Source organism: Podarcis pityusensis (assembly GCF_964106645.2).
Source record: "Podarcis pityusensis genome assembly, chromosome: 2".
Lineage (NCBI taxonomy): Eukaryota > Metazoa > Chordata > Lepidosauria > Squamata > Lacertidae > Podarcis > Podarcis pityusensis.
This window is the reverse complement of record NC_138029.1, coordinates 106,432,598-106,991,822: the sequence shown is the minus strand read 5'-3', so window position 1 is coordinate 106,991,822 and position 559,225 is coordinate 106,432,598. Positions and strand designations below refer to the sequence as shown.

Here is a 559,225-nt window from a genome sequence, read left to right as displayed (position 1 = left end):
CTTGTTTTCCTCCTCTAAAAACTAGGTGCGTCTTATGGTCGGGTGTGTCTTATAGAGTGAAAAATACGGTAAGCCATCGACAGTCCTGCGCTCCACAAATCCAATAATTTGCCTGTTTGCTTTAAGCCATCTAACTCTGCAACTGGTTTCCTTATTTCTCATATATATATATATATATCTCCACAGATACCCAGACCTGCATGGCTTAGATCACTAATGTAAAAACAAAAAAAGAGTGAACACTGACAATCAGACAAAAACAAAAAAACACAGGCGCCATCATAAACAAATAGGAACACATTTCTAAAAGCTGGGAAGCATTTATGCCTGACTCTTTTCTGGTTGCTGCAACCTGCGTAAGGAGGCATTGCTCTCCCCGAAGAGATGTACTGGCGAAAGAGGTTCTTATTTACCCAGACACTTCACTCTTTATTCGTGTTCATCTTTTAGCTGGGTGGGGTAGGGTGTGTTCTTTTTACTATATTGCAAGATGAGCAATTCTAGTTAACCTATTTTTAAATCTTTTGATGTATTCTAATTTGAAATTAATATGCTTTTTCTCATTTTTTAAAAAAACAGGAGGCAACTTTTGAGGCATTTTTTTTTTTTGTGCAGTAAGCAACAAATAAGGATTAATAATAATAGCTAAGTTGACTAACTCCTGTAATTGCAACAACAGTGCACTGAACTGACTGCCTCCACTTTTAAAAATGTCACCCTTGAAGTAAACATGCCCATTGCCTGATATCCCTCTCACACAAACACACTTTCTCTTTCTCTTTCTCTCTCTCTCTCTCTCTCTCTCTCTCTCTCTCTCACACACACACACACACACACACACAGAGACATATGTGGTCTGCTAGTTCCACTTGGAAAAGATTTGCATTAGTTTCACTGCATCACATCCACACCGTCCCTAAAAAACACACTTGCTTCCCCTCAAAGATTCCTGGGAACTGTAGTCCATGCCTCACAGAACTAACCTTTAACTTACTGTTAAAAGTGCTTTACGTATGTTTTAAATATATGGGGTGGGTGTGGTTTGGCCCTCTAAGGCGAATAGAGGGCCTTCTCGGTAGTGGCGCCCGCCCTGTGGAACGCCCTCCCTTCAGATGTGAAGGAAATAAGCAGCTATCTTATTTTTAAAAGACATCTGAAGGCAGCCCTGTTTAGGGAAGTTTTTAATATTTAATGCTGTATTGTTTTTAACACTCAATTGGAAGCCGCCCAGAGTGGCTGGGGGAAACTCAGCCAGATAGGCGGGGTATAAATAATAAATTAGTAGTAGTAGTAGTAGTAGTACAGAGGGCCAGCGTTTCAACAGGAGAACCAGTGCAGTGTAGGAGTTATAGTGTCTGACTAGGACCTGGGAGACCAGGGTTCAAATCCCTACTCAGCTATGAAACACTGGCGGCTCCGTTGTCATCATTCTGGTGCAAAGTGGAGGAGACCAGTAGGGGGCGATGCTTCTCCATAAACACAGCTTCCTGGTAAGCGGCTCTGCAAGCAGGAAGTGGCGTGCCCTGGCTCGAAGCAGGACTGCTGTAGCCGCACTGAGACCCGGGGCTAAGTCAGAACAGTGCCGGCCCTATCATTAGGCAACGCCGGGCAGCCACCTCAGGCAGGAGCTGTGGGGGTGTATGGAGGCAGGGCAGCAGCACCATAGGACTGTTCTTTGCGAGCACATTCCCCTCCGTTGGACAACAGAGGAGCGCGTGCCCTGCACCCTTTGAACCAGCCTGCTACCCACAGATGTGATGGAGGGTGTTGTTCCGCTGTCTCCAGCGCTGAAGTGAGTTTCAGCCAGAATGTAAAAAGCTGCCTAAAACCGAGGCAAGCCCCTCGATCCGCCTAGTGCATCACTGCCTGCACTGAGGCCTCATCCGGGCTTGTGCTTGTTCTGTCCACGGGTTTGAGATGTTTTGCCTTTGTCCCGCCATTTCCCCCAGAAAGCCCACTCTTTAATGCTAAATCGAAACAAGAGTCAATCTGGAGAAACATGATTGACATTTGTACCAATTTCAGCAGTAAAGATCAGGTTTGTGGGATGTGATTCATGAGAAGCAGTCAAGTACAACATTCCCTGTAATGCTAGAGAAGACATGCGAGGGAATGTTTGGTCCGGCCAGTCGAAACTTCCTGTTCTTCCTGGCTGGAGCATCCTTCCTTTTGCATTTGATAGAAGGTGGGCGTGACCTAACCTGTCCAGGTTACAAAAGGACGAGTCATGCGGCACTCTTCACTTCTTTTTGACTTCCTTCTTCGTTTGACCAGCTTTTAGCTAGGACTGCTCTGCTAGCTCTCAGCCAACAGAAGCACTGGGATTATTTCCCCATGTGGGGTAGCTCCACATGTACATATTTGCAACTAAGTCTGCCTTCAGGAATCCAACTGTGAACTGATGTGAGTAAACTTCTTTTATTGACTTTGAATAAGACTGTGGCGTATTTATTCTTTTAAGAGGGATTCAAGGGAACTTACCGGGAATCTGAGACAGATTGAATTGTATAATAGTGAGAGGCTCACACGAGCCTGCAACCAGCTTTCTGCTGTGCATGTAAAAGGGGATTGTGACTCTGCTACATAAAGGAAATTAGGAAGGATATTAATAAACAATAAATCCTCTCCTGCCACCCTGAACATTCCCACAAGGTTTACTTGCAAGGGCAAGTTCGGATGAGCCGAGACCCTCTGCATTTGAGGCAGATGCTGTATGGCTAAGCTACAGCCCGCTCCCCAAGCAGCAGCTCATCCCATACATTGGCTTACGTGGGCTTTTACTTAAATTGGTCTGTAAGTAATGGAAAGGCGAAGCCTGCAGCAGGGTGAACGCTCGCTTGTCAGATTGCAGCTCTGCAGTCCGTCCTGCGTTAGCAGGCACCTGGACATGGTGGCACAAACACGGCTGGGCCTCGTTCACACAAGCAGCCTGATAAAATTGCTCCTGGACCAAACACCCCCTCGGACTGCAGGTGGGGGGAAATTGCATTACAGTGGTACCTTGGGTTACATACGCTTCAGGTTACAGACTCTGCTACCCAGAAATAGTACCTTGGGTTAAGAACTTTGCTTCAGGATGAGAACAGAAATGGTGCTCCGGTGGCGCGGCGGCAGCAGGGGGCCCCATTACCTAAAGTGGTGCTTCAGGTTCAGAACAGTTTCAAGTTAAGAACGGACCTCCAGAACGAATTAAGTACTTGTGGTACCTTGGGTTACAGAGGCTTCAGGTTACAGACTCCGCTAACCCAGAAATAGCACCTCGGGTTAAGAACTTTACCTCAGGATGAGAACAGAAATCGTGTGGTGGCGGTGCGGCAGCAGCGGGAGACCCCATTTGCTAAAAGTGGTACCTCAGGTTAAGAACCATTTCAGGTTAAGAACGGACCTCCAGAATGAATTAAGTTCTTAACCTGAGGCACCACTGTATTGTGAACACTCCTCCATGTTTAAAGCACATAACAAAACTGCTGGATTTGGGAGAAGGCCGCTTAGCGGTGCCCGGGAACAGTTTCAGTAGGTCATCTATTATTTGTCACACGGTCTAAGCCCCAGAGGTGCTTGGTCAGGGGAAAAGCCAGCAATGCCGCCGAGACAGGACTTTGGGCCAGAAATCCGGGACCACAAACAGCACAATGAACAGGAGAAAGGCCTCCATCAATGCAGCAGGGCTTTCTTTGACCACATATTGAAGCAAATGACATAATACACATCGCTATGTAAAAGCGGAGGGATGCCAGACCATTGAAATTAGAGCCTAGAGTTACTGAAATGCACCCAAAACCCCACAAAAAAACCATTTGGGGTATTAAAGCCGCAATCTTGGGGAGGAGAAGGATTTGATGTCTTGTCCTCCGTAATCAATCTACTCCTATTTCTGCTGTCTAGGACGACTGTAATAAGAATTTTCTCAAAATGTCCGCCCAACTCTTTTGCAGGGGACGGGGGTCCGTTCTGCAACTAGATCTGAACAGGCACTGGATCCCAAATGCCCCATCCTGGAGTGCCTACAGACAACCTGTTTGCTGAGCATTTGTCCTGACTTGTTTGCAAAGGCAATTAGGTGAGAGGTTGGCTATTTAATAAGCATTCGTTCTGATTTGTTTGCAAGGACGGCATTGCATCGAAAGCAAGTGTCGTTGTCCCCCATGCTTTCTCCCATGGTCTGGTGTGGGCCTTATTGCTTGGACGGGAAGAGACAGGATCCTTCAAGGAACGTTAAGGCCCATTTTGCCAATGGATGCCTCTTGCTTCCATTGTTTCATGACACAGCAGTTTCCTCCAGCTCTTCCTGATCCTTTCCCCAGTGCGGCTTCTCCTCCTCCAATTTTATTCATGCGCCGCTGATTAAAACGGCAGCGGCTAAATATAACCCGTTCCCAGGCTATGGGTGCTTAATCCAGGAGGATTAGAGGGGGAAGGGAGCTGGCTGCCAATAGGAGGTCAGGTTGTGTGTGAATGGGCTGAAGAAAATCAAAACAGCGGTTTGAAACTGGGGCTGGTGTGTGGGATGATGGAAGAGAAGCAGAAAAACTCCCAACGCAATCTCTTTGCAAACGCTGTGAACATATAGTGATAAAAAAGTGGATTGCATTGCAAACATTGCTTGCTTGCAGGAGGTCTTTAGAAAGACAGGGAGGTCACATCATACTTCCAAAGCACACTTATATCTCTAAGAGCCATGGCTTCGCCCCAGAGAACCCTGGGAAATGTAGTTTGTTAAGGGATCTGAGAGTTGTTCGGAGACCCCCCTCACAGAGCTAGACCCTTAACAAACTACAGCTTGGATACTTTGCACCTGGACTTGTGGGGGGTGGCAGGGGGTGAAGGGCATCATCTGCTGTGCCTCAGGCAGCAAAATGGAAGCAGGCACCTAAAATGGTGGAAGGAACAAGCTCCATGGGGGGGGAGTAGTAGAGAGGCAGCTGGTGTCTCTGGCCACATCCTGAGGGCTGCCGTCCCTTTCATTTTAAAGCAGGCAGAAACTGGCAGCTGTAAAAGCTTTAAAGAAATACATCCAGCCTGGTAGAGTGGTTAGAGTGTCGGACTAGGACCTGGGAGGCAAGGGTGCAAATTTCCACTCGGCCTCACTGGTGGACCTGGGTTAGTCACTTCCTCTCAGCCTAACCTGGTTTGGAACCTTATTTCATCTTTATTTCCCTGCGAACAGATGGGTGTAACTTCTGGAAACCCTGCGAGTAAAATCTTCACTTATTTGCAAAGCTAAGTGTCTGTGATTTATTCTAGCCTAAGTAGTTTTGTGGGGTCACTGGGTGACCTCGGGCCAGTCACTGCCTTTCAGCCTAACCTACCTCACAGGGTTGTTGTGGGGATTAAATGAGAACGACGTAGGCTAGCTTGAGCTCCTTGGAATAAAAAGCTGGGATATAAATGCAAAATAATAACATTAATCTTATTAGTCGCTTGTCACTTCAAAGGTCTCCAAGCGACTTGCAATGAAGTGCATATACATAACATAGAAAAGAAAATCATAGAAAACATTAAGAGACTTCCCCCAGTGGCACAATGGGTCCATGTGTCTGGCTGTTAACCAGGTTGGTAGTTCGAGCCCTCCCAGAGACAGCTGTGGGCAGAATTCCTGCATTGCAGGGGGTTGGACTAGATGACCCCTGGGGTCCCTTCCAACTGTACAATTCTATGATTCCATATATAACAACGCACCATCTGCATATCAGCCATAACAGCATTAGCAGCACAATGCATGTCTAAAACCCAAAGCCACCGTGATATAAATGGAGGACATTAAGGAACATTTTTTTTTTAATGGAAAAACAACTGTGTTTATTATACTGGGCAAAGCTTTGCTTACTTTTTTCCAAGCAGCCATCACAAACAGGAGTAGCTCTGCATGTTGCAAACTTATCATTAGATGAGAGAAGGCTTTCTCAAGGTCACCGCTATGCATAATCCGAGCAAGAATTCTGGTAAACAAACTTTCCGCAAAGAGATGCATGAACTGGGCAGCAGAAGAACACACACGGACCCTCCCTCCGCCGATAGATACATTTGCACCTGCAGGGTCAACTGCCAACTGGTATTTCCCTTTGCAGGCAAGCAGTTGGCATAACTCGGAAGCCAAAAATCCTCTACGCCTTTTTCGGAGCGCTGAATGTTGCAATACAAACGGAAATAATTCACATAGCAATATCCCACCTTTCTTTCTGCCATGGAGCAAACATGCCTTCCAGCTCTGTTTGCGGCTGCTTGGAGGCATCTGGTAGCTAACATGGTGAACTCTCAAGTTTTGCTGACCTATAACTCCCACCATCCCTGACCACTGGCCATGCTGGCTGGGGCGGAGGGGAGCTGGAGGGCGCCTTGTTGGCTGTCCCGGGGATCAGAGATGGTCAGAGGGGAAGCTGTGCTGGCAAGGGAGCCTTCAGACTGCTTTCCACTCAACCGCTGAAACTTAATAGTTCAAACAGCTCCTCTTTACTCGCAAAGCCAGCCTCAATGACCCACGGGGCCAGTGTCGTGTTACAATTCCGATTTTCTAAAATGGTTTATTGGCAGGGCGGTTTCTAGCGTCAACAAACAGGGCGTGTGGTTGAGAGTGATGCTCTCTGCATCCATGCACGTCGATTTATCATTTCATATGCATGCAAATTGCGCATCGAACTTCTGATGTGAAATGTGTGTGTGTGTTTTCAAAAGTATAACAACAACAACAACAACAACAACAATTTATTATTTATACGCCACCCATCTGGCTGGGTTTCCCCTGCCACTCTGCGCGGCTTCCAACAAAATATTAAAATACAATTATCCTTCAGATATTAAAAGCTTCCCTAAACAGGGCTGCCTTCAGATGTCTTCTAAAAGTCGGGTAGTTGTTTTTTCCTTTGATATCTGGTGGCAGGGCGTTCCACAGGGCAGGCGCCACTACCGAGAAGGCCCTCTGCCTGGTTCCCTATGACTTCGCTTTTTGCAATGGGGGAACTGCCAGAAGGCCCTCAGAGCTGGACCTGAGTGTCCGGGCTGAATGATGGGGGTGGAGATGCTCCTTCAGGTATACAGGGCCGATGCCGTTTAGGGCTTTAAAGGTCAGCACCAACACTTTGAATTGTGCTTGGAAACATACTGGGAGAAGTGAGGACTGCTAGGGGTGTCTTGGTAGCAGAGGTGCAACTGAATGTAGACCAGGAAAGTTCACCTGAACGAGCTGCTTCTTTCACAACAGCACCCATGGCCCACTTCCGGTCCCTATTAAGCTTCAATCTGCATCCCTGTTGCTCTTGCACAGACAGGATACGGCCTCTGTTGCCTAATGAAGGGACTGGGCCCATAGAGCCCCAGTAGATCTAATGTCTCATTGTTAGAGGGATCTGTACTGCAGTTCAGTGGGTCTGGGGCAGCAGCCTTTAAACCCACAGAATTTGGGGAATGCAGGCAGGGCGATTTGGGGATGAAAGCACTGTCGGGTTTGCAGGGCGTAGGGCAGCTAATCTGTGGATTTGTGCAGGGGAGCCTGGGAGGCCAGACTGATATACACACAGACGCAGCTTCAGGTACAGAGAAGTCAGCAAAACAGCAAGATCCCTGTACTCAGAATTGGGACAAGCACCGTCTCTTTAAACTAGGGTTGCCCATGGACCAGGAATACATGAACAACAACTTCCTGACCTGCTGTTGTGGAAATCAGCACAGAAATGAGCTGGTCAAGTTTTCCGGTGTATGGAGATGAGCACTATCACCTGCAAATGCCCGCAGATCAAACTATTGCGAAAGGCACAGGAGCATGGGCTGTTAAAGGCGTTTGCGACTCTATCCAGACCTTTGCCCTGCTGTCAACTTTGGCAGGGTCATTGAAAGCCTTTTGGGGTTCGTCCACACTTCCGCTTGTGCCGTGCATAGAAAGCAGGGGTCTGAGCTGTTTCCCCTTTGCCCCATTCCTTTCCAAGGGGAAAACCCGCTCTTTAGCGATAGATCGGAACAAATGGCAATCTGGAGAAAACTCGAATTGCTGTTTGCTCCGATTGAGCACTGAAGAGCAGGGGGGGATGCAGCAGGAAGAGAGTAAGGACTTATCCATACTTAACTTTTGCCTGCTCTTTCCAGTAATAGTCTGTAATTTAAAGCTCTTTGTCCGAGCACCCTATTTTTTTATTTTTCATTTCTGCTCTGGAGCTTTCCCTGTGGAAACCCACTCCAACCAGAGTAAACATCAATCTGTGGAAAAACCAAACTGACATTTGCTCCAATTCTGCTTTAAAGAGCAGGTTTTTGTGGGAGAAATTTGGGGCAAAAAAACAAAAAAAACAAACCAGGCTCAGACACCATAGACCTCTGCCTGGAAGGAGTGTGGCTAAAGGTAACAACAACAATTTTGTTATTTATACCCCACCCATCTAGCTGGGTTGTCCAGCCTACTCCGGGTGGTTTCCAACACATATAAAAACATAATAAAACACCAAGCGTTAAAATCTTCCCATTACAAGGCTACCTTCAGATGTCTTCTAAAAGTTGCGTAGTTCTTTATTTCTTTGAGATCTGATGGGAAGGAGGGAGCCACTGCTGAGAAGGCTCTCTGTCTGGTAAGTGTGGATAAACCTTAAGAGTAGCTAAGTCTTCTATAGAGGGGAAAGAATGGGGTCAAGGTAGAACCTCTCTTAGCACTCGTTGGCCCTAGACTACTGCTGCTGCTTGGGGCAGCAGTTTCTTCTTCCTGCCAGTACGTTACCTTAAAATCTCAAGGCAGTCAAAAGCACCGATTTCCTGAGTCACGACAGTAGTCAAGGGCGGGGAAGAGTATAGAAAGCTGCCTTATACGGAATAAAAACCACTCTTCCCTCTCTGCATGGTCTCCGAGAATAAAACTGTCTCGTGCTGTCCGTGGCAGTGGCATAGCTGGGGTTGCCAGTGGCCAGGCTGCACCCAGGTGGGTGGGAGGGAAACAGACGGAGTACGCATGCGCATTCAACTGTTTAACGGCACCTGCGTAACACAGGACTTTGCAGCCATAGAGATAAGAAAAGAAGAGTCCTTCCATGGTCTCACTTCCTGGTTCACATGGAGAAGCCGTTTTCCAGAGACGGAGGCACACAGCTATATTGAGGGCAGTATCAGGTGTTGAAATTTTGCGCCCCATACCATTTAGTGCCCACGGGGCAACTGCCCCACGCTATGCCACCGCTCCATGGATTCAGGTAAGGGACTTCTCCAGGCACTAGAGATTGTTTCCACATGCAAAGTGGGCATTCTAGCCTTGACACGTGAGATGACTTATTGGGCACCAGGGCTTTTTGGCTCAGACCTGGCAGGGGCAATTCTATGGCAGAATCCACCAGGACGAACAGCTTGGTATCAGTGGCAGAGAAACCCTCTTCGGCACCCGGGGCGGGACGCCAAGGGGCAGGGCGAACCGCCTGGTGACGCATGTGCGGCATCCCATACGGCAGCCTGTACGGTCGCTGTGCAAGAGGCAGCCCGTATGGACGCCGCACGAGTGGCGCCCATACTGACTGCACGTGCCCTCGGCCGCTCTACAGCTGGGGGGAGGCAGGGGCCATCTTGTCACCCCCCCCCCAAGAGTGGCACCCGGGGTGACCGCCCCTTCGTACGCCCCTGCTTGGTACGCAGCTAATCTCTGGTCCTCCACCTTGACTCTGCTGCAGATACGCTGGCATAACTTGCTCAGCCAGGGCTCAGTTGGCTGAGCCAGGGTTGGTTTAAGTCCGCAGAATGGGGTGTTGCAGGGTGTGGTCAGGGTGGGACCAGAGAAGGGGGTCTTAGGCTGGATCCTAAGCCCATTCAGTTCTGTCACATGAGCTGGCAACCTGACTCTAAATCATAGAATACAGTATTAGAGTTGGAAGGGGAATCTAATCCAACCTCTTGCAATGCAGGAATCCCAGCTAAAGTGCTGTTTTAGAGGCTTGTTTTCTTTCTGCCAGGCTTAGGCAGAGTATATAAGGGAAGTTAGGCCTCTCAAGTAGGAGAGCAGTAATTACCTGTCTGTTTCACAGTCTCTGTGCACCACCTAGAGGCAAAAGCCCTGCCAGGCACCTTCCTGAGCTAAACTTCCACTAATCGGTCAATTATCCACCTCAACTGTCGAGAAGGCGGTTTCTGCTGTAGAGGGAAATGAGGGGCAGATGGGGCTCATCAACCTGGGATGGTAGCCCTTGAAGAAGGACCACTGGTCAGGAATGATGGGAGTTGTAGTCCAACCACAGTTTGAGAAGCACCGAGTTACGTAATTTCACCACAGCAGGCAGCGAGACAAATGATGTGGGTTTTGGCACAAAAACGAACTACCGCGAAACGGAAAAGGAGCTGCGCGTAAAGGGTGGCACGGAAAGCAACGTCTCCTTCCATCCCTGTGGCCCCGGCATCTGCCGCCTGAGGCAGTCACCTCACCTTGGCTATTGATAGGGCCGGTCCTCACACAGCAACTGATTCCCTCAGGCCTTCACTCCTGAGTGATTTATTTAGGGAATCCAAGCCAGCTGAGGGGAAACAGGGAAGAGAGTAGATGGGACTGCTGGCCAAGGGGAAGAGTTGTAGAGGAGAATGAGCAGGAAGGGGATGTGTTAAGTGCTATTTCCTGTCTCCTGCCCCTGTGTTTTTGAGTCTGTGGGTGTCTGACGCTGCCCACGGCGACTCAGCAGAGAGTGCTTTCCCCCCTTCTCCCTCATGTATGCCTGAAGCCTCTGGATGCTCTCTGTTTGGTTCACCTAGCTTCACCTCCGATTCTCAGCTGAAATGTGCCATTTGGACTGTGACAGCTGCCCCCATTGCAGCCGGCATCACAACCATGTGCTCGCTGCATACATTTTGTGCTGTGGGAAGGTGTTCAAAGGGGAGGGGGGCAAGGCAGATGGTTATTGGTGCATTCACTGCACAACAGTCCAGTGAAGTGGAACCGGACAGAAATTGCTGCGAGCCACAGGAGCACGCTAAAAATATCCGCTGCCTGCAAAGCACAGCAACTCTCAGCCGTTGTGGGCTTGAGCCTATGCTGAGAGCCAGTGTGGTGTAGCGGTTAAGAGCAGTGGACTCGTAATCTGGTGAATCGGGTTCGCTTCCCCGCTCCTCCACATGCAGCTGCTGGGTGACCTTGGGCTAGTCACACTTCTGTGAAGTCTCTCAGCCCCACTCACCTCACAGAGTGTTTGTTGTGGGGGAGGAAGGGAAAGGAGATGGTTAGCCACTTGGAGACTCCTTAGGGTAGTGATAAAGCAGGATATCAAATCCAAACTCTTCTTCTTCTTGATGTCTTGGTACTATGTCTGCTCTGTGTTCATTGAGAGAATGGCTTGTGGAACAAGTGAAAACAGTCTGACTCTGGTAAATGATCTGGGGGTATTTTCTGGGGGTACTAAAGGATATGCAGTACCGGCACCTAAAAAAAAAAAGCTAAAAGTGTGGCACTTGCTGTAACAACTTCATAGTGAGTACCGGCACTTTTTTCCCCCTCTAAAAAAAGAAAGAAAAGAAATAGCATGGGTAAATCCGAAAGCTTTTTCTAAGGAAAGGCCACCAACTTAGTTTTGGATAGGCAACATAAATAATTTGTACTTCCATATAAGAAGTAGCATGCATTCCAAAACTGTTTTTGCCTTAAAATCACAGAATCACAGAGTCGGAAGAGACTTCGAACACACTCCAGTCCCAAGCCCTGCAGGGAATCTTCCACTGCAGCATCCTTGATAGCTCAGTATTCAGCCTTTGCCTTGAAAAATACATCTAATAAGGCTGAATCCACCATTTCCCAGAGATCACACCCACACCATACTTTTAAAGTACAGTGGTACCTCAGGTTAAGTACTTAATTCGTTCCGGAGGTCTGTTCTTAACCTGAAACTGTTCTTAACCTAGAATCATAGAATCATAGAGTTGGAAGAGACCACAAGGGCCATCGAGTCCAACCCCCTGCCAAGCAGGAAACACCATCAGAGCACTCCTGACATATGGTTGTCAAGCCTCTGCTTAAAGACCTCCAAAGAAGGAGACTCCACCACACTCCTTGGCAGCAAATTCCACTGTCGAACAGCTCGTACTGTCAGGAAGTTCTTCCTAATGTTTAGGTGGAATCTTCTTTCTTGTAGTTTGGATCCATTGCTCCGTGTCCGCTTCTCTGGAGCAGCAGAAAACAACCTTTCTCCCTCCTCTATGTGACATCCTTTTATATATTTGAACATGGCTATCATATCACCCCTTAACCTCCTCTTCTCCAGGCTAAACATGCCCAGCTCCCTTAGCCGTTCCTCATAAGGCATCGTTTCCAGGCCTTTGACCATTTTGGTTGCCCTCCTCTGGACACGTTCCAGTTTGTCAGTGTCCTTCTTGAACTGTGGTGCCCAGAACTGGACACAGTACTCCAGGTGAGGTCTGACCAGAGCAGAATACAGTGGCACTATTACTTCCCTTGATCTAGATGCTATACTCCTAATGATGCAGCCCAGAATTGCATTGGCTTTTTTAGCTGCCGCGTCACACTGTTGGCTCATGTCAAGTTTGTGGTCAACCAAGACTCCTAGATCCTTTTCACATGTACTGCTCTGAAGCCAGGTGTCCCCCATCTTGTATTTGTGCCTCTCATTTTTTTTGCCCAAGTGCAATACTTTACATTTCTCCCTGTTAAAATTCATCTTGTTTGTTTTTGCCCAGATCTCTAATCTGTCAAGGTCGTTTTGAAGTGTGATCCTGTCCTCTGGGGTGTTAGCCACCCCTCCCAGTTTGGTGTCATCTGCAAATTTGATCAGGATGCCCTTGAGTCCATCATCCAAGTCGTTGATAAAGATGTTGAATAAGATGGGGCCCAAGACAGAACCCTGTGGCACCCCACTAGTCACTCTTCTCCAGGATGAAGAGGAACCATTGATGATCGCCCTTTGGGTTCGGTCAGTCAGCCAGTTACAAATCCACTGAGTGGTAGCATAGTCAAGACCGCATTTTACCAGCTTCTTTACACTTTAGCTAATGGGGCCCCCTGCTGCCACCGCGCCACCGGAGCACGATTTCTGTTCTCATCCTGAAGCAAAGTTCTTAACCTGAAGCACTATTTCTGGGTTAGCGGAGTGTGTAACCTGAAGCGTATGTAACCTGAAGCGTATGTAACCCGAGGTACCACTGTGCACAGCTTCTCTTGCACCCCACACCCCGCCAAGGATCCTGGAAACTGCAGGTTGTTGTGAGCTCTCTGTGAGGGGTAAACTGCAGTTCTTGCGATTCTTTGGGCAGGTCTTTTTGGCTGAAGAGTGGGGTAAAAAAAAAATTGGTTTATTTTTTTAAAAAAGACAGAAGCCCTATCCATGCAACCAACTGGTTGTACTCAACTCATAGAGAGATAAGAGTATTGGGTGGGAGATAGGAACCTGGTTGAGTGCCAGGTTCCTGTCTAGGATATGAGAACATCTGTGTGATGGATGGGTGCCAATTTGTTTTGATATTTTATATGATTCTCTCTGTGAATGGTTTCGTTGTCTCCCGGTAATTTTGAAGTGCATTTTTAGGAGAACCGTAGGAGTGATTGACAATAATGGTTTAGTAACTGAGTGGGAGATCAACTGAGTGATTGAATGGGTGATATGCCTATTGCATGAGTTGTGGGTGCTGCATGGTTCGTGTTGATGTAAGACAGAATTTGGTAGTGGTGCATATGCGTTATTGGGGAGAATGTTGCGAAAGGTGAGTCAAGGTGTGTCTTGCTAAGAGGGAGGGTGAAAAGGGAGAGGGCCATTGACTGGAGTATCGGGTCAGGTTTAAGGTGCTGGTTTTGGCCTTTAAAGCCCTTTGAGAGCCAGTGTGGTGTAGTGGTTAAGAGCGGTGGACTCGTAATCTGGTGAACCGGGTTCGCTTCCCCGCTCCTCCACATGCAGCTGCTGGGTGACCTTGGGCCAGTAACACTTCTTTGAAGTCTCTCAGCCCCACTCACCTCACAGAGTGTTTGTTGTGGGGGAGGAAGGGAAAGGAGAATGTTAGCCGCTTTGAGACTCCTTCGGGTAGTGATAAAGCGGGATATCAAATCCAAACTCTTCTTCTTCTTCTTTGTGGCTTAGGGCCCGCGTATTTACGGGACTGCCTCTCCTGATATGCCCCGCAGAGGACCTTAAGGTCCATGAATAATCATAGTTTAGAGGTCCCGGGCACTAAGGAAGTCAGATTATCCTCCGCCAGGGCCAGGGCCTTCTCAGTGATGGCTCCGACCTGCTCTGTCCCATGAGACCAGGGCCCTGCAGGATTTAACTTCCTTCCACAGGGCCTGTAAGACAGAGCTATTCTGCCTGGCTTTCAATTTGAACTTAGCCTGATCTTTTCTTCCCCTTCCTTCCCTCCCCCTTCCCTTTTTATGAAGATTACCCGCTTTGGGATCCCACAGCTAATTCTCCCCTGGTCTCCTCACTGGCCCAAATAGGACTAATGTGGCCAGCTAGCCCTGGTGATCATCTAATGTTTATTGGATGGATTTCCCCCCTAAATTGATTTTTGAATTCTGAATTTATTGTTATTCACGTTTTATACTGTATTTTATGCTGTTTTTTGTTGCATCAATTAAGTATTTAAAATTTGTTGTTAGCCGCCCTGAACCTGGTTTTCTGAACCGGGAAGTACGGGGTATAAATAAATAAAATATTATTATTATTATTATTATTATTATTATTATTATTATTAAAGGGGCTTCCAGGCTGTGGCTGTTTGGGGGTGGGATTTAATTTCATGATGGCAAATTCAGGCCATGCAATTAAGAGTTGACTGGGAGGGTCTTGCCTAACAAACCTGCTTCCGCAAATGATAAGACTTTCTGAGATGGGGAAAGTGCACCAGAAAGTATGGGATAGCACTTGCTTTTCCACGTCTAATCTCCCAGAAAACAATTCAGAAGGAACGCACATTGAAACAGCCAGCTTCCTGTGTTGCTTTTTGGTTAAAATCTCTCTTTTTTGAAACAAAACCCATCAAGTAGCTATTATTGTTATCTCCAGTGTATTGTCTAGTTTGATACTAGTACTCTATGAATAAGACACTTTGTAAGATTTATAAACCTTTGTCCTTTGGCTTGTACAATTAGGCACAGTCCATTAGATGGGTGAAATCCACGTGCAGATCTTTTAGTCAGCGTGGCAGCTGTAAAGAGGAAGATTGGGGTAAATTATAGCCTTGGGTTCTTAAAATGAGAAAATTGATCATTGTCTCTGTAGCATCTGGTGGTTGGGAGAGGGGAGAGCCAAAATGTTGTTTCTCGCTAATTGAAATGTTCTTTGCTTGCTTCCCTTTCAACCACAAGACTAAATTAACATATCTTACATAAAGAAGGAACTGGAACATCGCACATCTGAATTCGAGAGAAACTTGAAAACTGCCTTTGTTGTAGAATTGTCAACAGCTCCTGCTTTCTTAAAGTAATAATAACAATTAAAATGGCTACTCCAATACAGAAAAGAAAAAAAATTAAGCAAAAGAACAAAGTAAGAACAAGCTACATGGAACAGGTGAGATGCCGTAGCAATATCACAATCACTATTTATCTGTCTATGCACCTGCCTGAGGTCACATAGTAAAGTACAGTGGTACCTCGGGTTAAGTACTTAATTCGTTCTGGAGGTCTGTTCTTAACCTGAAACTGTTCTTAACCTGAAGCACCACTTTAGTAATGGGGCCTCCTGCTGCTGCCGCACCGCCACTGCACTATTTCTGTTCTTATCCTGAAGCAAAGTTCTTAACCTGAGGTACTATTTCTGGGTTAGCGGAGTCTGTAACCTGAAGCGTATGTAACCTGAAGCGTATGTAACCCAAGGTACCACTGTAAAGAAAATAAATGATGGAGCTTGGCTTAAGGACTGAGGGTCGATTCTGAGGAACCCGCCATTGTGAGACAGCCATTTTAAATTCCACATGGCAACTAAGGGTTGTAGACAGTGCTAGTCCTACTAGTCTGTTCCTGCAGGACTATTATTAAATGGGATGTTAATTCTAGTTTACTAACCCGAAATCACACACTCTCTAGTCTAGTTGAATCTTAGTTGAGCAGATACCTGTAAGATCCTCTAGGTGGCAGCATGGCACAGCTGCAGAGGCAGCGAAGATTCTGCAAATGTGACACTTTGAAAGCTTTCTGGACACTTCCTGCAGACCCTCCAAGTGTCCCTATTTTCCATGGGCACCCCTGACTTAGAGAAGCTGTTCCAGTTTCTCATTTGATCCTGGAGTGTCCCACTTAGGTGTCCTTATTTTCATTGAAGAAATGTTGGAGGGTATGGAGTTATCCGACCCTCGAGCTGCCTGAAGGCAATTCTGTATAGAGAAGGTTTTTTTTTAATGTTTAATGTTTTGTTATGTTTTTATATGTGTTGGAAGCTGCCCCGAGTGGCTGGGGCAACTCAGTAAGATGTGTGGGGTATTTGTTGTTGTTTAATCGTTTAGTCGTGTCCGACTCTTTGTGACCCCATGGAGCAGAGCACGCCAGGCACTCCTGTCTTCCACTGCCTCCCGCAGTTTGGTCAAACTCATGCTGGTAGCTTCGAGAACACTGTCCAACCATCTCGTCCTCTGCCGTCCCCTTCTCCTTGTGCCCTCCATCTTTCCCAACATCAGGGTCTTCTCCTCCAGGGAGTCTTCTCTTCTCATGAGGTGGCCAAAGTATTGGAGCCTCAGCTTCAGGATCTGTCCTTCCAGTGAGCACTCAGGGCTGATTTCCTTACGAATGGATAGGTTCGATCTTTTTGCAGTCCGTGGGACTCTCAAGAGTCTCCTCCAGCACCATAATTCAAAAGCATCAATTCTTCGGCCATCAGCCTTCTTTATGGTCCAGCTCTCACTTCCATACATCACTACTGGGAAAACCATAGCTTTAACTATACGGACCTTTGTTGGCAAGGTGATGTCTCTGCTTTTTAAGATGCTGTTTAGGTTTGTCTAGGTTTTGTGGGGGGGGGGGTATAAACAACAACAATAATATTTATACCCTGCCCATCTAGCTGGTTTTCCCAAGCCATTCTGGGCGGCTCACAGCTTATATCAGAACATACTAAAACATCAGACATGGAATGGGACATCCCTGTTTTCATTGGAGGAATATTGGAAGGTATGTTCCTGTGCACCTTGGCAAAGAGTGCAGCAGCTCCAAGCTATGCTGGCATGCAGTTCCGTGTCCCGAACTTTGCAGGATGTGCTTGGGGGGGGAAGTGACCTGGCGTGCTATGGAAGTCGCTTGCAAGGGAAGGGTTATGTTATGTACTGAAGTGCCGGTCGAGCGGGGACCTGAGGCGGCGGCCCATAAGCAGTTCAGCAGGACTCCGCCTGGTTAAGTGCCACTATCATTGGTGAGTCACCAGAAGAGGAGGAGAGACCAGAGGCAACCATACTTTACCTGCCGAAGGTTCCAAGGTCAAACCTTGGTGTATCCAGACAAAGGATCTATTAAACGGTGGTAGGAAAAGGCCCGAGATCCTGAGAGAGGCTGCCAGCCAGAGTTGACAACACTGGGGTAGACAGACAAAGAGACTGAAATGGAAAAGGCAGTTTCCTATGTTCCTATGGTAACAGAGATAGTCATTTTAAATTTCAAGGGCTGATTAGATAGGCAGCTGCTTTATTCCAGCAATAGGGGTAGCCAAGCCCTGATTTCTCCCCCTCTAGTGTGGGTAGAAGAGGAGGAGATGATCGCCAAGAGAGATCTCCACTTGCCACCATCTGCTTCGATCAGTGGCAAGAAAATTCCCATCGATTTCCAGAGATGTATTTACAGGAGGACAAACTGGGCAGTTTCCCAAGTTGACAAATCTGAGGAGGTGGCGACCAGCACTCTGGGCATTGCAGGGAATAGGAACTTCGAACTGGATGGTGCAAGAATACTTTTTTCTTTTTTGTAGGCACGGAAAAGGGAAGGAATCTGTAATAGGAAAAGGAAGTGGTTGTGGTGGTAAAGGGAATCGCTGTCCCATTTTGGCTGGCAGGCAGGACTTTTCTGGCCAATGAGCATGCAGCAGAGGCCCAGGGCATTTATCTTCCTTTGCTTACAGGAAGGTTAGATGGCATGGCATCAAGCAAGCTTTATCCCATGTATTCCAGTGGGATTTCCCCACCCCCTTCCTTATCTCAACAAGTGCAATATTTTGGGGAAGAAGGTCTGTTTCAAAAGACCACCCAGTCTATAATTTCACCACCTGTTTACGCCATGATGGCTGTGTCCTGCTTCCACAATTGGAGGCAGCAACGCATCCAAATATTAGCAGATGAGAGGAGAGTGCTGTGTTCGAATCCTGCTTGCAAGTTTCCCACAGGCCACTGTGGGGACAGGATCCTGGATTAGACGGGTCAATAGGGCTCTTACATTCTTAATCTGAATTTGCTGGGGTGTGATTGAATCCCACCTGAAGACTGCAACCGTCTGGTGAAAGACTTCTGGGAAAAGATATATAATGAATTGAAAAAAATGTTGAAATATACATTTATTAAGAAACCAGAAGCCTTTCTACTTGGAATAATAGGAATGGAACTGCCCAAAAAAGATGTTAAATTGTTTTTGCATGCAGCAAGAATTTTGTTAGCCAAAATTTGGAAACTACAAGAAATACCAACAGTGGAGGAATGGCAGATGAAGATGATGGACTTTTTGGAGTTGGCCGACCTGACTGGAAGAATCCGTGATCAGAAAGAGGAGGAACATCAAGAAGATTGGAGGAAATTTAAGGAATATTTAGCTAGATATTCTAAAATAACGTAAGTAGAACGACTTGTAAGCACCAAACTGGCCTAGGAGTAAAATATGTGGAACTGTACAATATTATGGATTGAAAACACCTGATCCTGTACTCCACCGGGAGCCAGTGCAGCTGGTACAGCACCGGGTGAATGTGATCCCATGGCGAGGACCCCGTAAGGAGTCTCGCCGCGGCATTCTGCACCCGCTGGAGCCCTTGCGATGGAGCCTCATGTCTTCTGCAATGGAGTCTTCTGTGGTAGAGAATTGGCAGTGCTGCGTCTTCAGGCAGCAGGACAGGAGAACGCTTCTGGAGCTAGCACCACATGCCCATCCCTTTAGCATCCTGGCCCTTATTTCCTTGCTGTTGAGGGATCTGGACCCCAGGGTAATGACACCACCAGCTCCCTTCTCAAGTTCTTCTGTTTGAGTAATGATGGCATAAGGGAAGGCAGGCTGGCGGGGGGGGGGGCGGGCGAGTAGAGACACACACACACACACACACACACACACACACACACACACACGACGGCTATCGCACCAGCATTACCCATCACTCTCAGGACCCTGCAGACTTCCTTAGTCATTTGCGTCGCTGTCACTTTCCAAGGAGCCGTTTGGCTTCCCCCGGGAGAATGTTGACGCACTGATGGAAAATGTCAGCTTGTCATGTTTGCCCAACGAGGCATGAACATCGCAGAATTACAGAAAGGAAAGGCAATGATGGGATCCTGCGCCTATGAAAACCAGAGGCAGGACGCACAGCGATAATTTTTTCACAGCTTCGTCTTCCAGGGGATTGAGATAAATTAAGTTAAGCAGCAGCTGGAGCAGCATGCATGGATCATGTCTCACACAGACAGGCCTGGCAACTATTCTACACCATGCAGGAAATCGCTGCATAAGAAAAGAGCATCGTCTGCCCAATGTTGGGCATTTGAGATCGCAGGCCTTGTTGTGACATGCCACAGAAAGAGGTGGCCCAATTCTGTACCAGTTGGGGCATCGTTTTTGTAATTCTCTCTCATCGAAAAAAGTTCCTGCAAGTTAGTAATATTAATAACAACTGCAAATAGGGATAGGAGGAACTGTCAAGTTCAGGTCTCTCATTTTCCCCAGACTTAAATTCAGATTTCTACATTTTGGCCACAATTGATTTTTTAAAAAGATCCGCATGAAAATTCCCCAGCATTTTAGCGTAAATTTACCCTAATAAACACAGTTTTGACTAACATACACATTTCTGCAACCGATTTTCCCGAACAGACTGCATTTTTGTTTTTTCACTTTTTTTTAATGCACACTTTTACCTAATATGTGCATTTTTGGGAAAACTGGCTTTCAGACTGCATTGCAAAATTGGGGTATGTGAGAATTTTGAAGGGTGGCTGTTTTTCAGTCCTCACATTGTTTCAACAAGTGGGGATTTGAGGGGTTTATCTTTAAAAACAAAAATCAAATCCTTCCCCATCTCTACCCACAAACTACCACAGGGAGAAAAGTGCTATTGCAGCCTGTTTTCCGCTATTTTAATTTCCTACCTAGGTTTCCCCTCTTCCCAGGGGATAATTCACGAATCTCTCTCCACCCGCTCTCTAAAGTGGTACAGTCCATTTTACCACCTCAGCAAGGCTCTACCACCTCATTTCCACAGTTCGCTACATGCCTAAACTGCTGATTTCATACTCCTGATTAGAGTGTTACTGCTAATGCAGTCCTAGCACAAGCATTCTGTCCTCTCTTCCCACTTTCCCAAATTTCTAGTTTTAAGGGCTGGTTTGGCTGGTATCCTCAGTAAACGAGCCCTTAAAATGGTAAGAGGCCTGGGAAGACATGTGAAGAGTACTGCATGCCACACTGCCACAGATTTCCAGGGACCGACAAAAACCCGAAATATGCTTTCAATACTAGACAGCCTTCCTAGCCCTTCTCCCCCAATCCCATGAAAAAATACAAATACAGTGGTACCTCGGGTTACATACGCTTCAGGTTACATACACTTCAGGTTACAGACTTAAGGTTAAGAACAGACCTCTGGAACGAATTAAATACTTAATCCGAGGTACCACTGTAGTTAAATAAAAAATGGGCGCATAAAGATACTGACACACTCGTGTCTTCCATTACTTCCTCTTAACAAATATTAATTAAAAAAAAAAATCAAGCTGCTCAAACTGGCAACCAAACCATTCTCCTGGAAAACTCCAAATCATGTGTTTTGAGGTGTGGCTTTTGAGGGAACAGTTCTGAGCATGCTCAGACTGCCCTTCAAGCAGTCCTACTAGGCTTCATAGCAGGAGGGAGGTGGGACTACCACAAAGGGGCTTAAAAGCAGGCAGCCCTAGGGCTCAATTTTCACATATTTTTTCTGCCCAGAGACACATTGGAGGGACCTCTTTGCCTTAGCTATAATTTTGGGATTAGGATTGGCTGAGCACTAAAGAGACCTGGTTGGCCAGAGAACAGTAGACTGGCAGAAACGTCTGCAGAGCTTCTCCGAGTTCAAATGGAAGTATAAAATGTGTGCGGGGAGAGAAAAGAATATGCAGCTTTGAGATTTCTTGGGAATTTTGCTTTCAGTCACTTGACATTCTCCTTGGGAGGGCTGCGTCCCAGTAGCGCTTGTAGACCAGCCTCCACTGCATTTCCTTCTGCTCCCCTTGCTTTTGTGCAGTCACAATTGCCTCTCTACAGGGCGTACTATCTAGGGCTGTCCTTTTGTGATGAAAAGGGCATTCCTGGATATAATTTTGATATGCTGGATATCTGAAAATCCCAAACTGATCTCCAGGTTGCCTTCATCGCAAGCATCACATAAAACGGGACTCTCATATCCTTGAAAATATGGATTTCGGTTCATTACCAACATCCCTTTTCATCTGAGATATCTACCGCTGGTTTGGGGACTTTGAGAGCTGCTTGGCAAGAGTAAAATTAACTAAACAATTAACCTCAGCTTGCCTTGATGGTTCGCCTGTTTCTTTGAAGTATTTATTCTTGTATAGATTAATTGGGGGGGGGTCCTGTTTCTTCACTATCTGCATATTAATTGATTTTAGCTTCAATGGAAATTACTTCTGCATAGCTGGCGGGGGGGGGGTCGTTAGAATTGTCTGATCCTAAATTAGCATACAACACTGAGCCCAAAATCGAGCGAGTGCTTCAAGCCCAAACTTCTCTTTTAGCATCTGCTTTGAAAAAAAGGCTTTTGCCCCTGTGGAGAGGGGCGGATCTGTCTCATCTAGGTGACCACGAAATGCTTTTGCCTCTGATCTAAGTAAAAGTTTCTGTGCAGGATTGGCTTGCAACTAGCAACCCTGCAAAGTAAGGCAAATGTTTTGGGGAACATTTTTTTTAATACATGGTACAGTATTTCCCTTTTTGAAATTGCCTGCTTGTTCGGTCTTTCCTCCTTCTGGGTTCCATCAAGAAAGATGCTTTTCCCCACTGAAGAGCACTAGACTGGTGTAATACCCAAGTTCAAAACGTGCCTCAATTTGCAGGGAGCGAGAAGCTGCTGGAATCATACCAGGAGGGAGAAAGCAATATGGAAAAGAAAGTTTTCTCCATCTCAACACACTCATGCATGCTTTCTCCAGCAAATACCACTCCACAAAGGACTCTTTATCACACATACACCACATGGTGCTGCTTTCCCACACGTCTGTGGGATGTGTGTTACGGAAACATTCAATTACAAGAATGTTTCCAACTTTATTGGTACCGCACCAATAACTATCTATTGGACTTTTATTATGAACACTTAACTAACACCTTTCAAACGGTCACATCAGAAATAAAAGCGATTACATCTTTTACTCTGTTCCCCTGCCCAAACCTACTGTACCAGCACTGCCCGAAGTAAACAATAACTGCTTTATTGGACACAACACACATAACAGATTTTTGTTCTGTTTTTAGATGACACACTTTTGGGGGAGAAGAAGGATATCAAAGGGCCTGTTGAGATGTCTCAGCCCTTTAAGTGTCTCAGGCACATGTACAATCTCCTCCCATCTCCTTGACATGGGAAGAAAATGAAGGCAGATCTATGCTGTATTTTGTTTGAACATAGTATATCTCCCAAATGCCACTGCAGAGATCAGTTATTCTTTCTGGGGATGGATTCTGCGGGGGGAGGCAGGTTCAACAGAGTTCCTGCTTTTATTAGACTATGGTACAGCCTGAGATCAGATTGTAAAGGATGAGGAAGTCTGAGACTTACCCCAGGTTTTCTATCTGGTTAAGGAACATCTTAATAGGCCCAATACATCTTTTTTTTTTAAAGGAAGCCAGGTATAGATAATTTTGCTCAAGGTTATAGTGATGCATTTTGGGAGTTTTGCAGAAAGAAGCATATTACTGCATGTGATGCACAAAAGGTTTTCATAACAACGTATTACTAAGATGATTACATACAAGAAGCATCTTTTAGAGAACACTCTTAATCAGAAAAATCACTGTCAAAAAATAACGGGCAATATGTTCTAGTCTTCTGCTGGGCTGGTTTACCACAAGCAGATGAGTAATCAGCAGAGAGATTGAGCCATCTCACTTGGTTTTCAGAAAAAGAGCTTTCTGGAGAGGAGCCTGCCCAGAAACTATTGTTTTTTGAACAAGAAAGATCCACTTTCTTTTTAACTCCGGACGTTACTGGCATATTTGGTATATTCTGTGAATTTTCATGGAATTGGAGCAGAAGGTGTGGAGACTTGATGGACTTAGAAAACCCTTGTCTGGCATTAGTAGTAACCTTTGAATGATTTCCTCCTTTCCTGGAGGAATAAAGTGTTTTCCTCTCGCTATATTTTGGGGGTTCTCTTTTCATCCTGCTTCCTCCACCTTTAATTTGTATCATGCTCTCTTTGGCCAGCTTCTCATTTTTGTGGCTGTCTGCACTGCCGATGTGAGTCCAGTTCAGCTGAGGCTGCTTTGGAGTGTTAAGTCCCTTTGCCCGACTGCCTTTCTTGATCACTTTCCTCAGTGGTGTGGATAGACTTGGTCCTTGAGTATTTAACAAGCATTCCTCGTGGCTGCCTGCAGCAGTGTCTGCACTGGAGCGGCAGGTGCAATGAGGACGGTCAGCATCACGGCTCCCAGCCCCAGAACGGCTGCTCTGCTGAATGTCAGCATTTTCTTTGCCCTGTGAGGCTGTGGCAGTAGAAATGACCAGGCTGCCTGGAGGAGCATCACTTGCGTGGGAATTGTTAGGTACCTGTCTGGACATCATGTCTGGGGAAGTCTGGGAAACACTGTCCTTTATATGAATTGGTACTCTGGGTGCAGAAATGAATGTTTGCAAATCAGCCAGAAGACTAGGGAGCTGCAGGTGTTCCAACCGCTCACAGAGCTTCAAGTGTTGCTCTTTCTGCTGAGCTGTGAGCTGCTCCAAACTCTCCGTCAGCGACTGCAGGCTGGATTTCAGATCTGAGATCTCTGTATCTTTCTGTGGAAAGTGATGAGGGGAGTAGAATCATTAGACGGTATGAATTCACAATCTAGAATAGAAATGCTTTCAATTCTAAAACAAAACAAAACAAAACAACGAAGAAATAATGAAGGGTGCATGGATCAACCAATGTTCTAATTAGCTCAGAATCCTGTTCTCACAGTGGCCAACCAGATCCCTGTGGAAAGCCCACAAGCAGGACCCAGGAACAAGAAAACCTTCCTCTCAACTGCTTTTCAGAAGCATTATTACTTCCAAGTATGGAGTCAGAACATAGCCATCATGATACCTATCACTTTCATGAATGTGGACGAGTGCTGATAATTTACTCAGCTGAATAATTTACTGAGCCGATAATTTATTGACCTGAATGACATTTCACATGCATATTTTACCTATTGGGGTAGAAATTGGGGTAGAAATTTCAGTTATTAGAAGGAAGTAGATATTAGTTAAAATCATTCTCTCCCCCCCCCCTTTTTTTTTGCAGCATCCCTATTCTTCATTGGTTTCTTTTAGATTCATTCTATTCCTGTCATGGCTTTTTCTCTGATCATTCGTGAAACAGTGTTCCCAAATTATTCACCTAATTTCATTAATTTTATGACATTCCTAACTTCTCTTTTTTGACTGAATAAGTTTCCTTATTTTCGCAGGAGTTCCAGGTTCTGAAAGCTACATTTTCAATATATTTGATTCCTGCATAGCACAGTTTTGAAAGCTGACACCTGAAACAGAGACAGCTCTTTGTGACCCTGGTTGATTGATTCCATCCTTGAGACCCTTATTAACCCGTATCCCTTGTTAGGCTGACTTCAGAGGTGTTGCATTGGCATTCCAGGGCAAGATAATTTATTCTGCAAATCAAAGGCAAGAGGGTGATCGCAAGAGTATAGCAGCACTGCTCTGAATGTGCCCGGTGCCTCCTTTTCATACAGAGAAATTCTCCTCATAGGCTTGAAAGCACCCACTCACCTGCAACAGTTAAGAATTACATGTGGGCAATCTTACCAAAGGCAGCTAATTATTTTTGGCCATGAGTACACTACAAACAACTAAAGGTACCTCCAGGGTTTCAGTATTTGCACAAGTAAAGTAGATTAAAGCACCCTGTCACACTAGTGCAACAAATCCACTTTTTAAAAGACTTTTAGCCGTTGGGAAAGTGACAGGGGAAAGCATTGTAAAGTATGGAAAAACGCATGATTGACAGAAGGATGTTCCACTCCACAAGCAAATCAGGACACAGGCCTATTGTCATATAGCTTCCTTGCAAACAAATCAGAACAAATGTGCAATAAAGACCCAATTTAATCTAACTTCCATGTAAGCTTTGTGCAAGCAAATCAGGAAGAATACTTAATAGATAGGTTATCTTGAGGAGCCCTAACAAAAATCTGAGTGGACTGCTCTGGTAGCTTATGTTTTCTCATCAAACGTGTGCTTAGAAGGGAACTTGCATCTTTATTATTAAGGGGGAAACGATAATGAAGGTGAAGTTTCTAGTTTCTTAATAAAACTGAATATCCCTTGTTTTTGTTAAATTCACTCAATCCCAAGAAAAATATGTCAATTCCAGACCCACCCTGTTTTCCAGGGACAGTCCCGGATTTAAAGAAGCTGTCCCAGTTTCTGATTTGATCTCAGAATGTCCCGCTTTCCCCTATTTTCATAGGATAAATGTTGGAGGGTATGAAACAGGACACCCCTATTTTCACCAGAAAAAAATGTTGCAAGGATACGCAGTTCCCCTGTGAAAAGTCCCCACTGCCTGAAAGAAGAGACTACACATACCGTATTTTTCGCTCTATAAGACGCACTTTTCCCCTCCTAAAAAGTAAGGGGAAATGTGTGTGTGTCTTATGGAGCGAATACAGGCGGGAGGCTCTCCTCAGTGCTCTGTGGAGCCCCGTGGACGTGTGTGCAGTTCTTGGGGGCTTTTCCCCAAGGAGGGAGAAGGGCTGCCCTTTAAAGGGAGCACAGCTCTTGGGGGAGCCTTCATCCCCCTGCCCGGGAGAGGCTGCACACGGCTAAGCCAGAAGTCAGGACAGCAAGAGGGATCGCTGCGCAGCAACCCCTCTTGCTGTCCTGGCTTCTGGCTTAGCTGTGCACAGCCTCTTCCGGGCAGGGGGAGCCTTCATATCGGTGCCTGGGAGAGGCTTCGCGCAGCTATCCCAGAAGCCAGAACAGCAAGGGGCTATCCCAGAAGCCAGATTCCTCTTGCTGTTCTGGCTTCTGGGATTCAGAATATTTTTTTGTTTGTTTTCCTCCTCCAAAAACTAGGTGCGTCTTATGGTCTGGTGCATCTTATAGGGCGAAAAATACGGCGAGTGATGCTTTGAAAAATATAATAATGGTGGAGGGACCAATTTATTCTGCCGGTTGTGAACCTGAGTGTTGGGTTTTTTTTGGCATTTTAGAGTCTTGTTTGTGGCAAACTACAGTCCCTGACAACAATGCACTACAGCTAAAAAGCTGGTTATTATTTCGTTACAGGAAATGTACAGATGTGTCTCTGAAGGCACCATCCGATAATTAGTCTGCATTTTCTGAAGAGAGAAAAGGAGAAGTAGGGGCAGAGTTCAGCTAAATAAAGTAGAACAATCTCCACACTTACGTTTTCCAGCCTTTTCTTCTCCACTCCTAGTAATGCTTGTTCCATTTCATTTTTGTCTCTCAGAGCATTCAGCACCAATTCATAATAGGATTGAGACGTTTCTTGCACTAGACACAGAAATCAATACAAACCACATTTATCCTGTCACATTTACTCTGTCAAAGATAAAATGCCACTCAGTGTTTCTCAGCGAGGTTGGAATGAAATTGTATACTGTGGGTTATGAAGTGGGCGCAACATTTCACAAAGAGAACTAGAAAAAGTCCCCACCACCACAGTGTTATTTAAAACTGACACAATGGTGCTTCCAAGTGGGCATGTGCAATGAAGGAAGATTCATTTTATAAATGTTATAAATGTTATAAAGCCCACTTGCTTCTTCTTTTATACATACAGATCCCTAGCCCAATCTCTTCCATATAATTCCAAGTAATTCAAGGTATTTTCACAGCACATCCCAACCCAATACACGTCATCATGCCACAGTTCTACCAATGACTAAGATGAGACATGTGTGGAAGGTTCTTGGAAATGCCACTTGCTTTTTCAAAAAAAGTGGCACTCAAAAGGCAAAACTTTTGTACAGTTTGTATAGCGCATGCTTGTTAATCAAAACAACAACCCCACACTATGAATAACAGAGCTGGAAAGAACTTTTGAGGCCCATCTGGTCCACCACATACCACATTCCACCCCTCCCACAAAATCCAGAGCCCCATTTGCTGCAAGCAGGAAGTAAGTGTACAGTGCCAATGATATATCCACAAAGGAATTAGCTACAAGAGAAGTCAGGGAAGGGGGAGGTGGGGTTATGGGTTGTTTTGTTTTTATTACGTATTTTGTGTTTTTATCTTGTATCTTTATGCTGCGAACCGCCCTGGGATCTACAGATGAAGGGCGGTATACAAATATCATCATCATCATCATCAAGGTTATCATTTGCTTGATTTTTGGTACATAACACATAGAGCATGCATCAGCCGATGCAAGGTCTAGCTATAACTGAAAGCCCATGAAGCGCCTCTGCCAAGAACTTCAAATCGGCTACTGCTATCTGCAATAATTTCGATCGTAGTTAACAGGCCTCAGTATACATATTTTGGGTTCTGTGTATTCTGCATTTTTACTCAGGCATGGAAAAAGTGCCAAAAAAGTGCAGAACTTTGTACAGTAGTTAATTTCCTGAGAATTTTTAGTATTGACTAATTATATAGTGCTATGTACTCTACGTATAGCAAGAAGAGGAAGAAGAGTTTGGATTTGATATCCCACTTTATCACCACCCTAAGGAGTCTGAAAGTGGCTAACAATCTCCTGTCCCTTCCTCCCCCACAACAAACACTCTGTGAGGTGAGTGGGGCTGAGAGACTTCAGAGAAGTGTGACTGGCCCAAGGTCACCCAGCAGCTGCATGTGGAGGAGCAGGGAGGCTAACCTGGTTCACCAGATTATGAGTCCACTGCTCTTAACCACTATACCACACTCCCTGCCAGAGAAGCCTACAATCTAAAAGGCTACACAGGATAGTCAACACAGGACAGACAACAGAGGAAGAGGTGGTGCAGTAAATGAGGAAATCAATTTATCAATTTATTTCAGTCACACACACACACACACACACACACACACACTTAGCATGGGAAATAAAAGATTGTGCCAACTATTGGAATTTTGTGTTGCTGTGCTTGTTTTTGTTCTATGATGAAACATTATGTAGACCACTTTTGTTGTGGTTTCAGGCCTAATTTGGGGATATGGGTGGCTTTGGCCACCCTGGTTAACACTGGAGAGGGGGACTCATCAAAATGGGCTTCAGAAGGAGAGAAGGGATTCTAACAGAATGATCGCCTTAGTAGAACATTGAATTCCTCCTGATGTGTATAGCTAATAACCAATGCCAATGAGACAGGAAGTGGTACATCTATTCTGACCTTTGTTTTCATATATGATACCCATTTTACATTTTTAATATATTCCACACTTTTCCTGAGCATTCACATTTTGTCAAGAAAGTTGATGCTTTTCAACATTTCACTGAAGTCAGTAAAGTCAATCTTGCAGCTTATCAAATTCAAGATTATCTCCTGTTTACACACTGCTTCTTTCATATAATCCATCTGGCAAACTAGTGGATCTCAGGGTATTTTACAATTCATCATTTCCTCAACTGAATCGAATTTACCACCGTTTTCAAAAAGGTCATCACTCTTGTACAGTATCAACACATATGATTAAATAAGAAACTCCTTTTGTGTTATTACAGTACCATCATTTCTCATTATTATTATTTTTCATAAATGTTCCATAGCTGTTTTCATGGCAGAAGCACATTTAGATCCATCACTGATGCCACAGTCGCAGCCAAGCATATTACTTGACCCCAGTCAACCTTGCTCAAAAACTAGACAAAAAGCAAAAGCCTCATTAAAAGCCTGGCTGCTACATCTAAGACAAGTTTCCTGAAATAAAAAAGGCTCTTTCCCTCTATGGCGGTTATCCTTATTAATGGCTAATACATTAACGCACAAGGCTATAGACTGAAAGCAGAATGCAGATGATGGGTTATCTTTCTTTTCCTTTTCAAAGAAAAAATAATACTGCTAAGTGACAGTTTCTCCACTAATAGCCAACACAATCCCTTTTGGGCTTATTAGTTTTAAGCAGCCCTGTGAAGTCATGGTGCCCTGGGCATGGCTTCTAAATTTATTTGCTCAAAAACCCATCCATTTCCGTAATTTACTGGATTTGAATGCCGAGCCTCATGTATTATTTGGGTTAGAGTCCTAATGGGAATCTTGAACTTTTACAGTAATTCTCAGCAATTCTCCTGGTGACACCATCCAGTGGAGACGGTGTCAGTTTCTCAAAGGGTGCTTTCAGATGACTTGAGAAAAGGCACAGCAGTCTGGAAGTCATCTTTAGAACTGTATAGTTCGGGAGAGCTGTTTAATCAAATCTCCACACAGGTGTTTCACTGATGGACAGCAACCCATCCAGCCACCTGCTGTTTGTTCTTATGAAGTCAGACACCGGCAGTATAAGGGTTCCCTTTTTAAAATCTGTGAACACAGTGCAGCACCTAAGAAATTACAATCCCATTGGATGTTCATCCAGTTTAGGACCAAAAGGTGCCTATGTTCAGAAATACGGTTCTTTGGCAACATGACACCAGTATACAGTGGTACCTCGGGTTAAGTACTTAATTCGTTCCGGAGGTCCGTTCTTAACCTAAAACTGTTCTTAACTTGAAGCACCACTTTAGCTAATGGGGCCTCCTGCTGCCGCTGCAGCCCAATTTCTGTTCTTATCCTGAAGCAAAGTTCTTAACCTGAAGCACTATTTCTGGGTTAGCGGAGTGTGTAACCTGAAGCATATGTAACCTGAAGCGTGTGTAACCCGAGGTATCACTGTATAGATATCAAAGCTGGTGTTTCTCTTTAAAGAAATGGCTACAGCTCAGTGGTGGAGCCCATGTTTTGCATGTGGAAGGCTCAATCTTTGGCACCTGCATGTAGGACTAAGAAAGGAACTCTTGTCTGAAAGCCTGGAGAACTACTGCCAGTCACCATAGCCCAGCAGCAGGCAGCATTCAGGCTTGATGAATCTACCTTTGGTTACTTATTAGAAAGGTTTCCTATGTTTATGAATTACACCAAGGAATACCTCCATGTGCTCCTGTCTGCAGACCTGTTGCCCATTGCAATTATGTAGATGTTGCATTAGTTAATTCTAAATATTTTAATGGGTTACTCTGAGTCCTCACATCAGCTGCGGTAGTCACAATCAAGGGGGAAGCATTTCTTGCTAATGTACATACAACAATTTTTCAGACATGCTACATTAGCAAGGATAATGACACCTTCGATCGTATCGTTGTTGTTTGCCACAGCACCCCATTACTGTGATGGGTAGATAATCGAGAGTCAAATAATGTCCAATCTCTGACTCCATTCATACACAATAATTTCAGTGACAATTATTTTGCTTTGTGCTCATTCAGATACTACATTATTCAGATATGTTGCTGAAGCCTGTAATTTCAGGCATGGATTTGAATTTGTCTAGTTTGTAATGTTCAGGTGCGCTGTTTACCCCCAAAAATAATTTCTTTTTCTTGAAATGCAAATATGAGAAATGTAGAATTAGCAGTCAAGCTGATCTGGCTGCTTTGTACATATATATGCAAAAGTTCTTGAAGGAAGCCCTTTACTCTCAAGGAAGCTCTCACTGATTGCTGTTACGCTGTGTTAACTGCAAAGCTGACTACTTTGTAAGTGCATGCACAGATGTTCTTAACTGTTGGCCTCTTACTTTCAATCAGACTCTCAAAGATCGCCGCACAACCGTACTACTTTTTGTTTGGTAAATATATGCTCTAGATTTGGCTTAATTCTCTTGATTGTTTCTTGCAGACATGTTGTAGGTTAGCCATTCCCCCATCTCCACTTGTTCTCAGTATCCGTATTGGCAGAAGGGAGGAAGCAGATAGATTTCCAAGCTGCTCTATGGTATGGTTGGGGCACAATTCTCTAGGGTGCATGTGCACTTTGGCACTATCAATGCACACATTCCAGTGTTACAAGCTGGGAGAAAACAAGTGGGGGAACATGCGAGTTTCTATCTACAGTGGTGCCTCGCAAGACGAAATTAATCCGTTCCGCGAGTGTCTTCGTCTAGCGGTTTTTTCGTCTTGCGAAGCAACCCTATTAGCGCCTTAACGGATTAGCGCTATTAGCGGTTTAGCGGCTATTAAAGGCTTATCGGCTTAGCGGATTAGCTGCTAAAAGGCTATTAAAGGCTTAGCAGCTTAGATAAAGGGGGGGGGAGCGAAAAAAAAATCTCAAGACTCGCAAGACATTTTCGTCTTGCGAAGCAAGCCCATAGGGAAATTCGTCCTGCGAAGCAACTCAAAAACGGAAAACCCTTTCGTCTAGCAGGTTTTCCGTCTTGCGAGGCATTCATCTTGCGGGGCACCACTGTAATTGCTCGCTAAGAAAGCTAGTAAATAACAAGCCGGTTCTAAATTGCATGTCAGACGTTCTCCACATTGTGTTAGCTTACCATATATTTAGAAACTGCACACTCGAAACAAATCAGTATAACTCAAAATCTTCAGAGAATAAATTATTTGGTGGTAAACCCAGCAATCTGATGTTAAAGATGGTACCAATGCAGAGCCCATTCAGTAATAGTGAGTGGGAATTCCAACCATCAGAAATATGGTCCTTCAGCACCATGACACCAGTTTAGCTGTCCTATATCTGGCCAAGGACCCCCCTTTAGGCAACATTCTGTTCTCACAGCAGCCAAAGAGATGCCTATGAGAAGCCTGCAAGCACAACCTGAAGGCAACAACCCCCTCCCCACTTCTGAGCAACTGGCATTCAAATGCATACTGCCTCCAAACAGTGGAGGCAGAAAGAGCCTGAAAGGCTCTGGTAGCTTTTGCATTTATGTTATACTGTATAAAACTAAAAGGGAAGGCAGACTCTGTTATGCAAAACAAATGTTTAGAATGTTAACATTAACGGTTTTAATGTTTTGTTTGTTTTACTGGTTAGAATAATTTGCACAATTTGTTCATAATACAAATGCGAAAAGTTGCCTTGAGTTTGGACAGATGAGATATAGATGTTTTAACTGTGCTCACTTGCCTAGGGGTTTCAGACAGCAACACCCCCTACTCTTCATGGGAGCAATTTTTCCAACTCTTTTGAAACTGAGTGGGCAAGGGGTTTAAGGAAAAACAGGGTGCACCAAACAAACGTTAGCTCAATAAAATAAATTTGCTAGTAGTCTGTTTTAAGTGGATAGCTGACCTGAAGCCTGCAAGGAAATGTAAAACAGACAGCTTGGTCAGTGCTTCATTTTGCTGTTATGTATGTCAAGTCAAAAGCATTACACAAAGGAGAATCTGGACTTGCTCTGCTGAGTCCTTTTTGAAAGGTACACCTGACCTTTAGGTCAGAACTTCTGTGAAGCAGCAGATGGGAGATGGTTTCCTTTCTTAGCAGAATTTCAGCATATATGCTTGAATTGCTCACTACTAGGGGATATTTGGAAGCAAAGGTGAATATGAATGTGTGTGTGTGTGTGTGTGTGTGTGTGTGTGTGTAGGTCTTTTAATCTAGCTCCTAGGTCTTTTAATCTTAGTTTTATCTCTGGTACATTATGCTACTTTTATCTGCTCTTTTAAAAATAATATTGTTGTTTCACAATGTATTTTACTTAGCAGCTCATTGTTTTATTTGTAAGTTGCCCTGAAAATATGTGTTTTTTTCCCTGCTGAAGGGCAGCACATGAATTCTTAAATAAAGATGCAATGGTGGGGAGGGTGCTGCTGTGCTGCTGAGTATGAGGACACCAACAAGCTATGGAAATAGAAGGTGATATTAAGTCTGCCCCGCTTCCCTGGGGGCAGTATTGCAGGAGAGCACCTGGGACCTCCCAGTGACCTGGCTGTGGGAGGGATGCTGCCCACGTCACAGGGACTCCCGGCCGCGTGACGCCCCCCCCCCAGCTGACCAATCAGGATAGCCAGGGGGCATGGCCACTAGCACTTTAAACAGCAGCATGGCCTCCTTTCACCTCCTCGCGTTTATGTGTTGCTTGACAGCGGCCTTGCTATGGACTAAGGTCGGCTGCCATATTGTTGGGGCCAGGTAGGAATTTTTCAGCTTGGCAAATTGGCACCAGCAAATTGGTTTTTGCTTACCTTGTAGCAACTGTCACAACTTTGTAAGGTTAGGCACTGGGTAAGCCTTGTTTATGGGAGGGGAGGTGGTGGCCTCCACCTGCCCCTTCACATTAAGGGTACCCCATTAAAGGGATCTAGGGGGTGTGGTTCCTGTCCAAAGCTTGGCTGTGTGCTAGGGCCATGGCACGACCCCAGTGGGACCCTGGGGGTGCTCCAATTTGACATATATAATAGGGATCCCCCTACTGGTGGTTTACCCTTATGAGACTCCCTGCAGATGGGCAGGAGTCAGGATATAGTCTGGTTTCACCCAATGCCTAAGCCAAACCACTCACATCTGTAACCAATAAAGTTGTGGCCTATTTTATCCCATTAACCTAAACATTCGTGTCTGTGTGTTTGTTAGCTAAGGGAACTGCGGGGCCCAGGGCCTCGCTATGCAAGTTCCCATTGGGATGAGCCACTTAGCTGTGAAGTTCCCAAAGTTGAGTTTAGGTGACATTCCCTTAGCTGAGTTTGTGTGAAGTTTTAATGCCTCATCTAGAACACCTAAAGCTGTCTGGGGCTATGGCCAGGAGGAACCACATGGCAAGACACTGGATGGTGATGGAATAAACTGCCCATGTGGAAGGTTTCGTTCTAACATCTGCCAGTGAAAAAACTGCCAAGCAGCAGGAAAGCTGAGATTTCTCCTGAAGTCATTATTACACTAAACGTTTTTGGATCCCACTGTGCTAAATCAATGGCATACATGTCTATGAAAATTCCCCGCCCTCCCCAGCTGACAAACTGCAACAGCCAGGCAAAAAAGGAAAAGGAGTAACAGCTTAGTTATGAGCAGCACAACTCTAAATAATGAGCTTAAAATGAGCTAAGCCATTGCCTTCTTCACATGAGGCCACATTCTCAAAACAAACTCCCTATATTCACAGCAGCTAGAGACTAGGGCATTGCCCATTTGATACACTGGGAAGTCTAATACATCGACCCAATTCCTGCTGCTTTCCCTATCTACCAATAAGATATAATATATACAATATTCTCCCAGAGGCACACGCTGACAGCTGCAGTCTGCAAAATGCCTGTCACTTGGAGGAAAACTTTCTCATCTTTTTGCACCAGATGCAGGAGGTGAGAGACTTGGATTTCAAAGGGAACACATTTAACTGATATCTTTCCAAGACTCCACTGCAGTTACTTAATGGTAGGAAGATAATTAACCATCACTGTGATCCCAATCGAGCAGCAGTGTTTATTGGCAACCAGATATGTACAGATGAACCGGTGTAGATGGAAGAAGCAATATGCTGAACATGGCTGATGCAACATTCTGCTGAAATATGGCTTGTTAATACGGCAGATGCCAAGTGTTCTGCTATATGAAAACTTACATTTCACAATGCCTTATAGGAACATAGCTAAGTTTTCAAGCAATACTAACATATTTTGCTTTTAAATGATTGGCAGGCAGTTTTTTACATACACACACACACACATACACACACACCTCTGTCCAAAGCAATTTTTCCAATATAGTAGCCAGTGTTTCAATTATACTTCAATATGAGTTTAATATTTAAATCCCAGCCTGCCGATACACTTCCTGGACTACCTTATGTAAATCCTTAGCTCATGGCTGCGCTTTCTCCTTCAGTAAAAAAGGAAATTAGTTCCATGTTATTCAAACCAAATTTTCTAGTCATGCCATACTAGAATTCATACTCCTATTCCGTGTCTGAATTTGCCACTGTTGGTGCATCTAAAGTGCCTCTAGGCTGTCACTATTTTGCAGGAGGGATTCAAGAGCATACCATATATTTAGGTTTGGGCAATTAAAGTGGACTAATAATAATAATAATAATAATAATAATAATAAATTTTATTTATATCCCGCCCTCCCCAGCCAAAGCCGGGCTCAGGGTGGCTAACAACAATCAAATAATCAAACAATCAAATAATCCAACATTCTAAAACATTTCATTATAAAATAGTATTAGCCACCTCGGGCGCCACTCCCATAGTCACCTAAGTGAAAAGGGATTTGGGGTAGCATTAGTGTGGGAAAATGAGCTGGCTCCATAGGGAAAGAGCCTTCATTTTCAGAAGTGAGTGCTCTAACCATGGAAAGGATAGGTGCACAATTTCTGGGGTTCACAGGGGAGACAGATGGGGGAAAGTAATCTGACTGAAAATAACACAGCTAAGCAGAGGGGTAGATTTGCCAACATGCCTCAAGTGCACCAAACAATGCCCCACCCCCCCTTCCAAGACACTAATACAGTGGTACCTCGGGTTAAGAAATTAATTCATTCTGGAGGTCTATTCTTAACCTGAAACTGTTCTTAACCTGAGGTACCACTTTAACTAATGGAACCTCCTGCTGCCGCCGCCGCACGATTTCTGTTCTCATCCTGAAGCAAAGTTCTTAATCCTAGGTACTATTTCTGGGTTAGCGGAGTCTGTGACCTGAAGCGTTTGTAACCTGAAGTGTCTGTGACCCGAGATACCACTGTAAAACTATTCCCACAATAAGTGACCCCCAAACAGTCATGCTTGCATGGGGCAAAAGTCATTTACTAGAGACGTGGATAACTAGTGTGTCATTCACAACAAGTGGAGAGCCAGGATCACACCGTGGTTAGAGCGCCACAGGAGAGCCTGTGTTCAAATTCCTGCTCAGCCTTGAGGCTTACTGGGTGACCTTTTGCCAAGTCGCTATCTGATACGGTTCTTTTGAGGATAAAAATGTGTTCCTTGGAGGAAGGATAGGATAAAGATGAAATTAATACGGTAAATCACTGCATTTCCTATGGTGATAGTGGCTGGTTCATGATCACCCAGGTAAAACCATAGCACCTGGAAAGGTCCCCCGTAGCTATGAACAGATGCAGATGCAATGATCAGTCTGACCCCCACACTCTGATGGCAATAGAAATAGTCCAAGTACTTACTCGACTTAGAAAAGCTTCCGAAGCCATCCAAAATAGATTTCAGAGTTTCTTCAAACTTATCTAAGGAAAAGTGCAGCTGCAAAATAAATAGTTTTGTGAAAGACTTAATATTTATTCATTTCCCTTATGGTGTTTTCAGTATAGTCAGTGTTTCCAGCTGAATCGACAAGCATTCAAACCAAAGGTTCAATTATATTTTATCATAGGGCATGACAAAAGGCAAATGCTCTATTAATTAGAAAATAGGAGAAATGCATGAAACATTTCCCACCCCTGCTTCCAGCTTATAATTTGGATTCACTTACCCTTTGAAGACTCTCTTTAGTGTTCAAAATAAAGGTGTTTAAAAGCTCGCTGAATGGGAGATACACACAAAAAAACAGAATTTGTATGCAAATTAGTCAAATGCAAATACAGGGAAAAGCCAAGATAATCTCACGAGACAGCATGCACCACACAGCAAAATGTAGATTTAACACATTTTAATTCCTCATTTAAGCATTTATCTCCATGGAACTTTCACCTCTATAGTCAAGTAAATTCCATTAGCAAGAATCCCCAGTGAACTTGTTTTTCTGAAATGCTGACAGATGGCAAGTGCTAAATCAGGGGTTCTAGTAATTGTAGGAGAGCTTGTTTCAACAAGTCAGTTTTACCTGCTAAGATCTGATGATGGGGAAAAAGAAAATGGGGGGGGGGGAGAGGACATGGTAGGTTTGTGGAAGAGGAAACATTTGAAAACGGTGCCAGCAACCCGAGGAAGTGAAGGAATAACAAATGAAAAGTGAACTGGAGAATGTGTCTGGGAGGTATTCCTTCTAGGTAGGTGACAAATGCAGAGGAAAAGATTGAGATTGTGGCTTGGGAGCCCTTACCTGGGTGAATGAAGGACACTCATACAGTGGTACCTCTGGTTATGTACTTAATTCATTCCGGAGGTCCATTCTTAACCTGAAACTGTTCTTAACCTGAAGCACCACTTTAGCTAATGGGGCCTCCCGCTGCCACTGCGCCGCCGGAGCACAATTTCTGTTCTCATCCTGAAGCAAAGTTCTTAACCCCAGGTAGTATTTCTGGGTTAGCGGAGTCTGTAACCTGAAACGCATGTAACCTGAAGCGTATGTAACCCGAGGTACCACTGTATTTGGTGAAACTGTGGCAGAGATAGTTACAAATAAAAAACCGGGGGGGGGGGGGGGAGAGAGAAATGTTTCTAAGAAAGGTTGTACCATCTTGACAATGTAAAGTATTGTTGTATGTACCATTTTACATCTGTGTGCACAGGCTAATAAAAAGCCACAAAGTACCAGTTGCAGTTCACACACATTCAGAATTTGTGGAGACTTGGGGCCATCCTAGATCATTTTGCTGCAGGAGCCAAAGGACAAGGTGGTGCCTCCTAAATTTTCCACATACAGAATCTGACCATCTGGTAGGTGACCTTACTTCAGCTTTGGCAATAAGACAACATCCTCCACTTAACCCCAGGGCAGCTGGCTAGCATAGGAGGCACAAAGCAGGATATGGTAGGAGGGCTGAGGGAGAAGTGTGGGGAGCTGCTACATTCACTAAACATGTGAGGAATCAGGAACACTCCACAGAGAATCCAGTGAGGAACAAAGATTCCTGCACAGCTCAACAAGGGAACAAAGCTAAAATGGCAAGATTCTTTCCACCAAATGATTTTTATTTTAGAAGGCCTGCTGGATGGCCAGATGAGAAACCACTGCTCTCTCATTATTGGTATTGCCGCAAAACTTACTACAGAAGTACAAGAAATCTAGATATGCTCCCTATTTAAAATAATAATAATAATAAATTTTGCTCCTCAAGCTGTTTTTTTAAAATGATTTATCATCATCATTATTATTAGTTTTTGAGTGATTATGGAACTGCAGAGACAAGTAAACAATAACAAAAAAAATCAGTATTATAGTCAATATGCCCTAATTTGTGCCCACAGGCACAACAGTTATTGAAATCTTTTTCATTTGCTCCTAGTCTTGCGGAAAATTGATGAGTGGCAAAGATGAACCATATTCACGAAAGGGCCTGCTTTCAACAAAGAAAACCGAAACCAAGGAAATCTACTGAGGCCATGGGAGGTGTCACTGCAAATTAATGGCATTGTGCTGACATACTGGAGCTGATGCAAGTGTGATTCCAGAGTCTGTCTGAAGAAGTTTTTACAATCCACCCTGTCTCCAGCACGCTTTCACAGTGCTCGCTAGCTCTGGAAGACAGAATCCAAATTGTGCAGAATATTTCATGGCTAGAAACTCAATACAGAGGTAGAGATTGCACCCTTTAAAATATATGTGCTCCAAGCTGAGACCAATAATCTTTTGAGACATGTCAGAGCTACAACAATGGGCCTGGTGTGTGGCTGAGAATAACACTTTGCAGAGCCTCACAATGGGATAGGAATTTTGAAGACTATATCAATAAAGGTAAGACGTGAGGAAGGAACTGTACCCTATGCAGCCCACATAGAATATCAACCCTGTTACTTCCCAAGGTACCAGCTGAACTAGAGAAGATGGTTCGATGTGGAACTCACTGACTTGTGCACGCGAGGTGCCAGTTCCAAAAAAGGATAGTACCTACATATGTGTGTGGAGTTGAAACAGCTGGATAAAACCGTAAAAAAGAGAAAACTACATTCTTCCCACCACGGATGACATCATTCCTCAGCTAGCAGGTGTTAGGAGTGACGGATAGTCTACTCATGACCCCAGGGTAAAATAACAAAAAACAGACTGTTAATAGGTGTTCATGATTTGTTCTTTAGCTCACTCCTTTGATTCAGGACAGTTTATAACTCAAAGGAGGGGAACTGTGATACTGAACAGACAGGCAATGCCTTATTGGTATGGCATGAAAAGTGAAACTAGAGCCAAGACTAAAGGACTCACAAGGTACACAAAATGTCTGCATTCATGAGTTTGTTAGGTCTGCTGTATAGTCACTTTTAGACAATAAAAGAGTTAGTGTTAATCCACCGCAGTATCTGGCATTCATTAAACAAGGAGAGGGAGATATTGCTAGTGGCAGCAATGCTGTCATGCTTTTCATTGTCCTTTTTAAAATGAAGCTTAAAGGTATGTTCTCTTTCAAGAATTGTACAGCAGGAGAAGAGGCAGAAGCATAGGTGAGAATTAAAACATTTACAACACTTAGAATATGCATGAAATGGCATGAGCACTAGAATACAGTGGTACCTCTGGTTAAGAACTTAATTCGTTCTGGAGGTCCGTTCTTAATCTAAAACTGTTCTTAACCTGAGGTACCACTTTAGCTAATGAGGCCTCCCGCTGCCGCCATGCGATTTCTGTTCTCATCCTGAAGCAAAGTTCTTAACCTGAAGCACTATTTCTGGGTTAGCGGAGTCTGTAACCTGAAGCGTCTGTAGCCCGAGGTACCACTGTATATGAAATGAAGCTATGTTTGTCACAGAGAAAACATCACAAAGGGAAAACAGGGGCCTGTTTAGCATTGTGGTGAACCCAGTCTTAGAATGTCTCAAAACAAAGGAAATGTCTGATCACCTATGATTGCGTGGGCACACAGAAATTACAGAGGAGAAAGTCCTGCTTAATATTTCAACAGACAGGAATACAATGCAACAAAATTACTACTGTATATTGACCTTTTACAAGAAGGTTGCAATTATTACTACGGGAAATGAGCTTTCTCAATGCATTATACCCAACTCCTATTCACCTGTGGAAGTCTTCCATGTGGGGTGGGGTGGAATGGGAAACAGCATGTCATCAAGAGGTTCAACAAGAAGTCACGTTACTGACACCATGGATAGGTGTCATGTAAAGATATCAAATTAGATTAGAGCTAACTTGGCAGGCTCTGCATTGTTTTGCCTTGCAGTTCTCTCTCTAGCAGAAAGTAACCTACACAAGGGAAGCAGAGTTGCAAAGCTGGCCTAATGGGCCTTCACCCTAAGGTCTCAGGGCAGGTTACAGTATTAAAGCACAGTATTAAAAGCAATTTATAACCATAAAAATAAGGGGGCCTTAATAACATACACCTCAAATGTCAAAAGCCTGGGTAAAGAGGTGTATTATCAGCATCATCTGAAAGTCATATAATGAAGGTGCCCAGAGTATAGGAGCCAACTCCTAGAAGAAGAAGAGTTTGGATTTGATATCCCGCTTTATCACTACCCGAAGGAGTCTCAAAGCGGCTAACATTCTCCTTTCCCTTCCTCCCCCACAACAAACACTCTGTGAGGTGAGTGAGGCTGAGAGACTTCAGAGAAGTGTGACTGGCCCAAGGTCACTCAGCAGCTGAATGTAGAGGAGCGGGGAGGCAAACCCGGTTCCCCAGATTACGAGACTACCGCTCTTAACCACTACACCACACTGGCTCACCACACTAGGGGCTTCGGGGGCTTCGGCTCTCCCAATAAAATGTTTGAGGGGACTGCTCCCTCCCCCAGTTTATGGACACTGCCATTCAAATGGTGTGCGTGCACCACATCTTACCCCCAATATTTCATTCAAGTATATAGTTCTTAACCTGCAGTCTGAGGACCAGCAATGGTCCTTGATGCAGTTTCATACAGTCCTCAAGACCTCAGGGAAAATAAGGTTGGAGGTTTCTTTGACGTTTCCAGATGCAGGAACTTACTTTGTAAACTATAAACTGAAAAGCTGCTTGCCTTTTCAGTACCTCAAACTGATGCAGTGGAAAATTTCTCCTCCAAGCCCACAGAAAGCTTTTTTGGACTGTGTTCCTAGAGGACAAGCACTCCAATTAATTTTAATTTAGAAGCACTTTTTGGCAACTTCCCAATAGCGGCCGTAAGGAACAAAGTTGTGGTGATTTGTGAAGAGCAAGCAAAACAGAACCGTGATACTCAAAACAACCAAGTTTCTTCTACTTTAACTGAACTCTAGATAAACTCATACCACACAGTGAACTTGTCAATAAACTAGGATGAACATTAAATTTGGAAATTAGAAGGCAAAAGGTTTGAAAACCCAAGATAAAAACCATGTTGTAAAAAAAAAAAACCATTCGATTTTACACAAAACCATCAAAACAAAGTTGCAGATCTATAATAATTTTACGCCGGATATTATTTTTGTGTAGGGGCTGTACCATTTGAATACAGAATTCTTGTAGAGAAGAGAGGTGTGTTATTCTTAGATTAATAACTTGCAGAATACAGGGTGTCCATAGACATTTGAAAAACTTTATTAACTATTTACAAGATGAGGAGCCTCTGTTATAGAAAGCCATAGCTTACCTGTTGCTTAATCATTCTGCTACCCAGTGGGGCCTTCTAGTCTCACATGATGCACTTACTAGGCACAACCCAGTTAAAGGGACAGTGTTCCCACAAGGGGAGTCCACTGGCTTTCAACTGGGGTGCTGGGACCCACTACTTACTGGGTGTGAGTCACAACAGCAGCACTGCCAGCACACAAATATATTATTAAAAAGAAAGGCCTGGGTTCCCAAATCCTTGTTTGGGTTAAAAGAGGGTCTTGGGTCAGGAAAGGCTGAAGACTACTGACTTAAATTAAATGTCCTCCTTTGTGTTGCTCAGTGCCAGAGCAGAAGGTTGTCAGTCAGACCAGCATCTATCTATCTATCTATCTATCTATCTATCTATCTATCTATCATCCAACCAACCAACCAAACAAACAAACCACCACCCTTCATCCAAAGAGCTCAGGCTGCTTCACAGCATAAAAACACAAAATGAAGAAACACAAAATTCAGAATAAAAACAAGAACAAAAGGGGGGGAACCTCCACAACCCTCTCTCCCACAAACACATTTAAAATGACATATAATCTTAATCAGCTTCTTCCTTGGGGGGGGGGGACAGGAGAGGAAGCATTTGGGGGATAAGGCTGCAGTGTGCATTAGAAGGTTAACCTTTTCTTCTCCAGCTGCATTTCCCCCCTCTACAAACTTCACCCCCATCTACACAGTTGTTAGGCTTGGGGGAGGAGAGAAGCTTTAATTGGGCGCAACGGGAATTGAGGCTGTGAGTAGGATCCAAAGATGCCACAGGCCACGTCTGGTCCATGGGCTGCCAGTTCCCTGTCCCTGATTAAGAAAGAACAACATCTTCAACAGGAGCAACTGAGAGATGCCAAATACAGTTCCAGACTTGTATTTGTTACACCATGGCAAAGGGCTAGCACTCAAGTTAACCTTTGCAATGCTGCTCTGTGCGGCATGTGCCATAAAAGAGGCGTGGCCTCACAGAGACTTCTTTCTGCTGAGCCCTGGTTGCTGACAAAGCAATAGAGAGGTGTATAGGCACAAGCTCTGCAAGCAGCAACAAGATCAGTAGCTGAAGTGGGGGGAAACCTGAAAGGTAGGAGGTGGGGTGATAATGAACAAGACACGTAACTTCAGATAGCAGGAATGGTAGATGAGAATTGCCCGCGTGAAATCCAATCGAAAGTGGTCAAGCATATGTTAGAACTTGCCAGATGTAGGGGGGAAATAATGGCTCTTGCATTATATGTGGGCTCAGAGAAACAAAAAGGGAACCCTACATTGAGAGGACAAAGCTCAAAGGCAACAATTCTCCGCAGATGTAGATGATAAGGATAAGGGATGATGCTTTGGGTAAGAGGATTATGACAGAACAAGAAGAAATTGCGTAAGGTTGTTTTCTAATACAATAAATCTGCATTTATAATTGTCTCTAAATGTTTATAAAATCAGATGGCTGTCAATCTTGCTTTTAATTTGCTTGTGGCTAATGTTTCCCAATAGATTTTCAATGGTTGTCTTATCAGAAGCTTTTCAATGTATTTTGTCAGAGGAGAGATAATCATTTGAGCAACTACAATTGCCTGAAGTCTTTCCATCAAAATACAGCTTTCCTACAAGAACACACAAACACGTTTTTTCATATTTTTCTCGCATCTTTTTTTCTGAACATAATATGTACCAAATTGGAATTATTCATCACTCCACAGGGGGGGAAATCATTAAAATCCCTCACACTTGGTTCTGAAGTTATTACATAGCTTGCTGAAGGGAGGAAAAACTTCTGTGGTTTTTCTTAGGGTCCATCCTAATCCTCTCTTACTAACAAAGCGTGTATTAAAGTATGCCATAGGGAGGCTGCAATATCAGTAGAACACACAGCTCTAAAATGCTTGTTTATATGATAAAGGTATACATTTTAAAAACACATTCATTCCCTCAAAACATACCAATCATTCTAATCATGGCCTACTTTTAATCAAAACGTAAAGACTAGTATAGCAGTGCTTTTGTTCAGCCATAAGGCATTTCCTCTGCATTTTTTTGTTAGAAAATTCCTCCCTGCCCCCGAAATTCACTCGAATGGAACTTGACAAGACAGACTCTTCTCCTCCTGACAAAGAGCAGATGGAAAGTTAATGCCTATTAGGCGAAGGCAAACATTGTACACTCTCATTTTTCCCTTGAGAGGATCTGCTATATAGCCAATTCCCTGTTCAGACTAATATACATTTGTGTTTGGATGGTGCTGTGCAGGACATATTATCATAGAACTGTAGAGTTGAAAGGGACCACAAGGGTCATCTAGTCCAACTCCCTGCGATGCAGGAATCTTTTGCCTAACGTGGGGCTCAAACCCATGACCCTGAGATTAAGCTCACTATACAGTCGTACCTTGGAAGTCGAATGGAATCCGTTCCGGAAGTCTGTTTGACTTCCAAAATGTTTGAAAAACAAATCACAGCTTCCGATTGGCTGCAGGAAGCTCCTGCAGCCAATCAGAAGCCATGGAAGCTGCGTTGGACCCTCGGGTTCCAAAAGAACATTTGCAAACCGGAACAATCATTTGTGGGTTTGCGGCATTCGGGAGCCAAAATGTCTAAGTTCCAGGGCGTTCGGGATCCAAGGTACGACTGTACTCTGGAAATGATCGTCCTTAGCACCCTTCCACCTCCAGAGTTTGAAGTCGTATCCCTCTGAATGCCACTTGCTTAGAATCTTACGGGCTTCCCATAGACATCTGGTTGGCCACTGTGAGAACAAGATGCTGGACCAGATGGGTCACATGCCTGACCCAGGAGGCTCTTCTTCTTATGTTCTCATTGTTTTAGGGCATGTCCACAATATATACCGTATTTTTCGCTCTATAAGACGCACCAGACCACAAGACGCACCTAGTTTTTGGAGGAGGAAAACAAGGAAAAAAATATTCTGAATCTCAGAAGCCAGAACAGCAAGAGGGATCGCTGCACGGTGAAAGCAGCGATCCCTCTTGCTGTTCTAGCTTCTGGGATAGCTGCGCAGCCTGCATTTGCTCCATAAGACGCACATACATTTCCCCTTACTTTTTAGGAGGGAAAAAGTGAGTCTTATAGAGCAAAAAAATTTTTCCAGAGGGACTGGATATACTGAATGGCTCCATCTAATTCTCAAAAGTCACATGGCAACTTAAGACAGATCCCTGCTAGCCCATGTAGCAGTTGAGGACACTAATGGCTATCAGAGTACACACACACACACACACACACACACTTATAGGGCTCATTGTAGCCAGGGGATCAAATCCTCCAGCAGCACAAACACAGAAAGCAGTAGCCTACACAGCACAATCTTTATGCTTTATGTACAGAGGGAAAGCCAAACCCATATTGAAAAAGGAGTGCTTTTCTACCGAGAATGCTTTCAGACAACTTGTTTATTCAGTACTCATCTTGATTTGGGTAGGCTTGATGACACTGATTATTTAGGAAGCATTCACCCTGATTTGTTTGTGGGGGAGGTTAGATGGTGTTGCATTGAGCAAGTGATACCTCACAATTTCCAGTGCATTTTCCCGTCACTTGTTGCAAAAAGTCCAATCTTTCAGGGAAGTGGGTTTGCTGAGCAAGACCTCTCATACAAATGTAACTGTGCAACCTGAATTTGCCAGTATGTGATTGGATCCCATCCAAAAATAGTAGTAATTTGGAAGCACCAATTCAGGCAACAGGAAAGAGAAGAGAGCTGCTGTAGCCAGGGGTGGCACCCTTTGAAGGCCTTCCGCTGGTCCTGCCCCTGGGCATCCGCCAGATGCAGTGACTGGCTCTTGAGCCACAGCAGCCCATGACCACTCCTGGCTTTCTGTCTGCACCATGCTGGGGGCACAATGTGATCTGCTGCGGAGAGGGTGGTGAAGTTGCATTAACAGTAGAACCCTTTAATGAAGGTGAAAGAGGAGAGCACAAAATATGGTTTGAAGCTCAACATCAAAAAAATGAGGACAATGGCCACTGGTCCCATCACCTCCTGGCAAATAGAAGGGGAAGAAATGGAGGCAGTGAGAGATTTTAATTTCTTGGGCTCCATGATCACTGCAGATGGTGACAGCAGTCACGAAATTAAAAGATGCCTGCTTCTTGGGAGAAAAGCAATGACAAACCTAGACAGCATCTTAAAAAGCAGATATCACCTTGCCAACAAAGGTCCGTATAGTTAAAGCTATGGTTTCCCCAGTACTGATGTATGGAAGTGAGAGCTGGACCATAAAGAAGGCTGATCGCCGAAGAATAGATGCTTTTGAATTATGGTGCTGGAGGAGACTCTTGAGAGTCCCATGGACTGCAAGAAGATCAAACCTATCCATTCTTAAGGCAATCAGCCCTGAGTGCTCACTGGAAGGACAGATCCTGAAGCTGAGGCTCCAATACTTTGGCCACCTCATGAGAAGAGAAGACTCCCTGGAAAAGACCCTGATGTTGGGAAAGATGGAGGGCACAAGGAGAGGGGGATGACAGAGGATGAGATGGTTGGATAGTGTTCTCGAAGCTACCAGCATGAGTTTGACCAAACTGCGGGAGGCAGTGGAAGACAGGAGTGCCTGGCGTGCTCTGGTCCATGGGGTCACGAAGAGTTGGACACGACTAAACAACAACAGCTGTCAGTGTGGGAGTGAGACCTCTCTACTAAACAGTTTCTTAGCCAAGCTGCAATGATATTTATGGGGGGTGGAAATCTTGTAGGACTTATACACAATTGTATTCAATAGAAGGGAGAGTCAACTGATTTCACAGCTGTTTGCTTACTTATCGTGTTTTTCCTTGATCTTTTTCTTATTCTCTTCAAATTGCTCCAAGACACCTTTGAATCTTCCAGCTGGAAAATTAAATGGTCCTTTTTCCTTTCCATCCCCTGCAAAGAGCTGTGGTTTAGATTGGTATTTGGCAAAAATACTGGGCTCATTCTGTTTTTGAGAGAAAGAGAGACAACATGTGCTAATATTTAACATGCATTAACAGAAAGACAGATAAAGCATCACCCAGGCTATAGCAACTACACTTTCACTAGGAAACACAGGCTCTTTTTCAGGAAAGTACATTTGTTTTTTTAAAAAAATTACTCCACTGTTCAATCAGAAAGATTTTATAGCAGCTAACACATGGTATGTTAAAATACAATTCAGTAAAAATGGAAAGGAAAGCAAGGGGTATAGCTTTGTGATGCAAAACATCTTCAACTCAATCCCTTGGAATCTCCAGGCAGAACTACTTTGAGTAAAGCATCTTTCTTTCCTTCTTTCCTTCCTTCCTTCCTTTTTCTAAACCACCAATTCATTTTTAAAAAGCATGTACATGAGAGGAGAGTGCTGTTGCTCTCAGCTTGTGGGCTTGCTATATGCATCTGGCTGGTCACTGTGCGAATGGGATAATGAACTAGATGAGCCATTGGGCTGATCTAGCAGGCTCTTCTTATGTTCTTATGAGTTGTTGGCATTTCAGGAAGAAAAGGCCTGCTTTTAATCCACCAAACCACTGCAGAAGAAAATGGAAACCTCACTCCCTTGATCTTTAATTTAAGCAGAAAGCCTAGCCTGCTGGATTACTCTCTTTCATCTTCAAAAATGTAGGACAATCCATTTACAAAGTGCAGATGGGGCAAAAAGTATCAGGACAACAGAAAGGACCACATTGTACTTTTGAATCTCGAACATTAGGGGCTCGTCCATACTTCCGCTTGTCCTGTACCTAGAAAGCACAGCTCTGGGCAGTTTTCTGCTTGCCCCACTGTTGTCCCAGGGAAAACGTGTTATTTAGCACTAAATTGGACCAAATGTCAGTCTGCAGAAACCTCACTGATGTTTACTCCAATTCAGCACTAAAGAGCAGCTTTTCCCCCAGGGAAAGAGTTGAGAAAAGTGGAAGTTTCGATGAGCTCTAGATTTCTTTTTTGTTCTGACCCTTGAGGATGTACCCTGATTTAAGCATGATTTCAGTGAAAAATGACGAATGAGTTGTATAGGCATACTATTCAGAACAGCACAAAAAATGGCTACACAGACACACACACTTCCAACTACTGGGTTTAGCTGGAGACGCCTGGCCTTCCTCCCAATGGAGCTCATATCTGCATGTGATTCCCCATCAGCTTAAGGATATGGTTACAGAAGTCTACTTCTTTATGTAGAAGTAGCCTCTAGCCGTATCAGAGAAGCAACTATTTTGTAGCATTGCACACCACCCCAATCTCTGAGCTGTGTGAAATTCCAGGGATTCCAGGTACTCACCTAGGGTTTAGGAATGAGGCACAGCTGAGACTGTCTGCAGTGTCTTTATGATATATGGTTTATTTACACATATTTACAACCTGGGCCTATGATGGAGGGGTTCACAGCATTACCACCCTAAAATTGTCTTGTTTCTCTCATAGCTATAGCCTTGGATTCAAACAGAAATCGAACATTGTTCTGCCTCTCTCCCGCTTGCTTCTTTTTCGTCTAGTTCATATCACTGTAATCTCTGCCTTTTCCTTCTAACTAACTACAAGTTGAGGGAGGAGCCCCACCCATTTGCTAACTCACACAGGGCCCTTTTCCTTTGTTCTCTTAATGGCCCATCACCAAGGTGATCACCTGCCTTATATTTCAACACTTTCTGGATCCAGGGATTAGAAGGGTCTCTACATACAGCCTTTTCCCCCAAGCTCTTAACTATCCACACCCCCCCACACCCCACAAGACATCTGTTCCAAGATATACAAGCAAACAGCAATATACAAGTTCCCTGTAGAAAAGTAACAAACATGTTAGCAAAGGCATTAGAAGACACATAATCAAAAACCGATAATAAAACACAATTACACTTTTAACCCAACACCAGTATAGTAACACCTTATTCCTTTCAAGCAAATTTCCAGTCCATCAGGATCTCTTCAGGCCTTCCTCTTTCTCCTTGGTCCGCACGTCCTAGCCACACTTCTGTACCCCAAAGCAGCTTACTCAGTCTCCCACATTTGAAACCCCTCCCCTTGATTGAGTTATTCCATGCCTTTTTCTCCCTGCATGTGTCCCAGGTAATGAAGAAGGAAGTAGTGATTGTGATATTGGTATACAGTCATCCTTCTTCTTCTTCTTCTTCTTCTTCTTCTTCTTCTTCGGCAATCACTCGTAGCCGAGTAAGATTGTCTTCCATAAACACGGTTTTAACAATGAGTCTGTAAGTGACTGTGGAGGCCAATTCTGGATCCACATGTCCTTCCACAGTGGAGACATTGGTTTCCGGGCGGAGCGCGGCTTTCTCCTGATTGAAGTGCAGAGTGTTTGAGGACCGGGACATTCACAGGAAAACCAAAATGCTTGTTTACAAAGCTATTGTACTACCAACTTTACTATATGCTTGTGAAACATGGACCACTTATAAATGCCATCTCCAACTCCTTGAAAGATTCCATCAACGGTGTCTCCGAAAAATTTCACACATCACTTGGGAAGACAGGCGAACTAATATCAGTGTACTGGAAGAAGCAAAGATCACCAGTGTTGAAGCAATGATTCTTCAACATCAACTTCGTTGGACTGGTCATGTTGTGTGGATGCCTGATTATCGTCTTCCAAAACAACTACTCTATTCTGAACTTAAAAATGCACCCTTTTTCTGGGATGGATGTATTGTGAAGTAAAGCAAAATCAATTTGCCATGAGCTTTTATTTTCAGAAGGAAAATAGATTCTCAAGAGGTGTCTTTCAGGGGGTAAAAAATATGCAATAGATCTAGATTGCATGTGGACTACATAGATTCAGACTCCATTGGTTCTAGAAATAAATTGTCATGGGTTACACAGCCACGTTTGTTGTGAGGTTAATATGCCGCATAGAGCTTCTGCAGGAAGCAATGTAATAACAAACTCTATATAATGTTCAATTTTTACTAATTCCCCAAAGGCAGAAAATTACCAGCATAGAAAATTACACATCAGACTCACATCCTGAGAATTTTGCTGTGAACTTTTTTCTTGTCTCAATTCAAGTGGGGTCAGTGATGACTGTGAATTCTCTGGGCAGAACTGGGAGCCAAAAAGGAACTGAGAGTCACTCATACTGCTGTAATCACTGGTCCAGTTCAATGGTTTGTTAGGCCTGAAACAGGAAAACAGAAAAAGCAAGTGTGAAAAATAGAAATGACAATATATTAAAAACATACAGCACAGCCAAAATATATTTGGTTCTTTATCATGCCCAAAACTGCCTAAATTCCATAACAAAACAGTATTAAATGCTTGGCAATCCTGATGAATGTTCATTTAGAGGCAGAGGAACTTCCACTATTCATCAGAAAGAGATAAGCCACAAAACATGGAATCCTAGTATGACTGATTTAAGGCCTGTATCATTCTTCTCATGGCATTCAGAAATATTGTTTTCATGTTGCTAGTAATATAATTGATCATTCCCCTCTTCCAACAAATTTAAATGTCTGAGGTTTTGGTTGAAATTACATAAGGAGAATGAACAGAAGTGGAAAATATGTCAAGAGTTCTCAGCAGCAACTGCAAATTTGATGTAACTGATTATTTTGTTATTACTTATGCCTTGGGTCACTTGTATTTTACAATTCTATATAAGGACAGAACTTTGGAAACAGGCAGTGAATCCTGCATCATCCTGAAAATCTTATTTATTTTTAAAATGAGCTTACAGTTGTGTAGAAAGGTTATAGGTGGAACGTCAGAAAACTGGGGGATGCTGAAATCCCCAGAATTCCCTGGGAAGAGGGACTGACTGTCAAACCGCTCTGGGAATTGTGACTTACTGAGAACAGGGGTCTCCTAACAACTACTGGCACCCTTAACTAACTACAGTTCCCAGTATTCTTTGGGGGAAGATGTGACTGGTTAAAGTGGTATGATATAGCTTTAAATGGATAGGGCAGATGGGGTCTATGTTGCTACTCTGTCAATCATCCTAGACAGGGCTAGTCCTAGTCCTGGACTGAGCTAACATCAGCAGCAGTATTATGCTTCCTCAACGGAGCAAGAATGAGTAAAGCTGAATCTTTGCATCCTCTGAACCCCAGTATCAGGAAGCTCATACTGTTATGTACTGAAGTTCTCACCCTGGGCCAGTAGGGGACAATGTAGATAGTTATAAAAATAAGGGATCGAAAGTGACGTTCAGTGATTGGATAGTTTTAGAAAATTGTTACAGTTACGTTGTACTGGAGCTCTATATAAGCAGGCTGACTGAACCCTTCAGTTCAGTTCTGTTCTGGCCTGTGAATAAACAAGAGCTGTTTGAAGAATCACTGTGTCGTCTGATATGTTCACCCACAACTTAACACATACAAAACTGTTTTCTCTCTGCAACTTCTTCAAAATCATCAGAATTCTTTGAAGACCCATGGTATGAGCCTTTGGTGTGTTTAGAACCCTAACATACTGCATGTAACAAAGCCATTCATTTAAATCTACATGTTTAAAGAGTAAGTTTCTTCTTTTACTTCTGTGTCCTTAGCTATCCCCTAGTTTAGAGAACATTTTGAGGATTGATTTCTACCAGGCTTGCCAGATCATTCCCTTTTCATCCTTTCAGATCGTGCTTTTCTGTTGCAGCTTAAACACCGACATGCTTATTTGATGTCAGAGGCCCTATTCCAACAAAACAGCGCTTTTGCTTTTAATCTTTGTGTTATGTACTGAGAACAATAGGATCCAAAAGGCAGCAGTCTGATTGGTCCTAGAACAATAGGATTCAGAATGCAGCAGTCTGATTGGTCCTAGAACAATGCAGCAGTATGATTGGTTGGCAGGAACCACCCAATCCTGCTCCAGATAGAAGTGAATCCACAACCTGATTGGCTTACAGTAGAATTCCAGAATTAGCCAATCATGTGCAGCCCATTGTGTAAATAATGTATATAAAGCAGATACTGTGAGGGGACATTCATTCATTCCTCCTCACCACTATGAGCTGAATAAAGAGCATGAAATCACTTTGCGACTCTGAGTATATTTCACTGGCGACGAGGATGGGATCCCGCTGAGCTGACTGCCACACACAGCACCGCAGCACCGCCAACTGCCGCACCGCTGCCTCGCACCGTGTATCCAGGCTTCAGCTCCGGGGCACAAGGAACTCAGAATGGCAGCCAACAGCAGCTTCTCGCCATTCAACCCAGCATCTGGAGACTGGGAAGCGTACGCCTCCCGTTTCACCTTCCTCCTAGAAGCCAAAGGGGTCACCGACGAAGAAGACGCCAAGAAGAGGGCGATATTCTTCAGCGTCTGCGGAGAGGAGACGTTTGAAATCGCCCGGGCTCTCCTTGCGCCTGAAGACGTCGCTACTGTTCCATACAAAACAATAATGGAACAGCTGAAGGGGCACTTTTCGCCGCAGCCCTCAGTGGTGGCTCGTCGAAATGCCTTCTACGCAAAGCGGCAAGCCCCTGGGGAAACCATAACTGGGTTTGTGACCTCTCTCCGCCAAGCCGCCCGGTTCTGCAACTTCTCAGAGCTGGAGAACATGCTTCGTGACCGCCTCGTCGGTGGCCTGAAGGATGAGAAGCTGCAACGACGCCTCTACGCTAAGAAGGACCTAACGTTCCAGGTCGCTCTGGAGGAGGCCCTGGCAACAGAAGCTGCCGAGAGGTCGACCCAAGAGGCACGGCCGAGCCTGCCATCCCAACCGAGGGTCCACCATGAAGACCTCACCGACGACTCAGGATCCGACAGGGAGGAGGTGCACCGAGTACAGCAGCGCACTCAAGCAGCGCACAGACCACAGCTGCCTCGACGAGAAGGAGGGAACTGCGCAAGCTGTGGGGAGAGTCACGAGAGGAGGACCTGCCGTTTCCGCAACGCAGAGTGCAGGCAGTGCAGAAAATCGGGACACATCGCCCGGGTGTGTCGGGCTCGGCCCACCCGACACCAGGCATCAGATGACCAATCCAAGAGCCCCAGGTCCCGGGGCCCAACGCACCAAGGCAACTCGACGGAGCTCACGGACTTCCAGGTATACCAGTTGCCCCACCCCAACGTAGAGAAAATTTATGTAGAGGTACAGATAGAGGGGGCCCCATGCCGCATGGAGCTTGACACGGGTTCAACTCTATCCATAATCTCGGCAAGGACCTTAAGGAAACTGTGTCCCACTGGGGGTCCCAAACTCAGGCCGGCCCCATTCACCCTCCGGGACTTCCAGAAACGTAAGGTCCCCACAATGGGGGTGGGGACCTTCAGGGTGCAATACCGAGGGCGGACGCGGCAACTGGACTTGCTTGTGGTCAAGGGCCCCTACATTAGCTTACTGGGATTGGCATGGTTTGGACCACTGGGGCTAGCTGTCACCGGGGTGAACCACACTAGCTTACAAGTGGACGTGGACGCCATATGCAAGGAATTTCCAGGGGTTTTCGATGGGAAATTGGGACAGTATACGGGCCCCCCCATTGCGCTACAGCTTGACCCCGCAGTACGACCGGTCAGGCTCAAGGCCCGCCGGGTCCCGTTCGCCTTGAAACCCCGTATAGACGAGGAATTGGACCGACTCGTAGAGCAAGGAGTGCTGGAGCCGGTGCCTAATGCTCCCTGGGAAACCCCAATCGTCACACCCGTCAAGCCTAATGGTTCGGTCCGCATCTGCGCAGACTACAAATGTACCATAAACAAGGCCCTCACGGCCCACGCATACCCAGTGCCAGTGGTCAGCCATGTCCTTGCCACCCTGGCTGGGTCGAAAATTTTTGGCAAGCTGGACTTGGCCCAAGCATATCAACAGCTGCCAGTAGATGAGGCCACAGCAGAGGCACAGACGATTGTGACGCACAGAGGAGCGTTCAGGGTAAAGCGGCTGCAATTCGGTGTCAGCGTGGCACCAGGCATATTCCAGAATATAATGGACTCTCTCCTTAAAGGGATTCCTGGCGTCACCCCCTTCTTCGATGATGTGTTGATTGCCGGCCCCACACCAGAGGAGTTTGAGGACCGCCTCCGCACCGTTCTGCACCGTTTCCAGACGGCGGGTCTCAAGGTGAAGCGGGAAAAATGTCTACTAGGAGTGCCTCAGGTGGACTTTCTGGGATTTATGGTGGACGCAGAAGGGGTCCACCCGACTGGGGACAAGGTACGGGCCATTTGTGATGCCCCAGCGCCCAAGAGCAAGACTGAACTTCAGGCCTTCTTGGGACTATTGAACTTTTACCATTCCTTCCTTCCCCACAAGGCGGCGGTAGCGGAGCCCCTACACAGACTCCTGGACAAGCGGGCCCCTTGGGTGTGGGGCCAGCGCCAGGAGGCCGCATTCCAGGCAGTCAAGGACTTGCTTGTCTCAAACTCGGTCTTGGCACACTTCGACGAGAGGCTGCCGGTGGTGCTAGCATGCGACGCCTCACCCTATGGCATTGGAGCTGTCCTGGGGCACCAACTCCCGGATGGAAGAGAGGTACCGGTGGCGTACTTTTCCCAGACACTCAACACAACCGAGCGGAACTACTCGCAAATCGACAAGGAGGGTCTGGCAATCGTAAAGGGAGTAAAAAAATTCCATGATTTCTTGTACGGGCGGCCCTTCACCGTGGTGACTGACCACAAGCCGTTGCTTGGCTTGTTTGCCCCCGAAAAGCAGACCCCCCAAGTGCTGTCTCCTCGCGTCCTCAGGTGGTCAATTTTCCTTGCCAGCTACCAGTATGCACTGATTCACCGACCTGGGAAGGCGATGGGCCATGCGGACGCCCTCAGCAGGCTACCACTACCGGAAACAGGCCCTGACCCAGCACCTGCACAAGAGGTTATGAGCCTGGAGCTGCTTCCCGACCGCCCCATTCAGGCACAAGAAGTTGCACACCATTCCAAGAAAGATAGGGTCATCTCCCGGGTCCTGGACTGGGTGTGGAGGGGATGGCCCAGCAGCAGCCCCGGGCCAGAATTCGCCGGCTACACAACCCGCAAACATGAACTGTCGGCCCACAAGGGGTGCCTGTTATGGGGAAGCAGAGTCGTTGTTCCCCAGCCCCTCTGCAAAAGGGTCCTCACAGCCCTACACGAGACACATCCAGGGGTAGTAAGAATGAAGGCCCTTGCCAGGAGTTATGTGTGGTGGCCGGGGATCGATGGAGAGATAGAGGCCTGGGTCAAACACTGCCAGGCCTGCCAAGAATCCCGCCCAGACCCCCCAAGGGCCCCAGTCCAGTCCTGGGAGTCCGCCCGAGCACCATGGTCACGCCTGCATGTGGATTTCGCTGGCCCCTTTCAGGGGAAAACATTCTTCATAGTGGTGGACTCCTACACCAAATGGCTGGAAGTCGCACTGGTACCGTCCACTTCCACGTCCGCAGCCATCCGGGTACTACGCAGGCTGTTTGCAACCCACGGGCTCCCTGACACTCTCGTCTCAGACAACGGGACTGCATTTACGTCAGGAGAATTCCAAACCTTCACAGCGCAGAACGCCATCCGCCACATCCGTTCGGCGCCGTTCCACCCTGCCACCAATGGCCAAGCAGAACGCATGGTGCGGACCACCAAGGACACCCTTCGCCGCATGACGCAAGGGGACTGGGAGTACCGCCTTGCCACATTCCTTCTAGCACAGCACAGCACCCCCAGCTCAACGACTGGCCGGAGCCCCGCTGAACTACTAATGGGTCGGCGCCTTGCAATCAGATTGGACCGCCTTCACCCCGATAGAGCTCAGGATGAGGTAGTGGTGGGGGAAGGCAGGAACCCCCGGACCTTCGAGGCCCAGGACCCAGTGTACGCAAAGAATTTTGGGGCAGGCCCAGCATGGGTACCCGCCACAATCACCAGGGTCACTGGCCCCGTGTCGTACGAGGTGCTAACGGATGGGGGGCAATGCTGGCGCCGCCACTGCGACCAGATACGGCGACGATTCCCGGGAGAAAACCAGGAGGAGGACAGGTCAGAGGAGTCCCAAGGGAACAGCGGGGCAGTGAGGCCCATAGAGCAGGAGGGGCCAGCAGGAGAGGCAGAATCAGTAAATACAGAGAGGACCCGTGAGGCCGAAAGGACACCGGAACCAGAACCACGACTGAGCGAGCCGGTTGCACCAGACCAAACAGCCGCATCACAGCCAGCATCCTTGGAACACGAGCCAGAACCCGGAGCCCGGACCAGGGAACACCCCAGGCCACAACGCACACGTAGGCCGCCGGCATACCTTGAGGACTATGAATGCGACCTCCCGGGCAGGACTGGAACTTAGAGGGGAGGGGTGTTATGTACTGAGAACAATAGGATCCAAAAGGCAGCAGTCTGATTGGTCCTAGAACAATAGGATTCAGAATGCAGCAGTCTGATTGGTCCTAGAACAATGCAGCAGTATGATTGGTTGGCAGGAACCACCCAATCCTGCTCCAGATAGAAGTGAATCCACAACCTGATTGGCTTACAGTAGAATTCCAGAATTAGCCAATCATGTGCAGCCCATTGTGTAAATAATGTATATAAAGCAGATACTGTGAGGGGACATTCATTCATTCCTCCTCACCACTATGAGCTGAATAAAGAGCATGAAATCACTTTGCGACTCTGAGTATATTTCACTTTGCTATTTATAGGATGCCAGCCATGTTGGAACAGGAGTACTGACACATCAGAAAAATGACTGGGAAGCATATGACTGCAGAAATGCAATAAATATGCAAATGTTGTTTTAAATATAATAACATCAGACTATGAACTCAGCTGTGTACCAGATGCAGACAAAGCTCTATGCTATGCACAAATTACATCTAAAAAGGGAATGAATACCACCTACAACTGTGCACTTTCCCTCCATCCTACATTAGTAATGGAAATTGATATTTGATAAAAGTCACAACGGATTCACATAAAAATTCTTCCCAAGTCATTTAATCAGCGTGGTTTTAACATACAGTATGGGTCAGCCTTTTTCAATGCAGTATGCCAGAACTACATATTCTATTCCAACAAAGAGGCCATCACCTGCCTATGAGATTCTGGAGGCAGCTGGCTGCTGTTAGTGACAGACTGCTGGACTAAACTGACACTTGGTTTTAAAGTAGCCTGACCTTTTACTTGCCGCCCCAGATTTCTTTTTCCTTAGGTCACCCTGAGGGCTAGTGAAGGGAGCAGGACAGTTTTTATATGCAAAGGTTGGAGGCTGTATGCTTCTGAATACCAGTTGCTGAAAAACATACGAGGGAGGAATGTGTTGTTGTGCTCAGGTCCTGATTGCAAGCTTCCCACAGGCATCTGGTTGGCCACTGTGAGAACAGAATGCTGGACTAGATGGGCTACTGGCCTGATCCAGCAAGCTCCTATGTACAGTAACTGCTATCCCACCTCCATTCCCTGGTGAAGCAGCAACTCTTGTTGGTGAGGGATGTTCTACTGGGGCTTCAGGAATAGGGTTTTGATGAGAGAAAGAGCCTTAGATTTGTACATTCAGAGCTATATTAGTGCAGTTAACTTTGCTAATTCTGCTGAGTGGAACCCTGGACAGTTGCCTCAAAGTCCTAAACTGACAGCACCACTATGTCGTCGTCCCCCCAAAAAACAGGTTTTAAGGGCTATCATTATCCCATATGGAACACACCTTTCTAAATTTATTTATTTCTTGTATATCACACTTCTTTCTCCAAAGAGCTCAAGGAGGCATACATTGCTCTCCCTGCCCTCTTTTAATCCCCACAACAACCCTTTGAGGTAGGTTAGACTGAGAGGCAGAGACTGGTGCAAGGTCACCCAGCAAGCTTCAGGTCTTAACCCAACTCTCCAACCATGACACCACACAGGCTCCCAGTATGTGAAAAGTATCTTCCTTTGTAGTAAGCACAAAAGTCCAGCAATAGGGGACAGTGGAGAGGGCAATCTATTTGCCTGGGGGAGATCTGGCCTCCTCTGATACCATCTGTGGTTCAGGCACTAGCATCCCTGCTAGCACTTTTCACGTTTCCATCCTCTGTCATTGAGACCCTTTTCTAGCCCTGGAATGGTGTTTCTGCAATCACTGCATACAAGGGCAGTTCATGATAAAAAAAACAGGCAGTGCTCTCACCAAGTTGTACCACAGGACTGGACCTGACCTGAAGTTTAACTATCTGCCCTAATCACCACACATTACTCCACATCCACCCTGCATGTCATCCTCTGATTGACTCCCATGATGATCATAGTGTGAACAAGCTGACTTATGTCATATGTGTTTACCTGATTCAAATAACTATTTATTTTTAAAAGTGGTGGGGAAAGATAGGGAGGGAGCAGATTCTTCCTGTGAGCATCATATATTGCTTCTGGCTGTAGCAGAAGGTTCGAGCATTTGGATTACGGTGGTATCTCGGGTTATAGATGCTTCAGGTTACAGACTCTGCTAACCCAGAAATAGTACCTCGGGTTAAGAACTTTGCTTCAGGATGAGAACAGAAATCGTGCGGCGGCAGCAGGAGGCCCCATTAGTTAAAGTGGTACCTCAGGTTAAGAACAGTTTCAGGTTAAGAACGGACCTCCAGGACAAATTAAGTTCTTAACCCAAGGTACCACTGTATTTAAATCAGGGGTGAGGAACCTGTGGCCCTCCAGATACTGCTGGACTACGACTCCCATCATCCCTGACTACTAGCTATATTAGCTGTGGCTTATGGGAGTTGGAGTCCAGCAACATCTGGAGGGCCACAGGTTCTGATGCCCCCTTATGAGTCTTCCTATATAACTGTGCTATCCTTACACTGGGAGAAAACATTAAAATTGATTTAGATATGAATCTAGTAAGCCTTGTTTAAAAAAAACAGACCTTGAAAACTACTAGATGGTAACACAATTAAGCAGCATGTGTTTAAATAAACGGTAAATCATGCCAGAGAAAATTAATCACACTGTTCTCCATGTTGGCTTTGTTGACTCCTTCTGCCTTACAAAATTCTATTAACTCGCCTGCCTGACGTGAGTACATTTCCCTTAATTGGCAAATAAATTATTAATTTATTTTCTTGTTTTAATCCTCCTCCTCATCCGCCATCATAGCAAAGCACAATAGCAGAGGATTTAGTGTGTACACTGGTAAATTTTTGTGACAGTTTTAGAAGGTTAATTTAGAGAGCATATGCTCAGTGGGCCAAATTGGTCACGTGGCTGTGCTGGTGTTACACAGGGAATTAATCTGTTTGTGAAATGGGTCTAAAGATTGCTACTTTGCTCCTCTCACTTTTATAAATTGCCCTGCCGCTGCTTTCTCTCCATGTCTACAACAGGAAAAACACTGGATATTTTGCTACATCCTAGATGTAGAACCTATTCTTCTGTTACTTCTTAAATGAAATACTTATAAGCAAGCTCATAAATGCAGTAGAATAAGCTCCACGGTTGTATAATGAGTAAATTGTATTCTGAGCATCATGATTCATTTCAGCACTGTCTTCATCATGACTAGAGAGGCCCTTTCACATAATAAGCTTTGTACTGTAAACAGCACAAGGGAAATTACAGAGATAAAATGCTCGCAAAGCCTAGAATAATTTAATCTGGCGGTAAAACAGTATCTTCCACACATTTTAATATTCCCCCTCAAGTAAAATTAAAATATATTACCATGTCTGTGTTCTTGTAGCATGATATAAGATCAGACATTTTCAGAAAAAGTAACAAGTTATACATCACCTTCCATTTGATGGATGTATTTGCATGTCACCTTAAATACTACTCATATCAACCATATAAATGCAGTCTGCCCTACTTCTAGAGATGCCCTTTTTTAAAAATCACAAGGTCGTGGGCTTCAGATTGCATAATCACGCATCGCATTGTAAATTCTAATTTAGACTAATGAAATGCTTTTCGAGCCAATTCACAGAGGCAGCAATTCCTTATTTCTCTAAAAGCAAGGACACTAGGCTGTCCAGATCACTAAGAGCTAATCTGCACATTATGAAATAGCTCTGATACGCACAAATAAGTGCTCTGAGCAGTGTAATGTTCAAAAACCATACTCGAAGACCCAGCAGGAGCTTTTCTATGTGGAGATTTCTTTATCTTGTTTTCTCCTGCTCTAGAGAGTAGGACTCAACCCAATGGCTTCAAGTTACAAGAAAGGAGATTCCGACTAAACATCAGGAAGAACTCAGTCAGGTGGCATATAAATAATAAAATTATTAGTAGTAGTGGTGGTAGTAGTAGTATTATAGCTGTTCGAAAGCGGGACAGACTCCATTGGGAGGTTGTGGACTCTCATTCATTTGAAGGTTTTCAAGCAGAGGTTAGATGGCCATCTGTCATAGATGCTTTAGTTGAGATTCCTGCATTGCAAGGGACTGGACTAGATGACTCTGGGGTCCCTTCCAACTCTATGATCCCCAGCATGCCACTGACATTATTATTATTATTATTATTATTATCACAATTTGTATACCGCCCTTCATCTGCAGATCTCAGGGCGGTTCACAACATAAAAATACAATATAAAAGCACAACATACCTGATAAAAACAATAATAACAAACCCATAACAAACCAATAACCCCCCAAACACATTTAATAGGGTTATAACATGTTAATCAACCAAAGGCCTGGTTGATGAGGAAGGCGCATAATGAAGGCGCCAGACTTTCCTGGGGAGAGCATTCCACAAATGAGGAGCCACTGCAAAAAAGGCCTGTTCTTGTGTTGCCACCCTGCAGACCTCTCATGGGAGGAGACACATGAAGAAGGGGGCCTCAGATGATTATCTCAGGGTCCAGGTAGTTTCATTGATGTATTGCAGTCCTTAGCCGTTTAAGGCTTTATAGGCCCAAACTATAGTTAGGGTTAGTTATAGCGTCCAAACCAGAATTGGAACCCATGGTTGGAATTTATGCATTGTCAACGATAATGACACAAGAATGCTACTATAACAATGGCAGCAATAACCTGCTTACCCCATCTTTATAGGAGTGCTAAACATCTCTTTGACATTCCAGAGATTTGGATTCATTTCCCAGGCTTGCCTGTTAAAACATAAAGAGAAATATGTGAATGTTGCAGTGTGGTACATTATTCTTCTCATACACTGTTTCATCAAGGCATCAATTTTAACAACTGTTTCCCCCACGACTGCCATGAAAGCTAGGCAGTGGAAGAAACTACCCTAAAACAAGACACGATCTCCAAGTAAATTGCTGACCACCTTGCTTCAAGAATGGATATTACCCAGGCAAATATATTGCTTTGGCTTTGTTGTTATTGTCAAGATTCTAGTGCCACTCAGCATTAAAAATCAACAGGAGTGAAATACAGGGTGCTTCAAGATGAAGTCACCTTCATCAGAATGCCAGCCCATAGATGTTTGTTTACATGTAAACTAGATTTTTCACTTCCCACAGAAAATCCAATATGTAAAAATAGCCCATTATACATTGGCTTTTCTTTTGGGGTTTTTTTGGAGGGCAATTTGTCACATGTACGGTGTGACATTTTGATGAGTGGCCTCTGTCACCATATCTGATTCTCTTTGTTCTTCAGCTGAACACAACCTACAGCCATTTTATTTCTGGAGGTCCCCAAAACCAAATGAAAGACATCTATTTCCACCGATTTCTACATGTTGAAGGCACCCTCAATTTGGAAGAGCAATTCTCTCATGATCACCACACAATAAATGTGTGGGGTTACCAAGGAAACTGTAATCACAATCCATATATCAGGATTTCTGCTGCTGTTGTTTTAAAAAATAATAAAAGAGCTCTTGTGGAAGGCTTCTTAATTACTCTTGCACAAACCTTATGCAAGTCAAATACTATTCTTGTGAGAGACCTCAGTATCAACTTTTCCTAACAAATAGAAATTGATAATGCTTTTACTCATTTCCTGGCTTCTTCTTTTTTAAATGTTGTTGTTGTTGTTGTTGTTGTTGTTGCTACATTTATACTCCGCCCATCTGGCTGAGTTTCCCCAGCCGCTCTGGGTGGCTTACAACATATCTAAAAACATAACAAAAACATCAGTCCCTTAAAAACTTCCCTAAACAGGGCTGCCTTCAGATGTCTTCTAAAGGTCAGATAGTTTTTTATTTCCTTGACATCTGAAGGGAGGGCATTCCAGAGGGAGGGCGCCACTACCAAGAAGGGTAATGGAGGGTGGAAAAGTGATTGAGGGCAGGTACAAAACAACAAACATTGCCCAAGTTCACGATACATATAAAACACATTTGCAGTGGTACCTCTGGTTGCGAACGGGATCCGTTCCGGAGGCCCGTTCGCAACATGAATAGAACACAACCCGCAGTGGCGCGTCTGTGCACACACAGGTTGCGATTCGCTGCTTTTGCGCATGCGCGTGGCATCATTTTGCACGTCTGTGCATGCACAAGCAGCGAAACCCGGAAGTAACCCTTTCCGGTACTTCCGGGTCGCAACCTGAAAAAACGTATCATTAAGCAAAAGTAACATGAGGTATGACTGTATACACAATACATATGAAACACTACAGATTACCCCTCACAGAGCTACAGTTCCAAGCACCTTAAACTCCTGTTCCCAGGATTCTTGGGGGCAGGGATGTGCTTTAAATATATGGTGTGTCAAGTTCCTCCAACTGGGGTAGATGAAAAGCCCTGGAATAGAAACGTATATTTGAAAAAGAAAAAAGAAATTTGGATTTGAAAAACATGCCTTTTGAAAAAATGTGTGGAAGCTAATATGCTTAGCATGCACACAGAAAAATCAGGACTCAGTTATGACCCATGTGCCCTCCTATTACAATAGCAAATTGTTTCCCTGGCAAAACTGCCGACAAAAGGAGAGGAAATTGATAGCAGCATGCTTGGGGGGAAAGCATGAGAACATGGGCGTAGCCGGGCAGGGGGGGGCAGGGGGCAGTTGCCCCACCTAAATCAATACAAATCAATAAAATGACATAGCTGAGGTTCTGCACCTCCCCTAACAAAAGGCCTGCCCTCCCAAACAAAAATTCTGGCTATGCCCATGCATCAGCATCTTTGGAAAATACCCCCACAAGGAAAAACTAAGGGGCAAAACACCCCTCGCAAAAAAATGATAATATTAATTATTATTATTATTTATTATTTATACCCCGCCCATCTGGCTGGGCTTCCCCAGCCACTCTGGGCGGCTTCCAACAAAATATTAAAATACGGTAATGCATTGATGCTTAGATGGCCACAGGGCGCTGCTGTCGGTTGGGCAGAAAACCAAATTCAAGATTCTGCAAGGCGGCTCCACCACGCTGCACCATTTTGTGGCAGGTCCCATGGGCGTCGCTTTGACGTTTTTATTTTTATTTTTGACGCCCTGAACGGTTCATACACCACACTGTTACAAAGTCACTCGTGCCTGAAAGGCGCTTGAGGTATTGGAAGAACCATTGCTGCCTCTGCATGATTTGCAACCTGCCGCATCCCTTCCCTTGCCAATGTAAAACCAAGAGGGACTTGAGGCGAGAGCACGTCTCCCCTCTTGGGGTTGGGCTGCTGATGCAGCTCCTCCCTCCCCTTTGAGAAATGTCCCTGGGTGTGTGGAGCTGACGTGCAGGCATTTGTTTAAACTGTAAAGTTAACGTGCCTCCTCCTCCTTTCTTTCAGCAGACCTTGCTTTCTTCCGCCTTCCCTGGCTTAGTGGGCGCGGGGAGTTGTTCCGCAGCGCGCGAGAGGCGCCTGACGCTCTTCCTCAGGCGAAGCGCCTCGAGAGGCTCCCTCACGGTTCTCCCTCACGCAGCGAGGGATCCTCGCTATATATATATTTAAAGTTTTAATGGTGGTCCACGCGCAAAGTATATCGCACAAGGCCCGCACAAGTCTCCTCCCCCCCCCCCCCCACAGAGAGGCAGCGCCTCAATAAAAATAAGTATTTTAGTTCCTTGACGTTATCGCCTCCCTCACAAGAAACGTCCTCATCTCGTTTCCACCTTCCCTTCACAGCCGGAACTCCCCATTTGGGAGCGGGCAATCTTGTTTTTCCTAATCTCACCGTCTTTTCAGAGCCCCGGGAAGATTGAAGCACCACAGACTTGGGTTACATGTACCGACATATCATCATTATTATTTGAAACTGCTTTGTTTAAAAAATAAATCGGATTCCTCCTCAAGAGAAATTCCACTCGGGAAGACCTAACCCCTCACAACGTTCAGTTGCTGTTTCAAGAGATCTCAGGACTCTTCATCCCCTGAAAGAACAACCTGGAAACCCCATTACTCCGAATATTAAGACCTCAGCAGTCCCGTTTTTTCTGTGTAAAGAAATGGTAGCCAAGTCACGAGGGAACAAAAATCACAATTGTTAAGTCAGTGCATATAAATGTAAATCAAAAGTTACATTTGCCCGTTGCCTAGCTCTGAACAGTCTCTTAAAAGTTCATGTGAAGAATAATAATGATGATAACGATAATAACAATAATAATGTCCGGGTGGTCATGCATGTCTGTTCAGAAGTAAAAGTACCTTTCCTTTGAATCCAGTGGTGTATTTGAGTCTCAGGTTGGGGTATATAAGCTTACAGCCTGAAAGTCAGAGAGAAAGAGCTGAAACCTATTAGGTTGCTTCAAAGCTGGTTTAATATTCATTCTCTCTACTTACAATCCTTGGAATTGAGGGAGAGGCTAGGAAATTTCTAACAGACTTTTTAACACCTCACCAATTTCCAATATTTTTTTGGGGGGGTGGGGTGGAGCCATGACAGTTAAACTGCTAGAACACAAATGAAAGTCTGTAGTGTAACTAGGTGGTCCACATAATTTTTATGCAAAGCCACCCCAAAAAGCTGACACTTGTGTGGTCATTAAAGAAATGGGGGCAGAACAAGGTGCTCCTCTCAAAGGACAGAAACGTCTGATTCAGGAGACAAAAAGTGGCTAATCCAAAGAGATACAGACATGATATTATTCAAACTGGGTGTGAGCAGATATGATCCAAGCATAGGATCCTGATTCCTGCTCCTCCATCAACATGCCCTTCATTCGACCCACATCCCCCCTGGCACTGTCAGTCCCGCAGACAGAAGAGTTGTTGCAAAAAGTGTCCTTTTTGATTGCCAGTGTGAATGGGGATTTGGGAGCAATCCTACTTTACCCAGCAAGCATAAATTGGGGATAGGATGACATTGTTAGGTTCCTAATGAGCCATTCCATTAATCCTAGCCCCTGTGATTCAGGATTCCCATTCTTTTTTCCTTTATGTTACACAAAGCGCTTTGCAGTAAGCCCCGACAAAGGGCAGAACAAAGGTTTGCGAAATACAGTGAGTTTTGGCAGGCAGCCCCTGATATTCCAAAAATTAAGACGTGGCTTTGAGCTTGCTTCTCACTGGGTGAAAGTGGGGGGAACATATGCTTGCAATTTCCCCATTTACTAACCTCTGTTTATGCCATAAAGAACAAAATCAAGGTAGGAAATCTCATTCCAACAGATAGGAGTCTGAAACATTCCCTCAAAACAGGTTGTGCAAACTGGCTTCCTTTAAAAGATATAAAGACAGAAGAAGCTATAGCATATTTTTCCACACCATATTGGAAAAGGGCAAAGTTCAGTCTAGTTAAATTGCCCCATGGACCTTCACTCAATCCATATCCAGCATTCTTGTGCTCCATTGATTTGCCTGTAGGCAAATGGCATTTTTTCTCCTAGTGAAGTGTAAAATACAAATTCCAAATCAATCTTGAAGTGATGCAGTGTGGTGTCTTAAGTTTTGATAAGTTTTTTGTTCTTTTGCATACAGCCTGATCTGCGCTGGCCCAAGACCTTTTGGCACTTGAGGCAAACCACAACATGGCGCTCACATCCACTGGCCAGGGAAGAGGGGGTGAGTGAAGATCTACACCAGGAACAAGGTGGAGGGGAATCAAAGTAACCTTACCCAACAGCTGAAATGGGAATCAAAGGTCATTGAGGGTGGTTGGGGGGAAGGAGCCAGGTCAGAATCAAGCTGGGTGGCCGCAGAGCCCAGAAGACCCCAGAGGGCAGCCCCCACCATTTACTCCCTGGGAGTGGGAGGGAGACCAAGACATTGCTGTAGAGGCGGCATTGGTGGGGGGTGCTGAGAAAGAGACAGATCCAGCCTCCAAGGAGTGTGCCAAAGCCATTGCCACTACTGCAGTAGCAGCAGGCAATGCATATATTGGAGGTCAGATCTGCTGTCCCCATGGATCCGGCCGCCTGAAGCAGTTGCCTCATGGGTGAGCCGGGCCTGAGTCTGATCTTGTTCAAGTTTTCCCTAGAACTTCGCTCCCACGGATTCAGTAGCACTTAGTTACCTGTATTTTGGATTGCAGCTTGAAGAACTTTGGTCACTATCTCTACCGTACTGGGCACAAGAATTGTAGGATTCATACTGACTTTACAGAGAGTAAAGTGAAAGCTTTACCCATTGTGGGCTTGTAATTTATGCAATCAATGATTTACTTTAGCCTTGGGGTGGTAAGACTTTCCGGTTTTCTCCTGCTGTCAGAAGGGCATGCAAATATGCAAGCAAAACCAATGTTTGTAATATATAAACACCATGGGAATTTCACTTAGTGAGGAAATTAGAGGGAGCTAAATTTTCCCATCACAACAACTGGGTAAATAATCCATGAGCTACATATTCTCCAAGGGAAAGTTTATCAGCGTTGGTTATGCAGATGTAATGACTTATTAACTATTCATTGTTTCAATATCCTGCTAAAGAGTTGAAAAGGGAGTAATAATATTTATCTGTTTTTTTTTCCTTTGTAATGATCCCACCCCCCAAAAAATGAAAAGTTGGTGTTACTATTACTAGATACAGTAATTTCTTTTATTTTTCCTTTCTTTTTTCAATACAGTTATTTCTTGAGTATGATGGTACACCATAATGCCAACCTGTGCAAACTGAAGAGATGGTATGCTCTGTTTCAGCTTTTACATGTGAATGCCAATATTGTTAAAGTAGAAGGATACAACATGAAAGAGAAAGAGAATGTACATTCCCGCCACAGGGTTGTTTTTTTTAACATCCCAATTATATTTTGAGCTGAGCTGAGTTAAGACACTCATGTGAAAAAAGATCAGTTTTATGTTCAACTCTGGGCTCTTCCTGCTCCCTGCTGGGTTTGGTAGAGTTAAAAAGGAGGTAGGCTCAAAAGTACCTCTCAGAAGAGATACTAAATAATATAGGAAATTGATGCTACCATTGCTCACTTTAGACCACAGTTGCTATGCTGTGCATACTGATCCTGTGAGTCCATTAGACTGCCTTACCTTCAAGAATACATTTCCACAATATCCAGAAAAAAACTTACTTAAAAATTTATCTACCATAAGACTAAATATCGTTTTTAGTATGCTATACAAATCTCGTTCCCAAATAGCATGATCTGCAGAACCCCAAAGCTTCTTACATCCACTTTAACACACACACACACACACACACACACACACTTGGATTTTTGAAACTGAGAATTAATAAAAATTATTTAACAAAAACAAACGTGTGTGTTTTGTGTGTGTGTGAAATAGTCTGTTAATCATCTGCTAAATATATTTCAGGACAGGTGCAAATTATGTACATGCCAGCAAATAATACACATACTGAAAGAAACACATACTGAAAGAAACAGAGTTTGAGAGTATATTGAGGCACAGTTGGAATAGGGCCTAAGAATCATGGTGAAAGATACAGATCCATGCATAACACAAGCATATCCCCTTACCAAGTATAATTGTGCTTGGAGAGCCCCCCCTCTGGCTTCTGACTTGCAAATAATTAAGCCTTCCTTTGCCACCGTGAAATATGAAAATGTATTTTTATAATTGCATTTTTAAAATGACTTCGAAAGTAGATTCTCAACAAGTCAAAATCTATGCCAGATAATGGATTTCATGCTTTTATCAGTGCATACCTCACCCTCCAAGGCACACTCCTCCATAGTCTCCCGATACAGACGGATGCCAACCAACCAACCAGTGTAGGCACTAAATGCTGCATACCTGCTTTGTTGTTCTCTTGCCCTTTCTTTGTGGGATTCTTCCCTTTGGCCATCTGCGCAACAAAAAATTCTATTAAATTATTCTATTAAATTATTTTATCACCATCCCACAGACTATGACAAAACTCCATGCTATTCTTACAAAGCTTCATTGGCTCCTATTGAAGACATTTCCATACACGTTAAGAAATAATGAGTTGCTTTGGCACTGTACAATTTCAGCGAGATTTGGCACCAGTTTGTTGTGTTATTTTCTGCTATTACACAGAATGTTCCCTGCTTCAGAAGTGGCTGTGGAGATTCAGTTTTGTGCTGATTGCTGGCTGGATCTCTGGGGCTCAGAAAATGAGATTTGATATTTTCAGTGGGCTTCTGTGCAAAAAGGTAACATTTCATTAAAGAAGGACATTTTCCTTCATAGCCATCTATGACAGCTAACCTCACTGTTATAGTCTCTAGTTTCTCTCCTTCACAGCACAGAGCTTAGGGCTATTGTCAAGCACTGTCTTCAAGTATATATCTGAAGGAAGTGGATTTTTCCCCCCCTCTGTAGTGACACACAAGAAGCCTTTAATCTATTAACAAGCAATGAAGTTGCCTGAAAGCAACTGGTCTCCTATTTAGTGGATGTTCTTAAGCACCTTGCCTTCCAGCACCTTTTTTACAAAATCTTCTACAAAAACACGTAGTTTTTTCTGGGCACTTAAAAAGGTTGATGTTCAACCTGGCATAAAAGCCATAACTTTAATATTTAAAGTTATTATTTCATAAATCCATTCATCTTCTCTACAACAATGGCTGTGGTGGGTAAGGATCTTGACCAGGCTACCTCAACCTCGGCCCTCCAGATGTTCTGAGACTACGATTCCCATCATCCCTGACCACTGGTCCTGCTAGCTAGGGATCATGGGTGTTGGTAGGCCAAAAACATCTGGAGGGCCGAGGTTGAGGAAGCCTGATCTTGACCATATAAAATGCTTATTTGGTCGTAAATTCACACTCTTAAGGCAGATCCAATGAGTATGGCTGTGTGACAAGATGCCGTTCTACGGCTACGGTTCTGCAGACATTCACGAGGATGTATTTTAGTGGCACACGTAACTGTATCGTAATCCTAGTCCATCTCAAAGAACATATGTTCCACTATGGCACACAGCAGTATGGAGATAGAGAGAGAGAGAGAGAGAGAGAGAGAGAGAGAGAGAGAGAGAGAGATAGAGATAGATAGATAGATGGATGGATGGATAGATAGATAGATAGATAGATAGATAGATAGATAGATAGATATAGATAGATAGATAGATGATAGATCAGAACCTAGCAAATGTTTTATCCCTCATGATTATAGAAATAAGTTTGAATATAAGTTGTATGACAATGTCTGCTGAAGATCAAATCTCAGTGCCAAGCCAAAGTGCCATTTTAAAGTTGTGACTATTTATTTAAGTGATTGGTTAACACCCGTCACCTATTGGTATTTGATTCCTATTAAGTAAACCCCTTTCAAAGGTACTGGAACAAGCCAGGCAAGGGTTTTTATTTATTTATTTTGTCTCAAGAGCAGTTGGCAACCCTATCTACCTGCCCTTCTGACTACCCCAAACACTGTCTGAGTACTAATCACCATATTTTAATAATACAAGTTCTTTCTCAAGAGCAGAGAATGGGCTGAAATGTCACATTGAGCATCAGGCAGACATCTTGTCCCTGATCTAACAATCCATGCTTTCCGCATATAATAGTTGCTTGGCAACCATGTAAACATGGGTGGCAAGCCCTATGCCCAGGTACCAGCTAGCTTCAGGTGGCGGCTCAAATAACTGAGGGGACAGGCCACTTTTACGTGGCTCCCCTCAGATCCTGAGGGGATGCCTAGCCCGATTGTAGGGACATGGGTGAGTTCAATGTTTGTTATAAATGCTGTCTGTGGCTGTTTGTAAGGCTTCACAAACACTTTATATTCTAGAAAAAGATGACTAAGTGTGTCTAGAAATGCTTCCCTCTAATCTGGAAGTATTCCCCTCTAATCTATGGGATCTGGGATGCTTTGTATTCACTTGGGCTATATACACACTCTACCTCTGAAGAATATCTGATGCTCATTCTTTCCTGTAGAGAATCTTGGGCACTGTGGTAAAATTCTCAGCAACTTTTAACAAATCACAGTGCCCAGAATTAATTGAGGGAGATAATGGGCTTTGGAGGTATAGTCAGTGCAAAGCTTTCCAAACTGTGTCTTATGACACATTATGTGTGTCGGGTGCAGTGTGTAGGTGTGTCACACAAATGCTCTTATAAGGGGTTAGTTTAACCTCCGGCTTGCTAGTAAAACTGAATTACTGTGCCGCGAAATGATGCATGTCTAAAAAGTGTGTGACCGTCATGGAAAGTTTGGAAAGCTCCAGTATAGTGTGTACTGAGCCTTAGTGAAAAGATAAATGCATTCTGCCCTGGCTCAAGTGTTCCCTCATTTTTGTCCTTACTTCACATGTTCCAGGCCTGAGCCTTGGCAAGCCTTGGTGCAAATTAAGCCCTGCACATGAATGGAAGGTTATTAAATAAGGGGTTGAACCATAAAGAAGTCTATGGGATGAAATTAAGGGGGTTGGCTGAGGTCAGGTTAACCCTGCAAAAAATCAATTCCGATCTGTATGGGAGGGATGGTTTCTACTCAATGTCCCCATTTCCTCAGAAATGACACTCTAATGATGGGAGATTTTGTACAGCAGGATGGGTGCATGGTATGTTTAGACTCTATAATAGGACAGAAATGCTTGACTCAGATCCCGGCAGTTGTTTCTGAACAGGGCCAGCAAGAAGCAGTGAGGTACTCTGGATGACTCAAACTCCCTTCTCCCCACTTGCTCCCCACTGGTCCACTACGTTTGCCACAAGAAAAGGGTTAGGGAGCAAGGCCTATGGTTGCCTGGCAACCATAGCATCCCAGGCAGGAAACAGGAGTGGCCTTAGGCATATGGATGCTAGGCCAAATATAAAAATGGAAATTTCGCTCCTCCGTTAGATACATCCTGTAATCTTGAGTGCTGCCTTATGAGCTGCAAAATTCCACATTGATTTTTCCATTATTTTAGCAGCAATGGCAGCTTTTCCCTTGCTGGGAACTTAGGCTGTGTACACACCACACCTTTAAATCACAGTCAAAGCACATTTCCCCCTCAAAGAATTCTGGGCACTGTAGTTGTAACTCAGTGTGGGGTAAACTACTGTGAGGAGTATGCTCTACTCTCCATCAGCTCTTGGAGACAGTCTTTGGCCTTATGTATGAATATCAGGTAGTTAAAAATTCACCCACACCTCAAATCTTTACCTCTTGCATCCTGACTTCTTAGTCTTCCTTTTGCATCTGATCTCCTATTCTTCACTCTCTACCAGTCATGAGCAGCAGAAATACACATACCAAATGCACACACCAAACGAGAGGCATAGCCATCTGCTGCCAGTGTTTTTTTTCTAATGCTGATTTAAACTCACCTACTTAAACCCACATTTCCTTGCCCTTTTCTTGATAGATAAGATGAACAAACATTCTCCCTTTTCGTTTAGCAGCATTCTAATGTATGAAAACCTTCCAAATCTTTCCTCCCCCAACTCTTTCTTTAACATTTAAGCATTTTACATCAGTGATACTAAAGTACTTGACATTTTAAACAAGGTACAACATTAGTGTAATAATAATAATAATGGAAATGGTTAAAAATAAAACAGTGAGAGAGAGAAAGGAGGGGGAAGCCTGGGTAGTAAATCTCCCTTGATGCATTAATCTCATTAAGGTTCAATAAATTTAATTTTATATATAGTCTCAAAGCACTCCCAGCAATGCATGTGGATTTATATTTTCCTGTACCTTATTCCCCCAATATACAATAAAAATGATAACATTGTCAACAAAAGAATCATAATCTTGTCTTTCCCCTCTCAGTCAGATCATACTAGTCTGTTTAACCATGCAGGCTACAATTCATACTTTGTTTAGCCAAACATGCAATCAGGCATTCTTCCGATTATAGGGAATAAAAAAAAGGAATAGTGATCTGTCTGAGTGGCATCACAGTCTTAAGCAAGTCAATATACCGTATTTTTTGCTCCATAAGACACAGATTCAGGCTACCCTTCATAAGACAGATTCAGGCTACCCTGAATCTTTTATTTTGCTGAATAAACTCCATAAATATATTTTGCCAGGTATTTATAATTTAGGGAAGTACTCTAATTGGAAAATTCAGAAACAAAAATAAATTTTTGGGTAAAATTTTAGAAATGTTAATTCCCCTAAACAATATGTTTTCAACAGCAACCAGTTTTTAGTATACCTTTGACTTTAAACACCAGCTTGTCATGATTGTATTCAAATACATTATTTAGGTCTTATGATATATGCTATAATATTTAACTGGAGAATCTTACCCAGCCACTCAGATTTAGTACAGTTTATTTTATATCCAGAAACTTTGCTAAACTTGTCCTTTACATCAAGTAGCAGACTAATTATATTTTCCAGACCTTTAACATATAAGACCACATCACCTGCGTACAAGCTAATTTCAAAATCTTCCTAGGCAGCTTTAACACCTGTTATCATCTGGTTAGATCTAATAATTTCTGCTAGAGGTTCAACAGATAATGCAAACAAAAGCAGGGACAGAGGGCAACCCTGCCTTGCTTGTCTCTTTAAACAAAACCTTCAAAATGTTTTCTCCCCCCTGTTTTCTTTCTTCCTTTCTGCAAGGTAATATATACCTTTCCTACAGTTTTTCCCATAACAGCACTCTCTGTGGGTAGCACGGCCAGGAATCTATCGCATGAGACACATTGCTGAGATATAGGCATCAAAGCCTACCAACCAAGGTGGATAAAAGATGGAATTGTACTTTTATTTTATAGCGGTGAGAAACTGTGACCTCAAAAATACTGCAGAGGCCTGACAATGTGCGCAGAAAAGTCGTCTTTATTTGTCTACTGCTGTTGCAACACAACACAAACCAATTTAGAACAGCTCCTCTACCTTTTGCCGTAACCAGGGCAGTTAGTTCTACAATCTCAGGCTACAACACAAAATATTGAGACTCTTTTTAAAAAATATTGTCAGTTTACAGGGCCACAAAGAGAGGTTTGGATACGTGCAGGCAATGCCTGATGAAAACTCAAGAGTGGGGCTGAACATTATTTTTGACTGTCGGGGACTGAAGCTTCCATTGGTGCTGTCAGAGTAGGATTTGGGGGCAGATGTCCAGGGTCCCCATTTTATATCCTGAAACTTTGCTAAACTTGTCCTTTACGTCAAGTAGCAGACTAATTATGTTTTCCTCAAAGGCAGCTGGCTCACCACAGTTGGAAGTTAGTGAAGTAATTTAGGTAAATTAAGGTAAAGGACCCCTGGGCGGTTAAGTCCAGTCAAAGGCGACTATGGGGTTGCGGCGCTCATCTCGCTTTCAGGCCGAGGGAGCCAGCATTTGTCCACAGACAGCTTTCCGGGTCATGTGGCCAGCAGGACTAAATCGCTTCTGGCACAACGGGACACCGTGACGGAAACCAGAGCGCATGGAAATGCCATTTACCTTCCCGCCAGAGCGGTACCTATTTATCTACTTGCACTGGTGTGCTTTCAAACTGCTAGGTTGGCAGGAACTGGGACAGAGCAACGGGAGCTCACTCTGTCGCGGCGATTCAAACCGCTGACCTTCCGATTGGCAAGCCCAAGAGGCTCAGTGGTTTAGACCACAGCGCCACCCATGTCCCTAGTGAAGTAACATACATTATCCCTAAACAGGGAGAGACCCTGCAAGGTCCAGAGTCCAGATGTCTGGAGACAACAGTTACCTAAACATACCACTAGAAGCCTCAGTACGCTCTTACCTCTTCGCCCTTCAACCTACCTACAGATATTCCGATTGTCTCTCTTTATCAGGGAAAGCACCTTTTCCTGATCCCTCTCTCTGCTAAACCACCACCCTTATTTTCGTATTTGGGAGATTGCCTTGTTTGAATTTGAATATGGGATTTAAATATGGGGTTCAGCTCCCTCCATGGGCAAGTTAAAGTTTTAAATGGGCAGATGCAACTTGTGTCCAAGGGACATAGACATGCATTTCACACCCTGTACCTGCTGAGATTTACAGTACAGTGGTACCTCTGGTTACGTACTTAATTCATTCCAGAGGTCCGTTCTTAACCTGAAACTGTTCTTAACCTGAAGCATCACTTTAGCTAATGGGGCCTCCTGATGCCGCTGCGCGATTTCTGTTCTCATTCTGAGGTAAAGTTGTTAACCCGAGGTACTATTTCTGGGTTAGCAGAGTCTGTAACCTGAAGCGTATGTACCCCAAGGTACCACTGTATTTTGAACAGTTGGTAAACAAATTTGTAGGATAATTATATTTTGCAGGCGTCTCTTTAACTAGAAGAATCATTGCCCTCTTGACTTTTAAATCATTGCGGGGCAGGCTAATGCAGAGTAAATTAATAATAGTGCAGAGTAAATTAATATAGTGCATGGGCAATGAAAAGACTTTAATTATACGTAATACTGAGGGGCTGCCTCATTAAGTGATCCTTGGTTTGAAAATGGGAGTGTTCTGGTAAGAACACCACTATGGCTCTCAGTGCTGGAAGCTACAACGGTAAAGAAAAATAATAGGATAGAAGGGTGGACAACTTGAAGAAACTTAATAAAACAAGAGGGAGGAGAGTACAAATTTAAAGAATTTAAGGAATTATCAGGGAAATTAACTACATGGTTAAAATATTATTTGAATGAAGTATTTAAGAAAGATAGGATACGAGGGTTTGGGGAACAAATGTCACAACTGGAGAGAGACCTGTTGGGATGTAATGTAAAAAAAGTGTTGTCTTGAGGAATGATGAGATAGAATCCACTTGCCCCCAGCAGCCCCTGCCCCGATGGTGATCAGAAAATGTCTGCCTGAGGGAAAAGTGCAGAAATCAGCTCAGCAGTTAGAAAATAGAATCTACTTGACTCAGCAGTCCAACACCCAAAAGGTACCCTATGAGCAGAAAATGTCTCCAGAACCACCCCCCCACAACCCCCACTTTCGAGTTTGCCACAAAATGCTGTGTAAACTGGCTGGTCAAGAAAGTCAGTCACAAGGAGATGAGCTACCGGGTAACTGTCTGTGTTATGTACTGAAGTTCTCACCCTGGGCCAGCAGGGGGACACTGTAGATAGTTTTCACTCAGGTCCACATATGCGAATATCGGACTGAAAGTGACGTTCAGTGATTGGATAGTTACAGAAAGTGGTTACTGTTGCATTGTAGTGGAGCTCTATATAAGCAGGCTGGCTGAACCCTTCAGTTCTGTTCTGTTCTGGCCTGTGAATAAACAAGAGCTGTATGAAGAATCGCTGTGTCGTCTGATATGTTCACCCACAACTTAACAGTCTGGTGTCTGTTTTTAAACTTGCATAGGTCAGCTGAATATGGGCAAAAAACCAGCACAGACTGGCAGTTGCAGACAGGACAGGAGGGGAGTGGGGAAGAGGCTAGAAAAGTTCTGTTTTTGCCTGCTATTGTAATGTCTCCCAAAAATAGGAACTGTTGAGACAGACTCCCAGAAAGAGGAACTGCTTAGGAAAGGACTCTTGTGTGGCTTGTTTGCAAAATGATGTAATCTCGCTCTGCACACGCTCTTGTACCCGTGTCTGGAAGTTGTTTGTGACACACTATAAAGGTAAAGGTAAAGGGACCCCTGACCATCAGGTCCAGTCATGACCGACTCTGGGGTTGCGGAGCTCATCTCGCTTTATTGGCCGAGGGAGCCAACAGACAGCTTCTGGGTCATGTGGCCAACATGACTAAGCCGCTTCTGGCAAACCAGAGCAGTGCACGGAAATGCCGTTTACCTTCCCGCCGGAGCGGTACCTATTTATCTACTTGCACTTTGACGTGCTTTCGAACTGCTAGGTTGGCAGGAGCAGGGACTGAGCAACGGGAGCTCACCCTGTTGCGCGGATTTGAACCACTGACCTTCTGATCGGCAAGTCCTAGGCTCTGTGGTTTAACCCACAGCGCCACCCGTGTCCCAACACACTATAAAAGTGAGCCCCAAATAGCAATCGGGGCTCAGCCTTTGAGAACGATCTCACTGATGCCAGCTGCAGCTTAATAAACCAGACCTTCCTTGAAGAACCCGGAGCCTGTCGTTATTGACTAGGACAAATTCTGCAACAGTCTAAAATGTATAAAATATTATTGGAATGGGAGACAGAGAATGAGCAAGTAAAATCCTCAGTGATACACTGGGCCATAGATATGGGTCATAATATAGACATGGCAGCATGGGAACGATTGTGGAACATGGATATAAAATTTACAGCATGTTATGGTTTAAGAGAAAATTATATGAAAATGATGTATCATTGGTATCTAACACCGAGTAAACTGGCAAAAATGTACAAATCTAAATCAAACAAGTGTTGGAAATGTAAAGAGAAATAAGGTTCTTTTTATCATATGTGGTGGTCTTGTAGTAATGATATATAATGAATTGAAAAGGATGTTTAAAATAACCTTTGTAAAAAAACAACAACCAGAAGCTTTCCTTTTGGGCATTATAGGGACAGAACTACCTAAATTATATAGAAATTTATTTATGTATGCTACCACAGCAGCAAGAATGCTACTCGTAACTGGTCCCAAAATGGAAAGAAGCAGAAGTCCCAGCAAAGGAAGAATGGATGCAAAAACTTACGGAATATGCACAAATGGCGAAACATACCAGAAGAATAAGAAATCAAGATAACAAACTTTTTTTAATAAAAGAAATGAAATGGTTTATTGAATATTTACAGAAAAATGGCAAACAGATAAAAACATTGGCAGGATTATTGTAATAACCTAAAGTTTCATAAGAGTATATATTTAAAGTAGATAATTAAATGAGCAAATCAAATGAATTTGGATCTGCAGAAGATATTAAAAAATAAATTTAAGGAACCGCAGAAAGAGGGGGAAGGAAGTCAAGCTTTGAAAAGTTAAAATGATTGTAAAATTAATGAAATGTATAAACCTGGAAAGTATAAATAAAAATTAAAAAATAAAATAAAATGGGAATGTTATATCCCTCGTTTTGATGGTAAAATGTTGGCGGGTATGTAAGTAGCAGCAGTGGCGGCTAGCCCTAACTCCTCCCATATCTGCTATAGTGACTGTGCTGGACAACAGACAACAATGGTTATAGATTCCAGCTTCTTGGCACAGAATGGTTACTTTAGTGCAGTGTTTTGATTGATTGGTTTTTAATGCAGAGTACAGTGGTACCTTGGTTCTCAAACGCCTTCGTACTCAAGCAACTTGGAACCCAAACACTGCAAACCCGGAAGTAAGTGTTCCAGTTTGCAAACTCTTTTCGGAAGCCAAACGTGCTCCGTTTTGAGTGCCACGCTTCCGTTTTGAGTGTTACGCTGAGGTCTTTGCTATTTATTTTGCATTTTTGTTTTTGCGGCTTTTTCGTTGTGTTCTTGTGACTATGTGGAACCCAGTTCAGCTACTGACTGATTGACTGTGTGACTGCAGTACATTATTGATTTCATTTTATGGATCAACGGTCTCGTCAGATAGTAAAATCCATGTTAAGTTGGTGGTTTAGGAGTTGTTTTTAAAAGTCTGGAACGGATGAATCCATTTTGCATTACTTTCCATGGGAAAGCGTGCCTTGGTTTTGGAACGCTTTGGTTTTGGAACGGACTTCTGGAATGGATTAAGTTTGAGAACCAAGGAACCACTGTATACTCAGTGTACCAGATAGCTCTTTTGTTGTAAAGGCTGGTGTAGATTATGGCTTTCCAGTCCCACGCTGATGGCTGGATGATGTTGCACACAACCAAAAATACCTTTTCAGGAAGAATGCTGTTTTGGTGAGGGCAAGAGGGCAGCCTGGAAGTGGGGCACAGCTGGGCATTCTCTACCAGCCATGTAGACTGGCGCAGATCAGCTCAAATTGAAGCTCCCCTTATGTCTGGTCCGTGGTGATCAAGACTGTCGAAACATGACTCTCAGCCCTCCTAAACGAAGCTCTCTTGACAAGTCCTTGGCTGGCGTAACGTGGCCAAGAGATCCCCCGTGGGAAGCTGGCCTGCATCATCGGAGACTCGCCTGTCTGCTTCTTGCCCTCGCCTGAAGAGCCTCTTTTCTTGTCGGTAATAAGAATAATGACAAACCCCTGCGAAATCCTTTCGTCGTTGTCAGAGGCAAAGTGTGACCTTCCCGTGGCCCCTATCAAGCTCACCAGCGAGTTTGGAGAGGCTACTGGATTATGTTGCTCAATTGCTAATTAGGGGCTCCTTGTTGCCTCTCTTGCTCCAGCACGCCAACGGTTTCTATGGCAACTACAGAAGCAGATGCAGGAGCGACTTCACCCAGGAGTACCGCAAAGCAGCCCAGCCGCAACCTCCTGAACTCTTCCTGAAAAGAATGAAGGTGAGTGACGGGTCAGCTCCTTCGACAGGCTCCCACTGGGAAGAAGGCAAATGAAAGCCTTCATCCTTACCAGACCTCCTATCTGGTTGTTAATAGGGACAAATGGAATGAAAGGGCCGTATGGGCGTGCTGTGACTAATCTCAATTTGCACAGAGGAAGGCATGAAACGTACTGGAAGTAGGCCTCAGTGCATTGCCGTGGTTAAGATCTGGGAGAGAAAGTTCTCATCTCAAGTTCAGGTATTTAACTCTTTGACCACAAATCTTCAGGCTTTTCATACCTGAGACCCACCTTCAACCTGTGGCTACCCTTTTTAAAAAATAATAATAAAAAATAAAAACCTATTTATTTTCCAACTGTACACAGCATTCCAAATGCGGTCATGCCATGTAGCAGCATTACAATATTGGCAGTTTTATTTTCTCAACAGCCCATCTGGCTGTTAAGCAGGAAGTTGGTGGTTCAAGCCCACCCAGGGATGGCTGTGGGCAGGATCCGTGCATTGCAGGGGGTTGGACTAAATGACCCTCAGGGTCCCTTCTGTTGTAAACAAAATCTGCCCTTCTTCCCTTATGGGGTATCCAAGAGCCCATACAGAGTCCTTAAGTGGGTTCCCTATCTGTAGGAGAAAATAACAGAGGCCAACCAGAGAATATTGAGAAGCAAAGCAGCTAGTAAGCCTGATTTTTATTAAAGCTGTTGCAACAGGGTGCTCCCCTCACACGCAGGAGAACAGAGGAGGACCCAGAAAAAAGGGGTGCCTGCCCTTATATAGACATTTTAAATTCCCTGCCCTGGAGCTCAAGACCACCCCTCCATACATCATACATACATCACAGAAGGGGCGTAACCCAAGACCACACCCCACAAACATCATACCTACATCACAGAAAAGGCGGTCTGCAACAAAAATTTGAATGTTGTTGTTTTTCCTGTCTGCCAGGTTATCTGATAATGCCTTATCTGATTGCCTTTCCCGGTAGTCTGGCCATTCCTTTGAGATGGTGATTACCCAATTCCTGAGACAATGGGAAGGTTCCTCCCCCCTCCCCCTTGCAGAGAAAACATTTGGTCAGTTTGGCAGTCAAAATGGTTTCAGGACAGTCTTCCTGTGCTGCTCCAGACATGTGGCCCACATATCTATGTACAGTGGTACCTCGGGTTAAGTACTTAATTCGTTCCGGAGGTCCGTACTTAACCTGAAACTGTTCTTAACCTGAAGCACCACTTTAGCTAATGGGGCCTCCTGCTGCCGCCGCGCCGCCGGAGCACGATTTCTGTTCTCATCCTGAAGCAAAGTTCTTAACCTGAGGTACTATTTCTGGGTTAGCGGAGTCTGTAACCTGAAGCGTATGTAACCTGAAGCGTATGTAACCCGAGGTACCACTGTACGTGCTTGGCTGGCACATTTATGAACATTTATTATATATATAAGACCTTAAATTTTTATTTACACTTCCAACTCTACGATTCTATGATTTTCAGTTCCCTTCCTAGTGATCGCTACCATGGAATGTGCCTTTTCCTCCACACACTGGGTCAAGATCTTCCTGCACCACAACCCCAAGGTCTCATTTCTGATCAGTCAACTCATGAGTGTATACTGTATATGAACATGCTTCACTTTTACACTCGTTTACACTGGATTGCATTTGCCATTTTACCACCCAGTTTAGGAGCTTTTACAGCATGGCCCTAGGTCGTATCCAGAGTACTGTGATAGATATGGGATGGCAACTGATGGATCCCATCACGAAGGTTGGTGGTAGTGGTGATGGCTGTAGTTGACTCTTTCACTTGCATTTGTGTGTGTATGTGTGAAGCCTGGGATTAAAATCCTAATTCAACCTGCATAAAATTGCTTGTCCCAAACTGCCGATTTTATCCCATTTGACCCTTCGCCGATGTGGAATTAATTTGAGCTAGAACAGCAGGCAGGCTCCTGAATCCCTAGTGCTTGACTTTTCTGCATAGTGTTGCAAGAATATATCTTCCTGTCAAGCATAATATGTCATGCTGTAAAGTAAAATGCTTTTCTGATCGGAAAAATCTATTTAGGAAGATGTGGTTATATTTTTGTGCTTCCGTTACAATCAGTTTTAGGAGCTTGTGAATATCGCACCGTTAGGACTTATGCTAGATGCTGCTTAAAGCTTTAATAACTAAAATGCAGCTAATTGTTTGTTAATTATCTTCTTGCTGTTTTTAATAGCTGCCTTGAGCGCTTTTATAGTGAAAGATGGATATAAATTTCTCAAATGAAACAAAAATGAAAGGTAAAGCAAATTCCGTGCGCCCAAGGTTACATTAGTGGAAATTCTTCTCTATCCTCTGTTTACTGAGTATAGGTAAAGGCAAAGGGACCCCTGACCAGTAAGTCCAGTCGCAGATGACTCTGGGGTTGCGGCGCTCATCTCACTTTACTGGCCAAGGGAGCCGGCTTATAGCTTCCGGGTCATGTGGCCAGCATGACTAAGCCGCTTCTGGCAAACCAGAGCAGTGCACGGAAACGCTGTTTACCTTGCCGCCAGAGCGGTACCTATTTATCTACTTGCACTTTGATGTGCTTTTGAACTGCTAGGTTGGCAGGAGCAGGGACCGAGCAACGAGAGCTCACCCCATCACAGGGATTCAAACCGCTGACCTTCTGATCGGCAAGCCCTAGGCTCTGTGGTTTAACCTGCAGCGCCACCCACTGTGTACTCATCCCAATTTCCTTGCGAGGAGGTTAAGATGGCATTGGCTCAAGCAACCTTCCAGTCCATTTCCAGTCCAATATTTTGGGGGAACAGGTTTGTAGCGCAAAGCCTCCCAGTCAGCTATAATTGTGGAACCTAAATTTGCAGGTACATGACCCGAGAACAGCTACAGTCTGGAAGAACCCTCTTGTCTCCTGCTCATGAGAGGGATCCATTGTCGGTAGTTTCTTTCCTGCCTTTCGGAGGACCAGGTTGTCCTTTGTTATTGTGGTATGGAAGTGCCAGCCCTCCTCTTTATTAAATCTATCTGCTGGGATTTCGGGTAGCAGCTAAGCTCTCTTTAATTGCTTTGCGATATCTCGAGCGGCATGTTGTGGATTAGGCTCCTCCTGCCCCCACATCCTGGCACTGACAGCCGGAGACTTGGCATCTGTCCCCAGTAAGCGAGGAAGACAGCTGCCTCTTAATTCTCTTCTGGGAACCCACAGCAGTTTTGACAACAGGTAAAGCCACGGCTGCTTCTCGTCCTCTGTGCCGCTGCGCCTGGAGTCCTGTCACCTCGCAGCACTGCAGAGGCAGGAAACGGAGCATCGTGTTGTGACAAGGGGCTTAGCTCATGTGACTCTGCATCTGTGCTGCTTGGATAATCTCTTTCTCTGATCCTTTCGGTTTGCAAGGGAGAACTCCCACTGCTGATTCCCAAGCCCAAGCGCTCGTCCTCAGCTTATTTCATGGAGGGGAGAAATGATATAGCTCAGTATTTTATCTGTGGGAGATCTAATCAGGGTGATCGGATGCAAAGGCAGGGGCTTGCGTTTGCTTAATAGTTTTGCCTGTTTGAGCAGGCACTTGTTTTCTGACCCCTGCAGCATTTTGGGATTACAAACTGTACCTGTTGAAAATCCCTCACCGGCAATATTTTATTACAGTTACAAAATCCCTGACAGCTTGTGGGCTGGATATAACCCCCCAAAGCACTTTATCTGGTCTCTAGTTACCCCGTACTACATGTTAATTATGTTGTGGCAAAGTGTTTGCTAGCAGTTTCACTGGTACGGAAAATATTGTTTTCAAAAGCTGTAAGAAACCAGAGGCGGAGTCTCTCTCTCTCTCTGGGTTTCAAAGCCCATGCTGATCGAGAGGGTCAACTTTATTTATAAAGCCTCAGCAACAATGAAGACTTGGCAAAACGCCTCTCCTACCCAACCTTGAAATTACAGGGTGGCTTTAGAGAATATAGAAGCAAAGGGTCATAATTCAGTGGCAGAGGTACATGCCTTGCATGCAGATAATCCCAGGCTCTATCTCCTCCGAATAAAAAGGTAGCAGGTTTAGAAACAACTTCTATACGAGGACCAAACTAGATGTGATATTTATCATATGGTTGCCCTGGTGCACTTGATCTTAAAAAAATTAAAATAAATTGCTGGTACAGCCCATCCTCGCAAGCTGGATCAGGACTATACTGTGTGTGGAGGGGGCCTTAAACCTTTTTCCTCTGCCTTGTTCCCAATGAGAATCCACATGACCCCATGAGCCCAGGGAGGCGAAGCAAGGTCAGGGAGAGTTTCACAGGAAAAGATGAGAAGTTGCTTGTGGATCCAGGAGAGAAGAGAAAGATAGTATTGGGGGATACAGGCAAGGGCATCACAATGTCAGAGCGACGAAAACAGGGATTAATTTTAGCAGCGGTCCTGGGTAGATTGAGCAGGCAAAGGTGAGCTATCGGAAGGTCAGAGAAAAGATTATTGCAGACTGTAATTGTTATGTACTGAAGTTCTCACCCTGGGCCAGCAGGGGAATACTGTAGATAGTTTTCACTCAGGTCCACATATGCAAATAAGGGATTGAAAGTGACGTTCAGTGATTGGATAGTTACAGAAAGTGGTTACTGTTGCGTTGTAGTGGAGCTCTATATAAGCAGGCTGGCTGAACCCTTCAGTTCAGTTCTGTTCTGGCCTGTGAATAATCAAGAGCTGTTTGAAGAATCGCTGTGTCGTCTGATATGTTCACCCACAACTTAACAGTAATCACTGGGGGAGATTAACAGGAGCACGTACCAGATGTTGCATCTTCAGTGGTGCAGAACAGGCCATGCTGGCTCCAAATATGATAGGGCCAAGGAGTGTAATAGCCCTTGGGGTGTGGTTAATATGGGTGTGAGCTCACCTACTAGGTTCGCCATCTGCGCCTTGTCTCTGCTTTCTAGGCAGCAATATACAAGACACCCAGGTACTAGGATTAGTGATATTGCCCAAAACCAGTTTGAAGTCCATATCATGCTATCAGTTCCATAGGTTTTTGCGAATCATGATGTGTATTAGAGCTGGGCAATATATTGTCCCAAACCAGTTTGAAGTTCATATCGTGATATTGGTTTCATAATTTTTGACCCGGCAATACATTGCAGATCATTACATGTGTGGGTGCTGTGCAAAAAATCACAATGGGGGGAAAACCATGAAGCCGGCCAATGCCTGTACATAGCTCCATCCTTATTTCAGACATTGTGATATATTGGTGTATCACGATGTTTAGCTGGTGATATATCGCGATGTTGAAAAACCAGATCCAGCCCAGCCCTACCAGGTACCACACAAGAGGGTTATTTATTGCTGTCATTCATGAGAAGACATTTGCTTCTGAAGAACCACATGGTGCAGCCTCCAGTCCAAGGCCTGCACTAGGAGAGAGACCCTTCCTCCAAAAAGAAACTAAAATTTGTAGCCAGTATAATGTACAGGCACCTATACACACTGTACTTCACAGTGAGGGGCTAGCTAGTACCTTATACACTAGCTTTCAGCATGATTCGGAAAGACATGGCGCATCAGCGAGGTATAGGCAGTGCATTACAAAATGCAGGAGAGCAATTCTGGCTTCAGCTTGTAAAACAGAGAAATTCCCTCTAGCCGGACTGACTGAGATTAGTTGTGAGGGAGAATTTGCTCTAAAAGAGCCAGCACCTCACAAACACTTTTAGGCAGCCTATAAATGTCGGCTTATAACAATCAGAGACCTGTAGCAAAATATGTGTTTGGCTACTTCGATAGGATAAATACAACCTGTGCATCTTCAGCTCCTTGGCTTGACCGCCCTGTTGGCTCCTAGGGATGCACAGGGATGCCAGCTAAGGCAACAGAATAAGCTCCTGGATGATGCAAAACTGATCTCCAGCTGCCAACTGGCAAGAGCTTTTCAGACATCAGTGAATGGCACAATTGACTCCCTTAGAATGATTCCTCCTGATGAAATTCGTCTGCTAACAAAGCATCCCTTGAAGCTGACATCTGCACAGAGAACACAAGAGCATCCCCCATTTTGTCATATGCTGGGGAGCTCTGGATTCAAGAGAGGAAAGGGTCTTAGCCCAGCGCTTTGCAGGATAAGGCCCCACAGGTGTACACTCTGATAATGTGGGTGGGCAAGAGCACTCCTCATGAGACACAGAGCAGCACAGAGTGACAAACACACCACAGCACCTGAAGCCCTGCCATCGGTCAGCCGGGGTGGAAAAAGGGAGCGATTTTGTTTATTCTATTGCTGTGCCAGCCTGAGAGGCCCTTGGGTGGCCTGTTCAGCTCTGCTTCCCACAAAGACCAAAGTGTCTGGTACTCCCATCTCTAGATGCCCCAGTTACAGGTTCCCTGCTGCTTACCACCAGAGAGAGGATCGCCAGTGATAGTTCACTCCCCACTTGAGTAGAGGTTGGACCTTCTGCGAGGACCGCAAGCCTAAGACTAGGCCTCGTATGCCTAGGAATAGAACGGTGTATTTTCTTTTGTTTTTCATTACATTTTATTTTGAAAATAAATACAGTGAAATCACTAATTAAGAGAAAAGGGGGGAATCAAACTCACTAATTCCTGTTTTTTCTGTATATCAACATGGGTGGGCTTATGAGATAGAGTGAAAACAAAAAGGCTGTGTAGAGACTCACTGGTTGTTACTGACAGTTGTGGGTATTTGGATAAGTTATGTATCTATGAGTCATTTCTTGTTTCTTGATGGAAGCTGTGGAACAGGCAACTGACGCTTTTATTCTTCACTCTCTACCAGTCCTGAGCAGCAGAAATATACGTACCAAATGTAGCACACCAAGCAAAAGGCATAGCCAATTGGCTGCTGCTAGGGTGGAACAGTTGTGGAACAATCAATTGACCCTTTTTAGATCCAAGGGGCTTGGCCTTATAGAAAGAATCCTAGAGGCTTCAACGTAGGATAGACTGAAGCCCAAATTCCAGTTTCCTTGGCCAAGACATTGCTGTTTACCTGAATGCATACTGGAAGGTACTCTGTACAATAAAAAACACACACACGTGCAATATTTATTCTATTTTACCACCTTTGTATCAAACCCTTCTGTAAAGGATTTCAGGGATTTTCTTTTGTGCAGAGATTTACCCAATTTTCTCCTCACAACAATTCTGTGAGGTACAAAATGGTAAGAAAGCGTAACTGGCTGAAGGTAGTTCAGCAAGCTTCGTGAATTGTGACTGAGTGGGGGTTCCATTCCAAGTCTTCCCCAGTCTGCCCAGTATGGTATGTACTGGATAGGGATAGCTTGACCACACCTGTCCATGCATTAGTAACATCATGGTTGGATTACTGCAATGTGGGGCTATCCTTGAGGTTGGTCCGGAGGCTGCAGCTACTGCAAGGTAAAGGATCCCTGAATGGTTAAGTCCAGTGACCAGGCTGCTTGTGGGGCAAACTACTGCCAGTATATAATACAGTGGTACCTCGGGTTAAGAACTTAATTCATTCTGGAGGTCCGTTCTTAACCTGAAACTGTTCTTAACCCGAGGTACCACTTTAGCTAATGGGGCCTCCCGCTGCTGCCGTGCCGCTACCATGTGATTTCTGTTCTCATCCTGAAGCAAAGTTCTTAACCCGAGGTACTATTTCTGGGTTAGCGGAGTCTGTAACCTGAAGTGTCTGTAACCTGAGGTACCACTGTACGTTGTTTGTAGGATTTTCACCAGCTGCGAATCTGCCACCCATAAGGCCCTATATTATCTCAGGACCAGGTTGTGAAGAAGCGAGGATGCTCAGGAGAGCCTTTCACACTGACTTGCTTGCCCAGCTGCAGCTCAGCAGCTCTGCAGGGCTGCCAGTTGAGTCTTAATCTAAGGTAGTTGCTGCCATTATCCTCCCACTTATTTCTTGCAGCCAGGGTGCACCTGGGGCGCACCAAAATTTTGTTGTTTTTCTTAAGGCTTCAAGCCAGTACAGCTGCACTCATTGGCTCAACCTACACACAAACTTGCTGGGGAAAGCAAGGCTAGCTTCTAGCTGCCTTTGCCCAACCCAATATCAAAGCAGCTTGCTCATTACCCTGGTAGTTCCCCTCCCTAACTTCCCAAAGCCCAGGAACTCTGAGATCAACTCACCCCGTGTTTCACAAGCAGTTCCCTTACACGTTACTCAGTGTGTAAAGGCAGCCCACATTTCACAAGTCTTTCCCAGATCTCATAAAAAAAATGGGTTGGTCTCTTACAACTCTGATCTAAACAGTAGCCTGGATTCCAGAATCCCGAGGCTTGCAATTGCAGAGTTTTATGGCCTAGTTGTGAAACTTTACTAGAAAGAAAAGGTAGGGGGGAAGCAGGCAGAGGGTGAAAACAGAATACAAAGCAAACCAGAACACTGTGGCTCTAAAACAGGGCTAATCCTACCCTACCGACTACAGCAGCTTTTCTCAGCCTTGGGTCCCCAGTCGTCTTGAACTACAGCACCCGAAATCCATAGCTTCCCAGTACGAATCCCTCTCCTTTGGGCCAAATTTGCCCTCACCTGGTGTTTGAAAGCAGATCCCATCTTTACCCCACTGGTACAACTGCAGGGTGTGGCGTCTGGCAGGGAGCCGTGGGCTAATCTTGCTTGTGCCCTTTTCCAGGAAACCCCTTCAAAGCACATATTCTCTAAGCACGACAACAGGCACGCCTTCCCAGGATCAGCTACATATTTTGAGAACGTGAGTGTGATTGGTTTGGGGGGGGGTGCGGGAGTGTGGGGGCGGGGAAGGTTTTTTGGTCCTTTTCCTCATATGCAGCAATAGAGCCGGTAGAGAAGTTAATCAGAGGAGTGCTTGATTAGAGACACCGGGGTCATTCCTAATGTGATTAGCTCTCCCTTGGCAGGCTCCAGGGCTCCCTCAGGAACTGATGACACCAACCGACTGCCTCTGCAAAAGCACTAGTTAAGTGCTCTTAGCTGCACGAAGTAGCCTGAGGCTTTGCCTTACACGTCTAGTGGGTGCCTGTTACACTCGAGCATTCAGGGTCAGCTGCCGCAGGGACAGGACAGAGCTAGGCAAGGGTTAGGTTCAGCACTGGAGTGCTCCATACCGCATCAGGTCCCTTACCTTTCCCGCCCCGACCTGGCCACAGTGATCCATGCGACGGTCACCTCCAGGCTTGACTACTGTAATTACTGCTCTACGCGGGGCTGCCCTTGAAGCTGTCCCAGAAACTCCAGCGGGTGCAGAATGCTGCAGCGAGGCTCCTCACAGGGTCTCTGCCATGGGAGCATATTCACCCAGTGCTTTTCCAGCTGCACTGGCTCCCTGTGGAGTACAGGGTCAGATTTAAGGTGCTGCTTTTGACCTTTAAAGCCCTTCTTCACGGCCTAGGACCCTCGTACCTACAGGACCGCCTCTCCCGGTATGCCCCACGGAGGACTTTAAGGTCCATAAATAGCAACACTCTAGAGGTCCCAGGCCTCAAAGAAGTCAGATTAGCCTCAACCAGAGCCAGGGCCTTTTCAACACTGGCTCCGGCCAGTGGTGGAATGCTCTGTCTCATGAGACCAGGGCCTTGCGGGATCTGATTTCTTTCCGCAGGGCCTGTAAGACAGAGTTGTTCCACCTGGCCTTTGGCTTAGAATCAGTTTGATTCCCTCCCCCTCTTTCTTTTCCCTTTCTCCTCCTGTGAAGAGGCCGCATCCTAATGTTTTAATGTTGTATTTTAATCTTGGTTTTTTAAATTGTATTTTAATCAACTTGTTTTTATTGTTGGTTGTTAGCCGCCCTGAGCCCGGTCTTGGCTGGGGAGGGCGGGGTATAAATAAAATTTATTATTATCATCATCCTTTGTTAAGGCAGGTGTGCTCCGTAAGATTCCTCCCTGGCACTGGGAGGGAAAGTGACTAAGCTTGAACTCAAAGGTTAATTTAGCGAAACCATGCGTTCTGAAACATTATGAGAACCAAAGCACAGCCATCCTTTGAAATTTGCACATCTGAATTTTGCAGCGCAGTTCTCCAGCCAAGTAATGTGTAGGGGGGAAATGCATATATTCATGAGAATAGCATACAAAATGCATTAGGATAAACTGGTTGCAAAAATGTGTATATTAGTAAAAGAAAAACCCTGCACGGAACGTGTTTATCAGGAGAAATTTGCACCAGAATGCCAAATAATTGCAATTTGTGGCATATTGGCTAACTTGTGGGTTACTATATGCAGGATCAAGTACTGAGGGCAGGAGTTTCAGCTTGGTGTGAAGACAGATTAAATTTTTAAAAAGCAATCGCAGAGTTGTGAACCCTTCTTCAAAACTTTTGTGAGAGACGCCAAGCACTTGATCAGTCGCCTGTTTTGTCCCTCGATTCCAAGGTAGTTCAACCGTCACTAGTTTCGATTAAATGTGGCAAGGGTTTCCTCCAGTGCCCTTCCCTGCTCTCAGAATATCGCACCTGTCTTCCACCCTTGGTAACCTCCTGGCTTCTTCTGGTTCTGCGTTTAAAATGGTGTGCTAGGTGGCTCCTTTCACAGTGCAGGTGTGAACAGTCTGGTCATTGTTTCCCCGGCAGGGTTTAGGAAGGAGGCGAATAGAGGGAAGCCTTCCCAACACCAAGAACTTAATTGACTGGGTTCCCTTGAAGGAGGAGTTAAGACGTGAGAGACCCCTCATCTCAAGCTACCAGTATGACTTCCACTCCAGAGAAAAGGTCCCCCAGGTGTTAGTTCATCACTCCCACAGGCAAGGGCAGCCCCTGCAACGCACTCCCAGCACCACCTACCAGCACACTTACCGGAGCTACTCTTTGTATGAACCCATCCTCAGGACATTCAAGCGTGAGGTGGTGAAAGATGCTGAGCCCACCAAGCCTGTCTCCAGTGAGCCCACCGCCCCTGTCTCCAGTGAGCCCGCCACCGTTCCAGGCTCGTGTGAGCCCACCGCAACAGATACCAGCAAGACCCCAGAAGCCTTTGCTCCAGGACCCATTTATGTGCGCCCTGGCACCCACAGGCCAACCCGGTGGACTGTCTCAGACTGTTTGCACTGGCACAATTGCTGATCACACGCGGGAGTTTCTCCGTTATCTGCGAGAACAGTTAAATGCTCCTTTGTACAAGGTGAAATATGGGAAAAAAATAAAATAAAATCTTGCTGGACTGTGACACAAGCGGATGCTACGGGTTTTGCATGCCCTTTATTTCCCCTCTGCCAGGAAACCTTTTGCCACAAAACTCTTGATTTTGGCCACGGAGTTGTTTTGCCAGTCAGAAGAGTTGTGCGGAGGTATGCTTGTTTAATTCTACTGTTTTGTTTTCAAGACTAAGCACAAAGGGTTGTTTTGTAGGGACGAATAGGCACCAAACACGGGAGCCCCAGAGGGGGAAGGCTCAGAGCCCGGGGATTGGTGGGGAACACTGAAGAGAGAGCAGAGGTAGAAGGTATGGGCGGAGGGGGGACTGGTTAGATGCTGAAGAAGTAACAGGCTTTAGTGAGCAAGGAGAGCCTGTGACAGGGAGCAGCTTAGACAGAGGCTGAAGCAGAGGCGGGAAGGGCAAGAGGCTGCAGGAGAATTCCAGGAGTATGACTCTCCTGCTGTGACAAGCTCCCCTTCCTACTTGTCTCCAAGGTCACATAGGACAATGAACAGGGCTGAACAGAGATTGCAGGTGGGCCGCTACAGTTTGAGGCTGCTTGGACAATGTCCGGTTAGAGGAGGAGACTGGCTGGATGACAAGAAGTGGCAGGAGGCACCAGCTGGCAAACCCCCTAGGGAAGCCTCAGAGGAGGAAGGTTCAGGGCACCGGAAATGGTGGTGGGACACTGAGGACAGGTCAGACAATGAAGGAATGGTTGGCTGCTTTAAAAAAAAAGCAACAGGCATGAGCGAGAGGGAAGAGCCAAGGGCAGAAAGCAGTTCAGACTCAGCACATGAAGCTTCTCAGCAGCTTGTTAATTCGACTCCCTCCCCCCCCCTTTCTCCAAGAACATGCATGTGGCTGAACCATGAGCAAGAGTTCGCTCTTGCCTTAGTGTACACCAACGTGGGCAACCTCCGGAAGAGGAGGGGATCTTAGGGGGAAATGGGAAACAGGAACTGTCAGTCCTGGCAACTGTGCTATGGAAGCTGGCCCTGCCTTGAGGCTTCTCTGCGTTGTTTGCTGTTTTCTTGAATAAAGAATTAAACTTCCTGCTCCTCTCTGCGTTTGAGTGCTGAGCTGCATCTGACACATTGTGAGGACTGGGGAGAAGTAAAGCTGCTTGGACTTTGTCCAACGTGAGCTTTAAATTTGCCTTTTGGCACTCTTTCTCCCTCTCACCTATGTTGATGCTAGCAATTGATCTTACAGTGACTGCTTACCACCACCACCACCAGCAGCTAAGAGTTAAGCGCAGACAGCAGCTTAGGCACGTGGAGCACATCTCGGAACAAGACCCATTTTTAGGAGACAGAAAACCAGGAGAGAGAGAAAAAAATCCACTGGTTTTATTGGCATGAGGTGCTACACCACCTCCTAGGCACTGGGCTAGAGGGCACCTTATGTGCTACATGAGACACAGACCAAGTTAGGAACACACAAGAGGGTGTCGTGGCTGCACCCAGCCTTCCTGGAGTCAACTCAGCTGTGCAGCGTAAAAGACATCAGCGCAAGGATAGCAATGGCAACTCAAAAGCAGAAACATTGGAGTGCCTGCTCCTCTTTGTGCCTACACCTTCCACCGCTCCTCCCCAGAGCCTGCTGAGGAAACCTTGCTGTCTTTGGAGTTAAGGGCCAGACCCACGCAGCCCAATGAGCATGGCAAGAACGCAGGTGGAGCTGTGTCTTGGGCTGTATGGCTGCTTCACTGCTGCGTTCGTCTCCCAGGCTCAACTTTGCGTGTCATCGCTCGCCCTTTTACTGGCAGCCTTAACAGCGGTGCAGTAGAACGTGAGCTGTCAATATAGCACTACCGATATCCGTTATACATGGCGAGTTTACGGAGTAGCTTAAGCAAAGAGGGAGGAAAGGGGAGGGGAGGCCTGTGCCCCAGAGAGCTTACAATCTAAAGTTCAACAGCGGGACAGACAATGAAAGGGGAGGGTGCTGAATGGAGCGTTCCGGTTGGCCATCGCTCTGCCGCTTCAACCTGAGCACGGCGCAGCCCATATTCTCGCCATGTTCCTTTGGAGTCGGAAGGCTGCGCGCAATGAAGAAGCCATGGCTGGGAAGCAGGAGACCTTCTGCACCTGCTGTGGCACTGAGAAAGTAGTAGATCTTGCTTCGGCTGGCTGGGTGCGCTGCGAAGGCGCTTCGCCTGTGCCCTGCTGACAGTGCAGGGCTGCCCCAGTCTCTGAGCTACTACTCTATGCTTTGCAAAGATGAAATGAGCTACTTGGAGAACAGCAAAGGGAAAGGTCGCTGCTGCAGGGCGCCGCGCCGGCAACGGAGCACATGCTCTCCTCCCTGCTCCCTTGTACGCATGTCCCGTCACCATCGTCGTCAGGCACTTTAGTCCTCTCGGCTTGTATTGGCAGAAGAAATCTCTCCACCGGCAAGCATCGCTCAGACGCCTTCCTGAAGGCACAGGGCCTCCACGGCGCTGCTGGGACCCTGGGCCACCCCTCCGATCGCAAAGAGCAGGTTGGCAGCCTCCAAGCTGGAACAGGAGCAGCGGCCGGTGGGCATGGATGGCAAGGGCTCCCATTTCTTCCTCGCCAAGTTTAATCCTTCCACGGATCCAAGAGCACTTGACTGGTTCCCTGCAAAGGGGGTGGGGAGAGAGGCAGATCCATGAGCCAAGCGGTAGTTGATGTCAGCAGTTGCAAAAAATGAAAATAAAAAATCTGGCATATCTACTGACTTCACTAGTACAAGAGTACACTATGGCTGAGCCAAGCTCCAAGGCAAACATCTCCCATGAACAACAATGGCACATCCTGCTGCAGCAGGAACGAAAGGTTTCGTTTACACGCCAAGGGGATGTTTATGAAAGGCAGGGATTTGGAACTCAAACTGACGCCAGAAACAGTGCAAACGGATCCTGGCATGCTTTCTCACAGCAGGCCTCTTTGCCAGCACCCCAGGACTGCCAGCTACACCGAGAGGGTGTGAATGAAAGCCAGAGACCCAATGCTGAAAGCATTCAGATGACACATTTTCAGGTAATTGCTGTCTCTAACTCTCATTCATTTCAAAGACAACCTTGTTGGAGTTTTGCAGTTTAACTTTTATGCCTTCTTTATTATTGTATTTTGTAAGGACATCTAGGGTAGTGTTTAAGAAAGGCAAGGAAGTTGACAGAAAGAGGAGGTTTCTGCAAAAAACAGAGGTCACTAAAGGCACTCTCTCCCCATGCTCAGTCTCAGTGACATGTAGCAAAGCATTTAGCCCAGAGATGGGGAATTGTTGGCCCTCCCAATGGTGTTCCCAGCCAGCATGGCCCATTGTCAAGGGATGATAGGATTTGTAGTCCAACAATATCTGAAAGGCAATATTTCCCATGCTTGAAACGGACCCTAAGGCATATATATGCAGCGTATATTTCCACTGAGAAAATGGCATGCAAAACTTACCTGTATCTAAGAAGATGAGTGAATCAGTGGCTGCCCTAATAGTTTGTGCAAGAGGTGGAGGAGGAGCAAACTGCAACAATGCAGAGGAAAGACCTACAAGATTCAGTGCAGAAGGAAGGGAAGGCTCAACCCCCCCTGTATTTTCTCCTGCTATAATGCCTGTCCCACTCATTCATGTTAGGTAGCAACATGGCCCCCCAACACATCCTTCCAAAGACGTTTAGTTCTGACACAGATTGCAAAAATGGAAATCTGCCACCACCTCCCTCACTTTGATTCTATCAACCAAAAGGCAGTTATCCTGTGTTTAGGGACAACTCAATTCCTGTTCACATAATGGGCTAGTTCACACATCACAGTAAGCCAAACTGAACTGCTCACATTGTTCCCATTTTGCCCTCCCTGGCCGGGAACAAAGAGCGACCAACCACAAACCTTGCCTTAGTGTGACATGTGAACCAGCGCTCATGCGGTGTGCTCTATCATTTGTGTGCTGTTTTTTCCCCCGGTGAGCTGTGGCTTACGGCTAACCATGGTATGTGAAATGGGTTGGGCCAACTGCTGCCAAAATGGTAGCTTGCAGGGGAGGGAATACCTGAAAACCCTGTGCACACTGATGTAGTTGTACGAGAACTGTATTAGCCTTGATGTTCAGAAACAGAGTCAATACCCTGGTTGCCAGACGCAGGGGAAGCCATCTCTATAGCTCCCCTGGTTGGTGGAAACAGTAAACCTCTGGATGCTAATTGCTGGGAATCACAAGTATTGCACTCAAGTCCTGCTTCTGAGTGACTGATTCCAAAATGCATATGACTGGTCACTGTAAGAACAGGAAGTTGTATTAGATAGGACACTGGCCTGCTCCATCAGGCTGTTCTTATCTTCTCATAGTGCATAGAATAAGGGACTGTTGCAGGCTAATCCAGAACAGGAATGCAGAGAGAGAGAGCTGAACGACGAGGCAGAAAGGAGCAACTTCACAAATCAGATCCACGTCTCTCAACAGGTAAGGGAAGATGACACACTTGAAAGAGATGGTGTAGGTCTACTTGTTTTAAGGAGTTGCATTCCATCCGACAAGCCCTCAAGCCCAGGGGCTTGATCTCACATGCAATCCAACATATCCCCAGCTTGGGACAAGTTCTTGTGCATCTCCATCTTCCGCACACCTCAAGAGCACAGAAGTGGCCCATCTGCCACACTTACCAAGCCCCCCTGCTGCTACCACGCGGCCACCCAAGCGTCCAGCCACGAAGTCAGCCCTCTTGTCCCTCATGCGGATGGCGCGGCTCAGTCGATTCCAGGACCCTGGATGGGAGATGGCGGAGAGGAAGAACTCAGCTCACTGTGGAGGGAGAGGAACTAAGACTAAAGGGGAGGACAACTCAGTTGGCCAAGAACCTATGAATGCCAAGATGGATCTTGACTAAAGGGCTATAATTTGGGTATTTACCTCTCTTGACATGGACAAGAGATGACTCACAATCCTTATCCACCCATCTTAAAGTAAAGGTAAAGGGACCCCTGACCATTAGGTCCAGTCGTGGCCGACTCTGGGGTTGTGGTGCTCATCTCGCTTTATTGGCCGAGGGAGCCGGCATACAGCTTCTGAGTCATGTGGCCAGCATGATTAAGCAGCTTCTGGTGAAACAGAGCAGTGCACGGAAACGCCGTTTACCTTCCCGCTGGAGCGGTACCTATTTATCTACTTGCACTTTGATATGCTTTCTAACTGCTAGGTTGGCAGGAGCAGGGACCGAGCAATGGGAGCTCACCCCGTTGCGGGGATTCGAACCGCCAACCTTCTGATCGACAAGTCCTAGGCTCTGTGGTTTAACCCACAGCGCCACCTGTGTCCCATCCACCCATCTTAAGCAGGGGCAATAATTAGTTAATCTCAGGGAGTTCAGTTCCCTGCCTTGACTCACTCTGTGGTGAAATGTGATGCTGGATGATAGCCAAGGAAGGCCTTATGTCAGAGCTCATCAGCCTTTGGTGCCCGGATGTTATTGACCTGCAGTTCCCATCATCTTCAGCCATCTTAGCCTTCATGCAAAGGGAAGTCTATTGCTAAGATGTTTTCAGCCAGGGTTGATGGGAGCTGCAGTCTAAAAACATGGAGAGGACCAGAGTTCAAGAAGGCTGCCTTATATGGTATTGCCTGGGAAGTGAACGTGTGACTAGGGCTGAAACACAAGGAGTTGCCGAGTTGCTTGGGGCTTTTGTGCCATCACTTTCAGGCAAGAGTCGCTGTCAATCCACCACAGTCTCTGCGTTAAACCCACTTTCCTTCAAACAGGCACAACATGACTCCAGCTCACCCTCCTCCAAGTCAAACATCTCCACAGTGTTGACAAAGTGGGGCCGGGAGTAGAAGTTGTGGGGTCCTGGCTGCTGCAGCCCTCCCAGGCTGAAAAAGCAGCCGTCCAACATGGCACAGCTGGCAAAGGCACGCCGGCTGGGCACACTCGGGTAGCGGGTCCAGCTCCTCACTTCCAGATCCAGGGCTTCAAAGGCCGTTACAGGCAGCTTGCCTTGCCTTCCTCCTGTGGGAAAAGGAAACGCCAAAATACTAGCTCACCACCCGTATTGGTTCCAAAGGCAGTGGCTGAGGATTCTGGTGCAGACACAAAGGCCTGGGGACTAACAGTGCAACCCACACCATGTCTACTCGGATGTCAGTTCTGTCGGATTCAAGAGGGGTTACTTTTCAGGTAAGCGGGGTTACTCAGCCTCTCCACCTAACAGCTGATGTGCTTTCCTGCTTTGCTGCGTGTCCTCCAAACTCCTGCTGGCCTCAGAGCTTCAATTTTAGTTGTGGATATTTTTGGATACAGTATTTTTGGTATGGATTGAAGAGAGAGCAGCAGAGAGGGCGTTTAGAGGGTGCTTCCCACTTTACGCAACTCTGTTTATACGTGCAGGAGCCTGGAACATTACCTTGGAAGTAGGAGACTCACCTGTACAGCGGTACCTCGGGTTAAGTACTTAATTCGTTCCGGAGGTTCGTTCTTAACCTGAAACTGTTCTTAACCTGAAGCACCACTTTAGCTAATGGGGCCTCCTGCTGCTGCCGCGCCGCCGGAGCATGATTTCTGTTCTCATCCTGAAGCAAAGTTCTTAACCCGAGGTACTATTTCTGGGTTAGCGGAGTCTGTAACCTGAAGCGTATGTAACCTGAAGTGTATGTAACCCGAGGTACCACTGTATAACAACTTGAGCCTACATTGGCAGGGTGCACAGCCTCAATACCCCAAAAGGCTATTGCTTCTCCCATAGCCACAGCCCTGGATTTGAGTAAAGATCCAGCAGGGCTGTCTGTCTGTCTGTCTGCTTGCTGCTTTTCATCTAAGCCACATCCCTCCCACTCTCAACTCTGACTTTTGTCCTTCTCGGGATCTGCGAGCCGATTATAATGGTTTTAGTTCGCCCATCTAGCCGATTAGTCAACTAAGCATTGCTTCCTTACTTCTTACCCATCACATAGATCTTGCTCCCGTGCAAGAAAGTGGAGGCCCCATAGCAGGGGGTGGGCATCGAAGGCAGGGGCTGCCAGTGATCCTTTGCCGGGTCATACATTCGCACCAGTGCTTGTGGAGAGGTGTCTGCACCCATCCCGCCTAGAGCGTAGACGACACCATCTGGAAATGAAGAAGAAATAGGCAGGTGACGGAGGCTGGCAGACGACGTTAAAAAAAAGCAGTGAGTGTATGTCAGGCAGCAGACAACATAACAAGGTCATAAAAATAGTCACTGCCGTGTGTAATCACTGTCTAGCTTCCGACAGTAACCAACCCAGAACACGAGAGTGAGAAGTGTAGAATAAATTACAGGGCACTGAAACAATACCTTTGGCCCTCCAGGTATTGGCCATGCTTGCTGGGGCTGATGGGCAGTGTCCCCACACCTGCACTAAAATAAGGACTCTGTGAAATTCAAAACTTGACTAGCAGAGGCTGACGGATATCCAAATCTTAAAGCAAAGGTGCCGTACAAGGTCCAGGGGGCCAGTCAGGTCTTTTGAGTGCTGTGTAAAACCTGCGGCATTGCAGCACACGTCTTAGTAAACTGTCTTAAAGCTCAGGGACGTTGATGCCTTTAACAGACAGTAGGACAAATTCACTAAGGATGCCGTTGCATGCCACAGCAATGCGCTATATATGTTTTACCATGATATATTTTAATTATAACCATGTTATGAATATTCAAGAACAGAGAATGCATCAGAACAAGCTGGAACTACTTGTACTTTTTCGAATGTTAGCATCTTAAGGGAGTTTTGAAGTAAAAATTTGTTGCAATATACACTTGCGTGCCCTATGCTCAGGTGGCAAGTGGGTGTGGCTCAGCAGACTCTCAGCAGCCTCTGCACCCCTTTTTTCTCTCTTCATGCTTTCTGGAACAAGTGAAGCAGCCATGCGGCCATGGCTCCCTGCAAGTGAACTGAATCTCTCTAAAAGGATATTTTATAGCCTGCATCTTTTCTAACCCAAAGACTGCATGACTCTTTTGTAAGGAAATTAAGCCCTTTTCTTTCAAGTTGCTTGGAACCTTATTTCATCTTTATTCACCCTACCTCACAGGGTTGTTGTGGGGATTAAATGAGATGGGGGGAAACTATGTATGCTCCTTGGAGGAAAAAGTGGAATAGAAATGCAATAAATAAATAATCCTAGATGCATCTTGCTCTGCCATGACAACCCTGAGCTTGCCTTGCCCCCTAAATTCTAAATTTGAATGGTGGGGAGGGAAAAGCACAGGATAAAACTTCTGAGAACTCCTTAGCTTTGTGCTGCTTTTGTTAAGGTAATTCATATGAAAGAACCTTCAGTAGTAGTAGTAATAGTAATTATTATTATTATTATTATTATTATTATTATTATTATTATTATCATCTTATACCCCACTCATCTGGCTGGGTTTCAGTGGGAAAACCATCAACTCCAGTGGCCTACTGTACTACCTTCATGCATCTACAAGCAAAGGCAAGTCTATTGCAAAGATGTTTTCAGCCTGGAGTTTGCAAAACCTATACTCTTGCATTTCTGTGCTGAAGACAGATAGATAAAGGCTTTGTTTCCTAATGCTCCTTCCTTGGATCTCCCATAACTAAGTAAAACACATGCCTATGTCAACAAGTCTAAAGACTCCTCTTTAATCCCAACTTGCTGCATGGTACCCAATTCTAATCGTTTGGAAGCTTTAAAGTCAGGTGGTTACCAACCGGTCCGTGGGCACATCTGCAAACTGGAGAAAAGCTACCTGCACAAACACGGCAAAGCTGCCATTGCAATCACACAAGCACAACTGTAGGCTTCTTTCAAGTCTAATTTCAGGGGGGCAAGAGTGGGGTGTGTGGAATCCTGTGGGTGCCAGGGAAGGCCTCTAAGTGGCACCCGTTGCTTGGCTGGTGTAATTATGTCATTTGTATACTGTTTTATTTTATGTTGCACCTTGCTCTGGGATTTGTGCAAAAAGAGGGCTATAAATATATGCATATATTTTAAACTCTGTGTGTGTTGGCAACCCGTGCTACAGGTCGAGAGTGGAGACCCTACACCCCTTCTCCAAAATCTCATTAGTCTAATAATAATAATAATAATAATTTATTTATACCCCGCCCATCTGGCTGAGTTTCCTCAGCCACTCTGGGCGGCTCCCAACAGAATATTAAACAAAATAAAACATCAAACATTAAAAACTTCCCTAAACAGGTCTGCCTTCAGATGTCTTCTAAAAGTCAGATGGCTGTTTATTTCCTTGACATCTGATGGGAGGGCATTCCATAGGGTGGGTGCCACCACCAAGAAGGCCATCTGCCTGGTTCCCTGTAACTTCTCGCAGTGAGGGAACCGCCAGAAGGCCCTCGGAGCTGGACCTTAGGGTCCGGGCTGAACGATGGGGGTGGAGATGCTCATGGCAGTGGTTGGGGATGAGGGAGCTGTAGTTCACCAGTATCTGGAGGGCCAATATGGGAGTAGCAAGAGGGGGCAGCTCCCCCCCCCCCCGATCAAGTAGTGCAATACAAATACTTAATTAAATGACCAATCACTTTGGTTCTGTCCCCCAACAAAAGTCCTGTCCCCCACAAAGTCCTGCCACCCCCCAACAAAAATCCTGGCTCCACTCATGGCCACATCCCTGCTATAGGTTTGTGATAATAATAATAATAATAATAATAATAATAATAATAATTTATTACTTATACCCTGCCCATCTGGCTGGGTTTCCCCAGCCACTCTGGGCAGCTTCCAACGAAGTACAGTGGTACCTCAGGTTAAGTACTTAATTCGTTCCGGAGGTCCGTACTTAACCTGAAACTGTTCTTAACCTGAAGCACCACTTTAGCTAATGGGGCCTCCTGCTGCTGCCGCGCCGCTGGGGCACGATTTCTGTTCTCATCCTGAAGCAAAGTTCTTAACCTGAAGCACTATTTCTGGGTTAGCGGAGTCTGTAACCTGAAGCGTATGTAACCTGAAGCGTATGTAACCCGAGGTACCACTGTATTAAAATACAGTGGTCTGTTAAAGGTTAAAAGATTCCCAAACAGGGCTGCCTTCAGATGTCTTCTAAAAGTCTGGTAGTTGTACTTCTCTTTGACATCTGGTGGAGGGCGTTCCACAGGGCGGGTGCCACTACCAAGAAGGCCCTCTGCCTGGTTCCCATCGTTCTCCCCCTCTAAGGCGATCAGATGGAATGGAGGAAGAAGACTGCTGCAGAAGCAGGAATTCTGACACACAGAACTTTTTTCTCACCTCTGCGCAATCAGCTGCAGCTCCCCAATCCCACCTGATACAGAGCTGTCAAAGATAATGAAGTTCTGTCTCCGGCATCTGCCCTCTTCTTTTTCTCTTGCAAAACCAAGCGCTGTTGCATTCTTGTCCTGCTTGCGGGTTTCTAATAGGCATCTGGCCAGTCACTGTGAGATGGGCCTGGTCCAGCAGTACTCCTATTAATATAGTGTTTCTTTCTTTGATTGCACTGTTAAGTCCTTCATTCCTGTCGAATAATACATCTATCCTTTTGGTGAAATAAACCAGCACCTTTTAATGGGCTCCCCTCACCGCACATTTAACGCCTTTGACCTTTCAGCTAAGTTACTTTTAAAAAAGAAAGCATTTTATAGCTCTCCAGAGGATTTGATGAGCTCCACAGCCCAGGTAAATCTGTAAACAAAAGTAGCGGCTTCTCCTCTGAACTTATTACAGATCCCTGCTTCAAAATGATCCTGGAGTTTGTGGCAAACCTACCAATTTACCCCAAGGTTTTGAGCGGATTTTTTCCCAGCAATAAAGCTGGGGGAACATGACCCCCGTCTAATCTGGTGTAGTGAATCACGTTATGGAGTGTAACTGGATTGGGAACGAAGGGGAAGCTGGAAGCAGCCGTTAGGATTTGTCAGTAAAAGCTGACAATCGGGGGGGGGGGAGAGATAGATGTGAGCCAAGGTTAGGAAAAAGGCCTACAAGATGAGAAGTTTCTGGGTGAAAATAATTAAAATAAGGGGTGTGGGAATAAGTTGACACTGCTGCGCTCACTATCAAGCTTAGCTTGATATTTATTTTTCCTCCCTCCCTGAGCGCTCAAGTTGATTCTAATCTGTCTCCCATGGCATTCACCTTTTAAGGCTTCCACTGCCCATTCGGAAGGTGGGGAAGTACAGTGGTACCTCGGGTTAAGTACTTAACTCGTTCTGGAGGTCCGTACTTAACCTGAAACTGTTCTTAACCTGAAGCACCACTTTAGCTACTGGGGCCTCCTGCTGCCGCCACACCTCCGGAGCACAATTTCTCTTCTCAACCTGAAGCAAAGTTCTTAACCTGAAGCACTATTTCTGGGTTAGCGGAGTATGTAACCTGAAGCGTATGTAACCTGAGGTACCACTGTATTCATGGGGAAATCAAGACACTAGCTTCCCAAGTGACCCCCTGGGGGAAGAGGCTCCCTAACCCTCTGACTCCATTCCCCACACTGAGCAAGAAGAGTCCTTTATCTCGTACTTCCATCGTCCCACCTCCACCAAGGATAGCTGTCAACTTTTCCCTTTTCTCGCGAGGAATCCTATTCGGAATAAGGGAATTTCCCTTAAAAAAAGGGGGAAGTTGACAGCTATGCCACCAAGACACTGTCCTCTGGCAGGCCCCCCAGGACCTGCTCTTCCCCAAACAACGCCCCCACCTGCTTCCCAACCTGATCAGCAACGAACATCTCAGGGATACCAGGCAATCACATTGAATTACACTCGCCGTGTTGTATCCCTGGAGACGCCATGGCAACCCAGCCATGCTGCCAAGTTCTGCTTCCCGTGTAGCCTGCCCACCGTTCTGCAGACAGCAGACTCAGAGACATGCCCCTCTCCAAATCTGAGATTGGGAGGACTGCAGCAGAATCAGTTATGTAGGGACCATCGTATTTCTTGCAGATATGCACACGTTCTCTTTCTCTTCCTGCGTTCCTCCCCAACCCCCAGTGCGCAGGGCTGGTGGGTGCGGCTGGGAGAGGTGATGGTGACCAAAAGGGTACAATCTTCTTGTCCCAGATCCCAGCAGAGGCCTGGGAACGGTAGGTTTCTGAGCACAATTCAAAGTGTTGGTGCTGACCTTTAAAGCCCTAAGTAAACAGCCTTGGCCCCGGCTTCGGCTGGGGAGGGCGGGATATAAATAAAAATTTATTATTATTATTATTACAGTGGGACCTCTGGTAACAAACTTAATTGGTTCCGGAGGTCCATTCTTAACCTGAAACTGTTCTTAACCTGAAGCACCACTTTAGCTAATGGGGCCTCCTGCTGCCGCCGTGCTGCCAGAGCATGATTTCTGTTCTCATTCTGAAGCAAAGTTCTTAACCCGAGGTACTATTTCTGGGTTAGCAGAGTCTGTAACCTGAAGCGTCTGTAACCTGAAGCATATGTAACCTGAAGTGTATGTAACCCGAGGTACGGCTGTATACCTGAAGGAGCGTCTCCACCCCCATTGTTCAGCCCGGACATTGAGGTCCAGCGCCAAGGGCCTTATGGCGGTTCCCTCACTGCGAAAAGTGAGGTTACAGGGAACCAGGCAGAGGGCCTTCTCAGTGGTGGCGCCCACCCTGTGGAACACCCTCCCATCAGATGTCAAGGAAATAGCCAACTATCTGACTTTTAGAAGACATCTGAGGCAGTCCTGGTTAGGGAGGTTTTTAACGTTTGGTGTTTTATCACATTTTTAATATTCAGCTGGGAGCTGCCCAGAGTGGCTGGTGAAACCCAGCCAGGTGGGTGGGGTATAAATAATAAATTATTATTGTTATTAGATTGGATGAGGAAACTTTAGGTCTGGGGTCTGGGTGCAATCCTCTAGGCCCTCTCCACAAACCTCACCTGCTCCCTAGGCCTCAGCACCTCTCGTTAGCCCTTCCCTGCACCTTCCTCAAATGTCTTTGCCTGGCTGGAATATGTCATCAAATGGCAACGATGCTTCTTGCTTGCTTACTTGCGAGTGTATGTGTGGAAAGAAACCTCTGGCTTTTGCGTGGCTGGAACGTAGCTTACTGCGCAAAGGTAAAATTTGTGGAACTCCTTCAACACAGAGTTGCCCCCGGAAGCTTTAACTACGTATACAGTTAGCAGCCAATGCTAAAAACAACCTGCTTTAACCGGGCCTTTAACCCTTGATATGTGTGCTTCTAGGACCTATCTTGTTCCTTGGACTGTGATTCACTTTAACTGATTCAATATTGTTGTCATCCTCACAGTAATTTACTAATAAAGGTAAAGGGACCCCTGACCATTAGGTCCAGTTGTGGCCGACTCTGGGGTTGCGGCGCTCATCTCGCTTTATTGGCTGAGGGAGCCGGCATACAGCTTCCGGGTCATGTGGCCAGCATGACTAAGCCGCTTCTGGCGAACCAGAGCAGCGCACGGAAACACCATTTACCTTCCCGCCGGAGTGGTACCTATTTATCTACTTGCACTTTGACGTGCTTTCGAACTGCTAGGTTGGCAGGAGCAGGGACCGAGCAACGGGAGCTCACCCCGTCGCGGGGATTCGAACCGCCGACCTTCTGATCTGCAAGTCCTAGGCTCTGTAGTTTAACCCACAGCGCCACCCGCGTCCCCACCAAGTTACTAATAACTTGCTGCTATTAGTAAATTTATTGCCCGCCCTTTCGCCAAGCAGGTCCCAGGGCGAGTTGCGAGAATTTGAAAATTCAGGATTGAAAACAGTTAAAACAGATGGCAGTCACGGAATACTGAGTTTTAAATTGTTGTAACCTGTTCTGTGACCTGCTGGTCAAGGAAAATGGAACCCAAATATGAAAAAAAGATTAAAAGGCATGTCCAGAGCAATTAAATTCTAGAAAATTAAGGATATAGCATTCAGGCCATTAGAGTTTTTGAATTGTTAACTCTGTGAAGTTGAGATCAATACACATGTACTGTCTGGCTGTAATGTAAAAATTATTAAATGGACTGAATAAAATCAATGCGCCGTCCCGTGTTGGGGAACCACAGATCAATGGAAGAGCACCTGCTTTGCATATATAAAGGTCCTAAGTTTATTTTCAGCATCTCCACTTAAAATGTTGGTTGGGTTGGTGAATAGTTTGTCTGGGCACCTTAGGGCTGATATGACCAGTTGTATTCATGTTTTTTTAAAAAAATTGGGTTTACGATTATTTCACCTTTGCATCGAAAGCTGTGGTTTTCTCATTTCTGCTGTTAAGAGTTGCGGTGACTTCTCCAGCTGCTAGGTGCCGTGTGCACATCAACAGCAGGGATGTGGCAAAGTGTGCAATGGCTGTTTTGCAACAGCAAGCTACTGCACATAGTTGAATAAGCTTGCTTGGAGCAGTGTGCTAAAAATCAGTGCACCTTTGCTTTCGTTTTTCAAGGAGCCAGTATATTGCTTTTGAAAAAGACTTCGATAATATTACCGCTTTACATTTTACATTGCATTTTTATGTCACCCTACATTTTTTCCCTCCCCCCTGTTTTTATTTGCACAACAACCCTGAGAGGTAGAGCTGGCTAACAGTGACTAGCTCAGGGTCTCCCAGTGAGCTTCATGGCTCTAGTCTGAGACTTTAGACACTACCTCACACTGACTCTCTTTTGCCTATGTATATATTTTTTTGGGGGGTGGCGGCAAAATAATGGAGAAATCTCAAAAGCCAGCAGGGAATATGTTGGAGGGGGCAGGCCAGAAGAGGATTTTCCAGAGGCCAAAGACCAGGACTTTTGCGCCCTGCAAACTTCCTTGCCTTCCCTTCTTGAGGAACAAAAGCAAATTTATGCTCCATAGCTCCATGCTAAAACACATGCCCTGAATGCAGAATGGCGCAGCCTCAATCCCTGGCATCTCCAGTTTAAAGAATCTGGTAGTAGCTTGCACCTGAGGCCCTGGGAAGCCACTGCCTGAGCAAGAGAGACAAAGTGCCTGACTTAATACCTGAAGGAGCATCTGCACCCCCATTGTTCTACCCGGACACTGAGGTCCAAAGCCAAGGGCCTTCTGACGGTTCCCCCGCTGCGAGAAGCCAAGCTACAGGAAACCAGGCAGAGGGCCTTCTCGGTAGTGGCGCCCTCCCTGTGGAACGCCCTCCCACCAGATGTCAAAGAGAAGAACAACTACCAAACTTTTAGAAGACATCTGAAGGCAGCCCTCTTTAGGGAAGCTTTTAATGTTTAACAGACCACTGTATTTTAATACTTTGTTGGAAGCCGCCCAGAGTGGCTGGGGAAACTATTGTTATTATTAATTATTATTATTATTTTTTATTTATTCATTCATACATACATACATACAAACATACATACCCCGCCCATCTGGCTGGGTTTCCCCAGCCACTTAAGGCAACTTCCTGGGCAGATTAAGCAAATTTGCATGGTGGTTGCAGAATGCAGTTGTTTGTGATAAAAAGTGCACTGCACACAGCACAGAGTAGACCTCTTCCTTCCTCTCAGTCGCCTCCAGTATTACCCAGCACCCAGCCGTTCAGAATCCTCTTTTTGCGTCTGCACATGTTGCAATTCAGCGCTTCTGCGCATGTGCAAAGTGTGATTTAGCGCTTCTGCGCATGCGTGACTGCCGAAACCCGGAAGTAACCCATTCCGGTACTTCCGGGTTTCGGTGGTCCGTAACCTGAAAAAACGCAACCTGAAGCGTCCGTAACCCGAGGTATGACTGTATTATCTATGTTGAGTGGCAACAGCTCTGTAGGATCTCCAGTCCTACCTGGAGACACCAGGGATTGAACCTGGGGCCATCTGCATGCAAGGCAGATGCTTTTCCACTGAGCCACTATGGCCCTTCCTGGCAATGACCTCCAGAGATGACCTCCAAGGTCCCTTTCAACTTCGTAAGGCTAGGCTTCTCTGAGCAGCACCAGCAGTAGGAACAAGCTCTCCCCCTCTCCTCCCATACCATGCAGCTCTGAGAAAGGAGCTGTTCTTGATGTTGCTCAGAGATGTTTGGAGTTGGGGGAGAGGGTTCTGCTAACCAAAAAAGTTTGTTTTACACTCGCTGTGAAGGAAAGTGACAGGTTCAGGAATCCCCCACTCTTCAGAGTCTCAAAAACATGGCTTTTCGGCTCATGCATCTTACTAAAGTGTTAGCCCTGACTTGGCTGGTGTACTTAGTATACTGTCTGCTTTTACTTTGACATTTGCATTTAAATGAAATATTGCCCTTTGTGTTTTAATGCTGCTCCTCGCTCTGTTCACACAACAATGAGTGAGTTAGAAATAATCGAAATAAACAGATTGGGAGGATTCAACCTAGTGCTAAAGGGAGACCATTCCATCAGCTCAAACATTTCAACCTGCCAGATGCAACGATGTGCTTTCTCCTCCCCCAGCGTGCTGATCTAGTGAGTTCCCCTGGAACCCCTTTTCTCCAAGCCAATTTGGGGTGGGGTCAGCGGGAGGAGAGGAGGAGAAAAGCCTTGTTGTGTTAGCAGAGGTCCTTGTGCTGGCTTCCGCTAGCCAGGTTCATTAGTTGAATCTGGCCCATGGAGATTACAGGTGTGCCCCCCTCCCCAACTGACTCGTACCACTGTATTCCTCTTTAGTTATATGCTCTGCAAATAAAAGCTTTTTTGAATATTTTAACAAGTGTTGGGACACGGTTTTAATTTCAAGAGTAGGAGTCAGTGTTGCACATGATATTGGCTTCTTAGCTGCAACAGTAATCAACTGAAAATCGCTACGGATTTAAAACAGCAGTGAAATCTATTTTAATGTTTTGTAATACGGTAGCGCGGGGAGGGGAGAACAGTTCTTGAACATAACAACTACAAAAACCACCCAAATATGGGCAAGAATAGTTTTTAAGGCCATAGTAATGGTCAGGGGTCCCTTTACCTTTACTAAAAGGCCAACAGAGATGGTGGTCATAAATTTTCCCGGACGCACATGCTTCTCCTTCCTAGTTTATCCTCGCAACAATGCCGTGAGGTTGAGAAGCAACGATGGGCTCAGGGTCACTCAGTGAGCTTAGACGCTGACCAGATCCACTCCCTCCTTCCCTTCTGGATCACATCGGGTACCTGCATAATGGAAATGCAACTCGGCTGAAGTTGCCCCAGATTCCGATTGACACCAAAGCTATTGGGTGCCTCTTTGAACTCCTGCGATACGCAATGAACAAAAGCCAGCAGACAGAGCTGCGTGTTTTGATCTCGCCTGGAAATTGCACCCAAGCCAAGCAGTGATGAAAGGCACCAGCGCTTTATGCTTTTCTGCGCCGCTTGTAGAATACATTTCACCGAGCAAGAATTTTATCTTAAAGGGTATCGAGTCTGCGCTCACGTTTTGAAGCAAGAGACAGCCCAGACAACATATTTACAAACTTTCTTTTTTAAAATGGGCCTTACAGCCCCAAATATTTGGCCACAGTAGCTCAGTGTGTGGAGCAGGTACAAAAGTTCCCACATTCCCAAACAGTGGTGGTGTCGTGGTTAAGAGTGTTGGACCAGGTCCTGGGTTCAAATCTTCACTTGGCCATAATATAGAACTGCAAAGTCTGAAGGGGTCTTGAGGATCATAGAGTCCAACTCCCTGCAGTGCAGGAATCTTTTGCCCAACGTGGGGCTCGAATCCACAACCCTCAGATTGAGAGTCTCATGCTATACCAGTGAAGCTCTCAAGGTGACCTTGCGCCTGTCGCTAACTCTCAGCTTTACTTACATCACAGGGTTGTGGTGGGGATTAAATGAGTGGGGTGGGGGTACCATGTAAGAAACCTTGAGCTCCTTTAAGCACTTAGGGTGCTAATTGGCTGCCCTTTGTGGCAATCATGGAGCCACTTCCCCTCCTCAGCTTGAAGCTATGTTTCGAGTAAAAAATAAATAAATCGGGAAGCTGCCTTGTAAAGAGTCAAACTTCCAGTCCAACTATCTCTGTATTGGGTACAGTGAATGGCAGCAGCTCTCCTGGGTTTCAAGAAAGAGACATCTCTAGCCTTAACTTACCTAGAGATACTGGGGATTTAGTTTACCGTATTTTTCGCCCCATAGGACGCACTTTTTCCCTTCCAAAAATGAAGGGGAAATGTGTGTGCGTCCTATGGGGTGAATGCAGGCTTTCGCTGAAGGGCGCCCTGTGCTTCGAGCGGGTGTCTGCAAGCCTTGCACGCCCGGCGGGAGGTCCCGCCAGGCGCGCAAGGCTTGGGGCGGCAGCCTGCAGCCCAAAGCACGGGGAGCCCTCTGGAGGGCTCCCCGTGCTTCGGGCGGGTGTGCGCAAGGCTTGGGGCAGCAGCCGCGGCTGGGGGGGGGAAATAATTTTTTTTTATTCATTCCCCCCCCCAAAAAAACCGAGGTGCGTCCTATGGGCCGGTGTGCCCTATAGGACGAAAAATATGGTATTTATTTATTTATTCCCTTTATTGCGTGTGAAGGGGGCGGAATACATAATAAATTATTATTATTGTTTAGGGAAGTTTTTAATGTCTGAGGCTGTATTGTTTTTAATATAAGGTTGGAAGCTGGCCAGAGTGGCTGGGGAAACCCTGCCAGATAGGCGGGGGATAAATAATAAATTATTATTATTATTATAAATCACCCATGTGGTGGAAGCGATGCTTTGTCCAAACCTGGAGTAAAGGTTTGTCTCCCCACCAAGAACAAACCTTGGTTACAGGCTCATGATTTCTCTGGAAGGGAGACAAACCATAAGCCCAGGTTGAGACAGAATTCTAAGACAAGCCATGGATTAGCTTCCTGGTATCGCAGCAGCTGAAAGGGCTAAAGCAGGCACAGTTTATACTCCATGCATCAGCGCACTGTGAATTCACATTTAGGCTTGACTGTGCTTTAAAGTGAGGTCCGGCATAAATGAATTAACAGAGTTCAGGTTCTCGTGGAAAACAACTAAGTGCCAAATATTTTTTAAAGACAAAAAACTTTCTGCGATTGCATGAAATATCAGCGGCTATGTTTGCTAGCGTCAGATGAGTAAAAAAAACCAAAAATGGACCAGAAAAGTAACACATACACTTAAAATTCTTAGTGATGAAACTATTGTCTCCATGCCTATCAGACAAGGCTTCTGAATCTATTCCTGATTGTATGAAACACTGAAGTTTTAGGGTGGTTTAAAAAAAAAAGAAAGAAAAGGAAACAAGGAAAGGGAAAGGAGGAAAGGGAAGAGGAAAGAGATAAGCAAAGAACTAAAAGGACTGCAGCCAGCTCCAAAGACAACAGAGAAAATTGACACGCACACCAAAAAAGACTCCGAAAATGGAGAACAGATACCCTAAAAAATTCTAAGCATGTCAAGCTTTTAATAAGCAATGTCTTCAGCTGCAGAAACTGCTAACTGCATATTACAAGGGAGGTTGTGAGCGCCAAGCTACACATTACGTGGGCAATTGATGAGCAGATCTTCTGCTTCAGGGTGGGGGGTTTAACTTTACAGCAGCTGTGGAAGGCTCCCAAATCTTATCAGAGCAGCAGTACTGGGTGAGGGAGTATTAAACCCTTCCACACTAGTTCCATCTATTTTTCCGATCTAAATTGCCCCTCCTGAAGCTGTTGTTAAGTCCTGTAGGAGAGGAGAACTAGCCCAATCCCCCCGCAGGGCTAACAAGATCTTAAGGGCGTACAATTTTGGCGGAGGAAGTGCAGAGGGGAGGAGATGTTTAGACACCCGCTTTCCCGGCACCCGGTCTCCAATCAAACTGGCAAGCTTCTTCAGCAGCGTTGCATCAAAACCAGCAATGTTCGTTTTATTTATTTAAAAGCATTCTTATCACTCTCTTCAGTAGAAAAGACTCTTAAAAGCTGCTTACGGAGAAATAAGAAATAACAATAAAGCCCATGTCCTTGGGCTTATGATCTGTAAGACATGGCACAGAAAGAAAGGGCGATGGGGAGGGAAGAGGAAAGCAATGGAGCTCAGGCATCAATTCTCAAAGTTCTTGTCGTCATCAGCTGGGAATGGAAACGGTTCAGGGAGGTGGAGTTTGGAGTCAAAAGGAGCTAATCTCTCAGCAGAGCCAATGGAGTGGCCCTGCTTCTCATTTCTGCCTGTGTCACAGCCTAGTGGGACTGCAAATTTCACAAGATAATATCACAATATGATAAAAGCAGGGGTATATCTGTTGCCATCTGCATGTTTCCATCTGAAGGAGCATAGAAAGAGGACAATGTCCTTCAGTTTGTTAAACCTGCTTTAAGTCGTTTACACTCAACTCTTCTCTTGTATATTATTCACTACAAAGCTCAATGACTAAGCTCTTTAGCGACGAAATGTCTGAACGATCTCCGAGCACTGGACCACTGGTATATCACAAATGGAATCATTATTACTGTGTTGTTCAAGATAAAATCTATTTTGGAAAGAGAAGAAATGAACGCAGAACCACTGATGTATCACATGCGAACTGTTTATTTACTGTGTTTGCAATTGTTTAAGATAAAACCTATTTGGGAAAGAATTACTTTTGCCATTTTTATGGATGTTTATTGTTTGTTTACAGGTAGTAGCCTTGGTGATAATTATCTTCTGTCAATCGCAGCATATAACCACCCTGTCCATTGTTTTATTGCAGCCTAATGTTAACAGCAGCTACAAGGTGATAGTCGAGAAAGAGGCTGAATAACGGGTGTCACGTGTAAATGTATAGTTTGGCCATAAGAAACAAAACAAACAAGAATGGTATTTGTAAGGCTTTCCTGTTGTAATAAAAAAAATTAAGGTCTTATATATATAAAATAAATGTTCATAAATGTACCAACCAAGCAAAACATAGATATGTGGACCACATGTCTGGAGCACCAAAGGAAGACCGTCCTGAAACCATTTTGACTCCCAAACTGACCAAATGTTTTCTCTGCAAGGAGGGAGGGGGTGAGGGAACCTTCCCATTGTCTCAGGAATTGGGTAATCTCCATCTCAAAGGAATGGCCAGACTACCGGGAAAGGCAATCAGATAAGGCATTATCAGATAACCTGGCAGACAGGAAAAACAACAACGTTCAAATTTCTGTTGTAGACCGCCTTTTCTGTGATGTAGATATGATGTTTGTGAGGGGTGGTCTTGGGTTACACCCTTTCTGTGATGTATGTATGATGTATGGAGGGGTGGTCTCGAGCTCCAGGGCAGGGAGTTTAAAATGTCTATATAAGGGCAGGCACACCTAGGTCCTCCTCCGTCCTCCTGCGAGTGAGGGGAGCACCCTGTTGCAATCGCTTTAATAAAGATCAGGCTTACTAGCTGCTTTGCTTCTCAATATTCTCTGGTTGGCCTCTGTTATTTTCTCCTACGGATCGGGAACCCACTTAAGGACTCTATATGGGCTCTTGGATACCCCATAAGGGAAGAAGGGCAGATTTTGTTTACACTGTCGGGAGACAAATCCTTCTTGCCCAAGCTGACCAAATGTGAATCTCGGGCCTGATTTGAACGCGATGCTGGATCAGCAAGAAAAACTTACCTATGTGACACTGTATATGCCCAGCATCTTATTAAAATCGTGTTGCCTTCCCTACAGAAATGGGAGTCAGCACACATTTCAGGGATTCATAGCCCAAGAAGGCTCTAAGCTTATGCGCCAACACTGCACATAGATCAGCTAAGGACCCAGCATAGCTTGGATCCCCACCTTTTAGCAAAGGCGTTTCCGAGGCAGGTTGCAAAGTGACAAAATTAAACATGGGAAAACATTGCAACGGAGAAGCCATCAGGCTTTCTTTTAAAAGCAGCGGAGTAAGCGGCTTTTGAAATGGAGCACCAGGTGTGTGCAATTGCACTTAAGTTATTCCTCCCTGCCTGACTCCCATTAAAGAAACCCGAAACTCCATTCACCATGCAACGAGTGCTTAATTAAAGAAGCAGCTAATATACCAACAGCAACTCGTTTGCCGAGTGCGGGTCCTTGTGCAGTCAAAAGGACACAATCTGTACATAAGAAACAGGCTTGGAGAAACCCTAAGGTTTGTAGAGGAACAAAAAAATGAGGGGGCTGAAATAGACCAATGAGAACTGAACAAGCTCCGTGGAACGGAACGCTGATGAGGAATCAATAAAACTGGGGTATGGCAGAATGGAGCGTCCTGATGAGGGTGTGGCTGGTTGGTGGCCTGACCAGGAGAACCATGCTGCAAAAATTTGTTGCAGATCCCTAAGGCTCAGAACAAAAACACACTGTGAGATTCTTGTTCCACATCATGCTACCCTGCTTAGCTACATGAGAGCGAATCTGCACCTACCTTTCTCTTTTTTAAAAAAGTATTTTTTACTGAAAATTTTCGACAAAAAATACAGTAAGAATCAAACCAGTCTACAGAACAATAATGTTATTTTAAAAAGGATATAAAAGCAAAAGAAAAGAGAGAGAGAGAAACGTATAAGGCCCTTTATCATATTTATATCTTATACAGTCATACCTTGGAAGTTGAACGCCTTGCGAGACTAATGTTTTGGCTCCCGAATGTTGCAACCCAGAAGTGAATGTTCCGGTTTGCGAACGTTCTTTGGAACCCGAACATCCATCACAGCTTCTGATTGGCTGCACGAGCTTCCTGCAGCCAATCGGAAGCAGTGCCTTGGTTCCCGAATGTTCCTGGAACGGATTCCGTTCAACTTCCGAGGTACGACTGTATATCCTGTCATTCATTCACATACAAAGAGACAGACCCTCCTGTCTCCCACCTTGGAGCTACTTCTTCCGGGACTCAACTATGCAGCTGCAAACAGAACGTTTTAAGTGTGTTCTAAGTGCATTATACAAATGTGATGCTAGATGGTGCTGGTGTGCTAATGGAAAATGCCATATATGCTTTTTTAAAAAAAAAATTAAAGCATTTTCACAGCGTCTTTTAAAGCCCTAAACGGCCTTGGTCCAGTATACCTGAAGGAGCGTCTCCACCCACATCGTTCTGCCCAGACACTGAGCTCTAGCGCCAAGGGCCTTTTGGTGGTTCCTTCACTGCGAGATGCCAAGTTACAGGGAACCAGGCAGAGGGCCTTCTCGGTAGTGGCACCCGCCCTGTGGAATGCCCTCCCGGCAGATGTCAAAGAGAAGAACTACCAGATTTTTAGAAGACACCTGAAGGCAGCCCTGTTTAGGGAAGCTTTTAATGTTTAACAGACTACTGTATTTTAATACTTTGTTGGAAGCCGCCCAGAGTGGCTGGGGAAACCCAGCCAGATGAGCGGGGTATAAATATAATAATAATAATAATAATGTGTAGATTCAGCCCCAGTCTCTCGCCGCACCTACCTTTCTCGACCGCAGAGACGCCCATGGAAGCCTGGGCAAGGTCTGCCTTCTTCTCCCACCTGCCCTCATCCGCATGGTAGACTTCGACCGAGGCCAGTGGGCTCTGCGTGGCGTCCACCCCTCCGATCACCAGCACGTCCTTGCCAAGCATCACCGCCGCAGCCCCTGCCCGCGGGGTGGCCATAGGAGGCAGCGCCGTCCACTTGCGCGAAACAATATCCAACATCTCCACCGTGTCCAGGGGCTGGCCCTGCTGGCTGCAGCCCCCCACCACAAAGAGGTGCCCATCTTGAAAGGTTGGGCTGCAGTAGACCCGGCAAGTTGGCATGGGCGGGAAAGCCTCCCAGAAGAAGGATTTGGCACTGGCGGCTTCCATGTCGCCCAACAGCCTGGCATCTCAGGAGGCAGACATGGCGACGGCCCCTGCGCTGGCTCGGTGTCTCCGTGGGGCAGCCCCCCAGAGACCTATAGGGATTGGCCTGAGGCGGTTGGTAGGCCTTCCTTCCTGCGCCGCTGAAACTCCGCATCCACAAGGCATTAGTAGACTGGGAGGCAAATATGGCCGCAAGGAGAGGCCAAGGACTCCTGAGGGAGAAGGCAAGGAACGCCGTGATGCCCGAGGGATGCTGTCTCCGGTGGGGAGGGAACCATTCCTAACCGGAACTGCGAGGGTTTTTCTGCAAGAGATGCCTCACGTTCAGGCCTGAAATGCTGGAAGGTAGCCACCAAATGTCTAATATACACAAGCCAGTCTTTGGAAATACGGCTCTCTCGGCAAGTTGTCTTCTGGATCTGTTTGTCTTGTCAGGTCTTGTGCAGATGATGAGTCCTAATACGGCTTCCAAGGGGCAGAGAGAGAAAGAAAGAGAGCATTAAGGAAGGAGAGGTACAAGATTACCGGCGACTACCATGGAAGCCATTTTGAGGAATCTGTCTACAGACAAAACAGGCATGGTGAGATCTCCCAAAGGGCTGCCCACAAGGCTTCAAGTTGCCCTTCACATTTGGGCAGAAATCCCAAATCTGGCAGCTGCTAAAGCCTCCAGCTTCCCTGGGCCTTCGGATTAATTTACACATTCCCCAGAACCAGCTCAGCGCATCCCGTATAAACCGAGGCACAGTTTGCAAGCTCCATCTGCCATGTGAAGACCTTCCCTACAAGGCCACACAGCCACTTCACTGCTGCGTTCTCATGAGAAGCACGGCTGACCCAAAAAAGCTGAGGCCCACCTCACAAATCAAAATAACCAGGGTACCCAAGGCCAGAAAAGTGATTTTGGCACCCGAGGCAAAACAAATCCCATTAATTTCCTCCCCCTCCCCCCGCCAGTAAAAACTCAAAAATGAATAAAACAAAAAACGAAGGATTTGTGTGTTTTTTTAGAACACCCACAGCCAGTGCCCTGAGACGGCTGCCTCACTCCGCCAAAGGATAAGGCCGATCCTGCCTTAACCACCCCTTTCTCCCTCATTTTGTACACACTACCAAAAGCAGTTAATAGTTAATTGGGGAATGATTCTCCCCATCCCTGAAAACACCTGAGGTGTGAGCATGCCAACCTACGTTTTATAAGGGCAGAATCAAGAGTTACTGCTTATTTGCTTATTTATTCCTTTACGAGTCGCTTCCTTTGAATCACCTAAAAGTGATTTCACAATACCAGAGAGAGAGAGAGAAGTTCCTTTTATATTTGTTAATGGTTTGCATTTTTAATGTGTAATTGTGCGATATATGCAGTCTTACACATGCCTCCTTTTTGCTTCTTCAGCCCCAGGATCACATAGGGCAGGCATGTCCGAAGTCTGTTTGAGGGGCCTAATTTGGCCCCTGTGGCAGTATATGTCCTGAGGTAAAATCCTAAAAGAAGCTCAACAACTTTAGGGTAAACTTCAATCCTAAAAAAGCTCAACAATGTTCACTTCATCAAATCTGGCCCTCTTTCGGCAATAGGGCAATAGAAACAAAAAAAACACAACATTTGCTGCTTACACACCAAACATTTAAAGCACATGGCTTCCCCCCAGAGCATGTGCTCTAACTGCATGGTGTGTACGCAGCCCAAGTTGGGGCTGGGACTGGGAAGCCGGTTTACAGTGGTACCTTGGGTTACATACACTTCAGGTTACATACGCTTCAGGTTACAGACTCTGCTAACCCGGAAATAGTACCTCGGGTTAAGAACTTTGCTTCAGGATGAGAACAGAAATCGTGCTCCGGCGGCAGCAGGAGGCCCCATTAGCTAAAGTGGTGCTTCAGGTTAAGTACGGACCTCCGGAACGAATTAAGTATTTAACCCGAGGTACCACTGTATTCCTGTTCTGCAAAGTCCCCCTGTGACTGTAGTGACAGTGGCAGAATTAGCTCGGCCTACTGCCCTCCGAGAACAAGAGCAACTTCCGGCGCCCTGGGGTCAAGGCCACCTGGCATCAGGATAGCTGTGGTCAAACCAATCACAGGCGCCCCAAGAAGACGCAACAGGGGCCTGTCAGGTACATTCACACTCTGGTGCAAAGACAGCCCACACCGGAGAGAGGCAGACTTAAGTGAATGTGAAAGGTCCCTGCTGGGATGGAGACAGCTTCAAAACACATTTAACTGCAAAAAAAGAAAGGAAAGGAAAAAAAACGACAACAGCGAGGAGGGTCACCAGAGGATAGGAGAAGCTGGATGTGGCAAAGGCAGCTGCGGGAGTTGGAAGGACAGTCCAAGCGACAGCCTCCACCCCCTCCCCAGAATCACATCCACTCCAGTTGCCATAGTCTGGGAAAGCGAAATACAGTGGTACCTCGGGTTAAGTACTTAATTCGTTCCAGAGGTCTGTTCTTAACCTGAAACTGTTCTTAACCTGAAGTACCACTTTAGCTAATGGGGCCTCCCGCTGCTGCCGCGCCGCCGGAGCACGATTTCTGTTCTCATCCTGAAGCAAAGTTCTTAACCTGAAGCACTATTTCTGGGTTAGCGGAGTCTGTAACCTGAAGCGTATGTAACCTGAAGTGTATGTAACCCAAGGTACCACTGTAACAGCAACCTGGTAATTAAAGGTTTGCCAATAAAGAGCTCCCTCTGTAGGTTACCACCGTGTACGACCACAGCTTCAGCCACAGTCCTCACCTAGAGCTCCTCCAGGATGTTTGTTTTTTTTGGGTTTTTTCTAAGTGTATCCTACAACGTATCATTGATGCAATAATAGTGGTGGATTTATCCTGGACCATCTGCTTTCTCGAGACGCTTCCCCAATGTTGCTGTCTTATTGTCACGGAGCTGTCCGGCCACGTATGTCCAGAGTGAGGAATTACACTAGTGGCCAAAATTGTGGAAACCTTTTGGGGAAAGTGTATTTCCAAGGTTCGATGGCGCATAACACCTCATAAACACTCATGCTCACTGGCTACATTCAAATAAAGGAAAGCTACTGCTACTGTCAACCTAAGCAAGCTGTGCTTCCTTTTTCTAACATTCGATAGAATACAGATAATTGAACCAACATTGTCGCATTACATTCTTCATTAAATTATCATTCCACTGATCTATAATTTTATGGTATTGCTCCAAAAGAAAGTGGTGTTACGAGCCATCAAACCTCAGAAATACACTTTTCCCAAAAAGGTTTCCACAATTTGGGCCACTATAGTGTAACTCGTTATTGTCCAAGGTCCTAACTTACAAGTTAGGAAAAAGCACCCATCAGCCCTACATCTCTCAGCTTCTCTAGGCGTGAGCCCCAGGAGGCAGCTGCTGCAACAGAGAGACCCCTCCCCTGACCTCAGCTTACATATCTCCCCCCCACCCGAGCTGCGCGCAAGCAAGCAAAGACTGTGTCCGTGGGCAACCTGCTTCTTCTTCTTCTTCTTTTTTAATGATATTTATTAAAGTTTCAAAAAATACAAAAAATACAGAATACAGAAAGAAAAAGAATAAAGTTTTTTTAAAAAATATAAACAAAGAAATAAAAAATAAAAGAAAACATACCAAATAAAACAATTAAAAGGACATTAAATTTCCATAACCTATCTTCCTTATACTTATTTCCCCGGACCTCCTCATACCTCCCTTTTTTGTATTCCAGTTCAATTTGTTAATTCAGCAAATCCTTACCATTGAAATTACCCAGTTGCAAACCTTTTTTCATATCTCTTAAAGAATTACAGCTAAAAAACCCTTAGTTTCTGTCCAACATCCTTCTAAGATTCCTTAATTTTACAATATTTCTGTAAATAGTCTTTAAATTTCTTCCAGTCTTCTTTCACCGTCTCTTCTCTCTGGTCTCGGATTCTGCCAGTCATTTCCGCCAGTTCCATGTAGTCAATCACCTTCATCTGCCACTCTTCCAGAGTGGGTAGATCTTGTGTCTTCCAATACTTTGCAATGAGTATTCTTGCTGCTGTTGTTGCATACATAAAAAAAGTTCTATCCTTCTTTGGCACCAAGTGGCCGACAATGCCCAGAAGAAAGGCCTCTGGTTTCTTCAGGAAGGTATATTTAAATACCTTTTTCAATTCATTATATATCATTTCCCAGAAAGCCTTGATCTTTGGGCACGTCCACCAAAGGTGAAAGAATGTACCTTCAGTTTCTTTACATTTCCAGCATTTATTGTCGGGCAAATGATAGATTTTTGCAAGCTTGACTGGGGTCATGTACCACCTGTATATCATTTTCATAATATTCTCTCTTAAGGCATTACATGCCGTAAACTTCATACCTGTGGTCCATAACTGTTCCCAGTCAGCCATCATTATGTTATGTCCAACATCTTGTGCCCATTTAATCATAGCAGATTTCACCATTTCATCCTGAGTATTCCATTTCAACAGCAAGTTATACATTCTTGACAGAGTCTTAGTTTTGGGTTCTAGCAGTTCTGTTTCTAATTTTGACTTTTCCACCTGGAAGCCTATTTTCTTATTCAAATTATATCGTGGGCAACCTGCTTCTGCTCCTCCCTCTTCAGTCCTCGCCTGGTCCTGGGAGACGGTGGAGCAGGAGAGGTGGAGGCAGGAGGAGGTGGTGTGGCAGCGCTTCACACCAGGCTGACCTCTCCCTCCCTCCCTCCCTTATCGCCATCTGCAGAGGCGCTCTTTTGCTGCATTACAACAAACGCAGGGCAAGCACACCCACTGAGCATTTCTGCAGGATTTCAGTTACGGGACATGCACTGATTTGGAAAGGAAGCAGTACGATGAGCACAAATCGTCATAGATGTCCGAAGGGCCCCCCCAAGAGTCTATTTAGCCATCCCGACAACCAGCAAATGTGGCAGGTGCTTCTCAACAATCAGAGAGTAAAGGACCAATGGCCATAGGTAAGTGATGAAGGGCCCTTCCATTGTTCGTCCACATTCCCTTTTAAACTCCGCCAGCTAAATTCCCTTCCTTTTTTTATAGGTCTGGGGGAAAAGCCTTAATAGTCCCTGAAGAAGAAGAAGAGGCAGAGAGAATGAAAGAGAGGGGCGCTTTCCCAGGCTGCACAGTGACAAGCAAATGTCCTGCATTGGAACCGGACTGGAAGGAACGGAGGCAAGGGATTCCCCCCATCCCACTAGGAGGGCAACTCTCGTAAACCTGAATATTCCTGCCCCGTGGACTGAAGTGAGAGGGACAACCCGCTGCTACAGGAAAATTAAGGAAACACAATAGGGCTGTCTCCTAAGAACAACAATAACATTCCCACAAGGTGCACCACTGCATCTCAATTAGCTCATGCATTCTGAATGAAGCTGTGCAGAATGAGAGGGAACGTGTTTATGGGATGCATTTTAGGCGGTGCAAATGGCAGCTTAATAGTTACTACTCTCGCACCTGGTGGTGCAGAATAGATGCACACAGGGACAAAAACCGAGCAAAGCCCATGCATAAAGTATTTCCCTATGTACCTGTCCACACATTAAAATCTCTGGTGGGCAAGGGCTCCCTCCTGGTGTCCTGGTCAACTTAAGCCAGGTCAAGTGGCTACAGGAAAGAGGGCCTTCTTGGTGGAGGTGCCCCAGTTATGCTCTTCCCCACATGGTGTCTACGGTATTTTCCTTCCCAGAACTATGCAAAGACCTCCTTCTCGCTCCCCCCCCCCAACTTGTGCTTTTTAGGGACCATTTTAAACCTCCTAACTGCTTCATGCCACTTTTATGATTTTGTGGCTTTGCATATTGTACAGTGGTACCTCGGGTTAAGTATTTAATTCGTTCCGGAGGTCTGTACTTAACCTGAAACTGTTCTTAACCCGAAGCACCACTTTAGCTAATGGGGCCTCCCGCTGCCACCGTGCCGCCGGAGCACAATTTCTGTTCTCATCCTGAAGCAAAGTTCTTAACCTGAAGCACTATTTTTGGGTTAGCAGAGTCTGTAACCTGAAGCGTATGTAACCTGAACCGTATGTAACCCGAGGTACCACTGTACGCATTTTTTATTTTTGCATGTTGATTTTGATCTACGCTTTTTTGCAAACCACCTGGGAATATAGCTGAAGGACAACATAAAAATGCATATGTTAAGTAGAAGCGTAGAATCTTAAAGAGTTGGAAGGGACCCAAGGGTCATCTAGTCCAACCCCCTACGATGGCAGGAATCTCAGCAAAAGCATCCAGTACAGATAAATAACAATACAACAAACAATAGGCACTCTCCGTCCTGCTCTGTGGCCGGGTGGGGGGGGGGGGAGAGAAAGAGGAAAGCAGGGCTTCTTCCCACACACGGTTCCCATATTTTACAGGCAGCTGCTGCCCCTGCCCGTTCCGCAGCAGTTGGATCTGCAGACGTCAGCAAGTGATTCTGCAAAAGCTTCGCTTGCTTATTTCTGCACAGGCCACAGGCCAGGTCAGCCACCAATCTTATTTGCACAGCTGCAGGGTCAAGCAACCTAGGTGCCTCCTCTGTCACGAGCTCCTCAGCTGAAGCCATCAGGGAGACCCGAGCGAAGCTGGCTTTGAAGGCAATTTGTCAGATCATTGTGAGATGAAGAAAGAGAGCAGAGAGGTGGCAGCAGCAGCAGCTGCTGCCTTTGAGACTCTGGGAGTCTCAGGCCTGGTTCCCCATGCCACCACGGAGACCCCACCGCGCTCTGTGCCCCCACCTGGAGCTTTTAATTTGAGCGATAAATCTCCCCCTTTTAAATCTTGTCAACTACCAGGACTCTACAGCTCATTTATCTTCCTCCCCGCAAAAATTAGGAGCTCTAGTAGCTTAATAGCCAAGAGCTGCATAATTCAGCAACCCAGGCATGAAATATTGATAGCCAGTCCCCAGATCAGAAATAGCTTTTGCCTCTGGGGGGTCTTCCAGGGCTCTTAAGGAGACGGAAGGGAAGGCACTTATTTTGCCATCTTCAGCACCCAAGGGAACCTGGCACATGCCGGCTCTTGAGGACGGTTGAGAAAGGGGGGAGTTTAATCAGCAGGCAACGCCATAATTGCATTGAACAAGAACTGGGTGCCCCCCAACATTGCCTGGCATTTGTTCCCAGGTGTACCGCAGCTGCAGCATCTCATTTGTGAGAAGCCAGAGCTCAGCGGGCTAGAGAGTTATGCGGCAAAAGGGCCTGGAGTCAGATGCTAGAAAACTAGTTAAAGAAGCTTCTGCAAGCGCCTGTAAAAGATGAGGAAAGGAAAGCAATGAAGCAGCATAACCCATAGAGCTAAACTGGGATTTAAACCTAGGATAGCAGGCTATTTCAATGGTGCGTATTTATTTATAAAACTTTCTTATACCACCTCATATACTGCAGTTATGTTAAGGAGTGGTCATTAGGAGGTTTGGGGCTGGTAAGCGAGGGGTTAAATCCTGCTCAGTATGGCTCTACATGCTCCCTCCCCTGCTCGGAGCAGGCGCACATCGCCAAAGCCCAGTGCAAAAAAACAGTTTGAAAGCCCTTTTGCAAACAGCTCTACGCTGCTCTTTAAAGCCCTTTTGCAAACAGCTCTACGCTGCTCTTTAAAGCCCTTTTGGAAACAGCTCTACGCTGCTCTTTAAAGCCCTTTTGGAAACAGCTCTTGCGCTGCTCTTGAAACCTTTGGGTTGTGGAGGTTCAAAGAACAGCGCAGGGCTATTTGAAAGCCCTTTTGCAAACAGTCCAATGATGCTTTCTGAGCCCCTGAAATCTGCAGGTCGAAATCGCAGCACCAAAGGCTTGCAAAAAGGGCTTTCAAGCAGCCTGTGGTGTGCTTTGTAGTGCGGACAGTATGATGCCAGGTGATCGACAGATGGGCAGCCTCACCCGCTTGTCAAATTTGACCATCCGGGGGGTGGGACGATAAGGATCTGGGCCACTGGCCAGAAAAGGTTCCTTAATACTGCATAGTATGGGCCCAAAGTCTGACTTGGTGTAAGACAACTTTATCTATCAAGGGCTACCAATCAAACACACCCTCCAAGTTCAGAAGCAATGTACCTCTGAACCATAGCTGTCAACCGTCCCTTATTTGGCGGGAAAGTCCCTTATCCCAGCACTGTGTCCCGCTGCTGTCCCTTATTGATGATGTCCCTTAAATTTCCCGGGTTTCAAAGGAAGCAGCTCCTCTCCCTCCCTCCCTGCTGGCCAGGGAGGAGGGAGGCTCCAACTGTGTTGCTTCGTTGTGTTGCTCACCCAATAAGGAGTCGAAGAACGACTGGGGGTGGAGCTTGCATGCCTTGTGCCGATCAAATCGGCCACGTTGCCTGGGGACTCGCCTTTGCTCAGCGCTTCCCAGCGGAGAGGTGACGGTGGTTTTCCTTGCTGCATCCTCTTTGCCGGGTTGCTGCGCTGTGGGAACCACCGCTTGAGGCTTCGTTTGGCTGCTGGCTGGGCTTTCTGCTTTTGGCTCGGAGGGGCTCAGAAGTTGAACATACAAGTGCTTGGAAAATCCCTTATTTTGGCTGCTGATCCCTTATTTTTGAGGCTGCTGGTCCCTTATTTTCAAATCTGTAAGTTGACAGCTATGCTCTGAACTGCAGTCACTGGGGAACAAAATTATCTTACAAATAATTAAAACTACATTTCTGTCATGGGGGCTTTAGTTGCATTCCAGCATTGCAGAGGGCTGGACTAGATCAGTGTTTCCCAGCCTTGGGTCTCCTGCTGTTTTCGGACGACAATTCCCATCATCCCTGACCACTGGTCTTGCTAGCTAGGGATAATGGGAGTTGTGAACCAAAAACAGCTGGAGACTCAAAGTTGGGAAACACTGGACTAGATGACCCTCAGGGTCCCTTCCAACTCTACAATTATTTGTAGGTGGTGAGAAACTTCTAAAGGGTAAGTACTTACCTGGACAACGAATCTATCCTGGCTGTAAATGGTGTATACTTTGGACATCCCTGAGAAAGGCTGCTGTATGTGGAAACTATGTTACCCTGTTAAGAAAAGAAATATATAGCATTATTAAAGGTAAAGGGACCCCTGACCATTAGGTCCAGTCGTGGCCGACTCTGGGGTTGCGGCGCTCATCTCGCTTTATTGGACAAGGGAGCTGGCGTACAGCTTCTGGGTCATGTGGCCAGCATGACTAAGCCGCTTCTGGCGAACCAGAGCAGCGCACAGAAACTCCGTTTACCTTCCTGCTGGAGTGGTACCTATTTATCTACTTGCACTTTGATGTGCTAGGTTGGCAGGAGCAGGGGCCAAGCACCGGGAGCTCACCCCGTTGCCTGGATTCAAACCGCCAACCTTCTGATCGGCAAGTCCTAGGCTCTGTGGTTTAACCCACAGTGCCACCCGCGTCCCTTAAACATCATTTGGAAATGGATGTGCGGAAAGGCAGCCCTTGGGGGAAAGGGGGAAGCAACAACCCCTGATTTGCACAGACAAGCTCCCATTTCATCCATCTATCCTTTAGGAAGGGAGCTGGCTCAGCTACTTCTGACGTGAACTGAGGCACTCCAATATTCTAGCGGGCACTGAGGCCACAATAAATAAATCAATGCATGGCTGTTTCCTTACAGCAACGGTTCTCAAACTTTCTTTTCCCTGGGCCACACTTTCAGAATAAAAAATTTGCTCACGTCGCACCCAATGTTTTTATTGGTAAGAAATGCATCAGGAGATAATGATTGCTAGCAGGGACTGGTTCTTAACACAGAACACGACAACTTTGTGAGACACCCAGAAAGTATAAAAAACAATGAGAACATGGATCCTTTCCAAAATTCTGCAAGTGAAAAAAATAATTTTGATACTACGCTACGCTGAAAGGTGTGCACGTTCCTCTGGTTGCCCTTGAATTTATCCTGCCACACTTGCCACCCTCTCCCGCCACACCCCTTGAGAACCCCTGCGTTGCACGCTTGAATATTTATCATCATGTACGCAGGCACTCTCGCTTCAGATCTGAGACTGCCTACCTTGCTGAAACACAGGGCAATACCGGCTTTGAGCACCATACTTCAAGAGCAGCTTCCGATCCTACCATCCAGACCTTTAGCTCATGCTGCTCCCTTGCTGGACAACAACAGCCCACTCCCACGGATCCTGCACACCCTACGCAGCTGTAGAGCAAGATTGCGGGGTTGGCGATGGAGCTGAACAGGGTGCAGCCATCTGAAGAAGGTGTCTGGCCACACTTTGCCTTGCTCTGATGCAGAGGCTTTTGACTGCATTGCTAGCACTGCTGACTCAGCAATCCCCAGCTCTGGCTACCCCTGCAGTTCAGTGCAAGCAGCCAAGAGTTTGGAATATGTATCTTTAAAAAAAAAAGGAAGGAAGGGAGCTAAACCCCAGTGGCGCTCTCTCTCTCTCTCGCAAGACAGGACGTGCAGGCTGGCCGCGATAATTCTGCCGCTGGCACCTTAACCATCTCATCCCACAAAGGGAGACCAGAGGATTCAGCCTTAAGCCGGCAGAAAATTCCTTTTTTATTAACTTGAGCCAGATTAAGCCTCAGTTGATTTGAAGGATCACACTCACTACAGGTAAAGGAAGGTGAGGGAGCCAAGCGTCAACATAACGCGAAGGGAGAGGGAGGCCTCTTAGAAATTCCTACCCCCCTATGCAAACCAAGTCAGTGATAAGTGCATGATTTGCATATTAATGTCTGCTTCCGAGATATGGATTAGCGGATAATTTGGAATTGTAAAACAAGAGCTGGAAAAGCAAAAGGCGATAACAGAATATGAGGGGGAGCAGGAGAAGGGCACAGAGGAAGAGGTATAGGTGCAGATTAGCAGAACTGGGAGATAAAGGTATGGAATATTCACAGAATGTAGAGTTGGGAGGGACCTTGAGGGTCATCTAGTCCAACCCCCTGCAATGCAGGAATCCTGCCCAAAGTTGTCTGTGCGTGGGCTTGAACCACGAGTAGACCTAGAGGAACAAAAGCGAACTCCAAAGGGGACTGAAGCCCCTGACCGCTTTCAAAACCACTTCCTCCTACCCCCCTTTGAGCCCAGGCCAAATACTGATCCGAGTTACGTATTTCCCACAAACATGAGGACTAGTTGCTTGAGAGCAAAGATGCTCAAAACACCATGTTAAGCAAACAGGGGAGTCCGAGGGCACAGATTAACAGGGCACACACAATCCTAGCTGAGAGGGGAACAGACGTTTCAGCATCAGATCCGAAAAGAACACCGTTCTGCGACATTCCTCCATGCTGAGCCGCTGAGTTGCCAAGCAAGGCAAGTGCTGAGCAGCGGCTGACCAGTCCCAAGGCTGGCAGGTCAAAGGTTGAGGGCACAGCAGTGCACTGCTGTGCTTTTCTGACAACATAATAACAATAATAATAAATTTTATTTATATCCCGCCCTCCCCAGCCGAAGTCGGGCTCAGGGTGGCTAACAACAATAAAATAATACAACATTCTAAAACCATTTCATTATAAAATTAATTCAAATCAAATTGATGGCAACCATTGGGCTAGAGTTCTGTGAAGATTGCCAAAGGAGGGAGTCAGGCTGTGCCCTGGCCAAAGGCCTGGAGGAACAGCTCTGTCTTGCAGGCCCTGCGGAAAGATGTCAAGTTTGTTGCTGCTATTGAGAGCGGCATCCACCCTGCTATACAACTCAGTAGCCAGGGAAAGGAAGACAGTGTCTTTGTACCTCATAATGCTAAATGGATTTATAATAACCCACCCTTTTAACAGTATCCCATGGCATCTAAAGATGGCCTAGCTAGGGGACATGTACAGGCCATCTTTAGGGGCATCCGTCTCCCTTAAAACACAGAAAAAAGAGAGACACATATGAAGGAAAGAAGAAGAGCAGCAGCAGCAGCAAAACACTGGCTACATGCTCCCGATGAAACAGATCAAACTCACCCGAGCAAAGGCTGGCACTGTAGCAAAGGCACTGGATTTTTAAGCCAACGAAGAGTTAACAAAGGGGCACAGCCATCTGCCTTGCAGTTCAAAAGAGGCCTCCCCCCTGGGGGGCAGCTTGCATGATGGAGACTCTGGTGGCAAGGGGAAACTATGCCATTCTCCCAGGCTTTTGGAGTAAATTTGCAAGCATCCTTTGGTTCCCTTGTTCTCCTGCTCTTGTCTTCTTGCTTATTTGTATTAGCCGAGTCGTTTCTAACGTATGTAATATTGTACTTTGTGCATTGTTGGAAACCGCTCTGGGATTATGTTGGGAGAAGTAAACAAACAACAGAAGGAGGAAAATGCATTTTGGGGGGCGCGAGCAGGAGAAGGGATTCACCATGATCAGGTATGTTAGGAACTAAGGATGCAAACAAGAACTGGGAAGGCAATTCGAACGCATGAATTAAAAGGGGGCAGGAGAAGATTATCTGGTTAATTAGTGATGTTTGAGGGACAGGATCAAGAGAGGAGGAGGAGGAGGAGGAGGAGGAGGAGGAGGAGGAGGAGGAGAGCCTCTTCCTGAACAGGAATGTGACCTCTCAGTGTGCACATCTGCAATGGCATTGTCAAGGTGGGACTTGGGAGCAGATGTCCAGAGCCCCCCCCAGCCAGCGATGAGCCAATCTGTCCATTTTGGATGCTCTTGGTTTCTTCCCCTCCTCCCTGATCTTGAGTTCATTTTGTCATTTTAAAAAAAGGATTCTTGTGAAAATTCATCTGCCTTTTAGTGCAAATTCCTCATAATATTACAAAGGTTGGCATGCCATCTTGTCCAATACGCACATTTTTTTTTTTTTTGCAAACCAATTCCCCCTACTCTGACAGATTTTTGCTTTCACTAATATTTGCCCTGTTACGGACACCTTTCCTTCGTCTACATATTTCACTACGCACCCACTGGTTGCAGAACAGTGTCGCCAAATTCAGAGAAGTGCAAATTTCGAAGGTCCGCAAATTGTTTCGGAAAGGGCGAATTAGGTGGACAGAATCATTGAGTTGTAAGGGACCACGAGGGTCATCTAGTCCAATCTCCTGCGATGCGGGAATCTTTTGCCCAACACGGGGCTCGAACCCACGACCCTGAGATCAAGTGCCTCATGCTCTACCAACTGAGCTATCCCAGCTTTGCCTTTTAAGGGTGGACTGAATCAAATCTCCTACAATAGCAGAATAAGCAGCAGGGCCCCCGAATGCAGAAGAGCTGGCTTCCCGATGTTTTGAAGTAATACACATTTGCCATCGAAGCAGCAAGGATAGGACCGTTCAGTCCAGACTCTAAAAGTACCTCGCTCTGCGCACTGTGTCCATGTGGCCAGGGGTGGCGCGGGCACATGCTTCCTAATCTCCAGCTCTGCTTACTGTTTTGCGGTTCAGAGGCTCATTCACGAATAGCACAACACTCTAATCTTAAACCCCTTCCCTGGGAAATACGTTCCACGGTGGAACATGTGGCAGTGAAATAGCAGGTTTTGCTTAGGATCTGGGTATAGGAAGCCACTTTGAACAGAGAGCTGGGGATTGCTCTCTCCAATCACCACCCCCTCTCCCATTTTCGGGTAAGACGCCAACAGGCTTGCAATTAAGACCTCAGCCAACTTGACAGCGACTGCAGGCAGCCGATAGGTCAGCCATCTGATCAACCAGCACTTAATTTGTAACCAGAAGCGCTGGGTTTCAACCCCTGCGGAGAACACTGTATATATCCTTTCTCCGTGAAGTCTTTCCCTCAATCCTCAGATGCACGGGAGAGAGATATTGCGCACGTGATCAAAGCAGGCATTCTTTTCCTTGCAATGTATGTTCCAAGGCCTGGATGGCTCAGTTGGTGAGAGAACGGTGCTGGTAACGCGAATGTTGCAGGTTCGATCCCCACATGGGAAAGCTGCATATTCCTGCATTGAAGAAGGTTGTATTTCTTCAGGGAGCTTTCCAGCTCTACGGTTCTAAGACTCTAAGGCCGAACTCTGGCTCTGAAAACACACCCAAGGGCCAAACTAATCTCTGGGTCCAGGGCCAAGATGAAACCAGCTTTTGCTTCTTTCTATGTTCGCTTGTGGTGGTCCTTCTCCGCGAGCATTTCCAGGCCACCTGCTGTTTATTGAGCATTTATCTTGATTGGTTTGCAGGGAGGTTAGACGATGCTGTGTCAAAACAAGGAACATCCTGCACTTTCATAGAATCATAGAATCATAGAGTTGGAAGAGACCACAAGGGCCATCGAGTCCAACCCCCTGCCAAGCAGGAAACACCATCAGAGCACCCCTGACATATGGTTGTCAAGCCTCTGCTTAAAGACCTCCAAAGAAGGAGACTCCACCACACTCCTTGGCAGCAAATTCCACTGTCGAACAGCTCTTACTGTCAGGAAGTTCTTCCTAATGTTTAGGTGGAATCTTCTTTCTTGTAGTTTGGATCCATTGCTCCGTGTCCGCTTCTCTGGAGCAGCAGAAAACAACCTTTCTCCCTCCTCTATGTGACATCCTTTTATATATTTGAACATGGCTATCATATCACCCCTTAACCTCCTCTTCTCCAGGCTAAACATGCCCAGCTCCCTTAGCCGTTCCTCATAAGGCATCGTTTCCAGGCCTTTGACCATTTTGGTTGCCCTCCTCTGGACACGTTCCAGTTTGTCAGTGTCCTTCTTGAACTGTGGTGCCCAGAACTGGACACAGTACTCCAGGTGAGGTCTGACCAGAGCAGAATACAGTGGCACTATTACTTCCCTTGATCTAGATGCTATACTCCTATTGATGCAGCCCAGAATTGCATTGGCTTTTTTAGCTGCCGTGTCACACTGTTGGCTCATGTCAAGTTAACGAAAGCACTTTCCTTGTGCTTTCGTTAACGCAAAAGAAGCCCGATCTTTTAGAGAGGTGTGTTTGTTCCACAAGATTCTCCCCATCAAACTGAAATTGCGCAACCACAATTTGCTGGTACGTGACGGAATCCCGCTGGAACATGGTGACAGTCTGTGAGTCAGCAAAAACAATACTAGAAAAGTCTGGTACTACTCTTCTTCCGGCGACACGGCTGTGCCACGCTGCTCCTTAATTCTCAACATATACTCTGTGACTCTCAAGCAGATAATAATGCATGTCAGTGCTTGATGGTCTGTAATAGAGATGTCAGAGAATTCTGACGGAAACGGGAGCAGAAATTGCCAGTGTCTGCTTATTTGCCCTGTGTCCGGAACGGAAACCGATCCAGCAAACGCAGTTGCTATTTGACGTTGTTGATGTTTTCGGTCTGCCAACGATACCTAATTAATCATCCCCATTTCCGCTGCACTTCTGTTGCTCTGAAATTAATGGAACTGGCCCTGTTACAGGAGCCACGTAATACTCGTTCCGTAGTTGCAAGTAATCCATCATGGCGTTACCTACACTTTGGAACTCCCTGCCTGTCGACCCCAAAAAGGCTGTGCTTAAAGCTTAAAACATTTCTGTTTAGGCAAGCATATCTAGACACGCAGATGCTGTCAAAGTTTAATCTCTTTTGCTGTTGATTTAAATTACTTATTAATATTTTAAACTGGTTGTTTATTGATAATTTTAATATTTCTTGTAAACCACTTGGAGGTTTTGCTGCAATCAAGGGGTATATACATTGTGTTAATTAAATGTAATGATAACGTAAGTAATTACATAAAATTCTGCCGCAATGGACAGCAAGACGACTATCGTAGTTTTTCTCGGAAGCCGAAATGCAGTGGAATGGAAACAGCGCTGCATGCAACAAATACAAGCTGGAACGGACATCCATGCCTTTTTAAATCCCTATTTTCCCAAAGGAGTGGGCTTCAAACAGTGCAACGACTAGCTATTTATATACTGCCTGGAGCCCCACTTCTTGCCCCAAGGAGCAGAGCTGAGGCTGTGTAAATTCCAAGCCTTCATCGTTGGGTGGACTCAGAAGGCTGAACTGTTGTCCGCACTGTTTCTGATCACACTTCCCCAACCAAGATCACTGAATGGCTTAATGCACAGTGCTGTGTGAGGCTGTAGGCTGAGGCCAATGAGAAGCTGCAACCATCACCGCCCAGCCTGATGCCTTCATTAATAATAATAATAATAATAATAACAATTTTTATATGTGGGCCATCTGACTTGCTTGCCCCAGCCAGGGTGGGCAGCTCCCAAGAAAAAAAGAGTAAAAACGCAACCCAATTAGGTTACTCACTTCCAGAGTGCTGCTATTTTGGGGGCAGGATTCAAACACATACCAGGAAATTCAGGTAGTACGACAACTTCAACTGAAGAGGAGGTCTGGTTCAACAAACCCACTTCCCCAAAAAGATCGCGCTTTTTGCCATAGTGAAAGGGAAATGCACAGATAAGTGTGGGATGACATCTGCTTCAATGGTGCAAACAAATCAGAACGAACGCTCACATCAACAGGTGTCTGGATGGACCCTTGATGGCATCCACTCACTTCCTTTCCTTGCAGTCCTCTTCGAGAAGAGTCTCATCTATTCAAACGAAGCACTACAGAAGAACTGGGATCAGCCAACGACGCTTTAGGGCAGATATAAAGAAGTACTTGTCCACATGGCACACAGTTAAAACTACAAAACACGCTGTCTCCAATTCTGTGACAGCCAATCGCTTGGACAGCTTTAGAGAGATCAGACAATATCATGGAGAAGAAAGTCACGATGGCAATATACGCTGTCTCCGGGATCAGAGTCCGTTTGTGTCTGGGTGCCCCTTGCTAGGGGGCGAATGGGGAAGAGGGGCTTTGTACCATGCTTGGTGGGCCAGTCCCCGAGGCGTCTGACTGGCGAGTGTAGGGATCCGGGTGCCAGACTAGGCAGCTGTTGCTCTGACGCAACAGGGCGCTTCGTAAGGACGTGTCCAGAGGAGAGCAACCAAAATGGTCAAAGGCCTGGAAACGATGCCTTATGAGGAACGGCTAAGGGAGCTGGGCATGTTTAGCCTGGAGAAGAGGAGGTTAAGGGGTGATCTGTCCTGGAGTGTCAACACAAGGGGGCTTGTGAAGAAGGCGCAGCAGAGACTGTACTTTTTGAGAATACTAAGGAAAAACCATCTTCCGCAGAAACTGCTGCTTGCCTTCTATCACTGTGCCATTGAGAGCGTGCTCACTTATGGCTTATGTGTGTGGTACGGAAGCTGTACTACCCAGGACAGGATGGGGTTGTGGAGGGTTGTTAAGGCAGCAGAGAGCATTGTTGGCTGCCCACTCTCCACCTTAGAGCAGATTTATGCCACAAGGTGCCATAGGAAGGCACTGGACATAGTAAAAGATCCATCGCATCCTGGTCACTGTCTCTTTGAGCTCTTGCCGTCGGGACGAAGATACAGGACGATGAAGACAAGAACGAGCCGTCTTAAGAACAGCTTCTTCTCCAGAGCGATCTCAGCCCTGAATGGGAAGCCCGGACTTTGAAAGTCATCTAATCCCCCTTGCTGTATTATACTGTATTGATTAATTAGTGTTTTTATGGAGCAGTCAAGTAATTTCGTTGTCCCTGAAGGGGGCAATGACAATAAAGATATTATTATTATTATTATTATATGATAGCCATGTTCAAATATATAAAAGGATGTCACCAAGAGGAGGGAGAAAGGTTGTTTTCTGCTGCTCCAGAGAAGCGGACACGGAGCAATGGATCCAAACTACAAGAAAGAAGATTCCACCTAAACATTAGGAAGAACTTCCTGACAGTACGAGCTGTTCGACAGTGGAATTTGCTGCCAAGGAGTGTGGTGGAGTCTCCTTCTTTGGAGGTCTTTAAGCAGAGGCTTGACAACCATATATCAGGAGTGCTCTGATGGTGTTTCCTGCTTGGCAGGGGGTTGGACTCGATGGCCCTTGTGGTCTCTTCCAACTCTATGATCCTATGATTCTATGAGTGAGAGCAAGCTGTTAGGCTAATGGAAGAGAAGCTCTCCTCCCCAGGAGTTTCAGGGGGGGAAAGTCTGAAGGGGAAGCAGTATAGAAGTGACGGGCATTAAAAATAAAGCATTGGAAGGGTTAAATAAGACAGAAAATCCTGATATTTCGTGCACCGCTATTAAGCCAGCGTAAGAAAAACACCAACCAGTCCAGTATCCTGGTTAGCCAGCCACTGTGAGAAAAGGATGCTGGGCTAGGCGCTGGGCCATTGGCCTGATCCTGCAAGCTCTTGTTATGTGCTGTTTGCACTGCGGCCAGCTAGATGCCTGTGGGAAGCCAGCAAGAAAGACTCGAGGGCTGCAGAACTCTGCTCACCTGCCATGCCCAGCAATTCAGAGGCAACCTCCAAGAGGGGAAGTAGAGCATGACCATCAGGACTAATGGTCACGGAATTGCAGTCCGGGTTGGCAAAGAGTTTAGCAAGACGTAAGGGCTGCAGGTGGGCAACAACATTTTAGATTGGTTAAGAAGGAAGCTCCTCCTGAGCTTTCATTTACAGTATTGTTAATATCATTTATCACCTTCCAATCTTTTCCCTTCCAATCCCGTCTTCACAGTCCCCGGTGTATCAACCTACCTGGCTGCAGTAGATCTTCCTTCCTTGCCAAAATATAGAGGCTCAAGCTACCTAAGAGCACGGAAGAATTGGCGACAGAGCACTCTGCACGTGCTCAGGGACACGGCCGGCACGGCGCTGAGTACAGGCCTCCTATGCCCAACTCAGTTCTCAGCGCTACCCACACATCTCCCCAGGGGGCAGGACAGAAGGAAAAGTAGACTAGGGGGCGCCACACCGGGAAAGAAATGCGCCGCGTCGGTTGTTGGCAGGCGGCGGCTGATCTCCGGCTCGCCTCGCAGCTTTACTCGACGGCGCGGAGACTTCGCAGCCCCGGGCGGCTGAAGGAAGGGCTGGGCCGGCTCCGGGGCGTGCGCCGCCGCCGTAGCCAGCCTCCAGCTCGAGGGAGTCGCGGGGGCTCCCCCAAAACACACCCAACGGCCGCAGAAGGAGGCGCGCTGCGCCAAGCTCCGGCTCCTGCGCCCCGTCGCCTCTCTCCGGGCGCGCTTGGGGACGCGCAGCCTTCCCGGGCTCCCTGCGGCCTCTCTCGGCTCGCCCAGGAAAAACTTTGCAGAGCGGCGAGGAGGAGGAGGAGGAGGAGGAGTCGCCCCCTTCCCCACTCACTCACCCGGCCACCGCAGGGCTCCTGGACGCCACAGTCCGGCGATCGGAGTTCTCCACCCGACGGCCCCGGGCAGCACCGCGCGCCGCGCTCACCTCCCCGGACTGCGCGGTCCAAACTCTGCAGGCGCTGGGGTGTTGTTGGAGGGGAGGGGATTGCGCCTTCCTGGCGCCTTCTTCCCCCCGCTCGCGGCTCCCCTGCTCCGATCCAGCTTCTCCCCTCACGGCGAGCTCCTCTATACAGCGCAGGGGGAGGAAGGAAGGGGGAGAGGTGGGCGGCGGGCAGGAGGGGTGGGACGCGGCCGCCGCCGCCGCCGCCGCCACACACGCCGCGCGCTCTCTGCCTTAACTCTTCCTCCGCCGGGCGCAGCAGCGCGCTCGGGACAGGCGCTGGGCAGCGGCGCCCGGAGCCCCGGGAAGGCGGGGAGCGCGCGGCGCCGACCTGGCCGAAAGCCCCTCCGCCTCGAAATGCGACGGCCTCTCCTCTCCCGGATCCTCTCCTTCCTTCCTTCCCTACCCCGCACCCACCCATCACCCCGTTCTGTTTAGTGGGAATTTTAACATTTCCATTTTCTGAACGGTTAAAAAAAAATCCTATATGGAACAATTACATAAACGGAGCGGGGTGGTGTGTTTTGGTGGGGTTTTTTTAAGAAGCGGAGAAAACCCAAGGAAAGACGCTGCTGGAACAAAACAACAGCATCTCTTTCCTGAAGGCCGGTGCAATCCCTCACCCACCCAAAAGACCTTGGCACCTAGAAACATACCTCCTCCACCTTTTTTAAAAAAATATAGGAAGCTGCCTTTGTCCATCGAACTCCATATTGTCTGCACTGACTGGCAGCAGCTCTCCAGGGGTTCTGGCAGGGGGCATTCCCAGCCCTGCTGGAGATGCCAGGGGTTCAGCCTGGAACCTCCTGCCTGAAAAGCAGATGCACTACTGCTGTGCTCACTCATCAGCCAGAACTGAAGGAACAGGAGGGCTGCTGGCCTTCACTTTTTACAACCTCTGTTTCAGGCCCTTGTGGCATAGCAGTCTGGGGGAGCTGTACTGGGACATGGATGCAGGAACTGCACCGCAGGGGTTGGACTTAGATGAAGCTCCGGGTACCTTCCAGCTCTACAGTTCTATGACCCTGCGCCGCTAGGTCCAGATCTCCATTCATAAAAGCTAAAAGCAGCAAACGCCATCTAAAGAGACTGTGAGACTCTCCTTTCACACACAGTGGAGGGACGACGCCACATCTGCAACACAGGCAGCCTTGCATTTAGGCACTTGCCTGGTAGCTCTAGGTGTCAAGGCATGCTGGCGAGATGCTCCTTTCCTCCTCCGCCTTTTAGCATAGAAACCAAGCCGGCTACCAGAAGGAAAGCCCCCTGCTTTTCACCCAGCGGAGAAATGCTCACCACCAATATCTGCCAGCAGTGGCGTAGCGTGGGGGGTGCAGGGGGGGCCGGCCGCACCGGGCGCAACATCTGGGGGGGGCGCACTCGCAGCTCTCTGCCCCTACCTAAAATCCACGGGTTAGGGGGCGCAAATTACTCGCCTTGCCCCGGGTGCTGACAACCCACGCTACGCCACTGTCTGCCAGCCCCTAGCAGGCTAGATCGTTTTTTTAAAAATTCTTGCAGGCAAGAGGTTACTATAATGCTTGCATGCTTGTACAGTGCAAACATCTTCCCCCACCCTGTTTTCTGTAACCTGTCTTTAATTTGTGCTGTTTCAATGTCCGGCATGTGGAAGATCGTTTTGGCGAGGAATGCTCTTGCCCACCAACCCAGAGCTCTGGTCTCACACAACCCCCTTGTGCTCCTTTATTGCTCCTTCCTGGATCTCGGAGGATTCGCCTCTTACTTAGCTAGCACCCGTTTCCTTTCGCAGCAATCCACCATCCCCACCCGGCTCATGGGCTTCCCAGCTAACAGATTGCAGTTGAATCCTGACAAGACAGAAGTACTGTTTTTGGGGGACAGGAGGTGGGCGGGTGTGGAGGACTCCCTGGTCCTGATTGGGGTAACTGTGCCTCTGAAGGACCAGGTGTTGGTGCTGACCTTTAAACCCCTAAACAGCCTGGGTCCAGTATACCTGAAGGAGCATCTCCACCTCCATCGTTCTGCCTGGACACTGAGGTCCAGCTCCGAGGGCCTTCTGGTGGTTCCCTCGCTACGAGAAGCCAAGTTACAGGGAACCAGGCAGAGGGCCTTCTCGGTAGTGGCTCCCGCCCTGTGGAACGCCCTCCCATCAGATGTCAAAGAGAAAAATAACTACCAAACTTTTAGAAGACATCTGAAGGCAGCCCTGTTTAGGGAAGCTTTTAATGTTTAATAGGTTATTGTATTTTAGTGTTCTGTTGGAAGAGTGGCTGGGGAAACCCAGCCAGATGGGCGGGGTATAAATAATAAATTATTATTATTATTATTATTATTATTATTATTATTAACTCAGTAGCATTCCATGATGGAACAAAGGCAGGCTAGGAAACTAATGAAAATATCCTTGGAAGCTATTGCAGACCATTGGCCCCATTGGCTCGGTTTGGGCTAGTGGCAATCAGAGCCCAGTAACTTACGAGAGCCAGAGGTTCCCCTGGTCCTGATCTGCAGGGTTTCCAACACAAATTTCCCCCCCAGCCTACCAGGAGATGCCTGCGGTGGATCCTGGAACCGTCTGCATACCAAGCATGGGGTCTGCCACATAACTGCAGCTCCTTCCCTTTAAGAACAAAACGAAACACAGCAATTCTTCAAAGAGAAGCTGCTTTTCCGGACTGCTCCCTTTCCAGCCGGCCGCTGGCATGCAGTATACTTCTCCTTAAAAGGGTAGGCAGACAGTATTTGTTTGGGTGGTACAACATGGAGAAAGCTGCCCCTGGAGGGCAACCATTGTCAGGGGATGGGCCAGGGGGCCTGAGGCTGCTCTTTTATGCTGGGCGCCGACTCTCCTGGCTTTCCCTCCTTTTCTAAAACCGTTTTACTTTGCTTACAGGGTTTCTGCGCATCCAGGCCCCATCAGGGACACACACACGCTGCCACCCAGCACCTCGATCTGCTCAGATTTAAAGGCGCACATATGTATATCAGTATATTAAAGGTAAAGGGACCCCTGACCATTAGGTCCAGTCATGACTGACTCTGGGGTTGTGGCACTTATCTCACTTTATTGGCCGAGGGAGCCGGCGTACAGCTTCCGGGTCATGTGGCCAGCATGACTAAGCCGCTTCTGGCGAACCAGAGCAGCGCACGGAAATGCCGTTTACCTTTCCGCCGGAGCGGTACCTATTTATCTACTTGCACTTTGATATGCTTTCGAACTGCTAGGTTGGCAGGAGCTGGGACCGAGCAACGGGAGCTCACCCCGTCGCAGGGATTCGAACCGCCAATCTTCTGATCGGCAAGTCCTAGGCCCTGTGGTTTAACCCACAGCACCACCCGCATCCCTATATCAGCATATACCCCGAGTCTTTTAAGTACCTAGCAGAATCCCTACATCACATATAACGTTCAGTGCGGCCTAGTGGTTAGTGTGTCAGGCTAGTACCCAGGAGAACAGGGTTCAGACCGCCACTCTGCCAGGAAATTCAGGGTGACCTTGGGCCAGTCACTACCTCTCAGCCTAACCTACCTTGCATGGTCATCGTGGGGTTTAAATGGACAGGGAAAACCACATTCCCTTGGAGATGGTGGCATATAAATCCATCAAATTTTACTTCCATGAAGAAATGTATATATGAAATACATAAAATATATGAAACGTCCAGTTGGTTTCTGGCTATCCAGTTCTCTGGCAGCTGCCTGCATCCATCTGTCATATGCTGACGGTTTGCCAGAGGTGAGCAACTGGCTCAGGACTGAGTGCCTCATTCGAAATGCATAATTAGTGAGAAGGCTGCAGCTAATTTGTTCATTTAGGGGACAGGCAATGAACCTACCTTGTGCACCGTTTGCATGAATGTGATGTACAATAAGCCAGAGGTGTCGGACATATTGGATTTATTATGCAATATTAGCCTGGAATCATAAGCCACATTGTATGTAAGAACACAAGATTTTGTCCACCTGCTTCCAGCCAGCCTGGGACTTCACAAGCAGTGCATTAAGCTTGTATGCATCTCCTGTTGCTAGTCCCTAGCATATGGGTAATCACAGATATACTACTTGTATACATGGAAGTGTTTTTGTTTTTTTTACTTACCGTGTTTAGTAGCCTTGGTAGTCCATTCCTCCATAAAGTTGTCTTAGTTTTTTAATTTTTTTTTTAAGTCTTATAAACTGGTGGCCACCTTCACATCTTGAAGGAAAAGATTTTGTGCATGAATTAAAGTATAAAAAGCACCACTTGAGTCTTAAAAAAAACCCCCAGAACTCCAAACCAATTAGAATTGACATTTTAATAACTTAATAGATCTGTGCTTTTAAAGCATTTGTGTATACTTTGTCACCATCTTTCAAACCTTATTTCCATAAACATGACAAGTAGGTTTGCACTTGATGAAGTAAGTTACAGCCTTCAAAAGTCACGGCAGCTTCTGTGGCAGTCATTAAACTGGCGCAAGATGCTTTCCTCTTGTGTTTGCAATGGATGAACAGTTGTAGAATGTTCTGACGAGGATAACACCGAAGATTAGATGTCATGTGCAAAAGGCAGTTCTGTTCAAACTGGACCCAACTTTTTTTTTTAAAAAAAAGGCTCCTGGGCTTTCAAAATGCAAAACTATCACAGGTGAAACCTTTTGTCTCCATGCACAAGTGCCTGCTAGGAAACTAATTTGGCAACGCTACATATGAAAGGGTCAGAACTCCTATGTCTTGAGTGGCAACTCATATCCTGTAGTCATCTTCAGAACAAAACAGGGCACCCTGGCCTTTAGCGAGATAATTGGAGGATTTGCGGGTGGGGGAGAAAAGCAACTATTCCCACCATTGCAAGATCATGACTGGAAAATCTGTGCCTATTAAAACTCCCTCCTCTTGTATACACTATTTAAAGACACAGGAGTCCTTTAGAGGAGTTAGTCTAGCAGCTCTTATGATTGTACACAGTACACTGCGAGGGAAGTCTGCAGAAAATTGACATAAACATTATTGATTTGAAAGGTTCATTTGGCCTCCAACATATAATCTGCATGATTTCACCCTGAACACCAATTACCTTGTCCAAAATGAGTTTGGGCAGCAAGGGCAAATAGCTTTGGCAAGCAAATGAGATGCAACCCTTGTGACAGAAGCTGCGTAATGCACTGCGTGGAGGAACGAAGTCCTGGAATGATGCTCAGACACAGAGGGTGAAAATGGAAGATTAACTCCCAAGATGAGAGACGGGTAAGGAGAAAGGGGCAGGGCCCATACTTACTGGATATAAAAGGGCATACAGAGATGGGGGTACACATACCAACATCACTTTTCTTTTTTGGCAGAAACCTGACGCGGCAAACGCCACGAGGAACAAACTTCCGATGTAAACGCTCATAAAAGGTTGAGCCAGGCACAGCCAAACTTGACCCTCCAGATGTTTTGGGACTACAACTCCCATCATCCCTTGCTAACAGTACCAGTGGTCAGGGATGATGGGGATTGTAGTCCCAAAACATCTGAAAGGCCAAGTTTGGCCATGCCTGGCTCAACATAAATATCTCAGATCAATAGAGTGCTTGAATAAACCTGCCTTCAAAAACAAGGTTATGGCTCCTGCTGGCCTTCCTGGGAATCATAGAACTGCAGAATTGGAAGGGATGACGAGGGTCATCTAGTCGAAGCCCCCCCTGCAAATGCAGGAATCTCTTGCCCAAAGTGGGGCTCAAACTCATAACCCTGAGAATAAGAGTCTTGTGCTCTACGGACTGAGTTATCCCAGATGTAAGAAAGTGCTACAATTCACAATGCCCCAGGGTTAATCCTTGACACATTCATAATTCAAAAAAAAATGGAATGATCCTGCCCTGCTCTGTACACGAAAAAACCTTTAGATGCACGTTTATGCTTGGAGAGCAGTTTGCATATCCCTCTTCTTGTTTCATCCGGAGTAAATGAGATGATGTAAGGTGACATCTGGCATAACGACGGCACCCAAATCTTCATTCAAAACTGCTAGCGGTACAATCCTATCCGTGCCGACTCAAAAGTAAGTTCCGTTGAGCTGAGGGAGACTTACTCCCAGGGGGGTATTGGACTGCAGCCTAAAAGCATTTAGAATTCCTATTACCAAGGTAACCTTGAAAGGGGGGGGCAAATGGACTCTCGCTATGTGGGTTGCGGATATAAAAGGGTGTGTTAAAAGCAAAAGCTCAGGTTTTGAGCAAGCATTCAAAAGGTGTTTCGTGTGTATTCAAAGAAAAGGGGATGTTGGAGAGAGAGAATAGGGGGTGGAAAATGTTTGTGAGACAGAGAAAAGGGGGTGCAAGAGAGAGAAAAGGGGCACCCTCTTTGGGCTCTGTATGCTCTCACTGACAGTTTTGGTTTCACCCCCCAACAGTATTCAAACACCCCGCAACCCTGGGCATAGAAACAAATGGTCGCTAGCCCTGTCTTAAAAGTGCCTTGTGTGCGCAGCAGCTGAGATGGTGGAGCCAGGAGAGCGGTACTTGTTTGGGATTAATCAGCCTTGAAATAAAAGAAAGATCCGATCTGGGCACGGGCACTGCTAGAAGATGAGTGGGTCTGTTTGCCAAGGGGCCACTTCAGAAATGGCAGCCCGGCAGAATCGCGGCATTCTCCTCCTTGCCCAAGAGCCTCCTTGCCCAACTCTGTACAGGTGCCTCCTCGCACGGCAGGCTGCGGAAGCGAAGCCTCCAGCTGCCTTAATCCCTCAGTCTCGATGGCAACTGAATTCATAATTGATGAGGAGAGGCTTTGGGGAGAGAGCTGTCAGTCACTTGTCAGGCAGAGAAACAGGTGGAGGGACAGGACCACATGCTTCCTGAAGGAGCAGCGCTCTGCTTGGAGAGGGGCTTTGCATCTGGCACACAAGCCTCTTCTTTCAAAGATAGCCCCCCAGCCAAAGGGGGGGCAAGTGGAACTGCGCCGTTCCCCCTGCACTCCAGCACATCCCTCGTGCAATATTAAGCCACTGGATCTTTCCATTCACACCGGTTTCGAAACAGATGATAAAGCGGGCAACGTAGCGAGCCGCTTCTGGGTATCTTTGGGGGCAAAAACAGCGAGGCAAACACCTTGAATCAGTCACACCGAGAGGACAGTTTGCATAACACTTTTTAAATGGGCAAACTGCCCTGCAAGAGCCTCGAGCATTTCCATAATACTCCTGTGAGACAGGAGATTACTAATTTCCATTCGCAGCTGATGCCCTGCCCACAACAACAGGAGCCTGCCTAGGTTTCAGCCGGTGGGGAAGCCCTTGTTGTGGGTCACCTCACGCCCAGCTGCCACTCACTGCGCTGCTGCAGAAGGGAGGTGATGCAGCAAGCACCGGTCCACCCATAAACTGGAAGAAGAATCCAAACACGCCCTGCGCTTTGCATAGATCCACCCAACCCATATTTCCAGCCTCGGTGTGGATGGGCCCAAATCGGACCGAGGTGGAAATCTGAGCTGCAGCTATCTTCCTAGGATCACGCTGGTTCTGCATGCTTTCCAATCTGCATAGACACCATTAGGATGGAGCGCGTTGGTTATGACTGTTGCCTGCTTGACGAACCTCTTCTGCCAGCAAGACCTTGAATCCTATGCACTAAATAAGTCGCCTCCTCCCCTCTGCTTCCTTGGCAACCCCTTGACTGCATTCTCCTCCAGGCATTGTGAACAGGAATGACACCCAGAAAAGTACACTTGTTGGCTTCTCCCCAGGCTCTGGCCCACCCTTCTTCCAAAGACCCAAGGAACAAGCTGGACCAAAGCGAGGATCCATCGAAACCAGCATCCCCTGTCCTGACATGCCGCTGAGACATGCACAAACAAAGCATGGAAGCAACAGCATTTCTGCAGGGCCCGATATCCAGGGGTACATCATCTCTGAATATGGAGGTTTTTTTACCTAATACAGTGGTACCTCGGGTTACAGACACTTCAGATTACAGACACTTCAAGTTACAGACTCCGCTAACCCAGAAATAGTACCTCGGGTTAAGAACTTTGCTTCAGGATGAGAACAGAAATCGCGTGGCAGCAGCGGGAGGCCCCATTAGCTAAAGTGGTAAGAGCAGTTTCAGGTTAAGAACGGACCTCCAGAACAAATTAAGTTCTTAACCTGAGGTACCACTGTATGGCTAATCATCATGGATAAGTGTATCCTCCTCAAATCCATCCAGTGAGTTTTTAAAGGTAAAACAAACAAAAAAACCAACCACATCCAAGAGGCAAATGCAAGAAAGCACTTAGTGCCCATGCAGTTTCTTTAGTTGCATAATCTAATATATATTTTGAGTTGCTTCTCTTTCTAAAAGTCTGTGACAGCCAAAAAGGGATACGATAGATAGTAGCAGGACCTAATAAAAAGGAATAAGCTGATTTGGTCTGTGAAAAATCCACTGGGTTTCTGTTCCAACTTTGAAACTGCCTGCTGGAAGCTCTTCTGTGGCATATGCAGGCGACAGGGAATAAGAGATTCCGACTCAACATCAGGAAGACCTTTCTGCTGGCAAGAGCTGTTCGACAGTGGAACAGACTCCCTGGGAAGGTGGTGGACTCTCCTTCTTTGGAGGCTTTTAAGCAGAGACCCAGTGGCTACCTGCCACGGATGCTTTTGCTGAGATTCCTGTATTGCAAGGGGTTGGGCTAGATGCCCCTTGGGGTCCCTTCCAACTCTAGAATTATTATTATTATTATTATTATTATTATTATTATTATTATTATTATTTATACCCTGCGGCTTCCAACAGAATATTAAAATACAATAGTCTATTAAACATTAAAAGCTTCCCTAAACAGGGCTGCCTTCAGATGTCTTCTATAAGTCTGGTAGTTGTTTTTTCCTTTGACATCTGGTGGGAGGGCGTTCCACAGGGCGGGTGCCACTACCGAGAAGGCCCTCTGCCTGGATCCCTGTAACTTGGCTTCTCGCAGGGAGGGAACCGCCAGAAAGCCCTCGGTGCTGGACCTCAGCGTCCGGGCAGAACGATGGGGGTGGAGACGCTCCTTCAGGTATACAGGACCGAGGCCGTTTAGGGCTTTAAAGGTCAGCACCAACACTTTGGACTGTGCTCAGAAACTTACTGGGAGCCAGTGTAGGTCTTTCAAGATTCTACGATCTCGCCTTCAGGACAATCTTCAACTGAGCAAAATTCCTGCTTTCTCAAGGCTCTTTCGCACTTTATGTTACATTTGCTCAGCAGCTCAGCAAAGGAAGAGGGTGAATACAACCTGAAAAGACTTGAAGCCGACTCGGAACAATAGCTTCCCCAAGCTGGTCCTCCGCCAGCTTTCTTGCCAATGCCTGGCAAAGGAGTTGGGCTCAGCCTCCCGCTGCTGGGGAGGTAAAGCTATTCTGTCAAACTCCTCTTTCAAGCAGCAATCGGGAGCTGTGGCAGCAGCAGCAACAATAGGCACAGCCAGCCTCTCTGTGGGGGGTGGGGGGTGGGGATCCTGCTAGCACAAGAGCTCCCCACAAAGAGCTACAGCAGCCAGAAAGGTGCACTCGCTGTTCCATAAAGAATTGGGTGCGGGTTTTGTTTGCTTGCTTGCATTTTAAGAAAAACCCTCCTCCTGTACAACAGGAAGAGCTGGGCAGGCAAGCAGAATTGAGGCAAGGATGGGAAACATGTGGCCCTCCACTGCCCTTAGAGCACCTCTATCACCCCGGCTGTTGGGCCAGGCTCACTGGGGCTGATGGGAAAATAGGAAGCTGCCTTATGAAGTAAGGTGAGAGAGAGAGAGAGAATCGCTGTTGGCCACCAGGCAATGGCTTTTTCCACCTGACCTGCCCCACCTTCCAGCTCTAGGAGCCTTCGCAAGGGAGCTGCTTCCCGAGGAGAAAGACTCTGTTTGCCATCAAAGATGGCTGGTTTCACCTGGGCTGCCCCACTTCCAGCCCAAGAATCTTTCAGAAGGGAGTTGCTGCCACAGACGTCATGTAGATGTGGGTTTTAATGAGCTGAACAGTGGTAGATTATGAGTCATGGGGGTGTGCATGAACTTAGTGCTTAGTTTGTGTTTTTGGCTGCTGTTTTATTCTTGTTGTTAATATTGTTTTATAGCTTATAAGGGCTGTATTGCTTGTTCATCACATGGTGCAACTTTTTCTTTAACTGTGATGTTTAGCTTATTTTTCAGTTGCTGCTCTGTTAGCGGTGTTGCCTCACTGGCGATTTGTTAATTGTTCCATATGTTTGTGATGGGCTATTACATTCTACCATGTTATTATTATTAATTATTTATTATTTTATTCCGTGAACCGCCCCGAGATCTCTTGATGAAGATCGGTTAAATAAATAAAAGAATGAATGAATGAATGAATATTGTGTGTATTGTGTTGATGAAGATCGGTTAAATAAATAAATAAGGAATGAATGAATGAATGAATGAATATTGTGTGTAAGCCACTTTGGGATTCATTTGAATGAAAAGTGATGAAAAAACAAAACAAATCAAAAATGCCAAATCGGACTGTCCGTCATCCGGCTCAGTCTGCCCACACTGGCTGGCAGAAGCTCTCCAGGATTTCAGAAAGGGGTGTCTAGAGGCGTACCTGGAGATGTCGAGGATTGAACCTGGGACCTTCTGAATGCAAAGCAGATGCTCTACCGCTGAGCCACAGAACCTTCCCTGGACCACAGGTTCCACATCCCTGACTTAGGACATCCCCCTAGCATCACAAGGACCAGCTTCTTTCTGTCCACATCGATCTGCATGCACACAGAGAGGGAAACGAAGCGAAGCCCCTGTTTCTGAAGGCAAAAGGCTCTGGAGGGTGGCTGCTGGATGATCTCACAGCTGTCCTGTTCATGAACGGGGAAGAGATGAACAATTCTCTAAACGGGCAAAATTCACAAGCTGCCGAACCTCATTTAGCTCAGCTGTGCCAGGGGAAAAAAGCCTTAACCCGTGAACCTCTCCCACGGGGACCCACTTAGCACCAGGCTTTATGCGTTGGGGTCAGCCGCTGCCGCAGGCAAAAAACAAACAAGAGCAGCTGGAGTGGAGTTTAATGTTTGGAAAGATGGGCTGCGTTAACAGGCCAGCGGTTTCTCTCCACACCGTGGCTGAGACCAGCGAGGTAGGGCCCACGGGCAGCTGCAAGCGCTTTGAGACAGAGGTTTGCCCAGGTCAGCCATCTCTCCATGAGCTCGTCCTCCAACATCTGAATAAATATTAACAGGAAGAAAGCCTCTGTTCAGGTGATCAGGTTCAGACAGCACCAGAAAACCTGCTTTCTGGGCTTCCAGAATTTCCCCCGCAGGGCTCTGAGCCGGAAGCGAAAGTAAGGATAGCGACTCCGGTGGGAACTCCGACACCCAGAGAGAGGTGCCAAACAGAAGATTCTCCTCTTGCAAACTCCACACGGTATACGAGGGGAGACTGTCCCGCAGGTCAGCCCCACTTAGGTGCAACAACTCCCCCCAGCACTGGCCAGGTAGCTCTCATAGTTCTCCTCGCAGCGTCGGACGCAGCGGCAGAAATAGCTAGGGTCAGCAATGGCCTCCAGGAGGTCTGTTTGAACCAGGCAGATGTTGTACAGCTCCGAGGTGGGGGTTGTGCGGAGACAGCTGCTTCCTCGCCCTGTGAACACCTGCCGGGTAAAAGAAGAGAGAGCCAAAATTCTGAGATGCGACAGGAGCTGAAAGAAGGTGGCAACAGAAGAACAAGCTGCCAGCCAGCCCACCGCTCTCCTCTTTCACTCTGGGCGGCAACATGTCTCCTTTGGTGAGACGGAGAGGTGTTGGACCTCAAGCGTAACCCAGAAGCCCCTTCTCTTCAGAAGCCTGACAGTCTGGATGCCACAAAATTGGAGACGGTCCAGCCCAAGGAACGGGAAACAGATTAAGGCTCTTAGAACACAAGTAGTAATGGCAGAGGATGCCACTGAGCGTGTGCAGAGTAAGGTAAAGGTAAAGGGACCCCTGACCATTAGGTCCAGTTGTGACCAACTCTGGGGTTGCGGCTTTATCGGCCGAGGGAGCCAGCGTACAGCTTCCGGGTCTTGTGGCCAGCATGACTAAGCCGCTTCTGGCGAACCAGAGCAGCGCACGGAAATGCCATTTACCTTCCCGCTGGAGTGGTACCTATTTATCTACTTGCACTTTGACATGCTTTTGAACTGCTAGGTTTGCAGGAGCTGGGACCGAGCAACGGGAGCTCACCCCGTCGCGGGGATTCAAACCGCCGACCTTCTGATCGGCAAGTCCTAGGCTCTGTGGTTTAACCCACAGCGCCACCCGCGTCCTTCGTGTTCAGAGTGGCACCCCCTCGATACAGAGAAGAAAGAGCCTACCTGCCTATGATCAGGGGTTAGGAGGAAGGAATTCCAGAAGAGAGCCTGTGGCTTCCAGCAGGCCTGAGCCCTCATTAGAAAGTGAGGCTGGCTAGGACAACAGCAGGGAAAGGGAACTTTCGGCCTCTCAGACACTATTTCCTCCAGCAAGCATTCAGTCAAGAGAGTGTCAAACATCCCAACAAATACATCACGAGCAGCTCAAGTCCCGGGGTCTCAAGAGTGGCCTTTGGGGACCGAATGCTGCAAGCTATGGCTCAAACTCGTATGGGAGGGTGAGGTGGGGGATGACGACTTTGTAGTAACTTGCTTTGGGTTCCCTCTCACTGGAAGGAGCTCTACAAGCCACTCTTCCTGAAAGCACTCCTTGTGGAAGATGCAGAACGGCAAAGCCCTTCAAATGCATTGGCTCTCAGCTTGCGTGGCAGCGGGGTTCTCTCCTGCCCTGATCTGCATATAGACTACTCCTAAGGAAAGGACGCGGGTGGCGCTGTGGGTTAAACCACAGAGCCTAGGACTTGCCGATCAGAAGGTCGGAGGTTCGAATTCCCGCCACAGGGTGAGCTCCCGTTGCTCGGTCCCTGCTCCTGCCAACCTAGCAGCTCGAAAGCACATCAAAGTGCAAGTAGATAAATAGGTACCGCTCTGGCGGGAAGGTAAACAGCGTTTCTGTGCGCTGCTCTGGTTCGCCAGAAGCTGCTTAGTCATGCTGGCCACATGACCCGGAAGCTGTACACCGGCTCCCTCGGCCAATAAAGCAAGATGAGCGCCACAACCCCAGTCGGTCACAACTGGACCTAATGGTCAGGGGTCCCTTTACCTTTAAGGAAAACACAGAATGTTGTTCCCTGTATAATCTTCAATCTTGGTTCATGTCCTTACTGAACAGCACCTAAAGTGGCCCGATCTATAGGAGCTTCAGGTTGCAGAAGGGAAAATTGCACCGACATCCCCTCTCCTGCCGGAGCCCTTGACTGAAAACATGCACGGGCCCCCAGTCCTCCCTTCTGCGCAGCCTTGAAATGCGTCGCAGCCCTCTCTTGCCCTGAATCTAGCAGGCAACCTCCAGGAAGCAAAGAGCAGGCCAAAAAACTATAGCCAGAGGAGAGCAAGCTGGAGCACGTTGTGTTATTACAGTCATTATTATCCGCCGCATTTTTACACTAAGGTGTCTCAAAGCGACTTGCACAATAAAAACAGAAATAGCCCAGACGATAAAACCGGCGATAAAAATAGCAACGGCCAGAAATAAAGGAATGTGATCCATGCACTGAAGAGGAAAAAGCGGGATCGAGATGGAGGCTGACCTGCAACTGGCCTCCGAAGCCAACAGATTTGATCGGGAGTCTGCAGAAGCGCCAAAGGCCACCTCCACAGCATTCTCTCTAAATATAATTTGGCCCAGGGTCATGCGGCCAGGGGTGGATGAGGAACTGCTGCCCTGCTCAGCAAAACAGGGGCTCAAACATTCTGCAGATAGGGCAGAGGAGACGCCGGGAGCTTCTCGCCTCTAGTGCAAAGAGCTCTTTGCGTTAACTGATCGGCTATTAAGTACTGAATGCAAAGGAAGGAAACTTCCTTTATTTCCAAAACTGAGGGGCAGATTGCATCCCTTCCCATGCGCAGCAGAGAGCCCCAGGAGGCCATTGTCATGGCTGGACTCCAGCAGGAACCAATTAACCTTTCCTGCCCAGCCATTCCTCATTCTGCCAGCCCAGCCAGTGCCAGTGTATTCCCTCCATTGCCCTCTCCTCCTCTTGGGAGGGTACATTCTCAGTCATGCACAAAGAGAGCTGCCACAATGGCCAGATCCTTCCCACTCCTCTCCCCAGAATCTCACTTCTGAGCATGCTCCTCCGGGGAAGCTGCCCTTTAAGCACAGAGGGCTGTGAATGAGCTTCGGACCGCTCGGAGGCAGGATGCTGGGCCACGGCAGGCAGCAGGGATGACTCACGCCAGCAAGAGCAGGCAGCACGCACCTGCAGTTCTGTGCAAGCAGTCTCCTCTGCTCACCTGTGGTTTAAACAGGCAGCTGGCTTATCCCTTCCACCCTGTTCTGCATCTCCTTTGGGGCTGCCCAAGGGTTTCCCCTGACCAAGCTAGGCGTTTGGAAGGCAGCTCTGCCATCTAAGGGCGGCACAGGGTTTCAGAGGTGGATGTCAGAGGGGCATGTCTTTGCTCTGTCTCAAAGCTCTGGCCACAATCCTTCACCGTCCCAGTCTAGCCCACCTCCCAGGGTTGTCGTGAGGATAAGAGAATTATAAAGAGGATATGATCTGATAAGCGGGGTGGTTTTTGTTTGTTTCTACACTGGAATATTTTAGAGCAACGATCCATGGCAACGCTACCCGAGGGTGGATGATGGTGTCGCCATCGTTCAGGCGAATGTTGTCATCGATACAGATATGGTGGGTGCTTGTGTCGTGAGGGTCGATCCAAAGGGGCTTCCCTCCTCGGCTGGAGAACTGGTTCCTGGCCCACCTGAACAGAGAGAGAGAGAGAGAGAGAGAGAGAGAGAGAGAGAGAGAGAGGATCAGAACTTCTATGGGGATTTTCCCTAGGTTGCTGAAGCGAGAGTCTGTAATGAATCTTAGCAAAGACCCCACCAGCCCACCTTGTCCCCTCCAATGCAACGAATGGAAACGAGAAGGCAAGAAATGTATTGCATGCAGTGATCATAAGGGTCAAGCTGGCCTATTCTTTCTGCATACAAATACCAACTCAATTAATACATCTATTCTTATCCTACACAATTTATTCTGCTTTCACGGTTCAGCATTTGAGAAGATTTAGATTACTTTTGACAAGGAATGAGATGATAAAAAAAGAAAAGGTTCAGGTCGATGGCGGACAGGGACTAAGAGCCAAAAAAGATGGATAGAAGTTGCGCTGGCTGTTCACGATCCAGCTCTTCACCACGGGAACCTCCCTCTCATTTCAGAGCTCTCTCGTGAGAATACAAAAACATTTCCAATCTCCTCTGCAAAAAAAACCTGCTTCTTCAAAATCATATTTGAAAAGCTTCTTAGGCTACCACCACAGGACCCTGCATGGGAGGGGAAACTGCGAACAGGTATGCATAATTCTCAGTGCAGGACTTCACATGCAATAGCAGCTGTTTGTGCTCCATGTACCACAGAACCCAGAAAAGGGTGCAGGAAGGGCTGCCAGTGTCTGCTGAAGGGCTCAGGCAGCGCAGGCCTTCCAGTACTCAAAACAAATAGATGCTCAAGTATTACAACTGGGTTGTGCTCAGCTTTGGCTGGCTACATTGCCAGATGGCCCAAGAGTCCGTCTTTTCTAAATCACAAATCTAACGGGTTTGCTCAAAGCTTCCGGTGGCTCAGACTGCATGTCAAAGCAAGAGAGTTATTCCCAAGAGAACTACCTGGATTTAGCACAGTCCATTCCCTGCCTCTCCTCTTTTTTTTTTTACTGGTACAGGACAAGATGAGCCCTCAGTCCTAATCTCAGTAGCAGAACACAGCAGAACCAGGTGGATCTTAAAGAACCAATGGCGACTTTGCATTTTAAACAATTGCTCTCGGGTATCTTGGCAGATGTGAGCTCAGTAAGGGAGAGGTGGCGAGCCTATGGACCTCCAGACGTCGTTGGACTACAATTTCCATCAGGCCCACTTAACACGGCCTTTGATCAGGGATCATGGGAGTTGGAGTCCAAGAGCAGCAGGTTCTCTATCCTGGCGGAAAAGGAAAGGAAGAGGCAAGCAAACATGCCCTGCAGGAATGTCAGGATGGAGACAGGGGAAAGGGAGGAATCACTTTCTTTCTTTCTTTCTTTCTTTCTTTCTTCTTAATAATAATAATATTAATAATATCATCACCATCATATTATCATTATTATTAGGATTTATACCGACCGTCTTTCTCCAAAGGAGCCCAGAGTGGCAAATGTATTGTGTGCATGCAACAAAGTCTCCTTGTGCATTGAGAGTTTCCCCCGACTCTACTACCCTATGCCCCTTAAACCTGTTCTGGGTTTTCCTCCAGCCTGCCAGAGCAGATTTAGGTGCACAGGTGTGGGGGGGGGGGCGGGGAGTCCCATTGCACAAGGGGACCTTGATCCATGCATGCAGCAACTTAGCTGAATCCCGCCCTACAATACTAATGCAATTAAAACTTCTAAAAACATTGGACGCTCAAACACACCCTAATTTATACCAGCCGTCCCCTACCTGATGCTCTACAACTGTTCCGGACGACAACCCCCACAGTCCCAGCCGGGATAATCAGGGATAATGGGATATAGTCCAACAGCATTGGGAGAGGGGGCGCCACGTTGGGAAGGCTGTTTTAGACCACAGTCACTTGCCTGGCTCAAAAACGACTGTCATGTGAGGCCAGGACACAAGAAATTTGTGTGCTGGTGGGGCAATTTTAAAAGTCTGGCCAAGCTGGGGTTTTTTGAAAGCCACTATAAATGAATCACGGACATCACCCTAAGTAAAAGCACATCAGTCGCCACAGGCTAAGAAGCAAGCCGCCATTCTTATCCCTCACCAGTCAAAGTGATCCTGGAAGCCACAAAGGCCTTCCCTGGAGCTGAAGTAGAGGTACAGTTTCCTGTCGCCATCTTCACTGGAGAGCTGCCCTGCTCCCTGCGTCAACACCACCTTTCGCTTGCTGCAACGTATCGTTCCAGGACTGACATCCACCGGCAGCTGCCATAGCGTGGCGGGGAGGCACAGGAGGGGTGAAAAAAGCAAATGAAACACAGATCCTGTCAAGCTCTCAACAGCAAACTTGAGGTCATCAAAGCAGAGCATTGTGTGCACTGAGATGAGGAATCACCCTGAACTGGACCCGAGGATCAAGGGCGTTGCACTGGCGGAGGAAGGCAGGTGCGGTGGGTGCGGAGCACAACAGGTGCCAGCTGTGAGGGCGGATGACATCGCCTCGCCACCCACCCTCACTCGCTGTGTAGGCGGCAGGTTGCTAGTGACGATGCTGCCGCAGGCGGCTAGTGACGCCCCCCCCAACACTAGCCACATGAGCGGCTAGCCCCACCCCCACGAGACGGCTAGCCCCGCCCCACCCCAGGTGCCAGGGCAGGTAGCTCCGCCCCTGGGACGTTGTCCCACCTGGATGCAGAAGGGGACTGTCCCACCAAATGGATTAAGGTCTCCTTCAGCCTTCCCCAACCTAGTGCTCTGTCCCTGTTTTGGACTACAACTCCCATCAGCCCCCACCAATTTGACCAAGAGTTTGGATTTGATATCCTGCTTTATCACTACCCGAAGGAGTCTCAAAGCGGCTAACATTCTCCTTTCCCTTCCTCCCCCACAACAAACACCCTGTGAGGTGAGTGGGGCTGAGAGACTTCAGAGAAATGTGACTAGCCCAAGGTCACCCAGCAGCTGCATGTGGAGGAGCGGAGACGCGAACCCGGTTCTCCAGATTACGAGACTACCGCTCTTAACCACTACACCACACTGGCTCTCAGGATGTCACGAGTTGGAGTTCAACAACACTGGGTACTCGGCTGGCTACTTCCATGAGACCAGCAGAAACTTTCTCGACTTGCGTGTGAATGTTCTGCTCACATCAAACAGTGTTGCATGTTAAACCTGGAGCTGAAATGGATGTAAGGGCCAAGCAGTCCCTTTCCCATAGCCGGATGCCTTGGGAAGTAGGGAATAAGAACAACAGCCTGTTGTGTGCTACCAATATCTGATCTTGACATAAATACTGTTCCTGGGTATGGATCTCAACTGCAACAGCTGGAGAACCCATGCAGTATAATGGACAGCAAACTCTATTGCAGAGATCTGGGTGGAAATGTCCACTCAGTCATGAAATTTACACAGGGCAGCTTTGGGCCGGTCCCGCACCATTAGCCGAACCTACCTCACAAGTATAAAAATGGGATCCCCCCCTGAGCGCAATGGAGGAATGGTGAGATAGAAATGTAACACATTAAGTAATAAATATAATTGCATTACCATCAAACATCCCCTAGCAGATCAGAAAGGTTGCCATAGCTGAATTCTCTTGGCAGCTGGCAGTGTACCAGAACTGATGAATGTGGCAAAAGTTCAGTCCTTAACAACACTGAAATTTACTCACATTTAATTCCAATTATAAAAGAAGGCTTTAGTGGTGTCAAAATATTTATTTGGTCCTCTCAAATCCCACTAAGCATCAACGGATGGCAGAATTTGTCTCTTTTCATGCATCAAATGCCTTCTGTCTAAGCAGAGAGCCAGCACGGTCCAATCTTGTGGACAGTGTTTTGGACTTCAATCAAATGCCGCCTTAGTCACCATCTTGGCAAGCTCGTTGTTGTTTGCTTCAGTTTCTCATCTGTAAAATGGGAACATTAAGTGCCCCAAGCTGCACAAGGAGTACAAGCTAAAGTCTGCAGTGCTCTACCCTTCAAACCTAGCTAAATAAAATAGGGCCTAGGATTCAGAGAAATGTGGCAAATGGAGGATCCACAAGTGATTAAGAATGGAAAGGTAGGTACAGGGGCCCATAGCAAGGGCATAGGAAGCTCTGCAAGCTAGAAACAGACCACCTCAAGATCATTTAAGTCATAACCACGCTTTCCCAGTTCTTGAATATTTAGCCCATTATTCAGAAGCTTCACTTTGGAAGTACAGAGACCAAAAACCTGCTATTTTTAATGAAAGCTGAATTCCTCCAGGATTCCAGCAAAGCCACCAGGATTCTTCACTTTCAAACAAGATATTGCAATGTATAATGTTGGCAGCCTTGGTCCCCAAAGCGCAAAGGAGAGTCCCTACCAAATCCAAAGCTCCACACCTCCAGTATTATATTCATTTCTTATCGGGCAGCCTAATTAAATAATGCCGGATTTAATTTTGGCTGCCTACCCTTCAGAGAGAGGAAGCAATCAGCTGTGAGCTTAGCAGGATTTCCTAGAGGAGGGAAGAAGAAGAAGAAGAAGAAGAAGAAGAAGAAGAAGAAGAAGAAGAGGAGGAGTTTGGACTTGATATCCTGCCTTTCACTCCCCTTAAGGTAGTCTTAACCTGCATCTCATAGGACGCCAACAGAGACTCCTAAAGCCTGCCGAGAGGCTGCATGGAAGGCCGGGACCTGGGAGACCAGGGTTCAAATCCCCACTCAGCCATGAAGCTCACCGGGTGGCCTTGGGCCACTCACTGCCTCTGAGGCTAACCTACCCCACAGGGTTGTTGTAGGGATAAAGGAGGATGGGGAGAACCAAGTATGCCACCTTGAGCTCCTTGGTGGGATACAAAGGCAATAAATAAAAAGGTGTCTTCAGCGGAAGGGCATCTAGAAAACTGAACAAACAAAAAAGGCAGAAGGCACTGGGATCAAAGAGCCTCAGCCAAGCTTGCTGGGCTTGCGGAAAAGGCAGGTCGTGACTAAAGCAGCAAAAGGAATGGAGGAATCCATAGAATCTTAGAATTGTTGAGTTGAAAAGGACCCCAAGCATCACCTAGTCCAACCCCCTGCAATGCAGGAATCTAAAATGTCCATAAAGGACCCCTGACCATTAGGTCCAGTCATGGCCGACTCTGGGGTTGCGGCGCTCATCTCGCTTTATTGGCCGAGGGAGCCAGCGTACAGCTTCCGGGTCATGTGGCCAGCATGACTAAGCCACTTCTGGCGAACCAGAAACGCCATTTACCTTCCCGCCGGAGCAGTACCTATTTATCTACTTGCACTTTGACATGCTTTCGAACTGCCAGGTTTGCAGGGGAAGGGACCGAGCAACGGGAGCTCACCCCATCGCGGGGATTTGAACCGCCGACATTCCAATCGGCAAGTCCTAGGCTCTGTGGTTTAACCCACAGCGCCACCCGCGTCCCTAAAATGTCCATAACAGATGCTTAAAAACCTCCAAGGAAGGAGAGTCCACAGCCTCCCGAGGGAGACTGTCCCAGGATGATCTTTTTCTGCCCACTCACCGAGACGTCCCGCAGCGCAGGGAAGTGGGGGTGCTCCCCCTCCAGGGCGCAGCGCACTGCCTTCAGGACGCGAGCCAAGTCCGTGCCAAAGGTGCGGAAGACGACGGCAAAGTGCCTCCCTTCCCGGTGCAGGCTCTCCAAGAGGTGGAAGAAGGAAGGTAGCAGCAAGTGGTAGCGCTTTCCCCGCTGGCCGGGGATGGAGAGCAGCGGGTGAGGCTGCCCCTGCCACTCCAGAAGCTGCAGGTGGCGCTTGTGGAGATCACGGAACTTCCTCCCGGGGGGCGTGTCCGTGAATCGGGTGTTGCGGCCGTACTGGGAGTAAAAACTCACGGCGCCCGGGCAGGGAGGGAGCAACGAGGGGGACTCGCTCAGCCACTGCCACTTGCCTGGAAGGAAAGAGGAAGGAGGTGAGTTGAGGGCAGGGGTCAGCAAACTTTTTCAGCAGGGGGCCAGTCCACTGTCCCTCAGACCTTGTGGGAGGCCGGACTATATTTTGAAGAGAAAATGAACAAATTCCTATGCCCCACAAATAACCCAGAGATGCATTTTAAATAAAAGCATACATTCTACTCATGTAAAAACAAGGGCCGGATTTAGAAGGCGATTGGGCTGGATCCGGCCCCCAGGCCTTAGTTTGCCTACCCATGGTTTAGGGTCTAAAGGAAGGAGGAACTATCTCTCTCTCTTCCATTGATGGGCTCACACTCTGTCCTGGGCCGTAAGTCCCAGCACAGGTTCACTTTCACCTTCAAAGCCAATTCGAAGCCTGGGAAGGGGACAGAGCTTGCCATCAAAACATCTGCTTTGAACGCAGAAGGCACCAGCATCTCACAGGAAATTAAGAGCCTACTGGATCAGGCCAATGGCCCCCCTGGTCCAGCATCCTGTTCTCACAGTGGCCAACCAGGTGCAGGATTCGAGCACAAGAGCACTCTCCCCTCCCGCAGAATCTCAGAGTTTGGCTGGGAAAGACTCCCTGCACGAAATCCTGGAACGCCACTGCCAGTGCCTAGAATGCACAGAGCTCAGCGCGTAGAGTGCCCTAAATAAGGACCTCCTTTACAGCAACCTTTACCAGCCCGGTGCCCTCCAGATGTTTTGGTCTACGATGCTCATCAACGCTAGCTAGCACATCCTAATGGGAATTGGGAGTCCAAACATCTGTAGGGCACTAGGTTGGCAAAGGCTGCTTCCGTGTTTCTGCAGCAGCCTTTTATTGAATACCTTTTTTAAAAAAAGTGGGGGGCTGGTGGAAGGAAGAGAACAATGCGCAGTGAAGTAGAATACAAATCTCTCACGCAAGTGGCGACAGTTCAGACAGAGGGCACCTGAAGTCAAACAGCTTAGCCAAGTACATGTTAATTTTAACTTCTTGGTGCTCCCGCATGTGTGCGAGAGAGAGTTGGCAGGCGGCTTTAACCTCATTCTGAAGAGACCAACGATATGTAAATGTGCCTGGGCGAGATACAGGATGCAACAGCTCCTTTGATAAGGTTCCCTTCGCACAGAACAAAAGAGCCTGATCTATAAGGAGATTTGGCTCGTGGGCGGCATAATAGCACACGGTGCTGTCTTGCAGCAGAGCGCCAGGCTAGTAGTCTCTTGGTCCAGATCCAAAAAGCCGAGGATGTAGGCAAGTTAGCCTTGAGCCTGGGATGAGATACAATGGGCAGGACTGCCCTGTTTGCCTTCCAATGCTAATGCTGAGAGGGAATGCAAGTGGAGGTGTCATGAGAGGGTGGGTGGCTACGTCCAGTCCATTTTTAACCCATCTTCCCACCTCCCTGTCCAACCCCTTTTTCCTCTGTGGTATGCAGAGTACAGATTGGGAGCTTGCCAGAAAGAGGGCAGTACCAACTCAAGGTGGGGGGAAAGCAAGGCAATCATAAAAAGATGCCGAAGAAAAGTTTTTTTATTTACAAAAACACTCAATTTTCTATCATTATGTATAATGCATCTGGAAGGCTCTCTTAAAAGACAAAAGAAACCCAACAAGCGACGCTTGCTGCCTCTGATGAACAGGACATCATACTTGAAAATGCGTTAGGCATAATAATAGAAAATTGGGAGTGCATTTGTAAATAGATTAATATTATTTTCTTCAACAGCTGGTGAGGGTTGTCATTTTTTGGCTTTGGTGGTTTGCTTGCAAACTTTTTAAATATCTAAAAAACGGGGGGGGGGGGGGTGTAAATTTTTATTCTGAAAGTATGGCCCAGAGAAAAAAGTTTGAGAATCACTGCACTATAATAATAATAATAATAATTTATTATTTGTACCCCGCCCATCTGCCTGGGCTTCCCCAGCCACTCTGGGCGGCTTCCAACAAAGATTAAAAATACATTAAAAACTTCCTTGAACAGGGCTGCCTTCAGATGTCTAGATGTGAATTAGCACAACGGGGGTTTCCCCCAGCCCCACCTTCTCCCCACAGAACAGCACGTGGGGGTAGGAGAGGGGAGACTGCTCCATCAGACAAGGAGAGATGCTTGTGCTAACAGAGCAATCTCCTTAGCCCTACATTAAATTATCCCCCAGGCTTCTGCCTCCTTCCCTACACACCCCTTGGCCATACTGTGTTTCTCTGCATCACCTATCCTGAAAATCAAAAATGATTAAAAAAACCACAAGCAATTCTTATTTCTTGCAGTTTCATCCAGCCATTGAACTTAAGTTTTATGTCACAGGAACTGGGATTTCAGCTGCTCGCATGGTCTTACCTGTTGGGTCGATTTTCCCCCAGGTGACAGTACTCAGGAAATAGTTTAGAGCAGCTCTGGGGTCCTGACCGGTGACAGCATCAGACACTACGATAGTGTTGTTTAAGTCTATGTGTAGAACCAGCTTCCGTTTCTTAGGGCTTAAGATCACCCCGGAAAGAGGGACTAAGCTGGTGGTAATTCTTGGCTGCTGGCAGTCCATTTCTTCATCTTCTTCTCTTTGGGCAGACTGCCCATGTTGCCCTTCTGCACAGCTACGATTGGTGACCTGGTTCTCCTCTGCAGAATTTCTTACACCATTCCCAAGACCATCAGTCTCAGAACAAGATTTTCTTTTCATCAAGCTGGAACTACCGGAGACGGACTGTGTGCCAACTGTTCCAGGAGCCATCTCTGTACACATGGTCATCAGCTTGGGTTTCAAATCGCTCGGATCCGTGTTGGAAATATCATCTCCTGCAGTGCAGCTGCCAGAGAGATCTCTCTCCCTTGAAGCCGTTGGGTCACTCATGGGCTGGGATGAATTAGGAGGGAGATGCCGCCTCAGGCTCAACTGTAGGGACAAATGGTCACTATTTTCCCCTATGTCATTCAATGTGAAGCAGAAGCTTATACAGTGGTACCTCAGGTTACATACGATTCAGGTTACAGAGTCCGCTAACCCAGAAATAGTGCTTCAGGTTAAGAACTTTGTTTCAGGATGAGAACAGAAATCGTGCTCTGGCGGCGCGGCAGCAGCAGGAGGTCCCATTAGCTAAAGTGGTGCTTCAGGTTAAGAACAGTTTCAGGTTAAGAACGGACCTCCGGAACAAATTAAGTTCTTAACCCGAGGTACCACTGTATAATTAGATCCAGGTTCACTCAGCTATAAAGCCCACTACATGGACATTCTACTGCTCAGCATGGTGAATTGTTGAGACTGAGGCATTGTGGGAATAAAACAGTGTGCTCTGATCAACTTCATAATCTGCACCCTCAATATCCTCTGAGCTAATTTGTGCCATTTCTTTTTATAGATGGGCGATTGAAGCAGAAAAAATGTTTACTTTCGCCAGACCACCCCAGCGAAAGCCAATCCACAAATCTGACAAAGCTATCATAATGCGGAGAAAGTGTATTGACTTCCTAAGGTTTGCATGTGTGAGAAGAAACCGGCAAGAAAGTGCATTGAAAGATTTGCATTTATAGAAACCTGCCTCTAACTGATCAATAACTGAGCTGGTTCTGAACTCTAGTTTTAGGAAGGAACATAGGAAGCTGCCTTATACCCAAGTCAGACAACTGCTCCCTCTAGCTCAAGATGATCAACAATGACTGGCGGTGGCTTCCCAAGGTTTTCAGACAGAAGCAATTCCCAGCTCACCCTGGAGATGCTGGGGACTGAATCTGGGAACTTCTGTACTCAAAACACATGCTCTGCCATTGAGAAATGGCCCTTCCTCTCACGTGCTTTTTTAGATCACACATGCAACCTACTCCCTTATCTATTCACTAAAATAAATAGGGTTTCTCGTCTGTCAAACTGAATCCAACACTTTACCCACCAGATGCTGTCAATTCTGGAACTAGAACACCGCAGAGACTCCAGCATACAAGGCCTAACCAGGATACACCCAGCACCTTAGATTCACCTGATCTTTCTCCTACGGTTCTTTATGTCCCTCTTTCAAACTGCCCAAGCACTAATTCCCACCATACCTTGCTCATCTGTTTCCTCTCCTACCTGATGTGTTGGTGTACACTCACTCTGAACCACATAAGCAGACAACCACAAGCAACAGCTTGCAGACATTCCATAGCCACCTGCTCACAAACAAAAGGAAGAACTTTGAATAACTGAACTTAGACAAATCATTGTCACAAGATGTGTGGGAAACAATTAGCAGAGAGACAGGTTCTTAAAAAAGGGATTAGCTGCCGCCAAACATATGAAGGTAGAGTCAACCACTCAGAGTCTACTACTCGCCACACTTTAACATGGAACCTCAGCATTCAGGGCACATTTGTATGCAAGAATGTTCAGAGATCTTCTCTGTGTGTATTTCTGATCACCATGTGCAGGAGACAATGGGGAGTCTACTTCCCATTCTTCCTGCTTCTCAGTTTTCCAAAAGCAAAACAAGATAGCCAGTTGGAAAGGACTTGATCTTTGGTCTGATCCAAAAAAGGCAATGCAACTCTGTATTTCCACCTCTGGCAAATACATTTCATACAATATGTAAGGAGGACTGTTATTCCACATCAAAGGCAAAACAGAACCACCAAATATTTTCTTGCAAGAATCAGAAGCTAAATATTCTACTCTGTTCTTTACTCCTACACAAACCCGCCTTAGCTTAAAAACCAAGCAAATTAACCAGACTTGCGCAAGGCTGGCCAGCAGTTCTGCTGTGCTTAACGGCACTTGTTGCTTTCAAGCCAGCTCCTGAACCCTAAGGCTGCCTTCTTTCATGTACACACCCTAACGTGGGAATAAAGCTCACCGAACACAGCTGAGCGGATCTGCAGCAGGGTAAACCCGTACTGCAAGGCTGGCAATTACCAGTTTGGGGAGTCCCACAGGTCAGCCCACACAAGTCACAGAATCATAGATTTGCAGAGTTGGAAGGGACCACAAGGGTCATCTAGTCCAATCGCCTGCAATGAAGGAACCTTGTTGTCCAACATGGGGCTCGAACCCACAACCCTGAGATTAAGAATCTCATGCTCTTAATAACACTATACAAATTTATACAATAATGTATGGGAATATCGTATACAGTGGTACCTCGGGTTAAGTACTTAATTCATTCTGGAGGTCTGTTCTTAACCTGAAACTGTTCTTAACCTGAAGCACCACTTTAGCTAATGGGGCCTCCTGCTGCTGCCGCGCCGCCGGAGCACAATTTCTGTTCTCATCCTGAAGCAAAGTTCTTAACCCGAGGTACTATTTCTGGGTTAGCGGAGTCTGTAACCTGAAGCGTATGTAACCCGAGGTGCCACTGTATTTGCCATTTGTGTGTGTGCATATTTTCGCTTTTATATGTATCTTTGTTGTTGTTTTTTCTCCCTCTCACTTTTCCTTCTTTTTTCCCTGTATCACTTGATTTATTTTAACTGAAATCACCTTAATTATATAGATATATATATAGAGAGAGTGTGTCTCATGCTCTACCAGCTGAGCTACCCCACAGGCATGGCAGCAGTTTTCTTAAGCTCCTTATTTCTTCCAGCCTGACCTTAACTGCCTCTAACCCTCTCATGGCACCCCCCCTCTTAGCCACCATCACAGGGTCCCTCGCCCCAGGGGCCCTCTCTCCACACCCAGCCCCGGACCCCCAAGGGACGGGGAGATAGGGACTAGGGCAAGTGGGGGTCCATGAGGCTCGTCCTCTCCCATGGGACCTCTGGGGGAAGGGCCTTCCCCTTCCTCCTTCCTAGCCCTGATCCAGCCACGTGACCCAGTCCCGACAGGCACCGCCAACAACCGCCATCCCCACCAGCAGCGCTCCCCCTCCTCCACCCGCCCCTTCCCCCCACCGTTACCAAGATACCGCCGCTGCCCGGCGTCCCACTTCCGCTCCGCCGCCTCCGGCATGTAACCATAGAGGGTCTTTTTCGCTCCGCGCCTAGAGACGCCTCTTCCTCCCCTTTTGCGTTTCCTCGTTGCGCTTACGGAGGCTGCGGCGCCCCCTGGCGACCGGACTCCGTTCTCCGCTCAAGTTTGCTGTTCATTGTGGCTGGTTGGTTTTTGCCATTCGAGTGGCTGCTGCGGTGGCTTTGGCACTGGCACGTTGCGAGTTTTGTAAGAAAGAAACGACGCTTGGTTTTACACGTGTGCAGCGGATTGAGGAAACCTAGCCAGATGGGCGGGGGTATAAATAATAAATTATTATTATTATTATTATTATTATTATTAATACTGCTCCACTTAAACGAAATAATAATAAGACTTAAGAAAAAGGGGGAAAACACCGCTCCACTTCGGTAGGGAGATGTGCATTTTTAATCACCACTCGCATATTTGTTTGTGAACCCCCTGCAAACAGAAAGCTAGCCCATCACGCACAAACATTTCTGGTTTTAAATTGCTTCTTGCTGTGGTGCTAGCTTTCTATTTGCAGGGAGGTGTTTGAACAAAAGGGAACGTTCAAAAACAGCATGCCTCACCATCAGAAGAGCCCCTATTCATCGGCAGCATCTGTGGGTCCCCAGATGTTGTTGGACTACAACTCCCATCATCCCTGAGCTCTGGCTTTGCTAGCTAGGGGTGATGGGAGTTGTAGTGCAACAACATCTGGGGACCCACAGGTTGAGAAAGGCTGGTTTAGACAAATATTTTTAAATGGATTGATCCAACAAACCAATTGTTAAACATGACAACACTACTAAATGCAAGATCTCCAGAAGGAAGTCAGTTGGAATGAACTGACTTGAGGAGCTGGATCAGGCCAATGGATCCAGCGTCCCGTTCTCCACGTGGCCACCCAGATCCCTGTCGGAAAGTCTTAAGCATGACCTGAAGGCATGAGCGCTCCACCTGCCCCGCCCCCCGCCGTAGTTTCCAGCCATTGGTACTCAGAAGCATTACAGTACTGCCCCTTAGTGCGGAGGCAGAGAATAGTCATGATGGCTAATTGCCATGGATATTCGTCTCCATGAATTTGTGTACTGTACTCTCTTAAAGCCATTTAAGTGAGTGACCGTCGCTGCTTCCTATGGGAACGAGTTCCGTAGTTTAACTAATCTGATGAACTACAGTTGATTCCATCATTTCAGAACTTTCCTGCCTGAAATACAATTAGAAGCCAAGGACTCACAAGATAATGTCTAGATAAACTCTCCCTATGCCCAATAGCAGGGATGGGGGTGGCGCTGTGGGTTAAACCACAGAGCCTAGGACTTGCCAATCAGAAAGTTGGAGGTTCGAATCCCCGCGATGGGGTGAGCTCCTGTTGCTCGGCCCCTGCTCCTGCCAACCTAGCAGTTCGAAAGCACGTCAAAGTGCAAGTAGATAAATAGGTACCACTCCGGCGGGAAGGTAAACAGTGTTTCCATGCGCTGCTCTGGTTCGCCAGAAGCAGCTTAGTCATGCTGGCCACATGACCCAGAAGCTGTACACCGACTCCCTCAACCAATAAAGCGAGATGAGCGTTGCAACCCCAACGACTGGACCTAATGGTCAGGGGTCCATTTACCTTTACCTATGCCCAATAGCAGGTGGGATGAAAACATCATAGGCAGAGTGTGAAGTTGCAGTTATCACAACCTCCCAATAACAACAACAACAAAAAGGAGAAAGAGGAAAGGAAAAAAATCTCTGCAATGTAGTTTGCATAACAGGCAAATCAAAGATAATCATGCAAATTAAGTGTGCTTTTGGAGCAGCATACTTCATTTGCCTAATTTCTGGAAAATACTTCATCCCTTCTCCTACCAACCAACAATCTGAAACAGTAACAGGAGAAGCAAAAAGTGTTTGCCTGTTTGCATTGTTCAGGAAGCAAGGTTTTCTCAGAGAGCATTTATTTTAAGTATATATGCTGCCCATCAATAAATACTAGTTTTGGGGTGGTCAGTAAGGGTCCTTCTGTCCACTGCTCCTCTTTGCTCATCCCTAGAGGATCCCTATTACAACTATGGATGTATTTACTTTAGCAATGTGCTGGGCATTTCATGGAACACAGGAATAAAACCATCCCTACAGAATATCAGCTTGCCCTTTGTTTTTGTTGGCATCCTTCTGTCTCAAGAGGCAATAGCATGCACCGCTGGGGGTGAAGTCAAATCACTGCAAGTACCAAATTGGCCTCCCTGGGGCGCAAGCCTGGGCAGTGTATAAGGAGGTCCTGGGATTCCCAGATTGTTAAGTTGTGGGTGAACATATCAGACAACACAGCAATTCTTCAAACAGCTCTTGTTTATTCACAGGCCAGAACAGAACTGAGCTGAAGGGTTCAGCCAGCCTGCTTATATAGAGCTCCACTAGAACGCAACAGTAACCACTTTCTGTAACTATCCAATTACTGAACATCACTTTCAATCCCTTATTTGCATATGTGGACCTGAGTGAAAACTATCTACAGTATCCCCCTGCTGGCCCAGGGTGAGAACTTCAGTACATAACACAGATGACAATACCAGCCTCACTTATGATAGTAATAATAATAATAATAATAATAATAATAATAATATTTTATTTATATCCCGCCCTCCCCAGCCAAAGCCGGGCTCAGAGCGGCTAACAACAGTAAAAATAGCACAATTTACATAAAACCACAGACAATTAATTGAAATACATTCTAAAATCAGTTCAGAATCAAATTAATGGCAACCATTGGGCTAGAGTTCTATGAAGATTACAGAAGGAGAGAGGGGGTCAGACTGTGCCTTGGCCAAAGGCCTGGTGGAACAGCTCTGTCTTGCAGGCCCTGTGGAAAGATGTCAAGTCCCGCAGGGCCCCAGTCTCTTGTGACAGAGTGTTCCACCAGATCGGGGCCACGGCTGAAAAAGCCCTGGCTCTGGTTGAGGCCAGCCTAACCTCCCTGTCGCCCGGGATCTCCAAGATGTTTTTATTTGAAGACCATAAGGTCCTCCATGGGACATACCAGGAGAGGCGGTATGAGGGTCCTAGGCCGTATAGGGCTTTAAAGGTTAAAACCAGCACCTTAAACCTGTGGCCCAAAGGAAAGCAGAGCAATACGTTTGGCACCAGCTTGGAAGGAGGAGTACAAGGCGCCATCCAACCTTCTTAGGGAGTCCACTATGAATTGTGTAGGGTTTACTCCTTAGCTTTTTCTTCTCCCAAAGATATCCCGCAAGGCAGCAGAGGTTTAGGAGCAGAGTTTTCCTTCTCCTAGATGGGCTAACTTCTCAGGTTGACAAGGCCCATCTGCCCCTCACTTCCCTCTACAGCAAGTGCAGAATCTGCCTTCTTGACCATTGGAACCAGGCTTGGCCTCATCCACTCAATCTGCTACAGCTTGTCTTTGCGTTCAGGGGAAGTCCCTAACTCACCAAGGGTTTGAGACCCATGCTTTAAACGTATCTTGCATACGCACTCGCAGACTCCTCTCTGTCCTCCATGCAAACAAGCAAGTTCAAGGGCATGTTCTAGCCAGCAAAAACAATCAAGGTGGGTGCTACGCAGTCTGGGTGGGGCTGAGCGCAGCTGATGTGAAGCTTGGGGAGGGGCTCAAGGGCCAGATGCAGGCGCCAGTGGCCCTCAGCTCCCTCACCCCTGTGCTCAAGGCACAAAACCAGAATACGCGTACAAAAGAGGCGGCTGCTCAACTCGCAGAAGATGAGCCTGAGCTTTGACATGGATAATTCTGGATGGGATCCAAAGCAATTAAGTTTATTAATGGCTCGGGCTGTCTAGCTGCTTTTGATGGGCCTAGAGTGCATCCTTCACTCAAGAAAGGCATATTGGGGTGCGAGAGACTCCCCGCTTGCCTGCTGCCTTCAAGGCCCCCTAAGTTGTGAAATGTCAGAGTGCGCCTTTTATATGATATTTGAATTGACTTAAGCCGAGGTGGTAGTTCCACAATGGCGTGAAGGAGCTTGCTGTTCCCACGGTAACGAAGAGTTTCTCCTGTCCCTGGGCGGTCTGGTAGCTAAGATACCTGCAACCGCTAGGCTCTCCCCTCCTTTTCAGCCCTTCCACCCTAGGTTGGCTGAAGTGTTTGCGCAAGAGGGGAGGCCATTGCTTTCTAAAGGGAACGGGCCTGGGTGAAGGACAGGGCAGCATTTGTGCTGTTGACACAGCCTTTGGATGCTTCAATAAGGAAATAACTTATTTGCATGCCACCGAGAGTCCAAACAAACAGTACAAAGCTCTCCATCCATCCAGGACCAATCACAGGCAGGGTCGCCCATTTCCATGGGGAATGAAAAGAGGGACCACAAACTGCTGGCCACAGCTCCTTTGCTCTCCCAACACCCGAGTTCCAGCAAACAGAGGAGGCTAAGGACAGGCTGGTAAGCAGAAAGACTGTCTCAGAGTTCCCTTTCTATTATATTTCAATTTCAGTTCAAGCAAAGGGGGCTGTTGGAGGTGGGGCATGGGCAGAGCCAGGATTTATTTTAGGCTTTATGTTGGGGGGGGGGGCAAAACCGAGTTAACTGCGATGCAATTGGTCAGTTGGTTAAGTATTTTTATTTATTTACTTGATTTAGAGAGGCAGCTGCACCCACCCTGGCTACATCCATAGTTGGGGAGAAGGATAAGGACCTGGAGGTTGTGATACAAAGGTGACATTCCTGTGCCATCCAGGAGTAGCAAAACTTTCCTTGCATTGCACCTCTGAAAGTGTGTTTAAGGACCATCGGAGGAGAAAACAGAGCACCAAGTGCTGTTTGATTGGCTATCCAAACAATTGGGTGGAACTTTTGAATGCTGTTAAGCTTTTAAAAAAAGAAATTGGGCTGCCTTTTAACTGGATCGAACACATTTCAGGATTTTTAAGGACTGGGTAAATCAGGGGTCAGCAAACTTTTTCAGCAGGGGGCCAGTCCACTGTCCCTCAGACCTTGTGGGGGGGCCAGACTATATTTTGAAAATAAAATAAAATGAACGAATTCCTATTCTCACAAATAACCCAGAGATGCATTTTAAATAAAAGCACACATTCTACTCATGTAGAAACACCAGGCAGGCCCCACAAATAACTGAGAGATGCATTTTAAATAAAAGCACACATTCTACTCATGTAAAAACACGCTGATTCCTGGACTGTCCACGGGCCGGATTTAGAAGGCGATTAAGTCCCTGGGCCTTAATTTACCATGGGGTAAATTAATTGAGGACAAGGCTATCTGCGGCTGCTAGGCCTGATGGCTATGCTCTGCCTCCACACTGAGAGGCAGTAATAATGTTTCTGACAGACGGGGAGGGTGCAATTGTGCTTAGGTCTTGCTAGAGGGGTTCCCACAAGCATCCGGATGGCCCCTGTGAGAACAGGGGGCTAGAGAAGCAGGGCCCCTCCTCGGTTCTCAACCGTTGGGACGAAGCCTTGTGGAGATCTTGCATTTAGTAGGGCTGCAATGTTGAATCATTGGTTGGTTAGATTAATCAAGTTAAAAGCATTGACTTGACTGTAAATATGCCCTTGATTAATCGGGGGCGGGCTCATCTTACGTTCTTAGATTGCAACTTGAATAAAATATCACCACCACCCCTGCTTAATCAATTGCAAGACACGGAACACACAGATGATTTGAACAGCAACGCCCATCAAGTTGGGGGGGGGGCCTCGCTTACTCAAATATTTTATTGGGGAGGGTCAAAGGGACTTTGGCCCCTAGGAGTTGGCTCCTATGCAAGTGAAGTGGGCAGCAGATTTTAAATCTATCTATCTAGCTATTAGAATTTATAAAATCAGCAGTTGGCAAGCACCGCCTTAAAAGACACTTTCCGTTTTCTTTCTCTGTTTGTTGCACTGGTATGTTCTAGAATGTTCTATCAGGGTATCTCTTATGCCAGCCACGAGTCTCACATTCTGCTAGTGTAGCAGAGTTTCTACCATATCCTATAGCCCAGGGGTGGGAAATCTCTCCCCCCCCCCCGGCACTTGCGGGCAGCCTTCTGGTGGGGGGCACATGTCAACAGTGGTGATTACTAGAGAGAGAGAAACTGGGTAGCACAATTAATGTGGCCCAAACAAAGAATTGCTCTATAAAAGCCATATGACCAATATATTCATTTCTATTCATTATAAGCACTTTTTTGGGGGGAACCCCAATGATTTATATTTGTGCCTGTTTCACATAATCCTAGTTTATAGGTGCTTTGAGTCATTTTTTATTTTTGCTTGCGCTTTGTATCTAGGATGCGCTTGGTTAGAGATTCACAGTCACTGCGATAAATACCGGTGCCATTCACGGAACAATGGCACCGGTGGCACCTGATCAGCACAGATATTCTTCAAAGCAGCACCCACCAACTACACCAGCTTTGGGAATATTGTGGCTGCTTTGGAACGCTGGAAAAAGATAACGGGTGTCTCTGTTGTGAGAAGGAAACAAATTACTGTACGCTTATCGGTGGATGTCACCTGCTGGCAGGAACGAGATAGGCATATCAAAAAAAAGAAAAGAAAAGAAAAAAGGAGAAGTTCACTGGGCTCTGAGCTGGCAGGCAAGGTTGGCAGCTATCAGGAAAGTAAGAAAGTTTCAATGTTCTGGGACACATGAGGAAGGGCCAATGTTCCTAGGTGTCACTGGTTTCCAGGCACCACTCACCTGTGGCTCCTAGAAGCTATCAGCATGTGGCAGCAGCCACACCTCGGGAACGGCTTTGACTGGCCCGCTAACCCAGGTGAGAGTAGCTGATGGGTCTCAAACCCTCGGTGAGTTTCGGACTTCCCCTGCATGTGGAGACAGGCTCTGGCCGATTGAGCAGACAAGACCAATAGTGGGTCCAATGGTCAAGAAGGCAGTTTCTGCACATGCGCTGTAGAGGGAAGTGAGGGGCAGACAGGGTTCATCAACCTGGGAAGGTAGCCCACCTAGGAGAAGGAAAACTCTGGTCCTAAACCTCCGCTGCCTTGCGGGACATCTTCAGAAGAAGAAAAGGCTAAGGAGTAAACTCTACACAAACCTGGAGTGGAGTCCCTAAAACATGGGTGGGCAAACTAAGGCCCAGGGGCCAGATCTGGCCCAATCGCCTTCTAAATCTGGCCCGTGGACAGTCCAGGAATCAGTGTGTTTTTACATGAGTAGAATGAGTCCTTTTATTTAAAATGCATCTCTGGGTTATTGGTAGGGCCTACCTAGTGTTTTTACATGAGTAGAATGTGTGCTTCTATTTAAAATGCATCACTGGGTTATTTGTGGGGCATAGGAATCTGTTCATTTCCCCCCCCCCCCAAAAAATATAGTCTGGCCCCCCACAAGGTCTGAGGGACAGTGGACCGGCCCCCTGCTGAAAAAGTTTGCTGACCCCTGACCTAAGATGTTTGGATGGCGCTTTGTGCTCCTCCTTCTGACAACTACTGCAGCCAAGCTGGTGAAAAACATATTGCTTTGCTTTGCTTTGGACCACATCAGTGAGGCCAAGAAGGGGGGCGGATCTTGTCGTCTGAGCAGCCCAGGACCTGCGTGCACATTGCCTCCCAGGCTTGCACCCCGGGGAGGTCACTTCAGTGTTGCTAATGCAGCTGTTAGACTTCACCCCTGGAGGCGCACTCTATTCTCTCTTGAGGCAGACGGGTGCCAGCAATTTTGATGCACAGACTCCGCACCCACCCACCACAGCAGATGAGAGATTCAGAACAGCTTTAATAATAATAATAATAATAATAATAATAATAATTTTTATTTATACCCCGCCTTCCCCAGCCAAGGCCGGGCTCAGGGCGGCTAACAAGCAATAATAAAAACAAATTGAATGAATACAACTTAAAAACAAGATTAAAATACATCAATAAAATATTGAAACATTAAAATATTAAAATGCAGCCTCATCACAGGAGAAGGAAAAAGAAAGAGAAAGAGGGGGAGGGAATCAAATTGGCTCCAAGCCAAAGGCCAGGTGGAACAACTCTGTCTTTCAGGCCCTACGGAAAGAAATCAGATCCTGCAGGGCCCGTCTCATGAGACAGAGCGTTCTACCAGGCCGGAGCCAGAGTTGAAAAGGCCCTGGCTCTGGTTGAAGCCAATCTAACTTCTTTAGGGCCCGGGACCACTAGGGTGTTGCTATTTATGGACCTTGAGGCTCTCCGTGGGGAATACCAGGAGAGGCGGTCCCGTAGGTACGAGGGTCCTAGGCCGTGAAGGGCTTTAAAGGTCAAAAGCAGCACCTTAAATCTGACCCTGTACTGCACCGGGAGCCAGTGCAGCTTGAAAAGCACTGGGTGAATATGCTCCCATGGCAGAGACCCTGTGAGGAGCCTCGCTGCAGCATTCTGCACCCGCTGGAGTTTCTGGGACAGCTTCAAGGGCAGCCCCGCGTAGAGCGAATTACAGTAGTCAAGCCTGGAGGTGACCGTCGCATGGATCACTGTGGCCAGGTCGGGGCGGGAAAGGTAAGGGACCAACTGCTTGATGTGGCGAAGGTGGAAAGTTTTGCAGAACTGGTTTCCTTTGGGAGAGAGTATTGGAGCCTTCTGGTTTATTTGTTAGCACCGGCTCATTTTCAGGTTGAGAAGGAATCACTGCAGGCTTCAGGGATTCCAGCAAGCTCCATACCCACTTGGTGCTTCTGCCCAGCCTCTGTGGAAAACTAAGACAGGGGGCAGTGGGTGTGGAGGACTCCCTGGTCCTGAATGGGGTAACTGTGCCCCTGAAGGACCAGGTGCGCACCCTGGGAGTCATTTTGGACTCACAGCTGTCCATGGAGGTGCAGGTTAATTCTGTGTCCAGGGCAGCTGTTTACCAGTTCCATCTGGTACACAGGCTGAGACCCTACCTGCCCGCAGACTGTCTCGCCAGAGTGCTGCATGCTCTAGTTATCTCCCGCTTGGACTACTGCAACACGCTCTACGTGGGGCTACCTTTGAAGGTGACCTGGAAACTGCAATTAATCCAGAATGCGGCAGCTAGACTGGTGTCTGGGAGTGGCCGCTGGGACCACATAACACCGGTCCTGAGAGATCTGCATTGGCTCCCAGTACGTTTCTGAGCACAATTCAAAGTGTTGGTGCTGACCTTTAAAGCCCTAAATGGCCACGGTCCTGTATACCTGACAGAGAGTCTCCACCCCCATTGTTCACTGGGGGTCCGGCTCCGAGGGCTTTCTGGTGGTTCCCTTGCTGCAAGAAGCCAAGTTACAGGGAACCAGGCAGAGGGCCTTCTCGGTAGTGGCGCCTGCCCTGTGGAACTCTCTCCCACCAGATGTCAAGGAAATAAGCAACTATCCTATTTTTAAAAGACATCTGAAAGCAGCCCTGTTTAGGGAAGTTTTCAATATTTAATGCTCTGTTGTTTTTAATATTTGATTGGGAGCTGCACAGTGGCTGGGGAAACTCAGTCAGATGGGCAGGGTATAAATAATAAATTTATTATTATTCATTATTATTAAGGGTGGAATCCTGCACTGCAGATATGCCAACTGAGGGGCTATAGCAGGAATGTGGGACCCAGAATTGGCTAGGGCTGCTGGAAGTTGTAGTCTAAAACAGTAGGAAGGGTCCAGGTTGATGAAGGCTAGCCTGTAGAGTATGGCGGAAGAGTTGTTAATAATAATAATAATAATAATAATAATAATAATAATAATAATTTATTACTTACTCTGGGTGGCTTCCAACAGAATATTAAAAACACGATAAAATATCAAACATTAAAAACTGCCTTCTAATGTTTTCTAAAAGTCAAGACAATTGTCTATTCCTTTGACATCTGATGGGAGGGCGTTCCACAGGGCGGGTGCCACTACCAAGAAGGCCCTCTGCCTGGTTCCCTGTAACCTCACTACTTGCAGTGAGGGGACCGCCAGAAGGCCCTCGGCGCTGGACCTCAGTGTTCGGGCTGAACGATGGGGGTGGAGATGCTCCTTCAGATATTCTGGGCTGAGGCCAGCCGTGTTGTTTTAGAAGATTTACACCCCACTTTTCAGCTAGAATCCTCAAAGAAGCTAGCAAGATTTATAAAACACAACAGAGATGCCCCAAGAACCACATGTTCTCTTACATACAAACTAAAACAACCAGCCCCACAGAACCAGCAGTGCCACAACAATTCTACAGCCCCACAATCTTTCCAGAAATACATATGCATATTTGCATAAGCAGCATTAATCTGCCAGATTTCTTTGAGTCGTGGGATCTGTAAAACAATTGAGAGTTCTTTGTTTTGCAAACTGGATATTTTTAGATCTTCCTTTTAATCTCTGTCTTCCCACATACTTGGTTCCCCTCCAGTTATCCGAGTGCACACACTCCTGGCCTTGAAAGGACGATGACTAACTGCACATCACTGCCTCCCCTTTTCTTTTCTGTGGATCGCTGTATAAAAATAAAAAAGGTAAAGATAAATACTGGGGATTGCATCCGACGTTAGACCCACTGAATATAATAGACACAATCAACTTAGGTTAATTAATTTCATCGGGTCTGCTTCAACGTCACACTCATGCCATGCAGTTAAAGGGCTTTCATACCACTTTAAACAGTCTGGGAAATGTAGTTTTTTAGGGGTGTTGAGAATTGTTAGAAGCTTCCTATTCCCCTTTCAGAGATCCAATTGTCAGAGCTGCCTGGGAAGAAGGATTGATTGGTTAAACCACTTCTGGGAGGGGACCAGGAGTCTCCTCTGAGCACCCTTAAACTACAGCTCCCAGAATTCTTTGCAGGAAGCCACAACTGTTTAAAGCGGTATCATAGTTGTGAATGTGGACCGTGAGTCCCCTTGGTACAGTTTCAGCTCAATGGCCCCCTTCCCGTTCTTTTCCTATAACATATAGATTTGATGAAGCAGCTTCTGTTGTGACAGGAAATGGACACGGACAATTTAGCTGCAAGTCTCCAGCTCACCACCGAGCAAAAGAACAAAGAAGCACCGCCTGAGGTATGAGCAAAACCCACACATTCGCTTGTCAAACCCTCGTTTCATCAGTGCTCCATGTGGACTGACTAATCACCACCTGCTTTTCAGAGGGCAAAGGGCCTGTTTCAAAACTTCCTCAGGAGAAACTTGCGGAAGTGGTGTCTCTCATTTTGCAGATAAAGGAGCTGGAGTTTACACACAGAGACCTAGAGCAGGAATTAGGCCTTGCATCTCTTGGTCGCAAAACCGAGGTCCACTCTTAGTTTGCACGTGCTGAGTGCAAAGAGGGATTTACACCACAGCTGGGGTCTAGACCAAACAACTGCATTGGATGAAATAGCACCCACTAACTTGGGCAAAATGACCCCTTATACTTGAAACCTTACATAAGCACTAGCTAGATTAGCAAGGAAATTCATCCAGGTACGGAGACTCAATGTGACTAAATGGGAAGGAGAAGCAGGCTAGGAGTGGAGTGCAGTGGTCTTGTTCATGGTCTGTATTTTTTAAGCTCAGTGGCAAAGAACCTGTCTTAGAGAGCTTCTGCCAGTCAGAGTTTACCGTACTGGGTTGGTTGAACCAACGGTTTGACAGCACAAGGCAGATTCATATGATATGTGCTGGTTGCACACAGACACACAACCCACCAAGTGTACAAGGAGCAAGGGTGTTGTCTGTGGGCTGCAAAGGAGAGCTATATGCATGGGACGCTTTCTCCAGGTGCCAACTCTGACATCATTCCCAGCCAGGTAGGGGGCTTGCTGTTTGATTTTATGAAGCGTTACAAAGCCATGTTGGAGTGGATTGTTTTATGGGGAAGAAAAACATACAATAAATGCAAAAGCATACAGTGGTACCTCGGGTTACATACACTTCATGTTACATATGCTTCAGGTTACAGACTCCGCTAACCCAGAAATAGTACCTCAGGTTAAGAACTTTGCTTCAGGATGAGAACAGAAATCGTGCTCTGGCGGCGGGGCAGCAGCAGGAGGCCCCATTAGCTAAAGTGGTGCTTCAGGTTAAGAACAGTTTCAAGTTAAGTACGGACCTCCGGAACGAATTAAGTACTTAACCTGAGGTACCACTGTATGTGGTTTTGCATTTCATGTATATCAGCTGTACATTGTGCATCGCCTTGAGATTATTTACGGAATGCGATGAATTAATCACAATTAATTGTTATTATCGCCAATAATGCCACATGTAAATGTTTGGTCAACCAAGCTGGAAGTGTGAATGGGTCCAGGCTGGCAAGCAAATTCTCTTGGCAGCCATTGTTAGTCCAAATGCACTCCAGAAGCAGGCCTGAGAAGGGAGAGGCAGCTGGATAGGACAGGCTAGCCAAATAATAAAATTGCTCTTGACAAATAGGTGATGAGGTTGAATGACATAATTATAGAATTAAAATAACTACAGTGGTACCTCGGGTTACATACACTTCAGGTTACATACGCTTCAGGTTACAGACTCCGCTAACCCAGAAATAGTACCTCAGGTTAAGAACTTTGCTTCAGGATGAGAACAGAAATCGCGCTCCGGTGGCGCGGTGGCAGCAGGAGGCCCCATTAGCTAAAGTGGTGCTTCAGGTTAAGAACAGTTTCAGGTTAAGAACAGACCTCCAGAACAAATTGAGTACTTAACCCTAGGTACCACTGTTGGGATACTGCCAGGGAGACAAAGTCCATCATGGCCCCCAAGCCGCCTCCGGACGATCCATCGATCTCCCGTAGATACAGTATCAGCAATTAGCGACACGAGCTCCAGAAATAGCCTGCCACATTCCAGAACTCATGCACGCTCTATCAGCAGATAATGCACAGCAAAAGTTGCACGCAGGAGAGCATTATTTACAAGTTTTATTCAGCGTTGATCAGAACAAAGAAAACATGACTGCCAGCTTCAGTGTCTACAGACACAGAGAGAGCGAAAGCAAAGACACAACAGAAACATCCTGTGAAACAGGAAATACGCAGGCTGTGTGACTCACAAAGCCTGCTCCCCTTTAAGGTGGAACGGAAATATCCTAACAACCACTGTATATGTACACAATGAAGTGGAGAGGACAAACCAAAGCGATGGCTTTTTATAAAACCTGACACCAGTTCACCACAGTGCTGCTCCTGGGAATGACATATTGACTCAAATAATGTTTGCCACACAGGTTTCCTCCTACCTAATGGAGCTATTGCTAAATAGCCATATTTTCTCCCGGTTGCCTAATTATTATAATTACCACAGCATTATAATTGTTCTGATTATGATCATTACAAGCGCGTGTCAGGGTTCAGGGTGTCCTATGATTCTTGTCTTGTGTTCTCTGGTGTGCAGGACATTGTTGGGTGTGCGCTACAGATGTTCAGCTGAGCTGTCAGGCTCACCGCAGGAAACAATTGTGTAGCGGAGGTAGCTTTTACTTAGCATACACAAGCACACACACAATATACGCACACTATTTACAGTTGCTACAAGAAATTCTAGTCCTGCAAGTGCCAAGAGTTCTCAGAGTCCAAGAAGCCTTGCAAGTCGTCCATCTTCTCTCAGACAAGCTCTTCTCAAAGCCTTACACATTTTCACAGGTTATTTCCAAGAGTTTCCAGTCTCCCAACAGATTATCCTGTACTCCACAACAATGAGTGCTGTAATTTGACTCTTTAGCTACCCAGTGCTATGTGCTATTTTGTCCAGCGACTCAGATAAGACAGTCACAAGATGCCTGCAGCTGTACTGTGGGAGGGGGAAAACCCCATTTATGCAGACTGGTGGAGAATTAACCATTTTTTCACTTTCCTTAACAGTCATGAGCATGTACAGTCATACCTCGGGTTGCGAACACTGCGGGTTGCGTGTTTTCGGGTTGCGGACACGCCGAACCTGGAAGTACTGGAACGGGTTACTTCCGGGTTTTGGTGCTCGCGCATGCACAGAAACACAATATCACGCTTTGCACATGCACAGCAGCGCTGAATCGCGTCGTGCGCATGCACAGACGCAGCGCTGCGGGTTGCGAACATGCCTCCCGCACGGATCACGTTCGCAACCCGAGGTTCCACTTAATATGCCTTGTACAGGCCTCTTCTTCTTCTTCTTCTTCTTCTTCTTCTTCTTCTTCTTCTTCTTCTTCTTCCTTTGCGATCACTCATAGCCGAATAAGATTGTCTTCCATAAACACGGTTTTAACAATGAGTCCGTAAGTGACTGTGGAGGCCGATTCTGGATCCACACGTTCTTGCACAGTGGGGACATTGGTTTCTGGGCGGGAGTTGATAATCCAGTCAGGGAAAAGGGGAGGCAGACAATGTTTAGGGCACCTTTTCTAGCCCCTCCCGCTTTTCGGGGTGAGCAGAGTGGATCCTAAAAAGGGCTTCTCAGTCATGGATACAGCTGCCAAGCTGCTCAACTGCCTCGTTCCTTGAGTCAGAACGACTGAATCTGTATCCACCACCCATGTGCCAGTTCATGACTAGGGTCTTCCAGATCTCACGATCCTGCCCCTGTTACCATTTGTCGATCGCCACTCGCCTTTTGGGGTTTGGGTTGGGTTTTTGGAAGACGCCTGTGCGTGAATTTGTTTTATGTGTGTAGATCAGTGCACGCTGACCAACGCACAGTCTTCGCAGTAGGGCTCTGTTCTGATGGCGTGAAGTAGTCACGACAAACCGATAGATTCCTATCTGCTGCAGCCTTCACAACCGTTGTAACATACCACTTGTTATCATCCGCCCGTTCTGCCATTGAGGACTTCTTGGATCATTCTTTGTCTAGCTCCTTCCCTTTGACCTTACTGCCTTGGGTGACCCTGCTGGGAGTACGAGATTCCCGACGGCTTCGCTCACAAGGGTCATAGGAACATGCAAGCCCAATCAACACAACAAGGTGATGATCCAGTGAGTGGGGGTATTCACTGTGTCACCCTTGTACTGGTACCTTATGCTGGGAGTTGTGTTGCCCTGGCATAAGATAGGGTTGTCATACGTCTGGAGATAGCTGGGATTCACCCGTCAAAAATGGCATCTGGGTGAAATTTTCAAAAATCAGTTAAAATGTCCGGGGAAAACCCAGGCAATATGGTAGCTCATATCGGAAGTGTCCGGATTTTCACTTCTTGAAATATGGCAGTCCTAGCATAAGATACTTAAGTTGTGCATCTACAGTGGTACAATTATACGAGACCCAAAATGGTGTGACCAGATGACTTGACATCCTGCTCATCATTCCAGGATCATCACTATTCCTGAAACACAACAGCAGCCATCTTGATGAGACCATAGGATCAGGGTGCAAAGGTGCAATTGCACTCCTATTACAGTTGCACCTTGGATATCGAACACCCTGGAATTCAGACATTCTGGCTCCCAAACGCCGCAGACCCAGAAGAGATTGTTCCGGTTTGCAAATGTTCTTTTTGAACCCGAACCTTCGACGGGGCTTTTGCGGCTTCTGATTGGCTGCAGGAGCTTCCTGCAGGCAACCAGAAGCCGCGATTTGGTTTTTGAATGTTTTGGAAGTTGAATGGACTTCTGGAACTGATTCCGTTCGACTTCCAAGGTACGGCTGTACATTGAAAGTCTCAGTGGAATCAGTAAATGAGTTTAGGTTAAGAGCAGAGAGTTGAATAGAGACAAAGGTACACCATGATCAATAGCTCACACCCAGTACTGATTCAGGACTTTGAGCTAACAATCATTTCTTGTTCAGTGTTACTAATTCCCAGCTACCCCTCTCCCAAATTGTTTTCCCTTGCCAGCTACCTCCCATATTCCTCAGCCTTGTAGCAGATCCCCCCCCCCAAATCATGGGAACTGTAGTTTCCCCCAAGAACTACAATTCCCAGCACCCAAAACAAATTACAGCTCCCAAGATTCTTGGAGAAGTCAGGTGCTTTAAATGTGTGTTGGATGTGCTTTAAATGCATGGCATGGATCTGCCATTGGTTAATTGGAAAAGTAGCTGTATATTTGTTGGCTTTAAGAAGTTATGTTTCCCCTCCTCATCCTGCCTTCTTGTATTAAGACTTCTTATTTTGCCTTTAGTTGAGCCCTGTACCTCTTTCTGAAGGCACCTCAAAATACAATGAAGATTTTTTCTCTGGGCTAAGCCCAGAAGAGAAGGAATGTCTAGAGAACTTGCTGCAGACAATTGACTCCTTGGATGAGGACCTTTTAGATGATGATGAAGAAGAAGAAGGAGGAGGAGGAGGAGGAGGAGGGAGTCATCAGGAATTGGCAGAACCACTAGGTGAGATGAAATCAAACCCATTAACAAAGATTTGTGGACATCTTCTAGAAAATGTAGAACTACAACTCCCATCAACCCTAGCAAACATAGCCAATGGCCAGGAATTATGGGAGCTGTAGTCATTTTCAGTGTCTGCGCATGCGCGAGCGGCAAAACCCGGAAGTAACCCTTTCCGGTACTTCCAGGTTGCCGCGGGACGCAAGCTGAAAAGATTTAACCTGAAGCAAATGTAACAAGAGGTATGACTGTAGATGGGTGCATCTCTGTCGCACACACATGGCCCCAAACATGGATCTTTCCCCATTAAATCAGCTTTCCCCAGCCTGCTGTCCTTCACATGTTTTGAACTACAACTCCCATCATCCCCAGCAAGTCAAGTGGCAATGGGCAGTGATGATGGGAATTGTAGTCCCAAACTTTTAGAGGGTACCAGTTTTGGGAATCCTGCTTTAGATCTGAAATCCAGTCATCATCGGCCCTCTGCTTTCTGCCTTCATGCTTGATGTGCCTACTGCGGGAACCATTCACATAGCTGCAGCAAATGCATTTGCCACAACCGTTTCGTTGAGGTGGACCATATCTGGCTGGGCTGGAAGGGAGAGAGTTCTTAAGGAAACCTCCAACCTCTTTCCTTAGAATCATAGAATTGTGGAGTTGGAAGGAATCCACAAGGTTGATCTAGCAGTGCAGGAATCTCAGCTGAAGCATTTGTGACTTTCTGCAGTCAACTTTCCTCACTCACGTTGGTTGTGTGTGCAGGTGCTGAAGACCAATGCAAGGACAGTGTTGGCTCCAGGATGCTTCAAAGTACGTCTGTGGAGGCAGCCTCAGCCAAGCCCAGTTCTCCTCGCCCTGCCCTTTCCAAGATTAAAATGACCAAGTCCCTTTCGGAGGAATCAGCTGACATCACTCCAAGGAGGAGCAGGCCCAACCCTTCTTCTCCCAAATCCAGAGGGCCTCATAGATTGGCGGAATCTCACCCTGCTTACTTCAGGAAGTTTGACACAATAATGAGGTCAGGAGTCAACGTCCAAGAGCTTCGTTCTCGCTTCCTCCACCACCTTGACAGCTCCACTGCTGTCAGAGGGCCAACAGAGGATGCTGTGGGAACAGATAAGCATCCGTTGCCATTGCCTGGAGGCCAGAGGTCCCCTAGGGATGAAGCCCTGCAGAAGTTGGGCCTCTTCCAGAGAATTTCTAGCGTTCCGAATATGAAAAGTCCTCTGGTGCCCATGGTGGGCCAGCAGGCCCAGGATTCACCGGCCAAAAGTCTGAACCACGATGGAATGGCAGGCTCCATCAACACCATGGAAAAGCCTGTGAAATATTGCACACACCCCAATCTCTGAGAGGTGAGAGACTCCAGGCGTTCCAGCCCTGACCCAGGTTTTGGTTTCCTTGGAATGAAGGCCAGTGGAGACTGATGTCTTTAGGATGTGTGGTTTTATTTGCACATATATACAGCCTAAGCATAGGATGGAGGGACTCACAGCATTAACAGTCCAACAGATCTTGCTTTCCCCTTAGGTTTCCAGAGAAGACCCAAAGTGACCAGTTTGGGCCCCACGCACAGAGCAAGACCTGTCTCTGTCTCTCCAGCTTCCAGCCTCAGATAAAACTCACCCACCAGAACCAACTCCCCTGGCTTATCGCTCCCCTTCCTAGGATGACATGGCATCCAGCCAGGTGAGGTGGGAAATGGCCCACCCATTTGTATCCATGGCAGTCTCTTAGGACATGTAAATGACAGTGCTTCAGGGCTGGATTAGGACCTTTAGAGGCCCTAGACACTTAAAAGGTTTTGGTGCCCCCTTATATATCTAATTCAAAACATAAACAATGATAAAACCATAAAATTCAGTTTTATTTTTTGAAATGAAATGAAGCCTACAGTAATATGGAAAACAATGTTTATTTTTGTATACTTCCACTTTATTTATATTTGAAAAAAATTCTCCTGTGTTTTCTAATGCAAAGTGTTTGATCAGATCTTCATTCAATAATCATTAATCTATTTTTACTATGTTGATATTATTTTTTATTATTGTGTATACATAGATATGTATTTTTTTCAATTATTTTGGAGGCTTTTTTTTGTGGAACCTGGACAAATTTGGTCCATGGTAAATCCAGCAATGGGAAATTTCCATGGTGCCCCTTTTCCCTTGATTCCCTAAACACATGTGCATTTTGCTTAATGGTGAATCCAGCCCTGCGGGTGCTTAACAGTCCAGCCAAGGCCATTATGTTGTCTGACCAGTTCAGCGGCCTCTTCTACTAGATTCTAAACCTCCCCAGTGACAGAATCGCTGGTTCAGAAGAGACTCTCGACTATCCCCAAGACTGACCCCCTACAAACCTACAGCAATAACAATGGCTACTGTTCAAGTACTTTCTTAGGTGTGGTTGGGCCAAAAGGGGGGTTGCAGAAAGAAAACGGACCTGCAGAGTACCAAGAGGCTCTTTGCAAACCCCGTCCATTAGCTGAGAAAACAAAAGGCGTGGGCTCCTCTGGTGTCAAAGAGAAACCTCCAAGTTGCTTCTGCATATCCTGAACAGCCTCTTTCTGCAAGATAGCCTGTAATTAGTGCAGAGAGGCAACTCAATAAGCAAGACACAATGTATGATAACACATTTGATATTTTTAGCCTTTCTCATCCTTAAGGAGCTACTCCCTGATAGTCCGTTGAGGTGGGCTGTGTGAAAGTGTTGGATTTCATTGCTAGACTTCACGATGCCTGACATGTTTAGTGTTGATTTTTGTTCTGTTTTCATTTTGCATGTGCTCTTACCCATCTGCCGTTGGTTAGCCTTCCAGTCCAGAGATTTGTGTACAGCTTGTTTTCCTTCTTCTTGTTGTGGAATAATAAAATCTGCAATCATTGTGGCCAAAGATTTATCTTCTGATTTGTTCTTATGTGGAGATTGTATTTGGCAGAAGGGATTCTCTAGCATTAATTGGTACATGTGGGTGGCAGAAATCAGAAGTAAAGGAAAATGTCCCTAGTCCAGTTGTTTTATTTATAATTAAACACACAAGAGACAGAGATTAGCCTTGCTAATATGATGATATTAAGGTTTTTCTTTACTTCTGCTTTTTGTCTTATGAGGGACCCACATGTTTTAATTAGTGCTAGAGATAAAGGTAAAGGGACCCCTGACCATTAGGTCCATTCGTGGCTATCTCTGGGGTTGCGGCGCTTATCTCACTTTATTGGCCGAGGGAGCCGGCATACAGCTTCCGGGTCATGTGGCCAGCATGACTAAGCTGCTTCTGGCAAACCAGAGCAGTGCACGGAAACGCCGTTTACCTTCCCGCCAGAGTGGTACCTATTTATCTTCATGCACTGGCGTGCTTTCGAACTGCTAGGTTGGCAGGAGCAGGGACCGAGCAGCGGGAGCTCACCCTGTCACAGGGATTCAAACTGCCGACCTTCTGATCGGCAAGTCCTAGGCTCTGTGGTTTAACCCACAGCGCCACCCGCATCCCTAGTGCTAGAGATACATCCATGTAATTGATAATTTTTACATGCTCAAAAGGTATTATGGAATTGTAGAGTTGGAAGAGACCTTGAGGGTCACACAGTCCAACCACCTGCAATGCAGGAATCTCAGCTAAAGTATCCATGACAGATAGCCATACAACCTCTGCTAAAAAACCTCCAAGAAAGAAGAGTCCACCATCTTTCAGGGATATCCGTTCCACTGTCAAATACCTCTTATCATCAGAAAGTTTTTCCTGATGTTTAGTTGGAATCTCCTTTCTTTGTAATTTAAATCCCTTGGTTTGGGTCCTACCTTCCAGAGCAGGAGACAACAAGCTTGCTCCATCGTCCACGTGACAAACCTTTAGATAATTGAAGATGGAGAGCACAATATTTATATATTCAATACGTTCTTACTCCAAGCAATCTTTGGTGCAATTTGATTATATTTTTGCACCTAGCAAGTCTAACCCAATTAACTTTCCAATTTGTTTGTTTCATTTATTTTATTTTTATTTATTTATCATATTTTTATTAAAGTTTTCTTGGCTTACAAAGGTATGCGCAATGTCTCATTTTTCAAGTTGCATTTCCCGTAGGTCAGTTTCATTTGCCCTTCATTCAAAAAGCTCAGGGGTGGAATAAATTGTCCTCCCCTCCGTTTTACCCTCACAACAACCCTGTGAGATGAGATAAGCTGAATGATGTGCATGTTCACTTACTGCAGCCTTTGTCTGCATGAAACCTTCGCCATTTTCTCTTAATAGTGTAATGCTGTGCATGTTTACTCAAAGATAATTCCCACCGTGTTTAGGACTGCAGCCTGAGAGTACAAACAGCAGACACTTTTCTCCTCCTCCTCTGGGGTTGTGGTGCTCATCTCGCTTTACTGGCCGAGGGAGCCGGTGTACAGCTTCCGGGTCATGTGGTCAGCATGACTAAGCCGCTTCTGGTGAACCAGAGCAGCGCACGAAAATGCTGTTTACCTTCCCACCAGAGCGGTACCTATCTATATACTTGCACTTGGTGCTTTTGAACTGCTAGGTTGGCAAGAGCAGGGACCGAGCAACGGGAGCTCACCCCGTCGCGGGGATTCGAACCGCCAACCTTCTGATTGGCAAGCCCTAGGTTAAATTCCACTGCATTGTTGCATCTAACATGTTGCTTAGGCTGTACAACTGATGTGCCTTCAAAGCTGGAAATTATCCCATGCAAACAAAAAGGGCAAACAGAACAAAAAGATCTCATGTCACCGTAAAGGCCAGATCGTTTATAATGATGTAAGCTTTTGTGAACTAGAGTTCACGTTTTCAAATGCATGATGTCCTAAATTGCTCACATATTAGTGGAGGAATTGTAAATAGTGAAGTCAGGGAAATTATTTTTTTGCAGCAAAAGCAACAAAGATCCTTGTGGCAGCTTAGGTAAAGGTAAAGGGACCCCTGACCATTAGGTCCAGTTGCGGACGACTCTGGGGTTGTGACGCTCATCTCGCTTTATTGGCTGAAGGAGCCGGCGTACAGCTTCCGGGTCATGTGGCCAGCATGACTAAGCTGCTTCTGGCGAACCAGAGCAGCGCACAGAAACACCGTTTACCTTCCCGCCAGAGTGGTACCTATTTATCTACTTGCATTTTTACATGCTATCGAACTGCTTAAAGACTAACAAATATATTATGGCAAGCTTCTGTAGGCTAGAGTTAGGAATTCATTAGCTGAATGAATTTTTATATCCTGGGCTATGGGTTCATATAGACATGGTTGCTGGGTGTGGGTGTATGTGTATGTGTGTGAAAAAGGAAGTTCAGAGGGACTAAACTGAGAGATTATTAGCTCATGCCTGTGCCTTGTGAATCATCACTGTTAAGTATGTTATTATCACTGTGCGTTGGTTTTGCGCATTTCATTTCCCTCCTGCTTCACCTTTAACAATCCCTCTCTTTCGCAAGCCACACTCCTTTGAATTGTAGAGTGCAGTTCTTCAGCCAAGTAACGGGCACAACAAATATGCATACACCAGATAAAGTGTGCTTACAAATACACATCTTCATAAAAGTAATATTAAAAAATGTATTATGTTAGGGAAAGCTGCTTTGCAAAAATGTGTTTATTAAGCAAGATTGCATAAGGTACTGTATCTTTTGCTCTATAAGACTCACTTTTTCCCTCCTAAAAAGTAAGGGGAAATGTGTGTGCGTCTTACGGAGCGAATGCAGGCTGCGCAGCTATCCCAGAAGCCAGAACAGCAAGAGGGATTGCTGCTTTCACTGTGCGGCGATCCCTCTTGCTGTTCTGGCTTCTGAGATTCAGAATTTTTTTCTTCTTGTTTTACTCCTCCAAAAACTAGGTGCATCTTGTGGTCTGGTGCGTCTTATAGAGCGAAAAATGCGGTAAATGTGTGCATTAGGAAATATTTGCACTAAAATGGTGGTGAGTTTTCCTAAGGACTACGCAGAGAGAGAGAGATATGCAGAAATGTGGAGAGCTGAAAACTGGAAAAATGTGAAATAGATAATCCGAAGTCGACAGTTTTGCCCACCAGTAGTGATGTATGGAAATGAAAGCTGGACCATAAAGAAGGCTGATCGCCGAAGAATTGATGCTTTTGAATTATGGTGCTGGAGGAGATTCTTGAGAGTCCCATGGACTTCAAGAAGATCAAACCTATCCATTCTGAAGGAAATCAGCCCTGAGTGCTCACTGGAAAGACAGATCCTGAAGCTGAGGCTCCAATACTTTGGCCACCTCATGAGAAGAGAAGACTCCCTGGAAAAGACCCTGATGTTGGGAAAGATGGAGGGCACAAGGAGACGGGGACGACAGAGGACGAGATGGTTGGATAGTGTTCCCGAGGCTACCAGCATGAGTTTGACCAAACTGCAGGAGGCAGGTGGAAGACAGGAGTGCCTGGCATGCTCTGGTCCATGGGGTTACGAAGAGTCGGACACGACTAAACAACAACAACAAGTGGCTGACCTTACAAGGTCTTGAAATAGTATTACCTTAGTAGATATAGATACAATAACTGATTTCTAGGCTTCTTGCAGTCGCTGCATTTTTGGCTCTCTTCTGTAGCCTATTGCTGCTGGTGAGTTGCTGCGCTCAGTAGTAATAGAAACATGCTTTGCACACAGATTATCTCAAAATTCAATCCCTGATATATTGGGTCAAAAATGGAAAGGACCTCTGGCTGTATCTCTGGAAAGCCACTGACAGACAGTGAGTAGATTTTTGTGTGAAAGGGCTGTGATGTCTGTTCTGGTACTGTACCTCTAAGTGTTAACTGAATCTAATTTCTCCCCCACCACTAGTGAGTCTAGTACCCTCTAATAATCTCATGCATGTGGAAACCGCTGGATGAGCAAAACTGACTCTTGTATTGAAATAAAAATTATCCAGTCCAAAAATACGGTTCAAAAAGCTTTACTCACAGAACTTAACTTTAAACAATTTTAAACAAATAAAATTACATTCACTTAGTTGCTTATTCCTTACACAACTCCCAGCACGAGGCATAAAAACTTAGGTTACAAATAACTTGCATTCTGAGCTAAAATCAGAGCTCCAAGCTCTTATCCATTGCAGTCTCTTTCAGCCTCAGGCTGTTTTGCTGGAGACAGAGAAAGTCACATCCATTCTCTTCAGCAGCTTAGAACAAAGAGGCACCCAACATGGATCCCTATGAGTTAGCATATGCATAGACCTGAAATACAATCCTTTTCATGTGACTGCAAGCTGATGACCCTGTGACTAAGCCGCAGAGATACATCCCCACTAATGATTAACCAGGTAGGCTCTTCTCTAACTTCATGGAAATTTCCAACCATACTCCACAATATATCATACAGACGCATTATATATCTCCACTTTCAATGTGCATTAAACAGTCATACTTAACACCCTCATCTAGACAGAGGCTAGTTACTCAGGTTTGAACATGTAAAGTCACAGAACAGCCATCACCAACTTGGTGCCCTCCAGATGTTTTAGACTACAACTCCCATGAGGGCTGATGGGAGTTGTAGTACAAAACATCTGGAGGGTGAAGGGAAGGAGGTTGGCAAAGGCTGACATACATGATATCTTCACATGTTCACAGGGAGCAAGAGGCAAGATTGTAGGTGTGAAGTGTCATCTACCTGCCAGGCAGAATAATTTCCTGGTTGTGGGTGGCATGAGGGATGCTCTGTATGTGAGATAGGAACAAGGACATATACAACTGAACCATTTAGACGGGCAAACTGGAATCATAAATGAAAAAGCCACTGAGCTATTTTAATCTCTTCCTGTATGATTCTTCAGATCATGTTTTTGCCATACTTGAAATAAATAGGTTCCAATTTCTCTGCAGCTGAAGTTGGGGGAGAGCATTAAGGGCTCAATTTGTTCTGATACTCAGCCTCACAATCTGTTTTCCATGCCAGAGCTGGACCCTATCACATCATGACCTCGGAAGAGTTGGAAGTGATCCTGAGCAGACGTGAAGTGCACTTTTCTCGCCACTGACTAAATTAGAGAGTTGCCACACAGCAGAGATTAGGGGGCAGAAGGCATCCAAATCAGAGAGGTGCTGCTTGCAGTCAGACATAAAATCCATCTTTCATTTCTCTAGAAATTAGGCACCGGATAGCAAAGTGTGAGGAGCTTCTGAGATAACTGAGCAGATGTAGCCTTCCTAGACACATCAAGATCTTCTCCCTGCTCTGATTCCATTCAGTAGTCCTGTGGAACATTCCAGAAAACAAGGCTGGTATCAACACATCACATCTTTGTGCAGCTGCCAGGGACCCACCACTAGCAGGGCCCACTGCTGTTTTAATACCCCACCAGGGGCTGGGTGGCCAAGTCTGGCTGCTGCTCAATTTCCCAGAATGCCCCTGACTCCAGGGCACACCAGGGCATTGTGGTGGATTGAAGCTTAACACTCACTGCACTAGATGCTATTGCCAGGAAAGCCTGTCAGGCTGGTAGCAAGTTCCCTAACCACAATCTGTGTACGAACAAACCTCAAGAATTGTAGGCCTGGCCCTTGGGAGAGCGGGAGAGCTGAGTAGTTTTTAATAATTTAGGGAGGCTTTCAGGAGCCACATCCTTTTTAAAATAATATTTCATCGATTTTCAAAAGTAGGTAACAATCAGAGTACAATAATGTGCTAAACAATGATCACCCCTCATTCCTCAACCTTCCTTCACCCAGAATACATGTAGGACCAGAACATTAACCAAATGTGTGTTCTCCAGCCAAATCCTTCAATCTGTCTCCTCGGATGTTGCGTGGCCAACTCGCCAAGTAGTAATTATTTGACAGGCTTCCTTGCCTGAAAATTCCACCTAGGGCAGTTTAAAAATAATAAAATAAGACAAGCTGTGAATTCCCTGGTGCTGAATCACACTGAGTGGGATGGAAAATCTGTATTGACTAAGTAGCGCTGTCCGCCAGTTTCGTTTTAGAAGATGCCTTTAACCCACAGCTCCCAAAGCTTTGTCATCATCAAAAGTCTCCTGTACTGTAATCTAAAACGAAATAATCTGAACTTCCCCAAGACAAAACAAAGCTGACTCAGATGGTGGGGTTAAAAGTTCTCTCAAGTCAAGAGCTAAAGGTGTAAATACAAAAGAGAAAGAGGATGATATATGCTAATGCCCCAGCATTGCCTGGTGCCCATTGGGACTGGTTGGAGAAGAAGACATGGAGGCCAGCCATGAGGGGAGCCAGAGCCAGTGACAGACAGAGCCAACTAAGTCTACGCTTGTTCATGTCCTCTTTCCCACCTGATGTCCAGTTCCCATCAGCCCCCACTATGCTCAGGGATAATGGGAGTCCATCAAAATCTGGAGGACACCATGTTGGTTGCCTCTGGGCTAAGGCAAACAGCAGGGGATAGCTGTTGCCCTCAGACTCTTCTGTGGGCTTTTGAGATTCATCTGACTGACCCTTTTTGAAACAGGATGATGGACTAGATTGATCTTTGGCCTGATCCGGCAGAGCTCTCTTTTTATCCTACTGAGGCGAAAGGAAAGGAGAAAAACTTGAGTCTGGATAGGGAGACAAACCACCCCTTTTGTAAACTGCCACCCATGGGAATATGGCTGCAGGGAGCGATAAACGTACGATGAATAAATAAATGTGGGAAGTTCAACAGGCTCGTCTTTCCACATTTGACCTTAGCTGTTCATATCCCACAGTTTTGTTCCTGCTGCTGTTTTTCTGGTGGGAGGGAGGAGCAAACATTGCCAGTTGACACGCTGGAAAGATCTTGGCAGTTAGGAGTTGCCTCAGGCAAGCAGACTGCCATTTTGAGGGTCTTGAAATATTCATGCTTCACAATTATTCTGGCTTTCCTATTAGCAGTCGGCCTAACTGGAGAAGACAGGGAGAGATGAGTCATGTTCTAAGAAGAACTTAGCCTTCCCTGGCAGCTCAAAATTAATTTAGGTGGAGGTTTCAGTGTCACACACCCTGCAACATTTCACAGCTGGAAACAAGGACACAGTTAATGCCTCTTTTCTTAATCCCAAGGCGGACCACCTGCCCCAAGACAAGCTCCCCGCAGCACTTCATCAATTACAAATTACTGCAGCCTCTTCTCTGATTTAACGCCACGTGAAAGTGTTTGTTCCTTGGATTAATGGTATTATTTTGATTGAAGAACATCTGAATAGCCCAACAACGTTATCAACCGCCCCAAATATATGAGCCATTTCAGTGTGTACATTGGCAGGCTGCACAGTGCCTTATTGTTCATATGTGTCCAGGGATGCAGGTGGCGCTGTGATCTAAACCACTTGTGCTTGCCGATCAGAAGGTCGGTGGTTGGGAAGTCGCTCAGTGAATTGATTCCATGAGTCCCCTGTCTGTCCAGTGGAATTAGTAAAGTTATTCCTGAGTCGTTCTAGTCAGCCAAAGCTTTAATGAACATTCTGAAATTACAGTCTGCCTTGTCCTCTATAAGAACACATCCTGCTCCCTATATGTTTATTCTTAACAGATCATTATTCATGCTTGTTATGTTCAAAGTACAGGTCCTCCCGTCCTGGGTTATAATTAAATCCATTTCCTCATTTGAGTGATCATAAATCAGTTTTCGTGTTACCAGTAATTTGTAACTTTTCCATTTCTGTAAACTATCGTTTTGTTATCTTTTATTATAGGAAACATCCCACCATTCATCATAACTGTGATATTGTGACTTGGGTGGTGTTTTTCCCCCTTCAAGTTATCTGTACAGTTTGAATGCTTCCAGAGGGAAGTTTATTGCGAAATTCGTGTTGCTCATGTCCACAAACCTTTTGCAGAATTCACATGATGTTATGTGTCATCAAAATACCAACCTGTGCTTTAAAAATAAAGAAATTAATAAAAATTCTCCTTGCTGCAAAAAAATCCAATAAGTAAAAATAGTACATTTTTGGGGAGTGGGCAGTTTGTAATGTGAGGCAACATTTCAAATTATCTCGCCACACCAAACTTTTGTTTGCTCATCACCTGAGAACAACCTTTGTTTTCACTGGCTCCCAGCACCAAAGGAAAGAAACCCACTTCCACTGATTGACACATGCCCAGTTTACAGGAGATATTATTTAAGATATCTGCACAGTAAAAGTGGAGGACTACCTGGGCAACCACAATTGCAGCAGTGCCTAAAATTGATTTTTTAAAATAAATAAAAATGTGTGTTTTAAATACACTTTATCACATTTGCACTCTTGCACAAGACTTCAGTATCACATAAAAAAACAACAACCAAAAACCACACATATTGGAATGGATATTGCTTCCCCCACAAAAAAGCACAAGCTTCCAGTTTGCCTCTTGTGAAAGAGCAACTGGCTGAATAAGGCTGGTAATGTTTGCTGCAATTTTATTTTTTTAGAAAAACAAAGGTTTGTGTATACAGAGATACAGAAATACCTGTACATATGCCCAGAATGGAAAATGGTAGCAGAGACAAGGAAGGAGTGATTGGCGAAACTGAAAAACACAATTTGTATATACTCCGTCAAGCTTTGCCCATTGGTATGGATGGCGGGTGACTAAAAAGCAATAAATATCCATGACTGAAAAAAACAAAAATGTGTGGAAACTGATTGGCCAAGCACTTACATGGAAAGATCAGATCTGAATGACCTGCTTTGTGATATAAGATCCCCATCAGGAATTACTGTCTGTTAAAAGTCTTAACTCGGTTCAGGGGCTTTGATTTTTGGTTACCGAAGTGCTGTGATAGCACACTAAACGGGACATCTCGTTTGAATGTGAAAGGTGGTGGCTGGTGGTGGAGGACTGATTGAGAAGTCAAAATCAGGGGCCTGCCTTACATTTCAAAGCGATCACCACAAAACTCGAGCTTTTAGGAAACGAATCTTTAGAGGAATTTAGGGGAGAGTATTATTGTGGGAAGACTTGTTGGCCTTGGTTGTCCAGATGGGCAGGGTAAAAACAATAAATTATTATTATTATTATTATTATTATTATTAGTTGGAGGACATGGGGAATCTGAGAGAAGGGCAAAGAAAGCAGATGGAGTGCCGCTGAGAGAAATAATTTATTGGAGTTCATGGAAGAAGCACGCCAGGAATATTGCGGATTTGGAGAAGGGGGCTCCAAAAGTGCTTGGACATAGGAGGGGGATGGTGGAGAAGACTATGAACATTTTGAAATTAACTGGAAGTAAAAGGCCACTGTGGTGCCTCAATGAGATGGAAGCCAAATGGTTAGCCAGTAACAGACGCGGCTTCAGCAGGATAGGCGGGGGTCTTTGGGTGGGCGTGGCCTCGCGGAGTGGGCGGAGCCACGGACGTGCCGCGTGGGCGTGGCCGGGAAAAAAGCGGCACGCGGCGGAGGGGGGGCGTTGCCCAGGTGATAAATCTGGATGGTGGGCGGGGCCGTCCTCGGCGGGGGCCGGAAGCGGAAGTGGCCTCGTATTTCCGGCGCTCCGCGGGCGGCCATGTTGCAGGGGCTGGAACGGCGCAGCGGCTTTTGCTGGGTCCCGCGGCGGCCGGTAGGTTGCGGGGCCGGCGCCGCCGGGCAGCGGCGCTGCAGTCGGGATTCGAACTCGGGTCTCGGGTGACTCCCTGCCCGGCTCCCAGCCCGCTCTCTCCCCCGCCCCCCCCCCGCGTCGCCCGTCGCCCTTCTCCGTCCAGCCATGGGATGCCCCGCCCTTTGCTCCCTCCTTCCCCTCGAGGGGGAATCGCAGGACCGGCCCTCCGCCACTGGCTTTGCTGGTATCCTTTGCTGCAGCAGCCTCTCCCTTGCACCCCCCCCCCGGGGCCTTATCCCACCCCACCGAGCCCCGCCCGCCTTTTATTCCGGGGCTGCTTCTCTCCCCCCCCCCCCAAGATCTCGCTGGGAGACCCCCGATGTTGTGGCTCCAGTGCCTGCCGGCCCCGATCCTGCCCCTGCGACAGCTGCAGGGATGGATCCCGCCTTGCCCCTCCCAAACTCTGCTGCCACCGAGTAAGGCCGGGCTTAGGGGACCCGTCCTCGCCTTAGGAGAGGCTGTAAATCCAGCTTTACTTTACTCTCCGCTCCGCGTTTCAGACCTGCGTTGTTGCCCGAGGTTCCGTTTGTTACAAAGGTGGGGTGGGGTGGGGAATATTTGCTGCAGAAGCGGAGGGAGCCAGCTCTTTAAATGCCTGCTACCCTTTGCTGGCTTCCCTTGGAGTAGCCTCGGTCATGCTGGTATATCAGTCGTTTCCCCACACAATTTGCACCAAATATGTACATTCATGATAAGCATCTCAACAGGTAGCCGGATGCTACAGGAGCTCGTTTGGGATCAGTTAGGAGCGCAGGTTTATGTCCCAGTTCCTGGAGACTTTGTTGCGCTCTTCTGCAGGTGGCGTTTGTGGCTTTTTAAATGAGGGAAAACTAGTCCTGTAACAGCTACAGAAAAAGGATGCTCAGTGTGCACTCACAAACCAACCGTTACAAACTTTTTTGCAGCTCTCGGTCACTACCGTGAGATGTTTAAGATCCCCGACTCAAGATGATTGGAAACATTTGTTTAGGGTTATTTGCGTGTCCTCTTCCCAGCTAAGGAGCATATCTGGCAAAGTCGAAGGGAGCCAAGAGGCTATGTTTCTTTGTGGATACTTATTTTGTATATCGAAAAACAACTTTTAGCCTTCAAAGTTCTTGAAGAGGTTGACAAAATTAACAACTCGGTGTAGTTGTAGTCCCTAGCTTGTGTTCTAAAACAAAAGCTGGAAAAATAATACCGGAAGTAAGCATTACATTTATTACAGGTTACTATAATAAGTTCAAAGGCCATGAATGAGTAATGTTTACTCATTAAAGCCAGGAATGGCCCAACCAAACACACTTTTCTCTGCCTGGTCTCCTGTTCCCAACTTGTCATCCTAATGTAAATTCTGGGCTGTTCCTTCTTTTAAGGCCAGCCAGTTTTCTTAAGATTTCTGATGCATGGTTTCTATTCCATTTATATGAGGATCTGAAACTTTTGCATGTTGCAGGTTTCCATTCCTGGTTTGTGGCCATTGACTCACGTGCTCATTTTCCTTAACACTGCATTCCTGTGCAGGTTCACTTTAAAGTAAATCCTCCTCTGCTTACTAATAATGCTCCTTGGAAGTGTGATTAGGATCGTAGCCTTAAGACTCCAGTTGCTGCTGGCTTTGCTTGCTTCTAGCATTCCTTTGGACGATAAGTTGCAGCATTTTAACTTTGAAAAATGCATTGGGTGCTCCAGAGTGAGTGATGTTGTGTGGTTCATTTTGGGTTGGGTTCTGTGTTTTAATTGGTTTCTCAGCCTCAGAGTCTGAATGCGATTACTTTGCGAATGAGATTATTGATTTCTGTGCCCCTTTTGTATAAAGGGCTTCATGCCCCACACGTTATTTTTGAAGCAACCATATGAAGCAATTTCCATTTTATAAATAAAAGACCTGAAGCCAGTAGCGACTTGTCCAAAGTCGCCTTGTCAATTCATTGAAGATTTGTGATGCAAATTGATGTCCAGGCCAACCACTCTCCACTAGATCAGTCTGGCTCTGCTGTTATTTAACTAGTACTGTGTTTAGGGGGGAAATGCATGGATTTTGTGTATGACATTGGCTGAAACTAGACATAGTGCCTAATGTGTTTGCTTCTAAAACAGTAGCCCCATGTCATCCACTCTTTCCTTTATAGTGACTAGTGATCTAGAACATGTGACAGGATTGTATCATAGAGTTGTAAGAGCACCTCAAATGTCATTTAGTCCAATCCCCTGTGGTTGCAGGGAATCTACAGTATCCATGATAGCTGGCCATCCAGGCTCTGCTTGGTTCTAACAAAGGAGAATCAACTTTCTAAGGGAATCTAACATTTCACGTCATCAGGAAATTGTTACTTTTGTAATTTAAACCATTTGGATTGGATCCTGCCTTCTGGAACAACAGAAAATAAATTTGGTCCATCATCTGCACAGCAGCCCTTTAAATATTTGAGGACAGCAATTGTAGCACCTCATAATTGTCTCTTCTCCCGGCAATCATGACAAACGCCTTCAGCCTTTCCTCATAGACTTCAATGCGACTTAGAATTTCATGGGTATTGTTTGTCACACGTTGCACTGCTAATTCATGTTTAGCTTTGGGTCTCATTAAACCCCTACGTCCTTTTCACATGTACTGAAGTCAAGCCAGGTGTCTTCCCTACAGATTGAGTGTATATTAGGGGAGCCCTCCAGATGTTGGGACTCACAGCTCCCTTCCAGCATGGCCAAGTCTGGGATGATGGGAGTCTAGCAACACCTAGAGGGCTGCAGGTTCCCTGTTTGTGGTGGATCTTCCTGCCTGACTGCAAAGCTATATTCTGGGATTCAGAATATTTTTTTTCTTGTTTTCCTCCAAAAACTAGGTGCGTCTTATGGTCTGGTGTGTCTTATAGAGCAAAAAATACGGTATTTATAAAGATGTTAAATGTTACCAAGCCTGGGACAGAACCATGCGTCACTCCACCATGTCACTTCTTTTCAGGGTGGTGAAATGTTGATTAGTGGTCTTTTGGGACAGTCCATTAGGATTGCCATATCTTGAAGAGCAAAAAAGAGGCAGAAGCAGGACCCCTGCTCCTACCTGATCTTTGCTGCAATGGCCTTGCTCCGCTGCAGCACTTCTGCTTCCAGGGCACAGCGCCGCCCCAAACATGCTCGTACCCCCCCAACTCCCCCCAAAATTTTAAAAAACCAAACCCAGACATGTCCTTTAAAATGTAAAAATCCACCCAGATGGGCATGTTGGCCCTCCAAAAGAGGACATGTCCAGGTTTTCCCGGACATATGGCAACTCTACAGTGCATCAACTAGCCACATATCCACCTAACACAGTACCATCTAGCCCGTATTTTACCAGCTTGCAAAAATGAATATGGGGGACCTTGGCAAAGCATTGCTGAAATATAGTTCCCTGTTGTACCTCCACTGTTGGAGGCAGTATGCCTCCGGATACCAGTTACTGGGGAGAGTGATGTTGCGCTGAGGTCCTGCTTGCAGGCTTTCCATAGACATTGGGTTGGCCAGTGTGAGAATGGGATTGCTAGAAGGGTTGCTGGCCTGATCCAGCAGCGCTCTTCTTATTTGTTTATTTATTCAATTGTTGATTCACTTTAGCTTGCCCAGGGCAACCCAAAGCGAATTACAACCAAACAAATAGACAATACACCCCACAGAGGTAGATTAAAACCAAGAGGAAAGAGAAATACATTAAATACATTAAAAACATCCCACCCACTTCTAAAAGGCCACTTATAGTTAAAGACCAAAGACCAAAGGCCTGGTTATAGAAGAAACTGTTTGCCTGGCACCTAAAGATATCTAATGAAGGCACCAGGCGAGCCACCCTGGGGAGAACATTCTACAAATGGGGAGCCACCACAGAAAAGGCCTGTTCTCATGTTGCAACCCTCTAGACATACAAAGAAAGGTCTCACGTGATGAGCGCAGGGTCTGGGTCAGTTCATATGGGGAAAATAAAAAGAGCTAGGGAATAGGCCAATTATATGTAGACTGTCCCTGGATCAAGTGACTTTTCTTCTTTAAGTTCTCACTAATCTAGCTCAAGGTTTAAAAAAATTCCTTCCAGTAGCATCTTAGAGACCAACTAAGTTTGTTATTGGTATGAGCTTTCATGTGCATGCACACTTCTTCAGATACACTGGAACAGAAGTCACCAGACCCTTATATATAGTGAGAGGGTGGAGAGGGGTATTACTCAGAAGGGTGGTGGGAAGGGGTGATTGGCTGACAGGTGTGGTAAACCTGTTGACGACTGTTAATGCCTGCAGTTGGTCTACAGGAAAAAGCAAGGGGTGAGATGCCTAAAAATAGCTTTATCATGTATAATGAGATAAGAATCCAATGTCTCTATTCAGACCAGGTCTCTCCTTGGTTTTAGGTTTGGTAATAAGTTGCAACTCAGCAACTTCTCTTTCCAGTCTATTTCTGAAATTAGCTCAAGGTTGTCGTTTGAACCAGCCAGATGGTTAACTGATAATCAATCGCAATCAGTCCATCATTAGAGCCAAAAACGGCAACTGAACATTCCATTTTAGCAACTACAACAATGGTTTAAGGAGCCATTTGGTGCCTAGCTTATATATTGTGAGTTTCTAACACTGGCATTGTGTGCTAGTTACATACCATATTTTTCGCACTATAGGACGCACCCGCCCATAGGACGCACCTAGTTTTCAGGGGAGGAAATCAAGGAAAAAAATATGACCCCCCCCCCGCAGCTCTGGGAGCAGCGGACAGGCTGCACGCAGCCTGTGCGCTACTCCAAGACCTTCTCCCTGCTTTTGCGGGAGGTGGCGGAATTCCCCCACCTCCCGCAAAATCCCACAGGAGCCGCGCGCAACTCCTGCGGGCTTTTAGACCAGGAGGGAGAAGGGACTGAAATGGCCAGTCAGTCACTTCTCCCTCCTCGGGGAAAAGCCCCCAAGAGCGGCGCGCTCTTTAAATGGTGCGTGGCTCCTGCGGGCTTTTCTACGAGGTGGGGGGCAGCCCCTTTAAAGAGCGCGCGGCTTTTGCCTGCTTTTGTGGGAGGTGGGGGAATTCCCCCATCTCCTGCAAAAGCCCACAGGAGGGAGAAGGGACGGACTCGGCCAGTCAGTCCCTTCTCCCTCCTTGGGGAAAAGCCCCCAACAGCGGCGCGCTCTTTAAAGGCTGCACGGCTCCTGTGGGCCTTTCCTGTGGGAATTCCCCCACCTCGTAGAAAAGCCAGCAGAAGCCGCGCAGCCCCTTTAAAGAGCACAAGGCTCCTGCGGGCTTTTCGACCCAGATTTTGCCCCCCCATCCTCTGGGGTTGGCGATGGGGGAAGCGCTGCTTTCCCCCACCGCCAGCCTCAAAGAGCAGACTCTTGTGGCTTCAGCGGAAGCAACGCGAAGCCTCCGGAGCGCAGGCTTCGGAGGCTTCGTGTTGCTATCGCTGAAGCCAAGGAGCCTGCATTCGCCCCATAGGACGCACACACATTTCCCCTTCATTTTTGAAGGGGAAAAAGTGCGTCTTATAGGGCGAAAAATACGGTATACAGTGGTACCTCTGGTTACGTACTTAATTCGTTCTGGAGGTCCGTTCTTAACCTGAAACTGTTCTTAACCTGAAGCACCACTTTAGCTAATGGGGCCTCCCGCTGCTGCTGCACCGCCGGAGCACGATTTCTGTTCTCATCCTGAAGCAAAGTTCTTAACCCGAGGTACTATCTCTGGGTTAGCGGAGTCTGTAACCTGAAGCGTATGTAACCTGAGGTACCACTGTAAATGTTCAGTGGTTGCTGTTTTACAAATAGGAGTGTGAGCTAGATTTTCAACATACCTGTTTAAAAACCCTGGACTGGTTAAATCAGGCAGTCCATATGCCCTCTTATAAAATGCTATGTTCCAGCTGACATCTGGATTCTAGCCAGCCTGGAAGATCCAGTATAATATTGCCTCTCAAAATATTATTCAGGGGACCTATATTGACTAACAAAAGCCTGATTTTTGGACCAACCCATCCACATAAAAAGTTTAGCTGCAGGCTAGTGTTGGGTGTGCTATGGGATGAACACTCAATTAATGTGGAGCAACGGTGAGGCCCAACAAGTTTGGCAAGCGTCATGTCTGAAGTAAGCATGTACCCAGAAGCTGAACGCTTTCCAGACTCCTTTGTAACACCCAGAGATTCCGTGCCAGACATGCAGGAATTCATTTGCGGCCAACTCTCCATAGGAAAAGTTCCCTGAAGCTAGGAAGTTCGAAAACGGCTGCAGTTTGGCATCATGCAAGGATGGGCAACCTCTGGCACCTGAATCTAATTTTGGCCATTCATACTCACCTGCCCTGCATCTGACATAACATATGAAGTCAGCTATGGGGCAGATAAAGACTTGGCTCAGCCAAAGGGAAGTTTGGTAGGCACTGCCAATCAGCTGATCAATGGTGTGTGCATTAAGTGGGTAAATAAATATAGGGAAAGCAAAATGTCACTTAGAGAAGGGTCTGAAAGATTTTCCTTGAAGCTTGAATTTGTTTTATTCTGGATTGGGGGTTTTTTGGGATGCTTTGGTGCAGGCATGTCCAACCAGTAGATCGTGATCTACCGGTAAATCCCCAGCTGATCCTGGTAGATTGCTGGATCCTTATCTATCGTGGGCTTAAACAAAGTGTACAAAAAGTTAATTTTAAAGAAAGCTCAAAAACTCTGTGGAATCCTCCCCCCAAAAAGCTCAACAAGTCTGGGCAATCCACCCACCCCCTGCACACTTCTCCCCCCTCCAATGACAATGGGTAGATCACTGCCAGTTTTTTTATACTGGGAGTAGATCACAGTCTCTTGGTAGTTGGACGTGCCTGCTTAGTGTGTTGCAAACTGCTTTGAGATTTTCTCTTGTTAGATATATGTTTAATGATGATGATGATGATGATGATGATGATTACTTATACCCCGCCCATCTGGCTGGGCCTCCCCAGCCACTCTGGGCAGCTCCCAACAGAATATTAAAAACGGTAAAACATCAAACATTAAATAACAATAATAATTTATTATTTCTACCCCGCCCATCTGGCTGGGTTTCCCCAGCCACTCTGGGCGGCTTTCAACAGAACATTAAAAACAGAATAAAGCTTCAAACATTAAAAACAGCCCTAAACAGGGCTGCCTTTTGAAGTCTTCTAAAAGTCAGATGCTTGTTTATTTCCTTGACATCTGGTGGGAGGGCGTTCCACAGGGAGGGCACCACCACCAAGAAGGCCCTCTGCCTGGTTCCCTGTAACTCCTCACAATGAGGGAACCGCCAGAAGGCCCTCGGATCTGGACCTCAGTGTCTGGGCTGAACGATGGGCGTGGAGACACTCCTTCAAGTATACTGGGCTGAGGCAATTTAGGGTTTTAAAGGTCAGCACCAACACTTCGAATATATGTTATGATATATGGTATATCATATATATATGATGTATAGTGTTATGAATACATATATAGAAGTAGTTAAAATCAAAATTGCCATCTATGCTCAGAGTCAGAACTGCTTGTCAAAAGCAGTGTCCATAAACAGCAAGAAGCTTGCCCTCAGCAATTATGTTCTTTAATAGGAGATTAATAGATGGCCAGATAAGAGCAGGAAAATTTATTGGAATATAATGACAAGGAGTTCGCACAAACAAGGAGAATTGCCAAGGACAAGTTTGGGAAGGATGGGTAACAGAATGTGCAAGCCAAAACCTGCTGAAAAGGAATGATTGAGGATGACACCTTAATAAGGTAGTAGGAATTTCTGAGGAGAAGACAACTCCAAATATGGTTTGTCCAATTGGAAGGCCAGGCAGAGTGTCCACAATCTGTTCACGCATTTCTTTAGCCAATAGCATTGCATAAATGATACGGGCATGAGGATTGCATATGTATTTACCTGATAGAAGAGGAGTATATAAGAAAAGCCGAAGGTCATACACCGAGGTCAGACCATGCTTGTGGCAATAGCATTGTGGCTGACCATTTGGCACTGTCTTAATGATGAATAAATCTCTGTTGAGCCTACCTTGTGTACCTGACTCCTCTTTCCTTAGAAGCTTTTGGCTGTCTGCTCCAAGGAAGGAACCCTAAGAATTTCCCTAACACTCTTTAAAATACAAAGCAGCATAGAAATGAATAATAATAGATCTCATTGAAAGAAAAATGGCGCCTAGACATTCTGTTGCGGCAACCGTAACCTAGGTTTAAGGTTCCATTTGGCGATTGGCTTATATACCTGAGTTTCTAACATGGGGTCTGGAGACCAAAGCCCTAGAAGAAAAGGTTGTGAAGGAGTTGGGTATAGCTAACATGGAGAAGAGGCAGTATGGTATAGCCACCTTCACATCAGGTCCATCACATACCGGTAGATAGTAAAAGCTAGATGATGGTACAGACTGTTTGGCAAGGAAGCAGACTTCTTTGGGAAATGGTGTGCTCTCCTTTATCAGAGGTTTTAAGCAGAGGCTGGATCCCCCCCCCCCCCCATCAGGGATGCTGTAACTTCAGCAGAATGTGAAACTATTTTTCTAAGACATAGCCTGCGTTCAGACATGGGGCTTATTGCAATAGTTTTCCTGGTTATAATGCTCTAATACTTCTGTCCTGATCTCTAACGTTACTTTCACATTGTAGTACCTGTCGTGTTACGGAACTGTGGCTTTTGGAGCGTTGTGCTGCCATGTCACACGAAATTTTATACGGCAGAAGATAACTGTATGCCAGGATACTGCCTCAGATTTTGTCACGTGGAGTTATAGTGCAAACTGTGATTTCCGAGTTAATTGTGTTGCAAATGGTTTTTTCCCCCCTGGAAGCAACATAGAATTGAGTGCTTAACTTCCGCTGGATTCCACAAATGGCTTTTATGTTGTGTGAAAGATTACATCTAATGCAGAAATTACCATTTTTTTGCACCATAACACTCACTTTTTTCCTCCTAGAAAGTAAGGGGAAATGTCTGTGCGTGTTATGGAGCGAATGCCTACGGATGGCGGGGAGATCTGCTGCAGTCGTGAGCAGAGGATCCATGGTTCCCCTTCCTTCCCTTCTCCGTGGCTCGCTTTGAAACAGCAAAGCGGGAGAAGAGCCGCTGAGTGGGGAGGAGAGAGGGACAGAGAGCCTGCTTGCTTTAAAGGAGCAAGGCGGGAGAGGAGAGGAGCCGCTTACACGGGTCACCCCAAATTCACCATCAGATCACATAGCATGTCCATGGCTACAGCTTGCACCAAAAAAATCACGCACCCACTGTTGCCTGGGGCTGCAGTGGTGCAAAAACTTGGTTACAAAGCATGGATCCACATGGATCCTCAGGATTTTTGCATTGGGCTACCCCAAACTCACCGTCAGATCACATGTCTGTGGCCACAGCATGAACCACAAAAATCATACATCCACTGTTTCATTTAGATTTTTCTTTTCTTGTTTTCCTCCTCTAAAAACTACGTGTGTGTTATGGTTGGGTGCGTGTTATAGAACGAAAAATACGGTAATCAGGCAAGGAAGCACCCGGAAAACAGGATAAAGTGCTTTTTTTAATGCAGCCACAATCTCTCAGACTAATCTGTCACATGAAGTGAGCTAACCCATTGATACTTACCTGAGCTCCTTGAAGGGAAAATCATAGAGCTGGAAGGGACCATAGGGATCATCTAGTCCAACCCCCTGCAGTGCAGTAATCTTTTGCCCAACCCAGGGCTCAAAACCATAACCCTGAGATCAAGCGTCTCCTGCTCTACCGACTGAGCTACCTACGGTGATCATACAGGTGCTCTTGAAGAAACAGGGCTTTCTCGGTGGTGGTCTTGCAGCTGCCAAACTCCCTCCAGAGCCTTTCTTTATAATCTTTCAGAAGGCTTGTGGAAATATTTATGATTAGAAGTGGAATACGATTCTCTTCTGATTCTTACAAATGAGATTCTCTTATGGTTCCTTTTATGCCAGTTCTAAATGGCTTATGTCCCCTGCCGCCTTCCTTGAATTCTGAGCCAACCTGGACTGCTCCTTTGAAAGAATGGGGCACTGTAAATTATAAGAGTGAGCTTTTTTTAAAAAATGCAACCTCACACCAGCTAAATTCTCCCAGGCATTGCAGAAAACTCAGGCCTCCAGAGGCGGGAAGTTCCATAGCTGTGAGACACTTGTGGATAATTCAAAGACCTTTGCAGGAGATTAGATAGCGCTTTAAAAAAATAGTATTATAGGTGGTGAAAAATTGGCCATGGTATCCCTGCCTCGGAGGGATACATGGCTTGTCACTCGAGACAGGTTTGTGTATGAGGACAGCTAAAGATATTAGCTAGTCTAGGGCCGGGTGTGTGTGAATAGGGCTGCTGCAGGGACTTAGGCCAGGGGTCAGCAAGGTTTACCTCACCTGGGCCGATTCACTCCAGCGCAGATCCCTCTGTGGGCCGGATTGCGCCCGCGCACCTGTGGTTTCCAGCGTCTGCGCAGATGCAATTTCCAGCGCAGCGGAAGTGAGTCCCTGCTGTGCGGCAGTTTAGCACAGTGCACGGGGACTTGCCGAGCGGGGAGCTTGGCTTGGGGGCCGGTTAAACGACCCCCGTGGGCCGCTTGTGGCCCGTGGGCCTTAGGTTGCCGACCCCTGACTTAGGCTGTGTAAGCACCATACGTTTGAAACACCTGACGTCCCCCAAATAATCCTGGGAACTAATCATTCAAGGGTGCTGGGAGCTGTAGCAATGCAAGGGGGAAACGACAAGTCTCAGGATGGGGGAAGTCATGTGCTGTAAATGTACGGTGCCTACACAGCCTTAAAAAGGGTCTGTGGGGTAGGGGAGCATTACTACAGCAGATGGATTTTGCCTTGCTAGTTTCTGCCACTGGCTAAACTGAGGGGCCATAGCTTAGCAGTAGAGCGTATGTTTTGCATTCAGAAGGTCCCCAGCATCTCCAGGCAAGGCTGGAAATGGCCATTCTGAAACCAGCTACTGCCAGTCAGTATAGATGATACTACTACTACTACTACTACTACTACTACTACAGTGGTACCTCGGGTTACAGGCGCTTCAGGTTACAGACTCCGCTAACCCAGAAATAGTACCTCGAGTTAAGAACTTTGCTTCAGGATGAGAACAGAAATCGCACGGCGTCAGGAGGCCCCATTAGCTAAAGTGGTGCTTCAGGTTAAGAACAGTTTCAGGTTAAGAACAGACCTCTGGAACGAATTAAGTTCTTAACCTGAGGTACCACTGTACTACTACTACTAATTTTTACTATTTATATCCCGCCCATCTGGCTGGGTTCCCCAGCCACTCTGGGTGGCTTATTATAGCATATATAAAAACATAATAAAACATAAAACATTCAAAACCAGAATATCTTATACAGACAATAAGTAAACCATTAATCAATAGAAGCTAACAACCAGCTAGAAGGACCAGTGGTTTGGTCTAGTATCATCTATTTGCATGCTGCCTTTCCACGATCAGTATTGTCAAGGAGGCTCGCAGGATGAAAATTACATAATTCGCAAGTTACAAAATATAAGAAAACTTGAGCAGTAAGTTAACAAAAGCATCCCATTAAGAAATATTTGATCAAATTAAACAATCACCTTACAATTCATAATCGGATTTAACAGCAAAATACGAAAAACAGCAGAAATAATATACTGTACCCCCCAAATGTAAGTATAAGCTAGCTTCCTAGATTCAGATGTTGATAGCAGTGCTTCTTCACTGCAGTGGGCAAGCAAATGTCCATTATACAGATGTCTTCTTAGGTTTGGCCTCTGGGCTTGGAGTGGAGTTTCTTTCAAAGGTGCAGTCAGGGTTGCCTTCACAACCTTTGAATTTCCCATTTTTCAAGTGATCGCTCCAGTTTTTGTGGCAGCTCACATTGCTGAAAGTGTGCAGTGTTTATCTTTGTGGTTCAGATGCCCTTGAAACTGCAAGGACTCCCAAGAAGCATTATTGCCAGAAGGTTATATAAACAGCAAGTAACCAGCCAGGTACTGGGGGATGAAACCAGCATATTTGAATCTGTTTTATCCTGGTCCAAGAGTCACAGTTCAAAGAGTAAGGGCTCGTTCCCACTTCTGCTCAACTCATCTTGAGCATATTGTGCACCGATTAATTGCCTCGGATCCGAGGGCTTTTCTCATTGTTCCATGGCTTTGCTTTGTGGAAATCCAATCCTAACTGCTGAATGGAAGCTCAGTTAAGCAAAACCTCTCTTTGGATTTTCTGCACATCAGATAAGATGCAATTTAGTCACTAAGGCTGGATTTTTACAAGGCGTAGCCACGTGGCAGCCATTTTAAAAAAAGAAGAAGCCACAGGCATGTACAAATGGTTGTTAACGGTACAATTCAGTTCACACTTAAGGAATCCAGCAACTCTGTCATTTTGCCAGTGTATGAAGAATAGGCAACAAACCCAGCCAAACAGGAGAAAACATCAGTATAGTTTAAAAAAAAAGAAAAAAAGATTATACATTCAACGTAGAGTAGCCCCATTGAAATTGATGAACCTAAGTTAGCAATGTTCATCAACTTCAGTGGATCATCTACTCTTGAGGAGGACTAATCTTGAACATGAATATTGAATATGTCAAGCAGACATAAAGCATTCATTTCCATATCAGTTTCTTCTTCACATTTGTCACCATATTTATAATGGACTTACAAATCATTGTAAGTTTGCCTGGATTGAAACAAGTTTCTCTACCTCTCATAGTTGGACATTTTTCAGAAAAACAAAACAAAAAGAAAGGCTTGAAGAAAACCCGTCCTCTTTCCCGCCCTGAATTTTTCTCTTTCCTGAAAGGCCTTCACATCTCTAGTGTACGATCTTAAATGGGCTTTGTAGGTTGTGTGTCTGAACTAAGTGCAGGGTAGCATTGGAACATGTATTCGGAAGTTGGTTGCTATCTATATAGGACCAAACCAGTAAATTGATTAGAGTCAAATGCATCGCTTAAGAACCGAAGGAAGGAAGTGGTCCTGGTTTGGTCAGGATTGGGCCCAGAGTCCTTAACCATCGGTATGTATTATGGGGGGAGGCCTCATCCATGCTCATAGTGCTGTATTCACTTTTCAGACTTGTCATGCTGGAGTGTCCATGGTTCTCAGGTGCACAGCAGGTGTTTCCACATCCTTGAAACTTAAACCTTTGTTCCAGGTTCCAGGTTCCTGAACTCCGTTGGCTGGCTAGCCTCTTCTTAAGACTGTTTGGATTTGGGGGGAGGCGTCGCCGATGAAATTATTTTCCTGTATTTGCACCATGACTAGGACATGATATGTAATACGGCCTGGTCGCTGCTGGGCCCTAAACTTCAGTATACTTATTAAGGATGCAATCAAATAGATAAGTGTTTTGAGCGGCATCCCAGCTGTTCCTGAGCGCAGGTATCTCCCCAAGCGTTTCCTGCAGGCATTGTGATGAGAAATTTGACTCATCGTTAGATTGGCAAAGCTACTCTTGGCGCGCAAGCCTATTTCTTTATCTGATTGAAACATAATCGCAGGATGGTGCGACCTGCACAGGGGAAGCGTGATTTTCTGGATTTTACTGTTTTATCTTTTTGTAAAACCGCATTGAGGGGCTTTTGTTTGTTTACAAACTAGGGATGTATAATTTTTTTGAAATAAATCAGGGGTCATCAACCTACGGCCCGGGGGCCGGATAAGGCCCGAGGGACTCGTTTATCCGGCCCTGGTGACCGCCACCTGCCGCCGCCTGCTCTTACTGGTGTGGCGCGGCGCAGGGACCCTCTTCCGGGTCGGAGGAACACTGGAAATAATGCACAATTATAGTGCACAAACGCTATTTCCGGTGCACATCCGGGTCAGAGGAGGCCCATGCACACAAGCTATTTCCGGTGCTCCTCCGACCTGAAAGTGCACCAGAAATAGCTCGTGCATACGGGCACGCACTCCCCCACCCTCCAGCCCGCTGCGCAATTGTCGCTTGAGACACTGGCCCGAGGCAAAGAAAGCTTGGAGACCCCTGAAATAAATAATAAAGAAACGACAGAAACTAAGTGCTCAAGAGAGCACATGTTCAAAAAATAAGTTACTTACGAACAAAATACGGGCCAGATGATGAAGGTGTCGTGTGTATTAATGAAACAGTGTGGGTTTCGTTTGAGTCACCCTCACACCAGCACCTTTTTACCTAAGTCAGCTTGCGCCTTGATCTGGCTTACCCTCCTGGCAACCTATTGCCCTAGCAACCTTTTTCTCTCTTTTTCCTCTGCTATCAACAATGGGAATCAGAATGTCCCCCTGTACCTCCGTAGAATCAAAAGGAAGAACAAAGCCTTAATTGTGATTGGGGTGGGTGGGTGGTCAATAGAATCTTAGCAAGCGCCTTCCTTGAAATAGTCTTTGCTTAAGGTGATGCTAAGGCAGGGTTAATTTGTCTGAACATAAGGAATTACTTAGACATTTGTTTAGGGACACCTGTAGACCAAAATGGAAGATGCAGGCACTGCTTTATGACATGTTTTGAGACTTAGGGCAGGGGAAACGTTTGCAATGATCTATTAAAGATGCTGTGCGAGCATCTCTTTAGGATTATGACCTGCTGAATCATGAAAAAGTGTTAACATAAAAGAATGTGAGTCCAGTGACGGGACAGGAAGTCCTCTGCTCCAAGCTCACCTTTTTTGGGGTAGTATTGGGCAGCTGTGGTAGCATTCTGAAATTTAGACCAGCTCCTTAAAATCACATCTGTGGCTCATCCAATGCTTTGGGGAAGGGGGGAGATGCAACTTGCTAAATGCTGTACAGTTCTGGTTTATGTTTTTCTTAAATTCAGGAAGTTCTATGTCGTCTGCAGCTTTGCTGCAATGTGCTTATTTGGTCAATGGTGTTCTGGCAGAGTTGACCCCTTGTGATTTTAGGCCTTTTGCTCTTGAAAGGTAAGGCTAACTCACTGCAGAGGTATCTTGGGGCCTTGAGAGCCTCCACACAAGAAAAAAAAACCCTGTATTTGTCTGTTTCTCGGGTTGTAAGTTAACTGCCTTTTCCCCCTTTTCATTTGAGGTGACCTGCATTGGCTTCCACGTGGTTTGGACCCCTAAGAAGTTACCGCTAGCCTAATGCCATGAATGTTGAGGCGGACAATGCGGAAGAAAAAGCAGTCCATTCGTGGTCAAGGATCTCCTCCGCAGGACAGAAGGCCTTGGAAGAAGCTCTGCGAGTCTTCAACCCCATGTCCAGGGACCTGTCTGACACGGAGACCCAGCTGGTAGCTTTTCTCCAAGGCCTTAGGGAGGAAGGCTACCAGCCCACCATCCTCAGAAGCAAAGACGTTTATGGGTACATGTCGTGTACTGCCCGTATGCCCGGTCAGGCAAAAGACAGCATTCCGGACACTTCGAAAGCAGCTGCCCCTATTTCGGAATCCGCAAAGGCTCCGGCCCGAAGCACCGCGGTCGTGGCCAAGGTACCTGGCCCCTTAGCAGGCGTTACCGTAAGTTCTCCCGAAGACTCTGAAAAGCCATTGCCGAAGAGCAGTAATTCCACAAACCTCCTGTTGAACTCTTTGAAACGGACACGCTCAGGCACATCGAATGCATCCGCTGTGGGCTTCCCTGCTCACATGTACCCTGGCGTCTACCCGGCCATGAGACTGTCTGTTGTGCTGGAAGCCTTGGTCCCTCTGAAAGCCACAGCCTCCTGCCTGGAGTCCAAATGTGAACAAGGGCGCCTTGGGATTTCGCCCTCGGACCTTAAGCTCCTCAAGGCAGCTGGGGCGTCCAGGCAGCCTCCGGCCATCAAAGCTACTAAAATGCCACCCGGTCAGTTGGACCCCAAAGGGTATAGGCACGCGGCGAAAAAAGGACCGGACTCTGGCGCTCTGGCGGTGAGCCTCGTGAAAGGACCCAAGGGTGGCATTCTGCAGGAGAGCAACGCTTGCAAAGCCTCCGGGGTTCTGAACGGCCGGCTTTCCGGAAGCGCCTCCCAGAGCTCCAGTACTGGGACGTCCAGGACGAAGGAGCCGCCCGCGGCCAAAACGGAACGGAGAGGTGGCGGCAGCCGCCAGGAGACGGCCGAGCAGAAGAGGAAAAGAGCGGAGGAGGGGAAGGAGTTGCCGCACAGGAAGAAAACGACTCCCGTCTCGCCTCCTGGCAAACCGGATCTGGCGTCCGCGACGTTGAACCTGCTGAAGTTCCGGGCGATCAAGGTGAACAGCTCTTCCGATGACGAGTTGCGGAGGAGAGCACAGAAGATCCTCCGGGTTAATCTGTCCCCTGTCATCAGAATCCAGCCGTTGCCTCACTCCCGCAGCGTCCCTTGAGGGGCTCGGAGACGTTGGATCCGCAGGGCCACAAATGCAGGCGCCATTGAGCAGACTGCAGGCCTCTTGCGGGGGGAGTTGATGAGGATATCCACGTTTGCAGTCCTCAGGCCTGTCACTAGCAGCTGGGGAGAGTTCTGCAGAGTTGGGCAACTGTTGGATTATATATTATATAAAAAAAAACTTTTTAAGAGGCCTCCGACGCTTCATCCTGATAGATATAAGGCGCAGAGCATTAGCCTTCCTCTAGAACACTTTTCTACCATGCTTTTTTCAACATGGCAGAGCTCACATCTGGGATGTGGCAGCACTGGGGATGATTGGTGTACTGTGATATTTTACTTTTCTTTTTTTTTTAAAGCAAACAAACCTGTAAACCTACTTGGTTTTGATTTGATCATATTTTATATACTTATTATTAAATATAAATATCTACGGACGCACATACATGCATTGCCCAAGGGCTGTCAGAATGTGATCCCTTCCTCATTGCCCCCCAAGTTGGTTTCAAAAGCTTTTCTCTCCAATATGTTGCTAGATTGTTTAATGGAAGGCCTTTGCCTGTCTGCAGTGTTGCCTCCCTTGGCTGTAAATCTGAGTGGCTGGCTGCCCTTTACCACCCGCTGGCTCCCGCTTGCTGCCCATGCCACCACCTTATAGAGCTGACTGGGGGATAAAGGTTGCACATCAGCCGGGAGAGTTTATAGAAAGGGAAGGAGAAAACGTTTGCTTTCTCCGGTGCCCCCGTCCCTTCGCTTGACCAGGTTTTTTAATCCCAGCAGACCATGAGGCAGTGGCAGAGGAAAGGGGGTTTTTGGGGAGGAGAGTCGCCCCCAAATATGGAGACTTTGCATAGGAAAAAGTAGCAAGGGAGGACAGACCAAGGCCCCTGGCACGCCCCAAGCAAGCAGAAAAGGGTCCTCATAATTTAGTGCCAAGTTAGTGCCGTAGTGGGCAGGAAGGGCGCCTCTCTGTGGAAGCCCCTTCTGAAGATCTAGAGTTCATGGGGGGCTTTGCTTGCCAGCCACTTTCCTGTGTCCTGTGTTTTATTCTCCAAAGGGCAACTTAGCAAACCATAGTGGAATTGACCCTCCCCTCTCTTTAGTTTTTTTTTTTTTTTTTTTTTTTTAAAGAACCTGTGGCTGCTTATGATAAATATTTTCTAGTGCAATCGTTGGAACGTTTCTGCCACCAGACATTTTAGTATGTCTGACCTACAGCCATTGGGCATCTGAATGTACCCAGGTGTATCTTGCTGCAGTAAAGTGACAAGGTTTTTGGGCTTGATGTAGAAGTGACTGGGCGTGATTCTTGTTGCAAAAGGAATCCTAGCATTGCATAGTCGGAAGGGACCTAGTCATCTAGTCCAACCACAGCAGAGGCTTCTGGCCCGCGAGCCTTTAAAGCAGCCTTTCTCAACCTTGGGTCCCCAGATGTTTTGGGCCTACAACTCCCATCATCCCTGACCACTGGTCCTGTGAGCTAGGGAGCATGGGAGTTGTAGGCCAAAAACATCCGGGGACCCAAGGTTGAGAACCACTGCTTTAGGATGTGAGGGCGATCTGGCTGCGACATCTGTCACCCCATTGATCGCCAGGGTTGATTCGGCTGATCTGGCTGGCTAGGTGGGTGTCCCCTTCCTCCCTCACCGCTCCACGTGCGTCCCTCCCGAAGCTGCGCGCTCGGTGGAAGAGGACGACCATCCCAGATAGAAGGAGTGTACCGTTCTTCGGTCAAGGGTATACGATAGCTGCGCTCCCCTGCTAGAACCTCCAAACAAGCTCAAGAGAACCACTGCTTTAAAGGTTCTTATCCTTGCCAGCACCTCCAGTATTTCAAGAAGAGCATACTTCAACTTTGTGCCACGTTTGCAAACCTAAGCTTGTTTTAAACCTGTTGAACCACTATGGTAGAAGGTGAGGAAACTTCTCCACGAGCCATTGGCAGATGCTCTTGACTTTGCAGAGCTGCCAGCACCATCATTCTGGAAATCTGCCTTCTCACGCCTTTGCTGGGACAATCTTTGCGTTTAGCACAGCAGCTCATCTAAGTTGCTGCTTGGCATCTTTCCCTTGGGGGTGGGGGACTCTAGATTTGAGCGTCTCCTCTCAGTTGAGGCAAGGAGACAATCTAGCCTCTTCCGACTACAGCTCCAGCACTTGGGCCTGCCCCAGTTAAGCTGCTTTGAGAAAATATTCTCTCCAAAGGATAATAGCCTTCCTTTCTGCGATCACTTCTGAGTTAGGTATTTATCTCGCTGGTAGGGCAAAAGGAAAACAGGGGGACCTCCCCCTCCCTTCCACCAAGCTGCTGTAGATGCTTTAAGAGCGTTCTTCTCAATGAATTTGTAGGAAATCCTTTCTGTTCTGCTCTTCCAATAGGGAATGTGCTAGGGGCAAGTTTCTTGATGATGCCATTAGTGTGCGTGCGCACACTCACACCAAGTGCCTGGCAAAGTCGAGATTGGGTGGCAGTTGGGTGCGTCAGTACGCAAACAAATCTGCTTCTAGAGGAGACTGTTTTCCTCCCGGAACAGCTTTTGGTGAAGCCTTGGTTCTTGATTTGTGCACCTGTTGTACTCACAACTGCGTAGGAGCATAGTCTGGCTTCAGCTGTGTGACTTCCACCTGCTCAAGTGCCCTTGAGGGTTTGTCGTTTTCGTTGGAGGAGTTACGGCTTGCCAAGAGAATTCTTAGCCAACTCACAAAACTCTGCGTACCTGGATTGTGTTCTTAAGGGAGGAACAGTTGTTACAGCATGGAGGGGCAAACTCTGACACACACACACCAGATGTTGTTGAACTGCAACTCCCAACATTCTTGACCATTGGCCGTGCTGCTAGGGGCTGGTGGGAGTTGAAGTTTCCACAACATCTGGCTGAACAAATATCTTGGATCGATAAGAGGAACAGAGATAGCAATTAAATGAGGCTCCATAATCCGTTTGCAGGCAGTAAAGGGAGATTAGCACTCTTTGCCCTAAATACCAAATGCGAGATTGGCTGGATGTGTACATGTGTGTGTACCAAGTCCCTCTGTAAATGTCCTGGGCTGAGAGCTGTAAAAAGAAACAGAAAGCAAAAACAAAACAAAACAAAACATAAACCCACAAAAAAAAACCCAACAACAACAGATAAGGTCTCAGCCTGGTATAGAATCATGGAGTTGTAAGGAACCCCAGGAACATATAGTCTGGTCCTGTTCAACGCAGGAATCACAACTAAAGAATCCCTGACAGATGGCCACCCAACCCCCGTTTAAAAATCTCCAATGCAGGATAATCTGCCACCTTCCAAGGTTCTTTGTTCCACTGTCGAGCAGCTCTTACTATCAGAGAGTTCTTTCTCACCTGAAAAGGAAAAGGATTTTTTAAATGGAAATTCATCAGGCAGTTTGCTTATATGGATAAGCCATCAATTTTGAGTTTATTTGTTGTGGCTCAACCTCTCCTTTTGGTTTTGCAATGTTAAAATTAGCCTGGAAGGGTAGTGTAACGCATAAGCAGTTTACAAATAGCGCAAGACGAAAGCTCTTCCATTCAGGCTCGGGGGAACCCCAGGGATGAGGTCAAGAAGGTCTTCTAGGAAGCAGGTTTTCAGTCTGCTGCAGCGAAGCGTTCTGTTCCCCAAAGACACTAGCAGCATGGCACTTAGCCCGGTAAAGATACAACTCTAAAGAAAACTTAAGCAGGAATCTAGATAGCTTTTTGTGCCTTTACAATGGTCACATCTACTTAGCCTGTAATATTTCCTCTCCCTGGTTGATGCTTGAGAGGCCCACGTAGTTCACTACAATAAGTTAGCGCGAGGAGATGAATGGTCTCTTGCATGGGAAGAATTCCCCCAGCCTCTTAATGCCCATCAGCTGAAGTGGGGGAGAACCTGTGATGACCCCCAGTTGCTTGCCGCTTCAGTAGCAAGCTTTCTCAACTAAAACGAACTCACTACTTAAAAGAATGCTAAGAGGGGAGGCTGTGTCTTGTGGTGGCTGCTTAAACACAGGACTGGTGCCAAAAGTGCTTGTAGACCTCCGCCATCACTTAATTTTGGGCATGGGGAAATGGGGCCAGCACTCATCTCATGCATGCAACCTCTGCTACTCAGTTTCCAGGTGTCTTTGGAGTAGCCACCCTCAAGTGGTAAAGCTCCACAATAGATCTGATTTCCTTAGATCTATCCTATGTGTCTATCTGCCAAGTATTCTCTCTTCGGACTGGTGCTGGTTGTTCAGAGTCTCAGGCAAGGGTCTTTCCCCAAGCCCTGTTTCCTTTTTAGCTGAAGATGCTGGGGTTGCAGCAAGGGACTTCTGCATGGAAAGCAGATTCTCTACCACTGAGCTGCGGGTGCTTCTTTGCATGCATCCATGTCCGCTAGGTCACGGGGCCAGCATCCCAGCTTCAAAAGAATCTTTGGGGGCAGGGGAAGATTTGTTTTAGGCAAAGCAACCTTAGAGAGTAACTGCTGGAGAAGACTATAATGCTTTGGATGCTAGGTATGAGACGACGTCACATGTTGACGTATGTATTGATCTCCAGCCTCCCATAGGAGAGGTTACGACGCAGCTATCTGGCAGTGACTACTCAGAGCTTTCATCTTTGGGTCCCGGGCAGCTGTCTGCACTGTCCTGTTCCTCCACCCTGCAATTTCCTAAGCTGAATCAGCCTGAGATTTCCCATGATGGCTCTTTTGCGTTGTCGACTGAGCCCTCGCATACTTGGACCTCTGGGCTTGAAAGGCTTTTGTTCACTTAGAGGTGATCGCTGGATTCACTTCTGCACGGAATTGAGTGCCTTTTGGGGGAGAGAGGCAATTGGAAGGGGCAGGCGAGGCCCTTGGCTGCACAGACCCCTGGCCAGGTTCTGTCCAACGCTACTCGCAATTCCACAGCTCCAGTACCAGAAAGCATGCATCCGAATGGTCTCGGATTGAGCCGTTCTTCATGACGCTTGCATTTTATAAGGGATTACCTATTCTGTGCGCCCTGTGGTTGGGAGTTAGCAAGTGCATTTGTAAGCTGAGAACATGCTTCATGCGCTCTTGGCTTGCTGGGCATGTGGAGGCTCTGGATGCGATAAATGTGAATCAATGCTGCGGCTGAGTGGGTACGGACACCTGGAAGAAGGAAGCGGGATTAGGAGTACTTACAAGATATTACACGCACTTGGCTGCTCTGTCTCCTATTCTTAGTCTCTTGTGACAGGCTAGTTCTGCTTTGGGGCGGGGGACTGTAGCCCTGCTCACTCAAACCGCACATGCATTCCAATGTGAGTCATGGGCACAGCCAGGGGGGCAGCTGCCCCCCCATCAAGTGAATAAATAAAAATAGTTAACTAAAAGTAGAAATTGTAGAAAGGTTTTGACAGGTTTTTTCAGAGCGTGGGGTCCAAAGAAAGCGATTTAAGACATCTGTTGGGACATTTCATTCTGAATCTGCTAGAGCAAGCCAGGCAGGTGGGTGGCCTACCCCGAAGAAACATACATCCTGGCTACGCCCATAGTGTGATTGGGGCCGCGTTGACTAGAACCACCCCTGACATTTGCAATAAGGGAGCTTTTTGATGTACCACTCTATGTGTGAAGCTTCCCTCCCTGCAGTCTTGTGTGAGGATTCCAAGGGGTTCCTGTTGCTTTAAGAATCTTTCCCCGTTTTTGTGAGTGAGCCCCATGCTCTCATTGAGCAACCTTATCTTTGGGAGTTGGGAGGCGATTGGGCATGGCCAACCTGCCTCCTTCCTGCTTTCCTTGGTATGTGTTTCCTACCAGAGTAGATTGGAGGTGGTGGATTAAGGCAAGCCAAAGACCAGTCACCTTCACCACATGGTTTGCAAGACCCAGACTGATCCCCACCAGTCGTGCGAAAGGCTTCGCTGTGGCTGTGCCAGCAGGGATCGGAAGTGCTAAAATGTCGTGGGCAGGCCCTTGGGGAGCTCTCTTTGTGGAGAGCAATGGTCTGGAAATATCCCTTCCCCCTGTTTTTCTTCCTATCGCTTGGACAGGGTATTGCTGCTATGCCAGTGCCTGGAACGGGGAGGGTCTGTGGAAACAGTTGTTAACACACAAGGCATTGAAAAACCACTGTGTCTCCCAGCTGTCTCTCTGCCTCTGCCGGTCTCCATATGCAAAGCACTTTGAATTGTACCCTTTTTGCGCCCGAAGGACATGGGAGCCACAGAGGCGGCCTTCGTTTATGTAGCACACCACGACTCTCTCCTTGGTCCTTTCTGTTTCGGATGCTATCTTTCCTGGTAGACGCCACCTGCAGAGTAGCTAGATTCTGCCAGCCAAACTACAGCAGGGCCAGCACAAGGTATTGTGTGTGTGTGGTGGTCCTTCTCAACGTTTCTACATTGCCAAGCACAAACCTGGTGTCCTTTCATGGAAGTGGATCTCATCTCCAGCCCTGAACTTGTGGCCACCCGCCATTTTCCCAACGTGCTGTAAACCTTGATATAACATTATATAGACATATATTTTTCTCTGGCCATTGGCTACTTCTCACCTGTGACTCCCTGGCACTATGTGGGAGGAGAAGCAAACAGAACACTTTGGTATTATGGGTTTGAACCACCACCTGGCTGCCTCGCAAGAGCAGATTTCTCTCCCATTCAATTTCTTTGTGCAGGACGCTTTCTGAAGTTCTCTGTTTTGATGTTACATATGCAGCCAGCCCACCGTTCCCGGTTTCAGTGTTTGTATATTTTTGGAACAGCCTCGTGTGACGCGAGCCGACTTTTTGAGTATTATGTTTTCACCAAGGAGGGAAAGGGAACAAAAAACCCCGACCTGTCTTTTATTTTTTAAATGAAGTGAAAGTTTTCTTTCCTTGGTTTTGGAATTGTAGCAGATGACCCCCGCTCTGCCATTCTACATAAAAAATGGTGCTTCAAAACCCAGCTTACTGTGTCTGTCTTGTCTTTTTAAAGTCCTTTTGTCCTTTGGAGATGTTGAAAACTGAGGCGAGATGGGGGTGAGAGTCTTGGGTTGCAGAGAAACTACCCAATTGTGTTCCTAATATCAGTCACATGCAGCGGAGGCAAATGTAGAGCAGCCTGCCGATAATTCATTGGTCCCCAGTTCACATATCTTGAGCCACAATTGATACACATGTCTGCATGGGAGAAGAAGCTCCTCAATTCTAGTGCCTGTTTGAGGAAGAAACCACCATAAGAAGCAGGAACACAAGTGTAAATGGTCCATTACTCCAGGGGCAGGGGACTTGTGGCCCTTCAGCTGTTGCTAGCCTACAGCTCCCACCATCCCTGACCATTGAGCATGCTGGCTGAGCTGGTGGGAGCTGGTGTCCTGGAGGACCACAGGTTCCCCGCACATTAGCCTTCCTGTCTCCTCCTTGCAACAATGGATGGATGTAAAGGCATGGTTTGCTGAAACCCTTAATGCTTAGGATTTCTCAGATGAGTGATGCCCAATTCTACATTGATAGATGCAGATACATTTAATTGGGTGTTACTGAAAGGGACACAATTCAGCACTGGTTTATTGATAAGCTTTGCTGTTCTGTAGTGTAGACGCGGGTGGCGCTGTGGTCTAAACCACAGAGCCTAGGACTTGCCGATCAGAAGGTCAGCGGTTCAAATCCCCGTGACGGGGTGAGCTCCCGTTGCTCGGTCCCAGCTCCTGCCAACCTGGCATTTCGAAAGCACGTCAAAGTGCAAGTAGATAAATAGGTACCGCTCCGGCGGGAAGGTAAACAGCGTTTCTGTGCGCTGCTCTGGTTCGCCAGAAGCGGCTTAGTCATGCTGGCCACATGACCCGGAAGCTGTCTGCGGACAAACACCAGCTCCCTTGGCTAGTAAAACTAGATGAACGCCGCAACCCCAGAGTCGTCCGCGACTGGACTTAACGGTCAGGGGTCCCTTTACCTAGTGTAGAACAGGGATGGGCAACCAGATGGCTTGAAGAGGAGGAGGAGGAGGAAGGGATAGAGAGAAGGAAAGACGTCAGAAAGAAAAATGTAGGTGGTAGAAAGAACAAAGAGGACAGGCCTGTCCACTGGCACCTGTCATTCCCACAGCTGGCATGGAGCTTTCCCTGGTAGACTATACCCTTAAGGCAATGGTTTTCAACCAGTGTGCCGTGGCACCCTGGGGTGCCTCAAATTATAGTCAGGATACCACAGGCAACAGTGACTTCTACCCCTCTCCCCTTCCCTCCTTCCTCTGATGCCCTCTCACATCTCTTCCTCCCAAGGGCTTGTGTGGTTGTTTGTTGCAGCAGCCCTGACTACAAACTCCCCAAGCAAATGGTGCCTCTGGGGCTGGCCAGCGGGTGCTGGTTGCCAGGAGCTGAGGCGGCCTCGGAATAAGCAAGCAAGTGGGTGAGGAGCCCAGTTAGCTAGTCTGCCAACCTTTGCGGTTGGGAAAGGACGGACAAGTGGGAGGCTGGGCGTTGTGGCGCCACGCTGGCCTTTCTTGTGCTTGCTGTGTGCAAGGCCTGCCTGGGAGCTGAGTGCCTGGCACCGAAGGGCAGCCTTTCTGCCATGCTGGCCTGGCGGTGGCCGCTGCTGCCTCCCAAGATGGGTAAGGTGCTGTTCTCACATTCACCTTTGGCCAGTCTACGTCGGGCCACTAAGGCTGGAGGCATCCTCTTCCTAAGCCTCTGTGGGGTGGCATGAGGAGGCACTTCTCTCTGGGGCGTGTGTGTGGGGTGGGAAGTGGCTCAGAGACCAGGGGCAGTGATGGCAGCTGCCCAGAGGAGGACTCCCAAGGAGAGGGGAGAGGACAGGAGGCTGAGGGAACACTCCACAAGGGAGGGTATTCAAAAAGGGGTGAGGGGCTGCCGGTTCTGTAACTGGAGCTGCAGAAAGAATATACAGGTGAAACTCGGAAAATCAGAATATCGTGGATAAGTTCGTTTATTTCAGTAATTCAACTTAAAAGGTGAAACTAATATAGGAGATAGACTCATGATATGCAAAGCGAGATATGTCAAGCCTTTATTTGTTATAATTGTGATGATCATCAAATCTCTTTTCTGATGAGAGCAGCTTTTGTATCTCATTTGGAAACCAAGGACCCAGAGTGGAGGAAGAATGGGGAGGCACACAATGCCAGATGCTTGAAGTCCAGTGTGAAGTTTCCACAGTCTGTGTTGATTTGGGGAGCCATGTCATCAGCTGGTTTTGGTCCACTGTGCTTCATTAAGTCCAGAGTCAACGCAGCCATCTACCAGGAGATTTTGGAGCACTTCATGCTTCCTTCCGCAGACGAGCTTTATGGGGATGCTGACTTCATTTTCCAGCAGGACTTTGGCACCTGGCCACACTGCCAAAAGTACCAAAACCTGATTCAATGCCCATGGGATTAGTGTGCTTGATTGGCCAGCAAACTCGCCTGACCTGAACCCCATAGAGAATCTATGAGGCATTGCCAAGAGAAAGATGAGAGACATGAGACCAAGCAATGCAGAAGAGCTGAAGGCTGCTATTGAAGCTTCCTGGTCTTCCGTAACACCTCAGCAGTGCCACAGGCTGATAGCATCCACACCACGCTGCATTGAGGCAGTAATTGATGCAAAAGGGGCCCAAACCAAGTACTGAGTACATATGCATGCTTCTACTTCTCAGAGGTCCAATATTGCTCTATTTGCAATCCTTGTTTTGCTGATTTCATTTAATATTCTAATTTTCTGAGATTGCTAATTTGGGGTTTTCATTAGCTGTACACCATGATCATCACAATTATAACAAATAAAGTCTTGACGTATCTCGCTTTGCATGTCATGAGTCTATCTCATATATTAGTTTCACCTTTTAAGTTGAATTACGGGGGGAAATGAACTTATCCATGATATTCTAATTTTCCGAGTTTCATCTGTAGTTGGTCAAGGTAGCCATGGACTTTCAGAATGGTGAAAAACTTCTTTAAGGTAATGCAGCCGTTAACAGAAAAGAATGCCCCTCCAGCTATAAAAAGTACACCCATTGCTCCTCAGGCATAAGGGGGCTCTCAAGTATTATTGGTAAGCATACTTTGATGCTTGCCTTCATTGGGCTTTCATATCTAGGGATAAGCCAAATTGCACTGGCAAATAGACTTTTATCACCACTATTCTAGTTCAGATTGAGGCCTGTGTGTTGTGTCTTACGTAGGCCAAGGAGCAGGGTGGGGTGGGGGGCATCAGCATACTTGGGGTAACACTTAAATTTGCAGAAACTCTTTAGGGGGAGGGAAACTAAGGAGGGCTGCCCCCCCCCCAAGCAGTCCATTGAGGACTGGGCATAATGGCCACATAAACTGGCTTACTGGTGAAGGGGGAAAGGGGGCTCCTGAGCACTCTGCACTGCAACATTTTGTTGCAGCTCCCACTTATTAGATTTGCTGCGGGAGAGCAGTTTTTTTTTTAAAAAAAAAGGGTTTGGCCAATTTGTGGCAGATTAAGCCCTTTCTCAAAATTCCCTGATTTCCATTCCTAAGCTTCAAAGTCGCTGACTTCATTTTTCTTAAATGAATTGGTTTTCCAGTCCAGCAGCCTCCCCCAAGCAAAGTTTTTGAAGCGCAAGGCACACACATATTACTTATTTAAAAAAAGATTTTCTACGACTCAAGCTGGTGAAAATTTATTCTCTTTACTAACTGAGAATAATTTAGTTACGAAATGCAGAAGACAAAGCAGTATGTAATCACATAGCACATAGCACATTGATTGCATCTGAATAGCAAGGTTCGCCATAATGATGGGTTCTAGAAAGAATCACCGTTTGTGAAATTATAACGGCTTGCTAGATCTCCTACCATGTTAGCAGAGGATTTTCCATAAAGAAACCTCCAATTTGGTGTCATTTGCCCTGTTTGTCCTCTGGTAACAATATGGTACAAGGGACGCGGGTGGTGCTGTGGGTTAAACCGCAGAGCCTAGGACTTGCTGATCAGAAGGTTGGCGGTTCGAATCCCCGCAACGGGATGAGCTCCCGTTCCTCAGTCCCTGCTCCTGCCAACCTAGCAGTTCGAAAGCACCTCAGAGTGCAAGTAGATAAATAGGTACCACTCCGGCGGGAAGGTAAACGGCGTTTCCGTGCACTGCTCTGGCTCGCCAGAAGCGGCTTAGTCATGCTGGCCACATGACCTGGAAGCTGTATGCCGGCTCTGTCGGCCAATAAAGCGGGATGAGTGCCGCAACCCCAGAGTCGGCCACAACTGGACCTAATGGTCAGGGGTCCCTTTACCTTTTAACAATATGGTACAGTATGTTTCCTCACTGTAATAGCCTCTTTGATGTCGTAGCTGCATTGCACTTAATGCAATAATCACAATCATGTTGATGAAGCTTGCAATAAGAAGAGGCTGCTGGATCAGGCCAGCGGCCCATTTGTTCCAGCATCCCTGTTCTCCTTGGGGCCACCCAGATGAAACCTGAGAGCAGGACCTGAGCCCAAGAGCTCTTTTCACTTCTACGCCTTCCAACAACTGGTATTCGGGAGGCTATGCTCTGCCTCTATGCATGGAGGGAGAGCATAGCCAATTATTTCGATTTTAAGTTTTTGATTTTTACACTCGTTATCTCCAAAGCAAAAACAATTTTATGCTAAACACATTTTAATCCAAAAAATTGAAATCGTTCTTCCTAATAAACTTGCTTGAAGTTGTCTCTGTGTTAAGGCAGTTAGAGAAATAATAGGCAGCTGAAGTGGATGGCATTTGGACGATGGCGTATATTGTACTCTGGAAGGTGAACAGGTGAATTAAATAATTGTTGATGTGGTCGAGTCAGCCACATCATAAATGGTTCGTTCACTTTCTCAACTACCAATGTAATAATAATAAATATATTATTTATACCCCGCCCATCTGGCTGGGCTTCCCCAGCCACTCTGGGTGGCTTCCAACAAAATATTTAAAAACAGTAATGCATCAAACATTAAAAGCTTCCCTGAACAGGGCTGCCTTCAGATGTCTTCTAAAAGTCTGGTAGTTGTTGTTCTCTTTGACATCTGGTGGGAAGGTGTTCCACAGGGCTGGTGCCACTACCAAGAAGGCCCTCTGCCTGGTTCCCTGTAACTTGGCTTCTTGCAGTGAGGGAACCGCCAGAAGGCCCTCAGCGCTGGACCTCAGTGTCCGGGTAGAACGATGGGGGTAGAGACGCTCCTTCAGATATACTGGACCGAGGCCATTTAGGGCTTTAAAGGTCAGCACCAAAACTTTGAATTGTGCTCAGAAACGTAATAGAAGCCATATGTATCCACAGTCTTGCTCTACATTCTGTATAGGATAAATAGAATCCATGGACTTCAGAAATGTATTTTATTTTCCTCACTGCTTGCAATTCCCACTCCAACCCCCCAAATATTTGTACGTGTAGAGATTATAGGACACATGTGCACACCTGCTACAACTTCATGCATCTGATGAAATGCACTCTCTGTTGGGATACTGCCAGGGAGACAAAGTCCATCATGACCCCACGTCGTCTCCGTTGTGATCCATCGACCTCGCGTAGACACGCAGTATCATTCAATTAGCGACACGAGCCCCAGAAATGGCTTCCCACATTCCAGAGCTCTTGCACGCTCTATCAGCAGATAATGCACAGCGAAAGATGCACGCAGGAGAGCATTATTTACAATTTTATTCAGCATTGGTCAGAACAAAGAAAACATGACTGCCTGCTTCGGTGTCTCAGGCACAGAGAGAGAAACGAAAGCAATAGACAAAACATAAACTTCCTGTGAACAGGAAATACACAGACTCTGTGACTCACAAAGCCTGCTCCCTTTTAAAGTGGAACGGAAATATCCTAACATCCTCCCCCTTTCCATGTAACCTGTAGTACCTGTGGTTCAACCCAATTGCAACCTCTGTACATAAACCTTAAGTTGTTCTCTGTTAACAACCTTAGACAACAGATCAGCAGGAATTTCATTTCCTGCCATGTAGGACACCTGAATGAGTCCTTTCTGAATACACTCTCTTGCACGATGTAGCTTAATCTGCAAGTACTTGGTTCTTTGCTTGCAACTCTCTGAGTTCAGCAAAGCCAAACAGGATCTATTGTCTTGATACACTTGTATAGGACATTTCACAGAAACTCTGATGTCCTGAAACAGTTGCATCAACCATTCACAATCCATGAGTGAAAATGACAGAGCATTGAGTTCTGCTTCACAGGAACTTAGGCTCACTGTCGTCTGCTTCTTGCACAGCCAGTCAAACAGACAGTGGTTGTACATGTAGCATACTCCAGAAGTGCTTGTACCATCAGTGGTGTCACTTCCAAAACTAGCATCTGCAAAGATTTCAAGACCTCAGTCTTCTGACTGGTGAACCTCAGCCTGTAGTGCAAAGTCCCTTTCAAATAGCGGGCTATGCGCTTCAGAGCTTTCCAATCCTGAACAGTAGGATTGTTAGCATGTCTGCTAATCAGGTTAGTGCTTACAGCTATGTCAGGTCTTGAGCATCTAGCAATGAAATTCAGCTTGCCTAGAATGCATCTGTATAGCGTAGTGTCAGAAAACGCTTCAGCAGTACTATCTACCTGGTAACCTGTCACCATCAGTGTGTCTGCTGGGTTTGCATCAACCAAATTCAACCTGGTTAATACATCAGCAATTTTCTGTGTTTGGTGTACCAGAAAATTACCTGCTTGGTCGCTCTCCACCTGCAGAGAAAAATAGTTGGATACCTCACCAAGATCCTTCATGTCAAAGTGCTCCTTCAGCTGAGCTAGGGTGCTTTGGTACAAAGCCTGATTCTTCCAAAACATCAGAAGATCATCAACAAAACATAAACAATACAGTTTGTTTTGCCCCTCCTCCTTGACAAACACACATGGATCAGCTTTGCCCTGGTGAAAACCTAGAGAAAGCAACGTCTCAGTGAGTTTTGTGTTCCAACACCTGGCACTCTGCTTGAGACCATATAAGGATTTCCGAAGTTTACAGACCATTCCCTTCTGTATCTGCATTCCATCAGGTGGAAGCATAAACAGCTCCTCCCCCAAAACCCTGTACAAAAAAGCTGTATTAATATGATGGGAAACATGCAGTTTCTCCTCTGCAGCAATCTTGAGCATCAGCCGAATGCTCTCATACTTGACGGTGGGTGAGTAGGTCTCGTGGTAATCCTGTCCTGGTACCTGTGAAAAACCTCTGGCAACCAATCTGGCTTTGTGTCTGACAACCTTGCCATTCTGGTCTGTCTTGGCCTTGAAGACCCATTTGCTGCCAACCAGTCTCATTCCTGGGACTACCGGTACCAGTTCCCAAGTTTGGTTCCTGTTTAAGGAATCAACTTCAGCCTTCATGGCATTAAGCCAAGGCTCAACATCTTTAGAGGTTAACTCCTGAACCTCTTTGAAGCTTGAATGTTCCCACACCTTCTCTGAGCTACTAAGAACAGCAGTTGCTGTCTTAGCAAACTCATCAGCAAATCTCTTTGGAGGTCTGCCTTTGGTCGCCCTTTCAGATCTGCGTACTAGAAGCAAGTCTTCTGGACTCATCTCCTCCTTCTTAGGAGAAAAGTGACCAGTGGTGAACAGTGGTTCTTCCAGTTCATTGTCAGATGCATCAGATGGTCTGACTGAGGCCTTTGCGCTCTTGTAGTCTGCTGTGTCATCACTGTCACTGACAGCAGCAGCAGCGCCGCCCACTGAGCTGGAATCCGAACTCTGATCATCATCATCATCATCATCCTCAGCTTCCTCAACATTATCTGCTTTTTTCACATCATCTTCATCTTCCTCTGGGTAACTCTGGAAAATTCCCACATTTCCCCCCCACTTAGGATTGTACTCAACACTCTTTGTGAACTTAATGGACTTAGAGTCAGTCATCCATACCCTGTATGCACCTTTTTCGTACCCCATGAACAAACCATGTGCCCCACGCTTCCCAAGCTTGTTGCTCTGTGGGGTGTGTACCCACACGTCAGAACCAAAGATTCTCATGTGCTTGACGTAAGGTTTCTTACCAAACATCTTCTCATAGGGAGTACAACCAATAGGTGATGACAGTCTGCGATTATAAGTGTAAACAAACGTGGACAGAGCCTCCCCCAATACTTCTCAGGGAGATTGGCATCATGCAACAAGGTTTTTAGGCCTTGAAGCAAAGTTTGGTTTGCTCGCTCAGCAAGTCCATTCATCCATGGCGATCTGGGCGTTGACAAGTCATGCTGGATTCCCTTCTCAGTCAGGAAAGCTTCAAACTGCTGAGAAGTGAATTCCCTGCCTTGATCAGTAAAGAAACAGCCGATACGTTTACTGTGAACATTCTCCAACCAAGTACAGAATGCCTTGAACCTAGGAAACGCTTGCGATTTCTGCTCGAGCATAAACACATGAATGTACTTGGAAAAAGAATCAATCAGAACCATGAAGTACCTTGCTCCACCCAAAGAGGGCGCAAGTGGACCAACCAGGTCTGCGTGGACTAGCTGGTAGGGTTTGGAAGCCTGCCTGCTAGACTCCTTGCCTTTTGGAGCAACCTTCACCTTGTTCTCTGCACAAGATACACATTTCATGTGAAACTTACAGGGTTTGATGTTCAAACCCTGAACCAATCCAGGCATCTTGGCCAGCGCTTGCCAAGACATGTGACAAAATCTTCGATGTGCCTCGTGAATGCATCCTGCATGAAGAACTTTGTTAGTTTGTGCAACACAACAAGAATCAGCATTAGACACAACAGCACCATTGTCATCATAAGTTATACAGAACAATCCATCTATAAACTTTGCATGCAAAATGTCCTCTTTGCCTTTTCTGATGACACAGACGCTCCTCTTGAAGGAAATCTCAAAACCACGCCCAGTCAGCTGTGGGACACTGAGCAAATTGTCTGCAGCACCTGGAACATAAAGTACATCTTTGATGGTTGTATGCAGACTTGCCAGTTTCACAGTCCCAACTCCTTCGATTCGCAACGTCTTTCCTTCTGCCTGGTGGATCTCTCCATCTTGAGGCGTGAAGGAGATAAACAGATGCTTATCTTTTGCCAGATGGCGGGTGCATCCAGAATCTACAATAAACCTGGCCTTGGCCTTTGGAGCAGCTTTTCTGGCAAGCAAAACCTTGTTTTCCACCGGCGTGGGCTTTTGCTGCTTGCCCCCCTGCTCCTGGCCATCAAACTTGCCTTTAGTCTTTGGAGAAGCAGTGCCAGCAAACAAAGCCTTGTTTTTCCCTGGCGTGGGCTTTCCAACCCCCCTCTGCTTCTGGCCACCTGCAGGCATCTGTCTCTGTTTAATTCTGGCCTTCCGGCCTCTGCAAAGATGACCTTGGCTCTCACGGGAATCAGAGCTCTCAGCTGCCGACTCCTTGGCTCCCCCTGGAGGCTGGAATGCTGCCTGGATGACATCACAGTCAGCTCCCCCTGCAGCTTGCAACTGGTGCCCTCAGCATCCCTGCATTCACTCTCATTCTGGGAAACAGCCAGGACATCCGATGCAGTCAAAATCTGGGCTGGGATGACTGGCAGATGGGCTATCTTCAAAGCATTCCACATCTGACACGCAGTCGTGTTGCCAGCTAGCGTGGCAATTTCCTCCAGAGAGACGGATAAGACCATTACGTCTATGGCCCTTAAATCTTGGGCCCTCCATCTATCTGTCAGAGGAACTGGAGGGGCTTCACACACAGTATGCCACACTCCAAACTGTCGTAGTAGACTTTCACACCATTTTGCCCAGGTCTCATAATTGTGCCGATTTAACTTTGGGCACTCAGCAGCTTCAGAAGCTTGTAAAAACTCCATTCCAGCTCTTCACTTGAGCCATGAGCCTTATTCACTTCAGAGACTCCTTATCTTGGCTACTCATAAATCTTGAGGCCTGATTGGCTCGACTACCAGGCCAATTAGCCGGCCGGAGTTCAAAGAGACTTTGCCGTGGCAATGAAAAGCCTTGACTTTTCCACATACCTCACAGCAGTCTGTCGCAGTCTTACTCTCCTGTAAGTGCCGTGAATCTGGGCCCATAACCTGTTGTTGGGATACTGCCAGGGAGACAAAGTCCATCATGACCCCACGTCGTCTCCGTTGTGATCCATCGACCTCGCGTAGACACGCAGTATCATTCAATTAGCAACACGAGCTCCAGAAATAGCTTGCCACATTCCACACAAGATGAAACGGTTAAATCGGCTATGATAAGGTGGGCACAGGACATTGGGTATAATATCATGTTTGAGGACTGGGAGAGGTTGTGGAGTAATGGATTGAAATTTACTGCATGTAACGCTCTGAAAGAAAATGTAATGAAAATGATTTATAGATGGTATATGACCCCAGTCAAACTCGCAAAAATTTACCACCTGTCTGAAAATAAGTGTTGGAAATGTAAAGAGTGTGAGGGAACGTTCTTCCACCTCTGGTGGACTTGCCCTAAAGTGAAGGCGTTCTGGGAAATGATTTATAATGAATTGAAAAAGGTATTTAAATATACCTTCACTAAGAAACCAGAGGCTTTCCTTTTGGGTATTGTCGGCCAAGGGGTGGCAAAGAAGGACCAGACATTTTTTATGTATGCAACAACAGCAGCAAGGATACTTCTCGCAAAACACTGGAAAACTCAAGATCTACCCACACTGGAAGAATGGCAGATGCAACTGATAGACTACATGGAACTGGCTGAAATGACCGGCAGAATTCGTGACCTGGGAGAAGAGAGGATTGAGGAGGATTGGAAGAAATTTAAGAATTATTTACAAAAGCATTGTAATTTGAGTGAATGCTAAATAAGATGCTAGACTAAAATAACTGAGCACCACTAAATCTAGAAGTTTTTAAGAAAATAAGTAAGACTGTGAAAATTTAACTCCTTTCGAGAATTATAAGATTATGAAATATAGAAGGGATATAAGAATTTAAATAAGATGATAAATTGCTGACAAAATGTTACAACGATGAAAGTGGGAGCGGGAGATGTGAGGAAGTCCAAAGAAAATGTGAAACTATGTTAAGACAAATGTTATATTGTTTATTATGTTTACTTTTATTGTAAAACCCAATAAATTGCTTTAAAAAAAAAAAAAATAGCTTGCCACATTCCAGAGCTGGTGCATGCTCTATCAGCAGATAATGCACAGCGAAAGATGCACGCAGGAGAGCATTTTATTCAGCGTTGGTCAGAACAAAGAAAACATGACTGCCTGCTTCGGTGTCTCAGGCACAGAGAGAGAAACGAAAGCAATAGACAAAACATAAACTTCCTGTGAACAGGAAATACGCAGACTCTGTGACTCACAAAGCCTGCTCCCCTTTAAGGTGGAACGGAAATATCCTAACACTCTCATCCACAGAAGTTTATGCTGTAATAATAATAATAATAATAATTATAGTGCCACAAGATGTAATCTTTCCTCTTGACGTTGGTTCACTCAGGTTCCACCTCCCATTTTCCAGGCTGGTGCCTAGAAAATCTGGCTCCTGAGTTTAAAACCAATTATTACAACCCTGCTGATAATGATTACTCATTTTCTTAAAACCCCTTCAAAGAAACCTGGGGTCTGTTGACAGCCCTGGCTGTCGGGAGGCAATTTTCTGTTTCGTACAGTGAGGTTATTGTTTACTAATCACCTTCCACATATATATATGCCAAGACGATGTCCAAAATATAATAAAAACAACCAAAAGCAGTTTAAAAACATGCACAAAAAATAATAACACAAGAAGCTTTTTCAACTGGATGGGGTTTCAAAAGCAGATATATTTGACTTAAGGAAAAATGCAGCTATAGGCTGGGATCTATAAAGCTCTAGTAGGAGCACACACCCCACTAAGATGTCAGACTACCTTTTGGTTCTTTTTAGTGGACTCCCATGTCACAAAACTGTTTTTGAAATGCCTCCCAGTTCCAAAAGCAGTTTGCCTTGCAGTATTGCCAGAAGGGGTGGAGGTTATATGGTCAAGACCCTGGCTACAGTCTACTTTTCCTGTTTGTGTGTTGCTGCTGCAAACAGGTGCATCTACTGGGCAAAAACCTGCTGATAACCATCTGGAAAAGAAACATGTACTGTAAAAAGGGATAGAAATGAGCAGAGGCCAAAGAAAATCAGAACACCTGTCCGTTTCGAGTTCATGGAATTTAAAGCTGTTGCGGCAGTAGATATCCTGATACGCTAATTGTGGCTCAAAGCCAGAATGTTTTCCAGGCTCGCGAGACAGATTCTGAGCCATGGTCTTTACACAGGAGTATGGCTTTTTTTAGGAGAATAGGCCTTTTTTAGACGGCCTATTCAGGGATGCTACACCAAGGGGAGGAGGGAGCAAGTGGGGATCATGGCAGCAGGCCCTAGCTCCCTCAGAGTGCCTGGGAAACATAATGGCGTGGAAACCGCCTCACATGTACCCCAGTTGCACAGGCCTAGACACCATTCTAACCTTTTTCCAAATTCATCTCACAATATTTATATACAGTACTGATAAAATATCGAAGCAGTTTACAGAAAGAAAGAAAACCCCAACAAATTTCTTCGTGTAAAACAGTGTTCAACTGTTTAAAACATGTAAAAAAATGAAATCATTGATAAGCTGAAAGCTAGATCAAAGCACGTCAATATTCTATACACTGTGTAAAGGTAAAGGGACCCCTGAGCATTAGGTCCGGTCGTGACCGACTCTGGGGTTGCGGCGCTCATCTCACTTTACTGGCTGAGGGAGCCGGCGTACAGCTTCTGGGTCATGTGGCCAGCATGACTAAGCCGCTTCTGGCGAACCAGAGCAGTGCACGGAAACGCCATTTACCTTCCCGCCGGAGGAGTACCTATTTATCTACTTGCACTTTGACATGCTTTCGAACTGCTAGGTTGGCAGGAGCTGGGACCAAGCAATGGGAGCTCACCCCATCTCGGGGATTCGAACCGCCGACCTTCTGATCGGCAAGTCCTAATCTCTGTGATACACTGTATAGACTTGTCTAAACAAGAATGTTTTAAGCAGGCATCAAACAGAGTACAATGAAGCCTGGTGACAATAGGCAGGGAGTTCCAAAGTTTAGGTGCTGCCACACTAAAATACCAGATTTCTTTTTACAAGGGTAGATTTGAGTTTCGTGTGGCACCTTTAGCAGTGCCGGTTATGCAGATCGAAGCAGCCAAGTCTGCTCACGTGAGGTAAGGCAATCTTGCAGTTAAGCTGGTTCCAAGCTGTTAAGGGCTTTATATACCAACCGTAACACCTTGAACTTGGCCCAAATTGGCAACCAGTGCAGGTCTCTGAGCAGAGGCGTCATATGCTGACAGGGTCTCACTGCTGGCTGCCATCACGCCATATCATTCTGCGCTAACGGAAGCTTCCAGATCAGGCTCAAAGGAACCCCCCACGTACAGCACATTGCAGAGATCCGGTCTCGAAGTCACCGATGCACAAAGAACCGTGGCCACCCTTTCCTGAGTTGTCGCTGTCATTCCCTTTGCAACTGGTCCAAGGCGCTTCTAATCTTCAAATGAATGAATGTAGGTCAGGGTCAGCCTCAGCAATCCCACTCTCTTCTCCCCACTCCTGCATGTGAAAACGCCACCTTTAACTTGACGTGGTGCCATCTTAAGCCCCCCCCCAATGTGTTTCATCTTGGCAGCTTAAATTTTTTTATTTAGTTATCAGCCCAAAGATCCAACATTTCTTTGAAGAAGTCTTGGGGAGCGAGCGTTGAATGGAACAATACTGGCCGTCCCAGGATTCAGAGAAGATAATTCTTGTCGTCTTCCTCTGTGTGGCTACTGAAGAGGTTGGCTGGCCCCGCTCCCAGAATGAGCTTGAGGAAGAAATAAAAGGTTGCCGGTGGGGAACCAAAGCACAAAGGCGACACACAAGTAAAATACTTCGCCCACTTTTAATTGGATAGAGGGTTGACTTGCTGCTGGGTTTAGGATGGAAATGTATTTGAATTAAATATTGTGGCTCCAGTTCTTTCAGTGCACCTACTACATGGCCCAAAAGGCTTTCAATATTGCTATACCTCTCTCGGAGAATGATAGAGAATCATAGAACGGTAGCGTTGGAAGGGACCCTGAGGATCGTCTAGTCCAACCCCCTGCATTGCAGGAATATGCTGCTGTCCCATAAGGCGATCGAACCTGCAACCTTGGCATTATCAGCACCACGCTCCAACCAGCTCAGACACTGAGGTCCAGAGCCAAAGGCCTTCTGGCGGTTCCCTCACTACAAGAAGTGAAATTGCAGGGAACCAGGCTGAGGGCCTTCTCAGTAGTGGCGCCTGCCCTGTGGAACGCCCTCCCATCAGATGTCAAGGAAATAAACAACTTTCTGGTTTTTAGAAGACATCTGAAGGCAGCCCTGTTTAGGGAAGTTTTTAATGTCTGATGTTTCATCATGTTTTTAATATTCTGTTGGGAGCCGCCCAGAGTGGCTGGGGAAACCCAGCCAGATGGGTAGGGTATAAATAACAAATTATTATTATTATAACCAACTGAGTCTTGCAATACTGAGAAACTTCCAGCATTTAAAAGTGTTCTCCCACACCAGTTCAGTTCTCGGGATATTCTAACTTCTTCATGCGCCAAACTATCTGCAATCTCCCTAAATTTCCCAAGATGCAGTCTAGAGGCAGAATCAACGGTGTGGTACCCAGAATTACAAATATGCCTGCAGAGGCCTTAAGAGGCTTCTGGTTCAGCCAATGGCCTGTCTACTCCACCATTTTGCTCTCACAGTGGCTGACCAGATACCTGTGGGAAGCCTACGAGGTGTGGACATGAGCACAACACCTGCAATTTCCAGCAACTCGTGTTCAGAGGTTGCAGTGCCTCAGAAAGTGCTCCTTTAACCTTTAAACAACGTTTTTGTTGTTTGATCTGCATTCCTTTCAAAAGCCAGCAGATGGCACAGGTCACATCGTAAATATTACTCCGTTCCATTTGGTCTGCATGCGCTTTGTCCTCAAGTTTTGCTTTTATCACCTAACATCACTTCAAACAGCATACTTTTAAGGGAGGGACAAGGCCCTGAGGTAAGAGATGTTGGCTGTTGTACAGGCATGGGTAAATCAGCACTAGATCTTTGCTGAGTTAGGGTTGCCATATTTCTAGAAGTAAAATACGGGACACAAAAGTTGTTAAGCTTTTTTTATTTTATTTTTTAAATGATATTTATTGGGGAAAAAATTTTTTTTTAAAGTTACAAAAAAAAAAAACAAAGTAGAAAAAGAGAAAAACAAACCACTTCCAACCATACATATACAAATTCAAAATAAGAAAGAAAAAAACAAAAATACACCACAAGCATTTAAAAACATTTAAAAACAAATCCATTATTCTCAACTCCTCAACTGTCATTACCCTCTTTCCTTGACCTCCTCCTCCTCCCCTTCCTTGTATCCTGTTTGTTAATTGTCACAGCAAATCCTTTCCATATTTCATAATATTCTGTCATTACATTACCTTAAACTATTTTAATCTTATCTTACTATAAAAAAAAACACCTTGAGATTTAAAACTTAAATCTTATTTTTACCAACTTCTCATAACCATAATATTCTTGCATAATTCTTTAAGCATTTTTCCTAAAGCCAAGTAATTTCATTCCAACATTTTTCTAACATTCATCAATTTTATAAAACAGTCCTAGTAGTGAAAAAAAGAAATAAAAACAAATCCAATCTTCATCCAGCGTCCCTTCCTCCTGGTCCCGGGTTTTGTCAGTCCTTATTATCCCATCAATCTGGCGCATTAACCTGGTAATCTTATATTCGAGGCCCTTAAGTCCCTTCCATGTCCCTTCCACGGCTCTTCTTCATATTTATAGCTGTATTTTCCTTTGTCTCCTGCTCCTTTCACTCGTGGGAACTCCAACTTAGCAATATTTTTGACCCTTCTCGACAGATCAGCCCCTTTTCCATAATCGACACTAAATTCCATGTGGTATTTAAAAACATGTTTCAGAATCCCTCCAAAATTAAGAGCCCCCACAATCCCAAACATCTCACGGCCCATTGCCGGACTTGAAAAGTCCAAACATCCCTGCATAGGAGGGTCTATCCAACCCCCCATTTCCAAACCAAACCAAACTTTTTCTTTCCAAATCTGGCTTTTTCCAAGTTCATTTGTCAAATCCGAAAGCTGATATTCCTGTTGGGCCTGTTCTGTCAGGACACACTCCTGATTTAATTCCTGGGTGGGCTCCACATATTTTCCCACTGCCTGTTCAAAATTTCCCACTGCCTGTTCAAAATTTCCCACGGCCTGTTCAAAATTTCTAATTGAATCAGCCATCAAATTCGTCTTCTCATGTAACTGTTCCAGTAGGGCATTTGTTTTATAGAAAGCACACAACAGAGCTTCTGAATACATTGTCCTGAAGGTCAGATGTCTATTCCCACGATTGTAATCTGTAACAGGTGCCAGCTCCCAGGAGTTGGTTACAGTTTCACAGTCTCCCTCTAGGGGGAAAACTTCTGTTTAATCTTTCTTTTAAAGGCAAGTCTAGCAACAGAGTTTCCTTTTTTCCGATATTTTGTCAATATTTGTTCCTTTAAGATGCGAAAGAAACAATGGAATCACTATGTTCCTCTTCTTTTAGCTATCTGTCAAAAGCGCTTGTTTCTGGTCAATGAGCTTCAAACGTCAGTCCTGACACCCCGCTCCAGGATCAGGACGGTGGAAAGTTACTTTACTTTAAACTCACTTCTGCAGGTTTAAACAGTCCAGAAAAGATCCCCCTTCTTCTCCTGCTGCCGAAGGGGGGTTCAACAATTTTAAATGATGAAAGCCAATCCTTTAGAGGCGATTGTCTGAGCTCTAGTTTACGTTGTCTTTGCTTTATTCTGTCTACAAAGAAACGGAAGGCTGACTTCCTGTTTAGACCTTCCCGTTTCAGTACCAAATTGAAGTAAAATTTTTAAGTCCAATTCCTTTCTGCTCGCAAGTCCTTATTTAAAGTCCAATTGTTCAAAGTTTAAGTACTCACGGGTGCTTATTTTAGAAGCCAATTTGTCCCAGGAAAAAGGCAGCGCTCTCCGGCAACAGCTGTGCGGCTTCGCTCCACGGAAGAAGCAGTTGACTCACAGCACCGCGCCACTTCCCCCTCTTCGCTTCGGAGCCCGTTAGTGGGTTCCTTTGCGGGTTGGGGGGGGCGCTAAGGGTGCCCGCCGAGTCCCATGGTCACAGGCTTCATCCGCCTGTGATTTTTAAAAGGGTCCCCGCTTCGCTGTAGCGGAGAAGACCCGTTTCACGCGGAGCTAGTCCCTCCAATTCAGAGGGAGTCCGCCATTGCTGATGGCGCCACCCTGGAAGAGCCAAGCTTTTTTAAACAACCCTGGTTTGGTCTGCTTTCCAGAATCCTGGCATGAAGCATAATCATTGTCTCAGCCAGGCAAGATTTGGTCTGAATTTCTGTTGAATAAGTGTTAGTAATGAGAGGATCTGCTTTCTCTCAGGAGTCTATCTCATGGTTTCAGTTTGCAGCTGGCCAAGATTTTTTATGCTGACACTGTCTTTTCTCTGAAAATTCAATAAAAATAAATGTTTAAAAAAACAAACAAATTGTTTTATATTTTTTATGGATAATATAGGGAACTTTTAGCAGTAAAACAGCAAAAGTGGGCTAGAAATATTTCCATCTTTAAGATTTTAATATTTCCATCTTTAGTATTTTTCCATTATCTTTTGGTAAGGGTTTTTAACCTGTACTTGGTTTGAAATTTGCATACATTCGCAAGGACCTATGAGTGGTAGCTTTAAGAGATTTTCATCCTGGAATCAAAAAAGTCAAAATTCCACCACCCTACCTTTGGCACCGTGAGGTGATGGAAATAATAATAATAATAATAATAATTATACCCTGCCCATCTGGCTTGGTTTCCCCAGCCACTCTGGGCGACTCCCAACAGAATATTAAAAACACGATAAAACCTCAGACATTAAAAACTTCCCTAAACAAGGCTGGCTTCAGATGTCTTCTAAAAGTCAGGTAGTTGTTTATTTCCTTGACATCTGAGTGGAGGCCATTCCATAGGGCAGGCGCCACTACCAAGAATGCCACTATGGAGAGAGCATGGGGAACTGAGAATGCTGGGAATTGTTGGAAGACATTGTTGAGGGTGCAACTGAGGCTATGCACACATGATAAGGCACATCTCTCCCCTCCCCCAAGAATCATGGGAGCTATAGTTTAAGGGTGCTGGGACCTGTAGCTCTGTGAGGGGTAAGGAAGAACGCAGCCCCATTGCCCGTATTGCAGAAAAGATCCAGCTGCTGTTTCAGTCAGTTTTAGTAGAGGGGGCACCACCTTCTCCTCTGCCTCAGGCAACGCAGTGTCTTGGCCTAGTTCAGGCATGCCCAAACTTGGCCCTCCAGCTGTTTTGGGAGTACAATTCCCATCATCCCTGACCATTGGTCCTGTTAGCTAGGTGTTATGTACTGAGTTGAATAGGATCCAAAAGGCAGCACTCTGATTGGCCCAGAACAATAGGGTCCAGAATGCAGCAGTCTGATTGGTCCACAGGAGCCACCCAATCCAGCTCCAGGTGGAAGTGAATCCACAACCAGATTGGCCTACAGGTGAATCCCGGAATTAGCCAATCAGGTGGGGCCCATTGTGTAAATAATGTATATAAAGCAGACATTCAGGGGGAACTTCCATTCCTCCTCACCACTATGAGCTGAATAAAGAGCATGAAATCCACTATCAACTCCGAGTATATTTCACTAGGGATGGTGGGATTTGTAGTCCCAGAACAGCTGGAGGGTCAAGTTTGGCCATGCCTGGCCTAGTTGGAAGAAGAAAGTGGAGGGGGTGTTAGACTCAGGAAAATAACTGCCCTTCTGGAACCCTCTGCCTGAGAAGTAGCTTCAAGATTAGGGTGGTCCAGCTCACCTCTGTGGGACACATGGATGTGATTTTGGCATCACGCTGTCCACGACAAGCAACAGCCCACACAGAATCGGGCTGGAAATCTTACATGGAGTTCTACAGCCGTCCCCCCTCCCCATCTTCCCTGGATTAAGTCTGAGTTGTTACCGGTGAAGGCTTCGTTCCTGTTGTGAATGGCCCGCTCTCTCCTTTCAGACCTCATTTAATCAGACAGCCCCATTCACCCTTGATCTCTCTTCTTTCTCTCTCTCTCTACCTCCTCTCGTTCTTGCCGTTGAATGTGCCTTATTGTAAAGCTTTCCTCGCATGGAGTTTCTTCCCACTATGGGGAGGGGGGAGCTTTCCCCTCCCCACACACAAACAAAAGTCTTCCAAACCCCCTATTCTAGCTGGGAATTATTAACAGTCGGGCCCCCACTAACCACCTGCCAGGACTTTGGCCAAGCAAAACACTTTGCTCTCCCTGCACCGCCCCCCCCCCCAAGCTCTGAAGCGCTTCAGGCCTCGTGAAACGCAAAAGCCGAAGCTGAAGAAATGAAAATTCCCATCCCCTCCTTTAATCTGAAAACTCCTTTGTAGCAGGAAGGGGTGGTTTTCATTTTCTTCTCAGAATCTGAAATGTACAGAGGGCAAATACTAGGGTGACAGCTGCAGAAGGTGTTATGAGCAACAGATAAACTGTTGAAGTGTGTGGGTAGCAAAAAAAACCCTGAAAGGTTTTGAGAGAAGGAATATGTAGGCTTGCGCGATGCAGAAGTTGCAAAGGCATTGGGAAGCCCTTTTTTGGACGCTATGTTAAATGTGCGCAAAATCTTCCCATAGCCATCTAGTTGGCCACTGTGACTGGACAGGCTTTTCATCTGATGCGGCAGAACTTGTCGTGTGTACAGTGAAAATGCACTTGTTTCTGCACATGCTGGGCAAGCATTATGTTTCAGTGCATTTTATTTATACTTTGCATGCCGGTATCGGCTAGTTTCAAGGTGATATATCCTGAGCTTAGTTTGGTGCATGTTCTTGGATCCTGCTCTGCCGCTGGAAACACAGGTGTCCTTTGTGGCTAGGAGTGCCTGTTGGCTCAAGGAAAAAATAGGTAAGGAGAATTCCCTGATATAACATCACCAAATGAAAAAATAGGCTGTTAGACCTTTAAAATGTGCCATCGTGAGTTCAAAACTTTCCTCTTCCCTTAGCACAGAAAAAATATTACACCTTCGGTAAGTTAAAAATGGTTTACTTACGAACTCTCCACATGTCAGATTCAGGTGCTTTTCCATACAGCATCCAGATAAATTTGCAAAGGCAGTCAAACTTGGCTTAGTTACAATGGTGAAAATTCCTAAATTACTGTTATAGGAACACAATAATGGCTTGTGAAAGCCATGCGGCTGAGATGGAGCAACCAGCTTAGCCTCTTCATATGCTGAGCTTCTTAAGTAGACTGGAGGGGAACAAAGCCTTGATTACTATGGCTCCCAGGTTGCTCTGAGTAGAGAAATGTGCTTTAAATCTGTCTGAAATGTATGTTGTGTCCTCAGCCTGTGTTTGAGAAGCTGTGGGATTCTTAATTTTCGACCCCATAGACAGGCCAATACTTGGTTTCCCACTCATGTAAATAAAAAAATTCAACGTAACTTAATCCCAAATAATAGCACATTGTAACACATCCAAATTTTTATACACGCTTAAACTCTAAGACAAGTCCCACTAGGTTAAACGTGACTTTCTTTTAGGTAAACATGCAAAGTATTGACGAAGCCATGCAGCCAAATTTCACACATAGGATTGCAGCCTATGCTTTCCTTACTCCCTGTGTTGAAGTGATTTCGTTCTGGTTTCTACCTTTCGTGAGGCAGGTGGAAGGCAAAGCACCATGGTGACAGCCCAAACAAGGAAACCTAAAGAGCTTGGGTGCCACAGTACTGCATGACTGCACACCAGGTCCTAAACTCAGAATCCGGCAGGTAAGTCATAAGGCCAATAGGCAAATGAGGGGCTGCTCTTGGTGTGAAGAAAGTGGGAAGTGGGGCAGCGAGTGGAAGGGATAGAGGCCGGCCCTGGGAAGTTCAGGAAGGAAGGAATAAGTTCAGGTGCAATCTTTGCTTTTATCCCTGTGATGTTCTAGCAGGTTATGACGACATATCCAGGCCATGTCTGGCCCCGTGCCAAAGATTCTCACAGGTGGGCTGACTCCAATGGGTCTGGAAGATGGAACCTGCGAAGGATTCAGAAGAAGGAAGCTGTAAGCAGTCCCCTGCCAGACTATCAACAGTATCTCCACAGGTGAGCAGTGACCTATCACTTGGGTCAAGGGTTTGGGAGAGCCCTGAGCCCCACAGAGCGGTCCTGTCAGGGACAGGAATCAGAGCAGAGTGCCGATCTGATGGAGGGAACGTTCTTTCATATGTGGTGAACTTGTAAAAGAGTATTGGGAAATGATCCATAATGAATTGAAAAAAACGTTTAAAAGTAAAAAGGTAAAGGTAAAGGACCCCTGACAGTTAAGTCCAGTCGCAGACGACTCTGGGTTTGCGGTGCTCATCTCGCTTTACTGGCCGAGGGAGCCGGCGTTTGTCCACAGACAGCTTTTCTGGGTCATGTGGCCAGCAGGACTAAGCTGCTTCTGAAGAAACCAGAGCAGCCCACAGAAACGCCGTTTACCTTCCCGCCAGAGTGGTACCTATTTATCTACTTGCACTTTGAACGTGCTTTTGAACTGCTAGGTTGGCAGGAGCTGGGACCGAGCAATGGGAGCTCGCCCTGTCGCAGGTATTCCAACAATCGACCTTCCGATCGGCAAGCCCAAAGCTCAGTGGTTTACACCTCAGCGCCACCTGCGTCCTACTTTTCCCCAAAAGCCAGAGTCCTTCCTGCTGGGGATAATTCAGACTGAAATTCCCAGGTATCAGAAAAGGTTATTTACAGTATGTATGCCACTACTGTGGCCCGTGTTTCGTTAGCCCAAAAATGGAAAATGAGCGAAGTCCCAACCAAAGAAGAATGGCTACGTAAGTTGACAGAATATGCACAGTTTGCAGACTTAACGTATAGAATAAGAGAACAAGAAGAACATACGTTTATAGAAAATTGGAAAACGTTTATTGAAAATATGGGAAATAATTGTGTACAGCTGAAAACGCTGGCAGCATTAAGATAAATTCAACAGTGTAAATAAGTCTTGATGGATGCAATAATGGAATACTGAATGGTGCAGTTTTTGTAAAATATGCAGGGATTTATGATATGCAAAATGAACCATGGAAAGAGAAAAAGGGAAGTCACTGATATCTTAAGAATTTTAAAACGAGTATTTTAAATTGTGAAACAGAAAAATTAATAAAAAATATATGCAAAAAAGCAAAAAAAGAACAGAGTGCTTTCTGGTTTATCATGGTCAAAGGCCTGACTAATAAACATGTCTTTACCTGCCTGTGGGAGGGCACTAGAGACAGAATTAGCTAGGCCTCACTTGGCAAGGCATTCCAGAACCTGGGAGGGAGAGTGGTCCTCTCCTGAGTTCTATCCAAACGTGCTTCATACGTTGGTGGGACAGACAGAAGGGCCTTTCAAGCTGTGGTGCAACTGGGATTATGGTTAGAGAGGCGGCTTTCAACAGAACATTAAAAACAGAATAAAACTTCAAACATTAAAAACTTCCCTAAACAGGACTGAGTTCTATGACAGAAGAAACTTTGGAGATATATAGATCTACTAAGAAAATAAATAGGTTTTTATTATCCCTGTTATTGGTTATTTAAAATTTAAATGGAGTTTGTTATTTGGAATTGTTCTTCTTAGCCACCTCAAAGACCTGTTCTTAAGATGAAATGCAACCTCTAAAAAACCCCCCAAAAGCCCCACCAACCTCACGCACTTTCTCATGAGTAGTCCTACTGATATCAACGGGCTTAAGTGCACAGTTGTGGGTTGAGAAGAGGCTGGAAGGAACCTCCTGCATTTTACGAATCAGCAATACTTCACTAAAAATAGGTGTACAATGAATTATAAAATGAGGTGCTTGCAGGTTGGGGAGCGAAGGGAAGCTCATTAATCAAAAACTGGAATGAATAATATATTGTATCTGCAAGGAAACGGACCTGTTTAAACCCACTAAAGCGCCTTATGAAAATTTGCAACCAAGAGGGAAGCATGTTTGAATAATATATAACAAATGCAAACAATAAAACATTTCAAGGGTAGAGTTTGCCCTTGTAAGAGTTACATTTTAATATTTCTCCTGCATTGTGCTCTTCCCTTCACTCCTTTTGAAAACAATTTATCTATTTTTCAAAAATGCATCACTAGCTTTAGCACAGCAATGCAACTTATACAAAACTTTAAAAGACTACAACAACTTTTAATATCAAATGCTGGAGATCACAATCAGGAGAGTGTTGCTGCTATTGGGCTTTGAAACATCGGCATCTAGTTGGCCAATGTGGGAAACAGGAAGTAGGACTAGATGGTCTGATCCAGTCTGTATTTTCTTACACATCCCTGGGGGACAGAAAGGACCAATGGTCTGCTGGAAATAACCTTCCTAGAACCGTGGTGAACAGATTGAAATTGCCATCTCTCTGGTAACGTGGCTCAAACGGGGCCCTGTGGAATGCCTCCCATCAGATGTCAAAGAAATAAACAACTATCTGATGTTTAGAAGACATCTGAAGGCAGCCCTGTTTAGGGAAGTTTTTAATGACTGATGTTTTAATGTATTTTTAATCTCTTGCTGGAAGCCGCCCAGAGTGGCTGGGGAGATGGGTGGGGTATAAGTAATAAATTATTATTATTGTTGTTATTATTATTATTATTATTATCATCATCATCATCATCATCATCATCAAACCAGCATCTAGAGGATATATTGTTGTTGTTGTTGTTTAGTTGTTTAGTCGTGTCCGACTCTTCATGACCCCATGGACCAGAGCACGCCAGGCACTCCTGTCTTCCACTGCCTCCCGCAGTTTGGTCAAACTCATGCTGGTAGCTTCGAGAACACTATCCACCCATCTCGTCCTCTGTCGTCCCCTTCTCCTTGTGCCCTCCATCTTTCCCAACATCAGCGTCTTTTCCAGGGAGTCTTCTCTTCTCATGAGGTGGCCAAAGTACTGGAGCCTCAGCTTCACGATTTGTCCTTCCAGTGAGCACTCAGGGCTGATTTCCTTCAGAATGGAGAGGTTTAATCTTCTTGCAGTCCATGGGACTCTCAAGAGTCTCCTCCAGCACGATAATTCAAAAGCATCAATTCTTCGGCGATCAGCCTTCTTTATGGCCCAGCTCTCACTTCCATACATCACTACTGGGAAAACCATAGCTTTTACTATACGGACCTTTGTTGACAAGGTGATGTCTTTGCTTTTTAAGATGCTGTGTAGGTTTGTCATTGCTTTTCTCCCAAGAAGCAGGTGTCTTTTAAACTACGCCAATGTGGCAAGCATAGATGAGTGCCTAGGCCCCAGACTGGACATGATGAAGCCTGATCTAAAATGTGGGGTTCTGATCATGGTTTGGATGCAGTGATGGCTGGTAGAGCAGAAGACAGGGAGACAGCAGTAGGTGGAGCTAGAGCCAATAACAGGCGGAGCCAACTAATTTTGGCCCCATCCTCCTCGGTGCTGAGATCTACAAGGGGCAACACGGAGGAAGCTGCCAGGCAGTGCCACCCATAAGACTGGTTATAATTAAGAAGGCAGGCAGGCAAGAGCTGGCTGAGAGCAGAGTGAGTTTGGTAGGGCAGTGCCCCGTTTGCCCAGGTTCATCAGCCTTCAACACTTGGATGGGTTGCTGTTGGGAGGGAGCTAAGTTTAATAAACTCAACCCGGATGGTAGGTGTTTCCAGTAGGGAGGGACAACATGGCCTCTTGTTATCTTTCTCCTCAGGCTGCTGGGCTCAGAGAGAGCCTCCTACTTCCTGCGTCCACCTACCAAGGAGCAGCCAGTAAGCCCTCGGGTGAAGCGCCTGCTGGTGACTGGTTTAGGTGAGTGTATGCTGCTTCATGGGACACGGGTGGCGCTGTGGGTTAAACCACAGAGCCTAGGACTTGCCGCTCAGAAGGTTGGCGGTTTGAATCCCCGCGATGGGGTGAGCTCCCGTTGCTCGGTCCCTGTTCCTGCCAACCTAGCAGTTCGAAAGCACCTCAAAGTGCAAGTAGATAAATAGGTACTGCTCCGGCGGGAAGGTAAACGGCGTTTCCATGCGCTGCTCTGGTTCGCCAGAAGTGGCTTAGTCATGCTGGCCACATGACCCGGAAGCTGTACGCCGGCTCCCTCGGCCAATAAAGCGAGATGAGCGCCGCAACCCCAGAGTCGTCCACAACTGGACCTAATGGTCAGGGGTCCCTTTACCTTTACCTTTTATGCTGCTTCATAGGAACTTTTTGGCTACTTTGCCTCTTCATCCCAGTCCGGTAGTGTAGTGGCAAATTCAGAAGTAATATTCACAGACCTCCCCTCCCCCCTGCCCCACAGTCACTCTCCCTTCTAAGATTATGAAACAATATTATACAACAATAATAAGGATGGGATACAGCACAAAAAATCCATGCTGATCTCCACGTGTTGCCTTTCAGCTAGATCTATTTTCTGTGCTCAGGGCAAATCATTTGGAGGGCTCCAAATCTTTTGGAGCTACTTAAAGTTGTGTTTTCCTTGCCGTTCCATTGCACTTCGCCATTCCCTTGAAACCCATCCTTTGGACCCTCTAGGAAACTCAACAAACCTGCTACACCTCGAACTGGGTGCAAGGAGTGCAGATGAATGGGACACAGCTGTGGGCAGCCTGAGGAAATACCATTCACCTTGGGCTTGCCCATAAAACGCAAGTCCAGAGCAAGAGACTAGGGTGATGCCTGCTGTTTCCAGGCACTCTTCTCATTGCGAGACTTTTGTGGGTGAGCTGAGAATTTGTTTGGACCCTGAGTGAGAACTTAGAGGCTGAGTGGGAGGGTGTGTCAGAAGGAAAAATAAACCGATACTGATTTTTTAATATACTAGTAACTTGGTATTAATGTCACATTTTTCTATCTAACTGGGTCTTTTTGTAATATTTTGTTAAGTTGCCTGTTGTTGCTTCAGTTCTTTTGTACACTGCTTGGAGATATTTTTAATGTATTGAGTGGTACACAAATTAAATAATCAGTCAAACTGAAATACCTTGTGTTTTCAGTGTCCCTAAATGCTTATCTTTGGAACATAGGAAGTAGCAACTCCTCTGTGTTCTTTTCTCGTGTCTTCTCTAGAGTGACCCCAGGAACCGATCCTCAGTAGTCGACTCTCCTCCTTTCACTGTGATGGTCTCCAATCAGCACAAAGGATGAGAAGAATTCCCGTTGGCTGAAAATCTCCCCTTTTGTGCTGATTGGACAGCTCTAGGAAGCTGAGGATGTTAGAATTCCTGCTCTATGACTGCAGTCATGGGATTGTTGTCTATCACATGACGGTATATGTTTTGACTCCACAGAGTGGGAAGTGACAGAGACAAGATGTTTGTGTTACTGTGTTCCATGAAGTGGGACTATTGTCCTTTGTGCTTTTTTTCTCTTTGCTGTCTGATGCTAGAGAGAGAGGGAGCCGCGTTGCAGTGCTCCGTGTGTGTTTATAGGTTAATAAAGTAGATTAGCCAAAATGCTGAGTTGCTGAGGTCTGTCACGCAAGCTGTGAAGACTCTGCAGATCCCTAAGTGTTCTGATGTCTGTTGGCATCGGTCGCTGTGATGTTTGGGCAGAAGAAAGCTTTTGAAGCTCCTGAACGATTGACCAGGAGGGAGAGAACATGCCAGTCGGGCATGTCTCTCTGCCAGGGTCCTACTTGAGTGTAGGACGAGCTCCTGACAGAGGACAGGGACTTTGCAGCAGAAATAGAAATGGGTGTTCAACTCCCTGCAACCCCGAATCTCTGATGATAAAGTGGGACTGTGAACCGTTTTCAAACCATGAGGTGGTTCCTTGTTTCGAGTTAATTAGCACAGAGCATCAGAACGTGCTGCTATGTATGAGGAGCGGTTTGAGCCCCAGGTTCCAGAGGGCCATTGGCGAAGGCACCCTCTGTGTTTTTAATACAGTGGTACCTTAGGTTACATACGCTTCAGGTTACATACGCTTCAGGTTACAGACTCCGCTAACCCTGAAATAGTGCTTCAGGTTAAGAACTTTGCTTCAGGATGAGAACAGAAATTGTGCTCCGGCGGCACGGCAGCAGTGGGAGGCCCCATTAGCTAAAGTGGTGCTTCAGGTTAAGAACATTTTCAGGTTAAGAACGGACCTCCGGAACGAATTAAGTACTTAACCTGAGGTACCACTGTATTCTATTGGGGAAACCCAGCCAGATGGGCGGGGTATAAATAAGCCCTCATCATGCCTCCCACCTGGTTGCTTGCCAGGCAGGGAGCCCGTAAGCTATGTGGCCGGCAGTGAAATGGGTGATCCCCTGAAATTCCCTTCACGTCAGTCTGCTAACAGGCTGCTACACCAACAGCTGTGTATGTGTGTGCATCAGATTCAGAAACTCAGTCACGACCAGTTATGGCTGCCAAATTATCAGATGAATTTTTTTCTTTTTCTTGTCGTGACTCATGAGGTGAAGTGATTGCGGTGGGCTGTGTGGAGATTCACTTGTCTCATGAAAAGTCTCCTTTAATTCCAAGTATCTCTTTGGGGGGAAAGCGTTTTGTGTTTTGATTTGATTGCTTTTGATTTATGAGTCGCTTGTTGCCACATAAAAAGAGTCTCTAAGTGACATTCACACTTTTTAAAAAAACCACCCTGCTCCACAGATATGGGTGCTGAGGAGGTCTGGAAGGCCCTGCACGAGGAACCCAAACGCCAGCGTGAGGCTGCAGCAGCTAAGAAGGGCCACTCACTCTCTCAGCAGGTGAGAGGGATGCTTGGGACCAGACCCTACAGAAAACCCAGATGTGTCTAGGAACTATTATTTTACTGTCACACTGCTACCCCTCTCATATCTGTCTTAAAGACTTCTTCAATACCTATCTATTAACCTGTTAGGAGCCGGACCACTGGTTCATTTTGCTCAGTAGTTTTTATTCTGACTGGCTCTTCAGGCTTCAAAAACAGTAATAATAATAATAATAATAATAATAATAATAATAATAATAATTTATTATTTGTACCCTGCCCATCTGGCTGGGTTTCCCCAGCCACTTTGGGCAGCTTCCAACAAAGATTAAAAATACATAAAAATGTCACACATTAAAAAGTTCCCTGAACAGGGCTGCCTTAAGATGTCTTCTGAATGTCAGGTAGTTATTTTTCTCTTTGACACCTGGTGGGAGGGCATTCCACAGGGCGGGCGCCACTGCCAAGAAGGCCCTCTGCCTGGTTCCCTGTAGCTTTGCTTCTCGCAATGAGGGAACCGCCAGAGGGCCCTTGGCGCTGGACCTCAGCGTCCGGGCAGAACGATGGGGGTGGAGATGCTCCTTCAGGTATACTGAGCCGAGGCCATTTAGAAGAACACTGCTGGATCAGGCCAATGGCCCAACCAGTCCAGCATCCTGTTCTCACAGTGGCCAACCAGATGCCTGTGAGGAGAAATCCTGTGGGTTTCAGAGAGGGGAATTTCCAAGTTCTGCCCGGAGGTGGAGACACCGGGAATTGAACCTAGCATCACAGGTGCTTTTTAAACTGCAATTTAACCTTTTATGCCACCCTCCAGTTGCTGTTCTGATGCTCGGGCCAGCTTACAGTAATTTAAGGAAACATAACAAAGCAATAACAAAAATATAAAGTTTATGTTTTGTTCTGAGGCCTAGCATGTCCTAACTTCTCTCAGCCGTAGTCCTGGTTTGCACCCCACTGTGAGTGAATGGCCTTTCTCTCTTAACTGGTTTCCTGTGCTGACTTTGCCATTCTGAGCAACTGAACAGGCTTTAAACACTGTGGAATGAACACCCACATCTCTCCATCTTCTTTTTGGCCTGTCATTTAGCGGACATCACATAAGTATTAGTGTGGAACAGGGAAATGTGAGTCATGGGTGGCCTCCTGACAGCTTCCAAGCTGGGATCCCTAAATCAGCCAGCTGATTGCATGGATATTTATTTTCCTGAAGTGGGTGAAAGAGATCCCCAATCCTACAAAATTCTGATTAGATAAAATCTTCACTGCTCACTTTCTTCACCTCAGATGCTAACAGGAGCCAAAGAAAGCCTCGTGAGTCACGCAGTAGTCCTGCATCTGATGCAGTGAGCTTTAGCCCATAAGAGCTTATGCCAATGGGACACGGGTGGCGCTGTGTTCTAAACCACTGAGCCTCTTGGGCTTGCTGATCAGAAGGTTGGCGGTTCAAATCCCCTTGATGGGGTGAGCTCCCGTTGCTCTGTCCCTGCTCCTGCCAACCTAGCAGTTAAAAAGCACGCCAGTGCAAGTAGATAAATAGGTACCGGCGTTTCCATGCACTCTGGTTTCCGTCACGGTGTCCCGTTGAGCCAGAAGTGATTTAGTCATGCTGGTCACATGACCCGGAAAGCTGTCTGCGTCAAATGCCAGCTCCCTCGGCCTGACAGTGAGATGAGCGCCACAATCCCATACAGTGGTACCTCGGGTTAAGTACTTAATTCGTTCCAGAGGTCCGTACTTAACCTGAAACTGTTCTTAACCTGAAGCACCACTTTAGCTAATGGGGCCTCCTGCTGCTGCTGCGCCGCTGGAGCACGATTTCTGTTCTCATCATGAAGCAAAGTTCTTAACCTGAAGCAATATTTTTGGGTTAGCGGAGTCTGTAACCTGACGTGTATGTAACCTGAAGCGTATGTAACCCGAGGTACCACTGTAGTTGCCTTTGACTGAACTTAACTGTCCAGAAGTCCTTTACCTTTACCTTTTTTATAAGAGCTGTCAGTCTGCCAGGGTCTAGGTTTGATAGACTTTACATTAAGTTGATGAATAAATAAATAAATACCTGGACTGACTCTGTCAGCGCCCTCATCCCTTTTGGGAGGCCTGATCCCAGTCTGTGGCTACCACCTGAAGCTCTGCTGCTGCCTCCTTCAAGGTACCCTGGCTGGGACGTCCTTCTACGACGCAGTGTCTGCAGCAAGTATCTCAGCGGCGGCAACAGCTGTGTGCTATGCACCGTCTTGGGAAACAGCACCAGCGAACAGCCAGCCACCTTCTGGCCACAAAGCACCTTGCTGATCTTGGTGACCCTTACGGAACAGAAGGACCAAGCCGCTACTTCCATTGCTCTTTGAACCACAAACGGGTGCACTCGGCATAACTAATTCTGGAGAGGGGCTACTATCAGCCCCAGAGAGCATGGCCTGCAAAGGCATGGCCCCTTCTCGGAGATCATTCCGACTTCTCCAAATGTTTAATTTTTAGAGGAGTCTCTAGCCCTTTCAGTTAGATAGAAAGGCAGGGAGTATTCTGCATTGACTTATCCCAGCGTTCCAATGAGGGCAAAAGCACAGTGATAAGTGTGCCTTCTTCCTTGTATTAGAATCATATCCTGTTCTTCAGCACAAAGGTTCCCAGCACCTTTAAAGCAGCTGTATTTGACACTTTTAAAGCAGGTATCTCTTTCTCTGGGTATCTCACATGCAGGGAGCAGGGTTATTTCCTTGCTTGGAGTGTGTGCAGACTGTTTCCACCTGTTCTATATTTTGTATATTTGTAAATAAATAAAACATTACAAAAAGGCAATAAGTCTCCTGTGAATCTCTCCTTCCAAAGGAAGCCAAACTCTACTAACTACTGGGACATTTCTCACTGCTTATAGACATTGGGGGTGGGGCATGTAATACCACAGATATATTTAGGGCTTGGGACGCAAGTACTCCAAAGAGTGCCTTCTCCAATACCAACCGCCTTGGACTTTACAATGGTCAGGTGAGGCCTTGTTGGTGCTGCTGCCACCACTAGAGGCTGGTGCTTACCTGTGACAGGGCCTTTTCAGTGATGGCGCCCCAGTTTGGAATGTCCTTCCTGGTGAGGTGTGCCTGTCTCCATCATTATTAACTTTCAGGAGGAATTTGAAAACATTCCTCTTTACCCAGACATTTGGGAACTGAAGAATACTGTTGCTGGAAATGTCATGATCATCAGATGGAATAATGTTTTTAACTGAATGTGTTTTAGAATGCTTTAAACCGAAAGTGCTTTCAGATAATTTTAATTGTAATAGAGTTTTTTTTAATGATGTTTTAACTGATTTAGAATGTTTTAGTTTTTAAATTGTGCATGTGTTTGCCATCCGGGACTCTTTCTGGAAAAAGGACAAGTTGTTGTTGTTGTTATTATTATTATTATTAATAATAATAATAATAATAAATCCTAGTTTTACTAAATTTATTCTTTAAGTCCCATGACTAAGAAAGTCCCAAAGCGACTTTCAGATATATGGAAATGAAATCTATGCTGGGATTGATTGTAGACAACAGTTCTGCATGCTGGATCCCAGACTCCTGGGGGATCTCTTTCACAGAAAACTTTAACAAAAATCCAGCTTTAACTTTTCCCGAAAGCAAATCTTTTGGTTAGCTGTGTATAATCTCATTTAATAGAACATTTCCTATTAGGAGTCTTTGACATCTTTTTGCCCAGTGGAGGAATCTCAGCCTTCTGGCGCAGAAGCCTTGAGTAGCAGGAGCTTTTCACATAGAACATTAGCATACAAACAATGAAACCGTGTTTCCAAGATGTTGCCTACGAGTTCAAGGACTCTGGATCTTACAGAGTTTCTCATTCTGCGGACAATGGCTCATTAAAGCCTCAACATCTGCCTGGTACAACCTGCAGGGGCCGTGACAGTGGGAGCGACAAATGCAGCCGCTTAATCAGGACTCTGCGAAAGAAAACTGATAGGCAGGCGTCACAGAATGGAGCGCAAAAGAAAAGAATAGGAACCACAGCAGGCTTCTTATATGCAGAAGTCGGCAACTTCTTTCAAAGCTTCTAGGGCAGTCAAATGTTGAAGTAGGACAGGCCTTTCTGAACATTTTAAAGTGGTAGTATTTTGCAGCGGCTTCTTCTCTCGCTCTCTTCCAGCGCTGCAGCACAACGCACTCCACCTGCCAAAATTCCTCCTCCTTCCTAGCTGCAAAAAGGTTCGGGAGCCTTGGCCTTTTCCGCATCTGTTTACGGTACTTTCTGTGTTCGGGAGTGCACAGAGAATTATCCAAGGGAAGGTCATTGTGTTTCTCATTGGTATTCCACATTCCGCAGACTGCACAGCCCATGCACCCGCAGTTTGTGGACTGGCAGGCAACAGCACAGGAGGAAACAGATGACCTGTCTGGAGAAATACAGACACCAGTAGTTTTGAACACCACCTTCTGATCCTTGCCAGCTGGATATTGCAGGGTCTGGGGCTGAGCCACCAACAAGGCTGCCTGGTGAAGATTTTGAACAGGCTGTGGCTGCTTCCAGATGACCTGTTTACTGAGCATTCCCCCTGGTTTGTTTGCACAAGGTTTGCAGGACGGTTAAACTAAGGTTACCAGATTTTTTTCAATGAATCCAGGGACGCTTTTCAACTTCAATGGATTTTGTATGGGGACTGATTTGTAAATCCGGGGACAGTCCCCGGGAAACGGGGGCGTATGGTAACCTTAGTTTAAACAATGTGGGCCGTTCATTGAGCATTCGTTCTCACTGGTTTGCGGCCAAGAAGATGCAGCAAGCAATTTCCCAGTCGTTTTTTCCTCATTGCATATAAAGTCTGATTTGGGGGGTGAAGCAGACTTAATGCATTCATTATTTATCCAATTGCCTTTATATACCACCTTTCTGCCAAGAAACCCAATTGTGACATATTAGAACAAAAGCTGCAAAGTAATTCTCAGATCAGGTTCAGGAGCTGACAGTGCAAGCTCCCTTCCCCAGACTTCTTCAATGCTGCCTTGCCTCAGGACAGGAAGGTGTCAAGTAGCCCCAGGGAAGCGGGGGGGGGGGGGGCTGCCCAAATGAATAGGAGCTGGGGACTTAGGATCACTATGGTTCGAAAGTCGATAAATAGAAGCCCAAGACTAAGGCTGAGCCAGGTATTGTTTACCTGGATTTCAGTTCTGATGAGAGGCTGTCAAAGGAAGACTTTGGTTGCAGCCACTGAGAGCCCTTGTCTTCTGGGAATTTGTCCAATTCCCAAAGCCATCCAAGCTGACGACCACCACCGCGTCTTCTGGGAGTAAGTTACATGGTTAAACTTTGTTTTTTGTTTTTTTTTAAATGATATTTATTGAGAATTTTAAAGTTACAAAGAAAAAAGAAGGAAAAAACAAGAAAAAGAGAAAAAGAAAGAAAAAAGTAGATAAAAGTAACAATTAAACAATACAAATCCATAAAAACCAAAATCAAAAAGAAAAAACAAAACACACAATGCAACACAATCAAAAAACAAAAATATACAACAAATTTAAAAACAAGTCCAATATTCCCAAATCCTTAACTTTCATTAACTTATTTCATCGACCTCCTCACACCTCCCTTTTTTGTATTCTAGTTGTTAATTATCTCAGCAAATCCTTTCCATCTTTCACAATATTCTGTCATTAAATTACCTTAATCTATTTTAACCTTATCTTACCATAAAAAACCCTAAAACTTAAAACTTAAATCTTATTTATACCGAATTCTTTTAACCATAACATATTCTTACATAATTCTTTTTAACATTTCTGCTAAAGCCAAATAATTTCATTCCAACATTTTTCTGATACTCATTAATTTTACGATACTTTTCTAACTAAATTTTTAAAACTTTCTTCCAATCTTCATCCATCGTCTCTTCTCCTGGTCTCGGGTTTTGTCAGTCCTTTCTATCCCATCCATCTAGTCCATCAACCTGGTGACCTTATATCCGAGGCTCTTAAGTCTTTTCCATGTCCCTTCCGCAGGTCTTCTTCATGTTTATACCTGTACTTTACTTTGTCTTCTGCTCCTTTCACTCTGGGAGACTCCAACTTGACAATATTTTTGTCCCTTCTCAACAAGTCAGCCCCTTTTCCATAGTCAACACTGAAATCCATGTGGTATTTAAAGGCATGTTTCAAGGCCCCTCCAAAATTAGGGGCCCCCACAACTCCGAGCTCCCCCCGGCCTAAAGCCAGACTTGAAAAGTCAAAACATCTCTGCATAGGGGGGTCCATGCAGCCCCCCATCTCCAAACCAAGCAGAACTCCATCTCTCCAAATCTGACTTTTTCCAGGTTCATTCATCAAATCCAACGACTCATGTTCCTGCTGGGCCACAGCTCCCTCCATCTCTGCCACCCGAAGTCCAGCAACAGCCTCCTCCCTCATCTCATCTGTCAAAGCACATTCCTGGATTAATTCCTGAGTGGGTTCTATATAGGTACCCACTGCCTGTCCAAAATTTCCTATCACAACTGTCATCAAATCCATTTTCTCATGTAACTGTTCCAATAAAGCACTTGTCTTGCAAAAGGCAAGCACCAGAGCCTCTGAGCACATTCTTGTTCAAGGTTGAAGTCTGGTCCCACGATCTTTAATCTTTTACAGCTGCAAAACTCCCCAATTCGACTTTAATAACAGTTTCACAAGCTCCCTCTAGGGGAAACAATTTCTATTTGTATCCATCTTTTTTCCCCTTTTTTTTTTAAAGGCAGATTTAGCAACAAAGTTTTCCTTTTTCAGATATTTTGTAAATATTTTGTTCCTTTTAAAAGCGAAAGGGAACAATGGAATCAATATGTTTCTGTTCTTTTAACTATCTGTCAAAAACGTTTGTCCATAGTCAATGAGCTTCTCCAAAACGTCTGTCTTGACACCCCGCTCCCAGGTTCAAGACGGTGGAAAATTACCTTTCTTTACTCTTTCTTCTGCAGGTTTAAACAGTCTAAAAAAGGTTCCCCCCTCTTCTCCTGCTTCCAAGGGGGGTTCAGTAATTTTAAATGATGAAAATTTAGTCCTTTACAAACGACTTTCTGAACTCTAGCTTGCCGTGTCTTTGCTTCAGTCTATCTACAGAAGCGGAAGGCGGACTTCCTGTTTAGACCTTCCCACTTTCGGTGCCTAATTAAGAAATTTCACAGTCCAATTTTCCGTTCTACTCACGGGCAGTTGTTTGAAATCCAATTGTCCACAGGAAAAAGTCAGCGCTCTCCGGCAACAGTAATGTGGCTTCACTCTGTGAAAGAAGAAGTCGATTCAAAGCACCGCGCCACTCACCCCACGTCGCTCCGGATCCCCAAAACAGGGTTTCCCCGTGAGTGGAGGGGGCGCAAAGGTGCCAGCCGAATCCCACATCCACAGGCTTCTCCCGCCTGTGGTTTTTGATGGGTCTCCGCCTCGCCGTGGCGGTTCAGACCCTGTTTTCCACGGAGCGGGTTCCTCCCGATCAGAGGAAATCCGCCATTGCCAGAGGCGCCAACCCAGAAGTCAGTCTACATGGTTAAACTTTGAAATTAACTACTGGAACTGCACCCTGAGTCTACAGGTTTGCTGCTCAAGCACAGTAAAGGTAAAGGGACCCCTGACCATTAAGTCTAGTCGTGACCAACTCTGGAGTTGTGGTGCTCATCTCGCTTTATTGGCCGAGGGAGCTGGTGTACAGCTTCCGAGTCATGTGGCCAGCATGACTAAGCCACTTCTGGAGAACCAGAGCAGCGCACGGAAACACCGTTTACCTTCCCGCTGGAGTGGTACCTATTTATCTACTTGCACTTTGACGTGCTTTCGAACTGCTAGGTTGGCAGGAGCAGGGACCGAGCAACAGGAGCTCAACCCGTCACGGGGATTTGAACCACCAACCTTTTGATCGGCAAGTCCTAGGCTCTGTGGTTTAACCCACAGCGCCACCCGCATCCTTGCTTATATTATCACGAAAATCTCAGGGGGTTTTGTTTTAAAGCAGGCTTCCTCAAACGCAGCCCTCCAGATGTCTTTGGCCAACAACTCCCATAATCCCTAGCAAGCAGGAACAATGGTCAGGGATGATGAGAATTGGAGTCTCAAAAGATCTGGAGGGCCAAGTTTGAGGAAGCCTGTTTTAAAGCATTGATTAGCTCTCATGGTTGCAGAGGAAAAATTGGAGATGTCACCAATCCATTTCCCGCTATACGTTTTTCTCTCTTTCCCCTTTCCTTTACAAACAAAAAATGTAATTTGCAATCTGGGTCTTGAAGGATGAATAACATTTTCAAATGAAGCAGATTGAGGTTCCTCCAGAGCTGCTACAGTTAAAAGCCAATCATCATCCAGTCTTTCTGATATGAGAATTTGTATTTTTCCAGCTGAGGAATTTTGATCAATTTTATTGATGAAATACAGAAAAGGGTGACCTTTGACATTGAAGTATGCTAGAAAGGCAGGTGCAGTTCCATGCCATTCCTCAAGGGGGCTCTCTGGAAGCTGAGCCACCTAACCTGCTTCACCACTACATTTCCAACCTGTGAACATGTTTAGACTCTCGCTTGCTCACCTTTGCATGGAGAGAGTCGCGTGTTGTGCAAAAGTACATATGCACCAAGTTATACTTAAGGGACACGGGTGGCGCTGTGGATTAAACCACAGAGTCTAGGACTTGCCGATCGGAAGGTCGGCGGTTCGAATCCCTGCGACGGGGTGAGCTCCCGTTTCTCAATCCCTGCTCCTGCCAACCTAGCAGTTCGAAAGCACATCAAAATGCAAGTAGATAAATAGGTACCACTCCGGCGGGAAGGTAAACGGCGTTTCCGTGCGCTGCTCTGATTCACCAGAAGCGGCTTAGTCATGCTGGCCACATGACCCGGAAGCTGTACGCCGGCTCCCTTGGCCAATAAAGCGAGATGAGCGCCGCAACCCCAGAGTCGGCCACGACTGGACCTAATGGTCAGGGGTCCCTTTACCTTTACCTTTATACGTCTCACTACAATCCTTTTGCTGAGATACTGCTTATGGTGGCCCTCAAAAAGTAGCTGTCGTGCTCGACCTCCGAGGTAAACATGCTGTTTTTGAGCAAAGTCAACAAAGGAACTTGTGGCTGGCGCCTTAAGGACTACCAGTTTCGTTGTGGCATAAGGTTTCATCAGATATAGGGGGAGTGGGCTGTAGTCCATGAAATCTTATGCCACAAATCTGTTAGTTGATAAGGTGGTATTTTTGCAGCAAGAGGCTTAACAGAGCTACCCCTTCTGCAAGATATTTTTTATCAGTAACTCTCAATTTCAGTATATATGGAAGATTTTTTTTTTTTAATGCTGCCTAAAATGAGTAGCTCAGAGCTGTAGCACATTCCTATGAAAGGAGATACGCACAGTCTGGGGCTGTGTAAAAACCACACATTTAAAGCACATTCCCTTCCCTGAAGAACCTTGGGAACTGTAGTTTAAGGGTGCTAGGAATTGTAGTTCTGTGTGAGGGGTAAACTACAGTTCCCAAGAGCCTTTGGAGGCTCTTTGCTTAAAAAATGCTTTGAATGTATTGCGTGTCTGCAGCCTGAGATGAGACCGAGTGGGGCGTGTGAGCATTTCACTGCAAATATTGCTATTCGTATTAATTATTATTGATTTGATTTATTATCTACCCTTTCCCTTTAGGTCGCAAGATGAGTCACAACAAGTTAAAACACAACAATTCCCAGAGTTCCTTGGGAAAAGGAAATTGTTGTTGAACCGTTTTTGAGAATCGTCGGCCTCTGAGGGGAATGGGAGGGTTTCTCAGCACCCTTAACAAACTTCAGTTCCCAGGGAACTTTGAGGGACCCCATGCTTATTTAAAGCACAGTTGTACCTCAGGTTACATACACTTCGGGTTATATACGCTTCAGGTTACAGACTCCACTAACCCAGAAATAGTACCTCGGATTAAGAACTTTGCTTCAGGATGAGAACAGAAATCATGCTCCTGCGGTGCGGCAGCAGCGGGAGGCCCTATTAGTTAAAGTGGTGCTTCAGGTTAAGAACAGTTTCAGGTTAAGAACAGATCTCCGGAACAAATTAAGTACTTAACCTGAGGTACCACTGCATCATGATACTACTTTGAATATATGTATAGGATAGATGGGCCCTGGTGGGGAGGGAGGTACCTTTCACACAAATTGTCACACAGGGAAGAGAAGTGGAAAACCACGTTGAGAAAGAAGAGGTTGGCAGAAGAGACAGAATAAGATGGTGGCCATTTTTTGTCTTTGGACCCAACCATTTGTGGCATGTGACCCCTCCCTCAAGATTTCCCACAAGGGAACGCATTGACCTTGACGTTAAAAGGAGTTGTGTCCTTGCAACTCTTAACGTGATTTTCTGGCCATAGCTGCACCGTTGCCTAGGTAACATATGAAAATATATCAGTGGGGAACCTGATTTAAATAGTTCATTTAATCTGATTTATTTAAACCAGCCTTTTCTCTTGCTGATTTAAATTGACTTGATTTGCGTACGTCACTTCACACTGGCTCTATGTGGCCTGTTCCTGTGACCACCAATCTAACCCGCTGCCTTCGGAGTCGGTTGCCAGCCAAGCTGGTTTTGTACATGGAGTTGTGGGACGGGCACCATCTTGTCTCTCACCCCAGGCAACGAAATATCCTGGGCTGGACCTTCTTGGAGCTGTTACATGATGAATATGGCAGCCGCCGTTTGTCAGCTTTAATCATTGTGAGTTATGTAAAGAAAGAAACTCTTCTGGCAGTAGCAAGAACGCCTTCCTCATACAGGGGAGGGCTGTATCTCAGCGGCAGAGCAGACACTTTGTATACAAGAAGGTCCAGAAAGCCACAGGTTCAATACATGCCCTCGCCCAGTGGAAATTGTTACAGGTTTCCCAATTGCTTTTGCAGCAGTTGCCTGTAACCGGATACAGTGGTACCTCGGGTTAAGAACTTAATTCGTTCTGAAAGTCTGTTCTTAACCTGAAACTGTTCTTAACCTGAAGCACCACTTTAGCTAATGGGGCCTCCTGCTGTCGCTGCGCCACCAGAGCACGATTTCTGTTCTCATCCTGAAGCAAAGTTCTTAACCCGAGGTAATATTTCTGGGTTAGCGGAGTCTGTAACCTGAAGCGTATGTAACCCGAGGTACCACTGTAATATGCACGTACCTCAGCTTCACAGCACACATCCAATGTATGAGTGGACGGACTTTCTCGATAACCTGGGGGTTCCTGGACGCTGTCGGACTATAACTCCCATCATCCCTTACTGCTGGTCCAACTTGCTTGGGATGATGGGAGTTGTAGTCCGACAGCATCTGAAGACCCAAGGTTGAGAACGGCTGGTCTATAATATGTTTGTGAGTAGGCCAGGGATGCAGATGGCGCTGTGTGTTAAACCACAGAGCCTAGGACTTGCTGATCAGAAGGTCGGCAGTTCAAATCCCCACGACGGGGTGAGCTCCCGTTGCTCGGTCCCTGCTCCTGCCCTCCTAGCAGTTCGAAAGCACGTCAAAGTGCAAGTAGATAAATAGGTACCGCTCCGGCGGGAAGGTAAATGGCGTTTCTGTGCACTGCTCTGGTTCGCCAGAAGCGGCTTAGTCATGCTGGCCACATGACCCAGAAGCTGTACGCCGGCTCCCTCGGCCAATAAAGCGAGATGAGCTCCGCAACCCCAGAGTCGGCCACGACTGGACCTAATGGTCAGGGGTCCCTTTTACCCCTTTACCTAGGCCAGAGTTTGCCAACTGTTTGGCCCATTTGCCAGCCAGAGAAACTGTCCTGAGCACCTGTTCAACCAGATCATAGAATCATAGAATCATAGAGTTGGAAGAGACCACAAGGGCCATCGAGTCCAACCCCCTGCCAAGCAGGAAACACCATCAGAGCACTTCTGACATATGGTTGTCAAGCCTCTGCTTAAAGACCTCCAAAGAAGGAGACTCCACCACACTCCTTGGCAGCAAATTCCACTGTCGAACAGCTCTTACTGTCAGGAAGTTCTTCCTAATGTTTAGGTGGAATCTTCTTTCTTGTAGTTTGGATCCATTGCTCCGTGTCCGCTTCTCTGGAGCAGCAGAAAACAACCTTTCTCCCTCCTCTAGGTGACATCCTTTTATATATTTGAACATGGCTATCATATCACCCCTTAACCTCCTCTTCTCCAGGCTAAACATGCCCAGCTCCCTTAGCCGTTCCTCATAAGGCATCGTTTCCAGGCCTTTGACCATTTTGGTTGCCCTCCTCTGGACACGTTCCAGTTTGTCAGTGTCCTTCTTGAACTGTGGTGCCCAGAACTGGACACAGTACTCCTGGTGAGGTCTGACCAGAGCAGAATACAGTGGAACTATTACTTCCCTTGATCTAGATGCTATACTCCTATTGATGCAGCCCAGAAATGCATCGGCTTTTTTAGCTGCCGCATCTCACTGTTGGCTCATGTCAAGTTTGGCAGGGGGTTGGACTCGATGCCTGTTTGGAACCTGCAAGCAGGGCATGAGCTGAACCTGTGAGCTCCTACCTGCTCTGCTCTTCATATCTGTTGCGTTGTGAAGCAAATCCACTGCTTTAGGATGCTGGGCAAGCCCACCGTGGGGCCCAGTTCAGCTCAGACACCTGCACACCTGCCTCCCACCCGAGTTCTCTGCAGTGACTACAGCAGCCGGGCCGGGCCTCGCTGGCTTAGGTCACCTCATACTTCTGTGTGGCATGACGCCACTCCCTAGCTGGGAGGGGAGCGCCTCCACCTGGCCCGTTGCCTTACCTTGGCTGAGCTGCAAAAAGCAGGGCTGAGCCCTCCCCTCTCTCCCTCCCACCCATCGCCTGGCACCGCACGAAGGGAGGAGGAGCTGCCTGGGAGCTTTCTGCAGGGAAGCACAGCCCAGCTCTTGAGGTGTGTGTGTGTGTATGTGTGCGAGAGAGAGAGAGAAGGAAACTGAGCACGGAGAGTTTGTGTGCGGGCTGCCCATGTGCCCAAATTGGCCAGGGGTGCAGTACTGCACTAGCTGCCTGCCCAAGGCCCAGAACCGCAGCAGGGACACATGAACAGGTAGGAGTCGGGCCCTTCTCTCTCCCAATTCCCCAGGCCTGGCAAATTGACAAGCAAGAACTCTGGGCTTCCTTCTGCACTCCAAGCCCAACAGACAGCCGTCTGCTGCCAGGCAAGGAGGGGTGGGTGCGAAGGCCGTCTAGTTATTTTATTTCTGATCTGAAGAAGTGTGTGTGCACATGAAAGCTCATGCCAATAACAAACTTAGTTGGTCTCTAAGGTGCTACTGGAAGGATTTTTTAAAATTTTGTTTTGACACGGCTACCTACCTGTAACTAGTTATTTTATTTTATTTTGCAACGGGGTGGGTGGCTGGAAGGTGACGGACTGAATGCAAAAAAAAGGGAGCTTATTTGCAAGCTATCCGTTTCTTAGCATAGGCCGAAGGGTAAGAAGCAGCAGATCCTGAGATTTCTGCTCAGCTAAGCTGCTTGGAGGACCTCAAGAGCTGAGTTTGACACACACACACACAAAAACCCCCACTTGCTATAATTGGGATGGTTCTATTCTGGCATGTTTAATGGGAGAAGGTGGGTGTTGGTTGTTTGCCCAAAAAAATGGGGAGGGAGAGAATATTAGTAGATGTGCTCTGTGGAAGAGACACACGTGTGTGTGTGTGTGTGTGTGTGAGAGAGAGAGAGAGAGAGAGAGAGAGAGAGTTTTTCTAGCTAAACTTTGCCTTCAGGACTTATTAAGAGTAAGGATCCCAGTCAAGTACCAGGCTGCTTTTTAGAACAATGCAGGGTTCCAGTGATAACTGGAAATTGGCACGCAATTCAAAAACCTTAACTCAGCTTTCAGTTTTTGTGTGTGTGTTTTTTTAGGCAGCAAGTTTCTAGCCCTCAAGGCAATGAAGTTAGACTTGCAAGTGTTTGGGCGGTGCCTGCTCAAATTGGAGATTTTCAGTTGTCAAAAGTTGGGGTGTGAGGAGTCTACATAGTTCTTTTCCATGCCCCACAGCTCAAAGAATAAATTATGCAAAATAAGCACATAGAGGCCAGTCTGTCTGTCTATCTTTTATTCTTTCAGACATTGGTCACAACAGAAAATAAGAAAGCAATCATTAACAATAATCACACACACCAAAAATGCTATCTCTCTCTCTCTCTCTCTCTCTCTCTATATATATATATATATATATATTGTTCATCACATTATAAAAGAGTAAAAGGGAAAAAAGACTTTTCGAAGCTGCCAAAGCAAATCTTGCCACTGCTAAAAGAGTCACTCTATCACAAGAAGACAGCAGAAAGTCAGTTCTTGCAACTCACACCAGTTGACTTTCCCCTTGAGGTGGATCTAACATTTTTAGTTGCAATCACAGAGAAGACAAGGCAAATAATAATAATAATAATAATAATAATAATAATAATAATGTGGCCTATTTTTCACCAAGCCACTGCTACAAGGACAAAGTCTCAGATCATAGTTTTAAAAATAAAATTAAAAAACCCTTCTAAAACTACAGTTTTCATTAGTTGCATTCTGAGCCAATTTAAAACAGTTCAAAGAGTAGGGCAATTATGTTTAATTTGTATAATTGATGGGAGTCACTGAATTTCATTTCTGTTGGTTCAGATTCTTTTTGTAGTGCAGAAACATGTGCAGCCCCCTACTTTGAGGTGGGCTTCTCAACTGGGACTACATGAAATCTCTGGCTCTACAACCCAGATCTGACAATTTGGGCCATGGATTATAAAAGGAGCTGCCCCTCCGCCCTTCGGCTTTTGATGTATTTTGTCTATGAAGTCATTTGATTTTTTTTTTACACCGGGCTGAGAGGATGAAGAGTTGAACTTAGGCACTCATCCATACTTGTCCTGAACTTTACTGCTGAATTGGAGCAATCGTGCATTTGGTTTTCCTGCGGATGGATGTTTGTTCCAGTTCAGCGCCAAAGAGCAGGTTTTCCTGGGGAAAGTGGCAAGGGCAAATGGAAAACCTCTCAGACTCATGCTTTCTAGGCAGAAGTGTGGCCAAGTCCCTAGTCTAGCAGCCTGAGTGTCTCGTGCTACGTGTGTAATGAAATTTCAGTTGTCTTGTGGGGCCTGGAAATAGGTTAACCATATCCTCGGAGTCTCCTGTTTGTAGGATAGAACCAGACACCAGACTTCTCTGGTATAAATTTCCCATTACAGTCATACCTCGGGTTACAGACGCTTCGGGTTACGCGTTTTCAGTTTATGGATGCGCCAAAACCCAGAAGTACTGGAACAGGTTACTTCCGGGTTTTGGCACTCGTACATGCGCAGAAGCGCTAAATCACGCTTTGCATGCTTAGACGCAGCGCTGCGGGTTGCAAACACTGCGGGTTTCAAACTTGCCTCTCGCATGGATCACGTTCGCAACCCAAGCGTCCACTGTATCTAGCTAGTGTAGGATCAACTTAACCCTTGGGGGATACACTCCATTTTGGGGGAGAAATGTAAAAATGCAGTGTCTGCAGTACAGTAATCAGCATGTCTCAGCTATCAAGATACCTGGCTCAGTGTACCCTAATAATTTTGGTATGTCCATGATTGAGTTGATCAGGACGTGTGCATTTTGTTGGAAGCTGCCCAGAGTGGCTGGGGAAACCCAGCCAGATGGGCGGGGTATAAATAATAAATTATGATGATGATGATGATGATGGAAGCCCAGCAGGGCAGGGAGTCTAGGCTGTTTGCATACCTTCACAGGTGAGCAGCAACAACTAATGAAAAGATAAAAGAACCTGAGACCCCCTCTCTTAGGTGTGGCCACCACTTAATTGCTGGCAGAGTTTCTGTATCATTAACGGGGGTGGGGGATAATCCTGTTGCTACACATTAATAAAAGGGCCTGTCCATTTAATTTCTGCTGGTGGAGCACATGATGCTGCTGAGTACATCAGCTGGCTACCTGATCCGCAGGCATGCCCTCACATGGTGGAAATGCATAGCCCACACGACGGCTTGGCCTGCTCTCGGTGTTCATTGCCAAACCCCTGTTTTTGTCTTCGGGGGAGGCTATGGTTCCTGGCTCTCTGGACTTTTGCCCCCATTCCACGCTTTATACTCCCCATCCTCAGTGCAGAGCAGGAGGAATAGCCCCTGGCAACCCAGCGCCAAGGGAGAATATATATTTTAAAAGCCCAGCTTCAGGAATAGCTCTGCTTTTCTGCCTGGAGAAGCCATTGATGAAGGCCGTAAAGGGGTGGGTGGGGGGTGGGAGCCACTGGCTGTTTCCCACCCTGCCCCCTCTGTGAAAGGGAAGCATCCCATCAAAGCCGAAGGGAGGCTGGGCAGGGAGAGTTGCTTAGAATGGGAGAGGATAAGCTATTCTTGGTGCTTTTATGAGAAAGCCTGGTGCAAGACACAACAAGTGCATTCCTGCCGGGCTGCTGCCAGGCTCCCTGGGAACGGACTGTGGCTGGGCAAGGCATGGGCTTGGCCACCTCTTTTGTCCCCACAGCTTCCAATTTCGGGCCAAGCCAGCGCTGTGTGCTCAGCTTTCTTTTCTCGGCAGCGGCCGCTACGGGCTCCCTTGGCTACCAGGCCGTGAACTCTTGTCCCAGCCAGGGGACCGGCAATCTGGGGTGTTGATCTTGTTTAGCATGCCGTTCAAGGGGCAGTGAGCTTCTCTATGAACTAGGGATGGGTAAATCTGTCAACCTTCGTTTCTCTCATTTCTTCATTTTTTCCAGCCTTAAGCTCAGTTCTGCAAAACGCTTTGCTGTTTTGCTTTCAAAGGCCCCCGGGAAAATTCACTGGCATTTGAGTGCAAATTTATCCTGATATACTTGCCTGTGAAATTGTGCCTATTATACACATTTTTGCAAAGCAATTTCCCCTAGTTTTGTATGTATGCATTTTTATGCACATGTTGCCCCAGCCCATGCATTCCCCCCCCTGCCCCCCCGTGTATTCCTTGGCTAGACAGCTGCAAAATTTGGAGACATACGAATTTCCAAGGCGAAGGTTGTTTCAGTTCGCGAATTGTTTCGGAAACTGCAAATGAAGTAGGTTCTCCTTTAAATGCAAACCGAATCAAGTTTGACCCTCATTCTTACGCTGAGCAGACTGGAGCAGAAATGAGCAATGGGCACAATTCTAGCCACTCCTGATATCTGCAAGTTTCCCTCAGCAGAGCTGTGGCAACTGGCAGGTGCAGTGAGAGACCAAACCCTCACCCAGAAAAAGTCAGATTTTAGACTAAAGTTACATATTGTTGTTGTTTAGTCGTTTAGTCGTGTCCGACTCTTTGTGACCCCATGGACCAGAGCACGCCAGGCACTCCTGTCTTCCACTGCCTCCCACAGCTTGGTCAAACTCATGCTGGTAGCTTTGAGAACACTGTCCAACCATCTCGTCCTCTGTCGTCCCCTTCTCCTTGTGCTCTCCATCTTTCCCAACATCAGGGTCTTTTCCAGGGAGTCTTCTCTTCTCATGAGGTGGCCAAAGTATTGGAGCCTCAGCTTCAGGATCTGTCCTTCCAGTGAGCACTCCATCCAAGATGGACAGGTCATAGTGAAGAGTTTCAACCAAACGTGATCCACCTGGAGCAGGAACCGGCAAGCCACTCCAGTATCCCTGCCAAGAAAACTCCATGGGCAAAGACAACAGGCATATAAAAGCTACATATACACCACACATTTAAAGCACACCCACCTACCCCAAGAACCTTGGAACCGTGTTTTGTTAAGGGTGCTGGGAACGGTAGTTCTCTGAAGGGTAAACTACAGTTCTTGTGATTCCTTTTTTGGGGGGGTGTATGGTGTGTGTGTGTGCGCGCACCTCCTGTATCTAGCTTTCACCTCACAGACAACCATCTCCCCAAGGCAGGCGAGGCTGGACTGGGAGGGTCGCTGGGGCCTTGTATTTTTGTCTCCCCCCCGAGGAAGAATCCTCCAGCCTTTTTCACCCCTTCCAGCGAGCCGGCCCTGGGCCTGTGCTTGCAGCAGGGCAGGCTGTGTGTGCCGCGGAGCAGAAAGAATAGGCTGTGACAATTCCCGTAGCTTAGAGACCGTTAGTCCCTTTCAGAGTCCCGGCTCCATTTGAATAAAAATCAGTCTCCAGCCCCGCTTGCCCACACTGAGAGAGGAGGGGTTGGGGGAGAGCCGGGTTATTTTTACCCACCGCCAGTTAAGTTCGCACGGCCGGAGTTCTCACGCGGCTTGGACAGCGGCAGACTTGGGACTCTTGGTCGACGGGGCAGGAGCGGACTTTCTTGCAGGGCTGTGGGTGGGTCGGGGCGAGCGAGGGAGAGCGGAAGACATCGACCCGGCTTCTCGCTCCCCAAATCTCCCGTGCCCCTTATTTGCAGCAGCAGCAGCAGATGCATCAGTACCTGAAGAGGCCAGGGCAGCCCCAGCCCCGAGGTGAGTATTATAAGGGCATCTCTGAGGAGCAGCTCGAGGAAGCTGGCTCTGCCGGGAGGATGGGGGCCGCTGTGTCCGCTTGAACAATATTCCCCCCCCCCCATCAAATCTGCCTCCAGGGCAGGAGGAACGAGGTTTCTGCTGTCGAGGGTGTCACAGAGGTGATGGCTGTGTGCTTTCTACGTAGCTCGAAAGGGTGTGTTTGTGTGTGTGGTGGAAATTTGGAACTATGTAGAGTTTGGTGTCGGGGAGTTCCTGAGTGTTTTTTTTCCACAAGCTGCAGGGAATTTTGGAGGTGGAAGTGGCGGGGTCTGTGTCTAGAGCAGCGGTTCCTAACCTTTTCTTTGGCCATGCCCCTCCCAAGCATCTCTAAAATCCTGGTGCCCCCCCTCCCCGTGACGTATAATTCTTGTTATTCAAAAAGTGAACTCCTATTCACGTGGAGGAAGCCTAAAAGGCCATTCACTGTTAATAACTCATTCTCGAATTACCCCCCTTAAAAATCAAACTGCCCACTGTGGGGCATGTGCCCCATGTTGGGAACCACAGGTTTAGAGGGACAACTTGCAGCTGCCCCCATCCTCCCAAAAAAACCCTTTAAGTCCTCACAACTGTGTATACGTCATACATTCAAAGCACATGGCTTTCCCCTCCTGAGAACGGTGGTTTATCACAGAGCTACGGTCCCCAGCGCCTCTAACAAACTACAGTTCCCGGGATTCTTGGTGCTTTAAATGTATGCTGCGTATGCGGCCTTACTCTTCGGTTGCCTCCTCATGATCCAACCTTCTTCTCATGTGATTTCTCTTCCCTCAACATTTGGACACACAACCGCCTTTTCCTTTGACCACTTCCGCTTATGCCCAGCCTTGCAAATTCTTCTTCTACCTCTCACACGTAAAATTCCTGCTGAATTTGTTCCCCAGAGGGCACAAACAAACAAGCCCACATGACACAATTTGCAGGTGTCTTTATGTAAATCCATACAGATTTTAAAATCACGTGTGGACCAGCAGTGAATTAGTCTGAACTTTGGGGGGGGAGGCGGGTTAAGGAAACAACCACCCAAAAACATGGCGCCCATCTGCACCACACATTTAAAGCACCATGACATCACTTTAAGTAGTCATGACTTCCCCCAAAGAATCCTGGGAATTCTAAGGATGTTGAGGGTTTGTTAGGAGACCCCCATAATAATAATAATAATAATAATAATAATAATAATAATAATAATAATTTATTTATACCCCGCCCATCTGGCTGGGCTTCCCCAGCCACTCTGGGCGGCTTCCAACAAAATATTAAAATACAGTAATGCATCAAACATTAAAAGCTTCCCTAAACATTCCTCTCACATAAACAATAATTCCCTGGGAAGAGGGATTGACCGTTTAAGCCACTTTGAGAATGGTTGCTTTCTGAGGGGAAGGGGGGGGTCTCCCAATAACTCTCAACAGTGCCCTTAACGAACCACAGTTCCCAGAATTCTTTGTGGGGGAAGCCATGACTGTTTAAAGCGGTATGATACTGCATTAGATTTACAGTGCAGATGGGGCCCAGATTGGCAGATTCCCCCCCCCCCCGCCGGATCAGGCCTCAAGGCCTTCTAGAAGATATTTCTCTGGGCCACCCTTAGCCCAGTTGGTGCCCTTCAGAAGTTTTGGACACTACAGCACCTATCTTCCCCAAACGCTGCCTGTACTGGGGATGATGTTCTTCCAAACATCTGGAGGGGAACCAGCTTGGGGGAAGGACTGCTTCTGGGCTCTGTGCCTCATACCCTAACCCCACCCATCCTATATTCAAGCCCAAAGGTCAGCAACCTTTTTCAGCCGTGGGCCGGACCACTGTCCCTCAGACCATGTGGGGGGCTGGACTATATTTTGAAAAAAAATATGAGCAAATTCCTATGCCCCACAAGTAACTCAGAGATGCATTTTAAATAAAAGCATACATTCTACTCATGTAAAAACACCAGGCAGGCCTCACAAATAACCTAGAGATGCATTTTAAATAAAAGGACACATTCTGCTCATGTAAAAACACGCTGATTCCTGGACCGTCCGCAGGCCGGATTGAGAAGGTGATTGGGCCGCATCTGGCCCCTGGGCCTTAGGTTGCCTACCCCTGCTCAAGCCATTTGTACGCCTGATATTTCCCCCTCACGAATGAAGCCCTAGCCCTTCAGAGCTCCTTCCCACTAGTATGTAATATATCCACAATGTTTTTTGAGGGAGGCAGAAAGGGGACAACCCTGTTGAGCTACCTGTTTTCTTTTTTCTCTCTTCAGGTTGAAACTTCCCATGCTGCCCATGGCATTGCTTCTCTACTTGCTTCTGTGGGGTAAGTGCTCAGACTTGGGACACATCCCTGTGGGGATGGTTGTTGTTGTTGTTGTTGTTGTTGTTGTTGTTGTTATTCCTGGGTGTGTAACAGCTTGTCCACAGTTCTGCTTTGGCCCTTGCCTGGAAAGCACGGGTCTGAGTGGTTTTCCATTTGCCGCACCACCTTTCACCAGGAAAACCCTCTCTTTGCCACTGAATCAGAACAAAAGCCATTCCGCAGAAAACCAAATGGATATTTGTTGCGATTTGGCAGTAAAGATCAGCTTTTCCGGAGGAGAGCAGCGGGACAAGCGGAAGTGTGGGCAAGCCCTCAGTCTCTTTACATGCGGTTGCCTGCTAATCTGAAGGTGGTTTCAGTTCCATTGACTACATACTGAACAAGAGTACCACATTTCCAAATACAGTAGTACCTCTGGTTGCGAACAGGATCTGTTCCGGAGGCCCGTTCGCAACATGAAATGAGTGCAACCTGCAGCGGCTTGTCTGCGCACGCACGGGTTGCGATTCGCCGCTTCTGCGCATGTGCGTGATGTCATTTTGCCCCTCTGCGCATGCGCGAGCGGCGAAACCCGAAAGTAACCATTTTCTGGTACTTCCGGGTTGCCGCGGGACGTAACCTGAAAGGACGTAACATGAAGCGGACGTAACATGAGGTATGACTGTAAAGGGCTTTCCCATGCTCCTTATCTGCCTATAAAGAAGGTTTTGTTTTTGCTGGGGCAATTTCTCCTTCCGTTGCAGCGCTACAATCCTGAATTCTGCGCACCTGCAGGACCCTGGGGGACCCTAGGTTTGTAACACAAAAGAATCTTAGGAACTGTAGATTGTTACGGGTGCTGGGAACTACAAGGAGGTCACAGTTCCTGATATTCTTTGGGGGAAGTTCTGTGTTCTAAACCTGTGATGGATGTGTTTTAAATGCATGGTGTGCTCTGAGCCAGCTGGGATAGCTCAGTCGGTAGAGCATGAAACTCAGGATTGTGGGTTTGAGCCCCATGTTGGGCAAAAGTTTCTTGCATTGCTGGGGGCTTTGACTAGATGACCATTGTGGTCCCTTCCAGTGCTGGAGTTCTAAGATTCCAGGATTCCACCTGTTTTGCATGTGGAAGGTCCTAGGTTCAAAGCTTGGCATCTCGTAAGTTAGACCAACCAGGTAGCAGGTGATGAGAAAGACGTTTACCTGAGATCCTAGAGGTGGCTCCTTAAACCTAGGTTATGGGCGCAACAGTGGAAAGGCTAGGTGTGCTTTTTAAATATACAGTCATACCTCATGTTACGTCCGCTTCATGTTACGTGCTTTCAGGTTACGTCCCACGGCGACCCGGAAGTACTGGAAAGGGTTACTTCCGGGTTTCGCCGCTTGTGCATGCACAGAAGTGCAAAATGACGTCACGCGCATGCGTGGAAGCAACGAATCACAACCCGCACATGCGCAGACACGCCGCTGTGGGTTGCGCTCTTTTTGATGTTGCGAATGGGCCTCCGGAACGGATCCCGTTCGCATCCAGAGGTACCACTGTATAACAAGAATACGAAGCTGGAAATGAATGAACTGCAGCTAAAACATTGTCTTCATTTTTCACGTGGTCTAGTCCTTCCCCTGTCCACCCCACCCCCTAATATTCTTAAGAGGGTCTTTTCTCCAGTCTTCAGAGAGTAGCTGGAAGTGGGGAGGCAGAAAAAGGTCCTCCTTTCCTTCCCCTCTGCAGTTTTAATCTGAAATCTTAGGTGCGGTACCGCGCCCAGGGCTCAGAAACCGCTCGTGCTAATGAAATTCCCTGTTGCAAAATGCGCCTGGAACAATGGGAGTTTCGAACACTGTTTACTTGCCCTCCCCCCCAAAAATATTTTATTCAAGTTGGCACCCCTGCCAGGGTGTGCTTATTCTGTAGTGACACCAAGTTTCTCATGTGCCATATAGGCTTTCTTGACTGACTGTGACTGGCGTGTGTATATTCTCTGCCAGTGTTTGGTGAGGGCCTGCGTGTGGCAGCATGCCTAGGCGCGTGCTGTGCACAAGTCATGCCGGAAGGCCCATCCTGAACGAGACACATCAGGGACTGGTAGGAACAAGGCAAGGCCGAACCTGCACCAGCTCGGCAACAAAAGATACTTTCTGCAGTCTCCGCTCAACACCTCCCTGTGGCGACCTGTGCCCAGAAATATTCCCAAAAGCCAGTGCATGCGCAAGTGATGGTGGTATAACTCCTATTGATCAATGACTAATTTCCAAAAAAGCTTGGGTTCGAACCTTCCTTAAAGCCCTATTCATGATCCCAGATGCATGGTGTTAGACTGTGGTTAACATGTGGCAGAGGCACTCTGCATGTGTTGAAGCAAATTATTTTCAATTGCTTTCTATGTTGCAGGGCAAAGTCATGCTGGTAGTACCTGAACTCATGCCCTTCTACAAGCTTCCTTGATCATCTATCTATCTATCTATCTATCTATCTATCAGTGTGGTGCCAGTGTGGTGTAGTGGTTAAGAGCGGTAGACTCATAATCTGGTGAACTGGGTTCGCGTCCCCGCTCCTCCACATGCAGCTGCTGGGTGACCTTGGGCCAGTCACACTTCTCTGAAGTATCTCAGCCTCACTCACCTCACAGAGTGTTTGTTGTGGGGGAGGAAGGGAAAGGAGAATGTTAGCCGCTTGGAGACTCCTTAGGGTAGTGATAAAGCAGGATATCAAATCCAAACTCTTCTTCATCTATCTATCTATCTATCTCTCATCTCTCTATCTGTCTATCTATCTATCTATCTCTATCATCTATCTATATCTATCATCTATCTATCTAGCTAGCTAGCTATCTACCGTATTTTTTGGTCTATAAGACTCACTTTTTCCCTCCCCAAAAGTAAGGGGAAATGTGTGTGCGTCTTATGGAGCGAATGCAGGCTGCACAGCTATCCCAGAAGCCAGAACAGCAAGAGGGATTGCTGTTCTTACTGCGCAGCGATCCCTCTTGCTGTTCTGGCTTCTGAGATTCAGAATATTTTTTTTCTTGTTTTCCTCCTCCAAAAACTAGGTGCGTCTTGTGGTCTGGTGCGTCTTATAGAGCGAAAAATACGGTATATCTATCCATTTATCATCTATCTATCATCTATCTATCATCTATCTATCTATCTATCTATCTATCTATCATCTCCCACCTTATCTCACAATCCAATATCTCTCTAGTCTAGGACCTTATGATGAGGTATTCTTCAGTAATATTCGTTTATCTATAACACTCAAGAGCAGCTCAGAAGAACAAGATACTCCGTTTAGTCCCAAGATTTGCTGTCATTATCAGAGTTTCACTCTGGGACATGTAAAGCAATAAACTGAAAATGCAGCAATTGAACATGTGCAGAGTGCCTTCCCCTCCTTAGTCACAGCTAGCTCCATGGTGGCCAACGTTTTTTACTAAGCTGTTCAGCACTGAAGTTCATGTGCAGAAACGAAACGGGAGACACGTTTCACATCAGCGTCGTTATCAGCAGAAATCTCCCCTGCTTAATATTTACACATATCTATGAACCAGCAGAAAGGCATTCGACAGCAGAAAGTGTGGCTTGCAGGCAGTCTTGAAACACACCCCGGCAGACACACACATACACCTTGTGTCTTTTTAAAGAAATAAACTACACGGTGTGCCCAGGTGAGGCTGCTTTGGAATGCTTCCAGGACATGCCTTTGGCTGGACAGCCATATTTTGTGGTTAATCATTGGCAGGAGTTGTGGGTAGGAGAAGGGGCAGCGCTTGCTGGACTGAACCGGATATGCAGCATGCGGAGGGCAGCCGCACCCTGCTGGAACGTGTGCATGAGAATATAAACATAAGGAGAGGCCTGCGGGGTCAGGCCAAAGGCCCACCTCACCTGGTATCCTGATATCACAGCGGCAAACCAGATGTCTATGGCTAGTGGCCATTTTGGCGGGTGGCCATGGGTGGTCTTACCCTCCATGTTTGTTGACATGGGATGGGCAAAGGCCTGTCCTCCAGAGCTCCTCTGGCTTGGGGGACTGCTTTACACATGACCAAAGCTGGCCCGAGACATTTTGGTGCCTGAAGGAAGGACATACAGCACACACACACAGGTCAGACTGGTAATTGAAGCTTCCTTCAACACTGGTAAAAGAACAACAGCTTCCCCCACACCTGAGGCAGCAGGCAGCAAAATTGGCACCGGGCAGGCTAGCTAGGGACGCAGGTGGCGCTGTGGGTTAAACCACAGAGTCTAGGACTTTCCGATCAGAAGGTTGGCGGTTCGAATCCCTGCGACGGGGTGAGCTCCCGTTGCTCAGTCCCTGCTCCTGCCAACCTAGCAGTTCAAAAGCACGTCAAAGTGCAAGTAGATAAATAGGTACCGCTCCGGCGGGAAGGTAAACGGCGTTTCCGTGCACTGCTCTGGTTCGCCAGAAGCGGCTTAGTCATGCTGGCCACATGACCCAGAAGCTGTACGCCGGCTCCCTCGGCCAATAAAGCGAGATGAGCGCCACAACCCCACAGTCGGTCACGACTGGACCTAATGGTCAGGGGTCCCTTTACCTTTACCTAGGCTAGCTTAGGGGTCTCAAGGAAAATGTTGAAGGGGGAGTGTGCACTGCCGCCGCCCATCCCACATCCCTTGCTCTGCCTAATGGTAGGGCCGGCCCACTGAATGCAAGTGCAATCGTAGCATCCATTTATCCAGCTTCTTCGCGAACCTAGTTTTGTTCTTTGCTCCCAAGACCGTTCGCAGGAGACGCCAGCGGTCGCTGTGAGAGCTGTAGCTCTTGGACCGGATCAGGGACTCGTAGCCTGCTTCCGCTTTCTCCTTAACAGTAGTCCTCCTGACGCGATCATCAGCGCTAGGATCCTGGCACATGCAGACCTTCTCTCCTCTTCCCCCCCCCCCCACACTTTCTGATCCGAAGACTGACAGGGTCGTAGGCAGGTCAGCCCCGTGTTCTGCCAGTACTAACAAGCACCCTTTGTGCTCTGGTATTAAAAGCTTCAGCATGTGACGGACGCTTTCTGCTGACGCTGAGGAGGAGAAGGTGTAGCAAGGAAGGGAAGGGTTCTTATTTCACCAGTCTCAAGTGCTGCTTCATGCGATTGGGTGAGCAACAAAAGGGGGGTACCATCAAAAGGTGGAAGGACCACTCGCAAGCTTCCATGACAGATTTAGGTCAGGTCCTCGGGGTGCAGTGTTACAGTGTTTACACACACACACACACACACACCTCACAAGAGGATGGTATGAACAGGTGCCACATCTTTCTCGCAACTTGTTTCTGAAATGTAATATTTGGGATGAGAGCTAGGACGCATCCACAACATACCATACCATTATGCCACTATAATACCCATTGCTTCCCCTAAAGAACCCTGGAACTGTACCTCAGCACCCTCAACTAAAATACAGAGCCCAGGATTTTTTTAGGGGGAAGCCATAAATGTTAAAGCAGTACAGTGGTACCTCAGGTTAAGTACTTAATTCGTTCCATACTTAACCTGAAACTGTTCTTAATCTGAAGCACCACTTTAGCTAATGGGGCCTCCTGCTGCTGCCGCGCCACCGGAGCCCGATTTCTGTTCTTATCCTGAAGCAAAGTTCTTAACCTGAAGCACTATTTCTAGGTTAGCGAAGTGTGTAACCTGAAGCGTATGTAACCCGAGGTACCACTGTATAAAAAGGTAAAGGTAAAGGACTCCTTTTGCACCTAGGATCAATAATAGGATGCCCATTATTCTCTCTACTTAATAATGATAAACAAACTTTAACTTTTTTAAAAAAAATAGTAACATCCCATGCCAGCCTTAGTTTGGTTTGGTTTAGTTTTCATGTTTTTGTCTCATGAAGTTCTTTTTTAATATTTAGGTTATACGGATCAAACTCAATAAAAAATACTTTAGAAAAAGAAAGAATATGATGCCCAGTAGTTCTCCTGATCTTATTATAAACTTGCTCTGTGCTGCGAGCTCTTGAATTGTGTTCCTAATCTAAGGGCTTAGTTGCCTGCTCAGTTTTATTGAAATATCCCAAATGTATTCATGGAGATCATCTGAGGTGTTTGAATATCAAATTAAAAACAGAGAAGAAAGCTTAGAGGCTCTCAACTATTTAATCTCAAGATCCACAATCATGTCATTCTGCCATGGGCATTATCTTGAAGACAAAATGGTGGGGGAGATTAGAATTTTCACATAATGCGTGCCACAAACAGCCTTCGATTCTCTGAAGTGTATGAGTGGTTTGGAGATGAGAATCTGGGGGGACAATCAGTCCTTCCCAGAGTTGGTTCTCCCACTCCCCCTTTTCATATGGAGACAGCAGGTATCACAGACAATTACTTTATAGACCACGTTCCAGATCTTTGCTTAGATGGGAAAAGTTAGATGTACAATGGTAGCTCGGGTTACAAACGCTTCAGGTTACATACGCTTCAGGTTACAGACTCCGCTAACCCAGAAATAGTGCTTCAGGCTAAGAACTTTGCTTCAGGATAAGAACAGAAATCGGGCTCCTGGCGGCGCGGCGGCAGCAGGAGGCCCCATTAGCTAAAGTGGTGCTTCAGGTTAAGAACAGTTTCAGGTTAAGAACAGACCTCCGGAATGAATTAAGTACTTAACCCGAGGTACCACTGTACTGGCTTTTCTTTCCATAAGGAAAACAGGATGACATTTCTGTGGTGCCTTCTGTGCAGCTTTTACATGCAGCCCTGACACCTATTTTAGGAACTTTTGACAGTGGACAGATCATAAGACCCTAAAACAGCCTCGGGCTTTTTCTTTCTTTCCTGGCCAGTCCGGTTAGCCGATGCTCAGGGCACAGAATCGCCCGACCTGTTGTACCATGGCTGTTCAGAGGGGAGCTGCTACCCAGCCACAGGGAATCTTCTCATTGGGAGGACGCAGAGGTTGAGCGCCACATCCACATGTGGCCTGGAGGGGCCTCAGGAGTACTGCATCGTCAGCCATTTGCAGGTAATGCCACATGGGTGTTGGCCAAGGGTGAAAGAACAGAGAGGGAGAAGTTGATGATGCAAAAGGAGTTGTCAACTTGCTGGCCAGAGGGACAATTGCATTTCCGGGATGTTTGTGTACAGTACCTTCAGAATTGTTACAGGAAAGGTGTGTTGGGTCTGCTGCAGCAATAGGAAAACCCTGTGATTTTTTAACTGCAGGGAGCGGAAAGACTTTTGAGGCAATGTTCCAGTAGCCATTCATAGCCCTTCCTATCCAGGAAAGCCCAGTGACTCTCCTTGCGTGGACAGGCCCTGTCTAGAGCCTGAGAAGATGTTCAACGGCCCAAAGAGCAAAAGGTTTTCTGTTCTAGAAGACTTAGAAGCTCCTAACAATATAGCTCAGCGTTTAACCAACGGAACCTAGTCTATTTTCAAAGCCTGGTTACATCAGGGTGTCAGGTCACACCTATGCCATACATTTAGAATACATTCAAGCTCTGTGAGGAGAAAACTACATTCCCTGAGATTCTTTGGCGGAAGGCATTATTTAAATGATTGTAGAATGTTTTTTTAAATGTACAGTTGCAGGAGTGTCCTTAGTCTTTAAGACAGTGGGCTTATCCACTCTACTTTTTCCAGGCATGGTCTGCACTTTAAAGCTCTGTGTTTGAGTGCCCCCCCCTTTTTTTGCTCTGGAACTTCCCCTGCAGAAGTCTGCTCTTTAAAGCTCAATTGGAGCAAATGGCAATCTGCGCAAAATCCAAATTGACGTTTGCTCTGGTTGAACGCTAAAGAGCGGGTTTTCAAAGGAAAGCTTCGGAACAAAAACTAAAAACAATAAATCACTCGGATACAGAACTTTTAAGCACAAACCTGTGCCTGGAAACAGCTGGGCAAAAGAAAAGTGTGTCGACCAAGTGTGGTTTGTTTCTTCCTCTAATTATAGGTGATAATAACTCTATCAGTGAGGGAGGGGGGTATTCTCTGAGGATTCCCCGCCCCCGCCCCCCGACCAATGGCATTTAGAGTTCTTTTAAAATTATTTATTTCATTTTCCTTCTCACTTATGCTAGCTTACACCCGATAACCAGATTACCAAAACAAAAACCATGGGAAGAAGCAAATGGAAGTGATAATAATACAAAACAAGAAGAGTGTAACTAAAGTAGAATCCTACTGACCTATCACCCTTTAAAAACCAAGATTTCCAAATGCTGACAACTGTCCAGACAAATAGGTTTAATGTAATCACTGAAAAATATATAGCTGGTGACCAAAGAGAATTTGTAAAAAAAAAAACAGAAACAAGAAACAAACAAACATTGTCTCTGAGGATTTACATGGTGCTTTTGTTGATTTTCAATCCACTATGGCTCTCTTGACAGGACTCTGAGAAATGCTTCCTTTGTGATTCGCGCTCCCCGTCCCTGCACGAGAGCCACCACATTGAGAATGTCATCTACCTGAGTGGTCGGGATGGTGAGCAGACCTGGTGGCAGTCTGAGAATGGTAGGTGTCAATAATAAGAGATTCAGAGTCCTTTTCCTTGGACCTTACCAAATGCACCAGTGGAGACTGAGTTACTTTTCTGTTCTGAAAAAGTTGGACTTCCTGTGGCATGGTAAAAGACAAACCACACAGAAAATACAAGATGACAATGATTCAACAATGGTTTTGTGTGGGATGCCCTGAAAAAAAAGTGAAGAAACCATGGCAAGTCCACATTAAATATCTAGTGTGGAAATACTCAAATATGCTCTAATGTTCATAAGGCCAGAACATGCCCAGCCCCAGTCACTGCAGGCAGGCGGGACGCGGGTGGCACTGTGGTCTAAACCACTGAACCTCTTGGGCTTGCCGATCGGAAGGTCGGCGGTTTGAATCCGTGCGACGGGGTGAGCTCCCGTTGCTCTGTCCCAGCTCCTGCCAACCTAGCAGTTCGAAAGCACACCAGTGCAATTAGATAAATAGGTACCGCTGTGGCGGGAAGGTAAACGGCATTTTCGTTCTCTCTGGCACTCGTCACAGTATTCCGTTGTGCCAGAAGTGGTTTAGTCATGCTGGCCACATGACCCGGAAAGCTGTCTGCTGACCAATGCCAATTCCCTTGGCCTGAAAGCGAGATGAGTGTCGCAACCCCATAGTCACCTTTGACTGGACTTGACGATCCAGGAATCCTTTACCTTTACCATTGCAGGCCAGTACATTTCCGAGCACAATTCAAAGTTTTGGTGTTGAGCTTTCAAGCCCTACATGGCTCCAGCCCTGTATACCTGAAGGATCGTCTCCACCCCCATTGTTTGGCCTGGACACTGAGGTGGGTGGGGTTTAACCAGGAAACAGGCTTGAGTGTAAAGGGTTAAGCTCCCGTGCCTCATTCCCAAACCAGAGATGCATTCATAAATCTCTATTATAACGTGCAATTTTTATCAGGAGATTATGAGCCTAGGCGATGTTATTTCAGAGCCTTGAAGGTAGTATGGCAGAGCTGTTTTTGTCCTCAGGCACACATATCCTTTCTTTCTTTGGTCCTACTATGGTCTCTTCCTAAACAGGTTTTTCAGGATTTGAAGCCTCAGGAAGTAGAACTCAGAAACCAAAGCAGAACGGGGAAAATGAGAGCAGAGAAACAGGGGGAATAAGTACAAACAATAATAAAACCTCTTTTATACCATTTCCAAGGTTGTGATCAAATGTATCTAAGCCAAGCCTCACTCACTCAAGGCATAGGAGTGAGCAAACCTACAGGGGAAGGCGGGAACATAAGTTACCTTACCTTACTTGATCTGCCTGGTAGGCCAGTACCCATCATTGGCCAAATTGGACAGGTGGGCGGGGCTGCCCACCTGTCAATCGCCTGACATCGCAATCACATCAGTTGAGAATGATTGGGAGTTCAAAGCACCAGGCTGCGTTTGCAAAGAGCCTGAGCTGCCAAAGAGCCACTGATCTCCGCTTATCAGCTGACAGAAAGTAGCTTCAAGACTGCTTTCTGCAGGGATCAACTACGCAAGTGGTGGCCAAACTTGGCCTTCCAGCTGTTTTGGGACTACAGAGCCCATCACCCCTGACCACTGGTCCTGTTAGCTAGGGATGATGGAAGTTGTAGTCCAAAAACAGCAGGAGGGCCAAGTTTGGCCACCACGGAACTATGTGGTCAGTTCCTTACAGGGAGCTCAGTGGTGCAGCTGACATAGGATGTCAGGTGTGGGGCAGGTGGGTAAGGTACAGTGGTACCTTGGGTTAAGAACTTAATTCGTTCTGGAGGTCCGTTCTTAACCTGAAACTGTTCTTAACCTGAAGCACCACTTTAGCTAATGGGGCCTCCTGTTGCTGCCGCGCCGCCGGAGCACAATTTCTGTTCTCATCCTGAGGCAAAGTTCTTAACCCGAGGTACTATTTCTGGGTTAGCAGAGTCTGTAACCTGAAGCGTATGTAACCCGAGGTACCACTGTACTGTGGTTTAGGGAAAACAGCCTTGCAGGCCAAAATGGGACCCGTATAAGTCTTGCATCGAGGGAAATTTCCTCTCCCACAACGTATTTAAACGAGGGGTGCTCCTAGTCTAACTTCTGTCCTTCTCTCTCACTACCTCCACAGGTGTAGAACAGGTCAGCATCTCCTTGGACCTGGAAGCCGAGTTCCACTTTACTCACCTCATAATGAAGTTTAAGGTACTGAGATCTCTACCAAATGGGCGGAAGCAGTGCAATGAATACTAGATGCCTTTATAGGAACTAACAGGAGCACTGCTGACGAAATACCCAATAAGCACCTCTACCTCTAATACTAGGGATGCGGGTGGTACTGTGGGTTAAATCACAGAGTCTAGGACTTGCCGATCTGAAGGTCAACGGTTCGAATCCCCGCTCCCATTGCTCGGTCCCTGCCCCTGCCAACCTAGCAGTTCAAAAGCACGTCAAAGTGCAAGTAGATAAATAGGTACCGCAGGAAGGTAAACGGCGTTTCCGTGCGCTGCTCTGGTTCGCCAGAAGCGGCTTAGTCATGCTGGCCACATGACCCGGAAGCTGTACGCCGGCTCCCTCGGCCATTAAAGCGAGATGAGCGCCGCAACCCCAGAGTCGGCCACGACTGGACCTAATGGTCAGGGGTCCCCTTTACCTTACCTCTAATACTAAGACAGCGGTGGCATTCTTTATGTATTTCAGTAGGTACCCTGACTTTCTGCAGGTGACACCGAAGGTGGATGGGTCTCTGCGCCTAACTAGGTGTGGCATTAAAATAGTGCCAATGGAGGGATCGGCTGCTGATGCAAATAGCAGATTAGTGGAGTGATATTCTTTGGGATTGCAGTGGGGGAAAAGGGTTAGGAATATAGGTGGCTGCTTTTTACTGAGTGAGACTGCTGGGCCATCGAGCTCAGTCCTGTTAGCACACTAATGGGCAGCAGCTTCTCAGAATTTCAAACATGGCTGTCTGCCAGCCCACACCTAGAGAGGCCAGGAATGGAACCTGGGACCTTGTGCATATAAAACAGATGCTCTACCATTGAGTTACAGCCCTTCCTTAAATTCCTTCTTGCTCCCTGCAGCAATCCTGATAATTATCAGTGCCCTCCCCCTTTCACAGTGGCTGCTATTTGCATATTTTATGTGCTAAATGCAAAGTCACGTTTCACGATATGTCTAGTGTGGTGGTAAACCAACAACAAACTTTGGCGTCCATTGATGGCTAGTTTGGAGCGAAACAAACACTACGAGCCCGGATCTGGATGACACGACAGGCCTGTCCCAGAATCCCAGAGTAATGCTGGAGGAGTTGAGATGCTAGAAGCAAAAATTCGCTCACAAGCAAATTACCGTATTTTTCGCTCTATAAGACACACCAGACCACAAGACGCATCTAGTTTTTGGAGGAGGAAAACAAGAAAAAAAATATTCTGAATCTCAGAAGCCAGAACAGCAAGAGGGATCGCTACACAGTGAAAGCAGCAATCCCTCTTGCTGTTCTGGCTTCTGGGATAGCTGTGCAGCCTGCATTCGCTCCATAAGACGCACACACATTTCCCCTTACTTTTTAGGAGGGAAAAAGTGAGTCTTATAGAGCAAAAAATACGGTAAAATGCGGTCATTCCTCCACTTGCCCGTGTGGAATCTGCAGAGCACCTGAAAACTCTCTGAACCTGCAATGAGAAAACCCAGTTTCTCCTGTTCACAAGCACCTGCCTTGCTTTGCTGAAATGTTTTAGGTTTTTATTTAAGAGTTACTTTTTGTGGTTGAGGGGGCAGATTGGTTGGAGAAGGAACGCTGAAACTCAACTGTCCACTTTGCTCCCCTTTTCTCATGCAGACATTCCGCCCAGCGGCCATGTTGATTGAACGTTCGTCAGATTTCGGGCACAGCTGGAAGGTTTATCGCTACTTTGCCTTCAACTGCTCCAAGCTCTTCCCTGGCATCCCCATGCAAGTCCCAACACATGTCAACCAGGCGATCTGCGACCAGCGATACTCTGAGATTGAGCCCTCCAGCCATGGAGAGGTCAGTGCTAACCTGCTAAAGTAGGATTAAGGAGCAGAGCCACCTTTACTCCCCCCCCCCCAAAAAAAAAATCCCACAAAAACAAAACAAAATGAGGTTTAGCATTTCATGGCCAGATACTAATCAAAATTTTGTCAAATTCAGATTTTTAATCTGGGGATGAATTTGGGAAATGCTCAATTCTGCCATATTCTAACATATAGAATAAGAGAACAAGAAGAACATACATTTAAAGAAGATTGGAAAACGTTTATTGACTATATGGGAAATAATTGCGTACGGCTGAAAACGCTGGCAGCATTAAGATAAATTCAGCAGTGTAAATAAGTTTTGCTGGGTGCGATAATGGAATAGTCTCTTTCAGTTTTGCTAGATGGATATGCAAGCGTTGGGGCCTAACTGGCCAAAATGGCAGAGATCCATGATCGGATCTTCTGTTTTTAAATTGTAGCAAATATCAGCTGTGGGAGGAGAGGAAGGGTTTAACCCTTTCCTCCCAACCCACTTTCCTGATGAAAATCCCCCACCCCCAGCTGCTATTTATTCCATTAGGGTAAAAATTGCATGTACATCTTAACCTTTCTCTGTAGGTGATTTTCAAAGTGCTGGATCCGGCGGTGAAAGTTGAGGACCCATACAGCCAGGAAATCCAAGGTATGAATTTAACGAGCAGCAGGGGATGGCATAGTGGGGGGAGAAGCACTCGCCCGACCTCCAGGCAGGTGAATTAATGGACGGGTGGCACTGTGGGTTAAACCACAGAGCCTAGGACTTGCCGATCAGAAGGTCGGCGGTTTGAATCCCTGCGACGGGGTGAGCTCCCGTTGTTCAGTCCCTGCTCCTGCCAACCTAGCAGTTCGAAAGCACACCAGTGCAAGTAGATAAATAGGTACCGCTCCGGCGGGAAGGTAAACGGCGTTTCCGTGCGCTGCTCTGGTTCGCCAGGAGCGGCTTAGTCATGCTGGCCACATGACCCGGAAACTGTACGCCGGCTCCCTCGGCCAATAAAGCAAGATGAGCGTCACAACCCCAGAGTCGTCCGCGACTGGACCTAATGGTCAGGGGTCCCTTTACCTTTACCATGAAGAGGAGGTGCACTGCAGTGCAAATGTACTGGTTGGAATGCTGGATCAGCTTCTGCCGTGTGCCTGGACTACATCAGTGAGTAAACAAAATATGTTGCAAAATATGAGTCAGCAATATCAAAAGCAACACGAACAGAAGTCTCTGAAAGTCCTTAAATGAATCACGGTGCCAGACTTTACCCTGCGGAGAACAAGCTGTGAAGCTTTGTATAATCAGCAAATGTCCAATACCGATGTCCAACTCTGAACTCTGCTGAACAGTGTTTCCGGATAACAACTACTGTTTCGTTGAATTCTTCATCAGCCAATTAGTTCAACACTCGTAAAGTAGAAAGAGAATCATTAACTGAAAATAAAATATTCAAACGATGACCTGCACACGCATAACAACAACTTCAAATAGCGTAGAAATTATAAACTATAACGTAAAGAAGTTACATTTAGTTAGTTAGTTTTGATGTTTTGAATTATTCCATAAAGTTTCTCATATTGTAATTGTTTCTGGCCATTGTGTTGCTTTTGATATTGCTGGACTAGATCCGTGGCAGACCTTGGGGCTCTCAAATTTCAGTGACGCCCTGTGTGACACCAAAATTTGCCCCCCTTCGTCTTCCATTCTGCATCATAGTTGCTGCGCCCAGTGCAGCTGCACCAGTTGCATGCTTCTAAATCCACCTCTTACTAGGTGACCCTTGCCATTCCTTCCCACTCTACAATTCTATGTACCATGCGCCTCCCTTTAAGCAGCAGCATCTGACCTACCTACCAAAAGGTCAGGTAGGCGACTCTGCTCCCACGACAACACCTGCTACCATAGCAGGGAAAGGGGTTGGCCCTTAGAGGTGGGACTTTTATTGGAGATAAGCACGATCAGAGATTGGGGAAAATATTCCAAACATATGGCATCTGGGAGGTTTGGGATCATAAAGTCACTATAGCCCTCGGGGAGTGAATGCCCGAGGACCAGGGAAAGGACCAGGGCAATTAGCACTCAAAGAGAGACAGAAAGAGACTGACAGGTTGCAGATGGAGGGACTCCGCTGACATCAAAACAGCAAAGCTTAGATGTGCAGAGATGTTCAACCTTACTGTATGCTTGTGAAACGTGGACCACTTACAAATGCCATCTCCAACTCCTCGAAAGATTCCATCGAGGGTGTCTCCGAAAAAATTTACACATCACTTGGGAAGACAGGTGAACTAATGCCAGTGTACTGGAAGAAGCAAAGATCACCAGTGTTGAAGCGATGGTTCTTCAACATCAGCTTTGTTGGGCTGGTCATGTTGTGTGGATGCCTGATGATCGTCTTCCAAAGCAACTACTCTATTCCAAACTTAAAAATGGAAAGTGTGATGCCGGTGGTCAACAAAAGAGGTTCAAAGACTCTCTCAAGGCAAATATTTAAAAATGTAGTATAAACACTGACAACTGGGAAAAACTGGCCTGTGAGCGCTCCAATTGGAGAATGGCCTTTACCAAAGGCTTTGAAGACACTCGAACTAACACGCTAAGAGGAAGGCACGTTTGGCAAACTCTCACCATGATCATCTCCCACCCAGAAACCTATGTCCCCACTGTGGAAGGATGTGTAGATCCAGAACTGGCCTCCACGGTCACTTATGGACTCACTTTTAAAACCGTGTTTAAGGAAGACAATCTTACTCAGCTACGAGTGATCGCGAATGCAGAAGAACAGAATAATATCTGGGATAGGCAACTTGTAGTCCTCTGCTCATAGCTGTCAACTTACAGATTTGAAAATAAGGGACCAGCAGCCTTGAAAATAAGGGACCAGCAGCCAAAATAAGGGACCTGCAGCCTCACCTGTTCCAGGCACTCCAGTCTTCCTGTCCTCCTGCAGTCTGGTCAAACTCATGCTGGTAGCTTCGAGAACACTGTCCAACCAACTTTGTAACCAGAGGTTCAACTGAATAGAATCCGAACCACATGCACCACAAGGCCTGTGCAGCCTCAACTTAAGATGGCTCCCCGGCCTGGCTTTGCACTGCAAAGTTTGCAGCAGCACGTGCAACAAAATGGTGTCCAGCATTCAAAAAACCCCTCAGCTTGCATTAACTAGCCACACACAAGGCATTCAAGCTCCACCCCCCAGTCATTCTTAGACTTCTTATTGGGTGAGCAACACAGCCAAGCAACACAGTTGGAGCCTCCCTCCTCCCTGGCCGGCAGGGAGGGAGGGAGAGGAGCTGCTTCCTTTGAAATTTAAGGGACATCATTTAAGGGACATTTAAGGGACTTCCATCAATAAGGGACAGCCGCGGGACATGGCGCTGGAATAAGGGACTGTCCCTTCAAATAAGGGACACTTGACAGCTATGCCTCTGCTTGTTGTTGGACTTCAACTCCCGTCAGCCCCAGACAACATGGCCAATGCTCAGGGATGATGGGAGTTGAAGTCCAATAACATCTTGAGGGCCACAGGCTCTCTGTCTCTGGCATAAAGCATTGGTATGTACTATTGCTGCAACCTGGCTCAAGGTATTTATTTGATCATGTTCTTGCTTACAAATGAATGAATTTGCTTAATTTGAATTAAGTTTTGCATTACCAAAAAGTCAGCACAAATTTCAGTGTCTGAAGTGTGAGAGATTTTACAGTTTGACAAAGGAAAGGATTTGAGAGGGAACAAGAATGTATATTTCACTTACTGATGATCATGCAAAAAATGTTAGTAGCCCAGTATGGGGAGAAACAAGGGGGGGGGTACCAAAAGTAAGGCAGTGGGAAACAAAATGTTGGACTTCAGTTAAATATGGAAAAGTGATTTATTGGATAAAATACAGAGAAAAGGAAGGAAAAGGAGTTGGAACAAATTATTTCAAGAATATTACAGTAAAAACCCTGTTTGGTTTGTGATTAATTCGATTGAATTGTTGGAGAATCAGGGAATAATAAGAGTATTTGAGATGTGTTAGAGAAGAAAGAACAGTTAATAATTTAGGAAGCAAAGAGACCTTGAATAATGTAAGATATGTATGGTGTTATTGTACTTCTGTACATTGTTATTTGTATGTATTTATAGAACTATGCGCAGAAAAACAAATGAAAGGCACCAATCATTGTTAGAAAGCAAGGCCATCTTTATTTATTTATTTTCTCAATCCCTTTTGCAGTAGCACACAATTGTATATACAATTGCGCCCTTAGCGCTCTCTTACCAGGGGGTGCCAACTTGGATAAAATGGGGGGGGGGCAGGTAAGCTCCACTCTGCATAATTAATCACAAGATGCGGCACACATATACCATTTAAATAGCAATGTCCATCAACTGGGGGTGGGTGCACCTCCTCAAATATTTTATTGGGGGTGGGTGAAGGGACCTCAGTTGGCTCCTATGCTCTCTACCAATTAAAATGATGAAAGGCTGAAGCCCTAACACGTTCTTGTTGTTACTGGCATCCGTTTGTCTTGTGAGACTAATAATAATAATAATAATAATAATTTTTTATTTATACCCCGGCCTTCCCGATTCAGAAAACCAGGCTCAGGGCGGCTAACAACAAATTTAAAACACTTAATTGATGCAACAAAAAACAGCATAAAATACTGTATAAAACGTGAATAACAATAAATTCAGAATTAAAAAATCAGTTTAGGGGGGAAATCCATCCAATAAACATTAGATGATCAGGGCTAGCTGGCTAAATTAGTCCTATTTGGGCCAGTGAGGAGACCAGGGGAGAATTAGCTGTGGGATCCCAGAGAAGGAAATCTTCATAAAAGGGGAGGGGAAGGGAAGGAAGGGGAATAAAAGATCAGGCTAAGTTCGAATTGAAAGCCAGGTGGAATAGCTCTGTCTTACAGGCCCTGCGGAAGGAAGTTAAACCCTGCAGGGCCCTGGTCGCATGGGACAGAGCATTCCACCAGGTCAGAGCCATCACTGAGAAGGCCCTGGCCCTGGCGGAGGATAATCTTCTGACAACGGAAGAGTTTGCCTTCAGGAGTAAAGTCAAGCTGTTATAGAGTTACAGCGCCTGCTGTGGCTGTAGAGGCCCATATGGGAGAGACATGTTTTATTGCAGGTGGGGAAATGTATCTGTGTGGAATCCAGGGGAGCAGCCTGAGATTGGGGTGGGGTGTGGGGCTGAGGCTACAGGGAGTCTAGGAGCTAAAGCTCTGCACCAAAACATCTCCTTCCCTCCTGACCAGATCTGTTGCGCGTCACCAACCTGCGGGTGAACTTCACAAAGCTGCACACTCTGGGCGACAACCTACTCGACTTTCGGCATCAGGTGCTGCAGAAATACTACTACGCCGTGTACGAGATGGTGCTGCGTGGAAGCTGCTTCTGCTATGGGCACGCCTCAGAGTGTGCCCCCCTGGCTGGAGCGCCAAGCAGAGTGGAAGGCATGGTAAGGACCTTATCAGTGTTAGCGGAGACTGAGGCGGGGAGTTCAGGTTGCAGCCCTATAGCCAGGAAGACAGGCCAGGGGGAGGTACGCTTAGTGGTCGGAGCTCCCATGCTGGGCTTGGCTTTTTGATTAGGAGTATGTGGGCCCCACTGTGTGGGGAGCTTGCGATACAGTTCTCCAACTGTAATTTATATAATAATGCAGTTATGAGGGGAAAGTATGTCTTTAAAAATGAAAATAACATGTAAAAATAATACAGTGGTACCTCGGGTTACATACGCTTCAGGTTACAGACTCCACTAACCCAGAAATAGTACCTTGGATTAAGTACTTTGCTTCAGGATGAGAACAGAAATCATGCTCCTGCGGTGCAGCAGCAGCGGGAGGCCCTATTAGCTAAAGTGGTGCTTCAGGTTAAGAACAGTTTCAGGTTAAGTACGGACCTCTGGAACGAATTAAGTACTTAACCTGAGGTACCACTGTACGGGATTGTGGCGCTCATCTCACTTTCAGGCCGAGGGTACCTTAGGTTACATACGCTTCAGGTTACATACGCTTCAGGTTACAGACTCCGCTAACCCTGAAATAGTGCTTCAGGTTAAGAACTTTGCTTCAGGATGAGAACAGAAATCGTCCTCCGGCGGCATGGCGGTAGCGGGAGGCCCCATTAGCTAAAGTGGTGCTTCAGGTTAAGAACAGTTTCAAGTTAAGAACAGACCTCCAGAACGAATTCAGTACTTAACCCAAGGTACCATTGTAACATGCTTCATAGTGGGAGAAATTGCTTGCAAAAATTTGCACATTGGGCAAAATGCACACTAAAAACGAATTTTCATGAGGACTTCTTCCTGTAAAAAAAAACAACCCAATAACAACAAACGGATGTGGAAATGTAGAGAACTGAATTGAAGGTTAGAAAAAACTGAAATTGACAGATTCATCTATATCATCTACTACCTGGCAGGTAGTAGAGAGGCTACAACCTTGGTGGTTCTGCTTACTGTATCTATCGGGAGAATGTGACACACAGACTCCCAATTGTGTGTAGAGAACATGTGTTACTGTACCAAAAGCACAATTTCTGTCAACTGGAAGTGTAGATTCTCTTGTTGGAATCCATTTTACATTTTGAGAAAACCTCATTCTTAAGCTTGCAGAGCCGGTGTGGCTGGGTTCTGGGATGGAAAGAGAAGGCATATACAGAGGGAAATTTCCAGCCCAGTGGAAATTCCAACTAGACACATTTTTTTAATGGTCTAAGTAATTCTCAAACCTTATTCAGGGTTATTTGTTCTCCACAAACATCAGACCTAGAAACCTAGGGTTGTATTCGGTGAAGTCATGCTCTTAAGGCAAGGACTTCTGCCAGTGCAATGAGACTTCCTCTTCCATGCTTGCCCCCTGCACTCCTTCCCCATATGCTCTGGAGGGCTGGTGGGGGGCGGGAACTTAGAACAGATATGTTGGGGGCGGGGAGGCACGGGGGGGGGACGACACAGAAAGAGGAGAGGGAGAGGAAGTCCCTTTGTGCAGGCAGAAGTCATTGTCCTAACAGGAGAATAAGAATAAGAATAAGGATTTATTATTTGTACCCCGCCCATCTGGTCAAGTTTCCCCAGCCACTCTGGGCAGCTTCCACAGGTGGCGCTGTGGGTTAAACCACAGAGTCTAGGACTTGCCATTCAGAAGGTCGGCGGTTTGAATCCCCGTGATGGGGTGAGCTCCCGTTGCTCAGTCCCTTCTCCTGCCAACCTAGCCGTTCGAAAGCACATCAAAGTGCAAGTAGATAAATAGGTACCGCTCTGGTGGGAAGGTAAACGGCGTTTCCGTGCGCTGCTCTGGTTTGCCAGAAGCAGCTTAGTCATGCTGGCCACATGACCCGGAAGCTGTACGCCGGCTCCCTCGGCCAATAAAGCGAGATGAGCGCCACAACCCCAGAGTCGGTCACAACTGAACCTAACGGTCAGGGGTCCCTTTACCTTTACCCCGCCCATCTGGCTGGGTTTCCCCAGCCACTCTGGGCGGCTTCCAACAAAGATTAAAAATACATTAAAATGTCACACATTAAAAACTTCCCTGAACAGGGCTGCCTTCAGATGTCTTCTAAATGTCAGGTAGTTGTTTTATCTCTTTGACATCTGGTGGGAAGGCGTTCCACAGGGCGGGTGCCACTACCGAGAAGGCCCTCTGCCTGGTTCCCTGTAGCTTTGCTTCTCACAGTGAGGGAACCGCCAGAAGGCCCTCAGCGCTGGACCTCAGTGTCCAGGCAGAACAATGGGGAGGGGGAAACGTTGCTTCAGGTATACTGGGACGAGGCCGTTTAGGGCTTTAAAGGTCAACACCAACACTTGGCTGGGTGCAACCCTCGCTCTTAAAACAAATCAAGCTGCTTGTATTCTTCAAGGGTTATTAGAACCTGTTACAGGATTGTGTTCACATAGCTTCTGACTATATGGCCATCAGCCACGCTTTGACGTCTTGGGCTCCGAGTCACTTGGGGCCTACTCAGCAGCACCCAGGCACAAGAGGTCCTTCGTATAAATATCTCCATGCTGAGCGGCACTCTGCTTTCATTTCCCTGGGCTGTGCCAAGGCTCTGGATGCCCCTCTCACCAGTCTCCTCTGCCCCAGATCCACGGACGATGCGTGTGCAAGCACCACACCAAGGGCCTCAACTGCGAGCTCTGCAAGGACTTCTTCCAGGAGTTGCCATGGAGACCAGCTGAGGCCCACAACCCACACGCCTGCAAAGGTGAGTGTGTTGTTGCGCGTGCCAGTAGGTGTGGGGAATTGGGTGGCGAAGCAGTGGGAGTCAACGGAAGGAGATCTTTCCCTGGGGGAGGGGGGCTGGCATGTTTGGGAATGGCAGCATCCCCTGGCTTTGGGCAGATAGGTAGCAGAGGCTTGGAAAAACTAATCAACTATGGGAGGGCTATGAAACATTCACGATTCCATTTATTTACAAGTGGAAGAAATTCTCAGAAGTGTATGTGGAGGCCTGGACAGGCTACCGAACAAGAGTTCCTTGTCCTCTGTCTTCTGTTTCTAAGGCTTCTGTATGCAGGCATTGGTGGTTCCTTAGTCTGGCCTAACATTTTTAAGAAACAATGTTGTGCAGGCTCTTACAGAAGAACTTAAGAAGAGTTCTGCTGGGTCAGTCCTATGGCCTGTGTAGTCCCGCATGCTGTTCTCACAGTGGCCAACCAGGAAGCCTGCAGCAGCAGCAGCCACAAATAGCAAACACATGGGGCAGGTGAGAGCCTCAGCAATAGCAGCATTGGTGGCCTAGCCCACGGGTTTGTGATCCTGTTACATGGATGCAATTCAGGTCACAGGAAAGGAGGAGCGAGCGGAATAATAAGAAGAAGAAGAAGAAGAAGAGTTTGGATTTGATATCCCGCCTTTCACTCCCTTTAAGGAGTCTCAAAGCGGCTAACATTCTCCTTTCCCTTCCTCCCCCACAACAAACACTCTGTGAGGTGAGTGGGGCTGAGAGACTTCACAGAAGTGTGACTAGCCCAAGGTCACCCAGCAGCTGCATGTGGAGGAGCGGAGACGCGAACCTGGATCCCCAGATTACAAGACTACCGCTCTTAACCACTACACCACACAGGAGTTTGCGGCACCCTTTAACTTTGCCCCTGGCTTCTCCACAGAGTGCAACTGCAACGAGCACTCCCACAAGTGCCACTTCGACATGGCCGTGTACCTGGCCACGGGCAACACCAGCGGCGGGGTCTGCGACGAGTGCGAACACAACACCATGGGCCGCCACTGCCAGCTCTGCAAGCCCTTCTACTACCGCAACCCTCTGGCTGACATCCGTGCCAGCACGGCATGTATCCGTGAGTGTCCTTCTATCGTCCCAGCCACTGTCTTTTTATTATGAGGATAATGAATCGTGATGTGAATCGCCTTGTGCAGGGTTTACTGTGGGGAGACAGCATACAGATAAACGGTGGCTGTGATCTCCAGATCTATTTGTGGTATTGATTTTTATTGTTTCACACCATTTTTGAGTGGTGTGAGATTCCGGGCATTCCAGGCGCTCACCCAGGGTTCGTGTTTCCTTTGCAATGAGGCACAGTGGAGACTGTGGTGTCTTTATGATAGATGGCTCATTTACACATATACACAACCTGAGCCCTGCGACGGAAGGGTTGACCGTGTTAAAGTCCCAAGGCGGTCTTGCTTCTCCCTTAGCCACAGCCTTGGATCGCAGCAGAAACCAGGCTTGGCTCTGTGCCGGCTGTTTCGCCATAATAAAAATTGATTGGGAGGCGTGGCTCTATCTCTAGCTTGCTGCTTTACTTCTAGGTCACATCATTCAATTCTCCACTCTGGCCTTTTGCTTTTATAAGCAGTAGACAGTTGAGAGAGGAAGGCCCATCCATTTGACCTCTGGCACAGAGCTACTTTTTTTGTTCCATTAGCAAAGTGGGCCATTACCAGTCTGGCCTGGCTATTCCGACAATTGAATCTGTGCTGGATCCAGGAATTAGAAGCGGGGCTCAGGCATACAGCCTAATCCCCCCCCAAAAAAACCCACTTATAACAGTACGTAATTGAGAACATTGGCAGACTTTTGCCTGTCAAATTTCAGCGGTGCCCTCTTTCTCTTGATGAAATATTTTCACAATGGAAGAAACCTATATATGAAACAAGTAACAAAAGGAACACATATTATGAAATACTCCACAACTAACAGACTGTGCTGAACCTGCTAGCATAAAAAAAAAATGAAAAAAAGCAAATGCAAAAGTTTTTTAAGCCACGTATCTGTTTAGTCCTGCTGGCCACATGACCCGGAAAGCTGTCTGTGGACAAACGCCGGCTCCCTCGGCCTGAAAGCGAGATGAGCAACCCCATAGTCGCCTTTGACTGGACTTAACCGTCCTGGGGTCCTTTACCTTTACCTTTACCTCTTCTTGTTTCTCCTTAATGAAACTTGTGTGATTGGAAGGGAACATAAAGGCAGAGTCCCTTTTAGTGTAAGTTGTAAAGGGGACCTGAACAGTATCCAATTTCTTTTGTCCCACAGCATGTGACTGCGACCCAGTGGGCTCCTTGGATGGTGGCGTTTGTGACAGTCATACAGATGTGATGCTGGGCATGATCGCTGGGCAGTGCCGCTGCAAAGAGAATGTCAAAGGCGTGCGTTGCGACAGCTGCAAAGAGGCCTTTTATGGACTGAGCCGCAATGACCCTCTTGGGTGCCAGCGTTAGTATCGGTGACTGTGTCTGGGGTCACCAGACTTTGTGGGGGCAGGTGTGGAATCAAGTTGTGCCAGCATGGATATAGGGTGTGGGGGGGGGGAGGGCTTGATATCTGGGTTGTTCCAGAGGCAGCGGCCGGTGCAAAATGCGGCAGCTAGGTTGCTTGTGGTGGCCAAACACCCCCAGCATTTAACCCCTTGCTAGTGGGATTTGCCCTGGCAACAATCTGGGGATAGGCCAAGTTCAAGGTGTTGTCATTAATGTATAAGGCCCTATGCAGCTCAGAACCAGACTACTTGAAACACACCCAGTATATTTGTGTGTTCTGTGGGAGGGTGTCTCCTGCCACTGGCGGAGGAAGAGGAGTGCGCAGCTGCCCCCCTGCCCACACTGGGTGCCACGCCCCCAGGATGTGCGCCACGCCCCTTGACACACGCCAGCCCCGCCCCCCCCAGTGCCGGAGCATGAAGCTCCGCCACTGTCTCCTGCAAGTTCCAAAGGTCTCAGAAGTCTACTTCACAGTAACTTGGAGCAGGGGTTTTAGGGGGGCTGCCCCTGATCTGTGGAACAACATTTCTCACAAAATATAACAGGGACCCACTCTCCGCACTTTCCATAAATAAATGAAGATGTTTTTTGTTTCAGCCAGATGGATGGGGTTTTGCCATGAGAGTCTATTCATATTAAAAAGGGACGTGGGCGGCGCTGTGGTCTAAACCACTGAGCCTCTTGGGCTTGCTGATCAGAAGGTCGGCAATTCAAAACTGTGTGATGGGGTGAGCTCCTGTTGCTCTGCCCCAGCTCCTGCCAACCTAGCAGCTCGAAAGCACGCCAGTGCAAGTAGATAAATAGGTACCGATGTGGTGGGGAGGTAAATGGCGTTTCTGTGCGCTCTGGCTTCCGTCACTGTGTCCTGTTGCGCCAGAAGCGGTTTAGTCATGCTGGCCACATGACCTGGAAAGCTGTCTGTGGCCAAACGCCAGCTCCTTCGGCCTGAAAGTGAGATGAGTGCCACAACCCCATAGTCGCCTTTGACTGGATTTAACCATCCAGGGGTCCTTTACCTTTTACCTTTATTCATTTTCTTATCATTTTGTTTTAAATGAATTGGCTGTTTTAAAAATAATTTATTGCACATTGCCTTGAAATGATTGCATAGAGGACGATGGATAAATTATTATTCTTATGAACAACAGTAGTAACACTTCTACCACAATTTGGATTTTTTTCTGTTCGGCTTCAGGCACCAACATGTCTGGAATCTGAATGGCACTTCCATTTCATTGCTTCGTACAGTTTCCAGCCTTTCCCAAGCCCCCTACTTCTTGCTCTCCTATAACCAGTGTTTTGTGAGTTCTAGCCATCTGTCCCGCAGCCGAGACAATGGGATTAAAAATTCTAAATTATTCAAAAAGTTGTTCCTTTTGGCTCAAAGCAATACAACCTGTGCATTCAGGAGACACATCTGATTTGATTTAATGTATTCTGCTTGCAGAATCTGGGTGTTTGCAGTTGCGGGGGGGGGGGAATGGGTGGGGTAGAATTCTGCCTCGAACTCTGGAGCCCTGCTGAGCTGGGCCAGGAGATGGCTTAGCCTTGTGCCTGGCATAGCCGGATGTAAACCCATGGAAAGTGCTAGTTATGTGTGTTCTCAGCCTGCAGGTGTGACCCTCGTGGGATTATCCCAGGTAGCCTTCCCTGCGACCACATCAGTGGCGACTGCTACTGCAAGCGATTTGTCGCCGGGAGATACTGCAACCAATGTTTGGTGAGTGGGTGCTGCGGAACCGTTAAAAGGCGTGATGCGGATACTCCAGGCCTGAATATGCTTTAGAGAGCCAGTGTGGTGTAGTGGTTAAGAGCGGTGGACTCGTAATCTGGTGAACCGGGTTCGATTCCCCGCTCCTCCACCTGCAGCTGCTGGGTGACCTTGGGCTAGTCACACTTCTCTGAAGTCTCTCGCCCCACTCACCTCACAGAGTGTTTGTTGTGGGGGAGGAAGGGAAAGGAGATTGTGAGCCGCTTTGAGACTCCTTAGGGGTAGTGATAAAGCGGGATATCAAATCCAAACTCTTCTTCTTCTTTAGTTGAGGTCTTTTTCCTCCACAGCCTGAATACTGGGGTTTGAGCAATGATATGGCTGGCTGCCGGAGCTGTGCTTGTGATTTTGGAGGTGCCTACAGCAACAGGTTGGAATGGAAGGGACATGGGGTGGGCTGGGGGAGGGGAGGGGAGGGGAGGGAGGGAACAGCGCTCCGTGGCTGGCAAGGGGAGGGAAGAGTGCAGGGGTGGCCAACTTCTAAATTCTCAGGGGCCGCTCAGGTGTCCAGGGAATGGAATTAGCGCTCCAATTGGAGAACAGCCTTTACCAAAGGTGTCATGGGCTTTGAAGACACTCGAACTCAGGACACAAGGGAGAAACGTGCTAAGAGAAAGGCACGCTTGGCAAACCCACACCGTGATCAACTCCCGCCCGGAACCAATGTCCCCACTGTGGAAGGACGTGTGGATCCAGAATTGGTCTCCACAGTCACTTACGGACTCATTGTTTATGGAAGACAATCTTACTCGGCTACGAGTGATTGCCAAAGAAAAAAGAAGAAGAGCGTTCAAGCTCTGTACTACATCTGGCACCATCTCTCACTTCGCAGCACTGTACGGAAGCATGGAAAATAAGTAAAAAGGTTGCTTTTGCAGTGAAGGTCATGCAAGCATATTTTAACCTTCTTAACTGCAGCTTGTTTTAATTGTAAGTGATTCTGTGAGGCCCCATCTGAGCAGTACATTTAAAGCAGTATCATATCACTTTAAACACTCATGCCTTCCCCCACAGCCAACAACTCTGGTTTGTTTCTATTATTATTATTATTATTATTATTATTATTATTATTATTATGCTGCAAGATCTTAGGTGATCTGTATTCCCCTCAGAGAGCCACAATTCCTAGAGTTCCCTCCTTGGAAGAGGGATGAATTGTGAAACTACTCTGAGAATTGTAGCTGCGCGAGAGGAAAATAGGGGGTCTCTTAAAACTTCTCAACACCCTTGACAAACTACCGTTCCCTGGATTCTATGGAGGAAGCTTTGACTTTTAAAAAAATGGCACAAGACTGCTTTAAATGGGTAGTGCAGAGTTCTGATTGTAAAAAAAGCAGAACTTGCTATACTTGCACATTGCTGCACATGGTGGCTTTTTTTGGGTCTAGGACAGTGGTAGGGAAACTCCATCCCGCAGGCCTAATTAGACCCACCTGGCCTCCCCGTTTTGACTGCCATGTGGTTTGGCCCAAAACCATACCCAGCTCTCCATTACCTGAGGCCAAGCACTGGACAGGTAAACACATGGGGTCAAATGGATAAGGAAGAATTCGGAGCACACTCTTTAAGTGCCCTCCCGATTCTTTCTTTCCAGCTGCGGGTTAAAGCGAATCAAGAGACTGTTTACTTGAGTGTGCAACCTCCCTCTCTCTTTTGCACCCCTTTTGCCGAACCTACTCCAACGGCAGGGCTCAAATATTCTGCCATTGTTCTCATTCTCTGTCTGGCTGTCTGTCTCTCTCTCTCTCCAGGTGTTCCATGGATGATGGCCAATGCCCCTGTCGGCCCCATCTTATCGGGCGTCAGTGTGATGAAGTGCAGCCAGGGTTTTTCTGCATGCCCCTGGACTATTATATGTATGAAGCAGAGCATGCCACAGGACTTGCACCAACCCATCAGGGCCTGCCGGTGAGTGCACTGGGACAGAGGAAGGGAAAGGGGAGCGTGAGATCCCGGGACATAGAGCGAGGGGGGCTGTGTCTGGAAAACTGCTAGTGAATGCGGGTTACTTGTCCATTTCTTGCATTTCTTGTGGGTGTTGTCCAAGAGACCTTGTTGTCTCTGGGGCACACACACCTTCATGGGGACTGAAAAGTTCCCAGCCCAACTTACTGGCCTAAATCAGAACCTTGCATACACTGACCCACTTGCATGCCGCAAATTCATTCATGAATTCAGAATGTTTTGTATGTGGAAGCACATGAGCATGTAAGGCACATCACCACAGAGGTATCTGCAGGTAAGGAGAAAATTCATTAAAACTGTCCTGGTGGCTCAGCCAGTCAATCATGGGCTGGCAGGATGGAAGGCAAGGAGGGCCAATGATAGGTGGAACCAGAGCCAATGGCAGGCAGAGCCAACTAATTCTAGTTTCGTCCCCATTCTCCTCCCTGCTGACTTCTAGAAGGACAACACTTTTAAGTAAAAAGCCAAGCAAGTGTGGACCGAATGAGACTGGTGGGGCAACTCCCCAGTTGCCCATATGGGACAACCTCCATTGGCCAAACCATACAATATAGGGTAGTTCCATGGGCTCCCTCTTTGCCTTGGCAGCCTCAGTGAGCCTTTCAAAGCCCCTTGGTTGCTGTATGGCTGAGGATGGAAACGGTTAGCAGGAGCAACCAATGGTGTTGGAAATAAAAAAAATTCCTCGCTTTGTTGTAGGGTGCCTTGCGGCCCGAGGCCCCTGTGGACTGTGTGGAATATTACAACGGGGTCCAGAACGGGCGCAAAGTGAGGCTGCGACGCCAGCACAGCACGATCAGACTCTTGCAGCAGCGAGCGGCGCTCCGAAGAGCCAGGCAACTTCAGCAGAAGGTGACTGAAATAGGGTGGGAGAGAGAGGATGCTGGGGGAAACCAGGGAAGGAAGTCCAGGGTGGTCAAGGGTGGTTTGGACCAGAGCTCCAGGCCGCTCAGTAGAGGTGTTGTTGGTCCATAAAGCTGAGCTGAGGAGCAGCCACTTGGGTCTTCTTGGTCAACTATGTTAATTCTTTGCCTTGCACTTAGCCAGAAGGTAAAAGATACACTTGAATAGACACTATGCACTTAGTCATTGCAATCTGTTAAGGGCATCCTCCATGAGCTGTGCGTGTCCGTAATTTTATGCAAGCAGAATTCAGGTGCTTTGCTGTTGGTCAGGAATGTCCTGCAGCGACTTAAGTGGTGTCGTGTGGGAGGACTTCAAAAACCACGATGATTCTGCTCACAGCTCAGCTTCCCAAAAGCACCCAACCTGCCTCTAGAAGTGTCAGATGGAGTGTCAGTTCCATGCGGGGACTAACTGAGCAGGCGGTAAGGGCCGGGAGTCAGTTTAACAACCCCCTCGGGCCTTATCTGGCCTGTGGGCCGTAGTTTGCTAACTCCTGACCAAATGACTGCAGTTAGCAGTCCAGGAAGTTCGCAGGACGAAAAGAAGATGGAAAAGAGAGAGAGCGGCAGCATGCCTTGACCTTTTACCAGGTCTGGAAAAGTCACACACACCCACTAGTCACATTCAAGGAAGGATGCTCCAGGCCAGGAGGAACAGGAAGTTTCAACTGGCTGGACCAAACATTCCCTTGCATGTCCACTCTAGGAAAACAAGGAATGTTGTATTTGACTGCTCCCAGTGGATTCCAACCCACAGGAGGTGATACCAGGTTCAATCCCCAACATCTCCTTGTAGGGCTGGGAGAGACCCCTGGCTGAAACCCTAGAGAGCCACTGTCCATAGGCAATACACATCTAGATGGAGTAATGGTCTGACTCAGTTTAATGCAGCACCCTATGTCCCTGCGGCTTTGCTGATGTAATGTTTCCCCCCGCAGCCTGATGTGGAAGTCATTCAACGTGAGCATACAGGTCACATGATTACATGGACCGGCCCCGGCTTTGCACGCGTGAGGGATGGGGCTGGTTTATCCTTCCATATCGACAACATTCCCTACCCCATGGAATATGACATCCTGTTGCGCTATGAGCCTGAGGTGCGTGGAAGGAACTGGAGTGGGCGTGGCGGGTGCTTGTTGTTGTGGGGAGAAGTTCTGGCATTTTCCTGAATGCTTGCATTATTGGAACATAAATTGATTGCTGTGAGGGGGGGGGGACTGTAGCTGGGAGAACGAGAATATTTTCATGATGCTTATCATAATAATGCTTAATTTTTACATAATAACGAAGTTCTCAGAGCACTTCGCATAAAATTAGCTTGATAACACCCTTGCAAGGTAGGCCATCCCCCATATTACAGACAGACGGATGAGACTATGGGATAGATTTGAAGCAGGGACTTGCCAAGTTATAACTCACACCCTTTCTGGAGCTGGAGAGTGGTTAAATAGCAGTAGAAAGGAGGATTTGCCCCAGTCTAATCTATGCCCATCAACTGGGGATTCGATCCATATTACACATTGTGGAAAGAGTGCGACCATTCATATGCTGTTGGATTCCAATCCCCATCAGCCACAGTCCATATAGCCATGTCAGGAGTCCAGTTCCTGGCTTGATAACACCGTGAGCGTAGTTAATTAAAAAGGATGCTTTATTGTCAAAACAAACAGATAGTTCTTCAGTTGGCAGTAACCCTTCCCTGGGAGATGGCTGCAAAACTTCCCTGGGAGATGGCTCATTCATGACAAGGCAAGAGTCAGGAACAAGTTCCCCACCTTTGGCACAGGGATGGAGGTGTCACTGGTAGGGCAAGGGATAAGAGCTGGCGGGTTTTCGGGGGAGAAATGGTCCTTAAGCAAGTTTTTCCTCTAGCCCATGGGTAGGCAAACTAAGGGATCCGGCCCAATTGCCTTCTAAATCCAGCCCGCAGAGGGTCCGGGAATCAGCATGTTTTTACATGAGTAGAATGTGTGCTTTTATTTTAAATGCATCTCTGGGTTATTTGTGGGGCATAGGAATTCGTTCATTTATTTTTTCAAAATATAGTCTGGCCCCCCCACAAGGTGTGAGGGACAGTGGACTGGCCCCCTGCTGAAAAAGTTTGCTGACCCCTGCTCTAGCCTTATAGTGAATATCCACTGCTAGGGTTTTTTTTGCCATATTACGTTTTGCAGCAAGGCTATCTCTGAGGCTGTCCACCTGGTGGGCCTGGTGGGGATTGTATTCTCTGGGACGGCTGCTTTAAACCTGCTGTGTCTCCTTCTCAGTCCACAGAGGATTGGGAAGCTGTCGTCAGCGTCAGCTCGCGGGCGTTACCCATGAGCCCTCGCTGCGGCAACGTGCTGCCCTCGGAGCAGATGTATCGGGAGAGCCTGCCCCATAGTTCCAGGTAAGAATGAGAGGAGGAGGGGGAGGAGAAGCAGCCCCACTGGGCACAGTGTGCGGAGGGAGCTTCCTTGACTCAAGAGAGACCCACAGCATGTCAGTGAGAAGTTTTATTGGATATCAAGTCCTCATGGATTATGTCCTCTTTTTTAAAAAAAAATCAATTCCAAATTGTTTACCACACTGGAGTCTGCTATTGCTGATTTTTATTACATGTCTCGAGTCACTAATAACCACTTCAGGTTCTTGGGTTAAAAAATAATGTGTGGCTGACAGCCTAAAATGGGTTTGGCCAATTACTGTATTCTCTGCAGTCACTTTGTTCCCAGAACAGGAGCCAGGAGCCAGAAGTGTATTTTGCTTTGCAGCTTGCTTGGCCTTTTCCCTGAAAATGTAACATGAGGGGCTAGATAAAATTGCATATGCAGGTGTGTGTATGTATCTATATTATCTGTTAGCAGACTTATAAAGAGTTTTATCTGCAGGTGTTTGCTTTTCCTACAGGCCCGCAAACAGTGAAGATTTACTCTTCTGCACAGACACAAAACGGGACGCGGGTGGCACTGTGGGTTAAACCACAGAGCCTAGGACTTGCCGATCAGAAGGTCGGCGGTTCGAATCCCCGCGACGGGGTGAGCTCCCGTTGTTCGGTCCCTGCTCCTGCCAACCTAGCAGTTCGAAAGCACATCCAAGTGCAAGTAGATAAATAGGTATCACTCCGGCGGGAAGGTAAACGGCGTTTCCGTGCGCTGCTCTGGTTTGCCAGAAGCGGCTTAGTCATGCTGGCCACATGACCCGGAAGCTGTACGCCGGCTCCCTCGGCCAATAAAGCGAGATGAGCGCCGCAACCCCAGAGTCGGTCACGAAAGGACCTAATGGTCAGGGGTCCCTTTACAGACACAAATCACACACAAAAATTACAAAACACTTCCCAGCACCAGTGCAAGTAGACTTGTACTTTCTACGTTACAGCTGTAAGAAATAAATCATGCTTATTGTTTCAACATCCTGATTGTTGCAGGCAGCGCTTTGGCACAACTGACGGAGCACGTGGTTTTTCTGTTATCTGAGTATTTGCTGATGGATTGACTGAGTCTTTACCATAATTAACTGGAGAGCTTATGGGTTTGTGGTTAGGAAATAGTTGGTATTTTGGTTTGGCTATGGGCCCTCTACACGTACTGGTGGCTTTTGGTACTACAAGATGTAACAGAAACAGCACAATCAACTGTTCCCTTCTCTGATCTCATTCCAAGCTTCTTACGCTGGTGTTTCCTTTTTGGAGCCTGTTATTGTCTGTCTATTTGTATTACATCATTATAACTAATAACCAGTTTCATTCCCGTAAGTGTAACAACTAGTATTTGCAGGGATCTTACTAATCACCAGTTCCATTCCCGCAAGTACATAGCATGTTGTATTTGGGGGATCTGACCGTTTTATGTAGGATTTCCTATCCTCCGGCTTTTCAGTGTTTTTTGTTTCGTTTAATTTTTTTGTCATGTTATTATTTCTTTTAACTTTGCCGCTCTTTGTTTTGTATTATCTGTAGAGAAGTATACCCAGTTTTTCAAAGTGCTGTATTTTTTGCTCTATAAGACTCACTTTTTCCCTCCTAAAAAGTAAGGGGAAATGTGTGTACATCTTATGGAGCGAATGCAGACTGCGCGGCTATCCCAGAAGCCAGAACAGCAAGAGGGATTGCTGCTTTCACTGCGCAGCGATCCCTCTTGCTGTTCTGGCTTCTGAGATTCAGAATATTTTTTTTTCTTGTTTTCCTCCTCAAAAACTAGGTGCGTCTTGTGGTCTGGTGCGTCTTATAGAGCAAAAAATATGGTACATCCTTCTCTTGTCTCAGGCATTTGTGGAATGGGTTTTCAGGTGTGATGGGCTTGTGAGGGTATGGATTATGTGAGGTCATTGCACTGCAAAAAAACAACCACCCTACCCTATTGTTGTGTACTATATTCAAGTATATCTAAGTGTCCCAGTGAAGAGGGGACATTTTCCATAAAAAATAGCATTAGTTCTCAGCTGCTCAGTTGGAACACAAAAAGTCCCATGGAACCTAGAGACTAACTAGTCGATTGACACTAGCAATTGTGTATCAGATTTATAATGAACAGACAATTGTATATTACAATTATTTGGGGGTAGACGGGAGATACTTTATGTATGCTCCGGAAATCATATTCTTTGTGTGATTAGCCCAGGAAGGGAGGGGCAAAATGCACAGCTTGAAAATTTTAAATGGCTGACACAATCTTTGAGTTTGAACAAACAACCTGTTAACTGCACGTTCGTTCTGATTTGTTTGTGAGGAAGGTGATGCTGTGTCAGGCAAATATTATCCCACACTTTCCAGAGCATTTTCCCTGTTACTTTTAATATCACAAAAGTCTGGGGTTGTTTTTGAAGGGGAGAGGGGAAGCTAGTTTGTTGCACAAGAGCTCCAAATTAACTTTAATTGTGAAACCTGAATTTGCCAGTATGTGATTGAATCCTACCTCAAAATAGCCACAGCCTGGAAGCACCTTTTTTTTTTTTTTTGTGAGGGGGGAGAGCAGATGGTTGCCCTCCATGATTCTTCGGTTACAGGTAAGATGGAAACCTTCCCTTTGGGCTGTAGTCCATCTCTGGGTAAAAACTAGTTTTATGGAACCTGTTAAGTTGTGGGTGAACATATCAGACGACACAGCGATTCTTCAAACAGCTCTTGTTTACTCACAGGCCAGAACAGAATTGAACTGAAGGGTTCAGCCAGCCTGCTTATATAGAGCTCCACTACAACGCAACAGTAACCACTTTCTGTAACTATCCAATCACTGAACATCACTTTCGATCCCTTATTTGCATATGTGGACCTGAGTGAAAACTATCTACAGTATCCCCCTGCTGGCCCAGGGTGAAAACTTCAGTACATAACAGAACCTATTCCACCTTCCCCTGATCCACACTTCTTCCATAGCTCTTAGTGGGGTGCAGAAGGTATTTGTGCTGCCGTTCTCAACACATCCCTTACGTGTAGCGATTAGAGGGCTAGACAAGGGTTAGGGTGACCCAGTCTCAAATCTCCACTCAGGCCACAATCTCACTGAGTGGCCTACCTTGTAGGGAGGCTGTGATCATAACATGGAGGGCAGGACCAATGTACACGGCTCTGAGCTCTCTAGAGGAAGGCTGGGATAAGACGTTAACAAATAGGCGAACGAATTATGGCGAGAGACGAACTTCTTATCTGACAGGCCTGTGCAATTTCAGAACCTCAGAATCTGTTTCTTTCTGGGGCCGCCACATTTGTATTCTAGCAGCCCTATTGGGGGAGTGAGGGGGAAGCAAGAAAACAAAAAACCCTCAGCCCCCAGATCTGAAAGGCTACTCCTCATCCACCCCTTTTCAAGATCCCCTTTCATCTTCTTTGAAATTTGTTCTCCCTCTTTGCTAATGGTTCGGAACATTTCCTGGGTTTTAAAAAGAAAAGGAAGGAAGGAAGGAAATGGGGCATACAAGTGTTTCCCCTGAAGCAGTTTGATGGTTTGAATCGTTGCCACCCTCTTTTATCGCTGGCAGGCAGGTTGGTGAAATGAAAGAAGCGGCTCTCATTGTTCCCTCAGAAAAAGATTATCTAAGGCAGCGGAACAAAGCAGACCCACTGCAGTCTGCAGGCAAAGCGTCCCCCCCCCCCTCCCGACAGCTATTAGAGGTTGGCTGGTTATTGTTATGCCCTGGCAGAGACAGTTATTCAGGTTCAGATAATAAGATGAGGTAAAATTTATAATTTAGACTCGTGGCAGAGGCAGAGAGCACACAAAAAACCCCAAAAGCCTTGCCAATATTTTTTAAAGAATGGCACAAAGCAGGACTCTATAAACAAAATATTGGGGGTGGCGGGGGTGGCAGAGAAATCCCGCATATTAGAGAATGGTATATGTGGGAAATGCCCACTTTGATTAAAATGACCAAGATACTATGGGTTAAATATGGGGAAAAGAAGATAAATTTGAATGAGGCTAGTGAAAGTTTAAGGAACTTCAGAGCAGTAAGCAGGGGGAAAGTAATTATAACCCTTTTACAATATCATGGCTAAGTAGGGTTTCATTCAAAAGGGCCTCCTCATCGGTAATGATAACTATCAGAGGCTCGAATGAGCATCATTGCATGTTTTGTTGCTTTATTTAATTATTATTCAATTATTATTATTATTATTGGGCTTGCCATAACTGTTAAGAAAGGCGTTTTCTTGGAAAAGAATTTGTTGTTAGGTTATTATTTTGTATTGTTGTTGTTGCGGGAGGCAGGCTTTTTTCGGAGGGCAGAACCTCAGATTCGAATTGATTTTTATTGATTTGGGGGGGTACAGCTACCCCTCGCCCCCTCTTGGCTATGCCCATGAGTTGTACTTTAATATTTTTTTTAAGAATTGCACCAACAGTTGTCTCAGTAAGCAACCCACTCTGTAACTAACTTCTAACTTCTAATATTATATGTAGAGGACTTTTAACTAATATACATAGTGAGGCTATAAATAACAGCCACCAGCCCCTCTCTTCATCTTGTGTTTTGCTTCTCTTTCATCTGCCTGCTCCGACTCTCCTCTCTCCTTCCTTGATCTGCCAACTGCCTCTCTAGTCCCCTCTAATGGCCTGGGAATGCTGCTGTCAGTCTCTTCTGAAGGGTAAGGCAGCCTGCACCAATCTAGTGCCTTCCAGATGTTTTGGACTACAACTCCCATCATCCTCAGGCAGTATCCTTGTCATGGCTGGGGGAGATGAGATTCTGTTATGCATGCAAGGCCAAGTGCGAGGCCCTAAAAGGCCTCAGCCCAGTACAGTGGTACCTCAGGTTACATACGCTTCGGGTTACATACGCTTCAGGTTACAGACTCCGCTAACCCAGAAATAGTGCTTCAGGTTAAGAACTTTGCTTCAGGATGAGAACAGAAATCATGCTCCGGCAGCGCGGTGGCAGCAGGAGGCCCCATTAGCTAAAGTGGTGCTTCAGGTTAAGAACAGTTTCAGGTTAAGAACAGACCTCTGAAACGAATTAAGTACTTAACCTGAGGTACCACTGTATACCTGAAGTTCTGTGGTGGTGGTGGTGGGGGAAGTGTGATGCAAATGTACTGTGTCTTGGCCCGTATACCAGAAGGAGAATCTCCAGCCCCATCATTTAGCTCGGACACTGAGGTCCAGCTCTGAGGGCCTTCTGGCAGTTCCCCCACTGTGAGAAGCCAAGTTACAAGGAACCAGGCAGAGGGCCTTCTTGGTAGTGGTGCCCGTCCTGTGGAACGCCCTCCCATCAGATGTCAAGGAAATAAACAACTATCTGACTTTTAGAAGACATCTGAAGGCAGCCCTGTTTAGGGAGCCCTGTTTAGGTATCTGATGAAGTGTGCATGCACACGAAAGCTCATACCAAGAACTAACTTAGTTGGTTTTTAAGGTGCTACTGGAAGGAATTTTTTTATTCTGTTTAGGGAAGTTTTTAATGACTGATGTTTTAATGTATTTTTAATCTCTGTTGGAAGCCACCCAGAGTGGCTGGGGAGACCCAGCCAGATGGGTGAGGTACAAATAATAAATGATGATGATGTGGATGTGGGTCTCACATGTGATCCAGGCACAATTTGCATGGCAGAGGCTGGTGGATGCGCCAGGTCCGCAGCATCAAACTTTGAAAGTGAGCCACATTTTTCTCCTCAAGGCAGCTGAGAACGATCCCACCAACCCTCTCCAAGTCCGCAAACACCTGCATTTTATGAGCTGGGTTCCTCAACCCTCTTGGGCCTAGTCTTACCCCTTGTGTGTTCTCCGCCTTTCCCCGTCTCTCACCTTTGTCTTCCAGGTATGTGCTCCTGCCACGGCCCTTCTGTTTCGAGCCCAGGAACCATTATGAGATCACCGTGCGATTCCAGCGGGCAGGGGTGGCACAGCGCCACCCTGCAGCCTTCATCCTCGTTGACTCGGTGAGAAAGAACCAGGTTTTAAATCTTCACACACGCACACTCAAAAAACAGTGATGTGCCAATGTCCAGCACCACTCAAGCAAAAGAGATTCTGCAGAAGTTGCCAGAGTCTTTCTGGGAATGCGTCTCAGCACCTTCTGCGGTAGATTTCTGGACCTGCTACACACGTTCCCAGTTAGCAAGTCCCCTCCTGTGTGCTACGTAAACAGCTGAGCCAACTTCAGTCCTTGTCCCAACCAGGCCAGACTTTTCCTGACGTGTCTCCCTCCTTGCTACAGCTGGTCCTTCTGCCCCGTGTGACGGAGCTGCCCGGGCTCCATGGTAGCAGTCCTGCAGCGGTGGAGCGCCGGGAAGCATTGGAGCGCTATACCTGCCTAGAGGTTTTCCGCATGGCCACCATGCCCGACCTGGCCGAGACCTGTGCCAGCCTGCTGTGCAGCATCTCTGCCCTGATGCATGATGGGGCTATGCGTGAGTGATACTTTCTTACGCCTGAGAAAGAAAGCCACTTTGCATACTTTTCTCTAGTCTCTACCATTTTTTTTGTGTGTGTGTGTGTGGTTGCCATTTCCACCAACGCACAAAGTCCTGGAATGATGCCAGGTCTCGGGTAATGGTGGGGGAATGCAAAATGGCGGACAGGTTGTTCATGTTGTTGTTGTTGCTGCTGCTGCTGCTACTTAAAGGTAAAGGTAAAGGGACCCCTGACCATTAGATCCAGTCGCAGACGACTCTGGGGTTGCGGCGCTCTTCTCGCTTTATTGGCCGAGGGAGCCGGCGTACAGCTTCTGCGTCATGTGGCTAGCATGACTAAGCCGCTTCTGGCGAACCAGAGCAGCGCACGGAAACACCTTTTACCTTCCCGCCGGAGTGGTACCTATTTATCTACTTGCACTTTGATGTGCTTTCGAACTGCTAGGTGGGCAGGAGCAGGGACCGAGCAATGGGAGCTCACCCCGTTGCGGGGATTCGAACCACTGACCTTCTGATCGGCAAGCCCTAGGTTCTGTGGTTTAGACCACAGTGCAGCGCTCTTAAAGCAACTTAAGGAAAAAGGAAGCAGCTGTGCTGCTGCTAATGGTGAGCCCCACCTGCAATAAATTGTTGAATAATTTATCCTCCCTTTGGGAAAATAATAATAATGATGAAATAGTCCCATTTCTCTGCCCACAGATTTTGAGAGGCTGCTACTGCATAGCTGCAAGGGATGCGGGTGGCGCTTTGGGTTAAACCACAGAGCCTAGGGCTGCTCTGGTTCGGCCAATAAAGCGAGATGAGCGCCGCAACCCCAGAGTCGGCCACGACTGGACCTAATGGTCAGGGGTCCCTTTACCTTTACCTTACTGCATAGCTGCAGCCTTCTTGAACTAGGTGGTTCAGTTTGCTGCCAGGGCCTAGGACGATGGTTTGTAGAAGGGCTCAATGGCTGAGCGTCTGCTTTACACGCAGAAGATCCCAGATTCTCCAGCATTTGCCAGCCAGTGTAGACAGCACTGAGCTAGATGAACCAATGGTCTGACTCACTGCAAGGCAGCTGTGGAAATTAAAGGCCCAAATGTTGGTGAGGTGCTGCCTAGAATCAGTAAACCCAGCGTTGGTATGGCAGAGGAGAGTTCCTCCGGTTTAACTCACCTTTATGTAAAAAGACTGGGGAAACATGAGAAGAGGAATCTACAATTCAGAGGTAAACAACTTCCCCCCCTCCCAAAAAAAAATTCTGCAGTGGGAATTGTGCAGCGCATCTGTTTTACAAGCTTTTAGCACCGTTGTGAAATATTTCCAGGTATCTCTGACTACAATGGGGCATAGAAACATGCTAATTTTAAAGATAACAAAAACCGAGGTTCTCAGGATTTGGGCGGCATCTGTCTGTCTGATGGATGTTCTAGACTAACCTGCACGATTTCGCCACCTGCGGCCTCACCCTATGAACTTGTATGTTGCATTTTACCACATTACTACAAGCAGGAATACAGTGGTGCCTCGCAAGACAAAAAGAATCCGTTCTGTGATTCTCTTCGTCTAGCGGTTTTTTCGTCTTGCGAAGCAAGCCCATTGACAGATTAGCGGATTAGCGCTATTAGCGGCTTTTAGCGGCTTATCTGCTGATCGGATCAGCTGATAAGCGGCTTAGCGGCTTAGAAAAGGGGGGGGAGAGAAAAAAACCCCGCAGGAACTCGCAAGACATTGTCGTCTTGCGAAGCAAGCCCATAGGAAATTCGTTTTGCGAAGCACCTCCAAAACGGAAAACCCTTTCGTCTAGCGGGTTTTCCGTCTTGCGAGGCATTCGTCTTGCGGGGCACCACTGTATTCCTCTCTCGCTCACGTGCATCCGCTCTAGAGTGATGTGCTTGTGTTCAGTGTGTTGGAGCGCATCTCCACTTGTCCCTCTTCCCAGTCTCCTTGGCATTGGGGTGGGGAGGTGAGGGCCTCTCGTCTTTCCCCCCGCCTCGCTTACTTCCCTAACTGTTGTGGTTTCTTCCGCCTTCAGCCTGCCAGTGTGACCCCCAGGGCTCCACCAGCAGTGTTTGCCACAAACTGGGAGGGCAATGCCAGTGTAAGCCCAACGTGATGGGTCGGCGCTGTGACCAGTGTGTCCCGGGCACCTACGGATTCGGACCCTACGGCTGCAGCCGTGAGTAATCAAGGCAGGGACTGCATGTACTGCCTCCCTCATGGTCATCCTTGTCTTTTCCTCAACTGTTAAGCCTAGTTTTCACTGAGAGTGGAAGGGAAAAATTTGTGGCTGGGCTATATTACCAAAGCTGTCAACTTTCAGATTTGAAAATAAGGGATCAGCAGCCTCGAAAATAAGGGATCAGCAGCCTCACCTGTCCCGGGGACAATCTACGGGATATCTAACAATCCGGGATAGCAGTGGGAAGCAGCCGTAAATGGCGCTGGAATAAGGGAATTTCCCGCCAAAAAAGGGAAGGTTGACAGCTATGTATATTACTGATCCTCAGAGTAGCAAATGGGATCCTGACACAGGGGGGAAGAAGATCCCGCTCTGACTAGGTGCCACCCAGAGACAGCACCCCTGAGCTAGATTCCCTTGAGGAACCAGCTCCCTTTACAAAAGCAGTCTCAGCTCCCCAGTGACCAAGTGCTAAGCTCCAGAACAGATTCTCTGTGGCTTGAGAGGCCCCATCCAGTCATAGAGGCCTCAGTTGAGCAACAGAACTGGACTGGAGCAGATTGTCTTCTTTGGGATTATCATTATATATTTAGGTATTATTCAAGCTCCTACAACTCCAGGCAGTGGTTAAACCTGACTAACTTAAGCCACATCCAAACCATACATGTACTACCGCCACTTTTAAGCAGGCACAGCTTCCCCCAAAGAATTGTGGGAAATGTAGTTTTGTTAAGGCTGCTGAGAGTTGTGAGGAGACCCTCCCTATTTCCCTCACAGAGGGAATTGTCCTTGATCTTTGAACCACTCTGGGAATTGGAGCTCCATGAGGGGAATGGAGGTGGGGGTCTCCTCACAACTCTCAGCACCCATAACAAACTACAGCTCCCATGATTCTTTAATGGAAGGCAGGAATGTTTATCAAGGTGCTTCAAAAGCATGGTGTGAATTTGAGTCACTTTCTGACCTTAATGTATAGTCCCTTCAAAAAAGGAGAACCTCTTCAGATTGGGATGAGGAGATGGGATTAAGTAACCATCTTCATATTTATTATTATTATTATTATTATTACTATTGTCCCAACTTTTCTCCAAGGAGCTCAGGGCGGCCTGCATGGTTCTCTTTTCCTAACAGCCACCCTGTGAGGTAGATATTTCTGAAGGGGCAGCCTTGTCTTATTAGTCTCTTGCAGCAGAAACAATCAAAGGCCTTCTCCAGTACCTAGAAATTGTTAATCTTTAAGTTGCCACAATACTCTAGTGTTTTTCCCCCTGGGTCTGTGTGAAGATTTGAACCCAGGGCTTCTGGGTCCTAGGTCAATATGACCACAGCTAGACCCACTTAACGTTGCTGCCACCCACCCCTATTATCCTTTCAGCCTGGGTGGTTACTACTAGAGGTTAAGGAGCTGTGTTTTGGGAGAGCTTCCTGTCTTGTGGATTTGGCAATAGCTGCCACGTTGAACTCTCTGAAAATACCCTGTGCCAGGAAATTGGGCGCAATCTCCACATTAGGGACTTTCCAGAGAACTGTGCCATAATTTCTAATGCTTAATGCGCCCTCACCTGTCACGCTGAAAGCATTGGCCCTTGTCCCCACAGCCTGTGCCTGTTCCCCCGAAGGCTCAGTCTCCAGGATCTGCGAACCAGTAAGCGGGCAGTGCCGGTGCCAACATGGTGCCATCGGACGCCAGTGCGACCAGTGCCCACCAGGCCAGTGGGGCTTCCCGACTTGCCGGCCTTGCCACTGCAACGGGCACTCGGAGGAGTGCGACTTGCACACGGGGGCCTGCCTCCGGTGCCGCGATTACACGGCTGGCCGCCATTGTGAGAGGTACGCATGTGGGATTCGTGGGAAAATGTGACGGGATCCCAACTGCAATAAAATGTTGCAGTGTGGAGGGCTGAGTTCGTTATGGCTGGGGGGCTCTGGACTGGAAAATGGGATGGAGGGGGTGTCCCTTTCCTTCGGAAGATTGGTGCTGGTATTTGACAAGAGACACTAAATATTCCCCTTATTAAAGTGTTCCATTGCAGCAGGTTGGAAAAAAGACAACAGTCTTTTTTTGTCAGAGTCAAACAGCCCCTCTTCCCACATTTTTCCATCTCAAACATGGATGTTCTGCCCAGACACACACACACACACACACAAACACACACACACACACACAGAGAGAGAGAGAGAGAGAGAGAGAAAGAAAGAGGCAGAGGGGACATACCTTTTTTTCTGAATCACGCAGCGCAGCTTGGCCCCCTGATACCAGCCTTCAAGGAAAAGATTAGAGCAGGCACTGTTAGCTTGTTTTAGGAGGAAACAGGGAGATTCCACTGGAAGATTACTGGAGGAGAGAGACACTGCGAGAAGCATTGGAAAGAGGCTAAACTGTGGGATGGAGCGACAGATTATACTAATAAGGCTTATACTGGGGCAAAACCAGCTGTGATGAAGAGTGGCCAGGAAGAACGGGTGATAATTTGACATAAGAGGTGCATATTTTTAGGACCCACCCTACTTTTGTGGTTGTAAGTAGTTTTGAATTGTTTTTAATATTGTGTTTTTAATTGCTGGGCATTAGGATGAAGGGCATTTAATAAATTACTACTAACAACCACCGCCGCCTAAGGTTGCTCTTACTGCCTCTGTTCTCCTTTTTTTACCCCATCACAGGTGCTTGGATGGTTACTATGGAGACCCCGTCTTGGGCTCAGGGCAACAGTGCCGTCCCTGCCCTTGCCCTGGGTATCCAGGGTCTCGGCACTATCACGGCATCTCCTGCCATACCGACAGGGAAACCGATCAGATTGTTTGCCTTTGTGCTCCTGGCTATACAGGTAAGGCGTATCGAAAGGGCAAGGGATGCGGTTATATAAGTTGCCATTTTGAGGACACAGCCTCTGCAAGACTGTCCTCTAGCACACCTCCACCACCCTTTCAGATTGCCGCTGTGCTCCATGAAGGTCCGTGACTCAATTGCACAGCATCTTCTTTGCATGCAGAAGGTCCCGGGTTCGACCCCTGACATTTCCACGTAGGGCTGTGAAACACCCCTGCCTGAAACTCTGCAGAACTTCTGCCAGTCAGAGTAAACAGTACTGAGCTAGACAGACTAATGCGCTGACTCAGTCTTATTATCCTGCTATTAATGACCTGTTCAACCAATGACTTACAGAACACCCACCACCCAGGGGTCATAATCTGCTGGATCAGCAGTTCTCAGCCTGTGGGTCCCCAGATGTTGTTGGACTGCAACTCCCATCATCTGTGAGCTCTGGCCTTGCTAGCTAGGGGTGATGGGTGTTGTAGTCCAACAACATCTGGGGACCCATAGGTTGAGAAAGGCTGTGCTAGATGATGGGCATTCCACATGTTAGGCTGGTGGCACAACCAGCAAATTTCCTGAGTCCCTGATAGGCTTTCATATTTGTGACTAGTTGACTGCATTCAGCTTGGTGGGTTGTAAGTTGTGCAGGCTGGATCGATCTCCCCTTCTCTTGATTCTCTGCACATGTAAAGACATGCACCACTGAGCCCCTGAACCTAACTAGCAGTACAGTATTCCTTCTTGCCTTGAATTCTAGCATCTCCATGGCCCTGCCCTTCCCAGACCCACCTCTACCCTTGACCAGAAACACAACAGAATTGGTTGATTGTGAAGAGGTACACAAAAGGAGGTGAAGGAGCTCCCAATTTTTCTGACCTGGCAACAACCTTTCTAGTTGTCATGATAAAAGTCAGTGAAAACAGTTCAACAGAGTTCCACTTCCCATTGGGCCATAGTGAGAAAAGAGGGGAAACGGCCACCACTAAGTAATTGTGTGTTCTGTAGGAATGGATTTAGGCAGTAGGAGAGGATATATTGTTTAGTTACTGCCCTTCCTTGCTCATGTGAGTGAAATCAGCAGAGTGCCATCATTTGCTGAAACAAGGTTGATTTAACCTTCTAGAAACAATAATCCAGAATGCTTTAAGGAATACTGTCGCCCCTTTTCTTCCCCTTAAAAACAACAACCACACATGGTTTTGTGAAGAAATAAAAGTATTGTTTACTTACATAATCCAGCTCTTGAAGCAGCAGGTACAGAAGCAAAATGAAGGCAGGTTTATAACTACGATCTAAGTCACAAAAGTACAAAATGCAAGTTCAGAAATGGTGTCTGAGCTGCAGAGCTCAGACACATACGTTTGGTCAGCTTGGAAGCGTGGCGAGGAAAGAACGGGCTGCCCAGGCAGGAAGGAAATATCTAGGGCTACAGCTTCCTGCCAAGGTAAACAAAGGAAGTGATCTCACCGAGTTCTCTCTCGCAAAAGCCCTGCGAGCCACAACCCCTTCGTGTGCCCATCTAGAAAAGCATGTATTGTTGGTTTGACTGCAGTGATGGTCTGCATGTCCTGCTCCCACCCCTCAATAACGCCCCATGTCTCTGGCAGGACCACGGTGTGACCACTGCTCGCCCGGCTATTTTGGAGCCCCTGAGCAGGAAGGTGGAGCCTGCCGCCCCTGCCAGTGCAACAACAACATTGACCCCAGCGACCCCGAAGCCTGTGATCCACATAGCGGCCAATGCCTTCGCTGCCTTTACCATACTGGCGGGCCCCACTGTTCTGAGTGCCAGCCTGGCTACTACGGCAATGCCTTCCAGCGTAGCTGCCGACGTGAGTAGGGTGGCCGGGCCTGGATTGTGAGGATGACTGGGAGGAACTTGTGATTTGAGAATGAGAAGTGGTGTTTGGCAGGCTTTGTTGTGGCTGGAGGAGCCCATGCAGGCTAGAGGAAGGAGGGTATGGCAGGCTTGAGTAGATCTGTAGTCCATGGAACAGAGAGAGCCAGTGTGGTGTAGTGGTTAAGAGCGGTAGTCTCGTAATCTGGGGAACCGGGTTCGCTTCCCCGCTCCTCCACATGCAGCTGCTGGGTGACCTTGGGCCAGTCACACTTCTTTGAAGTCTCTCAGCCCCACTCACCTCACAGAGTGTTTGTTGTGGGGGAGGAAGGGAAAGGAGAATGTTAGCCGCTTTGAGACTCCTTAAAGGGAGTGAAAGGCAGGATATCAAATCCAAACTCTTCTTCTTCTTCTTCTTCATTAGGTAGAGTGAGGTGGTCACTTTAGGTGGTAGTGAAGAAAGCAGCAGTAAGATGCTGGAGAACAGAGAACAAATAAGAGTTTGCTAGTGAAGATGAGCAGGGTTGATGGAAATTGAAAATGTTATTCTTTGAAGGAGAACTACCTGGAAATGATTTACAGGTGGTATTTAACACTGAGTAGGCTTGCTAAAATGTATAAGACTGAATCTGATAAGTGCTGGAGATGCAAAGAGGTTGAGGGAACGTTCTTTCACATGTGGTGGGCTTGTAAAAGGGTAAAACAGTACTGGGAAATATTCCATTATGAATTGAAAAAATGTTTAAAAGTACTTTCCCCTAAAAAACCAGAGTCCTTTTTGTTGGGGATAATTCAGACTGAAATTTCCAAGGTTATTTATGTATGCTACTACAGAGGGACACGGGTGGCGCTGTGGGTTAAACCACAGAGCCTAGGACTTGCCAATCAGTAGCTCGGCGGTTCGAATCCCTGCGGCAGGGTGAGCTCCCGTTTCTCGGTCCCTGCGCCTGCCAACCTAGCAGTTCTAAAGCACGTCAAAGTGCAAGTAGATAAATAGGTACTGCTCCGGCAGGAAGGTAACCGGTGTTTCCATGCGCTGCTCTGGTTAGCCAGAAGCGGCTTAGTCATGCTAGCCACATGACACGGAAAAACTGTCTGTGGACAAACGCTGGCTCCCTTAGCCAGTAAAGCAAGATGAGCGCCACAACCCCAGAGTCGTCCGCAACTGGACCTAATGGTCAGGGGTCCCTTTACCTTATGTATGCTACTACTGTGGCCTGTGTTTTGTTAGCCCAAAAATGGAAAACGAGTGAGGTCCTAACTAAAGAAGAATGGCAAATTAAGCTGACAGAATACGCGCAGCTTGCAGACTTAACGTGTAGAATAAGAGAACAATAAGAATATACGTTTAGAGAAGACGGGGAAACATTGATTGAATGTATGGGGGGAAATTGTGTACATTTGAAAACGCTGGCAGCATTCAGATAAATTCTCTTTTCCCAAGGCTGTACCTGCAACGAAGAGGGCACGCTGCCCTCGCACTGCTCCAAAGGCATCTGCCACTGCGATCGAACTACAGGCAATTGCCCCTGCCGCCCCAACGTGGTAGATAAGAACTGTGACAGGTGCGCCCCCAACTTCTGGGGCTTCGGCAGTGACGTGGGGTGTCAGCCGTGCAACTGTGACCCTGCCCATTCGTTACGGTCAGACTGCAACATGGTAAAGTGGCCGAGCGCTCGAGAGCGTTAGCCTAAGAGGGGGAGGAACCTGGGCGGCTTGTGCACCAGCGTTCCAGCCCTACTACCACCGCCTCACCTTTCTCTTCCTTCAGTTCACAGGGCAATGCCACTGCCAGCCGGGCTTTGGGGGCCGTGTTTGTTCCCACTGTCAAGAGGATCACTGGGGAGACCCGGAACGGGAATGTCTAGGTGAGTTCAAGTGCACAGTGCAAGCGAGAATCTTCCGCTCCAAACATTGTGCGTGGGCGCTGCATTGTGAGGTCAGGTGATTGACAGATGGCTAACACCACCCACCTGTCAAATTTGGCCCATGAGGGTTAGGATGAGTTTCCCCACCTCCTGGCATTCCAAGCTCAGGTTCTCTGACAATGCCTTACTTGAGCACCCTGTGCTTCTCTGCTAATGGTGGTTGCCCCAATATTGTTGGCCCTAAAGAAATGCCTCCCCTGGTCTATTGACTGGTAGGCAACTGTGCAAGCTGATCCTTCTTTGCAAGTGAGTTATCGGATAACCGCTGCTTTTGCCAAGTCTTCCCACAAAAACACATGTGGGCTGTGTATCTTTAGCATATTGAACTATTATGATTGTGATTATTATGACGCGGTTGGCGCTGTGGGTTAAACCACAGAGCCTAGGACTTGCTGATCAGAAGGTCGGTGGTTCGAATCCCTGCGACGGGGTGAGCTTCCGTTGCTCGGTCCCTGCTCCTGCTCACCTAGCAGTTCGAAAGCACGTCAAAGTGCAAGTAGATAAATAGGTACCGCTTCGGCGGGAAGGTAAACGGCGTTTCCGTGGGCTGCTCTGGTTTGCCAGAAGCGGCTTAGTCATGCTGGCCACCTGACCCGGAAGCTGTACACCAGCTCCCTCGGCCAATAAAGTGAGATGAGCGCCACAACCCCAAAGTCGGCCACGACTGGACCTAATGGTCAGGGGTCCGTTTACCTTTACCTTATGGGATAACCGCTGCTTTTGCCCGTCTTCCCACAAAAACACACGTGGGCTGTGTATCTTTAGCATATTGAACTATTACGATTGCTGTGTTGTTTTAGAGTGATGGTTCTATCGTGTGCATGTGTTTTAAACATCTTTATCGAAAGTTCAAAACGTACATAATTATATGTGCACTAAACATGGTGAGACATAAACAAAAGAGAGAGAAAGAAAAAGAGAAACAGAACCCGTGTAGAAGGGGAAATAAAGGGGGGGAGGGCAAAAACCCTCAAAACTGTATACTTTACAAGCTTGTTATTGTACTTCACCAGATCTTAACCTATTACAGTATTTGTAAGAATGGATTCCAAATATCATTGAATTTGTCCATGGCAAGTCTGCGTTTATATGCAAGTTGTTCATATGTTGCGAGTTTATAGAAGTCTTCAATCCAATTGTAGAATATAATAATAATAATAATAATAATAATAATAATAATAATATTTATACCCCGCCCTCCCCAGCCAGAGCTGGGCTCAGGGCGGCTAACACCAATAAAATCACCAATAAAATCACATTAGGGAGCCGCGTTGTTATTTTTATAGTTTATCAGTATCAGTCTTTTTGCTGTGGTAAGGGCACGGAGAGTCCACTCATACTGTGTTTCTGTAATGTTTTGTAAGGTGTGTTTTAATGGTGCGTGCTTATACAGTGGTACCTTGGGTTAAGTACTTAGTTCGTTCCGGAGGTCCGTTCTTAACCTGAAACTGTGCTTAACCTGAAGCACCACTTTAGCTAATGGGGCCTCCTGCTGCCGCCGGAGCCCGATTTCTGTTCTTATCCTGAAGCAAAGTTCTTAACCTGAAGCACTATTTCTGGGTTAGCGGAGTCTGTAACCTTAAGCATATGTAACCTGAAGCATATGTAACCCAAGGTACCACTGTATTTCAATGCGGTGCAACTGGCTTTTGCACTGGTTCGGAATGAAATGGTACGTAAACAAACTAAAGCCAAAGCTTGCTTGGGGAATGACCTCTCGTTTTTGCCCCCTGCAGCTTGTGAGTGTGACCCCACGGGGTCTGAGAGCCTGCAGTGTGACCGTCTCACGGGGCACTGCCCGTGCCGCGGTGGCTTCACGGGGCCGCGCTGCGACCAGTGCCGGCGGGGCTTCCAACAGAACTTCCCCTGTTGCTCCCCCTGCCACCCTTGCTTCGGCCAGTGGGACGCAGTTCTGGCACAGCTCTGGGAACAGCTGCGGCGGCTGCAGGGCACAGTGCAGGCCCTGAAGGAAGGGGGGCCCATCCCTGCGGCCAGCAGCAGCCGCATGCGCAAGCTGGAGGACAGGCTGGCTGACGTCGAGCGGCTCCTTGGGGACAGCAGCAGTCCAAGCACTCCCCTGTTGCGGCAGCTCAGTGCCCTTCTGGAAGATACCAGGTAAGGAGACGTGAGGTAGAATTGGAGGGAAGCAGAAAAGGGGGGAATGGTCTGTTGTTGTTGTTTTAATAATTTTTATTAAGTTTTCCATTTAGCAATCCAGTCATATCACATTAATTATTCCAATACATATCATAAAGTCCAAATATTTTGCCAAATTATAAATTTTTGTTGGGGGTTCCCATGCTTCGAGTTCAGTAAGGGTCCAGTCATCTCATATTTCTGCTGCTTTTAGTATTCACCAATCTCATCTTTCGATCTTCTTGTTGTTATCCTTTTTCTTCTTAATAGCCTCTGAGTTGTTTCCACAGGCGAGTTAAAGTAAACATTATTATGATTCTGTGTGAACTTTGTAAGGCTCTCCCTTTTTTAAAGCTGGTAAGTCTTTTGTTTGCAATAAATCTTCACACGCTGATCCAAAAGTCCTGCTTGGGCGGCAGACGCCATCTTTCTCAGTTCCGATGAAATAAAATCTAAGCGTCTGCTCATTAATTTTCCCAGACAAGTTGCACCATAAATCAGTCTTTCCAGGGAAGATTTGCCATCGAACTTAGAATACAAACATGATAACAGAGCAATGGCTCACCTCCCCCTCTGACTATTAATCTCGCAACATAGTCTGTCTCGTAATGGCGGATCCTGATTAAAAACTGCGTCACAAGAGAGCCTTTTATTTTCTTTCCAAATCTTTCACAAAACAAAAGCTTTAGTTGATATTTTTATTTCCACACAGTTTATTTTCCAATCTCACTTGCTATAAGTCGTATGACGGTTCTTCTAGGGGAGGGGTTGTTAGGTAATATCGTAGTAAAAGAAAGAAAACGCCCCCCCCCTTTCCGTTCCGTTTCAACATACCAGCATAGATGTTATTCTTTAATGTTGTCTTCTGTCCAGTCCATTCCATCACTCTTAACTTCTCAGTGGCAGGCTTAATTAGCAGCTAACATACCCTTTTCTTCGCTTGAAGCATGTACAATAATTCTTATTTCCAATTTTTCATCTTAAGAAATGCAACTAGAGTCGCTCTCAGAGACAGTGTCAGGGAGATCTGAGCTTGCTCGAGGGCTTTCCGTCCAGTGCCTTCACCCCCTCCTTCTTTCGAACTCGGGAGTGATTTATGGGCAACCGCGGACGAGGCGGCATCTTCCCTTCCACCGGGAAGAATTTGGGAGGCTGATTTACTCCCATCATCATCTCCTTAATTACCTCGTGTGAGCTGGAGAGATGGTATTGTCGGCCATCTTCCAAGGCGCCCCTAGCGGCCCCCTGTTGTTGCTTTTTTAATTGACTTAAGAAAATTATACAGACAGCAAAACAAAGAAGTCTGAGTTAACATTGCCTTCTATCAATAAGAAATAATAATAGCTATTACAATAATGAAAATACTAAAAAATACATCTACTTCCCCTTTTGAACTTCTATTCTGGTTACAATATATTACTATTCTATAAGAATCTATTATATCCTTTGCTGTCCCATATATTATTTTATTTCCCAAATTGAACCTAACCCTCCCCTCCTCCCCACTGCTTCCCTTCACCTGTGTGAGATCTTCCCAACATAATATTTTTTCTAGTTGCTTTCACAAATAAAATAACATGAAAACTTATAAATTATAATTACTTCTTTTGTCCTTACACACTTAACAAGTTGTTAAGTGTGAAATGGTCTTATTCGGTTTGTGCATGCCAGAAATTGAAGGATATGATAACCTTTGTGCTTCAACATTTTCCTCTGTGGGCACATCCAGACTGAAAAACCAATTAACAAGCATCCACTCCTGGACATCTTAATTTGGGGTGTGGGGATAAAGGAGCTAGAAGTTATAGAATCACGGAATCATGGAAATGTAGAGCTCGAAGGGACCCAAGTGTTGTCTAGTCCTACGGTGCAGGAATCTTAACTAAAGCATCCCTGACAGATGGCCCTCTGGCCTCTGTTTAAAAAAACTTCTCAGGAAGAAGAGTCTACCACCTCCCGAAGGAGTCCGTTCCTTTGCCAAACAGCTCTTACCGTCAGAAAGTTCTTCCTGGTGGTTAGTCGGAATCTCCTTTCTAGTAACTTGAAGCCATTGGTTCGGGTCCCAGCCTCCAGAGCAGAGCAAAACATGCTTGCTCCATCTTCCATGTGACAGCCCTTTAGATAGTTGAACATGGCTATCATATCTCCTCTCAGTCTCCTCTTTTCCAAGCTAAACATACCCAGCTCCTTCGACTGTTCCTCATACGGCATGGTTTCCAGACCCTTGACCGTCTTTGTCACCCTCCTCTGCGCACATTCCAGCTTAGAGAGTTATCAGCACATTCCCGCTTAGAGAGTTATCAGCGCTAAAGTTCCCAAAACCATTAGGCAAAAGGCGTGGTGGTGGAAGAGCTCTATAAACCAACAAAATTTGGTAATGCAGTCCTATCCACCTTGTATTCTCCCTTGCCACCCAGCTTTGGGGACATGCGGCACTTGAATCATTTTGCGTGCCTTATTTCTATCCTGATTTTCCCACTCCCGACAACCCTGCGAGGTAATAATAATAATAATAAATTTTATTTATATCCTGCCCTCCCCAGCCGAAGCCGGGCTCAGGGCGGCTAACAACAATAAAATAATACAACATTCTAAAATCATTTCATTATAAAATTAGTTCAACTCAAATTGATGGGAACCATTACGCTAAAGTTCTGTGAAGATTGCCAAAGGAGGAAGTCAGGATGTGCCCTTACCAAAGGCCTGGTGGAACAGCTCTGTCTTGCAGGCCCTGCAGAAAGTTGTCAAGTCCCGCAGGGCCCTAGTCTCTTGTGACAGAGCCTTCCACCAGATTGGAGCCACAGCCGGAAAAGCCCTGGCTCTAGCTGAGGCTAGCCTAACCTCTCTGTAGGTAGGCCTACGAGATAGCGCTTTGCCCAACAAGCGCCGCAGCTGAGTTGGACACACATGCTGTATTCCTTCCCACCACTAGAGCGGACACAGATGAGCTCTGGCAACAGCTGCAGGCTACAGACTCACACCTGGACGGCACCGAGAAGGAAGCTGGCGGGCAAAAGAGGCGTCTGAATGCGCTGAGCCAAGAGCTAGAGGAGCTCAACCGCACCATCAGCTACCTCAACAGCCAGCTGCAGAGGATGACAAATGCCAGCTTCAACAGTAAGAAATGTGGGGGGCGGTATCCGAGCAGAAGAAGGATCTAGGCACGGGTCACGGGGCCACCCCTGAAATGTACCTCTTTTGTGCCAGTGTGGTGTAGTGGTTAAGAGAACCGGGTTCGCTTCCCCGCTCCTCCACATGCAGCTGCTGGGTGACCCTGGGCCAGTCACACTTCTCTGAAGTCTCTCAGCCCCACTCACCTCACAGAGTGTTTGTTGTGGGGGAGGAAGGGAAAGGAGAATGTTAGCCGCTTTGAGACTCCTGAAGGGGAGTGAAAGGCGGGATATCAAATCCAAACTCTTCTTCTCTTCTTCTTCTGCCGGCAGAGTCTTTCCAAAGCATCCTGGGATTCTTCCAGGAGTCACAGCTGGCCCAGCAGCAAGCAAACAGCTCCGTCCACGGCTCTCAGAGCCCGGTGGGTCAGTCCAAGCTCACGCATCAGGCCACCGTTGAGCTCCTGAGACGCAAGGGAGATGCTTTCCGCAAGACGGCAGCTGCTCAGCGGAAGTCTTTGCGCGACCTCCAGAAAAAGGCCGGCAGCCTCAGTCTGAGCAGGATCAACCAGAAGGCGAGTTATTGTTCAGGGCGAGGGTGCGGGGCAAGAGAACGGAGGGGAGCAGAGAGGTGTTTGTTAGAGAGGAGAGCTGTGGCCTGGGTGATAGGGATGGAGTGGAAATTCTGGATCGAAGGGCTAATTTGCGCTTTCTGAAATACTATGCAAACTGGGTTGGATGGTGGTAGTAGGATGGGAGCCATTGTTTGGAATCCGTCCTCATAATTCTCCAGCCAAGTCATGTGTACAGAGATGCATGTGCTAGGATAAAGTGTGCATGTTGGGGGGGGGGGAGATACAAAACACATTATATTAGGGAGCGGCGCTTTGTAAAGATGTGCATACAGTAAGCCCACAACTTACACACATTTAACTAGTGTGCATTTCGCTTTACATCCATGTCAGGAAATCAAAATAAAATGGAAAGTGGGGCAGGGTTCGAGGAAAAATGATTTTGGCCATCCCGCCTGAGCTTGAACCCAATGTATTTTGACTTTATGCCATTTTGGCTTTAGGCACGATCCCTGAAACATAACACTTGCATAATGTTATGTTTTTAATGCTTGACGTTTTATTGCATTATTATTATTATTATTATTATTCTGTTGGGAGCCGCCCAGAGTAGCAGGGGAAACCCAGCCAGATGGGTGGGGCAATAATAATAAGAATAAGAATAAAAATAAACATAAAAATAAAAATAAAAATAAATTATAAGTTGCTCTGGGGCTTGCTGCATTGGGGGGAACAGAATACAAAATGCTGTATATAAGGGTAAATTTGCATTAAAATTTGCTGGTGAATCTTTATGGGGGATTGTTTGAAAAATATTTGCAGGCTAACATGGAAATGTGGAAATGGGGGGAGATGAGAACCTCACTTTCTCCTGCCCCCAGTTCTGGCCCTACTTTCTCCTGTTCCATTTTTCTATGCAAGGGATGGGGGCTTTCACCAGACTCCTGTTTCCCTGCACTGATCTTGGACTCCTGCTGCTCTAGATCTGCGGTGCTTCTGGAGAAGAGGGCTGTGAGCAGACCCCCTGCGGAGGGGCTTCCTGCCGGGACAGCTTAGGTCAGCGGCACTGCGGGGGCCCCGGCTGCACTGGAGCGCTGCCTGTGTCCATGAAGGCCCTCTCTACAGCTCAGAACATCTCTCACCAGCTGGAGAGCAGCTCAAGGCACCTGAGTACCATTGCTAGCAAGGTACAGTAGCAGCAGAAGTGTATGTAAACAGGTTAAGAAGAAATGCCATTCAACTTGAGGCAAAGACTTCACTGCAGATTTATTCAAGGGTTGGGCTCCTGTCAGCTTGGGACAGAGACCTTGTGCCTCTCTTAAGGATGGAAAGTTTCAGGAGGGTGAAAGAAAAAGCAAGGCCTTTTTTTTCCCCTTTCCCACCCTCCTGGGATCTTCTCCTGCTCAGCTACATAGTACTTTAAAGTGTTTGGGGCTGACTCCCAGCTGCACATCTGAGCTGTCTAGCAGAATGGTGAAGTTTCCGAAGGGTGGGAAAAGGCAAAGGTGTTTTGCTTTTCCCCCTTTCCCTCCCTGAAATCTGCCTGTATAATGCAGGTAGGGGGTTTTCTTTAACTTCATGGCACACAGGGGCGTCTTGCCCATAGAGGCAAGTGGTGCGGGGCGCCAGGGCGGCAAGTTTTGGAGGGTGCCAGGGAAAAGGCGGAGGCTGGACGCGGCGCCTCCTGGCATCAGCTTGCTGCCCTCGCCCGCCTCACTGAAACAGCGCCACGCCTGTTCCCCACCAGAGGAGTCGCCCTCCAGCCGCTGCCCGCCTCCTCCAGCCCCACAAAGCTGCTGGCAGCGTCATAAAAAGGTTGTTAACTCTCGGAAATGGGGGGGGGGGCGCCGGAGGGTTCTCTGCACCACAGCGCTGGATATACTTAAGGCGGCCCTGATGGCACACATCCTCTCCAAACCTCTTCCCTTCCCCCTTTTCCGCTCTACTCCATTCCCCACAGCTGACACAGCTATCATTGCCTGGCTGTTTGCTTCGGGATACTAAGCTTCAGTGTTCACTCTTAGGTGCAAGAAATTCAGGACTTGGCGCAGAATGCCAGGAGCCATGCTCGGGACACTCTGGACCGTGCACAGGGGGCCCGGAACCGTGTGGAGAAGTCGACGGCCAAGCTGCGGGAATTTATCCAGAGGATAAAGGACTTCCTAGCAGGTAGCACCAGTCCAATGTGACATGCAACACCAGTCCAATATGACATGCAAAGGGATGGATGCGGTGATGTTGTTAATCACCTGCCCTTTGCCCTAAGGTCCCAGGGCAGCTTACAATGATTAAAACACAATATTGAAAACATTTTTAAAACAAACGGGGTTGGCGGGGGGAATATACAAGTTATACAGTATAGGCAAGCATAGTTGCACTAAGTCGTGCTGTGAAATGTTGGCATTTGGACATCTAGATTTAGGGTCGTGTGTGTGTGCCAAGCCAGGGCTGCCTTTAGCATATGCGCCGCCGCCGGGGTGCAAAGATCCGCCCAGCATCCCCAAATTTAGTTTAGCCGCCCCCAAGGGGGGAAGCCAAAGTTGTTGACCCGTTTTTAGGGGGGTGCAAACTCAAGGTAGTTAAGCTTTTTTGGGGTGGAAACGCTCACCTGTAACAATGACGCAGCGGAAAAAAATGCTTGTTTCCTGACTCGTTGGGAGTATTTGATGCTACGAATAACAGAGTAATGGGGGGGCAGGGACTTCCGCTCCATTGCTTTTCACTGCCGCCGATCGAGAGGGACTGGTATACAGTAGGTATACATTTGGCACCCCCCAGAATCTGGCGCCCGGGTGCGCAGCACCCTTTGCACCCCAGGTAAAGACGGTCCTGTGCCAAGGCCTACATGGGTGGATGGGAAACAAGGATGGATAGTTCCAGGCCTGTTCTTGTCTCCATAGAGGAAGGTGCTGATCCTGAGAGCATTGAGCTTGTGGCTCAGCAGGTCCTCAACATCTCCCTACCCAGCAGCCCTGATCAGATCAGCAACCTGATTAAGGACATCCGGGATAGAATCAGTCAGCTGGACGGGGTGGACATTATCCTGAACGACACGGTGCACAGCCTGAACCGTACCAGGGAACTCTTGGCAAAAGCGGAACTAGCTAAGTGAGTCTCTATGTCAGTGGGGGAGACGGACCCACAGATTTTATTTTTGCTAATTGAGCTTTTTTATGTTAATCAAATTGCATATTTCACAATGTCATAATTTGTTCAAGTCCTGATATCGTAGCAATATGCACCAGCTTCTGGTCATTACTGGTAAAAACTGGCTGGGCAATGGGGCCAGTTTTTAGCAGTGTTATATAAACTGTATCCTGGAAAAGCTAAAACAAGCCCCAAGAATTCTGGCCAGCTCCTCTGCAGTGCATGTGAATGTGTTTTGGCATGACTTGTGAGCAATACCTAAAACAATAGGTGTTTGGGTTTGAATTTGTCAGTGGTGTCGTGTATTTATCTTTATGTTTTTAAAATATGTTACAACTTGCTCAGAAAACTTTGGGTAATGAGTGACTAATGAATCTAATAAATAAATAGTATTAATATTAATAGTAGCTTGGCTTGTTAGGGTGTGCCATTTTAGGAGGATGAAGCTTACTTTTTGCAAATTTATTCCGTGAGGGGGTCTTTAAAATACGGGGGAGGGGGGTTGGGTGTGAGGAATTCCAATCTGCTATTTTTTGTGATTGGACAACACTTAGCTTGGTAAGTCTACGTTTGACGAAGAAGCATATAAAATGCTTCTGTCCTTAAGCCACAAAAACTCGTGTTGCAGTAAGATTGCTAGTCTTTTCAGTGCTCCAACTCTCTGTTATGCTTTATGCCCAGAGGGCGAGCGGAGGGTGTGCAAGAAACCATCACAGAAACACGTGCGGCACTCAATGGAACAAAGGTCAAACTGGAGGCAGCAGAGCAAGCTATGAACAAAACCAAGGAAGCCATCCAGGCTGTGACTGGCCGCGTCAGACAGGTGAGATGAATTGAACCACCTGGTGGCCAGAAAAGCTTCTTTAAACCTTTCCTCTACTCTTTCAGTGGCCAGTTCCAGAGCAGCAGCAGCAGCACACTGCTCATCCACGTTAAACCACGGTTTATTTCAACCAATGCAAAGCCACACTGTGGCCACCATGGCAGAGACATGCCAGGCCAGTCAAAGAGCAGACACAAGGCCAAAACAAAAGTCCGTTTGCAACAACTTCCTTGCTGTATTAAAACTGATGGTGCAAATGTGCCCTGCAATTGTCCCTTCCTTCATGATGCTATGAAGTGATGGGCTGGGAACCAGGTGTGGGGCTGCCTTGCTCTCAGGTCTCCCCAAGGCAGCAGGGAACTGGTAATGATGCAGGCACAGCAGCAGAGCCAATCCGAGGCTCCAAACTCTGTGCCAAGCCCCACCCCCCTGTCTTGCTCCTCCCCCTGTAACCAGCTGCAACACACGGGTGCTGGGAAAACAGGAGAGCAATGCAGTCCCACCCGCTGCCACTGATGATTCTTGAAGTGAAAAGTTCTGCCCAGGTAGGCTTTCCTCTTTTTCTCAGCAGTCAGCGTTTTGACTGCGCCTTGCGGTTTTTCTTTCTTTCAGGCCGGACGCAAGCTCGAGAAACTGGTCGACGCAGAGTCGAAACTGGAGAGCCGCCTCAAAGGTCTGGCGCAGAACGTGAGCGCATTGCAAAACAAGTCGCAGAACAATCAGAAACTCGCCCAGGAGGCCAAGGGAAAAGCGGAGCGTGCCACCACTGCTGCGGGGAGGCTGGAAAACGTGAGCGTCCCTCTTCCCTCTGATCACCACTGCCGTCAACGGCTACTGTGTCAACTTGCCCACATGTCTCTTGCCAACACTCTAGATGCCAACACTCTCCATGGCTCAGATTGGCATTTTTCCTGCCTGCCATCAGCATTAATTCCTTCCGCCTTCTTCCATGACAACTCTTCCCTCATAACCACTTTTTTTAAAGCAATCCCCCCCCCCCCAAAAATTAGAATCCCAAATTCAATTTAATAATAATAAAGTTATTTATTATGCTACCCATCTGCCTGGGTTGCCACAGCCACTCTGGGCAGCTTCCAACAATTTATAAAACCGCAGTACAACATCAAATATTAAAAACTTCCCTATACAGTCATACCTCGGATTGCGAACGCTGTGGGTTGCGCGTTTTCGGGTTACGGACCGCGCCAAACCTGAAATTACCGGAACAGGTTACTTCCGGGTTTCGGCACTCGCGCATGCACAGAACCACTATATCATGCTATGCACAGAAGCACCGAATCGCATCAGGTGCGTGCGCAGACGAGGTGCTGGGGTTGCGAACACTGTGGGTTGCGAACGTGCTTCCCGCACGGATCACATTCGCAACCCAAGGTATGACTGTACAGGGCTGCCTTCAGATGTCTTCTAAAAGTCAGATAGTTGTTTATTTCCTTAATGGGTGGACACAAATACTGAGAAGGCCCTCTGCCTGGTTCCCTGTTAACCTCACTTCTAACAATCAGGGAACCGCCAGAAGGGCCTCGGAGCTGGACCTCAGTTTCCAGGCTGAATGATGGGGGGTATATAGGGCCAAAGCCATTTAAGGCTTTAAAGGTCAGCACCAACATTTTGAATAGTGCTCCCTGAAACAGGGAGCCAATATAGATCTCAATAGAGATCTTTTATGACTGGTGTTATATGGTCCTGGCAGCTGCTCCCAGTCACCAGTTTGGCAGCCGCATTCTGGATTAGTTGTCATTTCTGAGTCACCTTCAAAGGTAGCCCCATGTAGAATGCATCACAGTACTCCAAGCAGGAGATAACCAAAGCAAACAATGTTAAACCAAACACTGGCCTTCAACAGGTGGGTTGTGTCATGGCCTGATCTAAGGTGAGTCTTCAACTGCAGCTGTACTACTGTACAAATATATGGTAGTAAAAAAAATATTAAGGAATGGATCCGCAAATGCAATGCTTTAAACTGAAAGTGGGTCCTGGGCTGGCGTAGCTTACTGAACCAAACTGAAGTGAATCTAATGTGAACCAGAGGCATCCAGCCAAGTAATTGGCTAGAGAGTTAGCACCTCATTAGCGTCCCTCCAAGCCTTTGCTGTAGTGGTGAGCTTCAATCTCTTGTGTCCCCAGGAGGTGGAAAAAGTGATGAAGAGATACCAGAAGTTGCAGGAAGAAGTGGACAAGCAGCCTCAAGATGCAATGCTCAGGCTGAAAAACCTTAGGGAGGAAGCCCAGAATCTCTTGGACAAGGCCACGGGCAGCAAGAGAAAGCTGGAAGGTAGGAACACCACAGGTGTGGTTGGGCAGGATCCCACCCTAAAAAAAATTAAAAATTGGTGTTGGAAATGTTTACTCTAAAGGCTCCCCCCCTTTATTGACACCGCTGTATGAACACAGCCTGTGTCCTATTTTGGTATGCAAAATAAGGGAGAGGAGAAGCAGAGCTCCAGTCGAGCCGCAGGCATTCTGAGCTGGGAAAGGGATGGTGTGATGCTTCAGCAGGTGGCATGTGTGTTTTTGGGGAGGTGGGGCCTGTATAGCAGGGTGTCTGGAGGTTTTCAGGAAGTTACAACTGAGTGCATTGGGCACAGGTTTGGCATCAAAGGAAGACGAGACAGGCAACTCCCCATTTAGGCAGGGGTTACGTTCTGAGGCACTGCGCCTTCAAATGAAATCACGTGTATTTGAAACACCATTGGAAAAGCCTGCAAGCACCCTCTGGAAAACCAGCAGACACCAAACTCCACCACAATCGCTCCCTCCAAACCTCCTTGCTCAAGCCCCAACTCTCCTCAGGCCTCAACGGTCAATGCAATGGCTCATGGGATTGCTAGGTGCTTTTTCCCGCACCTTTTTTGCCCCTTCTGGGCTGGTTGAGGGCCCTTTTGCCATTTTAAAAGTCACTTCTGGGTTCAGCGCGCACGCACGTTTGCGCATTGGTCGTTGCCTATAACAGTAAGTTGGAATGTGTACAGCAGTTTGGAGTTTTCAGAGAGCCTCACACATAATTATTACCCCCCGTGTTTTGCGGATGCGGCTGAGACTGAGAGATGGTGATGTGTCAGGGCTGAGACTGAACCCAGTACAGTGGTACCTCGGGTTAAGTACTTAATTCGCTCCGGAGGTCCGTTCTTAACCTGAAACTGTTCTTAACCTGAAGCACCACTCTAGCTAATGGGGTCTCCCGCTGCCACCAGGCCGCCGGAGCACAATTCCTGTTCTCATCCTGAAGCAAAGTTCTTAACCCGAGGTACTATTTCTGGGTTAGTGGAGTCTGTAACCTGAAGCGTATGTAACCTGAAGCGTATGTAACCTGAGGTACCACTGTACATAGCTCAGCTTCATGGGTGCTTTCTCCTCTGGCACATCCTTTTCCACTCCCTCTCCATTAATAATGATAATAATAAATTTTATTTATACCCCGCCCTCCGCAGAGACCGGGCTCAGGGCGGCTGACACCAGGTATAAAAACAATTGATTAAAATACAACTTAAAAACAAGATTAAAGTACAACATTAAAATGCAGCCTCATTTCAGTAGAAATTCAAATCAAAAACTTTTTGGGGATGAAAACGTCAAATCTTCACCAAGGCCAACTATCCAGACTGGTCCTACGTGGGCCAGAAAAAAGCCAGGGAAGTCCCCAACTAGGAGTTCCATCACAGAAGAAGAAAGGAAAAAAGAAAGAGGGGGAGGGGATCAAGTTGATTCCAAGCCAAAGGCCAGGTGGAACAACTCTGTTTTACAGGCCCTGCGGAAAGAAATCAGATCCTGCAGGGCCCGTCTCATGAGGCAGAGCGTTCCACCAGGCCGGAGCCAGTGTTGAGAAGGCCCTGGCTCTGATTGAGGCTAATCTGACTTCCTTAGGGCCCGGGACCTCTAGGGTTTTGCTATTTATGGACCTTAAGTTCCTCTGTGGGGCATACCAGGAGAGGCGGTCCCGTAGGTACGAGGGTCCTAGGCCGTGAAGGGCTTTAAAGGTCAAAACCAGCACCTTAAATCTGACCCTGTACTCCACTGGGGGCCAGTACAGCTGGAAAAGCACTGGGTGAATATGAAAAAACTGTTGTCACCAGGGCCTTGATCCGTCTTAAAAAAAACACCTGCCTCTTCTTTTCAGAGCTGGAAGGGCGCTTCGAGGCCAACGAGAAACAAATGAAGGAGAAAGCAACCGTGCTGCAAAAGCTGGAGGGACAAGTGACCGAACTCCTGCAGTACATCCGGGACAAAGCCACGGCCTATGCTACGTGCTAGGGGCTCTGATTCCTGCCAACTCCGGACTCTGCCACAATGGGGACCTCCTATACATGTCTCTGGCCGTCTCCTCTCTCTGAGACCCTAGCTGTAGATTTGGGGGCCTTCGTGTAACCCTGTTCTTTTTAATCTCCACCTGATTGTACCAGTTAGGCCCGCCTGGGATCAGGCATATCAGGGCGATTTCAATGCCAGCATCTCATAGACACGCAGTTACGTTGTGGTGGTGCCGTTAGGTAAGTTAAGACTCCGGGGTTAATGGGGAAGGGCCGTAACTGTAGAACCACTGCTTTGCATGCAGAAGGTCCCGGGTTCACAATCCCCAGCATTCTCCAGGTAGGGATGGGAAGATGCGTCTGAAATCCTGGCAAGCCACTGCCAGCCCGTGTTGACATTACTGTGCCAGATGGGCCCGACGGTCTCGTTCAATATAAGGCAGCTTCCTATATTTTGTAATTGTCTTACAGGGCCGCTCTCTTTAGAGGGCAACGGGTGTTACCTGAATCGTAACGGTTACCATTTTGAGGTTCCTTCTAACTCTGTCATTCCACTTCAGATTTATTATGATAAGCCCATCTTTCTTATTCTCCCTAGATTTCTGTCCTTAAGTCTCGCCCTGAGACTTAAGACCTGAGACTTGTCCTTAAGTCTCACATCTGTTCAGTCCACAGGCTGTCCCAGAACGGGGGGGGGGGGGGGATAGAAAGCCTTATTCCTGCAGATTATCTGCCCCAATATGTCCACACCAGCTCAATGAATGGATGAGTTCCCCTCTGGGCGACTTCTCGTTGCCCTTGGGCTCTTTTGCTGTTGCCGTGGAAACAAAGCACCCAGCTGCTTCGGCCTGCAGCCTCAGGCATAGACAAGGGACGCAGAGTTCTACCTGTTTTATCAAGGGTAGTGGAAAATTGCCTGTGGCTTTCAGTTCCTCCTGAGGTTTCTTTAACCTCAGCAAAGAAATATATTTAGTCCTGGACTTGACGCCCCATAGCTGCCCCCCTTTATTATGAAATGGATGAAGTCACACAGAGCGCTTCCCCTCCCGCCGAAAAATGGTTCTAGTCAAAAGTGGTATGATGTTCAGCACTTCCTCTGAGAGCTCCCTCCTATTCCACTCAAGATTGGGAGGTTCCTTCTTCCCACTTCCTTTCCCCTATGTGAATTGCCTCAGGATACTAATGATTGCACAAATAGCTTTCAATAGTTGTTTGTTTGTTTCTCTAAGATGACACAGATCCATAGAAGGTGTCTGTCAACTGCTATTAGTCAACTCTTTTGAGCAAGTGAAGGTGCGTTGCACCCAAGAAACGCCATGTTATTTGGGCAACTGAGAATTAAAATAAAATAAAAATCCCACAAGCACATCTTTCCCCCCCCCCCCCAACCTGGCAGTAAAAATATAATAAATTAACAATTTGCTGTCTTTTCATTATACCTCAAATAAGTTGTGTGGGATTCCTCACAACATGGTAGGGTTGACCATGACTCTTTCTTCCTGACCTGCTCCTCCCATCCTGTTGATCCAAAAGGTATATGGGGAAGTGCTGCGCATCAGGGAAGACAGTGATGCCCAGCCACAGAGATTTCCCTCCTGACCAGCACCTCTTAAGAGAGGAGTGTTTAGCCAATCCTTCATTTTAGTAATAAACCCCTTGACCCTCCTGGTTTTCTGGTGTGTGTTTGCATCTCTGTGACTGATGAAGGTGGTGGTATCATGTCCTCAGAACAGCAGTAACAAAAGACAACTATTGCTATACCTTTTGGTCCTAACAAAGGGCATTTGGGAGCCCCTGTTTCTACCTAGCCTAAAAACGGGCTCCTATTCCTTCCAATGTGGATTCTGTCCACAAACCGGTATGAGACTCAACATCAAACTTCTCCCAGCCACTGATCAGAGCCAGAGAATTAAGGGTGGGTGAATAGTGGAAGCCAGATGAGGTCCCCGGTGATGGCATGTGCTGGTGGTGTGGGGAATTATTTCCTTGTGCCTAGCTGCTAGCAGAAAGAGGAAAACAATGTGTCACATACAGTATGTTCTCTTCTGACGGTTCCTTCCAGGCTCTAGAGCTGGGAAGTTAAGAAGAAATGGCCATGACAACCTACACATTCCTTTGTCATCGACACAGCTGAGTTGTCAACTGTTGGCAAGGCCATGATGGGTAGTGACACACTCAGGCGCCCATCTGTGCACAGCTTCCTAAATTTTATTAGGAACATGCTGTTTTTTGTCAAAGCACTGCTGCGTGAACCGGGCAAACATCCAGAGATGCTCTATATACTGTAAGGACACTGGGAAAACGCTGCTTTTATCAACTTCTCCTCAACACTATTACTTTCAATAATATGCAATTTGATAAGATAGGGGAAAAAACCTGAATTCCTGTTTTTTCAGATGATAACCAGCTATCTTCCACATATACCGTATTTTTGCTCTATAAGACGCACCAGACCATAAGACGCACCTAGCTTTTGGAGGAGGAAAACAAGAAAAGAAATATTCTGAATCTCAGAAGCCAGAACAGCAAGAGGGATCGCTGCCCAGCGATGCCTCTTACTGTTCTGGCTTCTGGGATAGCTGTGCAGCCTGCATTCGCTCCATAAGACGCACACACATTTCTCCTTACTTTTTAGGAGTCTTATAGAGCAAAAAATACGGTGATTACACCCAATGGGAGAAGCAGTTTGCCAACGTGATGCTTTAACATCTTTCCCCTTGCACAAAGGCCAGCAAGGCATATGCAGAGTTACCCTGGCTGGGACTGACTCGTCCAACATCACACGTTGGCTCATTGGCAAATGTGGAATTTGCGCCCAGGAACACACACACAAATGAATTTATCACGTCCTATGGCTCTGTGATGCCTGGGAATCGACCTCTTAAAATGGCAAGGCATCTTGTGACACTTTAAAGACTAGCACATTTATTGTGGCAAAAACTTTCCTAAGCCACAGTCCACTTCAGCCGCTGAATCACTTACAATCCCATGGAAACGGGGAACGGGGACATACAGTAGTGAATATACGTTTGCCAATTCAAGATTCACTGTGGCCCTCTGAAAGCTTATGCCATAATAAACCGTAAGGTGCCGCAAGACTCCTCGTCGTTTTTTTGCTACGACAACTCGTCGTTGTTTTTGCCCATCCTATCCATCTGGAAATGTTTAAAATGTGAGTCAGCACTTAAAAACAGGAGCATTTTTGGCCACCCTGGACTGCTTGGACATTTGATCCGCCGCAGTGCGTGTTCTATGAGGGCAGCCTTTTGAACTGGGTGGGGATCCCTGGCTTCCTGTAGCATCAGTGCAATTGGCATCTGAGCTGCTTGATCCTGTCTCTCTGTCCTGCAACTGAGAAGGGTTTTCCTCGGAACTTCCTCCTCCCCCCCCCCCCGCAGATGGTTTGCAAGATGGTTTGATGGGATCTCTTGCAAGGAGCCGTGAATAAAGGAAGTTCTCGTGGTGAGTGGGGTAGCAGCGCGGGATAATTCAGGTCAGTCTGCTGTGGGTTGGGCTCTCTCTGCATGGAAGAGAGAGCAAGCCAGGAAAGGCACATTCCAGCCCAGCTACAGGACCAGCCCACTCTGCACAGGAGAAAAGCTGGAGCATGCTCAGTCCTTGCAGGAATGGGAGCCTTCATCCACCCACCACAGTGAGAGAGAGGCACTGATGTGATGCTGGCAAATCCAAACATCAAAAACAAGATGCTGCACATCCATCTCTCTCTCTCTCTCTCTCTCTCTCTCTCTCTCTCTCTCTCTCTCTCTGATTTTACTCCTCTTCCAATAACTTTGAAAGCGGTAGTGTGCCATGCAGCGGCAATGACTTAATGCTGGGCCTGGCGATCCCTGAGTCTTGGCAAATGTTGGAGATAAAACATTGAATGCAAAAACACTGCCCATTTAGAATGATCAAGAAATATCCACACAGCTTCGAAGGAACGGCAGGGCTGTCTCTCAAGAGAGACAGAATGTGGCAGAAGAGCATGTTGAATTTTCAACTTTCAAATTCCCAAAATGAGGGGTGCCAAAATGTTGTAACATAACCTGGGAATTCGGAAGCTATTTTGGTTAAATTGATATGATCTAGTTTTGGTAAGTAAAATGTGTGTAAAATTACATGGAAATCACCAATGATTGCCAAGTACTTGCAGTTTATTATTATTATTATTATTATTAAGCATTACTTGACTTTATCAGAAGGTAAAATTAAAAACTTACTTGGTTTTCCGAAACAGTTCATATGCTTCTTCATCAAACGTAGACTTACCAAGCTAAATGTTGTCCGATCACAGCAATAATAGCAGATTTCCTCACACTCAAAAACATATTTTTAAGATCCCCCTCACTGAAGAAATTTGCAAAATTTTAAGTTTCACCCTCCTAAAATGAAATGCCCTAATGTGGCAGTTCACTTCTGGGTTTCAGAACCCTAAATGCTGGGGGTAGGAGAGAGGTTTGCTCCAGTTCCTATAGAGTCCACAGCCACCGGAACAGACTTCTTCCCTGCCCCAAGCTTTCAGTCTTCTGAAAGTGGAACCCAGAAGCGGATTGCCACATTCTAGGCATATTGATTCACCCAGCTTTAAAAGTGTTCTAAAAACTATTTGAATATATAAAATATTTCAAATAAATAAGCAGCATACTCCTTTTGTACAGGTAATGCAGGCAGGGTTGGGTTGTGTTTTTTTTTTTGCGAAACCCTATTCCTGTAAGCATGCATCAGAAAAGAGAGGGAGCAGGTGGCGCTGTGGTCTAAGCCACTGAGCCTCTTGGGCTTGCCAATCGGTAGGTCGGTGGTTCGAATCCATGGGACAGCCAACCTAGCAGTTCGAAAGCACAGCGATGCAAATAGATAAATAGGTACCACTGTGGTGGGAAAGTAAATGGCGTTTCCATGCACCAGAAGCGGTTTAGTCATGCTGGACACATGCCCTGGAAACCTGTCTGTGGACAAACGCCGGCTCCCTCGGCCTGAAAGCAAGATGAGCGCCACAACCGCATAGTTGCCTTTGACTGGACTTAACCGTCCAGGGGTCCTTTACCTTTACCTTTTACTGCATCAGAAAAGAGGTGAAGGGAATCCACCCTTTTAATCACCTTTGATTCTCAGTTGGTAAGTGATCGTGAATATGTCCAGAATTTTGGAGGAGATATATATGGTTGTCCTGACCTGAAGACGACTCCTGAGTTTTAAAGAGACAACGTACAACTCTACATTTATAGGAGGAGGAGGAGGAGAAGCTCCTATTAAAGGAAAGAGAAATAGCCATGGAGGTCAGAAGGCGATGGAGAACTCAGTGATGACAGCACACATGCTTTGCATGCTAATGACCTCTGTTTGGGTCATTTGCATACCAAGGTAGCGTGGGAACCCTGGAGAACCACTGCCAATCACTATAGACAACACTGAACTACATCAGTGGTGGGGGAACCTCAGGCCAAGGGGCCTAATGTGGCCCTCCTGACCTTTTTATCTGGCCCTCAGGACCATGACCCCTCTCCCTGTCCCTGCTCCATGTTCTCCTGGAGTGTTTTTGCCTGGCTTAAATGTGTTGTTTAAGGGAGATATTGCCTCTTGCTAGCCTGGATTGGAAGATGTCCAAATTATCCAGCCATGCTATTCCTATATGATTCTGAGCATCCTTAGTGTGGCAGTAGATCTTTTGCAGTAGCACCCGAACATTAGCAGATCGAAGCAGATCAGGGCTGTTTCCAGATGGGTGGCTCATGCTGATAAGACATTCAAGCACAATTGCAGTTGGCTTTCTACGCTGCTGGGAATATTGCACTTTTCCTGCAGATTCATCCTGTTAAAAAACAAAAAGAGAGAAAAGGGAAAAAAAACCAATAATAATGATAAATACTAAAATACAAATAACGATAGATAACCAACAGATCACATCACTATGTGAATCTGAAATTAAGCATATAAATTAATATAAGCTCTCCAGATGTCCAAATTGATGCCCATGTAAAATACCGTATTTTTTGCTCTATAAGATGCACTTTTCCCCTCCTAAAAAGTAAGGGGAATTGTGTGTGAATGCAGGCGGGAGGCTCTGCTCAGCGCTCCCTTTAAAGAGCCCCGTGGAGCGTGTGTGCAGCTCTTGGGGGCTTTTGGGATAGCCTCTTGCTGTTCTGGCTTCTGGGATTCAGAATATTTTTTTTCTTGTTTTCCTCCTCCAAAAACTAGGTCGTCTTATGGTCTGGTGCGTCTTATAGAGCGAAAAATACGGTACGTTTGAATGTAGCCAGAGTAGTGAGTTCCTCCGACCTTTGTGCAATATACAATACATATTTGCCCTCCCAAGATCAAAGTATCTTAGCCACCGTAAGAGCTTGCAAAACCTATGTTGTCCATCCTTTCATCTCCTTACTGTAGGAATATAGTCTAAAAGCATGAAAACATCTCCAAATATCAAGGATTTCGCCACTGCGAAATTGATGTGTCAGCTTCACACCAAAAGGAACGTCTCACTGGACAAGCCCACACCATATGCCTCAGAGAGGCATTCTCAGTTTGGCACTTGCAACATCTGTTTGTATGCCTTCCTATACAAACGTTCCAAGCCAGAGGCCAACGCCACATCTTACTGCAGTGAATTCTTTCTCTCACCTTTCCTCCATCTGCTACCAGTTTGGAAGCCTTCCTTAGGCTAAGGACAGCAAAGGAAGGCTTGGCTTACAATGCCACCTCCCCTTACCTTATGAAGCTCTGGTCCCCCCCCCCGTCCCCCCTCCCCGTTTAATGATATCTTCCTTTTTTATTATTCCTGCTTTTTACCTGACTTTTTACCTGACAGGTTGATAATGTTTTCCCTGTATTTGCTGTTTGATATTACAGTTTTATTGTGATGCTGTGAGTCTAACCATTGTACGCTGCCTTCATTAAATGGTTACCCTTGAATCTACCTCTTTCCAAGCATTTCTCCCAGACTTTCCTAAACAGGAAACATACAATTTTGGATGGATTACCTACATTCTCTGATGAGTTCAAATGATGTGCCCTGTGATAGACAACACATGTAGAATTCCAGACATACCCTCCTTGAAAAAAAGGCAGAGCAATGAAATAAATACACACAGCTATTCAAATTAGGGGTCCTGATTTTAAATCGAAAGGCAGATTTAGGTAATTCTGAAATTAGGCCTAACCTGATTGTAAAAATCCCAGATGAGATCCTAAGAAGCAGTTTGGTGGGACTTACTTACTTATTTGAGGTTGGGCTTCCTATGTGCTTAACAGCCATGTGATAGACAAAAAGTCAACAGGTAAAGCTTTCTATTCACTGTATCTTTACACTGTGGAAAGCTGCACCTGAATAATTTCTGTATGTCATCATGGCAAAGTGATCTAATCTATTCCTATTTGAAAATACCTCCACAGGTGAAAGTCTATTTAATTCCTCCATGAACATTGTTATTAATATGTGTACACACAAACATGTACACACACAAACCATATTGTTTACAGTGGAAATATTTCACAAGAACAAATCTCAGTGCAGCTGCACTATCACTTTCCAGTGATTGTTCCTAAAGATAGCCTCACTTTTAAGTTAAGTCTCAAAACAATGGCAAGTCAGACTCACACGAAGACCAACATCTCAAAACAAATGGGAATGCCATATTTTCCAGCTCTTGAAAGCCAGATGATGCTTGTAGCCTGATGTTGAGGCTATCATCATGTCTCTTGCTGACTATCTCCTGAGAGCAGGCAAATTTTTTCCTCATGACTGTTTTAAGAAATGACTCCCACTATCATTGCAATTACTTCTCCCTCCCTGCAAGAAAATAACACTCTGTTCCGAAGACTAGTTGGCCTGAGACTACAGAACCAGACTCCATCCGTCAGTCACAGAAGAACCAAGGTCTGCTCTGTTGTACGTGTTTGTGTGAGCAGGTTTCCTCAGAGATTAAAAAGATATCAGGCTAATAATAATATGATGATGACGGTGATGGCAAAAATAGAAAGAAAAACATCGAAAAGAGTGGACATAATTTTACTATTTTTTTATTTTACAAATGCTTTCCTAGTCTTTTCCTGTGGAAAGGTACTAATTATTGTGGGCGAATCTAGCTTTCAGGCAATGTCACATTTGACCTTAAGTATGGCACTCTTGTCTCATAGCTGAATGGTGATAATTCTTTACCTGCTCTATGAAAATTGTAACTTTTTAATATGAAAGAAGCTGTAGCTGTCTTTTTAAAAAAGGATTTCACTAACTCACATCTCTTATTTGCTTAAATATGCAGCTCCCAGTCCAGGGTTTGCGTCACATTCTGATCCGATGTGCATAAAAGCATGCTGTGAAACTTACCAAATGCCAAAAAAAAATAACCAGTGTGTCTAAATTTGAGGCCCCTTTTGAGCTTGAGACCCAGGCCAAATGCCTCTCCACTCCACTAATGGGCCCTAACATTAAAAGAGTGAATCAGATGCCTCAGGCAGCAGCTGCTTGGGGTTGGGCAGTGGCAACTGGTGACAACTGAAGCTGCCTTCAGGATATTTTGATTGGAAGGTGGAGTATAAACCTTCGAAAAGAAAAACCAAAAGAATCAATGTGACATAGCAGAGACTTTAGGATTCAGTTACAAATAGCCCAACTCTGACCCTTGTGTGTAGCCTTAAAGAAGAAAGGCTATTTTTGTGTGTCACTTCTTAAAAGGTTCATAATAGGCAGTTTTGGGTGAATAAAATAAGGCTATGGAATAGCCCATCCTGACTATCTGGACTAAGGCAACAATTGTATAAACAGTTATGTAAATGAGAAATGCCACCATGACTGTGTATACACCATACACTGAAAGCACACATACATAAATCCTAATAGTTCACCCCACACACAGCTACAATTCCCAACGCCCTTAACAAACTACAGTTCCCAGAATCCCATGCGGGGACGTGCTTTAGATGTTATGGTATGCCGTCTGCCTCTCAGCAAAGACTGTTTTTATGCGGATAATAAAATAGTTTTGCCGGATCCCTTCTCAAAGCTCAGCAGATCTTCTGAAATATATCGTAAGCAGCCAACTGAAAAATACACTGAAATATCTACGGATATTTGGCTTTATAATACATACATATATAATTATGTTGTGCAATACCCGTAAAGCCAAATACGCGTAAGATTTGCCACTTTTGAGAGCGTTTTCCAAGCAAAGTGAGGTTTGCTATATAGAGAGGACAGGATTGTAAACAAATAAATCCATGCATGTTAAGGCTTTAGTTTTTTTAATTTGCTTCAAGACCTGGCACTGAGCCTCAGCCAGAAATGCACACACACACCCCTCACCTCCTAAATAAACATCGGTCACCTCATTTATTTTTATTTTTAAAAGAGAGAAAAGTCCACCCTTTCTGGATGTGCGTATGTGTCTGGCTGCTGGCTTTACGCAGCAGCAGCACCAGATCCCGGCGGAATCCGCCCCGCGCTTTCCCTCTGGCCTTTTCGCTGCTAACTTTTTCCAACTAAGTTTAGCTTTTGGATCAAGCCGAGGAGCGGCGCGAGGCGACTTCTTCTTTCTTTTTTCCTTTTTTTTCCCCTAAGGGGAGGACGGGGGCGAGGAGGGTTTTCTCGGGACGGAGGCGCCGGGGCTCGGGTTAGGAAAGGCGCAGAGGCATCCAGCGGGGAGGAGGCGGGAACGGCCTGCATTGGAAAGGGGTCCTCCCCATCCGGAGCGACCCACAGGCCGCCCACGCCGCCGGGGTCCTCTTCGCCATCCCTTTGGCTTTGCCCCCAATTCAGCAGAAGAAGAGCCGCCCGCTGCGCGGCATCCACGGAGCTGCCATGAGGCTGTGGGGTTTGCTACTCGCAGGTGAGTCTCCGCCAAGGATCGGGGTCGCGGCACCTGCCTGTCAAAGTCCTGGCAGGATGGCCAGGAAGGAGGGAGGCAGAGAATAGGGAGCCTCATGCTTGAAAGGAGGGAGAACTTCACTTTTGAAATTGGTGTGTGTGTGTGTGTGTACCAGGATAGTGACTTTTAAAACTATTTTTTAAATCGAGGAGGGCTTGAGGGCTTCTTACATCTTTTCTAGAGTCTGCATCTCAAGACCACTGCCTCTGTGCCACCCTTGCCCTTCCCTCAGGGCGGCTGCGGGGGGTGCCCAAGCCAGAGAAATCACCTTTTCTTCTCACACAAATGCCCTGATGGTTGTCCTCAGTGTGGCCGCTCATCCTGGTGGGGCACTGCCAGGTTTCTGCTTGGCCTGATGTGCCCTGTTTGAGGGTTGGGGGCACCTCTCTGAGATTCCCCAAAGGACAGGCATCAAGATGGTATAAATAGGGTCTGGTGGTCTTCTTCGCAGGGCATATATTCTTAACTCCTACTTTCTACTTGGGGCATACGGTGGTCTAGTTTATATTGGCTAAAGTGGGTGTGGGTGGGTGTGTGCTGATATTGGGGTCCTATCTGCCCCGTTCTACAATGCCTCACTGCTTGAGGGTTGCCAGCAACTGCCATGTTCCCCCAACAACAAGATTCTATGGTGGAGAAGGCTGCACCTGTTGATTTGCCACTTAGCAGCCCTACCTCCGCTTCTCTCAGGCAAGCGGCCCAATCCTATGCAGGTCTGCACGGAATAAACTTTCAGAGGTTGTGGAGGAACCCCCTGTGAGCAGCTGCTGCATAGGATTGCACCTTACTTGTGTCTCATACGGAGGCTAAGGATGTGGGTGATGTCTGGATGGTCCATCTGCTGCCAGCGGACACCCGTTTTTGTCTCGTTCACAAGATCACACCAACATACTCTTGTGTTAAGTAATCGGAAGTCAGTGCCTTCCATCTGCACGCTGGACAATCGCTTTTGCAGGTTGAAACCTCCACTTTGCCGACAGATATGTAATGGGAAAGAACCCATTCCGGTTCTGGGTGTGCAACCACAAGCATTCATTTGAACGACGCCGAGGAGTTGCTAATCTGCGTCAAGTGTTCTTGGGTGCGTACCCTGAGAGCTGATGTAACAAGTTAAACATTTGTAGAGTAAGGAGCCTAGGCTTTGGCTGAAACCAACCATATGGGGTCGTGGCAATAAGCAAAGACAAAATTAGAAGGAGAGTAAAAATGTGTGTGTGTGTGTGTAAGTGAATAATGTCTGTGTGTATGCATGGAAGAGAGATGCCTCTATATTTGGCTTTGGTGAAATGTTTCAGCCTCTGAGAAGTCACTTCGTCTCCCTTCCCCTTGGTTCTTGAACTGGGGCTTATCAGCAGTAGGCTGATAATTTAATTCTGGGTTAAGTGGTTTGGGATAATTATTATTGCCCCCCAGGTCAGTTTTCACCAGCCTGGTGCCCTCTGGATGTTTTGGATGACAGTGCTGGCTGGGGAGGGGGTCATAGGGACGTCGTCAAAAACATCTGGACGGTACCAGGTTTGCGAAAGCTGCCCTTGATTCATTCTTACCATCATTAACTCCCGTTTCACTTGGCAGTAGCTGTGTATTGAAAGAATAGCAGGGAGGGAAACCCACCATTGGCTCCGAGATGTTAAGGGGCGGCTGTAGGTGTTCATTCTCAGGGCTACTTTGATGCTTGGCACACTGCCGTTGCCTCACCATTTTAGCAACTAGGATGGCTAAAGACTATATATAAGTGATGGCTCTTCCTGCCCTTTCAGGGTGTGCGTAATGAGTTGGGTTGGCATCCTAAACCGTGCTTGCAAACACGAATCGGCCTGCTTTTCCAGTTTGTTCAACTTAAAACAGTACGATAGACAGTCTATATGTGGGGTGAGGAATTTTAAACATGCATCTTCGGGGGCAGCGTTGCAACCACCCCACCTGCTTCGTTTTGTCTCTCCGTGCCCCTTTCCTGCCTCCAGAGTAGGGTGGGCGCCTGGTCTGCGTACTCCCACCCTCCATTCCCAGCCAACCTTGGGTTGGGGGGAGCTGCGCACCCAGCCCCACCAGCTGGAGTCTTTGTCCCTGGCTCCCTTTGAAGCTCTGGCTCCAGGGGATTTGAGGCTCAGAGAGCTGGCATGGAGCCTGGGAGCAGCCTTGCAATGTGAGAAGGTTGGGGGGGGGCGCTAACAGGAAGGACCCACACTTGCCCCACCTCAGCAGCTGTAGAAGGAGTACCGAGTACCGAGTGCCGCAGTGTTGGGAATGTGCTGGCAAAGGAAGGAATGGTCCTTGAAGTTTTCTTCAGCTGCAGGGCCATCATCTCTCTTCCCCCCATCCCATGTTTCCCTTGCCAGTTTGCAGTGAAGTGGAGGGGCAAGGTTTGTGTGCAAAGACCGCTTGGCATCCAGCGGGACCCAAACTTATCCGAGCTGCGATCTCCGCTTGGTGCTGTGCCTCCGCCTCCCTCTTTTTAGCAGGCTCTCCGATGGATGTGAGCTCTTATAAAGCCATTGTTTCACGGCTTTCGGCCCCCAGCCCCCACGTTCCTTGGCACGGGGCCAAGCTGGCCGGACAACAGAGCCAATCCCTGCCACGGTTATTTCTGGCAGGGCTGCGGCTTCCGCTCCCAGGCCCCATGTAGTTGCTGAGGGCAGAGGAGGCGAGCAGAGGCATTTCACGCCCCCCAGCCCCCCCCCTTGCAGGGTGAGCAGCAGAAACAGGTGGAAGCGTCTGGTGGCGGATGCCTAGCTGCATGCGAAAGGAGATGTCTAGGAACCTCCATCTCTAGCGCTGCAGTTATCTATCTGCGCTGGGCTGGGATTGTTGCACTGCCAAGTCCTGGGTGTGTGGCCAGATCAAAATGGCAAAAATTTTCGTACTGGGGGTGCCCCTTTAATCTGAATAGGGTTGGGCAACCTTCATTGTCTCCCAGTACGTTTCCGAGCACAATTCAAAGTGTTGATGCTGACCTTTAAAGCCCTAAATGGCCTCGGTCCTGTATACCTGAAGGAGCATCTCCACCTCCATCATCCAGCCCGGACACTGAGGTCCAGCGCCGAGGGCCTTCTGGCACTTCCCTCGCTGCGAGATGTGAGGTTACAGGGAACCAGACAGAGGGCCTTCTTGGTAGTGGAAGTCCCTCCCACCAGATGTCAAGGCAATAAACAACTATTTTACTTTTAAAAGACAACTGTTTAGGGAATTTTTTAATATCTGATGCTGTATTGTTTTGTATTGATGGAAGGCGCCCAGAGTGGCTGGGGAAACCCAGCCAGATGGGCGAGGTATAAATAATAAATTATTATTAATTATTATTTATGGTGAACTGACTAGATAGGTTGCTGCTATCCCTGTTTTCTCAAGGAGGAATGGAGCAATAGAGAGAGTAGGATCCGAACCCAGACTTTAACAACTCTGGTTGATTACTGAAATATACTCGGAGTCGTGTAGTGATTTCATGCTCTTTATTGCAGCTTGTAGAACAGAAGTTGAATTTTCCCCCCAAACCTCAGGCTTTATATACATTATTTACACAATGGGTCCTGTCTGATTGGCTGGTTCTGCTTCCCTCCTGGAGCCTGATTGGGCTGCTACTACAGGCCAATCACTTGTTCCATTCTAGGATTCTACCGCCCTGATAGGCCGATTAACTTCCTCCTGGGACCTGATTGGGCTGCTCCTATAGGCCAATCAGTTGTTGCATTCTAGGATCCTACCTGCCTATTGTTCTAGGATCCAAGCTTAGTACATAACAATTACCATTTTGTTTCATTTATTCTCCCCCTTCCTATGAATGGTTTCTGTGGGGCTCGAGTGGTTTGCCATCCAATGCAGTGATTTGGTCCACATATCTGCAGCACCACCAATTATCTCGACAGAAGTGGTACTTCTAGCACAGTCCCTGGAGGTTTGGATCACACTGACCTTCCCCTCCCCTCGTATGATTAAAAGCACTTTGGTAACTCTGAAGAACTGGCATTCGTCTGTCTCCCAAATGCCATAGATATCCACCTATCCTTTTATTCAGGGCTAAACAAAGGGCTCAGCCACACTTCCATAGCTGCTAGGTTTTCCAGGCTTTCCAGGTCTGTGTTTGAGTAGTTTCTAATTTTTGCGCAGGGAAAGCCTGCATTTTACTTGCTGAATCAGAGCAAACAGCAACCGGGTTTTCCGCGGTTATTGCCATTTGTTCCGATTCACCAGTAAAATGTGGATTTTCCTGGGGAAAGTGCCAGGACAAAAAAACAAAACTGTGCTCAGACGCAGACGTAGAAATCCCAGACCTGTGCCTAGAGAGCATGGAGCAAATGTTAAGTGTGGATGAGCCCCAAGTCTGACACGAGAGCTCTGCAAATAGGAATAGCTTTCAAAAGATTTAACAGTAGCCATCTGGACTGGGTGGCTTCCATTGGAATAATGGGAGTTGGTAGCGCCCATTTGCCCCACAGGGCAAAATAAAGAGGTACCGGTATGCTTATATGATTTTCACATCAAGAGGGGCAGCAATGCAAAAAAAGCCGCTATACAGTGGTACCTTGGTTCTCAAACTTAATCCGTTCCAGAAGTCCGTTCCAAAACCAAAGTGTTCCAAAACCAAGGCACGCTTTCCCATGGAAAGTAATGCAAAACGGATTAATCCCTTCCAGACTTTTAAAAACAACCCCTAAAACAGCAATGTAACATGAATTTTACTATCTAACGAGACCATTGATCCATAAAATGATAGCAATAACCAATGTACTGCAGTCACACAATCAATCCATCAGTAGCTGAACTGGGTTCCACACAGTCACAAAAACAAAACAAAAAGAGCTGCAAAAACAAAAAACACAAAATAAATAGCAAAAACAGACAGACCTCAGCATAACACTCAAAACGGAAGCATGGCACTCAAATTAGAAGCATTGCACTCAAAACGGAGCACGTTCGGCTTCCAAAAAAAGTTCGCAAACCGGAACACTTACTTCCGGGTTTGCAGTGTTTGGGTATCTAGTTGTTTGAGTACCAAGGCGTTTGAGAACCAAGGTACCACTGTAATTCAGGATGCTTACAGACTGCTGATGTTTTTGGGTGGAATTCAATCACATATCGGCAATTTCAGGTTGCACCATTATGTTTGACTGGGAGGTCTTCTTGTGAAAAAAACCCAATTTCCCCAAAGGCTTAGATTTTTTGTGATCAGGAAAGTGGCTGGGGGATGCATTGGGAAGTGTCTGACCTCCCCATGAACAAATCAGAATGAATGCTCAATAAGTAGCTGGTGTCTTTCTAATCTCCCTGCAAACAGATCAAGACGACTGCCCAGTAAACAGGTCATCTGGAAGCAACCTTGCTGTGTTGACTCATAACCGAAGAACAAAAATAATATTTTGATGCCAAAGAAACCCAGATTCTCTGTTCAAAACAAAGGATGCTGAGAAGCAACAGTATAACAGAGCTGGTTAAATCTGAACGAATGCTTGAGCTTTGCCTCAGGCTAAAGAGTGCAAGTTGTCCCTTTCCCCTCTCTGAATGTAAAGGTTTGTTTTGGGGTGGAAAAGTAAATAGTGACGGTAGGGTAAGTGGCGGTGTCTGTGAAGGGGTGTGCATGAAGGGGCTTGACTGGAGGCCAAGTGAAACGAGCAAGAGCCCTGGAATGCACAAGAGTTCGGTGTATTTGCCAATCACTGCCTTTATATTGTCAAGAAAAAGAAAATAAGACGGTCAAAGCAGCAGATCAGATGGGAACACCCATAAACTGCTCTTAACAGGAAAACCTTTATTGTCAAAAAAATCACCTCAAATGGAGTAAATCGGATATAGTTTTGCATAAACTGTATCCTCAGGAATCTGGAGGGTGGGGGGAAAATCCAGTTCTTAATCAGAGTGCCTTGATGACATCGTTTCATTAAATTTGGGCATTATCCAGCCAAATTAAGCTCTTGGGAGCGCTCCAGATTTAAGTGGCGGTGCTGTGGGCTTATTTCTGAGTAGATGTGCATAAGGTAAAGGTAAAGGGACCCCTGACCATTAGGTCCAGTCGTGGACGACTCTGGGGTTGCGGCGCTCATCTCGCTTTATTGGCCGAGAGAGCCGGCGTACAGCTTCCGGGTCATGTGACCAGCATGACTAAGCCGTTTCTGGCAAACCAGAGCAGCGCACGGAAACGCCGTTTACATTCCCGCTGGAGTGGTACCTATTTATCTACTTGCACTTTGACGTGCTTTTGAACTGCTAGGTTGGCAGGAGCAGGGACCGAGCAATGGGAGCTCACCCCGTCGTGGGGATTCGAACCGCCAACCTTCTGATCAGCAAGTCCTAGGCTCTGTGGTGTAACCCACGTGCCACCCGCGTCCCTAGATATGCATAAGACTGGGCTGTAAATCTCTCTCCCTGAAATTAGTGGGACTTTTAAAGTGCTCACCAGTGAGTAGACTGTGCCTTTTGATTCCAATTTGTCTGCTTGCTTTCAAAGGTACCTCATGATAGCTAAAACCTTGGTTTTTAAAATGGACGAAAGCTGAGATTGTCTATAATCTACATTTTATTTCCTCTCCTTATTGGCGCCTTCTTTCTCTCTGTTATGACCTCAGATGCTGAAGTTATATCTTTCTAATATTTGGAAGTCCTATCATAATCCTCTGGACTGTGGAGTTCCATTGTCTTGCCATTTTATGGATGCCAAATCTTCCGCCACCCAACCGCTGACAGCAGTCTAGCTAGTGGGTCTGATTTGCACTTGAACTCCAGTTAATACATAAGTACCATCCCTCTACATGCCAAGCTGAAGGAACTCTTCCAGAGAACTTTTTTAAATTCAGTATTCATCCAGATTTGCTTGTGCAAACTTTACACTATGGTTGGACTATGCCTGGCCTTTATTGAGCATTCATTTTGATTTGTTTACAGGGTGTTTATATCACAAGGGACATTCGTCCAGAGGTCGCCAACGTGGTGCTCTACAGATGTTGCCAGACTCCAACTCCCATCAGCCCCAGCTATCATGATCAGTGGTCAGGGATCATGGGAGTTGTAGTCTAACAACACCCGTATGTCACCCTGTTGGTTACCCCTGGTTTACGGGCTGTTTGCATGTCTTTCAGTTGATCCTTTAGTCACCCCACACTTTCTGAGACAGTTCCTCTCCACTTTCCAAACTGCAAAAAGTCAGGTTTGTTTATTTCTTTAAAGGGCATAGCTGTCAACTTTTCCCTTTTCTTGCGAGGAATCCTATTCGGAATAAGGGAATTTCCCTTTAAAAAAGGGAAACGTTGACAGCTATGTTAAAGGGGTGGATTTGTTGTACAGTGGTACTTCGAGTTAAGAACTTCATTCGTTCTGGAGGTCCGTTCTTAACCTGAAACTGTTCTTAACCTGAGGTACCACTTTGGCTAATGGGGCCTCCTGCTGCTGCTGCGCTGCCAGAGCACGATTTCTGTTCTCATTCTGAAGCAAAGTTCTTAACCCGAGGTACTATTTCTGGGTTAGCGGAGTCTGTAACCTGAAGCACCTGTAACCCAAGGTACCACTGTACTAGGATGTTGGAGTACTTTTACCTATTTAAAGTTTCGGTATGCGCTGGGATCCCCCCCTGGCAGTCTGGAATCAGTCAAAAACTCCTCATATCTATTACATTTAAGCATTTAAAAGCATACAGTGGTACCTCGGGTTACATATGCTTCAGGTTACACGCGCTTCAGGTTACAGACTCCGCTAACCCAGAAACAGTACCTCGGGTTAAGAACTTTGCTTCAGGATGAGAACAGAAATCGTGCTCTGGTGGCGCGGCAGCAGCAGGAGGCCCCATTAGCTAAAGTGGTGCTTCAGGTTAAGAACGGACCTCCGAAACAAATTAAGTACTTAACGCGAGGTACCACTGTAATTGCATCCATCACCCGTAAGATGAGCCGAACCTCATGGACCCAGCCACAGTGTCCCTTGTTCTGTACTCTCTGCTCCTCTCTCTGCCTTCCCTGTCTCCACAGTGCTGGGGGGAGCTCTCTGCCAGGAGCCTGAGCCCCCCCATGGCTGTTCCCAAGGCAGCTGCTACCCAAACACGGGAGATCTGCTGGTAGGCCGGGCCGACCGCCTCTTCGCCACCTCCACCTGCGGCCTGCGGCGTCCCCAGCCCTACTGCATTGTCAGCCATTTGCAGGTAAGTGTTGCAGAGCAAAGCTTGGTGGGCAAATTATTTCTTTAAAGGACCTCTGTTCTGAGCCTGAGAGACTCGATAAGGGAAAAGCAAACACTAGAAAACTGAGCACCGACCAAACTGGCAACTGATGCTTACTTCAGCACTGGTAACAGGACAGCATCCTCTGCTCTACCTGGAAGCGGCAGTTGAAATAGAAAATAAAAAATTGCCCAGTAGCACCTTAGAGACCAACTAAGTTTGTTCTGGGTATAAGCTTTTGTGTCCATGCTTAGGAAGCGCAGACCAGGTCTGCTTCTTGCTACTCTTGGGAGAACTGCAGACAGGAAGACCCCAATTCAACCTGGTCACTCCTTCTCTCAGCCTAACTCCTTGCAGGAGGCAGGAATAAGGGAGAAACATGCATGCCTCTCTGAGTTCCTCACAGAAAAGCCTGGGTGTGGTTTTTTTAAATAATAATAATAATAATAATAATAATGTTATTTACTATTTTTATTTATACCCCGCCCTTCCCGGTTCAAAAACTGGGCTCAGGGCGGCTAACAACAAATTTAAAACACTTTAAAACACTTAATTATAAAAGCAGCATAAAATACGGTATAAAAACATGAATAACAATAAAATTCAAAAATCAGTTAGATAATCCCCAGGGCTAGCTGGCTGAATTGTAAAATAAATAACTAAAAACAAATAACAAAGAGGGTAGGGCCCAAGCCAATGGACTTAAATGACAAGAAAGGGAGTTTTAACTGCACATTAGGAAGAACTTGTTGACAGCGTGAACTGTTTGAGGGTGGAACAAGACTAACTTGGGAACTGCTGGACTCTCCTTTAAGAGGTTATTGAGCAGAGTGTAGACGGCTCTTGAATCAGGTATGCTAAAACAGCAGATCTGGTGGTTGAACTAGATGACTTTGGAGGTCCCTTCCTGCTCTTAGATTCTATGGAAGTTTGCGTGCGCACACAAAAACCCACAGGTCATTGGCACCCTGTACCACTAGCTTCTGAGATTTCACCTGGCTCTGCTCAAGGAGAGAGAGAGAGAGAGAGAGAGAGATGAAAGTTTAGTTTCTTTAGATGCTGTTTTCTGTACCAAACCCCTCCTTCGCCTGAGGAGTGTGATCATGTGGCGCATGCATAGCTCAGCATACGGGTATCTCTCTTGCAGGACGAGAAAAAGTGCTTCGTGTGCGACTCACGCCGGCCCTATCAGGCCTTGTCCAATCCTAACAGCCACCGCATTGAGAACGTGATCACTGCCTTTGCTCTCAACCGCAGGAAGGCCTGGTGGCAGTCGGAGAATGGTAAGGAGCGGGGGTTTCATCACATGATTCGATTTTTGTGCAGCGTGTGTTTACTTGCATACGTGTATATATATTTTTGCTTACTTGCATAGCAGGTTCTTTCAGCTACTTTTAAAAACCTTTTCAACCTGAACCACGAGGGCTAAAATCTTGGGCTTGAGTCCAAAGGTTCTCTTCCTTCACCAGAAAGCATCTTCCTCTGTCGGAAGAAGGGCACCTCTGAGTCCCACAATTTTTCGGAAATGAGACATTTGATTCTTGACTTCACGCACTGGACTCCACCATGTTAGAAACAGAAGTCCACAGTTTTGGCTGTGAGGATGTTTCCTCTTCCTCTTTCTACATTTGCCCGAGGGCCTTCTGGTGGTTCCCTCACTGCGAGAAGCAAAGCTACAGGGAACCAGGCAGAGGGCCTTCTCGGTAGTGGCGCCCGCCCTGTGGAACGCCCTCCCATCAGATGTCAAAGAGATAAACAACCACCTGACATTTAGAAGACATCTGAAGACAGCCCTGTTCAGGGAAGTTTTGAATGTGTGACATTTTAATGTATCTTTAATCTTTGTTGGAAGCCGCCCAGAGTGGCTGGGCAAACCCAGCCAGATGGGCGGGGTACAAATATATTATTATTATTATTATTATTATTATTATTATTATTATTACCGTTTCTCATCAAGTCTGCACACCCCACCCTATATGGTACATGTCAGGGATATTAAATTCCATCTACATCAGGCAATCCTTCTTTAGAGGGAAGTTTGTGCATGTGTGTGTGTGTCCTTTCCTGCTCTCGGGGTTGTGTGTGGCCCTGTGACAAGCCCTGTCGCCTCACAGCTGGGTGAACTCGCTGTGCCCCGGTTACGTGAGCCTGCAGAGAGTGCTCTTTGTCTGGGACATGGCACAGCTGAGAGAGTGTCCCCAGAGCCCTGTTCCTTTCCTTTCTCTCCTACGCAGAGGAAATGCTGAATCATACCCAACAGAGTCCCTTCTTTCCTGGACCTGGGCCAGGCGGGGGCGGGAGACAACAGAGGAGGGGCCTGCTACTTGCAGGAACACAGTGCTGCTTCCAGTTGTGGGAGCCTTGGCTCTATCTAGCAGCCTGACCGTTCCCGTCCTGGGTCATCCGCATGGCACTTACACTGCTAGGGACCCCCTCCCTAAAATCTGGTACCACCTGCACAAGAGTTTTCTGCATTAATCTAGAACAGTCTTCAGCAACCTGGTGCTCTCCAGACGTTGTTTCGACTGCAGCCACCAGCAGCCCCAAACCAGTGATATATACTTTTTGGCATGAGGTTGTCATCCATATTTTGCATTGGCAAAATCCTTGATATTTGCAGATATTAATTATAGGCACTCATCCACTCTTCCACTTGCCCCAGGTCTGGAAAGCATGAATCCAAGCAGATTTGCCTTTGTCCCCGCTGCTCTTTAGTGCTAAATCGGAACAAATGGCAGTCCACAAAAAAACCTGATTGCTGTTTGTCCCGATTCAGCGCTAAACTGTGGGTTTCCCCAGAGAGAAATTGGCAGTCTGAATGGAGGTTTGGGTGAGCCCATCGTCTCTTAGTGTAAGTCTCTGAGCTTGCAGTGGGCTTGCAAATTCTGTTGCCCTGCTGTGAATCTTCACGCTGCAGAAATATTATTTTAAAGCGCATTAACTGTATCACTGTTAGTACAAGGATTCACAGCAGGACAACAGAAGTGGATTTTGAGATCCCTTTGTGAGCAATCAATTTGTGCCTGGAAGGATAAATAACCACCATCTATTATGGGACGGCCTGAGGACCCCACTGCCCTGGTTACATTTGAACACACTTTTACATAGACATCAATTTTTTTTGGAAACCTATTTGGAGGGCATATATCAATGTTTATGTTTAGCTTAAGATGGGTCTGTTGATGGTTATTTCACCCTCGGTGTGAGCTCATGGTAGTACTGTTGTTGTTATTAATAATAACAGTAATATTCAGATATTACTTTTTCTTTATTTTATGTATTGTAAGTATTCCCCCCCCCCTTTGTTAGATTTGCAAATTAATTAATCTTGAGTAGGGTGCAGAGTGGGCCTGGGAGAGGGGGGGTGGTCTAGGGAGAGGCCTGGAGGGCCACATTTTGGCCCTGGGCCTGAGGTTCCCTGCCCCTGCTCTGTATCATTGTGGGCAATTAAAACAGAAGTTCCCAGAGCTGAGTCCTATTGGATTGGCGAGGCCTGAAGCTGCCACGTACTTACACTAGGCCTAACAGGGTGTTGGCTGGGCTTGTTGGGTTTCCCTCCTTTTCCTACATGAGCCAAGCTTGCTCCCTGGAAATGCACCCAACACATTCTGCGTAGCAAGATCAGCAGCGGTGAGTTAAGGGATCTTCCCGCTGAGAAACAAGCCCCTGAGAAGCGTCTGAGAAACTCCTGAGCACGGTTTGAAAACTGCTTCCTTGTAGAATGGAGTTTTGCTGAGGACTCTAGCACCGACCCCTCTCCCTATGTGTCTGTTTTGTGTGTTTTTTTACAAAATTTTATTAATTTTTCCAATTATTTTTAACAATATCACATGTAATTAACTAAAAAAAAAGAGAAAAAAGACAGATACAAGATTCCCTTGTACCGTTAGACCTCCCTCCACCTTTCCATGGTTTCCATATTTAACATTTTTTGCTGCATATTTTATCTCATTTTACATGATAAAGCTATTTTAGCCATCTCACCACTTCCTTTTTCCTGTAAGACCAATTGCAGTCATTAACAGGTTTACCACACCTATCAGCCAATCACCCATTCCTACCACCCTTCTGAGTAATGCCTCTCCCCACCCTCTCACTAGATTTAAGGGTCTGGTGACTTCTGTTTCAGTGTATCTGAAGACGTGTGCTTGCACACAAAAGCTCATACCAAGAACAAATTTAGTTGGTCTCTAAGGTGCTACTGGAAGGATTTTTTTATTTTATTTTTTGCATATTTTATATCCTCTATTCCACTTAACGTCCATATCCTAAGTCTCTGTTATCTTAAAAAGGTAAAGGTAAAGGGACCCCTGACCAGTAGGTCCAGTCGTGGCCGACTCTGGGGTTGCGGCGCTCATCTCACTTTATTGGCCGAGGGAGCTGGCGTTCAGCTTCCGGGTCATGTGGCCAGCAGGACTAAGCCGCTTCTGGCGAACGAGAGCAGTGCATGGAAATGCCATTTACCTTCCCGCCAGAGCGGTACCTATTTATCTACTTGCACTTTGATGTGCTTTCGAACTGCTAGGTTGGCAGGAGCAGGGACCGAGCAATGGGCGCTCACCCCGTCGCAGGGTATCGAACCGCCGACCTTCTGATCGGCAAGTCCTAGGCTCTGTGGTTTAACCCACAGCGCCACCTGCGTCCCTATCTCTGTTATCTTACAAGTGTCATTTAAGTCCTCAACTGTTTATTTTTTTTTATATATATCATATTTATTAAAGTTTCCAGAAATATAGAAATACAAAGAAAAAGAAAAAGAAAAAAAAGATACTTGAAACCTTACTTTCATTACCTACTTTCTGGGACTCCCCCCCTCCCCCTCCCAATTGTATTCCCTTTTCATTAATTTGGTTCTACAAGCTCTCACTCCCAATTTGAAGCTTAATTTGTTTAACCCACTATCCAAATTGAATTGTACAAATCTTACCACCGTCCCACATCATTAACAAGAAAAGAAAAAAGATTTTCCCCAAGATCCACCCCAGTTCCTTCCACGAATTCCCTTTTTTAAACACGTCCAATCAAAATAAAATGACATACGTAAGTTATATAAAGAAATAGAAAATAAAAGATATAAAAAGATTCAAAAGATGATTACACAGCCTTTGGATTCCAAATCTCCCCCCCCCTTCCCCGGTTTGAATTCCCCATGTCCATCAGTCTATATGTTATCAGCCTGTAGGTCTCAAGTCATGGCCAAATTTCTCCCCAATTCCATCTTGCCGGTTTTCTTTTAATTTATTAATTTTAATAATATTTAACTTCAAACGTCCAATCTAACAGAGGCCTTTAATTTCCTTGATCTTTACCACTCCTCCCATTGTTCTTTCCGTGTCGTAGTCAGTCCTTTGTTCTTCTTATTCCTCACTTTCTCAGGTTTCTTGTCCTGTGCAGCTGCTAAAACGTTCTAATTCAGAAATCTGGTATCTCTACAGAGGTTTGTTATTCAGGAACAAAAACTTACGTCCAGTCCCTTCCTTTCTTCAATAGAAAATTCTATTGTCTCCTTTAATGTAAATACCTCTGTAGACAAAATACTATTTCAGTTTTGCAGCTTTCCCAGCCTGTGCGAATCCCGGAGTATTTTTCCACTTACGACCGTTCTTGTAATGTCCCGAAACCCCTCTAGGGGGATTGTAATAACTTTGTATCCTCTAATCCAAAAGTCAAATTGTTGTTCCTTATTTTCCGACAGTTTATATCCATATTGCAGCAAATTGTAACAAAATTAACCAGCAAAGTCTTCATAACAAAGTCCTCTTTATATTCCCATCGTGGAATTAATGATTTTTATCAAGAGTATACTTCCCTTTCGACCTTGGTTACCCAGTCCTTGTTTTGGAATGTTTACAATAGGGGGGGGATTGACTTCCTTTTTAGATCGCCCCCGCTCATGCCTAATCCGAAAAAAAATTCCTTTTTTTTCTCCTTTTGAACCCGGTTTCCCAATTACTCACGGGTTGTTGTTAATAGTCCAAATTTCCAATGGAAGAAGTCAGCGCTCTCCGTCAAATGGCATGCGGCTGCGCTCGGCAGGGAAAGCAGAGGACTCAAAGCACCACGCCGCTCCCCGGCACCCGATCCGAAGCCTTTAAAAAGGCTCCTTCACGAGTCGGGAGGGCGCTAATGGTGCCAGCCAAGTCACCCATGTCCACGGGCTCCGTGCCCGTGGTTTTTAAGGGTCCCTGCGTCGCCGGCGCGGTAGGACCCAGCCCCTGCCGAGCAGACTCCCTCCGGAGCTCGGAGGGAGTCCGCCATTCGGCGATGGCGCCAACCCGGAAGTAAGTCCTCAACTGTTTACAGGGGTCTGTGTCTGTCTCTCCAGGTGTGGAGCAGGTGAGCATCCGCCTGGACCTGGAGGCTGAGTTCCACTTCACTCACCTCATCATGACTTTCAAGGTACATCCCAGTTGGGAACAGGTGGGCTTCTTCTCCAGTGATAGGGATCCACGCTTCCTCAAGGACATCAGAAGAACCTTGTTGGGTCGGACCAAAGGACCGTCAAGTCCAGCACTGTGTTCTTGCGGGGATGCAGATGAGAAGCCCGCAAGCGGGACATGAGAGCAGTAACGCCCTCTTGCCCATGATCCTCAGCAACCGTAATAGTGCCTCTGATCATGGAGGTAATGCAGCCATCGTACGGGTCAGCATCCTGAACATTAGCCACCATCCCCCACGAAGCACGAGATCCTCAGGATGCATGAGTGACTGTCTGTTTGCGTGTCAAGACCCCGCAGCCACCCCCTCGTTGGGAATTAACACACACAAGGACACAGATATTGGGTTTATGTTATTGGGCAAATTTGGCCACAACTTTATTGAATTACAGGGACGCGGGTGGTGCTGTGGGTTAAACCACAGAGCCTAGGACTTGCCAATCAGAAGGTCGGCAGTTCGAATCCCCGTGACGGGGTGAGCTCCCGTTGCTCGGTCCCTGCTCCTGCCAACCTAGCAGTTCAAAAGCACATCAAAGTGCAAGTAGATAAATAGGTACCACTCCAGCAGGAAGGTAAACGGCGTTTCCGTGCACTGCTCTGGTTCTCCAGAAGCGGCTTAGTCATGCTGGCCACATGACCCGGAAGCTGTACGCCGGCTCCCTCGGCCAATAAAGCGAGATGAGCGCTGCAACCCCAGAGTTGGTCACGACTGGACCTAATGGTCAGGGGTCCCTTTACCCTTTACCCTTTACCTTACCTTATTGAATTACAGAATGTGAGCGGTATTGGCTTAGGCATTGATTGGACCTGACTATATCTGACTCCTGCCTGATGCGCAGTAAGTCCGGTAAGGGTAAACCACTGGATGGAGGAGCCCTGTCGATGCATACCAACTCGAGCTCCCCCTGGTGTTCCCGTTGGGGTTGTGTCATGGCCCTAGCCCCTGACCCGGGCTTCGGGTACAAGATCAACACCCCTGGATTCCTTTAACGGAATACCCTTGAGCTTGGAGGGGCAGGTGATGGCCACACCTCCCCTCCCCCATCACAAGGTCAAACAATGCCGCCCTAACAAAGTTGTGACGATTGCTACGAGGTAGGTGAAAACCAAATGGCCAGTGCCAATTTGCCAAGTGGAAAAATTCCTACCAGGCCCCTCAACGGCGACCATAGCAAGGCCAGTGCCTAAAACCTGCAAAATAGGGAGGGAGGGTGGGTGATTGAGGAAGCGAGCCAAAGAGGAAGCCCTCTGGCTCGCTCCTCTGATTAAAACGGACCTGGCCACCCCCCACCCCCCGGCCAGTGGATTGGCTGGCTGGGCTCTGACGTGGCCGGGATCCCCTGGGCAATGGGGGACAAAGTCCCCCGCCTCCGGTGAGAAGTGGGTGGCCACACGGTCCACCGCAACTCCTCCCCACTGGGAAGTGGAGCAGATTTCTGCACTTCTCTGCCATCCTGTTCATTTCCTAACAGGGGGAGGAGCCGTATAGCTTGGCAGTGGAGCACATCCTTTGCAAGGAAGCGGATGGCATCGTAGGGTGACTCGCCCAATCTCTGTCTGGCTGAGTCTCTGCAGCACACGGAGATGGAGAGGGGGTTGCGTCGGTGCAAACGCCCTAGCAGGAGCACTGGATTGTGTTTGCACCACACCCACCTCACCGCCACCACATCCCTCCTGGTCTGCTGCAGCAACTTAGCCAGGCAGGGGTCAGGTGAACGCCAAAGCCCCACCATGCTGCTGGGTTTGCAGGCAGAAGCTCTCAGGTTCAGTTCCTGGCCCCTTCAGGTGATCAGGTAGAAGGAGATGGAAAAGGTCCTCTGCCTAAGAGCTAGCGGTAGTCAGCGTGAGCATCAGTGGGCTAGGTGGATCGCTGCTCTGACTCTATATATTTCTATGTTCACATCAGAGAACATCTGCTGCCCTTCTTAGGTCCAGGCCAGATATGACATTAGTCATGTGGTTTGTCCTTGCACGGGCAATTAAAAAGAAACGTATGCACATAGCCAACGTCAGGGTGTGTCTTGCTGGGTCCATTTGCAGCTGTGGTGTGGGAAGAAGGGTCTTTAACCTTTCCCCCTTGCCACAGTCCCAGTTGGAATTCCAGCCCCCCACATGCCAGCTGTTCGCAATGGAAAGAGATGCTGCGGAGGAATGGGGGTGGATTTTTATGTTCGATTATTTCCCGACGCCCCCAAACGGGGGGAGAAAATCAGAGGACGTTGTTGTGAAACTTTTTTTTCACCCTGCGGGAATGAGCTGTGTTTAAATTAAACGAGGGGATGATTAAACCGGCATTTCCAAGAATACGCTTGTAAACGCTTTGCTGCGTAACAAGTGATTTGCAGGGCGGCTCACTCTTTTAATTTCGGCTTCGCACGCAGCTGCGACTTCGTTTTGCGCGTGATTATTGCTCTCATTTGTCCTCGCTTCCAAGAGACAGGGCGGTAGCCAACCACTGCGTCCTGTTGGCGTGAGGATGAATGCTTGTGCAATGGGGTCCCCGCTCCTGCCTGCGCCCTCCCCAAATCTGCACCAGGTGATTGGGGACCCTTCCCTATGCTATTGGAATCCACCCAATCCCATGGATGGATTCCTTGGAGTTTTTTCAGCAGAGAGAGGATGGCCATCTGTCATCGATGCTTTAGCTGAGATCCCTGCATTGCATTGCAGGGGGTTGGACTAGATGACTCTGGGGTCCCTTACAACGATTCTATGAGCCCCAGCCAGCAAGGCCGTTGGTTAGAGATGATGGGAGATGTAGTCCAACCCATAGCATTTGGAGGGCCACAGAGTTCCCAACCTTGTTCTAGGGCCCATGTGCGCTCGTCCCTTGGCAACTGGTGCATCAAGTGATGACGTCCACGTACGAACAGGTTGCGTCATAGCTCTATCCTATTCCACCCCGACTTACTAGGTGATAGTTCTGGACGCATGCAAGGATTCCCATTTTCCTCTACCCCTTGCAGACCTTCCGGCCGGCAGCCATGTTGGTGGAGCGTTCGGCAGATTTTGGCCGCACCTGGCAGGTGTACCGCTACTTTGCCTACGACTGCGCCGCCTCCTTCCCATCTGCCTCCCGGGGACCCTTGCGGCGTGTGGACGATGTTGTCTGTGAGTCACGCTACTCGGACATTGAGCCCTCTACCGAGGGGGAGGTGAGTAAAAAAAGCAGGGCGTCTGGAGCAGTAGGATCTCCTATGGGGGTGTCAGGGATGGGCTCGATGACGAGGAGTGGTGGGAAGTAGCAGTCCGGGAACCCCCAAGTTGAAGCACTAGAAAAGGAAGGCTCAGGGCCCAGGAATTGGTGGTGGGACACTGAGGAGAGGTATGGGGGAGAGATAACAATAATAATAATAATAATTTATTATTTATACATCGCCCATCTGGCTGGGTTTCCCCAGCCACTCTGGGCGGCTTCCATCAAAATATTAAAATACAATAGTCTGTCACACATTAAAAGCTTCCCTAAACAGAGAGGAATAGTTGGATGCTGGAGAAGCAACAGGCTTTAGTGAGCGATGAGAGCCTGTGACAGGGAGCAGCTTAGACTCAGAGGCTGAAGCAGAGGAGGGAGGGAAAGCCGCTGGTGGAGAATTCCAGGAATCTGTATCTCCTACTGCAACAAGCTCCCCTCTCATTGACTCCAAGGACACCCAGGGCAATGTGTAGGGCAGAACAGAGATTACAGGTGCCCTGTAGTTTTGAGGCTACTTGGGCAACATCCATCAGAGAAGAAGACCACCAATCCTGGAAACTGCTCTATAGAGGCAAAATCTCTTGCTGAGCAGTATGCCATTTTCTTGAATAAAAAAGTAAACTACATTGCCAAACTTTGCATCTTGTGTGCTGACCTGCACCTGACCCAGCTCTGACGGGAGATGTTGGGGTAGAGAGATGGGTTCAGAACCAAACACACTATGTACGTTAGGTCTCTGCAGACTGCCGCCTCCTTGCAGAGGCCCAGGCCAAGGGCTGAAGGATTATGCTCTTCTCGTAAGCTGGCTGTTGCCCCTTGACCCTCTGCTCTTTCTTCCTTGCTCAAGGTAATCTACAGAGTGCTGGATCCAGCTATCCACATCCGTGACCCGTACAGCCCCAAAATCCAGAGTGAGTCTCTCTCTGTGTGAGAGATGGTCCTGAGTGAGTCTCTCTGCGGGAGGGGGCCAGAGGAGGGGGGAGGAGCTGGTTTAGGGCAGGGAGAGGCTGGGTGTACTGTGTATTTGCCCCCCCCCCCCAAGAGGAGTTGGATTCCCAGTGGACGAATGAGATTCTGACCTCCGAATGGGAGTAGAATCTTGGAACGTTTCTGCTTCACCAAATATTTCCATCTTAATATAACTATAAATAAATGCTCTCTCTCTCTCTATATATATATACATATATATTACGTAGGCCGAACCCAGGCCCCGAAATTGCAGCAGTAATGTGTCACAACATTGCTTGCGCAAACCAAGCAAGAAACTTGCACACCCATGTTTATTAGGCCATGTGATTGACTGTGGTAAAAGCGGCATTCCATGCGCACCCTGGGCTATTTGGCCCATTCCAGGAGCTGAATCCTTCTTCCCCTGTCATGACCTTCTGGTTTGGAGGTCTTCCTACCACCTGAGATGTGGTGGGTGTAGGGCGGGTGCCGTGGAGAAGGCCTTTTCGGTTGTGGCGCCCAGGATTTGGAACTACTTCCTGGGCGAAGTATGCGTGGCCCCATCACTGTTTCCAGACAGGCGACGGAAACGCTTTTGTCAAGATGGATATTTTCTCATTTCAGTGAGAACTCTTCTCTGCCTTTTTATGGAGTTGTGGTGCTGTTCTGTCGTTCTGCTCTTCTTTCGTACTGTGCAAAAGGTTGTGAGCTACCTTACGCATCTTAGCTGACGGGCGAGGTAGAAATGAATGGATGAGTCTAGTGGGCTCGTTTGGGAAACGGCAGCTCATTAGTGCATTGTGGTTTTAATTATATGTCTCATGGTTCCCAGTGTGGTTCCCAGGCCATATAGAAACATTGGAAGCTGCCTTATACTGATCCAGATGGCTGGTCCATCTAGTTCAGTATTGTCTATGTATTCAGTGGCCTGTGTTTGCCTGAGCTTGAGTCTGGACCAAGGATTCTGAGCTCCTGTGTTCTGATTCGATACATGATTTCCAGTCACAGAACATTTCAGGATTTGGGCTTCTGCCATTGGCCCTTAAACTCTGAGTCATGATTCGCAGCTTGGAAGTTTAGACAGCCAATCACGTTGGGAGTGGGAGTTGCCCAGGCCTTCAGAAATGTATATAAGCAGTTGCTTTGACCCTGTTGTTCAGTTCTGTAGTTCAATAAAGGTTTTTGCTGTTATCACTGCGTCTTGCCTTGCAAGGTGGGTGCTCTGCTATTGAGCTATGGTCCTTCCCGTGTAGTGATAAGGCCCAGAGCTGCTTAAGTTTAGCAAGGCTGTGTCTCCCGGACCTTCTGACCATACATTGGGAATTAAGGAGAATGTTCCTCCTGAAAAAGGTATTTGGTTCTTTTCACCAGATCCAAATTGCCGAGTCAATCTTTTCTCTTCACAAACAACGGAGCCTTGTCTTTGAGACTTTTTTTGGCCTGGGCCACGTTAGGAGAGATAACAAACAATTATGAACATGGCAAGACATTGATTTCACAGAAGAAAAACCGGCAAAGCTCAGAATGTTGCCTCCCCCCCAAAAAAAAGCTTGCAAAACACCTACATCCCTCCTACACAATTGAAACGCAAGGCAACGGCAGGCCGACAACTCCTGAACCAAATCAACAAATGCAGAAGAAGGAAAAACACTGACTTAAATATATATACAGTGGTACCTCGGGTTAAGTACTTAATTCGTTCCGGAGGTCCGTTCTTAACCTGAAACTATTCTTAACCTGAAGCACCACTTTAGCTAATGGGGCCTCCTGCTGCTGCCGCGCTGCCGGAGCATGATTTCTGTCCTCATCCTGAAGCAAAGTTCTTAACCTGAAGCACTATTTCTGGGTTAGCAGAGTGTGTAACCTGAAGCGTATGTAACCTGAAGCGTATGTAACCCGAGGTACCGCTGTATACTAAAATTTAGGAGTGGGAGAGGGCGTTGGTGGACACTAAAGGGGTGTTTGAGGGTGTCACAGAGATGCCACAATGGGGACCACAAATCTAGACAAACATACCCAACCAAGATTCCCAGTCCCTAAGAAAGAGAAACATATACACAAATAGCTAGCTAGCAAACAGTTCCCTGGGATCCTAGTGTGGACGGCAGCTGGCCCTGCCTTTTAGTTCTATTTGGGGGCTGGTTAAATTTGGCCCTAGACAGATTTCTGCTTTGGCTGCTGCTAGATTTAGCTGTGGCCTCTCTCTGTCTGTCGCTCTTTCTCCTTTTCTCTTTCTCTCTGTGTGCAGCTGGGAATCTGTTCCCTCTCCCCTCGTCATGGTGCGCATACTTCTGACTGGTCCTGGCCGATAGCTTGCGGGGGGTTGACAACTCTGATATTCATAGCCCACCAAGTAGCCCAGCTTTCGAACCCACAGCCCCAGCCGGGAAAGCTGTTTCCCAGTGGGGATGCTTCTCTCCCTGTCTGCCTTCTCACCCACTCCAACCTCTCTGCCCGCCAGATCTCCTGAAGGTCACCAACTTGCGGGTGAACTTGACCAAACTCCACACGCTGGGAGACGACCTGCTGGATTCGCGGCGGGAGATCAAGGAGAAGTACTACTATGCCGTGTACGAGATGGTGCTGCGTGGGAACTGCTTCTGCTACGGACACGCCTCGGAGTGCGCCCCCCTTGCCCGTAGCCCTGCTGACGTGGAGGGCATGGTAAGGCGCTAGGAACGCTCATAGGCACAAACCGCACTTGATTAGGCGTGCCGACTCCCCCCACAACTTATTTGTTTGGTTTCTTTGGTTTATATATCGCCCTCCATCAAAAAATCTCAGGGCGGTTCAGAAGATAAAAATACCAAGATACAGTGGTACCTCGGGTTAAGAATTTAATTTGTTCCGGAGGTCCGTTCTTAACCTGAAACTGTTCTTAACCTGAGGTACCACTTTAGCTAATGGGGCCTCCCGCTGCCACCACGTGATTTCTGTTCTCATCCTGAAGCAAAGTTCTTACCCTGAGGTCCTATTTCTGGGTTAGCGGAGTCTGTAACCTGAAGCGTATGTAACCTGAGGTACCACTGTAAAAGCACAAATAAATAATTGAAACAGAATTAAACAAAACAATAACCCCCTTCCCACAAATGCATTTAAAAGGCTGTAGGATATTAATCAGCCAAAGGCCTGGTTGAAGAGGAATGTTTTCGCCTAAAGATATGTAACGAAGGCACCAAGCGAGTCTCCCTGGGGAGAACATTCCAGAAGCAAGGGAGCCACCACAGAAAAGGCCCACTCATCTCTTCAGTTTTCAAAGACTGCGAAGAGATGGTGCCAGGCTTACCTCAGTGGCAAGGGAGTTCTGCATTCTTGGGGCCGTCACTGACTAGGCCCTCTCATGAGCCGCTGCCACCCGAATTTCCGAGAGCGGCAAAGCCATTGGGAGGGCTTTCTCCGTTGATCTTAATTCCCAGGCTGGTCTGTAGAGAAGGGTGGCGCTGTGGTCTAAACCACTGGGCCTCTTGGGCTTGCCGATCCTGGGCCTCTTGGGCTTGCCGGTCCAACAAGGGTACCAGGTTAAGGAAGCCTGCTTTAGCATTTCTCTTTTTACTAGCTAAAGGCAGAGATGAGGAACTGTGCAGAGCTCTGGGGTTTTAGCCTCTGACCACTGGAACATATTCATAATTTCCCCCAGCCATGTGAAAAAGCACATGCATTTTCAAGTTTATCTTAAGGACTAGAATCATAACCCAACTACTTACTGGGGCACCAACTTAGTTCAAAATATACATAGCCAACGTGGCCTTTGTCCCCTACGTGGGGTGCAAGCATAACTTCTGTGGATGTGTACCTGGGAAGGGCGCGGCATGCCCATGATGATGTAGGGTAGGAAGGTCGTGTGCAGTCTGAACGCAGGAGAGCAGGCAAAGACCCGCCCTCTTCCATTCACCGTGGGCGTGGCCTGGGTCTCCCCCTTTCTCCGCCCGCAGGTGCATGGCCGCTGCGTCTGCAAGCACAACACCAACGGGCTGAACTGTGAGCAGTGTGACAACTTCTACCACGAGCTGCCCTGGCGCCCGGCTGAGGGGCGGCGCACCAACGCATGCAAGAGTGAGTATCTGAGGAGTGGGTGTGGAGGGGACAGGGAAGCCAGGAGGAGGATTGATGCTGGAGTGAAGGGTTACCACATGAGAGGGCAGTCGTGGCTGGGAATGAGAGCCACCCTACTGACAAACCCATGAGAAAGAGTTTTTCCACCGCCAGTCCCAATAGAAGGCGTTGCTTGAAAGACTGTACACCATCATGTATTGGTGGAATTGCCACTGCTACAGCTGCCACATAATGCCCGTTCCACATTTGTAAGAGCTCAGTTGTTTAGTGTGGCAGCACCTATACTTTGGAACTCCCTGCCTATTGAGATCATTGCAGGGGGTTGGACTAGATGACCCTTGGGTCCCTTCCAACTCTTAAATTCTATGGTTCTATGATTCTGTGATCAAGCAGGCGCCTTCACTGTAACCTTTTCGGCCCTGCTAGAGACATTATTGTTTAGACAAGCCTACCCAGATGCTTAGAAAGGTGAAGTAATTTTAATCTGATGATGATGTTAATAATAATAATAATAATAATAATAATAATAATAATAATAATGCTCTCCCTGGGGAGAGCATTCCACAGGCAGGGAGCCACCACAGAAAAGGCCTGCTCATCTCTTCAATTTTGAAAAGCTGCACTAGGCTTACATCTGTGGCAAGGGAGTTCCGCATTCTCGGGGCCATCACCGAGAAGGCCCTCTCATGAGCCACTGCCCCATGTATTTCCAACAGCGGTGAAGCCATCAGGAGGGTCTTCTCCGCTGATCTTAATTCCCAGGCCGGTCCGTAGGGAGGGAGATGCTGTTTCAGATACCTGGGGCTGAGGTTATTTAGGGATTCACATGGATTTGGGGCTTGGTGAGGTCAGGGCTTTGGATGTGATTGCCGCCTCTCGACAGAGTGCAACTGCAACGAGCACTCCCACAAGTGCCACTTCGACATGGCCGTGTACCTGGCCACGGGCAACAGCAGCGGCGGGGTCTGTGACGACTGCCAGCACAACACCATGGGCCGCCACTGCCAGCTCTGCAAGCCCTTCTACTACAAGGACCCCACCAAAGACATCCGGGATCCCAGCGTGTGCCGCGGTGAGAGCCTGCCGACTGTATTGGGGCGGGTGGCTGGGTGGAAATGGGGCTGGGGTCTGCATGTTTGCAGGGACGAAGGACCTTTCTTGTGGAAAGGCTCCCTCTTTCAGCGCTGGGAAAGTAGCTGTTTGTGCTTCATAGGGTGCAGGTGCCTGGATCGGCTGATGGCATTTCTGAGGCTAGCCTGACTCTCCATCCCTGCAGAACAGGAACTTGAAGGAGGAGCCTTCCTGAGGGCTTTAAATGTTTAGATTGCTGCGATGGATAATTTAAAAAAATCAGTTTATTTTATATAGCCAAAGTCCTTCACAATGAATAACAGGGGGTCTAAGCAGGGTATTCCTCTAAAACAGGGGAAGGCAACCTGAGGCCCGAGGGCCAATCGCCTTCTAAATCCGGCCCCCGGACGGTCCGGGAATCAGCGTGTTTTTACATGAGTAGAATGTACCCTTTTATTTAAAATACATCTCTGGGTTATTTGTGGGGCATAGGAATTCGTTCATTCCCCCCCCCCAAAAAAAAATAGTCCGGCCCACCACATGGTCTGAGGGATGGTGGACCGGCCCACGGCTGAAAAAGGTTGCTGACCCCTGCTCTAAAACCAGACAGCGTAAGGCTATAGAGATTACAGCATAAAAAATTTAAATTACAATGCTGGAGCGAAGCTGTCAGAGTAGATTTGGCTGCCAGAGATGCAATTTGTAGGTATTTATCAGCTAAGAGTTCAGCTCTCCCTTCCTGGGGGGATATACAAATTGCTAGCTTAAGACGCAACAGGCAATATGCATAATCAATCCGAGGCAGGGGGTCTAACCCCCAAAGCTTTAGATATTGATCTGAGACCGACAACCCTTACTTTTTACCACATACAGTGGTACCTCAGGTTACATACGCTTCAGGTTACAGACTCCGCTAACCCAGAAATAGGACCTCGGGTTAAGAACTTTGCTTCAGGATGAGAACAGAAATCGTGTGGCGGCGGCAGGAGGCCCCATTAGTTAAAGTGGTGCTTCAGGTTAAGAACAGTTTCAGGTTCAGAACGGACCTCCAGAACGAATTTAGTACTTAACGTGAGGTACCACTGTATATAGGAATGGGGTGGGCTCAGCTTAGTGCAGGAAGCATTTCTGCTCCTTATCAAGCAATCTTGCTTGCTAGGTGGAATTGCTCAGTAGGTGGGATCACCTGTCCTCTCCTCCTTTGGCAACTCCTGCATCTTGGTGATGGGCGTATTTGTGCCTCTTCTTGCTTTCCTTGGAAAGAGAGGCTTCTGCGTCTCAACCCCTGACTTCCGTGTGGCTGCACTGTAGCCTACAGTTTTAAGGACAGGAGTCCCATCCTTTGCCCTGTGCATCACTGGCATGTGGCTCTTGGGAGGCTGCCCTCTAAGGAATGTGGCCCTTGGATTGATAAAAGTTCCTCAATCCCTGCCTTTATCTCCTTGCCTGGCGCATTTGAGCCAGACCCCTTGACTCAGGGGTCAGCAATTTTTTTCAGCAGGGGGCCGGTCCACTGTCCCTCGGACCATGTGGTGGGCCGGACTATACTTTGGGGGGGGGGGGAAATGAACGAATTCCTATGCCCCATAAATAACCCAGAGATGTGTTTTAAATAAAAGCACACATTCTACTCATGTAAAAACACCAGGCAGGCCCCACAAATAACCCAGAGATGCATTTTACCGTATTTTTCGCTCTATAAGCCGCACCAGACCACAAGGCGCACCTAGTTTTTGGAGGAGGAAAACAAGAAAAAAAATATTCTGAATCTCAGAAGCCAGAACAGCAAGAGGGATCGCTGCGCAGTGAAAGCAGCAATCCCTCTTGCTGTTCTGGCTTCTGGGATAGCTGTGCAGCCTGCATTCGCTCCATAAGACGCACACACATTTCCCCTTACTTTTTAGGAGGGAAAAAGTGAGTCTTATAGAGCAAAAAAATATGGTAAATAAAAGGACACATTCTACTCATGTAAAAACACGCTGGTTCCCTGACCATCCACGGGCCGGATTTATAAGGCGATTGGGCCGGATCTGGCCCCCAGGCCTTAGTTTGCCAACCCATGCTCTGACTCTACTTAACTGCTTAACTTTGCCCTCTGCCTAATTCCCACAGCTTGCAAAGAATATTGGCATGTGGGTTTTGCTAGTAGAGCCTTTTTTTAAAAGGCCTGTGCCTGGCCTTGGCACGTTCCCTCAAAAGCTCAAGGCTCCACTGTTCAGCAGCGGTGCGGAGCGTGAGAATCTGCAAAGGTGGCAAGCCTGGAGTCCGGTTTCGGAAGCTAACGTGGAGTTGCCAAAACCGAAATCTTCTGTTTTGCATCAGCAGGACCCCTTTCTTTCTGCACCTGCGGGTTGGGTGCTTCCAAACAAAGTGCTCTTTCTTTGCTGCCAAGTTAGCAGAGGTTGTCTTTGCACAGACACCGCCGTGTGGTTGCAGCAGAGCTTGCTGAGATTTAATTTGGGCAAGGTTTCTAGGCAGGCTTGAGGACTAGAACCCCTCTCTTTAAGAGCTGAAATGATTTCACAGAAGAAGAAGAAGAAGAAGAAGAAGAAGAAGAAGAAGAAGAAGAAGAAGAAGAAGAAGAAGAAGAAGAAGAAGAAGAAGAAGAAAATTTATTACACCCCGCCCATCTGGCTGAGTTTCCCCAGCCACTCTGGGCGGCTCCCAATCAAGTGTTAAAAACAGTACAGCGTTAAATATTAAAAACTTCCCTGAACAGGGCTGCCTTCAGATGTCTTTTAAAGATAGGATAGCTGCTTATTTCCTTCACGTCTGAAGGGAGGGTGTTCCACAGGGTGGGTGCCACTACCAAGAAGGCCCTCTGTCTGGTTCCCTGTAACTTCACTTCTTGCAATGAGGGAACCGCCAGAAGGCCCTGGGCGCTGGATCTCAGTGTCCGGGCTGAATGATGGGGGTGGAGAGGCTCCTTCAGGTATACAAGACCGAGGCCGTTTAGGGCTTTAAAGGTCAGCACCAACACTTTGAATTGTGCTCGGAAACGTACTGGGAGCCAATGAAGATCTCTAAGAACCGGTGTTATGTGGTCCCGGCGGCCACTCCCAGTCACCAGTCTAGCTGCCGCATTCTGGATTAATTGCAGTTTCCGGGTCACCTTCAAAGGTAGCCCCACATAGAGCGCATTGCAATAGTCCAAGCAAGAGATAACCAGAGCATGCACCACTCTGGTGAGACAGTGTTCGGGCAGGTAGGGTCTCAGCCTGCGTACCAGGTGGAGCTGGTAGACAGCCGCCCTGGACACAGAGTTAACCTGTGTCTCCATGGACAGCTGTGAGTCCAAAATGACTCCCAGGCTGTGCACCTGGTCCTTCAGGGGCACAGTTACCCCATTCAGGACTAGGGAATCCCCCACACCCGACCGCCCCCTGTCCCCCCAAAACAGTACTTCTGTCTTGTCAGGATTCAACCGCAATCTGTTTATGGTTTAAGAACTGCAGCTCGGCACAGCAGACCCGCTTTCCCAAGAAGGGAACAGATCTCTTCCAAGCAAGTGGAATGGTTTTCTTTTCTTACTAGTTTAGATAGGGATTAGCGGTTTTCTCTTTGTGCCTTTAATTTTGGGGTTTGCTCTGCGCCCTCCCCTGACAGCCTGTGACTGCGACCCCGACGGCACCCTCGATGGCGGGGTCTGCGACACCCACGACGACCCGGCGCTGGGGCTGATTGCTGGGCAGTGCCGCTGCAAGGAGCACGTGCAGGGAGTCCGCTGCGACAAGTGCAAGACCGGCTTCTTCGGACTCAACGCGGAGAACCCCCAAGGCTGCCAACGTAGGTATCTCCAATGGGGTTTCCCTGGGCATATCCAGTTCCGTTTCTGAGCCATTTAGATGTGGTTCTGGGTGGGCTGCTTAGCCAGCGCAGCACACCACATAGACCGGTGGTTCTCAAAGGTTAGTGGTGCACCACACTGGTCAAAGAAACATTTCAGTGTAATGCAATATCGTTTTTTGTTTTTTTTTTAAATAGTTTGCAGGGGTATTTATTTATTTATTTATTTGATACAGCAAGAAAAGAAGAAAAAAAAGAGAAAACACAAATACCAAATTACACACAGGAATAACAATAGATACAGAATTTTCTTAACAAACAATAAGACATAAATTGGTCTTAACACTAAAGACCCAACCTCCCGTCTATTCCATATTTCGATTTCATATACAGTGGTGCCTCGCAAGACGAAATTAATCCGTTCCGCGAGTGTCTTCGTCTAGCGGTTTTTTCGTCTTGCGAAGCAACCCTATTAGCGGCTTAGCGGATCAGTGCTATTAGCGGTTTAGCGGCTATTAAAGGCTTAGCGGCTTAGCGGATTAGCTGCTAAAAGGCTATTAAAGGCTTAGTGGCTTAGAAAAAGGGGGGGAAAGCGAAAAAAAAATCTCAAGACTCGCAAGACATTTTCGTCTTGCGAAGCAAGCCCATAGGGAAATTCGTCCTGCGAAGCGCATTGAAAACGGAAAACCCTTTCGTCTAGCGGGTTTTCCGTCTTGCGAGGCATTCGTCTTGCGGGGCACCACTGTAACTTATTGCCAATGCACACTTTTTATTTTATTGAATTTATATACCACCCTATACCCCGGGGGTCTCGGGGCAGTTCACAGGATAAAATCAAAATATAAAACCACAAAACACATAAATCAAAATAAAAGCAACACAGTAGCCCCTCCCCCAAATATACATAGTTCTGATATCATCAATAATGGTTTGTTTACCTTTCTGCTGGTCATCTTTGGGGTTAATTATAAGGGTTAAATATTTTCCATTGTTTTAAAATCAAACAGCTATGACATTCCGGTATTTCTGAAAGAAGTGTCCTCTGTAATGTATTTCTTCAAAACCTTGTGATAATTCATTATTACCACAAGACAAAGCTTTCTGCTGAATATCTAACTGTTGAATACCTCAGTAGATCAATCCTTGTATTTTCACTGGCAATCAGTATAGAACAATGATTATCTGGGGGTTAAGCCATCAGATGTAAAATGAGGATCTGCAAATCTTTTCAAAATAAGAGCAAGAGCATCAAGTGACACTGAAGCCGATCCCAGGACAATGCTAGGAGTTGTTTCTTTTCATTTTCCAATGTATTTCTTATCAATAAAAAAAATGGTGTGACATGAGCAAGTTTTTATTCTGAAAGTGTGGCCCAGAGAACCACGGGCATAGAGTGCAGGAAAGGCTAACCACAAGCTGGTTAGACTTCAGCTCCCATCATCCTTGACTCTTGGAAAGGCTTGCTGGGGCTGATGGGTCCAAAAATTTGGATGGCACCAGGTTGGGGACAGATGGCACAAGGCTTTGACTGGGGAGACCTGTGCTCAAATTCCTACACATTCCTGTAGCTCACTCTCAGGACAAAAGTCAATAAAAGTGTTAAAGGCGTGATCTCATTTCATCTGTTGGTTGTGGGCAAATTTGAACTCCTGTTTGAAGGAGGCGTGGGATGAAACCAGTGCTATTTTTCTGGAAAAAGAGGTGCCGAAACTCACCATGAACTCTTGTGTTCTCTTATCATGGCAATGGCACCCACCTTAGAAGTGCCGGAACTGAGTTCCGGTGAGTTCCAGCTGGAAAAAAAAGCCCTGGATGTAACAAATCTGAGTAAGTGCGTAAGTATTTCTACAGATTGATGTTTGTTCCAGTTCAGCAGTAAACAGCAGGATTTTTCTGATCTGCGCCTAGAAATAACCGGATGAGCTCAGAGTCAACTGGATCACCCCTCTCTCTCTCTCTGCTGGCTGGCTGGCACTTTCAACTCTTAACAGGTTCATGAGAGAAGGCTTGCCCTTGTAGAAGCCATGCTGGCGCTGCTTCATCAAGGCTTGTTCTTCTATGCACTTGTTATTTTTGTCTTTAACCCACCAGGCTGCCAGTGTGACCCCCGGGGCACAGTGCAGGACGGGCCCCAATGCGACGCCATCGCAGGCGACTGCTTCTGCAAACGTTTGGTGACCGGGCGCAGCTGCAACCAATGCCTGGTGAGCAACACGCTGCCCTGCTCCCCTCCCCTTCCCTTTGCTTGTGTCTCTCCCCCTCCCCCCCGGACTGGCTGACACATAATTGTGTCTCTTTTTTTCAGCCGGAGCACTGGGCTCTGAGCCCTGACATTCATGGCTGCCGGCCTTGCGACTGTGACGTAGGGGGTGCCCGCGACAACCAGTAAGGGGGCACTGGAGAGAGCATCCTGGGTGGGTGGGGGAGGCTGAGGAAGGTGGGATTGGGAGCACGATCCCAACAAGGGGCCTTTGAGGATGGAGGGTGGGATAGAAACCCAATAAGCAATAGGCAAAGGTAAAGGGACCCCTGACCATTAGGTCCAGTCGTGGCCGACTCTGGGGTTGCGGCGCTCATCTTGCTTTATTGGCCGAGGGAGCCGGCGTACAGCTTCCGGGTCATGTGGCCAGCATGACTAAGCCGCTTCTGGCGAACCAGAGCAGCACACAGAAACGCCGTTTACCTTCCTGCTGGAGCGGTACCTATTTATCTACTTGCGCTTTGACATGCTTTCAAACTGCTAGGTTGGCAGGAGCTGGGGCAGAGCAACGGGAGCTCACCCCGTCGCGGGGATTCGAACCACTGACCTTCTGATTGGCAAGTCCTAGGCTCTGTGGTTTAACCCACAGCGCCACCCGCGTCCCCTCCAATAATCAATACCGTAGAACAAAATGTGGGCTTTGCAAATCAGCTGAGGAGCAATCTCTTTGCATGAAAAGGACCTGCAGTGAGTTTTTGAATACCAGTCGCTAGAAACTGCAGGAAGGGACAGGGCTCTTGCCCTTGGGTCCTGATTTCGGGCTTCCTGCAGGGCATCTGGGGTGCTGGCCTGATCCAGCACAGCTCTTCTGCTCTCTAGCCCATATAGGAGGGTGGGTGAGAGGCATGGCATGATCTGCTGCACCAGAGATAGGATGGTCACTTTGGAAGGAGAGGTGAGGAAAGAGACAGAGCCCTCCCCTCCTCTTTATTTGCTCATTTCTTTATTGAATTTCTACCCCCGCCTCTCTGCTGGGGAACTCAAGGCAGCAAGCAATGGGGTTCCCAGGCAGTCCATTGGCCAGAACTGAACTTGCTTAGCTTTATTCAGCAAGGAAGCAGCCTCCCAGCGCCCTTTTAGCTTGGTACTGGAGGAGATGAAGAGAGAAAAATGATTTGGGGCTGTATTTTGAGGCGGACCTAGTTAATTCGCACTTTCCAAAACAATAGCGGACTGAAACGCAGGCACCTTTCAAAATTTGCGTTTCTCCAAACTCTGCAGTTCTCCGAGCAAGTAATGTGTGCAAAAACGCACATGCCGGGGCAGAATTATCCCTAACAAACACATTCGGGGAGGGGGAAATTGCTTTGCAAAAACGTGTCTATTGGCCAAAATTGTACGTTGGGAGAAAATCATCAATGGATTTTCACGAGGACTTGAAAAAAAACCTATTTGGAAATGTGGAGAGCGGGACATAAGTGTAGAAAAATGAGGAACTGGAATAGATGGATTTGCCCATCCCTGTGCAGGAGGCGGGTGAGCGTGCTCTCATGGGCTTGAACCGCCTTCCCCGTTTGAGCCTCCCACGCTGCCTTGCTGCAGGTGTGCCATGGAGACGGGGCAGTGCCGCTGCCGGAGCCACATGGTGGGCAGGCAATGCAGCCAAGTGCAGACCGGCTACTACCACACTGCGTTGGACCATTATACGTATGAAGCGGAAGAGGCCCGGCTTCTCCAGGTGAGGACATTTGGCCTGCAGTTGCTTAAATGCAGGGGTGTAGGAAAGTGTTCTCTGCTGAGTACCGACAGTAGTGTCTAACCTGACCGGCGGCGGCTCTCCAGGGTTTCGTAGAGTTGGAAGGGGACCCTAGTCCAACCCCGTCTGGATGGCTGGGGCTGATGGGAGTTGTAGTCCAAGAGCATTAGCACCAGGTTAGCAACAACTAACTAACCACTAACTAACTAACTAACTAACTAACTAACTAACTAAGAGAAGCACAAAGTCTTACGGATCTTTCTCTTGACAGGGAGCTGAAGTAATGGAGCGTGTGCACCTGACGGGCCACCCAGCTACGTGGACAGGGCTGGGGTTTGCCCGGGTGCTAGAGGGCGCTGTGGTGGAGTTCCAGGTCAACAATGTGCCCTTCTCCATGGAGTATGACATTCTGCTGCGCTATGAGCCTCAGGTGCCTCTGCTGTTGCCTACTGTCCTACAATACTTCTGCTCCATTCATAAAGAAACGGGGGATTTGCAGTTTGGGCTTCCGATCTTCACATATATATCAAACTCTCTAATGAAGTTCAGAGCAAGTGTTTCTCGGGGGAATAAATAAAGTTTTGTCTCTGCCCCGCTTCTTTCCCCTGGAAAACCTGCTCCTTAGCACTAAATCAGAATGAATGGAAATCTACTGAGAATCCGATTACCGTTTGTTCTGATTCAGTGCTAAACCGCGGGTTTTCCTGGGGGAAAGTGGCAGGCAAAAGGATGTGTGGATGAGGCCTTAATCATATCCATCCATTTCAATGGGTCTGTTCCGAGTAAAGCTTAGCTGAATATCACCCAATAGGTCAGCGACATACGAAGCTTTAGCAAGAAATACTGTATTCCAAGTAAATAATAAAATTCCTTCCAGTGGCACCTTAGAGACCAACTAAGTTCGTTATTGGTATGAGCTTTCGTGTGCATGCACAATTCTTCAGATACTGAGTGTGCTTGCACACGAAAGCTCATACCAATAACAAACTTAGCTGGTCTCTAAGGTGCTACTGGAAGGAATTTTTTTTTTTTGTTTCGACTACGGCAGACCAACATGGCTACCTCCCTATATATATTCCAGTTAAGAAGTCTAATCCCAGAATTCAGCTTTTCAGAGTTCAGAATGTTCTGAGCTTCAGCTTGAAGAAATGTAAACTTTGAAATCATTCGGAATTCAGTATTGCCTTTGCCCCTGAGTTCCCAAATCTTCCAGGTCTGTTCTGGATTTCAAGGCAGGCTTCTCTCCGCACCCGGCCTGGAGATACCCGGAGTGGAACCTGAGGCCTTTTGCACTCAGCCACGGCTGTTCCCCCTAAAACAAAAAAACACCTTAAAGGCCGTTTCTGAGGGGGTGCCATCTTACCCTTGGCCTGCGTCCGAATCTCATGCAGCCACACTGTAAGTCCTCCTTTTTCCTCAGCTTCCAGGAAAGTGGGAAGAGGTGAAAGTGTCTGTGGTGCGGCCTGGGCCCATCCCCACCAGCAGCCCCTGTGGGAACACCATCCCTGCAGACGATGTCATGACGACGGCTCTCCCACCCTCATCCCGGTGAGTGATGAAAAACGTACAATTCTCCCCTCTCCCCCCTTTCTCTCCCCACCTCTCTTTTCCTCTCCCCCACCCCGCTCAACCTTATGCTGTATACAACAATCATGTCTCGCGTTGAATATAACTGATCTGTAGAAATGACTTTATAATCTGAAAAGAGAGACGATGTACAGTGGTACCTCGGTTCTCGAACGCAACCCATGCCGGAAGACCGTCCGAGTTCCGAAACGTTAAAAAAAAAAGGTGCAAAGGATGGTCTTCAAATTTCATTGAGAAAATTGAGAAGCACGCAGAAGAAGCCGTTCGACTTCCGGGGCACGTTCAAAAACAGAAGCATTTACTTCTGGGTTTTCGGCGTCCAAGTTCCGAAACATTCGTCAACAGAAACGTTTGAGAATCGAGGTACCGCTGTATGTATGTTCTTTTGTAAACCCAAGAAAATCTCTAATAAAAGCAATTTTAAAAACCAACCAGGAACTAGTGGTCTCACCCTGGGAGAACTTCCTTTCCCTGCCTCTCACACAGGCTCCTTCCATAGGTCTGCTGAAGTCAGCAGCGCCTTCCCATCCGTTGCAGGGGACAAAGCAGGCTGCCCAGATGTGCCAGTCAGTGGGGAGCGAGCCAGTCACTGGGGCAGGCGGTTCCTTCCCATCCTTGGCATTCAGGAAGACGCCGTAGGATCATCACACACAGCAAAAAAAACATGCCGGGCCCTCTGCTCGCCTTTGCTGTAAATAGGCCCTTTCTTTGGAGAGCCAGTGTGGTGTAGTGGTTAAGAGCAGCAAATTCGTAATCTGGTGAACTGGGTTCGCTTCCCCGCTCCTCCACATGCAGCTGCTGGGTGACCTTGGGCTAGTCACACTTCTTTGAAGTCTCTCAGCCTCACTCACCTCACAGAGTGTTTGTTGTGGGGGAGGAAGGGAAAGGAGAATGTTAGCCGCTTTGAGACTCCTTCGGGTAGTGAGAAAGCGGGATATCAAATCCAAACTCTTCCTTGTTCTGTAGGTTTGTGGTGCTGCCCCAGCCAGTCTGTCTGGAGCAAGGGCTCAGCTACACCATCCGGGTAGAGTTCACCCGCTACGGAGGACGTGACCATTTGCAAGGGGCTGCGGTGCTGCTGGACTCTGTAAGTACTGAGACTCCGGTTGCATCTTCTGTAGGGGGAACCGTGGCCTGCTGCAAATAACACCTCCTCTCTGCCTCCCTCTTGCCCCCCCCCCCCGCTCAGCTGGTCCTGATGCCACGCTATTCCTCCCTGGAGATGTTCATCGCTGGGGACGCCGCCTCCATCGCCCGCAAGGAGACCTTTGAGCGCTACCGCTGCGCCCAGCAGGCTCGGCCCGTGGTTAAGGCGCTGACGCCGGAGCCTTGCGTCACCTTGCTCACCAGCATGTCGGCCATCATCCACCAGGGGGCACTACGTGAGTGTTAAAAACAAGCAACTACCACCAACTCACAGGGACACGGGTGGCGCTGTGGGTTAAACCACAGAGCCTAGGACTTGCCGATCAGAAGGTCAGCGGTTCGAATCCCCGCGACGGGGTGAGCTCGGTCCCTGCTCCTGCCAACCTAACAGTTTGAAAGCATGTCCAAGTCCAAGTAGATAGATAGGTACCACTCTGGCGGGAAGGTAAACGGCGTTTCCGTGCGCTGCTCTGGTTAGCCAGAAGTGGCTTAGTCATGCTGGCCACATGACCTGGAAGCTGTACGCTGGCTCCCTCGGCCAATAAAACGAGATGAGCGCCGCAACCCCAGAGTCGGCTACGACTGAACCTAATGGTCTGAACCTAATGGTCAGGGGTCCCTTTACCTTTACCTTTTACCACCAACTCACCATGCAATACATCCTTACTGCACAGGTTTACCTATGGCCCTCCAGACTCAAACTCCCATCAGCCTCCACCAGTGTGGCCAGTGGCCTGGGGTAATGGGAGCTATAGTCCACAGGTTGCAGTAGAGGCTTTTGCTCGCCCTAGCAAGCAATGGAAATGTTCCCAAGTGCTACAGGGGGTTCAGGGTGAGCTGAGAGAGGTGGTACCCAAAAGGCCCACACTAAGAGGGAGCAATGCTGTGCCACGTCCTTGCTAGGTTGCATGCATGGGTGGGGCTGCCCTTGCCACAGAGATAATGCTTCTCGCCATCTTATACTGGAGTGGGCAAGCTGGGGGTGTGTTGGCAGCTGCCTTTGGCTTAGCCAGATGACTGGCCCAACGGCCTGCAACGCTGGAATCTTTCGCCTAGCATGGGGCTCGAACTCACGACCTTGAAATCAAGAGTCTTATACTCTACCACCTGAGCCATGTAGGCCTATACTACCTTGCAGCAGCTCTCTAGGGTTTTGGGCAAGATACCTTCTCAGCCCTGCCTGGAGATTCCAGGGATCGAACCAGCAACCTTCTGCACGCAAAGCAGAGGCTCTGCCGCTGAGCTACGGCTGTTACAACCTCTCTCAATGTCTTTCACAGGCCCTTTTGTGTATATCAGAGGAAGAGAGGCTCCTGCTGGCTTGTAGCAGAAAGGCGCCTCTTTCCTTTTGTTCTCCTGCCTCCTACTCACTCTCCCTTTGCCCCCAGCCTGCCTGTGCAGCCCCCAGGGATCGCTGAGCTCCGAGTGCCGTCCGGATGGGGGGCAGTGCCAGTGCAAGCCTCACGTCGTGGGCCGCCGCTGTGAACGTTGCTCCCCCGGCACCTACGGCTTTGGGCCCGGTGGCTGCAAAGGTGAGTCTAATTCAGGTTCTGACCTTTCCTCCCCAAACCCTTTCGTCTTTCCTTTTGAAAGCAGGGGCCGGTCCTCGCTGGGCTCCTGTGTGTCAGTCAGTGCTGATGTAAACAGTCTGCTAGGACGGAACCGCTGGGAACAGAGAGCTGTCTGGTCTCCTCTTGCTCCTGCCGTTGCACCAAAGTGCAAACCCACATTTGAAACTCCTCCTTGGGCTACAGAAGAGGAGCTGCTTACTGAGTTGGGCATGGAGGAGCAATATGGGGGGAGGAAATGATAACATGCCCCCGCCTCCCTCTTGCTCCTCCACCCACTATTAATCCCTCCCAGTAGCAGCTGACAAGGCAGCGGTGCTTACCTGACCTCCTGTCACCTGAGTCACCACGACTCACCCAGAAGGGGGCAGGTAAGGCAGCGGTGAGGTCAGCGCAGTGCAAACGCACCAATGGAACCAATCCTGCACTTGCACCATGCTGACCTCCCCACCACCTCACCTCTCCCTCCCAGTAAGTTGCAGTGATGCAGGTAGCAGGAGGTCAGGTAAAGTGCTCCTGCCCTGCCAACAGCTACTAGGAGGGCAGAGGAACAAGAGGAGACTGGATGAGACAAACCACGAACCCGGGTTTGGTCAGCATGCTAAGCCAAACCATAGTTTATCTCACAACAACCCAGCTGCAACAGGACCAAAGGAAAAGCAAAGTGACTCAATCTCCTCACCTCATGTTTGCACCTTCACAGAATTCGTGGTTTGTCTTAGTGTTACGTGCAAACGAGCTCACTCTGCTTTTTACTTTCCTCAAGACAGCTTCTCTATTATAGATATTGTAGCACTTGCACTCAAACTACTGGGTTCGGTTTTTTTTTTTTTTTTACAAAACTGGAGCAGCTGTGCATTTCTGTAGATGCCCTCTTTATTTTTCTCTCTGTCCTTTGATGTACCTCTTCGTCCTGCCATTAGCTGACGGACGCTGCAAAAATCTGAAATGATTGGGTTCAGGAAAAGATTGTGCAAGTGCATTAATTTTAATGCAAAGCAAGCACGTTTCCATTCTGTGATTTGCATAATTGGATGTTGAAACTTCTCGGCACAGACTGCGAAGCACCTTAGCAGACACAGGTGAAGGGGGGTTGCATATATGGGGGGGGGGCGGCATGTGATGAGCAGGGCAGGAGGCGTCCACGGATCGTTACCTTGTGTGTCAGGAGGAGCAGCGGCTGGGAGCGTGTGCGTGACTTCTCCCCCTCTCCCCTTGCAGTGTGCCAGTGCAACAGCGAAGGCTCTCTGAGCGGTTTCTGCGACAACTTCAACGGGCAGTGCCCATGCCGGCCTGGTGCCTTTGGGCCGCGCTGTGACCACTGCCAGCCCGGCCACTGGGGCTTCCCCAGCTGCCGCCCATGCCACTGCAACGGGCGCTCGGAGGAATGCGACCCGCGGACGGGCAGCTGTTTGCATTGCCGGGGCCACACAGAAGGCGATCGATGCCAAAGGTGAGCATCCTGGGACGGCCCCCGGTTGAAGTGGGGGGTGCATCCAGGTGTATGAAGTCCAGAGGGAAAGGCCTCCTGGTGAGGCCTAACATCCAAAGGACCAAACCACGATCTGCAAACAGCCCTGGGGATGAACCCCCACACCAATGGCAACAAATATGTTCCTCAAACCCTTTTTGTTCCCCCAAATTGCAGTTGCGTGTCCGGATTCTATGGGAACCCATCGCTGGCCTCAGGGGGCCACTGCCGGCCCTGCCCCTGCCCTGAGGCACCTGGCTCTGGACGCCATTTTGCTGCTTCTTGCCGCCAAGATGGCCGCTCTGGGACAGTAGTTTGTAGCTGCCTCCCAGGCTATACAGGCAAGTCCAACTTTCTAGCGCCCTGCAGCCCTAGGATTGGGAGCTTGAGAGGAGATGAGGAAGGGGTGTAATAGAGACAGAAGCCCACATTGTAACCTCCTTCTCAAGTCACGCTTCTCTGGGAACATGAGTGCATTGATAGACCTGTGGTCACGGTTTATGTGTGTATTGCAGTGGAGATTGGGGACCGGGCTCCTTTTACCTCACACAGCGCCTTTTACCTCATAAACGATGCCCTTTATCTCACACAGTGCCTTTTACCTCACACAGGCCCGCGCTGTGACGAGTGCGCTCCTGGTTACTACGGCAACCCTTGGCAGGCCAGGGGGCAGTGCCAGCCCTGCGCGTGCAACAGCAACATTGATGTGGCAGATCCGGGATCTTGTGACCGGCGCACAGGCCGCTGCCTCCGCTGCCTCTACCACACCGAGGGCGACCAGTGCCAGCACTGCCAGGGAGGCTATTATGGGGATGCCACACGACGCACCTGTCGCCGTGAGTCCCTGTTGGGGAGAGAGATGTGTTTTCCATCTGGTTCATGGTGCTCCCATCGCTACCTGCCTGACCTTGCCTCTTGGTGGCCCTTCAGTAAACGAAAGGGGATCAGGCCTCAGGCTTCCCAATTATTTTGTCAACAGCCAGCCTGTTAATTTTATGGGGGAAGGAGATCATCGCAAACACTCAGGGCTTATGGTCCCGGGGCCAGCTGCACCTTAAATCTTAACCACATATCATTTTGTTATTCCCAAGTTCGGATCTCAACAAAATCGTTAACTGCGAATGAAACCCCCTAAGGCACCCACGTCCCCTTCCCGTAAGTAAGGCCACTTATATTGAGACCCAAGAGGAAAGCTTGTCTTCAAAAAGCTGTGAGGAACTTGGTTTTCTAATTCAGTATCTGGCGTATTTCAGAGGACCAAGAATGTGAGCTTCTTGTTTCTTTTTAAAAAAAATAGGAAAGGGGGGGAGAAACAAAACATAAAAATCCAGTTTCCTCAGGATTGCCAATAAATGTGACTAGTAATGTTGCTGGCACTAAGGTGCAGTGATAAGAAGGAAGGCTTCTTTGCCTTCCACACAGAACAAGGATGCTTGTGGGGAACAATTTAGGAGTCCGATTATCTGCAATGCCCCTTTGTGCCCCATATCGCCCCTCCACACATGCACACAGACACCGCAGTACCTTGCTGAAGTGTGAAAGCTGCCTAGCTTTCTAATGCCCAGATGAGGCATGGCTTCTTTTTAAATCTACATGACTGCATATTTAATGTTCGTCCCGATCCATTGCTTCGCCCTCCAAGCGGAGCTTCTTTTTCTTCGACCTGCCATTTTGAAAGCACCGGTGTTTCTTTTGTGTGTAGTGTTTCTATGCCTTCCCTCCCTGCAGGCTGTTCCTGTAACTTCCTGGGCACGGTTCGCAGCCAGTGCCCGTCACAGGACCAGTGCCAGTGCGAGCGGTACAGCGGGCAATGCCAGTGCCTGCCCAACGTCCAGGGGCAGAACTGCGACCGATGCGCTCCCAACTTCTGGAACCTGGCCAGCGGTCAAGGCTGCCAGCCCTGCGACTGCCACCCGCAGTACTCCCTGAGCTCAGCTTGCAATCAGGTTAGGATGGGAAGCTGTGTGCCGGGCGAGGCTGGGAACCTCTAGGGCAGGAGTGGGGGAGGAAGCATTTTCTTCTAGGGAAGCTTCTGAGCTCCAGGGAGCAGCAGAAACAAAGGTGGCTGAAACCGTGAAAGTAAATGTGTACCTTTGCAGGCTGATTTCTGCACTCCCATTGCTTCCATCCTCAATCCAGGCAGGGGATGGGCCAGATGACTCTTTGGGACCCTTCCAACGCTACAGTTCAAAGATACAAAGGGGGGGGGGCAAATCAGGGCCAGTAACAGGAGTGGCTTGGGGAGGTAGAGAGGTCTGGAGGGCCTCTTTATCACACCCCTGATCTGGTGCAAAGCTGTGTTAGAAAGGAGGGGAGTGGAGAGCATAGGAACACAGGAAGCTGCCTTACCCTAAGCCAGCCCATTGGTCCATCCAGCTCAGTAGCGCCTACACTGACTGGCAGCAGCATGGCAGGGCCTCAGACAGGGGGTGCTGCCAGCCCTTCCTGGAAATACCAGAGGTTGAACCTGGGACTTTACGCATGCTAAGCAGTGGATGGTGAGCGGCGGCGGCAATGGCGTTGGGAGGCTCCCGACTGCAACATCACAGAGTCTTATCCCTCTTCATCGCCAATATGGTTTGTGGAATCAGATGACCCCAACTTGACTTCAGTATTGGAACATTTAGATGATATTAAAAAGAGCAATACTCTGCTTCTCCAACAATTGAAACGATTGATATGCGACCTCTGCAGACTATATACCGTATTTTTTGCTCTATAAGACGCACCAGACCACAAGACGCACCTAGTTTTTGGAGGAGGAAAACAAGAAAAAAAAAATTCTGAATCTCAGAAGCCAGAACAGCAAGAGGGATTGCTGCGCAGTGAAAGCAGCAATCCCTCTTGCTGTTCTGGCTTCTGGGATAGCTGCGCAGCCTGCATTCGCTCCATAAGACGCACACACATTTTCCCTTACTTTTTAGGAGGGAAAAAGTGAGTATTGTAGAGCAAAAAATACGGTAATCTTCCCCAGCATCCCGATGTTGAAATGTTAGATCAACCATTGCCGACTGGCCAGAATGGAACAATGGAAGAGGTTACATCAGAAGAAGAGGAGGAGGAAGATACAGGTGAATATATTGATCTGGATCGTTATGATATGAAGGAGGAAGAACCTGTCAATGGAAAGAAGACAGAGGATGATGGCATTGAGAAAGAGAATCTGGCAATCCTAGAAAAAATCCGAAAGAGTCAAAGGCAAGACCATCTAAATGGTGCAGTCTCTTGGTCTGTCCAGGCTTCAGATCGACTTATGAAATAACTCGGATATATATAGGTCGCAGAGTTACAAGTCAGGGATTTATTCAGTAGAACTTGTAAATGACAGCCTATATGACTGGCATGTCAAACTTCTAAGGGTTGATCCTGACAGCCCATTGCATAGTGATCTTCAAGTCTTAAAAGTAAAAGAAGGTGTAGAATATATTTTGCTCAACTTCTCTTTTAAGGATAACTTTCCCTTTGATCCTCCGTTTGTGAGAGTGGTCCCTCCTGCGCACGCTGGCGGGTATGTTCTCGGTGGAGGTGCATTATGCATGGAGCTGCTTACTAAACAGGGTTGGAGTAGTGCCTATTCTACAGAATCTGTCATCATGCAGATCAATGCCACATTAGTCAAAGGAAAAGCCAGAGTACAGTTTGGAGCAAATAAGAACCAATATAACCTAGCAAGAGCACAGCAATCCTATAAATCTCTAGTACAGCTACATGAGAAAAATGACTGGTTCACACTTCCTAAAGAAGATGGTTAACAATGTGGACATTTCATACACTTGGACCAATGTCAGTAAAAGATTTTCCTTCCAACACAGATTCAACTATGAATGCTCCTATAACAGCCATACTGAAGATTCTATCTCATAGATAACTAGTGGATAATCTGTTGACTGACACATCCAGTATAAGCTACAGCTGTACGATTCTGCTCTTCTGTCAAGTATCTTCAGCTGACCAGTTTTAAAACTTTATTGTCCCCATGAATTAAGCATACCAATCCCCACTCCATTTTAGAGTGTTAATCCTTCAAACTGGGCTCTTGGGGTTTACTAAATTACCAGTCATTAAGATCTCCCCCCTTTTATATGCACTTATATGTCCTTCCTTAGACCCAGCTAGAGCTAGGGGCTGAGAGGTAGTGTGAAGCAGTGGTTAGGGTGCCCGGTGAGGATCCAGATCTTTGCTTTTGTACCCTGGCAACGGCTTCCATGTCTCACTTTCCCACGGGGCAGGGTACAAAGGGCTCGCTTTGGGGAGTTCTTGAAGTTGTCATGCAAACTGTGCCTGCCTTGTAGTTTACAGGGCAATGCCAATGTCGGCCAGGTTTCGGGGGCCGCACCTGCTCAGAATGCCAGGAGAACCATTGGGGGGAGCCCAGCCAGCAGTGCAGAGGTGAGTGCTGCATACGTTTCCAAGCACAATTCAAAGTGTTGGTGCTGACCTTTAAAGCCCTAAACGGCCTCGGCCCAGTGTACCTGAAGGAGCGTCTCCACCCCCATCACCCCTTCTGGCGGTTCCCTCATTGCGAGAAGCAAAGCTACAGGGAACCAGGCAGAGGGCCTTCTCGGTAGTGGCGCCCGCCCTGTGGAACGCCCTCCCATCAGATGTCAAAGCGATAAATAACTACCTGACATTTAGAAGGCATCTTAAGGCAGCCCTGTTCAGGGAAGCTTTTAATCTGTGATATTTTACTGTATTTTTTGTTTCTATGGAAGCCGCCCAGAGTGGCTGGGGAAACCCAGCCAGATGGGCGGGGTACAAATAATAAATGATTATTATTATTATTATTATTATTATTATTATATTCTGAAACCCTGCCGTTGCTCTGGGCTGTGCAGGGATCCTGAAAATGTTTTTATTTCATTTAAGCGAGTTTCTGGTCTTGATGCCCATGAAGGTGATGGTTTGGATTCCGAGAACTATGAATTAAATTATGTTTGCCCAGAGGGGTTTACCCCTATTTCACATTTCAGCCCCTTTCACCTCTCCCCCCCAAAACGACGCTTCCTAAGGGTCAAGAGATGCTCCAGAATTAGGTTCCTTCTGCTTGCACAGAAGGAACTCTTGAGTCCAAGCCGTTGTTTAAGAAAGGGGAATCTTCCTACTTCATTGAGAGTCTCCTGGTAAATTACAATGCACTGGAGACTTCCTGTGCCTTTTGTAATATTTATTTGATCATGTACTGGAAGCAAACTGGCTCCTGAAGCAGGCAGCACAACCTATTAATCCAGCATTAGATTCTCAAAGGCTGACATTTGCATCCCAGTTTCAGCAAACTCGCCAGCTAAACATCCAGCACTTCATCTGACTCTCACTTCCTGCCCAAATTGACGTTTTTCTGCCTAGTCCACTCTCTGAAGGACACGACTCACTAAAAGGCTGGGTATCCAATCTCATACCAATATGCTTGAAAGTGCGAGGGTGGCGCTGTGGGTTAAACCACAGAGCCTAGGACTTGCAGATCAGAAGGTCGGCGGTTCAAATCCCAACGACGGGGTGAGCTCCAGTTGTTCGGTCCTACTTCCTGCCAACCTAGCAGTTTGAAACCATGTCAAAGTGCAACTAGATAAATAGGTACCTCTCCGGTGGGAAGGTAAATGGCGTTTCCGTGTGCTGCTCTGGTTCGCCAGAAGCGGCTTAGTCATGCTGGCCACATGACCCGGAAGCTGTACGCCAGCTCCCTTGGCCACTAAAGTGAGATGAGCACCACAACCCCAGAGTCGGCCACAACTGGACCTAACGGTCAGGGGTCCCCTTTACCTTTACCTAATATTTCAAGCAACGACGTTTGAGATCAACTCAGCTTCTTGATTCTGTTATGAAGCCATTTGGAGTGGGCGATTTAATACTAGATCACACTCTACTAGCACACATGGTGAAATAATAGGAATGGCATTTAAATAGGCAGAGCTAGGAGAATGTGTTTTTTACAAAGAGCGATTTGGAGACCCTGGGTTCAGACTATTAAGGGATTTGTTTCTTCGGCCATAATTTCTGGAAAGGTGTGAGGGTGTATCCCTAGTTGGCAAAGAAAGGGGTTGTTGGTTGGAGACACAGAGCACATTGTCGTAGGAGAACTCTGCTAGAGGAAGGAGGGATACCCAGTTGCTGTGCTGGTAGCTGACATAACGGCACAAATATTGCTGTAAAGTCATGTCAGTTTTCTCCAACTCAGCATTCATCGCAGGATGGCGGGTGGACGAAATGCACAGTTCCACTGCCAGCATCTGCATGAACTGGGCTGTGAACTGGGTACCTTTGTCAGAGACGATCCCCGGCGGTAGCCCATGCAGCTTGAAAATGTGGTCTATATTACCAAGCGTTAATATCCAGATGTGGAAAATATGGAAACAACAAGGAGAAGCAGGACTAAGATGTGGAGATATTCTCCAGAGATCCAGACCGCGGGGAGCCCCAAGAAATTAATAAATACAATTTGGGCTATAATTTGATCTTTTTTATTTTATTTTTTTATTTTTTTAATTGAAATATTATGATTGGATATTAATTATTGTTATTGTTATTGTTATTGTTATTGTTATTGTTATTTATACCCCGCCCTCCCCAGCCAAGACTGGACTCAGGGGGCTAACGCCTGATACAAAAACAAATTGACCGAAACACAACTTAAAAACAAGATTAAAATACAACATTAAAATATTAAAATACAGCCTCATTTCAATGGAAACTCAAATCAAATACTTTTTGGGGGATGAAAACGTCAAGTCTTCACCAAGGTTAACTTTCCAGACTGGTCCTACATGGGCCAGAAAAATTGGATGTTTTTTATTGGAATTTTTTTAAAAAATGATTTATTTTTTTAAAAAAGAAAATGTGGCCTACAAAGAGTTGGGTGGTTTCCTTGGAGGTGGGGGAGCCCTTTATGTGGGATGAAGCGCTTGGAAGACACCACATGCGAAGGAATAACTCTCTCTCCTTTACGGCGTTTTTGGAGAGCCAGTGTGGTGTAGTGGTTAAGAGCGGTAGTCTCGTAATCTGGGGAACCGGGTTCGCTTCCCCGCTCCTCCACATGCAGCTGCTGGGTGACCTTGGGCTAGTCACACTTCTTTGAAGGCTCTTAGCCCCACCCACTTCACAGAGTGTTTGTTGTGGGGGAGGAAGGGAAAGGAGAATGTTAGCCACTTTGAGACTCCTTCGGGTAGTGATAAAGCGGGATATGAAATCCAAACTCTTCTTCTCATGTTGCGTGCAGCCTGCGACTGTGACCCTCGTGGGATCGAGAAGCCGCAATGCCACCGCATCACTGGGCACTGCTCCTGCCTCCCGGGGGTCTCGGGTGTGCGCTGCGACCAGTGCTCCCGAGGTTTTGCCGGCGAGTTCCCCGCCTGCCAGCCGTGCCACCAGTGCTTTGGGGACTGGGACCGCATTGTGCAGGATTTGGCCGCTCGCACCCGCAGCCTGGCGCAGCGCGCCCAGCAGCTTCAGCAGACGGGCCTCACCGGGGCGTTTGAGGGCACTTTCCGCCGACTCCAGGACAAGCTGAGTGTGGTCCAGGCCATCGTCAATGCCCGCAACGCCACTGCCAGTGCAATCACCCACCTCTTGCAGAATATGGATTCGCTGAGGTGAGTGACAGGTGGCCTTGGTACCTGTACATGTGCAGAGGAAATGGACCTGGCTGGAGCCTAGGAGCAGTGGGTTGGCAGGGTAGGAACTGATCTGCTGCATTCAATTTTTGTCTTTTGTTTGTCTTCTCCCAAAGAATCCCAGGTACCATAGTTTGTTTTGGGAGCTGGGCTTCTCCCTCTCCCTCTCTCTCTTCTTACATTTTTTTACAGTGGTACCTCGGGTTACATACGCTTCAGGTTACAGACTCCGCTAACCCAGAAATAGTACCTCGGGTTAAGAACTTTACCTCAGAATGAGAACAGAAATTGGGCAGCGGCAACAGGAGGCCCCATTAGCTAAAGTGGTACTTCAGGTTAAGAACAGTTTCAGGTTAAGAACGGACCTCCGGAACGAATTAAGTACTTAACCCGAGGTACCACTGTATTTGCAAGTTTCTCAGATTAAAACTTTACCTTCACATATCGAACGTACAACATAGACACAAGATTCCCAAAGAATCTCTAGGACTTCCCTCCTCACCTTTGTGGGTCCTGTTGTTAATCATTTCCTCCTGCATCTTTTACAATAGCCCACATCTTTTACATCTCCATTGTTTCCAAAACTCACCATTAAACTACAAGTGCTATTCCAATCCTACTAACGATTTTAACTGTTTATACAATGGTTTTTAAGATAGGTTATAAATTTCCCCCATTCCTTATTAAAATTTTGGTCTTCCTGATTTCTGATTCTTCTGGGTCTTTAGCCATTTCGGCATAATCCATCAACTTAATCTGCCATTCTTCTCTGGTATGGGCTTTATCTTCTTTCTATCTGTGGGCCAATAACATCCGTGCAGCTGTGGCTGCATACATAAATAGTTTTTCTGCTCCCTTGGGATTTCAGCACCTAGAATTCCTAAAAGAAAGGCTTCAGGGTTGTTGTTTTTTAGAAAAGGTTATTAATTTTATTTCTCTGAAGAGGAGCAGTGGGTGGTTTAGTCCTGGGTGGCAGTGCACCTCTTTCTCCACTGAGAGCCAGTGTGGTGTAGTGGTTAAGAGCGGTGGACTCATAATCTGGTGAACCGGGTTCGCCTCCCCGCTCCTCCACATGCAGCTGCTGGGTGACCTTGGGCCAGTCACACTTCTGTGAAGTCTCTCAGCCCCACTCACCTCACAGAGTGTTTGTTGTGGGGGAGGAAGGGAAAGGAGAATGTTAGCCGCTTTGAGACTCCTTAGGGTAGTGATAAAGCAGGATATCAAATCCAAACTCTTCTTCTCTTCTTCGTCTTCTCTCTCCCGCTTCTCACTTACGTCCTCACACCAGGCAGGAGATTGCTGATGTCACAGAAACGCTGACCAGCCTGGAAGGGTTGCTGACGGCCACCCAGGACAGGAACTTCAACGCCAACCATGCTCTAGGCACGCTGGAACGCGGCGCCCGGGCCCTGAACCTCAGCCTGGCAGACCTTGCGCGCCAGCTGGAGGCGCTCAAGAATGCCAATGTGCTGGGTAAGTGCGTGTCCAAAGTGACGTAAGAAACATACTCCCCCCACCCCCCATTTTTACCCAGCCCTTTCGTCAAACGTAGAATTGCAGTTCTCCCCCTGGCCCCACACCCTTTTGACTTGCAGCCTCTGCTCATGAGCCAGAGTGGAGGCTAGGCATGTATAGGGAAGTTTTTAATGTTTCATGCTGTTTTTTTATATTTCACTGGGAGCCGCCCAGAGTGGCTGGGCAACCCAGTCAGATGGACGACATATATATTATTATTATGGGGGTTTCCCATAGGTCTAGCACAGGCTTCCTCAACTTCGGCCCTCTAGATGTTTTGAGACTGCAATTCCCATCATCCCTGACCACCGGTCCTGCTAGCAAGGGATCATGGGAGTTGTAGGCCAAAAACATCTGGAGGGCCGAGGTTGAGGAAGCCTGGTCTGGCAGAAGAGATGCCCAGCAAGGGCCTCATAGTCCTGTTCTTTAATCCCGCCCCCACTTCCCCCGGCAGGAGCCTATGACAGCGTCCGCCAGTCCTTTGTCCAATCGCGGGAAGCGGAACACCGGGCCAACGCTTCCACGGTGGGTTTCTCCAGCCCTGTCGGCCAATCGGCCGCATCCCGGCGACGCACGGAGCACCTGATGGCAGCCCGGAGAGACGCTTTCAATCGGCAGAATGCAGCCAACCGGCGAGCCCTGACCGACCTGTCAACACGCGTTCGAGGGCTGAGCCTGCATCGGATCAATGAGAAGGTGGGTGGGGAAGCTGGGAAACACCACAAAGCAAAGCGTGTGAGAGCCAGAGATGGGGAGCCAGAGGCCTTCTAATGACACGGTGGGTCACAGTCTCCCCGCATCCCTGAGGTAGCCAGTCAGGTCTTGGTTGAGGGGAAAGGTGAGCTCAAGAACTTTTCAGACCGCGCTGCTAAGTTTCTGCTTAATGTTCTGTTGGTATTTTACTGCGAAATGTTATTCTGTGGTACTTCGATGTGCACATCTTCTCTGTGAACCGCACGGAGCAAAGGCGAGGAACCTTTTCCCGCCTCTCGAGGGCCACATTCTGTTCTGAACAAGCGCCTGAAGACCACACGCCAGTGGTTGGGCAGAGCCAGAGGCAAAAATGGCTGGAGCGAGGAAGGAAACATTTGACAGCAGGCGGGTGTCAGGGACTGGTTGGACGCAGAGGAATGGTGAGGGGGGAACCGGCTGGGGAACCCCCCAAGGGAAGAAGACTCAGGGACTGGTGGTGAGATGACAATGAGTGGTCAGAGGGAGAAGACTGGGAGGAGGTTGTCAGAAGCTGAAGAGGTAACAGGGTTCAGCGAGTGGAGGGAGTCTGTGGCAGAAAGAAGTCCAGAATCAGAGGTAGAAGAGGGAGCAGGACTGTGGGATGAGGGAGGCCAAGAGGCAGAGAGGAGTCTGGCTGGTGAAGAGGCCTTCCTGCTGTGACAAGCTCTCCTCCCTTCCTGGTCTCCCAGTACCAGGAGAGGCATGAAGAGGGCGGAGGAGAAATCAGCATCACATAGTCACACAAGCGCAGCCTCAGATTGCTTAGGGGAAACCCTGGAGGACTTAGGCAGCTGTGGAGAGGCAGGGCCCTTCATCTCCGCAACTGCTCCATAGGGGCAAGACCTACTGAAGAAGAGCTGCTGCGCCCATTGGGCCAGACTCTCCCGTGCCAATCCTGTTGTTGTTTTTTTTTAAAAAAAAGTTATTTCATGTGATATACTGCTGGCAAGTTTCTTCATGCTTCCTCCAACGCTCTTGTTCTGGTCCCGAGGGTTAACCATGTGGCGAGGTCCGAGTCCAGTCTGAGGGCGAGGGTGCGGTATGGAGGCTGTCCGTCAAAGCTGAAACGGGGTCCAAGGCAGGGAGTCGGGTGAGGTCAGGAGCTCCGGCAGAAGAGCAAGACAGGGGTCAGGCAGGAACAGGCTACCAACAATGTTGCTCCCGCAATTTAGGCCTGGGGCTGGCTGGCTTTTATCTGCCCCGCGGCATAGGGCGGCCCCGGTCCACAGGTGACTCGCCTCTCCTGGCCTGGAGGCGAGCACTCCTCCTGAGGGAACTTACTTCCCTCCGCCTCTCTGCCCTGAGCCTCTGCAGCTCAGGAGAGGCTGGAGGGTTACCGGACCCAGAGGCAACCTCCTCTTCCCCTGACGGGGCTGAGAGTGGAGCACCTGCAGGCAATAGGTCCTCCATCCCCTCAGGAGCCAGAGCAGACTCAGCTGGCGCCCTCACTTGAGGATCCAGCACAGGTGAGTAGCCTTCAGCCTGAAGCCCCAGCCCCGGCTCTGCTGGTTCTGGAGGCGGGGAATCCTGTGCAGGCTGGGATTCCTCAGGTTCAGCCTCCGAGTCCGAATCCCAGGCCATCACAGCTCTCTCCTCTAGGTGTGCGGTGCTCCAGGGGACGCCCCCTGCTCCAGCAGCCCCTGCGGAGGGGCTGGTTGCCGTGACGAAGACGGCCGGCGCCACTGCGGGGGCCTCAACTGCAACGGGGCCGTGGCCACGGCCGACAACGCGCTGGATCGAGCCCGCCATGCCGAAGGGGAGCTGCGCCGCGCTGTGGCTGACGTGGATGTCCTGCTGCGTCAGGTAAGCCATCAGAGGGGAGCCACAGAGCTCAGTGTTATAGGCAAGGTAACCCATGAGAGCCTTTACGTTTGCACACATTTCGTTTCATCGGAAAGACGAAAAGCGCGAAGGCCTGGACGTGGTTCTCAAGGCAGTAAACAAGAGTTAGCTCTGGCTCTGTTCATGGGATGCAATGCTCCCTGCATTCCCTAGGCCTCTGCTTCCCCCTGCTGGCTGACCAGGGGACCTGGTGTGTCCTTTGCAGGTGGCCGAGGCAAAGGCAAGGGCAGGTGAGGCGAAGCAGAGGGCACAGGCCGCGCTGGACAACGCCAATGCCACCAAAGCCCGGCTGGAACGTTCCAACAAGGAACTGCGGGACCTCATCCAGCAAATCAAGGGGTTCCTGAATCGTAAGTGCAGGATATCGGGCTGCCCCCTACGCCAGTCCCTTATTTTATTTTGTTCGATGTCTTTCTCAAAAAGACAGCTCATGTAACATACGGTACATCACATGCCGTAAAATGCCGCTTTTAAACGGCTCCCCCCCCCCCCAAAAAAAGATTTCTGGGAGCTATAGTTTGTTAAGGCTGCTGAGAGCTGCAAGGAGACCCCATTATTCACCCTCGCAGATCAACAATTCCTAAAGTAGCTGGACAGTCGACCCCTCCTCACAAGGAGCTCTCGCAAAGAATAAACAAACAAGTGCCCAAAAAAATTCAGAAAGCAATCTTAATGTTGAAAATAATAAAACGAAAGCCAGTTACGTTCATGTTCCTGCCAAAAAGGGAAAGGCAAAATTCCATACAAAAAAGTTAAGAATGCCGCTGCACACCTCCTTATGCAAGTTCCAGGCAGGGCCGTGGGGCAAGGCAGGTGGACATATTTATCCCTTTATGGTTCCAGCAGTGTGTGTGTGTGTGTGTGTGTGTGTGTGTGTGTGCAGTGGGGGGTATTCAGACAGGGATGAAAGAAAGCAGGGCAGAGGGGACATTTGCAGTGGGTCTTGCGAGAAGCAGGGGCTTGCCGTTCTACCCGTCTGTAGCGCTGACTGACCCATCCCTCACACAGTTGACGGAGCCGACCCTGACAGCATTGCTCTGGTGGCCTCCCGCGTGCTGGAACTCTCCATCCCAGCGTCCCCCGCACAGATCCACCACCTCGCTGAGGAGATCAAGGAGCGCGTCAGCAGCCTGGCCAATGTGGACGCCATCTTGGACCAAACGGCGGGAGACGTGCGTGTGGCGGGACAGCTGCTGCAAGACGCACGCCGCGCCAAGTGAGTGTGCGAGGGCCGGAGAGGACGTGTGATGGAGGCTGCTCCTGTCGGACCCAGAGGAGAGGCCATGGGGACAGAACTGTGCTCCCCTTGGTCCTCCTCCTTCCATGAGCAGCAACTAGTTACTCAGCAAAGGGAAAGGAAGTTGGGGGAGCGTAGGAGTTTGCTGCGCGGGACCAGCACCCTGTCAGGAGTCTCCACAGCTGCTGTTAAAACCTGAACTGATGGTGGGCTTATTATTAGGTTTGAACATGGGTTCAAATCTCCCCTCCTCCATGAAGCTCACCATTGGGTCTTAGGCTGAGAGAAAATAACCTCCTTTGTTAGGTGTATTGTGAAGTTAAATGAGGAGAATTGTGAAGCACTGTGCATATCGGATACTGCTAGAAACATGGTGATGAGAGGCCCTTTCATGTGGCTGTGTTACAGGAGCTGAACAGAGTACAAGGGTGGGGTGGTCACTGTTTGGGCTAGTTTGCCATCTAGGCTCAAATACAGGAGTGGTTTAGATGCAAGGAGGGCCAACTTCTCACTGATGTGGGGAAACATGGAGGCAGCTGTACAATTAGCCTTTCAAAAGCAGCGTAGTACAGTGGTACCTCGGGTTACATATGCTTCAGGTTACAGACGTTTCAGGTTACAGACTCTGCTAACCCAGAAATAGTACCTCGGGTTAAGAACTTTGCTTCAGGATGAGAACAGAAATCGTGCAGCAGCAGCAAGAGGCCCCATTAGCTAAAGTGGTGCTTCAGGTTAAGAACAGTTTCAGGTTAAGAACAGACCTCCAGAACGAATTATGTTCTTAACCTGAGGTACCACTGTACAAAACAAATTAACTATGCAGAGCTAAAAACCGAACAGCAGGTCAAAATGGCAAAACTGACCAGAAAGCTCAGGAACCAAAAAGACCAAAACTTTAATAAAGAACGGGGGAAATTTACAATTTACTTGAGAGACCACTGTAAGCAGATGAAAACATTAGCAGGATTGTAATAATGTGATATAGAAATTACTATGGACAAAATGGAGAGACATAAAACTTGGATGATGAAATAATATACATTTGAGAAGGTTGATAATAGGATCCATGGAGGGGAAGGTGGGAAGACTAGAGATACAGAGAAATCTCTAAATATGGATATGTATTTGGCAATGTTATAACTCTACACTTGTAAAATCAACTAAAAAATTATTTCAAAAATAAAAACCGAACAGTGGGGAACACAAATGGTCAGCACAAAAACGTTCAGGGAGAAGCTAAAGCAACCAGATTCGTTTTCAGGGCTCTCTTTCATCCAGAGAGAGGGCTTGGCACAGATCTCGGAGGAGGGGAGGGAGGTAAACTACACCTGTACACAGAGATCACACCTGGCGAATGACTGTTCTATTACTCCCATGGATTTGTCATCCTGGCCATCGCAGCAGTGGGGACGCTAGTGCACATAGCTCTGGGCTCACACTAGCCGCACGTTCTTCCCGTTTGCAGCGCTCGAGCAGAGAGCGTAAAGACTGCAGCCGAAGCAGTGAAGAAGGCTCTGGACGACGCCAAACGGGCTCAAAGCGCCGCCGAGAAAGCCATCCGCAACGCAGCCAGCGACATCTACAACACCGAGAATGTCGTGAATAGGGTAAGCCCCGTTGCTGTGCGCAGCCCTCCCCTGAAAGTGTACCAGAATCAAACATTGAGAAGGACTTGGAACATAATTAGGTAAAGGTAAAGGACCCCTGACAGTTAAGTCCAGTCGTGGACGACTCTGGGGTTGCGGTGCTCATCTCGCTTTACAGGCCAAGGGAGCCAGTGTTTGTCTGCAGACAGTTTTTCCGGGTCATGACTAAGAACCAGCAAAACCAGAGCAGCTCACGGAAACGCCGTTTACCTTCCCACCGGAGTGGTACCTATTTGTCTACTTGCATTTTGACGTGCTTTCGAGCTGCTAGGTTGGCAGGAGCAGGGACTGAGCAACAGGAGCTCACCCCGTCGTGGGGATTCGAATCGCCGACCTTCTGATCGGCAAGCCCTAGGCTCTGTGGTTTAGACCACAGCGCCACCCATGTCCCTTGGAACATAATTAGCTGCCCTTATACCCAGCCAGACACTGGACAATTTAGTATCAGACGCTGCCATCTCACTGCTCACCCCTCATTCTGGATCGTTTATATGAGCCAAGTTGAAAAGCACAGGTCCCAATAGTGACCTACTTCCTAAATCTCTCCATTCGAAGAACTGCCCTTTCATTCTTACTCTTTGCTTCCTGCAACTTAACCAATTCCTGATCCAAAAGAGGACCTCTTCTCTTATTCCTTGACTGCCACGCTTAGTCGGGAGTCTTTGGTGAGGTACTTTGCTGAAAGCTTTTTGAAATACTAAGTCCAAAGAAGCAAGGTGAGTAGCACCCTGGATAGCTCCAAGAAGCAACAAGGCTGAGTGTTTGCCTACACTTCCACTTGTCTAGAAAGCACGGGTCCGAGTGCTTTTTCCACTTGGCCCACGTTTCCAGGCATGGAACCAAGCAGTTTTTCCTTTGCCCCAATTCTCTCCCCCCCCCCCCGGAAAACCTGCTCTTTAGTGCTAAATCTGAACAAACAGCAACCCGTAAAAAAAACACAACCTAGTTGTTTGTTCCAATCCAGTGCTAACAATTGAGTTTCCCTGGGAGGAAGCAGTGGCGCAAATGGAGATGTGGGCGAACCCTCAGCCTTAATTAGGCCTACAGCATCCTTGGAGCAGTTAGCCCCACCCCTGAGGAGTGGAGCCTTTACTTTTAAAGGGGCGGTGTCAATTTAATGAGTTATGGATTCCGTTGATACAGTAGAGGCCACGGTTCTGTTATGGCCTCTGAGCTGGAGCCCTCCGTGCTGCAAAATGGTAATGCCATTGTGGCGTTGGCACTGAGGGCATCTCTGGCAGTAGAAGAGAAGAAGAGTTTGGATTTGATATCCCGCTTTATCACTACCCTAAGGAATCTCAAAGCGGCTAACAATCTCCTTTCCCTTCCTCTCCCACAGCACTCACTCTGTGAGGTGAGTGAGGTTGAGAGACTTCAGAGAAGTGTGACTAGCCCAAGGTCACCCAGCAGCTGCATGTGGAGGAGCGGGGAAGCGAACCCAGTTCACCAGACTACGAGTCTACCGCTCTTAACCACTACACCACACTGGCTTGTGGAGGGGCACCAGATGGCTGGTTCAGGGGGCATCAGAGGCTGGTCCATGATGCCCTCTAAATCCCCTGAGTTGTAACATCTCCTCAGTGAGGTCAGCGCTCTTGTGTAGGCTGGGGGAGACCCTCCCACAACGGTGAGATGCAGCAGACCTTCTCCAGCTTCCCATATTGCCTCCCTTCAGATCCAGCAGCAGACTGCAAGCGCTGAAGGTCAGCTGGCCAAAGCCATGGAGCGCGTGGGTCACCTCGACAAGCAGGTGGATGCGCTCAAGATGAAACGGGCCAACAACAGCCTGGCCGCCACGCGAGCTGAGGAGACAGCCAGCGCTGCCAGGGACCGAGCTGGCGAAGCCGAACAGGTACATGAGGCTGGGCTTGAGAAGGCCCAGGAGTCTAGCAAAGATGGATAAGCATCTGTCTCTTGGGTTACGACTGAGAGGACAGGTGAAGGAAGCTGCATTGTGTACTCACAGGGTGCGAATGGGTGGCTGCCCACACAGCAGTGTAAATTCGAGTTTCATTTTATTTTGGAAGGTTTTCTACCATGTTTCGTCATACAGGCGCCAGGCAGCTTGCGGTGAATAATGCAAAGCAAGTATTTCTCGTGCAAATTGGTACTTGGAAATGCTTAATATTCTGTAGCTGGTACTTCATGTATCCTCTTCGTCTTGTAATTTTGGTGACGCTGCTGCCCACTCCATTTGCTTTTTCATTTGTTTGGCTCCAGGAATTCAGCCTTGCTAGTTTCATCCTAATGTCTTAAAAAGGTAAAGGGACCCTGACCATTAGGTCCAGTCGTGGCCGACTCTGGGGTTGTGGAGCTCATCTTGCTTTATTGGCCGAGGGAGCCGGCATACAGCTTCCGGGTCATGTGGCCAGCATGACTAAGCCGCTTCTGGCGAACCAGAGCAGCGCACGGAAACGCCGTTTACCTTCCCGCCAGAGTGGTACCTATTTATCTACTTGCACTTTGACGTGCTTTTGAACTGCTAGGTTGGCAGGAGCAGGGACTGGGCAATGGGAGCTCACCCCGTCGCGGGGATTCGAACCACCGACCTTCTGATGTCTTATAGGTCTTATAATAATAATAATAATGTCTTATTAGAAACTACCAAGCGCTCCAACAAACTCCCTTTGCTATAATACTGAGCTGCAGCACACAATTGAAATGTGTTTCCTCCAACGAGCCCAGCCTCACCCCCAGAATATCTTCTCCCCGCTTCACCTAACAGGGTTGTTAGGAGGAAAGCTAAGGCTGAGAGATGGTGACTGGCTGTCAGTTTCTCTGGGTGTTTGTGATTCCTGCTAAATTACTCAGAGGGTGAAATTGACTGACTGTTTGGAGGCAATCAGATAAGAAACAAATGAAGATGGCATCAGAGATGCTCCTTCACCCAAATGCTCTGCCAACCACCGTGGCCAAGAGGCAGCTGTGCCTTAAGAGGGACGTCCGCCTACTTTTTGAGACTGCAGGCATGTTACGCAAAACAGGTGGAAAATAATCCTTACCTGTCAGAAAAGCATCAGAGGAGATTTTGCTGGTGTCTCTCCCGTCACTTCTATCTTTTGGTATATTGGCAGTTTGTTTATTTTGATTTTTAATATATCAATTATTATTATTATTTTTTTTAAAAAGGAAGAAATAATAAACAGTGGGATTCAATTCACCTGTCCCATCAGTGGAAGGCTTGTGCAACAAGGTTCTAGCTCCTCACCCCACCCCTCTAATTGGCTTGGGGGCCTGGGTCCTCAGAGAACCCCTGGGACAGCATGTGGGGCAGTGGGCAGCGGATCTTTCCACCTGACAAGCTGAAATGCTTGCCCTGATGGAACGATCACCTTAGTGCAACATTGATTGCCTCCCAAGGCTGTACCCGCTGTTTCTTACAGTGGTCAACCAGACGCCACAAACAGGAGCTGAGGGCACCACCCTCAGGAGGCAGTGAAAAGCAACAACTCCACCATCACTGGCCACTCTCATCTATGATGGCATTCCTTCCTGGCCTCCTTTACAAGATTTTAGAATTCTTAGTTCCTCAAGGCAGGGACTTGTCCCCTTGCACCCTGAAAAGTACTATACACATTGATGTTGCTGTTGAACGAATGAATGAAAATTGGGCTCAGCAAGATGATTGGCATGAACAAAAGTAATCCACTAAGTCAGGGATCAGCCTGTCCAGATATTGTTTGAACTCCAATACCCTATTAGCCCCAGTGAGCATGGCCAGCGGTCAGGGGTGGTGGGGGTTGTAGCCTGACAACATCTGGAGGGCCACACAGGTTTCCCCCCCCCCCCTGCACTAAAGTCCTTCCAGAGGAGGCCCATTTCCTGCCTTTTCTTCCTGCCATCTTCCTTGCGACGCTCCAGAGATGGTGGGAAGCATAACGCCGCTGCCCCGAGGCCTGCAGTTCCTGCTCACCGCTTGCCCCTTATTTCCCGCTGCATCTCAGTTGCTGGACGGGACGCTGGGTGACCAGTACCGCACCATGAAGGACCTAGTGGAACGCAAGGCCCAGCACGTGGTCCGGGCCCGGCAGAAAGCAGAGCGCCTACGGGACGAGGCCAAGGGCCTGCTGCGCGACGCGCATGACAAGCTGCAGCGGCTGAGCGGTAAGTGCCCGGGAGAAGGGGGGGAATATATTCTCTGGGGTGGTGTGTGACATTTCTGGGGGGCCCCCCCATAAACTGGATTTCACACAATTCTGTGCCTTCTAGACAGTAAACTCTGCAAATTATTATTATTATTATTATTATTATTATTATTATTATTACAGTTGTACCTCAGGTTACATACGCTTCAGGTTGCATACGCTTCAGGTTACAGACTCCACTAACCCACAAATAGTGCTTCAGGTTAATAATAATAATAATAATTTTTATTTATACCCCGCCCTTCCCAGCCAAGGCCGGGCTCAGAGCGGCTTACAAGCAATAATAAAAACAAGTTAAATGATTACAACTTAAAAACAAAATTAAAAAATACAACATTAAAATATTGAAACATTAAAATATTAAAATGTAGTTAAGAACTTTGCTTCAGGATGAGAACAGAAATCGTGCTCCGGCGGCGCGGCGGCAGCAGGAGGCCCCATTAGCTAAAGTGGTGCTTCAGGTTAAGAACAGTTTCAGGTTAAGTATGGACCTCCAGAACAAATTAAGTACTTAACCTGAGGTACCACTGTATTATTATTACCACCCTGCCCATCTGGTTGGGTTTCTGCAGCCACTCTGGGCGGCTCCCAACAGAATAATAATAATAATAACAATAATATTAATATTAATAATAATAATAATGACAAAACATCAAAGATTAAAAGCTTCCCTAAACAGGGCTGCCTTCAGATGTTTTCTGAAAGTCAGACAGTTGTTTATTTCCTGTCATCTGATGAGGTGGCATTGCACAGGATGGGCGCCACTACCGAGAAGGCCCTCTGTCTGGTTCCCTGTAACCTCACTTCTTGCAGTGAGGGAACCGCCAGAAGGCCCTTGGAGCTGGACCTCAGTGTCCGGGCTGAATGATGGGGATGGAGACGCTTCTTCAGGTATACTGGGCCAAGGCCACATGAACTAGTTTCATTTGGTTTGTACACCGCTTCCAAAATCTAGGTTTGGTTTTTTGTTTTTTTTATAAAATATTTATTAGGATTTTTTAAAAATATTACAATAAAAAATGAAAAAGAAAAAGAAAATACAAAATAAAAATGATTAAAAACACTCAAATTTTCCATTGCTTATTTTTCCTTAGCTTGTTTCCCGGACCTCCTCATACCTCCCTTTTTTGTATTCCAGTTCAATTTGTTGGTTCAGCAAATCCTTACCCTCTTTATTTATCCTAATCTTTGGTCTTAAAATAGTAACGTTAGATTTTTACCTCTTAACAACCCATTTTTCATATTCCCTTAAAGCATTACAGCTAGAAACCACTTAATTTCTATCCAACATCGTTCTAACATTCATTAATTTTACAATATTTCTGTAGATAGTCTTTGAACTTCTTCCAATCTTCTTCCACCGACTCTTCTCCCTGGTCTCGGATTCTGCCAGTCATTTCTGCCAGTTCCATATAGTCCATCAGCTTCATCTGCCATTCTTCCAGAGTGGGTAAATCTTGTGTCTTCCAATACTTTGCAATGAGTATTCTTGCTGCTGTTGTGGCATACATAAAAAAGGTTCTATCCTTCTTTGGCACCAATTGACCGACTATGCCTAGGAGAAAGGACTCTGGTTTCTTCAAGAAGGTATATTTAAATACCTTTTTCAGTTCATTATATATCATTTCCCAGAAAGCCTTAATCCTTGGGCACGTCCACCAAAGGTGAAAGAATGTACCTTCAGTTTCTTTACATTTCCAACATTTGTTATCGGGCAAATGATAAATTTTTGCAAGCTTGACTGGGGTCATGTACCATCTGTATATCATTTTCATAATATTCTCTCTTAGGGCATTACATGCCATAAACTTCATACCTGTGGTCCATAACTGTTCCCAGTCAGCCATCATTATGTTATGACCAACATCTTGTGCCCATTTAATCATAGCAGATTTCACCGTTTCATCCTGAGTATTCCATTTCAACAGCAAGTTATACATCTTTGACAAAATCTTAGTTTTGGGTTCTAATAGTTCTGTAATTTTGATTTTTCCACCTGGAAACCAATTTTCTTATCCAGATTATATGCCTCCATTATCTGATAATAATGAAGCCAGTCTCGCACTTTGTTTTTTAATTTCTCAAAACTCTGCAATTTCAGTCTATCTCCGTCTTGTTCCAAAATTTCCCAATATTTCGGCCATTTGGCCTCCATATTGAGTTTTTTCAGAGCTTTTGCTTCCATCTGTGACAGCCACCTTGGAGTTTTATTTTCCAATAAGTCCTTGTATCTTATCCAAACATTAAACAATGCTTTCCTGACAATGTGATTTTTAAATGCTTTATGTGCTTTGACCTTATCGTACCACAGATATGCATGCCATCCAAATATATTGTTAAAACCTTCTAAATCCAAAATGTCAGTGTTTTCAAGAAGCAACCATTCTTTCAACCAGCAAAAAGCTGCTGATTCATAGTAAAGTTTAAAGTCTGGCAGGGCAAATCCACCTCTTTCCTTTGCATCTGTTAATATTTTAAATTTTATTCTAGGCTTCTTGCCCTGCCAGACAAATTTAGAAATATCTCTCTGCCACCTCTTGAAACAGTCCATTTTGTCCACAATTTGCAATGTTTGAAACAAAAACAACATTCTAGGCAATACATTCATTTTTACCACAGCAATACGGCCCAGCAGTGAAAGCTTCAAATTTGACCAAATTTCTAAATCTTTTTTCACTTCAGCCCAGCATTTTTCATAGTTGTCTTTAAATAAATTCCCATTTTTTGCTGTCATGTTAATCATGTTAACATAACATGCCAAAATCTAGGTTTCGAAAGATTCTCTCCATCATCATCACACACAAATAGATTGAGGTGATGGAACCAGGGAGAGGAAGACCATAAATTTTGAGAGTAGGCAGGAGAAGGACAGGGAGCTACATGAGATGCCGAAACTGCTCTTTGATTGTGGGAAGCCCTGCCCAGCCCTGCCTTTTGGTGTCTTCAGTTTGCTTATTTACTTATTTTATGTATGCATAAATTTCCATGCTGCTAAACCAAGAAGGGGGCTGATCTTCTCAAAACAGTGTGCATAAAATCAAAATTAAAAACCTAAAAAGACAAAGCTCGGAATAACATAAAACCGAGTCACGTGGCAGGGCAAGTTTATGTGAATAAAAATGTTCTAAACTGAAATCTAAAAACTAAACACTGAAGCTGCCTGCCTAATATACAGAGAAATCCACAATACAAGTGGAATTTCATCAGGCTGCCCACGCGTTTCCATTTCCATCTCTCTTGTTGCGTTATGGAGGATAGAACTGTAAAGAGCCATTTCCATTTAGAAAGCTGATAAATCCCCCAAAGATCCCCATTTGTGACACAGGACACGCTTGGGTAGAAAACCTGCGAACAGGCAGAACCCAGCAAGCCCTGGATGTGGCAGCTAGACTGGTGACTGGGAGTGGCCGCCGGAACCACATAACACCGGTCCTGAGAGATCTGCATTGGCTCCCAGTACGTTTCTGAGCACAATTCAAAGTGTTGGTGCTGACCTTTAAAGCCCTAAACGGCCTCGGCCCAGTATACCTGAAGGAGCATCTCCACCCCCATCGTTCAGCCCGGACACTGAGATCCAGTGCCAAGGGCCTTCTGGCGGTTCCCTCATTGCGAGAAGTAAGGTTACAGGGAACTAGACAGAGGGCCTTCTTGGTAGTGGCACCTGGAGCTGAATTGGGTGGCTCCTGTGGACCAATCAGACTGCTGCATTCTGGATCCTCTTGTTCTAGGACCAATCAGACTGCTGCATTCTGAATCCTATTGTTCTAGGACCAATCAGACTGCTGCATTCTGAATCCTAATGTTCTAGGACCAATCAGACTTATGCATTTTGGATCCTATTCACTCAGTACATAACAAAGGGCTTCCACTTGCGCCACAGAACTTTCTCTACCCTCCCGTCCCAAATCTGTTCTGGGGATCTGGAGCGGATTTGCTGTGGGGGGGGGGGGGAGAGAGCATACAAGGAGAGGCTGACTGTGACCTCCTTGTCTGGAACTGCGACAGAGACACCAACGTGGAACTGTCCCTTCAGAGGCAGGTTTCAGGGAGGGGACGGTTTTAGCAGCCCATCTTTCCCTTAACTTTCCTCCGTTTTGTTGCTGCAATTCTCCTCCTCCCTGTCCCTATTCAGCGCTGGAAGAAACGTATGAAGAAAACGAGAGGCTCCTGCAGGAGAAAGCGGCCCAGCTGGACGGGCTTGAGGCCAAGATGAGGGTCATCTTGGGAGACATCAATCAGCAGATCCAAATCTACAACACCTGCCAGTGATGCGCTGTGGTTCTCTCTCTCTCTCTTCTCCCTTACCCACTCCCATTTTGTAAGTCCTATTCACTGCTGCCAGTCATGTGTTTGAATAAGTCTTGGCTACCCCTGCCTAGATCTAGCTTAGTGCCCGGAGCACCGCTTCCTGTGGCTCTCCCTTGCCACCATTGCTTGACTCTCACCCCAGCCTTCGTGGAAGCACAGCACTGCATACATCGAGGCTTCCTTAGGAAAATCCCTTCCCTGCAACATCTGGCACGTAAGGAAGCACTTAAGATGCCATAGCGGAATTTTCCCGTTCTGGTTTTCTGCTGGTCTCTTGCTCAGAGCAATAACAGAACAGGGGAAGGGTTGCTGCATTGCCGTGCCTGTGTGTGATCTGCCCCAACCAAGGTGGCTTACACCTGTGTGTGAATAAAGGCCCAAAGGCTATTGCTCTCTGTGCTGTGTTGTCTTATTCCTTCCTCTGCTCAAATCCTGGCTTGCCTTTCATAATTCACCCCAAAGTGTGTCTACACTTCTGTTTTGAACTGGAGCTGGGCCCTGGTGAAACTGATTTTGCATGACGTGAAATATATATAGCAGGGATGGGGAACCTGGGGCTCTCCAGTCATTATCAGACTACAGTTCCCATCATCCTATTTATACTCCGCCCATCTGGCTGGTTTTCCCCAGCCACTTTGGGCGGCTTCCAACAAAATATCAAAAATACAATAAAACATCAGCCATTAAAAACTTCCCTAAACAGGGCTGCCTTAAGCTGTCTTCTAAAAGTTAGATTACGGGACGTGGGTGGCGCTGTGGGTTAAACCACAGAGCCTAGGACTTGCCAATCAGAAGGTCGATGGTTCGAATCCCCGCAATGGGGTGAGCTCCCGTTGCTTGGTCCCTGCTCCTGCCAATCTAGCAGTTCGAAAGCATGTCAAAGTGCAAGTAGATAAATAGGCACCACCCCGGCAGGAAGGTAAACGGCGTTTCCGTGCGCTGCTCTGGTTCGCCAGAAGCGGCTTAGTCATGCTGGCCACATGACCCGGAAGCTGTACGCCGGCTCCCTCGGCCAATAAAGCGAGATGAGCGCCGCAACCCCAGAGTCGGTAACGACTGGACCTAATGGTCAGGGGTCCCTTTACCTTTACCTTTTAAAAGTTAGATTTATTTCCTTGACATCTGATGGGAGGGCGTTCCACAGGGTGGGCGCCACTACAGAGAAGGCCCTCTGCCTGGTTCCCTGTAACTTCACTTCTCGCAGTGTGGGAACCTCCAGAAGGCCCCTGGCGCTGGACCTCCGTGTCCGGGCTGAATGATGGGGGTGGAGACGCTCCTTCAGTTATACTAGGCCGAGGCCATTTAGGGCTTTAAAGTTCAGCACCAACACTTTGAATTGTGCTTGGAAACGTACTGGAAGCCAATGTAGGTCTTTCAGGACCGGTGTTATATGGTCTCAGCTGATTGGAGTTGGAATTCAATAGGTTCCTCATCCCTGCTCTAGGCCTTGGATTCCCAGATGTGGTCAGCAGTGATGTTTGATGTGGCTACTGAATGAACACAGGTAGACGTGGGGTCAGACAAGTAGAAAAGAGGTGGAGCACAGAGACAGAAAAAGCATCAAGACGGCAACAGAAACCATAAGAATCTCAGAGGTTTCCTGAATTGCACTAGTTTCTTGGAAGCCCACAAGAAAGGCGTGAAGCCCACTACCATTGTTTGTCCCCAAGCTATCGGTATATAGCAGTGTTCCTCAAACCTGGGCCCCCAGCTGTTGTTGGACTACAATTCCAATCATCCTTGACCATTGCTGTAGCTAGCTAAGGATGATGGGAGTTGTAGTCCAACAACTCTAAGCCACCCAGATTGTAACCATCGCAACCATTGATGGAGATGGGAATGCTTGCATCCTGGAAACAAGGGTATGGGGTAATAGTGAGGCAACTGTATACTCTCATGTTTATGTTTCCATGACCATGGATCCTCCCCCTTTCTCTAAACATGAGTGGTGTTCATTGCACTGGTTTAAAAGGAAAAGTTGCAGTATCTCATGCTCATTGTGCAAAAGAGCTCATAGACCAGGGGGTGCCTTTGGTATCACTTCAATGCATTGTTCACACATTGCACTGAAAATACTACTTTTCATAATGTTTACAATGTTATAAGAAAAAAAACCACCTCCTTTTCCCTTATGGGGTACCCAAGAGCACATATAGAGTCCTTTTTTAGGTTATCTATCAGTAGAAGAAAATAACAGAGGCAAACCAGAGAATATTGAGAAGCAAAGCAGCTAGTAAGCCTGATCTTTATTAAAACTGTTGCAACAGGGCTCCCCCCCACACGCAGGAGGCAGGAAGAGGACCCAGGACAAAGGTGTGCAAGCCCTTATATAGACATTTGAACTAACCCTGGAGCCCAAGACTGCCCCTCCATACATCATACATACATCACAGAAGGGGTGTAGCCCAAGACCACCACCCCAGTACATCCTATGTACATCAGAGAAGGGGCGGACTACAACAGAAATCTGAGTGCGTTGTTTTTATCTTGTCTGCCAGGTTACTTTATTGGATTACCTGGTTATCCTGGCCACCCTTTTGTTATGACAACTACTCAATTCCTGAATCCAGATCACAGGCTCACCCTATTCATATCTTAAATGTGCCCTTGAGACAGGATTTGTGAACAAAGAGACCATGGGGAGGTTCCCCATTTCCTTTGACCTTGCAGAGAAATATGTGAAGTCATTTGGGAGAGACAAAATGGTTTCAGGACTTTTTTCTGTGGAGTTTCAGACATGTGGTTTATACTATATATATATATAGTGTGTATATATATATATATATATATATATACACACACACACACATATATATAAATATATGTTAAAATTAAATATATGGGGGTTTTTTGTAACTTCTTTGAAAGTCTAATAAATATTATTTTTAAAAAATCAACATTCAAAAACAAAAAAAAACCCAAATCCATATCTTACAAGTTAATAATATAAACATTAAAAAGAAAAACAAACTTTGACCCAGTTCAATACCCTGCCGATGCACAAAATCCACTACTACAACACCCTTGGGATATGTGGCCAGCCCAAATGGTGTTTTGAGTAATGGTGTTCATAATACTTCAGCTGTAATTTCATAATAGATGGAGCCATTCCATGTGTTCATTTCATTGACCCTCACATTGAAGGGCATAGAGAAGCCTGCCTAAACAGGAGCTTCATGTGTACATTGGGGGTTTGCAAAGAGCAACAACGCCTCCTTTGGAAAAAGGAAGTGGTGCTACAAGACATTGCCAACCATTACCATCCCATGCTGGTGTTATAGGCCCTAATTCAGCTGCTTATCCCTCTGCTACCAGATATACAAAGGCATAGTATGTGGAGCCAGTGTGGTGTAGTGGTTAAGAGCAGTAGTCTCGTAATCTGGGGAACCGGGTTCGCTTCCCCGCTCCTCCACATGCAGCTGCTGGGTGACCTTGGGCCAGTCACACTTTGAAGTCTCTCAGTCCCTCTCACCTCAAATAGTGTTTGTTATGGGGGAGGAAGGGAAAGGAGATTTTTTTTTTAAAAAATGATATTTATTAAAGTTTTAGAAAAGATTACAAAAATAAGAAAAAGAAAAAAGAAAGAAAAGAAAAAGTACAAAATACAGAAAAATAAAAACACTTAAAAACAAATAAATCTTTCCATGTCTTGTCTTTCGTTTACTTGTTTCCCTGACCTCCTCACACCTCCCTTTTTTGTATTCCAGTTCAATTAGTTAATTCAGCAAATCCTTTCCCTCTTTGTTTTTATCTTAATCCTTTAACTTAATATATTATAACTTTAGATTCTCACCTGTTAACAATCCATTTTTACATACTCCTTTGAAACATTGCTGCTAAAACCACTTAACTTCATTCCGACATCATACTAACATTCATTAATTTTGCAGTATTTCTGTAAATAGTCTTTAAATTTCTTCCAATCTTCTTCCACCAACTCTTCTCCCTGGTCTCGGATTCTGCCAGTCATTTCCGCCAGTTCCATGTAGTCCATCACCTTCATCTGCCATTCTTCCAGGGTGGGTAAATCTTGTGTCTTCCAGTACTTTACAATAAGTATTCTTGCTGCTGTTGTAGCATATATAAAGAAAGTTCTGTCCTTCTTTGGCACCAATTGGCCAACCATGCCCAGGAGAAAGGCCTCTGGTTTCTTCAGAAAGGTATATTTAAATACCTTTTTCATTTCATTATAGATCATCTCCCAGAAAGCCTTAATCCTTGGGCACGTCCACCAAAGGTGAAAGAATGTACCTTCAGTTTCTTTACATTTCCAGCATTTATTATCGGGCAAATGATAGATTTTTGCAAGCTGGACTGGTGTCATGTACCACCTGTATATCATTTTCATAATATTCTCTCTTAAGGCATTACATGCCGTAAACTTCATACCTGTGGTCCATAACTGTTCCCAGTCAGCCATCATTATGTTATGTCCAACATCTTGTGCCCATTTAATCATAGCAGATTTCACCATTTCATCCTGAGTATTCCATTTCAACAGCAAGTTATACATCCTTGACAAAATCTTAGTTTTGGGTTCTAACAGTTCTGTTTCCAATTTTGATTTTTCCACCTGGAAGCCAATTTTCTTGTCGGGAAAGGAGAATGTTAGCCGCTTTGAGACTCCTTAGGGTAGTGATAAATTGGGATATCAAATCCAAACTCTTCTTACGCAACAGTTCTGGTGCTCAGGTATTTAAATTTGAAGTTGTTGTTCATCACAGCTCTTCATCTCTCATGCTAAGGAGAAACGAGGAATCTTTTGAGCTGCTGACTTAACAGTCAGGTCAGATGACACGGTACAGAAGAAAAAAAATACTGAACACCCATACAGATTAGGAGCCACAGAACATCAGTTGTCTAGCCCAACAGAAAAAGCAGCAGAGCAGCCACAGAGAATGTGGCTGTCAATTCCTCTTTCCCTTTGTAGGCACTGGATCCATTCGGATGTGAACCAATTTGGTGGCAACATTGTGCCTTGCTCGAAGCAACACAATTTAACAATTTGAAAAGAATAGGAATGCTGTCAGTCACAGATAGGATATATAACTAGTATGCATTGGCAGGCTGTCAGTAGTGTTGCTGTGGTGTGGGGCAAGGTTATCACCGGTTAATAATAAAATAGTGCTTATGAGGGTAGTAATTAGCCCCAGTCAGCATGGCTGATGGTCAGGGATGATGATGGGTGATGTAGTTCAATACCATGTTGACTATCCCTGGGCCTCTAATATTCGAGGTAAAACAGTTTCCAAGTCTCCCATGGCATTTTTGGCAGTGTTTCAGTCTCAGTGTCACTTCTCAGGTTTCTTCATAGTTGACAGGGCATTGGTGCTAATAGTACAGTACCAGTTCATTTCAATCCCGTTGCCATAGTGCCAATGGCACATAATACCAGGACTGTCAGTGACTGGCATCTATTTGGTTGCCATGGCAGCACCGTGGTTGCTATGGTACCGATCTAGGTGTCAGCATCCTAGCTATTTTGCCACTGTCTTAAGAATGTAGAGACTGTTGTGATAGGAGCAGTTGCAAGATTGCTAAACATGGACTAGTTCTGTCTATAACCACCACCGGCTAATCTGTTGATCCCACCATCATGGTGATTTATAAAAGTAGAGCTTTTTTTCACGCAAGTTATTAGGTAAACAGGAAAATGTGTACAGAAAGTGGTTTTCATTTTACTGAGTACTAATTTTTCTCAAGTTTATTTAGGTAGCCAGTAACACAATTATCCTTAGACAAGACGTCTGAACATTTTCCTAAACTTTCTTCCTTTTTTCTAACAGGATGCAGTGAGCACACAGACCTAGAATCAGTTTTTGCACCCAGCCAATTTAAAATGTACTAGAGACTATGCCTTGTTTGGAACCAAGAACGTTCACAATGCCTGGAAGAATTCCACATATAATGAAATAATTGGTGGAAGCAAAATGGGGCAGTGGGGGTAGAATTGACAGTGCAAAATGTGTGTATGTGAGGGGAAACTTGTTTTTTCAAATATTGCTAAGATAAAAAACCATTTATGAAGCCCAAAACTTTCGTCCATCTGCTGTGTATTATATACCAACATTTCCTTCCTCTTACCTGCTGTGAGGTACTACATCATAATTGGCCATCTCTCTCTTTCGGTAATGTTTCTGACCACCACCGACAAACTGGCCTTTCAGCAATACTGTATGTGGCTACATGAAGATGTATGTACCCATTTAACTTCACACAAGGTAGATGAGGTGCAAATCCATGAGTATCTATAATAATTTTAACATGATGCAAACTACATAGGAAAACAATATTATTAGTGACAACTACAGGTGACTCTCAACTTATCCCCGGGTTACATTCCAGGGATAATGCATAAAGCCAAATCCATATATAGTCAAAACACACTAGGTTCAATTGCAGGTGGAATTGCCAGTCTATTTTCATGGACACCCATCCCCTTCACCACCTAGCAGCAGCAGCAGCAGCAGCAGTAGTAGTAGTAGCAGCGGCAGCCGCCGCTGCCAGGTGCATAAAGCTGAATGTGTGCAGGTTAAATGTGTGCAAGTTGCAAGTTACCAGTACAGTGGCACCTCAGGTTACAGACGCTTCAGGTTACAGACTCTGCTAACCCAGAAATAGTACCTCGGGTTAAGAACTTTCTTCAGGATGAGAACAGAAATTGCACAGTGGCGGCAGGGGGGTGGTGGGAGGCCCTATTAGCTAAAGTGGTACCTCAGGTTAAGAACAGTTTCAGGTTAAGAACGGACCTCCGGAACGAATTAAGTTCTTAACCTGAGGTACCACTGTACAGAGAAAAATATGCAAAAAGCTAGTACAGTCTAAAACGGTACATATGCTCAATAGGCTTACAGGCTATGTTTGTTACCTCAGCGGAAGTTTGTTTTTATTTCCAGCAAATAGGAACAGGCTGAAATATAGGGGAAATAATTATCCAAAGCTTCCTATCAATATGCAACTACTGTATTGCTTAGTAATTGGGTGCAACAGATAGTGCGATGAGGATGAATTTAGACAACAAACTACTTTCCAGATACAAAGCTTCCCTGACCCCTTGTAAGTTGAGTCCACATGACACCCAAGTTCAGCGCTATCTTATAATGGGGTTCACACACACCCCCTTCACTGCTAACCAGCCCTCCATATTAGCCTCCCATGCACAACACATCCTGCCTTTTATCAAGGGAAGGAGTGGGAACTGGCATTTGCTAGAGGCAAGAGAGGCTAAGGCTTTATCCACAAGTGGAAATAAAGCTGCTTATCACTGTTAACATGTAAAACCTTGTCATCCAGGAACAGAGGTAAAGTACATGGTAGGCAGGTAAGGAGGCCCTAGCTCTATACTCAGGTAGTGTTGTTGTTGTTTAGTCATTTAGTCGTGTCCGACTCTTCGTGACGCCATGGACCAGAGCACGCCAGGCACTCCTGTCTTCCACTGGTCAGACTCATGTTTGTAGCTTCGAGAACACTATCCAACCATCTCGTCCTCTGTCGTCCCCTTCTCCTTGTGCCCTCCATCTTTCCCAACATGAGGGTCTTTTCCAGGGAGTCTTCTCTTCTCATGAGGTGGCCAAAGTATTGGAGCCTCAGCTTCACGATCTGTCCTTCCAGTGAGCAGGTAGTGTAGCCAAATCCAGAAGAGGGCAAAGCTCCTGCACCTTTAATGCAGAGGGAATTTCAGCAGGTGTAGTTTATCATGCAAACTACATCCACTGAAATGCTTTCATGGGGGGGGGGGGGGAAGGGGCTCTGTCCTCTCTTGCATCCGGCCACCCTGTCTCCAAGTAAGGTTGGGGAAAACTCCAGTCTGAATACTCCTGGAGAGTCACTGTAGACAATGTAGTTGGTGGTCTGATTCAGTGTTAAAACAGTTGCCTGTATTTACGGTAAATAGCTTTTTCTCCTTGTTTGATAGCTCCGAGACTTACAATAATATGATCCTCTTAATATTAAACATTGTCATACCATACAGATGCTACATTTTCATCCATTTTTTCCCTACCTAGCCTTATTTTGTTAGAAATTAAGCTTTCGCCGATAACATCAAAATATGATCTGCAAGTCTCTTGAATATTTTTGCACGGATTGCATTTGTTAATGCCGTTTGTAAGTAATGTTGTCACTCACATAAATAAATTTTGCTCATGATGAAAGCACACACAGGCATTATCTGAAAATATATTATTGTAAATACACATGCATTTCCAGTGTCTTCTGTGCATAGAATAAAATTGGGATGCTTGTATCTGCAAGGAACCATATTAGTCCTAATAGGCAAAGCAGAGGGGTGTTGAGAAGCACTAGAGAGATTATTCAGTGTCTGTTAGCAGGCAAAATATGCAAACGGTCTTTCAATACATAGTGCAGCAAAGGGAACCTAACCCTAACCCAGTCAGTAGATGGGGCAAAACCTTGGGATCTGTTTTATTCACAAGCAATTTTTTTCTTTTTTTTCTTTTCTTTTCTTTTTGCACCGTTTGGGGACATACTAGCAAACCTGTAAATGTTTTTCTCCCAGTCATTAAGACAAAAAAAGGGGGGAGGGTTATGGCCCCAAATATCAACACTGGCAAGATGCAAAAAAATCGGTTCCAGGTGTGTTCCTGCGGGCGAAAAAAACCGACCAAAACAATGGGGGGGGGTGTGCAGCGAAGTCTTGCTTTTATGTCAGCCTTGCTGTTTACGAAGCCAACTGAGGAAAAGTCGTCTTAAGGCAGGAAGAAAAACAAAACCCTTACAAAGCGCTGAAATCAGAAAGCAAGGGGTGGAAGTATGAAATTTGACGTGAAACACGACTGCAGCTTCGGAAACAACGGAGTTTGTCGCATATGCCCACGCTTCACCCCCGGAATAGCCAGGCCGGAGCTCGCCCAGCAGCGCCTGACGGCCCCGCCGTTGCTACCCGGTCTACTTATAGCCCGGTTGCCATGGGCTCGTCCTGTGACGCCACGCCAACCGGGGCAGATTCCTCCGCGCCGCCCCCCCCACCACTCCACCAGAGCGCGCGTGCGCGGAGAGAACGTTTTCCCCTCGCCACGTGACGCCGCCCACTTATTTATTTATTTATTTATCGGCTCACTCTCTCTCTCTCTCTCCCCACGCCTCCCTCCCTCCCTCTTCACCCGAGCAGCCTCGTCGTGCCCCGCGCGCCGCCTCCTCCGCCTCGTCACGTGGCCCCGGGCGACGCCGGCTTTCCGGAAGTACGTCACGTAGAGCTCGGGCCTGGCTCCTCCTGAGTTCTCCCCTTTCCCAACCCCCACCCCCACGCAGCTCGGAACTTCGGCTCGAAACAAAAACAAACCGCGGGGGTGGGGGAAGAGTCGCTGCCGCGGCCCTTCGTGTGTGTGCGCGCGCGCGCGCGCGTGCGGGCGTGCAGCGTGCGGGGTGGGGGAGGGGTGCCGGCGAGTGACTGTTGGGGCGGAGGAGGCGAAGCCGCGGCGGCGGCGGCGGGCGAAGGTGCGCAAGGGCGGGGCCCGTCAGCGGGAGGGTGCGCGGCGGCGGCGGGGGGCGGCGGAGTGGTGAGCCCTGAGGGAGGGGGAGGGGCCTCCGTCGAGGTGCGGGGGGGGGAGTCACTGAGGAGGGAGGGGGTGTATCCGTGTATTTGTGTGCGTGTGTGTGAGGGGGGTTTATAAGTGTGTTGAGGGACTGGGTCGTGTCGCGTCTCTTGGTCACGGGGAGAGTTCCCCCCCCCACACACCTTGGCCCTCTTCAGGTGTGACCCTTTTCGGCTGGGAGGGGTGGGATCCCGGAGCTGTCACTGTGCAGGTGGGCCCGCTTTTGACCCTCATGGTCTTTCCCCTGCAACAGGGACCGAAGAAGTGGCTGCAAAAAGGGCCCGTGGTTTTGGGCCGGGCTGCAGCGTTGCATGCTGTTGCAGGTGCTGTGTGTGTGTGTGTGTGTGTAACCTCAGAGGCTGAGGAGCTTGTGGCAGCCCCTGTTTCCTGTCGTGTAGGAAGCTGTCAGGTGCCAAGAAGCAGGTGAGCGGAGGCACCTGGGTTAGGCAGGGTCCCCAAGTGCGCAAGTTGCACCCCCACCCACCCAGGAGACTTTTCTAGACACGTGGGAATAAGGGGTGTATTGTATTGTGGGGCTGGAGGATATGGCTTTCTAGGCCATGGGCCGACTGTGAAAGAAGCTGCGGGGGGGGGGGGGAGTGTTGCGCGCTACAAAACCCGAGGGGTTGCCTTTGCTCTTCTTTCCAAATAAAGGCTCCTAGAAGCAGGCGGTGGAGATTATTGCGGCATGTGGTTCGTGCCAACTGGCGAGAAGTAAGGAGAGGTCCGAAAGTGTGGGAAAGAAAGTGGCTTGGTTAGGTCAGTGCAGTGAAAATAGCGTAGCTGCTTTGTTGCTGGTGTCATGAGATGAACAGCTCTCGCAGCCAACCAGATGCCCAGAGGCAATGTTATAGCAACCAACTGTGCCACAACAACTTAGATGAGACCTCAACCTCAGCTGGTGAGCTTAGGGGCTCAAAAAAGATAGTTATTTTAGGAGTACATTAGCCCTTTCAGGGGTTTTTTTGGGGGGGTACCATCATAAATACAAGGTTTATTGGTGCCTAAGTTAACCATGTAGTAGCAATTAACAGGTGTTTAATGTATTTTCTGGGTGCTTAAAACACTTTACATCTACTAGATTGTGAGCCTGAGAGCAGGAGCCGTCTTCTCATTGATATTTGTAAAGTACTCTGAGAGCCTTTTTAGCTGAAGACTAGAATAAAAATACAACAAAACTGTAAAGCGATCTAGCCTTCTGTGTCAGACCAACATGGCTACCTACCTGAATCTAGCCTTCTATGGGTCAACATGGGCCTTGAGAAATCCTTTCTTCCGTGGGCTATAAAAATGTTTTATCTGCCACTGCTCTGAGCAAAATTGCAAACAAACATGAGAAATTTGAACGAAAATGCTGATGAATTTTCATGAAGATTTTTTTAAAATAAATTTGCAAATGTATATGGTAATGTGGATAAGTGAATTTAAGGTTGGAAACATTAGGAATGGAAAGAATACAAAATCAACATATGACTATCCTTGTTTTTAGGCAGCATGGGATACATTTATGAAGGCTCTAAATTTTGTTCTACTGCTTTGGGGATGGCTCAGCTAAGATGGCTTGTTCTTCTGCAGTTCCTTCTTTGCTGCTTTCCAAATTTGTTTCTGGTTTGTGTGTGCATGTGAATAGTGCTGTTTGTTCCTAATAAAATTTGCTTTTGAAAGACTCAGTAGCTGAGCTTTGTTCACAGTCTAGGCACTGTGGTCTGGATCTATGGGGCAGTCCTGCTTTGTGGCAGGCTTAACTGCAAAAGATTTTCATATTATGTAAACATGATTTTATGTGGAGAGGGAAATGGGTGTGGAAGAGTTTTTTTGAAGATGAAATGGGAGTTTATTGGTTATGTTCTAGTGTATTCCAGAAGCTGGACGTTTCTGAGAAGGAAGAATTATTCACTGGAACTTGCCACCACAAGATGTAGTGATGGCTGACAATTTGGACTTTTAACAGTGGTCTGCCAGGAATCTCAGCAATTTTTAAATAGTCTCTTTGGGTGGGCAAAGAGTTTGGGAACCACTGGTCTAAAGGCTATGTCCTCTGCGGGGTGGAAACCAGGATCCAGCTGCACTGACTTTGTAACAACTGGATCCCATGGGTGTAGCTTCTACAGGTTAGAATGTACTGTGCCTGCTGATGACTGGCTCTCCCAGTAGAAGAGATAAATCCTGGATGAAACTCCAGGCCTTCTTCCCCCTCAACCCATTTCAAAGCAGTTGCTGTTCCTTACACTCAGAACAGATCAGCATTCACATTTAAGAGCCAGATGCTAGTTCTTGGTTCCTTTTGTAGTGATGCAGCCCTGTGCAGTGTGTTTTCAGGAAGGCATCGCAGTTTGGCATGTAGTGCCCTTTGTTGCTCAGACTTGGAGAGCTTTTCACACTTCTATTCTTCATCATAGCTATTGCCTTAGAGGCTATTATTTTATCTCAGGCTTACACCTGAGTCATGGACTCCTGGCTGGGAGTGGTTTGGGTGTCTTTAAGCTTAATGGGAAGGGAGCTCTGGCTCATGGAGTGTTCCGTTTTGTTCATACTTGGCTATTGGTAGGATTTAATTGGGCTTAGAGTTGATAGTTTAGAATTCTTAGTGAGGAAGTGCGCTTTGAAATTCTCAAGCATTTCTGAAAGGCTATGAGCCTATATTTTTATATAAAGTTTATATAAGGTTAATCATGGGCAGTAGTATACTGTCTGGCAGAAAACACATGGAAAGGCAAACTCTTTTGAGTATGGTGGGGTCTTTTGTAATTGGTAGAAAAGTTTTGGAGTAGTAGTTTTCCATCTAAGTTGTGCGCCAGTATTCACCTGGTGTCTTGGGCCATTTGCCAGGCATACATTGATGTGTGCCCTGGACCCTCCTTTAAAAAAAACCACACACACAGACTGGCTTATTTGGGCAGCTGGGTCTAGAGACTATTTTAATTTCTCACACTGACCAGAATTGGGGATGTTATAGGAAATCAAAATGGTCTCTAGATCCAGCAACTCAGTTGTAGATCAATCAGACCCATCCATGGAGGAGGAGTGCCACCAGAGGACCACTTTGCCCAGGGCCCCCTAAATCTGGAGGTGTCCATGTTCCTACACATCTCTAAGGTCTGCCACTTGGGACTGTCACTGTTACTGCGTACCTCAGTCCTGACTGCTATGTTTCCTAGTAATACTTCACATTCAGAGTGTAATCCAATTTGCTGAGGCCCGTGAATGGTGGGGAGTACTAAGCTCACCAGGAGCAACAAAATATAGCATGATTATACTGGTGACGGAAGAGCAAAGTAGTGGCTCGGTGAGCTCATTGGAGATCCAGGGGACCTGGTGTTGCGTATAAAGGCTGCCACTTGTGGACTATTTGTTGTCCCTTTGTGCTCCAGGTTTTTTGAAGTAATTGCCTGGTTGCATCTTCAAAAATGTTGTTTCCTGGGTGGGAATTTGTGTGCTTCTTGCAAGGAAAGTCCTGTCTGGTGTGTATCATATTTGATGCTCAGGTCATGCTTCTCTTGAGGTACATACATAATCTGGCCTTTGTGCAGATAGTTATCCTTGAAATTTAACTTCTTAAACCTAGGTGGTATTTCCAAGTAAGAGTTCCTAAGCTTCACTTTCACTGTACTGTGCCCAGGAGGCAATAAGTGGGGAAGACCATGTTAAGGCTCTTTATAACTGAATTGACAGGTGATGAATCTGAAAAAGTAAAGCATTCAATTTTGGCTTCCTTCTGACAGCCTAAGCCCAGGGGTAGGCAAACTAAGGCCTGGATGCCAGTTCCGGCCCAATGGCCTTCTAAATCCGACCCACGGACGGTCCGGGAATCGGCTTGTTTTTACATGAGTAGAATGTGTCTTTTTATTTAAATTGCATCTCTGGGTTATTTGTGAGGCATAGGAATTCGTTCATTTTTTTTTTTTTTCAAAATATAGTCCGCCCCCCCCCCCCAAGGTCTGAGGGACAGTGGACCGGCCCCCTGCTGAAAAAGTTTGCTGACCCCTGGCCTAAGCTTTTCCTGTTTGTTCTTGGCAGGTGGTGGAGAGTGAAACTGGTATTTGACAGCTTAGGTCTCTGAGCTGGCTAACCTGATAGTGGCACGCAGGCTAGCAGGGAAAGGGAATTGGCCTGTAGCTGCCTGGAGTGCAGTGGGGAGCCTGTATTGCTCACCCTGGCTGGCAGTAACAAGCAGGGGTGTCTCTGATTACCTCTTCAGAGAGCTGCTTTTACTGTATTGCTGTAACGATGTGATGAATATTTAAGTTGTAACTGGCCTCTTAGATGCAAGGCACTCAAATGGACAAGCAAATGGAGGGGCGTTGGTAGATTTTGGAAAGCCCCAGGAACTCCGTAACGTAAAGGAAATTTTACTGGCTTTTGCGTCCACTCAGAGAATCATAATAGTTTCTGAAGCAGCAACAACCCGCATGGAAATCAACAGTCTTGTGCTCAGCTGTTTCTATTGCACCCAGTAATGGAAAGGGATCAGATAACAGCACTCTGGATTTGACAGACTACTGAGCCACCCATTTGTTCTGGTAGAACTAGATCCTCACCAGGATGACTTTTTGTCTTACAGAAATATTGCCTGTACATTTTGACTGTGGTCATGCAATGTAAAATAAAATCCTCATCTCAAAATGCGTGTAGATAAGATCGTGCCTTGAATGGCACTTCCTTGAATGGGCAGTGCTTCCCGTTCTGATCAGTAGTACTGTATTCATTTTTCAAAGCAAAGACATTTGTGCTGGCTTTCCCTGTCTTACGTGTGTGTGTGTGTGTGTGTGTGTGTGTGTGTTTGTGTGTGTGTGTACACATATACACAGCACTTCAGTAAGGCTTCTGACAGCACAGGTATTTGCCGTTCCTCTGCTACCACCCTTACCCATTGTGTTCCTCCATGTGCCCCCCAGGCATTTGTTCCTTGCCAGAGAGATTGACCACAAAGAATCGCCAAGATAGCTGGCTCGGGAAGAAAACGTCGCACCCCTGACCCAGACTCTGTCACCGACCCCGGCGGGCCGTTTGTCTCATCCAAACGGCTGAAAATGTCCAACAGTGCCAGCATCCCTGGCCAGAGAAGAGCAGCACGGGGCGTGGAAGATGCAACCAGTAAGAAGAAGCAGAAGGACCGAGCCAATCAGGAGAATAAGGAAGGCGAGAGACCAGTTGGCAGTGACTCAAAGAAAGGTATGGTTTTGTGCTATAGGTACCTATTACTCTACGTTTAAATCCAGTATAAATACTATGTTTGTATAAGTATGCTGGATCAATTGAAAGGTTGAAAACTATGTGCATAAGGCTGATTACTATAATAATAATAATAATAATTTTTTATTTATACCCCACCCTCCCCAGCCAAGGCCGGGCTCAGAGCGGCTTACAAGCAATAATAAAAACAAGATGAATGATTACAACTTAAAAACAAAAATAAAATACAACATTAAAATAATGGAACATTAAAATATTAAAATGTAGCCTCATCACAGGAGGAGAAGGAAAAGAAAAAAGAAAGAGAGGGAGGGAGGAAATCAAATTGGCTCCAAGCCAAAGGCCAGGCGGAACAACTCTGTCTTACAGGCCCTGCGGAAAGAAATCAGATCCTGCAGGGCCCTGGTCTCATGAGGCAGAGCGTTCCACCAGGCTGGAGCCAGAGTTGAAAAGGCCCTGGCTCTGGTTGAAGCCAATCTAACTTCCTTAGGGCCTGGGACCACTAGGGTGTTGTTATTTATGGACCTTGAGGCTCTCCGTGGGGCATACCGGGAGAGACGGTTCTTTAGGTACGAGGCTCCTAGGCCGTGAAGGGCTTTAAAGGTCAAAAGCAGCACCTTAAATCTGACCCTGTACTCCACCGGGAGCCAGAGCAGCTTGAAAAGCACTGGGTGAATATGCTCCCATGGCAGAGACCCCGTGAGGAGCCTCGCTGCAGCATTCTGTAACCGCTGGAGTTTCTGGGACAGCTTCAAGGGCAGCCCCGCGTAGAGTGAATTACAGTAGTCAAGCCTGGAGATGACCGTCGCTTGGATCACTGTGGCCAGGTCGGGGCAGGAAAGATAAGGGACCAACTGCTACTGTAGAGCAAATGGAGGGAGTACCTTAAGTTAAGGCTCAAAAGGACTCAGGGCTGGAAAAATACTTGTAAAGTTCCTCTATATCACTGTTACATACTTTTTGTTCAGTGCAGAAAGTATGCGAAACTTTCCAGAAAGTGCTACACAGAACCTGGCTGTGACACTGTCTCTGCACAAAATGTTTACAGTCAAATTATGCTCGCAAGACCATAACTTTACTCTCCATCAGTTAATCAGGAGTAATTGCCGTCTGCCATTTGCCAAACTCACACCCACACCATACATTTAAAACACATGGCTTTCCTCAAATAATCATGGGAACTATTATTTATTAAGGGTAGTGGATGGTATACAAATTTAATGAAGTTAGCAGTAGTTGTAGTTGTTATAGCTCTGTACAGGGTAAGTACAGTTCCCAGGATTCCTTGGGGGAAGAATGTGCTTTAAAGGTGTGTTGTGGATGTCATGGCCATGGTTGTAATAAATTTGAATCCCCACTCTATCTACAACTCACACTGAGGGAATTAAGTCACCCTTCAACCACTCGTAACAAGCATAATTTTAAGAGTTGCTTAAAGCAGTGAGAAGGACAAAGTGTTCCATGTTGTGTGATTTTTGAATATACAGCCCAAGTACGATAGGCTGCACTAAATGTGGAAGCAGAGCCAACAGATGGCATGGAGGTGTGGTGTATGCGCGTTGATATTGTCCAAGAAAGACCTTCCTGAAGAGGTGAGAATGGAAGAGAGCTCTAAAAGGTGGGCTCAGTAGGTTTGGCAAATGCAGAAGGGAAAATTGCTCCAGGAATAGAAAGGATCACAGCACAAGGCACACGGGTGTAAATCAGGAGTAGGCAAACTGTTTGCTTCCAACTGCTACATTTGGGGCAATCCAGTCAGATGGGTGGGGTACAGACAAACAAATAATAATAATAATAATTCATTGGGGATGGGCAGTGGATGCGGGGGCATACACTTTCACATGCACACACACAAATGCACACAGAGCGCCAAAGGAGGCAAGCAAGAGGATCACAGTGATGCCATTGTGGTTCTCCCATTCCTTGTGTCTAGGAAAAGCTCTTTGGCTTTTACCAACAGCAATCAGCTGCTGGGGATGGGAGAGGGACAGGCATGTTGTGGGCAGTGATTCCGTTGGGCCACTCCTTACACCCCAGCTGACAGGGGCTGACAATCTGTTTGGTGGACTGAAGGGAGCACAGCTGCAATGAGGGAGAAGGCACACCTAGAGAGCCATCCCAGTGCACCTTTCTCTAGAGAGCCAGTGTGGTGTAGTGGTTAAGAGCGATAGACTCGTAATCTGGGGAACCGGGTTCGCTGGGTGACCTTGGGCTAGTCACACTTCTCTGAAGTCTCTCAGCCCCACTCACCTCAGAGTGTTTGTTGTGGGGGAGGAAGGGAAAGGAGAATGTTAGCTGCTTTGAGACTCCTTAGGGTAGTGATAAAGCGGGATATCAAATCCAAACTCCTCTTCTTTCTCTTGCAAATCATTCTCTGTGCAGACTGCCAAATTTGATTGGTGTGCTGAAATGAGTGTGAATCCAGCTTGTAAGGCGTCTAAGCAACTTGCAAGTTGCTCACAGCAATGTGAGGTGGATTTTTTTTTGAAAGCGGAAATTGTCCATTGCTTGTTTTTTCTATGGGAAAGTATCCATTTCATAAGTTCATTACCAACAATGTATGGGTGCCAGTTTCAAAGGCAATATTAGCCAAGCTTGACAGTTCTTAAATTGTACTTTTATGTTTTTTTGGGACATTATCCCTAGCAAACTGCAAGTCAGCATATCATGCTCAGTTGTTCGGGTTGCTAGACTGTGTTGTGAGTCAACCGTTTTCAGTATCTTTGTTTTTTCTTAAATTCAAACAACATAAGGGAAGTATGCCTGCTAATGACTTTATTTTTTAAAGAAATATTCCAATTTAAAAATCTTATGTTTTCTACACAGTATACATGTAAAGCATGTTAAGTGCTTCAATTTCCACATCCAATTAATTTAGGTTGAATACCTTTTCATTGGGACAAAAAATGGATACATTTTGTTTACTACATACAAATAAACATGCTAGATTGAATCACTCTCTAGGGGATCAAAATAATTTCTGATGCAAAATCACCTTATGCAGATCTGAGGTTTCCAGTTCAAAATTTTATGGGAAATCCACATCTCTAGTTGCCCACTTGTGGTGTCAGTAGATGAAGGGAGCAAAGATTAAAGATGATGCGTAAAAGATGCGTCTGTCTGGGAGACGAAGGAGAAGAAACGATGAAGAGCCTTGTGCTATGGTCAGCTGCTATAAATTAAGCTAGAAAGGGGCAGGGAGCCAATGCAGAGCGAGAAAGTCAAGCTCTTAACAGTGTTGCTCAAGGCAGTTTCTTTTGAAGGATATAATATGACTCAGGCTTTGCCATGCTCTGTTCCAAAACCAGCTGCCTGCTTCTGTGCCCTGAGCTCAATGCAAAGTTGCAGCCTTAAGGGCTGTTTTTCTTGCTTAATGCATACCCAAATGTTTTGCAAATTGTGGAAGTCTTGGACACTGGCAGCTTGCAAAACGAGTACACACCTTTCCGTTCACTATCTCCTCCACTCTCTCCAAATATTTACAAGAGAAAGGACTCCCTCTCCCCCCCTGCTCCATCTTTGTTCCTATTCTTGTGATCATGGACAGGTGTCTCCAGTGACCATGTACACCAGGGGTCAGCAAACGTCTTCAGCAGGGGGCCAGTCCACTGTCCGTCAGACCTTGTGGGTGGCTGGACTATATTGGGGGGGGGGGAATGAACGAATTCCTATGCCCCACAAACAACCCAGAGATGCATTTTAAATAAAAGCACACATTCTACTCATGTAAAAACACCTTACCCCACAAATAACCCAGAGATGCATTTTAAGTTAAAGGACACATTCTGATTCCCAGACTGTCTGCGGGCCGGATTTAGAAGGCGATTGGGCTGAATCCGGCCCCCGGGCCTTAGTTTGCCTACCCATGATGTACATAATTTCAGTAAATTTAGTTAGGGAATAATTGTACAACAGTTACATTTCAAGTAATACTGCTGGTGATACTTGGAGGTGCTGTTTTTGAGGAGGCTCTCCCTTAAAGGAGAGGCAGCTTGCCACTAATTGTGGTTGATTGTGTCTGACATTATTCTCTTATCTCTCGTGGTGCAACATGCAGCGCATCAACCTATTACTGCTACTAATTATTGTCCTTCTGTGGTGGAAAGAACAGGTCTTGAGGCTCAACAGTTGCCTTTCTTTGGTCTAGATAAAAGCTACCTTACAGCACCACTGTTCTAATAATAAGTTCAGTTAGGGGAAGAGCAGATTAGAACTCATAGCAATGATTCATCAACTCCTCTTGCTGTAAATCTTCTTACTGGGTTATTACGGCAATTGGATGTTCAGCCAGCTTAGGCTGGTTTAGTGACTTCCATCTTAAATTATTAGTTCAGTTTGCATCACTGTTTATATGTAGCTCTCTCTTCCATAAAGAAACAAGCTAAAGTGTTCATTTTTCATGATAAGTGATTAAAAATTAAGTCTTTAGAATATAGATAATAGTACCAATGCTGGTTTTGGATGAGTGTGAAAAATACCGTATTTTTCGCTCTATAGGACACACTTTTTCCCCTCCAAAAATGAAGGGGAAATGTGTGTGCATCCTATGGGGCGAATGCAGGCTTTCGCTGAAGCCTGGAGAGCGAGAGGCGTCGGTGCGCACCGACACCTCTTGCTCTCCAGGCTCCAGGAAGCTATCTGCAAGCCTTGCGCACCCGGGGGATCTCCCCCGGGAGCGCAAGGCTTGCGGGCGGCAGCCTGCAGCGCGGAGCACGGGGCGCCCTCCGGAGGACGCCCCATGCTTCGCGCAGGTGTCGGCAAGCCTTGCGCGCCCTGGGGGAGATCCCCCCTGGGCGCGCACGGCTTGCGGGCGGCAGCCTGCAGCGCGGAGCACGGGGCGCCCTCCGGAGGACGCCCCGTGCTTCGCGCAGGTGTCGGCAAGCCTTGCGCACCCGGGGGATCTCCCCCGGGAGCGCAAGGCTTGCGGGCGGCAGCCTGCAGCGCGGAGCACGGGGCGCCCTCCGGAGGACGCCCCGTGCTTCGCGCAGGTGTCCACAAGCCTTGCGCGCCCGGGGGGAGATCCCCCCTGGGCGCGCACAGCTTGCAGGCGGCAGCCTGCAGCGCAGAGCACGGGGCGCCCTCCGGAGGACGTCCCGTGCTTCGCGCAGGTGTCGGCAAGCCTTGCGCACCTGGGGGATCTACCCCCGGGAGCACAAGGCTTGCGGGCGGCAGCCTGCAGCGCGGAGCACGGGGCGCCCTCCGGAGGACGCCCTGTGCTTCGCGCAGGTGTCTGCAGCCTGCCGCCGGCGGGTGGGGCGCCCTGAAGCAGAGCGCCCCTCACGCCGGGCAGACATGGGCCAGCCTCACAAGCTCGGGGGACAACGGGGAGGCGCAGCGCTGCCATCCCACTGTTCCCCGACCTGGTTTTGGTGGGGAAATAAAGGAAAAAAATTTTTCCTTTATTTCCCCCCCCCAAAAAGTAGGTGCGTCCTATGGAACGAAGCGTCCTATGGAACGAAAAATACGGTATATTTGGTGCAATGAAATCCTTCATTGAGCCAACTTGTGTTGAAGCGTGCAGAGCAGACTCTTAAGAGCCAGTGTGATGTAGTGGTTAAGAGCAGTAGTCTCGTAATCTGGGGAACTGGGTTTGCTTCCCCGCTCCTCCACATGCAGCTGCTGGGTGACCTTGGGCTAGTCACACTTCTCTGAAGTCTCTCGCCCCACTCACCTCACAGAGTGTTTGTTGTGGGGGAGGAAGGGAAAGGAGAATGTTCGCCACTTTGAGACTCCTTCGGGTAGTGATAAAGTGGGAGATCAAATCCAAACTCCTCCTCCTCTTCTTAATTTACACAGATTTTTTCACAAGATAGAATATACAATTGCAAATTACCAAACGGAAGAATTGAGGAGCTTGAAAGCTGGCACATTTATTTCACCAGCAGTGGCTTTTTGCAGTGATATTTGCCCCTTATTCCCACTCTAACCTCCACCTGCAAATTAGTTCTGTAGAAAATGACATAGTTTATAAAGCTTCCTATGATAAAACTTGCAAGGGTTTGTCTTTAGTGGCTGAGTTCAGACTTTTTTGGCCTCCAAATACCTTTCCTCTCTGCACAGAATCCTACCACACCTAATTCAGTGAATCAAGGCTGAACTTAAGGTGGAAGGCACAATAGCCAACTTGCTGTGAAGAAAGGCCTAAGAATTGCCTGTCTCTTTAAATATGGCAATATATCAAGCACGTTCATCTATCTTCCCCACTTACTTAGCAACCTCCCTCTCATGTTTCAAGCCTTCTCCAGCTATGCAGATTTGGTTGTCAGCCAGGAGTAAATAGGGAACCTTTCCCTGTTTTCGCCACTTCCACTTTCCTGGATTGCTGAAATTGCCAGGAAATTTCCACACACAGAGGCATGTCCCAAGTGTCTAAACTCTGCCTCTGTAGATATGTACCCCTTGTCACAGGCTCATGCTTTGACAGAAGGATCCACCTCCAGTCAGCCTCTCCCCTGGTTCTATAGGGTTAAAAATTAGGACTATTCCCCATGTATTTATCATTTGCCAAACGTCATGGGCGTGTTGCACTTCACATTTACCTTCCAAAATTCCACACAACCTGAAGCACTAAATTTTGCATTGGAATAAAATTCTGAAATTGGAATAAAATCATTAGGCCAATGGAATCTAGGCCAACAACATTGTTTAGTCTCGAAAGAAGTCTCCACAGTGAGTCAGGCCGAGACCATAATAAGGCATTTTTTAAATTTGCAAACTATTAATATAGTATATAAGGAAAGGAACTTGTGGGGAAGGAACGGGGGCCTTTATGAAGTTTCTGGTGGGAAAGTGGGTGCAGCCAATCCGTGGAGTTCCAAAGGGGGTGGTCTGTTGTTGGTTGTTGTTTTTTGGTAGAAAATGCATTTACTTCTTTAAGTTTATACCTGCAGTTTTGAAGCCCAGAATATCCTTTTGAAAGTGAAAGCTGGGATTCTCAATAATCTAATGCAGCAATTGCTGGTGAGGGAAGCCTTGCTATTTGTCTGTAGAGAGCTGGGGTGCGGAACCTCTGATCCACAGGTCTAATTCTGCCTGCCAAACCTCCCCATTTGGTCCGCAGGTCCACTTCAGTTAACCCACACCCACCTGCGCTACATCTGATTTCATACAGCACAGCATACGTCAGGTGTGGGGAAGGTGAAGACCTGACCTGAGCCAAAGGGGAGGGTTTCAGGGGATGCCACCCTGGCAAATCCCTGTGCAAATGTTAAACAGACCTTTTTCCTGCATGCATTGACAAAGAGGCAACATGGCACCTGTTGCTGCAGGCCAGGCAACCACAACAATTGACAATTTCATAAGCCTTATTTGGCTTGTTACCTTCCTCTGCGTGTTGCTGCCGTTGCCTTCCTCTTGGTTGTGTGCAAGTTCCTTATCCAGGCAGCAGGACTGTGGGGATTAAAAAACAAGAAGTAAACTTTAACTTGTGGAGGACCTATTCCAAAGTGAGGAGCAGCAGAGAGGTACATTGTGCAGGTGCAGTGAGCAGCTGCTCATGGCAAAGCAACACACCTCTTCTATGTTTCTTTGATCACTAGAGCCTTTCCCTGGCCTGGCACTGGTAGAGCCCAATTGGCAGAGGGAGTCGGAGGAGGGTAAGTCGCAGGGGTGCATGACTTCAGGGTGCAAAAGTACTGAGCCACCTTATTTATCCTTGATGCGCCTGTCTGCACTGTGTGGCTGCCCCACTCCTTTTCAGGCCTGAGGGTTGCTTCTTTAACAAGCGATCTTAACAAAGCTGTGTCAATCTAACAGCCTAACAAGCTGCCAAGGTAGCGTGACAAAAGTAGAGGGACCTTGACTGCCATAAAGAACAAAAGGAGGGAACGACCTTGACGCTGGCCCATTTGAGGCATGAGAAGCAGATGGTAAGATCAGCCCTTCGCCAGCAGAGGGCATGGCAGTTATGTCACAGGAGAGCATCAGCTGCCTCAAGCATGCCTGTGTCTTTCTGTTCCCATGGAAGTGATGGGTGTTTGGCCATATTCCTCTCCGCTTTTGTGTGGGGAGTGCAGGAGAGCTCAAGAATTGCCAGACTGGGTCACGCCAGTGAGCCTGCCAGCTCAGCACCCTGTCATCCTGAGAACCACCATGGACATTCGCAAGGGAAGAGGCCACCTGCATCTCACAACATGCCCCAAGTGAGGATTCTTGGAAGAGAACAGACTCTCCTCCAAGGAAGGTGTTGCTCCTCAAGACACCCAGAACCAGCATGGATAATCAGGCCTAAGGGGAGGGAGTCTGGTCCTTAGTTCAAGGCCTGTGTGTGGAAGCCCATCCTTGCTGAGACAACTTTATTGAAACTCATTTATAAGCCACCTCTCCCTATGTGAACCACCCTGAGAACTTTTTGTTTGGTATAAATAAATAATAACTGACAGCTGCCATAGGGTAGGTTGCAGCCAGGGCAGATTACAAATGGGGCATCCATCTCATTAATTTCCAGCATCTCATACTCACGTATGTGAAATATATATAGCACTTTAGAGTGTTCATAGTGATTCACATACGTTTTCCATAACCCTCATAAGTGTCCTGCACAGTGTTAGCCAGTATTGCTTTTCCTGTGCTACAGACCTGAGGTTGAGAGATAATGGCTTACCTAGGACCACCTGGTCACTTCATGGCTGAGGTGAACAGCTTAATGGACTCGCAGCTTATGCTTAAGTTACTGTATTCCACCAGCTCCTAATACAGTGCTGTAACACACTGTTTTTCACTACTGAGAATGTACCTTTGGCTGCAATGGCTTGTTGCCACTGTTGAATATCCTCCACATTTTCATGTGATCTGTTTAAGAAGAGTTTTGGTAGCTGTCTTCCTACCATCCTGCGTGGCAACGATTTCTGCGTTGGTTATGATGCCATAGGAGTGCTGCAAACTTACACTCTGTTACTAACTCTGCTTCAAGTCCTGGACTCTCACATTCATGAGCTAACAGGTCACTCTGGCACTTTGCACTTCTGGATCAGCAAGTGAGAGACTGACATCTCCATTAACCCTTTTGTTTCCTAGACCTGCTGCTGGACTGGAAGCAGAATGCTCATGAAATCATTGTAAAGCTGAACTTGGGCGGCGGAGTCCTGAAGGGAGAGGAAGTGGATACATCTTTCACAGACACCAGTTGTGTTGTCAAGTTACCTGGTGTGTGATGCAGACATTATTTCTTTTTCCTGTAGCTCTTAGTTGGCTGGGCATCTCTGTCTCTCTTTCTGTTTGCTTCTTTTCTTTTGCTCTTGGTGACCAGTAGCAGCAGTTGCCCTCTTTAAAGCAAAACTCCAAACTGGGAAGGGAAGAACCAATGAACAAGAATAGCAGCCTACTTGTCCTTAGTCTATACATGGAGGGACTTGAGGCTTCAACCCTACCAGGAGTCAGAAGACCATAGCCTCTGTTTATGGGTAAAGAGTGACTGAAAATTGGGCATTTGAGGAATCTTGAGGTTAACAAGCAAGCAATCTGCCAGGAGAACCATTTGAGCACCTCCAGGAAGGGACATTGGGTCCTTCTCTTGGGGGATATTATCTGGTTCATAGCTTGATGATGAGTAAAGGTAACTGGTGCCTAGAATAATATATCCTTCCTGCAGGGCAGTTCCTGATGAAGGAACTGAGGAAGGAACCCTGCATGTGGCTAGAAGGACTACTTCTTTGCAGGGTGGGGTCAATGGGAACAGTTTAGGGATTTTGTTTTGTAACGCTTTGGGCTTCATTTAGCATCTGCTTCAGCACTGAATGCCACAGTCTTTAAACCTCTAGCCCCAAAGATTAAGGGCTTCTTAGTGGAATAACTGTGATAGCAAATTAAGGGGAATCGAGTCTTCTTCCCACAGAGGCCAAGGAGTGGCAGATAAAGATTCAACAGGAAACTTACGTTGTTCTGGTTGTGCAGTGGAGAGCAAAACGTGGCATTTATTGTTGCATCCAGCAGTTTGTATAGGATCCTGCGAGACTTGTGTTTTCTTTTTTTAAAATCTTATGTCCCAGAGGTGCAGAAACAGGCCTAAAAACATGTTAAGTATTTTTGTTGTGTGTGTTTTGTAAAGGCTCAACACACAGTGAGCAGTAAAAGTCTGGGTCAAGAGATGCTAGCTCAGGGAATAGATTTCACTTGGCATAGTTATTTGCTATTCTCTATGGCTCTCAGCTCGCTTCTTCAGGCTTGAGCATGAGTCCCAGCCCTGCTTTTTCAATTCCTTGCAAAAAAAAAAGTACAACATAAGTCTTTCTTAAAAAATTACTGTGTGAAACATTATTCACCCCAATGCAAAATGTTGTAGAACTGTAAATATTTTTTTAAAAAACAAACAAACACACAAAAAAACCCTTTTCTCTTGAGACTAGCGCAGCACTATCCTGGTTAAGTCAGCACAGGTGTGCTTCTGTTTTCATCCAGTGTGGCTTGGCAAAAACATTGTGAACATACAAAGTTGCCTTACACTACATGAGACCATCTAGCCCAGGCATAGACAAACCCCAGCCTTCCAGATGTTTTGGGACTACAACTCCCATGATCCCTAGCTAACCCCAGTGGTCAGGGATGAAGGGAATTGCAGACCCAAAACAGCTGGAGGGCCGAGTTTGCCTATGCCTGATCTAGCCCAATACTATCTTGTGATGACCAGCAGTGGCTTCCCAAGGTTTTGGACAGAGGCTATTCCTGATCTCTTGAGGGGCATTCACTAGAGAAGTCAGAGGTTGCACCTAGGACCTTCTGCCTTCAATGCACTATTCGCTGTTGCCTCTCTGTTGTCTTATTGGCGGGGGGAGTGGGGAGTGAAATGCAGCCGAAAGACTGTTGTATGTGCCGTATCTCCACCCCCCCACCCTTAGATGGCCGTGAGTGGAGCTGCCAGTTATTTGCGGAGATTGAGAGCTCCTGCAGCAAAGTCCAGTACAAGAAGGGCAATATCCTACAGCTGGTGCTACAAAAGAAGATCCCGTTGCACACTTGGGCTTCACTTTTGGTAAGATTCAGCCTTATTCTGAACATGCAGGTGGGGTTTTGTTCCGTAGCTCAGCCTTTTCTGAAACCAGCAAGGATAGGTAGAATGAGAGCCGGACTACCTTTCATAGAATCTTAGAGTTGGAAGGGACCCCTGAGGGTTGGCTCAGCAGTGATACACTGCGGGGAGCCGCAACAGCTGCTGTAACTCTGGGCAAACAGTCCCCAACCTGTTACCCATGGCCAGCCTAAATCTGTTTCCTGTAAGCAAAGGGGCCACATTTATTATTATTTTTATTACTTACTAAACACATTTATTACTACTCGGTCCCTGCTCCTGCCCACCTAGCAGTTCGAAAGCACATCAAAGTGCAAGTGGATAAATAGGTACTGCTCTGGCAGGAAGGTAAACGGTGTTTCCGTGCACTACTATGGTTCACGGGAAGCTGTACGCTGGCTCCCTCGGCCAATAAAGCGAGATGAGTGCTGCAACCCCAGAGTCGGCCATGACTGGACCTAATGGTCAGGGGTCCCTTTACCTTTACCTTTTACCTGCCCTTTACCAAAGGTTCTTGGTGGCTTACCTCATAATACAACAGTAAGATACATACATAAATAATGTATTACTAAAACAGTACAACTGGTAAAATCCTTAACAGTAATCAAACGTTTCCAAAAGTGTGGCCAAAACCTTGTGCCTTGGTGTGTCTTCTTAATACCTGCAAAGCTGGGGCTAGGTGCACATCCAGAGGCAGGGAGTTCCACAGTCACATGTCCATTCCCGTGGCACCAAGCAGGGGTCATTGCCACCCCCTGGACATGCCTCTGTAGGTAGAAGTGGAACCACTGCAACACAGTGCCTCCAGCTCCTGACCCTTGGAGTCAGTCCTAAAGAATACCATGGTCAAAAGAGACCAAGCGGTAAAGAAAACTTAACAGAGTTGCACCCGCCCCCTCAGCACTTTTCTAACAACCAGGGTGACTAATGCTGTTTCAGTCCCAATCCCAGGCCTGAAACCAGATTGCAATGGCTCTAGGTAACCCATTTCTCCCAAGCATGCCTGCAGTTAAATCTCCCCACCCCTTTTGAGCAACTGGCCCCCAAAGGGGATATTTTCAACTGGGCAATAGCTGTTCAATACTTAAGGAACTGGGGAGCTCCTCTTAAAGTGGCAGTGGTATACCTCCTCCTTAAGGGCAACGGACGCATCCATGCATTCCTCCCTGGCTAGCTTTTATAAGCCATTACAGGGTAGGTGGAGAGAATAGCATATCACTCAAACTCTTACAAGCACCCTGCCCCCATCATTGGGCTGCAATAATTGAAATTGATCTGATACAATTGGACCAGGCAGCGCTCAGGACACCACCTCAGGATTTGCTCTGTGGTGTCCTGTTCCGTTCAAATCTGAGTGATGTTATCCTCAGATCGCCTTTTCAAAAATGTCACAGCAGGCTTCCAATAACTCAAACAACTACAAGCCCCCCGTTAATGGAATTGATCCAGCATGCAAAAAGCAGATCAAGTGTATGTCTGGCTGCATCCATTAAGCTCAGTCTGAAAGGAGCCTGCTCCTCTCCCTAACTCAATATAGTAATTTTTAGCCTTTAAAAAAATTGTTCCAGAAACGCTGCAAGGATGGCTCAAGGGAGCAGACGAAGAGGCCTCCGTGTAAGGAGAATGGCAAGGAAAAATCCCCTTCTGTGGTGGAGGTGCCTGAGGAGCCCCAGCCTGACAGCACAGCGGAGCCATCCAGGGGCAAACGGGAGCCCTCCAACCCAAAGCGAGGCTCTGGGAGGAACGAGGCTGCAGGAGGCAAGAGCCCAGCCAGTCCGGGACTGCCAGCTGGCCCTAGTGCCAAAAGGGCAGTGGGTGTCAAAACTAGCCTGTCTGAGGAGGAAGGAAACAGCTGCAGCTTGGGGAGCACAGGACTCAGTGGGAAAGCCGGCAACCTAAGAAATGACAAGGGAGCCCAAGGCGATGCCCCACCAGACCTAAAGGTGAGAAGTGGGGCGAGAGGGGTGTGCATGGCTCAAGGCTGGGAGCTGCTGCTTTTTTGTCGTTGAGCCCTATGGCAAAGGGAACAGGCTGCACCCTTCCTCCCATCAAATGACTGTCAGTCAAAGAAAGGGCAGACTTGGCTCTGTGGTCTGTCCCTGTGGAGAGGAGACTCTGGGATGCTTATCAGAAATGCAGGTGTGCCATCCTTGCTTCCACTTGTAGACACATTACTGGAATTCTTCCTCGATTATTGCCAAAGGCCTTGTTCTGAAATTCACTGCATGGTTTAAACTCCAGGTACACATGCCTGGAGTTCAGAACATAGAACTCCAAGATACAAGGCTGGGCACACGCTAAGGTGTTTTGTCAACATGTCATACGTCCCCTTGGCTCTTCCTTTGTGGGCACTGTTTGTGTGGCCAATGCTGTGTCCCTGGAAAACAGGTCGGCGTGGCCTGCTCAACTGTCTGACCTAGTTTCAGACACGCCCCTGGAGTAGGGAATCCCTAGCTGAAGGCAGAGTGGAGGCCGAATCAGATGGGCCATGCAATGGCATTGGGGTGGTGCTTCTTCCCAGCAAACCACTTGGCCCCTCTCCCTGCCATGCAGCTGAATACTCTCAAGACCTCTTGGCCCCTCTCCAGCGTCAGGCTCCAAACCCTCTTCCCAGTCTTCCTCCCCCTCAGACCAGTCCTGCCAAGATGTCTCCATGGAGTTCGTGACACTTGGCCCCTGTTTTGTGGCTTGCTATCCTCCTTACTTTTGAGAACAGGGATTTCACTTGAGCCTTCCAAGTTTTAACAGCTTTCCCACCCAAGAGGCTCACTTGTCCTGTTGCTGAAGGGGCTTGAAATGACCAAGTTTGCCTGTAGGTAAACTGAGCTGGTGCTTTCTCTTTCTCACCCTTTCTGAGTGCTACAATTAACTAGATTAAGATGCAGTATTCCCTTGCTGTAGTGCAAGAGCTGTGGTGCAGCAATGGTTACGAGTACTGAACTTTATCCTAATGTGCAGAAAGCTGTTTCCAGGTGTTTAATGAAGCAAAAGGGCAGAAAATGAATAAATGCATTCATTCCTAGCATGATATTATTATTGCTATTACTATTATTACCGTATTGGTCTGAATATAAGCTGCACTTTTTTTTCCAAATTCCGATCCAAAAAAGTTGAAAGTGCAGTTTATATTTGTGACCTTATGATATTGCTGCTGAAACAGCTGCCCAGGTGGGCCATTGGGAGTGTGGGACAACGGCATGCCGCCCGCCCACAACTCCCAAGCCTCCCCCAAGCTGTCAAAACGAAGGGGGAAGGCCGCTGGCAAAGGGGCACGATTCTCCCCCCCCCCAGGAAGCAGCCTGGGAGCGTGGGGCAATGGCATGCAGCCTGCCCGCCACTCCAAAGCCTCCCCCGCCGCCGGTTTGGTGAGGTAGTGCCGGGAGGCAATAGTGTCAGAAGCAGGCGTGCAGTGTGCTCAGAACGGGGCGCCGCCTGTCCCTTGTTCAGGGCGGTAGAGCCAGGAGGCAGGACACACCCACATATAAGCCTTGAATTTTAAAAGTGTGGTTTATTTGCGGGTGTGTCTTATATTTGGGCCAATACGGTACTATTTTATACCCCTGACGGGATTCAAATGAGAGTTAAGGTATGGCTATGCCCCAGGAAGGGCAGTCTTCACTAAAGGCAGTGTCCATTTCCTTGAATTTGTTTAGTTTTTCTATGCTACTTGCCTCATCGCTGCTTTTGGTGGTATTAAGAGTCTCCCAGTTCAACTGTATCTCGTGTTCCTTAGCATGTTGCAAAGGTGTCCTTGGCACCTCCCTTAAGAATTGCAGTCCACCCCTCAGGTACCTGTTGCACACTGGTGATATTCACCCATAGAGGCGCCATGGACTACAGCTGCAATCTTTGTTCTTTTCTATTAGTCATACGTCACATAATTTTATAGGAAAAGGTCGCTGTGGCATGCCTCGGGTTACATGTTTTGCAGTGGCTATCGCTGCATCTGATTGTGCCTTCTCTCCTCCCTACATTGCCAGGCTGACAACTTGGAGAGGGTGTCAGTACCCGTGGAAACGCAGCTGCCTACAGTCTCTGCAGACTCACTGCCCTGCCAGCTTTGGCCCTGCCCAGAGAAGAGGGCTCCACAGCCAGCCAGTTCCTCTGAGACTCCACAGGGGCCAGAAGTCACTTCTGCCTTCAGCGAAGGCCTCTCCTCCTCTCCGCCATCCAGGGACACTGAGAAAAGAGGCTGGTCCGAGGACAGCGATGCCCTTGAGGCTGTTGCTAATGGTGAGGGGAGGGGATGGGGTTCCTGCATGCTCACCCATTTAAGAAATAGTTTGAATTGGTCTATGAATTAGCAGCGGGACCTACCTTCTGTAGAGTGGCTGGGGAAACCTAGCCAGATGGGCAGAGTATCAATAATAAAATGGTTGTTGTTATTATTAGGCAAGAACTGGTTGTGGACAAAGGCTACGTTTATATATATGTATATAATATATATATATATATTATATGTAGTTTTTATTGATTCCCCCCCCCCCCCATAACAAATATGCAATGTCAGTAACATTCAACAAGGGCTATGTTTTGAGCTGTTCACAAGAAGTACCACATCAGAATTGGGTGGAGAATTCAGCATCCTGTTTTTATTTTTAAAACAAGGTGTTAGCCTAGGCTTGAAATTGTTCAGGCAGCAAGAAAGGCCATGGCTGGGTATGCCTCTGCCTGAGATTTACTGTTGGTCACAGTGGACAGTACCAGCCTAGATGGACTTGTAATCCAGCTTGGTAAATGATCTGTCCACTGGGCATCGTGTAGCCAATCTCAGAAATTGATAGAGGAATGGAACAGTGTAATTGTTCGCAATGGCAAGGGAGACGTGGGTCTTGTGCTCTGCATAGCTCTTTGCTGCTCTTTGTGATTGGAGGAGCCTAAACAATTTATGTAAATTTGCATAAGGTATATAAGTCGCGCAATTTAATTTTTGGACGCTGAATTTTAACGTTTCAAGTGCACGCTGCCTCCGGTGCATTCTGCAGACTAATGTCTGGTTGATCTATTTCCAACTCCTCCTACCTGACCCCGAGAGACAAAACCCTATTTGAGAATTTAGGTCACATGCTGGGCTCTCTAGCTCCCCGGTCACATTTCTCTGGCTTGCTGTTGCTGAGGATGGTGCAGAGGCGCTATTCAGAGCACCTCTATTACTGTCATTGCCTTTGCTTCCCCCCCCTCCCAGAACCAGAGCCCACAGTGAATCTGACGTTCGTGAAGAACGACTCGTATGAGAAAGGGAACGATTCTATGGTGGTGCACGTTTATGTGAAGGAGATTCACAAGGAGATGTCCAGGGTGCTCTTTCGGGAGCAGGACTTCACACTGTTGTTCCAGACGAGGTAAGGCGACTCCTGGTTCAGAGGCCAAGTGCTTTTCCTTCCCAGAACTGGACTTTTGCCAGTAAGCTGGGATAGACAGCGGGGAAGCGATGGCTCCTGTCTGTCTCTTTTGCCTGAGCTTCTTTCTCTCTCTGCAGTGACGTCAACTTCCTGCGACTGCATCCAGATTGTGGCTCTCATACAGTATTCAGGTGGCAAGTGAAACTCAGGTATAAGACTTTCCTTCTCTACACTAATGGTATAGACAGTGTTTCTGTTGCTCCTCCCCACCTGCACATCCAGCACCAATCTGACACAGCTCTTCTCCCTTCCGAATTAAGGTCTATGAATTACAGCGGTGCCTCGCAAGACGAAATAAATTCGTTCCGCGAGTTTTGTCGTCTTGCGATTTTTTTCGTCTTGCGAAGCACGGTGTCGGGAAAGTTTTGGAAAAGCGTCAAAAATCACCAAAGTCTTTAAAAACCTCAAAAAAGGCTACCACACCGCGTTCTATGAGTTGCTCCTCGAAGTCAAGTCGCAACTGTATTAACAGTGTTAAGAAAAAGGAAACAAACTTGCAAGACGTTTCCGTCTTGCGAAGCAAGCCCATAGGGAAAATCGTCTTGCGAAGCAACTCAAAAAACGAAAAACCCTTTCGTCTAGCGAGTTTTTCATCTTGCGAGGCATTCGTCTTGCGGGGCACCACTGTAGTATATTACTAAATCAATGTATATTACTTTACACTGGGGCCCCAGGCCTGGGACACTGGACAGAAGAGGTGCTCAGGTATCTCTTCGATGATATTGTAGATTTTTTAAAAAGGGGTTCTTTGTCGTCGGTTACTATGGCTTTGTTTTGCTAATACATACCAGCAATCGGACATAACAAAGCCTAGCTGTCCCTGCGTCATAATCTAAATAAGCATCCTGCCCGCTTTTCTGTTCCGTGGCACAAGAAGCAACCTTCGTATTGATCACACACTGCCAGACAGCCCAGTCTAAAGCATGTGAACTTGTGCGAGCTGGATTGCTACTTCCCGCTTTTACTTCTGCGCTGGAGAAGTGGGTACACTCTCCCATCCCCTCTTTCCCTTCTGTGCCACATGGACACAGCTGAGCCCAATTTGCCAGAAATTGTAATAAGGTGGGCAGCCTTTAGCGTAGGGTCCCTTTTGGAGAAGGTTTCCCCCCTCCCACCTTCCTATGTAATGGGATGAGCACAGTACTTTGGGAGTTACGCTCTTCTGTGATGCCCAGACATCCTTAGGTTAGGTCTACACCTCCTGTTCTCTGATCCTTGGTTGGGTTACCTTGTTTTGCAGGAACCTCATAGAGCCAGACCAGTGTACGTACAACTTCACCCCCGCTCGCATCGACATCTGCTTGAAGAAGCGGCACAGCCAGCGCTGGGGGGGCCTCGAGGCTCCTGCCGCACGAGGTCTGCACCTTGACTTTTGTGAGCTCGCCTTGTTGGGATTCTTGAGGTTTGACAAGGATGCTGGGGCTTCAGCGTCAGATATTCTTACTAGTATTACTACTTGTGAACTGCCTTGTGATTGTAAACCACCCTCTATGATCCTCTGATGAAGGGAGTTATAGAAATGGTACGAAATGAATGCTGTTGTTGGCTGGGGATGTTGAGATCAGCAATTACTTGGGGAGAGGACCCTAGATGGAGGATTGATGTTGTGATGTCTGCTTGGAATCCAGAACAGGTTCCCCACCGTTTCTTTTTAAGCAAGGAAGGGCAGCAGGGCTCACTGCACAGCAACCGTCCTGGCGCTGGCGCAGTGAAGAGCACGCCGCTCACCTCTCAGTGCACATGTGCTGCTAACCACAAGCCCACTTTTCCCCCTTTTTAAGGTGCAGTGGGTGGTGCGAAGGTTGCCATGCCAACAGGCCCTACTCCCCTGGATAAAAGCCAACCTGGAAGTAACCAGCACCCGCTGTCCACTAAGGAGGAGGCACGAGTGGGAGAGAAGGAGAAGCCGCGAGCAGAGGAGAGCAACCTGGATGGCGTAGCCGCTCGGACGGTGACGGAACATGTGCCAGTGAAGCAAGAACCACTCGTTCCCTCGGTGAGAACTCCTGGCCTGCGCTGGGAGTTTCGAATCCCAGTCTCTAGGGCTCAGGCAGACACGCTGTCAGGGGAGGTGGTGGGCTGAAGGCAGGAGCTACTTGGATTACAACGCGTTTGAACCTTGTACGGATTATTACAACAGCCAATGAGTTAAGAGTGAGGAGTTGCAACAAAATGTTGCTTGTGGGTGGGACAATGTGTTCCTGCTGTTTGGGTGGAAATAGCCCTATGGCTGTTTTTTCTGTTTGGTGCCTGAAGGTGGAGATCTGGCTGGCTGTTAGCTAGCTGAATCTGCACCTTCCAGACCACCTCCTTTCCAGCATAAGGGGAGCCATTCAGGGAAGGACCGTTTCCTGCACTGCCTCTGAACCAGGGGGAGTGTGAGGAAATTTCCTGACCTTGCATCAAGTTGAGGCAGGGAGCTTGTCACCAGCAAAGGACACTCTACTACACACACACACACACACACACACACAGAAACACACCCTCTACCTACCTACCTACCTACCTACCTCTTCCCCTTCCTAGCCAGTCAAGCTTCTGAAGATGGAGGCAATGAGGCAGTGCTGGAACTAAGGCTGTTAATAACTTCCTTGGACATGTGAATGCACATGTGAGCAGTCATTAGGTGGGGCAGGGGTGGAAGGAACGTTGCCATCAAGTTAAAAGCACTTTCTGTGCTTCTGCAAATCTCAGGGTTCCCCTAAATCTCAGGGTGCCTTCATGCTTTGCATGGTTGTTGCTGTTTTGGATACATAAGGATCGGCGTTCAGAGAATGCTATTGCTTTTAGCATGTAGGAATTGCACTGGGTGACATTAGTTAAAGGAGAATCAAAAGTAATGCAGAATATGCACTTAAGAATTGCTGAGCTGGGTCCAGCATTTTATCTCAGCAGTTGTGTTCTGACAGTGGGCAGGTAAAAGTCCATTGGGGTAGTTTCTACAGAAAAACAACAGAGGGCGGTACCTCCAGCAGCAGGTAATTGGGGGTATGCAACTGATAAGGCTGAACCCTCCACGTACGGGTGTGATTCTTGCTGTCCATGCCAGTGAACAAAGAGCATATATGCGATCTTCTAATTAGAATGGATTAGCCATTTTGGGGAATTGCTCTGTGTACGAATAATAAATGATTTTTTTAAAAGTGAGCAAGGCCTGGGTTTCTGTGCCTGAGAGAGGAGGGGGAAAGTGGGGTGGTGACCATAGAAATCCAGCATGCAGAGCCTGGAAACTCTGGGCAAGACAAAGAGCCTGGCCACCAATGGAAGCTGCCTCCTTGACTGTGTTAGCATCTTCCCCTCCAGCCCAAGCCAACATGCATGGTCCCACCCATGACTCACAGCCCCGTCAGCAGCGAAAGTGTGGAGGAAGAGGAGGAGGAGGAGGACAAGAAGGTGTGCCTGCCGGGTTTCACGGGGCTGGTGAACCTGGGCAACACCTGCTTCATGAACAGTGTTATCCAGTCTCTCTCCAACACCCGGGAGTTGCGGGACTTCTTTCATGGTAAGCTGTATCTCAAAGTGGGACTGGGGCTGGACCTGTCTCCGTGCGTGCCATGGTTGGCCTTCCCCTTCCATCACCTTTTCTCTCTCTCTCTCTCACTTACACCCCTGTAGATCACTCCTTCGAGTCCGAAATCAACTACAACAATCCCCTGGGAACTGGGGGGCGCCTGGCTATCGGCTTTGCAGTGCTGCTGAGGGCGCTTTGGAAAGGCACACACCACGCCTTCCAGCCCTCCAAGCTGAAGGTGAGGTATCCCTGCAGAAGCATATATAGGCTGAGAGGATGAGCTGCCCAAGTGGGCAGCTGGAGGCCATGTGTTTGTGTGTGTCCACGCATGCCTGTGTAGTTTTGCTGTGCAGAGGCAGGTTCCCAGTGCTTGTGACCAAATAGTTGCTTAGGGTTGGGCTGTGCAGTTTGTAGCAAGCTTGATTCTCAGGGAGCCGCTGGGGGTCATTAGGGGGCAGGGAACAGCTTTAATCCCCTTCCAATAGTTTCACTAGAGTGTCACTAGCATGAGTTTGACCACGGGACGCAGTGGAAGATAGGAGTGCCTGATGTGCTCTGGTCCATGGGGTCACGAAGAGTCGGACACGACTAAACAACAACAACAAGACTGTCACTTGCTTTCTTCCATGTGTATTAGTTACTGTATGCTCCAAGCAAAGTGCTGTTCTGGGGAGCACTGTTAGCAGTGAAAGCAAAATTTATCTGCTGTCCCTGCTACAGAGTGGGCCAGTGCTCCGCAGGGGGGGATCCTTCATGGGTTGGAGTGTATAAAAACTACACACACACATACCTGTGTGTTGGAATAAAGGGCATTTTATTACTTGGGAGATTAATAATGATAAATTATGCAAGCACAAACCATTTTTGTGCCTTCTGGCTAGAAATGATTTTGGATCGCTGGATGCCACCAGCAACCATTTAGATTCTTAAGCAGGAAGCCTCCGGGCTTTAGGAAACCTCAATCCGGACTGTCCACACTTCTGAAGCTACTTGTCCGGGTAGTTATTGTTTTTCCATATAGCTCTTGAGCCCATTCACCTCTCACTTGGCACTTGCCCCTCTTTCCAGTTCCAAGAGGACAAGGGGAGCACCATTTGCTGAGAACTGCAAGTGGGGAGAGTGCCACCGTCCTCAGGTTTTGCTTGTGGGCTTCCTTTGGGCACCTGGTTGGCCACTGTGAGAAGAGGAGATTGTATCCGATGCTAGTAGACCCATTGAAGTCAATAGCCATGACTGACTGACTTAGGTTCATTAATTTTACTGGGTCTCTTCTGAGCAGAGCTTAGCTGGATACGACCCAGGATGCTGGACTAGATGGCCATTTGCTCTGATCTGGCAGAACGTTCGTTCTGATCGTGCTGTACAGGTGTCTGGCTGTTCATGACGCTCCTTTCTTCCTGCAGGCAATTGTGGCCAGCAAGGCCAGCCAGTTTACAGGCTATGCTCAACACGATGCCCAGGAATTCATGGCTTTTCTGCTGGATGGGCTCCATGAGGACCTGAACCGCATTCACAGCAAGCCCTACACTGAAACGGTAGATTCAGATGGACGACCTGATGAGGCAAGTCTTTATATATACATATATAATATATACGATGGCCCAGTGGAAGTTGGGAGGCCTTGGCTAGGCTGAGCCTGAAGGACCTTTGCTCACCCCTGCTTTTGTTCTCTCACTGCTATTGACTTGTTTTTGACTGCTAGATTGTTGCTGAAGAGGCCTGGAAACGGCACAAGATGAGGAACGACTCCTTCATCGTGGACCTGTTCCAGGGCCAGTACAAGTCCAAGCTAGTGTGCCCTGTGTGTTCAAAGGTAGTGTGCCAACTCGTTGGGTTTCCTGGTTGCTTTGCAGCTCTGAGCCTGCTGCGGGGCAACATGGCCTGCATCTAAAGTTGCTTTTCCTCCACTAGCTTGGCGGGAGGTGGTATTTACTCATTTTACAGTGATTATTCACTAGCTTGGACCATATCCTCCACTCCACAGTCCTTGTGTCCTGCCGTCAAGGACTTTGGTGATCCTTTGCTACTGACACCTTTACCAGGCTGCCTCCTTCCTTTGGTTGCTGCCCTCTGACTCCAGACTCACCATTTCTGTATCTCTGGGGTTTGCCAGTGCCTCCAGCACTATACATTATGTCCAGGGGGTGCTGATTGACTGTCAAATCCTATTGCTTGCAGGTGTCCATCACGTTTGATCCCTTCCTCTATTTGCCAGTCCCCCTACCCCAAAAGCAGAAAGTGCTGACGGTCTATTACTTTGCCAAGGAACCGCACAAGAAACCTGTTAAGGTAAGAGCAGCAGCATCCCAGCTGCCCAGGAAGAATCCCTTTATCTTGTGCTCTGAACGCCTTCAGAATAGTGTCTATGTCACGAGCGGCCTTGAGCTTTAGAGATTTCTGAAACTCAGTGGGACATACGAGCAGAAATAACATCTGCTTTGAGAGGCAAAGCAATATGTGTCGGGGGCAGGTTCCACGTGCTTCAACTCAAAATATGTCTAAATTGCAGTAGACAGCATGTGAAAGTAGGTGCACCATGGGTACAGCTTTGATTGGTTGGCTAATCCAGTGAGGTAAGCCTGGTGCAGTTCAGGAATTACATTGTCGAAGGAGTAAATGTTAATGAGACCAGGGAGTGGGAGGGAAGACTGGCAGGGTTACACACCCTAATATACCCACCCCAGCACATGCTCTCTTCCAACAGTTCCTGGTGAGCATCAGCAAGGAGAATTCCACTGCCATGGAGGTGCTAGACTCTGTGTCCCATAGCGTGCGAGTGACTCCTAATAACCTGCGCCTGGCTGAGGTGAGGCATGGTCTGGCTGATTTCTTGTGTCTGAATGCTGCTGAAGTTGTGGTTCTAAGGATTCTTAGCAGCAGTGAGGCTTGTTCACTGCATGGAAGCGTCTTGGCATTCAGATCACCTCTGCAGCTTTTTCTTTCTGTGGGTGCCGTGTCCTTTTCACAACACAAGGCTTGGCTGATCTCCCCTGGCTGTGGCTGCCCAGGTACCAGAGAGCCATTATGTATACAGGAGGCCTAGTGACCTGGCAGCCAAGGTTTTTGGCAGAAAATTTCCAATCAATATGCAAAATTTGGCTCCTCTTCTTGCCTTTGCTCTTGCGTCTGGCCACTTCATTGGGATCCCTTACCTGCAACCTCCAGAATTTCATTTGAGTGCCATCAACACAGAACCCTACCTCTCACTAGGCTGTGTGTGTGTGTGTGTGTGTGTGTACGCGTGCGCGCACTCACACACACCTCAGTAGTTGTGGCATGCATTACCCTGGGACTGTACATGCACACATATTTCTTGCTTAAAAATAAAAAAGGCTGACCACAGAGCAAATGGTGCTGCACTCAAGACTTAATCTGTACTAGGCCCCACCAGGAATAAACTCTGGAGTGTCTACCAAGGAAAAGACCTGGACCAAAATCCTGTTTGTTGGATGGATCAAGGGGTGGGGCGGGAATTGTCATGAGCATATGGAGGGTGCATATGGAGACAATGATGGTCTATCCACGCCCCATTTCTCCCATATGCTTGCAGTTAGGGAATTAGACGAAACTGGATCCTTGCAGCATATGTATCTACTGTTGCATGAACCTAGTTGCAAATACCTCCCGCTTCTTAGAAAAGTGCTGCAAATTCATCTCACTTTTCCTCCTCTTCTTCCTCCTACCAGCAAGTTCTCAATTCTCCCTACTCCCCAAATCTAACTGTGTTATTGTTCCAGGCTAAGCTAGGACTCTAAAGACTCAACCCAGAGAGTCCCTCCTATTCCGTTCACACATAAAAGGATCTGGTTCCTCCCCCACCACCTTCCTTTTTTGCAGCTCTATGTCTGTCTGCCTCCCCACCCCACTCGGTCCTCATCCTGACACAGTGCTGTTCTAATGAGGCTTTACTGCCACTAGCACAAACCTATATAGTAATAATGAACATTTTCCAGGTGAATCTTTGTACCCAGAATAGCACCGTGTGTGTGTGTGTGTGTGTGTGTGTGTGTGTGTAGGTAGAAACATGCACATGGTATCAGCAGAGTTGGAGGATTTTTACTGAAATGGGGAGGACAAGACTTTAGGGTGTGCGCTCAGAACTGCTCTGAGGATTTGGCATTCCCGGTGGGCATGGCAAAGCTGTTCAGCTGTTGGAGGAAAAAAGGAAACTGGAGGAAGATGAGAAAACTGAGTATCCTGGAATGGGGCCTGATTGGCCAGCTGGAAATCCAGAACAGGTGCACCATTCGCCACAACATTTTGTTGCAGCATTTGTTGCATACCCTGCTTGTTCAGTATTTGATTTATTTATTGGATCCAGGCCAAGCTTATCGTTCCATCTTGGACAGTCCACATGCCCCAGGAAGCTCAGAAGCAGAGCAAATTGCTTTCCCCATGGTTAGCTCTCTACCCCACACCCCAACCCAAGCACCTGGTGGTCAGAAGTACGTTGTACCTGAACCTGAAGTTTGCCCTTATGTGTGAGACTAGAGGGAGGAAAGGGCATCTTTTGGGCAGGACTTTACCTCCCTTTTTTCCTTTGGTTAGGTAATCAAGAACCGCTTCCACCGCATGTTCTTGCCTTCGCACTCGTTGGACACGGTCTCCCCCACGGACCTCCTGCTGTGCTTTGAAGTGCTTTCTCCAGACCTGGCCAAGGAGCGTGTGGTGGAGCTGCAGGTCCAACAGGTAAGTGCCAGGAGCTTCCATTACACCCTCCATACAGGTGTACGAGAAGGAGATGGAAAGAAAGCTCTTCGGCTTTCAAGGTGAAACCTACACATTCTGTCCTGCCACCTTCCCAGTACAGGTGCCCACCGCTTCCCAATCACCCTAAGCAGGCAATTTCTCTCCCCTAAGCGTCCTCAGGTGCCCAGCGTTCCCATCACCAAATGTGCCGCCTGTCAGAAGAAGCAGCAGTCAGAAGAGGAGAAGCTGAAGCGCTGCACTCGGTGCTACCGTGTCGGCTATTGCAACGTGTAAGCCGCCCCTTCTTTTTTTCACCCTCTCCATAGCTGAGAGCCGTCTCTTGCTCCCAGGCTGGGCGGAGTGGCTGCGTCGAGCCCCTGCGGCCCTCTGCATGAGACTGTTTTTGTGTGTGTTTCAGAGTGTGCCAGAAAACACACTGGCCCGACCACAAAGCTTTGTGCCTCCCTGAGAACATTGGCTTCCCCTTCCTCATCAGCGTGCCGGAGTCACGCCTCACCTATGCACGGCTGGCCCAGCTTCTGGAAGGTTACGCGAGGTAAGGTAGCCGGAGTATTGGCAGCGCTCTTGGGCGCTTGGCCAGCCGCCGCTGCTTGGCTCGTTTTGTAGGCTTTGGCCGAGGCAGCAAGGAAGCTTCCATTTCCTTCCTCAGTGCCAGCAGCACATTCCCTCTTCAGAGGGCTGTGACCTCTTAGCGGACGGCTTTTCCTCTCCCTGCTCAGGTACTCGGTCAGCGTGTTCCAGCCGCCATTCCAGGTGGGCAGGATGTCGCCAGAGCAAGGCTTGCAGCACCAGCCTCCTGAGAAGCCAGAGGCGCTGGCCCGGAGCAGCAGCAGCGCCACAGTCGCGTCTGCCGCCGCCGCGGCTTCTGCCGCCGATGAGGCCTCCACCGCCATGGAGTCGGGAGACGGGGCCAGGGCCCCACACCTGCCGCAGGAACCCCAGCCGTCTCTCTCGGCCCCTGAGCTGCAGCCGGAACTGGGGGACGCCAGCGCTGTGAGAAGCAAGGTCCCCGCAGGAAGAGGCTCGGGGCTGAGCTTGGATTCGGGCTTCTCCGAGCCCTCCCTGGACACACGGGCTGACAGCTTTGTGGAAAGGGAGGGGCCCTTTGAGAGACTCCCCAAGCCGGAAGGTAGGCAAATCTGAATGGGCCTTATTTAAAGCCCTCCACCCTACACGGGCTGCTACTTGGGGCGTCTGCATTCCCAAGCGGTTTCTCACCACTTTTCGGTACGGCTGTTACGCCAGCGTTCCTTAGGTCTGCTTGTTGCACAAGGAGCTCTGTTGGCAGCAGGCAAATTTCCCAACAGCCTGTGCTCTCAGATACGAGAAGCCAAATAATAAGAAGAAGGAGAATCAAAATAATAAATTCAAGCAACTTTATTAAATGTTTTTGTCCCCGTTATTCCCCAAAAGCCAAAAGTGGGATTAGGAAAGCAATTTATTCCACATGCCTCATGCTGTGGCTTCTAAGCAGCAGAACATAACACAGATGACAAGAAGCAAATATGAATATCCTGAAGCAGGGCCGTTTCCTGTCTTTTGTGCGGTCCCTGAAGACCCCAGCCATCTCCATGGCTTTGTAGATGAAATGCTGTCCCAGCTGTGGAAAGGGGGATAGGGTGGCTGAGCAGAGGAAAGAAGGGGCTGCCGGCTGAGCTGCTGCCACTCACCATCCCTCCCTTGCTTGCCTACAGCTGCCATCCCAGGTTACCAGCATCCGGCTGAGGGGCTGAGTTCCCACGCTACCCAGTTCTACATCAACAAAATTGATGCCGCTAACAAAGAGCAGAAGCTGGAGGACAAAGGTGAGGGTTAAAATCTCAGGGTTCTGAAAGCAGTGCCATCTTGGAACATTTGGCTTGGCGTTTTGAGAGGGCCCCATCCTTGCTTAGGGAGATCTTCTGTGGTGATAGATCTAATCTGTTTACCCAGTGCAAGGTGCTGTTGAGTCCCTAAAGGAATGCATGTATGCTGCTGATCAGCTCTAGCTGGGGCTGTCTCTCCTGGGCTAAAATTATGCACACTCCGCACAAAAGGTTGAAGTCTGCTATCTGTGTGAATCATACAGACCTGTATTTATTATTCCACATCTTTCTGGTAGCTATAGGGAAGGGATAAGAAGCTATGCAAGGCACCAAGAACCTGGCTGTTGGAAATCTTAGTTGGGTGTCGTGTCCCATAGATGACTTCTCTTAGAATTCAGCGGCCCTTGTCGGTCCCAATTCTCAGGATGCTGATTTAAGGTTCCCACTACCACATTTGTGTGGGATACAAGCAACCCACCCGAAGGAGTGCCAAACGAGCACAAGTTCTGGGGAGGAAAGTACAGTCCTTGGAGCTGGAATTTCTGGCTTTTCCTCCTCCAGCATAGCTGACGTTGACCTATGCTACACAGTTGCAGAAACAGACAATGGGGCCTGCAGTTGTTCCTTTTCTGCTTTGTCTTGGGTATCTGTCCCCACACTCCTACACCCAGTCTTTCATTTTAAGCGGCCTTGGTGGCTTTCCCATCCGTTACTTGGAGGGCCAGCATGTGATCTAGTGGAATGTTTGGCTGCAAGCTCCGCTTGGGTGACTTTAGAGTGGAGTAATCTCCTTGGCCTGACCCCAGTTCCATCCATGTGAAATTTGGGCTTAGTAGCAACTTGCTTTGCAGGATCATGGTGAGCTATGAACAAGCTTGCAAATCTTCCTGCTCACAAAGAATTGAAACTAGCTTTGATAAGGAATTGCCTCCCTCTTCTCTCATGTTTCTTGCTCCATACACCCTTTCTGTGTTCTTAAACAGGAGAAAGGTGGACTGCCCCTAGTTTGGTGGTGGCCAATATGACCAGCCTCTAGAAGTTATGGCGTACAGCTCCCCTAATTCCAGGCTATTGACCTTGCTGGGCTGGAGCTGATTATGGTTTCAGTCAACAACTGCTGGAGGCCCCACTACATTGGCTACCCCTGCTATGGTTCTTATTTCTTGGCTGTTTGTTTTTGGCCTGGTGTGTTTAGATGGGTAGCACCATCTGTAAGCTTCCATATCCTTGCAGGAGATGTCCCTCTTGACCTGACAGATGATTGTTCTCTGGCCCTGGTTTGGAAGAACAACGAGAGGATGAAGGAGTTTGTTCTGGTAGAGTCCAAGGAGCTGGAGTGCGTAGAGGATCCTGGCTCTGCGAGTGAGGCAGCCAGGGCAGGACACTTCACCCTGGAGCAGTGCCTCAACCTCTTCACCAAGCCAGAGGTGTTGGCCCCAGAGGAGGCCTGGTAAGAAAGGGTTCTCTGTGGGCAGGGACAACTCCCAAAGTGTATGCATAAACGTATACTCTGTGCAGCCAGCTAGTTTTTGGGTTCAGATGTCTAGCTTTTGTAGGCTGGGAAATGGTTACTGCTTCCAAACACTGAAGTGATAATAGGATCATAGATTCATGGAATTGGGAGGAGACGGCCGAGGGCCATCTGATCCAGCCCTCTGCAATGCAGGAGTCTCAGCTAAAGCATCCAAGACAGATGGCCGTCAAGTGCTGCACAGTAGGGACTGTTGGGAGTTTGTGGAGAGCCTGAAGAGGACTGAGAGTCACGTTCTTCTCTGAAACCACGTCAAGTGGAAGCCCCCTTCTTCCAATTAAAGAGCTCACATTCTCCCATCAGCTGAATGCTGCATACTGCAGCTGTGATCAAAGCCTGTTTCTAAACCCTTTGATCTCAGAAACACAAACAGGATGCCTTGGTCTTCCGTAGTGCGGCAAAACGGGTTGGTAAAGAGCAGAACTGGCAGCAAAGGAAGCTAACAGACCCCCCCCCTTTTCCCCGCGCAGGTACTGCCCGAAATGTAAGCAGCACCGCGAGGCATCCAAGCAGCTCATGCTGTGGCGCCTGCCCAACGTCCTCATCATACAGCTCAAGCGCTTCTCCTTCCGCAGCTTTATTTGGAGAGACAAGATCAACGACATGGTGGATTTCCCAGTGCGGTGAGGAGATGCTGCTGCGCTTTGTGTTCCTTTGCTCCCACTTGGACTTCACACAGGAAAGTCCAAGGAAAGCATCTCCCTCCACTCCAGGCCTGGATCAGATGTGGCTGCAGTGCCGGGCCCTGTCTTAGCACCAAGGGTGTTTAGCACTCTATGCTCAGGCTATGCTTCTCAACCCTTTTCTCTGCATTTACGTCCCATGTGGCAAGGAGGCAGCCTAATTGGCCACCCCGTTGTTTGGAAGGGAGGGCGGAACTGAAGTTGGGCTAAATCTTTTGGGAGGGGCAGGAAGCATAGGCTGGTGGTGCCTTCATGTTGAGGCCACAGCACATTCCTCTTTCACAGGTGAGAGCCTGCTTCATCGGATGCATGTGGTGGTCAAACGTGCATCCTTAGGTCCTCAGTTGTGGTGCATGTGTATCCACCATGTGTCTGATGAAAGTAGGCTCAAGCTACTGCTAAGTAAACTTGATCCATGCTGCAACCAAGTCCAGTGGCTGCTCTTCTGAAATCTGCCCGTTTTGAACAGAGCAAGCTAGGAACACCTCGCCCCCCAGTCCTTAGTTTGTTGGGATAGGGAACTCAGCCCACTTCTCAAAGCAATCTGCAGACTTCTTCTATTGCCTGGCTTGAAACACATATAGCTAGGACAAGTTAAGACAGCTGTGTACCTTATTCCTATCTCTGTCCCCAGGAGTTTGGACCTGAGCAAGTTCTGCATTGGCCAGAAGGATGAGCAGCAGCTGCCCATGTATGACCTGTATGCAGTTATCAACCACTACGGGGGCATGATTGGCGGACACTACACAGCCTATGCGCGGCTGCCCAGTGACAAGAACAGCCAACGCAGTGATGTGGGTGAGTTGCCGGGGCGGGCTTCGTGTGGTCTGGTAGCCATCGATTGTCTAGCCAAGTTCCAGCCATTGATGTAGAATCTTCTCAGAGACCTACACAAGGAGAAAGATCTTGGCTAGGGCACTCATTGCTGCTTTGATAAGGCATCAATGAGGAAGTAGCAGGGTCTTCCTCCATAGTCAGTGCTGAATGTTTCAGGTGCAAGGGAGGAGAAGGCTTCACATTTTAAGTAGGATTTAGGGCAAGAAAAGGCTTTCTCCTCAGCACAGCTTGGCCTCCACCACTCATTTGCAAAGAAAAATCACTGCCCTTCCTCCTTTATGATGGGAGAGGTCTTGATGCAGTGGTGCACATGCGCAGTCAAAAAGAGCTGGACCCCTCTGTACTAGTAAGTTCCAGGGAGATTGTTCTGAATACTTGTTATTGCTTCCTCAGCCTTTCAAGATTGAATTTAGAGCCAGGTCCTCACATGGTAGGATTTTGGAAGACTCTGGGAAGCAGGTCTAATTTGAGTGTTTTAAGGATATACAGTGGTACCTTGGAAGTCAAACGGAATCCGTTCCGGAAGCCCGTTTGACTTCCGAAACATTGGGAAACCAAGACACAACTTCCAGTTGGCTGCAGGAAGGTCCTCCAGCCAATCAGAAGCCGTGTCGGACGTTCGGGTTCCAAAGAACGTTCACAAACGAAAACACTCACTTCTGGGTTTGCGGCATTCAGGAGCCAAAACATTCAACTTGCAAGGCGTTTGGGATCCAAGGTACGACTGTATTGTTTGTTTTATTTTGAGTAACATCATATAGAAGTGTTTTCTAAGCAGAATCTTTTTCTTCTTCTCTGTTCTGCATGTGAGCAGTCTTGACCAGTCGGGTTGGTAGCTGGTTACTTTTTACTTCAAGAAATGAGATACCGTTCTGGCACTCATGGCTTGTAGACATGTAAGCATTGTGGGCCAACGACCTTGCCATTCATGGGAATAGGGCTGCCATGCCCTCACTCCCTTCTCCTTCCTAACTTCCAGTCAGTTTGTTTATCCCATTGCTTGGGAATTTGCTGACAGTGGGATTTGGTGGAAGGGAATCTGATGAATCCCCAATACATGCTCCCCTCGACAATTAAATACACCGAAGAATAAATAGTCGATTTAGGACTTGTGAATATGACAGTAGTATTAGACAGTGTCCATGTAGGTGGGGAAAAATTTCATAGGTTCACGTAGTGGCAGGATCCCACTTGCCAGCTTCATCGCTCTCAGTTAATTCTGGGGTGTCCTGGCGTCTTTGCAAAATCCCCCCAAGTCTGCTAACCTCTGCCAGGGAAGCAGCACCCATGAATACACATTGGACAGCAAGGCAAGGCTGTAGGAGCCTACCTCATTGGTAGGCTGTGGGCTAAATTTGGGTGAGTGCACTGGGTAGCTCTTTCCTGATGCATGGGAGACCTGGAGACTGTGCTTGTCTTCCTGCAAGAGTGAAGGACAGGTGAGGATCAGGCAGTGTTGCCTCACCAGTGGGTCACAGAGCTTAGTGTGCTTATCCCTTCCTTGTCCCCTTTCACAGGATGGCGGCTCTTCGATGACAGCACCGTCACCACAGTGGATGAAAGCCAGGTGGTGACGCGATACGCCTACGTGCTCTTCTACCGCCGACGAAACTCTCCAGTGGAGAGACCCCCACGGGGGCCACCGCATCCCTCAGACCCTCGGGCCGACATGGCCCCATCTGCCGAGGCAGCAGCCAATCAGGTGAGGGCTTTGGGGGGGGAGCTGCCTGTCTTCCCCGCCTCGAAGTGTTGCCTTGGCCTGCTAACGGGCCTCGCTACTGCTGATAGAGGAGCCTAGGGACTCCTGGCTCCCCCTCACAGCTCTGGCTGGGCTGTGGGCCTCCTTCCAACAGTTGTGTCCTGGGAAAATGACAAGCATTCAAGGCTGTCAGGGGAAGGTCTTGATAGAAACAGAGAGGCCCTTCTTAAGAACAGGAAGGCTACCCTGAGTCGAAGGCGCCTGCAGGTGGGTGGGGAATTGGCTGGAGGAGAAAGATCCCCTCAATATGGAGGGTGCCGGCTTCAGAGTTGTGGGTGACAGTAGCAAGTTCCGTGCAAAATAAGCTGATGAGGGAATGGTGCCAGAGAAACAGCAATTCCATGGTTCCTGAGCGGCCAAGGTGTCATACTTTAAGGGGCCTGATTCCAGCACTGTGGACTGCTGTGCACTCGGCGCTGCTGTTGGCTTGAGAGCCTCTCCTTTCTCTTTCCCCTCCACTCTGTTCCCAGCCATTAACATGGTAGGGACTGGGGAGATGGAAGGCCAGCACTGTGCTTTCTGAGGCAATGCCAGCCACCTGGGTTGGGGGCACTGGCATCTCCTGGGGTTCTGCCATGTGGTGTGGTGGCATCTTGCCCAGGACAGCTTCCTGGGCAGGGGTTAAGCTCCGAGGCTGTGCTGCGGGGCAGGCCGCATTGTTCTTGCCCTTTCTTGCTGGAGCTGGGCGGTGTGTTTTGCCCCTGGCCACCTGCCCAGCAAGCCAAGACCGATTGGAACCACATGGCCTACTTGGGAGGAGAGGATGCAGACAGATCCATTCAGAGAAGCTGCCAGAGGGGGCCTGTGTGCCTTAAGCCAAGATTCCCTTTGTGCCTGTGGACTCTGGCAGCTGACCCGTGCAGCGAAACTGGCGCCTCAAACCAGCTATAAAACATCACCCTCCCCAACCAGCTTTAGAATATGGGAGGTCTGGAAGCAGCAGGAACCCCCTGTGCCCAGATCCCAAGGGATGGAGTGGGGAAGATAAGACAGATTCTGCCCGCCTTTAAACCTCTATCTAGGAAATCACAGTGATTGGATGACTGGTCTGAATGATCTTTCTGTACGTGGAAGAGCTGGTCTGTGACTGGTTACTCTGCAACTAACTCCTGTGCAACTGTGTCGTTATTGTTGTGGTTTTTTTAAAAAAAAAGAAAAAGAAACAAGAGTGATTATGATTGGCTGCCATCTCTGAATGTTCCTCATGGTTTTTCCACTTGCCAAAGCTGAGCTGTTGATTAGCTGTCATCCTTCCGAAAGATCCTCATGTTCCCACCTGCAAGCGCTTGGATGTGACTGCCTGCCATCAGATCCTCATGTTGTCACCAGCAAAAGCTCAACTGCGATTGGCTGTTTATGAATGATCCTCGTGTTCTCACCCAGTGTGGCTGAATGGTCCAGTGCATTTGCGCATACAAGGAAGTCTGGGCTGTGATGACTTTGGTGACTGGGTCTTTTGAAAGGATTGAGCTGGTGCTGACGCTTGCAGACAGGGGGGGAAGAACTCTGACCCCAGCCAGCCAGCCAGCATGGATGCCTCACTCTGACAAGCTGGGGCTCGCTTGCCCTCCATCCTTCTGTGGCTTGTGCTGCTCACTCTGTCCCTGGGAGGCCCCCGTATCTGAACTGCTGGAGCTGTATAGCGGGGGGGGGGGGGCAGAAAATCTGTGGGGCCGCGGCCGTGGGAAAGGTGCGCTTGCAGGCAGGCTGTTCCGGGCAGGGGCAGGGCAGCGTGTGGGTGACTGAGGGGTTTGCCGCTGTGTTCTCACCAAGTGCTGACGCAGGTTTCCACATCGCAGGCTTCTCTGCTCTGGCAGGAACTGGAGGCTGAAGAGGAAGCTGCCAGGAGGCTGATGAGGAGCCCTTGGAGGTCTTGCAGCCGAAGAACAAGGCACCTCGCCCCAGACTGTCCCGATGAAGGCCGTGTCCGATACTTTGTCCTGGGCACCATGGCAGCCATTGTGGCCCTCTTACTGAATGTTTTCTACCCACTCATCTATCAGACCCGCTGGAGGTAGTAGCAGCAGCAGCAGCAGCAGCAGCAGAAATGGCACCCAGAAGGAGGGTAGCTCACTCGCCTCAGCCTTGGCTCTCCTCCAATTACACCTTTGTGACGAAGGCCTTGGATGCTCCCTGCCAGGGTGGGTGCAAGAAGAAGCCCTAGTGCCAATGCCTCCCCATCAAGAAGCCCTCAAGTCTAGGACCTGCTCTCTCCTGCTTGGCCCGTGTCCCACATGGATTGACAACTGGGAAAAGGCCCTTTAAAGCGCTGCGGCCTTGTAAGACTTTGGCCCGCGTGAATCACACCTGTGAACTCCAGCAGAGGCTGCAGAGCTACAAACATTAGTCTCTCTAACTGGATGGGAATCTGTTGGTCTTGGCCATTCCCTGCCTTGCAATTGCTCCTCTGTATTGGGTCTACAGCTGCCCCCTGCCCTATGTGCCTAATAGTTGAAGGTCGTGACCTCTTACCCAGTTGGGCATCAGCGCCGTGATTGGAGGCAGGGTGGAAAAGAAGTCCCCGGGCATCTGTTCCCTCATTGTTTGAGGGAGTGAGAATGTATTGCTGACTCTTCCGAATATTGATGGATTAGGTTCCCTCACCAGGATAGTGTTGGCTTTCAGCCAACTGCATCATCATCTTTTTTGTTTTGTTTTATGGCATCTTACAAATCTTTCTATCGAGACGTGAGACCACAGTTCAGCTAAATGTTCTTTAGCGCAGGGCCCCAGCTAAAGAGAAGACACTACTTCGACTTGCCTCACAGCTCCCGTACCTGTTTCTGAACGCTTAGGCAATGTCTGCGTGCACACGAGGAAACAGAAGTGTGGCTGTGGCGTCAGAGTGGCCTCGTGTTCTTTTAATCTGGCCCGGCGGGCTGTGTGGTTTTTTCAGTGCAGTGCAGGATCCCTCTGGTGCCTCTTTGACTACAGGTTCAATCCTGAGTACCCCGATTTAGGCTCTTGGCTGTGGCCAGATAAGTAAGAGAGAGCTTGTGATCCTAGGTCTTATTCTTCGCGACACCCCTTCCTTGGTTTGTGTATCTTTATTGTTTGTTGTTAATATTATACTCATAAACATTACGCAACTCTAACATCATCTTGCACATTCTTCCCAGCACTTTTCAGAGAGGCTCCCCCACCCACCCCCGTCCCTTTCGTTGCAGGGAGGGAAAGGGATATGGCCTTGTCTCCAGTGCCCAGTTTTCAGGTTGTCTGTGCTGGTACTCCTGCTGTGCCCCAGGAAGTGGGCAGTCTCTAGCCGCACCAGTGCCAAAGAGCACAGCCTGATCCATGTGCAATTCTGGTGAAGACGTCCCGACCCTAAGGAAGTCATTCTTCCAGCTGGGTGGATAAAGGCATTGCATTGTGCTGTGGGAAAGCTTTCACTGTGTATTTATTTATTGTATTTAATAAACCTAAGCTGTTCTAAAGAGATATGGATGGGCTCCTTTCTTTCCCCAGCTGCTCCTTTCTTTCAGCACCTGCTTTCTAAATTTAACGGGGGTTCTGCGCATCCACACATGTATCTTCCCGCTGGCTCCCAAGCCTGTCCAGTTTTAGCTGTTGTTGCTGCTGGTTCACAAGGGGAACCGAGGAATTGGTTGGGCCGCTCGTTGAATTGTAGCGAAATAGTACTGGCTAAATTCTTTTGGTGGTGATAACTCTGTAGCTCTTGTGTGTTCTGTAGTTTGGTGCAAAGCTCACTTTGCTGTATGAGAGTTTCAGTGTTTGTGCAAAATAAGAAACAAGTTATTAGCCTGGATATCTTCAAAGAAGAGTTCCAGAAGTGCATGGGCAATGTCTAGTGAAATCTGTAGAAGAGGAGCTCAGTGGGATTTCAAGTCACTGGTTAGGGTAGCTTTTTTGCCCTTCCCCATTATTTGCAGAAGCAGGATACACAAGCTACATGCCCTTTTGCAAACTATATGTTGATGATGATGATGATGATGACGATGATGATGATGTGGGTCACAGAGTGTAGGTTTCCTTGGCACGCGATTCTTGGGGTGGTGGGGCAGTTTTGTGTAAAGTACAAAACCCGGCTCTAGGCGGATAGCTGACTCTTCAAGCCTGGAGCAGGAGAGAATTATGAGTAAGGCTTTGTATGTATTACACTCAGAAATACTGATTTCTTCCTAAAATTTCCTAAGATTTGACTGTTCAATAACACCAGTTCGTATTTAGGTGCCTGCCTACCAGACACCATGTTTAATTGTGCCACTTAATTGAACAATATACTGATGAGACTAGCTGTAACTGCTCACACTGAAGGGACTGATCTGGCTTGCATTACTGAAACTTGGGTGAGTGAGCTGGATGGGCCCCTCTGGTTAATAGTACTGCACCAGGCCAGACTGGGGGCATCAAGGGTGGCAGTGGTTTTACTGGGGATTAAAGGCACCATCTCCTTTGCCATAAAACTTATTGGTGTTGGGAAAGGCTTAGGGGGTTTGTCCCCAGTGTTGGGCTAGAGAGACAGATTGGGATGCTGCTGGTCTCTAGAATGCCCCCCCCCCCCCCGATTCCCAGTAGTGTCCCTGATCAGGCTGGTTGAGGTGTTGGAGTGACTACAATATCCATGCATAGACTGCTGCTGAGCTGGCTCAAGACTTCATGACCTCTTGACAGCCATGGCTCTCTCTCACATGGTCACTGGCCCAACACATCAGGCAGGGCACACTCTTGATGTAGTCTTTGCTCCAAGTGATGATAAGAGGGATGGACCAAGGAGGTGAGCAATGATGCAATCCCTTGTCATGGTCGGACCATTATCTGGTATATAAAGCGCTTAACAGCTTGGCACCAGGTTACTTGTGAGATTGCCTTACCTCATATGTGTCCACTTGACTGCTTTGATTTGCAGATCTGGCACTGTTAACAGGTGCCACATAATCCTCGTTCCGCATTTGTAAGAAATCAATCTTGTAGTGCGGCGGCAGCCACACTTGGGAACTCTCTGCCTATTGACATCAGCCAGTACTTCACTGTACTCTTTCTGGTGCCTGCTGAAAACATTTCCGTTTAGGCAAGCCTGTCCAGACATGTGGGAATCCGACATGCTTTTTAAACTGGGTTTTACCTTATTTTATATTTTGATTATTTTTGAATGCTTTAAACAGCTGTTTGGTAACCATTTTTTTAACATAATTGTAACGTTTTGCATTTGTAAACTGCTCCGAGGTTTTTCTTGCAATCAAGCGGGATATAAAACTCATGAACAAAGTCAATGAATAAGGTTTATATTTATATGAACTCTTTCCCCGAACTCTGTTTCCGGACCTTCAAACATTGTGTATATAGAGATTTCATATTGGAAACAAGACAAGAAGCTTCTTCCACGGCAGGGAGACGTTTGCACCCTTTGCGGCTGCTCTCTAACGCTTTGTTCTGTTTGCAGGGAATTAGCTCGCCACCCTTTGGAACCAACCTGGCCCCTGAAGTTGCTCCCGCACTGGCACCAGAGGGGGTCGCAGAGCACCCCGCTCCATCCTACAGCAACATGGAGGAAGTTGACTAAGTCGTTCTGCACTGGGGGTGGGTGGCGAGTGGGGTGTACATAAGAAGGCTTTGTTTTGTGGCTTCCCGCCCTACCCCACCCCGGCGTCCCCCCTGCAGTGGGAAGGAGGAGGAGCTGCTGTGACCTTTTCTCAAGCACACAAGCACTTTCTGCTCCACCCCCTTCCTCCTCCCCTGCAAGCTGGAAAGGTTTCCCTTCGTGTCCCCCTACTAGAGGCTGCCCTGTGCCAGGGGAAACCCACTGAGTGCCCCCGGTGCGGCAGTTCCTCCTGCATCTCCTGCCCCAAAGGTTCTGGTTTGGTAGCCTTGCACAGAGGCAGGGGAGCTGTGGCGAGCCCTGCACTCCTTGTCTTGCATACCCAGCCTGTTCTACTGGGGGTGGCGGGTGGGGGTGGGTGTCATTGGTGTCTGCCCCTAAGGGGCCTTCTCCCGATTTGCCATACCATGGGTGCCTGCTTCACAATATTCCACAGCCCCCCCCCTTGTTTTTTTGCCTGCCCTTTCACTTTCCCATCTGCTCCTTCTTGGTATCCCAAGCTCAGGACACCATGGCTGCAAAATGGGCCTTCATGACAGAAGTATGCATCTCCCAGTTTCCTTGATTTCCGCACCCACCCACCCCTTTCACCAGCATTGCTTAGTCTGGCAGTTTGGGTAAAGAAGGCTGCTGGGAGGCACCTGCTGCTATGCCTTCTCCTCCTACGTGGAAGGCATGGAACTGCGGCTTGGCCTACTACTTGGCTGCCTGCCCCAGAGTTGTTTTGGATTTCTTGGCCCCTTGTGACACTTCCCTTGGGGTGAGGAACCACTGCCAGTAGCATCTCCTATTTAAATGTTTGGCTCCCTGTTCCCTTTTATCCATGCTTGGAATTGCTGTAACCAAATGAGGCTGTCCTGGGCCCATTCCCAGGGAGGCCTCAGTCTTGCTCTGTCTTTGTATAAAGTTGGTGTTTGTCTTGGGTCCCGAGTCATTAAATTCTACTCAACGCCGCTTGTTCCTGTGTCTTGTGTGCTATTCTGTCTGCTGCCATGCCACCCTGGCATGGGCTCTCAGCCTGGGCAACACTGTAGAGATAAAAATTGCAACCTGAATTAGAACATTCATTCTTTCTGTCTCCTTGGCGAATACCTTCTGGGAGCTGGGAAAGAAAGGAATGGTGGCACGATTTAACTTCTGTATAAAATGACTGTTGAATGTATAGGAAAGGGCCTGTAGATCAGGAATTACTAGAAGTAGGTTATGCTCCTTGTTCATCCTTACGTTCAGATACCAGGAATTTAGCTTTTCTTTTTCCCTGTGATTAGCAGAAGGAGTATTAAACAACGCAGAGTCCTTAACGTAACACAAATAACTATAACCAAATATATTCATCACAAGAGTGATATACGTAGTGCTAAGTATAACAGACAACTGACTCATTTCTCATGTCTCTAATTGAAATGATAAGTCTGCACGTGATGATAAAGCCTTCTGTATGAGAAACTCGGAAGTTGCCATGTCAGATAAAATATTCTGCAAATGAGCATTTCTTCTGATGTGGTAATGAATAAGCTCTCATACAGAGAGGCTGTTGGTAGGAAAAAGACCACATTATCCTTACAGGTGGGATGGGAAGGATGCTAGATTGCGTGCAGGAATTTCCACTTGACAAACAAGATGACTAAAAAACAGTTCAAAAGGGGAGATAGTGTAAGTAGCAATGGTCACGGTTGCATTGTGTTTTTTTAAAAAGAACAGCCAACACACAGAAGCTTCTAGAGTGGAGGGTGGCCTATCAGACGCTGTTGGATTTCAACCCCCATCTATCCAGCGATCGTGACCCCCCAATGGCCAGAGATGCAATAGTAGCTGTAGCCCGGCAACAGGCGGGGGCTGCAGGTTCCCTACCCCCTGCCGTAGAGCTCTGAATATTTGTCAGAATAAAAATCCATTGGTTTCCTGACATGTTTTCACTTCCTACACATAAATTATGTCCCTCCTGCCAACTTGCCTCCTAGTGAACCCCACTTGATTCTAATGCACGTGAGCCACAGAAATTCGGAAGTGGCTTTGCTTCAGAGTGAATGAAAGGGGTGCTGTGTAGCCCAAAGGAAGAACATATTTAATATCGGGAGCACATAACAATTCAAGAAAAGGGTGGGCAAGACCTGGAAAGTAGCAGAGATCCAGCTGTTAGTAACCACTGCCAGGTTAATGTAAAAAGAACTGGGAATACAAGAATGGACCAGTGGCGTTCAAAGATGGCTGACAGGCTTCCACTGCTGGACACAGGTGGTCTGCTATTGCTGATCATGCTTCAGATGGAGAACTGGAGGGGAGTTTACATGGAGCAGGAAGGAGGCCCAGCAGTCCTGAACCACCACCTTGTATGAGCTGAGGGCCAATCGAGATGAAATGGTCAGATCGGAAACTTGGCACGAAAAGGGGCATATGGCTGAGGAGAATCAAATCCCTTCTTCCCCCACATAGCCTAAATCCACAAGTGCCTTTTCCCCTCAGGGAAGGGAGCCTATCAGAAGAGCAAAGCGCCTTGGGGGGTGAACCAATGAGGGAAGTGAACCATGTGGGGATGGGAGTCATTTTGCTTTTAAAAACCACCTTCCCCCATCTGCTTCTATATATAATTGGACAAATGGACTTGTCACCGCTGTGAATAGTTTATTCTGGATTGCCTGCACCAGAACTTTTCCCAGAATGGTCTGTGCAAGAGGAGGTTCCTCTGCTGGGAAGCCCATTTTTCATTTTAAAAAAAGGGTTCTCTGCAGCCGGAGGGTTTGGAAACTGCTGGACGACGCTGTCTCCGCAATGGTGGGAAGCCCTTCGGCCTTGCCTTTGATTCTCACACTTTCCTATCTAGCCCAGGGAAGATACAGTGTGCTTCCTATTGGGGAGGAGGCCCCAGAAATATCCTTGGCCTCTTTTCGCATCACAAAAGGGAGCAGCAGGCGGAGGCTGTGCCTCAGCCTATTTTTCTAAGGCATTAACCCTCACTCCTCGGTTTGAGAAAAGGGGCCTCCCGTGCATGTGTGTTTGCCCTGTGAGCCTGCTTGCTGCCTGCTATATAGGGAGACTTAGCCATGCCATGGAATTGTTTGCTCACCGGGCGCCATGGCAACCGGGCAAGCCATCCATGGGAATGTGCTCCCAGTGCCTATTCTCATGGGCGGCTTGGGGGGGTGGGGTGGGAGGAAGTGTTAGCCGGGCTGGCGAGAAAGGGAGGGAAGGAATGGGCATTATCTCGTAAGGGCAGGAAGCTATAATAATCTCCCTTCTGCACATAGCTCTTCCCCGCTTCAAATGGTCAAAACGCTCTGCGTCGCCGTTTCCTGAATCTTCAGGGCTGCCTGAAGACATTTTTGCTGCTTGAGGCACAGCAGCAAATGGCACCTCACTCCCACCCAGCAAATAAACTATTATTGTCCTCTGAGGTGGTCTAAACGCCTTTCCCCTGCTCCTTGGCAGCGCGAAGGGGTTTGTTTTGTTTTGGTCTGAACTATTTATTTTGTGTTTTTATCCTGTATTTTTATCTCGCAAACCGCCCTGAGATCTTCGGATTGAGGGTGGTATATAAATAAAGAAATAATAAATGCAGTAACGATAAACGACAGCTTCCAGCCTTTGCCTCACAGCGAAAATAGCTGCCTGAGGTGGCACCGGCTGCCTCACTCTCCCCAATGGCAGAGCCGGCCTTGCTTGGAGGGTAGGCCCATATTCTAACCCTAACCCTTCCAGAGGAGGTGTTCCAGAGGAGGGTTCATTCTCACTTTCACATTCTTCCTGCCCCAGCTTATGTGTTCTTAGGAAGACCACCTTCCTTCCCCACCCCCAGGCCGCATGTGTTTTGTACAACATGGAGCCATCTTTTGAGAAACACAACTTCCCGTTAACGAAACACAAGTTTCTCAACCTCAGGAAGAAGTTTGACACAGCCTGGTGCTATAAACAATGCAGACACAGCTTGGGCTATTGGGTAGTACATTTAAAACTTTTGAATCCAGATGAAAACTTGTTTTGGTAATCTTAATATTTTTATCCAATTTTTTTTGGATATCCAGGCAGTATCGTATCTTCCTTTTGAGATGTACATCCACAGCATTCTGCTTTAGAGGCATTAATTTTATCCTCAATGGAGCCATATAGCAACTTGCTATGGCTTTAATAAGCATTTTCCAATATACAGTGGTACCTCGGATTACATACGTTCAGGTTACATACGCTTCAGGTTATAGACTCCGCTAACCCAGAAATAGTACCTCAGGTTAAGAACTTTGCTTCAGGATGAGAACAGAAATCAGGCTCCGGCGGCGCGGCAGCAGCAGGAGGCCCCAATAGCTAAAGTGGTGCTTCAGGTTAAGAACAGTTTCAGGTTAAGAACGGACCTCCGGAACGAATTAAGTACTTAACCCAAGGTACCACTATATCAGGGGCATGACCAGAGGCTAATGTGGGCCAAGAAGTGAGTGTCAATCGTAACCTTTGTACAGTCAGCTAGTTCCTGAACACACACCTCATAAACCCCTTCCAGATAAGCAAGAGATATAATAAAAGTTTAAGGACACATTCCAGCCATGTAAAAACACCCATGGAGGGTGTGACACAAGGCCTGAGGAAGTGGTACGCACCTTCATCAAAGTTTTTATATTCTTGTCAGATCAACTGTGTTGATATAACTCTTATATCATTTTTTCTATTTTCTCTTTGTTAATAATACTTCTAATCCACTTTCCTTCCTTAACATAATTCCTTCTCAATTTATTTTGGACCCAAAATTTCTCAACTGAAAATACTTGGAGTCTATTACCCCTTTCGTTCAATTAACTCTTGGTAGGCGGAGACATCATTACCTTGATTCAGTTGTTTTAATGTTGCCATTTCCTAATCATTCCCATTCTTTTCCCCAAATTAATCCGCAATACTTCTGCACAAATCTCTTCCCCACAGGGTCACAGTAAGGCTCAATTCCTTTTTAAATTTGCATGTTGAAAACAGATTGCACTATAGAATGAGAAGCCCCAGCCACCTCTTTTCCTCTTTCTTCCACCACAAAGATACTTTAGATTCCTGTTAAGATATTTTCCTAACTCAAACCAATCGAACATTTTCTTAATTGTGTTCTGTTTGAAAGCCAGTGTGATGTAGGAGTCAGAATGTTGGACTAGGAGCTGGGAGACCAGGGTTCAAAACACCATTTGGACATGAAACTCACTGTGTGGCCTTCGGCTGGTCACTGACTCTCAGCCTAACCTTACAGCATTATTGTGAGGTTTAAATGAGGAGCAAGGGAGCCACTGCCTTGAGCTTATTGGAGAAAAGGCTATAAATGTAATCAATCAATAATACGGTATACCTAGTAATGCTATTCCCTTTATTATTTTACTAAGTTTGCTTTGCTACTCTCTGTCCATTAGAACATTTATATATACTTTCCCACCCCATCGATTGCTTTTCTGGCATTTTGAAAGAATCACAGAATTGTAGACTTGGAGGGGTCCATGAGGGTCATTTAGTCCAACCCCCTGCAATGCAGGAATCTTTTGCCCAACCTGGATCTGAACCCACGACCCTGAGATTAACAGCCTCCTGCTCTACTGATTAGAGTTATCCCAGCTTCCTCAATATATACATCTACAGACCTAGGGGATATTTAAATAAGTCTTTCTGGGTTGCCCTTTACCAGTGGATTACAAATTAATTGGAATTCTATGTTCTCATCTACACGTTCACCCTATTTCCAAATACCTCACTGTGCAGCGTCAGCTGTTTGGCAAGGTTTATCTGCCTTCCTGATGGCCTGTGGGCTTCTCTTACGCGGCCACCTGAAACCTTAACACCGGCCGCTTCATTTTAAGCAACTGCGGATTTTAGCCACAGGAAGGTAGATTTAGGTAAACAAACTCCCTTGCCCGCAAAGCTAAGATGATGCTTGCGAAAATGCCGGGGTGGGGTGGGAGGAGAGGAAAGACTTCCCCAGAAAGTTTAGGCAGAAATCTACCCGGAAGGAGCCTGTGTAGTTGCACAAACTATTCTGCCCCCCACAAGGAAAGGGTTGCAACAAATGGTTGAGTGAGCGAGCCTTGTTTTCGCTTCCTGCTTAGCAACTCGGATCCCCGGCTAGAAAGCGGAACCAAACCTCTGCGCCGGGCTTTGCGCGCCTTTCGCTCCTGCGCTTGCAGAATCCAGGCCCTGCTCTCTCTCTCTCTCTCTGGCTCCACCCTGCCCACTGGTGCACCTGCTCGCCTCCATCATCTCCCAGCATTTCCATGGTACCCAAGCGCCACCCCGGACTCCATCTCCCGACATGCAAGCGGCAGGCCTGATGCCAGCAGCGGCGGGCCAATGAGGCGCGAGCGGGGCGGGGGCCAAACCGGAGTCGCCGCGGCAGCTGCCTTTCTCTGCTGCGCCTCTGCTGCGAAGAGCCAGAAGCCTCGCTGCCGGAGCTGAGCGATGGAGTGTCGTCTCAGCGCTGCCCGCGCCGCCTGGTTCTGAGCTCCAGGCCCTGCCCAGACCCTCGCCCGCCCCAGCCCGTTTCCCTGGTGTAAATCCCCATCAATGAGGTTCTTCCGTCTCACCTTCAAGTGCTTTGTGGATTGCTTCTGAGACCGCGCCGAGATCCCCTCCCAAGACCCGGAGCCAGCTTTCCCGACACCCGACACCCGTCTCAGCCTCCTGCCCGCTAGCCCAGTGTGCCAATGGCTCCAGTGCCCACCGAGACCTGCTCAGGTAAGCGCCGGCTTGGCATCGGAAGTAGGGCCGGGTTGCATTCCGGGGTGTGGGGTTTCAGGGAGTCCTCGTTTCTCCTACCCTGCTTCCCGCTGTGGATGGGCTCGGGTAAGTAGCAGCCCGGCTGCGTGCCACCTGCGAAGCATCACTGGCGACCCATCAGTGGCGACCCAGGTGAACAGAGCAGTGCCCCATCTCGACTCCGGACTGAGACTTAGTACAATAGACTCTGCTTTCAAATGCTGCCATCACCGAGCCTCCTGAGATGGATGGGTTCAAGCAGCTGGGCTGTATCTGCCTTTTGCCCCGCCAGCATCTCTCCCCGCCTTGTGCCAGAAGTACGTCCTGTCTCTGCCAAGGTGTTCCTGCTCATTGCCTCTCTCCTCTCTCTGCCAGGATGCCCTGTGCTTTGCGGCTTTCCGTGCTGTGCCCGGGGCACACACTTTATGTACTTTATGGCTCTCTCCCTTTCTCCATTATTTCCCCCTCTCCTTTGGAAGGCAGGAGTGGCGGCAGGAGGTTTAATCAGAGTTAGGGATTCTTTTGAATACAGAACCGGGAGGGTGAGTATTCCAGGGGAACTCATGTGGAGTCAATGGGCTATGGATTCAGGGCGTGTAGTCTAAAGCAGCAGCAGCCTCCAGCTTTTTCAGACCCCTTTAACCGAAACGTGCGTTTGGAGACCGATTTCTTATTGTTAAATTTATCTTTATACCACATATTTCTGTGGTGGTGGATCTGCTGTCCTGTGACCCACCTTTAATCACCAGTGCACTACAGTTGCCATTTGGCACTGAATGCCCACATGTCCGAAGCAGGTATCCTGCTTGCGGGTTCCCCATAAGGGGAGTCTGGTTGGCCCCTGGGAAAACAGGGTGCTGGACTAGATGGGCCACTGGCCCTGATCCAGCAGGATTCTTCTTAGGTTCGTGTAGGCTGGTTCTCCAAGACGAGGGCAGCTGGCAAAAAGAAGAACTTGGAGGTTTCTCTGCATCAGCCCCTTATAAGGCAAAAACTCAGCTGGAGCAGAAGGTGTGTGTGTACATTTTTGTGAGAGAAAACAAGATTGTTTTGTGTGCAACCATCAACCTCCAATCACCTCCTCGCTGCCCTCATTCCTTTTTATTGAGAAAGCATGTGCTCTTTGTAGCATTGCCCAAGAGAATGCCCGTGAGTGGTGCCAACTAAGTGGCTGATCTGTACCCAGGCGAGGGAGGGGGGGTAGGCAAAGGGTGTCCGGCAGCCTCAGCCCCACAAGTGGGGAGGATTAGCTCCGTCACATGCCAGGGCCTTGGATGCACGTTGGCTGTGGGGGGAGGGAAGCCAGACAACGAGGAAAAGGGGCTTTGTGTCTGGGCTGTTGTTTGCTGCTTTGCTCTGCTCACAACTCTTGTCTCTTCCGGGGGCTTTTTGTTGTTGTTGCTGTTGAAAACGGGTCATCCGCACCCTCCACCCTGGTTTTGCAGAGGCTGCTCAACACAAAAGGAGATTTTCAGGGCTTTCCCCAGGGCGAGGTTGTTTTCTTTGAGGAATTTGGGTTGCCCGTTGAGCAGGGCTGGCGACAGCGAGAGTTACGACGGTGCTGGAAAACACCCTTTCCAGTGCAGACCCCCACGTTTCTCCTATGAGCTTTGTCTCTGGCATGGCACTTCTTTGCTGGCTAGAAGGAAGGGGAGAGGAGCCGGCTAACTCTCTCTTCGGCTGCGTACACACCACACATTCAAAGCGCAGTCCCCCAAAATCCTGGGAACTGCAGTGGGCCCTGGGAATTATATGCCCAAGAGGTAAACTGCGGTTCCCACAATTATTTGGGGTGAAATAGTATGCTTTAAATGTGCTTTGCGTGTATGGAGCGTACGCAGCCTTTATTTCAGTGGCTTCAGAAAGAAAGAAGGAAAAAGGGATCCCACCCATCCCACAGCTCATTGAGGGGGGGAAATGGAAACCACCATGTGCAACAGCCCAGTATGCACTTCAGTGTGTGTCTGTGCATGTGTGCAAACCCATTGTGAGCGTGATTCCTGATGTGCGGGTTCCTGTGACTCCCTCTGCATGTGTGTGAATGTGTGGATTCAGCATCGCTGCCTAGTGGGTGACTCACCACCCTGCATTGTGACGTCGAAACTAGGACTCCAGAATGAAAGAGGGTGGGTTTTTGTGTGTGTTTCCTCCCCCCCCCCTTTTAAAGGGTTTTGCTCATTATATAAAAGGTAGGCCTGGAAAATTCCTGCCTTCGTTAAGCCGCCCAAGTGTTTCTGAAGTACTTGGCGCTCGAAGAAGCGAGAAAGCAGAGATGGGCCTCAAAGAGCAGGCAGTGATGCCAAGCTAGCTCCTTGGCACAGGCTGAGGCATTGATTTTCGACCTGGGAAACGAGTGCCACTCCTGCCCTGGCCAGGCCAGGGAAGCAAGAGGCTCCAGAGCAAAGCCATAGCATTAGGGGGAGTCATTTTACCCACTGCTGGAACCCGCAGGAGAAGGTGAGAGCTCTTGTGCTCTGGTCCTGCTTGCAGGTTTCCCACAGGTTTCTGGTTGGCCACTGTGACAACTATTAACACTGATTAGAATGCTTACATCACCTGTAACTCTATATGAAAAGGATTAGGGCAAGGGGCAGGGTGGTGCGCTACCCAAGTGATGCTGCAGCACCCAGATGTTCTAAAGCAGCAGCTAGAGGCACCAAAATGTCACAAGCTATAGACTCAGATGAGACCTCAGAGATTGCCTAGTTCAGCTCTCTCTGCTCCACGCGGGACCTGCAATACCTGGATGCGGCCACTGCGTCCCTAACAGGTGGGTGTCCAGCCTCTGCTTCATTGCCTCCATCGGAGGAGAGCCCACCCACCTCCCAAGGTGGACTGTTCCATTGTTGAACAGCTTTCGCCAGTTCGTTGCTCCTAACTCTTTTAGCTGAATTCTGCTTCCTGGCAATTAACACTGGTTGGTTCTGGTCCTGCCCTCTGGAGCGACAGAGAGCAAATTCCTCCCAACTTCTGTGGGGCAGCCTTTTAGATATTCGAAGATGGCCATCATGTCTTGTGGAGTCTTCTCTTCTCCAGGTTATAAACTTACCCAACTTTTTTCAGCCGTTCTTCTTTGTTTCCAGGACCCCTTGTGTTTTTCTTGGTCACCCTTTCCACTGATCAATGTCTGTCTTACAATGTGGCAACCAGAACTGTATTTTAGGCACAGTCGGACCAGTGCAAACTAAGAGTAGAACTATTGCTCCTTGTGATCTGTTAATGCAACCTATGAATGCATTCGCTTTTTACGCCGTTGTGTCTCACCGCTGGCTCATGCTTAGCTCACAATAATCTAAGATGCTTACCCTATTTTTTTGCTCTATAAGACTCACTTTTTCCCTCCTAAAATGTAAGGGGAAATGTGTGTGTGCGTCTTATGGAGCGAATGCAGGCTGCGCAGCTGTCCCAGAAGCCAGAACAGCAAGAGGGATCACTGCTTTCGCTGCGCAGCGATCCCTCTTGCTGTTCTGGCTTCTGGGATTTGGAATATTTTTTTTCTTGTTTTCCTCCTCCAAAAACTAGGTGCGTCTTGTGGTCTGGAGCATCTTATAGAGCGAAAAATACGGTAAATCCTTTCCAGCTGCTTTGATACAAAGCTAGGTCTCTCTTCTCAAACCCACCAACCTCACCCAGCCCCATTTTTGCTTATTGATTCTTAGTACCTATTTCTATTGAATTTCTATTGCATTTCATCTTGTTGGATTTGGCCCGGCGTTCCAGCCTGTTGAGGTCTTTTTAAGACTTGGTTCTGACTTTTATGGCATTAGCGTCTCCTCCGCGCTTTGTGCCATACCCTGATTTGATAAGCTACTCTTTCGCCCAAGCCGTTTATAAAGATGTTTAGCAGCACAGGACCTTAAGACAGAGAGCTGTGTGGCACTCCAGACCTTGCTCCAGGCTGATGGCAGTGTTATCCATGTGCAACTCGCTGGGTACAGCTGAAGGTTGCTAAGGTATAACTAACCCATAGTAAGTGATCTTGCAAATGACACTCAGGAAAGGGTGAGCTTCCGTGGATCATTAGGTTTCCTCCCTGAGTATCTCTCCCAGGGTAAAAGCAAGCGCTGCTGTCCATTTGTATAATGAATAAAAACTAGGCAATTTTCAGCCTGTGAAGAAAATAACTACTAAACAAGGACAAGCCACAAAAATGTTACTTTATTTGATACTAAAATTTGACCGATGCTCATGTCTTTTTGTTTCTTTGTCATGCGTTACGTACTGTTTTACTGGTATTTGTATGCCAAAAATGAAACAATACATTTCTGGAAAAGAAAAAGTGGAGGAGTACATTCTTTCAGATGGCTCCTGAACCTTCCAGGTTCTGTTTCTTGCTGAAATTTTAAGTTTCGAGTCCTGTTGGTGGCAGAGATAAATGTGAAAGTTGGGTGGCAAAAAGTAGGAGACCGGAATTAAGGAGACACGCTCAAAAGGAGGAAGCTCAGGTTAATTTTCCTTTTCAGCCATCGAATGAGATTGTTCAAAAGCTGGCTTGATCCCCCACACCTATTGATTGATTTGACTAATTCTTTGTTCTTTGCCTCGACAGAGGGCAGTGGGTGCTCAGAGCTGGCTGAGGCAGAGGGTGCTGAGGCAACTGGTGGCACAGCAGAGTCCAGCCATGAAGGGAGAGCCATCACTGACCCTCTGGTGGTACCCGTGGGCCCCGGGAAGCTGCCTGTTCCTGAGCGGGAGACCTGGACCCGGCAGATGGATTTCATCATGTCCTGTGTTGGCTTTGCTGTGGGGCTGGGCAACGTCTGGCGCTTCCCATACCTCTGCTACAAGAATGGAGGAGGTGAGGAGGTGGCCATGGGGGGGGGTGGACCAGGTTTGGTGGGTGAGAGCGGGTGTCTAAACTGAGCGCGAGAAGACTCCTCTCTGAAAATGGACACTCTTTCTTGGAGGAAGTAAAGAATTTGAACTTGGAGCTGATCTGGGAAGAGGTAGCTTCTATTGACTTGCAAGGAGCAAAATCATCCTGGTGCCCTATAGTACCCAACCCATTTTTTGTTGTTCCTATGGCCATAACATCATCTTCCCTGTTCTGTGTCCTGTCACATTTTATAGGTAGCTTCTTCTGTTCACTTCTGGTTAGCCTGGGTCAATGCAGATGAGAATTTTTTTTCATCCCTAAGTGGTAGAAGACAACCGCAAGTATACAAATACATGTAGCAAGTGGTGTATGGGATTTTTATTTTTTATTTTTTATTAATTTTTTTAGTATTCTCCACACACACACACACACACACACACACACAACAAAAAATAACAATACACAAAACACAAAAACAAGCATACAAAAAAACCACAAATCCAAATCTTACAATTTAATAATATAAACACTAAAAAGAAAAACAAACGTTGACTTCCATCAATCCCACAGCACCTCCTTTACCTCTCATTATGTCTTCCTGTTTTCTTTATCATCTCTATCCTAGCATCTAGATATAAATCCCTCTTTCTTATTCTTTCACTTCACAAGGTTATTCCAGACACAGCCAGATTTCTGTCCTCGAACCTTGGCTTTTAAGGTATTCGTTTAGGCACTCCCATTCCTTTTTCACGTCACCATGTGCATTTTTACCATGTGCTTGAACTTGACACAGAAGCAGCATAGAATCATAGAACTGTAGAGTTGGAAGGGACCCCAAGGGTCATCTAGTCCAACCCCCTGCAATGCAGGAATCTCAGCTAAAGCATCCATGACAAATGACCATCCAACCTCTGCATAGTAAGGAGGGCCCACAACTTCCCGAGGGAGACGGCGAGGAGCATGACAACATTCTCTCTTCTGCCTGTGAATATGCTCACAGCCTAACTAGTTCCATGCACCGTTAGCAGTGTGCTAAGCTACCACTTGGTAAATAATCATGGGGCTATATCCAGCCAAGTTCTGTTCAGAGTAGACCTGTTGAAATTAATGAACCGAAGTTAGTCACATCTATTAACTTCAGTGGATCTACTCTGAGTAGGACGAGCATCGGCTGCAGCCCCACCTGCCCAGTCAACTTTTGCAGCTGCAAAATTTTGCACCATCCCTGAAATGTGCCTAATCCCTGACCGTGCATTATTTCTAATTGGAACCTGGTTAAGTAAGTAAGGCTGGAGACAAACAGTCGTTTTTAAGAGGTAAGAAAGTGACTCAGTTGACTTTGTCCCACTGTCAGATCTGGAAACTTTTTTTTTTTTAACCCCACTCTACAGAATCCTTTTATCAGAGAAGAAAAAAGTGAGACACATGGATATACTTTTTGAGCAAAACTCTTTCTTTCAAATTGCTTCTAACTCTCCAAGGATTGCCAGGCTCTGGCCCAGAGATGGGAAACCACTGCCTCCCCAGTTGTTACAGGACTCAAGCAGCCCTGACCAGCATGGCCAGTAGTCAAAGCTGATGGGAGCAGTAGTGGTTCCTCTAGCCTGACATCCCTCTTTTTCCTGAGAACCTTATTTTCATTCCATGTGGAAATGAAAAACTGGGATAACTCTGCACATGCTCAGAGGCATCGTTCTGTATTGTTGCTCTGCTTCTCTTAGACCCAGTGCTGAAATCAGATTCCTTAGCTGAGCCTTCTGATTCAGTCCTGGATTCTGAATTGTGGTGCTCCTGCTCCTTTCTGCTCTTATTCCTCCGTGTGGGACCTTAATGGCTTTCCTTCCACCCTGTACTCATCTCTCGCGGCCACTGGGAAAAGCATAACCCACATACCCAGCTGAGGAAGTGTGTGTGCAGCGTCACATGATGTTCCAGAGGGTGGGAAGGAGGGGAGAGCGAAGGAGCTGCTGTGGACACTCATTGGCTCATTGACTTCTCAAACCTTAGCCGGGTGGGAAGATTAGTCTCGGTTCAATGAGACCAGATGAGCGAATCTGATTTTGCAAGCGGATTCTGTGCTGCCGAGCTGAACAGTCTGGGATGCTTTTCTTTCAAAGGGTTTTGTAACACAAGAAAGGGGGGGGGGGAAACACGCTCCATCTCCGCCAGTGTCTGAAAGTATAGCAGGCATCCCTACCCACAGATGCAAAACTGCTATGGAAATCATCAGATGAATCATTCTGTGCCCCCGCTGATTTATTCGATCCATGTAGTGAGCAACGCAATTCAAACTGGGTTTATGTATAACCTGCATCGAAAATAGCCAATGGGGGGAATAACATAGAGGAGATAAAATCGAGGCCATGTGACTACAGAACTAGCAGAGTGAAACAAACCACCTTTAAAGGCCACTGGGTCCGTGGATGTTAGACATGGAGAATTCACTTGAAAATGGAGCAGTATGAATACTGGGTCCCAGGCCTTGTCCATTGGTTTGTGTCCATAGGATTCAGTTTCTAGGACACAGAAGCAGATGCTCAAGAAAGGATTGCTTGCAGTGGATGCCAGGGAATGCCTTCAGGGCTAGAAGGTAAAAGTAAAGGGACCCCTGACTATTAGGTTCAGTCGTGGCCGACTCTGGGGTTGCGATGCTCATCTTGCTTTATTGGCCGAGGGAGCCGGCATTCAGCTTCCGGGTCATGTGGCCAGCATGACTAAGCAGCTTCTGGTGAACCAGAGCAGCACATGGAAACGCCGTTTACCTTCCCTTGCACTTTGATGTGCTTTCGAACTGCTAGGTTGGCAGGAGCAGGGACCGAGCAACGGGAGCTCACCCCGTCGTGGGGATTCGAACTGCCGACCTTCTGATCGGCAAGTCCTAGGCTCTGTGGTTTAACCCACAGCGCCACCCACGTCCCTTTCAGTGCTAGAAGCTCACATGCACTCCTCTTGTCAACCTGTTTGTTGAGCATTCATCCTGGTTTTGCTTGCGGACAGCTTACCTGGAGGTGGTTAGATGATGTCTTGTCCTTACTGAGACTTTGTTCTGGCGGGTTGATTGATTTGAAGTATTTGTAACACGCTCTTCATTGAATATTTTCAATCCCAGGGCAGGGAAGAAGCAAAAAACAACAAGTAAAGTTATACAGTGGGGAAATAACAATATACAAAAATTACATACATATTTTTAAGAATTCTTGACATTGTTTTTAGAATGGGTAAAGCAGGTTTTACTGTTTTTAGAGTTTCTTTGTTTTCAGAACCTGAGTTTGTGTGTCTTGTATGCTGCTTTTGATGGCTTCGTGCTATGAAACTGAGCCTCACTTAGCTTGAGGACAGGGAATCTGCTTTGCCTGCAGAAGGTCTCAGATTCAATCTTTTGTGTATCCTTGTAGGACATTTTCCTTGTGTCTGGAATGCTGGAGAACTGCTGCAAATTAGTGTTGACAGTGCTAGGCTAGAGAGGTTAGATAGATGCTCCTAAATGTACAAGAACCCATTGCAGAAGTAAACAGGAGCTAGGGGTCAACATCCCCACCCCACCCTGTATAGCAGGTTGGTGAACAACAAGGAAGAGAAAGCCATGATTCCTGCACTACAGGGGTTGGACTAGATGACCCTTTGGGTCCCTCCCAACCCTGTAATTCTATGAAAATGGGGAAAACTCTCAGGATCTGACTCCTTTGGGTCCACATTTCTCCTAGCATCCGTATGAAACTGCTGAGCCAGACCAGCTACTTTTTATTTAATTTATTCATTTAATTGGGTTGTTTCCCTTCACTGTTCTGTACAATTTATACTCAAACCAGCTCACCAAAAATAAACCCTCTAAAAATATCTTAACAATGAGATGATTTAAAAGCGGGGGTGGGGGTGGGCGAATGGCACAGTTTATGTGCAATTAAGATGACAGCAGCACAGAGCGAAAGATTCAAAACAGAGCAGAAGACTAACCATGGCTACTCGGAAGGAGGCTTACTCCTAGATAAGTGGGGTTAGGAGTATAGTCCTCTAAGCGGGTGTCAAACACACACAAAAAGAGAGTGAGGATGACAGAACTCTCCTGGGAGGGGTTTCCAGAGTTTTAAGGGGTCACCACCAAAAAGGCCCCGTCTCTCATACCCCTCTGCAGTGCTTCTTACAGCAACAGGGCTGACTCCCGATTTCTGCACAGGTGTGTTCCTGATTCCGTATCTACTAATCGTCTTTGTCGGGGGGATCCCCGTCTTCTTCCTGGAGGTGGCCCTTGGGCAGTTTATGAAGCAAGGTGGGATCTCTGCCTGGAACATCGCCCCACTCTTCAAAGGTAAAAAGGCTTGGAACGTGAACCACATAATAAGCAGGCTATGCTTAGGAGCCACTTAGGTGTTGCTGCCAGGGAAAAGGCATATTCTCAGGGCCGGCTTTAGGCTTTTGAGTGCACTAGGCCCAAGAGATACCTGCAGTGTGCCTACCTCCTTGCTTCTGGGCCCAATCCATACAGCCCTGCAGAGGGAGAGAGCCCATGGGGAGCAGTGAGGCCCTTTGAAGTTGTGTGGCCTCTGCAGGGGCCCAACACTGGACTTAGGTAGCTCAAGAGAGTCTCCTACCAGAGCAGAGGTTTTTCCATTTGCGCTCTTTGGGTCCCCAGCGTGACATAGAGGCGTATTAGGGTTTCAGTAACAAGAGACATGTTTGCTTGAAATAATGTCCTTCCTAACCAACCTACCCCCACCCCCCAAAAACATTCAGATTTAGGAAAACGTCAAGGGCTCTAAGAATGTGCTCTCATGTAACCTGGGGCATGGCTTGAATTATATAGGGGCTGGGTGGGAGGCTGCCCCCTTTTGTGGCTGCCACCCCCTCAGCCAGGCCTGTGCAGAGTGTGGGGGGCAACGGGGAACACTTGCCCCAGGCCTTAGAGGGCTAAGCTGGCTGGGGGACTCCAGCAGGGACCAGCTGCTTTTTTGAGTTTATAACAAGACTCCCACGCCAGGCCTCAGACAAGCTGGGCCTCAGACAATGAGGCAGTTACAGTTTGCAGAGGGAGTCTGTCAAGTGTGGATTTCAGCATGCCTTCCTGTGCGTCATTTGAGCCTTGCTGAACAGCTCAAACAAGACTTGCCCTTCAGGGAAGAAGACCCCACATCGACTTGTCTGCCAAGGAACCTTGCACGGGGATTCCATGGTGGATGCCTGGCTGGGGCTGGGGGCTCGTTGGTTCAATGTGGAAACTCCTCCCTGGAAGGCCTGGCAACCATTTCGACAGGCCAAGGATGAGGAAACATCAGTGGCGCTCCAAACGTTGCGCTGCACTTCCCTCCAACTTTGAACATGGGCCGTCGCCGGCTGGGGCCGGAGTGCAACCAGACTACCTCCGCCCTTGCTGTAGAAGAACTAGCACAGCGCTGGAAAGCAGCAGCAGAGAGGGCTCCCTGAGGCCCTTTACTAAGCAGCTGCTTGGAGGATGGACTCCTCCCTTTGAGTTAATGGAGAGCGTGGGGTGGGGCCTGCGCATGTAGACACAGGACTGAGTCTGCCTGTGAGGGGAGAATCGCTACCACTGATTTTGTCACTTCTTAATACTAGCCACCTGCGATTCCCCACCCCTCCAACGTTGCATTGTGCGTTATTATTATTATTATTATTATTCAATTTTATTTATACCCCGCCCTCCCCAGCCAAGACTGGGCTCAGGGCGGCTAACACCAAATATAAAAACAATTGATTGAAAGACACCTTAAAAAACAAGATTAGAACATTAAAATGCAGCCTCATTTCAGTGGAAACTCAATCAAAAACTTTTTTGGGGATGAAAAGCTCAAGTCTTCACCAAGGCTAACTATCCAGACTGGGCCTACAGAGCTGGGCCTACATCAGCAAGCAAGGCAGCTTCCCAGGCATATAGATAAGGCTACACTAGCACACCGGGTTTTTTGGGAGGGGGGCAGGAGACGGACATGGCAGATGAGGCAAAAGGGCTGGTAGCAACGGCTGTGCACTCGGTAAATGTGTTTTGACGTATGGCCTGAAATGCCTCATATCCAGCCCTCTACGTACATTAGCAGTCAGGGTAATGTAGGGCTACCGCAGGGCTGTGAGGATTCTGCCGACACGTTGAATAATGTATTGGATGAAGAATTCAGAGCAAGTTTTAAAGCCCTTAAGGTTATTTCAGGACGTGGTGCCGGGAAGCTTGAAAGCATGTGGGCCGTGTCTCTTGTGATAGCTCAGAATTTGGACTGGGGGCTGAATGAGGAGCTGGGGCTTTGACAGAGTCTTGGCCTTCCCCTTGCCTTGCAGAATAAAGTGTGCAGATAAGGTAAACGGATGCTTCGTTTGTATATGAAGACACACCTCTTTGTCCTGGCTTTTGACACATGAGATTGTTGGCTATTTGAAGAGTTGCACTGCAGAAAGCTTGCTGGGGAGAACACATATTCAAGAAACGCAAAATAACTTTAGCTAGGTTTTAATAACAAAAACAAAAACTCCTTTTACATTAATTATATCAATAAGCATGACCCATTCACCAACCCAACCACCAGGGTACTGAGAGAGCTAGGTGCTGCTCTTTATATACTATACCCAACAGCTTAATTAACACAACTTAACAGCACCTTCTATACTGCTTCACAGCTGTAAAACTAGGTCACGTTATTTGCTCTGGCCTTTCAAGAAATACACATCTTGTGGAACAATAATAAACTTTCAAATTTAAAGAGACCATTCAGCAGAGATAATTAATTTTCGGGACCCACCTTATTTCTGTGAGCGATAGAAAGTTGCTTTAAACTGTTTTTAAAAGTTGTGTTTTAATTGTAGTAACACCCTGGGACCTTAGTGCGAAGGGCAGGCAATGAATAATAGCAACAACAACATGTAGGCTATACGGTTGAGCTTCCCATGGTACAGAATCGAGGTTTCCCTGGCACAGATTCCCCGTTCTGCTCCCCAGTAGAGTCTGTGCTGCCTTCGCTATCAGCTATGCAGCTCAGATGGAAAGTTGTCATGGAAAAAGGAGATGGAGTTGGGCAGGGCTTAGGCCTAGTCTGCGCATGCAGCAGAGTGGGGTTGTGGGGTGTTGGAAGTGCCAGAACGGACTGTAGCTCAGTGGCATCCAAAAGGTGCCAGGTTCAATCCCTGACGTATCCAAGTATGATACAGTGGTGCCCCGCAAGACGAATGCCTCGCAAGACAGAAAACCCGCTAGACGAAAGGGTTTTCCGTTTTGGAGGTGCTTCGCAAAACGAATTTCCTGTGTGCTTGCTTCGCAAGACGAAAATGTCTTGCGAGTTCCTGCGGGGGTTTTTTCCTCCCCCCCCCCTTTTTCCCAAGCCGCTAAACCGCTTATCAGCTGATGGGCTAAGCCGCTTAACAGCTGGTCGCTAAGCCGCTTATCAGCTGATCGTTAAGCCGCTTATCAGCTTTTTCCCAAGCCGCTAAACCGCTTATCAGCTGATGGGCTAAGCCGCTTAACAGCTGGTCGCTAAGCCGCTTAACAGCTGGTCGCTAAGCCGCTTAACAGCTGGTCGCTAAGCCGCTTATCAGCTGATCGATAAGCCACTTATCAGCTGATCCGATAAGCCCGCTAAACCGCTAATGGGCTTGCTTCGCAAGACGAAAAAACCCGCAAGACGAAGAGACTCGTGGAACGGATTCTTTTCGTCTTGCGAGGCACCACTGTACCTGGGGATGTGACCTGCCTGAAATTCTGGAGGGCTGCTGCCAGTCAGTGTGGACAGTAATGAGGTAGATGGACCAATGATCTGAATTTGGGGCAAGGCAGCTTTCAATGGATCTCAGGCTGTCAGTGAGGGGCCACCCCACTTCCTTGTTTTTTTTAAAAACCAAAAAACCAGGAGATGGAAAACAGTGCTTATTTTCTATTTGCAGGGAGGTCTTCCCTTTCCTTTCACGTAAGGGAGCATTCAAGATATGATCTCTCACCTGGAAGGTAAAGTGGTACATTCTGCTCTACCAGGCTGGGACTCTACCACTTCATTCTCACTGCATGCCCAAGCCAGGCCTTGGTGGGAATTGAACATGCTGCCCTTCCCTCAGGAAGAACCGCATGCCTCCTCCGCTTTCCCCTGAGCCAGCCTCTGACCATCTCGTTTCTCCCTAGGCCTGGGCTTGGCCTCTATGGTCATTGTCTTCTTCTGCAACTCTTACTACATCATGATCCTCGTCTGGGGCCTTTTCTACCTGGTGCACTCGCTGACGGAAACCCTGCCCTGGGCCACCTGCGGTCACTCCTGGAACACCCCCCAGTGCACTGAGCTCTTTGGCCTGGGCGGCTGCGACAACAATGGCACCACCACCAACAGCAGCACTGCCAGAAACTGCAGCAACCTGGCTGACCAGCGTTCGCCCATCATAGAGTTCTGGGAGTGAGTGGGTGCTAGTTCCCTAAAGGGATACCAGGATGTCGGTCTCTTGGGGGGCGGTGCGGTATGGGGCCTGCAGGAAAGGTTCCTGAATTCACAGAATCAGGTGGGGAGGAATGAGGGGAGACCGGAAAGAGAGGGGGAAGAATGGTTCAGACAAGAAGGGGGTCCTACACATTTTGGCACCTGAGGCAGAAAATTCAAAGGGTGCTTTCCATGGTGATAAAACAAAGACAGTATATAATTTATATACATTGATTATTTACTAATATTGTTTATTCATCACCTTCCGCACACGTTTCAAGGTGATGTACAAAATTTAATTTAAAAAAAGCTTTGAAAATAGCCCAGAAAATAACAGCGGATAAATTTAAAAACAACACAAAGGAGACACCCATTGCAGAGACCCATTTTTAAATATTAGATCAATTATATTTACAAAAATTATTGACTATTTGCTGCCTTTTAATGGTACCCGAAATCTGTCATCTGAAGTGAGGTGCTTCGTATTAAATCACTTATAACTCACTTAATATTTTGAATATTTCTAAATGGTAGAGTCAGCACTAGATAAGGACAGGGGCAAATGGTTTTTCTTCTTGTCTTCCTCATGCTCAAGCTGCGGCCCCTGCTAATTTCCCTCTCCACTTCGTCTCCCACCTCTTAGGAACAAGGTGCTGCGGATTTCGGGGGATCTGGGTGAACCGGGAGAGCTCAGCTGGCAGCTGATCCTCTGCCTGCTCACGACTTGGGTCATTGTCTATTTCTGCATCTGGAAGGGGGTCAAGTCAACTGGGAAGGTAATGGGTCTTCCTTTAAAAGTGTGTGTGCATGTTACTGTGGGGGAAGCTTCTGAGGAAGTATAGAAAAAAGTCAGTTATGGCATCAGGGCAGGACTTTAGGGCAGATGCTCAGGATTATGCTCATCAGGACAGCCCCCTAAATGTAGCAGGGCTGCCATAACACATTTTGAAGTAAACAATACACAATAACCACCTAAAGCAGCCTCAGGTGGGGAGCCTCAGGCACCTGGGGGGGCTGAACGTTCCCATCCAGGCATCTCAATCTGACCATCAAGACTCGCCAGTCTGCCCTCTGTGAGTGCTTTTGGCTGCCTGGATTATGCCCTTGAATAGTGCTAATGCCTCTTTGGGGTTTTTAAAAAATAAGATTTCATTACAGTTTTTTCATTATACAATAAGATAAAAGAAAATAACCTAAATAAAAGCAAAAAACAGAGAAAGAGAAAATAAAACACCAAAGGAAAACAAAACAAAAAAAACAAAAAAAAAAGGGGGAAAGACTTCCAATTTTCCATCTGTCAGTTACATAAAATAAATTATTCAAAATGCTTTTTGGAGCTGGCCGACCTGACCGGAAGAATCCGCGAACAGAAAGAGGAGGAGTACCAAGAAGAATGGAAGAAAGTTAAGGAGTATTTAGTTAAATATTCTAAGATAACATAAGTAGAACTATTTGTAAGTACCAAATTGGCTTAGGAGTTACCGTACATATGTTAAATTGCATAACACTATGGATAGAAGTGAAAATGAAAAGAAAGAAAGATGTTAATTGACTAAGTTAATTTTATTTGAAAATAGTATTGGAAAACTGCTACAATGAGTTACATGGAAATTCAGCTAGGGGGATTTGAGGAAGTCATCTAACAACGAAATCAAAAGTGAGATTATAATAGCTAGGATAAATGTTTGTTTGTTTGTTTGTCTTTTTTATATTGTAATGTTTTTCTTTTATGTTTCCTATAAATTTGGAAAACCAATAAAAATTTTTTTGGGGAAAAAAGAAATTATTCAAAATATCCACTCTAGAATGACATCCAGCAATTCTACTTTCTGTTAGGTAATATTTTCCCAATCTTCCCAGCCAAATGTCTCAGACTAATCCATTTTCCTTTTACACAAAAATGTCCAAAAGCGCTTCTCTAACTATTTATGAATTTGAGCAATAGCTTTTCTCTAACCAAAACCTATCAACTTTGTCTCCAATAATTTCAACCACCATTCCTCCATATTAAGCAATAATATGACGAAAACGCCTCTTGTTTGATGGATGGAGAGATGGGTGTATCTGACTTTTGCGGGGCTGCCATGTAGCCTGGCATGTATGCAGCTGTTGCCCCGCCCACTATTCCCTCTGGCTCCACCCACCACTGGCATGTGGCCCCCTAAAGGTTCCCCATGAGGCCATGTGGACCTCAAGCTGAAAAGGGTTCCCCCACCTCTTAAATAGCACTCTTTCTCTCCCTAACCCATAATAAGCCTAAAATTGCATAACTGCTCCACTGATAACAAGTGTATATTGGCAATGACAACACACAGGGAGCGCAATATGGTCACTAATGACGGATCCATCGGCATCTTAATGCTGAAATTTGTTATTTGTAGTTCAGAAACTGTAAGGGAAAAAACCTCCCAGCGAAGATAGAATCTGAGAACATGCTGTCACTTCCTCCTTCCGTTGTAGCACTCGGACCTGTAATAATTTTCTGACGGTGGTTGCACCGTTGGTGTTTGCTGGAAGGCCAAACCCCACCCAGCCACACACGACGTCAGCTAGTAACTGTCATTATACAATTGCTGTGGTGAATGGAAAAAACGTTGCGTAAGCCGTGGTAAGAAAATACCATAAACACCGTTAAAGACAAGCAAATGCAACTGGCGTCCTATCACATCTGGCGTTAATTCTTTATGTGGATGGGAGTGAGAGGTTATTCGGCCAGTGCTCTTGTATCAGGTGACCCCAGAGTTGCCTTAATTTCTCCTTTGGTGTGTGTGTGTGTGTGTGTGTGTGTGTTGCCTTTTGGGATGGGCGTTCTGAACATCACAAGTGTTTCTTCTGTGAAATGCGCATCTTTGTGGTGCCCAACAAATAATTTCCTAGTGTGTCTCTGAGCCAAAAAGACACATTTTAAAAAATAAGTAAAGTGCTTCTACTTTTCAAATATATACATTTCACTGATTTTACATTCATTTTGACATTTTAAAACTTGACTTCCTTCCCCTTCTTTCTGCGGTTCCTTAAGTTAATTTGGATATGCAGAAGGTAATAAATTTAACTTGCTCATTTAGTTATCTTCTTTATTTATATACCGTATTTTTCGCCCTATGGGACGCACTTTTTCCCCTCCAAAAATGAAGGGGAAATCTGTGTGCGTCCTATGGGGCGAATACAGGCTTTTGCTGAAGCTTGGAGAGCGAGAGGGGTCGGTGCGCACCGACCCCTCTCGCTCTCCAGGCTTCAGGAAGCTATCCGCAAGCCTGGGGAGCCCGCGGGAGTGCCCGCAGGGCTCCCTAGGCTGCGGATAGCAGCCTGCCGCCCGGTGCGCGGGGTGCCCTGAAGCAGAGCGCCCCTCGCGCCGGGCAGACATCCGCAGCGTGGGGATAGCAGCCTGCCATCCAGCGCGCGGGGCGCCCTGAAGCAGAGCACCCAGCGCGCCGGGCAGACATTGGCCAGCCCCACAAGCTCGGGGGACAGCGGGGAGGCGCAGCGCCGCCATCCCGCTGTTCCTCGACCTGCTTTGGAGGCTGGCGCTGGGAAAAAGCACGCTTCTCCCCAGCGCCAGCCCCACAAGCTTGGGGGACAGCGGGGAGGTGGAGTGCCGCCATACCGCTGTTCCCCGACCTGGTTTTGGGGGGGAAATAAAGGGGAAATTCCTTTATTTCCCCCCCAAAAAACTAGGTGCGTCCCATGGGACGAAAAATACGGTACTCTCACATAGCTGCAGGTTATTACAATAATCCTGTCGGTGTTTTTATCTGTTTACAATTTATCTGTAAATATTCAATAAACCATTTCCATTCTTTTATAAAAAAAATAGTTTGTTCTCTTGATTTCTTACTTCTTCCGGTAAGTTTCGCCCTTTCTGCATATCCCATAAGTTTTGTATCCATTCTTCCTTTGCTGGGACTTCTTCTTTCCATTTTTGGGCAAGTAACATTCTTGCTGCTGTAGTCGCACATATTAATAAATTTCTATACAATTTAGGTAGTTCTATTCTTATAATTCGCAGAAGAAAGGCTTCTGGGGTGTGTTTTTTTACAAACATTATTTTAAACATCCTTTTCATTTCATTATATATCATTTCCCAGTAAAAAACACACCTTTTTTAACATGAGCCCCATCCCTTCCTCCTACAGACCAGGCATCCACACCTTGCAACCCACCAATCTGACTGCAGCCACTCAGCACCCATGTGCAACAGCCCACCAGTGTGGTGCTGGCGATGTCCTAATAATAATATTGGAGGATGGATGGCAGCTAACAGATTCGGGTTGAATCCTGACAAGACAGAAGTACTGTTTTTGGGAGACAGGGGGCGGGCGGGTGTGGGGGATACCCTGGTCCTGAATGGGGTAACTGTGCCCCTGAAGGACCAGGTGCGCAGCCTGGGAGTCATTTTGGACTCACAGCTGTCCATGGAGGCACAGGTTAACTCTGTGTCCAGGGCGGCTGTCTACCAGCTCCACCTGGTATGCAGGCTGAGACCCTACCTGCCCGCGGACTGCCTCGCCAGAGTGGTGCATGCTCTAGTTATCTCCTGCTTGGACTACTGCAATGCGCTCTACGTGGGGCTACCTTTGAAGGTAACCCGGAAACTGCAATTAATCCAGAATGTGGCAGCTAGACTGGTGACTGGGAGTGGCCGCCGGGACCACATAACGCCGGTCCTGAGAGATCTGCACTGGCTCCGAGTACGTTTCTGAGCACAATTCAAAGTGTTGGTGCTGACCTTTAAAGCCCTAAATGGCCTCGGTCCTGTATACCTGAAGGAGCGTCTCCACCCCCATCGTTCAGCCGGACACTGAGATCCAGCGCCGAGAGCTTTCTGGCAGCTCCCTCATTGCGAGAAGTGAGGTTACAGGGAACCAGACAGAGGACCTTCTTGGTAGTGGCACCCACCCTGTGGAACACCCTCCCTTCAGATTTGAAGGAAATAAGCAGCTATCCTATCTTTAAAAGACATCTGAAGGCAGCCCTGTTCAGGGAAGTTTTTAATATTTAATGCTGTACTGTTTTTAACATTTGTTTGGGAGCCGACCAGAGTGGCTGGGGAAACTCAGCCAGATGGGTGGGGTATAAATAATAAATTATTATTATTATTATTATTATTATTATTATTATTATTATTATCCTTGCTTGGCAGGTGGTGTATTTCACTGCACTCTTCCCCTACGTGGTTCTCATCTTGCTGCTCTTGCATGGCGTGACGTTGCCCGGTGCGCTAGATGGCATCATCTACTACCTGAAACCGGACTGGACCAAGCTTGCTGTCGCTCAGGTAAGAACTGGGATGGCACATTCACCGAGAGAGGGGACGTGGAAGGTTTCAAACAGGGAAGCAGCTGGGAAAACAGAGGCCATAGCCAATATCTGTGTGCAGGGAGGCAGGCCTTTGCATCTAACTGCGCCTTTGCCCTCTGGCCAGGCCAGGCCTGGTCATGCAAACAAGATTTCTGCCCCCCACTCGGTGGGGTTTATACCACGGCTGTTCCCCTCACCCCAGGTATGGATTGATGCTGGTACCCAGATCTTCTTCTCATATGCTATCGGGCTGGGCGCCCTGACCGCACTTGGCAGCTACAACCGCTTCCACAACAACTGCTACAGGTGAGGCCCCACACCGCATACGGGTAGTCTTTTAAAAAGAGATCTGCATGGCTTTCAGTCCCCAAGTGTGGAATCTGCTGGCTTTGCCTGAATCCTGATGGAGACACTGATTTTATTTAAACAAGAGTTTGTTTCTAGCCCTTGTGGTCTTGAAGAAAAGCCTTGAAAATGCTGCTAGGACTTCTTCAAATAGTGGCATCTATACCCCGCACCCACTAGGTCCTCATCTCTCTCCTGTCCCCAACCACTCCCCATTCCGCAACCCGCATGTCATCTTCCAACACATTTATTGCTTCCCCTTTTCTGTGTTTTGCTATTCTGCACAAGTACAGAATTTGGAGCAGTACAGAGAATTCAGAAGCCTGACCATCTCCATTCCCTCTCTCCCTCCTCTTTAAAAGCAGGTTTACAGCTAAGGCGACAAATACAGGGCTGAAATTGTGTGTGTGTGCGCACGCGCATGTGTTCTCACAGTGTGTACAGTATCATTTTTATGACTTGCAGAAGATGAATGAATTATGCAAGATGAAAATGTCTGCAAATGTGCTTGATTTGACCATTTAAGTTGGTCACAGAATTCAGCTTTTCTTGGTGCAGATTTTAGGTCGCATTTATCATAGAAGTCTGGGTTGCTGTTTGCTTGTTCTTTAAGTGCAGAGTATGCACAGATATGCATATTTCCTTCCATGAAACTTCTCTGTTTTCTCTGTGTTGTGAGAACTCATGGGCTAGACGCCACCCTCACCCTTGTCATCAGTATTATTAATTTATATACTACTTAATGTGCCAAAATGTCTTCTAAGCAGCTTACAACTTTAATTAATACATAGTGAAAATACTCAAAAAACGATTCCATTAAAATCACTAGTTCAGCTCAGGGGAGAGCTTGCCTGAACAGGTGTGCCTTCAGGAGCCGGCGGAATACCAACAATGATAGGGCCCCTCACATTGCAGCAGAGAGGGCATTATGCAGCCCTGATGCCACGAGTGAAAATGCCTCCCCCCCTCTGCGTTACCACAAGCTGATAATCATCAGGCCACGATAAAACTGGTCATGTTCCATTTTGCAGATCGTAGTACCAGGCGCCAGAGGGCAATATGGTTTTTCATGTCATGTGTGGTCTGCTAGTTACCTTCATGGTTCCCCCCAATTAATTTGCTGCTGATGCAGGTGAAAGCTGCACACACACACACACACACACACACTCTAAACCCTGGCAACGTCAGCTGCCAGGAAGCAGGAAAGCGCAGGAAACAAACCATCGACCCGCTGTTTGCATGTGTCCCTCAAGATCAAGCAGGTTGCCAAATCCTGCTCTATGACATCTTCTGCACTCATACAAATTCGGAAATCTGGATGAAATAAGGAAATTAATAATTTAAATGGAGACAAAATTTGTCTCGAATGCAACATTCGAGGGAGTGTGTGGAGTTGGGGAGTTAATATGGGAGTGGAGTGCGGCAAAAGCTTCTACCCCACATACCTTGAAGCCTTTGATGCACCACCACCGCCCTAAGATGCCCCTTATGCAGGGGGTTGGACTAGATGACCCTCAGGGGTCCCTTAGAGCTCTACAATTCTATTATTCTAACTTCATGGTGACAGCAGCAAGAGATTAGCACAGTACAGCTGAGCTGCAGGAGGGAGTTTCCTTCCAGCAGAAGATTGGATAGTGCCTATATTGTGCACTGTTTAATGCAGCTGCTTGCTGCCATCTGCGATGCAAAATCTTACCCATGCTGGGTTCCCCCCCAAAAAAGAACCCTTTACCATCTAATGCTAGCCAACTCTGGTTTAATTTGAACCCCTCAACCTATACTTAGTGGTGAGATTCAGTCCTAGAACCTGTGACAAGAGTACATTGGAACATGTGCAGAGTGTCTTCGCAGGGGGCAACTGGGTTTATTAGAGGGAAGGAAGGGTGATTTCCAGGCAGGCTGGTGTCCTGGGCAGCTCTAACATGGTACAAGCATTGTAACCTCTTGTAAGGGAGGTGACCTGAGAGGGCACTGGGCACCCACTGGGTCCGAGTGGAGGGTGGGCTTGTGGCTATTGACTTGCCTGGTCCTCCCTACAGGGACGCCTACGTCTTGGCTGTGATCAACAGCTCAACCAGCTTCTTTGCTGGCTTTGTGGTGTTTTCCGTCCTGGGCTTCATGGCATCGGAGCAGGGCGTGGACATCTCGCAGGTGGCAGAGTCAGGTGAGCGCCAGCTGTGGGGATTTCCTCCGATTCCCACCTCATCAGCCCATTTCCCCCTTTCCCTATGAAAAGGTGCGGCGCATGGGTGCAAAATAGCTGGGAGGCAGAGCACAAAGCCTACCTGGTACCTCCAGGTAGCACCAGGAAATAGCTCTTGCCTGAAGCCCTGGAGAGCCTCTGCCAGCCAGCGTAGACAGCACTGAACTAGATGGAGCTTTGGTCTGATTTAGAAGAAGGCAGCTCCCCTGTGTCCCTCAAGGCTCAATGGCATCTCCATTTAAAAGAACCTCAAGCAGTAGCACAGAACTTTGACTAGACCACGGAGAACTGCAGCCAATCAGAATGGGAAGAACAGGACTGGCCGGGCCAATGGTGTGTTCTCGCATGCTAAGCTTAGGTAACTTCTTAGAATTTTGGGAGAATGTAAGAAGAGCCTGTTCCATCTGGCCAATGGCCCACCTTCATGCAGCGTCCTATGAGAAGCCTGCAAGCTGGACATGAGCACAGCATCACCCTGCTCACCTGTGCTTCCCAGTAACAGGTATTCAGAGGCGTAATGACTGTGGCAGTGGAGGTAGAACAGAGCCACAGGTGCGGCTAGTAGACATGGGTAGCCTCGTCCTCCCTGAATCCGTTCAATCCCCAAGCTGGTGGCTATCGCTGCAGCCGGCACCCCTCTTAACTCACATTGTCTCTTGCAGGTCCAGGCCTGGCCTTCATTGCCTACCCCAAAGCTGTGACGCTCATGCCACTCTCCCCTCTCTGGGCGACACTTTTTTTCTTCATGCTTCTGGTCCTGGGGCTGGACAGCCAGGTAAGCCACTCATGGGGAGCATGTTTTTATTGAGCAGAGCACGTTGCGGGGGGAGGCACAGATGTAGAAATGGCATAGAGCAGCGGTTCTCAACCTGTGGGTCCCCAGATGTTGTTGGACTACAACTCCCATCATCCCTGAGCTCTGACCTTGCTAGCTAGGGGTGATGGGAGTTGTAGTCCAATGACACCTAGGGACCCAAAGGTTGAGAAAGGCTGGCATAGAGGGAAAGCGGCTTCTTTTACTTGCAGAAATCAGTGGGCGGCGTTTGTGCTACGGTTTGCTAACCCAGCTGCAGACAGGAAGGTGCTGCTGTTGGAAGCATGGGAGGAGGAGGTGTTTACGAAGTTGGCAGCTGGGAGGGAGGGGGGAAGGAAAGGAGGGAGGGAGGGCATGCCATCTGAAGCAAGGATGATAGGAAGAAGGTTACAATGGCATGATGGAAATGGGAGCGTAATGCTGTGCCCACAGGGCAAGTAAAGAGGAACCCAAGAGACTGAACCGGCATTTGCTAGTTCACCTGAATGCAAACGGAGCTCATGTGTTTGCACTGCTGAGGGGGCACAGGGTGTGTGCAGAGTGCAAAGCAGGGCCAGAGAGTGTCCCGGGGGCCAGGTTGAGAGGCCTGGAGGGCCACATCTTGACCTCAGTCCTGAGGTTCCACACCTCTATATTAAGCAGAGCATAGACCAGCACCTCGTGCCAAGTTTACCTCTCTCTCATATGTTATTTCATCCTGCCAGTTTGTGGGAGTGGAGGGTTTCATCACTGGCATCCTAGACCTGTTTCCGCAGCCAGCAGCAGGCTCACCGCGCAGAGAGATCACCGCTGCAATTTGCTGCCTTGTCTGCTGTATCATTGACCTCTCCATGGTGACTCAGGTGAGGCCGATGTGTGGGACAAACCCTTTCTAGACGAAACGTGAGTGCTACATAGGCTTGCCTGGGAGGGGAGGCTGGCTAGGGCAGAGCTCATTTTCTGGGTGGGCCACCAGAAGCTCCTGGGCACAGTCCAAACTCCTGGGTAATAAGAATTACTCGGAAGGTGCAGTCAAGTTAAAAATGCCTCTCCACGCCACCAGCACCCATGGCTTCATGAGCCATAGCCTCCCTATGTCTTCCCAAAGAGAAAAGCCATCACGCTGCATGCAAGAGATGCTCCGGCTAGGATTCCAGCCAACCTTCAGGCCACAGTGTTTCTCAAACATGGGTCTCCCATTGTTGTTAGACTACGACTCCCATCATCCCTGACCACTGGTTCTGCTAGCTAGGGATGATGGGAGTTGTAGTCCAACAGCAATGGGTGACCCATGTTTGAGAATTACTGTTCCTGGGGAGGGGAATTCCACTGACATGGGGTAACTACCGCGTTGTCACCTTCCCCATGTCCCCTCACAATCCTTAGGATCAACTTGTCGAAAGAAGTATCCGTGAACCAGGTTCCAGCCATTAATGGTTAGGACCATTTCAGTTCCTTGGCAAGTCCCATCCTGAATGACCGGAGCTGGAAGCTCAAGGCTTGCCCATTTGGCTGTGCTTGGGACATGCTGTTTGCAGAGAGGGGCCAGTGTCTCTCTCTATGTGTGACGTGTCTCTGTGTGATACACTGTCTACACAAGTCCCCGTGGCCCTGTCTCCATAGCCCCACTCCTCATCACGGCTGGCATTTCTCTTCTTGGAATAATAATAAGCAACACGGATAATGCGCGTATTCGGTAATCGGTTCTTTTCCTGTGCCATGTGACCCTAGGGCGGCATGTACGTCTTTCAGCTGTTTGACAATTATTCGGCCAGCGGGATCACCCTTCTGTGGCAGGCCTTCTGGGAGTGTGTGGTGATTGCCTGGGTCTATGGTAAGTGGCAAGGGAGACACAGGGGCAAGGAGATTTCAGGAAAAGCAAACACTTTCCCTCCCTGCACAGTCCTCTGCTTGACTCTTGCTTTGGCTCCCCCCCACCCAAGGCTGCCGGAGATCTGGGCGCTGTGAATGGGGCCCTTTTCAGGTTGGTGCGGGAGGGGACGGCCTGGCTCGAGGCCCAAAACTGATTCGCTCTTCCGCGCAGGAGCTGACCGCTTCATGGACGATGTTGCCCGTATGATTGGCTACCGGCCGCTGCCCTACATGAAGTGGTGCTGGTCTCTCATCACCCCAGTGGTGTGTGTGGTGAGTTGAAAGCAGTTTGGGCAGAAGGTCCAGTATACCTGAAGAAGCGTTTCCACCCCCATCGTTCTGCCCAGACACTGAGGTCCAGTGCCGAGGGCCTTCTGGCGGTTCCCTCGCTGCAAGAAGCCAAGTTATAGGGAACCAGGCAGAGGGCCTTCTCGGTAGTGGCGCCTGCCCTGTGGAACGCCCTCCCACCAGATGTCAAAGAGAAAAGCAACTTCCAGACTTTTAGAAGACATCTGAAGGCAGCCCTGTTTAGGGAAGCTTTTAATGTTTAATAGGTTATTGTATTTTAGCGTTATGTTGGAAGCTGCCCAGGGTGGCTGGGGAAACCCAGCCAGATGGGCGGGGTATAAATAAATTATTATTATTATTATTATTATTATTATTATTATTAGAGAAGGGCCCCCTTGCAAACATGGGCTAACTCAGCCTGGCTTTTCACACATTTGTTTTGACTCGTTGCCAGAATATTTGACTGCTGTGACTATATTTGAGCAGCCCTGTACTGGTGTATGCATGGTGCTGATGGTGTTTTTAGATTACCTCATTCCCAGCTGAAAGAAACTTGTAGTTTGCCTACATTTAAATAGTACAGCACATGCTAAGGAACACTGGTAATTATTGTCTCTCCTCTGCACTGTGCAAAATATCTGTCCGACTTTACTAAAATGTGATGGCACTTCTTCTTCACGCTGGATTTGTCTAACCTGTTTCAGGGCAGGACTGCAGGGTTATCCCATTCTCCATAGTTAGAATCATACAGGGGTCATTTAGCAATGCAGGAATCTCAACTAAAGCATCTTTGACAGATCTCCTAGGGGATCTCCTCAGTCTTGTAGCCAGGTGCATTGATATTTGAGGTGTGAATGAATGAATTTTATTTTTACGGTCACAGACCAGTTCCGGCTCACTTACAATATCAGGAAAATCATAAAACACAACAGAAATACATTGAATTGCAATTGGGTATAACAGAGACAATTCAGATATAGCGGCAGTTAAAAATATATATTAAATCTTGATTACTAAAATATAAACTAAAATTGTCATTTAAAACCTTAATCATTTTGGTAGTACAACTTCTTCCCTAAGTTTTATGGCAGTCGCACAGAATTTGGCCACCCTTAGCGTGATCTCTAGATCCTTGTCCTCTACCAGGAGTTTTAGACACTGAAGTTCGGACCCATTTGGAGATTTTTGTATAACAGGAGTGATGAATACCGAGCGTATATCCCCATAGAAATGGCAGCATAACAAGACCTGAGAGACAGTTTCTACCTCCATCAAGCCGCAGGGGCAGACTCGTTCCACGTATGGTTTACCCTCGAATCTGCCCTGCAATAAGGCAGATGGCAGCATGTTTTGAGAAGATGTTTTGTTGAGCACAAGAGAACTAGGGCTGGGTTTTGGCTGCCACTTCTATTCCCCCTACCCAAGGCTAAAAAAACCCAATTATCATCTCTGGTATCTCCCCCCTCCTTCACCACTAGGGCATCTTCCTGTTCCATGTGGTGAACTACCAACCACTGACTTACAACAAGACCTACATCTACCCATGGTGGGGTGAGGCTATTGGCTGGGCTCTGGCCCTTTCCTCCATGCTCTGCATCCCCTGCACGGTCGCTTACAAGCTTCTGCGAAGCAAGGGCTCCTTCCAACAGGTGAGTAATCAGTCTCTCGTCTCTGGCCAGTCCCAGCCCGTTAGGATGGAGTTGCCAAGCACCTTGCTCTGCTGGAAAGCTGAGCTGCCAAGTGTCCCATTTGGTCTTCCTGGTGATGTTGCAGTTTTGCTGTAGACCCGTCTAGGTGTTGCTATGAGGCTGCAGTGGTGTCCTCACATCCACACGCCGTACATTTACAGCACCGTGACAGTCATGGCTTTCCCCACAAAGAATCATGAGAACTGTAGTTTAAGGGTGCCAGCTGCTGTTGATCTGTGATAAACTACGGTTCCCAGGATTCTTTGGGGGGAAGTAATGCAGTTTAGGAGTGCTTTAAGTGTACGGTGTGGGTGCTTATTCCAGCATAGTTATCTTTCCCTTGTTGCAGCTTGCAATCATTCAGTGTGACGTTAAGGTAAAGGTAAAGGGACCCCTGACCATTAGGTCCAGTCGTGGCCGACTCTGGGGTTGCGGCGCTCATCTCGCTTTATTGGCCGAGGGAGCCGGCATACAGCTTCCGGGTCATGTGGCCAGCATGACTAAGCCGCTTCTGGCGAACCAGAGCAGCGCACAGAAACGCCGTTTACCTTCCCGCCAGAGTGGTACCTATTTATCTACTTGCACTTTGACATGCTTTCGAACTGCTAGGTTGGCAGGAGCAACGGGAGCTCACCCCGTCGCGGGGATTCAAACTGTCGACCTTCTGTTCGGCAAGTCTTAGGCTCTGTGGTTTAACCCACAGCGCCACCCGCGTCCCAGGCAGTGTGGCCTTAGAGATGCTCTAAGGAATTTGCACAGCAGACTTGACTCCAAGCTGGATGCCTCTGCTGATGAAGGTGGCTGTGAGAGGGGCCGGCCCTCTTGTTTTACAAATGAGACATGCAAGCCTCCTCTGCACACTGTGCAGCCAGCTATCAGGCACAGCCATGACTGCTGTGCTGAATTGCAGGCTGCTAGCCAGCCATGCTGCTAGACTTGGGGAGGAGAATGGGTTTTTGGAGCTGCCTAGCATCCATATGATGTAATCTCCAGTCACCCAAATAAAAGCTCAGAAGCAGGTTCTGCGGTTGCTAAAGCAGCTGTTATTTATACTTCCCTCTTTCTGGCCAAACAGCTTAGGGTGGTGCTAAGGCTTTAAAAGCGCAGGGAAGATGCAAGCATAGATTTGGGGAGGCAGGTGCCAAATGGGCTTCTGTGCTTATTAGAGATCCTGTTCCAAGGTTCTCAAGGATGTGGGGTTTTCCATGCCTCGGCTTCAGTGCCATTCTCCACTTCACACAGCGTAAGATCTGAGGGAGGCTTTTCTGCCATTGAAGCAGGAGGAACTTCCACTTCTCTCAACACTCTCACACCACCTGCAAAGCTGTTCACACTCCCAAGCAGACTGAATCTGGGGCCCATCCCGCTGGTGGGAAGGAGGCCTCTGTAACAGGCTTTTTAATTTTGTGGCTCCCCGTGTTTGTAACCCTCTCCCTACGGATGCCCGCTTGGCTCACTCTCTGCCACTTTTTAGGAAAGGTGTACACACCTTCCCATTTACAGAGGCCTTTGAGTCCAACGCAGATGGTGCTGTGGTCTAAACCACAGAGCCTAGGACTTGCCGATCAGAAGGCCAGTGGTTCGAATCCCCGCAACAGGGTGAGCTCCTGTTGTTCGGTCCCTGTCCCTGCCCACCTAGCAGTTTGAAAGCACGTCAAAGTGCAAGTAGATAAATAGGTACCACTCTGGTGGGAAGGTAAACGGCATTTCCGTGCGCTGCTCTGGTTCGCCAGAAGCGGCTTAGTCATGCTGGCCACATGACCCAGAAGCTGTCTGCAAACAAACGCCGGCTCCCTCGGCCTATAGAGCGAGATGAGCGCCACAACCCGAGTCATCCGTGACTGGACCTAACAGTCAGGGGTACCTTTACCTTTGAGTCCTCAGAAGGGCTGTGTGTTGATTGATTTGCGCGTTGAAGAGATTTCTAGGCCAAACTTCAGCCACTGAGGACAGGGTGCAACAAATGCTAAGTATAAAAAATTACATGAAAACGTTAAAAAGCGCAGGACGAAATCATGACAGGTGCAATAAAACTCAGTAGAGCGGCAAAGCCAAAAACTATTGTTAAAACCAGTTTGTCCTCCATGCTGAAAATGCCTGGACAGATTGGTTTAAAAAAAAAAAAAAAGTCTTCACATGCCACCAGATTGATGTTGGTTGGTTGCCTTTGGTGTACCATTCATTTGGCCTCGGTTGCTGGTTTTAATGTACGCTAGGGCAGGGCCATAGCTAGGGACTGGCGAGGTGGGCCCCCGGCAGGGGATGGGGGGATGGGACGCGCGCACAAAATTGGCTAAAAATATGTCCATAAATATAAATATTGATTATTGTCTCATAATAAGTGGTTTTAAATAAAGGATGAATTGAATGGGTGGAGGGAGGCGGGTTGGAGGAGAGGCAGAAAGAAGAACTAATTTGTCTGTGGCTGGGGGGGGGCGCAAGCTGGACGGTTCTGCCAGGGACACAAGATCACCTAGCTACGGTTCTGCGCTAGGGCAACATTTTAGGCTTTTCCTTTAAAGTCCCTCTGTTGTACTGATGGCTAACGGATGTAAGGACCCCGACTGCGCTAGTTTTTAAGCGAGATGAAAAAAATGCTCTATGCAAATAAACAAACAGTGAACCAACGGACGTGCTTGTGCCTTGAGTTGCTCCTTGACTCGCCTGCCTTGCTTCTCCCCCAGCGCTGGCAATTGCTGACCACCCCCGTCTGGGGCCACCACCACCTGGAATACATGACACCCGAAGCGGAGACAAAACTGCTGCCACCGCCAGACAGTCTCACTGCAGCCCCCCTGGAGAAGGCCACGCTTTTTGAGACTGTGATTTGATTTTCTTGTACCCTCTTCCTCTAGCAATAACACCGGGCACCAAGGTCAGCTGTTTGGGGGTAGCGGGGAAAGTTGGCAGTATTGGAGACTCAGCCCTTCGCATAGTCAGGAGGCTCCCAGTGCAAGAAGTCAATAAAGACCCCTGATGGCTGGTGGCAGTGGCTGCCGCAAGCTTTTCTCCGCTTTGTCGGCGGCCTCACTTGCCACCTTCCACCAGGGCCCTAGACGTGACTCTGCTGCAGCGGGGCTTGGGGGTGGGGGCTAATCCTGGCTCCCATGTGTGGTGGCCGACCGCAGATCTGTGAAGTCAATGAATGCCACAGGTCTTTGGGATGGGGCATTGCATTCTAGGTCAAATGGCATGCGACCACTCCAGATGGGAGCCAAGCTTGTCTCTCATTCGAAAGCACTCCTACCCCCCACCCCTTAAAATGCACCTGGGGGGCCATGGGGCAAGCGGTGCATGGTGGTGTGGCTGGGCTGGTGTGGGTCCTTCGGCCAACTGCTGGCCCCGTACCTGCCTGCTTGCAATTTGGCTGTGTACCTTAGGCAGCCATCTTCATACCATTAATGGGAAAGCTGTGAAATCAGGTTGGCTTGGTCTGACATCGGTAGGACGGAGGTGCTGCTAGCAGCAGGGGACAAGGGCTCCATGCACACACATACCCATCCCAGCACATGCAGACTTCCACGTTTCCTCCACATGGTGCAAAGGCTAACCTCCTCTCCTCCAAGATCACCTCGTCCAATAGTTTCAGTATTAGCGTTCAAACCTCAGGCAAGGAGGGCATTCACTTCCTCGTACCAGATAGGCTGGGCCGCCCCATTCCCAGCCATCAGAGCAACTGGGACCGGCTCCATCCCAGCTTTCATTACTATCCCCAGTACAGCTCCACTAGGTCTCTTCCCCCAAACCCTCCCAGCACTGCTGGACTCTAAACCTTCTGTGGGGTGCTTTTAATCCTCGGGGGCAAGTGCTGTTTGCCCACTCTTTCCACCCATCATATATCCCAATTCTCAGCTTGATCTTACCTGGTTAAGGTATACTAATGGCATCCTGTTTCTCAGGTTCTAATCCTTCCCCAACGCTGCAAGAGAAAGCAGAAAAAGACCGTCACATTTCCTGTACTCTGTGTGGCCTATTCTCTTTTGTACATTATTCTCCAGTCCACCTGCCACAAATCATGTCCCTTCCCACAATTTCAGTTGCACTTATGTGATCTGGATCATGTAGCAGTTGCCTTTTAATATCCCGGGTAGCATTTCTTGCCCCTGCCATTATAAATGTACCTTATACACTCTGCTGCCTTCCCCACACATTCCTTCCCCTGGAGAAAGATGTCTGCCATCAATTTTTTTGGCTCTTACCAGTGGCTTTTTGGTAGGCTGTGTGACTGAGGCCACTCCAGCTGGAATTGGAGGACAGAACTCCCGAAACTTTCTCTCACTGGAGAGGGAAAAGGAACCTCCCCAAATTAATAGGAGAGAGGGGAACGGGAGTGTCAGGGAAATGGAGTGATGGAGTGTGTGGGTGTTGTCTTGAACAAGCAGATCACCAGCTGTCCTGCTCCCCCTTCACAAACAAACATGGAGAAAACTCTTAGGGAACAGCACATCACTCACACAGAGAGACACACACACACACCTTAATAGAGTTGGCAGTTTTATTACTGTAGCTTTAACATCTGCCTGACAAGCAAAAATTCAAAAGATGTAGCCTGGAGGTGTCACAATGGAAACCACCACGATGATAAATTCTAGAGGGGTGCTAGTCTGTTGCAGGCAAAAAAAAACACAAGACAAAAACCAGCAAAGAGTCTGGTGGCACCTCAAAGTCCAGCACCTTTATCAAGGCCATGCAAAAGCTCATAATCAAAATAGATTTGTTTTGTCTTAAAGCTACCACGACTTTTAGGGCGTTTCCACATGACCTGCTTAATGGGCATTCGTCTTGATTTGTTTGCAGGGAGCTTAGAGCAAGTATTATCCCTCCATATTTTCTATTGCATTTCCCCCGTCACTTTCCTTACTGCAAAAAGTCCGGTCTTTTGGAGAAGTGAGTTCAGTGTGCAAGACCTCCCAATCAAACGTAACCGCACAACATGTTAGGATATTTCCGTTCCACCTATTTCTGGAGCTCATGTCGCTAATTGCTGATACTGCGTGCCTACGGGAGATCGATGGACGTCCGACAGCAGGCTTGGGGGCCATGATGGACTCTGTGTTTCCCTGGCAGTATCCCAACACAACATGCATTTGCCAGTATGTGATTGAATCCCTCGTGAAAACAGAGGCAGTCTGGAAGCGTCCATAGTTGTTCATGATGAGAAAGGCTGCACCGGCTGAATTTATCCCTGTCATACAGCTGCTGCAGCAATCCCGCTGCTGCTTCTTGCCCAGGTGTGCTCAGCCCCTTCTCCACCCCACTCCACCTCCACATTGTAGCGCCCAGCCATGCTGACGCACCAACCCGTTGTATGTATTTGTAATATATGAGTGTTTGTGCCAAATTGGGCTGAGCCCATTTCCCTCTGCACACCAAGCTGTAATCACTACCACCACCATCACCCCATGCTATCCTAATTCTCAGCTCCCTGATTTTTTTGTTTGGTTTTCCCCCCTCTCTCTTGTTTTTGCAGTCACCTACCCAGTTGCGGTACAGATCCAACCTCTGACAATAAATATGGGAGAGATTCTGCCTGTGTCAGTTGCATCTTTGTCAAAGCTGCTTTGCTTCCGGTCAGTCCATTTGGACAAGTGGGGCACTGCCACCTCTTGCCTGCCTGCCTGCTTATAACCAGTCCAGGGGGTGGTGCTGTCCCCTTCCTTCCCCTCCTCACTCTCCATGTTGCCCTTGTACATCTCAGCAGGGAGGATGGGGTGAAAATCAGCATTCGTCGGCTCTCCCCACCATTGGCTCTGGATCCCCCTGCTCTTGGGGGTCCCGGCCTTCTGCCCCTCGAGTCCCAATGGGGCAGCAGCCACCACTGCTTCTGGTATGGCTGACTGATAATGGCGACAACGGGGGCCATCACTAACAAGACAGTGATCGCTATCTAATCTTATGGCAATTGCATACTTGCAAAAAAGCGGGGGGTAAAGGGATTGGGGGGGGGAGTGGAGAAGCACATTAAAAATGGCAGGCCACACAGCAGGGTGATAACAAGAAACTGGTTGCCAGGTAGTACACGATTTGCATTCTGGGCCAGGTGTTGGAAAGCCAGGCAGAAGCAGGCCAGAAGAAAATCAACCAAGGTGAAAGAATTAAAAAGGAAGAAAATGATCTGAGTTGGGAAATTGAGACAGGAGTGAGGGATGACAGCCCGGAGTTATTGATATGAGTCAGAGTGCTGTGGTGACCTACTTAGGAAGGAAATCTCTTTCCCCACCCCACCACCACCTGCATCTTTGGATTCTGGTGGCAGAAGTCCCGTCCCTTCTGTCAAATAGAGGGAACGTCCCTCTGGACAATTTAAAAAATATATTTTAAAAAATTATGATGATTCGTGCTCATGATGGCATCAGAGCAGTTATACGCAATCCTGCTTCTGGTACTATTTGTTTATGCAAAGGTTTTGGGGGTGGACATAGGATCATAGAATCACCATGTTGGGAGGGACCTTGAGGGTCATCTAGTCCAACCCCCTGCAATGCAGGGGAATCTTTCACCCAACATGGGACTTGCACCCACAAACCTGAGATTAAGGGTCTCATGTTCCACCAATTGAGCTATCTCAACACTCAGCACCTATTGCTTTGTTTCCTACAGGGCATGTTCTACAACTTCTGGTTGAAATCCTATAACTTTTCACACCACAAATGCTCTAGGTGGGGTTAGGTTGGGTTTGCTTGGGGTTTTTTGGTCCCACATCTGTTGCTCTATAGTGCAAAAGTCCCTCTCCGGATGGCAATGATTGAATCACACTGAGGGAAGCATTGCAGAACAGGTGAGGAAGCAGAATGCTATGTTGGTGGTCCAGTATAATTCCACCACTAGTACAACTATTAGTGATGTATGGAAGTGAAGCTGGACCATAAAGAAGGCTGATCACCGAAGAATTGATGCTTTTGAATTATGGTGCTGGAGGAGTGTTGGGTTGGAATCACGACAGACGAGTGGTAGGTGTCATGTGAGAGGTGTCTGCCGGGGCAAGCCCCGGGAACTCTCTTTTATTGAATATTACAAACATTGCCACAGGTGTGCTTGTGGCTGATTGGTTGATACAAACACAAAGCATCTTGTTGCTGATTGGTTAACATAGGTACAAGGCGGGAATAACACATGTCCATTTATCATTGATAGATCAAAGGATGAGAAATGGAGCTAGAACTAGACAGGCATGAACCCTCCTAATTAAATTATAACTAAAGATTGATATTGAAGGAACATAACATGAAAGAATACAACAATCACGTTCCGTAGATGTGGTCAGCAATGCATTAAGAACAGGTCAGGATACACTGTTTCATGAACTCAATGGGAACTGTTCAGAACATTCTCAGACTCTTGTGCAGAAGCAGAGAAAAGATTATGAGCGAGACTTCCCAGAATGCAAGAGAAAAGAAGCAAGACTTCCCACAATGCCACAGTTATGTGCAGTAAGAGAACTGCAGAAAGAAAACTTCGCTTCAGAGGAGACTCTTGAGAGTCCCATGGACTGCAAGAAGATCAGACCTATCCATTCTTAAGGAAATCAGCCCCTAAGTGCTCACTGGAAGGACAGGTCGTGAAGCTGAGGCTCCAAGACTTTGGTCACCTCATGAGAAGAAAAGACTCCCTGGAAAAGACCCTGATGTTGGGAAAGATGGAGGGCACAAGGAGAAGGGGACGACAGAGGACGAGATGGTTGGATAGTGTTCTCGAAGCTACCAGCATGAGTTTGGCCAAACTGCGGGAGGCAGTGGAAGACAGAAGTGCCTGGCGTGCTCTGGTCCATGGGGTCACAAAGAGTCGGACACAACTAAACAACTAAACAACAACAACAAGTACAACTATTATCACGTCAATGGCATTTTTACGGAATTCACACACACGCACATCAAATAATAGCAGGCAGTGCTATGCAGTGCATAGCCTTCAAAACATTGCTCTCACAGAGCACGAGCACAAGGTGGCAGCAGAAACGCTGCATTCAAGCCTGTAAAATATTATTACAATCCCTTCCTTGCCAGGCAAATGCATTGCTAGCTGAATTCTCCCAGCGGCATATCTTGGCACACTGTATTGCCATGAATAGGAGAAGCAGCTGTAGCATCTTCTGCTCTTCTCTCTTTTTCTCAATCCCCTCTGTCTCGCTGAGCACCATAACCATCTTTATGAAAGGATGGCAACACTGGAAGCCGCCTTACACTGTGTCAGCCCACTGGCCCATCTAGTTCAGTATTGCCTACACTGACTGGCAGCAGGACTCCAGGGTTTCAGACAGGGGTCCCTCCCAGCCCTACCTGGAGATGCCAGGGATTGAACTTGGGACCTTCTGCATACAAAGCAGGTGCTCTGCCACTGAGCTACAGCTCATAGGAAGCTGCCTACCACTGGCCCATCTAGCTTAGTATTGTCTACACTGGCTGGCAGCAGCTCTCCAGGGTTTCAAATGGGGACATTCCCAATTTTCAACGCTTTCAGTATCCTGTGATGCGTTCTCTCCCCAAGCCTAGACTACAATGACTCGATGCCTACAAAGAATTGTAGAGTTGGAAGGGTCCTTGAGGGACATCTAGTCCAACCCCCTGCAATGCAGGAATCAGCTGTGAGCAAACCTCTTTCCTGATTGGCTGAACCAGGTTCCCCGAGTCAGATTAACTACACACCACCACTGGGAAATTGTCCAACCCACTGCTCGTTTTGAGATTATTTTATTTATTTTTTAAAAATCATTTTTATTATTAAAGGGTTGTGTCCAGTTAAGTCACGCTCAGACTAACCCGCTGAAATGAATGGACATGACTAATCAGGTACAACCCTGAGCCATGAACACTACCTAGAAATGGACGTGAAACAAAAACAAGAGAGGTGTTAAGTTATTCTTCAGAGTGCTGTGCACGATGTACTCATCTTATTTACTAAATTTATATCCCACCGTCTTCTTCAAGCAGCTCAAGGTGGCCTCACGGTTGAGTGGTGAGTTGCCACCCTGCTCCCAGTGGAAATAAAGACACATGACACAATTATTAAGGTTAATGGGCTAAATAAGGCCACTTTATTGGTTACAATTGATGAGCGGTATTGGCTTAGGCATTGGTCCTAACCGACTATATCCAGCTTCAGCCCGTCCGCTTGAAGTCCGGGAAGGGTTAACCACCAGTAGGGGGAGTCCTGCTGATGCACATCAACTAGGAACTCCCCCCGGGTCACTGCTCCGGCCCTCACTGTTATGTACTGAAGTTCTCACCCTGGGCCAGCAGGGGGATACTGCAGATAGTTTTCACTCAGGTCCACATATGCAAATTAGGGATTGAAAGTGACGTTCCGTGATTGGATAGTTACAGAAAGTGGTTACAGTTGTGTTGTACTGGAGCTCTATATAAGCAGGCTGGCTGAATCCTTCAGTTCAGTTCTGTTCTGGCCCGTGAATAAACAAGAGCTGTTTGAAGAATCACTGTGTCGTCTGATATGTTCACCCCCAACTTAACACTCACCTCCATAGGCTTCGGACAGGGCCACACCCCCCGGCATCCTTTATCGGACTACCCTTCAATATGCGGGGCAGGTGATGGCGTTACCTCCCGTCTTCCATCTACAAAACAATACCAATACCAATGCCTAACTGCCAATACCAAGAAAGTTGTGACGATTTGCTACGAGGTAGGCGAAAACCAAGTGGCTGGTGCCAATTTGCCAAGTGGAAAAATTCCTACCAGGCCCCTCAACGACCAACCGAGGTCCATAGCAAGGTCAAGGAACGAAAACCTTAAAGGGCGGGATGGTGGGAAACAGGAACAGCTGGTAGGTGGGAAAAGAGGGAGATCCCCGGCTGCGCCTGTGTTAAATAGGGCAGGCCACGCCCCCAGAGCCAACCAATTGCCTGGCCAGGGGGTGACTTGGCCGGGGATTCCCCCAATCACGCGTGGGGGGGGCGTGACGCCCACAATCCCACCTCCTCTGCAGGGCGGAAGTGGCTTTCTCTCCCCCTCCTCATTTAATCCCCCCAACAACCCTGTGAGGTAGTCTAGGCTGAGAGGCAGTGACTGGCCCCATCCAGCGAGCCTCTCCACTGAGTAGATTCAAACCCTTGTCTCCTCAGGTCCTTGTCCAGCGCTCTAGCCACTAAACCACACCAGCTCTCCACATCTGGAAACAGTCTCAAATTCTGCATGGATATTTCTTTTCCTTCCTCACCCTGAGTTTGCCGGGGGTGTATGTGTGTGCTCACCTCTGCAAAGTTCATGCCAGCAATTCACAGTTGGGTCATTACTCTTAAAGACTGGTAGCCAAGGCTATCCATAATAGTCCAGTCTTTTTTCCCGCAGCCGGACAAAGGGTTGAGAAAGGAGTCCTCCTTTTATAAAATTATGCCGTACAGCGCCAAAATGACCCAAGCCTCAGCAGAGCTCTTGCTCCATTAATAACCATAATGTCCTTCCAAGAGAGCTGCAACCGGCAACCTCTCCATCTGCTGAGCAGTTCAACTGAGCAGGCAAAGCACATTAGGGCACCTTACTTTCTGCCGTCTTCAGCTTCACACAGGTCCACCAAGGCTTGACAGTGATGCATTACTTAGATCTGGGAGAGATCTAAGTAATGACCCCTTCATAAGCATAGTAGTGAACAGGAGCGCAAATGCAGTTCTGTTAACCTCTGTGCATATCCCTCTCCGTATTTTTATTTTTGTTAACGAGTACTCCTTAAAAAAGGGATGCGGGTGGCGCTGTGGGTTAAACCACAGAGCTTAGGATTTGCTGATCAGAAGGTTGGCGGTTTGAATCCCCGTGACGGGGTGAGCTCCCGTTGCTCGGTCCCAGCTCCTGCCAACCTAGCAGTTCGAAAGCACGTCAAAGTGCAAGTAGATAAATAGGTACTGCTCCGGCGGGAAGGTAAACGGTGTTTCTGTGCGCTGCTCTGGTTCGCCAGAAGCGGCTTAGTCATGCTGGCCACATGACCCGGAAGCTGTATGCCGGCTCCCTCAGCCAATAAAGCGAGATGAGTGCTGCAACCCCAGAGTCGGCCACGACTGGACCTAATGGTCAGGGGTCCCTTTACCTTTACTCCTTAAAAATGCAAGTAGGAGCCAAGGGAGCTTCTGAGCAGCTGCAGGACCATTTGGGGGCATGGGAGTTTAGCTATTTTACTCCCTGCTATGCTCAACCATGAGGGACATGGGTGGCACTGTGGTCTAAACCACTGAGCCTAGGGCTTGCCGATCGGAAGGTCGCCAGTTTGAATCCCCGTGACGGGGTGAGCTCCCGTTGCTCAGTCCCAGCTCCTGCCAACCTAGCAGTTCGAAAGCATACCAGTGCAAGTAGATAAATAGTCACTGTTCCGGCAGGAAGGTAAATGGCATTTCCGTGCGCTGCTCTGGTTCGCCAGAAGCGGCTTAGTCATGCTGGTCACATGACCCAGAAAAACTGTCTGTGGACAAACGTCGGCTCCCTCGGCCAGTAAAGCGAGATGAGCGCCGCAACCCTAGAGTCATTCAAGTCTGGACTTAACTGTCAGGGGTCCTTTACCTTTTTATGCTCAACCAAACTCCCCCCTCTGAAGCTGCTATTTGCATCTTAAGTGAAGCCTCAAGTTGCACCAAGGGGAGCTTCCCTTGCGATGCAAATAGCTGCTTCAGAGAGGGAACTGCCAGGATAGAATAGCTGCTATCTCTACCGGTCCCCACCAGCCTGGTTCTGAAAAGGAGGTCACACCACTAATCCTCTGGCCTCCCACCACTTCTCTGACTGACTCCTTACCAAAGAGATTTCACAGAACCGGCGGAATGTAAATGCTGCCAGTCCATATGTTTCCCAGTTCCAGGGCTTTCAAGAGGAACAAGCAAGGGGTCTCCCTTGTCTGCTTCACAGCATCTTCCTCCGATGCTGCCTTGCCCTTAGGCTCTATTCCTCGCTCTCTCATTGATGGCAGGCGCCTCCATCCCCACTCTTTTGAGTTTCAGTGGTTCAGCAAAGGGTCTAAACCCCTTGAAGATATAGCCAGAAGGTTGCACAGTCAACTCTGGCAAGTGAGCACAGGTCAGCCAGTGTGGTGTAGTGGTTAAGAGCGGTGGACTCATAATCTGGTGAACTGGGTTCGCTTCCCCGCTCCTCCACATGCAGCTGCTGGGTGACCTTGGGCCAGTCACACGTCTCTGAAGTCTCTCAGCCTCACTCACCTCACAGAGTGTTTGTTGTGGGGGAGGAAGGGAAAGGAGAATGTTAGCCGCTTTGAGACTCCTTTGGGTAGTGATAAAGCGGGATATCAAATCCAAAACTCTTCTTCTTCTGAGTCAGGGACCCACAGATGTTTTTGGCTGTGCTAGCTGGAGCTGATGGGAACCCAAGTCCAAAACTACAGGGTACCAGGAATGTTGAAGGATGGCACAGATGTTGGCTAAGTGGACAAATTCCATGTGCTTCGCTTCTTCATCTCAAAGAACTGTGGGCAAGACCTGGCCAGTTCCTTGTGGGTGGGGGTGGGGTTTTGAGATAATATTCAAAACACTTTTTCTCTCTAACATGCGTAAGAACACAAAATGAGCCCTGCAGGACCAGGCCCATAAAGCCTGAAACAGCTCAGGACCGCGATACCTTGAGGACCCGCTCTTTCCATATCAACCTACCTGGACCCTGAGATCATCTTCTGAGCCCCTCCTTCGTGTGCCTCCTCCTTAAGAGGTATGGAGGGTGGCAACACGAGAAGGAGCCTTCTCTGCAGTGGCTCCCCATCTGTGGAACACTCTCCCCAGTTCGCCTGGCATCTTCATTATACAACTTTAGGCACCAGGCAAAAATGTTACTTTTTAACCAGGCCTTGGCTGATCTGATTTCCATCCTATGCCATTTTAAAATGTGGGGGTTTTTTGGGGGGGTGCTATTGGGTTGTTATTTTTATTTTTATTAGGTATTTTGTGGTTTTATATCTTGATTTTATTCTGTGAACCACCCTGAGACCCCTGGGTATAGGGCAATAAAGTGGTACATCGGGTAACAGACGCTTCAGGTTACAGATGCTTCAGGTTACAGACTCCGCTAACCCAGAAATAGTACCTCAGGTTAAGAACTTTGCTTCAGGATGAGAACAGAAATTGTGCGGTGGTGGTGCGGCAGCAGCAGCAGCAGAGGGAGGCCCCATTAGCTAAAGTGGTACCTCAGGTTAAGAACAATTTCAGGTTAAGAACGGACCTCCAGAACGAATTAAGTTCTTAACCCGAGGTACCACTGTATATAAATTCAACAAATAATAATAATGATAATAGTCCAGCATTCTGTTCTCACAGTGGCCAACCACCAGGTGCCTGTGGTGAACCGGCAAGCAGGAAGGACCCAAGTACAATAGCACTCTCCACTTGTGTGGTTTCCAACAACTGGTATTCAGAAGCATTGCTGCCTCCAACCGTGCAGGAGAACACGTGTGTACGTGTGTGTGTGTGTGTGTGTGTGTGTATGGGGCAGGAGCACCTCAAAAGGACAAAAAAAGAGGGAGCAAGCTCTGGTGCTCACTGAAGCAAGGTTCTTTATTATAGCTCTGCGTGTTTCAGGGAAGAAGCAGAAGCTATAAATACCGTATTTTTTGCTCTATAAGACTCACTTTTTCCTTCCTAAAAAGTAAGGGGAAATGTGTGTGCATCTTATGGAGCGAATGCAGGCTGCGCAGCTATCCCAGAAGCTAGAACAGCAAGAGGGATTGCTACTTTCACTGCGCAGCGATCCCTCTTGCTGTTCTGGCTTCTGAGATACAGAATATTTTTTTTCTTGTTTTCCTCCTCCAAAAACTAGGTGCGTCTTGTGGTCTGGTGCGTCTTATAGAGCGAAAAATACGGTAGCTTCTTCAGGAGATCTATCTATCATCTATCTACTATCTATGTCTGTCTGTCTGTCTGTCTATCTATCTATCTATCTATCTATCATCTATCTATCATCTATCTATATCATCTGACAACCTTTGTATCATGATTCTTAAGAATATAACGTGTTACATATACAGTGGTACCTTGGGTTACAGACGCTTCAGGTTACAGACTCCACTAACCCAGAAATAGTACCTCGGGTTAAGAACTTTGCTTCAGCATGAGAACAGAAATCGCACAGCAGCGGCGCAGCAGCAGCAAGAGGCCCCATTAGCTAAAGTGGTGCTTCAGGTTAAGAACAGTTTCAGGTTAAGAACGGACCTCCAGAACGAATTAAGTTCTTAACCCGAGGTACCACTGTACAGTATATACTGTCATGAGTTGGCTCTATAGAAAGTTCACATTGTCAAAAAATCTTTAGCTACTCTGAACGCCTAAGCCTATAACAGAATCTTTTTATGTTTATGGATTTTAAGAATCATGGTCCTAATGGCCGTTTTCTGCCAATAGCTCCTGAAGCAGGTGAGATTATTATTATTTGTTTTAATTTATTACTTGCCCTTCACCCTAAGGTCCCTGGGGTGGGGGGGTTGCAACTATTAAAGCAAAAATCTTAAACACAGAAAATGCATGGTTTGAAGCATAACATATTCCTTCATATCCATGCCAGCAAAAGAATTTCCTGTTAAATACCACCTGCCAGGCAGATGTTAAAGGCACAGAAGCTGCTTATACAGTATTTGCAAGGAAGCCTCTTATCTGTTTTCTTAACTCTGAAACACGTAGAGCTGTAACAAACAAAATGGCTTCACTGAGCCATAGTTTGCTCTCCCTTTATTGTCCCTCCCTCTAAGACATTCCAGAAACCAGATGCCCACCCAGAACCAGTATTCAGTGCTCAAGAAAACAGAGACTGAAACGTACCATATGTTTAAAATAGTTGGCTTTCTCCAAGGAATCCTGGGAACTGTAGTTCACCTGTCACAGAACTACAGTCCACAGCACCCTTAGCAAACTCAGTCCCCAGGAATCTTCTGAGAAAGCTTTAAATGCACAGTAAATTAAGGTTACCAGACGTCCCTGTTTCCTAGGTATAGTCCCCGGATTTACAAATCAGTCCCCATAGAAAATCAATTGAAGTTGAAAAGTGTCCCCCAATTCATAAATCTGGTAACTTTACATTAAATGTCTGGTCTGTGAGCAGCCCTAGTTGCATCTCTGAGACCCGAGTTCAAGGCTTGCTGCGTCGCTGCTAATCACCAGCAGCTCACTCTCAGTGGAATGGAAAGGATATTAACTTTAGAGTTAATCAGGCAAAAATTAGCAATCCAAAGGGATAGGTGATTAAACAAGATCTTGCTGGCCAAGAATTCAATCACTTTCACTGTGACTTTTTAGCTGTTTCTAATTATTAAAAAGAGGGTTTTGCTTTACTGTTGGATTGCTTTGTTTTCATGGACTGAGACGGCTACCTGCAATTGCTTGCTACGGTGTGATTATCCCAGAGGGTTGCTGGGAAGGCAGTAAGGATTATTCATGACATTTAATCTCATTCTTCCTCCAAAGACCCCAGAACCTGGTTCTTCCCCAGTTTATCATAACAATCCTGTAACGTAGGTTAAGCTGAGAGGTCATTTAGTGAGCTTTGTGTTATACTGGGGTACGCACATGGACACTTACAGGGGAAGGGAGAAAGATCAGTTGTAGAGCATCTGCTTGACTGTTTGATCCCCAGGATCTCCAGTTAGAATTGGGACCATACACTTCCTGAAATCACAGGGAGCTGCTGCCAGCCAGGGTAGAAAATACTGGGCTAGACAGACTAGTAATTTGACTCAGCCTACATATGTGCCTAGGGACGCGGGTGGCGCTGTGGGTTAAACCACAGAGCCTAGGACTTGCCGATCAGAAGGTCGGCGGTTCGAATCTCTGTGACGGGGTGAGCTCCCGTTGCCCGGTCCCTGCTCCTGCCAACCTAGCAGTTCGAAAGCACGTCAAAGTGCAAGTAGATAAACAGGTACCGCTCCGGCGGGAAGCTAAACGGCATATCCGTGCGCTGCTCTGGTTCGCCAGAAGCGACTTAGTCATGCTGGCCACATGACCCGGAAGCTGTACGCCAGCTCCCATGGCCAATAAAGCGAGATGAGCGCCGCAACTCCAGAGTCGGCCACGACTGGACCTAATGGTCAGGGGTCCCTTTACCTTAACTTACATACGTGCCTACATATACTGGGATAAATGGTAATATATAGATTACCATATATAGGGGTAGGCAAACTAAGGCCCGGGGGCTGGATCCGGCCCAATCGCCTTCTAAATCCGGCCCGCGGACGGTCCAGGAATCAGCGTGTTTTTACACGAGTAGAAGGTGTCCTTTTATTTAAAATGCATCTCTGGGTTATTTGTGGGGCCTGCCTGGTGTTTTTACATGAGTAGAATGTGTGCTTTTATTTAAAATGCATCTCTGGGCTATTTGTGGGGCATAGGAATTCGTTCATTTTTTTTTTCCAAAATATAGTCTGGCCCACCACAAGGTCTGAGGAACGGTGGACCGGTCCCCTGCTGAAAAAGTTTGCTGACCCCTGATATAGAAGCTAGGATTTTTTGTTACTTATATCTCCTCCTGCCTTTCCTCCAATGAACTCAAGGTGGCAGACATGTTTTCCCGCGTCCCCCAATTTTATCCTCACAACAACCTTCGGAGGTATGCTAGGCTAGGCGGCAGTGGGTGGCCCGACAAGCGAGCTTCATGGCTGAGCAGGGATTTGAACCCTGGTTTCCCAGGCCCCAGTCCAGCGCTTGAACCACCACACCACACTAGCACAGTTAAAAGGTAAAGGTAAAGGGACCCCTGACCATTAGGTCCAGTCGCGGATGACTCTGGGGTTGCGGCGCTCATCTCGCTTTATTGGCCGAGGGAGCCGGCGTACAGCTTCCGGGTCATGTGGCCAGCATGACTAAGCCGCTTCTGGCGAACCAGAGCAGCGCACGGAAACGCCGTTTACCTTCCCGCCGGAGTGGTACCTATTTATCTACTTGCACTTTGACGTGCTTTCAAACTGTTAGGTTAGCAGGAGCAGGGACCGAGCAATGGGAGCTCACTCCGTCGCGGGGATTCAAACCGCCGACCTTCTGATCGGCAGGGATTGCGTACCATCTGCAACCTTATGAAAGCACTGGATCTTTACCCCTCTGGACCCTGTGCTCTCCCACTGGGCACCCCTGATCTGTGGTGCTCCTGAACCTGCACCCCAGTTCCTGAATTCCAGCTCCAACGTAAGGTTGATTTACAGGCCCCACAAGGCACTGACGGTGCCTAGTAAGCGTATCCTTCCAGTAAAGATTGCTTCCATTTTAAGTGCCGTAACATGACACAGACAAATGGAAATTTATATCCAAATACATATTTACCCATTACATTGTAATAAATATTGCACTGCATATTTATTAATCGGAAGCGGCGTTTGTATAAGGGTTTTCAAGTGTTCAAAGCCTTTCAAATGCATTATCTTGTAATCTTTATGACAGCTGTGTCAGGTGAGTATTATTCTTTCCCCGTTTTCACAGACGGGGGCTGGGGGGGCCCCCTTAGGCAACCCTGTCATCCTAAAGTCACCAACCGAATTCATCATGGCAGAGATTAAAACCCAAGACAAAAACTTCCAGCAGATGTATTTTTAAACCAGTTCGGGGGCTTTTATAAGCCTAAGCTCCTTCCGCTCCTCTGAACCGTGAGAAATTCGGGAGCAGCGCTATTTGGGTTCGAGGAGAGAACACTGGAGATCACTCACGGTGTTCTTTCAATATTTGCTCTATTTAAAAATATACACAAGCAGAGCATGAAGCGAGGGGGGAGGAGGTAAGGTACATGGGAAGGGCTGCAGCTCAGCTGGCAGGGCGCATGCCTTGCATGCAGAAGGTCCCAGGTTCAATCCCTGGCATCTCCAGTTAGTAGTAGTAGTAGTAGTAGTAGTAGTAATAATAATAATAATAATAATTTATTGATACTCCACCCATCTGGCTGGGTTTCTCCAGCCACTCTGGGCGGCTTCCAGCGGAATATTAAAATACAATAACCTATTAAACATTAAAAGCTTCCCTAAACAGGGCTGTCTTCAGATGTCTTCTAAAAGTCTGGTTTTTGGTCTGCTTTGGATCCATTCCAGTCCGGCTTCCGCGCTGGTCATGGGACTGAGACGGCTCTGGTCGCCCTAACAGATGATCTCCGCAGGCAGCTGGATCGAGGTGGGTCGGGGCTGCTGATTCTTCTAGATCTGTCAGCAGCCTTTGACATGGTCGATCACGAACTCCTGGACCACCGCCTTGCCGACGTGGGGATCCAGGGCACAGTCCTTCAATGGCTGCGCTCGTTTCTCTCTGGTCGGGGACAGAGGGTGGCGCTTGGGGGGGAATTGTCATCGCGCCACTCCTTGGTGTGTGGAGTGCCTCAGGGTGCGATTCTCTCTCCGATGCTTTTTAACATCTTTATGCGCCCCCTCGCCCAGCTTGTCCGGAGTTTTGGGCTGGGTTGCCATCAGTATGCTGATGACACCCAACTCTATCTGTTGATGGATGGCCATCCTGACTCGGCCCCAGACACACTGACCAGATGTCTGGAAGCTGTGGCTGGATGGTTACGTGGGAGCCGGTTGAAGTTAAATCCTTCGAAGACAGAGGTCCTCTGGCTGGGTCAGGACGATATGGGATTGAGGGGGCAACTCCCATCTCTTGCGGGGGTGCAATTAGTGCCAGCACCGTCCGTTAAGAGTTTGGGTGTAATCTTCGATACCTCCCTTTCTATGGAGGCGCAGATTACAGCTATAACAAAGGCGGCATTTTTTCATCTCCGCCAAGCTAAGCAGTTGGCCCCTTATCTCTCTCGCCCTGACCTAGCCACTGTGATCCATGCGACGGTCACCTCCAGACTGGATTATTGTAACTCGCTCTACGTGGGGCTGCCCTTGAGACTGACCCAGAAACTCCAGCGGGTGCAGAATGCCGCGGCGAGACTCCTTATGGGGTCTTCGCTGCGAGATCACATTCATCCGGTACTATACCAGCTGCACTGGCTCCCGGTGGAGTACAGGATCAGGTTTAAGGTGCTGGTTTTAACCTTTAAAGCCCTATACGGCCTAGGACCCTCGTACCTACGGGACCGCCTCTCCTGGTATGCCCCACAGAGAAACCTACGGTCTGCAAATAATAACATCCTCAAGGTCCCAGGCCTCAGAGAGGTTAGGCTGGCCTCAACTAGAGCCAGGGCCTTCTCGGCTGCGGCTCCAATCTGGTGGAATGCTCTGTCACAAGAGACTAGGGCCCTGCGGGACTTGACATCTTTCCGCAGGGCCTGCAAGACAGAGTTGTTCCGCCAGGCCTTTGATCAGGGCGCAGCCTGACTCCCTCCTCTGGCAACCTGCACAGAACTTTGCTTAATTGGTTGCCATCAATTTGATTTAATTAATTTTTATAATGAAATATTTTTAGATTGTGTGATTATTTGATTTTTTGATTATTTGATTGTTGTTAGCCGCCCTGAGCCCGGCTTCGGCTGGGGAGGGCGGGATATAAATAAAATTTATTATTATTATTATTATTATTATTTTCTCTTTGACATCTGGTGGGAGGGCATTCCACAGGGCAGGTGCCACTATCGAGAAGGCCCTCTGCCTGGTTCCTTGTACCCTGGCTTCTCGCAGAGAGGGAACCGACAGAAGGCCCTCGGCACTGGACCTCAGTGTCCTGGCAGAACGATGGGGGTGGAGACGCTCCTTCAGATATACTGGACCGAAGCCGTTTAGGGCTTTAAAGGTCAGCACCAACACTTTGAATTGGGCTCGTAAACATACTGGGAGCCAGTGTAGGTCTTTCAAGAACGGTGTTATGTGGTCTCGGCGGCCGCTCCCAGTTACCTGTCAAGCTGCCGCATTCTGGATTAGTTGTAGTTTCCGGGTCACCTTCAAAGGTAGCCCCATATAGAGCGCATTGCAGTAGTCCAAGCGGGAGATAACTACAGCATGCACCACTCTGGCAAGACAGTCTGTGGGCAGATAGGGTCTCAGCCTGCATACCAGATGGAGTTGATAAACAGCTGCCCTGGACACAGAACTGACCTGCGCCTCCATGGACAGCTGCAAGTCCAAAATTACTCCCAGGCTGCGCACCTGGTCCGTCAGGGGCACAGTTACCCCATTCAGGACCCCATTCTGGGGTAGGGGAGACGACTGCCTGAAACCCTGGAGAGCTGCTGCCAGTCAGTGTTGACAATACTGAGCCAGATGGGCCAATGGTCTGACTCGGTATAAGACAGCTTCATATGACCCTGTGTGCATGCCTTCCTTGCAGCAGATCCACTGTCTTACATGAGGTCTGCATACACCCCAGCTCACAGATCTCCCTCCAGGGCTGGCAGATCCAGCCTCCAAGGAGCGTGCTGCAGCTGTTGCTGCCACTGCAGCAGCCGCCGCCACAGCAGCAAAGGGTGATGCATTCTCTGGAGGCAGGATCTGCTGCCCCTGCGGAACCTGCCGCCCAAGGCAGTAGCCTCACAACGCCTCAAGGGTGGGCCGGCCCTGTCTCCCTCTCACTGGCCCTGTTTGTTTGTCTCTAAAACAGCAGTTTCATCTCACACCCAAAGCTTTGATCAGCACCCCACTCTGGTGGTAGGTGGAGGGGAGGGAAGAAGGAAGCTGCAATACCTTTCAAATTGTGATGCAGAAGGTGGGGAGCTGTTCTGCAGCCTGAGGGTCACCTTCCCTCTTGGGCAACCGTGCCAGTGGTGGGGAGACTCTTGGGGAGCTGGACCTGGAGTTCCTGCTCTGGTGGGTTTTACTTCCCTAACATTCCAACCATGCAATTCTCCCATGAACATAATAAGGTGCCAGAAGCCATTCTGGGCCATGAACGAGGTTGTTCACTCACCACAGCATCGCAAAGCATCAAGTTGTTGGCGTCTGTCTCGGGGGACAATGGAAGAGTGCGCCTTTACAGGTGAAGTAAAACTGTTCGAAGGTTGCAGTGGCTGCTGTGGCTGTAGAGGCCGATACAGGAGAGACATGTTTTGCTGCAGCTGGGACAGATGAAGGCATCCGATTGTGCTGTTGCAGATGCACCATGGTGTTTCTTCTCTCTGTGTTTCTCCCCAGGAATCCTTCCTCCTCTGGTCACTGCTACGGATGCATAACCTGCGGCTACCTGCAAGGGATCCCCCACAGGGTGGGGTAGATGTTGCCAGTCTTCATGCCATGTTTGCTGACGTCTTTGTAACGCAGAGTTGGACTGCCAACAGGCCTGGTGCCTGAAGCCAGCTCCCACAGAGCATGTCCTTGGGGATCCTGCCATCTTCCATTCTGTGGACAAGACCAAGCCTGTGTAGATGTCGCTACGACAGGAGAACAAACATGCTGGGGGTGGGCTTGGAAAAGCGCATCTTTGTTTGAAACTGCCCATGCAATGCCCAAAACCTTCCTGACGTAGCACATGTGGAAGGCATTGAGGCGCTGCTCCTGGCGGCTGAAAGTTGCTCACGACTCGCTTCCATAAAGCAGCATGCTCAACATGCAGGCAAGGTAGACATTTGTCTTGGTATTGGACGTTGGCATCACATTCTCCCATACCCTTTTGGGGAGGCGAGCCATTGCCATAGCTGCTGGCTCTCCCAAATCAGTACAGTGGTACCTTGGGTTAAGTACTTATTTCGTTCCAGAGGTCCGTTCTTAACCTGAAACTGTTCTTAACCTGAAGCACCACTTTAGCTAATGGGGCCTCCCGCTGCCACCGTGCCGCTGGAGCACGATTTCTGTTCTCATCCTGAAGCAAAGTTCTTAATCCGAGGTACTATTTCTGGGTTAGCGGAGTCTGTAACCTGAAGCGTCTGTAACCCGAGGTACCACTGTATTCCGAATAGGGTTGCAGCTTCAGCAAGCTGGTGGTGATCTCCGCAAAGCCACACAAATTCGTACCCAGGCCTAGCAATTTTATATAGGCATGTATTGCATGTACAGTCCGCCTCTTCTCCAAGGAGTTCCAGACCAGGTCCTCAACCACCCTGTGAGGTAGACAAGTTAAGCGGCCCAGGGTTCCCCGTGGAGGAGCTTCAGACCCCTCCACTCCTTCTAGGGCGCAACTCTGAATTGCTTCGGCGGAAGAAGAGCGGGGGCTTTTCTGCTGAGTTGCTCAGGGGGGTCACACTTCCTCTCGCTCCCTACCGGAAGAGAAGGCCTTAGAGGGCCGCTCGCGGGTCTGCGACCAAGCGCCCCGCGGAGCAGCATTAAGAATGGCTACCTCTACCTGTCCAGGGCGAAAGAACGGTGTCAGTTTCCTATATCCGCGAGCGCTCCCTGCAGGTGGAGAGGGCGGCGGGGCAGCGCCCTTGGGCCCTCCCTTGCCCTGTGGCTGCGCGGAGAGGGCGGGAGCTGGCGAGGAGCAGCAGCAGCAGCAGCAGCAGCACGTGCCAAGCCCCTCCTTCCCTCGCGCCGCTGCGCGCCATCCAGCCCGGACCGTGGGAGCTGCCGGCTGTTGGCAAGAAAGGCGCGAGGCTCTCTGCGGCGACGGCGCGCCCAGGTTCGTCCTGCTGCGAAGCGCGAAGGAGGTTTTTGCGCGCGCGCGCGCGTTTTTTAATGTTTTGCGCTCTCTCACGCGCAGCTCTCCAGATGTGCAGGCAGGCAGCGGCGCGCGGCGCGGCCACGAGCCCGTCGCCGGCTGCACAGGCTGGGCCAGGAGGGAGAGAAAGCAGCGGAGCCCGCCGAGCTGGAGGGTGGCGCTGGGAGGAGGAGGAGGAGGAGGCGAAGCGGCAGTGCTGCTGACGGGGATGATGGCGAGCAGCAGCTCCTGGGCAGCCGCACGGAGATGCCGCAGCCGGGCTTGCGCCTTCGCCTCCGCCGCCGCCGCTGAGATACGAGCCGTCGGCCCCAGGTGAGCGCCCCCGCTGCTCCGGGGACGGGCGCGGGAGGCAGCAGGGATGTCCGCGGCCGCAAAGGCGGGCCAGGCCGGGGCTGCAAATCCCCAAGAGTTCCAGACGGGATAACGAGCCCGGTTGGGGGGGGGGGACGGCCGAAAGAAAGGGAGGGACGCTCCCCCCTCCGGGCTGGCTTAGGAGAAAGGCAGGGGGTCAGCGCGCAAGGAACGTCCCTCGTCAGGAGGCTGCTTTCTCCGGGGGGGAGCGGGACATGCTTAGGCGGGAGGAGAACGGTGCGCGTTGGAGAGAAACGCCTTCTGCACATGCTCCGAGGCACCGTGGCCTCGGGGCTAGCCTCGCGTTTGTAAACAGGTGCCCGAGCTCAGGCGAAGTCTTGCCCTTGCGCCAAGAGCGGGAGGCAGACGCCGCTGCCACCTCTGCCCGCCACCCACCCACCCACCCACCTGCTGTCCCCCTTTTGGCGCCAAGCTGGCCTCGTCGTCGGGGCTTCCCAGCAGAGCTCTGGCTTTCCTCCGTCGCGGAGGGTCGAGGGAGTAGCCCGGGAAGGCGAGGAGCTGCGGGCCGGCTGGCAGCAGTCCTAGCCGGGAAGCAGCTCTGGGCTTCTTCCCCGCTGACCTTGGGAAGCGACCTGCGGCTGCGGCTTTCTGCGCGAGCGGGGAGGGCAGCCGGGCAGGTTGGGCAGCAGTAGCGGGGGCGGCGGCGCGTTGCCCTCTAAGGTGGACGTGGCTCCGTCCGGGCTGGTCCGGCGTCGGGCACTCGGGACTTATGAGGGAGGATGGAGAAGAGGGGGGCAGCCCGCCCGCGCTTTTTGCTTGTTTGTTTGCCTGGAAGGAGGAAGGGGCGGGTTAAAAGCCGGGACCGACGAGAGAGGAGAGGCGGTGGGGGTGTCGTGACTTCAGGGCAGTCGAGGGGGCGGAGTGGCAGCGTAGCTTGGGATTCCTGGGCCTCCTCTGGAAGGGATGGGAGAAGGTAGGTTTGGAGCGAGCCGGGTCTCCTTCGAAGGAAGTAGCAGCCTGGATTCTTGGGGAGGTGCTGTGGGCCCTCCCCTATAAAATTGATGGGCATTGCCCTAAAGTTGATGGGCATTGCCATTCAAACGGCATGGATGCACCCCATCATGTGGTCGATTACGCAGGGCGTTGTTTACCTGCCACCTCCCCAATATTTATCCAAGTTGGCACCCTGGCTGTGGGGCAATCTCGGAAGCCTTTAATTTTTGAGGTGGAGAGATTTCCACTCTTTGAGGGAGGAGGGAAATGGGGGCCAATGAGACTCCCTCATCCTCTGAAGGGAGCAGATGAGGATTGGGTTGGAGGTGCCAGACTAGCTGGAAACCCCTTGGCAAACCTCTGCTGGCCTGCCACCTTATGGGTGCCAGCGACTCTCTGCCCCATAGTCCTTGCCATTCCCCCCTTCATGCAGGGGCCAAGATTCTGCCCAGGGGTTTGTTCCACATAGAACAGGGAAGGGTGGGCAAATGAACCAGAGACAGACGCCAGCTATGCTTCCACTCCGCCATTGCAATCTCGGTCACAGAATCATAGGGTTGGGAAGGAACCATGAGAGTCATCTAGTCCAACCCCCTGCAGTGCAGAAATCTTTTGCCCAAGGTGGGGCTCGAACCCATGATCCTGGCATTAAGAGTCTCATGCTCTGCCGACTGAGCTATCCCAGTTCCTCTTCAACCATTACATATTTACGCCTTATCAAAGGTGCTTCCCTGGGTCCCAAAAGGCCCACCATCCCAGGGTGGGTGGGAGGTAACCAGAGGGGGAAATAGCACCTTTTTGTTTGTGGCTCCCAGTCTATATAATTCCTACTTGATTGGAGCCAGTCCAGGACCAAGCAAAGATTCACCACCACCACCAAGTTGCCTGAACATTTCAGCATGTTCTGTATTTTTGTTCTATGGTATAGTTTTGCTGGATTGTATTGGGTTTCTGGCTGCTTATCTCTGTGCTTTAATCTTCATCATTTCTTTGTTTTGTAGTCTTAATTGGTTGTGTGGCACCGAGGGAGTTTTATATACCGAAGCCTCCTTTAGCATCTTACGATTTAGGTGCATGGTGTACACTCTGAGCGGCTTAAAAGTCTACACCTAAACTGCAAGATGTGGATGCAATAGACATGTTTGCAAACAGGCATATATGCTAGTCAGGGGTACGTGGTTGGCTGCATCTGCCTGTTGAGCGTGCGTTCACTGAGCAATGTGTGAAACGTACCTTGGGGCACCAGGCATGGCTGTGCTTGTGTTTGACTCGGAGAGACACTAGAACACAATGTGCCTGTGTCTAGGATCCTTCGTTGGCTGGCTGTAAGAAGAGATTATCTATAGGCAATTGAGAGGTGATCTACATACAGTATAGCTTCTTCCTGTGTGGGAAGTGTTTCTCTGCCCTGAGAAGTGCAATGTGTGAAACAACCCCCTTGGATCTCTGAAACAGAAATCGGCCTTAGTGTGCACATTTCGATATATGTATTGGGCACCTGTAATTTCCCAAAAGTGGGTTTTAAGGCATAGTTGGTGGGAGGACAGGGAATAGGATTTGGGGCTTCCGTTTGTCTCTTTTTGTCTTAGTATTTGACTTAGGAAATGTCTTTGGGTGAGGAAAGGGGAATATGTAGGGAGTTAGGAGTCCAGATTTTAGTCTTCCGTGGCTGAAAAGTGTATTCTGTCGAGTGTATGTGTGTTTTGGGGGAGGGAGTTGGCTGTCTTTGATTTATTATTGCTTGCAACTCTAGAGCAGACTCATTTGTCCAACGTGGCCAAGTCAATCTGTGCCTCACTTATAAAATGAAGATAATGATGTTTCTTTGCCAAGCTGCAGGGCTTGGGAGGATAACTGATTGGTTGGGAGGTGCCCTGATACTGTGTTAGCATTGATGTTGTGGTTCTGTGGCTGCCAGGCTCCTGGTCTTCCTTTGTAGCCCACTGCCGCGCACGTTAATGGAGAGGGGAGAAGGGGGAGATGTTTATTTTTGGAGTCAGTCCAGCCTTGAGCATAAGGATAGCTCTTACCATTTTGCCGCTGCCTCCCTGAATTATTCTACAGGTTTCGATAGTCAAGATTCTGAATATTTAATGCGCTTTAATCCTCCCTACCATTCTCACAGTTAAGGTGGTACGTGGCTGGCATTTCTCCCCAATCTTTCAATGTGGTCTTATGGACTAGGAAATGGGGGTTCTAGTCCACATTATTTTATTTATTTACTTATATATTAAAAATATTTCCAAACCACTATCAAAAAATAATAATCAGAGTGGTTTACAAACAATTGTATATAAATAAAGCCATTGAAAGGTTAAAAAACAGAAATCAGCTAAGTACAGTGGTACCTCAGGTTAAGTACTTAATTCGTTCCGGAGGTCCGTTCTTAACCTGAAACTGTTCTTAACCTGAATCACCACTTTAGCTAATGGGGCCTCCTGCTGCTGCCGCACCACTGGAGCACAATTTCTGTTCTCATCCTGAAGCAAAGTTCTTAACCTGAGGTACTATTTCTGGGTTAGCAGAGTCTGTAACCTGAAGCGTATGTAACCTGAAGCATATGTAACCCGAAGTACCACTGTATTGCATAAAGATTGTATACTTAATTGCCTGCAAAAACCTGACAATCACTTTAGAGATTGCACCAGAAGCGGTTTAGTCCTGCTGGCCACATGACCTGGAAAGCTGTCTGTGGACAAATGCCGGCTCCCTCAGCCTGAAAGCGAGATGAGCGCCACAACCCCATAGTCGCCTTCGATTGGATGTAACTGTCCCAGGATCCTTTACCTTTTTTTTAACAATATAGAAATTGGGTTTGGGTAGGTGATCCAGGCAATTGCCTGAGTAGGGTGGCCCAGACTTGAAGGCTGGTGTGCGTATATCCCTGTCTCATGCTATCAATCCAGTACAGTACCGACATCAGGCATTGCTTCCTGGGAGAATTCAAGATGGCGGCGGCTTGCCACAAAACAGGGCTAAGTGGCAGCTCATTGGCAATAAAAAAAAGGGTTGCTGGGCTAACACATATGTGAGTGACTGCTGAGTGAGTGAGTGACTGGCAGCCAGCAGCCATACTGCATGGGGACTTTGATGGGAAGGGCACTGTCAACAGCACTGGGCAGGGAGCCATAACTGGGGAATCTTTTAAAGTCTGGCCCTGGCAATCAGGGTTCTTGGTTGTGCCAGAAGCCTACACACATTCTAGCCCAATGTTTCCCAAACTTGGGCCTCCAGCTGTTTTTGTACTATAGTTCCCATCATCCTTGCCCACAGGTCTGCTAGCTGGGGATGATTGGAGTTCTGGTCCAAAAACAGGTGCAGACCCAAGTCTGGGAAACACTGCACTAGCCTCTCTGATTCAGACCTTCTCCAAAGTGTAGCTGCTGACGAGAGACACAGTGGCAGGAGGAAGGCCAGTGAGCATACCTTGCACTCTTCACCTCACACGATGCTCATTACGCAAAGGGAGTCTGTATGAATTGAGCTATACTGACTGACCCAAGGAGTTTCGTGGCTGGGATTTGAACACAGGTCTTCCCCCAGCAAAAGTCTAATGCTGTTCTTAATACATGCAGCCCTCTCTCTCTCTCTCTCTCTCTCTCTCTCTCAGTTTTTTTCTTCACCTCTTCCAGGGTTAAGCCCTGGGATTTAAGCTAGGGAGGCACCCTATCTTAATGGGTGTACAGTGGTACCTCTGGTTAGGAACTTAATTCGTTCTGGAGGTCCGTTCTTAACCTGAAACCGTTCTTAACCTGAGGTACCACTTTAACTAATGGAGCCTGCCGTGCCGCTGGCGTGCAATTTCTGTTCTCATCCTGAGGTAAAGTTCTTAACCTGAGGTACTACTTCCGGGTTAGTGGAGTCTGTAACCCGAAGTATTTGTAACCTGAGGTGTTTGTAACTTGAGGTACCACTGTACAGTGGTACCTCAGGTTACATACACTTCAGGTTACAGACTCCACTAACCCAGAAATAGTGCTTCAGGTTAAGAACTTTGCTTCAGGGTGAGAACAGAAATCGTGCTCCAGTGGTGTGGCGGCAGCAGGAGGCCCCATTAGCTAAAGTGGTGCTTCAGGTTAAGAACAGTTTCAGGTTAAGAACGGACCTCCAGAACGAATTAAGTACTTAACCCGAGGTACCACTGTATAGGGTTATGTAGCAGTTACAGTCCTGCTGTCTAAACTCTCCAGGGATTCATATGTATTTTGTAATTGGGTTAGGAACTGGGAAGGTGGGACTGTGAGCTAATAATAATAATAATACCTTTATTGTCAGTGTACAACCTGTGTACAATGAAATTAACCGAGCCTCCCCCCCGAAAACACTCAATCTCATTGCAGTCTGTGTGCTTGTCGCACAACAGACCAACCCCGAAAGTCAGTTGCACTGGATGCTGTTACGGTTCCCCCCCCCCCACACACACACAGAGAGAAGGCAGAGATATGTACTTGGACAGCTCAAGTGGTGGTGGTCTAACTAGACAGATTTCATAATCTTCACAGCAGATCATCTCCTCTTGTGGTTCCGTCTATGAGCCTCTGCGGGCAGCATGGGGGTTAATGGGCCGTGCAGAGTGGTGCTTGCCATCCTTATTTCATAAGTCTGTGTCTGTGCCCAGGGGTCATTCGGCACATTAGCCGAGTGCCCATAAAGCACACACACGCACACACACACACGCACAATGCAGCTCACACACGGACCCTAAATGGTACATAGTGGTTTCATGGTTCATTCCAACTAACAGAGAGATTTTGGGGGGTTTTTTGGGACGGCTTGACAGATCTCTCTCCTTTTCCTGGAGTGTAGGGCTGGGGCAGAGGGGAGTAGAGTTTGAGGGTCCACAACAGGGAAATCTTGCATGTTTCTAATAAGAACCAGGCATTGTGTGGGATGCATCGCAGATGATGCCGCTTACCAATATAACACAGCAAGTATTCGCTCCCGTCTTTCTCCCGCTCTGTCTCATCTCTGTCACTTCAACACCCGTTAATAGTTGGTCTCCTTCCACTTGCTGGGGGCGAAGAATGGAATTTTCAGATACTGAGTGATTGACAGCTTGCTGCATTGCATCCCCTGAAGCCTATTTCACGGCCCCACCCCCTCCAATTTACATAGGATGCGCTCAGGCAAATTTCATTCGCTTTTCTGCATAAGAGTCCCATAACCTTAGACCATGGGTAGGCAAATTAAGGCCCAGGGGCTGGATCCGGCCCAATCACCTTCTAAATCTGGCCTGCTGATCTGGGAATCAACGTGTTTTTACATGAGTAGAATGTGTCCTTTTATTTAAAATGCATCTCTGGATTATTTTTGGGGCATAGGAATTCGTTCATTCCCCCCCCCCAAATATAGTCCAGCCCCCCACAAGGTCTGAGGGACAGTGGACCAGCCCCCTGCTGAAAACGTCTTCTGACCCCTGCCTTAGACGATGGTCTATATAGTATGCAGTTTCATACTAACGCAGCTGGAAGCCTTTTCCTTTTCACTGTGTTAATTGCACACTGGGTCAAAGGGGGTGTGTTCAAGAGCATCATCCACCAAATGGTTTTCACTGTAAAGAGACAGTGTGGTATACTGGCTAGAGTGTCAGACGAGGAGCTGGGAGAGACCAGGGTTCAAATCCCCACATGGCTCTGGCGCTCGCTGGGTGACCTTGACCCAGACACTGGCTCTCAGCCTGTCCCAGCGGCGTAGCGTGAGTTGTCAGCACCCGGGGCAAGGCAAGTAATTTGCGCCCCCTAACCCGGGGCAAGGCAAGTAATTTGCGCCCCCCCAACCCCTAACCTGCCGATCTGAGTCGAGTTGCTGCTGGCGCTGCCGCCCAAACCACGCCGCTTGCCCGGAGGAGGAGGGGGGCAGAGAGGCGAGGAAAATGCAACATGGCCCAGCAGCTGCAGCAGCGGAGGCGGGGCTGTGAGGAGGGGCTGCCTGGCACGTCCTCCGCGGCCCTGACGCGCGGGGCTGAGAGCCGCTGCCTGCCGGACGCCTTCAGCCCGGGCGCGCGCACAGCTCGTCGGTTCCACGAGACGGGGCTCTGCTACAGCCTGCGCCCGAGGCTCTTCGGCGACTCCGGAGGCAGCGAGCGCGCCCCCCCAGATGTTGCGCCTGGTGCGGCCGGCCCCCCTGGCACCCCCCACGCTACGCCACTGGCCTGTCCTACATCACAGGGTTGTTGTGAACATTAAATGAGGAGGATTGGGGGTGGGGGAACCATGCACGTTTCTTTGAGGTCCTCGGAGGAAAAGGTGAAGTATAAATGCAATCGGTGAATGTTTGCTGCAGAAGCCCAGCTGTGTCCCAGAGCTTTCCCATAACAAAATTCTGCAACAGAAACCTGTGAAAAGTGGGTTGTGGGTGCAGCTGGCATATGAATGCTTTCTAGAAACCCCTTCCAGCGCCACCACGCCAATCCTGGCCCATCATCAAGCACTGGAAGACTGTGCAACACATTTGCACCCTGAATAGGGAGATGGGAAGCTGCCTTCTCACCAGATGAGAGCCAGTGTGGTGTAGTGGTTAAGAGCGGTAGACTCGTAATCTGGGGAACCGGGTTCGCTTCCCCGCTCCTCCACATGCAGCTGCTGGGTGACTTTGGGCTAGTCACACTTCTCTGAAGTCTCTCAGGCCCACTCACCTCACAGAGTGTTTGTTGTGGGGGAGGAAGGGAAAGGAGAATGTTAGCCGCTTTGAGACTCCCTAGGGTAGTGATAAAGCGGGATATCAAATCAAAACTCTTCTTATTCTTCAGTCCTCCCAGCTCAGTGCTGTCTGAACTGACTGGCAGCAACCCTCCAGAGCTTCATGCCCCCAGCCTTGCCTGAGGAAGATGCCATGTCTTGAACCTGTAACCTTCTGCATGCAAAGCAGGTGCTGTCCCCCTGAGCTATGTCCATTTTGGCACTCGCTGCCCAACAGCTTGGCTGTTTCTCATTGAGGGCAGCCAGTTCCCTACCCGGGTCCTGAATTAGGTCAAGAAAGCCGGTCCACCTGCAGGCTGGTCTTTTTTTCTGGAACGGAAAGGTATTGAACGGTGACCTTGGCTGCGCGAGAACAAGAGCGCAACACTTTTGTGCAGAAACGTTGGCCCCCCTCCATCTCTCACAAAGTGCTGCCTCGTTCGAAGGATTAAGGAAGAAGAAAAGTCATTACTGTCAAGAATGTATAACTTGTTGTTGAAATGGAATACTCAGGATGAAACCGTGAAATCTGCTATGATTAAATGGGCACAAGATCTAGGATATAATATTATGTTTGCTGACTGGGAACAGTTGTGGACCACAGGTATGAAATTTACGGCATGTAATGCCCTAAGAGAGAATATTATGAAAATGATATACAGGTGGTAAATGACACCAGTCAAGCTTGCAAAAATTTACCATGCGCCCGATAACAAATGTTGGAAATGTAAAGAAAATGAAGGTACTTTCTTTCACCTTTGGTGGACGTGCCCAAGGATCAAGGCTTTCTGGGAAATGATATATAATGAATTGAAAAAGGTATTTAAATATACCTTCTTGAAGAAACCAGAGGCCTTTCTCCTGGGCATAGTCGGCCAATTGGTGCCAAAGAGGGACAGAACTTTCTTTATGTATGCCACAACAGCAGCAAGAATACTTATTGCAAAGTATTGGAAGACACAAGACCTACCCACCTTGGAAGAATGGCAGATGAAGGTGATGGACTATATGGAATTGGCGGAAATGACTGGCAGAATCCGAGACCAGGGAGAAGAGTCGATTGAGGTAGATTGGAAAAAGTTCAAAGATTATCTACAGAAATATTGTAAAATTAATGAATGCTAGAATGATGTTGGATAGAAACTAAGTGGTCTTTAGCTGAAAGGTTACAAGGGAATATGAAAAAAGGGTTTATTAATATGTAAAAATCTAAAATTACAATACTTTTGTGATTAATGACTAGGATACATAAAGAGGGGAGGGATTTGCTGAACGAAATAACTGAACTGGAATACAAAAAAGGAAGGTGTGAGGAGGTCCTGGAAATAAGCAAATGAAGGTCAAGCAATGAAAGGAATGAATTGTTTTTAAATATTTTTACTTTGTATTTTTTCTTTTTTTGTGTGCTTTGTAAAATCTCGAAAACCTTAATAAATATCTTATATAAAAAAAAGTCATTACTGATGAAATCTCTGTGCATGTAATTGTTTTGGTTAAATTAAAACTCTGCTTATTCCTTCCCTCCCCAGCCCCCGCCCCCCCGCCAGCCTGTGCACACCTTGCTGCTTTTGCCTTGTGCTGTTTCTGTCATGCTCAGTTGCGCAACGTGAAAGGCAAGGAATCGACTGGTGTCCTAAATGGGGAAGAGGCAGGCACTCAAATGCAGCCATCGTTAACCCTTGTTAACCCTGGATGTTCTTTTCGACAAGAGAACAGCCCAGGCCAGTCTTAAAAAAAAAAAAAAAGGCGGGCTCCAAGCCAGATCATTTCATGGCCCGTGCAAAGGATTATATACCGTTTTCATTTTGGATTAGCCTGGAATATTAACTGCAGTGTCCCTGTTCCGTGCTTGCAGCGCTGCAACCGTCATTGAGCCAGTGCAGAGAGTAGTAGGACAGAGTATTGTTTGGCTTGGTGTGGAAAGGCTTCTCCCCAAAGCCATGGTGGGGGAACTGGAGTGCTTGGTATTTTTTAATTTATTTAATCGTTTTTTCAATACAAACAACAACCACAAAAAACACATACAACAAAAACCGCAATAACACAATTTAACATTTCAGATTTGAGTACTGATAAACAGTGGTACCTTGGGTTACATACGCTTCAGGTTATATACACTTCAGGTTACAGACTCCGCTAACCCAGAAATAATGCTTCAGGTTAAGAACGTTGCTTCAGGATGAGAACAGAAATCGTGCTCTTGTGGCGTGGCGGCAGCAGGAGGTCCCATTAGCTAAAGTAGTGCTTCAGGTTAAGAACAGTTTCAGGTTAAGAACAGACTTCCGGAACGAATTAAGTACTTAACCCGAGGTACCACTGTACCTATGACTACACCTTTTTAACAATATTTCCCCACCTCTCATCCCCCTACTTCCCACCACCGTCCGCCTTATCGCTTAAATATTCCTTCCAGATTTCTTCATATTTATGCATTCTTAATTTGCGTCAACATGCAATTTGTTCGTATGTGGCTAGTCCTTATTGTCAATCCATGTGCTCAATGGAATCTTTTTGCAGCTCTTCCAATTCATCAGAACAAGTTTTTTTGCTTCTAATATGGCACAGTGCAGCCATTTTTTTTGACGAACTGGAGTGCTTGGTACGAAATGAGACGATTGGAATAGTGGGCATATCAGGAACCTGGCAGAACACAGAATAAGTTTAGTACAGGATTATCCAAAGGAGAAAGTGGTTTAATAATGGGCGATAGCAACTATCTTGCCACATGGAACACAAATTTTTGAGATAGCAACTAACTCTGTCACATCGCTTGGATAAATATACACAGCTTTTCCAGATAGTTTAAATGACTGCTACTGTGGACCATCTGGCTAAGGAAATTATTAGATAACCTAAGGAGAGCTTTGCCCACATAGCAGTCTGCTCCCACGGTGGCCAACTTGATGCCTCTGGGAGGCCTACCCCCCCCAAAAAAAAAGAAATTGGGGGGGTGGCATTCTACCTCTCCAAATTCCCAGAAACTGATATTCAACGAAGTATACAGCCTCTGACCCTGGGTGCAGTACAGTGGCACCTTGGTTCTAAAATTTAATCCGTTCCGGAAGACTTGTTCCAAAACCAAGGCACACTTTCCCATTAGAAAGTAATGCAAAATGGATTAATCCGTTCCAGACTTTTAAAAACAACCCCTAAAACAGCAATTTAACATGAATTTCACTATCTAACGAGACCATTGATCCATAAAATGAAACCAATAATCAATGTACTATACTATAAATAAAACAGTATTGTAGATTATAAAAATTAATATTTTTTTTCTTACCTGCAGTGATGATAGTCATTGTTTGGATAGGGGGGCTTTTATCCATTTCCACGGTCAATCAATCAATCAATCAATCAGTAGCTGAACTGTGAGCCACACAATCACAAAAACAAATTAACTGAAAAAGCCTCAAAACAAAAAATGCAAAATAAATAGCAAAAACAAAAGCACCAAATATAAACTCCAAATATCATCTCAGAACACTGCAATCAGAAACGGAAAGCTTGAATTACAATGGGGGGGGGGGACTCAAATTAGCAGCAGAACAGGAAACACGGGGGGACTCAAAATGGAGCACATTCGGCTTCTGAAAAGAAGTTCGATAACCAGAACACCTACTTCTGGTTTTGCAGCGTTCAGGTTCCAAGTTGTTCTTGGACTAAGCTGTTCGAAAACCGAGGTGCCACTGTATTAATATTATGAGCTATCTTTCAAGGGCTGTCCCATGGAAGATGGAGCAAGCTTGTTTTCTCCAGCTCTGGAGGGCAGGACTCGAACCAATGGCTTCACGTTACAATAAAGGAGATTCTGAACTAAACATCAGGAATAACTTTCTGGCAGTAAGAGCTGTTTGACAGTGAAATGGACTCCCTCGGGAGGTTGTGGACTCTCTTTCTCTGGAGGTTTTAAAGCAAAGGTTGGATGGCCACCTATTGGGGATGCTTTAGCTGAGATTCCTACACCGCAGGGGGTTGGACTAGATGACCCTCAGCAGACCCTTCTGACCCTACGATTCTGTGAAATGTTTAATATAGTACAGACACTCAATTTGTTCAGGAGACCTATGTACCTTTTACAGTGCTTTGCTTTCAGAATTCGTTGTACACGGCACGGCTTCTTTATGAATTCATGAGAGGTAAATCACTACTAAGGGGGGGAAAACTCCCTCAGGTAATTAGTAGGCCTGTCACTAAAGAAAACTTAGTTGATTAATCTTATAAGTTGCAGCTGATTAACTGATTAATCAAAATATTTCTGAATTTGCATATGGGGGGAACCAAAACTAATGAAACAAAGCATACTTCTTTTGCTTCCAAATGATGTTTGTGTGTGTGTGTGTGTGTGTGTGTGTGTGTGTGTGTTTGCGCATGCATCACGAAGACATCTGAAGGCAACCCTGTTTAGGGAAGTTTTAAATGTTTGATGTTTTACCGGGTTTTTAATATTCTGTTGGGAGCCACCCAGAGAGGCTGGGGAAACCCAGCCAGATGGGCAGGGTATAAGTAATAAATAATAATAATAATAATAATAATAATTTCTTCGTAGAAGCAGCACCTCCACCCCTTTCTCATACAATACAAATAAAACGCCTCCGATAAGAATTGCCTTTCAACTCATGCCTTGCCATTTTCTCTCTTAAATACCTGCCAGCTAAGATTCCACTTCATGGATCTCACAAAGGGATTTTGAATCCCTGAAAGCTTATGCCACGATGAATTTCTTGGCTTTTAAGGTGCCACCAGATCCTTTGTACTTGTTGCTGCAAGAGACTTAACGCTAACAAAGATGCTTGTTTGAGACTAACGAGAGACTAATTTCCTCTCTGGAAATGCTAATAAGACAGGGTTTGTTTGCCATCTTCAGTTTTTGTATGCACTTGTATTTAAAAATAAATCAAAATCCCCTGCTGATTATTTGGTCTTTTCTAGTCAATGAAATCGCAGCTGATTAATTGAATATTGCACTCTTAATAGTTCGGCTCAGTCTGTGGAAACACCGCCTCCTGCACAGTTCCCAGCTCTTTCTAACTTCCCCCTTGCTGGTTCTGCAGTTGCATTTCTTCATCTTAAAAGGCACAAGTAGCAAATATCCATCTCTCTAGGGAAAGCTGGCATTTGACTCACTGGAGATGTGCTAGTGTCCACCATCTCTTACCAGCATCTAAGTGCTGTTTTGTAAAATAATAATAATAATAATAACAATAATAATAATATCTCACATCCTTCCATGTATTAATCCCCATCTTTTCGATATTTTAAGATGAAATGGATTTCCCTTTTCTTGCAGGGGGCTCTGTCAGGGTTCCTCTGCATTGTGAGCTTTGCAGCATTTCCCTCTCTAAATTCCATGGGATATAAAACTCCCTTTCCCCAGGGAAATGAAGAGTAGACAATCATCCCTCTCTTTCCTTGGGTCCAGGCGGGCTTTATTTGCCCAGCCCTCGAGGCATGTGTGTCACAGTACACTGTCTTGCCTCATGAGCGGCTGCTGAGCTCGTTATCCTTGAAGCACACACAGTTGACATTGCTTCATTAGCCTCATTAGCAGGTTGCTGTGGTGCCAGGCTTTGAAGGCTTTGTATTAATTTACATGCAAACACATATTGGGGAGGGTGAGTTGACACTGCGTCCTGGAATGGGGGAAAGAAGCTGGGGGTATGCTTCGTTTAACCTTAAAAGCAGAGGCCCTTGCAGTTCTGTGCTAAGGCATTCGGAAATTCTGCAACCACAAAGCCCCTAATCACACCATGGTAAGGAGCGAATGTTACTGTATGCATAATACAGTTCATTCTTTTTTTAAAAATGGCATTCAGATTTTATTTTATTTTACGGTGGTACCTTGAGTTACAGACGTGAACTTCAGGTTACAGACTCCGCTAACCCAGAAATAGTACCTCGGGTTAAGAACTTTGCTTCAGGATGAGAACAGAAATCGCACGGCGGCAGTGGGAGGCCCCATTAGCTAAAGTGGTACCTCAGGTTAAGAACAGTTTCAGGTTAAGAACGGACCTCCAGAACGAATTGAGTTCTTAACCCGAGGTATCACTGTATTTTTGTAAATGGCTGGAGCAGGGAGTGCTGGGACTTAACAGAAAATCATGATGTGGACTTCCGACTTCCGAAACGCTCGGAAACAAAAGTACGGCTTCTGATAGGATGCTCCTGCAGCCAACTGGAAGCCGCAGAAGCCCTGTCAGATGTTTGGCTTCCAAAAGAACGTTTGAAAACTGGAACACTCACTTCCAGTTTTCGATTGTTCGGGAGCCGGAACATTCAACTCCCAAGGTGTTCTGGTGCCGAGGTACGACTGTGGGAAATCCCATTCTAAAGTCTCAGTGGTTTTCCAGGGCTGCAGTCCTATGCATACTTTTTTATAAAGCCCTACATGGCTTGCGTCCAAGCTGTTTAAAATACTATATTTCCCTCATACAAACCTGCCTGAGATCTTTGGGGAGGCCCTTCCCTTGGTCCCACCACCCTTACAGGACAGGGCCTTCTCAGTGGCTGCTCCCAGACTGCAGTACTCCTTCCCTAGTGAAGCTAGACTGGTTCCCTCCATGTTGTTCTTCCATCGACAAGTCAAGATTATTTTTGTTCCAACAGGATTTTGGGAACTGACTGCTTTTAATTAAAGGGCTGATGCCAGGCTGTTTTTATAGAAATTATTTGTTATGTTATAAATATATGATGATGGTGATGATAATTGGGAGTAAACCCTACTAAATATGAACAAGGTTGCAGCCTTTTTTCTTTTCTTTTCTTTTTAAAGTAATAGACAAGTTTGTTTGGTCTTATCTCCTCAGCCATTACCTACCACTTAATTGGTTTTTTGCATCCTTTAAATATGCAAATTATTTCACAATCCTTTTCTCATCTGGGGGTTACCAGATTTTCAACTGGCCAGTGTGCAGTTAACAGTTGCTTGGTGTGCAGACAGACACACTGTGAAAAATGATGCCTGCTGGTTTCTGCACCTTGTTGTTGCTGTTAAAAGAAAGCAGGAGAGGAGGTTAGAACATGTTATCCTAAAACAACAGCCCTGCAAGACAGATCACATGTGTTTATTTAAAGAGACATGCATGCAGGTATGTTTCCTATGCCCACGGAGCAAATTTCAGCTTTCGAAAGATAATTTAAGCGAGGAGAATAAAAATAAAGGTACCCCTGACCATTAGGTCCAGTCGTGGCCAACTCTGGGGTTGCGGCGCTCATCTCGCTTTATTGGCTGAGGGAGCCGGCGTACAGCTTCCGGGTCATGTGGCCAGCGTGACTAAGCCGCTTCTGGCGAACCAGAGCAGCGCACGGAAACGCCGTTTACCTTCGCGCCGGAGCGGTACCATACTGAAGAGCAAAAATGTTTCTCCGGAACTTCAGGTGCATTCTGGTTCCCCTCTCCCTTTAATTTATTTCTTTTCAAAAATGAGATTCTGATCCATCACATCTAGCAGCTTGTGCCCTTCTGCATTGTTCAGGCAGGAAGTGCAAGCTGCGAGAGTCTTTTCTTCCTCAAGGCCATCTTGTAAATTCATGGCTGAGCAAGGATTTGAGTCCATTTCGATCTCCCAACTTAGTGGACCATAAGGAAGAGACCCCCTCTTCGTCTCTGGATTCTTCACACTCTGCTTGAGAGAGGTCCCCACGTTCCATGCTTATTCTCGGGTTTTGCTGTCCCAAACAATTTTTGGTGGCTCTGTGCCCCCCTGGTCTAGAAGGAACCCCACGCAGTGGCTCTGTGCAAGCTGGTCCATTAGGCCTCTGCGCTCCAACCTCTGTCTGCCCTCAGCCAGCCACTACCTGCCTGGCTGTAGGCCTCCTCTTTCATTAATCTCAGCTTCGCCCATGGTTGGGGCAGAGCCCTACGCGTGCCAAGGGGCCAGCCCCTGTCACTGCTTTCTTTTGTGACCTTACGTAATTTCCTCTCATCAATTCCAGTAGGTTTCTCACCTTTCCTTGCTCTTGGGATGCTTAAGAAAGCGCTGCTCCCCTGACTCATCCCCCCCCCAATTAAAAAAAAAATCCCGATAAAATATTAGCTGCACAATAGCTCCTTTCTGGGTTTGGAGGAGTGAGACTCATCCCTTGTCCCTGACACTCCCAGCATCTTACAGCACCTCTATAATGAGTCACGCGAGCGAGACACACACAAACACCCCACCTTCCACGCTGCCGCTGTTGACGGATGGGTCTGTTAGCGGCTGTGGCCCACGTCCCCTCCTGCCAGCTCCGTGGAGATTTATGCCTTTAATATCCCCAGCCGTACAAGGGTTCTCACAGCAGTGAAGCAGCCCCCAGGACAAGTCAGCGTGCGGAAGGGACTTTGTGCACCAAGAGTCTTAGTTAACAGCCTGAAATGCAGCAGACAGTGGCTGGGAGACGGGGGGGGGGGGAGGAGAAGGGAACGAGGCTTGCTTCACAGTCAACCTTTTTCCTGTGTCGATATTCTTTGGGTAGTAAGGGGAAAGTGTCTTATGTCCTTATGTGTAATGAGCGCATGCATGTGCAGTGAAACATGCGCACAGGTATGTGTGTTAAGAGAGGGGGAAGGCTGTAGCTCAGTAGTGGATTTGTTCAGCTTGTTTACAGACAATCTGGGGTTCAATCTCTGCCATCTCTAGTTGTTGGTATGTTTTTTCCTTGAGGATTAGCTAGCAGGTCATGGGAAAGACCTCCCATGTTTTGTAAGATCCTGCACACCTGCCGCCATCCAGAATAGGCAGTGCTAAGCTACGTAGACAGATAACCTGCTGATACAAGTAAAAAAACTGCTCCTTTTTCCTTATGAGGTACCCAAGAGCCCATACAGAGTCCTTTTGTAGGTTCTCTATCGGTAGGAGAAAATAACAGCGACCAACCAGAGAATATTGAGAAGCGAAGCAGCTAGTAAGCCTGATCTTCATTAACTGTTGCAACAGGGTGCTCCCCGACATATAGACATTTTAAATTGCCCGCCCTGGAGTCCACGACCACCCCAGAAACATCATACATACATCACAGAAGGGGTGTAGCCCAAGACCACCCCCCAGATACATCATACCTACATCACAGAAAAGGCGGTCTACAACAGAAATCTGTGTGCGTTGTTTATCTCCTGTCTGGCAAGTTACCTGATTGCATTATCTGGATTTTGGCCACTCTTTTGTTATTATAACTACTTAATTCCTGAATCTAGGTCACAGGCTCACACCATATCTTGAATGTGCCCTTAAGATTTGTAAGGACAGGATTTGTGAGGAAAGAGACAATGGGGAGGTTTCCCACTTTGACCTTGCAGGGAAATATTTGAGGTCAATTTGTTCAAGACCTTTTCTGTGGGGTTTCAGACATGTGGTTTATATATACAGTTATGAGCATTTTTGTTTTATACGTGACCTTAAAATTCTTATAACACTGATCTTGTACAAGGTTGCTTCCCTATGTACACATGTCCACACACAAGCTTTTTTTTCCTACATGGAAGCAATAGTCGTGTCAGGAAAATAACATCATGTATGAAGCTACCTAATAGTACTGCCACTATCCTGCAGTCACAGCTTTTCACTCCCCATCTAGCTCTTGCCTAAGACATGGCCACACTGAGCCAAACCAGTAGCCCACCCAGTTAATATGGACAAATGAAGCTGTTCTTAAACCAGTGGACCAACTCTGTATATCTGGTCGGGGTGTGCATCAGATTTGGACAAATCTTGAGCTGAGACAGGGTGCTTCGAGGGGTTTAGGGGCAGGATTGATAGCGGGTTTTCCCAAACTTGGGTCTCCCGCTGTTTTCGGACTACAACTCCCATCATCCCTAGCTATCAGAACCAGTAGTCAGGATTAATGGGAATTGTAGTCCAAAACACCTTGGCACCCATGGTTGTAAACCCTGATCTATATGAAGCTGCGTGGGAAGGTGGCGCTGTGGGTTAAACCACAGAGCCTAGGACTTGCCGATCAGAAGGCCAGCGGTTCGAATCCCTGCGATGGGGTGAGCTCCCATTGCTTGGTCCCTGTGCCTACTCACCTAGCAGTTCAAAAGCACATCAAAGTGCAAGTAGATAAGTAGGTACCACTCCGGCGGGAAGGTAAACGGCGTTTCTGTGCGCTGCTCTGGTTCGCCAGAAGCGGCTTAGTCATGCTGGCCACACGGAAGCTGTACGCTGGCTCCTTCGGCCAATAAAGTGAGATGAGCGCCGCAACCCCAGAGTCGGCCACGACTGGACCTAATGGTCAGGGGTCCCTTTACCTTTACCTTTACCTTTATATGAAGCTGCATGAGTTGAAGCAGGGTCCCCTGAAGTGCTTCATTGTGTCTTAATGATTCAGTGGTGGTGGTAGTGAGCTTTGCAGAAACCAAAAGTCATTTCTCTAGCTTAAGGAAAATGCCAGACTGAGGCAAGGGGGGTGGGGTGAAATGTTCTCCTTTGCATCTGACAGGTATAGCTTGTAATCAGATGTATTTATTTCGCAAGTGCTCTCCAACCCCAATGCTTTGGGGAAAGGAGCATCTTTGCAAGAGCAGAACTTGCATCTCTAAGTCATTGGCATGGGTGGAGAGCTCCTTCACAACTGACAGACCTAGCTCATGATCAGAGCGAATGGTTTTACCCAGGAAGCAAATCCCTTTTAGTTCTTCCCACCCCAAAATCAATGGTAAAGGCACTTAGCACAAAAGTCCCTGGGGCTATTTGACTGCAGTTTGGCAGATTTCTTATCCAGAGGGGCACCTCTCACTAATGCCTGTAAATTTCATTTTAATTCTTTACAAAACACGTGGGAAGTTTAAGTGATTCCTTTTTCACCCTAAAACTGTAAAAGCTGCCCTTGCAGGAAAATCACTGTACCTATCTATCTGAAATTTGGCAGTATCTGCTCTCAAAAGTGGCAACCTTGCCTGCAAAGGTTATGTAATTGAAATACTTTATTGTCACTTGTACAACTTGTATACAGTGAGATTACACGAGCACCCCTCCACTCCGCTCTCTTAGTCTTAATTCCCCTCGTTTACTGACGCACACCCACCAAACCCCAAAGTCAGTTGCCCTGTTGTTATCTTTTCATTCAGCAGCCTAACAGCCCACGGATAGAAGCTGTTCTTTACCCTGTTGGTGTGACTAATCACACTTCTATATCTTCTGCCCGAGGGCAGGAGATCAAGAAAGTGCCGGCCAGGGTGTGAATCATCCCTGAGAATTTTCCTCACTCTCCTGAGGCAACGTTCTTCCGCAATGTCATCCAGTGGATTCATGGGACAGCCCATAATATCTTGTGTTGTATTCACCACCCTCTGTAGGCACTTCCTATCAGTTGATGTCAAACTAGCGTACCACACTGTGATGCAGTATGAAAGGACACTTTCTATTGTGGACCAATAGAAGGAGATGACCAAATGTTGATTGACATCATTCTTTCGCAATACTCTGAGGAGATGGAGTCTCTTTTGGCTTTCTTAACCACCTAGGTTGTACTGCTTTTCCAAGTAAGGTATTCACTGAGATAAACTCCTAGGAATTTAAAGGAAGAGACTCTCTCCACACAGCCCATACATACATAAATTCTGCCCATAAATAAATATTGAAGTGTTGTTTTTCCCCCTTAGTCTTTTATTTTCTTCCAAAAGGTGTCTTGCACAATAGCCCCTGGGCCTATTTGTCTGAAATTTGGCAGGCTTTATCCACTTTGGAGGCACTAGTGTGCCTACAAATTTTATCCACTTCTGCTGAAAGGGGAGGGAGTTAAAGCCTTTTTTTAAAAAAATCCAAATAGTGAATTAAGGGTGGATTGGGGGAGAGAAACTAACAGGATTTGAACAGACTCAGAACAAAATCAGACAGCCTACAAAGCAAGGTGAGCTGTTTCCCCAAGGCACTAAATCATGGTCCGAACTGAATCTAGTGGATGGTGCACACTCCTACTATTTTAGTCTGGTGCTGCCTATTCTGCATGGTAACCTGACAACTGCGTTTTGTGGTAACCAAAGTTTCTGAGAAGTCTTCAAAGGCAGCTCTGCATACAGTAGTCCATTGTCAGTAGTTCAGTCTAGAGATGACCATGGCGTAGATAGATGTGGCCAGGCCATAGCTATCTTATGCAAGCAGCCAGTACAAGACTGCAGTAATGGGAACTTTGCTAAATAGCAGCAAAAGTCAAAATGAAAACATCAAGAGGGAAATTATGCAAATTGTGAATGTAGGTGTGGATTCATTAGATGGCCCTGCCACCCGGTTAATTAGGTGGCCCATAGCTGTCAATTAAATCAAGGATTATGCCCATGTGTATCTATCAAAGTAGCCTCTGAATGTTTATGCTGCAGTATATTTGTTAGCTTTTAAGGTGCTACAGGGTTTCTTGTTTTTGCCCTCTAGCCTTCAGGTCATCAATCCCACTATGGAATAAGGTTCTTTGTATAGAGCAGGGTGCAGCCCTTCTTCCTTCCTCACTTCTGCCCCCATCCTGAAAAGCCTGCCGCTGACTCCTGCACATCTGAGAGTGCTGGGCATTCAGAGCCTGTTCTGCTTGGTTATTGTGGTAACTACCTTCTGATGCATATGGGATGCGGGTGGCGCTGTGGTCTAAACCACAGAGCCTAGGGCTTGCCGATCAGAGGGTTGGCGGTTCAAATCCCCGCGACGGGGTGAGCTCCCGTAGTTCGGTCCCTGCTCCTGCCAACCTAGCAGTTCGAAAGCACGTCAAAGTGCAAGTAGATAAATAGGTACCTCTCAGGCGGGAAGGTAAACGGCGTTTCTGTGCGCTGCTCTGGTTCGCCAGAACAGGCTTAGTCATGCTGGCCACATGACCCAGAAGCCGCACGCCGGCTTCCTCGGCCAATAAAGCGAGATGAGTGCCGCAAACCCCAGAGTCATCCGCGACTAGACCTAACGGTCAGGGATCCCTTTACCCTTTACCTTCTGATGCAGTACATGCCACCTGGACCCAGTCCAGCAGGTCACCCAAGCCTAGTGTTCCACCAGTAGGTGCCTTCCTCACTATCCCCTGTCCCTTGGTGTGGAAGTGCCCTTTAATGGCACAGGGACAAGAGCTTGAGCTAAGGTGCTAGCACCGCCCCCGATGATGCCCAGAGATGGGCCCCCGATGATGCCCAGAGATGGGACCCAGCTGTGGCTTGAGGACTCCAGTTGTGCCTTCTGTTGGCATCAGCAGTTCCCTTCATTCCCAGGTGGTTAATACCATCGCACAGAACTGGAGGCTGTTGGTGGATTTGATCCCAGCCCCCACTACAGATTTAGGAAAAACCAATCCTGGGTGAATCCACGTTTCGTTAGCTTTGCTTTCAGTCAAGGGGAGGGGATTTCTGCCTGCCTCTTTGGAATTTTATAATGCCGGGAGGTAAGCGCTGCTTGCAGCCTTTATTGGAGTTGGCCTGGCATAGCTTGCAGCCCTTGCCCCAGGCTTTCTTGGGAGCCTTCTGCAGAATTACACCTGGATCAAAATTATGCCTTGCGCAGCCATTTTATGAGCCAAATCTGCTTTGATCCTCTTGAGTTTGGTTGCCAGTTTCCAGCAGTGCACCCTTCTCCCCTGACGATGCTGGTTAAACACCTTCCTCATCTGCACGATTTCAGAGTGTGGCAATTTCATTCTCATTCCTTCCGAGTGTGCCGTGCTCTGCCTGCAGCCCCTCCGCCCTTGTCTAGCAGTGCACTTTACACAGCTTGCAAAATCGGGATGCCTTGCATCTTGGTTTCTCCTGCAGCTTTTATCTTTTGAATAGGATCTTAATCTTCCTGCCACTCCAAGGTTCGCAGCAGTGCCATTATTTTTATTATTATTTTGCCTCTCCATTGTCTGCAGAGCATCTGCGATGTTGTTCCATTTTCAAATCCAGCTTTCTAACAATTTCTCTCTGCATCAGTTCATATGTTCCATATGCTTTCACACTGCCACAGTTCTTTCCCGTTATTGAAAGGTGAAATAAAATGCTATTGAAGCGTGCAGGAGAAAGGCTGTAGCTCGTTGGATAGAGCATCCGCCTTGCATGTAAACGCTCCCAGGCTCAGTCCCCAGCGTCTCCAGGTAGGGGCTGGGAGACCAACCTGCCTGAAGCCCTGGAGAGCTGCTGCCAGTCTGTGTAGACAGTACTGAGCTAGATGGAGCATTGGTCTGACTTGGTATACAGCACAACAGCTTCCTGTGTTCTTGTCTGCAGGCAGTACTGCTGGGCATCATGCTAATTACACTGATTACCTGGGGCCTGCTGGGAAATGGACCATAATCCACCCTTCACGCAGGACAACTTTTCTTCCAGTTGGTTGGAGGGCAAGAGACTCTAGTCCAGGGCTGCACACTAAGCCTGTGCCAAAGCTGTGAATTAAAAAAAACACAAATAACTACTCTATCAGAATGAGCAGGGATTCTTCCAGTGGAAATCTGGGACCTTATTGCCCACTGGCCGCCATTGAATCAATTGCTTTGTATTTTGGGGGACTGGTTGAGTTTTTGCAGGTCAGGCAGACAGCATCAAGGCCAAAACGGAACAGATAGCCTTTGAATGAAGCAAAGAGCCCAGCCTGAAGAAGGTTAGTCAAACAGAGTGGCCCTGCCTTTCGGGACATGCTGATGAGCAGAACGCTTCTGAGTCAGGCTACATAAGGCTCCCAGTTCATCAGGGCCTGGACAGTGCCACAAATTGGCAGAGGAAGGATGAAAAGAAGGTGTGTAGTATAAAAGAAAAATAGCAAATTATTCAGTTATGGTGTGATCTGCCCAACTTTTTCCTGGCATCACAGCTGAAACAGAAGCATGAATACCTTCTAAGCAAATGCTGGTTCAGCCATCAGCCTGGCCTCTTTACCTTCATTCCATGACAAATGAATGTTGTCATCCCCCCCAATTCATTATTTGCCTTATTAATGGAAAGGAAAGGCTTTTTCCTAATGTGTAAAACTGCTGGGGGTAGGGAATGGGGGAGTGACGAGGCTTCAGCATGGGGAGCAGTTACTCAGCATACATAGCCATATCCTGCTTTAAATATGCAGAATTGTCCCTTGAGTTTAGCACTGGAGAGGTAAAGGTGTACTTCAGTTTAAGGCAACGAGGGCTTATCCATACTTTACCTTTCCTCCACTTTTTCCAGGCACGGTCCACACTTAAAAGCTGAGTGAGCGTTTTTCTGTTGCTCCAGAACTTTCCCCACAAAAAAACACTCTTTAAAGCTCAATCGGAGCAAACAGCAATCCACAGAAAACCCAAATTGACATTTGTTCCAATTGAGCACTAAAGAGCGGGTTTTTGCAGGGAGAGCTCCAGGGTTTAACAACAACAACGAGCGCTCAGACACTCAGCTTTTAAGTGCAGGCCTGTGCCTAGGAAGAGTGGGGGAAAAGGTAGGTATGTGTAAATAAGCTCTCAGCGTGCTTCCCACGGACGCCCACTGCTTTAAAAACACTGCACATCTTCTAACACACCGGTTTGACTCCACTCCAGAGGCGCACTCAATTGTCTCTCAAGACAGACGGATGCCAATGACTTTGCTTTAAATTGCCTTCTGTGTCCAATAACCAGTGGTGTGCTGGAAAAGGAAGACTAGGGGAGAGCAGCACTCTAGGAAGTTTTTCTGAGCAGGAGTGGTGATGCCATCTGCCAGAGCACTGGGGGTAACCACGGGATCCTCCTTGTTCTGGCAAGTGAATAAGGCAATAACAAGACTTTCCAATTGGGTTGTGGTTCAGATCAGCATAGAGGAAATCAGAGTGTGGAGAAAAATATGCAGAAGCTGGGTACCCCTTCCTTATGGTGGGATTCCATTGCATCCTTCGCTGTGGGCTTAAGGGGCTGCAAGTTCCCTGGGGGCATTGCTCCACTGCAGAAGGCACCTGCATGGGCTGTGTTCTGTTGCTACGGCCATGCAATGCTTTGCAACGCAGCTCCCTTTTTCTTTGGTTTTTCCTTTCCCCACCGCTACTCCCATCTCGATGTGCATATATTTCATATTGCAGCCTTGAGCATCTGTCAGCAGCCCTAGGCAAAGCAGCTGTGCAGAGGACAGTGCCTTCTGCTTTGGGGTCATTAGGCTGTTTTCCTTTGGCCTGTTCCAGCAGGTCCTTTTCCCCCCTAATGCAGTTTAAATAAAATGCTGATAGGCTTACTTTCTCCAATCATCTACTTCCAGGATTGAGTTCTTCAGGCCGTAGAAAGTGATGGATTGATTGCAAAGAACAAGTAGACGTTACATGTGCTTTAACCAGCTTTTATAGCTTTATTGCTGGTTTTAATTAGTTTTTGAGCATTTTTAAATAACTGTATTACATTGATAAATTTAATGGGGATTTTTTTTTTGTTCATCACTTTGAAGTTTTATTAAAATCAAGCATTATATACACGTTGTTAAATAAAACAAAAACAGATGAAGAAGGGAATGACAAATGGCAAGAAGACTCAGATTAGAAAGGAGATACAGTATTGATTAGCGGGGCTGTTCAGAGCAGCCTCTTCAGGGTTAATTCTTTTGCCATAGGAGGGGGAGGGGGGAACCAACGTCCATTTTGCAAATTGGCAGGATGGGAAGAAATAGGAAAAGGAACAGCTGAGGCAGAATTCTTCCAGGACTGAATCAAGCCAAGCTCTTGAGTACAATTCATGAGCCTACTAGACTGCTTTTGCCAAGTTTAGGATTGCACTGTTAATCAGTTTGAAGTATTTCCATTAATCAGCATGTTCTACTCTGTATATCTGAGGAGTTCATTCCTACACACTGTAGAGAGAAGTTCTGCATGCACACACACTATACATTTAAAAGCACATTCAAAGCACATTTACCCCTCAAAGAATTATGGGCATTGTAATTTGTTAAGGGTTACTGGGAATTTTAAATTGGTGAGTGGTAAACTCCAGTGCCCAGAAATATTTGGGTGAAAGAATGTGCTTCAAATGTGATTTAAATGTACACAGCTACCTCTGGGCCTGTAATTCCGTAAACTTTGAGTGGGTAACGTGATCCTCTGAATGTCATTGGACTCTTAATTCCTGGCTTCCCAGTCAGCATGACTAGCAGTCAGGAAAGTTGGAAGTTGCAGTCCAATGACATCTGGAACGCCACAGGCTCCCCACAACTGAATAAAAAGCACCAGAAGTTCTTCAAGGCCCTGAAACCCCCTATCTAAAACTTTCTTAAAAATAACAAAACTATGCAGAGATTCTCATGAACTTTGCTCAAGTACATTGACAATAATCTGACTTTGAGTAGGAAACACATATGGTATGATATGCACCATTCTCAAAATCTGCTCTTTAACAAATCCTGTGGCTGGAGAATGTTTGTTGTGGTAGTGAGCTGGTGGAGAGGCAGAGAGGCTTTGAGTCGTCGTCCCCCCCCCCATCTGTGCAGGAGGGAGGAAAAACCATGGGGCAAATAATAACAATAACAATAATATTTGTACCCCACCCATCTGGCTGGGTTATCCCAGCTACTCTGGGTGGCTTCCAACAGATATAAAAACATAATAAAATATCAAACATTAACAACTTCCCCATATGGGGCTGCCTTCGGATGTCTTCTAAAAGTCAGATACAGTGGTACCTCGGGTTACATACGTTTCAGGTTACAGACTCCGCTAACCCAGAAATATTACCTCAGGTTAAGAGCTTTGCTTTAGGATGAGAACAGAAATCGTGCTCCGGCGGTGCGGCAGCAGCGGGAGGCCCCATTAGCTAAAGTGTTGCTTCAGGTTAAGAACAGTTTCAGGTTAAGAACGGACCTCCGGAATGAATTAAGTACTTAACCCGAGATACCACTGTGGTTGTTTATTTCCTTGACATCTGATGGGAGGGTGTTCCACAGGGTGGGCACCACCACCGAGAAGGCCCTCTGCCTGGTTCCCTGTAATTTCACTTCTCGCAATGAGGGAACAACCAGAAGGCCCTCGGAGTTGGACCTCAGTGTCCGGGCTGAATGATGGGGGTGGAGACTCCCCCTAAGGTTATACTGGCCCGAGGCCGTTTAGGGCTTTAATTGTCAGCACCAAGACTTTGAGTCGTGCTCCGAAATGTACTGGGAGCCGATGTAGATCCTTAAGGACTGGTGTTATATGGTCCCGGTGGTTGTACAAGTGGCATTTCCAAATGTTAGCACGCTGGGGTCTATTTGTGCTTTGCTGTGCGTGCTTAGTCACCCTTCTCCTGTTCTACATGACAAGGAAATCATATTCCCCCTCTGGGTCAATGTCAAAGGCATTTTATTGGCAGGAGAAAGAAGACAAGTGTTCCCGGAATTTAAGGGGTAAATTCTTTTTTTGCTCTGGAATATGTCAACACGATGCCTGGAACACAGCCATCCCCAGGGACCTGACCTGATGGGTGGTTTGTTTTTGGGTTTTTTAAGTTTTAAAGGTTCCTTTTCCATCTCTGACTCAGTAACAGGCACCTGCTGTTGGATAATGCTATATCCATTGCCTGCTTCTTTCTCCCAGGATTGCGCATTAAAAATAATTATTCTCCCAATCCATCTATTTGAGGAAGTTTCTTTCGTGCTTTGGGCGAATTGTTGCAGGAAGGGTGTGTGTGTGATACCTGGCTCAGTCAGGACCAGACTAATGGTGAGGTCTGGAGATGTCAGGTCTGCTGAATTATTATTATTATTCTTTTGTTTAAGGCTGGGCTGTTTGTGCCAATATGTATTGTGGAGAGAGGTGGGATTAACCCTTTCCCCTCTCACTGTTTTTTCCATTTAATCACCCCAGTCCTGAATTTGTTTCTATCCTGCAAGTGAAGGGGCAGTGGGGAATTCTGGTACCTTTATGCAATCAGACAGCATAATCAGAGATTCGAGGACATGATTTGTGCCTGGCGTTCTCTCTCCTTCCCACTTTCCCGCATTTATACATGCTCAGTTATTACTAGGTGTGAGCGTGCCTTAAATTCCACATATTTCACTATCGCAGAGCCATTTTCTACTGTAGCAGTTCTGTGCCGTTTTATTGCAGCACACAAAACTGACAGTAGCTTTGATTCGTCGTTCCCCCCCCCCGCCCCCCGCCGATAATTCAGAAGTTGTCATTTTAATTGGCGGCCTCGTGATTTGAGCGTTTTCGAGATTTGATTGCTGGCTTGTTTTGCTTCTTGAGTCACTGGGAGTTGCTTGGCGCCCGGTGGGGATTAAATGTATATATGAGTGGATTGTGTTTTGATTAGCGCTAGTTTTGTTTTTAATTATCGAGCGCATGGCGGGTGGGGGGGACAGGACACACACACACGCCAGGAGTCTTGAGTGCTTCGGTTTAAGAGAACGTTACAGATGGAAAGTGTCCCCCCCCCCTTGTTTATTTATTAGATGTCTCACCTGCCCTTCATCACAAGGTCTCTGGGCAAGATACAGCAACGGAATATAAAATTATAAAAACAAATAAAACCATTGCGGCTATAAAGACACGTAAAACAGCACAATATTTAGTACAGTGGTACCTCAGGTTACAGACGCTTCAGGTTACAGACACTTGAGGTTACAGGCTCTGCTAACCCAGAAATAGTACCTCGGGTTAAGAACTTTGCTTCAGGATGAGAACAGAAATCCAGGCACGGTCATGCTCCGGTGGCACGGCAGCAGCAGGAGGCCCCATTAGCTAAAGTGGTGCTTCAGGTTAAGAACGGACCTCCGGAACGAATTAAGTATGTAACCCGAGGTACCACTGCATATGCTGTGTCCGACATCTTCCTTTCCACTGCAGCAAATCAGGCTGCCACCAGCTACATTTGGTTCTCGAAGCTGGCACAAGTGAGCGCAGTTCACACTTGGCCAACGTGTCAACTCTCGTGATACCTGTGCCGTGTTGAACCTTCACTGGATTTCTGCAGGGATCATGAGACACACCGACCCCTTTTATTTCCCCCCTGATATGGAACTTGATGCTGAGCCTCTGTAAAACCTCCCAGCCTTATTCCTCCCTTAAGGCAAGGCAGCCTCAGTCCCAGGAGCCAAATGCAAGCCTCTCTGGCCCTTGGAACTCTCCCCAGACCGCACAGCCCTCACTGGACTTGCTTCCTAAGAATGTTAAGAACAGCCTGCTGGATCAGACCATTGGCCCCTCTAGTTCAGCATCTTGTTCTCAAAGTGGCCAACCAGAGACCTATGGCTTATTGTTGAGCTCCAATTTTACATTTGTTGTTCTGCTTTTGCCTCTGGCCCCATCCTCCACTGCCATGTGGCCCTTGGAAGGTTGCAAAGAACAGAATGCGGCCCTCAGACTGGGGAAGGTTCCATGTCCACATGGCTTTAAAGAGCTGGAGCAAACCAGACTGCTAGTAGAACTGAGCTGAGAGAGCATGCAGCCCGCTGGGTCGAAGTTCATTCTGAGTATACAAGCACAAACCTTCTTTGAGGACCCTAAAGTGTGAGTTTGTGCCGCTGCAAGATGGCCTGTTGGAAGATTAGGTTACATTAAGCTGTAATTTCTTCAATGTCTTTCCACGCACAAAAACTAATAGTGCTCAGAGCATCTTACAATATAGGTAGCGGGTGGCGCTGTGGTCTAAACCACTGAGCCTCTTGGGCTTGCTGATCGGAAGGTTGGCGGTTCGAATCCCTGCGATAGGATGAGCTCCCATTGCTCTGTCCCAGCTCCTGCCAACCTAGCAGTTCGAAAGCATACCAGTGCAAGTAGATAAATAGGTACCACTGTGATGGGAAGCTAAACGGCATTTATGTGCGCTCTGGCACTTGTCACGGTGTCCCATTGTGCCAGAAGCAGTTTAGTCATACTGGCCACGTGACCTAGAAAGCTGTCTGTAGACAAACGCCGGCTCCCTCGGCCTGAAAAGTAAGATGAGCGCCGCACCCCATAGTTAAGTTTGACTGGACTTAACTGTCCAGGGGTCCTTTACCTTTACCTTACAATATACAAAATGGACACAACAATAAGAATAATACATAAAAGCCCAGGAAGGGCTGGGGAAACACTGGCTCCAGAATCATTCAGTTGGTAGAGCATGAGACTCTTTAATTTCAGGGTTGTGGGTTTGAGCCCCCGGTTGGGCAAAAGATTCCTACATTGCAAGGGGTTGGACTAGCACCACAGTTCAAGAAGGACACTGACAAACTGGAACGTGTCCAGAGGAGGGCAACCAAAATGGTCAAAGGCCTGGAAACGATGCCTGATGAGGAACGGCTAAGGGAGCTGGGCATGTTTAGCCTGGAGAAGAGGAGGTTAAGGGGTGATATGATAGCCATGTTCAAATATATAAAAGGATGTCACATAGAGGAGGGAGAAAGGTTGTTTTCTGCTGCTCCAGAGAAGCGGACACGGAGCAATGGATCCAAACTACAAGAAAGAAGATTCCACCTAAACATTAGGAAGAACTTCCTGACAGTAAGAGCTGTTCGACAGTGGAATTTGCTGCCAAGGAGTGTGGTGGAGTCTCCTTCTTTGGAGGTCTTTAAGCAGAGGTTTGACAACCATATGTCAGGAGTGCTCTGATGGTGTTTCCTGCTTGGCAGGGGGTTGGACTCGATGGCCCTTGTGGTCTCTTCCAACTCTATGATTCTAGCTGATCCTCGTGGTCCCTTCCAACTTTACAATTCCACAATCTTCTACAAACACCTGTGCCTGAAACCCTGGAGAGCTGCTTCCAAAACTGAGCTGGATGGTCTGACTCAGCTGTAGAGATTTAATCTTGTTTTAAATGTGTTTGGGTATTTTGCCTGTGTTTTTTTTTTTTTTTTAACTGTTTTGAATTACCTCATGTGTAAATTGCCTTAAGGTTGTGGTTTACAAATCCCGCTACAACTGAATGTAGCCATTGGCCATGCTCGCTGGGGCTCATGGGAGTTGTAGTTCAGCAACATCTGGAGCGGCAAAGGTTTCCCACACCTGCTTCAAATCATACTCACTTGGTGAATACAAGAGAGAGACCTTTTCTGCAGCAGCAACTCTCTCAGGAATTTCCTCCTCAGGGGGAATTTCTCTGCGCTTTTAAGCTTTGCTTGAAAACATTTTGATTTATGATTAGTTTTAAAGCTGTGCATGCTGACTTGCTTTTCACAGATTTTCTTAGATTGGCTAGTGTAGGTGTTTGTGTTTGTGTATGTGTATGTAGGATATAAATCGATCCATCCATCCATCCATTCCTGAAAAACAAAAGCCTTACAACCATTCTGAGGCAGAGTTTCAAAATGACTTTTCGGGGCCATCTGCCGAGAATCTGATATCAAGATGCCCAGAAATATCTTTTTATTGGATTCTACAACTTTTTTGCCTTCCTTGGGGACTGCCAGCCAGCCAGTGTGTGCTAATGAGCAGAGTTGGACTGGAATTTGAGGTCCCTTCCCTGCCGCAGGCATATTTGTGATCTTTGGGAAACCACTTTCCATCCCAGTTCCCCCTCTGTAAATTGAGAACGAAGAATGATAATACACGTATAGCAAACCACTTTACAAATCGAGGCGGCAAAATGCTATATATAAGTGATAAATGATGGTACCAGGAACGCTTCCATGGGCTGTTAAAAGAAGGAATCGCAAGATAAAATGGAAGAGGATGTTTAAATTGGCTTATTCTGTTTATATATAGAAGGCAATGAACAATTGAACCATAAAAACAATTACTAAAACAGAATGCCTGAACTGGAGCAAACGACAGCAGGAGAATGGTAACCGCCTCAGATATTAAGAGGTTGCACAAATAGATCGGCTTTTATTTAAATGTAGCTAGAGAGTGAGGGCTCGGTGGAAAACTTTTATGGAAGCTGTTCCAAAGCTGCAGTATCTCAAGTTACGAGGCCCTAAGACAGATACTGCAGTAGAAGTTCAAAGAAAGATAGCACCCGGAACAACATTATCATGTGAGGATTGGCAAGCAGTTTGTGTTAGGATTGTCCTACTCTCGTGTAGGACCCTGGCAGAGACACATGCCCGACTGGCATGTTCTATCCCTCCTGGTCGGTCGTTCGGGAGCTTCAAAACCTTTGTTCAGCCCGAACTTCACAGTGACTGATACCAAGAAGCATCAGCACACTGCAGAGTATTTGCAATTTGCATAACAGAACTCAGTAGCACAGCATTTTGGCTAATCTACATTTATTTACATATACAGTCATGCCTCAGGTTACGAACACTGTGGGTAACGCGTTTTTGGGTTGTGGACTGTGCCAAACACGGAAGTACTGGAACGGGTTACTTCCTGGCTTCAACGCATGCGCAGAAGTGCTGAATCGCGTCACGCACGTGCGCAGACATGGCACTTCAGACTGCGAATGCTGCGGGTTGCGAATGTGCCTCCCGCATGGATCACATTCGCAACCAGAGGTATGACTGTAATACACTCAAAGCATTCTGCTTTAGCTCCTTCCTCTTTCTCACCAGACACCAAAGAGAGAAAGAACAAAGGACAATAGTCCCACTTCACAGAACACAGTAACACAAACATCCTGTCTCTGCCACTTCCCACACTGTGGAATGAAAACATACACCGTCATGTGATAGACAACAATCCCATGACTGCAAACACGGAGGAAGAATCCTAACAGTTTGATCATCAAGTTCCGGGTGGGTCACGTTAACAATGAGGAAAATACCCCAGTTCTGCTTTCTGGCCCCCATTTTTGACATACAGGGAATGCTGATTGCTGAACTTCTGACAGCAGGTTAATCTGTGGGGATTTTGTCTCAGCTAACCTGGTCGCTTGACACGTTTGGTTTTCAGATTCCACTCCCCTGAAGTATAAGGATTTGGATAAGCTCCAGCATTAATTTTAGAGGGGGGTAGTGGTGGTGGTGGTGCCTAATTAGTAGCTTCTTCAATGTGTAGAACATTGAGAGCTTTCTCCTCTGATGCACTGATGGCTCCTCTGAAGTTTCCCAGCCCATTTATAATTAGTCCCAGGTATATATAACTGAACATTTTCAGACTCTCATTCTCTCTGTAGGGAAGGTAACATACAGCTTGTTCTTTGTGACTTGCAGTCTCCTGGTGTTCTTAACATTCTATTATGTAGAAAAGATGACGTTTTCTTTTCCTAGCTGAAAGAAATTTAGAATGAAAAGACAGATGTAACGTTCTTTAAAAAGTCACTGTGGTTTTATTCACTGTGGCTTCAGTTTCCTTATAGTGTACATAATATTTGCAAGTCATATGCTGGGTCAGCTCCCAGCATCACCCTTCATGTTTCAGAAAGAAAGGCATGTTTCATCTTTTAAAAATAGTTTACAAACAAACAAACATTCACATCTCACTTTACCAAAACAAAGCATCCCCTCACAAATATTTCAAAATCAGCTGCATAAATGCTGTAAGAATGATTTCTGGGGGAATAGGTTGATGATGTTGCAGGCACTAGCCAGTTAAACCCACCATGAACAGGTTTCCCTGGAAATGCCAGAAACTTACAAAATCAGTTTGTTTTTCTGAACGCATTCTACGATGCTAAAATGAAGGTGTGTTTTCAGGGTGTTTAACCAATCACCATCATAATTCGAATGCTGTGTCCATCTTTACTCTTAAAACCCATCAAAACTGGAATAGTCTAACCTGTTTTCATGTTGGTGTGGCAATTTAAAGGGGGGGTGGGGTTTGCCACTAGTTCCCCTTCCATCCGTTCACTGACAGTGTATTATAAAAACCAGATTGGCAGATTGGTTTGGGAACCACGAACCATGACTAGACTGGGATTCAGATTTCACCTTGTACAGTATATGACATTAGCCTGAAGGCCTTTTCTCAACCATAAAGCAGCCTTCTAAAGGGGCACTTTGTGAGACGGGAGGAGAGTGCGTAACCTGTTTATCTCTGAATCTGTCCACCCACCCACCTGCTTTTTCCCTAATGGGGTTCCATAACTGTTGGGAGTAAAACAGTTGGAGGCAAGTTGCAAAGGAAGAGTACTTTCCAGTGGAAAATGGGCTCTCAGGGTATATAACTGATAGCTGCAGTTCAGCCCTGACATGAGGCTATTGACTCCCCTTTCACCTTAAGGATCTGTTCCAGACTCACAAGTCCTCCCTTCTTTAAAAGGCCTTTTGTTTATGACCTGTAGGGTGCCAGTATTACAGAACATGGAACTTTCTCTGTAGTTCATCTTAGGAAGATGATGGTGTAACTATGCCATGAAACATAATATTAGGCATTTTCCTGGAGCCGTTTGTGAGGAAAGGCCATCAGGCCCATGATGTACAAGCTGGAAAGCACTGGGTGCAAGTTACATCAGCCTCCTTTTTAGTCGTGTATGTGTGATTTAATATGCAAATCTTTTTGCAATATTTATCCGATCTATTCATATTATTATTATTATTATTATTATTATTTAGATGATTTATAAACCACCCTTTGTAAAAGCCACAGGGTGGTTTACATAAAATCGATAAAATAACACAATCCTTCGAAAACACGTAATAAGCTTAAGACAGTTCTCATTTTTTTTTATGTTGATGAACAGAAGACCTTCGAATTAAGGCATAATTCCACACACACACACACACACTAACTGTTATAAATACATAAATACATTGTCAGGGAACTGCCAGCGACTGACGGAGCCATGTTTAAGGGGCTCCGTTACAGACAGAGGTTTGCAAACTTGACCAAACTCTGAGGGACTAGGATTTTACACACAAGCAGCTCATCGTCCCATCACAGCATTCCGACAGTCTTCGTGAGCAGCTTGTGCAGGAGAAGGCATCATGAGCAACCCAGCCGGAACCGGAGAAGCAGGAGCTGGAGCGGGTCCAAGCCTGGAAGAAAGGTACCGGGTGTTGGAGGTCCAGCTAGCGCTGCAGACGGCGAGGCTTGAGGAGAGGAGGGCTCAGGATGCAGACAAAAAGGGGAAAGACACCCAGCTCGTCAGAAAGGTACCAGGATTGGTGCAGAAGTTTGGGGGGGAGCCCAAAGACTATCATGGCTTTCGGACAGAGATGCAATATGCCCTCAATCTGCAGTTTGATGAATTCCCTGACGAGGAATCACGAGTGGCTTTCGTGATTGGGCATCTTGAAAAGGGGGCGAGAGACTGGGTTAGACCCCTGATGGCAGCGAATAGTGACGTCCTAAAGGACACGATGAAGTTCTTTCGCGCCATGGATCTGATGTTTTCCAGCGATATTGAACAGGGAGTGGTCCGCAGACAGTTAATGGCTTGCAAACAGGGGAGCCGATCTGTCCGTGAGTACTGGACTGAGTTCACCATGTTGATCCATAAATTGGGGTGGGATCTATCGGCGGAACCCATTCAAATGCTCTTTGAAGAAGGGCTTTCTTCGGCTGTGAAAGACGAACTTTCCCGGGCGCCCAGGGCGGAGTCTATGGACCAGCTGACCAAATCAGCGCTGACCATAGGAGCGCGCCAGGAGGCGAGAGCATTGGAGAGGCGGGAAGGGAAGGGGGAACGTTGGAAGGAGTTCCGCATTCCAGACATTCCAGAGCCCACTTTCCCGCCGGCAGAGCCGATGGAAATCGGAACAGCGCGCGCGCGCGCAGTTTCAAAGCCCAGTGAGGGGGGAAAGAAGGAGGGAAAAGGCGCCCGGAAATGCTATCTCTGCCAACAGCCAGGTCACTTTGCCAGAGTCTGCCCCCAGAGGAAGGAATGGCAAGGGATGGTAGGAGCTGTGGAGGGAAGAGAGGAAGAAATACCGAAGCAAGTAAAAGCCAACGCCTGGCTGCCACCGTCGGGGCACAGCAGCCAGGCCAAAGAGCAGTGAAAGTGCCCACGCCAGAACCTCCTAAACCCGCCCTAGTGATAGAAGTGGCGCTAGAGCTGCCAAACGGACACCCTCTAAAGATAAAGGCGCTGTTGGACTCAGGCAGCTCCTGCAATTTCATGAGCAAAGAGTTTGCAGCTGAACACCAGATACAGACGATCCCTTTAAGCAACCCCCTGCAGGTGACCACGATCGATGGCAGGGAGCTGTTGGGAGGAGAAGTCAGCTTGCAGACTGTCCCAATGATAATGAAGGTGGCAAGGCACACCGAACTGATAGCGTTTAATGTGGCCACCTTGGGAGGAGCTCCCATTATATTGGGGATGAGCTGGCTAGCGTTACATGATCCGCTGGTGGGCTGGCATCAGAGAGTGGTTTCTTTTGGTTCAGCACATTGCTTAGAACACTGCAAAGAGGGAAAGGGTTTGGCAGGGGCCCAAGCCACCCTAGCAGGGACTGAAGTAACGGAGAACGTGAAGGTACCACGACAATACGCAGATCTCCGCGACGTCTTCAGCGAAAGGGAAGCTGACCAACTACCCCCGCATAGACCCTTTGACTGTCAAATCAATTTACTCCCTGGGGCACAGCTCCCTGTAGGCAAGCTGTACGCCATGTCAGACAGAGAGATGCAGGAGCTAAGAGAGTTCATTGACAAGAACCTGAAGAGAGGGTTCATCAGAGAGTCCAGGGCGGTGGGGGGCAGCCCAGTGTTTTTTGTGGATAAAAAAAACACGAACAAGCCGAGGCTTGTGTGTGACTTCAGGGCCTTAAATGCAGTGTCAGAACCAGTGGCTTTCCCTATGCCCAGGATTGACGACATTTTGACAAGGGTCAGGAAGGGAAAGATTTTTACTAAACTGGACCTAAGGGGGGCGTACAACCTGATACGAATAAGGAAGGGGGATGAATGGAAAACCACCATGTTCACCCCTTTGGGGGCATTTGAATATTTAGTTATGCCCTTCGGCCTACAAGGAGGCTCCGCGTGCTTTCAATCGTTTATGAACCACGTCCTGGGGCCTTTGCTTTACAAGAATTGTGTGGCCTTCTTAGACGACGTGTTGGTGTATTCTGAGAATGAGGAGCAGCATGTGAGAGACGTCAGAGAAGTGTTGAGCAGGCTGCAAGCCAACCAGCTGTGGGTGAAACTGGAGAAGTGTCAGTTTCATACCAAGGAGGTGGAATTCCTGGGGTATCGCCTGTCAGACAAGGGATTGGCCATGGATCCCGGCAAGGTCCAGGCGGTGCTGGAATGGAAAACACCCAAAACAAGGAAGGATGTGCAGAGGTTCCTAGGATTTGGGAACTTCTATCGTAAGTTCATCCGAAACTTTGCCCACCTGACGGCGCCCATTACGGACTGTCTCAGCAGTAAGAAGAAGTTCGTTTGGACTGAGGAGGCGGAGCGAGCATTTGAGGAACTAAAAAGGGCCTTCGCCTCGGAACAACAACTCCTGCATGTGGATTTACAAAAACCGATGAGAGTGGAAACTGACGCATCAGACAGAGCTATTGGGGCGGTGCTTCTGCAGCCAGGGAAGGAGGAGTCAGAGTGGAGACCGTGTGCCTTTTTTTCGCGAAAGCTGAACAAATCCGAGAGGAACTACACGGTGTATGACCGAGAACTACTAGCCATTCATGAGGCGTTCCGGAGATGGAGGCACCTGCTAATTGGCGCACAACATAAGGTGCAAGTGTGCACTGACCACAAGAACCTAGAGTATTGGAGGACGGCACGAGTGCTCAACCAACGGCAAGTGAGATGGGCCCAGGAGTTCTCCAAATTTAACTTTGAGATTTGTTACGTGCCAGGCCCAGAGAACATTAGGGCGGACGCTCTCTCACGCAAACCTGAATATTTGGAGGGGGAGGGAGCACCCGAAGAGAGACATGTCATTCCAGAGGACCGCTGGGTGTGTGGGGCGGCATTGGTGGGACAAAGAGAACTGGTAGAGGAAACAGAGAATGATGAATACGCCCAGAATAAGCTCAGAGGTCTTAGGGGTGAGGGAGAGGAACCAGGGGGTTTCGAGGAAAGAAATGGAGCTTTGTATTACAAAGGGGCACTGTATATCCCTGAAGGAGACTTAAGGGGGAGGGTACTCAAGCAGTTGCACGACAGCCCCACGGCGGGGCATTTTGGACAACACAAAACCATGTGGTTGGTCACCAGGGAATTTTGGTGGCCTAAGGTGAGGGAAGATGTACGGGAGTATGTAAGAGGGTGTGAGCAATGCCAGCGAGCCAAAGGGGAGAGGCGGGCACCGGCGGGGCTATTAGAACCCTTACCAACCCCAGAACGACCTTGGGAGGCAGTGTCGATAGATTTTATGACTGATCTGCCGAAGTCCAAGGGGAAAACAGCCATCATGGTGGTGGTAGACCTACTAACAAAGATGTGCCACTTTGTAGCCTGCTCGCATGCAGTCTCGGCGGAAGAGACAGCGAAGTTATTTGTAGAACACATTTTTAGGTTGCACGGGGTGCCATTGAGGGTGGTCTCAGACCGAGGAAAACAATTTACTTCCAGGTTCTGGAGGAAGCTCATGAGCTTACTGCAGGTGGAGGTCAACTTTTCGACTGCCCGGCACCCTGAAACCAACGGGCAGGCGGAAAGAGCAAACGGGGTCCTCCAGCAATACCTGAGGTGTTATGTCAATGACAGAGAGAATGACTGGGTAGAAAAGTTGGCGCTGGCGGAATTTGCCTACAACAATGCCGAGAATGTGTCCACAGGGATGAGCCCCTTCTTGGCTAATTATGGGTGTCATCCCAGGGCTTTCCCAGGGGGAGAAGGGGAGAGATGGGGTGTCCCGGCAGCCGAGCATTTTGTAGAAGAAATGGAAGCAATCCATCGTCAGCTCCAACTCAACTTAGAAAGGGCGAAGGAAGAATACAAGAGGCAGGCAGACAAGAACCGAAGGGAAGGTGAAACCATAAGGGTGGGAGATAGGGTGTGGCTGTCAACCCAAGGGTTGCCGTTCAAAGGAGGTTGTAAGAAATTAAGACCCAGGAGATTGGGTCCCTTTGAGGTCATTCAACAGGTCAACCCAGTGGCTTTCAGGCTCCGGTTACCCAACCACATGAAACTGCACCCAGTATTTCACAGGTCGTTACTGTCACCGTATGAGGGGGGACGAGAAGGGATGGCCACTCGGGGACCGGTCATAGAAGAAAGGGAATGCAGCAGCCATGTGGCAGAAATCCTCGACGCCAGATGGAAGGGGGATCAGGTGGAGTATTTGGTAGCGTGGGAAGGAGAACCGGAGTCAGAAAACACTTGGGTAATGGCAGAAGATATCAATGACGAGGTATTGATAGAAACGTTCCATCAAAGGTTCCCAAGGAAACCTCAGCCTGTGGAGAGGTTCCGGAGGGAATACTTTGGGACCACCAATGAGGAGGAGGAGTTGGAAGGATTCTCGGAATCGGAAAGGGAAGGGGAGATGGACTCTGAGGAGGAGGAGTACTTCGAGACCAGGAACCGCAACAGGTGGAGAGAAGTGTTCGGGACATCGGAAGATGAAGGAAGTTCATTCCGGGGTTTTGCCTCCTCACCGCCCGTAGAGGAGGGGGCGAGAGGGGATGAAGGGGGCCCTGGAGGGGAGGTGGATGTCAGGGAACTGCCAGCGACTGACGGAGCCATGTTTAAGGGGCTCCGTTACAGACAGAGGTTTGCAAACTTGACCAAACTCTGAGGGACTAGGATTTTACACACAAGCAGCTCATCGTCCCATCACATACATTTTTTTATGTTGATGAACAGAAGACCTTCAAATTAAGGCATAATCACACACACACACACACACACACACATCCAACAACTGTTATAAATACTGATATATACTGCCTCTGCACATGAGGGCTTCAAAAGGGCCACCACAGCAAATAGCCATGGATAGGCACATGCTCAATTAGTATGGCCTTATCTCTTTTTAAAGCCGTCTTAAGTCTAACCTAGTGGCTGCCACATCTTGTGGAGTGAATTCCCTGAATTGATTATGTGCTGTGAGAAGACGCACTCCATTTTGTCTGCCCTTAATCCCCTGCCTATCAATTGGGTTTTTGGTGATCCTGAGTCCAATGCATTGTCAAGAGAGAGGGGCAACTTTCCCAGCATTACGTTCCTAAAGCAGGCAAGCCTACATTTCTCCTTTCGAGGGTAAGAGGACTTCGGTTTGTTTATTGACCAAACCAGAGGACGTAATTTTGGGAGAGAGGCTCATTCCTCTAACGTTTTAACACCTTAGTCCAAAAAGTTGCACCAAAGGCTTAAAATTGGGTGAAGCAAGCAGTTGTATGTGTGTTTTTTTGTACACATTTGTTGGTAAGCAACTATACCATACAGATGCAGTCGGTTACATTCTTTACAGACGAGAAATACGTTTAGCTGTTGTGAATTAAAATGTGATTAACAGATTCCAGATTGGACTTTGAGGAGGGGGAGGAGCAGCTGCTGCTGCTGCTGCTGCCATTGCAGCAAATGTGTGCAATGCCAAGGTTCTCTCAGGTGAAGTCTTCTCTGCTCTTGGATAACCAGTCTGTTCCAGCCGAGATTCATCCAAGGAAACCATGATTCAGCTCAGGCATGGGATCACAGGGCTGCTATTATTTATTATTTACAATATTTCAAGGCCTCCCTTTGCAGACAAATCAATTGCAGGGTGGTTCACCACCGATTATGCAACCATTATACGCAGCCTAAAATGCAAGTGCGTTCATTATATGCTTTCACAGGTGCATTTCTACTCACTTTGCACCCCCCACCTGTCTGCATTTCAAACAGTAGGTTATATTAAGGCTAGATTAAGCAACATAAAAACAATAACAAAAAAACACACCACAGGAATATTCCACAATCCACAAAGATTATTAAGGGCCTAAAATAAGTGCCACAGGTGCAATAGAAATAGTAAAATAAACCCTGAAGGGGTACTTGGAAGCAGGCATGAAGCAGGTCAGGACCTCAAGGATCGCCTCTTTCCATATGAACTTACCCAGACCCTGAGGTCCAGAGGGTGGCAACACGAGAACGGGCCTTCTCTGCAGTGGCTCCCCATCTGTGGAATGCTCTCCCCATGGAAGTTCACCTGGCACCTTCATTATACACCTTTAGGCGCCAAGCAAAAACATTCCTTTTGAACCAGGCCTTTAGTTGATCTGATTTACATCCTATGCCCTTTTAAAATGTGGTTTTGGCGGGGGGGGGGGGCGCTATTGGATTGTTGTTTCTATTTTTGTTATGTATTTTGTGGTTTTATATCTTGATTTTATTCTGTGAACTGCCCTGAGACCCCCAAGTATAGGGCGGTATATAAATTTAATTAATTAATTAATAATATCACAAAATTAAAAAAATGATGGTGGAGTAGACCCACTGAAATTAATGAACTTTACTAAGTTAGGCCCATTAATTTCCAAGTACAACTTATTTGAGATATCACCCAGTGCCATCCAACTCCATGAGCTTTTTGCTATCAAAATGTCATATCCAGTTGATTTTAGAGATGCATAACTGAGGCATATCAAACAAAGAAAAGGCACGCTCTTACATACAAACTTCTCTAGCCTGTTACGACTTCTTGGAGAAATCTTATATGTATTTGTTTATCCTCTGCATGTATTTCTTCACCCTACCTTTTTGCTCAAAACCTACATGGAGGCTCACATGGCATTAAAACCCCGCAGTCTTCTTTCTCAATTGCTGAATTTTGATTGGGATAATTTGGCTCTGGCTCATTCTAAACTGCCAGAAGGAGCTGGTGTTGGTTGGCATCTCCCTCAGTTTGTGCTAATTTTTGCCTTGTGTTGTGCTTTTCGTTTTCCTTCCCCTTCTGGAACGGCACCGGTCGATAGTCACACAATATGTTACAATAAAATATGAATCCGTTGGTGTCCAGGTTTTGTGTATTTCATACTGGAAGTGGATCTTTTCCCCCCTGAGTAACATCGTATAGGTAGTTTATCCAGCAGTTTCTCTTTCTTTTATTTTTCCTTGTGTTTTCTAGGGGCTAAACACAGTAGCAGCAAACATACGTATTTTAACCCTTCTAGGAAAAAGCAGCTTCAGAGGGAGGTGGTTTTCAGCAAATAAGTGGCAGGCAGAGGGTGCTTAACCCTTCTCTCACCAATTTTTCTGCTGGGAGCAGCTTTTCTCCATCATAAGATATTCTTGACTTCTGTTTGCAGAGGCAAACACATCTGGCTTCCAGAGTTGGAGCAAGTGAAGGGGGGCGGTTTACAGGGGGAAATCATCAGGTGGGGAAGGGTTAAACACAGCCTTCCTCCTACACTTTACCACTGAAAATTGCCCATTCCTCTGCCTTGGAAGGAACAGCAGTTGGGGGTTACATACCCAAAAATGCATAGTTTGGCCAGGAGGCAGATTAGTTATTTAGCTCTTGGGAAAGCAGAGTCTGAAGTCTTCTCCACCTGTGCTAATGCTTTCCTGATTTGTGGGGGCTTGGAAGGGAGGGGGCTTGCAGAATGCCCATGTTAAGTTCAGTCACTGCTAGAATCCTCCCTGCACCGTTCAATGTCTCTGAATCCACAAATCCACTCCTTTTCCTGCAGGCGACTGTCTTTTCTGTCTTTCATGCCTGCTTCCAAGTACCCCCTTCGGGGTTTATTATGGTGGGTAGGTGCGTACAGAATTTCAATTCCTGAAAATCTTTGCTCTCATGATCACGGAGGACGTGTTAGAATACATGCACAGATAAGCGCTTTTGAAAACTTCAGCTGCTCAGGGGTGAGGGGAATACACAATGGCTCTGCATCTCTTATCAATGCTCTCTTAACTGTTCCTTACTTGGATAGTGAGCTTGACTGACAGGGAAACCTCATCCATTAAAGGGGGGGGGGGGATGCCAGCGATTACTGCATGGCATGAAATTTCCAGTGAAGTCAATGCACAGATTGCATATCTGTTTCACTCCATGGTGGTGGTGCAGAGATCTTTCACCTTGTGGTAAGATGTCCCTGTTGTTGCTTTGGGGAGGGGGGAGCAAAACATTAACCCATTCTGCCTATTGGGGTTAAGCTAGGATGCCTGTTTCATTCCCCCCCCCCTTCCCATCACCTAGGCCAGCCTTCTGAAACTGGGTGCCCCCCAGATATTATTGGGACTACAATTCTCATCCACCTCAGTGAACCTCAGCCTTCCATAGCCCACCAGGCTGTGGGAAGGCTGGCCTAGGTGATGGATGGGATGCCGATGGCAAATTTTGTGACGTGAGGAAGATTCTTCAGGGTTCTAGTTAGCCCCAGGTGCAAACACTGCCCCAGGCTGCTGCTGTCAATGCAAAGGTTCATCTTGCTGCTTTGATGATACTTGATGGTACCTCTCTCTCCCCACAGGTGAGGGAGCTGCCTGCAACCCCAAGCCCATTCATTCCATGGACTATGCCCACACCTCCATGCCCTCTCAGCCATGGAGACTCCCATGTTCGACACTATCCTGGAGACGACGGACGGTGTGACCCCTGACCCCAGCTGGACACTGCCCTACCCGCTGGGCTTCCAGGTCTCACTGACGGGCTTCCTCATGTTGGAAATCGTACTGGGCGTCAGCAGCAACTTGACCGTATTGGTGCTGTATTGCCTCCAGGCTGGCCTGGTGGACTCTGTCAGCAACATGGTGACCATGAACTTGCATGTGCTGGACGTGCTCATATGCGTGGTGTGCGCCCCGCTTACCATGGTGGTGGTCCTGGTGCCCCCCGACCGGGCCGCCACACTGCTCTGCTGCTTCCACGAGGCGTGCATCACCTTCAGCAGTGTGGCCACGGCCACCAACGTGCTGGTGATCAGCCTGGACCGCTACGACATCTCGGTGCGGCCGGCACAGCGCGTGCTGACCCCGGGCCGCGCCATCCTTCTCCTGGCTGGCGTCTGGGTGCTGTCCCTGGCTGTCTTCTTCATACCCTTCCTTGAGGGCGAGCTGGGCCACGCCAGCACGTGGCAGAACCGCACCGTGCTCTGCGTCGGGCCCGAGGAGTTCCACGCTGAACTTGGCACCTCCTACCACCTGGCAATCCAGATCCCCACGTTCTTCGCCGCCGTGGCCGTCATGCTGGTGACCTACGCCAAGATCCTGCAGGCCCTCAACATCAGCATCGGCAGCACCTTCAAGCGCAGCCAGCGCCACAAGACCAAGAAGAGGAAGCGGCGGAAATCGGCAGAGCCAAGCGGCAGCGTGGCGGCCGGCGGAGCAGAAGCCAAGCGGCTCTCTCAGCCCGTGCCGGCGCTGCCGACGCCACCGCCCATGGGGGTGCAAGCCTCGGTCTCTGTGATCATCGCCCTGCGGCGAGCGGTGAAGCGCCACCGTGACCGGAGGAAGCGCCAGCGGCGGGTTTTCCGCATGTCCCTGCTCATCATCTCCACCTTCCTGTTGTGCTGGGCGCCGCTGTCTGTCGCCAACCTGCTGATCCTGTGCCTGGGGCCCAGCCCCCTGATGGGCAAGCTGCGCGTCTGCTTCCTGGCCATGGCCTATGGCACTACCATCTTCCACCCGCTCCTCTACGCCTTCACCCGCCAGAAGCTGCGGAACGTGCTGCGCAGCAAGCTGAAGAAGCGAGTGGTGTCGGCCCTGCAGGTGGACCCCGCGCCCGGCGGCACCGTCATCCACAACTCCTGGGTGGAGCCGCCCCGCAAAAGCTGCAAGGGCCGGCTGCGGAGTAGTGACGGAGCCGAGCGCTGCCTGACTGAGGCCGCTAAGGAGTGAGGCGTAGGGGGCCGAGCCCTCAAAATGGAGGTTCAGCAGAGTTTGGGGGTGGGCGTACGAATCTTCCGCCTCGCCCAAGCTGGTGAGCGGCGAGTGCCAAACACTGAAAGGGGAGGGAGGCACAGAGGCCGCCAGAAACTACAACACCGGTGCTAACCCCTCCGCCAGAAGCCACTGAATGAGAGAAGTGGGGGTGAGCAGATGTCTTAACGAAGCCGCGAGGGTCAGCCATCGGCGCCTTGCCGAAACCCCAAGGGTTTCTGGGTAGGGTGCGATACTGATCCCTCACAAAAGGCCCTGCGCCCAGAGTGCAAGGCCTTCCCGTTGCCAGCGCTGAAACCAACCGACTGTCTGAGGTAAAAGACAAAGGCTCGAGCCTTCCCACCCATGGCACCGGCCAATTCACCACACTAAGACCCAATATAATGATCACTACTACTACTCCTCCTATTTAATGTTTATATCGGTGCCAAGAGTTGTGCTAAAGACATCCACTTGGGTGAGGTCCCCTGCATATAGGGTCGTTGAGCCCACATGGCAGTGAGCGAGTGAGCTTCCCCAGGGGCCTAATCAGCTAATACATATTTCTCTTTATTGCTGGCTAAGTCCAGGAAGTGGAGGAAGAAGTCTAAGAAAGCATTTTGTGGCTGCGGGGGAAATGCGGGTTTGGGGAAGGGGTGAGCCTCGCGCAGCTCTCGGCCCCACTGTTTTGCTGTGCTTTTTTTTCCAGAACCCCTTAGATTAGGCAAGCGACACACTGTTCTGTTGCATCATCCCAGGCCCCTGCCGTCTCCAGAACATGCTATGCTTTGGGGGTGGGTTTAAGTGCAGTTGTAGATCTCCCAGTCCAGTGGCTGGAGCCTGGCAAACATACCTTTCTGCAAAGGTTTATGTTAGGCTCTGCGCCCACACACCACTTCCATATTGGGACCAGTTTCCCAACAACCTACTTTTGGGTTTTTTTAAGGCTTCAGTACTGCAGACGCTGATTTCCTTGCCTCTGCCATCGCTGGTGGCCACTGACTCCCAGCATCAGATGCTAAGTGCAGCTGCAGTTCTGGATTTGAAGGTTCACTACTGTACCAAACGGCAACAGCTTTTTGGGGGGAAAGGGGAGGGGGAAATGGACCGCTCCAATCAGAGGAACAGGGACTGTAGGTGTAGACATGCCCCAAGCGACCCCGGATGTCTCATTTAAAAAGAGGCCAGACATCAATAGCTGCCTTATACCAAGCCCACACCATTGGGTTCCATCTAGCTCAGTATTGTCTGACTGGCAGTCCAGGGTCTCAGGCAGGGGATATTCCCAGCCATACTGGGAGATACATCAGGATTAGAACTGGGCATTTTCTGCATGCAGAGCTGGCCCCGCCCTCCTTGCAGCCAGTATCCTCTAAGTAACATGGTCTGGAAAGAGGACCTAGGCATACATCAACAGCAGAGTTGGACCCATCCCTTTCATACTGTGCCTCTGGGGGAACAGAGGGGAGTGGGGTAGACGGTATGCCAAATGGAAGGTGCCAAGGCTTGGGATTGGCCTTTATGGAGCAGGCAGTGAAAGAGCTGTCCAAGGATGGTATTTGTGTACTAGGGGAGCTGGGCTGGGTGCAAGTCCCACTGGACTTGGTGGAGCTTACTTCTGTTAGGCACTAACGAAAGTTGCAGCACTGCCCAAGATACAGGCACACACCTGCCCAGCCACTCGCAAGAGATCATTTCCTTGCCGCTGTTACGTTGAAGGTTGTCAGAAGGGAAGGAGAAGAAAGCCCTCAGTCTACCAGCTACAATTCCGCTCCTTGCTGCTTCCCAGAAATGCATGAGGAGCATATGGTCAGCTGCTAGGCAGTCAGTTCTCTCCCACACTCTCCCTTAGAATAGGCCCAGAATCCTCTGGCTCATCAGCACCCAATGGCAGGAGGAGCAGAGAAGTGCCCCTCAAAAGTGTGTGGGCGCGTGGCAAATGCTGAATAGATCACGAAGCTGGCGAGAGCCTCTAGAAGGACTTTTTTTTCCTTAACGGGTCAGCGGCAGCTCATTATAGTTCCTTATTTCCGAGCTTCTTAAAAACTTGGCATTCGACTGGCCCTTTACCTAGACTTACTGCAATACAAGAATATACACCATCAGACTGTTGGTCTATTGCAGACGAGGATTGGCACCTATTGGCAGCAGCACCTCAAAGCTTCAGACCAGGGTTTTCCCTAGCCCTGCCCAGAGACTGAACCTGGGATATTCTGCATGCAAAGCCACAGCCCTTCCCTGGTATCCACAGAGCCACGCAGACAGTCACACCAACTGGCCCTGTTGCATCCTTCCTCCATGCCAACCGCCAGCACAGTTATCAACAAAAGACTTGCTACGTCTTCCTCATTCATCCCACGTGGCAAAAGAAAAAGGAAGGGGGGGCGGAACCTGTTGGAAGTAACATTTGGGTGCCCAGCTTCTTCCAGCCAGGAGTCTGAAAGCGGATTTCACACGACTGTCTCGTCTCTTGTGTATCGGTGTAGTCTAGCCATAGGTGTCATATTCTGGAAGCTGTAACATGGCCACAGTTGAAGGCAATAAAAGAGCTGGTGAGTTGTGTGTGCAATGTGTCAGAAATCGTGGGGGGTTCCCAGAGGGTAGAACCAGTTGGCATCACATGAACAACCCACTGCCCCTTTTAGATAAAGCTAGAAGTCGCAGATTCATCCCGGCAGAATGGGATCATCTCAGTGGTAATAGATTGTGCTCGTATTTTCCCAGAGGTAATCTCACTGGAAGGGAGCAGCAGAAACAATTGCCAAATGCCTCACATCCATATTTTCCTGTGATGTCCTACTGATACACCGAAGCCTTTCTGAGTGTGGTTCTTCCTCTTGACTGTGCTATCTGCCAAAGGCGTGTAAGTAGGGAATTCATGGTGGCTTTCCCCCATTATAGAAGAACTTTGCCTTGGAGAATAGTAAACCTCTTGAGTCTAAACCTCTTTCAGGCTGCTTTATTTCATCTGGGTTAAAAGACTTGGCTTGACGTTTTGCCACTTTGCATCTGTCTCATTCACTTGCTCTGATCTTTAGCCTCAAGCTGCCCTGAGACAATCCAAAATACAGATGGGCAACCTTTTTTTCTGCTGTGGGTTGAGGCAGGAGCAGGGAACCTTTGGTCCTCTGAATGTTTCTGAACTACAACTTGCACCATTCCTGGCCATTGGCCCTGCTTGCTAGAGTTGATTAGAGTTGTAGTTCTGCAACATCGGCAGTGGGCAGGGCCAGAGCCAAGACTGGGCAATGTCACCCTCTTTTGCCCTCTCTCCTTGCCTGTCAGGGAACTGCCATCAGTGTCCGAGGGAGAGAGCAAGCTCCAAAGGGATCCCAGAGAGCGTCCCGGGAGTGGGAGAGGCAGCCCGTCTTCTGGGGAGGAGAATCAACGTAGCTCCAGTGGAGAAGGGGGGCAGATGGGGGAATCAGCGAGGCGGTCCCATGACTCCTTGCCGGGGCCCAGCGGGGAGAGGAAGGGTCCTCCGCTGCCTACGCCCTCCTTGCACAGAAGGCTTCCGCACAGGGAGAGTAGGAGGAGACTTGGAGTCAAAGGACTTCTTTGCTGGAAGAAGTTTAAGAAACGCCCACTGACGGATTCTGCCAGCGATTGAGACAGTCACGGGCGAGTGGCTGCCCGGACAGGAAAGGTTCACTTAGGCAACCCAGCCAGAGGTTGGGACAAGCTTACGCACAAGCAACCCCTAGAACCATTACATTGCCACTCTTTTCTACCTCTTTATAGCGCCCCTTTCCCTCCCTCTGCCCAGTGGGCTGCCGAACAGCTCTTGCCAGAGGTCAGAACTAATCCCTTACAGAAGGCTTTTTGAAATTGGGCTAGGGTCCGCATAAAATGGGCCCCACTCCAACAAATGAATCATGAGATGTAAAGAGCAGCCACAGTCTGTGACCACATACCGGCTGTGGTTCATAAAAAAAAAATAATAAATGGGGAGGGGTGACTGATCTTTGCAATTCTTACGTTGCTTTCTTACGTGACATCAAACCTGAGTTGTACAAATGTCAGAACGTTAGGTTGATGTCTGGTGAGAACAGTTGTTTGCTTTAAAAATGTACAGTGGGAGAAGATCCCTATTTGGCACTTCATAATTATAGAGTCACTCCTTTAGAGTGTGGGAAGGCACCTGCCAGCTCCTTTAGAACAGGTGCATAAATACAAAAAAAAAAAAAATCTAGATATAGGACTACAGCAAAATAATGTGGAGGGAAAAGGGGGGTTGGGAAGAATGGAAAAGCACAACAAATAGGCAGTGTTTCCCCCCACTAAGGGCCGGGTGTTTATTTTCTGTGCTGGACACTGCCCTGTCACAAGCAAGCCGCCTTCAAGGAGGAGTTGACTTGCTCATTATAGTCAATGGTGGCAATCAGTTTTTTGAGGAAAAATTGGAGAGTCTGCTGTCAAAATGCCAACAGTCTCCCGCTAAGGCAACTGCTGTGGCAGCACAGTGGGGCTCTTCGACATCATTTTCACATGGGGAGAGTGTTTTCTGAATGTGCTTCCACCTAGTGAGATCTCAGTTTTGCTTTTCAATGGATTGCTGAGGTGCAGTAAATCTCAGGTCTCACCCAGAAGGGGGAAATACCTTGAACATCAAGCCAAGTACAATTTTTCATTGCTGTTATCAACTACTGGTAATTGCTGCTTCTTAACAACACATCCCACCCTTCCAGAGCAAAACCTAGTGACTGCAAAAGCTGAAATATCTTTTAGAATGTGAGCATTGTTATTTCTTTCTTCTGGTGGTGGGGCAGGTATCAAAATGAGCATTAGTATTAAATAGGAGGTTCCCCTCAGCCCAATAACATCCTTTATATGAACCCTTCATTTATGCAATGTTCCACCAAACAATAAACTATGATTTATTAGGATCGGGCAGTCTTAATCCCAGTAAGCCTTTAACCATGGTTTACCATTACATGCAAACAAAGCCAATAGTTTTTATATGTGCTGTAATAATTATATGTGGGTCTGCTTACATGAAATCAGATCACTGACCCAAGTAGCCAAGCATTGGCCACTATGACTGACAACATTTCGAGGTCTTCGGTGAAGGGGCCTTTCCAAACTTTAGTTGCCTGCAATTCTGTAACTGGAGAGTTGGCAAATTTAAATTGGGACCCTGGACATGCAAATCACATGGTACACTACTGAGTTGGTGCTATTCTTGGAAGCAGATATCTGGTTTTGATTACATTCCTATTCCATTCTTTAGAAAGCTTTGGTCTGATCACTACGCTCTGAAAGCCAGGATTGACTTTCCACCCCCACCCTGCTTAGGTGGCGAGCCGATTTGGGCTCGCCCGCAGAGGCTGATGGACCCTGATAGATTCCGTCAAGCCTTGCGGGACCTTGCTCCCCCTGGCGACTCATTGTCTGAGCTTGTTGAGGGCTGGAATACCCAGCTCCTGGCAGCCACCGATGAGATCGCACCTAAGCGCCCTCTGCGACCCCGCAGAAACCGGGCTCCCTGGTTTACCGAGGAGCTTCGGAAAATGAAGCGGGACCTCAAACGGCTAGAGCGAGTATGGCGGGGTGCCCGTGACGGAGCCTCAAGAACATCTTATAGGGTTTTTATGAAAACCTATGAGATGGCAGTGAAGGCCGCTAAGAAGTCTTACTTCTCGGCCTCCATTGCATCCGCTAGCTCTCGCCCGGCGCAATTATTTAGTATAATTCGGTCTTTAACGTCCCTTGAAGGACAGCCAAATTTAAATAACAATCTGACACACAGCTGTGAGGCATTTGCGAGCTTTTTTGCGGAAAAGGTCCTGTTGCTCCGCCATGACCTCCCTGCCAATTTGGATACAATAAAGGAACTGGAGGCCCCTCGACTGTCCTCGGGTCCAGTATTGGACCACTTTGACCGGATATCTCCAGCCGATGTGGACAGATTCCTCCAAGCTGGAAAGCCCACCACCTGTCCTCTTGACCCGTGCCCGTCATGGCTGATTAGAGCGTGTCCAGACGAGGTGCGGGCCCCCCTGGGGGATATTATCAATTTGTCCCTTGGCACCGGGATATTCCCAGGGGAACTGAAGGAGGCAGTGGTGCGTCCGCTCTTAAAGAAAACATCATTAGATCCCTCAGATCTATCCAATTACCGCCCGGTCTCGAATCTTCCATTCCTGGGTAAGGTGATTGAGAGAGCGGTTGCTGAACAGCTTGGTAGGTTTCTGGATGAAACATCTGCTTTGGATCCATTCCAGTCCGGCTTCCGCGCTGGTCATGGGACCGAGACGGCTCTGGTCGCCCTAACAGATGATCTCCGCAGGCAGCTGGATCGAGGTGGGTCGGGGCTGCTGATTCTTCTAGATCTGTCAGCAGCCTTTGACATGGTCGATCACGAACTCCTGGACCACCGCCTTGCCGACGTGGGGATCCAGGGCACAGTCCTTCAATGGCTGCGCTCGTTTCTCTCTGGTCGGGGACAGAGGGTGGCGCTTGGGGGGGAATTGTCATCGCGCCACTCCTTGGTGTGTGGAGTGCCTCAGGGTGCGATTCTCTCCCCGATGCTTTTTAACATCTTTATGCGCCCCCTCGCCCAGCTTGTCCGGAGTTTTGGGCTGGGTTGCCATCAGTATGCTGATGACACCCAACTCTATCTGTTGATGGATGGCCATCCTGACTCGGCCCCAGACACACTGACCAGATGTCTGGAAGCTGTGGCTGGATGGTTACGTGGGAGCCGGTTGAAGTTAAATCCTTCGAAGACAGAGGTCCTCTGGCTGGGGCGGGACGATATGGGATTGAGGGGGCAACTCCCATCTCTTGCGGGGGTGCAATTAGTGCCAGCACCGTCCGTTAAGAGTTTGGGTGTAATCTTCGATACCTCCCTTTCTATGGAGGCGCAGATTACAGCTATAACAAAGGCGGCATTTTTTCATCTCCGCCAAGCTAAGCAGTTGGCCCCTTATCTCTCTCGCCCTGACCTAGCCACTGTGATCCATGCGACGGTCACCTCCAGACTGGATTATTGTAACTCGCTCTACGTGGGGCTGCCCTTGAGACTGACCCAGAAACTCCAGCGGGTGCAGAATGCCGCGGCGAGACTCCTTATGGGGTCTTCGCTGCGAGATCACATTCATCCGGTACTATACCAGCTGCACTGGCTCCCGGTGGAGTACAGGATCAGGTTTAAGGTGCTGGTTTTAACCTTTAAAGCCCTATACGGCCTAGGACCCTCGTACCTACGGGACCGCCTCTCCTGGTATGCCCCACAGAGAAACCTACGGTCTGCAAATAATAACATCCTCAAGGTCCCAGGCCTCAGAGAGGTTAGGCTGGCCTCAACTAGAGCCAGGGCCTTCTCGGCTGCGGCTCCAATCTGGTGGAATGCTCTGTCACAAGAGACTAGGGCCCTGCGGGACTTGACATCTTTCCGCAGGGCCTGCAAGACAGAGTTGTTCCGCCAGGCCTTTGATCAGGGCGCAGCCTTACTCCCTCCTCTGGCAACCTGCACAGAACTTTGCTTAATTGGTTGCCATCAATTTGATTTAATTAATTTTTATAATGAAATATTTTTAGATTGTGTGATTATTTGATTATTTGATTATTTGATTGTTGTTAGCCGCCCTGAGCCCGGCTTCGGCTGGGGAGGGCGGGATATAAATAAAATTTATTATTATTATTATTACCAAAGCCCAGTCACTACAGACATATATTTCTAACTATGGCCCATGTTACATGCTATCTTAAGGGTTGCAGCTTTTCATAACCAGAACTCTGTAGTTGTGCAGACGCAGATCTGCAGAATAATTTTACACTGGCAGCTCTGCTGTGTGCATCTGAAAACCAGTGTGAGAGGGCAAACCTTATGAGGAATGGTTGAGGAATATGGTATGTTTTGTCTGGTAAAGAGAAGACTCGGAAGAGATACGGTAGACATCTTCAAATTAAAGAGCTATCGCCTGGAAGATGGAACAAGCTTGTTTTCTCCTGCTCCAGAGGCTAGGACCCAAACCAATGGGTTCAATTACAAGAAAGGAGATTCTGACTAAAAGTCACAAAGAACGTTCTGACTAAGAGCTAACAGGCTCCCACGAGAGGTGGTGGACTCTCCCTTCCTTGGGTTTTTTTAAAGCAGAGGTTGAATCGCCATCTGTCATGTGCGATCTAGTTGAGATTCCTGCACAGCAGGGGGTTGGACTAGATGACCCTCCTCGGGGTTCCTTCCAACTCCACAGTTCTATGATCTGATCCATCTTCCCTTCAGCATGCCCCAGGCTCTGCAATGCAGGCCAGTATGGCTGCTCTGTGACGCCATGCAGGTTATCTAGAACAATGTTGGCACTAGTTTGCCCTGTGCCATTCTGCATTCGATTTAAGATGCATGAGATTTACCTTGACGTTTCCTGCCATATCAGAGCTGCGGCTGCAAATTATGCAGACGTGCGGTCTAGTTGTCCTTGATGTGGCTGCAAGCTTTTAACAAACATATTTGCAATTATTGCTTCGCAATGTCAGCAGAAGTTAATTTATGTAGCCAAACCCAGGGACAGAAGACAGAGGGGCTTAATACATTTTCAGAGGAGGAAAAGCCTCACTTCCCAGCTGCGTGACACTGGTTAGCTTCCCTGTACTGTGATGATTCTTCACCTAGTCAATTTTTCATGAGCCTTGAGAGGACGATAAGAGATCAAGGGTATGCGTCTCAAAGTCAGTTTTTTTAAAATTCCAACTGCGTTTGATCCTTAAAGAATTGCTTGTGGCTGATTTCATTTCGGATTCTCAGCAAGGGCACACTGCTCACCAAAAACACACCCAGCCTCTCTCCTGCAGACTATTCCTGCCTTGTACATTCTGCCTAGATTGTAAATGCTAGAGTGGGTGCTCAGTGCCGATAGGTATGGGCATTCCTCCGCTTGAAAGCCGTCTGTTCAGGGGAATTCAACCTTTTCAGTCGGCCCAACCACAACTACAATGTTTTGAAATTTGCTGCTGATGTCAAACACCATCTCTCCCTCTCAATGAATGCACTTCACGTTTGTTGCAATGTGCTACCTGTACCAAGTGCTGCTGCAGTAAGGTCACATTGTGATTTACGGTCTCCCACGACACCTCTCTCTAAATCCCCCACGAGCCCTCCTGTACAGCTCTCCACACTGTTCCCTGGTGCCTGGTCTCCATACAATGCCTTCCATGGAGCCCAGATTGCACAAATGCATGCAAATTCACAAATGCTTCCCCCCAAAGCTTGCAATTCCACAAATGCTTCCCCCACATACACTATGCTGCCCTTGGAAACCGGTAAGCATTGTTGGGATAAGGAGTCTGTGTTATACCATTCAAAAGCACTCCACTCTCCTCCTCTTCAATTCTAATATCCTCTGCACAGGAAAATAACCCTTCTGCCTTTGTGCTTTAACTCCTAGCTGTAAGTGAAATAGTTATTATCCTATCCCTGCAGCTAGGGGAACCTATTTCCTGTGCTCAGACTCAGCCCTGGAAGGAAGAAAGGGAACGGCATGCTTCTCTGAGGTTGTCCAGAAAGCTTTCCTCACGCCACTGCGTAGCTGTAGCCTGCCTTCTTGCTTGTGAGAGGAAGGGACCAGTGCTTTGAGGTTAAAAAGCAGGTCAGACACATTTAGGCCCCATCTGTGTCATACATTTAGAGCTGTAGCATATGAATTTAATCTGTCTCCCAAATAATCCTGTAGTTTCTTAAGGGAGCTGTGTGTTGCTAGAAGACTCCCCTATTCCTCTCACAGAGCTACAATTCCCAGATCCCTGGGGAAAGGGCAGAACTGTTAAACCCCTCTGAGAGTTGTTGCTCTGAGGGGACAGGGGACGGCTGCCATACGTCCAGAATTTCGCAGACGTAGCCGGGATTTGTCCGTCGAAAATGGCATATGGCCGCTCGTATCAGAAGTGTTGAATTTTGGGCAAATTTCTGGAAAAAAACAGCTTAAAAACATCTCTTTTTTTGAGATTTTGGAAAAAAAAAAAAAGCAGCTCAAGAATTGTGGCAAAACAAAACACAAAACCTCCTATGTCCAGATTCTCACTTCTAGAAATATGACAACCTAACGGGGTGGGGGGGCGCTCTCCTAACAACTCACGGCACCCAGAAAAAACTACAGAACCCAGGATTATCTGGGGGAAGCCATGAAAGTGTTCACAATGCTATGGTACTGATTTAAAGGTATAGCGCAGGTGACGCCTGATTCTCCAGAGGTCATCCCTATGCAGGGAAGAAATTGTTTTTCTTTGCAGAATCCAGTCTTAACTGGAACGCAGGTTTCTCAAACCCTGGGGTAGTAAGGGCTCATCCATGACTGGGGTACTGCCCCAACTAGGCAGCCATCAGCCAGGCCCTCCTTCCTTCCTGCCTCCCTTATTACAAACAGTCCAGGAGGTGGCACTGCCTGAAATATCAGCATTTGCCCCTGTAATGCTCAGCAGGGAAAACAATGGGGAAATGGGTTGTCTCTTGTCTGTCACTGACTTTGCCTCAACCTACTGTTGGGACGCGGGTGGCGCTGTGGGTTAAACCACAGAGCCTAGGACTTGCTGCTCAGAAGGTCAGCGGTTCGAATCCCTGTGACGGGGTGAGCTCCCGTTGCTCTGTCCCAGCTCCTGCCAACCTAGCAGTTCGAAAGCACATCAAAGTGCAAGTAGATAAATAGATACCGCTCCGGCGGGAAGGTAAACGGCATTTCCGTGCGCTGCTCTGTTTCGCCAGAAGCGACTTAGTCATGCTGGCCACATGACCCAGAAGCTGTCTGCTGGCTCCCTCAGCCAATAAAGTGAGATGAGCACCGCAACCCCAGAGTCGGCCACAACTGGACCTAGTGGTCAGGGGTCCCTTTACCTTTACTGTTTGAGTCTCAGCCCCTCTGCCCTACCAGTGAGCACCAGCAGGGGGGTTTTCCCCACTGAGGGAGCAACACCCCACTCCACTTCCAGGCTTCTTCCTCATCAAGGTCACAAAATTTGGGGGGAGGGGACAAATTGCTAAGGAGACATAATTGTGGATGAAACACACCAAGAGGCCGAACATCTACGGTCCAGAAGTCAAATACCAAGGAATGTCCTGTGACTTGCGCAAGCCTATCCTGTGGGGTTCGTATGGGTTTAGGATTCCTGAGAGGATTATGCAATGACATTGCATTGAGACATTGATCTGCAGGGCCAGATGTTATCCTTCAATCCATATTATGCCCCACCTGCTTACCCCACCTTGGCAGTAGCAATGTGATCTCTGTCAGGCCGGTAACAGAATCCCTTGGTGTGTAGAGGGAATGACTGTACTCTGGATGGAAAACAGTAAAAGGGCTTTTCCAGCTAGATGGATCAAGTGACATTTCCTGTAAATATCTTCTTCCCACTCAAACACCCAGAATCTCCTTCAGTGACAAATAATTTCAAAAAGGTTGTCCGATTCTGTGGTTTTATTTCGGTTGGGGTGTATGCGTCTTGCTGCATCATGCAGGAAATGCCACAATATTCTTGTAATGAAATGACCAGACACACAAAAAATTACAAAGCATCCTCCATGCATTATTGATAGGCTTTTATGATGACTGCTGCTATTGCAGTACTGTATTGGCTCTTAATTCTTAGAAAACATAGCAATACTTCGGCCAGGATGAAGCGCTGGTGCCATCTAGCGAATCCTGGAAGAACCTGCTTCCAAACTGCTCTGTTTATTGCGAGCATTCGCAAGCGATGCACACACAAATCCATTCTGCACTTCTTGCAAACCAATGAAAAACCTGCGTTCATATAATACCTTTGACTTTTGAAACAATTTTCTTCTGCCTGGTATAAAGTTAGAGTGTGAGCGTTGGTAACCTTCCAATAATCTCTTTATTGCAGGCAGACATACATGCAGTAAACTGAGTATACTTTCCTGTCCATAGGATTGGGCAAAGAATAATTATCTTCAGAAGGTAAATGCAAGTGCAGAACCATAGCAGGAGTAAAATGAACAGGGGTGGGAGTAAAAGGTGGCCAACAGGTGAAGGGTTAAATGCTTCCCCCCAAAACACACACACACACACAAAACACCTTTCTGCTGCAAAACCTCTCTAACCAAGGAAAGGAGAAGAGCTGTCAAACATTTCACACAGCTTTATGGCAATGTAGCTTTGGTACTCACTGTAATGCCTGTCCTTTGTCCACCTGTGATGTCATTGGCTACCGTGATCATTATTACTTTAAAAGGTAAAGGGACCCCTGACCATTAGGTCCAGTCGTGGCCGACTCTGGGGTTGCGGCGCTCATCTTGCTTTATTGGCCAAGGGAGCCGGTGTACAGCTTCCAGGTCATGTGGCCAGCATGACTAAGCCGCTTCTGGCGAACCAGAGCAGCACACGGAAATGCCATTTACCTTCCCGCCGGAGCGGTACCTATTTATCTACTTGCACTTTGACGTGCTTTCGAACTGCTAGGTTGGCAGGAGCAGGGACCAAGCAACGAGAGCTCACCCCATCGTGGGGATTCGAACAGCTGACCTTCTAATCGGCAAGTCCTAGGCTCTGTGGTTTAACCCACAGCGCCACCCGCGTCCCTTATTACTTTATTATTTATTAAATCTGTTGGCCGCTTTATTTTGCCCAGAGCAACTTACAAACAACTAAATGATGTATCTGGAGTTCCATTTACTCAGCAATTGTCCCCTGTGTGAATGAAGAGAGATCCGGTGTTATTCTGGTTTACAAAACTAGAAACCGACCATTGTATTAATGTGCCAAGAGAACCCCATCCACCACCTCTCCCTCATACTGCACTGTGGAAGCAGGCATCATTTTGAAGAGCACACGCCACTCTACTTCCAGGCTTCCTCCATAATATGAAGTTCTGTTTATAGTTGCATGGCAGGAAGTTCCACCACTGCAGTTTACGCCCCAGCAAGCGCTGTTTGGACTGCAGCCAAAATCCCAAAACATTCCTATCAAAGATCTCCCAGAAGAGAGTCCTTGGAGGGAGCAACACACACTGCCCCCTGCTGATTAAGCTAGTAACACCCCACCAAACTGAGGACAATTTGGATGTGGTATTTGGGGCATTGCTCCTCTTCACCATGGGTAGGCAAACTAAGGCCTGGGGGCTGGATCCGACCTAATCACCTTCTAAATCCGGCCCGCAGACGGTCCGGGAATCAGCGTGTTTTTACATGAGTAGAATGTGTCCTTTTATTTAAAAGGCATCTCTGGGTTATTTGTGGGGCCTGCCTGGTGTTTTTACATGAGTAGAATGTGTGCTTTTATTTAAAATGCATCTCTGGGTTGTTTGTGAGGCCTGCCTGGTGTTTTTACATGAGTAGAATGTGTGCTTTTATTTAAAATGCATCTCTGGGTTGTTTGTGAGGCATAGGAATTCGCTCATCCCCCTCAAAAAAAAATATAGTCCAGCCCCCCCACAAGGTCTGAGGGACAGTGGACCGGCCCCCTGCTGAAAAAGCTTGCTGACCCCTTCACACTCTGGTTTCTGTCTCCCTTAAGCAGGTATGTCCACATGTCTTTGCTCCTTACATCTCTAGGTCAGCACCAAGAACTTCGGCCTCCCTTAAGCAGGTTTCTGTCTCCCTTAAGCAGGTATGTCCACATGTCTTTGCTCCTTACATCTCTAGGTCAGCACCAAGAACTTCGGCTAGAACCTCTTCTGTGTTCTCCACCCTTTTCCTAGTCCAGGCTCCTTCCTAGTCAAGGCAGCAAGGAGGGCTTAAAAGAGAGATGGGGGGGGAGAGAAATGGCTAAGGTTGCTAAGATAAGGAGGTAGAATTGGAGATGAAACACATTGAGAGGCCAAAGAATACAAAGGAGGACCTTGGCCACCTGAGGAGGTTTGGTCCACCACACCACCTTTCCAATAACTGTTCTTCTAAAAGAGGGAGACCAGGAATGAGCCTCTGCTAAGATGTGCTGCTTGATCGTCTGCCCACCTTTCATCATGCCCACTTCTGCCCACAGAGTTAGGAGCTGTAGCACACCAAAGTACTGTAGTCACATGGAAAGATCTACCATGGAACTGGTGAAGAAGCTGCAAGCAGGAAGAGGTAAGCTGGAATGTCAAACCTGGTGAAACTGACCTTAAGTAGCTTTCTCCTTCAAACTTTGGCAGTCTGCTTTTGCAATTGCCGTTTTGATTATCACTGGGAGCCTGAGAAATTAGTTTATTCACCTCACAAACACGCAGCCCGGTTCTGTTTATAGCTGCATGGCAGTAAGTTCCACTGAGTTCACTGCGGCTTGCTTCCAAGCAAGTGTGTGCTTGGACTGCAGCCAAAATCCTAAAATCTTCACATCAAAGAACTGCTGAAGGGAGGAAGGACTTAGAGGGTGAAGAGGAGCAATGCCCCAGATTATCACCTCAAAATTGTCCTCTGGGGATGGTTTGGTGGGGTGTTTACTAGCTCAGCCAGCAGGGGGAGGTATGTGTTACCACCCCCTAAGGAATTTCCCTTCTGGCAGTGTGATTTGGTCTCCTTTCGCAAAAGGCATTTCCTTCAAGTGTTCCTTGAAACAAAAGAGAAATAGCAACAGGAAGCCTATAACCCAAAGGCTTGCCAGGGAGGGCGTCCACTGCTGACACCCTTGACCTCTTGGCGGTGGCAGTGCAAGCAGAAGGAAACAAAACAACTCAAATATCTGAAGCACGTGAAGCAACAAAGCTAAAAATAACTGTCCGTGCACATCAAAACAAACACCGCAGGTCGCCATGTTGGACCGTTGTAGTAGGGCAGGGAATCCATAAAGCACGATAAGGTTATATCTTTTAACAGGAGTAATGAAAATGTCACAAAGCCACGAGCAAGGTTTTGAATAGTTCGGATTAAATGTTAAGCAAAATAAAACAAGTGGGGAGCGGAAGAGGGAGGGAGGGCTGAACAGGATGTTAAAGGAGCAACGTATGAATGGTTTTTAACTCCTTTGCTTAATTTTACTTATTTATCACATTATATATCCCACTTTTCCTCCAAGGAGCTCAAGGTGGCAAGCATGGTTCTCTTCCTCCCCGTTTTATCCTCAAAAAAAACCCAACCCTGCAAGGTAGCGACTGACTGGCCCAAGGTCACCCATTGAGTTTCATGGCTGAGTGAGGATTCGAACTCTGCTCTCCCTGGAACTAGTCCAGCACTCTAGCAACTACATTTGTCATATTGAGAAAGCAGCTAAAAGTCAGACCCATGCCATATGTTTACAAAGCACACCCAACACACATTTAAAGCACATGACCTACCCCCAAATAATCCCAGTAGTTTAAGGTACTGGGAACTGTAACTCTGTGAAGGGGAATCCACAGTTCCCACAACCCTTCCCACAAAGGAAAACAGAAAAGAGGATAAATTCTCCACCTTCCATTTGCTTGGGTGAATGATAACAGAGTTGAGCCTTCTTTTCTCCTCGGGGTACTTCTGCCAGCCACAGGGAATCTATGGCCACTTAACAGTGTAAGAAGCACAGCCAGGAATAATTCCAGGGCAGGGGGTTCCAAAACTGGTCTGTGGACCGCCAGTGGTGAGCAAGATTCATTCAGGTGGTCTGTGGCATGTCTGTGGATAGAAGGCTGTCCTATTAAATCCTCATACAGTGGTAGCTCGGGTTAAGTACTTAATTCATTCCGGAAGTCCGTTCTTAACCTGAAACTGTTCTTAACCTGAAGCACCACTTTAGCTAATGGGGCCTCCTGCTGCCGCCGCGCCGCTGGAGCCCGATTTCTGTTCTTATCCTGAAGCAAAGTTCTTAACCTGAAGCACTATTTCTGGGTTAGCGGAGTCTGTAACCTGAAGTGTATATAACCTGAAGCATATGTAACCCGAGGTACCACTGTATTGTTTTTTAATTGTATCACACAGCATTTAGCATAGTGCATTACAATTGCTACAGCAGGTAGAAAAATCATTTTAAGTGCTCCACCAAGATGCTTGGCAATTTTCAAGTGGTTGGGGTGTGTGTGTGTGTGGATTTTTGGATATCTACACAAGACTGCGCATGATCCTTCTGAGGGAAAACCAGTACTGCATGCCGGAGCCAGCCCTAACGTTAGAGATGTTTATATACAGCTTGTCTCAGGCAAGGTATTTTAGGTAATCACAATATCAATTATTCAGCATATACGGTATATATATCTCCAAGAGGGAGGCACTATTTGGATTCCCTGGTACCAAACATCTAGGAGGAGTCTTTAAGTGGGTTTCAGCATTGAAGAAGCAAAACAGATTAGGCTGGGGGGAAAGCCCCACATAAAACCACCCCAGAGCTGTTTGCTTCTGTTCCTAGGAGTGCAGCTTTGGTGTTTCTAAGAGCTATCCATGCACCCTGAAATATACTCAGAGTCGCAAAGTGATTTCATGCTCTTTATTCAGCTCATAGTGGTGAGGAGGAATGAATGAAAGTCCCCTCAAAGTATCTGCTTTATATACATTATTTACACAATGGGCTGCACATGATTGGCTAATTCTGGAATTCTACTGTAAGCCAATGAGGTTGTGGATTCACTTATATCTGGAGCATGATTGGCCAACCAATCATACTGCTGCATTGTTCTAGGACCAATCAGACTGCTGCATTCTGAATCCTATTGTTCTAGGACCAATCAGACTGCTGCAATTTGGATCCTATTGTTCTAGGACCAATCAGACTGCTGCAGTTTGGATCCTATTCAACTCAGTACATAACACACCCCATTCCTTTAAGTTCTCCATTAAGACAACTCAAATGTAGCTCACTTAAGCTACGCACAAATAAATAAAAACGTTGGTGATTTTGTGTGATGCTTCTGTTTGTGAGTTTTGTTCCTCGCGTGGCGGTTGAACAAAACCGTTTGTGAAAGTTTTCCCCCTTATGTGACGGTGTTATTTATAGAGTGTAGATCAGCCTTTGCCCACCTGATGCCCTCAAGGTGTTTTGGATCACAGCTACCACCAGCCCATGCAGGCTCTGGATGGTGGGAGTTGTAACCCAATCACCTGGAAGGCACCAGGTGAGCGAAGGCTGGTGCAGGTGGTACCTTTTCGAGAGGGCTTTGTGTGGTCGTGTCGGCAAGTTCCGTTTCCTAAGAGCACATCTACCACTTTACACACACACACCAACCTCTTTCAAGTGTTGCAAAACAATGTGGTTGAACTGCAGGAGCCCATCATTTATGTAACCGGGAAAGCCTTCCTAAGCCGCTGTTGACATCGACAGGAATTAAGTGTCTTACAACAGTGTGTGGCATGCACTGGCCCCTCCCCAAAAAGGGCAGGGTTGAGACCTGGGCCACCCCTGGTGTGCTACATCGCCACCAGAGGGCAATCTTGCCCTTACTGAGAGCGAAAGGGCACTGCCAGGCAGACGTGCCATCCCAGGGCATATTCTGTGGACCCTGCTCTCACCACCATCTGACCAACAACACAAGATTTATTCTGGGGTCTTTTTCACTGTGGGCTGCTATGTACCTTAGGGCGGCATAGCCATCTATCACCAGGATTAGAGAAACCTGGCGTAGGTGCTTGCAAGATTTCAGGTCAGGCAAAGATCTTCATCAGCAACAATGGGCAGGCGGCTAAGGTGGGAACAGAACACTGCCTTGGCAACCTAACCCATATATACAGGGAAAGGCTAATGTGGGCTGTGGGTGTGTTCATAGGGAATGGATACTTCATGCTTCCCTTGCTCCCCACAACCCATACCTTCAAGCTGTGCCCCAGCACCAGCAACCAGGCCCATTGCCAGCCTTGGCACCCAGATTGGCGGAAGGTGGAGAACAGTTGGAAACCTGGTGCAAGAGAAGAGTTCATCACCCCATTTCCTGCTCACTGAAGCTCCCCTGCCAGTACCTCTTTTGCCTTCACGTTAGATTGAGAGTTGTTCCTACCATTAGGCAGAGTGAGACATCTGCCCCTGAGACAGTGGTTCTGGGCGTCACAGAGGGCGCCAAATCGTTGTCCTTTAATGCATCTTACAGTATTGCCTGATAAGGGAGTGGGAAGAGGTGCTTTACTGTCTTGCCTCAGCTGCCAAAACAGTTTCCACCCCAGGGGCCCAGAGAACTTGACCAGCATGAGATACTATGTCCCTTGACTTGGGTGGGAAGGCAGCACTTTGCTATCAGGCCAGCCCAAGCATTAGTGCCCCCCCCCCCGCAGCAGTCACAGGGTTGGAAACCCCATCCCTGCAGCATAATGTGTAGTTCTAATTTAATTCTCCGTTACGTAACATAGGTCACCAATTCAGATCATTTGACTATTACCACTTCTCAATATGTTGAATGCGTCTGAAGTGTGTTTTGGTGGGGAGGGTGACACGTTGGGACCAAATCGCAATCCAAATGGGGCATCTTGTGTCCCTCAGGCCTAATTTTATGCGGCCCTTAGCCCAATTTCAAAAGCTCTCTGCAAAGAATCAGTTCAGGCTTCTGGCCACAGAGTGATCTTTCTCTCCACTGACTTGCTGGGGAGGAAGAGAGAAGGACTGAATGGGAGTATCAGAGAAGTAAGGAGTGGCCCCACACACTTGTGGCTGGCCCTAGTTGCCCCTGCCTCTGGCTGCACAGCTGGCATGCAACACCTGGAAGATTACCCTCGCAAAAGAAGGTGGCTCTCAGCAGGAAAAAGGTTGCCCCCTCATGCTGTAAATCAAGAATTGGGGAACCTCTGCCCCCCCAAAAAAACACTGGGTGATGTCAGCTGATGAGTGGCATTCCCATCAATGTTGAATGCACCCACCTGTCAGCCAGCTTCCCACAGGGAAGTGGTGTGCACTGCCAAAGCAGCAGGATTTAACCACTCATCAGCTGCTCAGGCCCTTACACAGAGCAGGACTGAACACTCTGCTCATCAGCTGATGAGTGGCAGGCTAGCCAGCACATTCCCTATGGGGAATGTGTTGGCAAAGCAGACCTCCCTCCCTCCATGGGTCAAATCTGACAGGTGGGAGAGTCCATCCACCTATCAGTCGCCTGGTGCCTTTGTGATGTGAGTTGATTGACACGTGGGTGGCTCTGCCCACCTGTCACAGTTGGCCGGTGCGGTGGGAGGAGATAAAAGATCTGGCCTTCTGGGCCAAAAAGGTTCTAAATGGACCAAGAAATATTTGCAAGCTTTCGTACCCCACATCATTTCCTCTGCAGACATGACTGAGGCTTAACTTCCATTCCATGCTGCGCGTGTATCTATCTCAAGAGCTTAGACACTCTTTAAACTGATAGCCTTTATTGTCAGAGTAATTTGTAACAAATCATGGAGCTCAGCCAAGAGAAGGGCACCGTGTTGAGAGAAACGCAGCCAAATGACCAAATAAGAGATTGGGAAGCTGGGGCCTCTCTGGCACTCTGTAGCAGTAGAAGTAAGACAACCCAGAGCTCAGAAGGGCAAAATGAGGGGCTGTCTCATCCCTGCAATATGGAAAAAGTGCCCTGGCTAAGTGAGAATAAGATGCAATTCAGTACCTAAAGTGTCTGTATCTATGTGACTCACTGAAAAATATGATGCCACATTTCCTACACTCTGGAAGAAGAGATGTTGGTGAGTTCACAGTGGAGTCTCGCTTGCTCATGGATCTTTGCCTTGAACACAGCTCCAGCTGCAAGCTACTAGCAGCACATCAGATCACGGGCCTTGAATTGCTAATAAAACTGTCACTATAATTCAGTCTTATCTTCCTATATACATAACAATCTAAGGCTGTCGTCACGCTCTTCAATTCGCATGGCTACCACTAGGTGGCCATGCCAACACCAGCAGGAAAGTGAGGAAGCAGCGCTGGTGGCAGGCGTTAAAAGAAGTGGGGAGAGGTTATTCAAAGAAACACACATCCCTCTGTTATTATTGCTGTGTTTTTACGGCCAGGGAAGGGCAGGTGAACCAGCGGGAATCTTTGCCTCAGTTGCCAGGATATCTCAACAGCCTCAGGTACTACTGTGTACTTGACTTGGGCTGAAGGGTACCACCTCAGGCGGTACTCTTGCACAAAGCAGGGCTCTTTAACGCAGATTTTATTAGCACACAGTTGTATTGCTGGTGAAACAGCGCCTATCGTGCTGCAATTATAACGACACAGGAACTCTGCCAGGAAATAATAATATAATGACAGCCCTGTTTTCCAGCTGTGTTTTGGAGTACCATTAATCTGGGTGTGTTTTTCACTCCTCTCCTTCTTCTTCCCACCTTGACTCTCGTTTTGCCTCTCCGACCATGGCTGTGGGGCAGAGGGAGGGACAAAAGGACATGTTTTCCTTCTCTGTCCTCTCCTCCCACTTGTCAAACACAAGTCCTTTGATCCTGTTGACAGAGTAAACGGGAGTCCCGGACAAACAGTCCAGCTGCCTTGACACGTGAGTGCCCGACTCGTGAGGGCTTGCTGACCTCCATCACTCCAGGCCCAAAGAAGCTTATTCACTGCCAGTCCCAGGGCCTCCTGAAGGCAGAAACATTCAGGCCTAACTGGGGTGCCTGGCAAAAGATACTCCGGTGAGGACAAGGGAGGCTTCTGTAAGGCCAGGCAGAGAAAGGAAGAGCTTCCCTTTAGAGCGTTGGGCCTCCAAATAATGATGGCGATGAACAGCAGTCTTGCCTTTGAAGCATTGGGCCTCAAAATAATAATGTTGATGTTTAAATACTAATACTACTTCTAATAATCTCTCCCAGGGGTTGGGCCTCAAAATAACGATGGCAATAGTTAAGGAGCAATGCAGTGGAACCCCGGTTGTTGAAAGTAATCCAGTCCGGAAGACCCTTTGACTTCCGAAATGTTCAACAACTGAGGCACAATTGTCAGTCGGCAAATTCCTTTTTTAAAAATGGAGAAATGTGCCTAGGAAGCCGTTCAACTTCCGACGCGAGTTTGAAAACAGAAGCATTCATTTTCAGGTTCCAAATTGTTCAGCTTCTGAAGCAATCGACCACCAGGGTTCCACTTTACTAAAAATAATCTTCCCGTTAAAGTGTTGAGCCTCAAAACAAAACAACAACAGCAAACTTTTACACAGAGGAAGCCTGCACTCCAATTACGCTTGGGTGAACTGCATGCCCCTAGTGCTTTTTTCTGTGGGTACTCAAGAGTACGCTAATCCCAAGCTCTAGCCACTACACCACACTGTTTCTGCATACACACATATATACTCCATACGTATAAGACAATTAATCTCCTTCCTTAGCCAGGGGTCGGTGGCCTCATTCCAGGAGGGTGCGTATGTTTTCATCTTAGAACTTACAATAAAACAAAACCGAAAGCTCGGGAGTAGCTGGTTCCCAGAAGGAGACGTCTGCCCAGAAAGATTCGTGATCAAAGGTCTGTTTGGATCAGCATTCCTTTTCCAACAGGGTTTCTGGGAAGCCAACAGGCAGGGTCTGAAAGAAGAGCCTTCCCCTGATTGTTCTCTCCAGCATCAACAGCCACTGGCAAACCTACCCTCCCAAGAATTTGCCAACTTTCCTTTTCAAGCCATCTAACCACCAATCTTTGTGAGCTACTGGGAGTTTTTTCAGCTAAAGATCAGAGCGAAGTGCTTTAAATAAATAGATACACCTGCATACATGCAGCTGTGATGATCAGGCACACACCTCACCTGTCTCTTTGCCAGGGGTAGGCAACCTAAGGCCCGTGGGCTGGA

The 559,225-nt window shown here is 47.4% G+C and overlaps 12 protein-coding genes, 7 long non-coding RNA genes and 1 pseudogene across 84 annotated transcripts; 13 read left to right on the top strand and 7 right to left on the bottom strand.

The window, feature by feature from the left end:
* Nucleotides 1-22,523: 22,523 nt before the first annotated feature.
* On the bottom strand, nucleotides 22,524-77,775 carry IHO1 (interactor of HORMAD1 1). 18 transcript variants are annotated; one of them, XM_080995773.1, is made up of 12 exons: nucleotides 69,125-69,208; nucleotides 67,502-67,553; nucleotides 64,912-65,012; nucleotides 64,002-64,060; nucleotides 62,068-62,159; nucleotides 60,487-60,555; nucleotides 49,587-49,740; nucleotides 46,415-46,572; nucleotides 36,680-36,728; nucleotides 36,375-36,450; nucleotides 26,728-26,834; nucleotides 22,524-24,107 (listed from the first exon to the last, which is right to left on the bottom strand). In XM_080995773.1, the coding sequence occupies exons 6-12, from the start codon at nucleotides 60,540-60,542 to the stop codon at nucleotides 23,106-23,108; spliced, it is 1,602 nt and encodes a 533-aa protein (XP_080851899.1). In that variant the 5' UTR covers nucleotides 60,543-60,555; nucleotides 62,068-62,159; nucleotides 64,002-64,060; nucleotides 64,912-65,012; nucleotides 67,502-67,553; nucleotides 69,125-69,208; the 3' UTR covers nucleotides 22,524-23,105. The 18 variants fall into 18 exon arrangements, with proteins under 18 accessions (XP_080851899.1, XP_080851900.1, XP_080851901.1 ...); XM_080995774.1 differs by lacking the exon at nucleotides 64,912-65,012; XM_080995775.1 differs by lacking the exons at nucleotides 64,002-64,060; nucleotides 64,912-65,012.
* Nucleotides 63,705-67,352, top strand: LOC308471676. Its single transcript, XR_013983064.1, has 3 exons — nucleotides 63,705-63,844; nucleotides 65,274-65,357; nucleotides 66,358-67,352. It is a non-coding gene; the product is annotated as an uncharacterized lncRNA (long non-coding RNA).
* CIMIP7 (ciliary microtubule inner protein 7) lies at nucleotides 74,404-89,066 on the top strand. Its single transcript, XM_080995908.1, has 4 exons — nucleotides 74,404-74,517; nucleotides 77,841-77,954; nucleotides 86,554-86,631; nucleotides 88,470-89,066. The coding sequence occupies exons 1-4, from the start codon at nucleotides 74,419-74,421 to the stop codon at nucleotides 88,956-88,958; spliced, it is 780 nt and encodes a 259-aa protein (XP_080852034.1). The 5' UTR covers nucleotides 74,404-74,418; the 3' UTR covers nucleotides 88,959-89,066.
* A 1,295-nt stretch (nucleotides 89,067-90,361) lies between these two features.
* Nucleotides 90,362-131,829, bottom strand: KLHDC8B (kelch domain containing 8B). Of its 9 annotated transcripts, none has more exons than XM_080995862.1 (7): nucleotides 131,521-131,829; nucleotides 121,390-121,475; nucleotides 112,155-112,992; nucleotides 95,927-96,091; nucleotides 94,772-94,996; nucleotides 93,657-93,758; nucleotides 90,362-91,637 (listed from the first exon to the last, which is right to left on the bottom strand). In XM_080995862.1, exons 3-7 carry the CDS (start codon nucleotides 112,528-112,530, stop codon nucleotides 91,441-91,443), a joined length of 1,065 nt encoding a protein of 354 aa, XP_080851988.1. In that variant the 5' UTR covers nucleotides 112,531-112,992; nucleotides 121,390-121,475; nucleotides 131,521-131,829; the 3' UTR covers nucleotides 90,362-91,440. The 9 variants fall into 9 exon arrangements, with proteins under 9 accessions (XP_080851988.1, XP_080851987.1, XP_080851993.1 ...); XM_080995861.1 differs by having other exon boundaries at nucleotides 112,155-112,983; XM_080995867.1 differs by having other exon boundaries at nucleotides 131,610-131,829.
* On the top strand, nucleotides 95,003-117,886 carry LOC308471714. Its single transcript, XR_013983113.1, has 3 exons — nucleotides 95,003-95,164; nucleotides 117,226-117,457; nucleotides 117,540-117,886. It is a non-coding gene; the product is annotated as an uncharacterized lncRNA (long non-coding RNA).
* A 4,047-nt stretch (nucleotides 131,830-135,876) lies between the features above and the next one.
* LOC308471602 (uncharacterized protein) lies at nucleotides 135,877-158,200 on the bottom strand. The gene is made up of 7 exons (XM_080995818.1): nucleotides 158,056-158,200; nucleotides 154,531-155,083; nucleotides 151,811-152,196; nucleotides 148,413-148,573; nucleotides 146,241-146,373; nucleotides 142,150-143,190; nucleotides 135,877-140,269 (listed from the first exon to the last, which is right to left on the bottom strand). Exons 1-6 carry the CDS (start codon nucleotides 158,113-158,115, stop codon nucleotides 143,002-143,004), a joined length of 1,482 nt encoding a protein of 493 aa, XP_080851944.1. The 5' UTR covers nucleotides 158,116-158,200; the 3' UTR covers nucleotides 135,877-140,269; nucleotides 142,150-143,001.
* A 3,477-nt stretch (nucleotides 158,201-161,677) lies between these two features.
* On the top strand, nucleotides 161,678-177,118 carry LOC308471631 (uncharacterized protein). 18 transcript variants are annotated; one of them, XM_080995886.1, is made up of 6 exons: nucleotides 161,696-162,489; nucleotides 162,688-162,748; nucleotides 168,369-168,471; nucleotides 168,911-169,014; nucleotides 174,027-174,231; nucleotides 174,991-177,118. In XM_080995886.1, the coding sequence occupies exons 4-6, from the start codon at nucleotides 168,943-168,945 to the stop codon at nucleotides 175,578-175,580; spliced, it is 867 nt and encodes a 288-aa protein (XP_080852012.1). In that variant the 5' UTR covers nucleotides 161,696-162,489; nucleotides 162,688-162,748; nucleotides 168,369-168,471; nucleotides 168,911-168,942; the 3' UTR covers nucleotides 175,581-177,118. The 18 variants fall into 18 exon arrangements, 16 of the variants coding, with proteins under 16 accessions (XP_080852001.1, XP_080852004.1, XP_080852015.1 ...); XM_080995878.1 differs by lacking the exon at nucleotides 168,911-169,014 and having other exon boundaries at nucleotides 161,692-162,489; XM_080995889.1 differs by lacking the exons at nucleotides 162,688-162,748; nucleotides 168,369-168,471 and adding an exon at nucleotides 166,386-166,535 and having other exon boundaries at nucleotides 161,695-162,489.
* Nucleotides 177,119-181,122: 4,004 nt separating this feature from the next.
* On the bottom strand, nucleotides 181,123-185,288 carry LOC308471690. The gene is made up of 2 exons (XR_013983087.1): nucleotides 183,828-185,288; nucleotides 181,123-182,437 (listed from the first exon to the last, which is right to left on the bottom strand). It is a non-coding gene; the product is annotated as an uncharacterized lncRNA (long non-coding RNA).
* Nucleotides 185,289-194,166: 8,878 nt separating this feature from the next.
* On the top strand, nucleotides 194,167-209,865 carry CCDC71 (coiled-coil domain containing 71). 5 transcript variants are annotated; one of them, XM_080995844.1, is made up of 2 exons: nucleotides 194,167-195,035; nucleotides 201,717-209,865. In XM_080995844.1, the coding sequence occupies exon 2, from the start codon at nucleotides 201,778-201,780 to the stop codon at nucleotides 202,972-202,974; it is 1,197 nt and encodes a 398-aa protein (XP_080851970.1). In that variant the 5' UTR covers nucleotides 194,167-195,035; nucleotides 201,717-201,777; the 3' UTR covers nucleotides 202,975-209,865. The 5 variants fall into 5 exon arrangements, with proteins under 5 accessions (XP_080851970.1, XP_080851968.1, XP_080851967.1 ...); XM_080995842.1 differs by having other exon boundaries at nucleotides 194,167-195,071; XM_080995841.1 differs by having other exon boundaries at nucleotides 194,167-195,095.
* A 12,980-nt stretch (nucleotides 209,866-222,845) lies between these two features.
* On the top strand, nucleotides 222,846-240,406 carry LOC308471647 (uncharacterized protein). Its single transcript, XM_080995923.1, has 6 exons — nucleotides 222,846-224,886; nucleotides 230,603-230,710; nucleotides 230,872-231,029; nucleotides 234,627-234,724; nucleotides 237,517-237,614; nucleotides 239,754-240,406. Exons 3-6 carry the CDS (start codon nucleotides 230,878-230,880, stop codon nucleotides 239,976-239,978), a joined length of 573 nt encoding a protein of 190 aa, XP_080852049.1. The 5' UTR covers nucleotides 222,846-224,886; nucleotides 230,603-230,710; nucleotides 230,872-230,877; the 3' UTR covers nucleotides 239,979-240,406.
* A 9,983-nt stretch (nucleotides 240,407-250,389) lies between these two features.
* LOC308471543 (laminin subunit beta-1-like) lies at nucleotides 250,390-319,383 on the top strand. Of its 3 annotated transcripts, none has more exons than XM_080995591.1 (35): nucleotides 250,390-250,456; nucleotides 258,241-258,293; nucleotides 265,071-265,249; nucleotides 266,616-266,739; nucleotides 268,831-268,904; nucleotides 270,541-270,729; nucleotides 271,320-271,383; nucleotides 275,986-276,188; nucleotides 278,820-278,940; nucleotides 279,845-280,033; nucleotides 281,230-281,409; nucleotides 283,061-283,173; nucleotides 283,515-283,594; nucleotides 284,976-285,132; nucleotides 285,889-286,041; nucleotides 287,033-287,191; nucleotides 288,362-288,483; nucleotides 294,324-294,444; nucleotides 294,723-294,915; nucleotides 296,936-297,079; nucleotides 298,681-298,912; nucleotides 299,747-299,910; nucleotides 301,508-301,732; nucleotides 303,182-303,396; nucleotides 303,509-303,605; nucleotides 305,402-305,780; nucleotides 308,734-308,918; nucleotides 309,245-309,486; nucleotides 310,467-310,670; nucleotides 311,508-311,652; nucleotides 312,384-312,591; nucleotides 313,312-313,453; nucleotides 314,066-314,242; nucleotides 315,599-315,746; nucleotides 317,589-319,383. In XM_080995591.1, the coding sequence occupies exons 2-35, from the start codon at nucleotides 258,254-258,256 to the stop codon at nucleotides 317,720-317,722; spliced, it is 5,502 nt and encodes a 1,833-aa protein (XP_080851717.1). In that variant the 5' UTR covers nucleotides 250,390-250,456; nucleotides 258,241-258,253; the 3' UTR covers nucleotides 317,723-319,383. The 3 variants fall into 3 exon arrangements, with proteins under 3 accessions (XP_080851717.1, XP_080851715.1, XP_080851716.1); XM_080995589.1 differs by lacking the exon at nucleotides 250,390-250,456 and adding an exon at nucleotides 250,463-250,612; XM_080995590.1 differs by lacking the exon at nucleotides 250,390-250,456 and adding an exon at nucleotides 255,828-255,950.
* On the bottom strand, nucleotides 307,164-308,726 carry LOC308471730. The gene is made up of 2 exons (XR_013983129.1): nucleotides 308,083-308,726; nucleotides 307,164-308,046 (listed from the first exon to the last, which is right to left on the bottom strand). It is a non-coding gene; the product is annotated as an uncharacterized lncRNA (long non-coding RNA).
* LOC308471717 lies at nucleotides 318,964-324,456 on the bottom strand. Its single transcript, XR_013983116.1, has 2 exons — nucleotides 321,494-324,456; nucleotides 318,964-321,461 (listed from the first exon to the last, which is right to left on the bottom strand). It is a non-coding gene; the product is annotated as an uncharacterized lncRNA (long non-coding RNA).
* A 2,700-nt stretch (nucleotides 324,457-327,156) lies between these two features.
* Nucleotides 327,157-388,360, top strand: LAMB2 (laminin subunit beta 2). Its single transcript, XM_080995592.1, has 33 exons — nucleotides 327,157-327,539; nucleotides 335,528-335,697; nucleotides 336,863-336,998; nucleotides 342,041-342,114; nucleotides 345,119-345,307; nucleotides 346,196-346,259; nucleotides 348,758-348,960; nucleotides 350,229-350,349; nucleotides 351,233-351,421; nucleotides 355,027-355,206; nucleotides 357,298-357,410; nucleotides 357,512-357,591; nucleotides 359,009-359,144; nucleotides 359,434-359,592; nucleotides 360,583-360,710; nucleotides 361,716-361,836; nucleotides 361,939-362,131; nucleotides 363,284-363,427; nucleotides 364,685-364,916; nucleotides 365,112-365,275; nucleotides 365,546-365,770; nucleotides 366,663-366,880; nucleotides 369,227-369,323; nucleotides 372,145-372,517; nucleotides 373,827-374,011; nucleotides 374,508-374,749; nucleotides 376,385-376,588; nucleotides 376,833-376,977; nucleotides 377,636-377,843; nucleotides 379,330-379,471; nucleotides 381,186-381,362; nucleotides 383,455-383,614; nucleotides 387,788-388,360. Exons 1-33 carry the CDS (start codon nucleotides 327,512-327,514, stop codon nucleotides 387,922-387,924), a joined length of 5,337 nt encoding a protein of 1,778 aa, XP_080851718.1. The 5' UTR covers nucleotides 327,157-327,511; the 3' UTR covers nucleotides 387,925-388,360.
* Nucleotides 367,018-369,048, top strand: LOC308471741 (ubiquitin-conjugating enzyme E2 Q2 pseudogene; annotated as a pseudogene). The gene is made up of 3 exons: nucleotides 367,018-367,021; nucleotides 367,424-367,638; nucleotides 367,900-369,048. The product of its transcript is annotated as a ubiquitin-conjugating enzyme E2 Q2 pseudogene (transcript).
* A 3,717-nt stretch (nucleotides 388,361-392,077) lies between the features above and the next one.
* Nucleotides 392,078-396,895, top strand: LOC308470347. 2 transcript variants are annotated; one of them, XR_013982381.1, is made up of 3 exons: nucleotides 392,078-393,604; nucleotides 393,750-394,014; nucleotides 394,189-396,895. It is a non-coding gene; the product is annotated as an uncharacterized lncRNA (long non-coding RNA). The 2 variants fall into 2 exon arrangements; XR_013982382.1 differs by having other exon boundaries at nucleotides 393,750-395,311; nucleotides 395,582-396,895.
* Nucleotides 396,896-397,046: 151 nt separating this feature from the next.
* On the top strand, nucleotides 397,047-440,461 carry USP19 (ubiquitin specific peptidase 19). Of its 10 annotated transcripts, none has more exons than XM_080995615.1 (27): nucleotides 397,047-397,163; nucleotides 402,413-402,689; nucleotides 410,249-410,305; nucleotides 411,726-411,854; nucleotides 413,543-413,676; nucleotides 415,281-415,655; nucleotides 417,693-417,945; nucleotides 418,898-419,054; nucleotides 419,192-419,263; nucleotides 420,355-420,488; nucleotides 420,896-421,110; nucleotides 422,418-422,616; nucleotides 422,730-422,863; nucleotides 424,029-424,187; nucleotides 424,328-424,438; nucleotides 424,804-424,914; nucleotides 425,330-425,431; nucleotides 427,174-427,314; nucleotides 427,486-427,604; nucleotides 427,733-427,870; nucleotides 428,055-428,464; nucleotides 429,030-429,140; nucleotides 430,374-430,590; nucleotides 431,142-431,294; nucleotides 431,989-432,152; nucleotides 433,709-433,893; nucleotides 435,750-437,386. In XM_080995615.1, the coding sequence occupies exons 2-27, from the start codon at nucleotides 402,548-402,550 to the stop codon at nucleotides 435,966-435,968; spliced, it is 4,341 nt and encodes a 1,446-aa protein (XP_080851741.1). In that variant the 5' UTR covers nucleotides 397,047-397,163; nucleotides 402,413-402,547; the 3' UTR covers nucleotides 435,969-437,386. The 10 variants fall into 10 exon arrangements, with proteins under 10 accessions (XP_080851741.1, XP_080851746.1, XP_080851745.1 ...); XM_080995620.1 differs by lacking the exon at nucleotides 397,047-397,163 and adding an exon at nucleotides 397,327-397,419 and having other exon boundaries at nucleotides 420,355-420,470; nucleotides 420,902-421,110; XM_080995619.1 differs by lacking the exon at nucleotides 397,047-397,163 and adding an exon at nucleotides 397,327-397,419 and having other exon boundaries at nucleotides 420,355-420,470.
* Nucleotides 439,822-443,054, bottom strand: LOC308471686. Its single transcript, XR_013983081.1, has 2 exons — nucleotides 441,072-443,054; nucleotides 439,822-440,535 (listed from the first exon to the last, which is right to left on the bottom strand). It is a non-coding gene; the product is annotated as an uncharacterized lncRNA (long non-coding RNA).
* Nucleotides 443,055-445,860: 2,806 nt separating this feature from the next.
* Nucleotides 445,861-477,435, top strand: LOC308471580 (sodium- and chloride-dependent creatine transporter 1-like). 4 transcript variants are annotated; one of them, XM_080995740.1, is made up of 14 exons: nucleotides 445,861-446,191; nucleotides 450,762-451,010; nucleotides 455,203-455,334; nucleotides 459,136-459,400; nucleotides 460,065-460,197; nucleotides 464,562-464,696; nucleotides 464,922-465,025; nucleotides 467,104-467,228; nucleotides 467,930-468,042; nucleotides 468,786-468,923; nucleotides 469,792-469,894; nucleotides 470,105-470,205; nucleotides 471,699-471,869; nucleotides 474,593-477,435. In XM_080995740.1, exons 1-14 carry the CDS (start codon nucleotides 446,161-446,163, stop codon nucleotides 474,737-474,739), a joined length of 1,947 nt encoding a protein of 648 aa, XP_080851866.1. In that variant the 5' UTR covers nucleotides 445,861-446,160; the 3' UTR covers nucleotides 474,740-477,435. The 4 variants fall into 4 exon arrangements, with proteins under 4 accessions (XP_080851866.1, XP_080851867.1, XP_080851868.1 ...); XM_080995741.1 differs by lacking the exon at nucleotides 445,861-446,191 and adding an exon at nucleotides 448,314-448,338; XM_080995742.1 differs by lacking the exon at nucleotides 445,861-446,191 and adding an exon at nucleotides 448,963-448,982.
* Nucleotides 477,436-492,656: 15,221 nt separating this feature from the next.
* LOC308471611 (G-protein coupled receptor 22-like) lies at nucleotides 492,657-540,613 on the top strand. 4 transcript variants are annotated; one of them, XM_080995834.1, is made up of 3 exons: nucleotides 492,657-494,038; nucleotides 494,371-494,640; nucleotides 536,284-540,613. In XM_080995834.1, exon 3 carries the CDS (start codon nucleotides 536,357-536,359, stop codon nucleotides 537,647-537,649), a length of 1,293 nt encoding a protein of 430 aa, XP_080851960.1. In that variant the 5' UTR covers nucleotides 492,657-494,038; nucleotides 494,371-494,640; nucleotides 536,284-536,356; the 3' UTR covers nucleotides 537,650-540,613. The 4 variants fall into 4 exon arrangements, with proteins under 4 accessions (XP_080851960.1, XP_080851962.1, XP_080851961.1 ...); XM_080995836.1 differs by lacking the exon at nucleotides 494,371-494,640; XM_080995835.1 differs by lacking the exons at nucleotides 492,657-494,038; nucleotides 494,371-494,640 and adding an exon at nucleotides 494,188-494,289.
* Nucleotides 540,614-559,225: the final 18,612 nt, after the last annotated feature.

Bases quoted from the DNA above. Each gene is read 5' to 3' on its own strand.
- IHO1 (XM_080995758.1), bottom strand. From the start codon at position 70,584: ATGGAAAAATCAATGTGGAATTTTGCAGCTCATAAGGCAGCACTCAAG. The intron at 49,741-60,486 runs GTAAGCAGGTTA...TTCCTGTTTCAG, and splicing joins AGCACTCCTATAAAGATGGG to GCCTAACAAACCATTGAACT. The intron at 36,729-46,414 runs GTAAGCAAACAG...TCTCCCATTCAG, and splicing joins ATCAAGGAAAAACACGATAA to CGAGCTTTTAAACACCTTTA.
- CIMIP7 (XM_080995908.1), top strand. From the start codon at position 74,419: ATGGTGATCAGAAAATGTCTGCCTGAGGGAAAAGTGCAGAAATCAGCT. The intron at 74,518-77,840 runs GTACCCTATGAG...CTCTTGCTCCAG, and splicing joins AGCAGTCCAACACCCAAAAG to CACGCCAACGGTTTCTATGG. The intron at 77,955-86,553 runs GTGAGTGACGGG...GCCCTTTTCCAG, and splicing joins TCTTCCTGAAAAGAATGAAG to GAAACCCCTTCAAAGCACAT.
- KLHDC8B (XM_080995862.1), bottom strand. From the start codon at position 112,530: ATGGAAGCCGCCAGTGCCAAATCCTTCTTCTGGGAGGCTTTCCCGCCC. The intron at 94,997-95,926 runs GTAAGAAGTAAG...CTTTTCCCACAG, and splicing joins GAGCAAGATCTATGTGATGG to GAGGAAGGCAAGGCAAGCTG. The intron at 91,638-93,656 runs GTAAGTGTGGCA...CCCCCTTTGCAG, and splicing joins GGTAGCAGCAGGGGGGCTTG to GGAACCAGTCAAGTGCTCTT.
- LOC308471602 (XM_080995818.1), bottom strand. From the start codon at position 158,115: ATGGTTACATGCCGGAGGCGGCGGAGCGGAAGTGGGACGCCGGGCAGC. The intron at 148,574-151,810 runs GTGAGTGGGCAG...ACGCTATGGCAG, and splicing joins CTGCGCTGCGGGACGTCTCG to CTGCCGGTGGATGTCAGTCC. The intron at 146,374-148,412 runs GTGAGGGATAAG...CTCTCTGTTCAG, and splicing joins TTCCAGGATCACTTTGACTG to GTGGGCCAGGAACCAGTTCT.
- LOC308471631 (XM_080995875.1), top strand. From the start codon at position 162,392: ATGGGGAATGAAAAGAGGGACCACAAACTGCTGGCCACAGCTCCTTTG. The intron at 162,490-168,368 runs GTAAGCAGAAAG...GTTCCCCTCCAG, and splicing joins AGGAGGCTAAGGACAGGCTG to TTATCCGAGTGCACACACTC. The intron at 174,232-174,990 runs GTGAGATGAAAT...TTGTGTGTGCAG, and splicing joins GGAATTGGCAGAACCACTAG to GTGCTGAAGACCAATGCAAG.
- CCDC71 (XM_080995844.1), top strand. From the start codon at position 201,778: ATGAATGTTGAGGCGGACAATGCGGAAGAAAAAGCAGTCCATTCGTGG.
- LOC308471647 (XM_080995923.1), top strand. From the start codon at position 230,878: ATGACGACATATCCAGGCCATGTCTGGCCCCGTGCCAAAGATTCTCAC. The intron at 231,030-234,626 runs GTGAGCAGTGAC...CTTTCTCCTCAG, and splicing joins TATCAACAGTATCTCCACAG to GCTGCTGGGCTCAGAGAGAG. The intron at 237,615-239,753 runs GTGAGAGGGATG...GCCTCCTTCAAG, and splicing joins GCCACTCACTCTCTCAGCAG to GTACCCTGGCTGGGACGTCC.
- LOC308471543 (XM_080995589.1), top strand. The intron at 310,671-311,507 runs GTACAGTAGCAG...GTTCACTCTTAG, and splicing joins TGAGTACCATTGCTAGCAAG to GTGCAAGAAATTCAGGACTT. The intron at 314,243-315,598 runs GTGAGCGTCCCT...TTGTGTCCCCAG, and splicing joins CTGCGGGGAGGCTGGAAAAC to GAGGTGGAAAAAGTGATGAA.
- LAMB2 (XM_080995592.1), top strand. From the start codon at position 327,512: ATGAGGCTGTGGGGTTTGCTACTCGCAG. The intron at 351,422-355,026 runs GTGAGAGCCTGC...CTCCCCTGACAG, and splicing joins GGATCCCAGCGTGTGCCGCG to CCTGTGACTGCGACCCCGAC. The intron at 365,276-365,545 runs GCAAGTCCAACT...TACCTCACACAG, and splicing joins CTGCCTCCCAGGCTATACAG to GCCCGCGCTGTGACGAGTGC.
- USP19 (XM_080995615.1), top strand. From the start codon at position 402,548: ATGTCCAACAGTGCCAGCATCCCTGGCCAGAGAAGAGCAGCACGGGGC. The intron at 402,690-410,248 runs GTATGGTTTTGT...TTTGATCACTAG, and splicing joins TGGCAGTGACTCAAAGAAAG to AGCCTTTCCCTGGCCTGGCA. The intron at 432,153-433,708 runs GTGAGTTGCCGG...CCCCTTTCACAG, and splicing joins CAGCCAACGCAGTGATGTGG to GATGGCGGCTCTTCGATGAC.
- LOC308471580 (XM_080995739.1), top strand. From the start codon at position 449,212: ATGGCCATCATGTCTTGTGGAGTCTTCTCTTCTCCAG. The intron at 449,249-450,761 runs GTTATAAACTTA...TTGCCTCGACAG, and splicing joins TGGAGTCTTCTCTTCTCCAG to AGGGCAGTGGGTGCTCAGAG. The intron at 459,401-460,064 runs GTGAGTGGGTGC...CCCACCTCTTAG, and splicing joins CCCATCATAGAGTTCTGGGA to GAACAAGGTGCTGCGGATTT.
- LOC308471611 (XM_080995836.1), top strand. From the start codon at position 536,357: ATGGAGACTCCCATGTTCGACACTATCCTGGAGACGACGGACGGTGTG.